The following is a 576,716-nucleotide window of genomic DNA, read 5'->3' on the forward strand; positions in this document are numbered from 1 at the left end:
TCACTGCACCTCGGGTTGTCGGACCCCATCGGCAGGATTGTTTCCAATTCTGGGGACTAGATATTAATGACAGGATGGAAAAGGATCCAGAGGCCTTGTCCGTGAATTTAGGATGAAGGAATAGAGAGCATCTGTCCAAAGAGGAGACAGCTCGGAGGACACAGGACCCGGCTGCCCAAACTGATGGAGCCTGGGGACCATGGCCCGAGTGTGAGGGTGATTCCAGGAGGTGCCCCCTGGGCAGCCCCACTGGCTGAAGGTGGCCTGCGGGCGGGGACTGGCCCTGGAATGTCTGACGGCCGTCGCTGCTGCCCCAGGTATAAAAGAGGGTGAGCCCAGACCCCTGGCAGGCTGGGTCCTCCCAGGGCAACTGCCTCTGTGGGATGCGGGGCCTTGGAAACAGAGCCTGCCCCTTGGGGTGGGGATTCGTGGGCGACACGGAGGAGAGTCCAAGACCAGTCTCCGGGCTTCCCTCAGTCCAATCAGGTGGGGACTTGAGTGATTACCTGAATGTGAATTTGCTCAAACTGATGGAGCGGGCCATCCAGTTAAAGAAATAAGTCAGCGTCACCTCAGCTCTGCAGGAAGGACCCTTGCACTCGGACAAGGCGCCTCCTTGTTGCCCACTGCAGTTTCCATAGCGCTGTGACAGAAATATTGCAAATGCTTTCAGGTATTAAAAATAATCCTACCATTGCCTATGTTTTTGTTCACAGTCTTCAAAATAATTATAATAGGGGCTTCCCTGGTGGCGCAGTGGTTGAGAATCCGCCTGCCAATGCAGGGGACACAGGTTCGAGCCCTGGTCTGGGAAGATCCCACATGCCACGGAGCAACTAAGCCCGTGCGCCACAACTACTGAGCCTGCGCATCTGGAGCCTCTGCTCCACAACAAGAGAGGCCGCGATAGTGAGAGGCCCGCGCACCGCGATGAAGAGTGGCCCCCGCTTGCCGCAGCTAGGGAAAGCCCTCACACAGAAACGAAGACCCAACACAGCCAAAAATAAATAAATAAATAAATAAATTTATTATAAAAAAAGAATTATAATAGATTCTCCTCCAGTCTGGAGACACAACACACTTTATTTTAGTTTGGCCCCAGATCTCAGAAGATGCTCAAAGCTGTGTGCTCTGCATAGCTATCGGCTAAAGCACTGAGACACGTTTAACCCAATAAAGAAAATCCCTGATTTAAATTACAGTCATGAGAAAAATGAATGAAAATTGAATGTAAAGAAAAGTTTCCAGAATAATCACAGTGTAACTGACATTGAATAATATTTAATATCTGGACTCATGTCTTTGGTAGGAGTACATCTTAAATCATCCAAGGGGTGGTTGTCAATTGTAAATAATACTGATGCATTTTCTAGAAAAATGTGAAATACTTGTGAAAGATATAGAGCTAATGAAGAATCATCAACCTCATGAAGAAGAATAACAGAGCCTTTTCTCAGATAAGATAACGTTCACCTCCTTCCGAGGAAAGGTTGGAATTTTGAATCTGCCAAGCGTTTCCACTCTGAGCTGTGGTGAAACACACAGACCCTCTGGGTAAAATGCGTGTTGAAAGCCCGTGTGCGCCTCAGCGGACAGGACACACCGCTCGCTCATGGGGCCCCAGAGGAGGGATTGGGGACCCTCCTTGGAAAGCCGGGTCACAGCCTCCGTGTGCCTGGGATGAGGCTTCCCCGAAAAGCCCCATGAAGGCAGCAGAGGGGACTCGGATGGACTCAGAGACTCCACATCGGGACGTGCACACCCCCCAGCCTCACACCCGGCCTCCTGCCGCCCGGGGGCTGCGGGCCCTGTGCGGACTCCGCTGGGTCCGGCCTCCGCTGGCTTTATCATCAGCCCCTCCCACTTCCCCATCAGCCCCTCCCACTTCCCGTAAATGGTACCTATTTCCTCTTCCCCAGGCGCCGGGGATGAACGTGGACCCTGCCCGCGGGACTACGAATACTTTAAACCCCGGTTTTTCTGGTTTGTTTTTTGCTAGGAAACCACCTGGTGGGCCTGGTGTGGGCTCACCAGGCCGTAGGCTGTCCTGGGGTGTCACAGCGAGTGGTCCAGTGTCTTCCGCCACGTGAAAAACTGCCAGCAAACTTAGTGGCTTGAAACCAGGGCACTATTTATCTTGCTCACACATCAGTCTCTTGGGCTCAGTGGGGACAGCTGCTCTCCCCCGCCGCCCCCTGCTCGGCCGCGAAGCCCATGTGCCTGACCTGCAGTGAGGCCCATGGTGGCCGGAGCTGGTGGCCTCTCCCTGTGGCCGGGTCCCTGGGAGCGAGTGGCGGGAGGTGTCGCCCCTCAGAAGTCACGCAGGCACCCTCTGCTCCCGCTCACCCAGCAGTGGGCACAGCAGCTTGTCGGGGCGAAGAGCTGCGGAAATGCAGGCCCCCTCTTGATGAGGGGGAGAAGTTTCAGAACTTGTGATTGAAAATATCCATTTTCCTGGGAGAACACCATCTCCCAATACAGTGGGTTTACAGCCTCCTTCTAGAGACGGGCTCTGAGCTGCTGGAGAAGGTGAAGGGCCCAGGGTGAACGTGGCGGGGTCAGAGCCAGCCCTGAGCCCTGCATTTCCTGTCCTGACGGTGAGCTTTCCCTTTGGGTCAGTCAGAGCCTGCTCTAGTCACATCCTCATATTCAAATATTCAGTGGTGTAATGGGTATGTCATATCATTCCCAGCTGTTAAACTCCCACAACAAAGCTGCATTTCAGCTATCAGTAAACATAAACCTTTGAAAGTACAGATCAGCGTGTAGAAAATGGGACTTGGATCCGTGTATGCAGCAGAGCTGGGTCACCACGTGGCAGGTAGAGGGAGGGGAGACTTCGGTCACGATGAGCAACGGTGGTCTATTAACTCACAAACAGAGTGGACCGCCCGCAAAGCAGGAAGTTCCTCAGCATGAAAATATTCAAGCAGCAACGGAGTCACTGCCTGTGCGTTTGTTAGGGTAACCGTGGCTCCGTAATAAACAAACGCCACAGTCTGTGCGTGGACACAGTGAAGGTCCACTTCTGACTCGTGTCCAGTGTGGCATCCCAGGTGGTGGGGGTCATGATGTGGGACCACACCCTCCGTGGTGATGCCGGGCCTGCTCAGGGTCAGGGAGCCCTTTCCAGCCAGAGGACGGTGCCTGAGTGACACAGGTCACCTCTGCCCCCATCCTCCCGTGTGAACTGTACCTGATCTCACCTGATGCCAGAAGGCATGGACAACCGCCTCCCAGGACTGTCCCAGGCCTGACCTTCCAGTGACCAGCCATCTGGCGCTGACCGTCAGGTCACAGGTGGAGGGAACTCTGCACTGGCCGCTATGAGCCAGTTATCTTGAAGGTGCCCATGGCTCTGAGTCCATGATTCTCAAAATGTAAGCTTTAAGCGTTGCCAACGCAGGGGTGGGAAGGGTATCTCTCAGTCCCGAGAGTGATTTTGTGGGTCGTGGCTCCGAGCACGGCTTGGGAGGGGGCCCTCGAGTACCCAAGCATCTCTAGGTGCCACGGGTGAGTGGCTGCAGGGCTAGGATGTGGACACCCAGGGACTCTACCACGTTCCAGCCACGGCAGATGCCGCCTGCCCATGGCACTGGTTCAGGGTCAGTCGGGCTTGTTGTAATTTCCAGCGTCCTGGGTCCACTGCCCTGGGAGTCACCCATTCGGAGCCGGTGCTACTTCCAGGAGGAAGCAGTGGGTCCTGCTTCCAGGCACCCCAGGAGGACAGACACTTATAACCCACCTTATGCCTGCTGTGCAGAAGTGCCCGTGTGTACCAGATTCCTGCATCCCTCTCCACCCTCCCACCCGTTGTCACACACGAGACTGAGACATAGAAGAGGCAGCTAGTGAAAGGATCCTCCTGGGACCCTCGGTCACTGAGAAGAGAGATTCTCTTTTCTAAGGAATATTTGTCACAGTGCCGGGAAAGGAGGGCTGTGGGACTCCTGTACTCAATTCCCCATATATGGGGTGGCAGAATTTAAGATCAGAAGTTCTTTTTATAATGATGAGAACAGAAAGACCACTGAAAAAATCTAAGAGTCATTCCAAGACTACTGTCTTCAGGAAAAGAAAATGGATTCGACATCCTTTTTTTTTTTTTTTTAAACATCTTTATTGGGGTATAATTGCTTTACAATGGTGTGTTAGTTTCTGCTTTATAACAAAGTGAATCAGCTATACATATACATATATCCCCATATCCCCTCCCTCTTGCATCTCCCTCCCACTCTTCCTATCCCAGCCCTCTAGGTGGTCACAAAGCAGCAAGCTGATCTCCCTGTGCTATGCGGCTGCTTCCCAGTAGCTATCGATTTTACATTTGGTAGTGTATATAAGTCCATGCCTCTCTCTCACTTCATCCCAGCTTACCCTTCCCCCTCCCTGTGTCCTCAAGTCCATTCTCTACGTCTGCATCTTTATTCCTGTCCTGGCCCTAGGTTTTTCTCAACATCCTTTTAAATTCACCTAATTGCATCAGGATTAGCCAAGCTGAATCTCTAATCTATTGATACAAGTTAAACGTAATTTGCACCCACATTTATGAAGTCTTATTTTGCCTGTGAAGTATAACGGGATGGTAAGTATCCACATCTCGTAAATAGAAAACATATTTTTATTAATCAGCCGTGAGCTGCGTTTGAAGGAACCAATGTAATTTAAACTTGCAAAGCAATCCATAACAGGTCATGGGAAGCCCATCAGCGCTCCTGGGTTTCCTGTCTGCCTGTGTGTAGCGATCGCTCACCTGTACTTACTTGGGTCACCTGGAGTTAAACCCAAAAGCTGTTTTAAGAAGCCACAAGGTGCTGAATTAAATCAGATCCTCACAGTTGGAGCCCCACATGGTGGCCCCTCCTCAGACCTCTCTGCGTCTAAGTTTCGTGTGAGGGATCGTGAGGCACATGCCCTGCAGGGAACGTCCCACAGCCGTGTTCCCCAGAAAGCGCCCTGCTTCCCACTGTGTCCGTTCATTCATCCGCTGTCCATCCATCCAGCAGATACACTGCCCGCTGGGCACTTGCTAAGGACTCACTGCCAATGAGACAGGACCCTCCCCTCTGGCACAGAGTAGGCGCTGGATAAACATATATTGCACGTGCGTGACAGCGTGTGGTGAGAACAGGGCGGCAAGGGCCCCAGTATGAGGGCCGGGACCTGCCCCTGACCCTCCCCAGCCTGGCCCTCTCCCCCCGCAGAGAAGCCTGGCTCTGCCTTCTGTACCCTCGCAGACAAGATTTTTGGGGCCAGTTCTTTGGGCTCTGTGATGCAGAGGAGAGAGAAAGGAGGGGGGAAGGACCAGAGGCAGGTGGGCACAGGCTCAGACAAGGGCCGGGAGCTGTGATGGGTCCATCGGGCCCCCACACCTCGGGTTTGCCAGACTCTGGACTTGGGTGTTGGCTTGGCCAACGGGGCCTCCGCTTCCAGAGTCCCTTTTCCAACATGTGTCCAGGGGAAGGTGGGCACGAGACGAACATGTGCAAGGTTTGGGGCAGAGGCTTTCTCTCCGATGCTGTGAAGCCGGCGAGAGAGGAACCACGGCACAGCCGCGATTGTGGGACAGCAGCCTGGCACCGGGTCCCGGCCGGGGCAGACAGGGCTCAGCGGAGGGCACGGCTTCCCCTGCGGGCGGCCCTGAGCTGAGGCTGCAGGTGAAGACAGGTGCCCCACAGTCCTTGCTCTCACTCACGTGACCTTCAACCTTCCTCCTGATGGTCGGCCCCGCCGACCTCAGGCCACAGCCTTGCCCTACAGTTACGGGTGCCTGGTTCCCTCTGTGTCACTCCCGGTGGCTCTGCATCCCCAGTGGAGCCCCGATCAACACGAGGGTTGTGACCTGTGCTCCCTCCTGGCTTAAGTGAGAAACCATGTGTTCAGCTAAGTATAAACTGATGGGAGGGGAGGGGATTGTTAAAGAACCACTGTGTTTGCTGCGGATTAAATACCCTGCTGACAGAACTAAAGGCACCGTGACATTTCTTTTTTCTGGTTGTAATTCTTTTATTTTAGTTAATTCATGTTTTAAATTGAAGTATAGTTGATTTACAATGTTGTGTTAGTTTCAGGTGTACAGCAAAGTGATTCAGTTATATGTATATATATATTTATTCCTTTTCAGATTCTTCTCCCATATAGGTTATTACAAACTATTGAGTAGAGTTCCCTGTGCTATGCAGTAGGTTCTTGTTGTTTATCTGTTTTATATATAGTAGTGTGTATATGTTAATCCCAAACTCCTAATTTCTCCCCCCCACTTCCCCTTTGGTAACCATAAGTTTGTTTCCTATGTCTGTGGGTCTATTTCTTTCTTTTTTCTTTCTTGTGGGTCTATTTCTGTCTGTAAACAGACTCACAGTGAAATTTCTTTTTGCTGCTGGGCTGTTTCTTCCATCGTCTTCCTGAGATAGGCCCCTGGGTCACGGCTTTATAAGCCTAATGCATGCAGAGGTCAGAGCCTTATAGGTGGTCTGTGAGCAGAGGTGAGGACAGAGGTAACATCGACCGCTCCAGCAGAACATGACCCCGTGGCAGAGACGTGATGCATCCAGGGACCGCGGACGTCACAGCTGGAGATGCCCCATGAGACGCCCGCAGCGCCCGGCGGGAAGGCCGGGGCTCCGCTGCGCCCGCCTGCATCAGGCACAGTGGCTGGGTCTGGTTTGACCCCTGGGGATATGGGTCTGCCAGCCGTCCTTCCTTCGCCCTCTTCCCTGAGGGGTCACTGTGTCCTTCTGCCTCTATGAGCCTCTGCGGCCCCAGAAAACATGACTGTGAACAGAAGTCGTGCAGAGAGAAAACAAGAGGTTGGGATGATTTCTCCTGAAAAAGCGGGTAATTGTGGAGGTTGAGCTGACACATCGGGGAGCTGCTCCCCAAGGAGGTGGCTGTGAATTCCCAGGGCCACTGTGGGAGTTCCTTTCATGGTAACGGTGCACGAGAGGAGACCAGAGACAAAGGCAGGTGCGTGTCTGGACCCATGCTCAGTGGCCCCCTGACACGCGGCGCTGGTCCCTCACAGGTGAACCGGGGTAATGAGTGTGCCCGCTCACCTCTGAGCGGGACGTGGCAGATGGTATGCCTGCAGTGCCCATCATGGAGGTTGTCACTTTGGGGCGGCACCGAGCCATTCAGCCCTCCAGCGGGAACGGGCAGGGTGCTCGGTAAAGGTCAGCCTCCTTCTCTCTTTAGCCGGGCAACGCCCTGCAGGGCTCTTTCCAGGACCGTTTCCTGCACCACGACTGCTCCTTCTGTGGATTTTACGGGACCTTCATTGCTTTGCGGTCGGCCCCCTGGCCCGTCAGCCTCCTTCCCGGGCTCCTTTTCTCAGACACAGCAGTTCACCAAGTACCTTGCTGGAACACGTGATCTCTCGCAGAGCTTAGCAGCGTGCATCACTTACTTACCAGGCCTCCGGAAACTAAGGCTCCTACGCAGCTCAGGGGCCCTTGGTCCTGCTGGCCCTCCCACCGGCCTCCACTGGGTACATTCTGACAGGTGAGGGGCTTTTAAGATAACAGCTCCAGATCTTAAAGATTATTATTCCTAACGACCCAAGAATTGTCAAGGGAGAACAGTTTTCAAGAGCTGTTCTCTCATTAAATTATCAGAGTATTTGGGGATTACAAATTTAGGGGAACTTGGCAGGGTTTAGCTTTTTAAGACACATTCTGAGATGCCTTTGTATTATATTAGTATGATGTTTTTCTTGTTTTTTCTTGTTTTTTTAAGGGGGATTCTTTTAGAAATATACACACTTGTACGTTGTATACAAGTACATTTTTTGCTGCTCTACACACACCGTAGACTTTGCAATCCTTAGAAGCTGAGCAGGCTTCTCCCTGGTCAGCCTGAGGGTCCAGGTGGAGGCTGCAGGGCCCCTAGGTGGGCGGCTCAGGCACCCCGTCTCTGAAGCCACCCCGTCAGTCACCTTTTGGGTACAGAACCCTGCATCTGCCGCCGCCTCGTCACCAGGCCCCGCCCCTCCCCGCTCCCCGAGTCTTCAGGACCAGCCTCTACCCCCGCGGAGCCGTCCTTTCTCCTGTCATCGGGGCCCTGTTTTAGCAACAAATCTCTCCTCCCTCCTCCTTCGCTCACCATTTCTGCTTCTATGTCTTCATTCTTATCCTTTTAACATTGCCTTACGCATAGTAACTACATAAACACTATGGATGAATCACCCAGCGTGGGGTTGGTTCTTTTACCTTTTCATCAGTGATATCGTCCAGGTAATCGGCCGAGCTCGGGTTGGGGCGCAGCCGCCTCCCCACCGCCCCCCTTCATGCCTCTGCCCGTCTCCCCCCCTCCCAGAGTCCACTCACACCCCACCCCTACTTCTCAGCTGCAAACCCTGGGCGGTCATCCCAAATGGCAGCGAGGGTTTAGTCCTCATGCGTCTCAGCTGGAAAACCTCACTGATTGACTCCAGCCCTGCCCCCTGGGCCCCCAGCCCCGGGGCTTGTAAGCCGAAGCCACAGCCTTGCCTTTTCTTGCGTTTTCTTTGAACTATAAGTTTCTGTTTCAGCTCTTTTTGTGTTTCTTTTTTCCCCCTGAAATTCCTTATTGTCTCCCTTTTCCTTGCATTATTTGCCTTTATTATAACTTCAATCCTTTTTCAAACACTGCATCATAATACTCACTCTTTTGAGTCTGTGCTTTTCCCTGGAGGCCTCCCCGTCTTACGCTGGGCCCACTGCCGTCTTCCTGGCTTGGCTTCTTCACGCCTCCTGGGGTAGAGCCCCGCTTTGCTTTGTCATCCTTGGTCTACTCCCTCATTTGGTGAGAGCCCATCCTCAAGAATTCCTGAGAAAGAATGCACAGGACAGACTTGATAGACTGAACACCATTTTCTGGGATTTCCAGGCTCTGCAGTACAATCATCAATTTTTCTTAAAATTTTCCTCCTATAAATTCCTGGAAAATCTGCATACAATATAATAAACGCGCTCAGATTCAAGAAATAAAACTGAAAACCGAAGTGGTTAGTACCTGCCCTGCCTGATAGCTACTGCAGGGAAGGACCTGGTATCTCGGAAACCCTGTGTGATCCCAGGAAGACAGTAGGTTATAGCCCGGGACGCTCTAGATACTAGAATGACAAACCGGAAGAGACACGAAGTAAGTGAGACTAAGGACAGAAACGCGGGAATTCAAACCCAAAGAGGGGGAAAACTCCGTGTGAGAAGGACAGACTCCTGCTCCCAGTGGATTTGGGAGCCGGGACCAGCGGAGCTCCCACTTCTACAGCAGCAGCAACAGAAATCACCCGGCACCCGACAGCTTCACCCTTTTCCCGAGCCCGCCAGGGATCTGCGGATGAAGGCGGCCGGCTCCCCAGGGTCTCAGGAGACGCAGACTTAGGGCTTGCTTAGGTGGGTAGGCGCCCCGACACTGGTGAGGACACTCGGCTACACTCTCACTGCACCTCTGAAGGCTGGGGGGCTGCCCGGGCCTTGGACGTGGAGGATTCAGACCCGCCTGCGGGCTCTTCTCCACCCGCATGGCGGGGAAGTCACAGGGCTGCAGGAGGCCTCGGGGGACCCCTGTGATGCCGGTGGCGGTGCCCACAGAAATACCCCCACCCCGCCCCCTCCCCCTCCCCACGCCCCAGCCCCTGCCCAACAAAGCTTGGACGTGGAGGGGATCAGTGCTGGGAACCCCAAAGCATCTGCGACAAGGGCGCAGAAAAAAGCCCCCTCTCCTAGCGGAGGGCAGGAGTACGTGCTGGGCCCAGATCTATAGCCGAGACAGACCATGGAGAAGACCACGCCACTGCCCCAGCGATGGAGTGCATGCCCACAGCTGAGTCCTAATCAGGACTGCAGAGCTGCTGCGAGGCCAGCGGGCAGGAGTGAGCATGGGGCCGCAGAACGGTCGAGTGAGGAGAGAGGGAAGCAAAGGGAGGACGCTGGCTGCGGGGGGAGGGGAGTTAATGTCTGATGGGGACAGAGTTTCAGCTGGGATAATGACCAAGTTCTGGGGATGTACTTACTGCCCCTGGACTGTACACTGAAGGACGGTTTTTAATAAATATTATGTTATGCGTGTTTTACCGCAATAAAAATAAAAACAATCTGACGGCTGACGTGCCCCCACCCCCGGGGGGCGTGAAGCCTGAAGCACAGCAGCTCAGCCCTGGACCCGGACAGTGGCTCAGCTCCTGTCGGCTGGACCGGGACCACCTGAGCCAGCAAGGTTCCCCCGGCTGCAGATGCCCCATCTCCCCAACACACACTCTGCCCAGTTCCCTGAGGCTCAGGTGCTCCCGTGGGACCATCTCAGCAAGGAAGATGCTACCACGGTTTTGAGGAAGAGACAGAGCTTCTGTCTGGTGGGAAACATGGGGAGATTCCCTGAACCTACCGTTTCCCCTTGTTAATATTTGGGACATTTTCTTGCCTCAGCTTTGCAGATTCTCTTATTCTTTCTATGTCTTTACCTGACTGGCCATTTAACGAGACCCCAGGTGATTGTTTATGCCCCCAGGTGAGCACAGGGACGTCCAGCTCTGGTCCAGGCGTCACCACCACGAGCTCCCTCACGATGCTAGGCGGGGATTGCCACGGCCCGGAGGGGTACCCGGCCCTCAGCCACCGTCTCTGCTGCCCTGGGCCCCGATTCCCTCTTATCCGGGTCCCTTCCTCCTTCATCATTTGGAGACCTCTCTCCTGGATGGAGAAAACAAGCAAAATATGAGCAGAGCCCTTCTGGGTCGCGCTGTCCTCTTCTGAGGACAAGCCGTGGGCCCTTCTGCTGTCCTCGGGTCTTAGGAAAGCCCTCTTGGGTTTGTCTTCACAGTTCTACAGCCTTCAGCTCATTCTAATCTTAAGCCTCCCTGGAAAGATTCTGACAAAATCTGGGTCACCCCACTGCCTCTCCCGCCCTTGCAGGAGGCAGAGATGAGAGGCCACACGCCTTTTAGGATCCTCCAGGGACGGCAGTGTCATGGCCAGCCTCAGCTTGGTCTCTGGCCAACTTGTAGAAACGTCAGGAATTTGAGGGACGCGGAAGTCTGCTCCATCTGGCTTTTCGGACTGACGGCATCCTTGCCCACAGCGGGAACACACGCTTCTTATTTTCCTGAAAGATTCACACAGCTTTCAGCAAACGCAATGAGCAGCCCTTGTCCTTGCAGGTGCCCTTCTCATTTGAAAATCTTTTAGTTCTTCAGTCTCCAAATTTCCCCTTCTCACCAAAGCAGAGACTTGCTGGATGTTTTTAATGTATGAGTTTGGTTGACATCAACCTAAAGGTAGAACTCCCAAGAAATAAAGACATGCTGGCACCTGGCTGGTTCATTTTCTCTTTGTGATCCTTTTGCTGTAGGTTTTTCCTCAGAAGGGAGAGAAGGAGGATCTTTGAGAGGCAACAGAAGAAGCCACCGTTGGAGCTTACCTGGGGAGCAAAGTGCCTTCCCGGGAGCTGTACCAGGAACCTGCCCCCAGAAGGTCCACAGAGATCTGCTTTGCAATCAGTTTGCGCTGGTTCTAAGACAGCCCAGAGCATAAGATCAGCACAAAAAAGGTAAACCTCAACATTGCTCAAAATCATGAGCGTGCCAGTGCTTTCACTGTGAGGCTGAACTATCTACTGCACCAGGGCCCTGACTTATTTCTCTTAGCATAACATCCTCTAGGGCCATCCAAGTTGTCACAAATGGCAAGACTTCCTTCTTTTCATGGCTGAATAACACTCAATTTTATGTATATCTACTACAGTTTCTCTATCCATTCAGCCCTTGATGGACACTTAGGTTGCTTCCACATCTTGGCTATTGTAAATAGTGCTGCAATGAACATAGGGGTACAAATATATTTTTGAGTTAGTATTTTTTTGTTTTCTTCAGATAAATACCCAGAAGTGGAAATGCTGGATCATACAGTAGTTCTATTTTTAATTTTTTGAGGAGCTTGCATACTGCTTTCCTTCACGGCTGAACTAATTTACATTCCCACCAACAGTGCACGAGGATTCCCTTTTCTCCACATCCTCACCAACACTTGTTATTTCTTGTCTTTTTGATGACAGCTATCCTGACAGGTGTGAGGTGATACGTCATTGTGGTTTGGATTCGCACTTCCCTGATGATTAGGCCCTGTGATGTTGAACATCGTTTCAAGTGCCTGTTGGCTGCCTGTCTTCTTTGGAAAAATGCCTGTCCAGATCCTCTGCCCATTTATATATATTTTTTCTCCAATTAGGTAGGTTGCCTTTTCATTCTGTTGGTAGTTTCCTTTGCTGTGCAGAAGCTTTTTAGGTGGATGTGTATTTTTGTTTTTGTTACCTGGTCGTTTGATGTCAAATCCAAAAAATCATCACCGAGACTGATGTCAAGGACCTTACTGCCTGTGTTTTCTTCTAGGTGTCTTATGGTTTCATGTCTTATGTTCAAATCTTCAATCAGTTTTGAGTTAATTTTGTGTATGCTGTATGATAGTGGTCCAGTTTCATTCCTTTGCATGTAGCTATCTAGTTTTCCAACACCATTTATTGATGAGGTTGTCCTTTCCCCATTGTATATTCTTGCCTCCTTTGTCATAGATTACGTGACCATATGTGTATGGGTTTATTTCCAGGCTCTCTATTCTGTTCCATTAATCTATGTGTCTGTTTTTATTGCAATACCATACTGTTTTGATTACAATAGCTTTGTAGTACAGTTTGAAATCATGGCGTGTGATGCCTCCAGATTTGTTTTTCTTTCTCAAGATTGCTTTGGCTATGTGGGGTCTTCTGTGATTCCATACAAATTTTAGGATTGCTTGTTCTATTTCTGTGAAATACGCCATTGGAATTTTGGTAGGGATTGCATTGAATCTGTAGACTGCTTTAGGCAGTAGGGACATTTAACAATATTAACACTATGACATTCTGAAGTTACACTGTTTACTCACTCGTTTATCAGTCCCTTGTCTGGTTTTCCACAAGATTCTGGGGACTTAGAACAGTGCCCGGCAGCAGTAAGGATCTAATAAATAATTGTTGGATGAATGAATGAAACGATGACTCAAGGAAAGAACAGCACCCCCAGAAGCAGAAGTAAAGGTGTGAACAGTGTTGCCAGGTGGATACTATTTACATTCACCAAGTTTCCAAGGTTCTTTCAGGTTTAATCCCCACTGAGCAGAGGGTGAGGCTGTGACCCCGGCTCTGGCACAAGCATGTTGCCCTCGCTTTGATGTTGCAGGTCCCATCACAGCCCTCGGGCCGCTGTCACGAGCATGGCGAGGGGGGAGCCACTCTCCTGGGCACGCGTTGGCAGATCATTGTGTGCTGGCACCTCAGCCGCGTCCTTTGATGTTTCGTTCAGAAGAAATGCGATCTCTCCAAAAGACGCACGTCCAAATCAAATGCCCAGGGTCCTCGGCTCCAGGCAGCCTTAAGAACAGCTGGAGGTCCAGGTCCTGGACTCACAATCCCCACCTTGTATTTTTATAATCTGTTTTATTGGGTTTTTCTTTGATTGTTTTCCCTTGGTGTCTGTCTGAGAAAAATCACTCAAGACAGAAAATTTATTAGTACTATCTTGAGTGTATTGCCTGACTTTTAAACACAAAAGCTGATGAGTGAGATATGTGAACTGTATGATGTGTCTTAAGGGCCGCCAGCTCCACCTCTCAAGCACCTGTGTGTGGGGGGCTGTGGGGTGGCTTGTGGGCAGAAAGGAAACCCTCTGAGTTGCAGTAAGGGGCCCCCACCACTGGGCAGTGTCGGCCGTGGTAACATCAGCAAGCTTTTCTATTTTGCAGAAGGCACCATGTAAAGGCAATAATTTAAAGGTATTCGATGCTGAAAGCACTTTGACACATGATCGTACCTGCTCATTCCATCAGTATGACAGATAAAAAGAAAAACAAATTTTATTCCACCCAGTGGACGAGGAAATGAAATCCCAGAGAGGTGAAGGGACTTGCCCAGAGACACACAGCTCCTATGGCTGAGCTGGACCCAGATGGGCTCCTGGGCTCCAGGTCCACCACCTGCCCACTCAGCCGCACTGCCCAGGAGACGGGCAGCGGTCATTCGGAAAGCCTTAGGCTCAGAAACTACACAAAGAAACTAACACACCATTGTAAAGCAATTATACTCCAATAAATATGTTAAAAAAAAAAAAAGAAACTACACAAATCTGTCAGAAAGAATAATAATACCAAATATTGGGCTTTCCGGGTGGTGCAGTGGTTGAGAATCTGCCTGCCAATGCAGGGGACACGGGTTCGAGCCCTGGTCTGGGAAGATCCCATGTGCCGCGGAGCAACTGGGCTCATGAGCCACAATTACTGAGCCTGCGCATCTGGAGCCTGTGCTCCGCAACAAGAGAGGCCGCGATAGTGAGAGGCCCGCGCACCGCGATGAAGAGTGGCCCCCACTTGCCGCAACTAGAGAAAGCCCTCGCACAGAAACGAAGACCCAACACAGCCAAAAATAAATTAATTAATAAATTAAAAAAAAAAAACCAAATATTTACCAAATGCTGAGTATGTACAAGACTCTGCTCGTTCAACATTCACGGGGCGCCTCTTGTATGGAATCCTGTTCTGGGCTCTGGAGACACAACAGTGACCACAGAGGGGAGCAACCTGCCCTCGTGGTGCTTCCGTGCTCCACGAGCGCACCTGTCTCTGCAGGTGACCCGGGGGCCCCTCCTGTGCACTCCTGCCCCCATCCGCCAGGTGCCAGCATCACCCACTCCCAGTTAGAATGACCCAGCGTCCCCAGACATGGCCAAGGTCCTGAGGTCGACACTGGGTTCCAGACGGAAGAACCGGGCTCCCCTTGTCACCTGCTGACCCTCCTTCCTTTAAGGCTCAGCCCCAAAGTCACCTCCTTGTGCATCTTGGGGTCCTGGCCACAGCCCCCAGCCCAGGCTCCCACTATGGCATCACGGGTGGTGGGGAGGGGGACAACGGTAGGACACGCAGACCCGGGCCTCCTCCCTGAGGAGCTGGGATGGATCTGTGGGCAGGAGGAACCAAGTGCATTTTTTCAGCAGGAAAGAGACGCGATCAGATTTAGTTTTAGCAACTCAGCCGCCTCCACGCTGGGTGCAGAGGAGGGGCCTTTATAAAGAAGGATCCGAGGCAGTGATGACAGAAGCCTAGACTGGAGGACGAGAATGATGGCGTCTCAGGATGGGGACCCTTGGCTGCCTCACCTTTGCTCTGCGTGCAGGAGCCCTGGGCAACCTTTCCGACAGACGTCAGGCAGCTGCTCAGACACCTCCCCAGAGGGCGAGTAGACCCTTCCCTTCTGCACAAGGTCCCGGGTCTCTGCCACTTCCCAGCGGTTCCTTGTGCTTCTCTTTGGAGCCACTCGGTGTCAGACCACCACGCTTTTTAGACAGCCACCACATCCCCACCAGGCCTCCCCTTTCCAGGTCAAGGACCACCAGTGTGACCTTTACCGGCTCGCTCACGTCCAGCCGGTCCCCGACACTTGGGGCTGCAGTGACACAGCACTGTGGGCTGGCCGGGGAGGGATGCGGGCTCACACCATCCCTCCAGCAACATGGAAAAAAATGAGCAAAAACTCAGGATCAAGCTTGTTGGAACTCTGGAAAATAGTCAAAGGTCTGCAGCAAGCAAGTGAATGTTCAATCCAGAAAGGGTGACTTGGTGTGTGAGGAGCCCGTCGGACCAGGAGCCGGGGGACCAGACACTTCCCAGAGCTCTCGGGACAGAGGACAGGCTCCGACCAGGACGCCGCCCAACTTTGCGACAGTGTCGTGTCGGACACCAGGGCATCAAAGGACATCAGCCTTTGCTCCCGTGGTCTGTGGTCAACTCCGCCCTCTGCATTCGGCCTTGCGATGGACCAGGACCCCCGAGCCCACACATCTCAGCTCCGTCTTTGATCTAAGTTATAGGTGTTACATGAATCCTATCAGGTTCCATTTTATTTATTTAAGCCCCCAGACACCTGTCTTTCAAGTATTTTGAAATTTTACTTTGTAACCAGCTCATAAACTACCCCTCCTAGATTTGCGTTCTCTGTCATTTCTAAGGCACCCTGTCTACGTCTTCCCTGAAATTATTGATTAAAAAGTGTTACACAGAACTGGACAGTACGGAGCTTCCATGGGAGTACCCCTGGTTCCGTGGGAACATTCATCCATCAAACGCACCCCCATGGACGTCTTACACCCCAGACGGCTGTGCTCAGGAAAGAAAATTGGTTTATTTTGTCTCGGCTTAAATCTGTTTAAAAGTCTACTCCAGAATTTTGCTGAAAACTGACTCACTCCAGAGATCATAGCTTCCAAGATTTCTCTTTCCACGTTTAGAAAACTGAGCCAGTGCTGACTCACCAGCCTCGGCCGTCCCTCCTTCCGCCTGTGGTGTAAAGAGCTCCCGCCTCCAGGCTGCGGTGGGATGGACTCTGGTCTGTGAGGTTAATTGGCGGGCTCTTCCCCAGCAGCGAGAGATCACCGGGGCGGGGAGATGCCTTCCGGCTGGAGCCTCAAGGGCTGCTCAGTCACCGTCCTGGGCAGAAGAAGAAGGAGGAGGTGCAGGTAGAACACCCATCCTCCCTCCCCCGGGGGCCCCGGTCATGCCCGACCCTCGCTCACCAGCTCCCCGCTCCTTGCTCCAGCCAGAAGGGGCTTCGACTCTTTAAAGAGCCTCTGAAACACTTGCTCTGTGTTTCCATTGGAGCAAACTTAGCTCTACCGTGTGCTGAAGGAAAAGGCTGCATCGAGAGGACTGGGCCCCTGTCCACACTCTGCCACTTACCAGCCCTTATTCTCTTTCAGCTTCTGTTTCTTCATGTCTAAAATGGGAATAACAGTGACACCTACCTTATAGAATTACCATAGGATTAAATGAGATAATGCTTGTAAGCACAGTGCTTGGCACTTAGTACACGTTTCTCTTCTCTTAAGGAGCCCAGAGGGGCACAGCCAGAAACCAACAGAACCACCTTGAATGGATGTGACAGCTGGAGCTGGGGCAGCTGTTCTGTAGCCATGCAGCAACAGGCATGAGTATGAGACCAAAAGAATCGCCGTTAACGGTTATCACTGAACCCCTGAAACAAAGCCTTAGCTTAGTATTTGGTGAGACAAAAAAATTCCATTTGTTAAAGGCACTAACAATTTTCCGGTTTCTCAGTTACTTGCAGTTACCCCTTTCAGCCAGCCTGCCTAAGTCAAGCCACTAATTAGATGTGATTTGTCATAAGTCAAGAAAGAAAATCATCTTCATTTAAGACAGCAAACCAGAGGTTTGTAGTGCATGTGTGGGGCAAACGTGCCCAGTGTGTGTACTCAGGTGCCGGCAGGAACACTCGAGCCCTTTGTTCCCCAGCCAGGTCTCCGCCTCCTTGCTGGGCAAGATGGCCAGGGAGCTCGCCCTGCACACGAGGAGGGGCAGGCGGCAGGTGCTCCTGGAGGGGAAGCTGTGCGGTCCTGCGTTCTGGCGTCACAAGGGCGCCTGGGCAGGGAAAGGAGGCCCAGCCTGTGATTGGAGGCAGGGTCAAAGCCGGCAAGTGGGGGGCTCGCTCTCCCCCCGCCCTCCACCCCCGGCCCCCGGGGATGTACAAGTGCAGCTGGAAAACCTACAGGTCCCACAGGCGCGGCGAGGGGGTCTGTGGCAGCCCCGGGGCGCGGCAGGCCCTCTTGGGTCGGCGTGGGGGGCGCTGCACACCCGGCAGGTGGACGGAGCGGCGTGGGCGTGCGCTGGGGGGCTCTGCCCGCACAGGTGGTCGCCCTGAGGCCCACGAGCGCGAGAGGCTGCCAGCACTCGCCCGCAGCCCCCCATCCCCATCGAGACGTGGCTGCGGGCCGCGGAGCCGCTCGGCCGAGCTGGTCACCCGAGAGGGCCGTGCCTCTAAGGGCGGGGGGCTGCCCAGGGCCAGGGCCTCCCTCCTCCAGCCTCGGTGGGCCCTCCGTACGTGGGCCGGAGCCGCCAGCTGAGCCGGGCTGAGGGGCAGCGGTCGGGGTGCTCCGTGTTGACCGGGGGGCCATTACCTGGGCGCGAGCACTCAGGAAGACTCACCAGCTGTGCGTCAAGACGGCGCCCCACTCTGGGTGCCGACGAGAGCTGCCCGAGGCCCTGGCAGGGCGGCCGCCTCCAGCGGGTCTGGTTTAAGGGTCCTGACACGTCTTTGGTGCTGTTACCGACGAGGAGTGGGGCTCAGGGCCGCGGAGGAAGGACTGGGACCCATCTTCCCGCATCACCTCTTTGCCCAAAGGGCCTGCGTGAGGGGCTTTGCTCCGTCCTCTGGGGGGGGGGGGGAGCAGGCCCAGCGTCAGGTCCCTGCCGGCCCTTCCTCCTGTGGGGTGACTGTGGGCTGGGCTCCTGGGGCCCTGACGAGGGAGGGGCCGGCTCGGGGCAGTGGGCAAGGCCCTTGGGATGTGACCGCTCCCGTCTCCCCTCCCCGCCTCATTTGAATCAACCAGAGGGAGGCGCACCAAGTTCCCGGAACTTCAACCTGTGGGGTGCGGTGCAGGGGCGTTGGTCGCCCACATGTTGAGAATATGGATTAACCACTTTTCAGTGCCCCCCGTTGTATCCCCACACACACATAACAGGACTTGTATCCTTAGCAGAACATTCATGATTTCCGAAGTCACTGTGAATTAAGGGATTTAAAAAATTACTTTGCATTTGTCAGCCATGACGATGTGCACCTCTGTTTGAAAGATCATTTGACAGGTGTCCAAGCCGAAGAGTTTCAGCCCACACCCAAGGCCGGTGCCTTTCCCCCGAGTCCAGGGGGCTGAGGCTGCGTGTGGACTCCCACCCAGGACAAACGCCAACCTGACAGAGGTGAGAACACGACCAGCAGTGGCACGGGAGGTGAAGCAGGCTCCCGGGCTGCACCAGGCACGCAGCGTCCCTTCGCACATGACTCACCAGCATCCCTGGAACCCCAGCAATGCTGCTGCAAGGGGGGCCCGGCCTCAGCTTGCGCACGTTCGTGTGTGTACGAGTACACACTCACACAGTCATTCACGCGCTCACACGCTCTCACACCCCAGCCCACGTGGCACCTCTCAGGATCCCCGTTGGAGAGGACAGAGTGTCCCACCTGAGTGATTTCCGTCCTGCGTGGCTGGAATCAGGGAAATCACATGGGAATTCCGAGCCAAGGCTGCAGAAAAAGACAGGGGGACCGTTAGGAAAAGTCCTAAAACGGAGGAAAGTATCAGCAACACACAGAACTGCCAGAGAACTGGCCTCACCTCAGGAACGAGAAAGTGAGCAACTAGATAGTAACTGGACACTGGTGATCCTTCCTGAGTTCACAAATAATGAATCATCGTGTGTGCACCCGAAACTAACCTAACGTTATACATCAGTTACACCTCAATAAAGCATGAAGCTCATCCTCTGAAAAATAAAATAATATACAGTAAGCAACCCAGTTCTTAAAAATGGGCAAAAGACTCGAACAGACACTTCACAAAAGAAAATAAGCACATGAAAACATGCTCAGTCTCACCCGTCATCATGGAAACGCAAATTAAAACCATCAGGAGACAAGGTTTCACACTCACTGCCATGGCTGATGTTAGGAAGACGGACACAGGGAGTGTTACACATTCCCAGGGAAAAAGGGAAATAATGACGCAGCACCTGGGAAAACAGCCCAGCACTGTCTTATTCAATCAATCATGCACCTGATCTATGAAGCAGCCATTCTTCTCCCATTTGTCCAGTTGAAATGAAGACCTCTGTCCTCTCAAATCCTAATAAAGAAAGTTCATAGCAGCTCTGTTCATAATTAGCAAAAAGCTGGAAATAACTCAGAGGTTATTTATAGACAAATTGAGGTACGTCCGTACAACAGAACACTACTTTGTGATAAAAAGAACTATTGAAACTCAAAACACCTACAGTGTACCCCACGAGTGTTACATTGCAGAATAAGTAAAACTGGGCCCTGGTGATAGAAACGGGGGGGGGGGCCTGCAAGGGCCGGGGGGTTCTGGGAGAGGGAGGGGGTCTTGACTGGAGTGGAGGCTACACAGGTGTATGTATCTGTCCAAACTCATTCAGCTGAACTCTTCAGATCTGTGTGTTTTACTTTATGCAAATTATACTTCAATCAAGGAAACAAAGGTATGAGGCAGGGACCAGGGAGTCTGCCCCGGTCCCCCGGGAGGGAGGGACTTCCCTGCCCTTTGAAGTTCGGTAACAGATCAGCTCAATTAAGAGCAGAGGCAGAAAAAGAGGCCAGGACCTCCAGGAGGTTTGGTGCTGAGGGGAGAGGGACCTGCCCTGGCGGTCCAGGCAGGACGCCAGACTTGGTGGCCGAGGAGCCCCCTCGGGGCCGCCCGCACGCTTGACCCCGGGCACAAGAATAAAAGGGTCTGCCAGGCAGGGGTGCTGAGACCCCTGCTGGGTGGGACCCGGAACCCAGAGGAAAAGTGGTGTGCCTGGCCCACCTCACGGGCAGAGACTCCCAGACGCCCGTCTGAGGGCGGACCTGAAGTAGAACGGCGGGTTTGTGCAATCCAAGAGCCAAAAACAGCCCTGACCAATACGCCCGTGCTTTCCAAGTGGATTCTCCCATCAACACTTATTTAGTATTTATGTCACCGTGATTGAAGGGATTTAGCGTCTATTATGTGTCGCACACCAGGCTGGACACAGAGCCCCAGCAGTAACCGGAACTGATAAATCCTCGTGCTCATGACGGGAGAGGAACACGTAGCTAAATTGTCAGGTGGAGAAAATAAAGCACGAAGAGAAGACGATGCATTCCGGGGCCGGGAGGGTCCTCTGCATGAGGGAGGGGAGGGTCTGGACAGTGGGACAGGCACATCCTGGCCCGTTGAGGGGGCGGGAAAGGAGCGCAGCGGGCAGAGGGCGGCGGGCGAGGTGCAGATTGACGATGGAGCTTCTGAGCTGAGGACTGACCAAGGCCGAGGCCAGGGCAGGTCTGTAAGGCCTGCCTGCCTGGCAGCCCAGCCCTTCCCCAGAGCCGAGACCCGGCAGGGCTGCTGTGTCCTCTTCGTGCGTGGGCCCGTCAGCGAGCCCGGCCGCGCTCAGTGTGACCACGACGGAGAAGAGCAGGAACCTGTCCCCCAGCATGGCCGGGGCCGGTCCTCACGGCCTCCTCGGAGGGCCGGCTCTCCGACCTGGCCTCCTGCAGACGGGCTCTGCCCCCGCGTTTCCACCAGCTCATTGGAAGCTTGGAGCGGCTCTGAACAGACAGCAGCTCCCGAGGGACTGGGACTTGGGATGGGCGTGAAGTGAGACGTGTCACCCTCTGCTTCTCAGGCGAGAGCGATCTTGGCCGGACCAGGAGCTCCAGGGCCACCGGGGGCAGCAGAGGGCGAGCCAGGGGCGGCTTTCCAGGCAGCCAGTCCCCTGGGCCAGGTGGCAGCCAGACCCCCACCTCCCCGTCCTGTTAGTATAGCCAGAGGTCACACCTGGGAGAGGGACTCAGCCCAGCTCTGCTGCTCTTGGGCACAAACCCCGAGGCAGCTGGGTGAGCACGTTGAGATGCTGTTCCAATAAATTTGGGGAATTTTTGTGTTTTACCATTTTTGCCCCAGAGAACATTCAGAACTAAGAACTGGTTCATTTGCTGCTTCAGAAAATCAAACTATGTTCAGTCAAATCTTACTCCAAAAAAGAAAAATTGTGACTTCCCCAAAGTAAAAATAGTTTAATATGTTGAGCCCATGCTTAAAGCACTAATATAACCCCTCTCTCCATAAATTACGTCATCTGGGCTTATTTTTATGAAAAGGAATTAAACTTAAGTTTGAAGGACTTTCTGACATTTCTTAGGAAACTGGAGGATTCCTGGAGCATCAGAAAACCAATGTTAGTGATTCTGGTTCAATATTGTGATTACTGTTAGTGATTAAATTTCACAGCTGAACCAACACGAGTGAATAAACACATCGCCTTTCCTTCAATTATTCACACAGTCAATCACCATTCGTTAAGCACTCATTGTTTGACGAGCACCGCAAACCTCTTTAAAAGATGGTCAGGACCCCACAACCAGCAGTGGGGTCCTGACCCGAAGACACACGCCTTGCACCCTCCAATGTGGGGAGTAACCATGAGTCAGCCCTGTCCGCTTCTCCCTGGAGTTTGTCTCCATTTGTCTCTTGAGCTGTCCAGAAGCAATCCAGAAATTTCAGTTACCCTCGCCCCCCCCCACCCCAAAGAAAAAGAATTTAAAATGTCACAAACATGAAGTCTTCTTGAGCAATCGTAATGAGAGCCGATGGACCCTGGTGACCCAGCCACCTGCTTTTTTTCTTGTATTTGAAAAGCACATTCTTTCCTATAACTTACCCCTCTCCCTCTTGGGTTATTATTTCTAAGGGTCATATACCAAATATTGATTTGAGCCAAGAAATATTCAGAAAATATTCTAAAACAAACATTCCGCATACTTTCCTGCGCACTGTGGAGACTGGAGTGGGTCGGCGTAAGGAAGTGGAGAAATCCCCCTCTAGGGAGAGAACTGGGTTAGGGATAAACGTTTCGATCAACTGTTTGTGACCTCGATGGAGGAGGGGGAGATTTAACAGCGAAGCAGAAAAGCACGGCAGAGCCTGGTCTTTCTGGGGAACCGGCCAGGATGGGGCCCGAGGCTCCTTGTGCCACAGAAGCTCAGGGCGGATGAGAGATGCAAATGGGGAGGAGAGCGGCTTCCTCTACGTCTTCCGGGTTGGGAGCGGAGGGGGTCCATCTCCACCGGCGTGGAGAAGTCCCCTGGGCTCAGAGAGCGGGGTGGGGCAGGCTGAGCTGGGGAAATGCAGAACTGGGGAACTGAGGCGGCTGCAGACCCTTCTGTGTAAGGCGCCCACCAAGCGACACAGACGGAGTCTCCCTCTGCAGCCAGCGTCCGGACGTGGCGAGGGGAAGCCAGGGTCCCAGACGGAAGGCGCAGGGCACACAGACACACAGCAGAAACCCAGGGCGGGGAGAGCGCAGGGGGCCCTTCCCTGCTGCGGCCACGCGGCCTTCAGGGGGCGGGGGGCCTTTGTGGTCATCCTACGTCTGTGCAGGTCCTAAGTATGCAGCAAACGTATAGAGTCTCCTTCCACATTCTTTATAGTTAACACTTTGTTGTCTCTTAAAAAACAGTTAAGAACATCTAGCTAACATGTAATATGTAATATGTAAAAAGGACATATTGAGTCCAAAAGACTCATTGAACCCAAAATGATCACTGCAGTCAAGCATTAGTTGCCTGCAGAGGGAATGTCAGATACACAGCCACTCAAAATCCTGGCTTTTAGGCCATGGGTGTACTACCCACACCAGTGCTGTCCAAGGGAAATAGAATGTGAGCCACAGATGTATGGTAGAAAGAAACAGGTAAATTAATTTTAATACTCTGTTTTATTTAACCCAATGTATCCAAAATATCAATATTACTATTGCAACATGTAATCAATTGTAAACAATTGAGATATTTTACAATTTTTTCGTGCTTAGTCTTTGAAATCCAGAGGGTGATCTATGCCTACAGCACATCTCAACTTAGACCAGCCGTTTTCAAGAGCCAGAGAGCCACGGGGGCCAGTGGCTGCACAGACACCCAGGCCTATAGCGCACACTTACACACACACACACACACACACACACCCTCCTAATTTTGTTGTTTATTCTGAGCAAATGAAGAATAGCTCCAAAGAGGGAAAAGCTGAAGTTCTGATGAGGTTTTCCTGGCAACATTTTTGCGCTAGCATCATCCATAGATTTTATGTAAAAGCTCCATAAATCTCCGTGTTCCATAAAAGCTCGGCAGAGAAGAGAGGCACTTTCTCAGAATCGAGGGCCCCCTTGAGTGCCTGCATAATGACAGTCTCATGGCATTGACGGAAATAAACATGAAAACCAACTTAATCGGATCACATAGAGCTTCTTAAATCAAAGGAAGAGGGGCTCGGTTGCATCTCTGTTCTCAGATTCTAAGAGAAATGTCCCTAGAAGAAGCCTGGCCCGAGCGTCCCTCGGGTTTTCTCCAGGGGGCCAGGAGAGTGGCTCCAAACAGGACAAGCAGAGAAAAGCTTGCTGTTCTGTGAACCCGACTGAGACGGTCGGACAATTGGCTGCTCTGAGGAAAGCACACCCTAAAAATACACCTAAGCGCCCCTCCCAGAGGCATGCTTGGCAAACCTCGGGGGGAATGGGGCGGCGAGGAGAGGAAGACAGGCTGCCGAGGACGGCTGGACTCTGCCCTTGGCCTCCCTGCACTGCCCCAGCTCCCTGGTTCCAAACAACCCATAATGAACCCATAGTCTCCTAGGATACCTTTACTTCAAAACACCTTTGTTTGAAATTCTTGCCTTCTGGGTCCTTCAGGAAAAACGGTTTTCTTTCTTCTCCATCTTATTCACAAAGGGCGCATTTCACACTGTAAACAAAACGGTTCTTTTAAAAGGAGACAGAGGGGAAACGGTGGATGGTCCAAAAATGAGGAACATGACACTACCTGGTAATGAGATCTCTTCTAAAACATAGGAACTGCTCAGGTTCGTTAACTCTCTTCACTGTTTTCATGGTCCAGACACAGGACTATATTGTGTGTGAGGTGGACCTCTCTCCTACTCTCCATCCACCCAGAGGTGAACCCACAGGAAAAGCTAAGGTGTGGGCACTTGCAGGACGCGGCTGTCAGGGGCCTCAGAGACACCCAGAGACTGGAGAACAGCAGCCTGTAGAGGTTCCTACTCCCCAAAAGATCGGTTCGCTTTTTACAAAAATTAAGAGAAAAATGGAAAAGGAATATGAACAGTCTCAAAAGAGCAGACCCTGGAGGCTGCCCATGAATGCCCTGCAGTTCCCTGGTCCTGAGGGTAGGACATGTGGTCCTGGGGCCGGAGGGTCAGTGGGCGGCATGGCAGGGCCTCAGCTGCCACTTCACCGCAAGTTAACGCAGAGGAAGACCTGACTCTGAGAGTTCACAGCTGCTCTGAGCTGATGCTCCAGGACTGCATCGGATAATTGCCCAAGGTGGTTGAATTTAATCTCCCCACCATGTTATGTTACCTCTTTGGGGAGAGAGCCTGAGCTTAATTTTTAACGCCAAAGATATGATTAAACCCTGAAAAGTTAATAAATTAATCATGCCTAGCAAGAGAGAGCAAAAATATTCTGCTGCAGCTATTATATTTATGGACAAAATTAATGGCCTGAATGCTTAGAAAAATTGGATTACACAGAATTTCTAAGTGTTTATCAAATTACTTTTTCTTCAGCTTATGCAGATATACTCGGAGACCTATAAAATCCTGTTGCACTTCAGTAGATAGAAACAGCTGGTTGGGACGGTAGCGTGTCCTCAGAAACAACGACAAGAGAGGGGCCATCACCCTCCCACCACCCAGGACCAGGGTCCAGCTGGGCCGAGGAGCTATTTGTTCATTGGTTGCTGTAACTGGAACACCGAGCTGTCCGGAGAGAGACCAGAGACCGTGGCAGGGCCCCCTCGGGGACGGGGGGCAGAGCAGGGCATCAGGTGCTCAAAGTGAGAGTTTCCTTTTCCTCTCGGGTAGTCAGGAGCCCCGAAGACAGTGGGAAAAGGCCCCTCTGGCTCCGAGGAAAGTCGTGGAGGGGTTTGGGGTCACAGAGGGTGGCCGGCGGGGGAACCAGGGATAGCCGGAGGAGGGGCACCGGGTGGTGCCCAGCTGCTCCAGTGCCCGGCAGGTGCAGAGGGCGGGCGGGGAGGTGGGAGAGGCTGCCATGCCTCCGGCTCCCCTCCCCCTTCAACCTTGCAGACTCTGGCTGCTGCCCCCAGACCCCAGCTCATAGAAGCCTCTGGTCAAGACGGGTCTGGAGCACAGCCAGAGCCCCTCCCACAGGGAGGACCAGGACAGGACGGGTGAAGCGGTGATGCTATCTCTCTCCCCTTTGTTCAAGTGGAAATAGCCTAGGAGTTTGCTTTGCTTTGTTTTGTCTTGTTTTGGAAAATAAAAAGCTATACATGCTCATAAAATTTTCACCTAATTCAAACACAAATTTAAAAAAAAGTAAACACAAACACACAAAAGTCACCCATGATCTCACCACCAAAACCAAAAACCAGTTTGGATATTTTGTATAAATGACTGTGCACAGACTGAGGCCTGAAGACGCTTAGACTTTGATTTCCTGTAACTGGGCTCCTCTTGTCTGGACCCCCAGTCCCACTGACGTGGGGAGGTTTGGTGGAAGGAAGATACTTAGATTTCCAATTCCAAACAACACACTCGTTTTGGGTCGAAAACAGTGTCTTTCAGGTTAACACAACCTCCTCGGAAGTAACTGGTCAGAGCTTCAGGGTTTCCAGGCCAAGAAAACTGGAAGTTAAAAGTAAACACAAACACACCGGCACGTGCTGTTTTCAGGCAGCCAGCCTGACCCCATCAGGGGTCACGCGTCAGGGAGGGCGTTTCCCCCCAGAGTCCACCTGCTTCTGCCCCGTTGTCGAGAGGGACGTCCTACCCACCCGGACCTCGGCCCTCACATCCACGTGCCACATCCTGGCCCAAGTCCAGTCACCTCTGCTGGTGGGACAACTCTCTGTTCAGCCCCCAGACTTGGATGTGAAGGCCCTTCCTCCTGGGGGTGGCCGTCCTCCTGGCTCAGCCCTCACGGTGAAGGGGAACAATGAAAAGTAATTGATTCCATGCTTTCGAAACACCGTTCCTGTTGGACATGAAGCGCAGTGCTGGTACCCTTTCTGTTTTAACTGCGGACTTTGAATATCACCGGCCCCCTGCCCCCTGCCCCTGGGGCCTGCCCCGCCATCTCCACCCCGTTAACCTCTCACACGTCCAGGCTGTTTATCACCACCCGCTCCCGGCCCCCCGCCTCTCAGGCATCCCTGCTCGAGACCCCCACGCACATCAGAGGTTCCCTCAGGGGGTCTTCCCGCTCCTGTCCTCACGGCTCACAGAGCCGGACATTTGGGATAAAACTCAGAGGGAGCGGCCCCCTGTTCACTCATTCCTAACACACTGGGTCCTGCTCAGATGAAGACTTCGGCAGAGTTACTGGTTTGCACAAAAGAAACCACCCTTTCATGTGACAGAAATACTCCGGGGTGCTTCCCATCAAAACATTACAGGCTTGCTTCCCAGACACAGACTGTGCCTTAATTGCACTCAGAATGCCCGAACGTGAGCTGAACAGACAGGAGTCAAATCCCCTTCTTTCCTCCAGCCCCCGAGCTCCCCCCTCCCCCCGACCTCACCCCACACAGACACTTCAAAGCAGGACTTCAGAGGGAAAAGAACTGAACAATCTAACCCTCATTTGTTTAGGTTCCACCACCTTATAGTTTGGTGATGCTGTAAAATTTTATTTTAACAGAATGAGTCAGATAAAGACAATTCCATGAATACTGTTTTTTCACTTAAAATTGGCAATTCATCTTATTAATTTTATTTTTTTAATTCTGTTCTAATTAAACTATAATGAGAGATAACCCCATGGTTTCTCTCCCCTTAATAACTTATTTGGGGATGAAATAATTCTGTTTTTCTATTCTATAAAGTTCCTTTAAGCACCATCGCAAGTTTCCTTACTGGAGCGAGGCTGAAGGAAGGGCCTCTTCTGATTCCTCCTCTTCATCACCCTCCTGCTCATCAGGCAACAAGCTGTGTGGAGATTCTGCCCCTGAAGCCTGCCCCGCCTCCACCCCAGCCTGCCCCCAACCCTGGTTGGGCCACACCAGCACGGGACCCCAGGGCCACGTGGCCTCCTGGCAGCGGGAGTCCAGCTCCGGGCTGCCCCCATCCTTCCAATTACTCTAAAATAGCCCCAGCGTAAACCCAGGGAAGCGGTAACCATGGGACGAAACCCAACTACTTCAGTGTGTGGCTCAGTCTCCACCCTGAGCCTTCCACCTGGATCAAGGGCTCATTCATTTCATCTTCTAATGTCTGTCTTCCAACACCTGGCCAGGTGACATTTGGATAACTGTGCCATGGGTGCTTATGAACTCCGTTCATGTCAGGAAATCATTGTTTCTACTAACGTGCTCTTATGCAAACATGGGATTTTGCTGCAATTCAAAGGTAAACTGTAGTGAAGTTTACTCTTGTATTAACTATTCTTAAAAAAATAAAAGTTAGGCACATGAACAATGTAAATAAAATTTCAAGAAATAGCCTCTTAAGTAAATAGATTTCATAAAGTAATTCGGAAAATGAAAGTGGCATACAAATGACTAATTAGAAGTCATTCTTGGCTATTCGTTAATTCAGGAAGCCTGTTACTCTACCTGCCTCTGGGTAGGCAACGTGTTTCCAGGCCTCCTGCAGATTCCGGGGACAAACTTCACCTTATTTACCTCTGCAGTGGCAGTTCCTAGCTACGGCCACGGTTAGTCCTCACACATGTTGCACAAAGGTGCCTCGTCTGGGTGGAGAAAACCCCACTCATGAGGGTGGCCAGCTGTGCATGGACTGGACTGAAGTCCCCACCTACCCCCTCGCCCAGGAGCCCGTGCAGTTGAACATCGGACATAGCTGGATGTAGGGGCTGTCTTCCTATCACGGGGCCTGGCCAAGCAGAAGTGCTTCATAAGTGTTGGCTGAATTATATAATAAAGTAAATTCCTTTACTCAGTAATATTTATTTAGTATGTGGACCAAAGAATTTAGGGCAGCTATTATGAGTAGTTCCTGATTCAAAAGGAATCATTACCAGGAAAAATTACCTCCTGGTCACGTGTGGGGCAACTGTTGGCTCCCCACGGGGGCCTCCCCTTCAAGCCCACGGAATCAGCAAGCTTGGCTGTGGCCCCCTGCAGCCGGGGGAATTGATTTTCCATCCTGACCTGTGAGTCCCAATCAATGTTCATTTTAATCAAGGGCTTGGTGATCACAATCTAAGTTTCATGTGAAGCACTTGCCTGAGTGAGCGGTGACAGAGGCGCCTGAGTGTGGCCGCCCGGAGGCCTCTGGTCTCAGCTGGAGGGAAGGGGCCTCGTTAGTGGGAAGCGATGGGGAAAGGCAAGTGCACTCGGTGTACACGTCACCGCAGGTAAGTTTCACAAGACTGAGCCGCGGGCAGAGGACTGGGTGGGGGGCCTGAGCTCTGACCCTTTCCTTCGCCCTGTTACACCTTCCTCGGATGGGGGAAGCAGAACAATCGCTGTGCAGAAGCTCGCTCTGGAAAATACCTTGAAACAGAATCCAGGAGGTTGATGTGAAGGCCGACAGGTCGTAACTTTAGAAGTGAAAGAAATCTCGGAAGATCTGTGGCATGTTTAACACAAGGGTGGGAGGTGGGCAGCCCTCAGAAGGGAGCGGTGGTAATTACACCAGAGGAAGCCCTGAGGAGCCTGCAACAAAGCCCCAGAGACAGAAAGGAGACAGTCCACGCACTGTGTGCGTGACCCTGGGGGTTTGAACACGGAGGCCTCACCGTGCCCGACACACTGCAGTCCGGGCACTGGCGGGCGGCCGCGCCTGGAGAAAGAGAGTTTTTGGTAGAAGATCAGAGAGTGAATGGATGTGAGGAGAGGGGTGGCGAGGAAATGGGGGTGGGCACAGCTCTCAGGTGAAAGAAATCTAGAAAAGTAAAAGCTTGTTTGCTGAAGAAAACGCGCACCTAATCTGCTGACTGGGGGCCAAGATGGGTGTGACCCCCAGGGCGTCGGGGGCCGCCAGCGGGGCTGAGTCTCCGGTGGGAAAGAGCAGAAACCCAGGGCGACCTGGGGCTGTGCACCCACCTCCGTGTTCACTGAGTGGCAGTCGGGCCAGGCCGGCCGGGGAGAGGCCAGGTGTGGCGGGCAGGACTGGACCCATGGCGACCGAGTGACCACAGGGGGCCCTGGGCGTGAGCGTCTTTGCAAAGGCCTTCCCCGCGTCAGCTCTGGGCCCTCACGGTGACCCGGGAGACAAAAGGCACAGAGGCTGCTGATTCCAGGACCATCCACACCGCGTCAGTGGTTCCCCTCCCCAGGGCCCTCCCCGTCGGCAGGTGGACCTGTTTCTCCATTCATTCATTCACTCGTTCATTCACTCAGCTGTCATTTCCTGCTCCCCTACCTGCACCAGGCACTGTTACATGCTGTGATGTCCATCACACGGCGGACGGGCTATGGCACCTCTTAACTTTAAACTAACCCTCCCGAGGATATTAAAAGTCCTGCTTCGTTTATGTGAAATCCACTTAAAAGAGAAATTTAAGGGATTTTAAGTAGCATACCACGATTTGGTCCGAGAGGGGGTGGAGCTTTCTAGGGAAAGCGCTAAAACACAGGGTGAGCAGAGGACACAGCCTGGTCCCCTGGCTGCGAGGCTGGGGGTTTAGGCCGAGGTCACCTTCAGGAGCCCTTGAATCCAGGCCGGTTGGAAACTTTGTTCGCACAGGCTGGGCGTTGCAAGGTAGCAGGGGGCAGTTAGAGGTGGGCCCATTCTCTTTGGAGAAGCACGTCGGGCAGTAAATCTGAGACCGTGGCACAGGCCAAGTGGACACTGGATGGAGGCTCCCCGAGGGCGTGAAGGAAGGAAGCGGGGTGACCAGGTATAGAGTCGGCACCGGGGTCCCTGACCTGAGATGGTTAGTGTCACATTCACAGGGGCCTCCAGCCTGGGAGCAAACCACCAGGCCTCCCCGATGGCTGTGGGCTCACCCCCGGGCATCCCACCTCCCACTGGGCGGTCACAGCCTCAGTGTAACCCTCAGCCCAGGCCATCAGGGATGGCGGCGGACACGCTGTGCGGGCCTCCTTGGCCATAGCTCCAGTGAGCACAGGAGAGACGCACAGAGAAGGGAGCCCGGAACACCCTCCCCGGGGGTCTGGGGGGGTCGGGGGATTCGGCGGGCCGGCTTCCTGTCCCTGCAGGTCGCCCCCCCCTCAGCTTCTGGTCCCGTAAGTGAGATCCACAGGACAGACCCCTGTCCCCGTGGACCGGAAGGGCCGTTTTCCTTTGGAAACTGCTCTTTCCACGCATGTGGGAGGGTCCACGTTCATAACTTGCAGGCCAGGAGCGGCCTCACGTTGCCAAAGTACGTTACAGGGATGCTGTGGGCTGAACTGTGCGTCCCCAGATTCCTCTGCCGAAACCCTGATCCCCAGTGCAGGGGTGTTGGGGCCTGGGGGGCTGATGAGCTCACGGGGGTGGAGCCCTCCCGATGGCGCTGGCGCCCTGATGAGAAGGGCTTGCTTCCTCTCTCTCTGCCGCGTGAGGGCACACAGGAAGGTGCACGTCTGCACACCAGGAGGAGGGTCCTGAATCTGCAGCCCCCTGACCTCAGACGTCCAGCCTCCAGAGCTGTGAGAAATAAATTTCGTGGTTTAAGCCCCGCAGTCTATGGCATTCTTGTCATGGCGGCCCGAACAGACTGAGACACCTCAGCACCTTCTGTTTTAGAATCTACCTTGAAGGTTCTGAGAGTCATTGTGAAAAGATTCAAAGAGATTAAGGACTACTTCCAATTTCACCAGCTTCTTATAGACACACCGGCAATATTATGTGTAAGATGCAGTTTATAAATTGCCCCGATTTCATATTTCTATTGAATACAGCCATAGAGAAATGCTTTCGTACATTCATGATGACATTGATCTCATCTTCTTGAATCCCCAGTGCCGTTTTAACCAGAAATAGAAACAGCAGTCGCAAGGCACGTCACCTCGAAGTGACGATGAGGAACCCGGGGTAGACGCCGAGAGGGATTTCTAGCAGGCGCAGCCGCAGGCGTCAGCCTAATGTGACAGGAATGGCTGGTAGCAAAGCGCCATTTTACATCTCATTTCAGTGTTTTATTTTTCCTTCTGTCATATTGTACATAACAGTTTTCTGCAATGAACATGCATTACTGTTGTCATTAGGAGAAGAGCGATATTTTAAAACCGCCCAGTTGTCCTGTTTTCTAGACTTTTTTGAGGTTTGGGGTCGCTCGCTGTAGGGACAGCAGTTCCACGAGCCCGTAAGTCCCTGGGGCCCTGCCACTGGCTTAGGGTCACCAGCAGTCAGTGTTCACGACGCTGCTCCTGTGTCATCCCCAGAAGGCGAGTCCCGTGATGTTTCTGTTCAGAAAAGCACAGAAGCATCTGCACGGATTATGTGAGTTTTCCATCAAACAGGGTGACTCTCTCAGTTCTCACACTGCAGAAGCCTGAGCCGTCGGTGAAGGACAAGTGCCTTTGTGAGGCCCGTCCGGGGCGCTGCCAGGCAGAGGGGCCACGCACACGTCCGCTCTGAATGGTCCACTCCTAGCAGAAAGGCAAACAAGAGGCCGCTCAGGGAAGCAGCGTCGGGGAGGGCCTGAGGCTTACTAAGGCATTTAGTATTTGGCCGGAAGCTCACTTCCTGACCTTCGTGTTGCTTCCCCAGGGCAGCCGGTACCTGCAGACCTCCCCTCGGACTGGGGCCCTGCCCCCTGGAGGCTGGAGCTGGCGGGATGGCCGTGGCGGGGTCGTCGTGTCAGGGTGGCCGGGGCAGGGTCGCCGTATGGTTCCTGGGTTCTGTCGCCCCAGGAGCACCCCAGAGCCCTGTCGGTGGGGATACAGACGATGTCTGTGCTGACTTCGATGGTCTCGGCGTTACATTAACTACAAAGACCCACTTGAATAACTTGAAGAGTTTGAATAGGGGCCAAACTCAGTAACAAAGCACAGAACCCCAGACTGGACCAATCCGTAAAGTTAGCTTCCTTTACTACAATGTGGGCAGGATAAGCCAGAGGCGTTTAGTTGATTTGCCAGATAATTAAGAGTGAGATGGTTGGATAGATAAATGAGTAGAGAGACTGATTATCTTTTTAAGGCCATATGAAGCTGAACAGGGGTTGCATTTTGGCAAGAAACAGTGAGTGAAAAGATCAAGCCAGCACGTCTCAACCCAGTGGTATTTGAGTCTGACCACAAGACGTCTCCTCCAAGATGACCTGGACGTTATGTTCTTTCCTGAGGAAGGAGGCAGAGCAGCTCCCCCCAAAAAAAGATTCCCCCCGGCAGCTGGGAGAATGGGGCAGCCGGGCCGAGCACCTTTCTAAGACCAACAATGCCGGAATGTTCCCAGACACTTTACTTATTTCAAGGTGTGAGCATAGGCCCTGGACAAACATGTCTCCCCAGATGTTTTCTCCAGCTGACCTAGTGCGTTTGAAACCCAGTCCTGCCCCGGCACCAGTTCCCACCCTGGACACACACCGTGGACACAGGAGCAGACATGCCGTAGACACAGGAGCAGACATGCCATGGACACAGGAGCAGACACGCCGTGGACACAGCCGCAGGCGCGCAGGAGCTCAGCTTGGCCTGTTGTGATCACACACCCTGACTGGCACCATCTCCCTGCCCTCAGATAGAAGCCAAGGCCAGGAGCAGTTGTGTGATTTGCCGAGTGGCACAGAGGTTCGCCTTAACCCACGCTCCTTGCCGGGGCATTGCCAAGAGGTCTTCGACACAGCTCAGGGTCTTACATTGTTCCCTTCGGGATCCTTGCATCTCTCAGCCTACCTTTTCCTAAAGCAGTGGCTACTTGGGCAGCCACATGGAAAAGAAAGGCTGTGTTCTCATGGATAGGAGACGTTTCCTGTCTGGCAGGAGAGAATCTGGTTGATGCCATTGGCTTAATAAAAAAATAAATGTAGAGCTGAAGGGCTTACTGATCAGTAAACAATGCACATCAAATTTTGTCTTCAAAACACTAGCTGGCCTGTCAAATTGTCTAGTAAACTCAACTGGAATATTTCCCTGTTGTTCAAAAGTGGGGAAAAAAAAATAACTGGGACTTACTTCTGAACTTCAGACTTTATCTAGTAACAAGTCAGGATGGGAGTAGGCAGAGCCATTAAGAATGATTGGAGAGAGATTAGCCTGCACTTTGCAATACAAACAGGTTTGAATAGACACCTGTGTGTGTCACAGGGCTGCTCGAGGGCACACATTCCTCCGGTTTTCAAATGACGTGTTTGTATATTATTAAATCGTCTGTAACCCTAGTGCACTGAGGCCTCTCATGAACTTCTCAAGGTGGGCAGGTGTGCCTCTAAAGTGAACTATCCATTTACTCATAAGAAAAGCACTTCCTTCAGAGAAGCAAATCACTACACTGAGAATGATGTGGACAGCCTCAAGCTGTTACAATTACTCCTGTATCAAGAGTCCATTAAAGTTCTCTAAAAGGAAGCAAACAAAACTCTAAACCCCTTGATTTTTGAGAGAAATCAGTTGTAAAGTTTAAAACGAATCAGGCTATCACAGTGACAGCTGTTGGATGAAAAAAAAATCCTAAAATACAAAGTAAATCACATGGAAAAAATTGCTTTTTGTGCTGATGATAAAAATGTATTTTTATAAAAATCTGCTGTGAATTTGGGCTCACTTTTCACCTCTGAGCTGTATGACTCAGAAGATTCATCTCTGCAGAGGTTAATCCCTCGCTGGTTTCAAGTGGAGAAGGACCTGGGTGTCCATACTGAGTTGCTCCCCCAAGGAAGGGACCAGACATGAATGGAATTAGAGGTACAGGAATTCTGAGAACCAGTCTGTGCCGTCCCTGGTGGGCCCCTGGCTGGAATCAGGCAAACTGGCCCAATGGGCTTCGGGCGGACACAGCAGCTCTTTTCACCCCAGCAGCTGGAGCTGCATCCTGAGTGGTTCCAGAGTAACCTTGGCCAGAGGGACGTTTTGTGTGGGGTTTGGAGGGTGAACGTGGAGTAGCAGGTGTGTTCTCGGAGCTGAGAAGGTGGGTGCCGGGCGCCAGGAGCTGCCGCAGCCCACACGTCGTCACCCGTGTGCGGCTCCCCTGGGGCAGCAGGGCTGCTGCTTGGTCTCCTCCTCTGGCTTCTCTGAATCCCAGGGAAACAAAAAGACGCGCAGGGAGGGAGAAGGACGCGTAGCCTGCCACGTGCCTCAGCAGTGAACAGAGTGTACGCGCACAGCATAACGTGATGTAGATGCTGAAGGTAATCTCGCCCAAGTTAGGAGCAGCTGCTCTGGGGAGGCCGCAGGGAAGGGAAGCATGTGTGTTGCGGGATGAGGTGTGTCGGAGAGCCCGTGGAGGTGGTAAATAAACGTGCGGCTTCCCAGGAGGACGCCGGCGCTAGCGCCCAAAACTGGAAGTCCAAGACGGAGTGATGTAAGTGACTCGTTGGAAGATATGCAGGTGAATTCCAAAATAATCAGAAAAGAAAGTGTTTGCCTCAAAAGATCTAAAGGAAGAGGGCAGGGGATTGCTACCTTCATAGGAGCCACTCTTCTCTGTAACCATGTAAATGCACACATTAAAATTTTTGAGTGGAAGTATCCATTGCCAATGTCCAAACTTAGAAGAATTGTTAAATGTTCTATCCAGTGATAGAACATTAAGTAGCCGTTAAAATTATGTTTCCAGAGGATTAGGTAAAGTGAAATACTCAAAATGCAGATAAAGAGGACAGGACACGAAGTTGCACTTACAGCGTGATTGCAATTATGGAACCAAAAAACGCTGAGAACAAGGTCGAAATAATTAACATCCAGACGTTAACTGGTGATCTTCGGTGGTGAGATTATGAACGTTTTAGGTTAGTCTCTGTTGCCCAAATCACTTTCGACATGCCCAGACTGTTCTTACAGGAAAAAATAAGTGTAATTATTTTTAAGCTCTCATATAACAAAAATCCCCCACTGAAATTTACCAGCCTGTCTTTTTACCTAAGTGTATAAAATGTAAATAGTATCAGATATAAGAGAGGTCATTGTACGTGGAGTTTTTCTCTTGTTCACTTCCCAGCAGCTGCTCAGCCATTCACTGGCAAGACAGTCAGACGTGGGTGGGAGCACTGAGCCCCCAGGGCCCCCCCAGCGCCCAGTGCCCGGCAAGCATTACAGCGAAGGGCCACGGTACTTCTGTTAAAATACTGCATTTGTTTTGGCAGGTCAGCGTTTGGCAGGTGCAATCTGGAGGTTGATTAGACTGTGGTCTCCTTCATCTGTGTGACTTCCTCACGCCCACCTTATTCGCTCACTCGTTCATTCATTCACTCCACAGATGTGAGCTCACACACGCGTGACGCTCCGTGTGGGACGCCAGGATGCATCCTTCCTCACGGGCTTCCTCTTCAGCAGGACACGCACGAGCACACAGAGGACGGGGACACAGGACCCCACGTGGGAAGGGCCCTGAGGAAGGGTCTCCGAGGGAGTGGAGAGTGTGGGAAATACTAATTCTCAACTCTTGGCACTTCTGTATGGGGCCAGGCCTGTGAAATATTCTCCTGTTACCCATCCCCTGCATGATTCACCATTTCACAGAAGTGGGCTCTTTATAAAATCAGTTTTTAAACAAAGAAACAGCAGTCAGCCCCATGCAGTGGGAGCGGCGCACCCTGTGATGCTGGCTGGAGGGGGGCAGGGAGAAGGAAAGGAGGGAGGGGGAAGGAGAGAGGAGCCCCTGCCCCCAACCCCGCCCTTGGTCACCCAGGCTGCCCACCGGTGGGCGTTTCTCTCTTAGTCTCCTGATTTTCTGAGCCTGGCCTGCGGGGCTTCTAACCTTTCGCAGTAGATAAGAGAGCTTATCTCCGTTTCCTAAGACAGCACATTTCTCCCCATTCCCACCCCAGGGAAATGTCAGTTACTAGTGGGGGCTGTCTTTCCACCACCAGTAAGGCTTACACTCACTCAAGATGCTGAGTCTGGTTTTAGATGTTTCAGATCCAAAGCTGTGGTAGGCTCTGCAGATGGAAATAACTGGGGGGAACAAAGGAGCTCAAGGAAGAAGTGAGGACAGAAATCAGAGGTGAGAGATGCTCTCCAAGGAGGTGAGAGGTGGAACCGAGTGTGGATTAACCCCAGGAGAGCGGAGAGAGAAGGGCCGGGAGACACCCTCCATCCCACCCTCTCCGCTCAGCCCCCTGCATCATCCCCCGGGCGGAAGCCACCCCCTGGCCTCCAACTCTGTCCCAAAGAGGATGCCCTAAGGTTGGACCATGACAGAGCTTTCCAAGCTTGAGCGAGCAGGGAAGTCACTTGGAACAGGAAGGTCACCTGGAGTAGGGAGGTCAGTGGGATCGAGGGAATAGATTAGAAAAGCGTCCAGGAGGTCAAACTGAAGGTGGGACCACACGGAGCTGCGAGGGCGCCTCACCTGGAGGAGAGCTGAGACAGAGCCTGGGCGCAGCTTGGCCAGCCAGGTGGGATCCCCATCAAAATTAACCCATTCGGGGTTTGCTGCCCACAGTTTCTGAGGAGTATGAGGGCATATCCCTGACAGGTGAAGAGGGAGGGCTGTAGAATTAAACGCCCCCAAGAACACGCAAGCCTCGTAAACTGATGATTCTTCTGCTTTCAGGTAAACTTCAAAACGTTCTCATAGGGACTTCCCTGGCAGTCCGGTGGTTAAGACTCCGTGCTTCCACTGCAGGGGGCACGGGTTCGATCCCTGGTCAGGGAACTAAGATCCTGCATGGCGAGTGGCCGAAAAAAAGAAAATGTTCTCATAAATAAAATCCCATTAATAAACTTTGTTAAATATGACACAATGAACTGACAATTTTACATGTTTATACTATGGGCTCATATTCCCCATATGCTGAGAGTTTCCACTGATTACAGAGTGATTATTTCTTGGACCACTAACCCCATTTCCCCAAAGCCATGAATAATGGTAGAAATATGAATCTGTCTAATGGAAGAATGAATTTGTTGATTTTTAAACGAAGACATCAATATTCCACATTTCCAAGTTCAGTGTTTCCCTCCTCTGTTAATTTTTCTGATGCAGTGCAAATAGGTTTTATAAGACTCCTGTGGTTTCCTTTATTAAAAAAGCACACTGATCTGTGCTACAGAGCTGAATGACAATATTACAGGTCATGAAAAACATTTAGCGTTTTGAACATTTGTGCTATTTAAGCTCCCAAGGTCATTCACAGGAGGATCAATTTCAATTACATTTCAATTTACCGCTGACATCATGGGGAGAGGGCGTCACATCGTGAGAAGGGGAACACAGGGAGCTAAGAGCACGGACGGACGCTCACCTTTGCCCCCTCCCAGCCCTAATCGGAGCCTCCTCTCCACCCAGGTCTGCGTCCCCCTCCCTGGAGAGGGTTCCTTTGTAAGAAGCAGTGTCCAGGGTACAAATCCTGGGCAAACAGGGAGTAAAGAGAAGCCAGACGTTTATTTCTTTATTAGCAGCACGTGTTGGCATGGCCAAGTTCAGTCAAATAAACGCAGAACCTCATTGCTGGGGATAAAAGCAGGTGAAGCCCACCTCGTTCACTCTGCCTTTGACCTGGAGCAGCCCCTCTCGTTCTGCGCTGGGGTGGGGAGGGGGGTGGGAGGTGGGGTCACACCGCAGGCAGGTTGGCTGCTCACTTAGCATCTCCCCTCCCGCCTCCAGCTGGCAGGTGCCCCCCGGACTCGGTCTCTCTGCTTCTCACCCTGCCAGGACAGAGGCTGCTCCCCTCCTGAAATAAGCCCATCGTCTTTAATCAGGATAAACTCGGTATAAAATCCAACCCCTCCCCTGGCGCACGGTGCCCGCTCCCTCCGAGCCCGGCTCAGCCCTCTCGGGTCGGCTCCCCGCTTCTCCCCGTGTCCCAGGCACGCCGGGGTCCTCTCCCCGTGGGGCTGCGGCACAGCCCTGCTCCACCCGAACACCTCTCTGCCTTGCCCTGCAAGACTCTGTCCTTCCCTCTCAGAACCAGCCACCCCCCTGTATCGGCCAGAGGCCACCTCCTGGGCTCTCTTCCCCGTCTCGGCGGCCTGCCTGTCCCCCCGCGTATCACCTCACTCCGCTCTGATATTTCAGGCATCTGTTTGTAAGCCGGGGCCCTCGTCAGGATCTGCACTTTTAGGAAGACATGGTGAGCGCTTAAGTCATGAATATTTGTTTTCCTGCCTTTTCTGTCCACGGAGCCCTGACAAGCACGGGCGACCGGGCTCTCAGGAGGACAGGTCTGGCACCCTGACCACTAGCAGCTCCAGGGAACGCGGAGGGGCTGGGCCAGGACGGGCCTGAGAAGCCAGCTGTCCGGTCCGCTCCATTTCTGCACAGTCTCCGAGCTGCCAATTCCACACCACAGACGTAGCTCTGGTCATTTTACTCTGAGTAACTTATCACTGAGCACCCACGTGGGCATAAGAACATTTTATCCAATACTCATAATTTGAGTAGTAACTCTAATTTATGCAGCATCATCTACTGGAAGGAACTTGGGGATAAACTCTGTTTGTCGGTAACCAGAAGGACACTTGCTGGGGAGTCGTTACAACAGATAAAGGCAGGTAACGTCGGGGGTCAGCTCCAGGAAAGGAGCTTCCTGGTTTGGCGTGTTTGGTCCGATGCCACCTTTTCAGACAGTAATTAGACAGCAGGAAACTGTCACCAGCCAACGATAACAATCCCGCCCACACAGCCCCGGTGTCCTCCACCCCAGCCTGCTTATCAGCTCCAGAAAGTATATTTCGGTTCCTTGGTACCTCGATGGGCCTGCCTCTCCCGAGTGTAGACACCTCCAGGCCAATTCCTCCTGGTGGTACCCAGCACCTCTCGTCGTGCCCGCTTCCTGGGGGTTCTCCGTAGGCATTCGCTGAATGAGTACGTGACACGTGAACCCATCAACACAGGAGATGCCGTTTTGATGGAATGAGTGTGTGTGCAGAGTCTCTCCCTGCTCACCCAGCAGGAGCCTGGTGTTAGGACACAGAGGCTGAGCACCGATGACCAGGATGTGGGCAGTTGCACTCACTGGAAAGTATCCAGTCTGCTGGGAGAGCGTCCCTCCCAACCTGGGCATGTTTCCTACGGGCACGGGAGTCCCACCGAATCTCTACGATCACGTGCAGAGGTGGGGTTGCCCTCAGCCCCTCCGCTGGGTCCCAGCCGGGCATCTGTGAACGCTCGACGGTCGGGTGGGCGGCGGGGACAGGCAGGTCGGGGCTCAGGTGCGAGTGTCCAGCACATCTCCGTTCTGCACAGACCCCGAGACCCATTCCCCCAACCGTGCTCTGCAATCTTGATTTATGTTCTTTTTTTCTTTTTTTAATGCTATTTTTAACCTTTTGCTGTTGCTGCCTCAGTCTTTCAGGAAAGACAGAAAAACAGAAATCACATATCTTCAGATCTCCAAAGCCTTAAACGATGAAGATAAGCAATAATCTCACTTGTTTCTTTCCTTCTCTTAATCAATGAAATTACTTTGTACCTTCATTTTCATTGGACATGGTGGCATAATGTTTTAGATTTTTCAAAGAGAGGAAAAAACCTCTTTGGCTTCTACTGCAGCATCCATATTCTGTGCCCATTCTAACATTTCTCCTTTTTACCTCTCTTGCAGTATCAGTGTCATCTCTTTTTGGTAAATTTTAAGTCACCATTTAATTTCCAGCAGAAAAAAAAAGTTACACCGAAGATAATCTTCATCCTCAAACACACGTAACAAAACGAGCATGGCAAAAAGTCAAAATCGTACGCAATAGAAATTCTAGATTAGCCCAGAATATGTAGTTACCGTTCGTTTCCCTAGATTCCTACATTAAAAATTTTAGTAATTGTAATTTATCACAAACCTTCAGTTTGGGCTCAGCATGGGATGTGTAAAAGGAGCAAATTTCAACATTCAGGGTAAAATTCTCATTTAAACCTTGTCTGTCTGGATAATCGTTATGTTGGCAAATAAGTCGGATGAACTGGGATCTGTTCATCCTCAGAAAGGAGTAGATGCTGCACTCGGGACCCTCACCCAGTCCACACATTTCTGTTTCCCTCTAAGCTGTTTCCTTTCTCACGTATGAAGTAAGATGCATGTATCTGGGCTGAGAAGACCAGAGGGAAAAGGAGGGGCTGGAAGCCGAGCCGGGAGGGGTCACCCCCGTTTGCGAGTGGGCTGGGGGTGGGAGGGCAGGAGACACTGCCTCCTTCTTAAGGATCACAGAACTTTGGAAAGCATTGACCAACCCTGAAAGGCAGGTCTTTTCAAAATGTTTGTTTCAAATGTCTTCCTCATCCCTCGTTCCATGGGGTGTATATTTGACTGGAGTTTCGCGGGGTGTGTATGGTTATCTGGAGTTATATGGGGTGTGTGTTATTTGGAGCGATTTGGCGTGTGTATGATGATCTGCAGTTGCATGGGGGTGTATGGGGGGGGCGGGGGACAGGAGTGCAGTCCTGGTGACTCTGCCTGCAGCAGCTGTGGGGAGAGGAGGGCAGGACCGGGCAGGAGCAGTGAACGGCCATCTTGGTGGGGGCCCTTGGGTGCACACACTTTGATGAATGTGGTTTTAATGCTAATTTAGCTTTCTGGTGTTCCCGTGCCCAAAGGCTCCGGTTGTCCTGAGAGAAGCAAGACCCCGCCCCCCGCCCTCCAAAGACGGGAGTCAATGATTTTACAGATTCCACGGGTGTCTTTGGGCAGGAAGTCAGAGCCAGGCGCGAGGGGCGGTGGGGAGGCCCCTCCGCCCGCCGCCCCCTTCCCGGGCCCTGCGTCCAGTGCAGGGAGACGCCTCTAGATGGTGCAGGTGAGTCTGCGTGTGGAAGGCTCCAGGAGGTGCGGGAACAGTCAGGGTGGAGGCCCAGGAGCCCAGGAGCAGAGAGGAGTGGGCTGACAGCACGCAGGGCAGAGCCCCGGCAGCTCTGCCGGCCACCAGCCACTCCACACCTGCTCCCGGGACACGGCCAGTGGCCACCGGGGAACCCGGTGGCCCCGACAGGACGGAGCCTGGCTTTCTTCCCGGACCATCTTCTGCTGGGATTGGAAACGGATCCCCCAGTGGGGTCCAGGTAAGCCTTGTCCTTCCCTCTTGGTTTCCTGAGCTCTTGGGCTGTGGATGAGACAGAGATGTCACTGCCGGGAGACAGCCCGGGTGCATTTTTGAAATGCGTGTCATTTTTAGGTTGCGTTTGAACAAGCTTTCCCGGTTACTGTACGTCTGCGCTACTGGTTCTAAGACCTGAGATTGTTCTTTGTTTTCAGGAAAACAGCAGAAACCCCATTTTGCTCTGGGCTGTGCATCTGGCGAAGGAGCCATACTCTGTGTGCCCAGCGGGCTTGGGATCTCGGCTACTGAGACGCCAGGGTCTCCAGGAGCCTGAAAGTTTGCTTCCTGGGGAGGCAAGCAGCGGCTGGGGTCCCACCCCGGGTCCCCTGAGCCACCTTCCCTTCAAGACTGAGGCCGAGGTTATGGCCGCCGTGTTTTTGGGGTGCGGGGGACAGAGAGTGAGCGGGTGAGGATGCACGTCTGGTGGCTTCAGCTCTCACTTCAGCCAGGAGTTTCCACTCGATGCCCTGGCAGATCAGGGCCGGCTTGGGTTCCGGCACCAGAGCGGCTGATTCCCCATCTCCCCGCCGTAAATGCACCTGCTCCGTGGAGGCTGGAGGTGTTAGGGGAGCGGGGACAGCGGTGAGGGTCCAAGAGGGACGTTAAAGCCATAAGGAGTGGAGTGAGTTGATACATCAGCAGAGAGGAAGCCCCGTCCGTCCATCAGGGGAGCTTGATGGAGTTGGAGAGACTTGGGATAGGAGGTGACGGCTGACAAACGGGATGGGGAGGGCCTGAGGAAGCCCAGCCTCTCCTGCCCTGAGGTTCTGAAGTCTGAAGTCGCATAGTGAGACATCTCTAACCGAGAGTGAAACTGCAGCTAATTCAAAATATTTAAGAGGTAAAAATCCATCATGAGCTAAAGGAGAAAAGGGATCAATTCAAATAACAGAAATATTTCCCACCCAATTTAACGCGCTGAGATTTCTAAGCCTTAAAACCTTCCAAGTTACGTCTCAACAGGGTCCACCATAAAGAGAGCAACTCAGTAAAGCTGGGGAATGAGCATTAGTCCCGACGGCTGCCCCGTGTCCCTTGTCACTGGAGGAGAGGATGGGGGCCCTGCCTGGGCTTGGTCAGCTGGGGTCTCTCTGTGCCTAACCACCCCCCACCCCCACCCCGCCAAGTGAGCCAGGCTATGACAAGGGAGAATTCTCTGACGGCACATTTGGAGGGTAATCCTGGAAGCACATGTCTTTGAGAGGAAAGAGTCAATAAAATTTCCCTGAAATGTTTGATTTTCACCCTCTGGCTACTATCCAGTTTCTGAAAGTAAACAGGGTTTTCATGTTGCGGCATGTTCGTATTTGTGAAGCTCAGACGTGGGGGCTCGCCCTCCTCCTTGGGTGTCACTGTGTCCTGCGCCTCGTGCAGCCCCACCATGCTCAGACCTGGCCTGTCCCCCACGTCACGGGGTGCAAAGCCCACTGACACTTTTAACTGGGGCGCATCCTCCCATCAAAGTTGCTGAGGTCCCAAAGGACCACAGATGAAAGCCAGGTCACCCGAGTCTTCTTTCTGACTTTTGTGGCTTCCAAAAAATGAAGTTCATTCTCAAGCAAATGCCCAGGAACCCAACTTCAAAGACTCCGGTAAACCTGAAAGTCAAACACAGAAGCTGTAAACAGGATGGCCCTTTGGAAGCCAGCCCGGTGATGAAATGTTCACCCCGCCGTCTCCCTCCTGGCCCCCCGGGTCCTGCCTGCACACCTCCCTGCAGCTCTCCCCCTGGCCCTGGTTTCCTCAGTTATCCCCACGGACACCTGCCTGCTTGTTGCTTTGATGCTGTTCTCGGCTCTGCATAGGTAATTCCGCCCACCAAGAGCATCGTTAATTAACTTGCATTAAGCTCACTTAGCACATTAGAGCCACTAGGAAACGAAGGCCGGGCCTCCACCCTCTGAGAGCCTCCCCGCCATGGCCGAGGTTGCTGCCCACAGTGAGCTCACATGCCCGGGTGGGACCCGTATTCAATCTCAGATTACTTCCCCCGGAATAAAGCAAGCGACGATGAGCTGACACCCGGGCCCTTAGCCTCTGCCCTTCGTTTCTATGGCACTTTACATGTTCATGCTTGTCTTCCCTGCTTTTCAAATAAGGGGGTCGGGCCCTAGAAAGGGGAAGGGACTTGTCCGTGGCCACAGCACAGGCGGCGATGCGACAGCAGCCGTGGCTGACGAGGGCGGAGCACCGGGCGACCAGACTCAGGCTGTGTCCCTCGAGGGCAGGAAGGGGAGCTGACACCAGACGCTCAGTTGCTGCCTCTGTGGGGATGAGCAGAGAAAGTGCCAGGACCACCCCGCCCCCAGGTGCGACAGGTAGACCTCAGGTCTGGGGTCGTGTCAGCCTAGATGCCACACGTGTCTCTGGGAGTCTCCCCGACAAAGGTTTGGTGGCAGAGAAAAGCGGGGTGGAAAGGCGGCACTGCTGTTCGTCTACAGAGCAAATGGGTGACTGTGGGTGATTTCAGGCGGTTCAGTCTGATGCACTCGAGCAATGAAGAGAGATTTTCACGGGGCCTTGGGGGTCAGGCCCGGCCTCTGTCAGCACAGAGAGTGAGACTGCACTGCGTTTCTCTCCACTGTCTGTCCCAAGGGCACCAGGCGTTGTCCGGGGTGGGTGCCCCACGTGGTCGGAGCTCAGGAGAAGTGTGGCCAGGGTCTCGGGAGCAGGGTGGGCCTCACCCAACAGCGCTCGAGGGGTCCCACCCTCCAAGGCGGCTTTGGTGCCCCCCTCGAGCACGGAGGGCGCTCGGTGCACATACATCTGGGTGGTAGGTGGGATCCATCATGTCAGAGAAAGGTCGCCAGCCATTCTAATCACACCATGGGCTCAAGGGGCCCAGGAACGGCCAATAGGCAGCAGATCCCATTGGAGCCAGCCCTCTGGGTGCAGAGATGCGGTACTCCAAGCCTGGCGCTCAGGTCATCCAAGGTGGGACAGGCACACGCCAGGACCCGCGGAAATGCCCAGAGCTCTGGCACATGAATCTCGCAGAACTAACTACCAGGAGGCCTTCCTCCGTCTCCGGCAGATGGGTCACTGGGTGTGTCCAGTGGGGCGGTGGAGACCAGCCTTCCCCGGGGAGACGCGCTTGCAGTGAGAAGGCGGCCATGCCCCCTGGCCAGCTGGGTCCTCCAGACGCTCTCGGGCGGTGAGTCAGGCCGGGCCCCTCACTTGGCAGGGAGGGGCCCTGCTGGCGGGTCCCTCTCCCCACGGACTCAGCAGCCCCTGCCCAGCTGCCTTCACCGTGGCCGTGAGGGCCCCGCACTCGGAAGCCCAGCTCAGCTGCGGTGTTTCCAGATCCCTCAGGGTCGACACCTTTCAGAGGCTGGATACAGCAACTAAAAGGTGAGCCCAAACACTGACATAAGATATTAGTCTCCCAAAAATGATAGGGAGAGAATTCTGCCAACAGCACCTTAATCCTGGCATAAAGCACTTTCTCAGGATGTGAAGACAGACACGCGAATCCAGATTACAAATGCAAACCGAGAGGCCACCGTTTGACAGCTATCGGGCTAAATCTTTTCTACTAAAATGTCCATGTTGCCATATTTCCAGTTCCATATTTCTTAAACTTTGTGCCCGGGAGAGAGAAGAAGGTAGGATTTCAAGGTGGGTTTAACGTATGTTTAATGTTCACTCATTCATCCAAGTCTTTTCTGAGCATCTGCTCCATGGTAGGCACTGCCCTGGGACCCCCAGGCGGTGGGGAAATGCCCCTACTTTGGGGCACTTGCCTTCTAGTGAGGACAGAGGAGCCACAGTCCAGAGACATGAATGACACTCCCGTAAACCCAGTGCCAGGAAGATATAAGTGGGCGCGCGGAGAAGTGCCTGGGTGAGAGTGAGGGGCGTCCTGAGAAGTGGAATCTGAGAGGTGGCCAAGGAAAGCCCGGGTGGGGTGGACCCGAGACGCCTTGCCCCAGCTGGAGGGCAGTGTGGCTACAGCAGAAGGAAGGCGGGGTGAACAGGAGGAGGTGACAGAGGAGACCAGGGATGGAGTGAGCAGAGCTGGAGGCCATGGTGAGGAGTCTGGGTTTCAGCGAGGACAGTGGGAAGGCAAACAAAACAGTGACTCAGGGCTGCCCGTGTCATTCTGGGACCGTCAGTGCCCACAGCAAGACCAGGTGGTATATTTTGAAATCCACCCGCCCCCCCCCACCCCACCTTGAGTCAGTCTGTAGGAGCTTCTTTCTGAGAGCGCTGCTGGGGCTGAAGGGGCAGGATGGCCACTGGCGCTGGAGGGTGGGAGTCGGGCAGCAGGGGCAGTTGGGTTTTCAACTCGACATCTGCTCTCTTTGCAATGAACAATGACAGAGGGACCCTTTCTGAGAAAACTTTTAAAGACTCCAACTTGAAACATGCTTCCATTTTTTTTTTTCATGTAAACTGCTCATTTATTAGCACTGGTAGCTTACATTTTTAAAAGGCTCAAACTGGAAAGGAAACACTTAAGGTTCTTGTAGAGTCAAACATGGCCCTCCACCCCTTTGCAGCCCTGCTAGATACTCCCGCAGTCAGCCCAGAGGCCCTTGTCAGCGCCACTCCCCAGGTCTCACCTGGAGAGATGGAGACGTGCATCCCAGCACTGGGAGAGAGATGGAGTTGGATGGACAGAACACTGCCCTGATGGTTCAATTCAGAAACCTCTCCTTCCAGGTGAGCTGTTAGGGAACTGAGCTAGGGATCGGTTTAGCACCCGGCTGGCAAGTCAGAGCTGCCAACCGTAGATAGGGTTTTACGGTTTAATGGTTTGATTGAGGCCTGTGTTCTTGCCTAACGAACAACACATCTGGGCCCAGAAAAACCCTAAGTTTTAAAACTATGGAGACACGCTTTCTTAAATGCACTTCAGGACTCTCAAAGTCCATTTTCTTTAAGATTCAGTTCTTAATAATGACTCAAAATGGCTGTTCATAAAACTTCCTGCCCGTAATGAAGAAAATCAATCAGAATGTACACTTTGGGGCTACTTAGATGCTGCATCCTCTGCAGAAACCCAGCCTCTCCAAGAAGTGCAGCCCAGAGTGGGCAGCGGCTGCCGGGTGCAGGGCGGCATCTGTAAACGGCACATTTGCACAGTGTGGTTTTCTCAGATGGGTTCCTTTATGGGAGATAAAATGTCCAATAAGTGTCACTCAAGTTCAGCAGAACCTCTTTTAAAGTTTAGCTCATTCTTAGAGGGATTTGGAGAGAGAGAGACCTGTGTGAACACACAGCAGGCATCTGATCTACCCCGTGCCCTCCAGCAGGGCCAGCCCTGTCCCCACGACCCCTGAGGTCCGAGCAAATGCCTTGGTGCCCTGTTAGCTCTCATTTAAGTTATTTTGCTCCCCGTTTTACGGCCAGAGGAAACCAAGGCAGGGATGTCCCAGTGACTGGGGACACTCAGTTTTGAGTCAACTGTCAACACTAAGAAACCAAACTTTCCCCCAAATTGCTGCCTGTTGGTTTCCAGCCTGAGCTTTCCACATGAAAATCATCATCCAAAGAGACCACACGCAGCTCTCGCCCCTGACTTCTTCGACTGGCTGGGGTGTGGGGCGACAGTGCTTGAGAACATTACCCTGATGGCTTTCCCAGTTGTTGTTTTGAAGGCAAATATTTATTCTGTGAAGATTGCAAAAGTCAGAACAGTAGAATGTTGGCCTCTCCTTATGTTTACAGAATCAACAGAATCGAGACAACCACAAATGTGTGTCCTTGTTCCCCAAGGAACCGCCTGTTTCCCTCCTGTGGCACCAATTAAATAAAAGTGGGGCCTCTGGAGATGCAGGCCTCCGTCAGGCCGAACATCATTCTGCCTGTCTTCTGGTTCTCAACGGTGGCCTGGTCGGTGCATCTGGGGCTGTCCTTCCTGTTTACCTGAAGAACACTCCTCAGGGCTTCTCTGGAGGCTTACTTTATGCTCTGAATCTTGCTCAAGGTTTTGTAAGAGGATCTAAAAGAAATAGAAGGCCTGACCTCTGCTCTCATGGCCCACAGAATGGAAGGGAAGAAGCAGGACAGACAGCCTCACAGTCACACAAACAAGGGGACAGAGTCCTCTGGGGACGGGACAGCAGTGCCCACCACCCGCCCTGCACTTTGTCTGTGCCCTCTCTGAGGACGGGGGGCTCCCTCTGGTCTGTAGCAGGTGCCTGGCACACAGTAGGTGCCCAATAAATGTTTACATAAACCAGCCTTTGTGGACACTGATTGCCTTCCAGTGTTTTCCTTTCGTTTACTCTGCCTAACAATCCGTGAAATGGGTCACCGTCACTCCTCGCAGACACGCAGTGGAGGCTCAGGGGTCAGTGAGGCCCAGGAGCTTGTCCTGCTAAGTGGCGGCACTCCCACGCGGGCCACTTGACCCTGGTGTCCTCCCTGGGCTCCTCCAGAGGTCAGGTCTGGGATGGGGGGGCGGTGACCGCTGCAGATTAGATCGAAGTGTAACTTTATATCATAACCATTTCAGGGGCGGGGAGATTTGGAGGGATTTCTAAAGCCCCAGCGACGCTGAGTTCCAGGTCCCTTGGCAGCCGCTCCTGCCGGCCGGGCCCCAGAGCCCGAGCGCGTGTGGTTTGGGGTGGGAGGACACGGGGAGCTTGAGCGGAAGACAGAACCTTCTCTTTCCAGAGCCAGGCAGCCTCCCTGTTCCCAGCGGCAGCGCCGGGACAGCAGGAGGCCCGAGACCAGCCAGATCTCCTCAACTCCAGAAGCCTTGCCTCTCCTCGGGGGTTGGGCTGGACGTGCCCCGCTGGGGTTGGAGCAGAGTGGGCACGGCCGTGGGAGGCAGCAGGGCTTGGGAAATGATGCTGGCGGGGCGGAGAGGGAGGTGGGTGGGAGCACAGCCTGTGTGTCCGCTGGACGGGAGCCCACGTCCTGCTCCGCGTGCTGGGGCTGGTACCCTGGACGGTCGTCACTGTAACGACTCCCAGTTCCCTGAGAAAGGACGGTAGTGCTAACTCCTGGGATTACTGAGCGGATTCCAGTGCGACGAGCTCAGCAAAGGACCGAGAACGGGGCGGGGGCTCCCTTAGCCCTGTCCGTACTCGGCGTGCCCTCACGGGCTGAAGTTACTACAGCAGCCGGACCTCTGCTTCTCAATCATAACTTTGGTTTCATTTACCCATGTCCATCTGAGATGTCTGTCTTTCCCCGGAAGAGCCTGTCAATCTGTCCCGGCTCCAGAAAGCCACTGGGACCCTCCAGTGACAGGGCCGGGTCTGCGAGCCCCATGGAACACGGCGCCTGGCAGGCTAACCCCCGTCCACCCAGTGGCACCCTGACCGCACTCCAGCCATGCCGCCTCCGCTGCCCCTCCTCCCCCGCCCAACACACACAAGCCGCAGGCGCTGCATCCGCTCTTCCTCCTGCCCTGGGCTCTCACCCAGGACGTCTGTGCCGCCTCCACCCCTCAGGTCTCCTTGTCACAGAAACCCTCCCTGGCCGCACTCTGTATAAACAGCAGCTCCGACCCCAAAACTCCTGTGTAAGGCCTTGCTCACACCATGTCGTGTAAATGTGCCCGTCTGTGTGTGAGCCCAGACTGGGCAGGCGATCAGTGAGTCTGTGTGGAGATGCGGATCGCAGCAGGGACCGGGGTGGGCACCCTGCCACCGCCAGAGAGGGGCCTTCCTCCCGGGTCCTCAGGGCCACCCGGGGAGGTTGCAGACGTGACTCTCCTGAGCCCCCAGGTCTGTCTGGAATCAGTGAAGCACGTCGGGGAGGGGACGGAACGAGCTGAAGTTAAAGAACAACCAGGAGACGGACCGGCTGGGCTTCAGGCGGAGGACAAGGGGCAGCGGGTGGCCCCCCAGGCCCGCCCCTCGGACCCCCCAGCACCGGGCCCCATGTCGCAGGCGCCCGGGGCACACGCACTGGACAGCGGGCCAGGGAGGAGGGTCGCCGCAGCCCCGTGCCCATGCCCGCCACCTGTCCGCCGTCAGGAAACGGGGTCAGAGTGAGGAAACGCCACTCAGGGACCAGTCGTTCTCAGGGCAAGAGCTGCACTTCTCCCCAGGCAGTCCTCGCGCTGACCGTCACTGCCCAAGACCCTCGGGTCCTCTGGTTGTCCGCTCTCATCTCGTAACTAATCTCACCCCGGTGGGAGGCAGGAGGGCTCTCCCTCCCTGCAGCCCTGCCGCTGACTGACTGACATCTCCCCGCCCAGGCTCTCTCCCTCCATCCCTCCTCTTGCTCCTCTCCTCACTCACGGCGTTTTGGACAAACAGCTTGTCTGAACTGTGCAACCCTGGCCTCAGAATTCTGGTGGGAGGGGTGTCTTACAGTCTCTGCTCCTGGGGTGCCGTAGGTAGGGTGCATGTGTGTGAAATGCAAAAGCAAACAGCTTGGGATGAGGCTGGGACCAGTCTGGGGAGGTGGGGGGAATGAGGGCCCAGGGCAGCCTCCTGTGGCCCTAGCAAAGAGGGCAGAGGTTTGTCAAACTCAAGCGGCAAGTCTGGCTCTCAGCACCCCAAGCTGGATGGCACCTTAACCAACAGCCAGAGAGGTCTGTCCTGGGCATGAGTTTGATACTCAGGGAGGAGGATGAAGAAGTGCTTTGGGGGTGGGGACAGCAGCCTTCGTATACCTGGATGGCTGAGCATCTAGGAGTTTCAGGTGAATCTCGTTTTCTTCATCACTGAGCATTTTGGAGTTGGCACTTCTTGGCTGTGGGAAGTAGCAGACACCTGAGCCCCCCTGGAGATGTAATGTCTGCTCCTTACACACCCCTGCCCCTGCAAGAACTCCTGAGGGTTAATGGTTTCCTCTTGGAAAGCTTTCAAATTGTGTTCATTTGCGTTTACATGATCTGCTTCCTTCAGCTCTGTGTGTGGATTATTCTCCTGTTGGGTTTAATTTAACCAAGTTTGCAGCTGTGCTAACAAATTCACCGATGCCCCCCTGCTTTCAAATGGCTTTTTCTGACTTTTTTCTGGCTTTACTTCAAGACCAACGCCACACTGAAACGCGCCAGCATCGGGACTGTCTGCTTGGAGTACCTACTTCTTCAAAACCCATTTCCTGTGACTGAGCTTCGCTGTGTCTCTGATTCTAACAAGTTAGTTTAATGTTTTAATGGTCAAAATCAATGATTTCTAAAAATCACTGTTAAAAACAAACCAAAGATGCACCTTCTCTAAAGCTGTCAGCTTCAGCCTCTAGCAGGAGGGTCTGCGTGTTTCCTAAACATGAGGGTCCCTTGCAGGCCTGCTCGTCACAAACATACTGTGAAACTCTGAATCTTTAAGAAAATATCACAAACATGCAGATGTGCAAAGACACCAGAACCTGCCAAGTTTAATCTTTTTGTGATTTTTTTAAATGAGCTTGTTGTATTTAATTAGACTTAGGAGAGACCTGGCCACCTGGTAAGAAGGTGATCATTAGGAACCACAGAGATTTAAGGGGCGTTTTGGGCCTGAGTGTCACGTGAGCCCTTAAAACACTCCTCCTAAACTCTGCCTGGATCCGTTTGTACTTCAAAGACCAGTAACCTGTTTTTAGAAGACAGTCGGTTCTTCTCAGAGCAGACAGAGCCCAGCAGGCTTCCCCTGGAGGTGAGGTCAGGACCCACACAGCCGTCCTCCTGCCCGGGCAGACCCTACGAAGAGAGAGATGCCCGTCCCCGGGAGAGGGGACTGAGCACCGCAGCCCAAGCTACAAGACGACGCTTGTTGGAGCTTGTCTGTTAAAAACAGGCTCCTGAGACTGTGGGTCCAAAGATGCCATAAACCCTGTCGGTATAAGAATTCACTCCTGGGTTCATCGACAGTGTGATGTCTTGCTGTCTTGCATCTAATAAGGGCTAAGAAAGTGATGAGTTTGTGTGAGTGAGAGACTGAGCAAGAGAAGATAGTCTGCCTCTCGGCGGGAGCTCGCTCGGCCCAGGAAAGCCCTCCTGGCCTTTCACAAACACCGAAGGCCCCGCCGCTCTCGGCTCGGACGCCTCATGTTAACGAGGTGGTCTTCCCATGAAAAGGTAGTGTGTGTCTCAAAGTGGAGAAAGCACCGAGCCCATAATAACACCTAGACTCATTTTCCTATTGAAAGAATGATCAGAAAGGGCAAGTTCTTCAAGAGCCAGAGGTGAAAGGCCACCGGGCCTCTCAGGGAGGCTCCAGGCACAGCTCTGGGCCAGAGTCCAGGCCGCGTCTGTCCACCTTGGCTCGTCCACCTGGCAAACGCCAGGGCAGCCCCGCGAGCGACGGCGTCCACTTCCCATCGAGGCACAGCTGCCCGGGCAGCGCGAGCTCCGTCCCCGGGGCAGTGACAGGCACGCCTGCCCCTTGGGCAGCCCCTCCCTGACCAGGTCCAGGTCCTGACGCCATCCTCGGATAAAGGAACAGGAACTCCCGGAGAAATGGCTCATCCCGGGCCGGAGCAGGGACCGCTCGGTGTAGTGAGATGTGCCTGCATCCTGGGTGGGGTCCTGGGACAGAAAGGGGACATTAGGGAAAAGCCAAGGAAATCTGATCAAGTATGGACGTTAGTAATAACCACGATGCACCCGTATAGGCTCAGCGGTTGAAAAAACGTATCCTACTAATGTAAGATCTTAACAAAAGGGGATCTAGCTGTGAGGCACCTCCCAACTCTGCACTGTATTTGCGACTTTCCCAGAGATCTAAAACTGTTCTACGGTAAGAAGTTTGTTTTAGTAAAAACCCCTTGTTTAGACTCAGTTGCGTCCTCTGCTCCTGAGCCATCTTCCAGCATTGGATCCTGGGCCGTGTCCAGCGGGAGGGCCTGGAAGTCGGAACAGACCTGGAACCAGACCTCCTGCGTCCGGCCCTGCTCCTCGCTCTCAGTCCCTCGGTTTCCTTCTCTGTAAACGGGGGTAACAGCTGCCGGCGTGGGCGCCGCATGACTCACGCGTGGCGAGTGTTGTGTGCGCCATGCGTGTTGCTGTAACCCCTCCTTACTACCTGCTGGCCCCCAGTCGTTGCTTGTCACCTTGCAGCTCAGGAAGAGGGTGGCTCTCCTGTCGCTTTGCACGCCTGCCCCCTGGCGTCACCTAAAACTCTGGGGCCACTGGCCTCTGTGGGAGCAGATTGGGTGGGATGGAGGACCCGGGGTCCTTCCCTGCAGGACAGTCGGACGGCCGCTGTCTTACCACGACCATTAAGGGCAGTCAAGCTTGTGGCTCCAAGGAGGACAGTTCCCAGTGTTGGGGGTCAGTGTGGGGCTGTGAACAGCGATACTTACGTGTGCGGCCGGGACTCCCGACAGGCCCTCCAGAAACGCACCCTCACTTTCCTCCCTGGGCAGGTGGGTCCAGGAGCCACTGGTTGCAGGCTGGACCGGCCAGCGCCTACTCACTGCTGGGGCTCAGGCCTGGAAAACCCTGGAGGCTGAGCCCCGGCCAGCCTGGAGGACCATCCGGCATCTGGCGGCCTATTTGCACTAAAGGCAGGGAGGTGCATTATAAACACCTGGTGAAACACCCTCGTAGGAAATACTTTAGATTTGGGGTGCAGGTTGCCGTGTTCTGGGCACGTCTCTGCAGAAAGTTCTAGAAGAAAATTCAAGAAGGGCAAGGGGAGAATAGCCAGGTGGGGCGGGTAGAGCAGAGATGCAGGAAGAGGCACGGAGATGCAGGAGCCCGCCATGCCCGAGGCCGCCCTCTGGGTCTCTGCGACTCCGTTCTGGGCCAACCCCTGCTGATCATTAGCAAGTCAGCCGGGCGGCGCTATTTGTTTGTTTTCAGTTTAGCCAAGTTCTCACTCTGGTGCTGCCACAGCCATAGCTACGAGAGGCAGAGCAGGGAAAATCCACCCACCTCGTTCAGACTCTGGTTTGGCAACACTCGGCCTGTGGGCCAGACGCCCTGTTTCTGAACCAAGCCCACATCCTCTTTGGCTGGGCTGCTCCCGGGCCCGGCGGGCTGGGAGGGGCAGTGGCTGCCAGGCTGGTGCGCACACCAGCCAGGAGGGCTGGGCGGCCGCCTCTTCAGCCATCACACCCGTGAGCCGTACAAATCAATACAGCAAAAATAGGATGGGGGGAAATGGGTCATTTCAAATGAGGTCTTGCAGAAACAGAACCTGACTGTGTATCTAAAAAGGTGGGGTGGGGTTGGGACCGCAGCAGAGAGAGGCGCAAAGCAGAGGAGGGGAAACTTCACACTGACGTTGTCTTTGACCCAGCAACGCCAAGGGAGGGGGCTGAGTCCCACGGGCTCATTTCTCCGAGGTGGTGCCTGGTCACCGGGATGAAGCAGATGCTGCCCTTCACTGGGCACGTGGGGTCCAGCTGTCGGGGGCTGAAACCACGGCTCCTGTAAACTGAGCGTAAACAGTGATTTCTTCAGCTCATGGATGAGGACCTGCAAGGCAGCAAAGCTGCTTCCAGGAGCATCTGAGGAACTGGATACTTAGAGGCGGTTTTTCAAGGATGTTAGGATAATAAAACAGCTAAGGTCCTGCAGAGCCATGAACTTATCATCTTTGGGGTTATCTTTTCTACGAGGCCAAAATCCGCCCTTCAGATGCCTGGGCTTCCCTTTGGTGCAGCAAAGCCTGGGCCCCCTTCCCTCGGGCCCCCGGGGGGCCGTGCTGTCCTTCCAGGGCCCTCATTTCCCAGGTTGGGTAGTTTTCTGAGTCCGGGTCAAGCTTCAGCCCCGGGTGACGAGGGTGCGCACAGTAGCCAGAGGACAAGCCGGCCTTGGACCAGGAGGTGGAGGCTAGACCAGCGCCCGCAGGGCTGCCGAGATGCCTACTCCCAGAATCCCGCCTGGGGGCAGCAAGGCTCAGGCGGGGATGGGAGGGGTCTTCCTGGACCTTCTGCTTCAACCCCCAACAAGCACAGGGGCTCCGTGGGGCCCTGTCCCCTCACTGATCCTCCAGGCCATGGCCGAGGAGAAGAAACCTCCCCACCGCAAACACGAGATGCTACAACCCCGGTTTTCAAAGTTCAAACAACCGAAACGATTTTTGCACCATTAGGAAATAAATACTGCTTTTCCATCTTTGACATCCTGCTTTTTCCTCTCCACGTGTGTGAATATGTGTAATGTACGTAATAGCATGATAGGTATAGCGGGACATCACATACATATTAGTCTTTTTTTTTTTTAAAAAACCAAAGGCACATTTTGGCCAACCCAATTTTTTTTTTAAATTTTATTAATTAATTAATTTTTTTTTCTTTTTAATTTATGGCTGTGTTGGGTCTTCATTTCTGTGCGAGGGCTTTCTCTAGCTGTGGCAGGTGGGGGCCACTCTTCATCACGGTGCGCGGGCCTCTCACTATCGCGGCCTCTCTTGTTGCGGAGCACAGGCTCCAGGCGCGCAGGCTCAGTAATTGTGGCTCATGGGCCTAGTTGCTCCGCGGCATGTGGGATCTTCCCAGACCAGGGCTCGAACCCGTGTCTCCTGCATTGGCAGGCGGATTCTCAACCACTGCGCCACCAGGGAAGCCCCATATTAGTCTTTTTACTGTCGGGGACATGCCCCCGAGCAGAGCTTGGAGCCCTGGGTGAGAATCCACCGGCCCCAGGTGTCTGTGTGTATCTGAGTCACCTGGAGACCTAATCAAACAGCAGATTCTGGTTCAGCGGTGAAGCCAGGGTCAGGGGTGAGGGAGCTCCGCCCTGCTGACAGAGGATGCTGGGGTGCTGGTCTGCGGACACGCGCCGAGCAGAGCACAGGCTCAGGCCCTAACCCGTAGGAAGCCGCTGGCCCAGAGGCCCACCTGGAGGTGGTGTGGCCCAAACACCGGCCGAGGGGGAGGCCAACCCCACTCCCCCACGGCTGGCGTAGGAACTGTTCGGGCACTTCAGGCTCTGCTGCATCTCAGGTTCAGTGCTCTTTAAAAAGCGGGTATTTAGATAATCACCCAGAACATCACGCTGTAGGGTCACCCACACCTGAGGAACCCAGACGGGGTCAAGTCCCCGACCCACCGCAGTTTAGTTGCTACGACCTGGCTCCCCGCGTGTGACTGAGACCGACTGCAACTCCGCCCCTACGCTGGTCCCCGAGAACCAGGTGAGACGGTCCCCGGGGGGTGCTTGGCACGATGCCCGGGGCCAGGCGGGGGGCTCTCCACCTGGACCCGGGACGGCCCTGCGCGCTGGGCTCAGGCCCACATCCTCACAGCCGCCCCGCGTCCATCCCCACGTGGGCGCGAGCACGGCCCTGCTCTGTGTCCAGATGTCCTGCACGTGCCGTGCACTGGGCTGGGGCAGGGGCCCTGAGGCGTCTCCTTCTCGCTCATCCGCAGGGTTTCCGTCCTTTGTCTCTGGGAAGTTGCCGCTCTGCTCACATTGTTCCTTGGGGAGAATTTTATCCCGAGGGCTCTTACTTTCCTTCTAAAAAAATCCGCATATGAAACCCTCAAACAAACAGAGATACACAGGGAATCCCCTGGTGGTCCAGTGGTTAGGACTCAGCGCTTTCACTGCTGTGGCCCGGGTTCAGTCCCTGGTCGGGGAACTAAGATCCTGCAAGCCTCGCAGCGTGGAAGGAAAAGAGAAAGAGAAATCCACAGTCTAGTTTTACCCAGTGATTGTGTCCTCGGAAGCTTTGAGGGAAAGAGGGAAAGAAATTGGTCTGAAGTAAAATTGAGGCAATTAAAGGATCAAACTCACAACTTCTTCTGCAGACACTTTCACCTGCAGCCTCAGCACCTAATCCTTTTCAACTTTTATAACCACCTTGTTTGGCAGAAAGATCAGGAAGTCACTTGTTGCACACAGGACGGTTAGAAGCCTCTTGGATAATAAAAAAGGATGAAAAGACAAGCAAGAAACCTGTAAACGCTAACTGGGAAGACCAGAGAGGAGCAGGCACCCCCTCCTGCCCTCCCATCCTGCAGGCCTTCGAGCCCTTGTCCCCAGCACATTCATCGCAGCCTCGGGCAGCACAAAGCGCCGAGCAAAAGGAAATTCTACCTTTGATATTCTTGATTTTTTTTCCTGGTTTTCTCTGTGAAATATGAAGCCGCAACTGACTTGATCACAGATGTACAGGATTGGCTGGTGTCCGCTCAGCCCCAGTGAAGGGGTTCTGCTTGGCGTCCCTCTGTGGCCCGATCCCATTGGGGAGCTGCTGTCCTGCGTGGGATCGGGGCCCCTTTCCAGGGGCCTGGGCTCCTGCTTGCAACCCCACACGCAGCTCGGGGGGAGGATGGACCACCCAGCACCTGCCCACAGGCAGAGCCCGCCGAGCTGAGGCCTTACGACAAAGCGCTGTGGCCAGGCGTCCTGGAGAGACGGGGTCCCTCTGTGGGACTGAACCAGAGACGGCAGAGCTGAACTCCACTGTCCCGAGGTCAAGGCTCTGGCCCCGCGGGGACCTGGTGAGACGCCAGGCAGTGGACTCCCTGCGCCCCACAGGGTGTCACCCCAGGGGCCCAGCGGGGACAGGCCTCCAATGCCCTGCTCGTCCTGACGTCTGGAAGCTTGTTGTACAGCTCAGCCAACAAAACATGTTGATAACAGAGATAACAGAGACAGCCCTTGAGCAGCTAATAGAATGCTACGTGGAAACATCTTTGAGTTCTTGAAATTTAATACGAGATGGAAGTGGGTGCAGAACAGACCAGGAGGAGAGGATTCTTCAAAGTCAGCCCGATCAAAACCCCTAGGCGTGCTAATGGCCCGACCGCCGTCCATCCAGGGCTTGGGTGATGATACATTTACTGTGCATGTTGGGTCCCAGGTGCAAATGGGGAGGTGTCCGTCACAGATAAGGGACCTGGGCCTGAATTTTATAGCCTAATTTCATTAGCACTGATCTGAGGCTGGTAGTACCTGGTTTTTCCAGTTTTCAGGAAATATACCTTTGCCTGGGGGTGGGTGGTGAGCGGGTACAGAAGACACGGGCTGGGGGAGGGCCAGTGCGGGGAGGGGCCAGGGAGGTGGGCTGTGAGACAGGAAAGGCCCAATATTGAATTTCAGCTGTGATGTGATAAAACCCCAGGCCGGCCTCTCTTCACGTGCCAGCCAGCACCGGGAGCCGAAAGCCCGGGAAGGGCAGAGACTGCCCCCCTGCAGCAGTGCCTGAGCGGAGGATGAAAGGGAGCACAGACGGCCCAAGGTAGGAGGGAAGCCCAGGTCCCTCTGAGGCCTGCGGAGGTCGGGGAGACGGCCCGCAGGGCTGAAGCCCCCCAGGGTCGTCCTTGTTTGCAGTCTCTCTGGGACGTTTGTGGTCACTGAAGGACGGAACCATGACCTTGGGGACTCAGGGAAAACCACACCCCCAGACACAAATTTTAACTCTCTGGGGGAATATGAAATAAAGAGCAAGGTTTTAGGAAGTTAGTGTAAAACAAGCAGGTTGCGTAACTGAGGACAAAAAGCCTCAGATTGTTAAAAAAATACATTTTCAAGTCTAAGCTGAACTTCGTAGGATTTAATTAGAATGAATGACGGACCCCTACTCTAAGCGTGTTTTTGCGAGGCTGCGTGGTGTGTAGAGTTGACTGCAGTTTGGGGGCTTTGATGGAGAAGGACTGGGTCTCCCGGGAGAAGCCTCCCCCCACCAGGGCGGGGACACTCCTGCATGGGCAGTGGGTTCACCTAACAAATGGCGTCGAAGCCAGCGTTTTGTGAGCTCTCATCTGAATTTACTTCAATGCTCTTGGCTTCCTAGAATTGGTTTGCTATTTGCTGTTCCTTTTGCTCATAGAAACTTGGTTCTTTAAATAGGGGTCTCTTAGTTGTCAAAAAACGATCCTTGTTTCCATCACTGGTTACTGTGGGGTTTTTTTCCCAAAAGTGTCTGCCTTGCTGTTTAGAATATGAACTTTTATTTCCCATATTTTGGGTTTCACATTCCATTTAGGGGAAGGATGAGAGAAATGTTGGTGGGTTGGTCATGTGACCTGGGCATGGAGGTCACATGACCTGGGCGTGCATCCAGCTGGGGCACAGACTCACTGAAGGCCCGCAGAGAAGTCCTGGACCACTCGGAGCCTCAGTTTCCTCGGGACTGAGCCTCACTGCCCATCCCACAGGGAGGTAGATGGCCACCTAGACAAGCCTAGATACTTAGAACATCTGAGAGGTGAGAGATTGAAGGGCCTTCTCTGTCCTGCCCGGTGGGGTCTCCACTAGCCACAAAGGACTGTATATTTAAAGTGATTAAAACTAGTTAACATTCAAGACACAGTTCCCCAGTCACACCAGCCGTACTCAAGGGCTTAGCGGCTGTGTGGACAGTGGCCGTCGTCCTGGATGAGGCCGGGCTCAGAAAGCAGTGGGGAGGTGAGTGTAGGACCGGCCGGGGCGGGAGCCGGGGCTGGACTCTGCTGGAGCCCGGCCCACAGATAGTCCAGAGAGCGCGGGCGTCCTTGCTTCCGCTTTCTGTCCACGTCTTTTCAGGTAGAACTGACAGAATGAAGGGCCCCCCGTTTGCAGGTGGCAGGTCGGGGCTAGGCACCCCCGTGAGACCCTCGGCCTGGGAATTGCCCTGCACTGGTCAGAACACCCGAAGAGCCCAGGTTCATTCTTCTGCTGAAATGGCAACTCACTCTTGTGGTTGACGGAGTGTTATAAAGAGTCTCTAGAAAGTTCTCTCATAGCTGTTCTGTACCACAACTCTGGGAGACACCCGACTACAAAGTTGTGAGATGAGACCATTGGGGTCAAGGGGACATGGGTCTCTCCATTATTTCTCACAACTGCATGTGAATCTACAGTTACCTCAGAACGAAAGGGTTAATTTTTTTGAATGTTTCCCCCTTGTAGTTCCTACAATGCAAGTCTTTTTAAAGTTAAGAACGTCTGCCCTGGGCACCCGAGGAGCAGATTGTGAATGACCTTTAAAAGCACATTGAATTTTTTCTCACAGCTCCTACAAACGTCCCCTTGACTAAACCTAGACTTCGTGAAGGTCTTTTTGCACTTTACATTTGCCCAAATTTCAAACAAGGACTCAGCGTAAAACTACTTGATGGCATTTCCCAAACGCTGAAGCGTCTCTGTGTGTGGGCCCCAGCGATCTGAGTCAGGGCTGCGAGGGCCTGGAGCCCCTTCCGGGTTGGATGTGGGCCTGTGAGTGACCGGCGACCTTGACCGCCAGCAGAGCCACAGCATTTGGTTCCCTTTGATGGTTTGTTGCTGACGAAATCACTGCAGGAGCTAGGACATGGCAGCCCCTCCCCTCGGCGTCCCCGTGAGGCGCCTTCCTTATCCTAGATCAATGCCAGGGGTGTTGGTAGGTCTTCATCATAACCGTTACAGACCGAGGGTCTTGGAATTTGAATTCAGTGTTTCTGCTCTGTCTCTTAGATGAGGTGGTGGCACGTGGCCTTGACGTGTGTGTGTGTGTGTGTGTGTGTGTGTGTGTGTGTGTGTGTGTGTGTGTGACATCATGCCGGCCGGGGGGTTGGGGGGGTGGGGCAGGGTGGTGGCCTTGGGTGGGAAGCCCTGGTTTGACTTCCTTCATCCCTTCCTGGTTGTGTGAATGTAGACAGTGACCTGACCTCTTTAATCCCCAGTTTATCGGTAAGATGCACACAATGAACCCACCTGTTTCATAAGATTTTCACGGGCAGTAACTTGGGTTAGGATTGGGGAGTTAGTGGCTCGCGGCGGGCAGGGCGCTGGTGGCCTCAGGAAGCCCGGAGGAGAGGCAGGGGTGGTCTGAACGCGGCCCACGCGGCCCCTGGCAAGTTCACGTTCCCACCTGGTGTCTCCGTGGATTTCCCCACTGTGCTTTACGGACAGAGTCTGCACAGGGAGACCATCTCTCCAGGGGTTTACCAAACTGCAGGACGCGGGGAGAGCCGGGGGTGGGAGGAAGGACCCAGCTTCTGGCCGCATTCCCCCCACCCCGCCCCCAGTTTCCCGGAACACAGCAGGGGTCCTTCTTACAAACAGCAACTTGGAAACGTAAGCGACGGCCCGGACACACGACACGGGGCTCCTGCCTGTGTCCTTTGGCAGCACAAGGACCCCTCGCGCAAGGCAGTGGCCTCACGCTCAGGCCAGAGCGGTTAAGAGCCACCCTTGCCGTGAACCTCCCTGCAACCCACCACCCACCTAAGCCTGAGCGGCCCAGGGCCCCTGCATGAGAACCGAGATCATTCTGACCACAGGGCTTCAGGAAAGGAACAATTATAACCCCTCTGCCAGTAACAGTCACTTGGTGCGTCTGTACTTCTCAGAATCGCTGTAATCAGAAAGGCATTTCCACCTTGGACGTGCAAATCTGATGTTTGTCCCCCAAGACCTTGGCTCGTCCCCCTCTGGGTCCCCCTGCTCCTTGCAGAGATTCCAGGTGAGGGCGGCCTGGGTGTAAGCTTGCACTCTGAGCGGGCCGGGTGGCTCCTTCCCCCCCCCCTCCAGGTGAGGAGGGAAGGGCTGGGTGGGGCCTTTGCATTTGCATCCTCTTCACTCTGTGTCTCCAAAGTCGAGTCGGGGCGGACCGGGCCTGGCAGTGGTCGCTGCTCTGCAGACTTTGCCCCACGCCCCACCCCCCACCCCCCTGCATCTCTTGGTCTCGGACCCAACAGTCCTGCCGCCAGGAGTGTTTTCTAAGGAAGAATCAGAGTCCCTCACACTGTGTGATTTGTATACGTTGTCATCACATTGATGACAATAGTGGGAGACACTGGGATAAACACGAATGTCCAGCCAGGGGTTGGGTTACCTGCTCCTGGACCTGTGAGGTGGGATCCACGTCCTCAGCCGTGCCCCTGCTGACCATGTCGTGACAGACGGAGATGCTGGTTAAATTATTAGGCAAAAAGGATACAACGCGCTGTATACAACATGACTCTCAATTCTATATGTATATAAAATGGAAGGAAATATATCAAAATCTCAATAATGTTTCGAAGAGTAGGACTCTAAGTGACTTTTAAGTTTCTTCTTCATACTTCTACATATTTGAAAACTTTCTACGAAGTTTTTATAGTCAGGAAGTTATGAAAAAAACGGAACAAATGTCGGAGACCGAGGCCGGGTGATGAAGTCCCCATCCACCTTTCCTGAGGGGCCAGTGGAGGTGGAAGTGAGTCCCCCATCTGGCACCTCAGGCCCCACCCCCCCAAAAGCTCCGGAAAATATCTGTCCTTGATGGTCTTGTCTTGAGAACTTCTGTTCTGCACCGTTTGGGAGGATAACGTTTGACTACCATCCCCAGTGCCTATGACCTCAACCCACCCTCATTAAACATTCTGAGGTTCCGATCGCCTGCTTTGTTCAGTAAGTGTCACATCAGGTCCGAAAACCAGAGTTAGAACGTGGCGACCGTCGAACACAGGGCTGTCAGTTACCGCCGGAGAAACCGCCGCCGGGAGACGTGGTGCGCGTGTGGGCGGGGCTGAGCCAGGACTGCCCCCCGGAGCCCGGCCTGCTCGGTGTGGTCAGGAGCCCCTCCCCGGAGCTGCCTCCCTCCCCGGTTGCTGGTGGGAGTTCCGTGCCCGTCCCCCCTGGGGCAGTGTGTCCTCAGCTGCCAGCCCCTCCCTGAGCGCCTCGTGGAATCAGTTCACTCGTGGGTCACGACTCGCACCCTGCCCAGGACCGGGATGCAGTGTGTGCGGTTCCACGTGGCAGAGAGAAGTGCAGGCCGCAGGTGCCGACCGTGGGTAAGTCTCTTATTTCACTTAGACGCGCGCGTGCCGGTGTTTTACGAGGGGCCCGAGCCCCGGGGTGAAGGCCTGCGGGAAAGCCCGCATCTCAGAGGGTGCGTCGTCCCCGTTTCCCTGCACCGTCTGTGCCAGGCTCTGCGTGACCACGCAGGACATGGTGGGGGAGAGCCTGGCCCGGGCATCAAGACAGCCCGGTGGGCGGCCACTCCCTCCGCTTCCAGGGCCACGTTCGCAGGGGCCCCTCGGCCCGGCGACTTCCTTGGAACCAGGGTCCCTTGAAAGCTTACAACTTGAGTCGTTTCATCCCAGAAAAGTGAGGTGCGGAGGGACGCAGCGTCAGGTTGTGACAATCGGGAGGCCCCCTCACGGGCCACAGGGTGACCCCTCGTCCGGCTCCTCTTGTCCGGGCCGGACCCCTCCTCCGCACCTCCTCCCTGGACTCTTTCCCCTCCGCCACGGGCGGTCTGGTGTCCACTTTCCAGACTTGCCTCCAGAGGCCGCTGCTGTAGCCCCTGCTGTAGCCCCTGCGTCACCAAACTCGGAAAGTCCCTCTCCTCCCCAGCCCCTTCCTCTCTGGGAGAGCACGGCGCCCACCCCAGGGCGCAGCCCCGGCCGCCTCTGCTCCCGCCAGCCCCGTGGGTGCCCTGACCCCGGAGCAGACTCGGCCCCCAGAGGCCCTCTCTGGCCTCACGGCAGCTGCTGCTCTACCCCCGTCACCCCCGACCAGCACACACTCCGCCAGGCCTGATTCCAGCACGTTCTCAGCCGGGAACCCCTGGCAGCCACGGGGCTGGGCGCCAACTCCACTGCTTCCCTCCCTGGTCCCTGAGCTCCGTGTCTGCTCTCCAGCCACGGAGGCCGCTTCCTGGGGACGTGCCAGCGGGGAAGGCTCTATTTCATTAGCCCTGCAGCTCCCAGATGCTCACGACCTGCGCCTTCGTCCTGCCCCAAACCCACTGCCTTCTCTTGTCCAGGAGCCTGCGGGACCCCCTCCCCCTGCCGGTCTTTCTGACGCGCCTTAAGCTCACAGCATCCCGGTCCAAAGCCTTGCTCTGGAACTTTACCCCGGGGGTGGGGGGTCCAGCAGAGGGCAGCCCGCAGGCCCGGGGTGGACTCCAGGAGCCCCTTAACTGGAGGGTGACGGGCGGAGAGGCAAGTGCCCGGCTCAGCTCCGCCACCAACCAGCCGCGGTCCTGGAGCCACAGAGTGGCTGTGAGATGCCCGCCAGCTGCCCCTCTGCCCTCGGCCGCCACAAGCCTCGGTCCATGGAGTGCATTCGCCTGTTTGGGTTTTGTACCTGCTGAAGGAAGGGATATTTCACGGTTACTAATGAAAGTGATAGCGATCCCGGGTGTTTATCTTGGATTATGCGATCGTTATAAGATGAAGCACCCAGCCCGTCGTCCTGTGGCTGATGCGAGAGCAGGCGAGTCTGGACAACGAGCATGAGGGGAGGTGTTGGGTGTAAACCTGGTCTTCAAACAGCCAGGCTGCATTCCAGACTTCGGAGGCGCTGCTGTGTGCAGGGGCCTTCTCCCCCCTTCTTGTCCTCAGCCCCGGCCTGGAGGAGGATGAAAGTGGGGGCGGGCGTGCGTTTAGGCTGATAATGAGGGCGAGGCTCGCGGGCATGCTAATGTGGCAGCTTCAGTGCTTCCTGTAACAGTTTTAATTTTTTTTTTTTTTTAATCCAAAGCCTGCTTAAAGACAAACATTTTTTGTTAAACTGCTGGTAGTTCATTTTCTGCAGGAACCGTGCAATTAATCTTGTTTACATTAAAGAGACAGATTGCCTTTGTCAGCTTTCCTGAGCTATAATTAATGAAGATCAAAAATGTTACAAAGACACAATACTTAGCTCAGTGCAGATGCCGCCGAGCCACAGCTGCACCCATTAGAGGAGCACAAGGAAAGCCAGCATCCTTCCCTTCGGAATTACTCGGATCCATCAGAAAGCGAGGGTCCTGAGGTGTCTTCCCTCCACAGGTTCCCTGGTGGGCCTGGTGAGAGAGGCGGCTTGGGCGTCAAATGGTTTTTTATGCCCCGTCAATTATGCTTTAAATGCAGCTGGAGGCAAGAGCGTCTTTCCTCACTCAGCTGAAGCGCATCCAGGTGTGGGGCTGTGGATCCGAGGCTCGGAGTCTGGGCACTTAAAGCAGAAGGTGGTGAGGAAGGTGGCGGCCACGGACCCTGGGAGAGTCATCGAGCCCATGGCGGGGGTTTGATTTAGAGCCCTCGTTTGACGACTACGGTTAGGAAACGAGAGATTAAATATGTAAGTATCTTCCCAGTGACCCTTGGCTAACTAAAGTCACTGAGGGACAGGGTACAGGTAAGCAGGTAGAGAATTCTGAGGCTGGTGAAACACCAGATGAGATGCAGGTCTGCGCAGAAGAGGCGTTGAGTACGAGGGAAGGGCAGGCATGCGTTTCACCGTTTTTCCAAGAGGAGTGGGTGCGGAGTGTTTTTCCAAGCATAGTTCCAGGGCTGGTGGCCGCATGGATGCAGCAGGGGCCGCACCGACCCAAAGGTAGCAGGGTCTCCAAACCTGGAAGAGGGCAAGTCGGCTTCAGAACATCTGGGAAATTCTGTTAATTAATGAACCATTCAAATGATAAAACATTAAGATGGGGAAATTCCAGCGCATATATCGCAGGTCTCATCAGAACCATCTGCCGAGGGCACCCCCATCCTCCTACTGGATCTGGAACAGGGTCCTTGTTCTGAAGAGCAAATGGTCCAGGACAAGAATTTATTGCATAGAAATGTTTCCTGTGCTACCCGGGCTGCCATAAGTGAAGGATTTTATAAAGTAGATTCTCTACAGCACATCATTACAGTGTGCAGCATGCAATAAAACATTCCCAGACATATGAAGAAGACAGAAAATGTGACCCAATAATCCAGGAAAAAGCAGGACCCGGAGACAACCCAGATGTTGGAATTCACAGACAAGACTTAGGACGTCCAATATTAGTAGTGTTGCCAAGAGCTTTCGCTGTGTAGCGTGCATGTAACCATGGGCTAGTAGAGGTGGAAGGACACAGAAATCGTCTAGCCTGAGACCCTCATTTCCCAGTTGAAGAAACAAGCCTCTTAGTGGGGTTCTTACCCAAGGCCCCACCCTGGTCCAGCGCTCTTTCCTCTACAGCACATTACCTCCATCTCTATAGGGTTATACAAAGGATGTGACACAAAGGCCTCAGACATGCATGTAAATTCTGATAAGACTAACCCCCTTCCATCAAGATTGCTTTATATCGAATTCCTTTCAATTTCCCTGAAGTTCACTACCTGTTGGAACGATCATCACAGAAGCCTCTGGTTGAATTCTTGTCTGACCTCGGACACAGCGTTGCCCAGAAAAGAGGAATAACAGGAAGCTCAGCTCTTTGCGATCATCTGCCAAGTTTAGAGGTTCTCTGGGACCAGCCCTGTGGTGTGGCCACTGGAATTGGGGCCCACTAGTCTGGATGTGCACGTGGGACAGATGCTGAGACAGTTCGACCCCAGCTCCCGTTGGGGGACTGAACCAGCATAACCAGGAGGAAGGGAAAGAGGGCGCCCCCAAGACAAGAGCCCCAGGCTGCACAGAATCCTCTCAGGATGCTGGGAACCCCCAGGATAGGTAGTTATCAGCCTGCGGAAGAAGCACAAGAAACGGGGGTGTAGTAGAGCCTGGGGTGTGCCTCCCAGATGCTGGGAGGATGGATGGCGGGTGGCTCGCAGCTGAGTCCCCCAACCTGGCCACTGCCCTTGGGTGGAGAAAGCCGCCTCGCCCGAGTCACTGCCCATCCTGGTGCCCTTGCTCCCATCCAGGGCAACTCTGTGGGCCCACACCAGCCAATCTGAGGTCTCTGCTGGGACTGCATCACAGCCCCACTTCTCAAGCCCACCTCCCGGTAAGCATCTTGCACGCAGATCTCCAGTTCAGGGAGTCTCTTGGGGAAGAAGAAAAGCAGGTGACGGAGGAACTCAGAGCCGAGGGGAAGCTCAGGCAGAGCTAAGGGGAGAGCATCCGGCAGGCGTCAGGCAGGCAGCCAGAGCCCGGGGGAGGTGAGGTCTCCCTGTCCCACCTGCAGGCACCTTACGTTGGAACGTAAAAGAATGAAGGTCCCTCGCACCCCCTGACTGACCAGCCCTGGCTGCCCACCTGCTGGTGACCGGCTTCAGCCCTTGTCAAGAAACTCAGTCTTAGAGGCTGTTGTCAGCTCTGCTGCACCTGTGGCAGCAGCTCCCCAGCCAGGAGGCACCGTCCTGTGGTTGGAAGTCGCCAGGGCACCGTGGCCACTGCGGAGCCCGTGACCATTAGCATCGACGATGCATTTGTCCCGCTCGCTGCACCCACAGTTCCAGAGGCAGGAGTTCCAGCTGCTCCCAGACACACCAGAGTCTTCAGAAACCTCAGGACGTGAGGGCACTGGCCTCAGTCAGCTCACAGGCCTTTAATGTGGAAGGGGCGTGTTACCCTGAGGTCATTTCCAGCCCCATCTGCCTCTAAGGCAGCATGAAGACCTAGCCTGTGAGAAATCACAGGCTGTGTCCGGCACTGTTTCAGCTGAGTCACTCCGGAGTTCGGGAAGAAATGAGAACATCTGTTTCCCGTGTGGCCTTCAGGGCTGGCGGGAGTGGATGTCACTTATGTGGGCTCCTCAGTTGGCAAGATTATTTCACACAGCCCCGAACCAGTCCTCCAACCTCAAATGATTCTTGTTTATGGGCAAGAGTAGGGATCTCATCACAATTGTTAGGAAAAAAAGTTTTCATGGTCAAGTAAATCACAAGTCATGCACCGGTTCTGAGGCTGGTCCTGAGGAGCAACGGCAGGAGGATGGTGATCACGGGGGCAACTGGATGCACCAGGCGACGTTCTGACAGATGGGACACAGGCCTCTACCAACATGACACTTCGTAGGCTGGGAAGACTGGCCTCACGGTAGCCCTGTTCTCCCATTAACTGAAAAGCAAAATCATCAAATATTTCACGTGTGTGTGAATACCAATGCCATTGCTTTAGAGTATGCTTTAGAATAATTATTTTTTCAAGATAGCCTATGTCCGTAGAAAAAAAATATATCAAGCAATATAAAAGTATGAAGAAGAAAGCAACAAAAAAAATTCTACTTTTGCCACCCAGAAACAGTCATTACTAACATTAAGTTGATGTTCGAAGTGCGTGCATATACGTGTGAATGTGTGAGCGTGCCTGTGCAAGTGTGTGTGCACGTGTGTGCGTGTGTGTGCATGCACTTGTGTGTGCATGTGTGTGTACCTGTATGTGTGCACGTGTGTGTGTGCGTGCATGTGTGAAGTCCTCAGCACACCTCCAGTGATGAGTTTCTGTCGGCCTTTCTTGCATTGTTTCCACCATGCGGCCTGGGCCCCGTGGCACCCATGGCGGGGCCCCTCCCTCAGGCTGTGACGGCAGTTGTGGTCTGAGACCCTGGACATATGACAACCCTCCCTTGATATCTTCAATACATACATATTCACATCTTATTCCTCCCAGCCTTGGGTGCAAGTCAACTCAGGTTTAAGGAATAGAATGACTACTTACCAAAAAAGTTAAATTAGCCTATGTTCCTATGGAATCGATGGCACTTTTTATTGTGATAAAAAGCACATAAAAATATTTACCACTTTAACCCTTTTTAAGTGTACAGTTCAGGGACCTTAAGTGCATTTACATTAGCGCCAGAGCTGGCAGCTAACATCAACTCAATGGCAAAAAAACGAAAACTTTTCCCGTAAGATCAGGAACAAGTCAAGGCTGCCCACTCTCACCACTTTTTTTTTTTTTAATTAATTAATTAATTTATTTATTTTTGCTGTATTGGGTCTTCGTTTCTGTGCGAGGGCTTTCTCTAGTTGTGGCAAGCGGGGGCCTCTGTTCATCGCGGTGCGCGGGCCTCTCACTATCGCGGCCTCTCTTGCTGTGGAGCACAGGCTCCAGACGCGCAGGCTCAGTAATTGTGGCTCACGGGCCCAGTCGCTCCGTGGCATGTGGGATCTTCCCAGACCAGGGCTCGAACCCGTGTCCCCTGCATTGGCAGGCAGACTCTCAACCGCTGCGCCACCAGGGAAGCCCTCACCACTTTTGTTCAGCGTAGTATTGGGAGTCCCAGCCACGGCAAACAGAGAAGATAAAAGGAATCCAAACTGGAAACTAAGTAAAACTGTCGCTATCTGTGGATGACATAATTTTATATATAGAAAACCCTAAGACCCCAAGTCAAAACTGTTAGAACTAATAAATGAATTCAGTAAAGTTGCAGCATAGAAGATCAATAGAGGGCTTCCCTGGTGGCTCAGTGGTTGGGAGTCTGCCTGCCAATGCAGGCGACCCGGGTTTGAGCCCTGGTCTGGGAAGATCCCACATGCCACGGAGCAGCTAGGCCCGTGCGCCACAAATGCTGAGCCTGCGCTCTAGAGCCTATGAGCCACAACTACTGAGCCCGTGTGCCGCAACTACTGAAGCCTGGGCGCCTAGAGCCTGTGCTCTGCAACAAGAGAAGCCACCTCAATGAGAAGCCCGCACACTGCAACGAAGAGTAGACCCCGCTTGCCGCAACTAGAGAAAGCCTGTGTGCAGCAACAAAGACCCAATGCAGCCAAAAATAAATAAATTAAAAATAAATTTTAAAAATATATCAATAGACAAAAATCTCTTTTATTTTTACACACGAAGAGTGAACTACCAGAAAGAGAAATTAAGAAAACAATACTATTTACAAGTGTATCAAAAAGAATAAAATACCTAGGAATAAACTTAACCAAGAAAGTGAGAGACCTGTAAACAGAAAACTGTACGACATTGAAAGAAATTGAAGATGACACAAAGAAGTAGAATGATATACTGTGCTCATGGATTGGAAGAATTAATATTGTAAAAATGTTCATACTACCCAAAGCAATCTGTGGATTCAGTGCAATCCCTATCAAAATTCCAATGGCATTTTTCACAGAAATAGAACAAAAAATCTTAAAATGTGTATGGGACCACGAAAGATTCTGAACAGTGAAAGCGATCTTAAGAAAGAGGAACAAAGCTGGAGGCATCACACTTCCTGACCTCAGACTATACTGCAAAGCTACAGTCATCAAAACAGTGTGGTACTGGCATGAAAACAGACACATAGATTGATAGAACAGAGAGCCCAGAAATAATCCCACACATATAGTCGGCCCTCCAAATACACAGGTTCTGCGTATGAGATTTAACCAACCACAGATCAAAAATATCCACCACGACCATGCCCCCCCCCCCCAAATTCCAGCAAGTTCCAAAACCACAACTTGAATTTTCCTTGTGCTGGCAACTATTTACATAGCTTTTATGTTGTATTAGGTATTATAAGTATTCTAGAGATGATTTAAAGTATACAGGAGGATATACATAGGTTCTATGCAAATATTATGTCATTGTATATAAGGGACTTGAGCCTCTGTGGATTTTGGTACCTTCAGGGGATCCTGGAACCAATCCTCGTGGATACCAAAGGACAATCATATGGCCAATTAATTTACGATAAAGGAGGCAAGAATATACAGTGAGGAAAGGACAGTCTCTTCAATAGATGGTGCTGGGAAAACTGGACAGACACATGAAAAAGAATGAAACTGGACCACTGTCTTACCACACACAAAAAACTAACTCAAAATGGACTGAAGACTTGAATGTAAGGCCTGAAACCATAAAACTCCTAGAGGAAAACATGGATCGTGAGCACCTTGACATTGTAATTGGTGATTATTTTTCTGAGTCTGATGCAAAGGCAACGGCAACTACAGCAGAAATAAACAAGTGGGACAATATCAAACTGAAAATCTTCAGCACAGTGAAGGGAACCACCAACAAAATGAGAAGGCAGCCTACTGAATGGGAGGAAGTGTTTGCAGATCACTTTCCAACAGGGGCTGGTGCTGGGAGCCACCGTTTCCGCGTGTGCACGGGGGACCAGCAGGACCTCCCTTCCTGTGCAGCGTCTGGCCCGGCACCTGCAGTGGGTACAGCACCTCTTCACTGAGGGCCCCAGTCCTTCCCCCACAGGGAGAGTTTGCTTTGAAAGAGCCGCCACCTCACCCACAGCAGGAATAACAGCCACTTCAGGTTAAAGACAGCAGTGTGGGGACTTCCCTGGTGGTCCAGTGGTTAGGACTCCGTGCTTCCACTGCAGGGAGCGCGGGTTCGATCCCTGGTTGGGGAACTAAAATCCTGCATGCCGTGTGGCACGGCCAAGAAAAAAAAAAGAAAAAAAAAAAAGGCAGCAGTGTGAGCCCCGTGGCCATGATTCTCGTGGTCACAGTTAGACTGTTCAAACTTTTCGCAAAGAAAATACGCTCCTTCAGAGCAGAGGTGCGTTTGCTCCATGTGGCTGGACAGTTACTGCCCGTGTGCCCCCGAGTAACCTCAGTCCACACTGAGCCCCACGTGCAAAACCCTCCCACATAAATCCATCTCGTGCAACGTCCTGAGGAGCGGGCAGGCAGGGACCCCCCCTGTGCCCCCAACTTAGAGGAAAGGGGATGAGGCTCAGGCCAGGCCGCAGGTCTCGGCCGGGCTGCTCCGTGTGCAGCTGCGGTGGACACAGCATCCACCCCATCCCGCTCGCCCTGGACGTGCTGGGAGCGCAGACTGTGCAGCCTCCAGGGAAGGAAGTGCTGGGCGGTGATCAGACACCAGCACCAGGCAGAGAGACAGACAGACAGCCCAGCGTGGACTCGGGCTCCTGCACCATCAGCCAAGGAAGCCGCACGGCCAGTTCCGCTCAGAATTGGGGTGCGCGTGGCAGATCTTCACATCCAGACGAGTGGCTGCCTGTCTCAGCTCAGCGATGCCACCCCCTCCAGTGTCTCTAAAAGGACCCTCAGGACGCCGGCAGTGACCCCGGCTCCTCGCCTTAGAGAAAGGACAGGCTGGGACACGAACGTGGTGAGCTTGTAGACGACTCTGTCTCACACCAACGTATAGTTTAACCCCACGGGGAACGAGCCGGGCGGGAACAGGGGGCTTGGACCAGCCAGTGGCCCGTGAGGCTGTGACCTCCCTCCGTCCCTGCGGCCTCAGGGCGCTCCTGGCCGACCCCCTGGGGCCTTCCCTGGGTCACCTCCTCACTAGCCCGTCCCTGAACAAACGTGAAGAGAGCACGAAAAACAACTCCTCTCAAAGCAGTAGAACAAGCCCCTGAGCTTGACAGGAAGGATCCGAATTTACAAGACCCTGGCTTCCTGCTGGGACCCCAAGTCGGGGCACCTGGTGGTTACTTACCCCCGGTACCACCCACCTCCTCCCTCCAGCCTGGCCACGTCAGCGGGACTGAGACGGGATGCTCGGAGCAAACAGACACACAAGCCCCTGCCCCTCCGCTGCTGGGGGTCCTCTCGCCCCTCTGTCCTCAGGGGGGTCTTAGGGAGCATCCCCACTGCCCCGTGTGCCTGGGTTCCAGGCATCTGGGGAGCTGACGCCCCGTCCAAAGGGGAGAGGAGAGAACAGGATGCACTGGAACCAAACAGCTCCCAGACTCTTCAAAGGGCTGGGGGGGGGCGGGGGGGGGAGCAACAGAGCCGCCAAGGGAGGCTGGGGGTCAGCAGCTGTGCCAGCCCCGGCTCCCGTTAAGAGTCCAGCTCTCGCGGGGCCGCAGAAGGTAGATGAGACCGAGTCCACGTTGAGCCGACGTGGCCCTCCGACCCTCCCTGCTCCAGCCCCACCCAGCCCCTCCTGTGCCCCCAGGACGCTTGGCAGAAACAGGAGCAGGTCTGGGCCGGGGCCCCGGCTCTGCCACCTCGTACGCTGGGGCCTCAGGCAAGCTGCGCAACCTCTCTGAGCCTCCAGGGGCTCAGCCAATCAGCAGGGGCCCAGTGAGCGCCCACCTCCTAGTCTCGCGGGAGTAACAAGCGTGTGCACGCGCGAGGCCTGGCCGGGGCTGCGTCGCCCCCCACTCGCCCTCCACAAAGTCGAGAGACGGGTGTCTGCCCGCGGCAACGCCTGAGGGCTCCGCTCCCGACAGACACTCGGGCGCCTGAGGAAACCCGCTGAGGTTCCTCTTGGCCCCCGTGGTTTCCGCCAGCGGAGGGCAGGCAGGGGCTGCGGCTTCCCCACCAACGGAACCTGTGAGGGGAGAGACCTCCCCGCAGCCCCCTCGCCAGCTGGGATCCCACGGTCTGGCCCGCTTGCCTGCCGGCCACACGGTCATCCCCAGGCCGGGCGAGGGCCCGGGCCGCGCTGGGAGCGCCTCCTCGGCGCCGAGTCTGCGTGAGCGCAGGACGTGTCAGGATGGAGGATGCTTCGCGCGGGCGAGCGGGCTGCCGCTCTCAGCACGCGCACGGTCTGTCCCAGGTGAGCTCTGGGGAGGCAGCGCCTGGACGGCGCTCCGGCAGACGCTGTCATCGTCTTCCCTTCCGCGTGCTCACGGCTGGTGCGGGGAGGCGCTGCGGGTTTCCTCGTGGAGCTGCAACCGGCAGACGTGTCCGTGGTGACCAGCACGTCCGCGGGGCAGGGTGGCGAAGGGGCACAGGAAGGCTTCCTGTAGGCGGCAGGCGCCGGTCTGGTTGGGGGTGGCCACCTGGTGCAGACCGTCCGTCCCACCACCTGCATGATGGAAATGAGTGTGCTTTGTTGCGCGTTAACTGCACCCCAGTGAAGCTGGTTGCTTTTTAAAGTACAGTCTCAGCAATAAGAACACAAGTGTCTGTGCCGTGAACCAGAGCGACAAGCCGTCGGTTCTGAGGGCATTCGAGACTCTGAGAGTTTCTAGCCCGTCTGCACGCAGGGCCGCCACGTGGTGAATGGTGGCCCCGACCCGTCCCCTCCAGCCTTGGGAGGCCGGGGGCGGCCGAGAGCCCGAGGGCACAGCTCCGCCCGTCCTCTCACCGAGAGCCCCTCTTCCCTCTCGGGGCTCCAGGCCTCAAAGGGGGGCTTCAGGGCAGGAGCAGACTTGGGGGCAGGCGGCTGTCTCAGCCCCCCGCCCTCGCCTCCCCCTCCCTTTCAGGCCACCATCTGGAGGCCCCCATGGCCTCTGCCACCCATGCGGGAGCCGTCTAATTACCCGCGGTCACATCCCGGAGCGGGAGCCAGCTGAGGGCCTCTCAGGGGCAAATAATAATAGCAGCGGTTTCCAGGTCCTTCTTGCTTCATCGCTGCTTGGTACCGATTTAGAACCTATGGATCCCACTGCCAATGGAGTATTTCCTTCAACTTCCTTTACTTGAAGGGTATCTTCACCGTCAAGTGAGTGTCTCTTATTTGCCTGAGGTGGTTGGGATTCCAGGGTGTGCACACTTACGGAATCGCCTGTCACGTCCTTGTTTTGGTCGTGCTGTTGAGCAGAACCGCTGTGGCCAAGCTCCACCCGGGCTCCAAGCCTCACGGCCCTGCCAGCTCCGTCCTCCAGGGGTCCAGGTACAGGAAGAGCTGGACTGGGGGTGGCAGGGTGGGCTGGGAGGGTTGGCTTCCCAACATCTCTGAGCAAAGAAAGGAGATTGATGAGCTGGGGTAGACGTGCACAGCGGTCCCTGGGCAGAAAACGAGAGCGATGCTTGACCTGATGGAACGCGGTGTAGGCCATGACTCACTGTCTGCTGCTGAGACAAGAGGACAGAGCAGTGACCTGGAGCGAGTGTGCCCTCCCGGGTCCCAGCCTGCAGGCCCTCCTCCTAGCCCTCTGCCTTTCCAGGGCGATTCCTGGCTGACGCCCGGCCGTGCTCCCTTCTCTGGGCCGGGGGCAGCCTTCCTGACCTCCCCACACATGACACCCCACGTGCTCCCATGGCACCCACTGCTCGTTCCCCTTCTCAGTGTCTATCTCACGGTCCCACCAAACTGGGGGACATCACCTGGCAGGGATTGTGTCAATTTGTGGTTCAGCCTGGTCTGGAGTAGGTGTTCAATAAATATTGCATGGATGGATGGATGGATGGATGGATGGACAGATGGTTGGATCACGGATGGGCAGATGGATGGATATGGTGTGGATGGATGGCCTGCATATTTAAGTGCTGGAGAGCAGCTGCTATTATGTTTCAACAAAATTTCATGTTTATGTTTATATAAGAGTCCTAGAAAAACTTCCCTTTTGTAATTTAAAGCGATGTATTTTAGTTAAAACAACCTTCCTGATTTCACCCTGGAAATGCTTTCCCTCGATTTTGATAAGGCAATAAAATAGGGACTTTTTTTTGAAGTTTCACCAGGCCCATCACTGCTACAAGGTCCTTTCAGCTGTGAAGCATTAAATGAAGTAGAAATGAATCTGTGAGCACAGATCTTATGGCAGGAGGTTTGGACAAGGATAACTGCCCTCCCTCTGAACTTTCTGGATGAATAAATCTTGGCCACACTATTTTCACAAGCCCCCTCCTCGGGGTCCAGCCCCACTTCTATCGCTGAGCAAATGCACAAGCTCCTGCTGAATATGAAGTAGCTTCTGAGAAGCCCAAACAGGGGCTGACAGACAATAATAATACTGCTGGTGTTTAGGGAATCTTCTGAGGCCACGGCTGTGCACAGCACCTCAGAAAAAATTGCCATCGTCACTGGTCTATATGTAGGAAAATAAAAGCAAACAGGAAAGGCTGAGTGACATAGAAGATGTGAACAGAAATGTCCAAGATACCAGTTTCCTCGCTCTTTCCTGCCTTCCTGGATTCTGCTGCAGAAGAACAAATGCCCCAGATAAGATTCAAAATAGCTCGGCATGCTTATCTGTGTTAGCAGTGACCCTTCAAAAGAAAAGTCAGAAGTGGTCAAAGATTAATGCATGTTGCATGCATTATATTTATTCTATGTGTGCAAGAATATCTATTTTCTGAGTATTATTTCAATTGAAACTAACAAATGAAAATAGGGGATTCTCATTTTAAACTTTCAACTCAAATCACCAGATGCTTTGTCAACTTCTCCTGGGAAGGCCCCAACCAAGGGTTCAGGCCTGATGCGTTTGACCTTCTGTGGCCTCTTGGAGCCGGACAGCGTGGCGGCTGGGTTCACGGGGCAGTTTGCTGACCCTGAACCGGACCATCCCCACGGCCGAGTCCACCGGCTGACGGGAGGAGGTGTTTCCGTGCCCCCGACCATTTCCCCACCACTGCCATGGTTACCGGGCTCAGAGTCGGTAACAGGTGGGGGGCAGGGCACTGCCCTGCACAGGGTTGGGGACCCCCAAAGTGAAAACAACCGGGGGTCACGACGGGGAGCCACTCGGCTCCACCAGCTCCCAGGCGCCGCTGGAGCAGGGCCACCCTCTGTGACGGCTCAGACCTCGGGGCTGCACTCCTGACCGGGCACTGCCCTCGCCTCCCTTCCTGACCCCCTTCCTTCTTGGGCAGTTGGGGTTGATGATGGAAATGCAACCAAAGCCACAGGCTCTGCTTCGCTTTCTGCGTCAGTCTGAGGGTTTGCTCATCCAGGAGCCTGGACGGCCCTGAGCTGCGGCCCGGCCCTTCTCAGGTTTACAGGGAAGCCCTCCCAGGTGCAGCTATATTTAGAAGTCAGTTAAGTTAGAAACCTTCGGCCTTGTCCTTGGAAGGGCCCCAGGGCTGCCGGCAAGGGAAACCCACCGTCCTGACCCAGGCCGGCTGACCCAGGGGCCGGTTCCTAAGTTCCGGCCTTTGTTTGCACCTTCCCTCCCCACCTGGCGGGAGCAGACCCAGTCCCCTCGCTTGCCCCAGCTTGCTCTTTGCTGGAAGGAAAACATCCAGGAGTTCACCACCAGGTGGCTGGTGCTTTAATCTAGCCTCGTCCACTTGGTGTTTTCAACCGTAAACGTAGTTCTGAGGGCAGGACTGTGTGTGGGAACGTGGGGAAGGCACTTTTTGTGTCTCTTCAATAGATTTTGGAAAACCAGCCCCTCCCCAGAGCCACCTGATGTTACTGGGGTGAGAGGCCAACAGGGGAGTGATCCGGAAAGATCTCAGCCCAGGGCCCTGCCCGCGTCCCCGTGTCTCTCCCTGGGGTCGGCGGGGCATCCTCCCCAAACCGTCCTGCCTCTCCTCCTGGTCACACAGCTCACAGGGCCGCCCCTAATTCGTGGAAAGGGGTCGCTCCCCATAACCTCCCTCAGTCCGCGGTCACCCCTCCCTCCTCCCTCCCTGCCAAGAAGTCTTTGTTGAAAAGCCAGAGGCTGTTGCTGCAGAACTGCTTCCACCCTGTGTGTGGGGAGCTTTACAAACCAGCCGGAGCCGCCTCTGGGGAGCCGAGCCTGCCCTGCACCCGCTGGGCCGGTGGCCCACGGGATGGCGTTTGTGAGAGTGATGAACAAGCACTGACACCCACGGCCCCGCCTGGACCTCACCGACCCCCTTCGCGTGGGGAGCATGGGATCAGGAGGCCGACGGGGCCGCTCGGACGGCCCGCCAGGGTGAGAGGCGGGTGGACTCAGAGTTCCCAGGACAGGCCCCGCGCCGGCCGCCGGCCACGTGTGTGTGTGGGGGTGCTTCTCTCGAAAGTGCGTGTTCCCCAGAAGTCTCACTGAGCAGAGTCCTGGCGGTTTAGAGAAGAAGGCCCGTCTCGCATCGCCGGCTGCCCCCGCCCTTCCCCGATCCCCAACTTTCTCGAACAGTGAGCTCGTGGCAGCTTTTCTCCCGGGGCCGTGAGGAACCTGATCTGTAGACACGAGGTCCTCGGAGCAGGAGTGGGTCCCCGCGTCAGGGCTATGGCTCGAGGCATCTGCTCCGTCTCTGCGTGGGTTTCCGTGACCAACGGTGGTCGCCCAGGGGACTAGGGGTGGGGGTGACCTTGGGGGCTTCCCTAGAGGAGCTGACCGGAGTCTTGAGTCGGTGGTTGATTCTGGAAGCTCCTCCCACAGGCCAGAGTCAGAACGGGGTGTGTTCTTTTGTCACGAATTCAAACCCCGTGTCCAGGCGAGACAGCAGTGGCCCGAATGTGGCTGCTGGGGAACGAGGAGCCCAGGTGAGCCCACCATCGCTCCGTGCACCAGGCTCCCAGGTAAAATCGCTGTGCGTCGGAAACACAGGCCTCTGATCCTGAAAAAGGAAAAGTGACAATAACGGCAAGGCGTTGGTTTGGTTGGTGAAGCGGGCTGCGGTCGCCCTGTCCATGTGGCAGCTGTGTGGCCTTGGGCCAGCCCCTGACCTCTCTGGGCCTCAGCTGGCTCAACAGTAAAACTACAGGGTTGGACCCAAGTGTGCTCTGAATGGCTCCAACGGGTGCCAGGGAGGAAGCTCACATCGGGCAGGGGCGGCAGGAAGCGGGGGCGATGGGGGGGTCTGGGTTCTGACCTCTCTCTCAGGGCTCCCTCGTGGCTGGAGGATCAGGACCTGCTTCTTCAGACCCTCCGAGCAGGAGGACAGTAGCCGTCACCCTGGGCTTTTGCACCGGCCCTCAGTGGGCTCTGGCCCTTCCTCTCTGGAGCTCTTTCCCCGGGAGGGCACGATAATATGGGGGCCATGGGTGGAGGCCGTCCAAGGGGCCTGGGGCTCAGCTTAAAACCTGCCTTTTCTTTTAGGGTGTATTCATTTCTGCTGCGCCTGCCGGGAGGCCCTCAGACCCGGGGACAGTGAAGGTGGGGCTGGGTGGGCCGGGGTCCCGGAGCAGCCCTCGCCTGCAGCCCCCGCATGGATGAAGTGTGTCTTTCAGGTGACCCCTCGGGAGAGAATGGCCCACAGGGGAGGCGGCACACGGATGGCCTGGCTGCCCATCCTGGTGGTAAGTGGCCAGGGCACCTGGGTAGGTTCCAGTGGGAGCTCCCACCCGGCCGTGCCCTTCACCAGCCGTGTCCTTCTCGGCCTGTTTGTGTGGCAGCGACACAGGCGATCACACACCCCCTTCACTGCGCTCTCCAAGGCGCCAGCAAAGCGCGGACTGGCCCCGGGCCCGAGGTGGCCGCTGCTCGGAGTTCCCCTCGCCGGCTGCGTGCTCTGCGCTCCTGCAGCCAGCCACGGAGCTGGGGAAGCCAAGCCCCCGGGCTCCCCAGGAGTAGGGGCCCGTGGGGAGGGGAGTGGGGGGAGCTCCTGGGGTGGAGCGTTTGGGATGGAGCCTCCGACAGCGGGGCGGGGGCTGCCTGGTCATTACCGAAGGCGTCCAATCAGCGCCGGGGGCCGCAGGGCCCCGCCAGATCCTTCCGCCACAACTTCCGGACGTAGAACCCGAGTCGGGGGGGCGGCTACCAGGGCGCGTGGAGGCGAAACGAGCCCTTTACTCGAGGCAGGCGTCCCTGGCATGCTGGGCCGGAGCGGAGGACCCCACCTGCGGCGAGAACGAGTTCTACAACCAGACCGCGGGTCTGTGCCACGAGTGTCCCCCGTGCGGCCCGGGGGAGGAGCCCTACCTGGTAAGACCCCGCGCCGCGCCCGCCGGGGAGTGTAAGGAGCGCAGGCCTGGGTGGCGGGGTGTGGCCGGAGGCCGCGGCGTCCTGCCCCGCGTGGCTGGCGGCCTGGACGCGGCCTCTCCTCCTCCAGACGAGCTGCACGCCGATGATCTCAGCTCCGGGAGCCCCAACGCGGCTGCGGTATTTGGGGTCCTCGCGCAGCCCCGAGAGTCGGGCGCCCAGGCCTGCAGCTCCACCGGCTTGGCCGGTTGAGTTTATCCGGGACCGGCGGGAGCGGCAGCGTGGGGCCGGGCGCCGCGGGGCAGGAGGGCTTAGAGGGACCGCCATCGGGTCGTGGCGGGCGCGGCCGCTGACTCACCTGTGTCCCCGTCCCTGGCCAGTCCTGCGGCTACGGCACCAGAGACGAGGACTACGGCTGCGTCCCCTGCCCCGCGGAGAAGTTCTCCAAGGGCGGCTACCAGATCTGCCGGCGCCACAAGGACTGCGAGGGCTTCTTCCGGGCCACGGTGCTGACGCCGGGGGACACGGAGCACGACGCCGAGTGTGGGCCCTGCCTGCCCGGGTGAGCTTAGGGCCGCCCCGCCCCACCTCCTCTGCCGCCCCGGGCCCCACGGCAGGCAGCCAGGCCTGCGGATCAGCGGGGCGCACATGTCCAGGGTCGGGGTCCCTCCCTCCACCTTCCCCGGGATGGGCTGCCCACCCAGGCTCCACGTGTGTGTCCCTAAGTGGACATCGTCATCATAGCACCTCTGAGTACTCAAATCAAGGAGATCTGTTGAATACTTTCAATGAGACAACACATGTGGAATGCTCTGGAGGAAAGAAAACCAAGATTCCATACCAATGTATTATTTTTGGTATTTTTAGTATTCTAGGAAAAACTTAGTGTAAAAAGCTACTAATAGAAATATTTGAGATATATGGTGCCTGTAATTCCACCATAATTCTGTTATGTGTCAAAAGTCTTCCCAAAAAAGCAAAGTGAAAGTACAATTAGCCTAAAAGACAGAAAGAGTCTTCCTTCTTACAGACAAGACAGTAGCAAGTTCCCCTTGGGAGAAGGAAAGTACAGCCCTGACACCCAGTGACTACCTCCCTCTGGTGGCCACCCAACCTGTGCTCACACGGGCTGCAGATAGAGACTGAGAGCAGTGGTGAAGGCCACTGGTGGTGGTGACAATGGTAGAGGTGATGGAGGTGGTGGAGCTGGTGGTGACGGAGGTGATGCAGGTGGTGGTGATGCAGGTGATGATGCAGGTGGTGGTGGTGCAGGTGATGAAGGAGGTGATAGAAGTGATGGAGGTCATGGTGGTGATGCAGGTGATGATGGAGGTGGTGGTGATGGAGGTGGTCATGGTAATGACGAAGGTGATAGAAGTGATGATGGAGGTGATGGCAGTGGTCATGGTGGTGATGCAGGTGATGTTGATGGACATGGTGTTGATGGCAGTGGTCATGGTGATGATGGAGATGATGGCGGTGGTCATAGCAGCAGTAGTGTGAACAATGCACCATATTTCGCAGCCGGCTTGTCGCTTGTTATCTGCCTGCCCCTCCCACCTGGAATCACTGTATTGAATTAAGAGGAGATAGAAAATAAGAAGACTACACGCAAACAAGAGCAGTGGACGTTAGTCTATAAAAAAAGGGAAGTGCACAAAGATCTTCCGAGTTAGAGACAGATTGAAAGTGAAAGACTCTTTAAGATGAGGGAGATATTTTAAGCTTGCAGAAATTAATCTTAGTTCAAATTTATGCTGGGAAGCATCCATTTCCTCTGCCATCCCCCTGCTGGTGACCATCCCCACCCCAAGTCTCTGCAGCTTTCGGCCTTCGGTTCAGACCCGCCTCCTGAGCTGCAGACCTGCATGGCCATGTATCTGCCTGAAGTCCACATCCCCATCCCTGACACAGAGTACGATCCAAACATATTTGTCAAACAGGTAAAGAAAGCAGGGGAACATTATTTCTCAGTATGCAAAAAAACAGGTAGCTACACCCAGGGAGGATATTAGGCTGTTCTTTTAGAAAGTTTTATAAGAATAAAAGTTCTGTAGCTGCCAGCCTTTAATTTAGTTATGGAGGTTATTGTGTTGCTATGTGCCCACCAAAACGAACATATTGGAAGAAGCAGAATCGAGGTTTTCCCACCAGTGACACAAGCATTGCTGAGGACTTTGTGCAGACACTGCCTGAACAAGAGAACTTCAGTAGGACCTTGACTTTAGGTGGCTGGAATCAGTCCCTCGTAACATACACTTCCTAGGTCTTTGCCTTGACTGGTTTTTATCGGTGCAGACACATAATTCACGAGAGAAATGCAGTTTCGAGGATTAACTACAGCTGTGCCGAGGAAAAGCTTTCACACCTGGCCTTGCTCACCTTGGGAAGAAAATAATGCTCTTTGCAAAACCTCAGCTTACTTTGAGAGCTTCCAGGTGTGAGAATCGGATCTGACAGTCACAACCTAGCGTAGCAGCTCCTGCACTTACTTTCGTAAACCTCTGACTTGAGAGCCCACCAGGTGGGTAGTAGTGAGACAAAGAGGAGAACTTCTTTCCTCTCTTTGCAGTGGAAAATCGGTGACTGCAGCCCAGTGGGGCAGGCATGCCCAGTCGTCTAGGGGTCCAGGAAGGACCCTCCTTGGTGGCTGGGGACGGGGGCCAGGAAGAGGACAGGGCTGTCTGAGGCAGATGCTCAGGACAAAGTACAAGGGGCCGTGGGGCTGTGGTCCCTGTGGCCAAGCGGAAGGTGCAGGCAAGGCTGTGGGGATGGGCAGGGGGCAGGGATGGAGGGAAGACGGTGCTGATGAGGCAAGTCTTCACTTGGTGCCGCTGCAGGTCCCGTGCGGACTTTGCGGCCGCGTAGGGCGCTGTCGGGCTGCGTCCAGAACAAGGAACCGGGCCGCTTGGGGAAGAGACAGAGCCGGGACCAGGGCAGGGGAGTCGTGGGAGCGGGGGGAGCAGAGGCAGAGGAAGCCTTTAGAGCGGCTGGAAGATTCTGGTGACGGAACTGCAGACTGGGTCGTGTGGGATGCCTGCCCAGCCAGCCGTGAGGGTGGTGACGCCTCTTGCTGGGACGTGGGTGCAGGAGGTGGAGGGGAGATGGAGGAGGGGTGTGTGGAATTCGAGGCTGTCGTAGTGTCCAGACCAGGACACCTAACACGTGGATGGAGGCAGGTGTGGAGCTCAGGTCCGACCTGGGAGTCACCTGCACATTCGTGGTCTGGATGGGATGATTCCACGTCGTCGGGCAGGAAGCGGGTGGGTGAGGCTCGCCCGGGCCGCTCCGACCCAGCTCAGCCCTGCGAGTGCATCCTGGGATCTGCGTGGCCGTGTCCCTGCCTGTGGTTTGGCAGGCGCTGTGTGTCGGCGGGCGGCTGGGCCCCGGCTGCAGAAGGAGCCGTCCACGGGCTTTGCTGTGAGAAAGGCTGTGCAGAGGCCGGGGAACAAAGCACGCAGAGAGGCTGGATTTCACTGCCTCCCCACGACAAGCTCCCGCTGGTCGCGGCCACTCCCTGCCGGGCCTCCTAGGACAGAGGGAGGACGGGGTGAAGTTCGTGGTGGCTTCTGCCGGCCAGCACGGGGGGGGGCAAGGGAGCGCCCGCTAGCCCAGGAGCCCCGAGCGGAGGAAGTCCTTGGGGAGAAGCTACACCCCGTCGACTCGGAGGAAGATTCCAGAGGCCCCGTATGAACCGAGTCTTGTCTTGGGCCCCTCACCTTAATCAACCCTTGAAGAACAGGAGCAAAAAGAAAAAAGAACTAGGGGAAAGTCACAGTGTAGACCAAAGTGTAGGCAATCTGACCTTTGCATAAAGGCAAAGGGCCACGGGGCCCGAAGGGAACAGCCAGCTTCGGGTGGAGGGAAGTGAAGCAGCTGAGCCGCATCCTCACCCCCGTCCCGCCCAGGACAGGCTGAGTGACCCCAAGGAGAAAAACCTAACGTTTCTGAAAATTTCTGTGCGCAGCAGGTGCTAGAGACCAGCGAGGGGTTGAATGCAGGCCCAGTTAGGAGGAGGCCCCTGACAGCTCCTGGAGGAACATGCCAGAAACCCTGAGAACCTGCTTCTCGCCGGGCCTTCAGCTCATCACACCGCTTGGCCCAGGAGCCTCGTCAGGCAGGGGCAGAGCTCAGAGAGCCTCCCCGGGAGGGACCTGTGTGCCAGGAAGACGGAGGAGGGCCAGGGTGGGGGAGGGTCTCACCTAGGCAGAGCCCATGCCCAGGGCCAGTGGCCGGGCCCGGAGGGGAGGAAGGCCCATGAGACACCCTGGGGCCCCATCAGCTTCTGTGCCGGAGCCCCGGCCCCACCCATCCCTGCCCGCGCCTCCCCCGCAGCACCCAGCACAGGGCACTGGGGACCAGGACGGCTGGGCTGGAGGGGAGGGGTCACCCCGGGGCCCTGGCCCAGCCGGCCCGGAGCAGACGCACCGGCAGGTGGCTCTGGAGACGGCAGACGTGCGTCTGAGAGCTTAACTGTGAGCCTGCCTGATGCGGCTTCTCTGGCGGGTGTGTTGCGATCGGTTAATTCACGTTTACAGGATGCGCGGGGACCTGGGGATGAAGGGCCCTAAGGAAGGGCAGGCGGTTACGATCATCACGGTGCTGGTAACTGTCCAGCTCTCGGGGGCTGGAGTCCAGACCCCTCCGGCCTCACCGCTGCCGTCACGGGCCGGGGTGGGCACGGCTAATAAAAAAGAGATTGAAAAACAACCGCAGGCAGGTCCAGTGGTGGGGAGGAGTTTTCATTGCTTGAACTGAACTAGGGAAGACATTGGCAGCAGCTCACTTGTTCAGTGACTTCTCACCATGTGGCGAATGGCTCCGCGTGTGTTTACGGGAAACGGGCCCAGAGAGGGGCTGAAGCCTGCGGTGGCGGGGGTGAGGTGAGGGGGCCTGGGCGGGCCCGGGGTGCGGCCTGCAGGGAACTCGGCCCTCGTGGAGGGCCCCGCGGGCTGCAGGGTCCCGGCTGGCACGCCGACATCAGTGGGGCATCACTGGGCGTGAAGGCCTGCGGGCAGCCGCACCTGAAGGCCTTGACGTTTTCTTTAAGTGGGTGCGGCCACAGCGTGGGCTCACCAGGCGTCCTTATCTGAGGAGAAAGCGGGGGACTCTCGGTCGCGACCTGGCTGCGCTTCAGGCCGTCTGCCCTGACCGCTCTAGACGTGGCCACGGTCTCTGCTGCTGCCATGCCCTCCGGCCAGCCCGGCTCGGTCTCGGTCAGCAAGCGTCCGTGTGGTCCAGGAGGTCCCAGAGTCCCAGGGGCTCCTGGACACCCCTGCCCGTAACGCTGCCAGGCTGCAGGCTGTGCCCGTGCTGCAGGGGCGCTCCTCCTCCGAGGGGCCTGCCCGCCCTCCCCCGTGTCCGGCTTTGGTGGCGGGCATGCCGAGTGGTCAGCGCGCGCCGTGCTCACGCCTGCTCACCTGTCTGCTTTGTCTTCTCTCCGCCCCTCCCACACCCCCGCAGCTACTACATGTTGGAGAACAGGCCTCGGAACATCTACGGCATGGTCTGCTACTCCTGCCTGCTGGCGCCCCCCAACACCAAGGAATGTGAGTATCTGCGCTCTGGCAGCGGTCCTGGCTCAGCCCGATACCTCGCGTTACGCGGGAGCGTCCCACCCTGGCTCGTGACCGTGAGGGCACAGAGATGATGTGCGCGCTGGCCGGCAGGCTGCAGGTCCGTGGGGCGGGGCAGGGTTGCAGTGGCAGAACCACGAGTCAGATGCAGGTCAGCATCAGTCACGGCACCTCTGTGAGCCTCAGTTTTCTCATCCGTAACATGGACCATCCATCTCTCGCGATCTTTGCAAACGCGATCTTTGCAAATACCCACAATGCCAAGGTGTTTTGTTGAGTGCTGCAAAGGGCTCAGCAATTGTGAGTTCTCACATGTGTTTTATAAACCAGACGAGGCCAAGGGAATATGAGGAGTGATCACAAAGCACGTGCAGTAACCGTGAGTCTCTCAAGTTTAGAATCTCACCTCGGGCTGCTTCTTTCCTGCTCTGATTTTGGTTTGACGTTCTTGGGCGTCCATTTATGAGGAAGGTCCAGGAATCTCTGCTTCAGAGAAGGCGGTGTGTGGCCTCTCAGGTCTGTGGTCGGGAGACACGAACGAGGTGGGACAGGTGGACGGATGGATGACGGGACGGCTGGGAGGGAAGTGGGAGTCCGGCCCTGGGCTGCGGCCCCGCTGCTCCCATTCCAGAGAGCTTGAGGGTCTGCACTGGGGCTCTGCCCTCCTGCTTCTCCATAAGGCCTTGCCCACCCCGCTTTCTCACAATATCTTGTCAGGGAGACTAGAACAAGGGCCTGCCTCCTGAAAGCACCAGGAGGAAGGGGCGGAGGGCAAGAGGAGAGAGTGGCACCACTCCTGCCCTTGGGATCGGCTGGAGGAGGTGCCTTGGGCGGTGGGAGGGCGTTCCCTCCCTTCCAAAGTCCTTAAGTAGATGAACCTGGCAAGGACAGTTTGCATGTCTTTAAAGCTGAGCTTTCCCACCCAGCCAGATGCTAATTAATTCACAAATTAGAGGAGGTCCAGAGGCCTGGGCTGCCACTTCTGTGGCTTCTGCTGGGGAATCTAAACAGTTCAATCCCAGGGGGCTTTGGGATGAAGTCCTATCTCGGAAGACGGCAGACACTCCCCCACCTACTGAGAAAAAGCTCTTTGCTGTGTAACCTGGGATTCATGCAGCTCTTCCCCATGGGCCTTCATCTGAAAGCTCACGGGGCCTGTGTCCTCGTCCGGGAGGGACCCCACTAGCCACCCCGAAGCCGGAGAGCTCTCAGCCCGGGAAGCAGCCCCTCCTCTCCTCCAACACGTGGCCCATCACATGGGGAAAGACAGCAGAGTCCCCGAATCCAGCAGACTTCGACAATGAGCGCGTAACCTCCGGCCCGCAGCCCGTAATTAACTGCTTATCTCAAGAGCAGCCCCCAGCCGGGCCCCCAGTGGGTTTGCAGGATCCAGCCCTGAAGGAGGCCAGCAAGGAAGGGAAGCTGAGAGTCAGGGGACCTGGAGTCCTTCTGTGCGACCTTGAAAGTCACCTGACCTCTATTTGTCCCTCTGGGAAATGGGGAGATGCAGCCAGGAGAGGCTTTGTGGGCTTACGTGGGGAGTGGAGCCTGCTGGGTAGGGGGTCTCCAGAGTGGGCTCCACCTCTGGGGTCGGCACCTTCCTCTGCGCTGACCTTTTATCTGGGGCTCCTGCTCAGGGGCCAGCAGACAGGGCCAGAAAGGCTGATTGTGACCAACTCACAGGGCTGCCAGCAGCCCCATCCCGGGAAAGCCAGGAGTTGGTCAGGTCCCCGGGGTCGCCGGCTGGATGCCTGGGTCCCACCGGTCGGGGGCCCAGAGCCCCTTTGCTTCCAGCCTTTGGTTGGATGTGATCGCCTGGGCTGGACCCCCGTGAAGCCAGCCCCTTGACACCCTTGGTTGCTGGACAGTGGATCCTACAGACCACATCAAAGAGAGCATGGCACGGACCCCAGGGCGGCATGTGACACAGACCCACGTCTCAGTGCTGGAGCAGCCCAGCCAGGCCAGGCCGCGGGAAGCCGTCCTGCAGGCCGAGCCCTGGGTGTGCCCCCTCCCTGCGTGCAGTGCCCGCCCTTGAAGAAGGAGGCCGCTCTGCACGGGCGGAGCAGTGCAGGGCGGGGCCTCGCGATGAGCTTCCACTCCTGGGAAGGTCCTTGACTTTGTGCCCAGTTTCCTCGTCCGTCAGGCGGACACCCCGACCCCCGTCCAGCATTGTGGGGACAAAGGTGCCCGAGGTGCCCGGTCCAGGGCCAGCTCTCTGCTCAGCAGTGGTGCCGCTCGAAGGTGAAGCCTTGGCCCCAGCGGCGGGATTCCAGCTGTTTCTTAAGGCAGAGCTTCTCAGCCGGGAGGGCGCACACCTGTCGCCTGCTCCTGTCGCAGCCCCCGTGGGCTCCAAGCTGCGTCCCCCGAGAGCAGCCAGGCCCTGATGCTCCGCCGCTGCCCCAGCGTCTGCACTGGGGCCACCCCGTGAAGCCGTACGAATCCATCAATCGTCCCTAAAAATCCAAACTGTGCCCTACATGGAGGATCCCAGCCGGACGCTGATACAAACTTGTGTATTCACAGCTTGTGGATTAACAGACCGAGGGCCCCAGAAACTCCGGTCGCCCGCGCCCCCCAACCCCGGCGTGGAGGTGTGGCCTCATTCAGCCACGCGCTTGGGGCTCAGAGTCCCCAGAGGACGACCCCCACTCAGCGGAGGGCCGAGCAGACCCGGACCCAGACGCAGACACACCTGCTCTCCTCTGGGGTCTCCTGCCTCGCCTCAGCCCGGTTACAGAACGCCTCCTCTTCGCTCCCTTGTGGATGGAGGGACGGAGCGCCGACCACCCAACCCCGAGGAACATTCTTATCTCAGGAGCCAACCCGGGAGGCACGCGCTGGATGGACAGAAACCTCTCGACACCAAATACTGGTGCTGGTGCCGAGTCGGTCATCGTGGGACCAGAGCGGAGCCTGGGGCGGGAACTCGGAGACTCGGCTGTGCAGGGTCCCGGTGGTGCTGTCCCGAGGGCGCCCGCCCACAGACATGCCCACCCCTCGATGTGCCCGGAACAGTCTGTCTGATCCACTGAAGATCAGCAAGGAGCCCAGGGCTGTGCAGGCAACACCAGCTGGAGGCCCCTGGGGGTGTCGTGAATCAGCGCAGAGGCCCAGCTGCCACCCGGCGGGGGCGGGCACCTGCGGGGCAGGGGATGTGGTCACTGTGTGCCAGCCCCTCCCGTCGGGGGGGCAGAGGCATTTCCTAAGTCCAGCCGCCGGCAGCTCTGGCTGTCTCTCTCTAGACCACAGGCCTGGGCGCGTCTGTGTCCCCAAGCCTGTCACCAGCGGCACGGGCAAGCCCAGCGGAGAGGGACAGGAACAGACAGAGACGACAAACACCCACACGCAGAGCCCACGGGGATTTGTCTTCCTGAGACGCGGCTTCAGCTGCCTCAAGCCCCTTAGATGGCCTGGTTCCCAGCAACCTATTTGCTTTTGAAAGGAAATCGGGTGGTGCTTGAAGCTGCCCCCCCCCCCCTGCCCCAGGAGAGATGGTGAAGTCAATGCCGTTTAAATCTCGCTTCAGTCACGAGATGTGTCGGACATTGGTGGGTGGGGGAAAGGCCAAGGAACGTCCCTCTAGGCCCTGGACGCACTCAGGAGCCCACCCGGGAGAGGATGCAAAGACCCACCGCGGCCACCCGCACCGCTCGGCCCCACCCTTCAGCGGGAGAGCTAGGACTCACCCGAGGGCCAGTAGTCGGCAGTGGTGGGGACCTTGGGCGCGAGCCTGGCGTGGGGAAGGGGCTGCCCAGCCGTGTGCAGAGGGCGAAGGGCAAAGGCTGGGAGCTCAAAGGGGTGAAGGCCCTGGGCTGCAGAAACCGAAATCTCCAGCGGAGGTGCCTCTGGTCCTGGGACATCTGAGCAGCCGGCGGTGTTCTACGGACGAGGGAGGCTGCCCAGGGGGACAGAGGCCCGGCCGGGCTGCGGGGACCGCGTGTCCTCCCCCCTCCCCCACCGCGGGGGTCTCCAGGCACAGTTCAGTTTCTAACAAACAGAAGTGTGGTCACTCGGGGCCAGTCCCCCACTGCCCGTCCCTCCCAGCCTCCACCCTCTCCACCCGCCCGCCTCCAGAGCTGCCCAGGTCCTGCAGGGCCAGGACGGCCAGCTGTGGACATGGGGGCCCCGCGCACCTGTCCTCACTCAGGCAAACCCGAGGCGCGAATGACCCCGGACCCGGAGAGACAGAAGCCAGACAGCAGGAAACTTTTTTTTTTTTTAATTAATTAATTAATTTTTTTTGGCTGTGTTGGGTCTTCGTTTCTGTGCGAGGGCTTTCTCTAGTTGCGGCAAGCGGGGGCCACTCTTCATCGCGGTGCGCGGGCCTCTCACTATCGCGGCCTCTCTTGTTGCGGAGCACAGGCTCCAGACGCGCAGGCTCAGTAGTTGTGGCTCACGGGCTTAGTTGCTCCGCGGCATGTGGGATCTTCCCAGACCAGGGCCCGAACCCATGTCCCCTGCATTGGCAGGCAGACTTTCAACCACTGCGCTTCCAGGGAAGCCCAGGAGGAAACTTATTAAAACATGATCCTCTTTACGAATCACAAAGCTCACGTCTGACCTAAGGAAGGTCTACCATCTGGGCGATTTAACAGAACAAACCCCTGCTGACTCAACCGACCCCAGAATCAGACTGCGACACCGTTTACAAAGGAACCAAGTTTGTGAATCACAGTTTTGAGGGAAGGAAACCTCATCTCGGTTCTTAAACCGTTTGGTCACAACTATTTTTAAAACGTATCAGAGGAAAATTCTAGAGGAAAATACATCAAAATGTCAACTTTAGACCATGAGGCTATGGGTGATCCTTTCCCTTCTTTCTTGGGTTCCGATATTTTCCAGATGTTTAATCACGAGCATGTATTCGTTTTATAACTAGAAAAAGTATTACAAGTACGTCCCTGTTCGATGCAATGGAAAGAATCCCTCAGGTGTTTCCCCCCAAACACACAGGGGCACACACCTGCTTCCCTCTTCCCCACGGGTGCTCGTGGAGACCGAGTCTGAATCCCTCGGATTGAGCAGCTGTGAACCCGTGTGGCCCACGTAAGGAGCAACAACGCCGGCGAGGTCAGGGCACTCTGTAGGGTTGTCATGAGCTCTAAGAGGTGAAGGGGCCCCCCAGCCCAGCCCCTTCCCCACGAGAATTCTGGATCCCTGGGGCCGGGGGCGCTCAGCCCGTGGCCTGTGCTCCGTCTCCAAGGCTGGGGCGTCCGGGTCCTTTCGAGGGACCCATGGTCACTGCCGTCCCCACAGGTGTGGGAGCCGTCTCGGGAGTCTCTGCCAGCTTCCTGCGCACGCCCGGCAGTAGCACCCTGTCCCCGTCCCAGCTCGCCCACAAAGGTAAGGCGGCGAGGGTGCCGGCCCCAAGGGGTGGCCGAGAGTGAGGGGGGGCAGGAGGGTCATCAGGACGGGACCTTCCCCACCTGGGATCACTCCCCTCACGTGACAGCCGCGCTCGGGCCCCGGCTGCTGGAAGTTAGCAACTTTCTCTGCAAGGAGGGGAGCCGATCCCTCCACGGGTGCCGGGGCCCCTTGGACCACGCTGGTGATCCGGGCGTGCGCGGCAGGGAGCCGGAGGGGAGGCCAGCCCCCTGGGCTTTGGGCCTGACTCGGGGAGCCTTGCTGGCTTTCAAATGAACCTGCCCACCTGACACTTCAATACTTGTTTCCAGTAACTGTGCTTCACCCCCAAGCCCTCAAGGCTGGGGGGCTGCAGGGCCCTGGCCTTGGTGTCTCTCGGAGCAAGACTGGGCACTGTTCCCGTGCTGCCCGGTTGGGAAGCACGTTCAGGGCCCAGGTCTCAGAATCCCAGGGCACGCGGCCCACCAGCCTGACCCCTGCGTTCACACAGAGCACCAAGGCAGGAACTTAGCTGAAGTTCTGGACCTCACTTCCTCCAGGACGGAGGTGGCACCAGCACAGAGGAAAGGAGAACATGAGGACCACCCAGATGCACCCCACCCGGAGGGGCAGCGCCTGGCTACCGGCTCTAGTGCCTTTTAACAAAGAGGGGCCGGCCTCCCTCCAGGGTCCGGGGGCCTGGGTACCCGGATCCTGCTTGGTTCCCTCAGAGAATTAGGACGGGTCTCCCCTTTTTGGGGAGACGTGCAGAGGAGGTGCGTGCCAGCCTGGGCACACCTCTGCCTGGGCCCTGGGCACACGGAGCCCGAGGCTGCAGGAGAGGCTGGAGCCACACCGGGTATCAAGGCTCGGCCCTCGGAGGCGACGCTTCCACCCTGGCTCTTGCTGGGAAAAAGCTTGGGTTGAACTGTTTTCAGGACAGTTTAGCACGTGGGCCCCCTTCTCTCCACACCCACCTGCCGGGTCCCCAAAGAAGTAGAACCGAGAGCAAACACCAGGGAGCAACCTGGGTATCTGCCGCCGCTGGCCGGCAAGGGGGCCGGAGTGGACTTTTAGGGCTCGGTTCTCAGACGAAGCCAGACTTTTGGATCCCGAGGGTCCCCGGGAAGGTCAGCGGCAGGGGCGCCCGAGCCCCGAGTCACGGCCTTCTCTCCCGACCGCAGGAGAGCTCTCGGGCCAAGGACACCTGGCCACGGCCCTGGTCATCGCTATGTCCACCATCTTCACCATGGCCGTCGCCCTCGTCCTCATCATCATGTTCTACATCCTGAAGGCCAGGCCTCCCGCCCCAGGTGCCGCCCCCGCGCCCCTGCGCCCGCCCCCCCATCGCTCCCCACCCCGACGCGAGCCGGCCGCCCACGCCCTCTGTCCCCCGCAGCCTGCTGCCCCAGCGCCCCCGTGAAGAGCCCAGAAGCCCCCGTGAGCGAGGAGGAGGAGAAGAAAGAGGCCCCAGGTTGGGGGCAGCCCCTGGGCCGGGCGTCCGGGAGGGCGTGGGCTGAGGGCCGGGCGCGCGCGGCCCCTCCGGGGAGGCCGGACGCTGACGCCTCCCCCGACCCTCTCCCGTCCCCACAGACAGCGTGGTGATGTTCTCCGAGCAGGACGAATTCGAGAAGCTGACGGCAGCTCCGGCGAAGTCGGCCAAGAGGTGAGTCGGGCGCGGCAGCCCCCAGCGCGGGCGCAGGCGGGCCCTCGGGGGTGCGAGCGGGAAGGGGCGCCAGGCCGCACGCGCCGCCCCCGCCTGCTGTCTGCGCCGGCCTCCGGGTCCTGCACCTCCAGGTGGCGCTGCGGCGGGGCTTCGCTTCTGTGACCCACTTGCCAGAACACAGGGCTCTGTGTTTTTAAATCGATCTTCAGCCAAACCACAGGAGGGGAGCAGGGTGCCTATACGGAAGAATGTTGTTCTTCGTCCGCGTGGAGTGATTTTGAGAGCGTGGCTAGGGCCGCGGGCTGGGTGGGGGCAGGGGGGTGACGTGAGCCACCCCTGCCCCCCGTGGGGGGTCCCGAAGGCCCCCACCCCGCCCCCGTCGGAGGGGGTCCCCGGGCGCAGGCTGTGTTCAGCTTTGTTTCCAGTAACTCCAGGCGTCTGTGGGGTGCGGCGCCGGCCCGGGACCCCGTCTACTCGGTGGAGACTCGGGTGTGGACGGCCGGGAGGTGGGGAGGCCCCGGAGCCGCGTCTCTCCGTCTCGAGTCCCATGCCCAGAGCCGCTCGGTAAAGCACGGACAGCTGTCGGCGCCCACAGGCGCCACTGCTGGGGCAGCGGGTGAGGCCGGCCAGCCCGGGCGCCCTTAACCCTAACCCTGTCTCCGTAGTGAGAACGACGCCTCGTCGGAGAAGGAGCAGCTGCTGAACCGGAGCCTGGACAGCGACGACGGGCAGGGCCCCCCGGAGCTGTGCCTGCTGTCGCTGGTGCACCTGGCCAGGGAGAAGGCGGCCACCGCCACCAAGGCGGCCGGGGTGAGGCCCCCGCCCGGCCCCCAGACACGCCGCCCTCCGCTGAACGGGCGCTGCTGAGTCCGGGGTTCCTCCCACGAGCCCCGCCAGGAGACAGGTTCAAAAGGAGGCATTAAGGACAGAAAAGTTAGTTCCCTTATTATGCAGCTTTACAGAAGAAAGGGAGAAATAAGAAACCAAGAGGAGAAGGTTTAAATGGCTTGGAAAGCACAGGACAGCAACATCCTTTGTAAACATAGTGGAATATACCCACCCAGACAAGACGCACGCGCGCCCATGCGGCTGCCGCCCAGAGAACGGGCGGGCGCCGCGGGGGCCGAGGTGCAGCCTCGGGGTCACTCCCGACAAGGATGCGCCCTGGCTGCCCAGCTCAGCGACCCTTGGAGGGGGCCTGTGGGGTCATCCCAAGAGATGGTGGCTCTGAGGGCCTCGTGTGCACCCCCAGCCGCCCGCTCTGGAGAGGAGAGCGCCACATGGCTCCGTGCCTGCAGGAACCCGCCCGCAGGCTGGGGCACCCAGGTCCGTCCTGCCACACAGACCGAGGCCAGACGTGGCCTCTGGTCGTCTTTGAGTCTGAATGTCCAGTGGAGCCCAAGAAGGCCCTGTGAGCAATGAGGGCGCCGTAGCCGGGTGACCCAGGGGAGAGGCTTCCTTCTGCGAATCTGACAGCTGTTCCTGCCAGGACGCGGTTCAGCGTTTCTGATGGGAAACTGGGGAAGGCGGCTGCCCGGCAACACTGAGGTGGAGGATTAGGTCCTTTGCTGCCGTTTTCCCGCTTTCTGAAACTTAATACTCACCTTTTTTCGTAGATTCAGAGTCGAAGGAAGAAAATACTGGACGTGTATGCCAACGTGTGTGGCGTCGTGGAAGGTAAGCGGAGGGCCAGGGGGCACTTACTTCCCGGGGACCCTCTCCAGCCGTCTGGCTGGGTTTGGCTCTTGTGACTTTAAGTTTCTCTCTCTTGTTCGGGTAGGTAATTTCTGTTCTGCTATTCAGTTCACTAATTCTTTCCTCTTTATTCTGCTATATCTACTGAGCTTTTAATCTTGATTATTACATTTTTCAGTTCTAACATTTCCATTTGGTTTTTTATACTTTCTTTTGTTAACCTTTCTATTTTTTCTTATCTGTTTCAAGTGTCAATATGTTTGTAATTACTTGTTGAAGCACTTTTATCGCGGCTTCTCTAAAATCTTTGTCAGATGTCCCAACATCTCTTGTTCTCTCAGTGTTGGCATTTACTGATTGTCTTTTTTCACTCATTTGAGGTCTTCCTGGTTGTTGGTCGTGATGAGTTGAGTTTCGGTGGAAGCCTGAAGTTTTACATGATGTTCTGAGACTCAGGGTCTTACTTGAAGCTTCTGTGCAGCTGGCTTCCTCTGACACACCTGTGCGGGGGAGGGGCACCTCTTGTCACCACCAGGTGGTCGTGGATGTGCGGGTTCCCACTCGGCCTTCGCTGACACCCATGGGGGTGCGGGTGGGCACCTGCTCCTCTGAGTGGCCTCCACCAACACCATGGGGGCGGGGAGGCTTGTTACCAGCTGATGAGGAGGAAGCCCATGTCCCCACCTGGCCCTCCCGACACACCTGGTGCTACGGCCTCCTGGGGGTGGACGCCCAGGCTCCCGCTCAGCTTTGCTGGCCTCGGAGGGAGTGGGACCAGGGCTGTTCTGGGTGTCTGGCTGTAAGAAGGCAGTTACCGTCCGAGTGTTTTCTTCTTGCTGAGAGAGCAGACTTCTGATGGGCTTTTGTCTGTACTTGTGGGTGTGTCCCGGGTCTTCAGCTGTGCTACCAGGAGGAGGAGGGAAGAGCATGTCTACTGCATCTTCCAGAAGTGGAAACACGTTTTTAAGTGCCCCTGGCCGAGTCTAACGTACAGCGGGGTCTGAGGAACGCTAGGCCACTGACTTGGCAGTGACTTGGCTCAGATGACACCCACGCCAGGCTGTCCTCGGAGCACCGTTCATGAAGGTGACCGTGGTCCCCATAAAGGGACCTGATACCGGCAGGGGCACCTGACTAAGGGTGGCCCGTATCAAAGGCATTGGTGATGGCTCACCGCGTCCTAGAGGGCGTCCGACAGGGCTGCTTGGATCAGGGGAATGGAGGGGCTTCACGTGTGGCTGGCAGTGTCCCGGGAGTTGTTCGCCTTCAGCATATGTTCTGTGTGGTTTTCTGCATTTGTGTTTTGTTTTAGTTTTAAAAAAGAGTCTAGAAAGCCTTTTCGAAGGTGTCGCGCTTCTGCCGATCTCTGACCGTGGCCCTTTGTCGCACAGGCCTCAGCCCCACGGAGCTGCCGTTCGACTGCCTGGAGAAGACCAGCCGGATGCTCAGCGCCACGTACAACTCGGAGAAGGCCGTGGTGAAGACGTGGCGCCACCTGGCCGAGAGCTTCGGGCTCAAGCGGGACGAGATCGGGGGCATGACGGACGGCCTGCAGCTCTTTGACCGCATCAGCACGGCCGGCTACAGCATCCCGGAGCTGCTCACCAAGCTGGTGCAGATCGAGCGGCTGGACGCCGTGGAGTCCCTGTGCGCAGACATCCTGGAGTGGGCGGGCATCCCGCCGCCTGCCGCCCTGCCGCCCCCCGTGTCCTGAGCGGGGCCCGCGGACCCCGTGGCTGGGCAGTCTCCTGCGCACCAGGGACGCCTTGCTGGTCTGAGGAATAGGAGTAAACAGGCCCGTCTCCCGGTCTAACCAAAGACAGAAATCCACGTGGACACGCCGGCCCACCGGCCTCGCCAGCCCCAGCGAGTCTGCGCATCCGTGCGGCCTGCCCGCCACTCCCTCCTCCGCGGACACGGTCGGCGCCACCCGTGTGCACCAGCAGTGCCGGGAGGACAGACGTGAAGCCTCTGGTCCCTGGCTGCGGGGAGTTCACAGCCCGGGAGAGACAGACGTTCGCCTGGAAGACGGCACACAACCCGAGGGGGGAGCGCTTCCTCTGGGAGATGAAGCAGGTGGGCGGGTGTCCCCACGAGGAACACAGCTCCAAGGCTGGGACAGCTGCAAGAGGCAGGCCCTGTGCCACGCCCTCCTGCTCCAGGCTCAGCGTGGGTCTGAATCACCCACGTGGCCCTGGGGTCACCGTCTCCCTGCGGCCCTTCCAGTCACACGGAAGCCTCTGCCACCTGCCCCACGCGCTGGTCCGCAGGGCGTCCGGTCAAGGGCTGCCACAGCCGACCTCGCCGCTGCACGAGTCCAGCCTGGGGGCCAGGGGTCCCTGCACTGCTTCCTGCTCTCATCCGCACTCGGATGGCACCCTCTGCGGCCGCAGTGCTCAGGGACACAGGCCACTGGCTTCAAACAGAAACAAGTGGTCGGCTCTGCTTGGAAAAGGAAATCACGACTTCATGAGAGGCCAGCCGCGTAACCCCAGGTTTCCTCGTGGCGCCTTCTGAGCCCGTCACGGAACGTGGGCCTGCAGCCACGGAGCGCCTGGGCTCGGGGTCCGGGGACCTGGTCTGCTCGTGCCACTGTGGGCCATTTTCTTCCCCTCCCAAGCCTCAGTTTCTGTTCTGCAAATAAGAGGTTAGTCTGTGATTCTGCATCAGGGAAAATAAAGTTCAAGTGAGCAAAAATGAAATGGGGCTGGAGGAGATGCCAGGCCTTCCATGGATGTGAGCACAGCGTGAATCACCGAGTGAAATGCAGATACGAACTCTCAGAACAAGTGTTCTCCCAGTAACTACAGTGTTTGGCAGACGCTGGGAGAGCAAGTTAGTAGACAGGCCTTCTTGGCAGATTCTCTCACTACACCTGCTGTCGCCGGGAACCGGGCAGAGACCACACCAGGGGGTTAATTTTGAGTTCACTGCTCAGCCCCCAGGGACAGGTCTGATCCTGGTTGTTCCTAAATTAAAACCAGTCTCGGGTTTATGTTTGTAAAATTACAAGTCTGAGACTGAGCAAATGCTTTTGGGAAGGAAGTCAGTCGTATGCTTAAAGCAACCCGCGAGTTCCCACCAGTGAACGTGGAACACACTGTGACGGGATCACAGTTAGGCCCTGAGTGTTTAGTATCGTCACGTGCTGCGTCTGTCTGCTGCTGTTCTTCAGAACCTACTTGGTGTATCCTGCAGGCTGCGTTCTCCACAGCACAACCTAAGTATCCTTCTCATTCCTCCGTGGACCCTTGGTGCCCCCTTCCCTGCTCTGTGATGATGGTGATGAGGCCCCCCCTCGGCGAGGCTGCAAACGTCAGGGGAGGAGCAGGGGCGGCCTCGGTTCACTCGGTTCTCGCTGGGCCAGAGGTCCAGCGGCACCGGGCCTGTTTCGTTGGCTCAACCTGCCATTTCTAGGGTGTTCATCCTCTCAGAGCGACACGATCCCTTGTCATTTGCTTCTCTGGAAACAAATCCAAGAACAGGTTACTCTGGTGAGCTTTAGCCTACGTGGTGGGATTCAGATAAATGAGACCCCAAGAATGATCACTGAGCAAGGCTGGGGCTCCACTGCCAGCCAGTCTGTACGGAGATGGCCACCACTTCTGCTGGAATAAAAACACTTAGAGCACACCCAGGCCGGAGCAGTGGCCCTTGGCCAGTGAAGTCTTAGTCATCAGTATTTGCGTCTAACTCTGTACATGTCGCCTATTTCACAAGTTCAGTAAACAAACCAATACAAAGGAGAGTCCTGACTGCTCCAGGGAGCCCTCTCGGAGGTGGAGTCGGGTCTGGTCCCTCTGCTCCTGGCTGGCGCCTGTGTGAGACGAGCAGCCCCGTCAGAGGCCGGGCGGGGGTCCCAGCCGGCCCTGTCCCCTCCAGGGGCACGCACCCTCCTCGGCAAGGGCCACCTCCCTGTCAGTGGGAGCAGAGGGGCTGGAGCAGAAGCCCGGGCGGCGGGGGAGTGTCGGGGAGGCAGGACGGGAAGAAGAGGCCCAAGGAGGGGAACAGTGAAGGGGCCCGTGGACACCAGACAGCCGGGGGACCACACGAGGAGGAAAGGGGCTCGGGGACTTGGCGACGACATAGTGGAAGGTCCACGGCGGGTCAGCAGTTAGAACAGGTAAAGACCAGATAGAGAAACACAGCTTCTGGAGAACTCCCAACCCTGAAAACCTCCGCTGGCACGAGACACAACCCGCACCTCAGTGCCGCCACGGGAAGGCGGCCAGCCCTGTCCTGGCCGGCACCCTGGTGTCCTGCGGTCACAGGGCACCTGAGCACGGCAATCACAGGTGACAGGGACAGCCACCTGCGTGGCCTTGTTTTCTGCCACCCAGGGCTCTCCTGCCCGTAATCTTCACAATAGTCCTGTGCAGGATCGTCCTGACTCGTCTCCTCATTCAAACAAAACCTTTTGTGAGCGTGCCACACACGGGCATGGTGCCTGACACACCCCTCCCTCCGTGTCCTGAAACAACAGGGCAGCCCAGCTTCCAGATGCAAAACCTGCGACTCAGAAATGCCGCTACTCAGGGTCACACCACCTGGGCCAGCACTTCCTAGCCCACCTGCCGAATCTACGACCAAGAACCTGGGCGGAGCTTCCACACACACCAGCTTCACACCTGGATAAGCCCCTCGCCCAGAGCCCTGGTGGGGACGATGTCACACTTAGAAGGACCTGAGGCGCTTCCACACCCTCCAGGACACCCCAGGATGGTGAACTCAGACGTCAGGGGTGGGGCAGGACACTTTAAAGCCCACCCAGGCGACTGTAATGTGCATCCAAGATTGACAGTCACTGTGTGAGACAAATGACTGCTAATTGCTGGAAAATGGGACTAAAAGGGTCAGCTGTGGAGTCATGGAGAATGAGACCAGCGGCTGGAACATACATCCACTACGTGCACCTGTGTGCTTACATATATGTAAACTTTTAAACTGCACACGTGTACAAAAACACCTTCAAACAGCAGCAAAGCATTAAAAATGGGAATAGGAGTTCTGTTTTCTTTCTGCATCCCAGACTGTGCTCCCTGTACCTGGAGACCCCTTAGACCTGCACCCTCACAGGTTTTAGTTCTTTTTAGCCATATTAAATATGGCTGTTCACAGAGTTTAGTTTTACTCACGTATTTACCACTTTCTTCGCTATTTCATCTTGCCTCTTCAACCTTCTGAAACCATTCTGCTTTTTCCTCAAGTACACCCTTTAGAGGTTTCAGCAGAATTTATTGGTAGTGAATATTTGGTTTCTCTGAAACGTCCTCCTCTTGCCCCTGTCTTGGGAAGGGTGTTGATGAAAGCCCCCGGGCTGACGGCAGGCCCTTTGAATCAACCTGTCTTCTCTCTCCGGCCACGTGTAAGCATCTGCTGGTCTTCGGTGTTCTTTCATTTCTTCCTATACAATGTTTCTAGGCAGCGATTTCTTTGTACCTCTCTCGCTTCTAATTCATTTGGCTTCTTGAACTGGAGATTCATATCTTCCATCCTTCTCAGTAATTTATCCTTAGCCATTACTTTTTCAGCTCTCTCTGCTGCAGTTCTTCTTTCTGGAGCTCGTTTATACGTATGTTAGCTCTTTTTATGCTTTATCCTTTATGTAAGAGAGTCTTTTAGGTTTTTGTTTCCCTATGGGCATTCTGCATAATCGCTATGACCAATTTTCCTTTTAATCTTATCCGTTGAGTGTCTAATTTCATTGGTTATATTTTCACTTCTAGAAGTTATTTTTCAAAACTTTGCAGTCAATGTTGTTAGTCCCTTGTTTCTTCATTGTATCTGTAATCACCTCGTTTCTTTAAACCTAGGCGACAGGACTCATACCGTACTTCAGCATCTCCACTGCTCAGGCAGGCACCCCCCACTCGCCCTCCGCAGACCAGGGTTTCCCCAATTTCATCACACGTGTTGCCTTCAGGGGTCCCAACTCTGCAGGGATCACGGTTCAACCCACCCCACTGATGGCCCCTCGTCTCTGCCTTCCTGGCTCAGGGCCCCTGGGCCCCAGGCCTCCATTACCCACCTGATTCTTCTGTGTCGCCCTCAGTTCTGGCTCCCAGGGATCCTCTGCTTTGCCACCAGCTCAGGGCGCGGGGCGGGGGGCCGTGTCCCCGACATTCTTAGCTGCACCAAACCTGGGGGATGGAGTCCGCCACCCGCTGGAATCAGGCTCTCTACCTGTGACTGCTGCTCACTCCAGCAGGCATGGGTGCTGGAGGAGAGGTCGTGAGCCCCACCCAGAGCCGGGTGAAACCCAGCACCGCGAGCGCTCGCCTTCCCCTTCCCCCTCACGGCAGGTCTCCCCAGCCCGTGTCTCTTCCAACCTGTGTGAGGGCGACAATGACAAGACCCAGTGCAAGGCTCTGACGAGGATTAAACAACAGCACAAGTAAGAACTCAGCTCAGTGTTGACAAGTACCAAAAACTTCTTTCTCTAATCCTGCCTGTTAATTTTTCCAGATGAGTTACGATGATTTTCCCAAGTTCTAAAAAGAATTCTTTCGGAATTCTGATTGGGATTAGTTTTAGCTGAAATGTAGAGCAACTCGGGGAGATGTGGCCTCCCACCCGGAACACGGAGTCCGTCCCCATCAAATTCTCCCCGATGTCTGGCAGCCAAGCTTGGACAGTTGCTCATTAGGTTCTGAACCTTCCTTGTTAACGTTTGATTCCTGTTTTATAAAAGTTTATTATGTAAACTATTAACTTCACTACTAACACTGAAGTGAAACAGTAATTTCTAATTAGTGATTGCTGGAGTATTTAAAAGCTCTGCAATTGTACGTTTATCTTGTAACCGGACATCCTGCTAAGGTTCCGTAAGCTCCCCAGGTGGGCACCTCACCTGCACCTCCTTCCCCAATGTTACGCTTCCTTAAACATCCACCATGTGTCACAGGACTTTTAACAGGCATGTGTCCAGTGTTTCACAGTAACTTTGCTGATTTCATGGCCCTTTAAACATACTGTAGTGAGTTTTATCAGGAATCTAAGTTGAATTATAGAGTGTATGGCTTTCTACCTTTGCTCAGCAAATACAGGAAACTATATATTTTTTTATTACCAGAAAGCCAACCTGGTATTTCTAGAACGCATGCTACCCTAGTTGGTCGTGGATTAATGTTCCTGTAACATACGGTTGGTGTTGATTTGTTCATATTTCTTTGAAACTTTTGAACCTTTTATTCTTTCTGTCTTTGACAATTTTTGGTACTGGGTTCATGCTATCTGTATAAAATGAATGTTTTTTCCTACATTCTGGGCCAGTTTAAATAGCTTTAAATATTTCCTCTTTGAAATGTTAAAACAATTCACCTGCAAAACATCTGGAATTAATGTCATTTTAAAAATTAATTTTCACGCTTTTATAAGACTTTAATGATTTTCTATTGCAGACTTGTTGAGGCAATTCTGATAGTTTGTCTTTTTCTAGAAAACAGTCCATTCCATCCAGATTTGCAAATTTATCAACATAGGGCAATACAGAATTTATTCATAATTTTAAAAACCTCCCTTACTTATCCTAAATATGTATTTTTATTCTTCACATGTTCCTGGCTTTCTATGTTTTGCCATGTCTGTATACGTATTTTAGTTTTCAGTTAAAAGCAATCTCTTCTGCTTTTAATAGTGGTTACTCTGACATTTTCCAAAAGCATTCTTTATCCTTCATTTTTCTGTCAAAGTCAGTAGTGAAATGGAATGGTGAAAATGTAGAAAACTGCTCCTAACTAGCTCCCCCTCTCCACCTAGATCCCAGGGCCCCCGTTAATTCTGTTTTTGACATCGATTAATAGAGTCTCATCCAAATACTCTCAACTACTGCTTTCCCCATTATTTACCCTTTTGAGGAATTTAACATTTCATTCCATTTTATACACAAATTACAACAAACCTTTAAACCTATTTACGTTTCAGTGGCTTCAGAGCCCACTACAGTCTTTTGGTACGAGGTTGAGTTAATAAACTCAATTTTAAGTTGGTTAGAATAATCTGTGCAGTCTCTTTCCTCAGGAATAGTACGTAAGCGGATAACTTCTGAACACCTGCAAACCTGAAAACACCGACGACAGGCATGCTCACTAGGTGTGAGTCCTCCCGACCGACCTCCGGCATCGCAGGAGCCGGCTTGCTTTTCTCCTCCTGCAGGTGGCGGCCCGCCATCCCTGGCGTGTGCTCACAGGCCTTCAGTCCCCACTCCACTCCGGCTCTCAGCGCAGCTCCTGCTCGGCCTGTGCCCTGTGGCCCCTTCGGAAAGAAGCGCCAGCCCCGACGCTGTGCGCCCGCCGCCCTCTCCCGGCACCTCCCCTGCTGCCCAGCACTGGCTCCACCTCCTGAAGCACTGATGATGGGTTTGTTTCTCACGTTCACTGTCGCTTCTGCATTTTTAAGTGCCTGTAAGCCTCACCATCACATTAGCCAGCTCTTTCTTTATGGATTTCTGTTTCTACTTCACAAACAGCACAGTTTCTTACCTTCTTTTGAAGAGGCCCAAATTTCCTGAGACTTTCTTCCAGATTCTGAAAATGAGATTAAATGCTGACAGAGGATAATCTCTGTGAGCCTGCAGGATGATTTCTTCTGTGTGTCAGTTTTCTGTCCTACGCCCCGAGCTCCACCCAGACCTCTGGCTACGTCACTCACCTCTGATGGCAAGAGAGCTCTCTGGGTGCGGCAACTATGGCGGCTAAAGTGTGTGTACATACGCTTCTAGAAGGGGGACTTTTAACATATTAAGAAAACAGAACGATGACATGCTCTAACCTTGTTCCCACATGCATGCCAATTTATTCCAAAGAATTTTCCTACAACATTTTTACAAAATGTAACCCCAGGGTCATTAACCCTGAAAATTCCATCGTGTACATTAGTACCACCTTAGCTGAATGGAAGAAATCCACATTCCACAGCTTCTACAGGTTTCATTTTAAAGGTTAAAAAATTTTTCCATTTTTCATGATAAATGATGCTACTCGTAACTTTACTTGGTAGTTACTTTGGTGATTTTTACAATCTTACAAGTAGCAACACATAGGTAATACCTATAAATAATAATGAGCCAGCCTAAGGGTTTGCACTGGCGGCCAGGGAGTTGCATTTTGTTAAACCCAAATTGAACAGAGTTGAATTCAGGTTAATACAGAGAAATGCATGCTCTGGATGTGTCGTCCTTTGTATTTCTTGAAGCATCAGATGAACTGTAAAGAGTTCAAAGAGCTTCTTGTTACTCCTGTAAGAGAATGAGCACATTAATTGAATTACGCGCACTTAGGGACAGTGAGAGATACGTTATGTGTAAATGTGGGCAAATGGGTAACTAAAGGATTAACATGCCAAGACAAACAAAACAGCTTGTATGAAATAGGCCTAAAGTGGAAAAGTATTCAAGGAGAAAAGAGAATGCTTTATCATCCTGAAACCTGCACCCTATTCACTACTAGAGCGGACTTTTCCCTCACAGCCGGAAAGAGTGAAATACTTGACCACCTTATTTTAAGTAGGCTGGGCTTCCTAATGTAGCAGAATATTACTTGGCCTCTTGACTTGGCTCCAAAATACCTTTGCAACCATCCTCTGTATAGTAACCAGTCAGTAACTTCACTTTCGATCAGTGAGAATGACACCTGGTAGCATATTTCCTACTTCCTTGTGTACATCTATCAGTTTGCCTCTCCAGTAACCCACGTGACCACCACCCGGTACAGAAGGGTTTACAGATTTACGCTAAGACTTGCTTGGGCGTCAACCACTCCCAACTCCTCATTCAAGCTTCGTTCTAGTTCTTTATCTACGTCTGAAATGAACACAAACTACAAAACACATCGCCAGCCGTAAAGCACTCTGGCCCAAGGACACAGCTGCACTGGGCACTACTTCAACAAAGCCCAGGGATTAAGAGCTGAGAAGGAATTAAACCTAAGTGACGCCACTGCAGCCTTGTGCCACCACAGAGGGTAAACGGCAACAGGCCTCCTCGAGAATTTACTGAGTACAAATCAAGACAATCACAGCTAGTCAGCCTGCAGGAAAAGGAAAACAATGAACTGACAAGTTTAGCTGATACCAGAGCTAAACTAATAATTTCGTGAGTTGCGTATGAGGTTACAATTTGACAATTAATAATTCCCTACAGTGTGGTACGGTGTGCGACACCAAACAGAACAGACAGACCTGCGGTCACACAACCACAAGTAATTTCAGGATGCGTTGTATTCACGATCCCTGCATGCTGAGGCCTGGCGAAATAGCCCGTTTCACTGCCATGGAGGTCACAGGCGGGGGGACGGGGGCGGGGTGGGCAGAGGAGCTGAACCGGCCCAACACTGCACTGTCATAAAAACGCAATGGACAGAAGGTGCTCAGAGGTGCCTCAAGAGAAACACGAGCGTATACAAGATTCCAGGAGAACACAGCTTAAAGTCTATGTCCTTTTTTTATAATTTAAAAACTGGTTATACCAGTGTGTGCATTGGGGAAAGAAGAAATATGAAAAGAAAGCCCTCAATTCTTGCAATAAAACCAAACTAGTGGCAGTAGCATGCCCATGAGAGTCTGTTACCAGCATCATTTAAAATCTTTTCTGCCTGATTCATTCTCTTCCCTAAACTCACTGCAGTCAATAATAAGGATCTACAAAATATATTCTTTTATTCTCTCCCTTATTTTCACCTGTTGCATCACAGGACACCAGTGTGCAGGAAGCTGTTCGAGGGTTCACTCTGTCACTAAGCGCGTGGTCTTGGATCAGTGTTAATATTCTACACATTTATTGGAAACTTTGATTTAGTCATCACAGTTGAGCCACTACAGGATTCGGAAACATCTAAATGATCACAGTAAGATACGTTCTAATAAAAAATGTTAGAAATACGAAATTCTTACTTGATTTTGGACAGTTTCTGTAGGATGATGCTGAGCTTCTCTAGGATGTGGAGATCAAGCTTCGGGCCCCGGAGCAGCACCGAGCAGGTCCGGAAGAAGAGGGAGCAGCTGCACACCTCCAGGAAGGGCTGCAGGAACCCTGCAAGACAGGCAGGTCCGCGGTGAGGGGCCAGTGCACCTGGGGGCGGGGCTTACCAACACTGAATTGGGTTTTCATTCTTTCCCCTCTTAAACTATGGGGAAAAGTGCCATCATCTGAAGAATTAAAATACTACTGGCTCTTGCTGAACGATGCAAACCGAAGGTAAGACCATTTCCCCTGGTGTCAAACTTCCATTAAGCGGAATCTAGAAGAAAGTCTGTAAGAGGACGCTGTTTAAATACTTAGCGGTAAGAAATCCTGTTGGGGTAGTAATTTTTTAAAAACCCTAAATTTAAGAATTAAATTTACGTGCTAATGACAACTTAAATAATCGCTGAATAGGAAAAAAGCTTTTTAAAGCATAAAAGCAAAAGTGGGAAAGATTCATAAAAGAAAAGATTGAGAAATTTTATAAAGTAAAAAACTTAAATGTCTATGTAAAAGAAATTAGAACAAATTAAAAGGCGAATGCTCTAAAAAGCAAAACAAAAGGGAAATGCCAAACTTGGTGGGGCGGAAGTGGGGGGCAGAAATCTCCTCGTAATATATTTGCCAGAAGAATTGATATTTTACTATAAAAAGAGCTCTTATAAATCATTAAGAAAAAGATGGACCTAATATTTTTAGAAATGAGCAAAGGGTACAAGCAAGCAACTCACAACAGAACAAAAGCAGTAAAAATATTCAACTCAGTATTGATGTAATGAAATAACTGGAATTTGCCAAATTCGTATGAAAAGACTTAAGTGTGTATATCCTTTGACTCTGACAGAGACGTATACAAAGGTGTATGAAAAAGAGTCCCTGTAAAGTCTGTAACCGTGAAAACTGAAAGCTCCACTGCACAAAACAATGTGTAAAAATGCTTTCCAAGGTGTAAATCACTTATATTTGTAATTAGGGAAGCTTGGACAGAAACAAAAATCATACAATAACATTAAACTGTGGCCTTTAAAATAGTTAAATTCCCCTGTAAAACTCAGGGGCTCCCACAATGGAGACAGAACTTTATTTCAAGCACAAATCAGTGACTAAAGGACATAAGAATAAGAGAAATTTGCACTCATCATTCTTTTTGAGCACATAAGCACAGCCGGAAAGACTCTATGTCAGTATTTTGATGGTGTACTGAGTAAAATAAACTATTAAGTAGTGAAATTGGCAAAACCCAAAATAACAGTCGGAGGAATGTTTTGGTAACAGGAAGTGAAAGCTGGTGCATGGAGACAAGGTCGGTGTGCCCTTTGCACGGGACCCCGAGGTGAGAAGCAGGAGGGGAAATGCACACCTCCCCACAGGAGTCCACCAAGTGTCTACATGTGTTTCGATCTCAGACACACAGACTCTTTCTGAAGAATGAACTTTAGGTTACAAGTATGGTGCACATAATCTGCAAATAGATTAAAAATACACCGAGTGTTCAAGCAGCTTCGTTAAGCAATGGTACACCTTCTTCGGTTCACATCCTGAGACCCGTGGTGCAAGTCACTCTCAACCGGAAGGCTGACCACTGCACGGCTGACGAGTGAGGTCCGGGGAGAGGGACCAGTCCCCAGTCACTGCCGGAGCCACCTCTGGGGGTTCTCAACACTGCTACAAGCCACAGTATCAATGCTTTCCATTTAAAAGCCCCCAAAACACCTAAGAAAGTTATGATAGTTGTTTGTAAATTGCAAAAGTGTAAGAGAGTGCATCTCCCTTTATTTTGCTTTACTTTATGTGTAAATCAGGTCCTGGCATGAATAAAACACAGACATTTACAAGTAAGCACTTCCAAATAAAAGTGAACTTCCTTGTATGACCTCTGTAATGGAAAAAGGCCAAGACCATCCAAAGAGTTTAATATACCCGCATATTTTAAAAGTAAAGCTTATAAAGGTCTTTTAGAAGCAAAAGAGGTTCACTGGTTTGATTTCCAATCTCTCTTCTGACCTGTGAGACAGACATTAAATAAGAGAAAGGAAATTCTAAGATTCATATATGCCTTAGGTTAGGTTTACCTATAAGGGTGAAACATTGTAGTCTTAACATTTTTTTCAGTACTACAGTGTTTAACTTAATATATATTTTTTAAGCTTAGAAGAATTTCAATTTGAATACACGTGGCCAGTACGAGAGAGGAAAAGAAGAACCGAAGGCCCAAAAGCCCAGGTGATTCCTCTCCTAAACTTCACTGATGTCTTCACTGATTAAAATGGGAAGATAAAAGTGCTTGAGAGAATTTCTCTCCCCAACACCTAGTCATATGGATCAAAAATCGTAAAACAAATGAAACAAAAAACAAAAAACCTCATTTACAAAACCAGACCCACACACAGACACAGGAAGGGGAGAAGTCCTCGTCACGACCTTAAAACTGGCAGCAGGCGGCCCAGGACAGAAGCACGTAGTTCTAGAGCGGGGCCTGAGCCCACCTCGACGCCCCTCTTCCGCAAGACACGGGGGAGGGGACACAACCTCGGGAATTCTCACCAACCCCCCCCCCACCCCGCAAACCCGCAGGGGAGCCACTGCCGCCTCTTCACTCTTCCGACAGGGAATCAACTGAAAACAAAGTCCCAGAGCGAACTGTACTGGGAACCAGCTGAAGCCAAGAGAATTTCTCTATGGGAACAGGACACCCACGCCTCCCACTAACTAGATTAAATGAACCCAAACGAGATATTTTAGCAGAATCTGAGAAGTGAGAACACAGCCCTGAGAATCTGGCAAAGAGCATGTCACCACCAGAGCCACCAGCTACAGGAAAGAATGGATACATTAGGGAAAAGGGCTTTCAAACTGTGGCACGGAAGGGAGAGAAAACCTGGACGGGGACGAATGGTAGGCAGAGCGTAGAAGGCCCGCCCCGTCCACGAGGACAGGGAACCAGTCATCAGAGACAGATGAACCGGTTTGCAAGGCAGAAACAGAGACACAGATGTAGAGAACAAACGTATGGACACCAAGCAGGGGGCAGGGGGGGGATGAACTGGGAGACCGGGATTGACAATATATACACTAATATGTATAAAATAGATTTAAAAAAAGAGAGAGAGACAGCACGTCCACTTGGTGAGCATGTTACAGCAATCAATCAACCAACCAATCAATCAATCAGAAAGGGATATAGCACACACAAGGCAGAGTCAAACCTAAAAGAAAACACAAAGAACAGAACAGGTTTCCACAAGAGTTCTGAGGTCTCAGTTAACCTAATAAGAACAAGGCTAGTCAATAAAATAAGAAAGAAAAGATGATAAACAACAGGATTTAAGAGAGAGAGAATCAAAACACCACCATTAAAGAAGTAATAAATTAAATCATCAAGAAACCGAAAGGACAGAGCTGAAAATTAGATTACTATCATAACAATCCGATCATCACAGAGAGTGAAAACCAAAATGAAAGGACCAGAAAGAAGCCAAGATGTGGAAAACCATCAAAAAAGATCCATGAGGACAACTAGTGTTCCTAACGATGTCAAGTTAATAAAAGAAAACTATTACATATTATGTTGTATGTGAAATGCTAAGTGGACACAGAACTGAACCTGCAGATCCAACGAGCACAAGAGCAACCGAGACAACATCCCAGGGCTACACCCTGGGCTTGAGGGAGGGAGCAGGGCACCAGCGCCGGGCAGGCCGGGCTGCCCACTGGCCTCCCGAGACAGCAGCAGGGCACCAGCGCCGGGCAGGCCGCGCTGCCCACTGGCCTCCCGAGACAGCTGCAAAGCACCAGCGCCGGGCAGGCCGGGCTGCCCACTGGCCTCCCGAGACAGCAGCAGGGCACCAGCGCCGGGCAGGCCGGGCTGCCCACTGGCCTCCCGAGACAGCAGCAGGGCACCAGCGCCGGGCAGGCCGCGCTGCCCACTGGCCTCCCGAGACAGCTGCAAAGCACCAGCGCCGGGCAGGCCGGGCTGCCCACTGGCCTCCCGAGACAGCTGCAGGGCACCAGCGCCGGGCAGGCCGGGCTGCCCACTGGCCTCCCGAGACAGCTGCAGGGCACCGCCGCCGGGCAGGCCGGGCTGCCCACTGGCCTCCCGAGACAGCTGCAGGGCACCGCCGCCGGGCAGGCCGGGCTGCCCACTGGCCTCCCGAGACAGCTGCAGGGCACCAGCGCCGGGCAGGCCGGGCTGCCCACTGGCCTCCCGAGACAGCTGCAGGGCACCAGCGCCGGGCAGGCCGGGCTGCCCACTGGCCTCCCGAGACAGCTGCAGGGCACCGCCGCCGGGCAGGCCGGGCTGCCCACTGGCCTCCCGAGACAGCTGCAAAGCACCGCCGCCGGGCAGGCCGGGCTGCCCACTGGCCTCCCGAGACAGCTGCAAAGCACCGCTGGGAAGGCCGGGCTGCCCACTGGCCTCTCGAGACAGCTGCAAAGCACCGCCGCCGGGCAGGCCGGGCTGCCCACTGGCCTCCCGAGACAGCTGCAAAGCACCGCCGCCGGGCAGGCCGGGCTGCCCACTGGCCTCTCGAGACAGCTGCAAAGCACCGCCGCCGGGCAGGCCGGGCTGCCCACTGGCCTCTCGAGACAGCTGCAAAGCACCACCGCTGGGAAGGCTGGGCTGCCCACTGGCCTCTCGAGACAGCTGCAAAGCACCGCCGCCGGGAAGGCCGGGCTGCCCACTGGCCTCTCGAGACAGCTGCAAAGCACCACCGCTGGGCAGGCCGGGCTGCCCACTGGCCTCTCGAGACAGCTGCAAAGCACCACCGCTGGGCAGGCCGGGCTGCCCACTGGCCTCTCGAGACAGCTGCAAAGCACCGCTGGGAAGGCCGGGCTGCCCACTGGCCTCTCAAGACAGCTGCAAAGCACCACCGCTGGGAAGGCCGGGCTGCCCACTGGCCTCTCGAGACAGCTGCAAAGCACCGCCGCTGGGCAGGCCGGGCTGCCCACTGGCCTCTCGAGACAGCTGCAAAGCACCGCCGCTGGGCAGGCCGGGCTGCCCACTGGCCTCTCGAGACAGCTGCAAAGCACCGCCGCTGGGAAGGCCGGGCTGCCCACTGGCCTCTCGAGACAGCTGCAAAGCACCGCTGCTGGGAAGCCCGGGCTGCCCACTGGCCTCTCGAGACAGCTGCAAAGCACCGTGTGTGACCCAGCATGAGCACTCAGACGCGACCTCCTTGAGTGTAGGCGCCCTGGCAGCACTTCCAACACACAAAGCAGCCTCCACAGCACCTCCGAAACTGGGGGTGCACACAGGCGAGGGAGCAAGATTAAGAGATTGTTCAGGGGCTTCCCTGGTGGTGCAGTGGCTAAGAATCCGCCTGCTAGCGCAGGGGACACGGGCTCAAGTCCTGGTCCGGGAAGATCCCACATGCCGCGGAGCAACTAAGCCTGTGCGCCGCAACTACTGAGCCTGCGCTCTAGAGCCCGCGAGCCACAACTACTGAGCCCGCGAGCTACAACTACTGAAGCCCACGTGCCTAGAGCCTGTGCTCCGCAACAAGAGAAGCCACCGCAGTGAGAAGCCCGCGCACCGCAACAAAGAGTAGCCCCCGCTCACCACAACTAGAGAAAGCCCACAGGCAGCAACGAAGACCCAACGCAGCCAAAAATAAATAAATAAAATTAATTAATTAAAAAAAAAAAAGAGATCATTGAGAATTAAGAACAGAAATGCAGAGGCTGCAGTCAAAGGACTAATCCTGAGCCCTGAATGTGATTAAATGTGAAACTAACATAAAACGAAGAAGAAACTAGCATGAAGCAAATGTGCAGATTCTGCGGTCACAGGAAAGATACAAACTAAAGGGCCGGGAAGTGGAGGTGGGGGAAGGAGAGAGCGGTGGTGCCAGTGCCCCTCCCTCCACGGCTGGGTGTCAGCACTGCGTAAACTGAGCGGTGCAACCAACAGGGCACACTTAAAAATGGTTAAAATGGGAGATTTCGTGTTGTATGTATTTTACAATAAAAAAGGTAAAATAGAGAGACTCGATGTCTTTCACCTTATTTCTTAACAGAAGGAACTTGTGATCATTTTTGACTCAACTCCGCTTCATTTTTCCTGTTAGATTAAGCACGTCTCATTAAATAATGTGTGTAACGAGTCCCCTGTGTTACAGTGTCTCCACCTGCCACCCACCCACCCGCCCCCCTCCTCCAAGGACACACGCACAGGACGGTGTCTGCAATCACATCCACCAAACGCTGATGATGGTATTTCCAAATGACAAGGTTTCTGGGGATTTTTTTGGAAAAAAACACTTAATGCTCTTTACAGTTCTTCCTTGCTTGAATTTTTTTTTTTTTTGAGTACTAAAAGTTCATTTATATTTAATTTTCAAATTGTGGTTAAACATGCGTAACATAAAATTTACCATTTTAACCATTTATAAAAGTGTAGTCTTTGTTAGTGTGAAGTGCATTCACGCCGTTGGGCAAACATCCCCCCGATCCCCCCCCCCGCCCCGAGCTGTTCATCTTCCCCAGCTGACTCTGTCCCCGTGAAACACTAGCCACCCCTCCAGCCTCTGCCCTCACCATCCTACTTCCTGTCTCTACACATCTGATGATTCTAGGGCTCTCACGTGAGTGGAATCACACAGGATTTATCCTTCTGTATCTGGCTTATAGCACTGAGCATAATGTCCTCAAGGCTCATCCAAGGTGTAGCAGGTGCCAGAATTTCCTTCCTTTTTAAGGCTGAATAATATTCCATTGTGTGCAGACCACACTTTCTCTTGCTGCCTTCAAGATTCTCTGTCTTTGACTTTTGACAGTTTAATATCATGTGTCTCCGTGTGGGTCTCTTTGGGTTTATCCTGAACTTCACTGAGCTTTGGAATTTGGTTAGCTACTTAGATTTGTAAAACCACGTCTTTCCTCAAATTGGCAAGCTTTCAGCCATATTGTTTCATAGCACCTTCATGAATTCTCTTAGCTGGATCTTCTGGGTAACCTGCTGCAGCTTCTCCATCAGCGCTTGCTGCTTCCTCGCGTACTTTTATGTTAAGGAGGCGGCTTCTTTCCTGAAACCTCATGAACCAACCTCGGCTGGCTTCAGACTTTTCTCCTGCAGCTTCCTCACCTCTCTCAGCCTTCACAGAATTGAAGAGAGTCAGGGCCTTGCTCTGGATTAGGCTTTGCCTTAAGGGAATGTGGTGGCTGGTTTGATCTTCTATCCAGACACCGAGACTTTCTGCAATCAGCAAGAAGGCTATTTTGCTTTCTTATCATCTGTGTGTTCGCTGGAGGAGCACTTCTAATTTCCTTCGAGAACTTTTCCTTTGCACTCACAGCTCGGCTAAGTGTTTGTTGCAAGAAACCTGCCTTGAGGCCTATCTTGGCTTTCGACATGCCTTCCTCACTAAGCTTCATCATTTCTAGCTTTTGATTTAAAGTGAGAGACGTTTGAGTCTTCCTTTCACTTGAAGGGTATCAATTGGCCTAACTTCAGTACTGTTGTGTGGCAGGGAAGAGCGGCCGGCAGAGCAGTCAGAACACACACATTAGTAAGTTCACCATCTTCTAAGGGTGCAGTTCATGGCCCCCCCAAACCATTACAAGAGTAACATCAAAGACCACTCGTCACAGATCACCGTAACAAATATAATAATAATGAAAAAGTTTGAAACACTGTGAGAATTACCAAAATGTGACACAGAGACAGGAAGCGAGCAAATGCTGGGGGAAAAATGGTGCCAACAGGCCTGCTCAAGGCAGGGTTGCCACAAACCTTCAGTATGTTTAAAAAAAAAAAAAAAAAAAAAGAGTGCTTGCAAAAAGCACAATAGAGAAGGGTGTGCTTGCAAATGTACATATTTTTGGATACTAAGACTTCCTGGCTTTTTGCCAGTTTCCGAATTTCTATTACTTTTATAATAAAAGTAAATTATACTTAAAAAAACAAGGTGTGCAACATGTACTCAAATACATCACTGCCATTCAGGTGTGTCACCTTGGACAAGGTGGATTCTGGGGCACACAAGAGAATAAACTAACAATACAAACACAAACTTAAATGTTCTATTTAAACTACGTCTGACAAGAACAGGAAGGTGTTCTTTAAAATAAAGTAAGACTCATGTTCTTACACAGCTAAACCCAGAGAAGTAACAGCTTTCACCATTGACAGGAAGGAAAAAAAGAAACCGCAGAGTAGTTTTCTAAAAGCACATTGCTCAGTTATTGTATGATTTACATTCACGCCCCAAACAGATGATCAGAAGCCCTCAATCTAAAAGTGACAGTGTGCTCACAATACGTATGTTCAGGTAAATCAACGCAGACCTCAATTTACACTCACGGAAACGCGTCACAGCAGCTTCCAAAGAACTCTGCCTGCACAGCGAAGGGCACCCCTCACGCTTGGGGAGCAGCGGGGGTGGGCGGAGAAGGGACCCTGCGGCAGCAGGAGCCCAGGACGGGCGGAGCTCCTACCACTTCTCCACCTCCGCACCAAGGACCAGTCTTCTTGAGCTTCCCACCCAGCGCCGGGAACCCAGCACACTTTCCCCAAATACTGTCACAACAGTCAGTAAACAAGGCGGCCACCAGACTAGGTGGCTCCAGTCCCCCCAGGTCACAGCCCACCAGACAGAGCAGAACCCAACCAGAATCTGAGAAACCGAACTCAAGAACAACGATCCTAACGGCCAAATGAGGCAAACGTTACATTAGAGACAAATACACAGGTGCTTCGCTTTGCTTCTGTGTCTTGCCTACAAACCCTCTGCCCGAGGCCGGCCACCGGGCACCCGCCCTCGTGCGCTCACTCCCAGGCGGAGCTCGGGCTTCCCGTCTGCGGTCTCCGCTTCCTGAAAGGCATCATCAGAAATGCAACACAGGGAAGAGGGGCAGCTCCACGTGAAAAAGAACGGCCGAAGCTAAATGGCTGCTTCGTACAAGTCGGGAGCTTACCTGGGGTCCAAACAACAAGGCAGCCAAAGCGAATCAGAGCGCCCGGGCTCGGCACCCTCGTCCGTATCCGGGCTGCGTGAGGAGCCAACACCCGCAAGTCGGAAGAGCGCGTTACACCAGCACTACCACCGGAGGGAACCGGGTCCCCACCCCCTGCAGGTGGGGGCGTGTCTGAGGGCCCCGCTCCCCCACGGCCTCAGGGACGACACGGGACACAGAGCGCAGAGAGAGGCTCGAGGACAGGGGTGACGCTGCAGAGCAAATCCGCACAGCCGGGGGCCCCCGGAAACTGTGCCGAGTTAGTGGAGATGTGGACGAAGGGTTGGGGCGGGACTAAAGACTCTACCGCACAGCATGTAGCGTGTAAGAGGCCCCAGGGCCTGACCCGCAGAGCCACACTTTCAGGACGGATGTGACACTCACTGGACTCCACTGTCATCTGCAGCAGGCTGTCGATGGCGCTGGACAGGAGCCCTTTGCTGGAGACCTTCAGGTGGCTCAGCACCACCGGGACAGCCTGGCACTCCAAGAACAGGTTCTTCCCTTCATCCGCCTTCAAGTCCAGACACAGGGAGTCAAACGCCTGCGCCAGGTGGTCGGCTGAAAGACAGGGCGCCAAGCAGCGCTGCGTCAGTGGTCCAGCTGGTAACAGAGGCGGACGGCAGGAAGGGAACACCGCCACTCCACGGATCCAAGAGGAAAGGAAAAACTGCACGACCAGAGGCGACAGGCTGAAGGCAAACGGGGAGAGGCATTCCATTATGACAGGGCAAATGGCGTTCAGAATTTCCCTACTGTAACGCCGCAGTCACAAGAAACACCATTCCTTTTTTACATCAAGAAAGAAAACAATGGATGTGTAACAGTAAATACCACAAGTAATGTTCATTCCCGTATCTGATTTTAACTACCACATGCTTCCACAAATCTCAACAGCATTAGTACCGCGATCTTGACAAGGCTCCTGAGATGACGTTTTCTCGCTACTGCTGCCACGCGGTCACCTGTTTCAAAATGTAAGTTTATACAAACGTGCTCAACGGGTTTTAAACGAGGGTTTCTGCCTTCTGATCCAGACCAAACAGGAGCCCCTCAAAGAGCCTCAGGAGACTGACCTGCCCGGGGTCTCCTGTGACGCCTCCACCATGACGAACGGCTGGAGGTCCGACCGCGGCCGACGCAGGGACGGCACCTGCGGTCAGGGCCCTGGAACGCTCTCCAAGATGTCCCCCGGGTGACTGGGAAGCGCTGATGTGGCCGGGGTCAACGCGGGTGAGTTAAGATGCTTTGATGGCTACAGTTCGCACCGCGCTTTCGAGTGTGCAACAACATCCCAGTTTTCCAAAACTCTTTCAACACGCTATTCGGAGCAACAGAAACTGTACATGCTGTTCACGCACTAGTGAGTTAATTTTTCTGCTGAAAGTTCTGTTTAAAGAAGGCTCAGAAAAAAAAAATAAATAAATAAAAATTAAAAAAAAAATTAAAAAAAATAAAAAAAGAAGGCTCAGAAGTGTTCTGAAACACACTGAAAATATGATAGGATCACCACTAAAATTCCTGTCCTCTGGCCTCAGGTTTTGTCTCTTCTTTGCTGTCCATGCTATGTAAACTAAATAATTAGAACCCTAATTACTAAGAATGAGAAGCTGCTGGGACTTCCCTGGTGGCGCAGTGGTTAGGAATCCGCCTGCCAATGCAGGGGACATGGGTTCGAGCCCTGATCCGGGAAGATCCCACATGCCGCGGAGCAGCTAAGCCCGTGTGGCACAACTACTAAGCCCACGTGCCACAACTACTGAAGCCTGCGTGCCTAGAGCCCGTGCTCCGCAACAAGAGAAGCCACCGCAATGAGAAGCCCGCGCACCGCAACAAAAAGTGGTCCCCGCTCACCGCAGCTAGAGAAAGCCCACGCGCAGCAACGAAGACCCAACACAGCCAAAAATAAATAAATAAATAAATAAATAAATAAATTTATTTATTTAAAAAAAGAATGAGAAGCTGGGAATAACCTGTGTGAAATTAAAACACATGTGAAAGAATTTTTAGAACTTAAGATCTGTGCCTCTGCGTCAATTTATAACACCCTTCATCTTTACTTCTAGTAGCATCTAGCCCAAGGCACACTAGTGCACTTAACTTCTGAGCTTCACAGAGCACTGCAAAGCGACTGTGTATCTAGGTCGGCAAAGCTGCAGCTGCTCTCCGGAGCTGCCTTGCTGAGGCAGGAGAGCGCAGACGGCCCCTCCCGGGGACAAGCACCTCTATCGGTGCCACCCCGCTGCATCTGACACTAAGTCCTCTCCCTTCTCATTCGGCATTGCCTCAGATTAAACAGGCCGACGGCTGCACGATACAGCAGGTTGGCAAACTTAAAAAGTAGTAGTCCTTTATTAATTTGGAGGGGGCAGAAAGATGGTATTTGGTTATTTTTTTAAAGTGGTCTAATCTTTCGGGGGAAATTAAAAGTTACCTCCTTACTTTAATTTCCCTAATAGTGAAGATTTCCGAAAAACCAATTTAACTTCTAAGAGTATTCTAAAAAAGTTCAGTTACCACCTGTGCCAAACCTGGTTTCTTTCTATACACATGCCGTACTACGGAGTGTCTAAGAAACGTCCCGATGTTCAACGAGACCACCTTTTAGTCCTGATCAGAGGCCATCGGTGGGCGACGGCCGGCTCGAGAGGATCGCATCGAGTCTCGGCAGCGACTCCGCCTCTGTGGCCGGGCCCACCTGGGACTGGGACCGCAGAGGCAGCAGAGACGGCCTGGGGCTCCCTCGCTCCAGCCAGGCAGCCCCTGGTGCGGTGTAGACAGGAGCGGGCGAGGGGCCACGTGGGGCAGGAGCCCAGCCCAGCCCAGCCCAGCCTCCCAGCGGAGCTGAGCCCAAAGAACCAAGGGTTTACATGGTCCATATGAGCAGCGACAGAAACCCAACGGCATCCAACAGATCGATTCTGTCTCAGGTGAAACCAACCCTGAGCGGTTTAATAACAGCAGACAGTAATGATGGCCACGGCGAGAGTGGCTAGCGTACTGCTTAGGGGCCTGCTGGACGCCAGACTCTGCTAAACCTTCTCATCAATCTTGAGAACACAACGTCGCGGTGGAAACACAGAAAAGGGAGGGGCCGATCTGCACACCACGGACGGGGCCGAGCCTGCGGCTGCAGAGCTGGGCTCTCACCTGCCGGTCACGCTGCCGCCTCCCCAGGCCAAGCCTTCCTGCCCCCGAGCACGGCAGTCACCCCGCACCCCTCTAAGCCGGAGGCGTGAGGGCATAATCACAAGCACACAAACCCGCGCAGGTCGAGGGCCGAGGTGGGTAGGGCAGGACCACAGAACAAGCCCTGACGCACGTGTTAAGTCAGACAGGAGAGGCTGTCCCCAAGACAGGTAATCCCAGCAGGTAAGATTCTTACCACTTCTTCTAATCCTCGTATCCTTACACGGATCAAGTGAGTGTGCATGCACGGAGAGTTGTATTAAAATGTTTCACGCTGATTCCCACACCTATGCATTATCAGTCCACTCGGGCTGCTGCAACAAAATGCCAGAGACTGGACGGCTGGGAAAGGACAGAAGAGTCCTGCTCGCGGCTCTGGGGGTCTGAGGTCGAGGTGCTGGCCGGTTTGGTGTCTGGCGAGGGCCCTCCTCCCACTTCATGGTCTTCTTGCTGTGTCCTCGCGTGGTGGAGGCCCGAGGGAGCTCTGTGGGGTCTTGTTCATCAGGGCACCACCCTCACAATCTGAGTGCCTCCCAAAGGCCCATCTCCTGACACCACCTCCCTGGGGATTAAGGTCTCCTCATGTGAACGTTGAGGGCGAGACACATTCAGACCACAGCACACTTATCTCTCAGCCAGTTTCTCTGTCTGACTTACACAGAGTACCCATGAGTTACCAGTTTTCTCTATTCCTTTCCAATGTTCATCCCCGTTTGTTTAAGGTCACCGCAGGTGGTCAGCACGTCCAATACTGTGCTGCACAGAAGGGGGAGAGGAGGCACCGAGTCCCTTCCTGCTTATTTCTCCTTTCCATTCGTTTCATCAGTAATGAGTATCACCTTGTATCAAATGACACTATCATGTATGTTGACACGTGGTGAACTCTGGCTTGGGCTAATACCCCTTCTCACAAGCAACCTTTCAGACAGTCACCACCCGATCTGTTAGAACTCTGGGAACCGTAACCACAAAGAAGAAAATAACTAACACAGACGCACAGTTTGGTTCTTCCCTTAAATTCCTTACAATCAGGAGAATACACTTCAGAGAAAGTAGTCACTGTGCACTTAAAAAAACAACCACCCAGACTGAGTTATATAATTTAACAGGGACGATAGAAAGGTGGTCTATTTATTGTTTGACTACATTGGTATCACTCACCTTAACACACGTTCTCATATTTAATAATCCAAAAAAGATAACTACTTAGAGCTGTATTTCAAAACTGTACTAAAAACGGCCAACTTTGATGGAAACATTTTTTTTTTTTTTGGCCGTGCAGCATGCAGGACCTTAGTTCCCCGACCAGGGATCGAACCCGCGCCCCCTTGCAGTGGAAGCGCGGGGCCTTAACCACTGGCCCACCAGGGAAGTCCCTGAAGGAAACATTTTTAATGCATTCATTTCCTCGTTCCCTCGTATACATCAAGCACCAGGCTGGGTGCAGGGTGTGCAGTGGGCAACAAGGCGGTAAACTTACACACGAGTGTGGGGGCTGAGAAACTTCTTCTGTGAAGGGCCACGTAATAACTTTATAGGCTCTGGAGGGCAGGCTGTCTCTGTTGCCAACTACTCAGCTCTGTTGTTATACGGCAAAAACAGAGACAACAGGAAACAAATGAATGTAACTGTGTTCAAATAAAACTTTATTGACAAAACAGGTGGTGGGCCACATTTGTCCCATGGGCTCTAGTCTGCCAAGCGCTGCTCTAGTGGGAATCAGTAAACTATTAATAGCAATCTCAATACCATGTGGGAAACGCAAGGGCGGTGGCAGCAAAGGTTGCTATGGGCACGTGATCTAAGAGCATCAACAAGGGCCTCTGGGAGGGGCAACAAAGCCAACCCACCACTCATTTTTCTCAAATTCAGCAATTAAAGTAGTTTTTAACAATGGGTCACCAGTATAAAACAACTTAAAAGCTCATTCTGAAAATGTAAAATATATTTAACTATGTAAGAACTGCTCCACTACAGAGGATTCTCTTCTGGTTATTGACAAGAAATTATACCACAAGCACATCTGAAAGCTTACCTTGTGTGACTGTTTTGAGAACAATTAAAGTTGATAAAAATCTCAGTGGTAAACTGGAGCTCTTAAAGAAAGCAGCTGTCTTTGGTTTACTCTCCACAGAATGCTCGAAAGAATTATCCTGAAGGCCCTTAGTCACTACTCCTTTGAATATGTCTTCACCCAATCTCCTCAATGTTGACGTCATAGTCGAATGCTGTTAAAAACATGTACTATCTTAGTACACTTACTCATGTTCAGAAAATATGTATTTTAAATACTACAATCCAATATATGAACTAAAAATAAGCCAATCTTTTGCTAACTAAAAACAGATTAAATGGAGATAAAATATGCAAAACTGGAAAGCAGTAATTTTACAATCCATTTTAAAAAATTATTTATACTACATATTTCTCTAAAAGAAATGGGTACAACTAAGAAATTAGAAACAGTAATTTCCAAAGAATTAACTTAGGAGAAGCACTATGACAAGATTCCATTTCAAAACATTTTAGAGCAGATCGTGAGAGATCTCTGGCACAGAGCAGCCAAAGACACAGGGGGAGGCCTGTGGGGTCTGTGCTGCCCACTCTCAGCACTGCTGGTGAAGAGCCCAGCATCCCACAGTGCCGGCTCACACGCGATCATCTAGCGCCTCGCTGCTTTACAGCCCAGTCAGACTGTAAATGTCACCATGATTGTGACACATTTTATCAATTTCAGAAGAATAAAATGCTGGGTTAGAACCATGGACAATTCTCAGGGCGAATCAACTCAAACAAGAAAATGAGCAAAACAGAAATGATGGCATATTAACTAGCTCTAAAACAACACAGGCTCTGACGGTTTTCCACAAATACGGTAAGAAGCCAACACAGGAAAAGCATTCAAACTGCTGCAGATGGGAGTACTGAAGCCACACTGAGAAATAACTTAAAATTCCCTTTGTTATAAACCCATTCTCCAAACCCATATCACTGACTTTTGTAACAGCTTCCCCCATCCTCTGGGGATTTCTGACCCATCTGTTCCCAAATCAGCACTGATCTTGCAATGTGGATAAAAAGTCTCAGCTCTAGAATTTCTGCACATAAAATCAGAGACAGATATACTGAGATTTTATGAGTGTCAGAGGTCAAATGATTTGGTGGTGAGTTGCACAAGCAGTGACATCTAATTCACATATATTATCAGTAAGCTTTTGATATCATTAGGAAGAGATAATACACTTGTGCCTGAAAGCCTCAGTGTAAAAAGGTAATAGAAGAAAATATTTCAAAATCCTACTCAGAATAATGCATTAGAAAGACAGGATTAAGGGAATTTTGCTTATGTTTAAAAATAAGCTTTTTGTTTTCTTAAACGTGTGTTGATACTACTTCCCTCTAAGTGGAAACAGAAGAGAAACCAAAGTCTTTGCTGAAGAACAACGTGAGATCTCATGCATCTGTGCTCAGTGTGGCCCAGGACCTGCCTCCGGGGGTCGCTCGTCCCAGGACTTCAACCATATTTTGTAGGACAGGTTGCCTTCTCTACTATAAGGCAAAAAACATGTCAAAAACAACTTTGACCCCCCCAGCTTAACAAATTTTTTAAAATAGAAAATAAGATTTCTGGCCACAAGACTGAGTAGGTATTACCTCCCCCTAGTCTTCCTGCTCTGAGGACAACTAAACCCCCTGGACACTGTACAGAAAACAACCACCAGATGACTAAAAGGTGGACAGAAGCAAGCAGGCTGGCTGGGGCCCCAAACACCCAATACGGCTTCAGACTTCCCAGATCTGGAGCCGAAAAAGCGGCCACCAAAGGACAGAGTATGCCCACCCTAACGCCAAGCGCTGATCTCTGGCCACAGGGGGGGAAAGGGAAGACCTGCGAGACAAAAAATGTGCAGACAAAACTGCGCTCCAGCCAAACACCACAGAACAGCCTGTGGCCCAGCCCCCCAAAGCCAGCAAGGTCGTCAGGAAGGTGGGGACTCCCACCCCCGCCAGGCGGAAAGGCAGCGTCAGCGGAGGCCACGCGGGAGCAGTGAGGCGCCCCCAGCCCCGCCCCAGGTAGGGAGGGGCCCAGACCCCCCCCCCCACGGCCTCCCATGGCCACACAGGCTGGCGGGGAACCGGGGCTTTGACTGATGAGGCCCCTCATCTGCAGAGCAGCACCAGCTAGGCAAGACAAAATGTTTACTAACATCGGAGTCTCATGACACAATGCCGGAATGTCCAGTTTCCAACAGAGAATCACTAATCACACCAGGAGGACCTCAAACTGAATGAAAAAGGAAAACCAATGCTTGCCGACACCAACATGACAAACACGCTAGAGGAGCTGTGACGAAATGAGAAATTACAGACATTTTTGAAACAAATGAAGAAAAAAACAGAAAATCTCATCAAAGAAAAAAGAAAGTCGTACCAAAGAAAACGTAAAGAAGAACCAAATAGAAATTTCATAACTGAAAACACAACAACCAAAACAAAACACTCAATGAACAGCCTGAGCAGCAGAACAGAGAGAACAGAGGGAAGAATCAGTTAAGTGGAAAATACAGTAACAGAAATTACCCAATCTGAACAGAAAGAAGAAAAAAAAACTGAGGGAAAAAAACAGAGACTCAAGAAACTGAGGGACTGTCACAAAAGCTGTGACAGCGACGACAGTCAGAACCCTGAAAGCAGCAGCAAGCCAAGCGGGGCCGAAGGAACAGCGGAAGGACGGCGGCTGGAAACCCGGCAGATTCAGCAGAAAACCAGCTACAGAGGCTGAGGGAGCCGAGCAAGCCCCAAAGAAGACAGACCCAGAGACCAACGAGACACAGCACAGTCAAACTCATGAAAACTGAAGAAAGAGAACAAAACTGAAAGCGGTGTCAGAGAAATGAACATATATGGGAAAGCAATTCAAATGGCAGCAGACTTCTTAACAGAAACCACAGAAACTGACTAAAAGGAATTGGCACATTTTTCAAATGCTGCAAGAAAAGAATTATCATCCCCAAATCCGATATCCAGTGAAAATATGCTTTAGAAATAAATGATGGGGAAATCAGAGCATTCTAAGATGAAGGAAAAGCTTCTGCACAGCAAAGGAAACCGTAAACAAGATGAAAAGACAACCCACAGAATGTGAGAAAATATTTGCAAACGAAGCAACCCACAAGAGATTAACCTCCAAAATATACAAACAGCTCAGCAACTCAACAGCAAAAAAACAAACAACCCAATCAAAAAATGGACAGAAGATCTAAATAGACATTTCTCCAAAGAAGACATACAAATGGCCAAAAAACACATGAAAAGATGCCCAACATTGTTAATTATTAGAGAAATGCAAATCAAAACTACGAGGTATCATGTCACACCGGTCAGAATGGCCATCATCAAAAAATCTACAGACAATAAATGCTGGAGAGGGTGTGGAGAAAAGGGAACCCTCTTACACTGTTGGTGGGAATGTAAATTGGTACAGCCACTATGGAGAACAGTATGGAGGTTCCTTAAAAAACTAAAAATAGAGCTACCATATGACTCAGCAATCCTGCTACTGGGCATATATCCCGAGAAAACCACAATTCAAAAAGACACATGCACCCCAGTGTTCACTGCAGCACTATTTACAATAGCCAGGACATGGAAACAACCTAAATGTCCACTGACAGAAGAATGGATAAAGAAGATGTGGTATATATATATACAGTGGAATACTGCTCAGCCATAAAAAGGGATGAAATAATGCCATTTATAGCAACACGGGTGGACCTGGAGATTATCACACTAAGTGAAGTAAGTCAGACAAAGAAAAACAAATATCATATGATATCGCTTATATGTGGAATCTAAAAAAAAAAAAAAATACAAATGAACTTATTTACAAAACAGAAACAGACTCACTGACTTAGAAAACAAACTTATGGTTACCAAAGGGGAAAGGTTGGGGGAATAAACTGGGAGTTTGGGATTAGCATATACACACTACTACATATAAAATAAATAAACAATAAGGACCTGTCGTATAGCACAGGAAACTCTGCTCAATATTCTGTAATAACCTAAATGGGAAAAGAATTTTAAAAGGAATAGATACATGTATATGTAGAACTGAATCACTATGCTGTAGACGTGACAATAACACAACACTGTTAATCAACTATACTCCAACATAAAATTAAAATTAAATTAAAAAAAAAAAAAAGAAAAGCAAGACAGCTTGTCATCAGACTGCCTAAGGGAAGCTCTCCAAACAGGAGAGACGGAAGAAGGAGCCTCGGAACACCGGCAAGGAAGAGCACGGTGGGCTCAACACGGCTGAGCAGACAGACCTCCCTGCTCGTCTTGAGGTCGTGTGCGACAGCTGAAGCAAACACGGCAACGCCGTCCAGTGTTCGATGTGTCCTCAAGAAAACCTACTCTACCAGAGCCTAGCCTGCTGGAGTTTTATCAGAGTCTAATCAGACTAGGGGAAGGGAAATGACACCCAACTCCAGTGAACGCTATGCTCCTGCCCCACCTCAGGGGCAGAAGACCCGAGAGGCACCTCTGAAGTTCACAGGCCAGCGACACGCGCACCCTGGAAGACTGAGACTTGATCACACAGCCACAGAGCACTCCCCTCCACACACCTGCCACCACAGCACTAAAGGCCTGTTTGCAGCAGCTCCGGTGCACAGTACGGCAGGTCCAGGTAGCAAGAAAGAATGACAAGGCACACCAAAAGGCAAAACACAGTTTGAAAAGCCAGAGCAAGCAACAGAATCAGACCCAAATACGGTAGGAATGTTGGAATAATCAGACTGGGAATTTAAAACAACTATGATTAACATGCCAAGAGCTCTAATGGAGAAAGGAGACAACATAAAAGAATAGACGGATAAAACAGGCAGAGAGATGAAATTCTGAGAAAGAACCAAAAGGAACACTAGAGATGAAAACCACTGCAAATGGAGAACAGCTTTGCTGGGCTCATTAGTGGAATCTACGTGGCTCCAGAAACAACCTCTGAGCTTGACGATACCTTCTACAGAAACTTCAGACACTAAAAAGCAAAGAGAGGGACTTCCCTGGTGGCGCAGTGGTTAAGAATCCGCCTGCCAATGCAGGTGACACAGGTTCGAGCCCTGGTCCGGGAAGATCCCACATGCCATGGAGCAACTAAGCCCGTGTGCCACAACTACCAAGCCTGCGCTCTAGAGCCCGCGAACCACAACTACTGAGCCCGTGTGCCACAACTACAGAAGCCCACGCGCCCAGAGCCTGTGCTCCGCAACGAGAGAAGCCACGGCAACGAGAAGCACTCACACCGCAACGAAGAGTAGACACCACTCGCCGCAATTAGAGAAAGCCCGCACACAGCAATGAAGACCCAACGCAGCCACCCCTGCCAAAAAAAAAAAAAAAAAAGCAAAGAGAAAAAAAAAAAAGACTGAAAAAATGGAACAGAATATACAAAAATTACGGGACAACTACAAAAGGTGTGACATACGGGTAATGGGAATACCAGAAGGGAAAGAGAAAAAGAAAGAGAAGAAATACTTGAAGCAATAATGACTGAGAACCTCCCTCAAATTAACGTCAGAAACAAAAACACAGAACCAGGAAGCTCAGAGAACACCAAGTAGGATAAGTACCAAAAGAAAAAAGAAAACAAAACACTACACCAAAGTGTATCATAAACTACAGAAAATAAAAGCTAGGGACTTCCCTGGTGGTGCAGTGGTTAAGACTCTGCACTTCCAGGGCTTCCCTGGTGGCGCAGTGGTTGAGAATCTGCCTGCCAATGCAGGGGACACGGGTTCGAGCCCTGGTCTGGGAAGATCCCACATGCCGCGGAGCAACTAGGCCCGTGAGCCACAATTACTGAGCCTGCGCGTCTGGAGCCTGTGCTCCACAACAAGAGAGGCCGCGACAGTGAGAGGCCCGCGCATCGCGATGAAGAGTGGCCCCCGCTTGCCGCAACTGGAGAAAGCCCTCGCACAGAAACGAAGACCCAACACAGCCATAAATAAATAAATAAATAAATTTAAAATAAATGTGATTTGAATAAAATATTAAAAAAAAAAAAAAAAAAAGACTCTGCACTTCCACCGCAGGGGGCACAGGTTCAATCCCTGGTGGGGGAAGTAAGATCCCACATGTCGCGCAGCTGGAAAAAAGAAAGAAAAGAAAAGCTAATGAAAAGAATCCTAATAGAAGCCAGAGGAAAAAATAGCTCACCTATAGCAGAGCAAAGATAAGAATTACATCCAGGTTCTCTTCAAAAACCACATAAGTACGAAGAGAGCAGAAGGAAATATTTAAAGTGTTGAGGGAAAAAACCCGCCAACTTAGAATTCTATATACCGCAAAATCATCCACCAGAAATGAAGTGGAAATAAAGATTTTCTCAGATCAACAAAAACTGAAGGAATCTGTTACCAGTAGACCTGTCTTGCAAGAAATACTAACAAAAATTCTTTAGAAAGAAGGAAATTATATATCTTGGGAAACCTGGATGTACACAAAGTAAGAGCATTAGGGAAGGAAGAAGTGCAAGTAAAATAAAAACACTTATTTTTCTTATTCTTAATTGGTCTAACAGATAACAGTTTGTTGAAAATAATAGCAATGTATTCGATTATGTATGCATGTGTGTTTATATGTGCATGTGCGTATAACATATATACACACGTGTGTGTGCTTATGTATAGGAGTAATGAATGACAGCAATGATACAAAGGAATAAAACACAGAAGGAAAGAATTAGGAATATTTTGTTCTAATAAGGTACTCAACCACTAAAAAAAGTAAAAAAAAGTAGTACAATTGACATGCTAAGAAAGGATGGAAAGTAGACTATCGTATGTCCAGTTAAAGCCACAAAAGAAAGGAAAAGAGTAGAAGAACAAAACAAAGAACAATGTCAACAAATAGAAAACTGGCAACTAAGGTAAATATTAACCAAACAGTATCAATAATCACTCTAAATAACAACAGTCAAAACACACCAATTACAAGAGACTGTAATAGAAGATCCCTATACACTGTCTACAAGAAACCCACTTTAAATCTAAAGACACATACAAATTAAAAGTATTCAATAAATGGATAAAGAAAGATATACCATGCTGACAGTAATCACAAGAAAGCTGGAACAGCTTTGAAATCTTAATTTCAGACAAAACAGGCTTCAGAGCAGGGAACGTTACCAGGGAAAGGAGGGGCATCACATAGTGATGAACGGGTCAATTCTCCAAGAGGGTATAACAACACTTTGGGTACGGTGATCACTTTTTAGATACACCACCAAAGGGCACGATCTGTGAAAAATAATTGATAAGCTGGATTTCATTAAAATTAAAAACTCTTGCTCTGTGAAAGGCACTGTCAAGAGAATGTGAAGACAAGCCACAGAGAAACACCTAGGCTAGGAGGTACACCCTAGGAGAAAATACCTGCAAAAGACACATCTGATACAAGACTGTTATCCAAATATACAAAGACTTCTAAAAACTCAGCAAGAAGAGAACACACAACCCAATTAAAAAGTGCACAAAGGACCTGGACACCTCACCAAAGAAGACATACAGACGTCAGGCAAACAGAAGACGCTCCACATCGTACGTCACCAGGGAGACGCAAATTAAAGCCACCGTGAGATACTGCTACACACTATTAGAAGGGCCCAAACCCAGAACACAAACAACACTGAATGCTGGCGAGATGTGGAGCAACAGGAACCCTCATCACTGCCGGTGGGAACGCAGAATAGCACAGCCACTTTGGAAGACAGTTTGTAGTTTCTTAAAAAAAAGAAAAAAAAAGCACATTCTTACCATACTATCCAATAATCATGCTCCTTGATATTTACCCAAAGGAGGTGAAAACTTATATCCACACAAAAACCTGCACATGGATGTGATAGCAACTTTATTCATAATTGCCAAAACTTGGAAGCAACCAACATATCTGTCAGTAGGTGATGGATAGATAAACTGTGGTCTATCCAGGCGATGGAATATTATTCAGGGCTAAAAAGAAAAGGGTTATCAAACCATGAAAAGAGAGGGAGGAACCTTAAATACATATGACTAGGTGAAAGAAGCCAATGTGAAAAAGGTACATACTTACTGTATGATTCCAGCTCTATGACATTCTGGAAAAGGCAAAACTCTGCAGACAGTAAATGGACCGGTAGTTTCCAGGAGTCAGGGGTTGCGGGGAGGGCAAGAATAGGCACAACACAGAGGATTTTTAGGGCAAACGATTTTTTGTATTAAATTATTCTGTGTGATACTACAATGACGGTTACATGCCCTGATACACCTGTCAAAACCCACAGAACGTACAACACCGAGAGTGACCCTGATGTGAACCTCACACTGTGGGTGATGAGGACGTGCACGTGCAGGTCCATCGACTGTGACAAAGGTCCCATCTGGTGGGACGCTGGTAGTGGGGAGGCTGTGCACGTGTGGGGCAGGGGTTTACAGGAACTCTCTGTGCTCCATTTTGCTGTGAACCTACATTCGCTCTAAAAAATGAAGTCTATATATTAAAAAAGCAACATAAGAAACCTTCACGGTGATGAAACTGTTCCGTTACCTTGACTATAGCCATGTCGGTATCATGGTTGTGGTACTGCAACTAGTTTTGGAGTATGTAACCTTTGGGGGAATGGAAACAAGTGATCGCTCTATTATTTCTTATGACTACAAGTGAATCTACAACTATCTCAAAATAAAAAGCTTAATTTTAAAAAAAGTACTTGCAATTTGACAATTGTTAAAACTAAAATGTTAAAAACCCATCAGTAAATGTTGAGCCAATGAATGGGAGAGTGGCAAGAATGGAGAGCGGCTACTTTTCACTAGAAAGTGGGTGCAGGCTGGCAGTGCACACAGAGTGGTGCTGAGTGGAGATCTGAAGACAAGAACAGAGTACAAGTTATCTGAAGAAAAATGAGAAGACTCTTCTGGAAGGAAGATAAAACAAAGTTTCACTCAATTCTGTGAGTCTAGCCTTTTGCGGCTGAAAGCAAGCATTCGGCCAACCTTTCTCAGAAACCATCACACGAACAGCAAAGTCAACAGTGACATTAACAGACCAGATAACTTATATAACTTTGGTGAGACACACAGTTAAGGTCAACTGTGTGTATGTGCGTGCACGTGCGCGCACACACACACACGCACGTACTCGCTCGCGTGCGCCGTGAAGGCAAAATATTTAGGATATCCTCAGGAAAGACATTTTCCCTAAACCTCAACCACCCCACTACTTACCCACCAGCCCTGCACTTAGCAGTTCAGCGGTGCGCTTCCTGAGCTCCACAGGACCAAGAGTAAGCTACCCAAGCGCTAATCTGTTTTTCTCCATGTTTAACCAAATGAAAGCTGTAACAGCATTTATCAATACTAACTGGGGAAGTAACATTTTACAAACCTACTACAACTCATAGCACAACTGGTTATATACGCACATCATACTTGGATTAAATAACCCTTACATGAGCTGGTAACACCTACCCTTCATTTTATAAGATGCTGGAATAATTTTCCCTCTTTGATTAGGTTATCGTAATAATCACTGTTCCATTTAGCTAGTGTGTGTTTACTGGCATAAACACAAAAAACCAATTTCTGTTACCTTCAGAACAATATGAAAAACTATAAAATAAATAATGAGGCGGGGGGGGGGGGCAGTTGGTTTCAACAATAACCTAACACAGTGAAACTCCTTATTACACAATTCTGAAACTCAAAAACAATGTTACACCCTGAATCCGATCTACAGCATTGAGAAATAGGATAGTAAAAGCTGAAAGAAGAGAAAGTGGTGAACAAAGCAAGGGAGGCAAGGAAAAGTCCCGAAACAGAACAGGACACGTGGGGAAAGCTGTGAAAGAGTAAGATCAAGAGCAACAGGGTTTTACTTGCAGATAGACTCCCATTCACCAATTACCTGTGTTCCAGCATCAAGCTGCCTTAGAGACCAATATATAAACTTTACAAAAGGCTCGTGAAGCTTGGCATTCACAAAAGGCATCCACTGTAGCTGCTCTGTCATCACAGGCAAAAGCTAAAGATAAAATGATGGAAAATACAAACACACACTATTTTTAGATGTCTGAAATCAATTATCACAATTTTCCAAAAATTATCTTTTTCCAAAAGAAAAAAAAGAGTTCTCTAACAAAAAATCTTCACTTTAAAACCATATGTAATACAATAAGGAAATATATATTTGAAACATTACATATGTATTCCCTTGACCCAGCAATGGCACATCTAGGATTTTAAGATTAACCTATAAAAACACACGCTGAATCTTAAATGGTTAAATAAACTTATGGTGCATATATAACCATTAAAAATGATAATGGCATCTATATTTATTGCCATGGCATATCCTGAGGTTATAAAAGCAGATTACAAAAAGTGTAATAAGATTCCACCTATATAAAATATGTCTGTATGAATTTATATTGAAAAAGAGATAAAAAAAGATGTTTTTAAAAAATATTAACAGTGAGATTTCAGTAACTGGAGTGATATTTACTTTCCTCTTTATATGTCTGTCTTTCATAAATATCTTAATTAATGTCAACTTGCAAAAATAATGCAAATTTTTTAAAAAGGTATTTATGAACACTGCTTCAACAGTATGTCATTTTGCTGAAAGATTAAGACCACAGTGATACATTCTAAACCTTTGATGAAATAATCCCACTTCTGTTATACTAGCCTAAGAAAATCACCTAAAATAAACCCCTTCAAAAGCACATGCACAAAGACATTTATTATTACACTGTTTCTAAAACATGGAAGTAACTTAATTGCCTAGCAAAGGCTAGGTCAAGTAGATAGCTAGCTACTCAGTAGACTAAAGATTATGAACAGAAAAATATTAATGATAAAAATTAAGTAAAAATAATAAAAGCTGGGATATAAAACCATATGTAATTGGACCCCAGATGCGATAAATAAGGTATAAAGATAAACCTCTGAGTCTGAAAGGACATATACGATCTACGCCCTCCTCTGGAAACAGCCCCCCTGTCTTCTGTGTCACCAACTTCTCCCGCGACACCCAGCTCTCCTCTGCTTCTCAGGCCACTACCATTCGCTCCTGCTGGCTGGTCCTCACTCACCTGGCCATTAAATACCGGAGTTCCTCCACTTCAGCGCTAGCCAGTCCGGACTCACAACTCCCACATCCACACGCCCAGCTCGGGCCTCTCCGCAGAGCCCCAGCCCCCGGAGCCACACCTACACCCACACCCACACACGCACACGCGCTCTGGTGTCTGCAACTCAACTCGTCTAAAACTAACTTACCAACAGTGGAGGCTCAAACCCAGATCTCGTGTAGTATTTCCTACTTGCAGTGAACACGACCAACGTTCATCCCGGTGCAAAGTCAGGAGCCTGGGCGCCAACCCTGAGAGCCCACCTTTTATACAGGATCCATCACCAAGTCTCGTCAATCTTCCCCCCTAAACATTCTCTAGACGGCCCATTTCCAGCTCACGGCCACACTGTCCTTTCCCTGAACCACCTGCGTTTCCTAACTGTCCTCCAGACCTGCTCTTGCATCTCTTCGACCCTCTTGCCGCGTCACAGCAGACATGACCCTTTCAAAGCATAAATCTGACGCTATTTTCTCCTGAAAGCTCTTCATTAATTTCCTCCTAGTCTTAGTTATTTTCTAGAATGAAATTTCAAGCAAAACAAAACTTACAGACACCCGAAATTGGGTACTTTTGTGGATGAACAGAATTTGATAACCACCTACTCTGTTAAGGTCATAATCACAGGAACATTTTGCATTCTTAATCCCCCCACCCTTAAATTACAGTATTTAAAACTGGTAAGGAAGGAAAGTGTTTCGTTGCAGAGAGAAATCTTTCAGCTGGGACCACACACAGGCATACAAGATAAGGTACACAGAACTACGTATAAAGTGCTTCTGTCACAAACAAGGTACATAACACAAGGAAGCACGCAGGAAAATTACAAGTGTGAGATATTCAGTAAGTTCACTAGGTTACCAGCATGACGCTGGGGAGGGGAGGCGAGGGGAGCGGGGAGGAAGCGGAGTGCCCCAGGCCTAAGGACCCAGGGAACGCCAAGACCAAGAGCACCTCGTGTCGGCCTGGTGTCTTTCCTGTCTTTCACAGTGGTGGTGGTGAATTTTCTGGTAATCGTTTTAGTGAGATATAATTCACACACCATACGAGTCACCCATGTAAAGTGTACAATTCAGTGATTTTTAGTACATTCAGCGAGTTGTGAAACCATCGTGAGAATCCGTTTGAGAACATTCCCATCACCCTCCCCCCAAGACCCTAACCATTAGCAGGCACCTCAGCATCCAGTCCTCACAACCACTCGGCTACTTGCTCTACACTGATTTACACGGTTCCAGGATTTTCCTATAAATGGGATCACACAACATGTGGTCTTTTGTGACTTGCTTCTTTCACTTACAGTATTTTCAGAATTCACTCACGTTGTACTATGCAAGGATATATCATCCCCTTTTACCACCAAGTAATATTCCACAGTCTACACACACCATTTTATTGAGCCATCTGTCAGCTGATGGGCATCTGGGTTGTCTCCACGTGTTGGCTATCGTGCGTCATGTTGCCATGAACATTCACATATGAATCTATGTGCGCACACGCCTGCATTTCTCTTGAGTACACACCTCAGAGTGGAACTGCTGACTCGTATGGTAAATCCACGTTTAATCTTCTCAGGAACTGCCAGGCCATTTTCCAAAGTTCCTACTACACCTTTTTACATTTTCACCAGCAGCGCATGAGAGTTCCGATTTCTTCACACCTTGGTCAATGCTTAAGATTATCTGGCTTTTTGATTTTAGCCATCCCAGGGGGTGTGAAGCGACAAAACAAAGTGACTCTGATTTGCATTCCCCAAATTACTAACGTTGCTGAGCATCGTTTGACGTGCTTATCGACCATTTGGGTGAGTGTTAGAGAACCGTCTATTCAGATGCACTGAGCGTTTTCAATTAGGCTGTCTTTAATTACTAAGTTGTAAGGTCTTTTTGTTTAAATACTCGAGATGGAAGTCCCTTATCAGATCTGATTTGAAAAATATTTTTTCCATTCATTGGGTTGCCTTTCACTCTCATGATAGTATACTTTGAAGCATAAAAGTTTAAAAAAATGTTTTGACTCAAACTTCACTTTTTAATTAGTTAGAATTTTCTCTATAGTGAAGGTCTGTCTTCTGTTTTGGTCTCAATATCTGCTTTTATCAAGGCACTGCCAGGTGAGCAAAGGATGGAAAGTAGGCATTTTGAGACATGCCAGAGCACTCTATTCTCCCTAACAAAGGAAAGTGTTTAACCAAGCAGGATACAAGCCAAAAAACCCTACACCTAGGAATATCACATTCAAATTTCAGAAAATCAAAGAGAAAGAAAAATCTTGGGAAAATACCGGACCATACAGAGGTGCAAGAATAAGCATTACACTGGACGACTCCTCAGAAACCACACGAGGAAGAGGAGAAGGGAGTGAGACATTCCAAGTGATGAGAGAAAAACCACCAACACAGAATTCTGTATTCAGTGAAGTCATCCTTCAAAAGTAGAAATAAAGACTTTTTCACCAAACAATAATTCAGGGAACTTCTCACCATTAAACCCACCATTCAAGAATGTTGAGAAATTTCCTGGTGGCCTACAGGTTAGGATTCCAGGCTCCCACTGCTGTGGCCCGGGTTCAACCCCTGGTTGGGGAACTAAGATCCTGCAAGCCGTACAGCACCACCAAAAAAAAATACACACACACACACACACAAAATCAAAAAAAAAAAAAAAAAAAAAAGAATGTTGAAACATATTCTTCAGAGCAAAGTAAAACGATACAGGTCAGAAACTGGGATCTACATAAAGAGCATTAGAGGAGAAATAAATGAAAGTAAAATAAAATCTTTTATTTTTCTTAGTCTTAATTGATCTAACAGACAACAGTTTGTTCAAAATAATAAGGGCAATGCGGTGTTCAGTGATTATATACCTTATGGCTCAGTGACGTGAATGACAACAAAGTGCAGGAATTGGGAATACAGCTGACCCTTGACCTGTGCAGGTCCACTTAACACATGGACTTTTATCAATGAATATACAGTTGGCCCTCTGTATTCGTGGGTTTCACATCCATGGGTTCAAGTTTCCACCTGTGGTTGGTTGAATCCAAGGATTCGAAACTTGAAGATACACAGGGCCATTTTATAGAAAGAGCCTGAGCACCTGCAGATTCTGGCGTACCCGGGCTCCCAGACCCAACTCCCCCGATACGGGTGTTACAAGGTGTTACAAGGTGTCTGCACTACCCTTGAAGTTACAGTCAAGGGTTATTTGATAGTGGACTTGGATTAGTTGTAAACACAACTATCACAAACTCAAGAGCAATTGCTAAAAAAAGGAAAAAAAAGAAGTATAATTGATGTGCTAAAAGGGGAGAAAAAAATGGTGAACAAAATTAAAACCAGAAAAGGCAGAAAGAGTGGAAAACAAAGAGAAACAAGTAACAAGGTCAATGAATAGAAAACAGTAACACATAGGGTACATACTAATCCAACTGTATCAATAATCACTTTAATGTCAATGTCCTAAATATACCAGTTAAAAGACAGGGACTGCCAGAATGAATACTAAAATGATAATACTTCTCCTTCTATTCTTTCTAGTTCTATTTCTTCTATATTCGTTTCTTTATCCTGTATTTCTACATCTCCTATTCCTGGTTTGTTGAGTGTTTTTATCATGAGAAGGTGCTGAATCTTGTCAAATGCTGAACGTGTGGTTTTTGTTCTTCATTCTGGTAATGTGGTGAATTACAATGATTTTTTCCATATGTTGAAACATCCTTGTATTCCAGGAATAAATCCCACTTGATCATGATGTATATAACCTTTTCAATGTGCTGTTGAATTTGGTTTGATAGTGCTTCATTGAGGATTTTTACATGAATCTTCATGAGAAATGCTGGCCTGCAATTCTATTTTCTTGTATCTGTGTCTGGCTGTGGTATCAGGGTAATGATGGCCGTACAGAATGAGTCTGGAAGTGCTCTTCAACTTTCTGCAAGAGTCTGAGGACGACTGGGGTGAGAACTTCTTTAAATGTTTGGTAGAATACTCCAGTGAAGCCATTTGGTAGAATACTTCAGTGAAGCCACTTGGTCCCAGGCTTTTGTTTGTTGGCAAGCTTTTCGACTACTGATTCAATCTCCTTACTACTTGTAAGTCTGTTGAAATTTTCTATTTCTTCATGATTCAGCCTTGGTAGGTTGTGTGTTTCTAAGAATTTATCCTTTTCTTCTAGGTTATCTAATTTGTTGGCATACAATTTTTCATAATACTCTCTTATAATCCTTTTCATTTCTGTGGCACCTGTTGTAATGCTTCTTTCATTTCCTTCTCTTTTTTTTTGGCCACGTTGCACATATTTCGGGATCTTAGTTCCCTGACTAGGGATCGAACCCAGGCCCCCTGCAGTGGAAGTGCAGAGACCTAAACCCTGGACCACCAGGGAAGCCCCACCTCCTTCATTTCTGATTTTAGTTGTGTCTTTGAGTCTTCTCTCTTTTTTTCCTTAATTTAGCTGGAGGTCTGTACATTTTTAAAAACTTTAAAGAACCAACTCTTAGTTTCATTCATTTTTTTCTATTGTTTTTCTATGGTCTGTTTTATTTACCTTTAATCTTTATTATTTCCTTCCCCCTGCTAACGCTGGGTTTAGTTTATTCTTTTTCTAGTTCTTGGGGTACGATATTAGGTTGCTTTCTTCTTTCTAATGTAAGCAGTAGATACAAATTTCCCTCTTAGCAGTCATTGCTTTGGCTGCATCCCTTAAGTTTTGGTACATGTTTTTATTTTCATGTCTCAGGCATTTTCTAATTTCCCTTTTTAATTTATTCTTTGACCTCCTGGTTCTTCAAGAGTATGTTGTTTGTCTTTCACATATTTGTAGATTTTCCCATTTTCCTTCTGCTACTGATTTCTAGTTTCATCCCACTGGGATCAGAAAAGATATATAAGGTCAGTCTTTTTAAATTTGCTAAGAGTTGTTTTGTGGCCTAATGTATAGTCTATCCCAAAGAATATTCCATGTGTCCTTGAGAAAAATGTATATTCTGCCACTGCTGGGTGAAATGTTCTGTTTATGTCTGTTAGGTCTAACTAGTCTACAATGTTATTCAAGTCCTCTGTTTCATTTATGATCTTCTGTCAGATGTTCTTCTATCCATTATGGGGTACTGAAGTCTCCTAATACCAACCCCATGTGTTGCTATTTATTTCTCCCTCTAAGTCTGTCAATGTTCGCTTTATATTCAGGAACACTAATGTTTTAGGCATAAATATCATTGTTATACTTTCTTGGTGAATTGATTCTTTTATCATACTAAAATGTCCTTGTCTCTTGTAAGTTTTTGATTTAAGGTTTGTCTATTTTGTCTGAACCACTCTGCTCTCTTTTGGTTACTGTTTGCATTGATTATCTTTTTCTACACTTTTCACTTTCAGCCTATGAGTGTCCTTAGATCTACAATGAGCCTCTTATAGACAGCAAATAGTTCAATGCTGGGTTTTTTCCATCTATTCAGCCAGTCTTATGCCTTTTGACCTGGGAGTTTAATCTGTTTACATTTAAAGCGATTACTAGTAGGGAACGACTTGCTATTGCCATTTTGTTAACCGTGTTCTGTTTGCCTTACGGCTTTTTGTTCCTTTCTTCTTGTACTGCCTTCCTTCCTTTATGTTTCACTGATTTTTTTGTAGTGATATGCTCTCATTTGCTTCTCATTTCCTTTTGTGTAAAGTTAAAACAATTTTTTAAAGCGATAAAAACTAAACTTCAGTTATATACCAAAACACAACTTTTCTACAGCTCCTCCACGCCACTTCTATTATTGATGTGACAAATTACATCTTTATATGATGCATAACCCATTAACATAGATTTACAGGGGTTTTTTTTAATACTTTTGTCTTTTAAACTCCATGCAAGAATTAAAAGTGGATTTATGCACCAAACTTACAAGTTACTATATTTGTCCATGTATTTCCCTTTACTGTAAACTCTATAATATAGCTTCATGTGGCTGTTCAGTGTGCTTTCATTTCAAATGGAAGGACTCCCTTTAGCATTTCTTACAGGGTAGGTCTATTACTAATGAACTCCCTGAACTTTTGTTTATCTGAAAAGTCTTAATTTCTCCATCATTCCGAAGGACAATTTTGCCAGATAATTGTATTCTTGGTTGATGGGTTTTTTCTTTCAATACCTTGTATATACCACCCACTGCCTTCAGGCCTGCAAAGTTTCTCCTAAGAAATCCGCTGACAGAGCCATATCTCATTTTATTGTGCTTCGCTATATTGCACTTTGCAGATATTGCAGCTTTTACAAATTGAAGGTTTGTGACAATCCTGCATTGAGCATGTCTATTGGCACCATTTTTCCAGCAGCATTTGTTCACTTCCTCTGTGTCACATTTTGGAATTTTCACAATATTTCAAACCCTCCACCAGCAAAAAGATTACAACTTGCTAGCATTTTGAAAGGTATGTACAATTTTTTTCTAGACATAAAGCTACTGCACACTTAATAGACTACATTACAGTGTAAACATAACTTTTATATGCACTGGGAAACCAAAAAGTTCATCTGACTAGCTTTATTGCAATGGCCTGGAACCAAACCCACAGTTATCTCCCAAGTGTGCTGTATTTTTACAAAAGCTCACTTGAATATGAAAAGTCACTTTTCTCTTGCTGATTACAAGAGTCTGTCTTTGACTTTCAACAGTTTAATTATAATGTGTCCCAGAGTGGGTTTTTTGGAGTTTATCCTAGTTGGAGTTTGTTAAGCTTCTTGAATTGTATGTCCATTTATTTCCTCAGACTTGGGAAGTTTTTGGCCATTTTTTATTCAAATAATCTTCAGAACAAATCTCTGCCCCTTCCTCTCTCTTCTCTTTCTGGGTCTCCCACGGTGTACATGTTGATCCACTTCATCCACCTGCCAGGGTTCTGCAAGTCCATCAGGTTTTCTTCAGTTTTCCCCATTCTCTCTCTCTTTTATTGCTCCTCTGACTTAATGACTTCAAATAACCTGTCTTCATCTTTGCTGATTCTTTCTTCTGCCTGATCAAGTCTGCTGTTGAGCCCCTCTAATGAATTTTTTCAGTTCAAATTATTATATTCTTCAGCTCCCAAATTCATTTGGTTCCTTCTTATAATTTCTACTTTTTGATATTTTCAGTTTGCTCACACTTCATTTTCCTAATTTTGCTTAGTCGTCTATTCGTGTTCTCTTTTAGCTCACAGAACATCTTTAAGAGAGTTTTAAAGGTTTTTTTTGTCTGGAAGTTCAGAGAGCTGTGTTTCCTTATAGTCGGTTTCTGGAGCTCTGTTTCATTCCTTTGATAGAACCATATGTCCCTTTCTCCTTGAATGCCTTATGACTTTTTTTGGTTTTAATTTTGGCATTTGGAAAAAACCACAACCCCTCCCAGTCTTAACGAGTGGCTTCATGGAGGGGAAGACCCTTCACCAACCAGCCCACCAATCAGCTTGTGGTTCTGGGACCTCTCAAAACTTTTCTAGGGATGTGTCTTCTCTGGGCTTGTGTGTGTGCTTTAACTACAACTTGAAGCTGCGGATTACACTCCAGGTTGTACTGAATTACTCCTTTTGCAATTTCTTTGAAAATATTCCACCTACCTATTTCTGAGTCCCACAAGAAAAGCAGTCTTATTAAGGCATACCATACTCAGTTTGATCATCTACTTATATGTACCATACTTAGTCCCCATTGGCTTTTTGTGTTTTAAAATATTAAATCGATCTGCAAATGATAATGGGTCATGACTGTGATAAAATATACAACAAAGTATGTCAGAAGTTCCCAGAGGCAACTGGTAGAGCCATTATTCTGCAGAAGTATTTTCACAGCTATACTAGTGTTCTTAAAATAAATATAGGGATCATCAAAGTTTTTCAATACATGCTGTCAGAAAAAAGGCTTCATTATTTTAAAATCACAAATTGTACATACTCCTAAAAAGATCTGAATAGTTGCTTCTCTGTTGGCCACAAGTATATGCAGTTAAGTAATTCATTAGTTTGGTACTATTTATCCTTCTCTTATTCTATTAAGAAGGCTATTAATAAGTTTTAACATTATTCTACCTTTACTAATATACCAGGGACCATATATTAAAAATATTTTCGTTAAAGATCTAGGCTCAACAAAAACTGTAAATCCAGAATAAGTTAATAAATAACGATCCTCACTTAAGGATGATGACAAGAATCCCACGCCAAATATGTGCTCAACATTCTCCTCTTATGCCATTAACCTGATGTAAAAACAGAATATTACATGACCCATATTCCATCTGCTAAAATGATCGACTGTTAGCCTTAATATCCTAGGACTGCCCTATTGCCTCTAGCTCTAACAGATGATATTTCTATACAGAACTTTAATACCGGAAGCCTTCCTCATTAGCAGCTACTTCTAAAATGTGGTTAGATATAGACAGAATAGTTGATGCAGATGCTAAAAGAGACAAATTCTAAACAAAGATGTATTTGTTTCCCATTCCTGCCATAACAAATTACCACAATCTTACTGGTTTAAAGAACACAAATCTATTATCTCACAATTCTGTAGGTCAGAAGTCTGACTGAGTCTCAACCAGGTAAAATCAAGGTGTGAGCAGAGCTGAGTTCCTCCCTGGAGGCTGGGAAGGATCCCTGTTTTGCTCCTTTGGGTTGTGGTTGTAGGATGGAGGTCCTCGTTTCCTTGCTGGCTGTCGGCAGAAGGTAACTCCTAGCTTCTAGAAGCAGCTTGCATTCCTTGGTTAATGACCCTCTTCCTCATCTTCACAGCCAGCGAGGATGCGAGGATGCGCTGAGTGTCTCGCCTCCTCTTCTGCCTCTTTTGTCTGGCCTGAAGTGCTCACGTGATTACCGGACCCACCCAGGTCATCCTGATTAATCTCTACTTGAGGGTCAGCTGATTAGTAACCTTAATTTACTTTTGCCATGTAAATGTGACACATAGACAGGTTCCAGGGATTAGGTTATGAACATCTCCAGGGCCATTATCCTGCCTAGCACAAAAAGCATTTAGAAGAAACTTTTTAGGTAAGGATGAAAACCGGAAATAATTTCCTCAAATGAAATCCTGGCCTGTATTTAATAATTCGTTAAACCAAACAACTTTAGATATCCACTCTTCAGAGTTTTAACGTATTTCTTGTAGAATGCAACCGTCAATCTCTAATGACAATTTATACTGACTGGAAATCCTGAGTATCAATATCCAAATTAATGTCTGTAATTTAAGAAAATGGTCATTTCTCTTTGTTAATGAGAAGTCCCTTGAAAATACTATTTAACCCTTCATGACAAAAGGCAAAATAAAATTATTTCAGTGGGATCTGAATCCTAAAATGATGTGTATCAGGAATTGTTCCTATCACTGATTATCTGCCTAACTCTAATACACAATTATTTTACCATTTTTGGAGTAGGTTTTCAATTTCTGGTCTGCCTTTAAAAAGAAATTCCCATCATGTTACAAAAAATATAAGTATGAATTAATTTGAATTAAGTCTGAAATGAATCTTTTTAGAACTGACTATTGGTATAATCAACTTTCTATCAAAAATACTTTCAATATTTTTTCTCTTGTAAAATGTACCACTTTTTCAATCTTCGTGTCTACTGAGTCATATATTTCAAATTAAAAAACAAACCTTCACACACTTCTGCTGAATATCATTTCTCTGAGAAGCAAATGTGGGTAGTGCCTTTTCACCATCCATTCCAGATTCTTCATGTTTCAATTTGCTAAGGTGATGATCCGAAATCCAGTCCATGAAGACAGTTAGAAGTTCATAAACTTGTCCATTAAGTGGTACCTATATGCCAAAAAACTAAATCAAGCACTTCTTTCAATTCACAGCCTCCTAAAACTTCAAAGGCAAGTTTTAAATTTGGTTAAGTGATGACGGAATAATTTATCTAAAACACTAAAACATGTATTGGATGACAAAGCTTCTCCAAATGAAAGAAATTCCAAATCAAGTATCTCTAATTAATATTAGAAACATGTTAAATGCTGGCTGACAGAAGGGGAGAAACCCACCATAACAAGGAAATTGAAAGAACTGCACCTTATAACCAAAAGAGAGAATTTTCATTAAAATTCTTTATCCAAGTTTGATAACCGAGAAGAGTAAAATTGGCCTTAACTCAAGAGCATGAACCACCAAAACTAATAGATTTTAACAAATTTAAAGGTCTCAAAAGCTAAACAATTTCCACCATGAAACTTCAAATCTTCTTTTTCCCAAAAAAGTTGTTTTCCTTTACACCATAACATTCTATAAATAGGGTATGAAAAATTTTTCCTGGAAATCCTGTTCTCTGAGAGTCTACCAAAATGGGAGGAAAATAAGAACAAAGTGCCATAAAAAAATTATAAATTCAACTAAACTGATTTCCGTGTTCCTTCAAATCACTTTTAGTCAGTTTAATTCAACATTTATCACACATGTTCCTTAAACAGGAACTATGCTAGATTTAATTTTAGACAGAGAAATACAAAAGCAAATTAATAAAAAGACAAAATTAAGCAGACAGCAATCCACAAAAACAGAATCAGATGAATGAAAACAAAGTTATACTATTCTGACCAAGAGTCACTTTTAACTTTCTCAATTTTCTTCACATAGGAACTTTTGATGAAAACTGCAATCATCTTGACTAACCTGAGTATAAATCTCCACTTTTTCCAATTTACTTTATTTTTTTTTTTAATTAAAAAAATTTTTTCACGGGACTTCCCTGGTGGTGCAGTGGTTGGGAATCCGCCTGCCAATGCAGGGGACACGGGTTCGAGCCCTGGTCCGGGAAGATCCCACATGCCGCGGAGCAACTAAGTCCGTGCGCCACAACTACTGAGCCTGTGCTCTAGAGCTCGTGAGCCACAGTTACTGAGCCCGAGTGCTGCAACTACTGAAGCCTGGGTGCCGAAAGCCCGTGCTCTGCAACAAGAGAAGCCACCGCAATGAGAAGCCTGCGCTCCGCAACGAAGAACAGCCCCCGCTCACTGCAACTAGAGAAAGCCCGCGCGCAGCAACAAAGACCCAATGCAGCCAAAAATAAAATTAATTAATTTTAAAAAAATTATTTTTTTTCACAGCCAGCATCCATGACAGGAAAAAGGCGGGGGTGAGTTAAATACGACCTTTTCCAACCACTAAACCCTCTGCACACAGCCGGGGCCTGGTAGAGGCGAGGGCAGGCGGGGCAGCCACAGGCTGGGGCAGCCCCATTGGGAGCGCAACGTGGGGCCCAGGAGGGGTCCTTGCAGGTCAGAAGGGGACCCTAGGCCTGGAGCCCCCGGGAGGGCCATGCGGCCGGTGCTGCCGCCCTTGCTGTGGCCGCCGTGCTCCTCCTGGACGAGACGCGGAGGCCGGGCCAGCGATGCTGTGGGCTTGGCTCCCTCCCCGCCCGACGTCGACAGCCCGCCCCGAGCTGACCTCCCACTGCAGGTGCCGGAGGGGACGCAGGCCGGGTCCTCTGTGCTCTCGGCAGCACGGCCCAGAGCCGCGGCACCTCCCTGCTGACATCCCGCAGCACCGCCAAGCGGGGGGCCCGAGAGCTCGGCACAAGCAGCTCCCCCAGGCCTGGCCCTGCGGATGGACGAGGTCCCTGGCCTTCCGTCGAGGAGGTGCTGTGCGTGGACCCGCGCGCAGGACTGGGAGCGCGGCGGCTCCTGCTGGATCCGGCCCTGCCGCACCGCGCCGGCCCGTCACAGGCCAGACGGTGCCCATCCCGCCGCTGCTGCTGGGGCTCCCGTTGCCTTCCTGAAACAGGGCCATCCCCCCAGTTCACTCTATGAAAAACTAGAGCATTTATCAAAACCACTGAAGCCCAGTGAGGTATCACTACCCACCCACTGCAAAGGTCAAGATGAAAAAGACTGCAAACACCAAATGTTGGCAAAGTTGTCATACACACATTGCTAGCAGGAGTACGAATGGTACAACCACTTTGGAAAACTGGCAGTTGCCCCAAAAGTTAAACATATCTCTACCTTATGACCCAGAAATTCCAGTCTTGGCTATATTTCCAAGAGGAATGAAAACACATGTCCCCAAAAAGCCTTATACACGAATATTCTTAGCAGCTGAATGTTTTGTTTTGTTTTTGCAAACAAAAGCATATTTGAAATATTATAGCAATACTTTTCTACAAAGAAATTATCACAGTGAATCCTTTCACACCAAGAAGAATGTTTGCTAAAGGGAAAAAAAATAAGGAAGAGAAAAATGTCCTCCTGGCTTTCCAATGGAGAAATCATATCATACCTTATAAGGTTTTGAAACTGGTACTTTTTCCTGTTTTAAACTTTTTGCTTCGTGAGCAGCGTGGGGATTTCCTTTCAATCTCTGTATTGTCATAAACTCATACTTCCTCTGTGACAGTACATATCCATGAATTTAAAAAAAAAATTATATTAAAAGTGAGAAAAAAAAAAAAAAAAAAGTGAGAAAGTCCAAAGGCAGTCATTTTAAATTTCACTTGTGTCTCAAGAGAAGAGCAGGTACCTTACCTGTAAATTATCTAAACGAGCTTGAACTCTTTTAGCCTGAACCTCCAACTTCCTGTTTTCTTCACTTACTTCATTTAACTAAAGTAGGAAAACATTAGATATATCAATAGAAACCTCAAGCCGATTTCCTACTAAAGTTTTCCCAGTACTATCTTATCTAGTCTGTGTTACCAAGCAACATAACACAACAGACAGAGAGGTAGCACCCATGATTAAAGATCACAGCTAAAACCACCATTTGGTCCTAAAACATTAAGAGTTTCTAAGAAAGTTTACTTCATTCTATGAAAAATGTGCAAGTATCCTAACATCTTACACGTATACATTTTAATAGGAAACGTCTTTTAGTAGAACTTTTTATTGAACTATAATGTATGTACAGAAAAGTGTACAAATCATTAAACATCACCGTAATGAATTACTGGGATTGGAGTAAATGTATCTGTTAATTTAGGAAAACTGACATCTTTACCATATTGAGTCTTCTCATCCCTGAACATAACATAGCCTTCAACTTATTTTGGTCCTCTTTAGCTGCTTTTAATAACATTTTGTACTCTTCACTATGCATGTTCTATACATGTATAATCTTTCTTTAGATTTATTCCTGGATAGCCATTGCTTTTTGATGCTACTACCCATAGTATCTTTCAATAAACATTCACTACTTGATTATTGTTGATATACAGAAATACACTTGGTATTTTATATACTGAACTTATACCCAAAGAGTCTCCTAAATTTGCTTAATTCTAATAACTTGTCTGTATGCTCACTTGGATACTTACTACATCTGTGCATAATCATGTCATCGGAGGATAATTCTTATTTCTTCCTTCCCGACCCTGCCTTTCCTCTCCTCACTGCACTGACTGGGACTTCAGCACAAAGTTCAACAAAACTGTAACAGTGAACACCTTTATCTTGTTCTGATCTCAAGGGAGAAGATTTCAATAACTTACATTAAGTGTGATTCAGAAGTTGGTTTTTTTTTTTTTCTTTGTAGATACTCTATGAGAATTAAGTTCTCTTCTATTACTAGTTATTATCTTTGAGTTGGTGCTGAATTTTAAATCAAGGAATTATATGATTTTTCTCCTTTTATTAGATGATGTGTTGATTTTCAAATGATAAACGACCCTTGTATTCCTGGACTAAGTCCACTGAGTTGTATTATACTTTTTTTTTTTAATTAATTAATTTATTTATGGCTGTGTTGGGTCTTCGTTTCTGTGCGAGGGCTTTCTCTAGTTGCGGCAAGCGGGGGCCACTCTTCATCGCGGTGCGCGGGCCTCTCACTATCGTGGCCTCTCTCGTTGCGGAGCACAGGCTCCAGACGCGCAGGCTCAGTAATTGTGGCTCACGGGCCAAGTTGCTCCGCGGCATGTGGGATCTTCCCAGACCAGGGCTCAAACCCGTGTCCCCTGCATTGGCAGGCAGATTCTCAACCACTGCGCCACCAGGGAAGTCCCTGTATTATACTTTTTGTGTACCTCTGGATTCAATTTGCTGATATTAAAAATTTTTGCATCTGTACTCATGGGAGACTGGCTTGCATTTTTTTTTTCTTGTAATGTTCTTGACAGGTTTAGTTTCAAGGTTATGCTGGCCTCATACAACAAGAAAGGGAGCATTTCTCTTTTTCTGTTTATGTAAATAAGGTACGTGATATTTCCTCCTTAAAAGTTAGCCATTAGTCTTACTGCTCCTTCTTTGAAGGTAAGGTGTCTTATTTTTCTCTGATTTTATCTTTATCTAAAGTCTTTGTGTCTTAAAATAGCGTGCTTATATGGTTTTCCTCAGTATTTACCCTGCTTAGGGTTAACAGAATTTCTTAGAATCTACAGGTTGGCATCTTTCACCAGCTTTGGATATCACCTCTTCACATATTATATTTTTGCCTTATTAACTACTTTTGGAACTCCCGTGTTAAACTTCTTCATTATGTCCCACATGCCTCTCTTGTGAATTTTCCAACCTTTCTCCACTCCTATCAATAGGTTCAAACTCGTAATAATGCACACTTCCCGTCACCACACACTCATCAAACACACGCAAGATTATCAAGGATTATATCCACCTAAGAGACACATATGGGCAACAATGCACCTATACTAGCAGTTAAAGAAACCCTTCTCAAAAAAGAGTGCTCGCCTGAGACTGTGATGGGAAAAAGCAGTCTCTCCAGGATAAGGAGGCTTCCAGACAACAGTGAGTCAAGGTGACACTCTAATTGTGGGAGTTTAGACCTGATTCAGAGAAGCCAGAGCATCACATTAAGTGAGAAATGGGGGACCTAGTTATCACTGCCAAGGGGAAAGGCTGTAACAAGTAGTGAAGAACACACAGCTAGCCAAGGGATTCCAGGAGCCCAGTTCCACCCCAGAGTATGAGCTCACCAACATGTGGGAATCCACGAAGCTCCCCAGCCCAAGGCCTTAACCACTGAAGTGACGAGCTTTACCCGCTTCTGCTCATCTACGCTTCCCTCCCCACAAACACACACGATCACTCTCCTGTCCCTCTTCCACAGAGCCCTTCACTTTCACATCTTTCAGGCAAAAACTGGCAAAGGGAAGTGGAAAAAAAAAATACAACTCATAAGAATTTTGTGCAACTTGAGTATTATTAAGCACTGAGCTAAACCACAGCACTTAATACATAAGGGCAGTGCAATGTGACACGGTGGGCATGAGCTCACGCTCCCCAGCACAGGATCAACACATCACAGACACTCCAAACATAAAGAGTGGTGTGTAACAGCAGGTGCAAGAACAGCACAAAGCTACAAATCAGCGCCTAAAGTATCCAGGTTAGCAGGTTTTCTTTTGCTTGTTTTTAATCTAGTCATTGCTATTAATAGTTTAAAAAATTTCAAGTTGTCAAACATCTCAGCTGGTTGTCAGAACAGATGATGAGAAACCAAGAGCTTAAGAATACTTTATTTATATTTGGAAGTATTTTATAATAAAGGTAACAAATAAAGATAATCAAGGTTTTCTCAAGCCAGAATATGTTCTAAGATTTTGACTTAACAATTTGTTAATCTATATAGTTCTAAGAATGTCTTATAATCTAATATAGATAAAATAGGTCTTACCTGTTTTTTTAAGCTATCATTCAATTCTTTCAATGCATCAAAAGAGGACCTTAGCCTCCTGCTTTCTTTATTTCTTTCCTTAAGAACTTCAGTTAAGTGCTCCACTTCTGCATCATGTTGCTAGGAGGGAAAAAATACAGATTCTATGTCACTAATGCCACTGAACATAAATTAATTAAAAATTAAAACTCCTTGAATCACACGGACTTTAATCAGTGTATTTAAGCATAATGACTAATACTGCAAATGATTTATAAAAACTGTATAATCAACCAAACTAATAACAAAGCATTAAAAACATATGTTAAATACCTATTAAAACATAGGACACAAATTAATTAGCAATTAGGCTACTTTCTGCTTCTGCTCAGAAAAATCCACAACAGAAACACACTGAAATAATTTCTATTTGACATCATGGAATGATAAAACAATGAAGGATTTCTGATCCTTTTCAAGAGACTAGTTAATTATTCATAGCTTTTTGAATTAAAATTTAAGGTTTAAATTACCCTTGTGGAGTAGAAGAAATATGCCATAGACAGAACAAACTAATTTCTTGTTCTCATAAATTAGCTAAAATTGTACATCTCAGAAAACTTAAATAATAAAATTTCCTGAGCCCCAAACTATTCGACTTTCCTTAACCGGTTTTATAAATGATTAAAATCAATTTCCCCTCTAATTCCATTTAAATGAGAGCGCTTTTAGATTTAAATTGTGAATACTTATATAGTTTCTTTCACCTTTTACTCTCAAATTTATGCGTAATGTATTAAAACAAGCAAGTTTCCACAGGAAATCAAGAAACTGAGTTAATTTCCTTCTTTCAAGTAATCATCTAGGTTCCATTAAAATAAAGCAGTTAGCTTTATACTTACTACAAGTAGCAAACACACAAATCCAAAGAGAAAAAAATCAAGGCTAAAACTGGGATGGAGAGCGCTGAGAATCCAAGCATTCATTCTTTGCCCTGTTTAAAAATCCAAGCTTGTGATGGGGGAAGGGTAAGCTGGAACGAAGTGAGAGAGTGGCATGGACACATATACACTACCAAACGTAAAATAGATAGCTAGTGGGAAGCAACCGCATAGCACAGGGAGATCAGCTCGGTGCTTTGTGACCACCTAGAGGGGTGGGAGAGGGAGGGTGGGAGGGAGGGAGATGCAAGAGGGAAGAGATATGGGAACATAGGTATATGTATAACTGATTCACTTTGTTATATAGCAGAAACTAACACACCACTGTAAAGCAATTATACTCCAATAAAGATGTTTAGAAAAAAAAAAAAATCCAAGCTTGTGAAAAAAACTAGCTTTATGCAACTTTATTATTACATTAAATGACTCCTGAAATAACTTAGGATATGGTCACAAATACTATACGTATTTTAAAAATTAAATTAATATTCTCACTGTACAAATCTTCCACCTCCAGAAGAGATTAAAAATGTATGACATGGGTTCCATTTCCAGAGGGCTCTCTTACCGATTACAACTAATTAAAACTAAAAACCGTACACAAAACACAAAAAGCTACTACCTAAGGAATGTCAAAGGGAAACAAAACCAGGGAATAGTAGAAAGGAGGGAAAACCTGGAGAAGAAACCATCAAGGGGCTGAAGTTTCCTGGGTTTCGTTTTCCCTTGCAGTCTTGCCCCAGGGCAGGCCCCAGACACTGCTAATCGGAGAGAAACTGCTTTTAAGGGCTGCGAAACCAGGAAGAGGGGACCCCACGAGCCAAGGGACGTGCTCAAATCTGGATCAGCCCTGAGCCGGCGAAAGCAGCAGAGCAAAGGGGCAGAGACAGGAGTTCAATTTAAAAACAGCCCTACTGCGCGTAGGCACCTTAAAGACCCAGAGCATCACAGCAAAGGCTGAGAACCCCCAGCGGTGCCCGCGTGACAGGCTCCAGAGCAACAGCACAGGCTTTGGAAACCGAGCGACGGGGGCACAGCCCACACGGTGAGAAAACACTCAGCCTCGACCCACTGGGCTCACTGCTTAAGAAATGAATACATACAACCAACATTCTTCAGAGTGTTATGAAAGGATCCAGAATCTATACAAAATTAATAATATCCAAAAGGTCCCGAAGACAATCCCAAACTCACTGCACATACAAAGAACCAGAAAAATGTGATTAGGTTTCAAGAAAAATGCCAACCCTTAGGTGATCTAGAGTGGAATTTTTAACTGAATTCCAAATGCCAATGAATGCAAATGGAAAGACAGAAATTCTCGTAAGAAAAACTGAAAATAATTGGAAAATTTAGAACTTTAAAATGCCAGAAATAAAAAAATTCTCTAGACGAGCTCAATTGCAACATGGAAATGAAAGAAGAAACCGTGATCCCGTGATCAAATCTGAAGGACGCACAAGAAAAGGACTGAAGAGAGGAACAGCCTCAGAAACCTGCGGGGTGACAGCAAAGTGGGAGAGGGGGGGAGGGTGCTTGCTGGGGGGTGCGGGGAGGCGGGGGAGACGGGCAACTACGAGGAGCACGTGGGAACTCTGGAGGCCGGGATACTCTTCTTCTTGATCACGGCGCCCATCACGAGACTGCACGCGCTTTCAAAACAAATAGTAAATTCTCCTCTATATAAGTTACACGTATAGTAACCCATCTCTTGATATGAAACAAGGAACAATACCATACCAACTACCTGACAGTCTTGATAAAAATATTTCATCTGAATATAAATGTTAGGAAACAATCAGGCAAATACACAATAAGACACACTCTTTTAAGACTACAGGCCAAAAGTCTTCAAAGAAAAGCCTCACAAAAAGCAAAAATGGTGACGTGGATAGCTCTAGATCCAGAGAAACCAATGAGATTTGCCTGCATTTTGTCTAGTTCCTTGATCAGAGAACAAAACAAAAAGCAATAAAAGACAATTTGGGGACCCACTGGGAAAGCGAGTGTGGACTGTGTATGTATTTTAAGTTAAATTACACAATTAGCACGCATTTCCTGTTCAATAGTGGTGCGGAGAACACCCTCATTCTGAGGCGATCCATAGCACGGAAGAAGGACTTAGGGTGCTGGGTCTTGATTTTTGCAACCCACCTTCAACTGGTCCAGGAGAAAATGTGAGGGCGGAGAGGCTGAGCAAACATGCAAACGCGAACGAGCAGGGAGCCCAAACCAGAGGAGGAGGGCCCTGCGCACTAAAGTCAGCGCCATGCGCTTACCTCCTTCAAGATCTGGAACCTTGTAAGAACCTCTTCTCTGACACCTTTAATTTTATTCAAGGCACTTTCATGTCTGAAAAGCAGCTCTTCTCTCTCAGCCAGAAAACGTTCTCGCTTTTGAAGCTCTTCAGCAAATTCCTGTTGTGCTGCAGTTTCACACTGTATGGAAAGGGCAGAGTTTAGTGTTTTTCGGAAGCACACGCACCAGCGGTACAAGTAAGAGTCTCATTCACTGAGATGGCAGCTCAATCGAACGGCGTTTCGGACACAGGGGAACCGAGTGAGCGCAGACGCAGCAACAGCCAGACCGGCGTGCAGGTGACCCTGTACTTTGCAGGATCCACCAGTGAGATTCCACCGTGAGGACTCGAGAGAATTTGGGGTGCAAGCGAAGTGAGCACCGCAGAGCTCCCCGCGCCCACCGGGATGCCCTCCACCCCTCACCTTCCCATCGCCTGGGCTGCCCTCCAGCCACCTTCCCTGCCCCGACGCCACCAGCTGAGCTCCCCTGGAGAAGGAAGCCTCACACCTGAAGAGGCGCTCCTGTGCGGCCCAGAAATCCTCTCCCACCTCCCCCCAATTCCCCACGGCGCCTATGCAAACCTTCTCCACCCTCCACCCTGAATCCATCACCTCCTCCAGCCTCTGTGCAGGCAGCCTGGTCTCTGCCTTCACGGGGGCACAGAAGACAGTGCGGGGAGGCAACCTTACAAAGGGAGGCCGGCCTCCCACTGCCTCTGCCTCCTGGGGAGACTGCTGCCACGCAGTGCTCTATTATTTCCAACACTGCCGTCGCATCAGAAATGAAATCTCCCTGGACCCCGCCCACTTGCCTCCCCGGCTCACAAACTTGTTTAAAATGTTGTCTACGTTTGCTGAGCCCTCTTGACATCCCAGTTACTCCTCGACGTACTGATACTTTCATCTGGCCTCAACCCACGTCCCCTACTGAACCAGCTGCCCAATCACTGAACCCGCAGGTCCCGCTGCAGCCCTGGTTTCACGCATCGCACACTCTGGTCCCCTCCCTCCTCGCCTCCCTGACACCACCTCCTCCGGGTCCCCTTTCCCCTCCGCGGGCTCTACTCCCTCCCCTGCCCTTCAATTACTGCGCTCCTCAAGATTGGGGATTAGGCTGCTTTCTTTCTCCATACTTCCTCTGCTTGGTTCCATCCACCCAGGGGCTAAAAGCACTGCGCACGCAACTCACTGTTTCCAAACTGCGGTGCTCAGCTCTTTCCCCCAAGCTCCAGACTCAAGTCCAAGCTGCCTATTAACATCTCCACCTGTGTGCTTTCAGGTAGCACAAAATAGTCATGTCCAAAATTGAAATCAATTAGCCATCAGGGGAATGCAAATCAAAACCCCGAGACAGCACTTCACATCCACTAGGATGGCTAGAATCACAAAGACAGCGAGAAACTGGAACCCTTGCTCAGCACTGGTGGGGCGTAAAATGGTGCAGCCGTTTTGGGAAACAGTTTGACGGGTCCTCAAAAAGAGAAACACACAGGGCTGCCGTACGACCCAGCAACTCCACACCCAGGTACACACCCAGGAGAGGTGAAAGCACATGTCCACACAAACCTTAAACACGAGTGTTCACAGCCGCGTTAGTCGTAATAGCCAAAAGAGTGGAAACAACCCGAATGTCTACCAGTTGATGAATGGATAAAGAAAATGTGGAACATCCTTATAATGGAATACTATTCAACAATAAAAAGGAACAAAGTACTGATACATGCTGCCACATGGATAAACCTTGAAAATACCATGCCAAGTGAAAGAAGCCAGTTACCTCATGCTTATATGAAACATACTTACTACATATTTATATGAAAAATCCAAAACAGGCAAATCCATCGAGACAGAAAGTAGATTAGCGGTTACCTAAGGCTGAGGCGAGTATGGGGAGACATGAGGAGAGACATGCAATGGGTAAGGGAGTTTCATTACCGGGATAATGAAAATATTCTAAAATTGGCTGAGGTGATGGCCAGTGTAACTCTTTGAGTATACTAAAAATAAATGAATTGCACACTTTAAAAAAAATTAAAGAGGCCCTTCCACCATGTGACGACATAGCAAGAAGATGCTGTCTATGAACCCGGAAGCGGGCTCTCATCAGACCCTGACCTGCTGCTTCCTGCAGTGCCCGGCAGGCCCTGTGAAGGTACACCTCCCTCCTCCCTTTCCTGGGATGGCTCACGGTCAGGCTCTCCTCTGACCACCAGTTCTGGACGCGGAAGCTTTCTGCACAGGACCAGCCTCCCCTCTGAAGACCCAGCAAGGCCTCAGTCCCAGCGGTTCCTGAGGCAGATGGATGAGGCCCTCAGAGGGATGGGTTCTACTACAATCACTGGAAGATTCCTCATCATCAGTCAACCACTGGCAGAAACGTGCTGGAACCTTTTCACCTTAGCAGATGATGAAAGCCAAAAAATTCTGATATGGTGCTTATGTTGTCTGATTAACAAAGAACCACAGAGGGCTTCCCTGGTGGCGCAGTGGTTGAGAATCTGCCTGCCGATGCGGAGGATACGGGTTCGAGCCCTGGTCCGGGAAGATCCCACATGCCGCGGAGCAACTGGGCCCGTGAGCCACAATTGCTGAGCCTGCGCGTCTGGAGCCTGTGCTCCGCAACAAGAGAGGCCGCGATAGTGAGAGGCCCGCGCACCGCGATGAAGAGTGGCCCCCACTTGCCGCAACTAGAGAAAGCCCTCGCACAGAAACGAGGACCCAACGCAGCCATAAATAAATAAATAAATAAATAAACCCAAAGTTTAAAAAAAAAAAAACAAAGAACCACAGAATTCTGGAGAATTGAAACTGAACTCCTGGACACAGTCTTGTTACCTCGTGTACTCTCAAGGTCTTTAGGTTTGCACTGTAGGTTACTATCCCGGTTGGCTTAAAAATATGGTTTTATCATTAGTGTCTGAACTCAGAGAGAATCACGTTAATGGACTCAATGCTCAAAGGCAGAAAATACAAACTACAACAGCCCTGAGACACCCATCCGATCACGGGGAAAAGAGACCACCAGGATGCTGCCGACAGGAACGTAAGCGGACGGGCACTACCCGCCCCCCCCCCCCCCGAGGACCACGTGGCGCCCGTGCTGCCTTTCCTCACGCGTTGGGGAGCAAACGGAGCTGCCTGCGGGGCGCACTCTATCCTGCTGCGCATCTACACAGAAATCAAGTCCTGGCGGTTTACTTACAGGCTGGAATACAAAACAGCAATTAAAACGAACGAACTAGATCTACATTTTCCACGTATGTAAATCTCAAAAATGTAATAATAATGACGCAAGGGAAGTTGTGAAAACATATCCACAATGTGTCATTACATAAAATTTTAAAACACTCGAAAACAACGCATACATACGAATACATAAAGGGTTTAGTTAAAACATAACAGAAATGATCCACACTAGCTTTAGGGGAGGGCTTTATCCTGGGAAGAGAGGAAACGGGATGGGAGACGGATGCTTCATCTGTAACTGAAACGCTTTACTTCTTTAAAAATATCAAATAGAAATATTAATAAAATGTTAATATACTAAAATACTGGCAACAGGCACACTGCTGATGTTTTCCTACATGTCGTATTTTTTTAAAAACTAAAATACAGGGAATTCCCTGGTGGTCCAGTGGTTAAGACTCTGTGCTTCCACTGCAGGGGGCACGGGTTCGATCCCTGGTCGGGGATAATAGGATCCTGCATGCCATGTGGTGCAGCCAAAAAATACAACAGTAAAATTTAAGAAAACAAATTAAAAAAACAAAAATACAGTGTTACCTTGTAAAATAAAGAAAATGAAGAAATTATTTCCTGCACAAAAAGTTAGAATTTTTTAAAAAATGGAATTAATTAATCCTCTCCTTCTCTAGTTTTGTCCCCTATCTCAGCAAAAAGCAGCCCATTTCCAATACCCAAAGAACTGACCTGCATTTCCCCCTGAACTACAAGCCTATCGCACATCTCCCAAATTGAAACAATCTCCAAGACCTTCTGATCCCACCTCTTCACGATGCTTAGAGCCCCTGGCTCCTCTCCACCCCCAGGGCCCTCACCCTAGCCCAGGGCACTGCTCCTACCTCTTCACACTGCACCTGCTCCAGGCCTCACCTACTGACCGCGTGAGAGCTGTGTCTCCATTTCACTCTCGAACCTGATCCATTCCAGATGAAAATCTCGATCTTTCTCCCTAAATCCATTCTTCCTCCAAGTGGTACAAACCAGAAAGGCGGGACTCATCCTCAACACCTTATTCTCTCTGCACCATATCCAACACTTCACCCCAAGTCCAAAATAAATCTCCAATCTACTCACTTCTGTTTCTCTGCCGCCATCCCAGTCCGAGTGGCCAGTATCGCTCACCGGGACCACTGCAGTAGAATACCCGATCTGGGCTATCAACTTCCACACCCGTCCCCTCCAATCCATTTCTTTAAGGAACTCTGCAGAGTCCCCTGCTACATTTCCCTTGAATGAGTGTTACCAGGCCCCAGGGGCTTCTCATACCAGAACGTCTGTCTACAACGGACCTCTTTCACTGGGCTAAACGCTACCCAACCTTCAGCATCTGACTCCAATGTTATTTTCTTAGAAATACCTTGCCTGGTCTCTCAGTCCACTCCAATCAGGTGTTCATATTGTAACTATATCATTCACTAAAATTTGTACAACTGTAACTACACGGGTACTTATGCATCACTTCTAATAAGCTATGCATGGCAAGGACCATATACTCTATTTACTTCTATATCCTCAGCACTTAGCATCAAAAAGCATATTAAGAGGTGTTCAAATATTTGTTGAATGAATGATATCACACAACATACCAAAAATGTATGTTTAATGACAACACGATAAAAGACCACAAAGTAGTTTTTTAAATCAGATTAAACTACAAATTAAACAAGATTAACCCACTGTACTTCATTTTTTAAATTAAATATTTATATCTTTATTGTGTTTGCTATACACGATAGCTATGTCCTTAGAACCCTTACTCTTTTTTACCCTGTGAAGTACGGTCGAAAGCATCTTCTTAACACACTGGCTTCACCCTGGCACTCCTTGGCCTGAGCTGTCAGCATCTTCTCTCCCGACAGGCTGGTGGCCTCACAACCTGATAAAGCCCTCCTTCCAAAGCGTCTCACCTCCAACTCCTTGTACCAAGAATGTCCTCCCCGCTCCTCTCCTCTTGAACTTCTGCCTCTCTGTCAAGTTACCACATTAAGTCTCTCCCTGAGCCTTCCCCCAGCGATTTTAGGCCAAAATAATCTTCTGAAATGCTACAGTAATTATAATCTTATTTTTTAGTTAGAATTATTTAGACAAAATGATACTGGCTTTTAAAAAACGTTTATTTCATGTGTATAAAAATATAACGTATTTCCAACTAGAAGAATTTCAAACAGAAATTGTTATTACATATACTTCTGCTTCCTTCTGTACTCCCACTTAGTGGATGCTTGAGAAAGACATGAATTACATCCTTTAGAGACAAAGAAGATAAAGGCCACTGTTCTGAACTGAATTCTGGTGAGAGCTGACAGGAGAACTTTTTACATATAGGTATTTAAAACAATGAATCTAGAACACCTACTTCAAAAAGCATACTTTACCAGCAAATTCTCTTTTATTTCTTCAGTAAGGATGGAATGGAAATAAACACTTAACTAACACAATTAAAACGAAACACCTGTGTTCGTGTTTCCTCAACGTTCGGCGCTGACAACATCAACATTTCCGGACCCCCGGTTCAGCCTGCGGGCTCACCTGCAGTTTCTGGTATATCTGGAGTAACTCATCGTAGATCTGGCTGACCTGACGCGGAAGCACACCCTGCCTGTTTGAGGCTCTGGACGCTGGGGAGCTGACACGTTTCGAAGGAGAGTCACTGGCGTCACTGCAACAGTCAGTCCAGTTCCTTGAATCTGAGGCCGAATTAGTTGGCCCGGCAACTGCTAAGAAAATTAAACAAATTAAAAACTGAATTTATAGTTTTAAATATCCTCATAGTATTGTTAAAAAGTTTCAAGGACTATATGCAGAGAGAAAGAATGATACAGCAAACGGTTAACATTTAGAAAATTTGGATGAAAGCCACACAGGAATTCTTTGCGGTCTTTTTGCAACTTCTCCGTAAATCTGAGATTACTTCAAAAATGAGTGCGCGAAAGCACTTATGGATTAACTGCCTAGACCAAGAAATGGAAAGTTACCTCAGAAACCCCGGAGCACATTCCCTTCTCTCCCTTACACCAAATTAACCACTAACCCAAATACAGTGTTCATCATTGTTTCCCTTCTTTTTAATTTTTACTACTTATGTTTAAAAAATTATTTGTTTTGCCTGTCTTTAAACTTTATGTAACGTCTGTAGTTAAATAATCATATAATGACATAACCTCTATAACCTCCCTCGTTAAATAACACGTTCCTGCATTAACGACGGCGGCAGGTGCACCACCCTCCACTGCGTCACCTGTGCTGTGTTTTTCGCGCACGGACACCCGAGCGGGGCGGCCTCGCCCCTGGCCCCTGGCGCCCACGGGGAGCGCTCCCCTAAAGCACACGCATGGCAGCAACACTGCAGGGTGGCAGGGTACGCGTGCAGAGTCCACTGCCCGGGGCCCAAAGCTAACCAACTCCCCCGACAGCAGTGGAGAGCGAGGCCCTCCTGCTTCGCTTCTCGCCAGCGCTGAGCTACCAGAACTCACGCTCTGCGAACACCGAGCACAGTGGTTTTCCCTTGCGTTGGCCTCCAGCTGGGGCAGCGGCCCCGGCTTTAAGAAGGGCTCTCCCACAGTACTCCCCGTCTTGGACAGACTGGGGAGCCAAGACAAAAAGTAGGAATGTTTAAAAAGGAAAATGTCTCCCTTCCCTCACTCAGCAGACGCCCTTCAAGGGGAGACCCCCTCTCCAGGCTCCCGTCCACCCAGCACCGGCCTGAAGACTCCTTAGTTCTGTCAGCCTTTACACACACTCAGCATTTGTTCAATGGTCATCCGTGGGAAAACCCACCGCACAGCAGGAAACACAAGCCGGCAGAAGTATTCTTCGTGCTCCCCGTACGCTGAGATGAATGGCGAACAGGACGGAGCCGCGAGTGTCCTGTGTGTGTGTGAGATGCATAGGCTCCCGGGGGCAGCCGGGTCCTGCAGCCAAGAGGGGAGGGCACCAGCCCGGCTGCCTCTTTTCCTGAAATCCTGGCAAAACTAGGATAGGCAGCCAGGTACACAGAGAGCAACCACTGCTCAGGGCCAAAGGAAGCCAGACCTCAAGTGATCTGGACTATTTTCCTAAAATGTTTAAGGAAGAGGCACCTACTACCATAATTTTACTCACTTCCTAACAAATACTGACATGAAAAAGAACTGAAGAAATTATAAAAATATTCAGTTGATTATTAAGCACTTTTGATAAACTTTGAGAGTGTAGAAATTCTACTGGAAAATCATGAAGTTTATTTTTTCTTCTCCTTTAGCTTCATGACAAGCACAGTAGCCAGCTCATGGCTTACAAAGCTCCAGGACACAGAAATACAGACCCCTGAGAACCAGCATTATTACTATGGGGTAAGCTTTACGCGCCCTACTGGACAGAGGTACTGTTTAAATGACTGTTCTAAAATGAGTATTTCTCTTACCTTTGTTTATCTCTTTAAAAGACTGCTTGTTTATTTCGGAGGTACTAACTCTATGATCATTCCCAGCGAACTCTTCTTCTGTTTCCCGTTGTTTTAAATCTTGAAAAGAATCCAGTTCATCATCTAGGCTTTAAAAGAAATTCTATCACAGCATTCTGGAAGATTTCTACAGCATTTAAAGCAGGTGAGACTGCTTTTCAAATATTAACAGCGTAACAACTGAGAAAAATGTAACAAGTAAACATGTTTAAAAAAGCAAAAGGAAAAATTATAAAGTACCAGTCACTGATGCTGAAAACTCACTACAAAGTTCCTTCTACACATTCAAACAGGCTCAACTGCAAACTGCACACCCTGCCGACGCTCCACACTCCTCCTTCTGACCCCGGATACTGCTGTGAGGCAGATCTGACAGGCACTGCTCTGTCTAATTGTAACTAAGAGAACCAGTGTTTAAGGTGACAAAACGGAACCCTAAAGTTCAATTAACTGACAGGTGACATAACCAGCAAAAGGTGAAGCAGAACTAGAATCCCAGGTGTTCTCTCCAAAAAGATCACCTGAACGTTGACATTTCCAGACCAGTGCTGTTCAAAAGGAATATACTGCAAGTCACAAAAGATAACTTAAAATTTCTGGGAACTCCCTGGCAGTCCAGTCGTTAAGACTCTGTGCTCTCACTGTCGACCGCCCAGGGTTCAATCCCCCGTCGGGGAACTAAGATCCCGCAAGCCTCTCGGTGCCGCAAGAAGAAAAAACAAAATTCTAACAGCCATACTGAAAACATAAAAAGACATGAAATTTTAACAATATACTATATTTAACCCAGTATATCTAAAAGACTGTTATTTTAACATACAATCAATATTTTAAAATAAGACATTTTACATTCTTTTATCCATCTTTAAAATCAGCTGTGTATTTTATACTCACAGCACATCTCAATTGAGACCAGCCCCATCTCAAGAACTCAACAGACACCTGCGGCGTGTGCTGGGCAGCTCTACGACTCCGACTCCGCACTAGATCACAACTAGGGACTGTGGAAAAACTGTCCGATGTTAGAAACTTTCACAGTCCACCAGCTTCAACTTGTAACTTGAAATTACACCCAGACCGCTTACCTTAAAGACGATAAAACTATCAGTTAAATATATGAAAATAATTTCCATGAATTCATAATTAACTTCCAGCAATTTTCTCTTTCCTTCCTCTATATTCGATCAACCCCATGTCCAAATCTTGACTCCAGATCAACTAAGTGACTCTGTGAGCACCAAAGGAAACGGCAGTAACAGTAATGATGATAAACAGCGGTGCACCTGAGTGCTTCTCTACGTACTGAACACTGTTCTAAGTCCTTTACATGGATTAATTCGTTTAATCAGAGAATGAAGCAATTCAAGCTCCAAAATATAAATCACATTAACAACAGATACCGTAGGCACAATTTTCTGTTTTTCTCTCCACAATTACCCCGTTTCATTTTGTATACGTACACATTTTTATGGTTTAACGTTATTTCAAAATGTCTGCTCCCTCTCGATACCTAAGCACTTCCTTCTGCCACATATTTTTGGCACTAATAGTATTCAACTTAGAACTTTATTTCACCTCAGCCTCCATTGTTTTTACAGTGGTTTTACCCAGAGTAAAATCTCTTCTACAAAACTGCTGACCCCTCACAGCCCAGCACCGCATCATACGTATGCTATAGGCATTGATACCAACCCCTGGGCTGACTTCTTCCGTCTCTCTGCTACCTGGGACACAGTGCTCACCACACCAGGAGACACATGACACAGACTAATACCGCCGCCTAACAAACTTGTACTCGTTTTTACCCTAATTCCTTAATTAAAAAAAGGGGGGGGGGGGCTTCCCTGGTGGCGCAGTGGTTGCGAATCTGCCTGCCAATGCAGGGGACACGGGTTCGAGCCCTGGTCTGGGAAGATCCCACGTGCCGCAGAGCAGCTGGGCCCGTGAGCCACAATTACTGAGCCTGCGCATCTGGAGCCTGTGCCCCGCAACAAGAGAGGCCGCGATAGTGAGAGGCCCGCGCACCGCGATGAGGAGTGGCCCCTGCTTGCCGCAACTAGAGAAAGCCCTCGCACAGAGACGAAGACCCAACACAGCCATAAATAAATAAATAAACAAATACTTTAAAATTAGAATTAGAATATCACCATTAAAAAAAAAAAGGGTGGGGGGGAGCAAGGTCTTCATTTGGGTCCTGGATGAAGAGCCATCTATCACACAGTGTAACTTTGCATTATGCCAGCAAACACGACGCTAGGTTTGTGCTTTTATCAAATTCTCCCTAACACTCACTCAGTTTCTCTAACCACTCAGCAGGCTCCTCTCAGAGAAAAGCAAACACACAGGCAGCCCCTGACCCTCCTTAGTTTCCCGAGATGCCCAGGGGAGGCCCGAGCAGGACTCGGGGTACCTTGCCAACTGACGGTCCCGCGCTTGAGGGCACCACGGGGGGATGCGGGGCCGCGCCTCCTCTCATCAGAGTAACATCTCAGCGACGGACCAGCTTCATCTCCACGTGAGTAGAAACCGAAGTCCTCTGTGAACAGGAAAGAAGACGGCAGAGGCTGCTCACTAAGGTCAGATATCAACGACCTCATTCTCGACCCCGAAACGTAGGAGAACAAAGCTACGTAGCGATTTCCTGTCTGTGTGTCTCCCTAATGCAGACTTCCAGAAAACAGGCATCAAGTCTGCTCTTCAAACAGCACTGACGTTCATCCCCGCCCCCCCGCACGTGACGCCGGCAACGACGCCGGGAAGCAGAGCAGGTGCCTCTAACCCTGTTCTATGGGTCGGAACCTAAGGACCGCAGGCGGTAGGCGAACTCCCCGAACGTTCAGAATCCGCCCTCCTTCCACCTCGTCACGACATCCCGCCAGTGCCCAAACGTTCAACACTTTATTTCTCCCCTTTATGCACTTCAAGCATTAAACGCTGCGCAATAAACTACATCTGCTGCGGTGAAAAAAAGAGCGAGCGCCTCCCCAGCCGCGCGGACACCCGGCCCGCCGCCCTACCTGGGGTGCGGGGAGGCCGCCGCCGCCGCTCCGCCACGTCCGGCCGCCGGCGCCCGGGCTGAAAGAGAACGACGGAGCGGTGACCGGGGCGGGCCGGGCCGCCCGGCGCCCCCGCCCGGCACAACCGGCCTCATCCCGGTCCCCTCCCTGCCGCCCCGACACGCGCGCCGGGTCTGCGCACAGAGGCGGCCACCGCGGATCCACCAGGCCGCGCGCCCGCACCTTTAGGCGTGAAACCGGCTCGGACTCGCCGCTCTGGGGCGGGACCGAGGCGGTTCCGACCCGCATGCAAGTCACAGCCGGGAACGCCTGCCACGCATCTGCGCGCTGACGCGCCCGGCCCTTCCCGCTCCCGGTGCCCGCCGAGAGCACCCTCCCCGCAAGCGCACGCACGCCGCCGCCGCCGCCGCCAGGGGCCCTGCCTCGCGCCCACGCTCCGACCCGCAGATCCGGCGACCCGCGGACTTGGCATGGGCCGACAGGCAGGGCGGGACCTCACCTCGGAGGGGCAGCCGCCCCCCACGCCGTAGCGGCTTTTGAGGCGCTCCACCATCAGGTCCTGCCCGGGCGGCTTCACCACCCTCAGCTCCATGGCCGCGGCCGCCGTCGTCTCCCTGGTAACGGCGCGCGGCCAGGCGGGGCGGACGCAGCGGATTTGCGCCGTGACGCACGGCGCGCCGCGGCCGCCTACGTCTCCCCGGCAAAAGTGCTCTGATCTGCGGTTGGGCGGGCGCCTCGGACGTGCGTCACGACGCGCGCACGCCCCGCCTCCGGCGTTCTTTCGGCGCGGATGTGGCTGGGCCCGGCCGCTGGCGCAGGTCCGTGCTCGCGGGCCGTGAGGGCGCGCGCGGGGCTCTCCTGTTTTCCTTTCCTTCCCAAGGGTCGCGCCGAGGCACAGTCCGCGCGGGTCCGTCTCATAAGCGCTCGAACCCATCGAAGCAGCTGTGAGACACTAATCCTGGAGAAGTCGGTTTCGGCCAAAGCATTCGTTACCAAGCTTGTGAGTCCACAGTTGGGATGCTTTAGGGCGCCTCCGAGTGCCTCCCGCAGCCTGGAATCCCTCGGGAGGCGCCCCGAAACGTGACAGGCACCCGTGTCTCCGCCGGGCAGCCGCGCGCGGGGACCCGCATCCACCCACCCAACCCGCATCCACACACAAACACACCCACACACCCACACTCGGAGGGTCAGGGCCGTCCACCGCGCCCGGCACACGGACCCCACGAGACCCCCGCACTACGGGCGGTCAGCAGGTGCTGTCCCAGGACAGCCTGTTTCCAAACCCCAAACGGCGCGACAGCCCCACTGCCTCACTACCCAAAATGAGGCGGCTCCGCTGGAAAAAACCCCGGGGGGCGGAAGGCACCGCCGGCAGTGGTTGGAATACGCAAAATGTGCTCTCCCGGGGTGCTCTGTGGTGCCACACGAGTAGGCTGATGAGAACGTCCCTCTTTTTCTGTCGAACTTCTGACACTAGCCATTTCCAAGTAAGTTTTCAGTGTATACCCAACGGGAAAACAGTCCTCTCCTTGGGAGCTCTGGAAATTAGGTGGCAGTTTGAGTTTACAGATCTTTAATTATCTCCTTACTTTGGTTCCAGAATGAAAAAACAACTAGATGCACAAGTAATGAATATTTTAAATGTCATGGCTGTTAACAATTGTCACTTTATTTTTGCTACAAAATTCACCAGAAAAAGGTACTGCAACAATCTAGTATAAACCAAATCTTTAACCAAAGAACATGGTATAGACCTTTTTAAAATACTCATACTTTATCACAATAACTGCAAGGAAAAATTCAAGTTCTATCAGAACCAAATGCAGTTTGAGGTAGTAGAAACAGATGACAGGTTTTTTAAAAAGTCTAAATACTCAACTTACTTAAAATGTAAAAATTAATTGGGAAGAGCACAGGAAGCTACATAACATTTTAAGGAAAGAAGGTACTCTGTTAGCTATACAGGAGGTGCAAGAATTGATAGAAGAGCACTTTGGTTAAGTCTCTACCCTCTGGCTCTACCCACTCACAAGTGAATCTTTATTCATAAATGAGCACACCAATAGTGAAAATTACCAAATATATTCCAAATCTGAAATAAAAACTATCCAAGTCATGGTCCCTTTATCCAAACAGTAAGTATATCCATGCAGGAAGTCTAATATCTCAGAAGAAACTAAAGTTAAATTGCATATATCATATTCCTTCAATAGTTTGAGAAGGTCTATTGCTTTTAACAAGATTAGTATTACTCCATTTTAATACAAATATGTCAGGAGTACATAAACACAAGTACACCTGAAATACACCAGTGTTTAAACTTTTATTTCACACCATGCAAGGTCAATTATAACACATTAAAAAGTGACAACAGCTATAAGCTGCAATTTTACATTTATACATTGGAAATGTCCATTTTCAAAAGCTGAACATAATTACCATGTTGTCATAACAGCTAGGCTTCAATTCAACTGTTTATACAGGTAAAATCTACTATGAAAAACAATGATTTTATATCTGTCCACATTCTGTGATAATAATTCTTCGACTAACAGACCCTTTAGGAGAACCAAATGATTCAATCTTTTTCACAGTATCCATGCCATCTTTAACAAACCCAAATACTACATGCTTAAAGTCCAAATGCTCTGCTTTTTTCAGTGTTATGAAAAATTGAGAATTATTGGTATCCTTGCCTCGATTGGCCATGGATAGTAAGCCAGGACTGGTATGTTTCACATCAAAATTTTCATCTTCAAATTTATCTCCATAAATGGACCGTCCTCCTGTTCCATCGTGTTTGGTGATATCTCCCCCCTGAAAAAAGATTTCAATTAACAGGAATCTCAAATAAAATGTTAAAATACATACAGAACTAACCACTGAAGGGTAGGTCCTAAACACCCAGCTTCTCTGAGAATGTAGTCTGAAAACTCAGAAATACCCAGTTGTGAAAGAAGACAAAAAATGAAACGATCTTTTTCCCACCCTTGATTTCTAGCAGGTTCAAGGCATTAAAAATATGAACCGTTTTAGGCTGAAAGTTCTTGTGGGGACAGAAGCTGGGGGTGTGGAAATGCTAAAGAAGTCTAAAGAAAATTATAAGCACGGAGAAACACCCAAATTTCCCAAGTTGGTGTGCTGCACATTTCTAGACACCCATTGTGATGTAGAGTTAAGACTTACTTGGCAAACGAAATCTGGAATCACTCTGTGAAAAATGGAGTTCTTGAAACCAAAGCCCTTCTCTCCAGTGCACAGTGCTCTGAAGTTCTCAGCAGTTTGAGGAACAATGTTTGAAAATAATTCCATGGTTATACGTCCCAGAGGCTCATCATCTGCGCAAACATCAAAAAACACCACAGGATTTGTCTCCTTTGCTCTCGGTGATACCTGTTCTTCCTGGAGTTTCAATAAATTCTGTTGACATTCTTCAAATTTTTTCTTAAAACAATCAGCCATTTCTTTAGTTTTAAATCTCACTGCAAGCTGTTCCACTTTGGCTTCTCCATCTATTAAACAACAAACAACACAGTGACCTTTGTGTTATAATAACTGTTATAAATTGTTTTATGTATTTGTTATCAATTTTAGAAAAATCTCCAAACCGGAAAGAAGCATTTGCGTGTAGAGCTCACCAGCATAATCTGAGGCAGTCCAAACTAAAGCATTGTTGGAAACATTCAAGGGTTTCAGTTCCATTGTTCTGGTGATGACATGGTTTGCACACACTTTGAGCACCTGGTCTCTTCTCATGAGGACCCGGTAGTAATTCTTCATCGTGTGCCAGAGGATCTTCATGTCTCCAACCCCACGCTCCTTCCACTGACTGGCCTCTCGATCCCACCTGTAAAGTTTGGCTCTCTCTTTAAATAAAATTTCTTCATCTTCTTCTCCAGATTTTACTTCTACCTGTGACAAGAGATGAAATTATCTATAAGCTGCTGCTTATAAAATATTCCATAACAAATTCCAAGATCCAAATTCCTTAAGACACTGGCATGAACAGAATTTGAAACCTGTTAACATCCTAGGGTTACAAATACATCTGATTTGGATGAGGCAGGAAAAATTTGTCATTACACATTTTCCTCTTACATAACATTCTTCCTCATTTTGGAAACTAAATACATTCTTTTACAGGAGAGGTTTCAAAAAAATGCTTGTTCTTAAATATTATCTGCTGATTGAGGTTGAAACTGATAAGAGTAATTTGCCTAAAACAACATTCTTGTCCAGAAAAAGTACAATTTACTTTTTATTGAAAGGACTGTGGCAAATATGAGATTAGATGTTGGTTGGGGTTTTTTTTTTGCCCCTAGAATTATGTTACTGAAAACAAACATGAAAAATCAAGTTCTTCCCAAGGATTTCATATAGAATTTACCAAATAACATTTGTATATAAATTTTTTTAAAAAGACTATTTGAACTTAAAGGCTGAACTTCTAATAAAGAGCTTCCATTTGAAATGGTCAATGTTCTGAAAGAAATGCAAATAAGGCCAGCCCTACAAATCAAGCCCATGTCAAGTTTTAAACTTAAAATGTGAAGTTATTAGTAAGGTTTTCATTCTTCAATATTTACCTCTGGTAATGACACTATTGGTTCAAAATGGATATCTTCATTATGAACTACCTCTTCATCACTACCATCTTCATCTTCGCCAACTTTACTGGTTGACTGTGCTCCGAACACAGCTGCTCCAGTGTTTGCCCACTGGAAATTTTTATCTGATGAATAAATTAGGATACTTAAACAGTGGTATCTATTTTAATAAGCTTTTAATCCCAGTTAGATTACTTTATGAATGAATCTAATTTCCAATGATGTAACATACTTCTAATAAAAATGTTTAAACTTGTACTCTTCTGGCATGTTAAACTCATGTGGTGAGTACACAGAACTTTTAGTAACGTTTATGCCTGGATATACAGATAGGGTCTAGGATCGTCTGAGCCTTAGGTCTTCATGATACTAAACTACACAAGAACTTTCAGTAATGAAGCAGGTTCTTAATTAAAAGTACATACTTTGAAACTCTGAAAACCCAGCTCAGCTCCAAAGGTAGTTCATTTCATAAAACATTCTATCACATGAAAAATATAACTTTTGAACCTAAAACTCTTCTCAAAGAAGCCAAATCTGCTACTTCCATATTAGCCGAAGCAGACTAAACACATGTTTATAACTTCTCTACCTCAACTTCCTCCTAAGGTAACTAGAGCTGGAGCTTAAACTTCTTGGCCAGGTGGCACTGGCAGCCTTGGGAGAAGCTGACCCCCACTGTCCTCAAGCAATACTAGGCTTAACTTAGTTAAGGGGTGAAAAGGCTCCCCACTCCCACACAGAGGAACAAAGACTTTTCCTCTCCCTCACAGGGAGAAGGTGAAAACTAAAAGCTTCTTCACCCACATCTCAAATTAAGGACCTAGCCTGCTAATACATTCCCCACTATCTTAGAGGAAAGAAACCTCTCAACTCTTCATCTCTTGCTGACAAATCACTGCTCTCTAATCCTACATCTGATGCAAAAACTCAGGAGAAGGCAAAAATGTCACGGATCAGTTAAAAACTCAGCACCCTGAAGAAAGAACAAAATGAGTGTCTAAAGCAGTAACTCCTAAGCCAGGTTTAATGAGGAGAAAAAAACAAGAAAAAAAAAATTCTTAAGAAGATACAGCAAAAGAATGCTCTGAAACAAGAAGAGCACAATCTCAGGTTGTGTGGGAACAGTAACCACAGATCTACATGATACACAGGCATAGGGCTCAAAAATAACTGGCTCAGGAACTCCCAAGCAGAAAAAATTTTTAAATTACCCCAATACCCTGAGAGGTATGGCAGAAAGTCTCAAAATTCCTCTGAAGCAATGGTTCTTAACACTGGGTGCATATTAAAATAACACCAACAGCTTCTGTAAAATACCAATGCCTGGGCCGCACACCCAGAGAGCCCAACTTAACTATGAGGTGTTTCTTTTTTCTTTAAAAAGCTCCCAAGAAATTCTAATATGAAGCCAAGAGTTGAAAACCACTGTTCTAAAGGGACAGAAGAACTTACACAGTAAGAGTATAAAGATGTGCACGTCAATAATACCAAGTTAACAACAACTGTGTTCTAGATAATAGTACCTAGGAAGATTCTACTCTGTGTCCGGGTTTAATGAAAACATTACCGAATCTCAAGGAAATACGATAAAATGTGTCAAATCACGGACAAAGGGGAGCAGCAGATAAACAGGTGTTCCTTGTGTTCTCTTAGTTTCCATATGAAATATTACACAAAAGACAGGGAGTGACCGACAGACCTGCCTGTGAAGAGGACTTTCAGGAGAAGACAGGAAAAAAAAGGAACAAAAGAAAACGTGAAACAAAAATAAAATGAACATAACAGAAGAGGAGGAAAGGATTAAAAAAAAAAAGACTCCTGGTAGCTTAAAACCAACCAAAACAAAAAGTTTAAGATCAAAAAGGTCCACACAATGCCAGAAATAAGTTTAAAAAACAAAAAACCATTCTGGTGAAATTGATTACCTTAAAAAAAAAAAAATTAAATCCCACAAGCTCTTAATCAAAGAAGGCAAGATGAAATTCTAAAATATTAAAAAAACTTACAGTAGTGTGAAAATTCCCCATGAAAAGCTATGAAATTGATTCCAGGGGAATTTAGTTTCAAAATGCTATTCTGTGCTTATTAGCACAACCTAAATTAAACAAAGCAGGCATTCAACACGCAAGAAAACTAATGATAATTTAAAGGAAAGTAATGACCAAATCTGAAGATAAATAAAAAACATAAACAAAAGAACTGATAAAACCAAAAGCTACTTCTTTGAAAAGACAAAGCACAAATTCCTGTCAGATCCAAGAACAAAACAAGAAATGTAGTTTAAAAAAGAGCTTGGTAAATAATCTCACGGAAAAAGGAGTGAACATCAGCAAATAATACTCAGGGCGAGCCTCCCACATGGCATTTGAGTCTTGCCTACCTCACACTTTATTGTACAGTACTGATGGAGTACTTTGAAAAAGGTATACCAAGTATCAAGCAACCTAACACATCAATTTTTATTTGGCTTTTTTTATTTGTGGATAATTATACCCACTATACTGTTGTATCTGTTGACCTATAACCCTGTGACTTCAGGCTACTTATTAATAAATTAAAAATAAAGCAACCTGACATCAGTGAAGCTATGAATTCCAACATAACGTAGCATCTGAAGGTAATTTCTAAAAGTTTTATATGTGTTTCCATAATGACAGGAACTGTTTTTTTTGTTTTGTTTTTGCTGATTGGCTAAACCCAGTGTTAGTGAAACAAGTAAAAATATGTGAGAGGGAAGAACACTATTCTGAATTAGATTAATCATGTAAGTATGTATCTTCAATAAAATTTATTCGACAAATCAAGCATCTTGTTCAATTTAGGTGGTGCTATAATCAGATACATGAAAGCTATCTTAAGAATGAGAAAATATGCTAAGTGTTTCAAGCTTTTGAAAGAGTCAAGGAAAAGGATTATTTTCTACAAATGATACCCAAATGGACCAAAAATAGAAAAAATCACTGGAAAAGATAGGAAAGCTCACCAGTTATAAATGATCACAACCCTTATATTAAAAAGCACAATCAAGGATACTGCAAAAATAAAAAACTGCAAAATCTCCTTAAAAATTACTGATGCACAAATCTTGAAATATTAGTAAATCAAAAGTGTAACTAAAAGAACAATCTGCCAATCCCAAGGTTATTCCAAAACTGGAGTGACGGTTCTGCATTTCAGGATGGGGAAGACTAGCACCATGAGTTACAATGAATTAAGAGAAAATTCTTATGGTTATATTAATAGTAGCAGAAATAACAATAAAACAGAAGCCCTTCCTTTATTACAACACTAGACAGCTGGAGGGTAGGGCTGGGGAAACAAATGGCCAGGTGAGTAACAAAGGGCTTGCTCCTCCAGGTGTGCATATTTCTGTAATACAATCATTAAAACCGCTCCTCCTGATCTTACCTTTGGACCCAAAAGCAAAATCCCCAGAATTACTGGAAGCCAAGTCTGCAAATGACAGCCCTGTGCTACTTCCAAATCCAAATGAAACTGTTTTGCTTTCCACTGGCAAAAGGAAAAGAGCAATTTAATATTTCATTTAATACACGTTGAATATCAAAGCTTTACTCAGGACCCAAAGAGAATGGGGGTAGGACCTGCTGTACTACTGAGAGGGATGGGGTGGGATGGGGTGTGGAACATTTATAATCTGGTTATCTCTCTGAAGAAAACTTACAAAAGACATCCAAGTTCTGAGCTTCTTCATTGTTATTAAGTTTTCAGGTACTGTTCTCAATGAACAATATACCAAAATCATACCCAAAATCATTTTTTAAAAATGAGATGTAGATCTATACTAAGTCAGATAGAGAGCTATACAGTTTCTGCTTTATACAATCTAATATAATCTAAAACATTCATTCAAAGGCAGGATTTCAGGAAATATCTAAAGATTTTTTGTATTCTCAACTGTAAAAAATAAGCTCATAAAAGCGAAACATTTCATGCCCCTTTATACATCACAAATTTTGTTTTAAGAAAGGGAGTTTCTGGATCTGCATTTAAAAGTCTATCTTCTCAAAATCACAGGTGTACCTTATGTAGTAATGCATGCCTAGAAGGTTTTTATAAACATATATCAAATTGTACCTTGACTTGTAGAATCTGCATCATTTTGCTTTCTAGTAGATAAATCCACAGGTTTATCGGCAGTTTCAGAAGAAACAGGTGGTGAACTAATAGATTTGGTAGTAAACTCTGGTTCTTCATATTTATACAAAAATGGTACAGTCACTTTACTACCATCTGTACACACACTGTCAGCCGTGCTAGTTATGTCCTCATTCTGGGATTTCTGCAAAGAGGAAGTAACAAATAACTATGCCATTAAGTACTGATTGACAAAAAGAATCATATACCCTATTTTAAAACAAATTGAGGACTTGGAGTTCTGGACAAAATGGAGTAAGCACACTTTTCTCTCTCCCATTCCACCCTGCATCCTACCTCTCCCAGCACCTACAGCTGAATTGGACTGAAACAGATAAAGCACCTAGAAGAAGCCTCTGAAAAGTGGATGAAAGCAGAAGGATTAAAAATCTCAAGACATGGGACTTCCCTGGTGGCGCAGTGGTTAAGAATCCGCCTGCCAATGCAGGGGACACGGGTTTGAGCCCTGGTCCGGGAAGATCCCACATGCCACGGAGCAACTAAGCCCGTGCACCACAACTACTGAGCCTGTGCTCTGGAGCCCGTGAGCCACAACTGCTGAGCCCACATGCCACAACTACTGAAGCCCGCGCGCCTAGAGCCCATGCTGAGCAACAAGAGAAGCCACCGCAATGAGAAGCCCGCGCACCACAACGAAGAGTAGCCCGCGCACCACAACGAAGAGTAGCCCTTGCTCGCTGCAACTAGAGAAAGCCCGCGCACAGCAACAAAGACCCAACACAGCCAAAAAAATATATATATATGTATATATATATGGCCCACCGGTGAGGAGCACTGGCTGAGATGCAGGTGGCAGCTAGGCCTAGTGATGAGACCACGGACAACTTGGCCTCCACAGGCCAGCCCGTCGGGGTCCCCGCACCACAGCCGGAACCCGAGGAGGTACTGGCCTGAGCCACGTGCCCCCATGCACACTGCTGGGGCGTGGGGGCACCTCCAGGCCACGTGGCCCATCATCCACAGGTGCCTGCCCCCAGCCAATGAGGCCAGTCCCTGCCTCCCGGACACAACCTCCTCCCAAACCCCCACAGCAACCATGGGTTCCGGAAATGGACTGGGCTGAGCCGAGGAGGAGAAAAGCGAGGTCGTGCCTGAGCCCCTTTGCTGACCCGCTTCCTACCTGCCTACAGCGGGTGTCACAACAAGAAAGTACTGAACCTGGAGGAAGAGGGTTTCTGGCCAGAGCTGCTGGATGGTGGCAAGAGATTTGAGATTTTCTCTGACTGTCTCCCAGTTTTACAGAAAAAAGAAAGCCCCTCACTATGGTGGATGGTCCCCAGGTGTAAAGACTACTGGAGAGACAGGCAAAGTGACAATCTGAAATTCTGGCCTTACCAAATTCACTTTCAATCAAGACACCACAAACTTCCCCCCTCCTAAGAGCCATCTCATTAGAAAATGTATTTATAGTAAACTTCTGTTTTTAACTTAGGAAAAAAAGAAGAAAAAAAAAAACAGACTCTCAAGACCTGAGGGATAATCTTGGTGAGAACCCTGTGGGAAATTTTTCCTGCCCCCACCCACTAACCCACATCCCAGGCAGGGTACCAGAGCTGTCCAAAACTGCAGCTGCCGACGGCACAGACGGAAAAGGGTCCAAGAAAAGTCAACTCTCCTTGGCCGAGGGTGGGGAATGTCATGAAATGATCCGTGTGCTGAATGATCAGAAAAACTCTGAAAAGCTGTTCTAACAATGTTCCAAGTAAGGACAAATACTCTTAAGCCAAATGAAAAGATAGGTGTCAGGCAAAAAAATATAAAGCACAAAAGAAAATCAAATGGGACTTCACAATTGAAAAATACAATAACAGAAATAAAAAAATTTACAGAATGCTCCATCCAACTGCAGCAGTATACACGTTCCTCTCAAGCACGCATGGAACATTTATGAAGAAAGACCACGTTCTAGACCATAAAACAAACTTTAGCAAGTTCAAGAGAACAGAAACCATACAAAGTATACTCTCAGTCCATAATGGAATTAAACTAGAAATCACTAACAAATATAGCTGAAAAAAAATCTCCAAATATCTGGAGATTAAACAACACATTTTTAATACACATGTCAAAGTCTCTGGACAAATTAAAAATACTTTGAACTAAATAGAAATGAAACTACAGCTTACCCAAATTTGTGGTATGCCAACAAAAGCAAGGAAGGGGAACTCTATACCACTAAATGCGTATGTTAAAAAGAAGATCTAAAATCGGTAAACTTTCACCTTAAAAAACTAGAGAAAGAAGAGCAGTATAAATGGAAAGCACAAAGAACTAAAGAAATAATGAAAAGCAGAGCAGAGATCAATAAAACAGGAAACAGAAAAATTAACAAAGTAAAAAACGGATTCTTTGAAAAGGTCAATAAAATTTGATAAACCTCTAGCCAAGCTCACCAAGGAAACAAAATAGATGCCATAAATTACTAATATCAGAAATGAAACAGGAGCTATCAACACTGATCCATGGACATTAAACAGGTAATAAATTTCAATGAACTTCATACACTTCACAAACCCTGTTATGCTCCAAAATTTGATAATGTAGAGGAAATGGACCTACCAATTCCTCAAAAGACACAACCTACCAAAACTGACATAAGAAATAGATAATATGAATAGGCCTATATTTATTAAAGAAAATGTTACCATCAATTAATATCCTTCCAAAAAAAAAATAATGATAATAAGTACCAGGGGGCTTCCCTGGTGGCGCAGTGGTTGAGAATCCGCCTGCCAATGCAGGGGACGCGGGTTCGAGCCCTGGTCTGGGAAGATCCCACATGCCGCAGAGCAGCTGGGCCCGTGAGCCACAATTACTGAGCCTGCATGTCTGGAGCCTGTGCTCCGCAACAAGAGAGGCCGCGATGGTGAGAGGCCCGCGCACCGCGATGAAGAGTGGTCCCCGCTTGCCGCAACTAGAGAAAGCCCTCGCACAGAAACGAAGACCCAACACAGCCATAAATAAATAAATAAATAAATAAAAATTTAAAAATAAGTACCAGGCCCAGATGGTTTCAGTAGTAAATTCTATCAAACGTTTAAGAAAGAAATATTACCAATTCCTACAATGTGTTCCAGAAAAGAGAAGCAGAGGGAACACTCCCTAACAAGAGTACGTGAAGCAAAAACTGATAGGAGAAACAAACATGCTCGGCAACACTCCTCTCAATAATCAATAGAACGAGCAGAAAAAAATCAGCAAGGATAGACTGGACTTGTACAACACAGAATCAACTGATTGGATCTATTTAGAAACCTGTTTTCCCTGCAAAAACAATAATGAATGAACTGTGGTACATCCTCACAAGGGAATACCACCCAGTGACAGAAAGGAACATACTATCACTACACACAGTAACTGGGCCAAACCTCAAAGGCATTATGCTTTTGAGCTTAATGGGTGAGTGAAAAAAGCTAGTATCAAAGGTTACATAATGTATGATTCCATTCATGCTAGTCTGGAAAAGGCAAAAACGTAGAAACAGAAAACAGATCAGCAGTTACCAGAGGTTCTGGGTGGGGGAGGATCTGAACCGAAAGGGACAGTAGGAAGGAATTCTTTGGGGTGTTGGAACAGTTCTGTACACTGCCTACCTGTGGTGGGGATTACAAGAATCCAGGCATGTGTAAGAACTCACAGAAAACATACACACAGCGAAAAGTGAATTTTCCTTACGTAAATCTATAAAATTAATACAAATGAAAAAAGTCGTTATTTTTTTTTTTAATTTTTATTTATTTACTTATTTATGGCTGTGTTGGGTCTTAGTTCCTGTGCGAGGGCTTTCTCCAGTTGTGGCAAGCGGGGGCCACTCTTCATCGCGGTGCGCGGGCCTCTCACCATCGCGGCCTCTCCTGTCGCGGAGCACAGGCTCCGGATGCGCAGGCTCAGCAATTGTGGCTCACGGGCCTAGTTGCTCCGCGGCATGTGGGATCTTCCCAGACCAGGGCACGAACCCGTGTCCCCTGCATTGGCAGGCAGATTCTCAACCACTGCGCCACCAGGGAAGCCCAAGTCATTATTTCTTAGTGACTGAAGCACAAGGAGAAGACGGTCCATTCTGTTCGTGTCAAATGATTTAGGCTGACACAGCAGTATTATTCATAATAGCCAAAAAGAAGAAACAACCCAAATGACCATTAACAGATGAACGGGTAAACAAAATGTGGTATGTTCATACACTGGAATATTATTCGGCCATAAAAAGGAACGAAATACAGATAAATGCTACAATATGGATATACCTCAAAAACTTACTAAGTAAAAGAAGACAGACACAAAGGACCACACATTATTATGTTTATATGAAATGTCAGAATAGGCAAATCTACAGAGACAAAGTACATCAGTGGTCATCCAGGCCTAGAGAAGATGGGTGGAAATGGGGAAGGGTGGTGACTGCTAGAGGTTAACAGGGCTTCTTTTTGGGATGATGAAAATGTTCTAAAACTGACTGTGGTAAATATACAAAAAACCACTGAGCTGTACATTTTAAAATGGGTGAATTATATCACAATTAATGTTACCCCAAAAATGCAGGGTAGATTACTTGGGGGAGGGGAGTGCGTAATCCAGCTCCTAATACATTTGCCACTTAAGAGTCCATGAATGAACAACTCTTGTAGACAAATCAAATACTGTATCCCCAATCCTCAGCACAGTGCCAGCTCATAGGAAGCACTTACAAATACAGTACACTTAGGTGTTTTATGCAAGGGATGCCTATCTGAAGATCTCGCATAGTCCAAGATGAATCAGACTGAGTATAAATCAGGAAGGGTGCATCCTAAGAGGATGTATATCTACACCCATTACACAGCACGTCTCAGCTTTAATGGTTGTTAGTTCTCTGTTTTGTCTCTGTGTATCAAAGGGTGCTCTCCTCCAAAATTACAATTCATCTTGGCAATTTCTTTTCAACCCTTACAGTGGCTTATCATGTTTAATTTCTGTACCAAAGGTATTTCTGAACAGCCCCTAGGACCGTTATTTAATGAACATTATGAGAGTGTTACAGGATATTTTACAAAAAGATTTTAAGTTATAACAATGATAACACAATAGTCACTCAAATAAGCCATTTCAACGCCTATAAACAGCACAGTTCACAAAACACTGACAAAAGATACCAAGTCCTGTGTGCACCACAGCTGGGAAAAGAATAAACAATGTACAATTCAGTCCGTGCATCAGCACAGAGATTATTTTCCAGTGTTGTAAGTTTTGAAAAGCATAAATTTTAAATAAATATTTTTAAGTTTTGCACACAAAAAGAGTGAGGCCAAATTTAAAATGCATTGTTTCAATCTGCACAACCCAACTTTATATTATGACTGTATTGTATCTGCTGAATGAAAAACTGGATCCTAAAGCCTCCAGCAGGGAATTCCCTGGTGGCGTAGTGGTTGAGAATCCGCCTACCAATGCAGGGGACAAGGGTTCGAGCCCTGGTCCGGGAAGATCCCACATGCCGTGGAGCAACTAAGCCCGTGCGCCACAACTACGGAGCCTGCGCGCCCAGAGCCCAGGCTCCACAACGAGACGCCACCACAATGAGAAGCCCGCGCACCGCAAGGAAGAGTAGCCCCCACTCGCCACAACTAGAGAAAGCCCGTGCACAGCAACGAAGACCCAATGCAGGCAAAAAAATTTTTTTTTTAAATAAATTTTTAAATAAATAAATAAAGCCTCCAGCAGCAGCAATTAGAGAAGATGATTAACAGAAATCCCGTATCGTGTACTTCCACCGAGTCCAGGAAAACTGCTGAGGGATTTAAAATATACTTCAGATTTAGCATAGCAAGGCCGCTGATGGAAAAACTTCAGATAGGGCTTCCACAAATCTATTTGGTTATAAACAAGGAAGTAATGTCTTTGCATCAGCTGATGGCCATTAGCTATATGTGCACTGATGAATAAGCTGAAGCCTATGGAACAGGCGGCATATCCTAGGTGGATAGCTAAAAAAGCAGGCCAGCTAGACTCCTCAGAGTCAGACAGACGGTGAAGGGTAGTAAGTCTCCTACAGACTCAGGCCATGTGTTGGGCCATGTCTCTCTCTACCCACGTATCCTTTAAATAAAACACTGCATTCATAACTAACTCCAGGACTCTATTTCATTTTAACCATCTTTCCAACAATTTTTAAAAAACAGTATTTCGGGCTTCCCTGGTGGCACAGTGGTTGAGAGTCTGCCTGCCAATGCAGGGGACACGGGTTCGAGCCCTAGTCTGGGAGGATCCCACATGCTGCGGAGCAACTGGGCCCGTGAGCCACGGCTGCTGAGCCTGCGCATCTGGAGCCTGTGCTCCACAGCAGGAGAGCCTGCGACGGTGAGGGGCCCGTGCACTGCGATGAAGAGTGACCCCCACTTGCCGCAACTAGAGAAAGCCCTCGCACAGAAACGAAGACCCAACACAACCAAAACTAAATAAATAAATTAATTAATTAAAAAAAAAAACAAACAGTATTTCTTGAGAGGCAAGGAACCTTTCTGAATATGTCAAAATTAGATTGTAAACAACTACAAGACAAGGACCTTGTCTTCTAGTTTCTGTGGAATACAAATTAAGACACCAAGGTGTTGACAGCTACTAAAATTGCTACACCTGAGCTAAGAAAGTAACCAAATCACGAAGTTACTGGCCAAGCAAGGTATACAGGTCAGGGGAGCTAGGTTTCAGATGCTGCTATTTCCTATCCACTCTGCCCACTCCACCATCAATTAACTTGCACAGAAAATGAACTACTTAACACCGTTCTTTGCAGGGCGTAGACCTTCTTAGGGACCTCTGCACTGCCATGCTGCCGCCCTGACTCCCCAAGCCCAGCACACACACCGGTCGCAGGGGGGGCCTCCGGTCCTCCGGGCAGAACACGAGTCCTCCTCCTCTGGCCAGAGCTGCCTGAGGTGTCCGACCACTTGCCAGACGCACCCCATTATTACCACGCGGTGAGGACCCTCTAGCTTATGGCGTCAACAGAGGCAACTGGGCCAGAAGGAACACACAGAGACGGTCTTACTTGAGCTTCCTGAACTTTGTGAAGCTCCGATTGAAAGTCTTCCCCACTTCCATTGTCCTCGTCAGTGTCACTGCAGACTCCACAAAAAAATGTAGGTGGAAGCTTTAACGTATCTGCTTTTGCCTTTTCTTCAACTGTTGGTTTCTTTTCCCAAATAATAATACATTCTTTCTCATTATCTGAAAACCCATACAACACAAGAAAAGAAAGTTAAGATGAAAGTAGATGAAGTCCAACTACTCCACCATGGCCCTCAGTGTCATCGACAGATTCCAGACCCAAATAACAAGACCCTGGATGCTGATGGAGAACAAGCACCACCAGGAGCACCATGTTTTTCACTTCACATTATTTTTAAGTATTTTAAATCACCAAAAAGGCAAAATCGGTAATTACAGAGGTGACCAGATTGCGAGATTCCTTTTAAACAGCAGATTTTTAAAAAACATTGTAACTAGTAATTTTAATGTTACATACCTGTTAGATTTTCTTCTAACGGTCTACATTCTTCTGAGTCATCCAAATATAGTTTTCCATTAAGCTTCTTGACAGCTGTGTCAAAATCTTCATCTTAAAATATAATTTGGTTTATTAAATAAAAGAACTTCCAGTAAATTTCAGGAGATTTTCCAGCCAGGAATCTAGGAAAATTATCTCCAACTTCACACTTTCCCTTACTCCCCACATCCAAATAGCAACCAACTTTGCCTATTCTACACCCCGGATGCCTCGTCTGAGCTGCTCTGGCATTTTAGCTCCCCTTCCCACCTCCACTTCCCACAACCCAGTCCTCCACACCACTGCCCAACTGCCCTGCTGAAATTATTCTGATCACGTAACTCCCCTGCTTGAAAACTTGGACAGGGCCCACAGAGCTTTCCCCAATCAGACCCTGTCTCTGCCTCACAGTTCGCCCACCCCTCTGAGACCCCAGGGAAATGAGAATTGCTTTCAGTCCCCTCAACATGCCTGCCCTGTTCACGGCAGCCACCCAGGGAATGCTAATAAATGAATGCAGCTCTTTCAGTCATGACATCCACTGACTGTTCACACATACATTTAGGATCAGTATCGACCTGCAGGGCGGCAGGGGTGGGCTCCAGGAAGCAGGCTGAAAACAATTCCGTCACCCCATTCACTATGATGAGCAGGAGCAGAATGCTTTAAAGCAACAGAAGACTTACCGTCCTCCTCCTCTTCGCTGACGTAGTCTGGCCTGTTCTTGTAACAGAAGAAAGTGGGAGGAAGCTGAAGTTTGCTTGCAAGAGCTTTTTGCTCAGGGGTCGGGGTCAGCTCATACACAATGAGAACATCGTCATCTGAGGGAACATCTTCAGGCTTTTTCTTCTCTTCCACTGTAAGACAAGTCAAAAAAATTGATGAAGACAAGCCATGTTAAGTAATTAATTAATTAATTAATGTCAATATTCTAACTGAAAATAAAAATCATGGAACTTAATCTTTAGGTTAAAACAGCATGCTGATAAAAACACACATACTTTGATTTGGACACAGCTCATAATAACCATGAATTAGAATTAGAAACCCGAGATAATGTTCTATCAAAAACCCTTAGTGGACACAGAACCTACTTAATAACCAAAAAAAAATCCTGCTTTTACTTACTGATCATTGAAAACAATACTATTAACGGCTATAAATTAAAAAGGTATTTAAAAAGTGCAGCCACAACCATACTTGGAATACTCAATGGTTTAGCAAAATATCCATACATTTGCGATAGCTGAAACATTAAAGAAATCATAAGCGAAGATTAGTATAAATACAAAACTAAAGCAAAGCCAACCTCGATGAGACCCTACAAGGAAAGTTAACAATTGCCAAGGATGGCGGGTGATTAGAATTACATCCAATTTTCTGTATTTCCAAGCATGATAATAGATAAAATTAAATTAAACCTGTTATCCTCTGGGTAAATAATCCTGTAGGAACCTAAGACCATTTCTATTAGCTGAAAAACCAAAAACAACAAAAAGGCAAAAGATGGAGAGAAAAGGAACTCTTCGTACAGTATGCTCTGGTCTATAAAGAAGGACTTCTGGCTAAAGGAACTGGTAAGAGTAAGCAAACCATGAAGCATGCTCTGTACCGACTGGCGCTGTCCAATATGGCCGCCTGGCCACACTTGGCTATGAAGTACCTGCGGTGCAACCAGTCCAAACTGAGATGTGCTGCAAGTGTAAAAATACACACTGGGTTTTGAAGATCAGTAACAACAAAAAACAAACAAAAAAAAACCCCCACCAAAAACAAGGGGGAAAACATCTCATTATTAATTTTTTATACTGATTAGAAGCTGAAATGGTATTTTGGACATAATGGGTTAAGCGGAATAGACTAATAAAATTAATTTCATCTGTTTCTCTTTTTAGTTTTAAATGTGACTACCAGAAGCTTTTTAATTACACACACAGGTCATATTTTATTTCTATTGGATGATGCTGACCCAGAGAACAGCCCTTTTGCAATGTTGAACTTGCCTTTCACCCTCCTTTGTTACAAAAACGTAGCATTAATTCCTAGCCAAGGACCACAAAAAGACATGGTGAGATAAGAGATTCTTGTTTAGCAGACAGCCTCAAGTCTTCATCTCTACAGTCCTTTGAAACCATGACATTCTCAGACTTGAAACAGAACAGGACTCTTTGTCCTGCAGCAGTATTTTGGTACATTTGCTCTCAGACCAGGGACTTTTCACCTAGGGCCCCCAGAGTCTGTGTACAAGTATGTACCCTTTACAGAAAAAAGTCCACACTATTCACATAATTTTTCAAAGAATGCATCCTTAAGAATAAAGGCTAAGAGCTGCTGTAGCAAGTAGTACGACTGGTGCACTTTAAAACTGAGGGTCCCAGAACTCACAGGTTGTCATGTGATCACTGTAGTTGTTTGACAACTTTTAACACAGTTGTGTTGCTCAAGATATATTGAACCGTAACAGTGAGTTTTCATCTCCACAACCTGCTCCTGACTGTCTCTAACAGAGCCAGCTGCCAAGTATTCCATTACAGCACCAACACTTTCTCCCACAAGTGGTCTGTACTACACGGGGAACACACCAGGATATAATGGTAGCTCTTATACGTGGGGCCTACTTTCAGACACAGCATCTTCCATGTCCAAAAAGAAAGCGCTAAAAGAAACACTCGGTTCCCTGTGGTACACACGCTGCTGCCATCGCGTTTGGACACTGGCAGACGATCAAGGTTAGGTAACATACAGGTCGTCATTAATCACAGTTGAAACAGCATCTGATGTGCAAAACAGAGAAAGGGAAAGACCACACGGATCTACCTCAAAACAATGCTGTACAACATGTGAGAAAACATGACATCCAAGTACACGAGAGCAGCATTAAGGGGTCACGCCGGCATTCTGTCACATGCATGCTGCAGTGTTAAGCCCTTAGCTGCACACAGCCAGTTACTCTGCTGAGGACGAGCAGCTGCTGGAAAACGGATGTCCTCTCACACTGCCAGTGCCAGCTCTGTACCTTTGTTCTCAGGCTGGGAGGAAGGAGTGCTGCTCCAAAATGCCATTGGATTAGATTTAAAAAGGCTAAAATTAAACCCTAGAAAATAAAGAGTATTTCATTTTTGAACATTTGGAGAATCAAAATGAGTATAATTTTAAAATATAAAATCCAGAGTCCATCCATTTACACCAATGTGGCCCTCTCACGTACCCATTTATCCCGAGGGCTTCGTTCTTTGCTCATTTAACAAGCGGTGGCAAGACTGCCTTACATGAAATGTGAACATCTCAGTACCATGCTCTGAGTGACAAGAACGTAAGGGTAATAACCTGAAGAAGGACCCTGCTCGTGATTCACACTCAAGGCCCTAAGCTGGACCCAGTGCTGAGCTGAGTCCTTGTGCTCTGCTCGGACACACGCGTCTCCCAGGAACCGACAGCTAAACAACTTACACACAAGCTCTCTGCTGCTGTCTGAACATTTGAACACTCACCAGTAAACTGCTTTAGGGAGGAAAAAAATCCGCACAAATATTTTTTGGCTGTTCACAGAGCACTGTGTTTATGAGCCGACTTCTACTAAAACATTAGCCTGCTACAAAGAGTCCACACCAAGATAAACGTTAAAAAAAAAAAATGAGGGCGGGAGAGAGGGAGAGAGGGAGAGAGGGAGAGAGGGAGAGAGGGAGAGAGGGAGAGAGGGAGAGAGGGCGAGAGAGAAAGAAAGAAAGAAAGAAAAAGGAAGGAAGGAAGGAAGGAAAGGAGGGAGGGAGGGAGGAAGGAAGGCAAGAAAGACAAATTCTGCTTAATCTAAAGGCTAAGTGCTTACCCTTTTCTGGTGTTTTAAACGTGTGACTGGTTGAGGACTGCTCCTTTGGAAAAGCAGGAGAGGAGTTTTTGACTTTGCTGTCGTAAGACGGTGTGAGATCAGAGCTCTGCGACTCTTGGTGACCACCAGGCTCCGCTCTTTTTTCAGATCCACTCTGGGCTGCTGAACTGGCCTCACTACTGTTATTTTTCAAAGGTGCATTAAAACTAAATCCAAACAAAGACCCAGTAGCTGAACTGTTGCCAAATGCAAATGGTTTTGACTTTTCACTGCTAAAAATGCTTTTAACAGACTCAGAACCAAATACAAACTTTGGAGGTGAAACCACTGCTTTTGTTGTCGTTTCAGGTGTGCCAGACACCCCGCCAACTTCTGAGGTTGCACCTGCCGCGTCATCACCCTGTGCTGAATCCGTCCGTTCTCTGGTGGTTTCCTCTAGCACAGCTACGGCGACTTTGCCGCAGGGTGACTCTCTGGGAGTGGTCGAACGAGAAACATGAGGTGTTATCAAAAAATCTTTTTCTTGGGCTATTTTTGCTTCATCAAATATTTTCTTAAACGAGTCTGCAACATCCTGTAGTTTAAAACGGACAGCTAAATGCTCTACTTTTCTTTCTCCGTCTGCAAAATCACATGCGGTCCACACCCACACTCTTTCTGTCCCTTTCATATTTTGCAAAGTCATGTCTGGAGTTATTCTGTGGTTGGCACAAAGCTTTAATACCTGGTCCCTTCTCATCACTATGCGAACTTGCTTATTATCATAATTCTGTAAAATCTTTATGTCGCCAATGCCTCTTTCTTTCCACTGCCCAGCATCTTTATCATACCTATAGAGTTTGGCTCTGTGACTAAAAACAACTTGTTCATTTTCCTCACCACTGGACACCTCGACTAGATCAGGCAAAGGTACGACGGGTTCAAAGTGCTGTCCATCTCTCTCCTCCTCCTGAGTGACATCAGAGTCTTCATCTGTGCCCACTGAGGCCCCACTCTGATTCAACTTGGCAGGAGACTTAGACGGACTCAAAGCAGATTTAAAACTGAAGTTAAACCCAGTGGTTGACTCACCGAAGCGGAAGAGATTTTTCCTCACGGGGCTGCTGGCCAGCGGGGAGGCGTGCACTGAGCTGCTACTCACACTGTCATCCAGAGCATCTTCCCTTAGGTCGTAGCTGTCCCACTCTAGGGTGGGCCCGGTGGTCTCAGGATTTGGCATGCCGCTCGCATCTGCAGCACTGGCAGCTCCCGCTCCTGAACTCTTACTCTCTTCGTCAGTGACTTTTGTTTGATCATTCGTCAAAAACGTCTTGAAATCTTTTAGTCCGCTCTTCATCTCTTCCGCCCTCTGGATTAACTTGGCAGCTCTGCCAGTATCCACAAGCTTATGGGGAGTCTGCAGTGGAATATCTAACAGAAGTCGCTGGCATTCCTCAAATTTCTGTTTGAATTCTTCAGCCAGCTCGGGTGTTTTGAATTTTGCTGCCAGCTGCTCTAGTTTGGCATCGCCATCAGAAAAATCACTAGCCAACCACATCCAGGCCCTGTCCGACCCGGAGAGGGGCTTCAGGTGCATGGTGGTGGTGATCCAGTGGTTGGCACACACCTTCAGCACCTGCTCTCTCCGCATCAGCATTCTCAGTTTGCCATTAACTTCATTTTTGAGAATTTTTAAGTTCCCCAAACCCCTTTCTTTCCACTGACTTATCTCAGCATCAAACCTAAACAATTTTACCCGCTGTGAGTAAAGAACTTTCTCATCTTCTTCTCCTGTGACAAGCTCCACTTTCTCAGGCATCTGGACGACTGGTTCAAAATGGATATCGTCACTGTCCTCAGTCTTATCGGCGTCATCATCTTTCTCAAGGTCAGCACAAGGGTCGGCTTTATCAGCCATTTTACTACTTTGTGATGAGAATAACTTCTCTCCAGCACCCGAAAAGCCCTTGAAATTGGGGTCTTTTTTGCCAAACTGAAACCCTTCTCCTGAATTTGATTTTGCAAGATCTGCAAATGTAAAAGTGCTGCCAGTTTGACCAAGAACCACAGCACTCCCGTCTTTCTGACCACCAGCATCCTGAGCCTGACAACCAGCGTCATTTCCAAAGGGCTTTTCACTCTTCCTCCCCTGACTTCCCGGCTCCTGAATGCCAAATTTAAACCCGTCAGCAGACACAGGGACAGAAAAACTAAATCCTTCTTTTGTTGACTTAGAGTCTGTATTAGAAGAACTCTGAAATGTAAATGAAGGTGCATTTTCTTGATCCACACGCCCAAATTTAAATCCTTGTTCTGCATTGCCAAACTTAAAAGCTTTTTCTGAAAAGTTACTTTTAAATCCTGTTCCCACCTGACTTTCAGAAGAGTCATTTGCCTTAGTTGTTGAGCCCAAAGTGAAAGCTGAAGGTTCTTCTGCAACAGGTTTATGGGCTGGTTTAGAACCATCACAAGCCACACATTTTAAGGAAGAACTCTCATTTCGCACAAAGCAAACGCTGCAATCCCACTGTCCTTCCTTCTTGGTGAACATCCCTTCAAGTCCACTGTTTGGAGTCTTGCTTGTCTCTGAAGCGCCAAACGTGCAAGAGGCAGGTGCTGGGACAGCAGAAGCAGGTAAACTCTGTTTTCTTGGATTCTGACAAGCCACACATTTTGTAGAACTTCCTTCATTTCGTACCAAACAAATGCTGCAATCCCACTGTCCTTCCTTCTTGGTGAACATCCCTTCAAGTCCACTGTTTGGAGCCTTGCTTGTCTCTGAAGCGCCAAACTTGAAAGAGGCAGGTGCTGGGACAGCAGAAGCAGGTGAACTCTGTTTTCTTGGATTCTGACAAGCCACACATTTTGTAGAACTTCCTTCATTTCGTACCAAACAAACGCTGCAATCCCACTGTCCTTCCTTCTTGGTGAACATCCCTTCAAGTCCACTGTTTGGAGCCTTGCTTGTCTCTGAAGACGCAGGTGCTGCAGCAGCAGAAGCGGGTGGATTCTGACAAGCCACACACACGGCCTCACTTGCCTCATTTCGCACTAAGCACAAACTGCAATCCCACTGTCCTTCCTTCTTGGCGAAAACTCCTTCAAATCCACTCTTTGGAGCCTTGCTTATCTCTGAAGCACCAAACTTAAAAGAGGCAGGTGCTGGGACAGCAGAAGCAGGAAAACTCTGTTTTCTTGGATTCTGACAAGCCATACATTTTGCAGAACTTCCTTCATTTTGTACCAAGCAAACGCTGCAATCCCACTGTCCTTCCTTTATTGAAAAAACAGATCTGAAATCACTGCTGGCAGACTTAGGAAGATCTCCCTGGCCAAATTTAAAGGAAGGCTGCTGAACAAATGAAGATCCACTTTTGTTAGCAGACCTTGTATTCTGACATGCAATGCATCTAGATACAGTGGGTTCATTTCTTATTAAACAAATACTACAATCCCAGTGACCTTCTTTCTTTGGAGTCATCAATGCAAATCTATCTGGAGTATTTTCTGAGCCAGGTTTAGGAGTGGAAACAGTTTCAACTAATGGTGAGCCAAGGAGCTCTTTACTGCTTGGGTTTAGATTTTGGCAGGATACACACTTCTCAGCAGTTGCGGCGTTCTTTAATGAGCAGCTGTTACAATGCCACCAAGACCCTTCTTTCTTTGCAACCTGAAATTCAAAGTTCATGCTTCCGGCAGCAGATTTGCCAATATCCTTATTGTCAGGACCTGTGGGTTCTTTTACAGTTCTCGTAGCCTGACTGGAGGTTGTGGCTCTGTTTGCTCCTGAGGCTTTTAACATGCTCTGGGCCTCTTCAAACTTGCACTTAAAAAGTGCTGCCTCCTCAGGTGTCTTGAATCTAATAGCAAGCTGTTCTGGTTTGGGTGACTCGTCTGCATAGTCCAGAGCGTACCACACAAAGGACCTGTCTGAGCCGGCGTTAGGCGCCAGGGCCATGTCTGGGCTGATGTAGTGATTTGCACAGATTTTCAACACTTGCTCGCGTCTCATCAGTAGGCGGATTTTACCGGAGGTTTTGTGCCTTAGTATCTTTACGTTGCCAATTCCACGCTCCTTCCATTCTCTTGATCCCGCATCAAAACGATACAGCTTGGCACGATTGCAGAAGAACTCTTCCTCATCCTCCTCACCAGTTCTCACTTCAATCTTATCGGGAAGAGGCACCACTGGCTCAAAGTGAGGGCCGTCGTCGTCCTCATCCCCATGCGCACTACCCCCATCAGTGTCAAGACTCTTGTTGGCCGGCTCTGCGGCAGGCGTTCCAAACACTGATTTCCCTAGACCGTGGAAAGTAAACATATCATCACTGCGTCGAAAACCAGAATTCTTTTGCTGATTTGGGCCCATGTTTTCAGTAAATGAAATTCCAGACACATTTTTGCTTCCAAAATTGAATGTATTTCGAGGTCCAATGGTCTGAGCAGCTTTTGGTCCACTGTAGCTATCTCCTTGCAAAGGTCTGTCTGAAGTCAGGAGACCTAAAAGGCTTTCACTATTAGTGTAAGTCGTAGAAGGGGGCTGTGCCACAACCTGCGGTGAGGAAAACGTGAAGTCGCCATCATTTGATTTGAAATTTGAATTAAATTTAAAAGGAGTTGGCTGTGATGTACGCACAGGTGCTGCCAAAGATGGCCCCATGCCTTCACCTGGCACGGGCTGGACAAAATTGGGTTTTCCAAATTCCATAACCTTAGATTCTGCAGATCTTGAAGCATGAGCTGCAACTGGAGGTTTTGTAAAATAACCTGGTTCTGGCAAAGGTGGATTTGTGCTTGTCTGTTGAACATTGTAATTAAAGTAATCATCACCCCTAGGTGATAGAATCCCTGTTGCAGGAGACTCAAAACGCAATGGGGGACCATACATCTCTTGAGAGAACATACAAGCAGACGAACTCTGCACTGGTGGTGTGTGCATCTGCTGTGGGTAGGTGTAGACAGGCTGCTGAGGTGGAAGCCTATTCATGCCATAAACTGGTCCCTAGAAAAAAAAAAAATAAAGTGCACATTTTTGTAGGTTGTCTATAAAACTACAGCTTAACTAGATACCACCCAATTCTCATAAACCTCAAGCCTGAGTACAGGGTAAATACATCACTAGGGCATACAGTGCATCCGTAAGAGAAGACACTTCTACATTACTACAAAGATACTTACAGGTCTAGTCCTGCTTGGCATATAATGAAAATTGCCTTAACTAATGACAGCACCTTAGAGACCTAATTGTCCTACAACAGATCCATAGAATAAGTACCTTCCTCACTCCTGAACAAGGTGTCCAATGATGTTAACAATGATGATGATGACAATGAAGACTAACATTTGTTAACGTGCCAACTGGGCACAGTTCTAAGCACTGTACATATATTATCTCATTTCAATATCCTCGAACACCCTATGAATTAAGGCATTATTATCCTCATTTTACATATGAGGCAACTAATGCATAGAGAAGTTAAGAACTGAAGAGCCAGGGTCTTTGCCCGGCTCTGCTGGATGCCGGTCTCCGTGGACACTTGGTCACAGCGCCCCAGGCCTGCAAGTTACACACAGCACTCCAGTGAGGACAGCACCGTCCTGCTTCTGTCACGACCGAATGACGAAGGACCCACCACCACCCCAATTTAAAAATATTCTACATGTTCACACTTATTGTAACACAGAAATTAACTAACTGAGAAACATACTTCTATATCTGGAGAGAAATTTAAAATATCTGTTATCTGGTGGGACATTTAAGTTTTAATGCTGAACTACTTCTTGAATTTCTCTGTAGGAAGCCTGGACAATTAAAAAGGAGATACTTATAAATGTATAAATTATTCCTTTGTTACCTTTGTGGGAGTAACATTAGCTGCTGGTCTGAGTAGATACTGGGAATTATATGCTGGTGACTGACTATAATACATTGAATGGCCAGTAGTTGCAACTAAAAAAAAAAAAAAAAAAAGAAAAGAAAAAAAAAGAAAGAAAACACTGTTAAAAAAAGTCTATGCTGCAGTTAGGACTATCTAGGCAAGAACTATAAATACAAAAGCAGTAGAAATCAAAGAGATTTAACTACATAGTTTTTTTTTTTTTAATTTCTAAACATCAAAACACATCATCATAAAGATTATCAAATGACAAACTAGGAGTAACTGCTAGGAGTGACACAGGAGGAGCGAGAGCAGCAGCAGGGTGGTCAACAAGAGCAGTCCCCACAAGCAGCACCACAAGGAGCCAAGAGGAGCGGCAGGGCCGCTCCCTGAGGAAGAGGGGCACGACGCAAAGGCACAGTCGTGCCGTGCCAGAAACACGGGGGGTACACTAGCCACAGGAAGGACTTAAGGAACCAAAACGCACGTGAGGGTCTCAGGGCCACATTTTTGAAGTGAGCCTTGAAAATGTGCAGAATGACAAGGCTGCACTTTTTAAACTCAAGCTGAGAACGTTCAGGTCAAAAATCACCTAACAAATTCATGCAAAGGATCTCACAAGTAACACAAAATGTGTTCCCTGGCTTAATAAAAAGGGCACAGCATGACTGACACTCATGCTGGTGTCCAAACTATCTGCTCCATCTGTTTTGTGTGTGTGTTATCAGGAAACCAGCAACTAGAAGACACTTATGCTGATGGTGAAAACAACCAACAATCATTTGCTTGATCTGTTTTAAGAAAGTTTTACCAGAAAACAAAACAACTTAAAGATCATTTATACCTTTACACAGAAGAGGAAGCAGAAATTGTGACCCAAGAGGTACTGGGCAGCTGATTGTGGAAAGCCCTGAAAAAGACCCAGTAAAGGCGAGCCAGGCTGTCTGTCCTCTCTGCAGTTACCAGAGAAACAGAGCCACTGCAGAGGCCCAAGCCTGAGCATGGAAAACTAATGGGCTGCCTGATGATGGCTACCATGACATATTCTGGGGAGAAAACAGGCAAAGAACACAGAACAAGATGATGGATATAAGCCAAGAATCATAAAGTCTGAAACTTAACTGGTGACTTGTGAAAACAAGTACTAAAAACATCCTATAGAAAAAAAGTACCCAATGAACAGATTAACTCATGAAATATAAAGGATTATAAAGTGTTGAGCATGCCTAGTACTAAAAAAACAAAAACTTAAAAGCTGGTATTATTTTTGTTTTTAAAAATAGGCAAGGTTTTTATAAACTGGTAATAGCAAACAGTTGGCAAGAGTGCAAAGAGACAGGCACTACCAGATACTGGTGGTAAGAGTGTAAAACCGGCACAGCTTCTCAGGAAAGCAATTTCCCAACACAAGAAATTTTACAAAACCCTAAAATCCTAGGACTGTATTCACAGCATTATTTACAATAGCAACAACTGGAAATTTAAAAATAAGGGAATAAAATCTGCAGAGCTTCCACATGATGGATACCTTGTATTCATTAACAGTACTGTCAAAAAAAAAACGTTGAGTAGAAAACTGCTCAGAACTTAAATATTTAAAAACAGGCTACTCGTCTCCATACAACGTGATAAAGTTCTCTAATATCCAAAGAAAGAGGACCAGAAAGAAATGCTCCAAAATGTTAGCAGAACTCAGTGTGATATGGTTAGTGTTTAGTTTTCTTTACACTGGTCAGTACTTCTGATTATTTCTTTATTATAAGCTTATTGTTTTTTAATCATCTTCTTTTAAAAAGACAAGGACCATCTTGGCACATCTGCACTTTCATTACGAAAAATAGTCTGTGAACACAGGAATGGGAATCAGGAGACCTGAGCTCTCCTCTCAGGGCCACAAAGCTGCCTGTGACTTTGTCAAGTAGCCACTTGGGGTCTCCATTTTTCTCACTTGTAAAATGAGGATGTGCTGCTTCTACCCATTTCATAGAGTAACTGCAAGAATAAAATGAGACAATGTGAATGTTATGCTTATATATGTGTTTAACAACCAGAAGACCTGTTATGCCTGTACGAAGAAGAAGAAAACAGAACTTGTGACCCACAGGTGCCAAATGATGACTCCACACAGCACTCGGAGAGCCCAGGAGAAAGCCAGCCAGCTTGCCTATCTTCTGTAGTCAAGGCTCTACGCAGTGCACAGGGTTTAGGTAAACAATATTTAAACCCTGACTTCTCATATATTTATCTATGACTTACATACGACATTCAGTGAGTCTGACTTCACAAAGATTTTTCTATTACTTTGCGTGCACTTGGAGGACACTGTTACAAAAGGACCGTGAGTCTGCCTTAAGTATGGCCCTATGGACCATCACACAAATGTATGAAACTAGGCCACACCATTCTGAATCTGTTTTTGAATTTAAACCAATTAATCTAATTACCAACATTTCAGGAATCTGTCTCATGTGAAAGAAACCTATTTTCCCCATCACTCTGGCTGCCTGGGGACAAGTGGCTTTAAAGTTATAGCACCAGAGTTTGAACCCCGGCTCTACCAATAACTATCTGTACAATAATGGGTAAGTTATCTAACCCTTCCAAACCCATTTCCTCATCTAAAAAATGTGCATTCATAATGGTACCCACCACTCTGGGTCACCGTCATTAAATAAAATTACATACACAAGCACCTTGGCACACAGACAACCACAGGAGACACAGTCCGTACCCTTTGGTTCATTAGGTGTTTAATGCGTATTCTAAGTAAATGCCTAACGCACACCACCCACACACAAATGCTCACAATAATCATGTGATGCAAAGTATTAGTTCCAGGTTTCAAACAAACTGGCTCAGAGAGTTAAGAGAGCACAACCTAAAAATCCAGTATGCTCTAGCTCCACACTCTTTCCTTCTATATATGACCACAGTATTTCAAAATAAAAGGTTTCCCATGACTGTCATACCTCTCAGTATGTCATCAAAATAATTCCCAAGACGTTTAAGTTCTTAATTAGGCATCTCTTAATAACGCTGTCAGTTAACATTTTTTCAATCATAAGGCATAGTTCCAACTCAGTCTCAGCTCCTCTGAGATGTGCATTAAAAGGTTCTTTAAGCCTTTAGCCTTTATATAACCAGGATCAGATAAAGCTTGTTTTGTTTCTGCTTAGAGTTATAGAAATCTTGGTAATACCAAATACAGCTTAAGTAACATATAGGCAGACATAGACAGACATGTATATAGATAAATGTATACAGACAAGGTGATTTCACAAGTTACCTATTCAAAGGAGGAGAAAGTACAGACTTCACTAATACCTGGGAGTATCCAGTTGCCAACTCACCTGTTAGTGGGGCCCCATGAAAATTCTGTGACCCCTGATATCCATCAGGCACTGAATCTGGTCCATAATTCTCTGTAGGCCAACGATGAGGGGACCCTGAGTTACTGCTATTTAGTTTCAACTCCTGCATTTCTTTCTGTTGCAAGAGAAAACAATTTTAAGCAATTATATCACGGCAGATACAGTGCTAGAGCAAACTTAATACTTGATGATGCCTTTAAGAGATTCTATACTCCAGTAGGATCTGAGTACCAGGTGCTGATTTAAAACATGATCCTTAATTTGTCAAAGCTTGCTATTTGCTCCCATTCTTTCACTCCTTAGTACCATTACCTAATTCATTCATTCTAGAGTCAGCTCTAACCTAAACAATGCCCTCATCTCCCTTTCCATTCTTCATTGGCTTAAATTAATCTTTCTAAAGTTCAGCTCTAGCCAAGACACTTACCTGCTCAAGAAAACAAGTACCTACGAAGTGGACTTCTTTCTCTGACGCTGCCGGTGCTCAGCGGCATCGCCCCAAACGCCCTTCCAGCGCCTCACTGCACCTGCTCTGCTCTTCAGTCCACCTGGACTGCTCTACACCCCACATTCCCTCCCAGACTAGCTTCCCCCTCAGCCGCATACGCGGTGCCAAACACTGCCAACCTCTCAAGGTAAAGCTCCAATGCTCTACTGGGAAAGGGAAAACCGCTAACATTTGCTCGGAATATATTACCTATAGTATACTGTATATATTACGTATACACGCTGTATACAGTGATATATCCCAGACACTTTACTTACGCTCTTAGCTCTTAACTCTTACTCAGTTCCACACCGGCAGACATAATGCCTTCCAATGACAGCGAGTGGTCAGCAATCAGACCCCTCACTTTGTAGACAACCAAATGACAACGCCCTCCCCAACCCCAGCACCTACAAAGCAGGCCCTTTTCAGGAATAGTAAAATTAACAAATGAGGTCAGAGACAAATCCAGAATGTCTGCTCTCTTCTTCTAGAAGTGTTCTAGAGGGAATTCCCTGGCAGTCCAGTGGTTAAGACTCAGTGCCTTCACTGCCGTGGCCCCGGGGTTCAATCCCTGGTCGGAGAACTAAGATCCCACAAGCCACACAGTGCGGCCAAAAAAAAAAAAAAGTGTTTTAGGCAAAGAAATTTCCTGAAAACCGTAACTCTTGAGGTGAAAAATATCCTGAATTTTCAAAATAAAATTTTCCCTGTTCATCCATCTACTGTGCCTAGTCCAGATGCTACATCCAAAAATAAGAAACTGATGGAATCAACTGGAAAATTTTACTGGTCACTACTGGTATCTGGACCATAGATTTAAATATGCAATTAAAGCTATAAACATAATTGTAAACATTCAAAAACCTAGAACACATGATGAAAACCGGTTTCAACAATTCTCACTCACTTTACAGATGAGAAGCCAAACAGACAGAAAGATAAGGAACTCCCTGACCCGAGATCATTCATCAAAGGCAGTTAGTACCGGAACTCAGCTTTCTAGGCACACGGACTAGTCCTCCACTACTAGTGCTGCCAAGAATACAATGTTGGGTGCCAGAAACCTACATGGTAAGTATGTAATATCATTAACAGGCCAGGATTATAGAAAATTAACATACAAAATCTTTGTGCTGGGACTTCCCTGGTGGCACAGTGGTTAAGAATCTGCCTGCTGATGCGGGGGACATGAGTTCAATCCCTGGTCCGGGGAGATCCCACATGCTGTGGAGCAGCTAGGCCCGGGTGCCACAACTACTGAGCCTGTGCTCTAGAGCCCTTGAGCCACAATTATTGAAGCCCATGCGCCCTAGAGCCCGCGCGCTGCAACTGCTGAGCCCATGAGCCGCAACGAGTGAAGCCCGTGCGCTCCGGGGCCTGCGTGCTGCAACTACTGAGACCGAGTGCTGCAACTACTGAAGCCGACACACCTAGAGCCCGTGCTCTGCAACAAAAGAAGCCACTGCAATGAGAAGCTCGCGCACCACAACGAAGAGTAGCCCCTGCTAGCCACAACTAGAGAAAGCCCACGCGCAGCAACGAAGACCCAACACAGCCAAAAATAAGTTTAAAAATTAAAACAAAAAAACTGTGCAAATTCACAAGTGCAAAAAATACAAATAGTATTCAGTCTCACAAATTGCTGACAGCAGTGCAATAGTCATACACATACCAATACTTCCTTGCTGTAACTTTAGAAGTATGAATGATTTAGTTCTTGTCAATGAGCGTGAAACAACTTACCTGTACTTCCAATCTCAAAGAAGTAAAGCTCCTTTGAGTGTTATAGTTAAGGTCACTTCCATAAAGTTAAAATAAAATCATGTTCACATAACTATTTCTTTACATAATTAAGTCGAGTTCATATGAAATATTAAAAAGATAAAGAGACCTTTTGAAGTTTAGACCACTTGTGAAGTCCTAGCTATAAATTTAACATACACAACCACAGTCAGTCTGAGACAAACTCACAGACCAAGGTATGAGTAGTAAATTTCACTAGTTCAATTCAATCACCTGGGAGCCTCCTCTATGCCAGAAACAAGGCTATGTTTTGGATACAGGAGTCTCTACCGTTGAAAGATTCATATCTAGTGGAGGACGCAGACACAAGTAATTTCAAAAGTATGCTAAGTGTCAAGACGAAAGCACATAAAACACAGCATGATTCTACAGTCACGTGGCAAAGGAACATTGTGAACAGTTTTAGAAGTAAGTGAGAAAGTGGGCAAGGAAGGAATCTAGGAATATGAGAGGCACAGTTTAGAGAAATCAAGTGATTTACCTTAATGGCCTCTACTTGTTGGCAGATCATTTTCAATAAAGAATTTTGATCTTCTGCCCATGGAGGTGGTGTTTTGGGAGAATACTGAAAAAATAACAACAAAAAAGTACTTAAAACATTTAGAACAGAAACATATTCCACAGTGGAGTGACTCATTTCTTCCCCACTTACCTTGTAACTTTTATTTGGTGATAGAGAGTATTTGGTGGGAGACGGTGTAGAATGTTTTATTTCTGAATCTGCATTTCGCAAAGAACCATTTCTATAAAGAGGCCCTGCTTCACTGAAGTCATCGAGCTCCTGCATGACTAAATTAAGCATCTCTTTTACAGATTCCAGGGGCACGGGCAACTAAAAACAAAAGGCATGAATCAATGGTTTTAGCCTGCAAAATTACCAAAGTTAAGAACTCTCTCTAAAATAAACACAGATTTTTTTTTCTTACTAATTTACATTTTTCACTTTTGTGTAACAAGCATATTATACTTTATGTAACAACAAACATGAAACTGCTGTGTAATCAAAGGCTTCCAACCCTCAAGTCCATGCTGTTTCTATCCCTCCTGTTAGCCACAGTAATGGCAGAGCAATGTTAACTGGGGAAGCTTTTCCAAGTGAACAAAATAAGTTACTGACGTTTAACAACTGATTTTGAATATGAGGAGAAACACAGATGTTGGAATGCACCAAACATAAATCCTAATCCAAGAGCAGCAACACAACTAATCAACAAAACAGGTGGAAGGTTGAATGTAGTTGAGGTTAATACCATCACGACAGCCTCAAACTGCTGACAGCTGGGAAAAGGTAGTCACATCAGATGGTCATGATGAGAGAAACACTCTCAAGTAGTCAGCAACCACCTTTGATTTCAGTGACATGTTTAACTGCGAAGTCCATGCAGAACTAGTCCTTAGGTGGCAATATTTGTTGATTTCATTGCCGAGATAACAAAAATAAATGCGTGCCTTGGAAACCTTTTCTAATTCCCTAACAAGCATTTTTTTAAGAGTATAAACTTAAATGCCCAAGTTTAAAAAAAACACACACACCCCACCCCACCCCCAAACCTAAGGCAAAGCAATGCTAATTAAATATTTAAACACCCTCCCTTTTGCGCATTAAGGCATCACTAAGCATTTTTGAAATTACCAAAATATAAAACCAAGGCAAAAGTACGTATCAAAATAATAAGAAAGTACAAACAACCTGCAACTTACTTTCTTAACCACTGAGAGATCTGAATCACTGTCATCTAAAATCTTTATCAGGTAGTCTCTGGTCTTTCTCAGGTAATTTTTGCATTCTTCCTGTTCTTCAGAAGAAAGTGCATCATTTTCAATGTCTTCTGCTTTTCTGTGAAAAATCTATACACAGAGTGCTTTTATGAAACAATTATGTTTTAAAACAAAAACCATTTAATTCAAGTACCACATTACTTACCAGTGCAAGATTCCAATAAGAAACGACATTATTAATAGATTCAAAAGCAGCCACAGCATCGTCTATATTCCCATTAACTGCATCCAATATAGCACATGTTATGTGTGCTTCCTCTTCATATTCACCCATTTCAGATACCTAAACATATTGGATAATTTTTAGTCAAACTGCCTCTACCCAGAATATCAAACCCAAATGATTTCCCAAAGATTTTATACGATCTAGTGAGATTAGCATCTCAGTACTCTTTTCTGCCATACTGTATTTGTGACAGCTAGTGGACTTAGAAAACAAGACTTCCATGAAATAGCCAAGCAACAAATTTAAGTAGTTTTTACTTCCATTTCTTTGTTTATAAACTGGAAATCCACATTTCCAGTTAGTTCACAAAGGGATCCTCCATTACCTGAATGTCTGCACTATGAAAATGTTTAAACAGAGGGTCAATAGGTTCAGGGATACTGCTCTTCTTTCTGAGTATCTTCAACAATGGCAAAACCTTCTTCCAGTAATGAACACTTCTGCCTATGTATTCTCGTTGATCATAAAAAGAATTAAGACCACTGCCCTAAAAAAATACAAAGTTAGAAGACACAAACGATCAGATCCAAAAATTCATTTATAGATGGTCTGAACAACTGGTTAAAATTTCAAATCAAGGCAAAATAGAATCTCAAAAGTCATATGCTCACCTTTCCAAATACTGGAATAACTAACCACTTTAATACTGGTATACTTTAATACCAGTGATTATTCTAGAACCAACTTTTACACACTTTCAATGACACTAACTAATCAGGCAGCCCACTTTATTTTTCAGAAGTTGCTATTTTTAGATAGCCGAAATCTGCCACTCTTATAGATGCCACAGTTTGGTCAAAGGGCTAAACTAATCTAATCTGCCACAGAACAGACCTCAACTACTTAGCAAGAGATCTATAATGCCCTTACCTACAGAACCTTGTGCCACCAAACACGTAAAAAAATCTTCAGGCTGGACAATATTTATCGTAAGGTAATTGTAAGTAATAATAACAATGGCTAATACTTAAGTAACATTTACTGTGCCAGGCACTGTTCTAAGCACTTATATATTAACTAGACTAACTACTTTGTGGCAAGATTAAGAAAATACATTTCACCCGACATAATATGAATAAGTTGCTACTGTTTTTAAAACTGAAAGGCTTTCAATGTAAAGTCTGTGATTTTAAAAAATGATGGTAATGTTCTTAAAAACTGCTTCCACTTCAGTGAACTCACCGTTTTCTGAAGGCACTTTGCCCAGTGCACAAGTAGAGCAGGCTGAAGGCCATGTTTTTCCTGGCCCCTTAGAGTGTTCATGTCATGCTGAACTAGAAGTCGCAATTTTGCTGAGGTTCCAGGTCTAAAAAAGTTTTATTTAATAAAATTGATTTATAAACATGGAGTTCAACACTTACACGTATGTTAATCATCACATGATAATTAAAAATTAAAACTTCACATGAGAATTAAAGTCCCTAGGCAATAAGTCAAAGGAGTATTTTTATTTGACTACTTACATTGCTTTTCTGTGGATTAGATTACAAACTGCATCCCACCAAGATTTCTGTCTTTCTGTGCAAAGCTGTTTACACACAGGAAGTGGCAAGCACAGAGGCTGATAAAAGCTGTAGTGAGAATTACATTTCTCCTTTAATTGTAAGTGGCTGGTATATATTACTCCAAGTAGAAATACCTGTTTTATTTAAAGAAAAATCAATTTAAGTAGAAAAAAATCAAACAATACTCATAATATTTAAGTTGTTAAAATCTCTGCTTACTTCAAGATCTAAAATACATATTGATTCAGGTGCATTTGTTTCAAGTCTTGAGGTTTCCTGGGGCAAATGATGAAAAAGCTGTTTTAGCCATTTTCGAATTGCAGGTAAGGCAGGCAATGAATTCCATTGTAAGCCAAGCCAGGTGAGGTGCTGAAGACTACCATTATGTGCTCGAATGGCACCTGAAATACAAAGAAAAAAAAAATTGGCTTGAGGTTTTGGAAATCTTTGTGTCCCATCAGCTTTGCCAACATAAACAACTGACTCATATTAAATGTACCTTAATTTTATAACTGCTTTTCTATATCAGAGCACAGGGGAAATCTATGATAAGCAAAGTCTTATGTTCTTATTAAAAGTATTCAAACTCCATCTAGGAACTTTAATAAAGACAGTTATGATGGAAAACGTTCTTTTGAAGTCCAGCTAAGAAGAAAAAAGAGCCTCACTAGAACTCAATAAAACAAAATCTACTGGCAGAGGTAAAATAAAGAATAGCCACCCAGTAAGAAATCTTGAAACAATAGACTTTCCTTTCAGTAAAGAAATATTAAAACAATGGGATACCACTACATTAGTCCATTAGGATAATAAATACATCTTTTCCTCTACAAGAAATTCAATACTAAAAAAGTTATGGGCAAAAAAAAAAAAAAAGTTATGGGCTTCGGAAAGCATAAAGAGGTACAAGTTTTCTTGTAATATGGCAATTTGCAAGAGACTTAAACATGTTCATCAACTTTATCCCAGTAATTCTGTTTTTAGGAATCTCTACGGAAAAAATTGAAATGGAGGCACTTTAAAGTTTTCATCAGTATTTTAATATAAGTGAAAAAACTGGAAACATCTTCGATACCCAACAATAAAAAGTGGCAAACAAATTATGCCTACTTCACTAAAAAGATCATATTGCCACTAAAAGTGATATTTAGAGAGACAGGATGAGAAAGAATTCATGAGACTAATCATGTGTACAGTATAAACAACTATTTACAAGAAAAACATATGCCACCACTACGGCTACCCCAACCCCTCATACTACCCCAACCCTTCAAAAAACTTGCAAGGAATACAGGAAAATATTAAGTCATTATTTCTGGGTAATGAGATTATGGGCAATTTATTCCCCTTGTTGCTATTATTTGTCCCCTAGTATAAAAGGATTAAAATGCAAAATGTTTCCTTAGAAAGACACAACTTACCAACATCATATCGAGCCAAATCCTCAGGATCTGGTGCTTGTACATCAAGGTTTCCAATATCATCGCTACCAAGGAAAGATCTATCCTTAGGTGACTGACTAGAAAACAGAGCTTCATATAAAGCAGACTGCCCACTTTCATTGGCAAAGGATTCTACAACCTCTTTTAAAAAGTCTTGCTTGTCACGACTTAAGTTTAGCAGCATATGCCCTGAAAAACAAATTATTTCCATCATTTAAAAAATACAGATTGTTTTTATTCATCTCTCTCAATAGTTTCATTCACATACCCTAAGGGGAAATAACATGACTATCTCAGACCCAGCCCGCCAGCCCAACAACCACAGCTGGATCCAAAAGGGTGCTGATGCGAAAAATGAATAGACTACAGGTGTAACAGTATCTGTATCTACATGCTGGCATAAAAGGAAAGAAAAAAATGTGTGCGAAAAATACCAAAAGGATTTCCATTTTAGATGGAAAAGTGTGGGATCCAAGTGGCCAGAGGAGAACAGGACCAAGCTCAAATCTTCTGACCTGATAAACCTAACTTCTAAACCTGGCTGGTCAGAATCATCCTTTAAAAAGCTTAAAAAATTTCTTTTTTTATTTCCAGGCCCCACTCCCAGAGATTCTGATTCCACAGATTTGGGGTGAAGAATCTATTTTAAAAACACTCCTTGGATAAAGTTCTAGGTCACATTACAATATGGATGCACCTTGAAAACACTACGCTAAGTGAAAGAAGACAGTCACCCAAAGACCACACTTTGTATGATTCAATTTATATGAACTGTCCAGAACAGAGAGATATAAAGAGACAGAAAATTAGTGGTTGCCTAGGACGAGGGAGTCTGGAGGGAAATGGGGAGTGACTGCTAACGGGTACGAGGTTTCTTTATGAGGTGATGAAAATATCCTAAAATTGTGGTGATGACTGCACAACTCTGAACATACTAAAAAACCACTAAACTGTACACTTAAAATGGATGAATAATATCATATGTGAACTTTACACAATCAAGCTGTTTTTAAAAAAAAAACGTGGAGTAATTCTGCTGGTCAGTCAGGTTTGGTTACCACCAGACCATTATCTCTCTGAAAATTTGCAAAGACAAGCCCAGTAAGGCCCAGATCAAAGATAGTAAAACAAGTTCATTTTACAAACTGTGCAAACGTAGACGGGACACCTAAGAAAAAAACAGAAGGTCACTTCTTCAAGGACTCAAAGTCTGTCTCTCACAAAAAAGTAAGCTGTGGGACAGAGGGGCCTTGATCAACAGTCTACCCACAGACAACAGCTTATAGCTACTCTGATTTAAGACAACTTCTTAACTCTTAACAAAGTCCTTTCAACTTTATATGAAAACTGCTTCTTATAGAAACATTTTCCAATGGAGTCTTCAGTTCACTGCTTGATTCACTGCCTACGTGAACACCTGCAAGTTTCTGCCTTAGCAAAGCCAGATGGTCTGTAACAGACCTTTAGGATCCATCCCAAATAGTCAAAACTGGGAATAAATCTAAAAATTCCAAGAGCCTAACAGAATGTGAATATATACCTTCTATCTCTGTTACTATGATGTCAGTTCCTTAAGAAGGAGATCCATAACTTTTTCATCTTTATATCCCCCATAGTAATGTCTTATAAGCAACTGATGAGTAACTTATTCTTAGTTCAGGAAGGGCTTTAAAATATTCTGGATGGAGGGACTTCCCTGGTGGCGTAGCGGTTGAGAATCTGCCTGCCAACGCAGGGGACAAGGGTTTGATCCCAGGTCTGGGAAGATCCCACATGCCACGGAGCAACTAAGCCTGTGCACCACAACTACTAAGCTCTCACGCCACAACTACTGAAGCCCGCGTGCTCTAGGGCCCGCATGCCACAACTACTGAGACCATGTGCTGCAACTCCTGAAGCCCACGCACCTAGAGCCTGTGCTCCGCAACAAGAGAAGCCACCGCAATGAGAAGCCCATGCACCACAACTAAGAGTAGCCCCCGCTCGCCACAACAAGAAAGCAAAAAATAAACATTAAAAAAAAAATTTTTTTTTAAAAAGGAAAAAAAATATTCTGGATGGAAGCTCTAGCAGCTAGATTAAGGGCGGGGAGGCGGGGGGCCAGTAAGGAGTTTCTCTACCTGGGAGCAAACAATATTTGTTCCTTTTAAAGAATATACAATTTCTTATCATTCTTTCTATATCTCTCTCCCTAATCCAATATGGCAAAGAGAAACAAATGATTATGACAAATTATCTCCTGGACAGAGAGAAGATACTATCATAAGATGTGCTCAAACAGAAATTTTCTTTTCTTTTTAAAATAAAATCAGTTAAACATTACTATTACCTGATTGGCTCAGACGATCACAGGCCATCATTTCCAGTAGATTTTGTCCAGCTTCTCCTTTAATAAATTTAATCTTTGGTCTTGGAACCTGATCATTTTAGAATCAAAAATCTTAATTTAGTGATACTCACATTTCTAATAGTAAGATGTTCCTTTCTATTACACTGTACTTTTTCGATAAAGAATAAACAGTTAGCCAGTGTTAAGCATAGTTGGAAATCTAACTGCAAAACACTCGGAACCAAGGAATTTAGGTAATCTATAAAAGATGCCTACAAAGAGCACTTCTGAGAAACTACTTTCTACTAAAAGCACATTCAAGTTACAGTTGGGCAAACGGGAGTACTTGGTTAGAGACCTTTTCTACCCTGCATAAACAGAATGAGAGCAGTGGAAGAGATGACAGCTCTCCATGACCTGGCACTGGTGGACCCATACTTGGAAATGCCACACTGTGGACAGCACATTTCCAGAGAATATCTGAGATACCACTGGGATAACTGGGACAACCAAGAGAATAAAAGGGCTCCAAGCCATATCCTATGAAGAAGAGCTGGAACAATTATGAATAAACAGAATGGTGAAAAAAAGACAGCTGCCTTCAGATATTAGGAAAATTACCTTGTAAAAGAAGGGCTAGACTTTTTAATAGCACCAAAAGAAAAAAACACCACCAATGGGTAGCAGCTTGAGAAATATTTTTACTCCATATAAGGAAGCACCAAGAACCAAATTATCCAAAAACGCAACAGGCTATCTTGAAAAGTAGCAAATGTCCATCACTGAAATGTTCAGTTCCAGACAATGAACACTTACTGGAGATATCCTAAAATTTAACTATATGGATGGTGGGTGTAACTGCTGTTAAACCTCTAATGACTTTCTTAAATTGGTAGTGGGAGTATAATTTGGTACAACCTCTGTGAGGCTAGAAATTTGGCAATAGCTCTAAAACTTATATATGCATAGATACACTTTGATCCTGCCATTCTTCTCTCAAGAATTTATTCCACCCGCAAATTTTCACATGTGAAATGGCATAAATTAGTCATTGCAGAATTATTTTGAAGTAGCATAGCAAAAAAGTAAAACCTGGTATCGTGGTTTTAGGGCACTGCTTTAAAGAAACCCAATCTATGGTACATCCACAGAATGAAATAACATGCAAACGTCAGAACAAATGAGGGTGCTGTACTCATGCTATGTTTTCTGGGCTGATATGGAAATATCACCAAGATATATTTCATGGAAATAAAGTAAAATAAATAGAATGTACAGAATTTCTTCTTTCTGTATTTTCTAAGAAGAGTGTGCGTGCATAAAACATTTCTTGAAGAACTCATAAGAAGCTAATGACATTAGTTCCTCCAGGGAAGAGAAGTAAATGACTAAGGAACAGACACAGGAAAGAGTTTTCACTGTATATTCTTACATGCCACTACAATATGAAACCATGTGAATATAACCACTTTTCCAAAGATAATTTTTCAAAATAAATATATTACTTATGAACCTAAAAACTTCCGATTTTGAATTTTAGAAACATTAGTTTGACCTATGCTTTTACCCAGAAGTTTTTTAAGCATGAAGCCAAACTTAGTCATCTATAGATAGATGTTGAAGACCACAGAAAATAAGAAACAAAATGTGACATAATTCTTTTTGCTTTCAAACTGACCTCAATTCATAAAACTGGCACCTTTTCCAGAACTACTCAACCGCTATCATTTGGGACCAGTAAATTAGTTATGAATGTACTCAGTCACATCATCTCAAATCAACACTTCCTCATCTTAATTAAAAGGTTTCAAAAGAGGGAATTCCCTGGCAGTCCAGTGGTTAGGACTCGGCGCTTTCACTGCCTAGGGCCCCGGTTCAATCCCTGGTCAGGGAACCAAGATCCCGCAAGCTGCACGGTGCGGCCAAAGAAAAGGTTTCAAAAGAGAATTTGCTTAAAGCCTAGCTGAAACACAGACACGCAGCTCTTCCTCAACTTACGATGGGGTTATGCCCCAATAAACCCGTAAGTTGAAAATATCCTAAGTTGAAATGCATTTAATACACCTGACCTACCAAACATCACAGCTTAGCCTCACCTACCTTCAACATGCTCAGAGCACTTACATTAGCCTACAGTCGGGCAAACTCATCTAATGCAAAAAGCCCACTTATTATAAAGTGTTGAATATCTCATGTGATTGACTGAATACTGTACTAAAAATGAAAAGCAGGACTGTTGTTGTCTGGGTACAGATGGCTGTAAGTCCTCATGGTTGTGTGACAGATGGGGGGTGCAGCCTGCTGCCAGTGCCCAGCATCACAGGAGAGTATGTACCACATATCGCCAGCCCAGGAAAAGATCAACATTCAAAGTACAGTTTGTCCTGGATGCGTAGCACTTTCACACCGTTGTAAAGTTGAAAATCTGTAAGTCGGACAATCATAAGCGGAGGACTACCTGGACTCACTAGAACTACAGCAGTCCCCTGAACAAGGGTCTGAAAACCCTACCATTAAAAAAGTTAGCCTCACGCAATCAATTAAGAGAGAGATTTAGTTTTTACTATTTAAAAAGGTCAAAGTTTAATACAATAAACTAATGAATACAAGAAAAAAGAAAGACTCACAGATATATAGAACAAACTAGTGGTTACCAGTGGGGAGAGGGAAGGAGGGAGGGGCAAGGTATTGGTGGGGGGTTAAGAGGTGCAAACTGTTGTGTATAAAATGAGCTATAAGGATATACTGTACAACACAGGGAATAGAGCCAATATTTCACAATAACTATAAAGGGAGTATAACCTTTAAAAATGGTGACTCACTATATTATATACCTGTAACTTATTCAATACTGTACATCAACTACGCTGCAATTTTAAAAAGGTCAATGTTTAGAATGGTTGACTGTGTGTTAACTTAAAAATACACATTTTTTAAAAATTTAATACATTTTAGTTTCCATTAAAAATAAGAAAATTGTCAACTACTTGAGGATTCTGTAAAAATATTAATCATAAGTACCTTTTAGTGCTTATATAAATTAGCAAACTTCATTAACTTCACTAATTTTCACTAAAACATATTCCTTATGAACCAAAATGCTTCCACTGAGCACACCATAGCACTGTGGACCACATATCAACAGGTTTTTAAAAGATCTAGGTAATATGAACTAGAAGGAGGAACATTCCCTAAAAGTAAATCTGTAGTGAACCCCTTTTTCTTTCTCTCAGGCAAAAGATTATTCTCCAAGCTAACAGTAATTTTTACAAGCTGGGCTTAATTCATTTTTTGGAAGACTGCTCATCTCTTTTCACTTCAGAATTACTACAAGCTCACTAAAGAAAACATTAAAACTACAAAAATGAATTAGGGAAGGGATAAGAGCCAGCATCTCATCATCTAAAAATAATGGTTAACATTTTGGCGTATTTTCTTCATGTCACGTTCTATGTATAAAGAAGTTTCATGTTTCCAAAGATGAGTAAGTATACTGCTATACATTAAACATACTATTAATGTTGTATACATACTACATATGTATGTTTCCAATTAACATGTTGAAATGCGTGTGGTAAACACATTCTTCTATCATAGCTTACGCAACCATACCCCAAAATTTACTTACTTAGTTTTTCGTCCAAGTTATGCGTATCTTTTTGAATGAAGTTTTATCCACACTTGAGACTATTTCCATACTACAGGTTCCCAGAAATGGCAGAGTAAAAAGATCAAATTCTTCAAACTGATCTTCCAAAAAGCCATAGCAATGCCAACTGCCACCAGCAATGCATCAATGTACCTGTTTCACCAACCTCACCAGTACTGTATAAATCTTGTTATTCTTCACCCATCAAAGAACTATTTCATCTTAATTTTACATATTTACCCATATTTTCATTATGTACCAGGACACACCTCCATGTGAAATACAACAAAGTCTCACTGAAATGTCAACTGCATGCAAAACTGGGAGTGGATTACCTGAAAGGCTATGAGATAGCACAACACAGCCAGCTCAGAGAGCGCTCGCCACTGCACGTCACTATGCTGACCCATCTTCAAAAGCAGAGAACCAGCATGCATGTAGAAATGTCCTCTCACTTCGAAGAAAGTAGCTGAGAGTTCATCATTTCCACCCACACAAGGTTTCACAGACTGAAGAGCACTATCAAAACTGTAATATTAAAGTAATAAACATGCATTAAACTACTGCATTGTGAATAATCAGTTTCATTATTTAATTCAAAATAAAATTAATAAAACAATTTATTTCAAGCTTCATCTTCCACATTCTCTCAATAATCCATATTCTGTTTTATGAATTACAAATCATCTAGTGCTTATTGTTATTCCACACACTTCTTATACTTCAAGCTTAACCTCTAGAATGTCTTATTCCAAAACATCTTCTCCATATGGTTTTGTTATTTAATTCAAAGTTGAAATTTCTCAAATTAAACATGCCATTTTCAAATTATAAGTAAATAACTAAAATATGTGCATTATCAATGCCATAACTGCTCTTCTTACTATATACATAACTACAGAGTTAAATAAATTATATTTCTCACTATTATTTGTAATCTATGTACTAATTAATGCTTTTGAATCCTAATGGTTCTCAGAATCTTCATTTTGTAAGAAAATCAAAAGCAAACACAATAGAAATGTGAAGGATGATTTTAAAGTAGATTATAAGAAATCTGAACAACAGATATTTCTTCTAGCAGGTGAGTTCCTGGAACCCCTAGAGCAGGGGTCCCCAAACCCAGGCCTCGTGCCGATACAGGTCTGCAGCCTGTTAGGAGCCGGGCCGCACGGCAGGAGGGGAGCGAAGCTGCATCACTGCCTGAACCGCCCCCCAACCCCACCCTCCCCGTCCCCGCCCCCGCCCCACCCCCAGTCCCTGGAAAAAACTGTCTTCCACGAAACCAGTCCCTGACGCCAAAAGGGTTGGGGACCGCTGCCCTAGAGGGTCTTAACACCCCTCCTAGGGATCCATGAAGTTAAAACTTTTTTTTAGTACTACTAAAAAATTGTCTCTTTCTCCTGCATTTCCTCATGTAACGAAGTCTTTAAGTATATAACCACACCAAAATAAAAAAAACAAAAAAACCTAAATATTTTCTAAAATGATCTAAAAGTTCAATTTAGTTTTTTTTGGATACTCCCTTACCCTACCCATGTTAAGACACTAAGTACTTCCTCAAGAAAACCACCTCTACACTTCAGTGAAAAGAATTACTTTTCAGACAAATGGAGAGTGTAAACCAGGGAACGTCAAACTTTTCCTATAAAGGGCCACATACTAACGTGGCTTTGCAGGCACACCACCTCTGCCGCAAGTGCTCAGTTCTACCACTGCAGTGTGTACGCAGCCACACATAACACACAACAATGAGCACGGCTGTGTCCAGGAGAGCTTTATTCATACAATCAGGCTGTAAGCCTTGTTTAAGCCCACAAGCTCTAGTCAACCCCTACTCTAAACTAACACAAGTGATGTTTCTGTTCAGTGGAATTTATTTTAATCAAGTGGAGATACTGGTCCTCAAAATTAAAACGTGGAAAACAGAAAAATCATGTATTATATTTTAGTTATCTTGTTTCTAAGCTAAAACACTGTTTTCTGAAATATCAGTCACGTTAACAGCTTATACTAGAATATCTGACAAATGAAGTTTATTCTCTGATTTTCAATCAAGATTGTATCATTTTTTTTGAAACAAAATATGGAACAGCAGTTAGAACATTCATTTTCAGGCTCAACTCTTTATTAAGTATGTCAAAACTAAATATTTAACTATAACTTAATAAAGCCTAAGCAGTAATACAGTTCTCTAGAAATCAAAGTCACACAAAACCAATTACAATATCCCCACAAAAGAAGATTCCTACTAAGTAGTTCATTATGTTAACTATTACCTCTGGATATATTACAGAAAAAATAATGCCATTAAGATGTTTAGACCAATGAACGGAATTACCACAAACAGAAAAGCTGTAGTTGACACCGAAGTACTCTTTCTGTAGGTCAACATACCTCTCCAGTAATTCCCTGCTCTCGTGCACATCTCTCGTGGACAGCGTGAGAAGCATAAGGTTAGCATAGGCTAGAAGTAAGTCCTGATTGGTTGCTCGCCAGTTACTTTTATCAGACTCCAAACACTGTGAAGATTCCAGATATTCCTATTTTGCAAAAAGAACTCCAAGTTACAAAACTTTATCATGTGTTACAAAACTGAGTGCTTTATGCCTACAAATTCCTTTGCCCATTCCTATGCTGTAAAACCATGTCGATTTTAAATCAGCCTATAAAAACAAAAAGTATATAAACGTATTTCTCATATTTATTTCTCCAATCCACCCATTATAAATTGAAATCATGCTAGTAAATATCTCATTTCACAGTTGCTATACATAAATGAAAGAAATTTAGGTCTTGGAAGGCAGCGCTTAAATACAAAGGGATATATGGTAACTGTCCATAAAGAAGTGTGAGACCCAACAGTTTTTACCCACCTTAAGGGTCTGTACAACACAGGAATTCCACTCTAAACTTGAACGCAAGGCTGTGTTTCTCTCTGCCTGGTGGCAGTGGGCCACAGCATCCTTCAGTCTATTGTTCGAGCGATACAGCTCTACTAGTCGGATGTTCATGTGGACATCATCAGGTCTTGCATAAAGTTCTGACTGAATCAAGTCGAAAAGTTTATTCCATCCATCTTCACCTTTACAATCTAAAAGTTGCTCCTATTTTTAAAGAACCGTGAATTAGAGAAACATCTGTGCAACTTCAAACACATCATGGCTCCTAGGAGCATCATCCCACTGCGTCTGGCTTTACTAAATTCCCACTCTACATACCTCATTAGCCCCTCAGAGTCACTTCCAGCCCAGAAGCTAAACCTCAAGAAATGTACGTGGGGAGAAACACCTGGGATGACACAGCAGCAGTGGCTGCCCATGCTCACCTCAGAGTGCGCCAGGACGACCGGCCCGCGTCCCTGCACACTCCGGGCAATACCAGAAGCCTAGCCTCCCAGGAACCGTTGCCATCAGGGTCCTCACCCTCAATGTGCTCTGCATCTCCCTAAGGCTGACCCATCCCTGCCCCTTCTGCTCCCACTGTGGAGCTCCTACTGCTCTGCTATCTTCTCAAAGTCTTCACCTTCTGGCCTTTCTGAATGGGGTCCCATTCCAAGACAGCTGCCATCACTTCTCTGCTAGCCTACGCACAAGTAGAGGAGGTGGGGGTCTCCCGGCGTCACCACCAGACCATGTCCCCGCCCCACCCCCACATCCCTGCTCCTAACTGTTTTCTAAAGGACTTGCTATCCGGCTACTCCTCCAGGTCCCCCCTCATCAGTAACTGGAATAGAACCGTCCTCCTTTATCCCTAACAACTGCCACTGTCCGTGGCAACTGAGAAGTGCACAAGACACATAATAGCCTGGCCATTCTGCTCTTTAACGACCTCATCTCCACTGCTCCACACTCCAGCCTCAGCCATCCATTTGGCAAAATCTGTATTTTGATCAAAGCGCTCAGACCGCCACACCCTCTCATTTTCCCACCTCACTGGGGCTCACATACCCTCACTGCCACACCTCTTTGCCTCTACCACATGAAAAGCGTTCAGTACACTGACATCACCAAGTTTTAATTTTCCATGAAATACACACATACACTTTCCTTCCATGTCAAGCTGAAATGCCACAGTCCCAATATCCACAATTACTCCTTACTTACAGATGCCTTCAATTAACTCCCTCCACCTTTCCTGGAGACCCCGCCACCTGCTTTCTCTGCGCCCATACACTAACAGATGAACAAGTGAGTGCAGGGCGTTCGGGAATTTGGGAAATCACAAGCAAGCTAATTGGTTTACTTGCACAATCTCAAACTGCCAAACTGGTAATGCCTAGAAAAAATAAAGCCCTACTTTACTTCTAATAAACGCACTTTCTCCATTCCCTGAAGAGTTCACTTCATACTCCTCTTTCCTCCAACCCTCACTTTCAACTTATGATCACACCTCATCCCCCGCGGAGAAAATGGAAGCCATCACCTCTAAGCTCCACTCTACCTTCCTGCACTCACCTCCCCACCCTGCCGCCTCGCAGACCATGCTCGCCATTAGTGCCCTTTCTCTCTCACCAATCTCTCTCCTCCTGGATAAGTTCTGTAACTTACACTTGGTGTGTCTATAACTGCAAAAAAGCCCTAGACTTCAATTATATGTTTAAAAATAAGTAAGTAAAAGATCAACACCATTACGGATGCTTTTCAAAAATTCTACTCTTGGGACTTCCCTGGTGGCGCAATAGTTAAGACTCCGCGCTCCCAATGCAGGGGGCCCAGGTTTGATCCCTGGTCAGGGAACTAGATCCCACATGCATGCTGCAACTAAGAGTTCGCACGCCACAACTAAGGAGCTGGCGAGCTGCAACTAAAGGAGCCTGCCAGCCACAACTAAGGAGCCCGTGAGCCGCAACTAAGACCCGGTGCAACCAAATACGTAAATAAATAAATATTAAAAAAAAAAAATTCTGCTCCCATACCCAAGAGAAAAAGCTCTCTCATTAATAATATTGAGTAGTTTTGTTCATTAAAGAAATGCCAAAAAACTATTTACTGTAAGTAAGCCTCAAATTTTAGGAGAAATAGAATTACTTTGCTAAATAGTTAACAAATCTCATGGATTTCTATTCCAAAAGATGGGGGGGAAAATCTGACATAAGATTTAGTTTTAGACAACACTGTCTTTAAAGAGTCATTAAAGAAAATCAGGATGCTTCAGAAACATTTAGCTTTTGGTTATACTGCAAGAAGAATAATCCCCTCCCATTTATACATGGTCCGTAATGTCACAATGGAATGGACTGTCATGGCCAATAAGGAAATTATGTTTGAGGCATAAAACAAAGATAATAAGGTAAAGAAATCTACACACTGAAACCTAACATTTTAGATTAATATTTAAAATCCAGGTGCTTATCACAGGGAGAAAAACTTAATGTTACTAGTATTTATCTCTAGGGGCTTTTAAAACACCTCTGATTTAAAAATCTGTGCACAATTGCTCATACCAGATTTGTAATAGGTAAAAATTGGAAACAACTGAAATTTCCCTCAAAAGTAAATGGTTAAACTGTGGAACACACCCATATGACGCAATACTACTCAGCAATAAAAGGAAGGAACCAACTACTGACTGATACACACAACCTGAATGGGTCTCAAGGGCATTGTACAGAATGAAAAAAGCCAACCTCAAAAGGTCACCCGATGCCTGATTCTATTTACACAACATTTTTAAATTACAAAATTATAAAGACAGAACAAATTCACAGTTGGCAGAAGTTAAGGACGATGGGAAGGAGAGGTGGATGTGACCACAGAAGGGCAAGCATGAAAGACGCCCTGTGGTGATGGGGCAGTTCTGTCTCTTGACTGCAGTGCTGGTTATGCAAATCTACACACGTGATGAGATGAACAAGAACTGAACACACGCTGCACCAACGCCAAAATCCTGGTGTGATATTGTATTATAGTTACATTAAGAGGTAACCACTGGGGAGAGCTGGATGAAGTAAACTCAGGACCTCTCTGTACAATCTTTGCAACTTCCTGAGAAAAATCTATAATTATTTCAAAATAAAAAAGTTTTAAAAATTCTATCGGACACATGTATAAGTCGGGATGGAGGGGGTCCTGTTAAAAACAATGTACACTGGGACTTCCCTGGCGGTCCAGTGGTTAGTACTCAGCACTCTCACTGCCGGGGCCCGGGGTTCGATCCCTGGTCGGGGAACTAAGATCCTACAAGCCACCCAATATATTGGTTATGACCCAACATACACGTAAAATTGTTTGCCTAGTATATTTGGAAAGACTTTCTCCAGAAGAATCACTTAATAAACTATATTTCACTCAGTAAAGAATAACAAGCATAATGAGTTAATATATTAGCAACAAGTTTCTATCATTTTTAGAAATTACCTATAACATGTTAGAGAAACTGTCTTTTAACTTTTGCTTGAAAACCTCACAATCCCATAACACAGTCCTTTCCAAATTTAGATAACAGTTCTTTAAAAACTTTATAACTCTAAACTGTCACCCTATGGGTAATTTTCACCCAATGAAGCAAAAATTTCATATCAGATAGAAGTCAGTTTAATCTTAGCTCCACCATCTAGCTAACAAACCGTAAAATCCCTAAAATATTAATCATTCCAAAGGGTAAATGAGATGCCATGTGTGAAGCAAACTCGTGCCTAATGAAACAGCATATTGTGATAACGTACGTACCGTGAAATGGCCTCCACAATAAGTTAACGTCCATCACCTCACCCAGCTACAATTACTTTTTCTTGTGATGAAAACTTTTAAGATCCACTCTTAGCAACTTTCAAATGCACAGTGCAGTACTGTTCCCTATAGTCACAAGCTGTACTTCACATCCCCAGAACTTATTTATCTTGTAACTGAAGGTTTGTACCCCTGTGACCCCCTTCACCCATTTCCCACACTCCCCATCCCCACACACACCGGTTTAAAGGTTACTACTGAAATCATTTAAACTCCAAATATTAGAAATAGCTGTGTCTTAAGTTCTCCCCAACTGCTTTTATTATATGCTTTCTTTTGCTTAATTTTTTACCTTTAGTTTATAAATTGCAGGACTTCCTGGAAAAAGTTTAGCTGCTCTTTCAACCCAGTATTTAGTTCTTCCATCACTAACATCATTTTTACAGAGCAATTCTGCAATCTTCAACACAAGATCTTTTTGTGTTGGGTTTAATTCCACTGAACGCTGATATCAAAAAAGAATTAAGAAATTAGTAGGATTCCTAAAGTCCATACACTCATACACAAAAATTAAAAGTTTATCAAGTGACTCTATTAAAACTCTATTTCTAAATGACAGCATGTTATTTCAAGGCTGTTAAAGTGTCTGCAAGTTTTCTGAAGATGAATTAAAAAAATTATCTTTTTATTTGGTAAACGCAAAACAGAAAAGGAAGGGAGGGAGGGAGGGAACCACACACATAAGAACAGCATTTCTGATCATGGTAAACTTGAAATTTATAGGTGTTAATCTTCTTTTACAATCGCTAATCTCTTAATGATAAAATACAGCATTCTTTGGGCTAACTACTTTAAAATCTGTTTCAAGCTGTTTCACTTAATAGTACGATGATACCAGTGCCTGTTTTCAAGACATCCATAAAATATATTTGAATTATTTATTACATAAATTAATCTGGGCATTATGTGTGTTTGGCTGTGCGAAGGCTATGTTTTAATCTTATATAGTTTACCTTATAACATTCAACCGCTTTCTCTATGTTTTCCTCCACTTCGTAAAGAAGGCCGAGAAATCTGTGAGCTTTGGGATCCCTTTCTTGCACATTAATGTATGTAGATATATATCTGTTTAAAAATAATAATAATATAAAAACAATCTTTAAATTATCACATTTAGAACTGCATTTAACTGAGAGAATATGCTGAGAGAATATCTTAAGCCAAGCAACCACTAAACTAACATATTGTTATTCTAATTGTTGACTACCACTGTTTACTTAAAGTAGAATATGCAGATAACTGAAAAGCATCCACAGAAAGAAAGAGATAATACTTAAACACAAGCACACGTACAAAGTTGACAACATACTCATTTTACCATTAAATGGTACATTTACCAAATTTTTTTTTCTAGTGCTACCCATTCTTAAGACATGAACACATAAATTACTTTTTTTCTATTATTACATTTTGGTAATAGCACTAAGTTTTGCACAGAAATTAGAAAGTGATTACAATATATCTTTGAACTATCATAATGCAAAACACTAAAGAGCAACAATTTCCAAATAACAACTAAGGGAATGTATTCACCTTTTAAACAAGAAAATAACATGTAACGGGACTGTACCCAGCTAAAACAGCACAGAAGAAAAATCACTCACTACACCACCAAATGCCAGTTACTTCCATTCCTTAACTCAAGTGACAACTAAAAATAAGCATATTCTAGGCCCAGTGAATGTTATCACAGGAGATATTAGACCAAAGATCAACACTGGAGGAAAAAGTGTCATATTAATAAGGAACAGGGTTAACAGCTTCAATGCTGCTAGTTAAATAAAGGCGCTAACACTTTCCTTATCAGAATTTTCATCTTCCCATCAATGCCTTTAATAGCCTGCCTCCCTCAGAATTTCCAACTTTAAGCCACTATAAATCAGGAAATCAGACCACCAAGCTTCTTGGTTCTATGGTGAGACAAAGCCTCACAGGATCACCTATCCAGTCAATTAAAGATCTTTTACACAAGCTATTCTCCTGCTCAGAAATTAGTTTAATTTTGTATTCACTGTCATTTTTTTCCAGCTGATAAAAGCAGCAGATATCTAACCAGGAAGAAATTAAAATATAGGCATGGTTCTCTTTTTATTCTAACCCAGGACAATCTTTAGAGAAAGTTTAATGCCAAACGATTTCTTGTCCCAGGTGTAAACAAGCAGCAGGCATGCAGAAAGTATCATTCTAGACTCAACCTGCATATGGAATCCAGACTAGTTCTTATCACCAATCTGAGTGATGAATCCCTTATTTCCAGGACACACTTAGGAAGAACTGCTTAAAAACGTGTACTTAACCATTTCAAAGAAGAACATGAGGTTAAAGCACCGGTTTTAGAAAATTAAGGCATGTTTATGGTTTGGTACTTACTTTTTAGCAAGATCATATTCTTTAGCTTCGTAATACAGCTTTGCAAAATAGAATCCTTTCATTGACTTCTAAAAAAAATTAAGAATTCTTTTATTTATCATATTTTGAATTCTGCATATTTTTCACAAGAGCTAAAATCTGTCCTAGCAAGGTTAATATTAATATATTTGATTTCTGTTCACTTAAAAGATTTAAAAAAATTGCCTGTAGAAATGCACATGTTCTAAAAGTCCTGAGTGCATGTTTTCTAATTTTCATGAAACAAAAAAATAAATTTAAGAACATCAAGACAAGATGACATCAGAAATTAAGAATTTATATCAGCAAGAAACCTTAGAAACCGTGTGGTGCCCCTCTCTCACTTTACAGATAAGTAAACAGACAGAAGCCCACTTTTCTAGGGAAGGAGAGGTACACGAGAGACTTCACTTCTCCTGCCACGTGTAAGCCTTTATGGGGAGTACCGAAGTGCTTCAGACCCATTAAGGCACTGGGGATTCCCTGGTCCAGTTACTGACCGCTCCACAGATCATTATTCTACACTCAAGGAGCTGAAGAGGCAGAAATAAAAATGGAACTCTTCTGGTAATAATCCAAGTCCACACCCTGGCTCTTTTATTTCTATAAGCTCCGAAGTCCAGCCTGCTGGGACACACCAGATGATGTTACACACATGTGATAACAGTACACAGCCATCAAGCATCTTATTTTTGAAAGCTATATAAGGACACAGAAAAACAAAAATCAACATACTAAGTGAAAAAGCAGCCTACAGAGCAATGTTTTCATTGACTGATTTTATTCCTAAAAATACAGGTGTTAGATTTGTTCGCTGTGCCTGCTATTCACCAGGCACCATTCTGGGACCTGGGGAATGGGCAGGAAATTAAGTCTGTCTTCATGCACGAAGCCTGCAGTTCAGGAAGGGTGACAAGCACAGAAGCAGGAGAGAGTGCTATTTTACCGTATTTCACCAATTATGTACAGTGCCCTGCATTTTCACAAGGCTACAATCAGATTCAGCTCACGGAGCACAGGCACCCTAAGGCTGTGCCTGTCCAACTGGCAGAGCCCCAGGAGTAGGTCCTAAGTCCTCTTCCCTCTCAGAGCATCGCATCTGGGATACATAATCCATCTCACCCATGACTATGCTGACTCTCAAATGTGTATCTCTGGCTCTCAGCTCTCCTGAGCTCCAAACTTGTGTGTAAAATAGTAAGACCTGTTAGTTCTACCTTCTGTGTCACCTCAATCCATCCATTTCTCTACATCTCTACTGCTGCTACCAAAGTACAAGCCTGCTATGATCTCTCTGTGGGACTACCAAAACGACTAATTCCTTCCTGTTTCCCTCCCAAAATTAATTCGCCAAAACATAAGACAAACCACATTGTGCCTTTCTTTAAAATTTTAAATCCCTTTATGGCTTTCATTACACTTTGAAAATACCCATATTTCTCACCAAAGACTAGCATGACATGGCACCTGCCCAGCTCTACAACTTTACTTCATCTGCCCCTTGCATACTATGGTCTAGCCTGTGACTAACACCAGAATGCACCTCTCCAACTGGGGCAGCCCTGAGGAGTCTCACTGCTTAATTAAAAGAGGCAACTGTAGGTATTGATGTGATGTGATTTCTGCCCAGTACATCCAATGTCAGAGTAAAGAAATTCAATGAAGGTAATAAATGGCAGAGTAACTATGAGTCTCTTAAGGTAGTCAAATGCCTTATCATCTAATTATAGAGACGTACGAATTAACAACCAAGATTCTCACTAACCTAGTCAAACAACAGCTAAGGGGCAGTGAGTTTGAGAGGATCAGCTGACAAGGAGGACCATGTTAAGCATGACTCACGTCTGGCACATAAACGGATATGAAAAGTACAGTGAGTGGAAAGCCCTCAGTGCCACTCACCTCCCTCCCCTCTACACCTTGGGGAGGCAGAGCTGGGTCCAGTACACCTGCCAAAAGCATAACACAAGTATATCCATCACATTAAAAGAGCAAAAGAAATAAACCACAAGATCATCTCAAATGCCACCAAAAGAAAAAAAGCATGTGACAAAATTCAACACCCGGGCTTCCCCGGTGGCGCAGTGGATATGAATCCGCCTGCCAACGCAGGGGACACAGGTTCAAGCCCTGGTCCGGGAAGATCCCACATGCCACGGAGCAACTAAGCCCGTGTGCCACAACTACTGAGCCTGCGCTCTAGAGCCCGCAAGCCACAACTACTGCAGCCCGCACGCCTAGAGCCCGCACTCCTCAACAAGACAAGCCACCACACCGCAACAAAAAGTAGCTCCCGCTCGCTGCAACTAGAGAAAGCCCACACGCAGCAACAAAGACCCAATGCAGCCAAAAATAAATTAATTAATTTAAAAGAAAAAAAAGGAATACATCATACGAAACTAAACCAAAAAAATAGAGCAATTATTATTTACTCTAGGAAAAATAAAACTACACAATAAAGGTGACTTAAAGGCAAAACTATTTACCTTACCATAATTATATAAACACTAGATATTCATTTAACTAAAATTTACAAGAACAGAACTGAAAAAAGGAGGGGAAAAGTAAATACATCCGTGGACAGGTCTGGAGGAAAGGTGAAAGCCAGTAGAAAGTGTCTAAAATGAGGAACAGGAAATAAAGAAATAAAACTACAGTTGACCCTTGAACAAAGCAAGGGTTGGGGCACTGACCCTCTGCCCAGTTCAAAATCCACATATACTTACAGTCAGGCCTCTGTATACACACTCGGTTCCTCCAGAACCTTGGCTCCTCCATATCCAAGTTTCCACACCCTCAGATTCAACCAACCATGGATCGCACAGTACTCTAGTACATATTTATTGAAAATAAACCCACATATAAGTGGACCTGTGCTGTTCAAACCTGTTTTGTTCAAGGGTCAACTGTACACATGTATGTTATTCAGAAGTATGAAGTACAGATGTTAACGGTAGAACAAACACCTAAGAGCTGTCAAGCTGCCTCTAAAGAGCAGGAAATCAGGGGTGCAGAATAAAAAGCCAACTAGACAGAAAACTAGGAAAACTAAATAGAAGCCATCTGGAAAAAAAAAATTGAAGAAACATTAAGTGACATTTTCAACAAGAACAAAAGCAGACGTAAAGGAGTAGAAAATGGCAGAACAAAAGATGAGGTGAACAAATGAAAGCACAGTGGAAGCCTGGGAAGACAGGAGACTATGGACCCATCATGGCACCTAGAACTTGGACATCCTAGAAAGCCTGGTCTGTTCACATATGGCCAGTCTCTGCCAAACTGGCTACCAAGTAGATACTAATCTCTTCCTACTCTTCACAGTTGCTGTCTCTGCTCACTCCAGCATCTCCCTCCCAACCTGTCCACAGCGCCCTGTTTTGTCATTTCACTGAGACCCAAGTTTATAGAATTACTGTCACATGTTCCAAAGTTATGCACTTGCTAATCAATATTCCACTGAAGGCCCCAGGTTCTAAAATCAATGATTTCTCCTTGTCTGAAAAAAAAATCTGATTAAAATACTCTTTATAAATGCAAAAGAAGTGACAATAATAACCAATCCTTAAAGTTTTGTCCCCTTATTTACTTGACGGAAAAGCTCCTTAGTTCGAAGAACATTCTAACTCCTGTCTAGACAGTGGTTCTTACTCTTTTGAGAGCCAGGGTCCCCACTTAGAATTTCATAAAAGCTCTCAACTTGCTTTAGAAAAAAAAGTTATACTGGTTTCAGGGGTACAGGAACGTTCAGTGAGGTTCTGGGACCACATGTGTATTCATGACTACGGCAGCAGCTGGGAATTACAATCTGTATGTAGGCACCTGGTCCCCTCCTCCGGAGAGATGGGCTGTCCGCCACTCCACTGGTTCTAAAAGAAACTAAACCACAACCACTGCCAAGATCCTGCCAAAATCCTGCCGAGCCACCTGTCTCCCCCGGACAAGTATCTTTCATCTCTCCAGGTCTCACTATCCACAGGGTCGTAGGCAGTAACACAACATACGCCTAATATGTGGCTAAAGACACAATTACGGTGCCATTATATTCATGACTGTCACTCGGTTTTCGGTTTTTAACTTCCTCATGCATCTTTATTCACATAGGCCCCTGCCCAGAACACCTTGAACGACCGTGCCTTTAACAGCCACATCTGAGTGCTCACCAAACGCGCCGAGCACTGCCCCTCAATGTTTAACAAAGACCCGCCTAAAACTCCTGTCAATACCCTAACTCTACCCTACTAATGAAGTAAGCTACACTGGCCTCAAACCCCACAGCGTGTGCATGGCAGAGTTGCGATTCGACCCCGGGCACCGACCAGGGATCCGACCAGCGACTGTCGGATCCACGGTGCACCCAGCTCGCTATCTGCCCCCAAGGATGGGAAGTACCCCGAGAGGCGTCGCCGGCAGGCCACAAAGTCTGCCCCAAACACAAGGCCCGGGAGGAAATTCACAACCCCCCAGGGCTCCGCTGAAAAACAAAATGCCGGTAAAAGGAAGTGTGAGGGGCGGCGGGGTGTGAGGGGCGGCGGGGTGTGAGGGGCGGCGGGGTGTGAGGGGCGGCGGGGCGGCCGGGCGGCCGGGCCTCGGCGCGGAGCCCGAGCCGTGGGCGCAGCGGGGCCGCCTCCCTGGCCGCCCGGGCGCCGGGAACGAAGAGGAGAGGAAGTGAAACAGAAAAAAAAGGAGAAGAAAGAAGAAAAAGCGCCAACGCCCGCCGCCCACCGCCCGCCCCGCCGCCGGCCGCGCCTCAACGCGAGCCATGGCGCCGCCGCCCGCGGGCCCGCCCGGAGGCCGCGCGTCCCGGCCCGCTCACCTCCCGGGGAGACGGGGCAGAGCCCTGTACCGAGGCGATATACCGCTCCACGTCGGCCTTACTGCGCCTCATCCCGCCGCCAACCAGGGTTCGGGCGCGGGACGCCAGCGCCTAGGCCGCAGCGGCCGCAGTCTCGGGAGCGCGGCGCCCAAAGGTCCGTGACGCAGCGCCGTCGCCGGCGAGAGACCGACGCGCCTGCGAGTGTGCGTGCGTGCGTGCGTGCGTGCGTGCGTGTCGCGTCAGCCCTGTGCGCCGCGCAGGCCCGCGGGCGCCGGCGTGCGGAGGTGACTGCGCTTGCGCGGCGCGGGAATGAGAAGCTCGCGGGCTGTGTGACGCGGTAGAAGGTGCGTAACGACGACGCGGGCCGCGAGTAGCTGCGTCCGTGAATAGCCCGCCCCGCAGGCGCTGGAGGCGGACGGCGTGTACCCGGTGCCGACGTCACTCTTCGGCGCCAGTCGTGTGTCAAAGCGCTCGTTTTTGGAATTTGAATTTTTAGGTCTTAGCTCTAAACAAGTTTCATAAAATGTTTTCAGTAGGTTTTAGGGTTAGAAAGATCACATCCGCGTATACAGGGAGTTTAGGATTTATGGTTATGGATAATTTTGATCCTTTTTTTTAATAGACAATACAGTTTTATCCAACACATGGAACTAACCTGGCCTCTTACAGCCGATCCTTTTTGATTTTTCAATTTTTACAAATTTTCCACAATGAGCAATTATTGCCTTTATAAAGAGGGAAAATAAAACAGAACATTCTGGTTCTGTTTTATTTCAATCGTATTGGATGTGAATAAGGGTGGCTGGTTTGGGAGGGAAGAGCCTACCTTGGGTAGTTGATCTTCCTAGTATTGGGTGGGCCGAAAAGTGCCTTCCGTTTTTTAAGTAAAAATAAAAGACACATTTTTCGTTTTCGCCAACAACTACATTGAACAACGTATTCACCCTTTTGTTCCACTACCTTCTGCCATTTTTCAGGCAACTTCGTAATCCCACCTTCCCAAAACTTTTAATCTTTTTGAGCAAAGAACTGTTCCAGGTGCCTTTTACAGTCTTTCAGTGAACTGAATTTTTTTCCATTAAGAGAATTTTCTAAAGACCGAAATCAATGGAAATCCCCAGGCGCAATGTCTGGTGAATATGGCAGATGAATCAGAACTTCCCAGCCAAGCTGTAACAGTTTTTTTTTTTTTTGCCTGGTCATCAAAGAAACACGCAGTCTTGCATTTTCCTGATGGAAGATTATGCGTTTTCTGTTGACTAATTCCGGATGCTTTTCGTCGAGTGCTGTTTTCAGTTGGTCTAGCTGGGAGCAGTACTTGTTGGAATTAATTGTTTGGTTTTCCGGAAGAAGCTCATAATAGAGGACTCGCTTCCAATCCCACTATAGACACAACACCGCCTTCTTTGAATGAAAACTGGCCTTTGGTGTGGTTGGTGGTGGTTCATTTCGCTTGCCCCACAATCTCTTCCGTTCCACGTTGTTGTACAGTATCCACTTTTCATCGCCCATCGCAATTTGTTTTAAAAATGGAACGTTTTTATTATGTTTCAGTAGAGAATCACGTGTGAAAATATGGTCAAGGTTTTTTTCGCTTAACTTATGTGGAACCCAAACATCAAAGTGATGAACATAACCAATCTGGTGCAAATTATTTTCAATGCTTGATTTGGATATTTTGAGTATGTCGGCTATCTCCCGCGTGGTATAACAATGATTGTTCTTAATTATTGTTTCAATTTGATCGCCATCAACTTCAACTGGTCTACCTGACCGTGGAGCATCGTCCAGCGAGAAATCTCCAACACGAAACTTCACAAACCACTTTTGACACGTTTGATCAGTCACAGCACCTTCTCCATACACTGCACAAATCCTTTTTTGCAATTCGGTTGTGTTTTTACCTTTCTTGAAATAATAGAGCATAATATAACGAAAATGTTGCTTTTTTCCCTTCCAACTTCAATATTAAAATGGCTACACAAAAATTCACCAATTTTGATAAGTCTTTTTTTAAATGCACGTTGATATGACAGCTGTCACATACAGTCTAACAAAATTGTTTCAAATGAAGTTAAAGACCACTAAGTGCTGCTAGAGGCATCTTATGGAAAAAACCAAACTGAACCTTTGGCCCACCTAGTACTTGCCCCAGGTTCCAGCTAATGATAGCTTATCAAGGGAGTGGTGAGGGGCCTGCCCCTATACTGGTTTCCCTGGTAACTAATGAGCCCACCTGACTTCAGTTCCCCTATAACTGGTAATCTCTCTTTCCCTGAGGAAGTGAAGATGCCACCCCGTCCTGCCCTCGGTCCGCTGGACACAGTGGGGTATTGCTCCAGGATCTTGCTTCAGACGCGTAAGCTCCCCCATCCATTAAACCATCGATGTCTCTGTTGCTGACTCCGGGCTCTTCCGTCTTGAAGCTGGGCAAGCACAGGGCTTGTAGGCCTGCGGGGTGCAGCCCAACAGCTTCACATGTATTGACTCATTTGATGCTTCCAACAACTTCGTGAAGGTAATGTTGTTTGTTATTATGCTCAAGTCGACAGATAAGGAAACCAAAGGAGTGGACAGGAAAGCAACTTTGCCAAGCACACCTGGTAAAATTACTACCTTTAATCTGTTTTACTAGAATATACTGAAAAGGAGTAAGCCAAAGAGAAAACCTTGAGGCACTCAAGAGACTTTTCTTACATACATTTATTAAGCTTTGAAACTTCAGTTTTCACCAAATGGGAGGATGAATCTGTCCTGCTGGGCTTTAAAAATAGACATTCTTCTCCAGGAAGATGTCCATCCTAGCCCACATCTTTTCCCAGCATGGACCAGATCCATCCCAACTTGTTCTCACAAGTAATTATCCTTCCCCCAAATCACACAGCTAACTGTAATGTTCTCTACGAGGACCACCTTACCAGTGGGATGGATTCCGCTCTAATGGCTGCATCACTCATGTTGATGCATTGCAAATTTAATTCAAATGAGAGTTGAATCCATAGAAATATCTGACTTATGACGTCTTTCATCAGCCACAGTTTTACCTGATTAATCTCAGTCCTCAACTTCTGAATTAATTGAACTGACAGGCATCCAGCATTGATGCTGATCAAAATCAAGAGTTTTTTCATCTCCTCAAGTCCCCCTGTCCTCTGTTGCTGATTATCTTCCCTGGCAGACACCTTGTCTTTCGTGTAATCACATGACTCTTTCTTTCTTCAGAATCACTCATACTGTCAGTTCATCCCATCATTTTCTCAGCGCTCTTATTTTGTATGATTCTACAGTAATCCTAAACTACTTGTAGGTAGCACTGTGAATATTCTCATGAGTTTTGAACTTAGTAGACATGACGAGGTTAAAATGTTCATAAAGGACCTCAGAAACAGGAGGAACCAACAGGACTGCTCGTTGCCACCGATGCTATCTTTTCTTCTTGGACATAATTAAGTTTTCATTTTAAAACTTTTGCTTTCATCACATCTGTGAAAATAGAGGCTTTTGTACATGCTACTCTCAATGTCTGTACAACCTAAACTGCCTTAGAGGTGCAGAAATGGATCTTTCACCCATGAGCTGAGGAAGGATTTAGAACTATCACATGATAGCACAACCCTGCCTGGGATCATGGAGGCAGAGCTTGCACAAATCATAAATTAAGAAATGTGTATACACACACGTATGTATATGCATTTGTATGTGCACATCTATATGTGTATACATATAGATGTATATATATGCATGCACATGTGTGTTTGTATATATGTGTCTCTGGAAATTGAAGTCCCTAAATCAGTGCTGTCTAATATAAATAAATATAAATAAAATGTGACCCAACATGGATTTAAAAATTTTCTAGAAGCCACACTTTAAAAAGTAAGAAGGAACAGGAGAAATTAATTTGAATAACCTTTTATTCAACCCAGTATATTTCAAACATTATAATTTCAACATGCAATTAATATGAGCAAGTTGTTAATAAGCTATCTTACATTCTTTTTTTTGTACCAAGCGTTCAAAATCTGGTCTATGGAAATTGAATCTGTGTTTAGATTTCATAAAATTTAGGGTTGAAAAAATATACCCCAGTTGTTCCAAACATACTTAGAAGTTCTCAATAATTGAATAGCAAGTTTTAAATTTTAAATTAATTAAATTAAAAATCCAGTTCCTCAGGAGCACCAGCTACATTTCAAGTGCTCAATTGCCGTGTATGTCTGGTGTGTTGGATGGCAAAGCTCTCATAATTCTATTGACGTCGAACTTAAAAAGGAACAAGTTGTGTTGGAAAATAGATACTACCTGTAGCAGTCAGTGTGGCTGACAGAAAACCCAAAAACTACAGCGTCCCAGAAGCTAAAAAACAGAGCTTTAAGGAGAGAATAATCAACAGTGTAAAATGCTGCAAAAAGATCAGGAATGATGACTGAGGAAAACTCTTTAGACTTGTTTCCTATAAGTTGATTTTTGAAAGAAATGGTGCAGGCAAAAAGCAGCCTGCAAACAGTGGAGGGATTAGGTGGTGAAGAAATGAACGCACAAAGTGATAAATACTGTCTTTTTAATAGGGAAAACTGACGTCGGTATTTTTGGTAAATAATCACATAGAAAAATTGCCCATTTGGGGGGTGTATGGTTTTATGAATTTTTTTTTTTTTGTTTGTTTTTTTTTTGTTTTTGAAACATTTATATTAACATATTTCCATACATATTTCCATACTGGTTTTATGAATTTTAAGGCATGCATAGATTCATGTAATCACTACCACAGTTGGGATACAGAACAACTCCATCATTCCCCAAACTGATTCACACGACTGCTTTAGAGTCACGCCCTCCCAGCACTGATCAGTCCCCCCACTATAGTTTTGTCTTCTCAAGAATGTCTTATGGATGGACTCATACAGTGTGTTTTCATACTGGTTTTGTTCACTCAGCATAATGCCTTTGAAATTCATCCAAGGTTTTGCATCCTCAATAGTTCATTCTTTTTCATTGCTGAGTAACATTCCACAGGTGAGCGGACCACAGGGTTATCCACTGACCAGTTGTAGGGCATTTGGGTTGTTGCCAGTTTCTGGTGGTCATGAAGAGAGCTGCTGTAAACATTTTTTTACCAGTTTTGTCTTCAATGAACACAAGTTGTCATTTCTCTAGGGCAAGGGTTTGCAAACTACGGCCTGTGTGTGGACTGGATGCCTGTTTTTTTTTAAAATAAATTTATTTATCTATCTGTTTTTGGCTGCGTTGGGTCTTCGTTGCTGCGTGCGGGCTTTCTCTCGTTGCGGTGAGCGGGGGCTAGTCTTCGTTGCGGTGCGCGGGCTTCTCACTGCAGTGGCTTCTCTTGTTGCAGAGCACGGGCTCTAGGCGCACGGGCTTAGTTGCTCCGCAGCACGTGGGATCTTCCCGGATCAGGGCTCGAACCCGTGTCCCCTGCATTGGCAGGCAGATTCTTAACCACTGCACCACCAGGGGAATTCCCTGGCTGCCTGTTTTTGCAAATAAAATTTTTCTGCAACACGACCATGCCCATTCATTTATGTGGTGTCTTATGGCTGTTTTGCGCTGTGACAGAGTTGAGTAGTTGGTTGTGACTGAGACCTATGTCCTATAAGCCTAAAATATTTACTCTCTGGCCCTTTAAGGAAAACTTTGCTTATAAGTCCTCTAAAGAAAGACTCAGGCCTCCAAGCCAGGGTCTCGCCCATGCCTCTCACCTCATTCGTGCCACCTCCCTGCCTTTCCAGCATCCTCCTCTCCCACGCCCTCCTCTCTGTGTGCCTCAGTCTCCTGCCGGAAGAAATGGGTTGAGCCCCCAAGGAGGCTATCTGAGGAGGGATGGGGGAGGGCCTGGGGTGGGTTCTACCCACCGCCCACCCCAAGCCATAGGGGCTCTAGCCAGGGCCTAGGAGAGGAGGGAGCTGGCTCTGGGGTGTAGCTTCCCCCATTTTTGCTGCTGCTGTCTTGCTGTAACCACCTCTCCCGTCCCCTCCCTCTTTCCCACTGCTGTCCGTGGTGAGGAGGAGGGAGGTGCAGTCCCCAATCCCTACCCCCCAGGTCTGTGTTACTTGGTTTTTAAACGACTGGTTGGGATAAAATCCTAAAGAAATAAAACTTCCGGTGGATTAAAAAAAAAAAAAAAAAGACTCAGGAGTGGGATTGCTAGATCCTATAGTGGGTGTTCCGTCTGGCTTTACAAGAAACTGCCAAGCTGATAGAGTGGCCATCTCAAGTTTGCATTCCCATCAGGAGTACATGAAAGATCTGGTTGCTCGGCCTCCTTGTCGTCACTTGGTATCGTCAGCATTTTTTAATTAAAGCCACTCTAAAAAGTGTGTAGCAGAATTTGTCATGGTTCTGTTTTAGCCCCTCACAGGTAATATTGCTGGACATTTTTTCATAGGCATATTTGCCATCCATATATCTTGTTTGGTAAACTCTGTGTTTTACTTGTTGCCCGTATTTTAATCAGGCTGTTTGTTGTGATGAAATAAAATCTACATTTTAAGGCAGGACAGGAAAATTTAAACATCAAGTTCTCTCTCTGTGTCCCCTGGGCTTTCCCCCTCCCTCCCTAATGAGCAGTGTGCATCTGCATCACACATTAACCAGACCTCCTCAAACATGGGAGTGCCTGCTCGAAGGTAAAGAGCTTTCCTTTTTCCTTCCTTCTGAGCTAGCAATGTGACTTCTTAAAAGAATCGTGCTCTTTCCCAGCTCTGCATGGGGTCATGGTGACTTGCTCACCTGGGCTATATATCCTTGGTGAACTTTATGTGAAATATCAGTAAGTCATTTTGATTTATGATCCTTTGTCTTGAAAACTGTTTATGACTGTGCCTTCGACATCTAACAGGTGGAACAGTTCTCAGAGCTTCTGAGAGTCGGCTTCCCAGGTTATAATTCTCAGTTTGGCTCGAATAAAATTCCTTTTTTTTCTTCTTACCTTGATTGTTAATTGAATTTTCATCAACAGTTGTCTCACTGTTGAGTTTTGAGTGGGCTTTAGGTATTCTGACTGCAAGTTCTCTGTCAGACATGTAACTGGGAAACATTTTCTCCTAGTCTATAGTTTGTTATTTCATTCCCTCAACAGTGTCTTCCACAAGGCAGACATTTTTTGATTTTGATAAAGTGCAGCTTATCAATTCTTTTGTTTTCTGAATCATGCTTTTGCTGTCACATCTAAGGACTTATGACCCCTGGTCACGAAGGCTTTCTTCTGTCTTACACTTTAGATGTATGACCCACTTTGAGTTAATTTTTTCATTAAGTGGAAGGTTTTTGTCAAGAGCCTTTTTGCTTATGGATGTCTAATTGCTATAGCAGTATCCTTTTCCATTAAATTGCTATGGCCCCTTTATAGAAATCAAATGACCATGTTAGCATCTGTATCTGGGCTCTCCCTTTTGTTTCATTGATTTATGCATCTAACTTTTTACAGATACCTCACTGTCTTAATTGCTGCAGCTTTATATATGTCTTAAAATCGAGTACTGTGATTCTTCCAACTTTACACTTCTTTGTCAGAATTGTTATATTCTAGTTCCTTTGCCTTTCCACATCCATTCTACAATCACATTTTCTGTATCTATAAAATATTCTGCAGGAACTTGATTGTAGACGTGTTTAATCTGTAGATTAGGGCAGAGAGAATCACCATCTCTACCATGTCTTCCAATCCACTGCATGGACCAGTTATTCAAGGTCTTCAGTTTCATCAGTGTTTTGTGGTTTTAAGTATATACATCCTGACATGTTTTGTTAGGTTATAGCTATTTCATTTTTCATAGAGCTGATGTAAATGTTGTTTTTTAGATATTAGCTTACAACTGTACATTGCTCATATAGAGAAATACAGTTGGTTTTTGTCTGTTGACCTTGTATCCTGTGACCTTGTTAAAACTCACCTATTAATTCAAGGAGTTTTAAAAAAATTTTTTTGTAGGTTACTTGGGATTTTACACATAGACAATCATGTTATCCAATCTGTATGCCTTTTATTTCTTTCTCTCGCCTTACATCATGGTCTAGGAATTTTAGTACAATTTTGAATGAGACAGGTGAGAGAGGACATTTTTCCTTGTTTCCAATCTTAAGGAGAAAGACTTTCACCAATAAGTACAATGTTAGCTATAGGTTTTTTGTAGATGCCTTTATCAAGTTAAGGAAATTTCCATTTATTCCTGGTTTGCTGACAGTTTTTATCATGAATGGACATTGAAATATGTCAAATGCTTTTTCTGTATTAGTTGATATGATCATGTAATTTTTTAAGATGTTAATATGATTACATTGGATTTTAGAATGTTAGGCCTTCCTTGAATTCCCAGGATACACCCCACACGGTGGTGTTGTGTTTTGCTTGTTTCTTTTTTTTTAAAGATAGAGAGGGACTTCCCTGGTGGCGCAGTGGTTAAGAGTCCGCCTGCCAATGCAGGAGATGCAGGTTTGGTCCCTGGTCTGGGAGGATCCCACATGCCGTGGAGCAACTAAGCCCATGCGCCACAACTACTGAGCCTGTGCTCTAGAGCCTGCGTGCCCCAGCTACTGAGCCCGCGTGTCCCAGCTACTGAAGCCTGCCCGCCTAGAGCCCGTGCTCCACAAGAGAAGCCACCGCAGTGAGAAGCCCGCGCACCGCAACGAAGAGTAGCCCCAGCTCACTGCAACTAGAGAAAGCCTACGTGCAGCAACGAAGACCCAACACAGCCAAAAATAAATTAATTAATTAAAAAATAAAAAGGTAGAGAGAGAGAAAACATTTTATTCTTTCTATAATGAGCAGCATCAGTCAGTTAAGCTTCACATTCTGGGCAGGACTCTTAAGTATGATTTTTTTTCATAATGTATTTTATTTTTTAAAAAGGAAGCACAGGTGTATTTTGAGAGAGAAGTAAAATATAGCAAATGCAAAATTTGTCTTAACAATTGGTATACCATATTTTGAAACAGTATAATTATTTAAAAATACAGCATAGCCAACAGCCTATAAAATTTCTTTTGGCATTTCATTTGGTAGAGTTAAGTAGGAAATCTTTCTTAAATAAAAATTAGCTATCAACACAGTCCATAAGTTAGATTGTATGTTTTTTGGGTTTTTAAAAATTTTTATTTTATATTGGAGTGTAGTTGCTAAACAATGTTGAGCCAGCTTCAGGTGTACAGCAAAGTGATTCAATTATACATATACATGTATCTATTCTTTTTCAAATTCTTTTCCCATTTAGGTTATTACAGAATATTGAGCAGTATTTCCTGTGCTATACAGTAGGTCCTTGTTGGTTATCTATTTTATAATTTTTTATTTTTTTTGATATTGCTTCTTTTTTTAAGTTATTTATTTTATATTTTGGCTGCATTGGGTCTTCGTTGCTGAGCGTGGGCTTTCTCTAGTTGCTGCGAGCGGGGGCTACTCTTCGTTGCGGTGCGTGGGCTTCTCATTGCGGTGGCTTCTCTTGTTGCGGAGCATGGGCTCTAGGCGTGCGGACTTCAGTAGTTGTGGCGCACGGGCTCAGTAGTTGTGGCTTGTGGGCTCTAGAGCACAGGCTCAGTAGTTGTGGCGCACAGGCTGAGTTGCTCCGTGGCTTGTTTCTTTATCGTGGTAAAATACACATAACATTAAATTTACCATTTTAACGATTTTTTAGTGTATAATTCAATGGCATTAAATACATTCACGGTGTTGTACAGCCATCAGCACTATCCATCTCCTAAAGTTTTTTAATCATTCCAAACAGAAACGCTGTACCCATTAAACAGTAACTCCCCATCCCCCCATCCCCATCCCCTGGTACCCTCTACTCTATGTCTCTAATGAATTTGCCTATTCTAGGAACCTCATATAATGGGAATCATATATTATTTGTCCTTTTGTGCCTGGCTTATTTGACTTAGCCTTATGTTTTCAAGTTTCATCTATGGTACAGCATTTTTCAGAATTTCATGACTTTTTATGGATGAGTTTGTATTAACCTTTTATATACTACTCAATTCAATTTGCTAATTTTTCTTGAGGATTTTGCATTTAAGTTCATGAGGGATATGGACATTTTCTAATTTCCCTTGACTTTCTCTCTTTGATCCGTCGATTATTTAGAAGTCTGTTGTTTAACCTCCAAGTGTTTAGAGATTCTCTTGTTATGTTTGTCTTATCAACTCCTGGTCTACTTGCATTAAGGTCAGAGGACTAACTTTACACGATTTTAGTTACTATTTTTAAATGGATAAGGTTTGTTTTATGACCCAAGATATAGTCTACCTTGGTGAATCTACCATGTGCACTTTAAAAGGATGTGTATTCTGCTGTTGATGGGTGGAGTGTTCCACAGATGTCGATTAGATCCACTGGGTTGATGGTCTGTTCAGTTCTGTGTCACTATTGATTTTCTGTCTCCTAATTATGTCAATTACTGAGGGAGGAGTATTGAAGTCTTCAGCTATAATTTTGGATTTGTCTTTCCCTCCCTTTAGTTCTGTCAGTTTTTGCTTCATGAATTTTGAAGCTCTGGTGTTAAATGCAAACACATTTAGGATAGTTGTGTCTTCTTGGTGAATTGACCCTTTATTATTGTGTGATGTCCTTCTTTATCCCCGATGATCTTCTTTGCTCTGAAATCTACTTTGTCTGATACTAATATGGCCACTCTAGCTCTTTTGATTAAAGTTTCTATATTTCTTTTTCATCCCTTTACTTTTTTTTTTTACACTTTATTTATTTATTTATTTATTTATTTATTTCACACACACACACACTGCATTTTATTTTTATAAGAGATAAATAGACTGACACCAAGCATTGTACATGTCATCCCTTTACTTTTAATGTACGTATGTCATTATAAAATGACAAGAAAAGCTAAAGCTAGTTTCTTGTTCAACATATAGTTAGGTATTGTTTTATCCACTCTGACAATGTCTTTTAATTGTTACGTTTAGTCCATTTATATTTAACGTAATTATTGATGTTTAGATCTATGTCTCCTATTTTATTATTTGGATTCTGTTTATTCCATTTTTAATTCCTCTGTTTACTCTTTTCTGCCTTCTTTTTGGTTATTTGAGTATTTTGTATAATAATATTCTCATTCTGTTTTGATTTATCTATTGTTTTTGAATATATCTCTTTGTATAGTTGTTTTTTAAATGGTGGCTCTAGGGCTTCCAATATAGATAATTATTCACAGAGTACTCAGAACGAATACTTCACCATTTCAAGTAGAATGTAGAAACTTTATGGCCATATAGATAGCTTTACGTTCCCCCCTTTATGTTGTAGATGTCTTATATTACATGTACATGAACTATAAATGCCACTGAACAGTGTTATAATTTTTTCTTTGTCATCAAATATATTTTAAAAATAGAGGACAGATCCACTAGACAGAGATCACCAAGGAAAGAGAAGACTTTAACAATACCCTAAACAAACTAGACCTAAATGACATCTATTGACAACTCCACCCAACAACAGCAGAATACACGTGCCTCTCAAGTGCACATGGAACATTCTCCAGCATAGACCATATGCTAAGGCATAAGAGAAACCTCAATAAGTGCAAAAAAATTGAAATTATACATACGAAGTATGTTTTCCCACAACAGTGGAATGAAATTAGAAATCAACTACAGAGCAGAATTTGAGAAATTTACAGATACGTGCAAATTAACAGCATACTTCTAAATAACCAATGAGTCAAGACATCACGAGGGAAATTAGAAAATACCTTGAGATGAATGAAAATGAAGAGTCAGCATGGTCTGTCGTAGCACATATGTGTCCCAGGGCCAGCTGGGGGCCATGGGCGCTGCTGCTTCTGAGCTCTAGAAGTTCTGATAGCTTTGTGGAATGCTGGAAACTGCTCAGGGTGGAATGCGCTTTGCCAAGTATCCAGCAATCGCCGAGCTCCTCCTGTGAGTGGCAAGGGTACAAGGACAAAACGAGTCCTTCCGTTGGGAGCCATCCTTTTGGCAGGAACACAAACCAATACATACAAGTGCTCAAAACAACTACTGAATCAGAGGTGTGAGCAGAGGATTTGGGGAGCAAAGGAGAGTGACTAGTTTTGCTTGAGGAAGTCGGGAAAGGTTTAAAAAATGGGGTGAATTTGATGTGAGTCTCAAAAGTGAGGAGGGTACATGGATCTCAGGAGGGCAGGTGAAGTTCCGGGAAAGATAGTCCTGCGTGATGGGCATGGCCATTGGGAGAAAACAGACTCAGCAATAGGTTGGGACCTGCTTGTTCGGTGAGCCTAATGAGGCTGGTAAACAAGGGGAGTCGAGTGATGGCTGCTTGGAGGTCAGAGCAGAGTGAGGACAGCGTGGAGCCAGCCAGGGCGCCAGCTGGGAGGAAGAAGGGCTCTGGGACCTTCTGCAGCTGAAGGGCTGGACTTTGGAGTCCTTAGCTGTGGGGATGGGAGGGGTGGGGGAGGGGAGAACAGACGGCAACTCGACCTTAGCCTGGGAGCCTGGAGAGATGGTGATGCCACTAAGGGCAGTGGGAAAATGGAGGAAATGGGAACTGGAAGAGGGCCAGGGCCCCTGCTCCCAGGCCGGCCTAGTGGGTATTTATTCTCCTTTCAAGATCCAGCTCCAGACCTTCCCCCGCCACCCCTGCGGGGTGCTGCCCGTGTGATCCTGCAAAACCTTATGCTTCCTCCCATGCTGTGCTGTAATCGCCCGTCTCTCTTTCTTGGGCAGGAGGAAGCCAAGGCCTGCACCTGCCCAGGGGAGGACAAGGCGTGCAGGACTCAGGTCGGACGTTTGAGGAAGGAGAGGAGGAGCCCGGGACCGATGGAGCCCCAAGAGCACGGGGCAGCTGAAGGGTGTGAAGATAAAGAATTGAAGCAGGTCAGAATTCACAGTGAACGGTGGGAAGACTCCACCACCAGCGTACCTGGTTCTAAGATTTGCCTTGTATACAGCAATCAGGCCATTTGCTTTTATTCGTATACATGAATGTTTCTGTGATATACTCAAGAAGACTTGAATTTTTCACACACACAGACATCCACCAAGTAACAGGGCAGAAATGTGCACAAGCTCGGAAGCACAGGAACCACCTGGGTTCAGGTTCTGGACACGCCACGTCTTGCCGTGCAAGCTCAGAGGGCCTCCTTGACTTCACAGCCCTGGGTGATTGTCAGGATTAAATAACACCGTGTTACCTACAAGGAAGCTGCCCTGTGAATGCACAGAGGCTGTTTGACATTTTTACATGGTTTTAGATATAGTACCACGTAAACTGTGTTCCAGAAAAAAACTACATACAAGTAAAACTTTAAAATGGCTTTAAAAAAAAAATGTGGAACTCATTTTAAAATTGAAGTGTAACTGACCTATAACATCAAGTTAGTTTCAGGTGTACAACATAATGATTCCGTATTTGTACGCATTGCAAAATGATCACAATGTCTAGTTAACATCTATCACCATGCAGTTTTTTTTTTCCCGGAATTTTTAAAAAATTAATTTATTTTTGGCTGCATTGGGTCTTCGTTGCTGTGTGCAGGTTTTCTCTAGTTGCGGCGAGCGGGCCTCTCATTGCGGTGGCTTCTCTTGTTGCGGAGCACAGACTCTAGGTGCGCGGGCTTCCGTAGTTGCAGCATGCGGGCTCAGTAGTTGTGGCTCACGGGCTCTAGAGTGCAGGCTCAGTAGTTGTGGTGCACGGGCTTAGTTGCTCCGCAGCATGTGGGATCTTCCCGGACCAGGGATCGAACCCGTGTCCCCTGCATTGGCAGGCGGATTCTTAACCACTGCGCCACCAGGGAAGTCCCCACCATGCAGTTTTAACATGTTTATCTTATGATGAGAACTTTTAAGATCTATTCTTTTAGCAACTTTCAAACGTGCAACTCAGTATTAATAACTATAGTCACCATGCTGTACATGATGTCCCTATGAATTGTTTATTTTATAACTGGAAGTTTGTATCTCTTGACCCTCTTCACCCATATTGCCCACCTCCACCCTCCCACCCCACCTCTGACAACCACCAGTCTGTTCTTGTTTTTTTTTATGACTCTTGCTTTTTGATTATTGGAGTTTTTTTTAATGATTCCACATATAAGTGAGATCATACAGTATTTGTCTTTCTCTGACTTATTTCACTTAGCATAGTGTCCTATCCCCGTTGTCATAAACGGAAAGATTCCCTTCTTATCTCTGGCTGAATAATATTCCATTGTTATATAGACCACATTTTTTCATTCATTCATCCGTCAATGGATGCTTAGGTTGTTTCCAAAACAACTTTCTTAAGCACTAGTCCTATATTCTCATGGTTCCATGTCTCAAAGCCATTCAAGTTAAGCAAAACACAACAGTATTTTTAACAATTATGAACATTTATTAAGCACCAAGAGTATACTGCACGGGTTGCTATGTAAAAACACAATTATTGACATAGTGTCCCTGCCACTGAGCTTACAATCTAAAATGAAATACAATAACAATGCTGTAAGCTGACCTCAAAATTTCCTTAATTTAGAAATTGCTATTTTGGCAAATAAATGAGGCAAAATGATCTACCATCAGTTACAATGTTAATAAGGCTTTGAACATGATCCAAAGAACGTTTGACTTGTACCCAAACGTTTTCCCAATTATCTTAGGCTTGATAAGAAAAAGACCACCTAGAAGTGGTAAACAGTGAATTATTTCAAACTGCCTTGTAGGATTTTAAGCCAAGATTTGCTCACTAGCCTGAGTTTCTCTCCGGCCAGAGGAAGCCGTACAAAACATCGTGAAGTAAGCAATTCCCTCCTCTCGTCCACTGACAACTGTTCGGCCCTTCCTCCCCCCACGAGTGAGGGCTCTGTGTCCCCTAAAGCGGAGGAGGTGTGTGTCTGGATAAAACACCCCACAGCCTTGGAGGCTCAACGGGGCAGACTTGCAGGAAATACGAACTCGTATTTTATGACAGGGGTGAGCAGTGGGGCCTCTGGCTGCAGGAGAGACGTAAACCTGGCAGCAGTTGAGCCCATGCCTCTTCCCAGTGATTAGGAACACAGGCAAATGGGCGCCTCTGCTCCGAATTTCCGGTGTGAGAGCATTTAGGAAATTTAGCCTCAAGACCCCAGACTGAAAACCCTGCACTATTCTGCCTGTATCCACAGTACAGTATTTAATAAATACTTTGAAGATTTTTGTTGCTGGTCATATATTAGCTGACAAAGGCACGCTGAAGGGATTTTGATTCTTGCTGTCGAATGCAAAGACAGTTTCAGACTTCTAAGCACAGTCTTAAACTATATATTGATTATCTTCAATCACTGATAATTCTTTGAACTCTAAAAGAACACTAAAAAATAAAGCAATTGGTTATAAATTAACTGAAGACTGACATACAGTTTACTCTGTAAAGTGCATGCACAAATGTTTAAAAAATACATGCATACAAATATTTTAATGGCAGACTGGTAGCATCCTGAGATTTTTTTTTAATGGTAAAACAATATTTCAGCAATTTTTGGAAAAACCAATAATTTTCCCCTAAGTCCATCTTGGCAACTTTCTTTTACGTGATAACATAGCAGCAGCAACATTTAAAAAATGTTCACAAAATTTGCTTTGCATACAAGTTTATCAGGAAAGACTGGTCCAGAAACTTCAGGATAAAACTTTTTACAAAGTAAAATAATTCACTACTTTTGACCTAAAACTGATACTTGAACATTCCTCTTCCAATTTAAAAGTGTCATTTATACCTCCTACTTATAGTAAATAAAATCTAATTATGAGATTTGTAATGAAAAATTTGAAACACACATCAACATCATTCTCTTCTAGTAAGATTACAGAAATTAATTTCAATGTGTTTCCCCAAAAAGTGAAAAAAATTTTAACATATAATCATAGCTGTGGTAAATGAATTTGAGTTTACAAATCTCAGTCAATGCACTTGTTTTTAGTTCGTAAGGTCTGAAACAGCTAGAATTCCTGATTAATGTATGTATTTTTCTAAGGCAAGGCAAGTTCATTTATGTATAAAGCATAGATATTAGCATGGTTATAAAGGCAATATGAGCAATACATATACATTCACTTTTTTTTTAAGTGATACATTCCAAACTACATAACATTTAATTTCATGTCCTATTCTAAGACTACATCTTTGACCTTAACCTTAGAAGCATAATTGCTGTAATACATTAAAAAATACTTCATTTTCCCAATATTGTAAAGTATACTGTATTTTCAAATACCTAGTATAAATTTTTTTGCAAAAATTTAGAAAGGAATACTATCAGCTAACTAACTACTATGTTAAGTAATTATTGTATGAAGAAGTTCACAAGGAGAATAAAATATAAAACTAAGCATAGTAATTATGGCATTTAACCATAACAACAAAAATCCCCAAATCAAGTAGTTCTGAATATACTTGTTTCTTATCTTAGTAATGTGTATATTCATTTTACAGCCACTAGTTTGATAAATGTACTAAGATTCTGTAAGGTCTGTTTTTCTTGATTGGTTGTTTTTCTTTCTTATATCCTCCCAAACTGCAGTTGCAATTAATTTGCTTTTGAGTACAAAGTTAAATAGTGTTTATATTTTTTATCTGAGTCATGTAAAAGCTGACTCCTTACTTTCATTTTTAAAAGTTATATTTAACTTTTTGGACCTCAATTAAAAGTTAACATTTAACCATGTTTCTTTTGCTATTAAGTACAGTTGACATTTCAAATTGATAAGGGTTACTAACAAAGGCAAATTTTGATCTCATCCATGTTTTAAATATGATTACACAAACTTTTTTTAATGAGAAAAAGGAGATGAAGAAAACCATTCAGTAGGTCCTCTTCACCCTCAACTATTTTGCGATGCAGCTTTAAGTAAGGGTGTATCAGGTCAAGCAGTGTTGTAATCTCTTATCTTTGCATAGAAGAGAAAAAATAAAATGAAGTTATTTCCTTCCTAAGGTCTCAGCTAGCTTCTTAAGTCTTTTTTTCAGCTCCAATGGAAATTTCTCATAGCACTTCTTACAGACTGGCTTCATGTCAAACTCCACAAACTTATTCCTAAAGATAACAATAATAATAATAAAAAAGAAATTAGTGGAAATGTAGTCAACATTTGTATATAGACAGACAAATAACGTGCAGTAATTTTACTGAAGTAAATGAAGACACTATGCATATAACATCTATATTCGTATTAGCAAAAAACTTTAATTCTAATCTCAATTCTAATCATTATGGTAAACATAAAAAATTCACAATATCATTTGAAGAAAGTTGCCCTTGTAAATGGATCTTGTCCATCTATCTGTGTAATACAGAATGGATATTATTGATACATTTTAGTCTGTGCTAAGTATACAGGGAATATAATGTAAATAAAATTCAGATAATTAAAGTCAATCACATTTTAAAGTACCATGAGAGCACTTTTAAAGAACAGTCATTCAAAGCAAAGAACTGTATTTCTGTAATTTGAATGATCCTCTCTTTATTGAAGGCAAAATCATCTTACTTAGTATTTTATATCATGTAGCTGTGAGGTTTCATCTTTCCTGGCCTCCCGTCCCCACAACAACAACAAGCATCTTGAAAAAAATCTAACATAATATATAGGTTATTTTGGTTGGCTGTCTGACAGAAAGCTTTAAATCACTCTTCAAGAGCACAAGTGGACCAGGTGGTCACATCTGTGACCTGTGGCCTGTGGTCACATCTGTGAATGGCGTATATACGGAGAACTCAACTCTTTTTAAAAAGCCAGGGCAATACACACTCTCAATTCACTTGTATAACAATTGTGGACAGGTGTTGAGACGGCCTCCTAGCTATGGGTGATGCATCTCCAGCTGACAGTTATGAGGGCTTATCACCGTTGAAATCATGGGTCCTTAATTGTGAATGGAGCAAATGCAGAACTTTACAACTTGCTCATTTTCTGTGAAATTACGTTTAGGAAGCATTTGTGGGACAGGTCCAGTGATATACTGTCAGCTGTGACAAATTATTATATCTGCTGATATAATTTTAAAGAACAACATTAATGACAAAGTTAATTCCTGACCACACATTTAAAGTGAAAAATATTTTATTTTAAAGCACCACATGGGAATTATTTTCTACTGTTTTTCAGAGAGCCTAATGCTGACAGTTATTCAAATGATGTTACATTTCAACTGGCAATTTGATTTAAATAGTACCACTGAGTTAAAAGTTCTCCCAAAGTCTTCTTAGAACAAAAGCTATTGAAACCGCCATGTTTTTGATGAAAGAAATAAATTATCCCTGCTCCCAGAGATACTGCTAAACAAACCTTACGTTGTTTTAATCTTATATCTGAATTTTAATTCCTCTTTAATTTAAAACAATAAAACTCTTAGAGCTCAGAACACAATGGTACTATGAAGGAACTGGGACAATCATGCTAGCAATTCAAGAGAATTTCAAAGATTGAAATATTTCCCATAAAAATCAGGAATACAATTGAGTTTGAAAACATCAAGAAAATGAGTTCATAATCAGTAGCATGTGGGCAGCAAATGAAAGCACAAATACACACACCAGAGATGCCGTATCTTATTATGTACCTTAGAGGGTCTCTGCTTAGACAGGAAACATGCTGAGAGGGTTCAGTTTAATATAGAACTTAGAACATGCAACACTGGAATTGATCAAATTATATTATTTTAGGCAAAGAAACCAAACACCAGGATTTTAAAAGCTGCAATTATCAGACAAGAATACTTTGAAACTTTTCCAGTATCTATTAGGAGATTAGAATTCTTCCCTTTGAATCCATTGGAAAAAGAAAAAAGAAATCTATACCATATTGTGATTAAAAAAACGAGCTGAGAGTCTACAGGTTCAGGGACGAAAGTGAAGTACAAGCCAGTGTTAAGTGTGAACCCTTCTCAAGGTGTGTAACTTTAATAATTAGGCAAAAGGACCAGCTCTACATGGGACAAACGCTTCTATTTCAATCTCTCCTGGCTACAGATACATGCCTGAAAGTAACGAAAAAAGCAAGAGACAAAAACGAATGAAAACATATTCTAAAGGACTAACCAAAGGAGAAAGCAGTGAAAATGATGACAGAGGGATAGAAAAGTTTACAAACAGACTGGCTTTTTCTTTTTCTGCTTGTCCTTATCCTTTGCTTCTCTCTCCCGTCTGGCAAGTCGCCTCTTAAATTCTTCTGGCATTTTCTCATAACAGTGTTTGCAGACTGGTTTTAGATCAATTTCAACAAACTTATCCCTTTGCGCAGGACAGAGAAGGAACAGGAGAAAACAGGGAACAATTAAAGGAAGAACCTTTGCTCTTAGAAGGCCTGAACAGAGAGAAGAAATAAGGCATCAGATCATTCTTTTTAAACTCTGCGAATGTTTTTACAACGCCCCCTAAGTGTTGGTGGCGGCGCTCGCGGGAGCCGAGGGCGGACTTACTTCAGCGTTAACTTGGCGCTGCAGGTGGAACAGGCGAAGCAGTGCACGCACCAGGCCTTGTTGAGCGCGGAGACCACTAGGGGACAGGAGGGGGGCCGTCACTCAGCGCACCCGCCCGTCCCGAGCTGGGTGCCCTCCTCGAGGGCTTTTCTCACCGAAGAGCCACACACGGCACTGAAAATCTCGTGCCGTTAACTGACGTTCACAGGATCGGTCGACGTTATTTATTAATTTATCTCATCACGTTGTTAGAGCACACAACCCCAGCTCTGCATTTGTCTGCCACGACTGTAGGCTTCCCCTTAGGGAAGATCACCGTTGCCCTTTCAACCCGTGTTGGTGGTTCATGTTTTCTTCTCCCGTGAGGCATCCCAACGGCAGGTACCAGGTCTTCACGCCGACACCCCCCAGCCCCGCCCCCAACCGCCAAGCTGTGACGGCGCGGCCCCGGCTCTCCTAGCACAGCAGGTAATTAAAACAAAGTCCAGACGCTAACTCACCGGCCTGCAGGAGCCTGTCTGCCAAGCCGACACTAAGGCAAGAGCTTCCCTCCCCTGGCAGCTGCCTCCCGTGGGCGGGGGTAAGATTTATTCCCAAAGGCACTAGAGATCACTTTCCTGAACCCACCCCTTCGTGAAGGGCACACGGGCAGTGTTTCAGAAAGCGTTTGCCGACTTAGGCTCTCTGCTCAGAGGCTGAAGCAGGAATGTTTGCAACTTCGCCAGGAAACTTCTGGCAGAACTTGCTGCGCCTATTGGCAAACACAGCTGCTTCCTTCCCGTCCCCATCAATCAGGGGCGAGGGGGCGGGCCCTGGAAACACCTAGAGATAACTGCCAGGGTGCAGGGGACCCTTCCTAAGTGCTCCCAAGAAACACGCCCTGCAGCTTCCGGAAGGAGGAACTGGAAGGAGAAGAGGCCTTGGGGTCAGCCGCTCCTATGGTAACGACCCTAGGTCAGCTGCTCCTATGGTAACGACCCTAGGTCAGCCGCTGCTATGGTAACGACCCTACGGCACTGGCCTAAAGTATCACCACACTCGAGCCACAAGCCCACCGCTGAGGAGTTAGCATCGCCCTGCTAGAGAATACTTGGCAAGTATGCAAAGAAAGAGGAAAAGTAACGGATAACCATCACATTGCAAACAACCTTTTTCAATCTTCACGTGACCCAAGGGTTTTTGTGTCAAAACGGTGCCCTACAGGTTAAAATCCCTGCAGGTACTTACCATCACCTTCTATAACACGGTTGCAGTGGAAACAAACATCACCAAATAGCTGAAAATGAAAAAAAAGAAAAAAAAAAAAGTAAAGATGTGTTACAACTAAGTATCAGAACACCAAACATTTAATATAAATAATTTCAGTTCTTTGTACAACTTAAAAACAAATAGCTGGCTACCTAAACCCAGAATTTGTCATTACTAGAGAGAGTATCAGTAAAAGTTCACTGACTACTTTTTACTTCCTGCAATGAAAAGAATTTACTCTTCATCATGATCAAAAACAAACAAAGGCTCTGGAAATGTTCTGGATTTCAGGAAGCTGAAGGAGCATGAAAACCCTACACTGGGTTCGGTTCTGGAGTGGAAAAAAGGCCAGAAGGACTTGATTGGGTCAAGTGACAGAACTGGAATGGACAGACTGAAGTAATCAATACAGATAACCACGGTTACATAAGAGATTCCCGTATTCTTGGGAAATGTACACTGAAGTATTTAGGGGTAAAGGAGCATGGGGAACTCATCATCAAATGCTTCAGAAAAAATACGCATGTGTTTATATGTGTACATAAACTTGTATATAATGAAACGTGCATTTACGTAAGTGTCGTCTTCATAGAGAGGGCAGGACACACACATGATGAAGCAGGTAGTAAACCTGAGTAAAACAGGTAGGTATTTTCTTTGTATTTTTTATTTTACAACCTTTCTGCGAGCCTGAAATGATTTTCCAAATAAAACGTTAAAAAGCAATCGCAGGCTTCCCTGGTGGCGCAGTGGTTGAGAATCTGCCTGCCGATTCAGGGGACGCGGGTTCGAGCCCTAGTCTGGGAAGATCCCACATGCCGCGGAGCAACTGGGCCCATGAGCCACAACTACTGAGCCTGCGTGTCTGGAGCCTGTGCTCCGCAACAAGAGAGGCCGCGACAGTGAGAGGCCGGCGCACCGCGATGAAGAGTGGCCCCCGCTCGCCACAACTAAAGAAAGCCCTCACACAGAAACGAAGACCCAACACAGCCAAAAATAAATAAATAAATAAATAAATTTTTTTAAAAAGCAATCGCTATAGCCCAAAGTACATTCTCCCAGAGCTCTCCTTGTACTTAAGCATTGCGAAGCTCAAGTTCATACAAGTGTGTGTAGTATTCCACCAGCCCCGTCCCTACCTGGTTGTAGTGGGTTTCACAGTACGCCAGGCCCTTCCTCTCGTAATGGCGATGTCCGAGAAACGGTTTCTCACACTTGGCACAAACAAAATGCTGAAAGAAATTGCGTTAGGTCATACTTGGATTGCCATGTTTTATTTACACAGTGAAGCAAAACCCCAAAGCTGAAGTAGCTCAGAGGAGATCCATGACAGCCTGGGGTGCTTATGTCATTTGGGCCACAGGTGACCCTGTGGTGCATCCAGCCTTCGTCCAGGCGTCCGGAGGCCTTGACTCGACAGCACAGAGTGAGGACAGAGGTGAACGTGGGGACACATCTCTGGGCTGGACCAGGACACCTCCTGCCTCAGGGATCTAGGAACCAAGAGCACTGCTTGCCTCATCACTTGGAGGTCACGGAGCCATGTAGAGTCTATGTTCTTAGTCTTACACGAGGTCCACATGTGCCCCTCAGCATCTCCCAGCCTCGCCAGCGCACCTGAGCCTCGGGCGTGCGAGGGCCCCGGCCACCCCTCCGCAGGGAACTCACCTCCACGTGCCACTGCTTGCCCATGGCGTTCACCACGCGCCCTTCGATGGGCCGGCGGCAGGCGCCACAGATGGGGACCCCCATCTTGTCGTGGCACGGCAAGCAGTACAGCTCCCCCTTCAGCTCCCGGGCGTCGGCGGTCAGCTCCTTCCTGCCCACGAGAAAGGGACCAGCTGAGCAGCGCCACCGCAAGGCAGGCAGGCAACCGGTGCAGCCCATGTGCCTCCGAGAAGGTTTCCGAAGAGAACCCGCAACAACCCCTGTAGCTGCTTTTCTCCCCCTTGGAGGTGGTCAGAGTAGTCTGATCAAGAGGCTTGAACAGGCTTCAGATTCGTATCCAAACATCAACATCATGCAGTGTTGATAGGCCGGACACACACCACCACACCGGCCACAGCTACCGTCCCCTGTCTGCTGTCACTTTAGAGTCCCTCGTCTTCCTTAAAAAGCTGGGGAGGAGGATCCCAGTCGTGAGGGCAGACCCGCCGATATTATCTTCCCAAAATAACCGAGGAGTTTGGAGACTAGTTCCGCTTACTGACACTCACTAGCAAGCTGCTAAGAATAGTTTTAGGTTAATAGAAAATACACAAACGAGATGCTCAGGCCATTCCTCCTCCAAATGCTTAAGTTCACTACTATTTTCAGTCTCCTGAGTCCATAAACAGAGATGGCCCCAAAGCAAGATGAATTTCATCGGTTTTAAAAGATTCTTTAGAAGTGCTCATGAAAAATGAACCGAGGGAGGACAGGCAAGAGGACGAGATAAGGTAGAAACTGAACTCCCAAAAGCAGCTGTTTGTCAGCCTTCACCCCAGCTCTCCACTCCCTACCGTAACTTAGCACAGATGGTCACGCTGACCACAGTAAAGTATCGTTTCCATTAAGTTCTTATATTAGATGGCAGATGCCGAAGCTCATAGCCTAACAATTTATCATGAGCTTTTGAGGGAAAAAAAAAATTCCCTTTAGGTGTAAATACAGCAAAAGTAACAAATGTAATTTAAGATAACACTCTAATTGTCACACATTGTTATGCACGTATGAAGATAAGACCTTTTTAAGTTTTTTGTTTCTGGGGGGATCCTGTATTGGAAGAACATAGTGATGAAAAACAGTTGTGGGAATCATTAGGGGTATTTTAATATGAGCTATTTAAAGGTATGTGTATACATTCACGTGTACATGCACACACACAAATGTGGCAACATGTTGCCTGGTGAAACTGAATGAAGGGTATGGCGGTTCTCTATGTATTATTCTCTTGACTCTTCCACAGGTTTAACGTTTTCCAGATTAAAAGTTGAAGGAAACCGATTTGGGTGCCAGAGTAACAGAAAGACTACAGATCAGTGTGATCACTGGCTCCCTCTCTTTGCACAACGAAAAGGAAGACACTGCAATACCCGCAGTTGGCACAGTTGAAGTGGTCTGGATGGTAGGGGTCGTTCTTGAATATCAGAGGCTGCTCGTCAATGATGGCATGACACTTCTGGCAGATGTATTTCCCAAGGCCTCGGGCTTTCTCTCGGTTATGGCAGGGGCGACACAGATGTCTAAACAGACAGAGCCAAAACTGTTTTAGAAACTTAAATTTAAAATCTAAGGTTCTTCCTAATAATGAAAAAAAAAAAAAGATTCCCATATCTATGAAAAGAAATTAAAGAAACCATTTCTTTAAACATCACCGCTGGGCTTAAAAGAGCAGAACCGAGCCCCGACTTTTCACACGGGAAGTTATTTATCCCTCCCAGAGGACCAGACTGATGGCTGAGAAACTCCCTGCGGTAGCCTCTCCCGCAGACACCAGGCCCCACGCCCCAACTCCGTGTCCGAGGCCCCAGGGAGCACGCGCGACCGCGGAGCGCCACTCTGCCCACCCGTGCCCGACAGGTGACAGGGTGACCTGCTCCTACCTCCCGGCGCTCTTGACAAACCCGATGTCTGCCAGGACCCCCTGGCAGAGGTCACAGCGGAAACACTCGGGGTGCCAGCTGTTGTTCATGGCTTTGATCACTCGGCCGATGATGAATTCCCCTGCGGAGAGGAGCGCAGGGGCTGCAGCGCGGCGTCCCCGCCCTCGGCCGCCGGCAAAACACCTGCCCCTTTCCCCACGTGTGCGGCGCCCGCACGAAGCGCTACTAGAAAAGTGCTTCCGTGTCATCTGAGTCCTTGTTTTGGGTTCTGTAGCCGCCACACTTTCAGGCTGTCTATCACATCTCTGAATCTGCTTTTCCAGAGGAGGTACTGGGCTCTCCCTCTCCCGAAGGTCTTTTTGGTTTTTTCTGGTCATGGACACAGAAAACAGAAATCCACCGCACGTTTTCTTGTACCACATACTTAATTTCTTCCTTCATTCAACCTTGTCAGCATGCTACTCGGTGTCCCCAGTCTCTCCTGCCGTGTGACACGCAGGCCACCCCTCCGCGTCTCAAGGTCCCCGCTGAGGCCACCCGGGCTGCACTGACAGGGGAGAAAGGAATCCTATGGGGCATCGAACAGAAGTCCGGTGAGTCCTGGGGTTACCTTCACCCTACAGGCCCTGAGAAGCATCATTAACATTACTGACGGGAAAGGGCTGACAAAGCACCTGCACGCTTTCCTTCCTATGAGCACGTGCTATGAAGTCGTTCTGAAGGAAACTTACTTTTCACCCTGCATTCGGCAGTGAAACTTACCACACTGGTGACAGCACGGAGCAAAGAGCATCTGAAAGTCATGTTCACAGTACTTCCTTCCTTCAAACTGAAACAGAAAGTACCGCCGGCTCGTAAATAGGAAACAGTCCCGGGATGAATGGAATTTTTCTGCGGAGACTGGAGGAAAGAGGTTTCTGGACTAAAGTTCTGCCCAGAATCTGTAATCCTCCTGAGATCCGTAAAGGCGGACACACTTCGGTACCTTCCCGGCACCTAGTGTGGGCACAGGAAAGACCCGCTGAGGCCAGAACTGATCCTCCGCCCCCAGAGAAGGGTGAGCTCCTCCACACTGGCTCCACCCGGAGGGATCGGACGAGAGCCACAGACACCCCCCTGGAAAATGTGCACAGACGTACAAACCTCCCCCCCACGTTGAAAATACGTACTTATGAACAGTAAATGTGCTAGCATATTTTTTAAAAATGTAAACATTTTTAAATGGGGCCAAAACCCGTTTTAAAAAATATTCTTTTCCTATAGGTGGAAAATGTATCCTTCATTTCTCTCCTTGAACTGTTTTCCTTTCATTTCCCCCCAAAAGTTTTATGCTACAACAACACTTTTTCCACTAAGGTCTTTAACTGATCATCCTACCATATTTCTCTGCAATTAAAATGTATTGTGAAACTTTAAAATTTGTTTTACTTTCCAAATCCATAAGGCCCTAAGGGTTAACATTCATTTTCTTCTGGATTAAGTTATCATTACAATGATTGTTGGTATACAAATGATGAAAACATAGGTATGTTACGAATGTTACATTTTATTCACTATTTAATTATTTACATGAGAAGCAAACCCTAATGAGATGAGCAGGGCCACTCTTTACCCTCACCATTATTTCATGCTTCCATGGATAAAGATGACTGACTCCTGGGAGACTCAGGGTTCAACATTAATTCTAGATTTATTTTCTATTTTGGGGGTTGCTTGTACCCTTTTCACGTAAATAAGTTGTGGGAATTATATAATGCATCCCTTTGAAGCTCTGAGCTCCTTACAAGTTATTTGTCAAAATCACATATTGTTTAATTATCAAAATCCATGCTTAATGATGTTCCAGTTGTCAACTCAATCTCCTCAATTATGGAAATTAGCTGCAGATTTAGCTCATTCAATTTATTGACCATATCCCCTACAGCTTAACTGGCATTCCGGGCAAAGCAGATTTATCTTGTGCCAGAAAAAGTCTTACTTCATTTTTAAACTCAAATGAATGAGCTCTGATACATTTAATGAGTCTATTTTTTAAAGTTACAAACAGAAGATATTAACTCAATACACTATTACTCAATATTCCGTCACAATGCATTGTAACGTGTAGCCCAAAGCAGAAGTTATTTATAAGTGAGGTATGTTCCTTTACTGAGTGTATACTGTGTACATTCATAGAAATCTGATATTGAGCTTTTAGCAGTAATTTTTTAAAGAAACATAATATAAAAATGCAGAAATAACTGTAGTTAGAAATGATCAACTTTTTACCTGCCACCCCGTCTTGTTCAGTGGAGGAAGGAGACTCAAACTGTCTCAATTTGCCACTTAAGTTTACTAGTGAAAGGCTGGGTAATGGTAACAAGGCGTCGTAAAGCCTTCGGAAGCAGAGTGCCACTGCGCACGCGAGTGGCAGTTTTAATTTATCAGTTTTTAAAATCAGTATTTTCGATGGAAATAACTCGACCAAAGATCTGTCACAGACTTTTGAGACCCATTAAAATCAAGTGTAAGGAGAAAAATAAATGATCAGCAATGACTCTGCATTTAATGAACAGAGAAAGACGCATATTGCTTAAAAAAACAAAGCAGGGCTTCCCTGGTGGCGCAGTGGTTGAGAATCTGCCTGCCAATGCAGGGGACACGCGTTCGAGCCCTGGTCTGGGAGGATCCCACATGCCGCGGAGCAGCTAGGCCCGTGAGCCACAATTACTGAGCCTGTGCGTCTGGAGCCTGTGCTCCGCTACAAGAGAGGCTGCGAGAATGAGAGGCCCGCGCACCGCGATGAAGAGTCGCCCCCACTTGCCGCAACTAGAGAAAGCCCTTGCACAGAAATGAAGACCCAACACAGCCATAAATAATAAATAAATAATTTTAAAAAAAAAAACAAAAAACAAAGCAAAAGGAGGCCAGCAGTTGGCATATATGTTGTATTTGTCAGTAGAAGACTGAAAAGCTTAGGGCCGGTTGTGGCTGGAATAAGTCTTTAAAGCTGTAATTCAGGTGGGCAGGACACGGTGGGGCTTAAGGACGCTGCCGTGGACGCAGCCCGGCTGGACCGTGACCCGCTCGGGGCCCGGTGAGCGTCACGCCTGCTCTGCTCGGCTCCCACCGCGCCCGCCCTTCCGCAGCCTCTCTCCACGCCTCTCTCTGTCTTAAAACGATGAGTCCTTTTGAAATTAGGGGACGAGATTAGGGCAAAGTCCTAAAAGACAGTTGTCACGACGACTCCCCACATTCCCAAACCTGCCATCTATCTGCATACAGAACACCCGATACGGTTCCTCAGCTGGGCTGCATCCTTAGCGAGAGAATACATAAGGCCGGGAAAGGTGGGTAGCCCTGCGGGTTTAGGGACCCCCCAAAAATCTCTTCTGATGGGGGTCCTAGAGCAATTCGTCAGAGTAAGATTTCAGATCCCTTCCTTTCGTCAAGGGCGAGGACTAAGCGCTATCGTGAATACAAAAATGTCATCAGGCAAATCGATTTTAGGATGAACAGGCCCTGAGACCAGAATCTGAGGGTCCAGAAATGGGCCCTTGAAGCCATCCCTATGGCAACCCCCCTGCATGCCCGGGGTGTGCTTCCCAAATGAAGACTTCTGCAAAGGGAGAGCTTCTTTTGCTAGAACGAGCTGCCTCTTTTCTAAGCATGTAGAAATGATCAGACATACTATGGCTCGATTTCTGAGCGCAGGAGAAAGGCCGGAGGCTGATCCAAAGTAAAACTCTAGGGTGGGAAATGAAGAAAAGTCAGAACGCATCAAGTTGGAAGAATCAAACTTCCATGAATACTGTCTTTCTAGGTACAACCCAGAACTGGTTTATCATAGAACAAGCCTGTAGAATAAGAAAAACTAATGCTCCAAATTCGCAGTGTTTAACAAAATGCCAAAGAAGCCTGGGACCCGCCAGGATGGGGAGGGGACCCTAGCCAAGAACAGCCCTGCTTTTAATGGTTCTAAGTTTGGTTTGGAGTTCCGTGAAGATTCTCTTTGGGGGAAAAGAAGAATCCTGCCGCTTTAAAGAAAGCTCAGAATTTGAAACTGTGCTGATGGTCTCACCTCCAGCCACATGCAGATGTGAGAAGTCTTCCCAGGTTTCCTGCCCATCAGCCTTGCCCCCAGGGTCCAGCTTCCTGAGGAATCACGATTCCTTCCATATTAGAGGAAACGAGGGAAGTAACCTCTTTGTAAAGTCTTCCCACTAAATCACTCACCACAAATGGGTCTTTCCTGTTATGCATTTGTGATGGGGGGGCGGGGGTCATACTGGGGGAATTCACACTAAGGAGAGAGAAAGGTGAGGTGTCCTGAGCCGAGCTGGGCAGGCTGCCTGGCCTCCCCCGCTCCATCCTGTCGGTAACTTTTCTGGAATCACGTCACTCTGGAACTGTTGGTTCCCCTTTATTTCACAAACCATTTCCTTTGGGGAAAAATTAAGATAATCCTTTTGGAGGAAATCCCTGATGTCACAAAATGAGATTTAGGAAGTGGTGTCATGGCCACACACAGTGTCAGGGCCTGGGGGCCAAATGGGTGTTTCCTCCTGGAAATGGCATTTAATCAACCGCCTGTGACTTGGCCGTTTTACAAACACTTCTCCACGTTATTGGAGAATGATGGGCAAAACTGACAGCCCATGAAGACAGGCTTCTCTCTCAAGATTTAACCGCAACACCAAAGTAAGGATCACGAATTACACGCAGTGTTTTATTCTTACTTGATCACTGTCTTCCGATATGGATAAAGTTAAAAGATGGATAACTTTCGGGGACTTCCCTGGTGGCGCAGTGGCTAAGAATCCTCCTGCCAATGCAGGGGACACGGGTTCAAGCCCTGGTCCGGGAAGATCCCACATGCCACGGAGCAACTAAGCCCGTGCGCCACAACTACTGAGCCTGCACCCTAGAGCCCGCATGCCACAAGTACTGAAGCCCACACGCCTAGAGCCCGTGTTCCGCAACAAGAGAAGCCACTGCAATGAGAAGCCTGCGCACCGCAACGAAGAGCAGCCCCAGCTCGCTGCAACTAGAGAAAGCCCACGCGCAGCAACGAAGACCCAACGCAGCCAAAAATAAATAAATAAATTTATATTAAAAAAAAAAGATGGATAACTTTCATAATCATTAGTAATTAAAAGTTATTTAAAATTAAAATGTAGAAGTAGAATCTTCAAAAAGAGAAAACTGAATTTCAGTGTGGGGAGCGGTTCTAGTTACTACATAGAAAGTGTGTCTTGGCTTCTGGTAAATGACGACGATGTTTTCGTTACAGCTATAGCTGAGTGATGAGCTGCCCAAGGATGCGTACAAGCACATCTCACTTTATTGCACTTCGCAGATAGCGTGTTTTCTACACACTGAAGGTTTGTGGCAACCCTGCTTCCCGCGAGCCTGTCGGCACCATTTTTCCAACAGCATTATTTTTCTTTTTTAATTAATTAATTAATTAATTAATTAATTAATTAATTATTTTTGGCTGCGTTGGGTCTTTTGTTTCTGTGCGAGGGCTTTCTCTAGTTGCGGCAAGCGGGGGCCACTCTTCATCACGGTGCACGGGCCTCTCACTATCGCGGCCTCTCTTGTTGCAGAGCACAGGCTCCAGACGTGCAGGCTCAGTAGTTGTGGCTCACGGGCCCAGCCGCTCCATGGCACGTGGGATTCTCCCAGACCAGGGCCCGAACCCATGTCCCCCGCATTGGCAGGCAGACTCTCAACCACTGCGCCACCAGGGAAGCCCCCAACAGCATTATTTTTAATTAAGGTGTGTATGTTGTTATTTAGCCATTATGCTACTGTAACTTAATAGACTACATATAGTGTAAATATAACTTTTCTATGTTTTGGGAAACCAAAAAATTCGTGCGACTCACTTTATTGCAATACTCGCTTTGTTGGGTGGTCTGCACCCAAACCCACACTATCCGAGGTCTGCCTGTACTTATCTCCCTGTGCCAATTTACACAAGAAGGTGTATGCTTTCTTTAGGGTCTTCCTTAAGTGAGTTCTTTCTAGAAATACTTTCTAAGTACATTTTATGGCACAGGAATCCACTCTGACTGCAGTCAGAGTCTTAGAGACGGACCACGAGGAGGTCTTGCTCTGTGCAGGGCTCTGCGTAAACGGCCTGGGGAACAAGCCATTGAGAACCAACCTGCTGCCAGCACGGGGAAGTTCATTACCTACGGGAAGAGGTGTTAGTGCAGCGGGTCTTGGCCGAGGGTGGCTGTGCTCCCCAGGGGACAGCCGACAATGCGTGTAGGTACTTCCGGTTGTCACAACTGGGTATGTAAGGGGAGAGACTAGGGGCGTTTCTAACACCCTACAACACACGGGACGCCCCACAGCAAAGCGCCATCCAGCACAGAGGGCCAGCAGTGCGAGGACGGGGACCCTGCTTGGAGCGTGTCTGGGGCCGGCTAACCGACGGGCACTGCGTGTGCCGCCTGCTTCGCGCTCATCACCCGGTCCTGCTGCACGATGTGGCCGGCAGACGCACAGCACGGGAAAGAGAAGGCGACAGAGAGGGAACAGCAGGCCATGGAAATAAGAAAAATGTGTGGAAAACAGAGCCTGCCTTTCTTCTCTCTTGCTCCCCTGGAATCTCTCTCCTAAGCCCTTTGTCATAATTACTCATTTCAATAAAAAGATCTTAGATTTGAAAAGAGTATGTCAGGGAAAGAACACCATATCGGATACTAGAGGACCAAACTAGGTTCTAATCCCATTTGTGTCACTAATCTGCTGTCAGCAAGGGCATTTCAGCCTCTCTGGGCCTCAAGGAAGAAAAGGCTTTCCAGGGTGTGGAGACCAATGTCTGCCTGGACCAATGTCCAGGGGGCAGGCTCCCTGGAGCCCCGTAAATATGCTCTGGGTCTGACCGCCCTGCTCCGGCTTAGGGGCCGGAGAGCCTCGTGAGACCTCAGCCCCCGCCCCACCCCCTCTCCTCCTGCTCCCCTCACCCTCCTCGGCACCCAGGGCAGCCCCACCCTCCGGCTGTGGGTCACTGGGTCCCCTCTTCCGCTCAGCCCCCCAAACTGTCCTCTGCCGTTCCCAGCCCGAAAGCCATCGCCCTTCACGGAAAGAGAGATTCTCGTTACAATTGCACGGGTTTCTGTCGTAGGGAACGTGTGTTTCTGGGACACAGCAGGAGCTGGAAAAATGCGTTTGAGTGAATAACATGGTGTTCCCTGCGTTGTGTCCCGACACGCTGCGCCGCAGGCTGGCCGGGTGCTTCCCTCCCAGGGGCACTGTTTCTATGGGAAAATGCTGTCGAGCTGGCCAACAACTGACTTACTAATGACCTTTAAAAACCACCGTTCCTTCCTCAGGAATGGCCTGTAAAACAGAAAAGTTTAAAATCTGCTTGGTAGAAGGAGAAGGAGAAATCAAACAGTGGCCATCTCTGGGTATCACATAACTCTACGTATACGTATTATCACATAGAGAGACACGTGCAAATGCGTAAGGAGGTGATCACACACGCGCGCGCGCGCGCACACACACACACACACACACACTGTCGTCCTCGCTCACAGCTCGGGGTCATCCCTAGACCAGCCCCCCCAAAGTAGACGTGAGAAGGGGGTTCCAGGACTGGTCAGAATGAACACACGCGAGCGCGGGCCGCGTGGTGACACCACAGGATCAGGGAGAACAAGTGTTGGGGAAGAAGAGGAGACAGAGAAGAGCTGGATACGGAGGGGGTGCCCCCTTCCCCCCCAAACAAGAGCCCCTTTAGGACACAGGTGCTGGGAGTCGTGGGGCCAGAGGAAGCGGGCTGTGCTGGGGCGGGGCGGGGGGCACCCGCAGGGCGGGCGGGCGAGCCCCCGGGACCCGCCAGCGTCACCGCCCAGGGCCACCCCCGCCCTCGCGCACCGCCTGTGGCTGCTGCCCGCCGGCACCCACCTCGTAGAAGAGGCCCTCGGGGAACTGCTGGAAGCATTGGGCACACACGAAGCACTGCTCGTGGTACAGCTCGCCGTTGCTGTTGACGATCTTCTCGGCGGGCGCGAAGCCGCCCCGGCAGCGCTCACAGCTGGCGTTGGCCAGGGCGTTGGCCATGTTGCTGCAACACACAAGGGACACAGGTTACGGACGCGGCCCTTCCCGGGAGCTCAGTCTGAGGCCACAGCAATCGTATCTTGTCCATAAAGCCCGTTTCCCGCTTGCGACCCAAGGTCTCAACCCCACCCAGCGTCCGGGGTGCAGACCCTCTGGTTCGCCGACATTCCTGCACCCCCTGCCAAATGCCCACGAGCGCACCCACACCACCTTCCAGGAGGCAGGGACACAGGGGGCACCGAGAGCCGCCTCAAGGGCTGAGCCGACAGCCTGACAAGCGGCCTCATTAAGTCCCCCCCACGTGGGTCCGGACACGCTGAAGGCCCGGCCAGACGCAGGCCCCCTCGCACCCGCCGTGAGGGCCTGCGGAAAGCAGCTTCAGTAGCTCTACAACCCGCCAAACGCCTTAGCCCTATAATCCAATTGGGAAGACAAATGTTGAACACTAATATTACAAAATGTATCTTAAAAGCACAGAATCTTCCACTCTGAAGATCATTTTACAGATGGTGAAGTGCAGGTTCAGGGACGAACGAGCCCAACCTTGCAAAGCTGTCCAGTTCATGGGAGACACAGGCCCAGAATCCAGGTCCCCCGCCCACGAGTCACAACCAGATGACGGTGTCACGTCAAATGCTCGAGAGGAACCGCTACGAGACCCCGGCTGGTGAGTCCGGGCCGGGGTCCCCCTGGACCCCAGCACACGTGGGTGTTTCCAGTAAAGGCCCACGTCCCACCCAACCCTGTGCAGCCTGGAGGAAAAGCATCCAATCAAGCCCGTGACCAGACCACTGCTTACTCTGAATCTCATATAAAGGAACGGCCTCCAGGTGGGAAGGTCCCCAGGCAGAGCAGGCACTGGCCCAGCCAGCTTCGTGGTTTGAAAGTTTATTTTCAGATATCCAGACCCCACTCAGAGCACACGCTCTGCTCTGTGGCCGGCCCCGGGGCAGTTTCTCTCCATGCAGACACCCAGTCAGCCCACCTGGGGAAGTCATCGCCGACGTCTTCCGAACCTTCCCAGCCCCCAAGCGGCAGGTGGGCGGGGGTCCCTCCCGCAGGCAGACGGGCTGCCCCGTCCCGTCACAGCCTACATCTCAGCCTACATCTCGCTGCTTCCTTAGCAAGGTTGGCACGGCGCATGCTTCACCCCCGCCTACCCCAGCGGAAGACAACCCCGCCCTCTTCCCCCAAAGCTCTCACCCAGCAGTATCCTGCCCTGGGGTATTCACACTCCACCAGAAGTGCCATGTTCACAACCCCACCCCAAGCAAAACTCAATTCAAACACCACCAGAAAAGGAAGAAAGGGAGGCAGCCTCACTGCTTGTGGCAAACCTGACCTGAGTCTCATACCAAATTGAATTTTCTACTTTGTCACTGCAAAATTACTGTGGATCAGGGAGAAAAACCCATCAACTCCCTTCGTCACCTGGCTTTGCCATAAGCCAGACGAACGGTGGTAGTTTTATCAAAGCTCTGGAAAGGCTTGTTGCCCCCCTTCTCCAAAGGGGGGGCCAGCATCCACAGGTGTCCCTCGACGAGGTGTGCTCAGCCCACAGCTGCCTCCATGGGCCTAGGACCATTTTGAGGATGAAATAAGAAAAAGTATATAAAACCACTTTGGAAACCAGAAGATGCTACTCAAACATGAAGCATTATTATTACTTTAAAACTTTCTCAAAAGAGTCACCAAATTCTCAATGATTTTAGTAGAACCCCAAGAGAGCTACAAAAGAAGAAATCCTGGAACATCCTGACTCATGATTTCCTAGATCAGTGACCCTCTCGGGGTGGAAATGTCCTCCCTTTTCCCACATCTCTGTGGGAGGCCACATTTTCTTTATAAACATCATGTGAAACAACAACATATTGCAGAAGGATGAATGCAGGTGAAACAGTTTTATCAAGACAGACATTAATGAGGTTTGCAAAAATGTAATACAATGCCACTCTTCCCCCCAAGTTTTCTCATTTTGGAAACATTTTTCATAAAAACTTAATTAATATTAATATGTATTAATATTATTAATGTGTGATGAGCTTATTGTTATTTTAAATGAACTAATAAATACTTAAAATTTTTCTCAGTTTTATTTTCTAATACAGTAAATGCTGATAAAACAAAAGCTATTTGGAGACCTCAATATTGTTTTAAGAATGTAAACGGGTCCCAAGATCAAAATGTTTATCATTGACCTATTTATACTCATTACACTATAGACCGTTTACATTCAAGTTCAAATACTCAAATAGTTAGAAAACAGACACATTATACAAACAAGTTTTCCCCACACACAGGAAAAATAAAGTAGTTTTAGAGATAAAGTAATATGTATTTTTGAAGAAGTACTCATTTTAATAACAAGCAGGAAAAGAAAAGAAACAGAACATTAGAGGAAACTTCCAGGAAAACAACCAACCAATAGTCTCACCCACCTACTCAACTGTTTACATTATTTCCCTTCCTCTCTTGTCTCTGACCCTCTGGCACCGTGTATTTTTTTTTTTAATGGGCTGTTTTTAGAGCAGTTTTAGGTTTACAGCAAAACTGAGTGGAAGATACAGAGAGTTCCCGTACACCCCCGGCCCTGCAGGCACAGTGTCCCCAGTGGCCAGCATCCCCTGGATGGGAAACTGACACATTCTTTCCACAGCGACTGTCACAGTTAACACAGATGATAGAAGCTACTTATTAAAAGTCAGGGATGACAGAGCTGTCACTTGGTCAGTTATAATTAATAGGCTAATTTTTCAGAAAAGGATTTCCTTTTCCTTTTCCTTTCTGTCGGGAAACGTACACCTCGGGGAACAGAAAAGCCTTTGTAACTGTCCGGTCAGAATTGCTTTGGCCGACCTGCTGCCACACATCAGCTGCACACAGAAAACCTGATGTCCTCGAGCTTTCCCTTGTTCAAGTGCCTCGTTTATCAAAGCGTGCGAAACAAAACCTCGAGCATTAAAGTGCAGAAATGTAAACCCTAAAAGCGTCTTGACAGTTTACCAAGTGTTTTGGTTACAGTGTAATTATAATTGCCCAATTAGTCTTAAACAGAGCTCCTCAGGAGTTGTGAAGAGAAGCAACATCTGTTGCAAAAGCGCAGGGAACGGATGGGTGGAAACAGAGAATCAGGCCCGTTAAACACTCCTTCTGGCTAATGACTCCTTGGAAGCCCCAGGCACTCCCAGCTCCCAACAGGGAGACCTCAGGGCTGCACGGGCAGCCACTGAAGGCAGCGCTGGACGCCCCCTCCACCCCGGGAGGCCCCACTGAAGGCGGGGTGATGTCAAAGCCCAAGGCAGGGAACTCGAGCCGCAGGAGAGGGCTGGGAGGGGCACTCACAATTTGATGTAGAAGTCACAAAACTCCTTGTAGACCCTGACGTCGCTGTGCCTGCGCTGTAGCCTGGACACGGCCCTCTCATCCTGGCCGCAGGGCGCCCGGTGTTCCCCGTTACAGGCCGCCGGGGGGACCTCCTCGCCCTCCGGGATGGCAGCGGGGCGCGGGCCAGGGAGCGCCATCGCGGAGCGGAACGGGGGACCGGAGGGACCCGGACGGAGGCACGACACCCAGGCGGCGTCCCGGTCACTCCCCTCCCCGCTCCCACACGTCAGCGGCTCCAGGGTCGCGCCGGCCCCTTCACATTAAGAGCTCCGGGCAAGGCAGTTGTGCCCCCGAGATGGCGGCGTGGATTCGCTGAGGGTCTGGAAGCTCCAGGAACTTTCCCCGCGCACACGGGACCGGCTGTGCGGCGGCCCGGCCGCCCTCGGGAGGATGGAACAGCTGTGCGGGGGCTGCAGGCATGAACCCTGCTCTGTGACTCTGGCGAAGTGACAGCCCAGTCCGAGGCTGGGCAGGGGAAGAGCTGGCGTCCAGTTACAACTCCTTCCGTTTGGCCCCAGCTGAGCCTGTAACCAAGGCAGCCCGTCCTTCTGGGCCTTTGTCACGGATAAAAGATAAAGGATAAAGGATGCACTGCAGGCGCGCTGTGCTCCTTCCACGCCACTGTCGGCTCCAGCGCACCAGGGTCAGCCGCGAAGCGATGAGGACACGGTGCCCTGGGGCGGTGAAAGGGGCCCGGTCTCTGCAAACCGACCTCCCGGCAGCCCTGTGCCTCCCGCCAGGCCAAGGGGAGCAGGTGGGAATCTAACAAATACAGCAGACTAGCGAACACAACAAAAAGGAAGCAGACTCACAGATGCAGAGAACAGAAGAGTGGTTTCCAGGGGGGAGAGGAAGGGGGGAGGGGAGGCAGGGGCGGGGGGCTAAGAGACACAGACTGCTACGTATAAAGCAAATAAGCTACAAGGCTACACTGCACAGCACAGGGAATACAGCCAGTATCTTCTAATAACTATAAATGGAGCATAACCTTTAAAAATGGTGACTCACTAGATTGTACACCTGTAACTTAAACAATATTGTACAACTATACTTCAAGTTCAAAACGTCAAGAAAATAATTTTTTAAAAATTAAAAAAAAATTAAAACCTACATGGTTATATAAGATGCTGAAATTATATTTAGTGGGTTTTTAAAAAAAAAATTTAGTGTTTTAATCAATCAAAAAGAAAAAAAGAAAACCTAGGGAGCAGGTGAAAGGCACACTGACTGACAGAGCAGGTCACACGAGAGACAGAAAGGCCACGAAATCATCAGCAAACAGAAAAAACGCGTCTGAGACGTCCGCAGCATGACGGCCAGAACTGTAAACAGCGTTCCTAGGTGCTCACTGCCGTGTCCCCAGGAGGTACAGGTGGGGAAACCGGGGCACGAAGAGGCTGCATGACCAGGAAGTAGGTGGTGGAGTCGAGATTTAAAGCCAGGTGGTCTGATGCCAGAGACGAGATGCTAACTCTCCGGGGGAGAACGGTTACACGTGGTCACTGGGGAGCAAAACAGGTTATCCAGGAGGGCTGGGCGGTGCACACAAAACGGGCTAGAGGCCGAAAAGGAGGCACGCTCTCCCCACTCTGGACCCTAAGGATCTCAGGGTACAGGTCAGAATGGCCCCGGCCCAGAGCCTGCAGGGGATGGAGCAAGAGGCTCGCCATCTTCACACAGGAAAGAAACAGCCTCGGGGTTAAAACATTTTTGTTTACAGTGACCATGTGGAATAGAGAGGGAAGGAGACAGCTGGTGTGGAGAGACACACAGACACACACACACACACAGACACAGACACACTGACACACACTCAGACACACACTGACACATACACACTCAGACACACACTGACACACAGACACAGACACACTGACACACACACACTCAGACACACAATGACACACACTGACACACAGACACACTGACACACACAGATACACTGACACACACACTCAGACACACTGACACACACACAGAGACACACACTGACACACAGACACACTGACACTCAGACACACATAGACACGCAGACACACACTGACACACACACACACACTCAGACACACACTGACACACAGACACACTGACACACAGACACACATAGACACGCAGACACACACTGACACACACAGACACTCACAGATACACTGACACACACAGACACAAAGATGCGTGACAGGTACTTGTTGGTGAGTGAAAGGGGCTAATCATCCATCTACCTGGTCTGGAAAACCATGAAAATCAGCTGCTGTTGGCACATCTAAAAACGTAACCAATTATCTCATTCCCTCCATAACGACTAGTCCCATCTCTACTAGACAGGAAAGCAGGGCTGCGGAGAAGCTGATGGTTCCCGAACACACGACGCGATGAAGTCTCTCATCCAGCAAGGAATTAAAGATAATGTGAAGGACCTGCAATCGCATTTTAAATTTTTTATTTTGACATAATTATAGTCACAGGAAGTTACAAAGATTGTACAGAGAAGACCTTTGTACCCTTCACACAGCTTCCCAATGACTACATCTTATGTACAATCAAAACCAGGACTCTGACGCCAGCGCGATGTGTGTACAGTTCTGTGTCACCTTGTCACACCTTGTAGATTCGTGTAACCGCCACCCCCATCCAGACCTGGAGCTTTTCCATCCCCACAAAGACCTCTCTCACGTCCCCTCTGATCGTCACACCCACCCTCCAGCAACACCCTAGTCTGCTTTCCATCCACGTAACTGTAATTTAGAGAATGTTTTTGCTGTGGACTGTCTGTGTCCCCAGAATTCATACTGACAGCCTAATCCCAAGGCAACGGGATCTGGAGATGGCCCTGTGGGGTGTCACCAGGGTCGAATGAAGTCATGAGGGAGGGGCGTTAATCCCCCAGGATGGGGTCAGAGATACCCAGGCGAGAAGACAGCCAGAGACAGCCGCCCACCAGCCAGGACGTGGGCCCCCAGCAGACAGCATCCGCTGGAGTCTTGATCTTGAGTTTCCCAGGCCCCAGAACCTTGAGAAACAAACCCTTCCTTAAGCCATGCAGCTATGGCATTTTTGTTACAGCAGCCGAGCTGACTAAGACAGCTGCATAGAGGGAATCACGCAGCCTGTGACCGTCTGAGACTGGCCTTTTCCACTCAGCAAATGCCCGTGAGACCCACCAAGTTGTCACATATGTGGATTGCCTGTTCTTTTCACTGCTGAGTAGTATTCTGTGGTGTGCACACACCACAGCTTGTTTAACCATCACCCACTGGAGGACACTTCAGTAGCTTCCGGTTTGGGGCTGTTGTGAATCCAGCTGTGGGTAAGTTTCTGGGTGAATAAAAGGTTTAATTTCTCTGGGATAAATGTTCCAGGGCGAGATTACTGAGTTGTATGAGAAGGGTACGTTTAGTTTTTTAAGAAACCGCCAAGCTGTTTTCTAGAGTGGTTGTACCACTGTACATGCCCACCAGCAAAGCATGAGAGATTCAACTCCTCCACATCCTCGCCGGCATTTGGTGTTATCATTATTTATTTTAGCTGTTCTAATAGGTGTGTAGTCCCAATTTTATTATGTATATGTATTAAGTTCACATATACGCAGGTAAGTACAAAAAAGAAGTCAGAAATGTCACTCCACCAGATAATCGTACTGACAGACGGGAAAAACAGTAATACATGTTATTTGGGAAAAAACTCAAACGCTACAGAGATGTATAGCATGAACAGTAAGGTGTCTTACTATTTACTTTGTGTTTGTCCTACTAATCTCAACTGTGCCCTTGACGGACTAAAGCGCTCACTGAAGAATGCCTTGATTCTGATCACCAAGGCCAAGAGTTGAGGTTGCGATCAGGGCAAATCCGGTCTGTTGTGTGTTTTGTTTCCCCGGCGCCCTGAATGCAGCCAGGCTCGCCAATCTCTCCACGGACGGAACCGCCAGAGGCTGTGCCTGGACAGGAAACGCGTCCCGACCCTCCTCCCCACCAGCTACTAACTGTTCCACACCCTCCACGAGGTCCTTCTTCCCAGACTGTGCTGGAAACTTCGTACAGGGTCCCTCCGCTCTTGAAGCTCTGCTGTTTCGGGAACACTGTGCGAAGGCGGAGCAGGAGGAGACCCTCCTTTTTCCCGGTTTCCTCTCCCTCCAGCTGGAACCGCGCTGACGAGGGCGCACAGTCGCCCCAGAGACACCAACCTGCCACCGGAGTCCAAGCCCCAGGTGCCCTCTGCCCATCAGCACAAGGGCACCGCGGCAGATGCGGAGGGGTAGACGAGGCTCCGTCTGCTTACGCTTCTGCCGCATCTCGTTCTTTCCTCCTTTCATTTTTTTAATCACCGAGGTGTAGCCTAACTGGGAGCTGGGTCGAGGGGCAGGCTGAGGTTTGAAGGGAGGAGACGGAAGAGCCGTGGCTCTTCATCACACATCTCCCCCTGCCGGCCTCGTCCCAGGAGCTGGTTCTCGCAGAGAAGCTCTCAGGGCAGAGGGGTCCCTGTGCCTTCCACGCGCCCCTCATGCTCAAACAACACAGGAGCGAGAGGCGAGGCTGCAGGGCTGCCGGCTGATGGGGAGGAGTGGACGGATGGTCGCCTCGGCCCCAAGGGCGTCCCGGGGGGGCGGGGGTGGACGCCCGGCCTCGGCAGCCTTTCTGTTGGGGTCTCAGCTTCTTAAAAAGTAACTGCTCGAGTAATTTCCTTACATCACACGTGTCACATCTGAACACACGGAACTTCCGCTACGTGCTCACGATTCTACAGACCTAACCGGTACGTAAGAGGCGCCCGCTCAGCACACAGGCGCGTCCACGTGTGGCAGGAGCTGCCCGGGGATGCACGTGTTCCCTCCACCGTTCATGCAGGTGACGAGCGCGTCTCTCCCCGGGCCCTGGAGCCGAGGGCAGACGCGTGACTACGCGGCATCCACTGGTCAGGGCACCACACGCCCAACGGGTTGCACAGGACCGTCGGCTGGTCCCGCACGTCCCCATCCAGCCATGCGGAGTGGAGCTCAAAGACGCGTGTAATTTCTCCAAGAGGGCAAGGGGTAATCTGAGGCCAAGTTAACACCATTGCTCAATTTTCATAGCCAGGCATTTTGTTACTTTTAACCCATTTCTGGCACTTAATAATGTCACTCTTAGAAATGCAAACAACCCTTTTAGACTGTGATTGTAACCATGAGAAAAACATTTATCTGAACTCCCTTGACTGAAATCACTGCAGCCCATGCAGCGCAGCAAAACAGCCCTTGAAGCAGGTGCGAAGCTGTTGTATAAAACATCCCAAAGCCATTTTTTTCTGAACAGTGGGCCTGCAAGGTGGTTTCCTGGGTCCTGGGTTCCCAAAGGTTCTTCCCGAGAGTTTCCATCACCGGCTCAGGCCTCCTCCTCACCAAGGCTGACCTGGATCTCTGGGGGATCCCCCAGGACAGGCCTGGACCCCAGACGTCCATCCAGAGTGGAGAGACTTGTTGTATGCTGGGCAGTGGCTCAGTCCTTTAGGGCCACTGTAACCAAACACCACCGACCAGGTGGCTTATACACAACAGAAATTCATGTCTCACGGTCCTGGTGGCTGGAAGCCCGAGACCAAGGCACCAGCGCAGCCGTGTGCGGTGAGGACTCTCCCGTTCCCCTGGGTCCTGGCCGGCACCTCCTCGCTGAGCCCACACACAGCGCAGGGGCAGGGGCTCTGTGCGTCCGTTCACAAGACCTTCACCCCGCCCTCCGACCTCATCACCTCTTAACACCACATTGCGGGTTAGGACTTCTGTACATGAATTGAGTGGGTGCGCAAACACTCAGACCAGAGCAGGCAGGACCTGGGACCCTGGCTGAGTGTGCTTGAGTGCGTGTTAGATGCCAAACCACACGCAGCACGTCTGCTGTTGAGCTGACCACTCCCATGTCCTGCACAGAAGGCTTCAAGTCCATCGACCCAGCTAACGCCATGATTTCAGCCAGAACAAATTCCGCCCCTGAGGAAACACCCTGCCCAAGACAAATAACCTGCTCAGAGGCGACAGACCAAGAAAGGGCAGCTATTTCCACCAGCTCAAACACTGAGTGTAAGCCTGAGCATGGTTGGCAAAGTCAAAAACGCAACTTTTTAATAACTGGTACCTTTTAAATTCAAATTCCCTCAAATAGCAACAACTGAATTACATGCATCACTACCAAATATTTCTTCTACGTTTTTAAAAAAATTTTTATTGGAGTATCGCTGATTTACAACGTTGTGTTAGTTTCAGGGGTACAGCAAAGTGAATCAGTTATACATATACATAGATCCACTGTTTTTTAGATTCTTTTCCCATATAGGTCATTACCAAGTACTGAGTAGAGTTTCCTGTGCTCTACAGTAGGTCCTCATCTACGTGGCTGAACATGTTGACCGACTGCCTGTAAAAAGCGGGCCCTGACATAGGAAACGTGCTGTTAATGCTGCCCCTGTCACACAGGCAGAGTCGCTGTGTGGATGTGACCCCAGCGCCTGGGAGGAGCTTCTCCAACCTCTATCCACAGGAACCCGGGGCGTGCGGAGTGTGGGGATGGCAAACCAGCTATTTTCACTGTTTCTCTATTTCACTCAAATGGAAAACCTACTCTGATTTTCCTCTCCTATTAAAACAAAACAATCGTGACATGCAGTAAAGATAGCGGTGCTGGAAAGGTCCTTCTCACACCCCCGTCCTGCACAAATGCCCCGTTCCCTCCAACAGACGGGAGAGACAGGGCACTGCTGCTACCAGGACGCCTGCCCCGTCCGTTAAACTGCTCCCAGCTCCTGGCTGCAGAGAAGGAAATCATCCACCACGAGGGGCCAGAGAGAAGAGACTCGGCTGCACGCCTCCTCCAACCCAGTGGAAATGAGGGAGCTGCACACCTGTCACCTGCCGTGCAGGCCCAGCCCGGGCAGCAGGGGGACGGGGAAGCGTGCAAGGCGACTTCACACACGGAGGTCTGGGGAGGTCACCCTGGCTTATACACAAGTTAACTCAAACTTCATGCCCGCGTGTGGCCTCTCAAGCATACGCCGTACGCCTGCTTTCACTATTAAAGAAAAGTGCGCAGTGACCAGAAGTAAAGAACGTCCTTGTTAATATAAAGAAGAAATGCCCCCCTTCCCGGGACGCCAGCGCTGGCCCTCCCTGGATGATAAGCCTCCCTCCCCAGGTGCCAAGGCCACGCTGACTCACTGCGTACGTGCTGGTCTGTTGTTTTTAAACCTTGAAGGAATGCATCCCTGGCTTGTTTAATGTTCTTTGTTCTGATGAAATATAAAACTGTGCTGGGGCTTCCCTGGTGGCGCAGTGGTTGAGAATCCGCCTGCCAATGCAGGGGACATGGGTTCGAGCCCTGGTCTGGGAAGATCCCACATGCCGCGGAGCAACTAGGCCCGTGAGCCACAATTGCTGAGCCTGCGCGTCTGGAGCCTGTGCTCCGCAACAAGAGAGGCCGCGATAGTGAGAGGCCCGCGCACCGCGATGAAGAGTGGCCCCCGCTTGCCGCAACTGGAGAAAGCCGTCGCACAGAAACGAAGACCCAGCACAGCCATAAATAAATTAAAAAAAAAAAAAAAAAATTGTGCTGAAAACCCTGCTTTTCCAGAGCAGTTCCTCAGAGTTACCTGAGAGGCTGTCTTCCAGGCTAGAGTCCTCCCAGTCTGGCTCAGAAAAACGCCCCAAACTCCTTTCTATTCCTGTTCTAGATTGTTTACTGATTACTTCCATCAACAGGAGCAAAAGGCAAAATCTTTAATAGCAGAAAACTGGCGAATGATGTGTGCAGCGGGCAGCCCCGCGTGCAGGGACATGGGGCACCGGGACAGCAGGACCCGACTGCACGGCTTTGTGGGGTGAGCTAGACTCCCCGACCCCGTCGGCCCACACACGGTGCAGCTTGTTACAGAAAGTGTACAAAAGGCAGAGAAGACTCACCACATTCCTGCCACACACACAGGTCTGGGGAAGTCTTTGTATCTTTATATGAAGAAGGACTTGACTTCTGTCAGTGTGCACTTTTCTTTACTAATTAAAGCAGGTGTACGGCGTATGCCTGATAGGCCACAAACAGGCGTAAAACCTGAGTTAACGCGTGTATAAGCCAGAGGGACGTCCCCAGACCTCTGTGTGTGGAGACAGCCTGATAACACCCAATCCCTTTTCTTGTCAAAATGCACACACACTCGAGAGGGCTGTTGCCACGTGGTTGTTTACAATCGCCTTTACTGGTGACGATCAAATGTTCCCAGCACTGAGGACACCACCCAAGCGGACAGGGACACTCCAGGCCCTTTTCTCCCGAGCTTTCCCGGAGCTTCCGGCCCTCTGAGGCCCGCCCGGCGCTCAGATCCTCCTGTGAAGCTCCTCTGACATTCCGCCTGTGCTGACCTGCGGGCCCGGGAGCCGCGGGATCTGGGAAGATCTAACCCTGCCCCACCCTGGAGAGGGACCGGCGGCCCCGTCACGCTCCCCCGTCTCCCAACAGCTGGACCAGCCCCGTGTGCAGTCGCAGGGGACGGGATGGGCCAGCTGGTGGGCAGACTGCCGCCCTCCCCCGGGACTGGGTGACTCCATCTAAGGGTCTCACTCACCACCTCAGCCTGGTTTCATCCCCTCAGTAAAGAAGCTGCCCCCACCCCCCGAACTGTCATCACGGCTGGAATCTGGAACTGGGCTCCCAGGTTCCCTCCCACTGGGTCCCCGCGGTCACTCAAACAAGCAGGGTTCGGTCAGCTTGAAGAACATGCTCAGAATTCCTCTTACAGGCTGGGCCGTCTTCTCTGCGTGTCTAGCCGTCTCCGTGGGAAAATGCCCCTGGAGCAGCCCTCCACTCTCGGGTCACTTCTCCCTGGCACTCGTACTGTGACCCACAAACACGCCGTCTCCCCCGAAACATCCTTTTCACGGGATCTATTGTGTCCTGACCAAAACAGACAGACTTGAGAGGGTCTCGTATTTCAAATACAAAAGGGCAGCATTTTTAGCAAGAGTGTGGACTTCAGAGAAAGTCCGGTTTACGAGGAAATCCCTGCAGTGTGTCCGCGAGCCCTTCCACGGCCATGGGGGCCACCGGCACCACTTGCTTTCTGGCTCTCCGTTAGGTCCTTATTTTAGTTCTGACTCAGCCGGGACGGCGCCCTGAAAGCTGACCTTCAGCAGGCCTTCGGGGGAGGAAGCCAGCCCAGTTATCTTGTGACCGTGATGGAGCTAATTGTGAGGTCGGCCCTCCTCAAGGAAAAAAAACCCTGAGAATCTCAGGACAAAGGACAGAAAGAAACATTTCATTCAAGTGAAAACAACCCTTTCAAATTTTAATCTACATGTCTCACTGCTTTTCTTTTAAACAAAGAACATGTTTTCATGTATGTTTTAGCACATTAAGCAACATTTGAAAAATATCGGACAAGATAAAGTGGGGGAACTGCAAAATCTGTGTTTTTTTGATAACTTTAAAAAGCTTTCTTTTCTTTCACTCACTTCAAATTTCACGAGGTGTGCACAGCAAGGCTGGAGCCTTAGATGTTTCAGCTGCGGAGCCTTAGATGCCCCCGCGGGACCGTCGGAGGACGTGAGGGGCCCGAACAGTGGTGTCCGGCACCGGCCCGCGTCTCTCCGTGGGCCCACGTGTGTCCCGCGTGTCCCCCTCTTCTGGTCCGCCCGGCACCCCTCCCCGCACCGGGTGATCTGGGTTTCTGAAGGCCGTTCCGCAGGCTGAGGGAGAAAGCTCTCGGCCAGTCCCCTGGCTTTTCTCAGGGGGAGGGGGTCTGCGTGTCTGGAGGAGCGGTGGTCACGCCCGACCCGACCCGACCTCAGGCAGGCCCGCTGGCTCAACAGCATCACTCGGGTCTCTGCTCCGACCCGGTCCGGGCGCTGGGCCAGGCGGACATCCCACCAGCCGGCTCCCGGCTCCCTCTGCGGGCTCAGATCCTGCCCCTTCTTCCCGGCCCTGGGCCCCCAGCCCTGCGCCCTGTGGGATCCCTGCTGCAGCCCCTCTTCCCAAGCCCGTTAGAGTTAGGAACTTCATCGTTGCAGCGAACCTTCCTCCTTCTAATCTCTGTGTGGGTCTCCCCTCCTGATTGGACCCAGATCGAGGCACGAGGCCATGCTCAGACCCCAGGGCCCGGATCCAGTAACAGGCACGGGGCTCACTCAGCAGCTGGAAACACCCACACCTACACATGAAACTGGGCAGGGTGGCGGGTCACGTGATGAAATCGCTGGGAGTCCAGGTCAGCTTCCACCCGTGCCCCGAGGAGCGGTCCCTCTGCCCCTCCCGTGCCGTCCTCTCCCATCCCGCGCCGTGTCTGTCCTGCCCCCCTCCCTCCCGCCTCAGCCACAAACCTCCCAGGAAGGTGTGGAAGGACAGGTCTGTGCAGGGGAAGCTCCGGAGCTCAGGGCAGCGCCTGTGCTGCGTCTTTCACATTTAATTACTTAAATGATATAAAAGCAACCTTAAGCCTTCCTGACTGCAGGGCTCCAGTTCTCTCATAAACGGAGCTGATGGGGGGTGGGAGGGTTTCTGTGCAGGAGGCCACGTGCACCTGCCCCATCCCGGGTCCACACCAAGCACGGCAAAGCGCAAACCAGAACAATCTCTCATCATGGCATAAAGGAAAGCAAAAATGCCATCAGAACTAGCCTGGCCCAGGTCACATGACTAAGCTGGGAAAAGAGAAAGAACAAAATAATCGAGTTTTCAAAGAGCTCAGTCTACTAAGAAAGTCCATCAAAAGACGGATGCTGAGAATAGTGCAAACAAACGAAGAGAACCACGTGGACGGAGTAAGAGTAAGAGCGGCTGGCCCTCCAGCGATGAGTCTGCGAGGCTGCACCACACGTGGACTTAGTTCTATCAAGAGCGCGCGCCACGGATGGGAATGCTCTAAACCACGGAGACAAATGACCAGGATTATTTCACGGGACCGTTTTCTCCTTTCAGATTCAGAAGAGAATTCTGTATTCAAAGGATAAATTTTAAAAACCCACCAAATCAATTCCTAAGGGTAAGACGCTGGCAAAAGTGACAGGACAGAAAAACAAGAACAGCTCTCAAGGACAAAATCCACACCTTACGTTGCCGTCATGGTAAAAACACTGAGTCAGACGGATGGCTGAGCAGCTTCAGCATGGAGTGGGGCGGGGACGGGGCATCACCTGGGCGGTCACCACCTGGGCACAGGCCGGAAGACAACGGCAGGAAGGCTCAGGGGGCGACGTCCACATTTCCTCATCCAGAAGGCAGTCTGTACACTCGCTGTGCAGGTGTAGATGGTGCCGAGGTGAACTGCTTATTCACGGAGACCTGCACGAGCCAGGCTACCTTCCCTCCCCCGTCTGATGTTCCCCATGGACTTGGATGCCTGAGCACTGGTCCTGAGCCCCGAGGCTGCATCCGGGCTCACGCACGTACCTGGGCTCATGCACCTGGGCCCATGCACAGCTCTGGAAGCTCCTTCTCAGCCTGACTCAGTTTCTCTGGACCACCCGCGTTCCCCTGCCGTCCTCACAGCTGAGGAGGCCAGAGGCTTTGCTGCAGCCTGACCACCCTTCCCTTCATCCTGTGCCCTGAGGTCGGGCCCCACCCGTCCAGGAGCAGACTGTCCAGAACCATGGACCCTGAGCCCCTGGGGCTCCCTCCTGGTCCTGCAGGCCCAAGACCCTGGCTCCAGCACCTCACCGCCGAGGAGGAGTCTTTAGGGACAGAAGCAGCTTAGGCGGCAGCACTGAGCTCCAGCCGGGACGCTTCGGTCCAGCTCCGGGACCTCGGCCAGGGTGCCTGCCGGGGGGTCTCCCAGCCTCCCGCCCCCCGCCCCTGAGCCCGGCTCTTCTATCTGCCCATTTCTGTCAATTCTGTGAGCAACCTGAACTCTTTCCAATAAAATTCTTTCCTGCCTCAGCCAGCCAGAACCTGCTACTGTCACTGCCCCCCACCAGAACCAAGACTGATGAGGTGACGTGGGCCAGTGACGGGGGGGTCAAACTCTGGGCTGCGAGGGCTCGGCGAGAAGAGACCAAAGTCACAGCGTTCCTGGGACCGTCTATCACCGAGGGCAGGGGGAAAGGTCAAAGAGGCTCGGGGAGGAGGGCCTTTGTGGGGCCGGGCAAGACCCACGGGGGCGGGGGGGCGGGGGTGACCCCCAGGGATGCGGGAAGCAGTTACACCGACGCAAGGGAAGAACCGCGCACCGGCTGCATAACATCCCTGCAAACCTGAACGTGTCCCCACGTGAAGTTCATCTGCACAAATACGAGGGGGACAGAGAGAGAAATCTTACACCATTGAGCTTCGGTGGTTTCAGGAAAGCAGGTGAGGTGAAGAAAACCAATGATGGGGGAGGTTTCAAATAGTTACAATAACGAGGGTGATAGAAAAATCAATAAAAGAAGAAGACTGCCCAGCGGTAACCAGGAAGAAGGTGAGGCTGTAAGGACAGAAATCTGTCTTATATCACTTGTTCACCCAGCAATCAGAGTCTAGGAGTTACGTGAATTGGGAATCGGTCCAGGGAATAACTGGCCCGGGAAGGTGGCCATGAGGTGTGTAGGGCATTAAATGGCCCGAGGAGGCTGGCAGACTGGCCAGGGCAGAGGGTGTTGGGGCCAGAGGTCTGGACGGCCTCGCGGATCGAGGCTGCTGTCACAGCGGGGAAGCCACTCGACGGGGTGGCCCTGCATCAGGACGTGTGATGGGCCCCGCAGGGCCGTGCTGCTGTCAGGGGGACACGAGGAACCACGAAGCCGACAGCAAGGTACCAGGACCTTCATTTATTCCTGCAACTCAGCGACCCTGTACTGAGTGTGTATTAGCAAGAAGCCACCGTGATGGAAAACCTGGTCCCCGCACCTCTGTGCCCTCAGACGGCTCGCACTTCAGCAGAGCCGGGACGCGCGCCCGCCTGGCGGGGACGGTGACAGGGGCTCCCGGGCGCATGAGGGCACGCGGGTGGGGCGGCCGTGAGCCCCAGCACCCCCGCACCAACCGGGCGGAGGGGTCAACCACGGACGTGGGAGAACGGCTGCGACTTTGCGGCGTCCTGTCTGCAGACGTCCGCTTCTTTCCTGTGTCTCCTTTGCTTTCATTCAGCAAGTGTTCACCTACGCCCGGCTGTGAAGTAATAAATGGAGCTAGAAGTCGGGGATGAGACGAGCAGGACGGAAGGAAATGATGCGCCCGGGAGGCCAAGGCACCGTGACGACGACAGAGGCAGAGCCACAGACTCCGGACCAAGAGGAGCCCAGGCTGACTTGACAGCACAGCCGGTGGGCACGTGGGTCTCATCTCCCTGCACTGCACCCACTGCCTCTCCTCCGGGACCCCCTGCGGCAGCCCTGGGGCGGCCACCTCCAGGCACCCCCAAAGACTCCCTGCGGAGCCTTCTGACGAGGCCCTGACTCCTGAGTGTCCAGTTTCGCAGGAATCCTGCTGTCAGCCTGGCCAGAATCCCCTACCTGCAGATCAGATGGCCCTCTGCACCTGACCGGTTCCTCGGCCTCCACCCCGCCCCCAGGCGACGTCTGATGTCCTGGCCTGTCTTCAGCAGGAATCCTGGGAGGTCGGTTTAGCCAGAATCCCTCCACCCGGCTGTTCCCTCTCAGTAACTTTCCATCCGCTGACCCCCGGCCTGCTCCTTCGCTGTGAATCCCCCGTTTTCCTTGGTGGATTCGGAGTTGAGCCCCGTCTCTCTGCCCCACTGCAGGGGTCCCTACATCCATCCTGGTGGTCCTTCCTGTTCTCTACCAGGCGTCAGGAGTATTTTGCCTTTGACAGTATTCGCACCTGTGTGTAACGGCTCCCTCCCCGGTGTGGGCTGGACTCGCTGAAGGGCTCCTGATGAAGACAATTCAGTAGAGGTGGTCAGCGCTCATTTCTGGAATTAGGCTACAAAACGCTCTGGGGCCACTCACCCCATTCCAGCCTCGAGAAGAGGCAGCCCTGACTCAGAGACCCTCAGCCAGAGGCGCTGGCCTGAGCTGAACCCGGATTCCTGACCCACAGCAACCGGGAGATAACCAACGACGGTGATTACAGGCCTGCCGTCAGCAAATCCGTGCCCGCAGGTCAGATCTGGCTCCCCGGCTGCTTTTATTAAGTTTAGCAACACATTCACTCACATGTTCCACGGCCCGTGTTCACACTACAACCGCAGGCCGAGCAGTTGTGACACTGACAGAGGCCTACAAAAGCCTGAAACATTTATTATCTGGCCCTTTACAGAAAGTCTGCCAACTCCCACTGCCGCTAAGTGCTGGGTAATCTGTTTCTCACAATAGAGGATTAACGCACTTGCTCCTGCAGTGCTATGGGCCTCCCTCCAGCGATGCAGGGTCTTTAAGTATCTCGCTGTTGTCTGTTGTCCACACACAAGAACTTCTATGTTAGCAGATAATGAATGTTTCAACCAGCCTCACATCCCTGGCACGTGGCAGGACCTTAGCAAATGCAGACTGAACCACAAACGCCTAATGCAGAAAACCCATAACCTGACAATATATCCTTTAAATAAAGCACGACATTAAATCAAGAAGAGCCAAAACTGCAATTTGTGTTGAATAGCTGATATTTCCGGTTGAATCCATTTTAAAAGGCATTTGTTGATTGCCACACAAAGAATGATTCCATATCCAGGAAAATTTTTGATCTTTTAAATTGGCTATACTTTTATAAAACCTCGTTGTTTAAAATACCCATAACATCAGTTTATCTCCAATACTTCCAAGATGACTAACATTAGCTTTTACCATGAAACAAAGAATGTATTTCCTTGCACCTGGAAATGTTATTGAAATTTTCCAGAAAGGCTTATTTTTTTTTCTTTTCTTTGTTTTTAGTTCCCCGACCAGGGATGGAACCCGGGCCCTCAGCAGTGAAAGCGCGGAGCCCTAATCACTCCTGGAGGTCCAGTGGTTAGCACTCTGAGCTTTCACTGCCGAGGGCTCGGGTTCCATCCTCGGTTGGGGAACTAAACTAAGATCCCACATGCTGCAAGGTGCGGCAAAAAAAGAAACAAAATTTTCCAAACCACTGCAGAATTTCTGTTTTGTCCCAGTTTTGTCTGTCTGTTAGAACTGAGAACTAAAGTTGGCAGCAGACACGCTCAGACATAAGCAAACATCCTCTGTGCCCCGATGCCTGGTCAATTCCTATGCTGTCCGTTCCCCCACATCCTGATGCCAGGGCAGGAGGACAAATGTTTTAGGAAAAAGGCTGGACATTCTTATAATGCTTAATTTTAAGTAATATATTCATTATGACACAAAAATATAATAGTTTTAGCTTTCTTAACCCAGATAGTTTCTCTGGCAAACATGTATGAATTATCTGCGAGGCAGAAAAATTCCATTTTTGTTTCAACGGGCATCACAGGAGGTCACCCTTGGTAAATTTTTAACTTTTAAGATATGATCAAGCGTGTTCAGACCTTCCAGGTAAGAAACCTTACCCTAAAACCTAAGTGAGGCTTCAGTGTGTAGTTAAGAGCGTAAGACACACGGGGAAGGAACAGCTCCAGCTCAACTCCCGAATTACCAGCCACGGGTCTCCAGGGCCCTTTTCCCTTCTTGTGAACTGCAGAGCAGCCCTGTGAGGACTCAGCACAGCCAGAAAAGCAGTAAAGGGCAAGAGAGGCCAAGCTGGCGTAAAGAAAGAGTTAATGATTTTACATTTATATGGAACATATTTATTAATAATCTTATTCACTGTGGGTTTGGGAAAGATTTCCTAAAGAGGACACAGAAAGCACAAACTTTATATAAGAAAAAGATCAATAAACTATCAAAATAAAAAAACTTTTGCTTGTCAACGGACATTTATAAAAATGAGAAGACAAACCGAAGACTGGGAGGAGACATTTGCAAAATATGTAGCTGACAAAGGGCTTGTATCTAGAATATATGAAGCACTGTTTCAACTAAATACTATAAGAAATAACCCAGTAAAAGTTGGGCAAAAACCTGAATGGTAAATTTGCCAAAGAAGATACAGGAATTGCAAATAAGCACAAGAAATGATACTCAGCTTCGTGAGTCATGAGGGAAATGCAAATAAAACCACAAGGAGTGTGGTGCAGTGGTTGAGAATCCGCCTGCCAATGCAGGGGACACGGGTTCGAGCCCTGGTCTGGGAAGATCCCACATGCCGCGGAGCAGCTGGGCCCGTGAGCCACAACTACTGAGCCTGCGCGTCTGGAGCCTGTGCTCCGCAACGAGAGAGGCCGCGATGGTGAGAGGCCCGCGCACCGCGATGAAGAGTGGCCCCCGCTCGCCGCAACTAGAGAAAGCCCTCGCACAGAAACGAAGACCCAACACAGCCATAAATAAATAAATAAATTTAAAAAAAAAAAAAACAAACCACAAGGAGATAGTAGGACACTCCCCCGAAAGGCCAAAACTGGAAAACATCAACCGTGCCAAGTGTGGCTGAGGATGTGGAGAAAATGGACCCTCAAACGCTGCCGGTGGGAACACGAAATGGTACAGCCTCTTTGGAAAACCGTTTAGCCGTTTCTCCAGATATTAAGTGTGTGCCCACCAAACAACCCCACCATTCCACCCAAGAGAAATGAAAGCACAGGACTTGTATGCGAATGTTCACGCAGCTTCATCTGAAACGGCCAAGAGCTGGGCACCACTCAACGGCAACCAACAAACGCACTAAATCCATAAGCGGAAGGTGACTCAGCAGTAAAATGAATGATACTGACTCCTGCACCACGGACGAGTCTTCAAATAACGATGCTGAGTTAAAGGAGCCTAAAGAAAACAAAGGGTACGTGACCGAATGGTTCTATTTATACACAACTCCAGAAAATGCAAGAGCATCCAGAGCGACCAGCTGCCTAGGGATGTGGGAGGGCTACAAATGCAGGCAGGGACTTGAGGACAAGGAGGACGCGCGTGACCTTGACTCTGTGTACGTGTCAACACTGACCAAGCTGCACATTAAACTGTGCATCTACTGAGGCCCATTTGTTTCACCTCAATAAAGCTGTTTCTAAAAAACTGCACACTGGAATGATCTTTAACCTTTGAAAAAACCACTGCTGTGGGTGGGATTCTGTCCCCTAAAAAGACGTGTTGAGGGACTTGCCTGGTGGCGCAGTGGTTAAGAATCCGCCTGCCAATGCAGGGGACACGGGTTCGAGCCCTGGTCCGGGAAGATCCCACATGCCGCGGAGCAACTAAACCCGTGTGCCACAACTACTGAGCCTGCACTCTAGAGCCCGTGAGCCACAACTACTGAGCCCATGTGCCACAACTACTGAGCCCGCATGCTGCAACTACTGAAGCCCACACGCCTAGAGCCCGTGCTCCGCAACAAGAGAAGCCACCGCAATGAGAAGCCCGTGCACCGCAACGAAGAATAGCCCCCGCTCACCGCAACTAGAGAAAGCCTGCGCGCAGCAACAAAGACCCAACGCAGCCAAAAAATAAAATAAATAAATTAAAAAAAAATTTTTTTTTAAATAAGAAAGCTGCAGTGTATCATGCAGACACCACTGTTAGGGCTCCTACTGCAAAAGACATGTTGAAGTCCTGACCCTGGTACCTGTGAACATGACCTTATTGGAAGTGGAGTCTCTGCAGATGTAATTAAGGCACAAGCTGAGGTCACACTGGAGCAGGTGGGCCCAACTCCCATGTGACTGGTGCCCTTACAAGAGGAGACACACATACAGAGGAGGACGCCACATGGAGACAGAGCCACGTGAGAGAGGCCAGGGTAGGGTGATGCCCCACACGCTGGACACACAGCCCTGCAGCTGACATCAGAGGCACAAGGAGAGCTGCCACGCTGATTTCTGACCCCAAGTCTTCAGAACTCAGAGACCAAACATCTCTGCCGTCTGAAGCCTCCCAGGGTGTGGTACTTGTTACCACAGCTCTAAGAAGCTAATGCAACCACTGTTTCATATTAATTCATAATTCATAATATTAATTTCATAATTCATATTAACTTAATGATTGTTTCTAAAAGTAGATTATACGTAAGAGAACATTTGTCTAAAGTCTGTTTTAATCACAGAATGGCCACTGGGTCGCACAGATACACAATTAAGTGGCTGTGTTTCCAAGATATATAAATACATATAAAATAAATAGCACTGTTTCATTTTAATAGCATCTCTCCAAAGTACTATAAAGCACACGTTTTAGCCAATTGTAATTTTTTTTGTTTTTATAAGTGATTTATAACTGATACATCAAGTTTTGTTTTTCTTTTAACCTACAGAAAAGCAATTTATAATGATTAAAATCTTGGCATTTAATTGCCATAGTAAATCATTTAGAAAACTTTATGTGAGTGACAGCAAATTTACAAATTGACTCTGCTGAGGCCAAGGTTCTCTCCCAAGCGTCTCTGAGCAGCACAGAGACACAGAACAGGACCTTCAACCCTTCAACCGTCCCTTTAACACACACTAACTTTAAGCATTAATACTATTTTTAATTTCAGCACATACCTCCTCAACTGTATGGAAATACTTTAGGTGACTGAGAGGAAAACATTTCCCTTCAAAAAATAAGCCTCCCAAAACCACTGAAAAAGGAAAACCGGAAGGTCACGGTCCATCCTTTGGTAGATACATCCCTCTGTGTGGGACATCAGAGGGATGGACATCAATTTAACTTACTCTCTCAGAGTCAAAGGGGTTTAACCTGGAATAAAAGAGGCACCTCGAAGCCAGTGTGCTTTCATTCCTTCAGGGAGGAGCAGACCCTGGGCAGGGATGGCTACCAGGCCCCGGGGTGGATGGTGGGGCCTGTGGCTTGGATTCAATTAAGGGGGGGGGGATGAGAAGGGTGAGGAAGGGGTGCCTGTAAAACCTGTTATTCCAACAGGGACACTTGTGTGTTACACATTTTTTACAGTGAGATAATACCGGACACGTAACGTGCGAGTCTGAGGTGCACGGCTGCTGGTTTGACATGCTTAGTGTTGCTGTATTATCACCCCGGAGCATCAGTGACACCTCCGTCACGCCACGTGGCACTGCCCTGCTGACTGCCGTCACCGTGCCGTGTGGCAGGCCTCCCTCCAGAGCTTGTTCATCCTCTAGTTGCAAGTCTGTGCCTTAAAACACCCCTCCCCAGGCCTCCACTCCCTGACCCTGGACCCCCTTCCACTCTGGTTTTAGATTCTGCATATAAGACAGAGAACACGCTGTCTGTCTTTCCCTGTCCGCCTCATTCACTTGGCACTGTCAGAGCCCATCCTTGCTGTCCGGACTGGCTGGATTTCCTTCATTCTCACGGCTGAATAGCACTCCAGTGCACGCACGGGTGTGTGTGTGCGCGCGCGTGTGTGTGTGTGTGTGTGTGTGTGTGAGAATTACACCCTTAAACACATACGAGAAGGCGCTACTACCTTTCAAAAACCAACACTGGCCAGCTGACACCTCCTTGGACCAAAGAGAAGAAATACTTGCTATCGGTTGAGCTCACTGTTGGGAAGATTAAATGTGCTCTTGCTGAACCGTTAAATGAGGACAGACAAAATGGCCAAGCTGCAGTTTTATCCCTCTAATAGATTATGTTTCTAAAACTAAAATACAGACGCTGGTTTTTCAGTCAAAAGATGGGTCCCCCATATGATCGGCAAACAGCAGACAGGTTTGAAGGAAACGCTCCCCCAGCCCACCCCGGGCACCGGGACGGCCCAGTTCCCACCCGACAGGACGCTGAACCAAGGCCTGGAGCTGGGCCCCTTCACGGCCTGGGTCCTTCTCCCCCTTTCGGGACTGAGTTAAGAACAGAACCACGGAAGTTCTCACCACAGCGCCTGGCCCCCAGCAAGGGCTCAGTCAGCATGGGGGCCTGATCTGTGTTCCCTACTCTTAACCAAGCAAAGGCATCCTGCTGCTGGAAAATGACGCCATCCCAGATCTAGAAGGACAGGAGATCCAAAGCCTTCCTTAACCGCCATAAAGTAAAGGTTACTTCTCTCTGCACCCTCTTCCTGGTCCTGGTAACCCAGCTCCACCAGGAAAAGTGCAGGAAAGCAGAGCACAAGCGAGTCCTCCCCAGTGGACCTCACAGAGGGGCCCAAACGCCAGCCGCCTCATCTGATCCCCCTTTGTTTCATGCAGGCGGGGGAGGAGGGGGGCACAACTGAAGGAACAAGAGAGGAGGACCCAAGGGTCCTTGATCTGAGCTCGAGACCAGGGGGCGACTGCAGAGCCGGAGGCCAGACCCGTCTTTGTGGCCACTGCTCAGCTTGGGCACCATGGCCAGAACCCACCAGAGACCACGTGTACTAATACGCCTGCTGTATGTCAATAAAACTTTATTTGTGGACACTGAGTTTCATGTAATTTTCCTATGTCATGAAATAATTTTTTCCTTTTTTTCAACCATTTGAAAAATATAAAATCCATCCTGAGCTCGTGGGCCACCTAAGGGTCATAATTCGCCAGCCCCTGGTCCTGCATTAAACTTCCTTTCTGAGCCGGCTGGCAAAGACTTGATTCTGAGATGTCCCCAGTTAGTTATAGACCCCATGTGTCTGAGGCACAGCCAAGGTGACTCTGAGAATTTTTAACAGGGGGGTGGGGGGAGGAGGGGCTGTGGATCGCACAGGTGTGTTTTTCATTCAGGTTTCCTCAAAAATAAAAAAACTGTTTGGGTGCAGCACAATTTAAGAGGGAGAATAAATAGCTAAGGAGTAAATACACACACACACACACACACACACACACACACACACACGGGTATATCTTGGATGGTATTTTCAGGCATCAGGCACTTTAGGAAAAAGGGTCCATGCCCGGGAAGGTACGAGGAACAGCTTCCGAGCCCACGGGGCGGGACAAGAGCTTCACTGAATGAACCCACGGCCAGAGCAGGAGGTCAGAAGTCCTGTCCCCGAATGAGGAGGTGACACCAACGCTACCTGCACGCAGAGTCCTCAGGTCCACCTCCACGGAGGAAGGTGACGTCTAGGGGTCTCTCAGGCATGTCAGGTTCCAGCCACACTTAAGGACACGTTCTAGAGCTAAGAGGCTCCCGTCACACAACTTTTTCCTGTTGGGACAAAGTCTAAACGAGATGAACCGCCTGCCGTGACTCAGCCCTCAGGTGTGGAGGCTGACGGTCTGCTGTACAAAGCAAGGAAAGCACGTTTCAGGCTGTACTGGATACTTTGAAATAAAAATCGATACAGGCAGAGTTCTGTTCTAAACAGTTTGGAGTTTGAAGCCGGAAGCAGTTTCACCAACTCTTTTTTAATTTTTTTTTTTTTTTGGCTGCGTTGGGTCTTCGTTGCTGTGCGCGGGCTTTCTCTAGTTGCGGCAAGTGGGGGCTACTCTTGGTTGCGGTGCGCGGGCTTCTCATTGCGGTGGCTTCTGTTGTTGCGGAGCACGGGCTCTAGGCGCACGGGCTTCAGTACTTGTAGCGTGTGGGCTTCAGCAGTTGTGGCTCACTGGCTCCAGAGCACAGGCTCAGTAGTTGTGGCACACGGGCTTAGTTGCTCCGCGGCATGTGGGATCTTCCCAGACCAGGGCTTGAACCCGTGTCCCCTGCATTGGCAGGTGGATTCTTAACCACTGCGCCACCAGGGAAGCCCCTATGTGCTCTTTAAATACTTGTGTTCTGTTTCAGAGCACAGTCTTCAATTTAAACGTAAACATGTTTTCTGGCAGTGAGCACAGCCCTGTTAGTCTCTGATGGTTTTTCTGCCAGAATCCACAAACGTGCTGAGAAAATGGTGTGTGAGTGAGGGGGTCGGAGTGGGAGTGGGTTTGTGCTACTTCGAGGTGCCCAATGTCACAGGTGCTCAGTCCAGCGACAGCTCCTGGGAGGAACACCTGCAGGTGACCCTCCAGGGCCCAGACGCCAGTGTCCCTGGGGCAGCCCTGAGTCTAGTGTGGCCCAGCCTCGACGTGGCACACAGTAGGAGATGGATGAACAGTAGCCGAGTGAGTAATGCACGAGGTGCCCTTCACCAGATGACAATGCCTGCCATCAAGCTGGTGGCGAGGGTTTGATGAGATAATAAACGACACTCAATAGCAGCAGTGATTTTTATCCTCCTTTTAAAGAGGAGCCACCTGAGTCCATCAAGGTTATCTGCCTGACCCAGCGGCCTGAACTGGGCGTGTCTAACCTCAAAGTCACCCCTCCAGCTTCTATTACCTGAGGAACCCGATTTCATACTAAAAACAGGCTTCCTATAAAAGTAGGCAAAAACCCTGACTCTCTAAATCGATAAAAGGCTATTTTCCTGGCTGAGCTCGAAGTCCTAAAATAAGTAAATGGTCACTTCTCTGAACCCGGGGACAGAGACATGGCAGAAGCCTAAGCCCCTTCTAATCACCAGGGGACAATACAGCAGAAAAAGTGGGAAAATGGCTCCTCAACCCAAGGCAACAAGCAATACACCTTAAGAATGAGTCTTCCTTCTGTAATTTAAACTCGAGACAAAACAAAACAACCTAGTTGTTTCAAAGGCTATTATGACTATATAGATAACCACCCCCTCGGACATAACAGGTAATCTCATTCATGGGTACTTCTGCCACTGCCTGAAAATAAGCGAAAGTTGGCTGGTCTTGAATGTCATTTTACATATCTTATTTCTTTTAAAGTGAATTCCTTAGGACCCCGAATCTGAAATTAAAACTACTTTTGGTAAGTTTTCACTCTTGGATCAAGAGCAGACTGGAGGCAATTTCAGGGGTCACGTCCACCCGTGCCCATCTGGTCAAGCAAGAGGGGGCTCAGTATTCTCACTAACCTCATACTTAAAATTTACAGGTCAAACTCTGAAGCTTTAAAATTCTGTTTAATCCAGTCAATTCAAAGTTAATACACTAATTGTAGCTAAGAGACACCTGATGTGGCAGGGAATAAATTCTAATAGTGTAAGTACCAGTACCAGCGAGAGTCAAAAATTTTCAAATAAACATCTCCCTCCCAAAGTACAGTTCCTGTAGTAAATTTGTAGACAAATTTAATATAAGTTTAAAGAGCTTCCTTGTCAATTTTTTCCTGTTAAGTTTAAATAAAGAATTTAAAATAAACTCTAAAAGCGAATTTATAGGAGAAATATATAGAGAGAGAGGATATAACTATTATATACTCTCTCTATATATAAAACGTATCTATTTCTCTCACCACCTGAGTGGAACATTCAAACGCGTGGATCAAGTGTCCACAAAGGCACTGAGGTGCCACCCAGCACGCGAGAGCCGGGAGGAGGGTCCCTGCAGCCTGCTGTCAGCTCAGGGTCCCCACCCTTCGCGGCAAACACAGCAGTTTAAGCAACAGCTCAATGTGCAGGGGCTGCTCAGAACCTGTAACCTAAAAAAAATTCAACAGTGGTAAGAAAAACTAACACCGTGTTGTTTTAGGCCAATTAACGATGGAAACAGACAACCCCTAACCTTTTCAGTTAGAAAGGTCTCCCTCCCTCCCAGGTTACGTTCAAAAGTTGCCCTGCCTTCCTCTGTGAAATCCATGTCAATACCGAAGAACACCCTGCCGCCCACCCAAGACACCACCCGCGACCCTCACCGTCAGAACGCAGAGAAAAATCCCTCTGAAACGCGCCCTGAGAAGCCCAACCGATGTGCCTTCCGCCAGCGGCGGGCAGGTCTAACCCTCCCTCTGCGAGCCTCGGCCCTGGGGGTGTAGCGAGGCTGCGGGGCTGGGGAGCCGACGCCAGGGGCTCAGCCCGTCGCCCCTCGCCGCGCACCCCCTGGCCGGGCCGGGGCTCAGGCTGCCGGGTCCCCCCCTCCCCCCCCCCCCCCGCCCCCTCCCCCCCCCGCCCCCCCCCGGGCTCCACTCACCTGAGCGCCTGCTCCTGCGGCCCCGGGAGCCGCAGGCTGTCCGGCCGGTCCCTCCGCCGGCGGTACAGCCCCGACTGCGAGAGCTCTTTGAGCTGTAGAGCCGTCATGCTCGCGCACCGCGATCCTCGGAGCCCGGCACCGGAGGGCGGGCGGCCGCCAGGGCTGGGGACCGCCCCGCGCACACCTGGCCCGGGGAGCGGCCTGGGGCGGCGGCGGCCGCCGCGCTTCCTGCTTGCCGGGTACACACCCTCCCGCGGGCGGCCGCACCTCCGCGCCGGCACCTGGGAGGGCCTGGTGCTCACGTGCTGCCGCCGGGCAGGGCCCGGCCGCCCTGAGCAATCGCGCCGGCCCCTGCGTGGACCCTTCCGGCATCGTTCTGCATCAAAACTGGGCTAAAACGCTCCAGAGAGGTCGTGACTCAAGAAGGGTCCTGCCCTGTGCTCTGTGCCAGGAAATCCACCGACACTTCACACGCAGCCGTCGGTTTCAAGAAGTGCCTGGTCATCATGAGCTCGTTGGGACGTTTTCCTTCCAACGGAAAAGCACAGTTCTGAAGGGCAGCAGGCCGGCTCTCTCCACGGTGCTCTAAATCCTCTTCGGAAAGGAAGGAAGTGTCTTTTTTCTCCCCCATTAAGTGTTACTCAAAAATTCATAACTGAAAGGGAGGTGGTTTCTTCTGCCATCCCCCACCCCGCGATTCTCTACACCCGAAGCCGCCCACCGGGACGGGTCCCCTCGCGGGAGATGCGCACGCTGTCCGCCTACGGCTGTCCCCCCGTGTTTGACCCCAGCGGCCACCGCGTCAGGAGGCAGGGTCTGGTTCCTGGGGTGTGGGGTGCGGGCGGGTGTCTGCAGCGTGGGGGACAGATCAGAGGGGCGCGTCCTTGTCCCCGGGCCCCGCGGGACGCCCCGCGCGGCAGCAGGCGGGTCTGACTCAGCCCCTCTGAGGACCAGTCCCCGCCGGCGCGAGCGCGGGCCTGCTCTCAGCCAACAGCTTGGCTTTGCGGTGCCGGCAGTTTCTCTGCGTGTCAGCATCTTTCTCCCAGAATCCCCTCCAGGACGAGAGCGCAGAGAAATGGGTCTGAAAGTTCTTTTCACAGCAAGCGTTAAAGAGTTAATGCATTCCCCTCTCTAGAAGGATCGGTATTATAAATTCAAATATTCAGGACCCCAAGGAAGGGGGCTCTGCATCTCATCCCTTCACCCGGGACTGCGGCCCCGGCTCCTTTAGGGCTGCAGCCCTGGTCCCCACCCACGCCCGCCCCAGTGGAAACACAACTTTTTACAGTCACCATCAAAGCGTAACATACGTTTTTAAAGAAAATGCAGGGGGAAATTAGTAATTTTGTTACCACACTAGATGTAATTAGTGACAAAACATTACCAAAAAAAATCTAGGGCCAACTGTATCTCTTCCTCTCTCTGGAAGGATACACAGAAAACTGGTATCATCGGGTGCCTGGGGGACGGCAGAGCAGCATAAGACAGCTTCTCTGTAACCACTGCTCTATACCTGCTGGACTTGGAATGCCCTGCACATTCAAAAATAAATAGGAAAAATTTAGAAGGTTTACATATACCTTTTGTACAAAGCTCTAGGATCCTACTGAGACATAAAACACAGAAAAGTTTGAAGCATGCAGTAATAGAAACATAAAATTAGGATTCCTTAAAGCGCCTAATTCTTACATTTTTGTCATGACAGGTGAAAAACGCAGAGAAACAAGCAGCAATCTTTTTTTTTTTTTTTAACTGTAGGCATCAAAACAGAATAGATGCCTGAGGAATAAAATACAAACTAATTGTAGCCACTGTAAACACAGAAGCCTCAACGTTGAAAAGGACTTGTTTCTGTAGGAAAATGTACATAAGAGAGCTTGATTTTTAAAGAGAACTTGCAAAAGAGTAATGCAGCCCGCTGACAAGGGAAAAGGCTCGGAAACTAGCAAAGTTGACAAGACAGGAAACACTACCGTGTAGGACGAACCCTGTGTTTGACGAGTCTAAAGTTAAAAGGATGTGAACAGGGGGAAGAAAAGTTATGTAAAACAAACGGAAACAACTCTCGCCTGCGGACTTTTCACATGGCTGTGCTGACGCACACAAGCTTCAGTAGATCCGTGCTCGTCACAACTGCAGAAAATTAAATCCTGGGGCTTTGGGCAAAGGTCTTTAACCACTGCCATTTCACTGACAGCACAGACCGTGGGAGACAGTGGTACCCGTCCCTCCCCGCCACGTGCAGCCAGGGAGGGGCCCCCATTTCTGGGAGGGAACAACCCCCTACCACACAATGGCTCAGGCTGCAGCCAGATGACACCCCCCAACAAAGGTTTCTGTGCATCTGCGTGGGGGGAGAGAGGGACAGAGGGCACAGCCCTGGGACGCGGCAGGTGACGTGACGCCAGGAGAGGCCCCACGTCCCCATCCCCGTCCCCGTGGTTCCCTCCTTTCACGCCCTCCCGTAGAAAGTTATCAGTTCAGCCTGGATTGTAGATCAGGCCTATTTTAAGTGAGTTCTGAATTTCAAACGACTGTCTTAGCATTTGAGGGAGGCCCACGTGGGTGTCCATACAGGGATGTCCATTTCTCAGCATAAACGGTCTCTGAAGGGCAGTGCTGCCACCCTTACAGCCCAGCGGCTGTCAACGAACAAAGGTTCACAGAACGCGTCGAGGGGGCACCCCGGCCCGCTCCCACCGCGGGGTGGCGGCTCTGTGAACCTGTCTGTCCACTGCTCCCCCCGACCGCCGGGCTCTCCTGGGACCTGAGCTCCGACTCCCAGTGAAATGCGACATCAGCTCAGCGGGTACTTTCTTCTGCAATAGGTTTGTGCTCTTGGTTGAAATGACTAAACAGGAAGGCCCTGGGAGCATCACACTGGGCCTCGCTCTGCAGGCTGACCTCTGACCCCGTCCTCCACCTTTCAAAGTGGAGGGGGGAGGCGGTCACGGACCTTCTGGGAATCCGAGGAAGGTCAGTGAGTCTCAGAAATGCATGCGAGCACAACACGCCCCCATCTCAGGGCACTGGCAGGCGGACTCACCTTCCAACCTGCACAGACGCCCCTGCCCCAGGGCGGGACCCTGACCTCAACCACAGGCCAGACCCTGGTTCAGAAGAGCCCCTATTGTCCCCCCCCCCATTTCTCTCCACCTCCCAGTCATCTCTCTGCCTCTGGCCTCACCCTCCTCTACTCTATCCTCCAAATTTCCAGGAGTTCTTTCCAAATGTAAACCGGTCACTCGCAGGTCCTGGAAGACCCTGCGGTGACCCGACGGCTCCTCCCCGTGCTGAGCGTGGTCCCAGGACAGATGGGGCGTCCTGGCCCCGAGTCCTGCCTCTGGACTCAGCGCAGGGGTCCCTCTCACAGGAGGGCTTTGGAGACCCTTCACTCACTATCACCAGGGTCTCCATCCCCCCATTCCCCCCAGATAACAGCCCTCCCAGGGCAGCCGTGTAGCTACTGCATCGCTGCGTCTTACAAGGCCAGGTACGTGGTAGAGTGTGCGTTTGCTCAGTAAGTTCTCTGGTTAGTTGTTCGACCAATTGATTTTGAGAGCCTTGCCAATTTATGATGATGGTACGTTTCAGATGAATGCTCCGGAGCTTTGAAACTGGTTTGGTTTTGTTTTGTTTTTGCATTTAACACTCAACATTACCTAAATGAGACTCTTAAAAGGCACATCCACTCCACAGTTTTGGAAAGCTGTACTTTGCTGTGAGATTGCAGAAACTCAGATGCTGCACATCTGTAGAGCTGAGCAACACTTCCACCAGTGTGAACACTTTCCAGCGGGGCTAAGAACTAAAACACCACCCTCCACCTGACTCAGCCCAGTTCTCGGTGTACTTGGTCCCAGTACCCCCTTCAGGCTCTGGGGGGTAGAGAAACCTAATTAGGCATCAAGCCCCTAAGACCCATCCCCAGCGTTCCGGCGCTGACGGCTCCTTCTCGGCAGAACTGAGGGCTGCACCCTGGCTTCGGGGCCCAGCTGGCTGCTGGCCCGTCAGCAGACCTTCCAGACCAGGGGCCTCAGGCCTGCAGACGGTCAAGCAGCTGTACGTTTCCAGGCCATTAATTTCCTTGTACACACGCGGTAAGAGAAGAATTTTGTTTTGCAACCACTCTGAACTTAATGGAAATGAATCCTTTTTAGTTTAAATTTTATCCTATGAATAATCCCCTACAGGGGAAGTAAAGTTTCTCTGATAAAGCAGAGCACCGACCTCCCTCCTTCCACACTCCCGTCTCCAAAACTCTCACTTCCAGCCCCACGCCCTCCACACGGGCCCCCAGGCGTGTCCCGGGTGTCACACGAGGGCTCGGACCTCGGCGATTCTCAGGAGCAGGTTCAAGTTCAAGTCGACCAGAGCAGAGTGTGAGAGGGCAGAATCTACCGTCCAGAAGAGTCAGAAAAAATCACCAAAGACACGGTCCCTGGCCCGTCTGCGAGCCCCTCTGAACAGCCCCTCGACCCTCCTCTCACCGAGCAGGCGGGGGGGCCTCGGCCGAAGTCTGAGACCCGACAGGTCAGCCGTCAGAAACACAGAGAATCTACACGGGTCACCCACCGTCTTCTGCGAGACAATCACAGAACATTCCCAAAGCCGCGCCGCAACAAGCAAGCTTTCCTGCGCCCTTCAAAAGGATTTAAAACAAAACTCCCGGTCACCCTCCCACCCCCCAACCTTTCTACGGGGCCGAGGAGGGGACAAGCTGGTGTGAGGGTGCAGGGGGAGCCGGGGGTCACCCGGCTGGTGGGTCCACACGGGCAACGTCCCGGCTGCGGCCGGCGGGCAGGCAGGCACATGAGTCACATCACTCCCGAAGGCCTCAATCTTTCCCTTCGGAAACAGAGCGGTCGAATCCGATGATCTGAACGGTCTTTTCTGCGGATTAAAAGTTCAGCAAGGGCCCACGGCAGGGGAGGGCCCGAGGCTGGCAGGCTCCTGGCACGCTCACCCCTCCCCGCAGGTCAGGCTCCCACCCCGGACCCAGATGGGGCCTGAGGCTGGCTTCACACGCTCGGCCGGCCGTGCCCCCGACCCCCGGCCTGACCCCCGCCTCGGCCCGCTTCCCAGCTACCTGCTCCACAGCCAAGAGCCGAGCTGCACATAAAACCCAGGAAGGGACCCTGACCACCCGCCTGACACACGAGCCGCGGAGACGCCGAGGCCACGGGGAGAGACGCGGCAGAGTCAGCGGGGGCCCGGCCTCCATCCACGGGCAAGTGCAAGCCCATGTGACACCGTCACCACGGTTTCAGAAGACTGCACATCAAGCTAAACTTCTGTAAATAGGATAATTTTTAATTCTCTGAAGGAATTCTAGTGGTCATCTGTTCACAAAAGAGAGCTTTGCTGAAAATCCAGATTTTCACATGATTTGACTTAAAATGTGTTTTGCCATCACCTTCTGTATAAAGTTGCTACACACACTGTTTCCACTCATTCCACCCGTCCACCCCGCAGCAGGAGTGGACCTGCTGAGCACATTTCTACACTAAACGTTCCCGTGACAAAACCAACAGGCGAAGGTCCCGGAGCAAGAATCCCTGGATGGCAGAGTTACCGGCAGCAGTTCTGAGCTTCTGAGGCCATGGCTCTTCTCCCCGGAATTCCAGGGGGTCGTGAGCGTGATCACAGCTCCTGCGCAGCCCCAGCCTGGTTTCAGTGCCGCAGTCACTACTGTCAACTTCCACCTCCAAACCCTTTCACCAGGGCATCAAAACATCCCCGGGTTCTGTGTAAAGTCTCATCCTAAAGCTTTCTGTCTGGGAGGACACCCTGCCAACCATCTAACCCACAAATAAATATGCAGCTGAAAATGTGTCACATCACAGGAGACAAGGCCGCTGTGAGGACGGCAGGGACGCAGGGAACGCCTCCCGAGACAGAAACCTCGGGTCTGATCCCCCAGAGCTGGAGGGAGGGGCGGCTTGGGGAGAGAGCAGCTCAGCTCGTGCAAAGGCCCAGAGGCTGCGGGGAGGGGCGGGGGGGGGTGAGGCGAGAGAGCCAGTCAGGGGTGTCTCTCCGGTCCAAAGACCCCTCTCCCAGGCCTGGGGAGGGGGGAGACCGAGCTGTCAGGGCGGAGACGGGGGTGGCGGCCGGGTTGGGGGCATGGGGAGTGGGCGGGAGAGGCTTTTAGGGAGAGGAACCGGTGGCAGACCAGATGTGGAGCCCGGGCTGCACTCGTGCTGCCTTAGTCCTGCCCGCGGAAAGCCAGCATTCTAAACTGACTGAATCTAAGAAGACCGTTTTCAAAGAGTACTTACAAAAGAAAGGGCTGGGGCACAAAAATGCCCACGCCGTGCCGTATGCGGAGCTGATGTAAGTACTGCTCACAGCTGAGGAACACGCTCCCGTTTAACGTTCACCTCCGTCCTACCAGCCGTGGACCACTATTGTCCCCACTATGCATTTGAGGTAACTGAGTCTCCAAGCAGCTCAAGGTCCTGACAGGCAACACAGCCAACGAGGGAGACTGTGGATCCACACCCAGGTCTGAACGCGGACAAGCCCAACCCAGGAAGCTTCGGGGACACACAGGAGCAGGACAGTGTTGGGGTCCAGGGTGAGCTGCCCCCAAATGTCCCTCAACAGCACATGGATTATTCTGAATTAAAGCTGCTTAAGAAACGGCCGATGTAAGAGGGACACTGTGACCCCCTCCTCTGTCTCCCTGAAGCAGGAGGTAAGTCTCCATGTGAAGGAGGGAGGACATCCTAATGGCCAGAGACGGGGCAGCCCGTACAAACAAACCCGCGACCTCTTTCGGTGACTAACCCCAGGGCCAAACCACTCAGATCCTTCACTAACTGGGCATCCAAAGCCTACGTTTCTTAGTCCTGTCAATTCCTCACAAATTTATTGTTTGTCTACAAAAGCCACCTGCTTTGGCCACATCTTAGGTCCCATCTCTGCGAGACCTCCGTGCGCAGAAATTGAAACTTGTTTCTTCTTCTCCTGTTCATCTGTCTTGCATCAGTTTTACTATTAGTTCAGCAACGAGAACTCCAGGGGGCAGGGGAGGTGTCCCCTCCCCACTGTGGGCACAGAGGCCCTGGGGACAACCCCAGACTAAACACAGGCTGGAGACAGACTAAACCACGGTCCCCCCGCCTGCCCACTTTCTCTCCCAGAAATGAGGCAGGAGCCCAGCTGCACCTGGGTCCACGCGGTGGACGGGCCGCCAAGGGTTGGGAAGGAGGCCGAGGTCACTGACACAGACCTTCCTCCTATAGCTCCGGGGGCAGAAGCCAGTGGACGGGCGTCAGACTTGAGCCTTGACGTCGCTGAATTCCTGGACTCCTTGGAGGCTGTCTCCCTTCAGGGTATGTGTGATGACTCAGGCCAAGCGTTCGGGGAAAGAGGCAAAGATTCTAATAAAAACGGGTGTTCTTGAGACCAAGTGTGTTGTTAGACAGCAACAGGGGACCTGATGGGGGCCCACGTCCCCAGCTCCCAGTCTGCCATCCCTCTTGGTCTGACAGCCTCCCCAGTGTCTCTCAATAGGAAAGTGCATGTAACAAGTCGTGACCCCTTCCTGGAATACCACACAGCTGTAGAAAAAAATAATTCACTAAAGCTGCACAAATCCACATGGATAAACCTACCTAAGAACCGAGAGAGTGAAAAAGCACAGCTTGCACAGTATCACAAAGAGCACACACTATTTAAAATCTAAAACAAAATAAACAACCCCATGAGTGCTAAGAATACACAGTGTGTAATATAAGAATCAACAGGAGAGTGGTTCCCTCCCAGAGGAAAAGCGGGAGGGAAAATCATCACAACGGGAAGTGTACCAAGAGCTCAACTGTACTTGTAATGTTTTATTTAAGGTAGGTGATGGGTATTTGGAGGCTCTTTCTATTAAATTCTACACCTTCATCTAAAAAAAAAAAAAAAAAAAAGGATGAAGATACAGAGCAGACGTTCTCTTAGAGCAGGTTTGTAAACCCACAAGTTTCAAAGCACCACTTCTGCCACCACGTGGCTTCTCAGGGTATTACATGCACACAATTTTCAGGAAATGAAAGTCTAAAAAAGGGCATTGTTAATTCTCAGGTGCAACGTCACAGGAATGTAACCCACTGCGAGAGCCTGAGTGTCCACCACTTGATACGTAACCAACACTAAAAGCCTTTCTTACCACTTCTGAATGATGCTTAATAACACAGAAGACAGAAAGTATCACGCTAGGTGCAAAAGAATGAAACTGGACCCCTATCTTACACCATGCACAAAAATTAACTCAAAATGGATTAAGGACTACATGTAAGACCTGAAATTATAAACACCTAGAAGAAAACATAAAGGAAAAGCAACTTGACATCTGTCTTGGCAACGATTTTTTTTGTATATGACACCAAAAGCACAAGCAACAAAAGCAAAAATCAACAGGTGGGACTACATCAAACTGAAAAGCTTCTGTCCAGAAAAAGAAACAATAAAAAAATAAAAAGGCAACCTACAGAATGGGAGAAGATATTTGCAAATCACATATCAGATAAGGGGTTAATATCCAAAATGTATAAAGAATGCATACAGCTCAACACCAAAAAAAAAAAAAAAAAGATTCTGATTTAAAAATGGGCACGAGGGCTTCCCTGGTTGCGCAGTGGTTAGGAATCTGCCTGCCAATGCAGGAGACATGGGTTCCATCCCTGGTCCGGGAAGATCCCACATGCCACGGAGCAACTAAGCCCGTGCGCCACAACTACTGAACCTGTGCTCTAGAGCCCACGTGCCACAACTACTGAGCCCGCAGGTCACAACTACTGAAGCCCGTGCGCCTAGAGCCCGTGCTCCGCAACAAGAGAAGCTACCACAATGAGAAGCCTGTGCACTGCAATGAAGAGTAGCCTGACGGGTGGCCCACATCCCCAGCTCCCGGTCTGCCGTCCCTCCTGGTCTGACAGCCTCCCCAGTGTCTGTCAACAGTATTGTTAATTGTTGTTATACCCCCGCCACAACTAGAGAAAGCCGGCACGCAGCAACGAAGACCCAACGCAGCCAGAAATAAATAAATGAATGAATGAATGAATGAATGAATGAAAATGGGCATGAGGGAATTCCCTGGCAGTCCAGTGGTTAGGACTCGGTGCTTTCACTTCCGTGGACCTGGGTTCGATCACTGGTCGGGGAACTAAGATCCCACAAGTCCTGGGGCGCAGCAAAAAAAAAAAAAAAATGGGCACCAGACCTGAACAAGCCATTTTTCTTTCTTTCTTTCTTTTTTTTTAGCCATGCAGCATGTGGGATCTTAGTTCCCTGACCATGGATCGAACCCATGCCCCCTGCATGGGAAGCGTGGAGTCTTGACCACTGAACCGCCAGGGAAGTCTTTGAACAGACATTTTTCCAAAGACATACAGATGACCAACAGGTACACAAAAAATGCTCAGCGTCACTAATCATCAGGGAAATGCAAATCAAACCACAATGAGCTATCACCTCACACCTATCAGAAATGCTATTATCAAAAAGACAAGAAGGGACTTCCCTGGTGGCGAAGTAGTTAAGACTCCGCGCTCCCAATGCAGGGGGCCCGGGTTCGATCCCTGGTCAGGGAACTAGATCCCACATGCATGCTGCAACTAAGAGTTTGCATGCCACAACTAAGGAGACTGCCTGCTGCAACTAAGACCCAGTGCAACCAAATAAATAAATAAATAAATATATTTTTTAAAAAAGACAAGAAATAACAAATGTTGGCAAGGATGTGGAAAAAAAGGGAACCCTCCTGCACTGTTGGTGGGAACGTCAATTGGTACAGCCATGATGGAAAAGAGTATGGAGGGTCCTCAACAAACTAAAAATAGAACTGCCATGTGACCCAGCAATTCCACTTCCGGGTCAATATATCTGAAGGAAATGAAATCACGATCTCAAAGAAATATCTGTGTCCCCTTGTTCACCGCAGCATTATTCACAATGACCAAGACATGGAAACCACCCAAGTGTCCATCGCTGGATGAACAGATAAAGAAAACCACACACACACACACACACACACACACACACACACACACACACAAAGGAGTGTTACTCAGCCATAAAAATGAAGGACATCCTGTCACTTGCAACAACATGGATGGTCTTTAGGGCATTAAACTAAGTGCAATAAATCAGAGAGAGACAAATACTATACGATCTCTCTTACATGTGCAATCTAAAAGCATTGAACCCATAGAAACAGAGTAGAAGGGAGGTGCCAGGGGCTGGGGAGTGGTGGGGGAGAAATGGGGAGATGCTGGTCAAAGGGCACAGAGTTCCAGTTACGAGGGGAATACGTTTTGGGGGCGTGATGTCCAGCATGGTGACAACAATTAACAATACCGTATACTTGAAAGTCGTGAGAACAGTTTTTATGTTCTCATCACCACAACAAAATGGTAATTATGTGAGGTAATGGGTGGGTTAATTAACCTTATTGTGGTAAACATCTTGCAAAACTATATACATGTCTCAAATCATCACATTACACACCTTAAAATTACACAATGTTATATGTCAATTACATCTCAATAAAGCTGGAAAAAGAAACATTTTTTTGAAACATTATGCTGTGAAGCCCAAAGATAATGAGAAAGTTATTGGACGTAAACTGTAAGAAGAAAAGGATGCATGTAGGCTGCATCAGAGATAAGAGGGTTAAATGAGTCATAAGACCAGCAAAACCAGGTGAGACGGGCCGGCTTCCAGACACAACTACCTGGTAGGTGAATGAAGACCTCTACTCCAAACCCAGAAGTAAAGCAGCAGGAAGAACACAGTAAAAAGAAACCTGTCCACAGTATGGACGCTGATGTGCAGAACGTAGTACTTTTAACAGCAAACTTTGCCTGAGATCAGCACCAGCACCACGGTTGGAGAGAAGCAAACCTAAAGCTTATACACGGGGGTCTTAACTAGACATGTAGAAACACGTCCTCGTGTGAGATGATTTGCACACGTGCACTTATCTGGTGGAGGGAGCAGACAGCCTGGCTTAACTGCGGTCCATGCATCCCTGGGGGGGGGGCGTAGAGCGGTGCTCGCCCGACCCCTCACGCTGATCAAGCTGCCCCTCGCACTACGCTGCCCCCAAACCTCCAGTCGCCCTCGGCAGCCTCTTTCTCACCAGCCCAGCCACTGTGCGAAAGGTCACGTCGCCCCTCCCTTCATACGCACACCCCGCTGTCCCCAGTCCCCAGGCCCACCCTTCCGCGCTGGGCCAGGCGTGGTCCGTCAGCCTTGAACTCAGATCCCAGCCTGGCAGGGGTTTACTGGAGAGTTTTTCTTCCTAAGGGGATGGTTATACCCATGCCCCACGGAGCTACTGTGAAAAGGACGTGGATTAATGGAGTAATTAGCACGTGGGGAGTGCTCGATGAAAAACAAGTATCACATCATCATCAATACTTCTCCTTTTACTCACTGCTGTCAAAGCTGTTATCTTTTTTTTAACTGCAAATCTGAGCATATTATGTTTCAGTTCGGAAGACGATGTCTATTTTCCAGGAGGCGAAGTCCAGAGACCCTGGTGTCGCAGGAGACACAAGCCTTCACCACCTCCTTACCTGCGGCCTCATTTCCAGCCACTTCTCCCTCCCAGCAGTGGCCCCCCTTCCAGAGCCCACACGCTCTGCGTCTCCCTCCCCTGTGATGAGCTGCCAGACACCCCTGCCCCACTGGGCCGGTAGCAGGTCTGGATCCCCACACGGTTCCACTCTGTGGGGACTCGCAGAGCTCCCGGAGGGGCTCCTGCAGACAAATCCTCCCCGCGGCACCTGCCACACTGTGAGGCTCGGAGCCAGTGCACAGTGGGTCCACGGAAAAGCCTGCTGAATGAGTGACGTTTGGAAACTTCGCAGAAACACAAGAATGTTGATCGATTTTTTTTAAAGTGTCTCACAAAATTGTGATACCTTTTCTTACTAATGTATACACGCACGTAACTGGAGTTTACCCCAAAGAGGTGATTGATTCATGGGGACAGTTGGTTGGGGGCCGGGAAGGTGAGCAGCTTCCCATAAAGAGGCTCTCCTTGGTGAATTTTCAAAAGCTTAAAAGCTTGACCTTCAGTTTCTGAAGGCGGGCAACCCCGTTTTGTCAGTTTATCCAAAGCGGATGCGTCTCAGCGGTTGTGATTAACACGTGCAGAGCGGATGTGAAAACCAGGAACCCAGGCTGTAACCACCAGGCCAACTAACACACTCAGCTTGCACGACCAGCCCGTCCCCTCCCGGGTGTAGACCAGGTGAGAAGTCAGATCACCGTCAGAAGGTTTGTCTGGTGGGCGTCCCGGGGCATCACACGAGCTACCAGGTTTGCTGTGGGGGAACCCGGTGCTCAGGCCTCACCTGTTTCCTTCTGTTTCTTTCTACATTCAGTCACTCATCCCTCAAGGTGACTACAGGTCTCTGTCCTGTACTGATTTCAAAGTCTGACCTCCTTCCTTCCTGAATTGCTCTCGGGCTCCTCACTGCTGTCCCCGAGTTGACACGGGCACAGAGAACCTGGGGACTGAGGTCGGGACCATCCCTCACGACATCCTCTAAGTGAGGCATCACTACAGCCCAACATGAAACGTTCCTCTGCTGACATTTAACCACGTGCCTGGCAGGTGGCAGGTACACAGTAGATAATTGTGGATAAAGAGGAAAAGGTGGACAACATAGGATATCAAGAGGAATAAATAAAAGTTTCAAAAAGAAAAAAAATTTTTTAATACAAAATGTTTGACATTTTGAATGGGCACTTTCAGCTCAACACACGCAGGTTTTCTAGGATGCAGGCAATATAAACCACCTCAGGTTAATTTCAGCAGAAGAGGTACTTAAAAAAGGATGTTGGGTTGTTCACAGAATCTCCGGGATCAACAAGGCACTGAGCTCATATCAGCGAAGAGAGCCCCCTGCCCACCAGCCGGCCAGTCACAGATCTTCCCCAGGCGCAGACAGCACCGCGGGGGCGTCTGGCCCCCCCCCCGCCCCGCCCGACCCCGCTGCAGTCACGCCCTCTAGGAGTGATGGCGGGCATCCCTGCCTGCACCTCTGAACCTGACAGCCGGCAGTCACGCCTGGGCCTCAGCTGCACCCGGGGCTGGCGAGGCCGGGGCGGGGGGCTCAGCGCCTCGAGTGGGAGCAGGACTCAGCATCCTGTCCAGACTCATCAGATGGGGAAATCGACAAACAGTGGGATTCCATTAAAAAGGAATGATATAAATTCACCACCACCCCCAAACAAAAACAAACAGAAACCTCCCCCCAGGGGAACTGTTCTTACCTGGTAGAGGTGCACGTGTCTGAGTGCCACGTGCTGGCCCCGCAGCTCTACAGACACCCCAGCCCCCAGCCCCCTGGTCCTTGGTCGGCTCCGAGGAGCAGAGGGCAGGCGGCTCTGACGAGTCTCCAGTGTTCTTCCAGGACAGGAAGGAAGGAAGCTAGTTCACGCTGGTTACAAGAAACCCACTCGTGAGGATGGCGACCAAGTGAAGACTTGTTTCGATGTAATTAAAGTATGTCACTATCTAGTCATTTCCACAGAACTGGATTTAACTTGCGAGGATCTGAACGCAGGGATGTCTGAAACCTGGCAACGTTAAACAGCGTCTTCACGATTGCTAACCTCCTCCGCGGCAGGGTCAGCAGACTGTTTCTGTAAAGGTCAGAGCGAGGCTATTTCAGGCTCCGAGGGCCACACGGCCTGTGTCATGACTCTTCACCTGATCCTGTGGCTCAGAGGTGGCCCCGGACGACAGCAGACAAATGCTGGGCTGTGTCCCAAGACTGATGTTTGAGTTTCGTGTAATTTTCACATCTTCTCTTCATTTTTCTCAACCATTTAAAAACGTCAAAACCATTGTTTGCTCACGGGCTGTGGGCTAGATTTAGACTGCAGACTGAACCAGATCTGGCAACCTCACTCAAAGCACCATTTACTGGAGAGCCATGAGAAAACAGATTTTTCTTTATAAGATGCTAACTCCTCAAGCAAAATATCCGACCCCACTTTCCCAAAGTGAATGCCCCAAAGAACCACAATCACAGCCTCCACAAGGACGAGGGCGGAATTACAACAAGAGGAAAACAGACTCCCAGCTTCCACCGCGCCTGCACACATGACAGCGTCAAGATGGGTGGGGTCTGACCCGCGCACACCCGCCTGGCCGGGGCCTCACTCCCCATGGGACGACCTGCCCAGAGAGGAAGATGACAGCTGCGGAGTCGGGGAAGAACAGGGACTGCTGTGCCCAGGGGGCAGACACACCTTCCTCTCCCCAGATTGCTAGTGCCCGACAATCAGGACTCCATCCCACGCAGAATTCCAAACAGGGTGTTTTATCATCACTGACCTGCACCGAGATGCTCACCGCCCAGCGCTCCATCTTCAATCTCTCTTTCTAAGTACAGTACTAATCAATCTTTCCTTTCTCCCAGCTTATAAGAAGCCATGAGTTTCCTTCAATTCTATTAAAGCTGTGATAAGAAAAAAAGTCTGGCAAACTACTTTAAACTGAAACGTTAAGGATTGAAACTATAATTCCCCAGAACATTTTTACTTGACAGTTACCTTCATTCTTCTGACCAACAACATGGAAATATCACCCACAGTGGGAGGTATTTTTTAGCAGAAAGCTTTCTTTGCCCCTCAGATCACATCTAAGACCCACCTGGTGAAAAAATCCACTTGTAAAGTAATAAATTTGGCGAAAGTAGATATTTATTTTGGTTCAGTGTGAATTTGATATACTGGAAAATTGACTAGTTGGAGGGTCTCGAGCCAGCTTCTTACACATCAGGTCCTGATTCCAACATGCGTGCCCTGCAGGGCTGAGGCAGGGGTCAGAGGTGACGTGCACAGCCTCACACGGGGCAGGTACCCGCAAGTGGCAATTATCACCTTAAACAGGACGTCTAAGAAAGAGCTTAGAATTTAATGTGTAGAACATGTAGGAGAAGGCTTTAAAAGAACAGCATTTCTGTTTGCATTATGGAAAAGGGAGAAAAAGGAAATGGGAGCAAAGAAATTCTTCTGGTTGTGGAAGTGGAAAGACAGAGTCTGTGTGTGTCCCTGTCTCTCACACGGGCAAACACACACATACACAGGCACCTGCCGGAAAGTACCAGACCGCTCTGTGCTCGTGAATTTGCAGATAATTCAGTTATCAAGAATTCACAATATTTTAACTGTCCTATTTAATACAAGGCTTCTAAAAAAAACCTCAGAAACGCAGTCGCCATTACAATCGTGTGTTGTGGTAGAGGCTGGGAGCACGAATCCCCTGACCGTTATAAGAAAATTTTCGTGTACGTGCTTCTGTGCATTTTTCTGTGAAGGTCTATAAGCCTCAGCGCCTCAGAGTGGTCTGGACCAGTAAGTCCAACTAAGACTGTAACGACCCATCCAACTGCTCCAAGCACCTCCGGCCTCTTTTCTCCATGCCCTCGTTGTGCGCACCCCTACCAGGGATACAGGACAGGAGACTGAACCCACCCACATGTTATGTAATCATTTTACACTAAGCTAAGCTTCCTAAAGGGTCCGCCACGTCCCCACCCCATCTGCACAACGCTGCCATCGTGTGCACCGCCACCTCCAGGGGGCGCTACCACTGATGCGACCACCTCATCTAACACAAAACTCTCATCTTCTCACCTGTGCAACTGAGAAAACTGCGCCCGTCTTTCCAACTGGTCTGGCCAGCCTATCGCGGTGACATCTCCAGGCTGAGAGAAAGGGCTGACAAAGCCGGAGTGATGGGGGGCAGGGGGAGGTCTCCTGCCTCAACAAACAGCCCCTCAGCCTCTCCAGTAAGTTTCAACTGTGAACCCGCATTCTGGAATATGACCCTGTAGGGTGGATTAAAAAGGCTGAGTTTAAGGATCATTTTCTGGACTTCGGAATTGAGGTTCAGTAAGATTAACTGCCCCCCCCCCAAACAAGCAAAAATACCTAAAGTGACGGGACTCTGCTCTGGCCACTGGGCTCTGTTAACTTTAATTAGAACAAATTATTTTTGGTGTCCTGGCTAGAGAGGATGCTTAACGATGTACAATCGCTATCCCTTAAAGGCTGCACGTCGTTAAAAAGTATTTTACGAAAACAGGGAAAGTAAGTTGTATTGAAAATCCTCATCTTGCAGAGAATTGCCAAAATAAATAATTATTTTTAAAGCTATATTTGAGGTATATATTGAAGACTAACATTGAATAATAAATTATTTTTTTTGCTCTTTTTTCTTATCACAGAGTATCCTCAACAACTCATTTATGAATGGGAAAAAAAATGAGGCCCTAAACCCTAACAAAGTGATGTCTCTTGCAGGAATAGAAAAATCCATCCTAAAATTCATAGGAACTTCAAGGAACCCCAAAAAGCCAAAACAATTTTGAAAAAGATGAAGTTGGAGGTCTCACACTTCCTGATTTCAAAACTTACTACAAAGTTCCAGTAATCTAAATAGTGCGGTGCTGGCATAAGGACAGACACACAGACCAATGGAAGAGAATGGAGGGCCTGGGAATAAACCCTCACAAATATGGTCAAATGATTTTCAACAAGGGTGCCAAGGCCACTCAATGGGGAAAGTGCAGTCTTTTCAACAAACGGTGTTGGGAAAAATGTATATCCACATGCAAAAGACTGAAGCTGGACTCTTAATCTCATACTATAAACAGGAATTAACTCCAAATAGCCCACATAAAACTCTTAGAAGAAAATATAGGAGAAAAACTTCATGACATTAGCTTTGGTTATGATTTATTGGATATGACACCAAAAGCACAGGCAACAAAAGTAAAAACAGACAATGGGAACTACACCATCATTACAAACTTCTGTGCATCAAAGGGCACAATCAACAGAGTGAAAAGGCCACCTACAGAATGGGAGAAAATATCTGAAAATCATGTATCTGATAAGTAGTTCATATCTAGAATCTATAAAAAACTCACACAACTCAACAACAGAAACCAACCAGATTAAGTGGGTACAGATGGGAAAAGACTGGAAGACAGAAGTTAAGTGGGGCCAAGAGGACAAAGTAGGCAGAACCACAGGAAGAAAAAGGAGGAAGGGGAAATTCCAAGAACATTTAAAAATAATTTCTGCTTCGCTGGAAGAGAAGTGTGCGCTGTGGTGGATCTTGCCCCCAGTGGGGCTGAGGTCTGTGCAAATTCCCATATAAGGACGCCTGCTCACGGCTGCTTCCGCAGGCAGACGCTACATCTCCTCATCTGAGTAAGGCATTAGGCATTTGGAGGAAAAGATTCTTTGGCAACAGTGTCCATATATACATTAAAGGCTGTGGTTTCCATTCTTAATGGCCAGTAGATTTGCCAAGACAAGTCATCCCGCCCAAGTATGGTTCAGCGCCTGGCAGTCAAGGTGTCACAGTTTTCCTGTGGTCACTGCTGGCAGTGGAGACTGAGGCCGCAGGACTTTACTGCTCTCCACGAACGGCCCCTCAGTTGTGCGGTGACGTTCTGCCGTCCGTAAATGGGACCTTTCTATCTCAGGCGAAGCTGCTTCCTGCCCACCCAGAATCCCTCCCAAGGGCTTCAAACAGAGCCTCTATGTTTGGATGAGTCTCAGTAACTTCTCCTTAGGTCTACGCTGTGCAGCTTGGTAGCTACCAGCCACACACAGCAACTCAGGTGAGGCGAGTCCAAATCGAGGCATGCTTTAAGTGTAAAATACACTCGGGATTCCAGAGATTTAGCTCCCAAAAGTGTAAAGCATCTCAGTAATTGTTAATGTGACCACAGGATGTATATAGTTGGGACATGATAATAGTTTGGCATTTTGAGTTAAACCTAATATATTATTGAAGTTAATTTCACCTGCTCCTTTCTGCACGTGGCTGCTAGGAAACCTTAAACTACACAGTGGCCGTGGCTCACGTGACACGTTATTGGACAGGCCGTTCTAGATAAGGTCACAGGCCCCGTTTACGGAATCAAGAAATGTGGCCCAGAAATCATCCTGAGGATGAGGCACTGAAAACTCAGGCCTAACAGGAGCCTTTGATTCCTTTCACTGTAACCGCGCAGCCCGGGGTGGGGCTGGGAGGGCGGCCTGGGCTGGGACCCCTACCCTCATCAGCTGGGGCAGGCTAGACTCCGGCCGTAACGCGCGCACATGAAGCTCCCTCGGTGGTTGCCGAGGACTAGAACTGAGGGAAAGCATTTCCACAGTCAGCGCGGGGAAGCGCGTTCTCAGTAAGGGCGCTGCCCTTTCTTTTAAGGTCTTAGAAATCCTGTGGACACGCTCAGTGGCTGACTCAGTCACCCCGGGGTTAGTCAGAGAGCCTGGATCCCGAGTCTCTTTGTTCCTTCCTCTCCACTCCAACCGCGTCCATGGAATTCAGCCTCACCGGGCAGGGCGCGTGCAAAGCTTTCCGGCGAACCCATCCCCTCCCACAGCCGCGCTGCCGGCTCCGATCCTCCATCAGCTTCGCCCACCTCCTCGCGCTGGTCCATGAATTCACAAATCAGTACAATTAACTCCAAAATTCTAGCGGTGGCTCATGTTCTCCTTAGGACCGTTAAATTAATAACTTGCTGCTACCGCACACATTTAAGTGTAGCTCTGCCATAACTGTAGATATTTCCTGCCCACGCCTGCAGCCTCCTAAGACGCATGGATACGTCCTTTATTTACCACAGGGTCTGATCAGATGCACCACAAATGAAGACCTTTACAGTGGCCTGAGAAATAAGTCAAGTCAGACTCAAAACTGACTTTCAATTACTGGCCAGGCCAATCAGGATTACAAGGAATGAAAAGCACCCTGACTAAGACATCCTGACTTGGCAGTCTGGACTTTATTTCCGGCTGGTTTGTGGAAAAGCCACTTTTATGACTTCCTTGCAGCTGTTGCTAGCACCGTGCTGGACTGGCAGCCCTGAAGACTGAATTCCCCGCTTCGATGATGCCATTTTCTTATTCTCCACCCAACTTTCCGCAAATACTCACCATCACTTATTACGAGCGCCAACCCTTCTGAAGGTCTGGCTTAAGGAAGCTCGTTGTGCGTGGGTCCCTCCCACGAGGACAGCAATGCCAGGTGGGGGCGGGGGGAGTGGAGGAGGAGGACCTGCAGGATCCCCCCCAACCACGCCCCTTTAGAGAAGGTGGGGGAGGGGCAGAGCAGAGGGAGGAAGGGGAAGGGAAGAGAGAGGAGAAGACTGAAGAAGGAAAAGGCAAAAGGAAGAAAGAGAAGGGCTCTGCAGCAGTGGTCGGGCTGTGGAGGCTCTGAACAGGAGAGATTCTCAGGTGCTAAACAGAACGTGGCTCCTTCCAACCCCGAGGTCCAGGAGTTCCAGGTCTTTAAGGAGACACGCTCAAATGGTGCAGAGTAAAATAAAAACCAAAGCGGGAGAAACAGTGTGGTGGTCCCTCAAAAAGTTAAACACAGAGTTACCATATGCTGGGACTTCCCTGGTGGCGCATGGGTTAAGAATCCGCCAGCCAATGCAGGGGACACGGGTTCGAGCCCTGGTCCGGGAAGATCCCACAGGCCGCAGAGCAACTAAGCCCGCGAGCCACAACGACTGAGCCCGCGTGCCACAACTACTGAAGCCTGAACACTCTAAGGCCCATGCTTCACAACAAGAGAAGCCACCGCAGTGAGAAGCCCATGCACCGCAACCAAGAGTAGCCTCCGCTCGCCGCAACTAGAGGAAGCCCACGTGAAGCAATGAAGACCCAACGCAGCCACAAATACATAAATGAAATAAATAAATTTATTTTTAAAAAAAAGGAATTACCATACGCCTCGGCAATTCCACCTCTGGGTACCCGCCCCACAGAACTGAAAGCAGGGACCCAAATACCTGTACAACCATGTTCACAGCAGCGCTACTCACAACAGCCAGTAGGCGGAAACAACCCACGTGTCCTTCGACAGATGATGGATAACAAAATGTAGTCCATCCATATGATGGAGTAACATCCGTCCAAAAAAAGGAAAGAAGCCCAGACACGTGCCACACGGGGATGAACCTCAAAATCATTCTGGTGTGTGGGAGGAGCCGGACATCAAGGTCATATGCTGTGTGATTCCACTCATGTAAGATACACACACAAGGCAAGTTCACAGAGACAGGAAGCGGATAAGAGGCCATCGGGGCGGGCAGCAGGGAACGGGCAGTTGAGGCTTCATGGGGCACAGCAGCTGTTTGCGGTGACGCAAAGTTCTGTAAGTGGACAGTGGTGATGGTTGCACAACATCGTGACTATAGTTAATGCCACTAAATTTTGTACTTAAAAACGGTTAAAATGGCGAGTTTTATGTTAGAGGTATTTTACCACAATAAAAAAAAATGGGGGTGGGGAGGGAACATTTGTCAACCACCTAGATGTCACCTAGAATCCTTTTACATACAATATCTCAAGGACTCCTCACTCCTCACAGATTAGGGGTTATTGCCATCCACAGATAAGGAATCTGCAACTCAGATATTAAATAACTTGTTCAAAATCATACAAGGGGCAGAAGTAAGATCTGACCTAAGTCTGGTAGCTGTAAAACCCACAATCTTTCAGCTACACCACAGTGTTTCAAGGATAAACAGTCTCAGTGGATGAACCAGTGAGGAAGGCAGATTCTCCTGAGCAGCCCTGAACTGTCACATCAGTAACAAGAAAGAGCACGAACAGCTGAACCCAGAGGACTCGGCGCCCAAACACCTTCCCAGGCTGCAGATGAACTTCTTTCCAGCAGCAAAGAAACTTCCTCTTAGCACAGTTTTTAAGCCCTAGCAATATACTGCTAAGGGCATCTTTGCCTCTTCTCACCTCACCAAGAAGATTTGGTAAATTTATTTTTCGATTTTTTCATGTTCTACATACCCTATCCCAAACTCTCACCAAGAATGTTTTGGTTTTTTTAAAAATAAATTTATTTCATTTATTTTATTTTTGGCTGCATTGGGTCTTCATTGCTGCACGCGGGCTTTCTCTAGTTGCGGCGAGCGGGGGCTACTCTTCGATGCGGTGCATGGGCTTCTCATTGCGGTGGCTGCTCTTGTTGTAGAGCACGGGCTCTAGGTGCGTGGGCTCAGTAGTTGTGGCACGTGGGCTCAGTCGTTGTGGCTCGCGGGCTCTAGAGCGCAGGCTCAGTAGTTGTGGCGCACGGGCTTAGCTGCTCCACAGCGTGTGGGATCTTCCCAGACCCGGGCTTGAGCCCGTGTCCCCTGCATCGGCAGGTGGATTCTTAACCACTGCGCCACCAGGGAAGTCCCTCACTAGGAGTGTTAAAGGGTCCAATTCCCCCCAATGACAGCATGAGATATTTGTAGCAACATTTGGTACATACAATACTTTCCCATATGTCCCATCATGTCACCCACTCCATCACTCTGTAGACGACTGACACCTCCACTGTGTAAACGGATTAACTCTCCCCGGAAATGACACACTAAGGTTGCAGCTATAATCTGTCCTCCAGGCAGAGGCAGTGAGAGGAACCTGGCTCCCGTGTCACCTTCCCTCTGACAGCGAGTCGGCCCACCAGTATGTTGCCAAGGACTCGGGGGCAAGACCTAATTCGAAATCGCTGCAAGGCCTCTGCTTTAAAAAACAAAACTGAAAATACTTTCCTAAAGTTCCCGTAAAGGCTCTATCTTTTCTCAGGGAACTCTCTCGGAGCTGCTGACATCAAGAAGTCGTTAGTGAAACTTAAGACTCCTTCCCCTCCCCCCAACCCCCAGGAGACCCAGGTTCCCACCCCATCATGGAGCCCTCACTTCAGGATGTCCACACACCTGGTCCCACCAGCTGCACCATTTCTTAGCGTCCCCAGGACCTAGCGCAGCGCTCAGCATGGAGCAGACGAGTCACTGTCACCTGGATGACGGAATTGGTGACACCACGTTTCATGTGCCACCACCTCCCAGTCTGCCCCAGGGCAGAGGGGGCCCAGGACAGAGGGGGTCCAGGGCAGGGCATAGAGCAAACACGCCCTCGTGAACCAGCTGTCACTCTGGGAGAGGGAGGCAATGGAGGGTTCTGAACAGAGAAGCCAACCTGACCTGCAAACCTTCCTCCTGCTGTCTTGCCAAGCCCCCCTGAAGAGCCCCCTTCCCACTGCCTGTGAGTGTGAAACACACTCATTCTCCACAGCCCATCACCCACCACCCGGCGCCACCCCCGAGGATTAGAGCTCCCCCTCTCACCCCCAACGTGACCACACTCATGACGGTCTGATTGTGTTTGTTCTCTGCTGCGTTTTTACACCAAGTGTGTGTGTTCATCCACAGTGTTTTTATCCTACAAGCCATGCACAGTGCCTCTGGCTGCAAACTAAGGTATGCACCCTTTTTATTAACTGAAAGGCCAAATGGAAGTGATCAGTGATCACCCTCTTTTTAACTTTTTCTTTCTTGTCCCTGAAAAAGATAATTCTCTTCTCCTGATCACTATAACTGTTCCATATTTCATGATTATGTATGCTTGTATTATATATGTATACAGATATGCATAATATAAATACATGTATATATATAAAAGAAACTTCCTTACCCATCACCCCAATCACCCCATCCTATACCACAGGACTATTCCTCTCAAGGTTATCATGTTCCTGAATATTAGCTGTAAAATAAACGTTTCCATAAATACATTTAAGTCTCTAAGGAAATTCACTTCATAGGGCAAATCATGTGTAAGGCCTGAGATTTTCTTGGGGTGAATAATCTCCTCTTGATAAACGTTTTACAAGTGCAGATCTGGTGCATTAAGTTTCCTCTAAAAGGCCCTCCCAGTTTTTAAACAGCTACCAGTTAATGAGTAAGAGCAGCTCCCCCACTAGTTAGGCTGCTTTTTTCTCACCACGGTTAAGACCAAAGTTCACTAACCACAGTGTTAAACAGTACACGTTTGCTGGTGTGTTTTAAGACCCTAGACAGAATTTGAGTTAAAAACATTTCATGTAATAAAATGCCAAAAAGCATCCCTGAGGTCTTTTATAGAAAAAGTCTCTGCAGGACCATAAACTCTATGGCACTGAACGTTATCAAGGTTGTTAATATTTTCTCTGCAAACATAGAGTATAACCTCCCTTTCTCACCCGCCCTTGCTGTGAAACCTATAAAGCATACAGTTGCTTTTACACACATTCGACGATACACACCCACAGGAAGTACGACCACATCGTTGCCCTTTGCGGCAAGAAGCACACATTAGCGTGGCCAAAGGCTACTAGGAGACATTTCTGCTCCTGTACTTGCAAGTTTAGACCAACGTCTTTGAGGTTTGCTTTCAAATGACTGAGAAGGACAGGTCAGGAGGGAAACAAACCCAGAAACACAACAGTAGCCTGTGACTGGCTGCTCTGGGCCGTCACCTCCACTTCTCTGGAGACCACCGCCCATCTTCTCCCCTGTACACGCATGGCCTCACCTCTGCAAAGAGGTCCTTACCTGCTGCCTCCAGACTCAGGAATGGGGGACCCCTCTCTGTGCGTCTGCCCTTACTCCATTCATTTATCAGGGCTCCGGAAGCTGGGCTCCCATCACAGCGAGTTATCTTTAAAGCTCCTGTTTCCTACACTGCATAGAACTTCCTCATCTCAGCTCTGTGTCTGTTGCCCTGAACTATATTTAAGCTGATGAAGCCACATCGAGGGTTCTTCCTGCACGCAGTTGAGCCATGTGACGGTGTTACAAGATAACCCCGCAGCCCTGAAGCAAGACAACACCCCCAATGTCACGACTCACATCCTGTTGGCTTGTTTTACATACTTTACTAAGTCAAGAAGTTCATCCGCAAACTTACTGAAAGCACTTGTAATACGCAGGAAAATATTGAGGACAATAAATAATAACTGGTCAGCATGCAAGGAGCTGAACCCCTTTGGGTCTTGACGACACCTTCACATCTGAACTGACCGAGCATCTCTGAAGCCTTCTCTGGCACATCAGGTCAAGCAGCTGGTCTTTATTCATCTTCCCGGTGACGTGGCCCAACCCAGAGCCGGGCGGCCGCATTTCATCAGGCCGAGCGGTGGAAACAGCTCCTTCTGTCCTGGCTGAGTCACCGCCAGGGCCGCCTTGCGCCAAGTGTCCACGGAAGAATAAAGGGGTCTTTGCTGGAGATGCAGGAAGAACTCGGGAGCCACTAGGTCAACCTTTCTGCAAGAACACGGCTTCCCCACCTGGATTCACCGAGAACACAAGGCCGGTCCTTGACCGACTCCTTCACTACAGAGCAGATTCCTGGGTTACAGGCCCTGAGGCTAATCTTTGAAAACAAGGAAACAACCCATGGCCTCTGCTTGTCCTCCAGCATGGCAGGCCCCTCTCAGGGCATCTGACCTCAGGGCATCTGGCGCCTAGTAGGCAAGCCAGGGCAGAGAAAGTTCTGAGATTCGGGGCTCAGCCCTGAGCTTCACCCTGACCCTCAGGGCTGGTGGGGATTTCTCACACGATACACGCACAGTAAACTTCCAGCCAGAATTTTCCTCTGGGGGCTTCCCTGGTGGCGCAGTGGTTGAGAATCTGCCTGCCAATGCAGGGGATACGGGTTTGAGCCCTGGTCTGGGAAGATCCCACATGCCGCAGAGCAACTAAGCCCGTGCACCACAACTACTGAGCCTGCACTCTAGAACCTGTGAGCCACAACTACTGAAGCCCGCGCGCCACAACTACTGAAGCCCGTGCGCCTAGAGCCCATGCTCTGCAACAAGAGAAGCCACCGCAATGAGGAACCCACGCACCACAACGAAGAGTAGCCCCCGCTCGCCACAACTAGAGAAAGCCCGCGCGCAGCAACGAAGACCCAACGCAGCCAAAAATAAAATATTAAATAAATAAATCTTTAAAAAAAAAAAAAAAGGGAGAATCTTCCCCTGGCCTTGATTTTTACTCCCTTTCAGGAAGCGGGCAGTACAGGGCGGTCTGTGGGGAGAAACAGGCCCTCGCCCCCAATTCCTGCCCCAGACACAAACCCTAGGAAGCAGCCACGATCTCTCTCAGGAGAAGGAGAACAGAATGGAAGTCTCAGGAGCTGCAGCCCTGGGATGTGGAATTCTCCCTAAGAATCTACCTTATGCCACTGCAGTTAACACCCAAGAGGGGAACGCTGACATCTTGGCCCCATTCCTGACTGATCATGGCCACCGCGAAGGACACCCACAGGGTGTGTGGGCAGGTTGTCCAGACAGCCACCTGGAGCCCCTCCTCCTTTCCAGATGGTTCTCTAAGGGCAGCCCAGTCATTCAACTCTCTGCCGTCGGGAAACACCTCTTATTAAGGTCCCAGTCATCTTTTAAAAGACAAAACCAGGAGGCCGTTCTCAATCCTTCCCTCATGTTTGACTTTATAAACAAGGCTCTCCAGCAAGTCCCAACTCAATTCCCTCGGCCTCCAGACGGCCCCGCCCGCATCAGGGTCACCCGTCACTGTCTCCTGCAGGATCCCTTCCGCTCCCGCCTTTAGGAGGGAGAAGCCCCCATCCTGGCTCCACTGTCTCCCCCTGACCCCCATCCTCACGGCTCCACCACCTCCTCTGTGCCAGCAACGCCAGCCAGACCCCCCCAGCTTCACGGTCAGGCACCAAACTGTCTGTGGGCTACTTCTACGGGACATCCTCACCAGCAACTCAAAGCCCGGAGGATTAAAGGAAACTGCCCTCGAGCGCCAGCGCCTGCACCCTCCAGGCGAGCCTCCTGTGGCCCGGCCACGCCCTCCAGCCACCAGCCGGTGAGCTCCTGGCCACCCGTGCCTTCCCGTCCTCAGACCCCCCCTTCTGCCCAGTCTGGCTCCTGAGCAGTTTTCCCATTTCTTCTCTCCCACCTCACCGTTGTTGGAGCCCGGCCCAGCCCAGGCCCCCTGCTGCCCGCCTGGCCTGCGGTTCCCGGGTGCCCGGCCGGTGCCTGTGATCAACCCCCAGAGACCCGGCCAGCAAGGACTGCCCCGGGAAGCGGGTCCCCAACCAACCAGCTCCGCTCAGCGCGGAAGCTCACCTGCAGCCCCCGGCCCACCCTGTCCCCATCCTCTTCTCTGGACACTCCTGCCACTCAGGCAGTGCAGCCCGGAAGCCGCACGAGCGCGCGCACACACAGGGCGCTCACACGCGCACGCGCACGCACACACACGTGCACTCACACACGCGCGCTCACACACGCACAGACACGCACAGACACACACAGGCACACGGTGCGGGGAGCTGCTGCGCACACTGGCCTCTCGGCCCGGAAGACCCTCCCCACGTGCCCTCACCGACATCCCTGCACATGGAGGGGGCACCAGGTTCGCAGGACCCCTGACCCTCGCGCTTCTGCTGCACGGCTTCCTTTCCTGCGCTCCGGGGAGCTGGACTCCCGCCCGTCCAGGCCCCGGGCCCATGCCTGGCACACACTGGGCACTTGGTAAAGTTCAACGAAACCGAGCCTGTAGGAGGGGTGGCAGTTTGCACCTCTCGGATGAGGACGGTGGTGCAGGCGGAGGTTCCAGACTCCCTCCGGCCCCCAGGGAGAAGCGTCAGAAGACAGCCACGGAGGTCAGAGCACAGCTGCCGCGTGAAACCCTAGTTCTCAAGAACAGGACGCCTCTCAGAGCGGGGACGGGGCTGTCATCCTGGAGCTGGACAGGGGCCGCGGCGCACAGCGGTGCCTGGTACCCCCGCAGGTGGACAGCGAGCAGGGAGGCCCAGCCAAGGCCCAGCATCGTCCACCAGGTGGAGCGTCTGCTCCGTGTCACCCCTGCCTCAGGCTGGGCGCCCAGGAACGGGATGTCTTCTCCGTCCGTCTGCGGCCAAGCTTCTGTTTTCCTTCGCAGGCCTCACACAGACAGAAAGCAGTCAGGTTAAATGCCTTCCACGGGGCACCCCCTGAGCGCACATGGATCTGGTGTATAACACGTTCCATGTCCTTGCGTGTCTCTTCCTCTCTGCCTTTTAAAAACTCTGGAGTAATTTCACCCAACTTGTTTTACTCAATCTATCAAGTGCTACTGAAACTCTCCATCTTTAAATACTCTTCTTAATCCTGACTATGAAACACATTTTTAACCCCCCAAATTTGTCATATTCATCCCTATATATAAGCTTTCCCTGAGGTCTCTGCTCTATTTCACTGAAAAAATATTAGTTGACTTTACCAGCCATCTCTCATTTAAAAACAAACAAACAAAACAAAACAAAACAAAAACCTTTCCAATAGATTGTAATCAATGTCTTAAAGGCTTTGAGCTTCTAAATAGGATAAAAAAGAAATTAATACCACTTATGAGAGTAAAGATTAAAGTAAAATCCCAAGCAAACTTTGTGCTTCACTCAGTTTACAAATCTCAGGGCATTCCTAGAAAACTTAGTGTTAATTAAAACTGTGTAAAAGTACTCTGTGATCATATCTAAGATAAAAGTATGTGCTATGCTCAGAGAATTATAAAAACGTTTTTCCCCTTTTTGTTTTAACTTGAACCACAGTCCTGTGGATGCAAACTTTGTGACATCCAGCATCCCTGACCTTATCCTGCATCCCTGGTCACATCCAGCATCCCTGATCCCATCCAGCATCCTTGATCACATCATGCATCCCTGGCCCCATCCAGCATCACTGGTCACATCCAGCATCCCCGGCCCCATCCAGCATCCCCGATCCCATCCAGCATCCCCGATCCCATCCAGCATCCCCGATCCCATCCAGCATCCCCGATCCCATCCAGCATCCCCGAGCCCCATCCAGCATCCCCGGTCCCATCCAGCATCCCCGATCCCATCCAGCATCCCCGGCACCATCCAGCATCCCTGATCCCATCCAGCATCCCCGGCACCATCCAGCATCCCCGATCCCATCCAGCATCCCCGGCACCATCCAGCATCCCCGATCCCATCCAGCATCCCCGATCCCATCCAGCATCCCCGGCACCATCCAGCATCCCCGGCACCATCCAGCATCCCCGGCACCATCCAGCATCCCCGATCCCATCCAGCATCCCCGGCACCATCCAGCATCCCCGGCACCATCCAGCATCCCCGATCCCATCCAGCATCCCCGGCACCATCCAGCATCCCCGGCACCATCCAGCATCCCCGGCACCATCCAGCGTCCCCGATCCCATCCAGCGTCCCCGATCCCATCCAGCGTCCCCGATCCCATCCAGCGTCCCCGAGCCCATCCAGCATCCCCGGCACCATCCAGCATCCCCGATCCCATCCAGCAACCCTGGCCCTAGCCAACTCCACATCTACGTGCCCCAAACCATCAAGGTAACAAAAAATGCCCACAAGTTCCCAGTGGCTCCTTAGGGAACAGCTCTAGCCCCACTGAGAACTACTGACCCAGAGGATTTCTGAGGCCATCAAGCTACCTAACGGCAAAAGCGCTGATCGAGTATCTGAGGGACCCTCTGTCGCAGGCCTCCCCTCCACCCCAAGCCCCCTGCTCTGCCTGCCCCTCCCCCACCGAGTGCAGACACACGTCACACTGGCCTCGGTTCAGTCCCTCTGTCCCCTGAGGCAGGTGTCCTGTCAGTGTTACCCTGCAATTTCTCCTGTCCTGTTGGCACCTCTTTGGGGCTGGGTTTGGCTACAGACTCAAGACTGTTGTATCCCACATTATCCAAGTAGCCCCCCTGACTCTCAGGAAAGACTAAACAACCCTGGTGACTCAGACTGACTTCTGGACAGTCATTACAGATCAAAACATACAGTTCTTTAGAGGAAAGAGGGCCTAAGAGGAAAAGGACCACAAGAGGGCGCAGCTGCACTGCCCCGCCCACGGGTCGGCGTCCTTTCCAGACCCTCAGCCCCACGAGGGCAGGACCATGAGGCCGCAGCGGAACAAAGGCCCCGACAAACTCCGCGGAGAGAAGGGGAGAGCTGAGGACGTCGGGATGGCTACAAGGCCGGGAACGGAGAGGCAGCCATGCTGGGTGGGCATGAGTGGGGAGCCAGGCCTGGCCGCACAGGCATCGGGGCCAAGCTTGCTGCCTTCTGTTGCCCACCGTTTGAAGAAAGGTTAGTTCCCGTTTTTAAGCATATCCTATGTTTGCAAATGTATAAAAAAATACACCACTCCGGGTTTAAAAATCCCATCCCCCGACCACGGAGGGGAAGTTACAAATGATAAAACAAACTAGTGAGGAAAAAAGTAGTGTGAGAAGTCACTCCACGTGACTGATAACTCCAAGGGTGTTAGGGCCTGTTAACAAGGAAAAGTTACCGACAGCAGCTAGTACATAAATTCCCAAAGTAATAAGAGTATCCCCCGCCAAACGTGGAAGCACACTTACCCGAATTATTACATTTCAACATCAAAAAAAAAAAGGGAGGCATGGGGGTGGGTGGGGGAGGGATGAGGAGGCAAAGCACAGAGGATTTGGGGGCAATAAAAACACTCTGCATGAGACCATAACAGTGGATACATGTCATTACACACTTTCTCAAAACCCACAGAATGTACAACACCAAGAGTGAACCCTAACGTAAACTAGCAACTATGATCTATCAATGTAGGTTCATCAATTATAATAAATGCACCATCTGGGGGGGATGTTGATAACAGGGGAGGCTGGGCGGGGGGGCAGGGGGTGTATGGGAAATCTCTGCATCTGCCCCTCAACTTTGCTGTGACCCTAAAACTCCACTAAAAAATAAAGTCTTTAAGAAAAATTAGCAAGGCTGTAAAAACTGAATGATACTCAAGTAGTCCCCAACTCAAGCATCAAAAATTTGAAGCCAATTCTGTTTACAATTTTGCAATTTCCACAGGAGCCATATAATAAATTTCATTAATAAAATCATGACCAACCCACAAAAGCTTGCTCAAGTCCAAACTGTAGCTGAAAAGGGAGACGGCATAGCAGCAATCCAGGGATGATCACCTCGGACAAATTACGTCACACTCCTCGTCTGTAAAACAGGTATGGGAATACCCGCCATGGGAATTTCATGTGGCGTTCAAGTTCAAGTGAGAAAGTTACACCTGACAGTCATGAGTGACAACCCCCCCGAACCCAATCTGGGGCTGAGTGACAGGCAGAGGGGAGTCCAAGATTCAGCAGCCTGGACGACGGGTACAGGGTCTGTGCGGAAGGGGGGTCCTGGGCAGTGGGAGCGGGGCCAGAGGGAAAAGACCCCCAGCCAGGGCGCCTGTCAACGCAGAGGAGAGGCGTCTGCTAAGTAGAGGTCGTGGTGAGCAGGGAGCGCCTTACACAGCCCTTCACTGCCAAGTGCTCGTGCGAGAGCAACACCAAAAGGTTTCCAGAGCTTTAATCATCTGTTCTCCCGTGAAAAGTCCTTCCCTGATGTCATCTAGCTCTCTATGGCCCCTAGAGAAATTTCATCCACTTAAAAATGGAAATTCAACCACAAAACTCATGTATTTTCTACCCTTAGGAAAAAGATATTCAAAGCCTTGGAAAATATCCAGACCTAATCAAAAGCAAAGTCCACAAAGAGAGCAGACTTTCAACCTAATTCCTTGACACACGTAAACTGCACTCCCAAATGGATTTCCACTGTATTTGGATTCAGGCATCTTTTAAACCAGGAGCATGGAGACTGAATAAAGACTTTAAAGCATGATAAAAAAAAGCCAAATTTGAGTTCAAACCCAGATCGGCCATCTACTACCTGGGAGAAAGGTCTTTAGCTTCACTGAGCTCCCCAAAAACTTCCAGGAGCCTCACCATCACTGCTGGCTTTGATGGTGGGCATGGGGGGGGTCCTCTCCTCTGCCCCTTCGTATCTTTGCTCAGAGGTCACGGCGGTGAAACCTTCCCTGACCTCCCACCCCAGACCTTCCTCTAACTTACGTCTCTACCCATCACTTATCACCATCTAATGCGTCTCATTTGTTTGGTTATGATCTCTCCCCACAACAAAGACATAAGCCCCCTGAGTATGGGGAGTTTCATCTGCTCTACTTCCTGCTGTATCCCCAGAGACTGGGACATATCTGGCCCAGACTGAGGTTTCAGACATATTTAACTGAACATGTGAATTCAAGTGAATTAATTCACCCCTCCGCTGAGAATCATACACTGTGATCAAGCAGAATTTTATTCCAGAGATGTAAGAATGGTTCAATATCAGGAAATCAATCAATGTGATACAGCACGTTAACAAAATGAAGAATAAAAATCATATGACCATCTCAATAGATGCAGGAAAAGCCTTTGAGAAAATTCAGCATCAATTCATGAAAAAAAAACTCTCAACAAAGTGGGTACGGAGGGAACATACCTCAACATAATAAAGGCTGTACATGACAATCCCATAGCTAACATCATAAAAATAAAAATGTTTTGCACAGTGACCGGCACACAGTAAGTACTCAACTATTGTTAGTTTCCTTTCAGTTCCCAAGTCAAGATAATTGGCCAACAGCTGCTGAACACTCCAAGTGGGAAACTCTAAAAGCATGGTCAAAAGATCACTCTACCCAGTGAAACAAACAGGAAAAGCAGAGTTGCCTATCACAGTACTACTCAGTGTAGCTGTAACTGTGAGATTTTCTTTTCAACCTACAACGAGATCAGCGCAGAAGTTGAGAACAGGTAAAAAGTTACTAATTTGACAGAGAAATTTTACATCTTCCCAATCTAAAAAGAAAAAAATTGAGATTTGTACTCGTATGATTTTTTTTCACTTCATTTTTCTAGTAACCCATTTTTATTGCCTTTCACAGAAGCATCAGTCAACAATGGACCAGAATTTTTTTTTTTTTTTAAAGAAAAGCCTCACTCTTCACTACAGTCTGGGGAGCACTGGTCACGCCCACCTGCCGGGGCCCAGGAAGCCGCAGAGAACCAGCAAAGCTCGCTCGCACTGCATGTGCGGAACTGCAGATCGGGCCGGGTTCTAAGCCAAGAGAGGATGGACAAGGGGCGGGCGGAGACGTAGGCTTGGCCAGGAGCTGCCTCGGGGGTCCAGGCCGGTTCCAGAACATAAGAGAATTCCCTAAGACAATGTTTCTCAGATTCTCCTATGACTGCAGTGGCAAAGGAATCAGAGGCCCAGGGGGAGAGGATGACAAAGGAGCACGAGGGGCCTTGTGGCTGATGGGCTGCACGGAACCACCCTGTTGGCAGAGATGATGTCATGAGGAAAAACTGACAGTGTGAAGCTCAGTACGCGGCTTACGTGCGCCAGTTACACCCCAGTACAGGGAAATTCCTGGAAGGCGAAGGAGAGACATAAGGCACGGAAGATGGATACGAAGTCAGGTCAGGATGAACAGGCTGCGGTTCCTCCAGCCCCCCGTCCCCAGCAGCTCTGACGGGCCACGCGCAGCACCGCCAGTGCACAGACATGGGCTGCAGCACACTCACTGCTCGTGTGTCTGTGTCTCATCAGAGTTTTGCAACCGCTGCACTAAATTCACACTGTCCGGGAGAACTTCACCCTTTACCCACCTTTTCTAGCATGTAAGGGTCAGCGATCCTTAACCTACAGGCAGGCTGTTGGTCAGATCTGGCCGAGCTCCCGAAGGACACACGACTCCGAGGGAGACCTTCCCCGTCGGCCACTTGCAGGACTGTCTCTGGGCTGCCTGCCCCTCCACCCCCGGAGCAGCTCCCCCAAATGAGGACTTGAGCCCACGCCTCTCTGTGTGTACCTTCTTATCATACAGGATTATGTGCTAAATGCGTAAAAACTAAACAGCGAGAGTCTTCCAAGACAGAGCAGATGAAATGTTTGAGGTTCACTGTCTAAAACAGTTATCACTCTCTTTTACCACCGGCTGGTGAGCGTTTACGGAACATCACGCGAGGCTGCTTTGGTCCCTCCTGAATGTGACCCCAGAGGAAGGTATCACAGCGTTTCCGTGGGACTGTACTGCCCACCTGGAGTCAATCGTGTGGGGATGAGCGACTACATCCGTCCGTGTCTATTTTCGGGGGTATCCACACTGTTTGCAAACAGCTCCAAGAGAACATCCAGAATAGTGGAACAGGGATGAAACGTGGCTCAAAACATTTCTCAGTTACCATCCGCCCCAATGGGACCCACAGAAGTCCTGCTACTTCCACACAAGACGCAATGTGGTCGAGGGCCTAGACCCATAAACTACATAATATTTCACCCCAGCCTTAAAAGACCTCTCTCTTCCTGCAGATAACCTCCGAAGACTATCTAAAAAGACCACCTTTTGTCTTATTATTGTTATTACTTATAAACATCTTGTCTTCTGTACCTCATTGTAACCCGAGGGAAGGATGCCCAACATTTAAATCCCTCACAATAAATAATACACACATACGCTTAATACTTACTGCAGAAACGAAAGGGGTAAAAATACTAATATGGTTTCCATAAGCCTATTTATAGCCCAGAGATTTTAACAAGAGAATCAGACATTTGAAATGTTTAGCAACTTTGAGAAATGTTAGCACGTTAGTAGAAAAACATATATATATTTATATATATGACACAAATGAGAGAGATACACCTGTCCCCCAGGTAGCTGCTCAAGAGTCCCTGTGGACCAGTTCTCCTGGAGCCCACATCTCTGCGTAGCCTGAGGCCAGCGCTTCAGCTGCGGGAGGAGTGGCTCTGTGCCCCCGACCCCTGCCAGGGCCACACGGCTGGGTACCTCAGTGGGTCCCCTTTCCTCAGGGTCTGTGCCCAGGCCCTCCAGGACGGTCACCCCCCCGAGACGCCGCTGCTCAGGCTCCAAGCCAGGCCGGTGCAGAACAGGGACACAACTTGTTGGAGGCATGGGCTCTGTTTCTCTCCTGCCGAGTGCAGGGCCTCATTACTCTGTCATTAAAAAGGTCTCCTGCCCCCCTCCACCAACCTGCCAGCACTTCTGGCTTCCAGAAACCCTGGATTTCTGGAAAGTGGAACTCTTCAGGGCCAGAGAGAATATAGTATTACTGTCATGTCTTGACTTACTTTTCTCCACACAAATATAAACAACAGTTGAACTCTAAGTTGAGGAAGCAACTTCTCCATAATTCTTGTAAAGATGTCACACAGGCAAAGATTTAGACATGCCTTTCTCCATGAATGCAGCAGTAAACGAGCTAAAAAATATTTGAGCTTTATTTTTCCCCCAAATAACTATCTCCCCACCTTATCACTCTCTCTCTCCTACCCTTAAAAAAACAGCACGATGGGAAAAGAATCTCTCCAACACATAATGCTGGGAAAACTGGATCTCCATATGCAAAAGGAGACCCTTACCTTGAACTATATACAAATATTAACTCAAAGTGAATTAAAGACCTAAAAGTAAAACCCAAAACTATAAAACTACTAGAAGAAAACATAGGGGAAAAGCTGCATGACGCTGGATTGGACAGGATTCTCAAATATGACACCAAAAGCACAGGCAAGAAAAGCAAAAATAGACAAATTTGACTATATCAAACTTAAAAACTTTTGTGCATCAAAGGATACAATCAACAGCATTAAAAAGTCAACCTAAGGAATGGGAGAATATATTTGCAAATCATATATGTGATAAGGGGCTACTCAGAATATATAAAGAACTACAACTTAACAACAAAAAAACTTACATAATCCAACTAAAAACTAGGCAAAAGACTTAGAATAGACAATTCTCCAAAAAAAGACATACAAATGGCCAACAGACACATGAAAAGATGTTCAACATCACTAATCATCAGGGAAATGCAAATCAGAACCATAATGAGATACCCCCTTCGCAGCCACTAGGATGGCTATTACAAAACAAAACAAAACAGAAAATAACAAGTGTTGGTGGGGATGTACAGAGCTGGCAGCCTTGTGCGCTGTTGGTGGGATCGTAAAATGTGCAACTGCTATGGAAAAATGTACGGCAGTTCCTCAAAAAATTAAAAAACAGAACTACCAAATGATCCAGCAATCCCACTTCTCGGTGTGTATCCAGGAGAACTGAAAGCAGGGTCTCAGAGGGATATTTGACGTCCCATGTTCACAGCAGCATTATTCACAATAGCCAAGAGGTGAAAGCAACACAAACATCTATGGACAGATGATGGGTAAATAAAATGTCGCCTATCCCTTCAGGGAACACCATGCAGCCTTAAAAAGGAAGGAAACTCTGACACACGCTTCAAAATGGATGAATTCTGAGGACACTATGCTCAGTGAAATAAGTCCGTCACCAAAGGACAAATACTGTATGATTTTGCTTACGTGAGGTAAAGGAGTGCTAAAGTAGTGAGATCCATAGACAGAGAAAGCAGGAGCATGACTGCCAGGGATGAGGAGGGGGGGGGCGGGAAACGGGAGATGCTATTTAATGGGTACAGTTTCAGTTCCACGGGATGACAACGTGGAACTGGAGATCTGATTCACAACAATGTAAATATACGTAACACTACTGAACTGTACCCTTAAAAATGGTTACGATGGTAAATTTTACATGTTTTTATCGCAATTTAAAAAAACCCACGACATATTTGAAACGGCACTAGTCAGAGCCTTACAGACGCACGTTTGAGCCCCGTCAGCCCTGCCACTCACTGGGTGGCCCGGGGCAAGCTGCTGTCTGAGTGCCAGCCTCCTCATCTCTATAAATGAGGGTATAAATAATGTATGACCCAAGACGCTGATCTGAAGCCTAGAGAAGAACGGCTGACACAGAAGACGTGCGCAGCGGGACGGTGATCCCACCTCCGGGGCTGCACCCCTGCATCACACCATCAAGGCAGCCTTCACCCCCCCCCCCCCCCCCCGAAGGACACTCCGGGAGGTTCGCCAGGAATCCACATCCAACCCTCACAGGAAGGAAAGTCAGCAGGACTGTAATCCCCACTTTGCCGAAGAGGAAAGTGAAGCACTTACTTTGGGGTCTGACCTGCCCCGGCCCCGAAGTAAGCGACGGAGCCCCGACAAACCCTAAAACACTCACTTTCCTTCACAGACAGGAGATGGAGCTGGCAGTGAGAGAAGAAAAGTGACAGCGTGGAAACAAGAGGGGCCTAACACAGGAAACAGGCCATAAGGACAGTGTCCCAAAGGTCAGTTAAATGATCAGACAGGATTAAGGAAGATACCTTTTCCATTTACAATCTCCATTTCCAAACATTGGTTGAAAGGCCATCTAATCCCAGGCCTAACTTTACACAAGGCCAGGCCCCCCGCAGACACTCATTTCCATACTCAGCTGTCTTTCAAGGCAGTTTTAACTCCACCTCATGATGCAGTTTGTTTTTTTGGCTGCACCATGCGGCTTTTGGGAGCTTAGCTCCCCAACCCGGGACTGAACTTGGGGGCAGTGTGAGCACCGAGTCCAAACCACTGGACCGCCAGGGAATTCCCATGGTTAAATCAATGTATTTTCTTACTTCTCTCCCCAGCTAAGCTGGAAAAGAGCTGGTTAACACCCAGGCTGAGCTGGAAGCATTTCAGAGGTCAGTCCAGTGCAGAGCAGCCCTGGGCGTAGACAGATCAGGCCGGAGAGAGCTCAACGCCCCAACCCTGCACACACCTCCTGAAGCTCTGCCCATGCCTTCCTGAGACCCGGGGGTCGGCCGCAGCCCCAGAGGCCCCTCCTGACGGCAACAGCGGGCCCTCGGACGGACGGACGCACTGTCACCCACGCCTCCTCCTGGGAAGGAGGTCAGGGATCAGGGACAGGAGGTCACAGCCATTGACAGGGGCGACGGAGTGGGCCCTGCAGCCAGCTGTGGACAGAGCGGCGGCTGATGAAAGCTTCTGGGCGGGGCCTGGCCAGTGAGTGGGAGGAGCCACAGGAACGCAGGCGGGGGCAGGGGCGGCTGTCGGCCACCTGCGAAGACCAGGGCTGCTCTACGGCCAGGGGACACCCGGGAGGCCTCTGAACCAGACAGGAAGTTACTCAGGGTTTACCCAGATCGCTCTGGCTGCTGTCTGAGCCGACAGGTGGGGAGCCAGGAGGAGGAAGGGGACCGTCAGGAGTCGGCTGCCACAAGCCAGGTGCGCGGTGACTGTGACCTCATCAGACCCCCTCATTTATTCACTGGGGCCCGCCGTGAACCCGCACGCCCACCTCCTGCTGGGGCAGGGAGTGAAGAGGCCAGGACCGTCCAGGTGGGAACCCCACGGCGCTGGGGGAGGGGAGGGAGGGGCTCCATCACTCACTGCGGGATCCCCAGCGCCTAGGGCGGGCCCTGGGATAAAGGTGTGCAGAATAGACGACCTGCAGATAATGGCTCTCAAGGCTGATTTCGTGCCAAACCAGTTATAAATGTTTGCCTGTTTGTTTAAATGTTGAGCAACTCACTGAAAACATCGTAACACACACACACGTGTGCACACACAGCTCACCAGAGAGTGCTGAAGGGGACTCCAGCTCTCACACCAACCATACCACAGAGTAAGTTCCACTCCACAGAGGTTGTGTTTGAGGGTGGAGGGTAATAGGCTGTTTTAAAAGGTCAAGACACAATTATTTTAAGTGTGCAGACTGGGATACCTCTTCAGAGGCTAGAGTGTCACCACACCCCTTCATAATTCCACAGTCATTTCTAATGGAATACAAACCAACACTGTGCTGCAAAATAAAAGTAACGGTTTGGGAAGTTATTAATAGTCGATTGTAAGACAACAATTAGAAAGTTTTATTTTCTTACTCAAGCACAGCCAATTAAAATCAACTCATATTTACAGACTAAGAAACCAAAAGAAGCTTCTTCGATGCCATGCAGCCAGCTACCTGAGGACGACACACTTTGGTTATTTTCAGACATTTTAACACTGCTAAGGACATTTAGAAACTCTCAGGACCAATGCCCACGTTGTCCAGACGGGCATCCGTAACAGCCCGGAGCATCACAAGTCTCCACCTGCACAGCCTCCAGACAGGTGTCGCCTGCAGGCTCTGAGCCGAGGCTGGTCTGCACGGGTGTGGACGTCAATCCACACAGAACCGCTTCTAGGAGGAGACGTGAGCTCAACCACCCCCGAGGGCGGGACCCAAGTGCTGAGTCACGCACCCTGGCGGGGCCGCTGCGGTGCTCCTTTCCGACGGACCGTTCAATGTGTTCTTAAAAGTTTTCTCACAGCTGATGTCAAAGGATGTTTGCCTCCAATACATTCTGCAGACTAAGCCAATTTGACTAAGTCACATTAAAAAAAAAAAAAAAGAGAAAAGCCAGAACAACAGAGGCATTGAGCATTACAAAAACATGAGCAAGCTTTGCTGGGCTGTTAGAACGGAGCCTACAATCCAAGGAAGGGAAGGGTAAACACTTGTACATCTGTGATTACCTGCCAGTAGACATCAGGGACGCTGCAGCAAAAATGCCCACAATGACCTTCCTCCTGCTCCGAACCTGCAATGTCTTAGGTGTCTAACAGTCCAAGACCATTTCTCTTTGCTGGAAAGTGTTAACATCTAATGGTCCAAGGTCATCTCTCTTTGCTGGAAAGTGTTAATAGAGCAGTAAGATCTTGTATTTTACGTCTTTATTTCATTAGACATTCAGCCCTTTGTTTATCGTGCGTCATAAAGATGCCGTGTTTACTGGAAGAAATAAATCAATTCTTTCTCAAACACACACACAAAGTTGGGTACCCTGACATCAGAAATCTCATGAAGCATTTTACACTTCAAACTTTGAAACTTTAACTTGCAGAAACTGCCTATTCTCTAATTTTGATTAAAGAGGGTAATATATATGAATCTGACAGTATGTCCAGCGTGTTATAAAAAGGTCAGTTCATGAGTCCCGTGTTAAAACTGTAAGTCCTTGCAATCAACGAGAAAAATATGGTCCCAAGAAGAAAGGCATAGGTTCACCTTGTAATCTGTTTCTAAATATAAATAACAACTCAATTTAAAAAAATGAATTTATTTATTTATTTATATTATATTTTTGGCTGCCTTGGGTCTTTGTTGCAGTGTGTGGGCTTCTCATTGCTGTGGCTTCTCTTGTTGCAGAGCACGGGCTCGAGGCGCATGGGCTTCAGTAGCTGCAGCACACGGGTTCAGTAGTTGTGGCTCGCGGGCTCTAGAGCACAGGCTCACTAGTTGTGGTGCACGGGCTTAGTTGTTCCGCAGCATGTGGGATCTTCCCAGACCAGGGCTCGAACCCTTGTCCCCTGCATTGGCAGGTGGATTCTTAACCACTGCGCCACCAGGGAAGTCCCAACAACTCCTTTTTTAAAAGACTCAAGTTTTTAACACTTTGGCAATTCCTCAAAAAGTTAAACACGGAATTACCATATGATCCAGCAATTCCACTCCTAAGTATATAGTCAAAAGAATTCAAAGCAGGGACTCAAACAGACATTTGCACACCCATGTTCACAGCAGCATTAGTCACAACAGCCAAAAAGTGGAAGCAACCCATGTGTCCAAAACAGGTAAACGGATAAACAAAATGTGATCCATACACACAGCAGAATGTAGTTCAGCCATAAAAGGAAGGAAATCCTGACACCTGCTACGACGTGACGAGCCTGGAGGACATCGTGCTCAGTGACATAAACCAGACGCTAAAAGGCAGATCCTGTGGGACTCCACTTACACGAGTTCCCCAGAGTCATCAGATTCGTACAGACAGAAAGTAGGACAGAGCTCCCAGCGGCCAGAGGCAGGGGAACAGAGGAGTTAGCGTTTAACAGGGACAGGGTTTGTTTGGGATGATAAAAAAGTTCTGGAAATAGTGGTGATGGCTGCACACGTTTGGGGGTTTTTTTAGTTGTAGTATAGTTGACATATAACATTATTTTCGATTCAGGTTTACAACATAGCGGTTTGACATTTGTCTACACTGAGAATTGATCTCCACAATAAATCTAGTTACCATCCATCACCATACAAAGTTACAAAATTTTCTTTCTTGTGATGAGGACTTTCAAGATCGACTCTCTTAGCAGCGTTCAAATACACAGAACACTATTATTAACTACAGTCACCATGCTGTGCATGACATCCGCCGGACTTACGTGTTTCCTAAGTGCAAGTCTGTACCTTTTGACCCCCTTCACCCATTTTGCCCACCCTCCCTCCCCACTTCTGGCAACCACCAATCTGTTCTCTGTATCCGTGAGTTTCGTTTTGTTTTGTTTGATCATTTGTTTTTTGTTTTTTTTAGATTCCACATAAGTGAGATCATTTGTCTTTCTGTGTGACTTATTTCACTTAGCATGACACCCTCTAGATCCATCCTTGTTGCTGCAAGTGACATTATTTCATTCTTTTTTATGGCTGAGTAATATTCCACTGCATACACACCACATCTTCTTTATCCATTCATCCGTCGATGGACACTTAGGTTGTTGGTGCCCTTTCTTCTCAGCTCAAAGAAGTCCCTTTAACATTTCCTACAAGGTCAGCGGAGTGTTGATGAACTCCTTCAGCTCTTGCTTGTCTGGAAAACTCTTTATCTCTCCCACAAATCCAAATGGTAACCAAGCTGAGTAAAGAATTCTTGGTTGGAAGGTCTTTCCTTTCATCACTTCAAATACGTCAAGCCACTCCCTTCTGGCCTGTAAGGTTTCTGCTGAAAAAATCTGATGAACTTAACAGTTCTGAACTGTACACTTAAAAATGGTTAAATGGTAAACTTTACATTATGTATGTTTTAGCACCATAAGGAAAAAACAAAAGCAATTAGAAATGAGAAATAAACTGGGGAAAAAAAGGAGTCCAGTTTTCAAAGCGTTTTCACCTCCACCATTTCATTATTATTCTTTTCATTTTACAAATGAAAAACTGAGCTCCAAACACCAAATCAGGGCAAAGCACAGATCAGCTCCCCAGCCGGGGGGCTCTGCAGCCCAGAGCTCGCCCCCTCTCAGGACAGCCTTCTCGTTCTTCTTACTCCCCCTCTCTCCACCAACCTTCAACTGAACAATTTAATGATCACCTGGGGGCAAAAGCATTATTCATAAGACTAAGAGAAAAACCTGTAACCATCTGAAAAAGTAGGTATTTTACAGAGGATAGGCACATACAACACCTTGTGTGTCCAGCACCCAATTCCACGTCTGGATACATTAGGATGCTTTCAGCTGCAAGGAACAAAAAACACCCAAAGTCAAACTGGTGTAAACTATGAGAAATTTATCACACTTAATTGGGAGATCGGGGTTGGGAGAGACCCAGGCCCAGGGCAGATCAGCAGCTCACAAATCCAGGTTCCTTCCATCCTCTGTTCTGACAACTTCGTGCCAGATTTGTCTCAAGGCTGATCCCTTCATGGTCGCAGGATGGCTGCCAGGGGGGAACAAGGACTACCATTTCATCATCTGAAGGTTCATTACTACCATTATTACAAGGGGCACTGAAAAAAAAAACAACCCTGCATTTTGTTATTAAGAAGAACACAGGGAATGGATGCTGCCAGGCAAGCAACAATGCCCACTCTGCAGCGTCTCAAACTTTTACAGGTCCAGGAATCCCCGAAGGATCTCATTCAGTGGGTCAGGGTGGGGTTAGGTCACAGGTGATGCTGAGGCTGCTGCCCCACCCCGGCCCCCAGCATCTGACAGCCTCGTCCTGTATCTGTCAGGCTGGCTGCCGGGGGGCTTGGGAGCTCACCACCCAGCTCTCTCTCGGCTGCACAAAACACTCAACGGTGACAAATCAACCATAAACTCCAGCCCTAACGCAGACACCAGGGCCGCCTGGAGCGAAAGACATCAACACCGTATCAACCCAGCACCCCCTGGAGTCTGTGGCTTGGAAACATTTCTTAGTGAGAACTGTTCCTTCAAATATTGTTTACTGTATGAACTAGTCCCTCCCAGGGTTCAGGCTGCTGAAGGGCCCCCCGCCTGCTCTGGCATCCTGCTGCACCTCTACTCGGTCCCAGGCTGCAGACTTTGCTCTCCTGTCTCTCTGGGTCTCTCTCTTTAACATACAGGAAATCCTTTGAAAGGAATACGTCTCACCTGCGTCAGCAGACCCCACTGGGCACCTGGTGCTCAGATTAACAGCACCTGAATCACCTTTGTGTTTAGAAGGATGGACCACAGCCAGGCAGAAAACATTTGTTTTCCCTGATCCACCCCCGTTTCTAGTGCTGACGCCTCGGTTCTCCTTCTGTGAGACCGAGTGAGGAAGCCCTGCTCCCCCGGGTGGACACCCGCCCACTGAGGCCAGGCGGACCCGCTGCTCCCAACACCGGGATCCTGAGCCCAATGACACAGCGGGTAAGAAAGCCGGAAAGGACTCATCCCAAGAGAGGCAATCTGAAGACAGGGTGACTAATACCCCAGTTCTTTCCGAGACATGAATAATCAGTTTTCCTCTTATCTACAATTTCACAGCCTTTCCAATAACCCCCTTTCTTGACTTACGTTAGCCAGAGCTGCTTTCTGTTATCTGTAACCGAAAGAGCCCAGTGGACAGACAGACTGACTTCGGAGAACCACGCACTTCCCTGCACAGCAGGACGGGTCACTCAGCTTCAGAGACGACCTGACAAGGGGACGGGGTCCATCAGCACATGTACTCTGTGTCCCTTTGCAAACATGGAGCGATTCCTTCTGTGTTTTATGGGCAACAAAGAGGGCACTTCAGACATCAACAAATGGTACTTTCCCAAAGGAAAGCCCCAAACTGGAAGGGTCCACACTGCACGGCTGACACGGCTGTAAACGAGGCACAAGTCCTGCCACGAGGGCTCACCTCACACATTCTAGAAACAGAACTGTCTTCCTCAAACGTGCAAAGGAAAATGACCAGAGAAAGAAGCAAGCCACAGAAAAAGATACCCGGCTTCCCCTGAGACCAGAGACGGACCCTTCCCAAGAACCGTAACAAGAAGAACACGCCAGGAGCTGTGAATTCATGGCCAGTGGACATAACGGGCGTTGATCACATCCCAACTCACCGCATGAGGCCAGTGCTACCTTGACACCAAAAACCAGACACAAACTAAGAAAACTACAGAACACAGCAATTATGAACACAGACTCAAAAATCCTCAAAAAAAAAACCCCAAAAAAACAAAAAAAAGAAAACCTAAGGAAACCTAAAAAATAAAACATTGCAAACATCTAAAAAGGATTTTACACCATGATCAAGTGGAATTTACCCTAGGAATGCAAGTTTGGTTTAATATCCAAAAATCAATCAATGTAATATACCATATTTACAGCCTAAAGGACAAAAACCAAATCCCCGATTCTCTCAACGGGCGTAGAAAAAGGATTTCAGCAGCCTTTCATGATAAAAAACACTCCTTCAAAAACTAGGAATAAAAGAGATATACTTAATGGTCAAAAGATGAATGCATTCTCCAAAAGATCAGAAACAAGACAAGGAAGCCACTTGTAGTCATCCTTGTACTGGTGGGTCTACACATACCATGGATTATTGCTGAGCCTTAAAAAGGAAGGAAATTCTGACACAGGCTACAACACGGATGGACCTTGAGGACATTGTGCCGAGTGAAATAAGCCAGACACAAAGGGACAAATCCTGTGTGATATCCACTGAGACAGAAAGTAGATGGTGGGGCAGGGGCAGGGGCTGGGGGAGGGGACGGGGAGTTGATGTTTAGTGGGGACAGAGGTTCAGTTTTACAAGATGAAAGTTCTGGAGACGGACGGTGGGGACAGTTGCACATTATGAATGTATTTAATACCACCGAATGGTGCTCTCAAAAATGGTTAATTTTACACTCTAGGTGGATAGTGTCAGAATTGAATTAAACTGTAGGACAAACTGTAGTATAGATAATGCTGCCAAAATATTTTCACATCAAATTCTCTTCACATTTACAATTACTTTCTTGGGTTTGATTTACAGAAGTGGATATTCTGGATTACAAGTTATAAATCATTTCAGACTTGATACATACTGCCAAATTATTTTCCTAACAAATTTTACAAATATACCCTCATACCAGTGATATAAGATAAGTATGTTTTTAATAAGATCTGCTAATATTGTAGGCAACTGATAATATCTATTTTATTTCTTTGAAGAATCACTAATCACGCTGGAACACTTTTTGTACTTTTGTACATTAATTACATTTCCTCTTTTGTTTCTATTTTGTTATAGTATCTCTGTTCATGTTCTTTCCCTTACACATGTACTAGGGTTTTCATATTCTGATCAACGCATAATACTAATATTTTCGATGTTGCTTTTGTTGCAAGTGTTTTTCCCAGTCTGTTTTTTGTTTTTAATTTTCAGAAATTTAATTTATTCTTATTCAAATGTCTTTCCTTCTGACTTCTGAATTTAAAAAGTACTTCTCATTCTAGGACTTCCCTGGTTAGAATCCACCTGCTGGGGCTTCCCTGGTGGCGCAGTGGTTAAGAATCCGCCTGCCAATGCAGGAGACGCGTGTTCGAGCCCCGGTCCGGGAAGATCCCACACGCCGCGGAGCAGCTAAGCCCGTGCACCACAGCTACTGAGCCCGTGTGCCACAACTACTGAGCCTGTGCTCTAGAGCCCGCGAGCCACAACTACTGAGCCTGCACCCTGGAGCCCACGCGCCACAACTACTGAAGCCCACGCACCTAGAGCCCGTGCTCCGCAACAAGAGAAGCCACCGCAATGAGAAGCCCACGCACTGCAACGAAGAGCAGACCCCGCTCTCCTCAATTAGAGAAAAGCCCACGCGCAGCAATGAAGACCCAACGCAGCCAAAAATAAATAATTAAAAAACATAAAAAAGTACTTCTCATTCTGAAAAATTTAATAAACATTTCTATTTTATTTTAGCATTTATCTGGCTGAATTTTATAAGTAACTATTAAATATTATGCATTTGGAATTTCTTCTAATGTAATATAAGGCTATAAAGCTATAAACTGGTTTTTCCCCCCTAACTGCTAACAAATGATCTCACCATATGTGGGACATTAACTGAATAATTTGCCTCTTTCCCCCTGAAAACCTCGTTATCACAGAGCTTGTGTGATGAGCTATGATGTGTAAACAGCCAACACGGCTCATGTCCCACCCCCCACATTCTTCCCTGCAGTAACCAGCTTTCTGTTATTCTTGCCCCTTTATTCCTCCAAAGAAAGAAACGTCAGGATAATTCTATCAATTTTACCAGAAGACTCCCACCTGGAATTTTGATTAATGGTATTGAAGCTATACATTAATATGGAAAACTGAAAAAGTTCACAAGAAAAAATGTTCATGTTTGATCCAGAAGATTTCACCCATTCACCTGGAAGCCTCACTGGTGCAGAACCGCATCTTCCCATGTCCGAGAACTGTTCCTGCACTAATCCCGAGGGAGAGAAGAAATACTGAAATACTGCACAGAATTACTGAAATTACATGGAGTTGAAATAAGCCTTCAGATCTATTTTAATGCTGACTGAAGGCATCTTTATTAGCATTTACTCACGTGTTATTATACGGCAACATTTAAAGAGCTCTACCTCACTAAGCCAAACCCCATACATACCAAATAAAACATACGACACCATTATTCATTCATTTGACAAGCACTTACTGAGTGCCTCCTGTGTGCTCTGCATTGTCACTTGGGCGTGGGTGACACAGGTATTCCAAAAAGCATCAGCAGCTTTTTGTGGGACAATGTTGCATTCTTACAATCTAAGCCCTTTAATCAAAATTTATCTAACAAATCCAACCTCAAATTTTGACTTTCATCCCATTTGTTTAGCTAATCTCTAGCAATGCTTCCTCCTGGGAGGCATGATTAACCCAGACTGCGCAAAACAAAGCTTCATTTCTAAAAAGTTCCCAAGCCCTGTATCCTTGGCTTTCCCATCACCCACTTAATCTCTGTCTGCTGCAGCCTTCACGTTCCAGAAACTATCACCACAACTTCCTTCATAGAAAGCATCTAAATGACCAAACGTATTATCAGAAAGAGATGTGGGTGTTTCTTTATTTTAAAAATCAAAAGGGCTCAAGCTGGGAAAACGCTTCTTTTAAGTCTGGTCTCACGGTCCTCAAATGACCTTTGTGGGAAAAAACAGACCTCTGAAATTTTGAGGAATCGCTAGAACTTTTTTGTCTTTTGTCAAATTCAATAGACAGCTATATAATAAAATTAAGCACCGCTTTCTAAACTTCACTGATGTCCTTTGTCATCACCAGTAACACTAGAGAGGGGAAAGCACCTGACAAAGGCTGGAAAGCCCAGGTCTAACACAGGGAAGCAAAAAATCACGTAGCCTGCATACAACTGTGCATAAGTACCCATGCTAACACATTCTGTTAAAACCATGAAGAAACTGCCTTAAACAGACATCTGCAGATGCCTCCTGCTTTGTGCAAATCTGGCAAATGCCCAAGAGACAAAAAGTGCTCTCATTTCCTGACGCGAGTAAGCCAGCATTAAAAAAAAAAAAAAAAAAAAAAAGACATTAAGTCCAGAACCACCATTAAATTATCTCAGACATTAGCCTGGCAGCCACTTCAAAGTTACATCATTGTAATTCTGGTCTGTCTTATAAAACAGATAACCTAGTGTCCTATACATATATCTTTAAAAATTTTTTAAACATATTTTTTTCATCATCATCCTCAATCATGTAAATATATTCAATCACCCGAAACCGGCTAAGTGCTAACAGAACTTTCCAGATTCTAGTTGGAGCTGAAGCTCTTACTATCTTAGACTCATTTTTTTTTTTTTACTTTATTTATTTTTGGCTGCGTTGGGTCTTCGTTGCTGCACGCGGGCTTTCTCTGGTTGCGGCGAGCGGGGGCTACTCTTTGTTGCGGTGCGCGGCCTTTTCATTGCAGTGGCTTCTCTTGTTGTGGAGCACGGGCTCTAGGCGCGCGGGCTTCAGTAGTTGTGGCACGGGGGTCAGTAGTTGTGGCTCACAGGCTCTAGAGTGCAGACTCAGTAGTTGTGGCGCACGGGCTTAGTTGCTCCGCGGCATGATCTTCCCGGACCAGGGCTCGAACCTGTGTCCCCTGCATTGGCAGGCAGACTCCTAACCACTGTGCCACCAGGGAAGTCCCTTAGACTCATTTTTGAAAACAGAAAACTAGTCTCAGCCATGTTCACAAAGGATCCCTGGCTTTTACAGAAACATCACTACCCACACTCCAAAAACAAAGGCTGCTCGTTTGGTGGATGAATTACTCCACCTCAAGATTCTAATGAAGACTACGCTCTAATCCCTGACACGTGTCTCACGGTGACAAAATCTACACTGTGCTCCACAGAAAGAACAGTTCTGACGGCAATCCGTTAGGACCCAAGGGAATTGGGGTATTCTAATGTGGGCAATGACCTTAAACTGTGATGTTTTGGACACCATTTTACCACACACTCTCCGGATGAGAAAATTTGAAAGTAGTGAACGAATATTTATTTTGTTGTAAAATTTCCCATTAGAATATCAGAAAGAGGCATTCAGCTCAAGCCTGAGGAGTCAGGCTCAATTTTAACCTATATTCAAACCTCTGAAGAATAAATCCAAGCTGGAAGGAAGGCATAAGCCAGACGCCAGAGGTCTCTTCTTTAATTATGTGCTCATTACTGATTAGCAGGGGTCGTTTTTGTGTTTCTGCATCTGCCTCTGTAAGCCCAGGACTGACAGCACGACTGCCCTTGAGGGCGTCCAGGCACTCGAGGCCGCGGCTGGTGATCTCCCCATCACGTTCCAAGGATTCGAGAGAGACATCCTCGACTGACGTCACCACATCCCGCCCCTTCCCCGCTGTCCTCCGGTGGAGACGGCAGGACGCCCGGCAATTCCCACAGAAGCCCCGCCCGCAGGGCCACCGCCTGGCCGGGGTCAACCTCCTGGGCAGGCTCGGGGGCTCAGGAGCTCCTGGAGGAGCCCCATCCCCACCGAGGGCGCACGGCTCAGAGCACGGGTCTTGGCCCCAGCCGAGCCCTCGCGGCACAGGAGCACAAAGATCACAGGCACCACAACCACGTGCTTGTCCGAGTGCAGGGCTCCCGTCCAGCACGAGGCTCAGGGGCTGAGCGTGGGGCAGCAGCAGACACGGAGAGGGGCCTGGACCGAGTCGCCTGACAGCGCGCATCATCCGACACCTGGTTCCGCCGGGTTACCAAGTAGTCCCGGAGGAAGAGGAAGCTTCTCTTCTCAGAAGTGCGGCAGCTAAGACGGGACATGCCTTCAACTGCAGCATCACAACATCAGCCGAACCCTAAGGAGTTAACCATCTAGGTGGGAAGTCCGCAAAACGCGGCCCCCAGGCCTGTGAGCTCGGAGTTCTCACACGTTCACCCGTGTTCAGGAAACCTCCACTCCCCCCTCTTTCCTGACAACCAGCAGGGAGGGTGCGTGATGGGCGGGGCCCCGTTCGTTCTGGATGTCTCACACGTGGAAACTGGTCTAATTCCGAGACCAGCACTATTCCCTTCGCTCCGCACCCGAGGCAGAGGCGAGCCAGGCCACCCCCAGCGGGTGAGCGCGAAGCTGGGGTCTGAGCACAGGCTCTTTCCCATGGTAACATCTGATCACACAGCTCTTTTCATCCCGGTAACGTGGAGCTGGCAGGGGTACAGGAGCGCCAGTGGGCCGGTGCTCCAGCTGGAAAAACCAACATCCCTGGAATCAAGTCACCAGAATTCAAGCTCCAGCTCCTTCCTGGGTCAGCTTCCTACCCTGAGCGCATCTTTCAAATTCCCAAATCTCTGATTCTTCATGCGAAAGCAAGGATGTTCGTATTTATTCTTATTCGTCATTCACCTACTTACTGAGCATCTAAGAGGCGCCAGGCGTTGTCGCTAGATCCTGGGACACAGGCTGAACGGAGAAAAACCACCTCTGAAGGGAGTGGGGTGTAGGGTGGAGCTCTGGGGAGTCACCCCTCACAAGCGACGTGGCAGGTTTTATACCATCGGGGTCATGGTGCACGGGGCCGGCGGGGGGCTGGGGAGGGAGGAGGGGGAACAACAGGGCTGGACTGCCAAGGCCGCATGGAAAAGATCACTCCAGAAACGAACCCAGAGGACTGGGAACACCTCACAAGGCACAAAACGTTGGGAAACAGGATATGTAAAAACCTGAAGACACAAAAGAAAAAGGTGTGTCCTAATTTCAAACAGCTCTCAGAACACATTTCTCCCCGGCAACTGGGGGAAGGAAGGGGCGGATGAATCACAAATGGGGCTGGAAAGGTGGGGACTGGGGACGAGACAAAAGGTTTCATAAACCCCAAAGCTCTGCACACACAGATGAGGTTCAGGACAGTCGTTACTAAGGCCCAAGTCATCACCAATGGTCAACATTCCCCCGTGATGCGAGGCTAGCGCACACACAGCCCGGACAAGCTCAGACACAGGCTCCAAGACCAGTCTTGAGCTCTGCTCCAGAGGCACTGAGGTGCTTCATACCTTCCCACCCTTTCCATGCAAAATTTCAAATCCAAACAACTGCAGTTCTCAGCCAGACGGTCTGCATCTGGAGAAGCCAGCCTGTGTTTCTAACAGAAGCTTAGAGGAAGCTGAGATCTGCAGGGTCCTTATGAAGACCTTTCAGTCCCCCCTTCTGGAGATGTGAGGGTCCGACACCAAAAACACTGTGCCGCGTCCCTCTAACCTCCATAGTCTCTGATGAAAACCTGTTGTCTTTCCAATTCCTTCCCATAAACGAATGGTGTCATTTTCCTCTGGCTGCTTTCAAGGCTGGTTTTTGTTGTTGTTGCTTTAATATCTATCTCTTTATTTATTTGGCTACACCGGGTCTTAGTTGCGGCACGTGAGATCTTTAGCTGTGGCATGCGAACTTTTAGTTGCGGCATGTGGGATCTAGTTCCCTGACCAGGGATGGAACTCAGGCCCCCTGCATTGGGAGCGCAGACTCTTAGCCACTGGACCACCAGGGAAGTCCCTTTCAAGGTTTGTTTTTTTTTTTTTTTTAAATGTCTTTAGTTTTTAGAAGCTTAATTATGATATGTCTTGGCCTGAATTTTCTTGGGTTTATCCTATTTGTGGTGTGTGCAGCCTCTTGAATCTGTAGGTTTACATTTCTTGCCAATTTGGGGAAATCTTTAGCCATTATTTCCTCTGGGCCTTCTCCACCCCACGCTCTTCCTCCTCTGCTTTCAGAATTCCAAGGTCCCACAGGTCCCCAAGGCTTTGCTCTGTTCCCCAGTCTATTTTCTCTGCCGTGAGTGCGGGTGAGGCCACAGTTTTTTCTGGGTGTTTGGTTGAAGTCGAGCATTTACTGTCTAAACATCTTTCTTCTCGTTAGACTGTCTTTCCTGGTCCCACAGAGAACAGTCTTCGTTGTGACATGTTTTTGGTCTGTACCTGCTGGCATTTCTAGACGGCCAGAGTCTGGGATAAGACGGGGATAAGATGGTAAAAAGAAAAACCAGACAACTCATCACCCCATTGTTCATCAGGCCCCGTGGTCCCTGCCAGCTTGCCTTCTTCTCTCCACATTTCAGAACTTTTTTTTTTTTGGCCGCGTCATGCAGCCTGTGGGATCTTAGTTCCCCGACCAGGGATCAAACCCAGGCCCACGGCATTGAAAGCACCGAGTCTTAACCACTGGACCGCCAGGGAATTCCCCACATTTCAGAGTCTTACGCTTGTTTTATACATAATGTCCAGCGTTTATTGTGCTTAGTGGGAGGAATAGGAAAATGTCCATCTGCTCCATATTCCCCAGCTTCTTAACAGTTCGAATGCTGGGAAAAAATCTAAAGGTTAATACTTGGCGATATGTGAAAATTCTATGAAATTCAAATTTCAGTGTCTGTAGTTAAAAGGTCATTGGAATGCAGCTGTGCCCATTTACTTACATGCTGTCTACAGCGGCTTTCACGCTACAACAGCACAGCTGAGCCGAGGTGACAGTATCTACCATGTGGCCCTTTAGAGAAAAGGTCTGATCGAGGGCCCTGATCATCCACAGCTGCCGACATCATCGCCTCCTGACGGGAGGACCCACCGCCTTCCCTCACGCAGTCACGGGTGTGGGAGCCCACTCAGGCTTCTGGGCCGCAGCTTCCAAGGAGACGTGCAGGTCGAGGCCACGTTCACACCAACACTAAGACGGCAACTGCCTCTCTCACTCTCCTCTCACGGGTCACTGTGAAGTCTTCCAGAAGCTACGTGACATGAAGTATTACAAAAGAATGAAAGCCAGCTGTCTTCCATTAAGACATTGACGAGATCTGCCCAAAAAGTATTTTTAAAGCCACTCTTCTCTCTACGTCTGAAGTATTTTAAAGCCACTCCACTCTTCACTATTTTGTTTCTTTGGAAAATAATCACAAAATATTTATGTTAACATACAAAAGGTTGATTAAATTTCAAATACAGCAAATATCAAGAAGCTCTTCAGGGTCCTCAATAATTTTTAAGAGTGGAAAGTGGTCCTGAGACCAAGAAGTTTGAGAACTGCTTCTTTAGATCCAACAATCAATTTATACACTTTATAGGGAACAAAGAAGTTAAACTATGCCCAGAGGATGTGACCTGCCAAATCCAGACTGTAGGAAGTTCTTCAAGACAAGGAACCCGTTTCTTCAACAAAAAGAATCACAAGAACAGGAAGGGGGAAAAAAAAAGATGGAAGGGGTACCTATATGTTAAAAGAAACTGAAAGACTTATCAAGCTCTCAAAAGGTATGAACCTTATTTAGATCCCAATTCAGAAAAAACTATAAAGTGAATGCCTGAGATAAAATGAAAATTGAACACTAACTGGGTAGTTGATGATATACAGGAAATAGTACTAATCTTTTTCAGGTGGGATAATGATGTTGTAGTTATGTTTAAAAATCTTTTCTAGAAGAATCCTTACCATCTTAGGATACCTATTAAAATCTCTAGGGACTTCCCTGGCGGTCCAGTGGTTAAGCATCCTTGCTTCCACTGCTGGGGGCGCGGGTTTGATCCCTGGTCGGGGAACTAAGATCCCACATGCTGCGAGGTCAAAAAATAAAATAAAATAAACAAAATCTCTAGGATACGACACAGGGCAGAGCAGAGGGACAGGACTGGGCCTCGGTCACAGGTGAGGTCACGCCAGGCTGTGAGGACTGAAGCTAAGGTAGGACATGGGGACACATTATTCTACTTGTGTTTATGTCTGAACTCTCCATTAAAAAAAGTTTAGGGGCTTCCCTGGCGGTCCAGTGGTTAAGACTCCTCGCTGCCACTGCAGGGGGCACTGGTTCGATCCCTGGTCCGGGAACTAAGATCCCACATGCTGCACAGCACAGCCAAAAAATTTAAAAATTTTTTTAAATTAAAAATAAAAAAAGTTTAAAAGTACAGACTTCATGACATTCTTCCCCAGAAGCAGGGGATGAGGCTGGCCAATCTGCACTGGCACGACCCCCGTGCAGGGAGGTCTGCAGCCCACGTTTCGGGAGCAGCTCTCCCCGGTTCCTGACTCTCCCCCAAGACATGCCAAGTAAACCGGGCTCCCGGTTGAAGGCTGGCACGTCCCTACCTCCTGAGGGGCTCAAGAGACACTGCCTGGGGCCCATGTCTTACATAAATGACAGCAAAGCTATAATAACTGGTGACAAATGATCAGTTCCTCCTTTAATTTCGCAAAGACTTTTTTAACTTCTCCTCTGGTACCTGGACACAAATAACCCCCATACAAGACAGACAACGAGCTCCACACTGCATCGTAACTACACACACCCCGGCCGACAGCACAGGACAGACCTGCACTGAACTGGAACATCGGTCCCCAGATTTGTCAAGGTTACCACTACGTGCGCGGCACAGCCAGGAGCTCAAAATGAAAACAAACACACACACACAAAGACACCAAATTTAAGTGAAGAACGTGATCTCACCTGATACGTTCTCTGCTGGGCCTCCAGAGTGAGATCCGGGACCCTCCAAGCTCAGAAAGAAGGACCATCCGGCAGTGAGATGATGTAGCTCCCTCACGGCTGCCGTGCTCAGGGAGCAACTATTAACCACACGAAGAGGATGCCTTGAAAGCGAGAAGTGGGAGCCACAGCCTCGCCTGAATGGGAGGGGACACGGGGAAGAGACCTGGGGAGGGGGCACGGGGAGGGGACACAGCTCAGCATCGACCTCGGCTCATCTCACCCTGACCCTGTGACGCGGGGACTTCGCAACCGCCTGTGCTGTTTCCTCATCTGTAAAATGGGCATAAAAATCCTGCCTCAAAGTGCAGCCGTGTCAGATTTGTGAAACAGATGTTTAACTCCTTTAAAGTACTTGTGTCATTGCAGGTCATTAATAAAAGATGGTTACTACTAAGAAAGTTTCCAAAAGAGCGGCCTAGCCATGAAATGAAATAATCTAAACAGGGATGACATCATTTGAACTTCTTCCCAGTGGTCCGTGGATGCTGGGTCTCTGCCTGCAGAGTTAAGCTAAGCCACATGTGAAGGCCATCTCGTCTTACGCCAAGTTCTGAGAGTTTATTCAAGCACTGTCACAGGCACTCAGAAGAGCTGGCTCTGGACTCTTCAATTCACTAATGAATGAAGGAATAAAAGGAGAAATAAAGCTCATTTAAATCCCGTTTGTTTTTCCTTGGACGTCTAACAAACATGATGAAGACGTTCCTTTACTTCCAGAGCCTACAATTTGGCAGAGAAGATTAGATATCTATATGCGTAACTATAATATAAAACAGAAGTTGATAACTACCCGAAAAGAAGCCAAAGTGCTTTGGGAGGAAAGACACAAGCTCTGAGCCCTGAGTCCCCAGCACACAACCTCAGTCTACATTGCAGGAACTCAGTATCCAGGGGCCAGAGGCAATCCTGCCCCGACTGCAGACAAGACACAGGAGAGGAAGGTTTTCCAGCCCAAGAGAGCCACGTTGACAGAGGCCCTGCAATGGGAGAGCACCGGATGTTTTCAGAACCAAGGGGCCTGTGACCCGCTGGAAGGTGACAAACAGCCTGAACTCCAGGCACGGGAGTTTGGCCCTTATTTGACAGGCAATCGGGAGTCTTCTCAACATTCTGGAAAGAGGGGGGACATGACCGACGTGATGTTTCAGGAGACTCTGGAACCGACATGAATGACAACAAACTGAAAGATTCTCATGAGCTGGGACCACGTCTCATCCGCCTGGGAATCTCCGCGGCCACACCCACCTGGCACCTGAGAACCACATGCCGCATCCACCACGTGGAGAAGGAGAAGGACCCACCAACTGCCCAGTGCCACCACCAGCTGTGCCCACACGCCCCCCCAGGCGGGCCCTGTGCTGCACGGCAACACACCCGGCCTCAGGAGTCGAAACAGACACACGAAACACGACACGAGGACCACCACTCTCCCCGTGAGAAATACCTCACGGTCTGTCTAAGCGGATGGTCAGACCTGTCCCCTAACAGATGCACCAGCAGAGGAGCCCGCCAACAGGAAGGCCTCTCGGGCTGGCCCTGTGGGGACAGCGCACGGGGTGAAGAGGAGACCCGGGCCCCCGGGGGACGAAGAACCACCATCACCAGCACGAGGGCCTCAGAACCCCAAGTCCCCAAGGACGCGCTTCACAAAAGGAATCCAGTTCAAAGAGGTTGACATCCGGGACCTTTGTGATACACTAGCTCTGGGGCAACATCTAATACTTCATCCAGACATTTCCAGAATTACCATGTTCGTGGGGCTCAGATACATCAGACAAGGTCTCACCTGGGCGTCTGCAGCCTATGGGGATGTCCCAGGGTCAGGACCGCAGGTAAAACCGGGGAAATCCGAGTGAGATCGAGGGACTGCGTGACCGTCGATACTGTGGCTTGGATGGCGCATCACAATTTTGCAAAATGTTACCAATGGGGAAACGGGGTAAAGGATACACTGGATCTTTCTAAATTCTTTCTTACTGCTGCATGGGGCCCTACGTGACCTCAGGTGAGCTACGTCGCTCCTACGTGTCCCAGCCCAAGCTCACCCTCCACCCTCCGCTCCCCTCCCCTCCCACAGGATGCACTGGCCATGGCCGGCTGTGTCTGCAGCTCCCAACCCGCACACAGAATGTCCCTGTGGACGCATCAAGGCAAAAAGTATGCTCCGACGTGAAAAGAATGCAGGAACGTGACCCCCTCTCCTGTGAGCTCCTGCGTGCAAACGTCTGATGAGATGAAACGAGAGATGAGTGGCCGTCGCACAAGGGGTAAAACCACAGCTGCTGGAGGGTCCACGGAACGTGGCAATGGGCACCCCAGCTCGCGCTTCTCAAGTATCTTAAAGTTTTTGGAAGACAACTTGGCCACGGGCCAGCGTGTAATGTAGACGACATTTCTGTAGGCAGGAAACCACAGCTTAAAGCACAATTAACGAGAAATGTAAAATCGACCAGCAGTTTGAGATGCTTTTCCTTCTATTTAAGTGCAGCCCTAGTTGAGAACGTGACCTACGCTGAGGTTTATTTACTTGATCTTCTGAGGAACAGACACAAGATTACTGAAAACAGAGGCTCCTGGGGTAAAGCTCTGTGCTTCCATCACCAGCCTGGATCTGCCTTCCCCACTGCAGGCCCCCGGACCCTGAGGAGGGCAGGAAGGTCCCCTCGGGGAGGAAAGGGAAGGCCACTCACTGCACCCACATCCAGCAGGAGAAAGAGCGTCCAGGAGTGGTTCAGGGTCACCCCAAAGGAAAGGGGGGACGATGAATAGTCAAGACAGCAGTCCTGACAGTCCTAGGCCCTCAGGGCACACGGCAACCAGAACTGAGGCATCTTTCCTACTACCAAGTTTTCATTAGTTTCCTTAAACTAAGAGCTCAATTTCCTCGGCGCACAAACAGGCACAGAGCACTGAAGACCTACGAAGACCCTCACTGCCAGGACACCATCCCTCTTCATAACACGCTGGCATCGTGCCCGGAAAAATCCTTCAGGGCAAAAGTTGCTTTTCCCCTAGTGGTTCATCAAGTCCCACTAAAACTCCCTCCAACTAGAAAGCACTTACTACAACAAGCATTTGACACACATTTCTAAGAAAACTCTTTGTAGATATTCCTTTTTAAATATTCCAAATATCTGCATTTCCCTCATGATTTCAGATTATGTTAACAGTGGTTCTCAAAGGGTGGTCTCGAAACCCTGGAGGGTCCCCAGACCTTTTCAAGAAGCCTGGGGATGAAAACTGTTTTCATAATAATGCTAAGAAGCTCCCGGAAGATGCCGAGCCCTCCGCGTGGTGCTGGCCCTTTCACTGATGGTGCAAAGGCAGCCGTGGGCCCAATGCCAGCCCCCAGCACCAATCAAGGCAGGGGCAGCAGCGGTGATGGGACCCAGCGCCTCACCCCCAGGCACCTGCAGGGAAAGAACGCCCCTTTCCCTTCTCAGTGTCCCTGATGAAAGCGGTGTTGTCCCAGCCACTCTGGGAAAGTCTATGCTCCTGAGAAAGCTAAACATGGAATCACCACGCACCCGGCCACTGCTCTCCTGGACAATTATTCCAGAGAAAGGGACGCTTATGGTGACACCAAAAACCTGTCCACAAACGTCCATATGTCCTTATTATTAATAGCCAAAACCGGAAACAGCCCAAATGTCCTTCATTTGTCCCTCATTTGACAGTTAAGCTGTCCTATATACACCCACCCTGAGGAGGACTACTCAGCCGTAAAGGGAGAAACTACAATACACACAGCAGCCTGGACAAGTCTCCAGGGAATTAAGCTGACTTGTTTAAAAGGCAATCCCGAAAGGTTAAGAAGGGTATGACTCCACTCATACAGTATTTCTGAAATAACAAAATTTTAGAGATGCTGAATGGATGCGTGGTTTAATGAGCAGGCGGGGGAGAACACAGAGGAAAATGGAACAGGAGGGACCCTTGGGGCGAGGGCACTAGCTGTCCTCTAGCTGGACCGCGGTGGGTACACACACCCACACTCGTGATAAAGTTACACACCACACACACGACTACAGGTAAAACTGGGGAAATCTGAATAAGATTAATGGATTGTATGACCATCAGTATTGTGGCTGAGACTGTGCACTACAATTCTGCAAAATGTTATCAATGGGGGAAACTGGGTAAAGGATACACTGAATCTCTCTATACTATTTCTTACAACTGCATGTGAATCTACAGTTCTCTCAATAAAAGTTTCTATTAAAAAACGTACACCCATGTTCATAGCAGCGTTATTCACAATAGCCAAAAGGTGGAAACAACCTAAATGTCCATTGAAGGATGAACGAATAAACAAATGAATGGTATAAACAAACAATGGAATATTATTCAGCCTTAAAAAGAAAGGAAATTCTGACACAGGCTACACCATGGATGAACCTTGAGGACACTATATTGAGTGAAATAAGCCAGTCACAAAAAGACAAAGACTGGATGATTCTACTTATATGAGGAACCTGGAATAGTCTAAATCAGAGACAGAAAATACAACAGGGGTGACCAGGGGCTGGAGGGAGAGGGGAATGGGAAGTTGTTTAATGGACAGAGTTTCAGTTTTGCAAGAAAAAAGAGCTCTGGAGATGGACAGATGCCAGCGATGGCCACACAACATTATGAATGTGCTTAATACCACACAAAAAAGTAAGGGATTGCGAAGGGAAAGTTCAGGATGGGAATGGGATGGGATCAGGAGATGATCAAGACTCTTAAAAGGAAATGGTTATACTCTTAATTCATACTGTATCCACTGTATTGTCATTCTTTATATCTTACATATATTTTAAATTTTGTATTGATTGAATTTTCAATAAATTTTTTTAAAAACAAAAAAATGTCCTTGATGAAGCAATACAAATTACTGTTATAAAATCTCGAACTTTGACCTTGTATTCTGTTTCTTGTGATGAACAAAGCACTTGGGCCGCATACCACAGTAAGAGGATTGTCTGCAGGGAAAGCACGAGTGTGACCCAGTGCCGGCTGAATTAGATGCTTCTTTTCAAGGTCTACCATTTTTACCAGAAAGAATAACAAACTATGGTTTTTAGACTTGCACTTGGCAGACATTTCTTGAAACTAAACAAAGTGAGTCTGTTACTTTGAAGAAAACAATTGACAAGAGTTTCCTATCAACAATAAAAATCAAGCTTTCAACTGAAAATTAGAGTGTTTGAAAACTTGTATCCACCACCTGGAGCTTGACAGCTTCTCAAACTTAAGAGAGTTTCTGAGGCGATCAGCGGTGATATTAAGAAATGTTATTTAGTGATACTGTATAAAGAGATGTGTCAACATTTGGAAGAGCTGCCTAACTCAGTGAATCAACATTTTCCAAATGAGGGTGATGTTACAACGGGGCACAAGCCCCTTCCAACTGCAGGGCAGACGGTGAATTTCAATGTCATGGAGAGTGAAAACCTCCTTGGTAAGGCTTCAGACTCCACATCAAACTAATCTTTAAGAAACATTAAGCTTGTCTAGTTTTGGAGTAATAAAGAAAAATACCGCAACTACGTGAAAAGCTATTAAAGTACTACTGCTCCCTTTTCCAACCACACGTCTGGTTAGGAGCAGATTTTCTTCAGACTTCAACCAAAACGGACCGCAATGGACTGAAAGAGCAGGCAGGAAAATGCAGACATTTAGGAGATATGCAAAATGTAAGAGCAGGGCTCTCGTCGCACTAATTTTTTGTTTAGGAAAATGCTATTTTCATAAAGCATGCATTATGTATGTTGAGATCACAGACTTATTTTACGTTTAATGAATGAGTCAATGTCCTTTAAAGTCTCAGTTGCGTTTCTAATTCGGTAAATCTCGAGCCCTGAGACGTCCCGGCCCTCACGGACGCCTCTCGCAACACGAGCCGGGCTGCGAGCGCCGGGCGGGCGGAGCGCCGGGCCGGCGGAGCGCCGGGCCGGGACGCGGTCCACTCGGGCCGCCGGCTCTGCAGGCCCGTCCGCCAGCGCACGGGGAGGGGCCGGCAGCGCCGCCAACGTGGCTCCGGCTCCGGCTGCGGGTTCACGGCCGCCGCGGCCTTACCTGTTGGTCATTCCTGCCGCCACGCCCAGCATCTCCGGCGGCCACGCGAACCCGCACCGCGTACCCGCGCCGCTCTCGCCGCTCCCGCCGCTGCCGCCGCTCCGCCTCGCTGAGGGGACTGGCAGGAAGGGACGGGGGCGGGGGCGGGGGGCGGAGGCCACGCCCACCTAGGCTCGGCCCCGCCCAGCAGGCCCCACCCCCACTCCCGGAACCGCCCGCCCGGATGTCGGCCCCGCCTCCAGCTAGGCCCCGCCCGCGTCGGCCCCGCTCCCGGAACTGCCCAGCCTCCAGCCCCGGTCCCCGAAACCGTCCGCTCGGAGGTCGACCCCGCCTCCAGATAGGCCTCGTCCCCTGGACCGCCCCATGTCGGCCGCGCCCCGATGTCGGCCCCGCCCCGATGTCGGCCCCGCCCCGCCTTGGCTCTGCCCTCGCCTTCAGGCCGCCCCGCCCCGCGCGCCGAGGCCCCGCCCTAGCGGAGGCGGACTCTGTCCCCGGGCTTGAGGGCCCGGCCCGGTCGGGGTGCGGGGTCGGGTTGCCCTCCGTCCTGCTACGCTGTCCCCGCACCTGAATCCCGCGGGCGGGGTGGGTGGGCGGTGTCGGTGCTGATGTGAAGTCAGCTACGCTCTGATCCAGTGCGCGCTGTGGGGCCGCTGCCGGAGCTGCAGCAGCGCTGAAGACCCCGTTTACGGACGGTTCTCGCGGAGCGTTCCGGGGAACCCGGTGAGCCCCGAGGGGTGGCGGTGCTCCTTACGGAGGACTGCAGCGCGGGTGGGCGGCGTGCGGCAGCGGAACAGAACTGGCCACACGCTTGTACAGGGAGGGCCCATGCAGTTTGTTTTTAAGAGTAACTGAGGAAGTTTGTTTAACCAGGACATTAATTAAATAAATCACGGTTTCTACACATAATACTACACAGATGTTAAAAAAATAAGAATAGCCAACAAGCACATGAAAAGATGCTCAACATCACTGGTCATCAGGGAAATGCAAACACGCGCAGGGTGTTGTGTTGGTTGAGAAACTGGGGCCCTGGTGCACTGCGGGTCGGAATGTACACTGGTGCAGCCACTGTGGAGAACAGTACGGAGGGTCCTCAGAAAACTAAAAGGGGAGTTGCCATATGATCCAGCAATCCCACTTCTGGGTATTCATCCAAAAGAGGTGAAAGCAGGGGCTAGAGGAGATACTTGTACACCAGCATTATTCACAAATGCCAAAGGTGGAAACAGGTCCATGGATGGAGAAATGGGTAAACAAAATGTGGTCCATCCATACAATGAATATTATTCAGCCTTAAAAAGGAAGGGGGGCTTCCCTGGTGGCGCAGTGGTTGAGAATCTGCCTGCCAATGCAGGGGACACAGGTTCGAGCCCTGGTCTGGGAAGATCCCACATGCCGCGGAGCAGCTAGGCCCGTGAGCCACAACTACTGAGCCTGCGCGTCTGGAGCCTGTGCTCTGCAACAAGAGAGGCCGCGATAATGAGAAGCCCGCGCACCGTGATGAAGAGTGGCCCCCACTTGCTGCAACTAGAGAAAGCCCTCGCACAGAAACGAAGACACAACAAATCCATAAATAAATTAATTAATTAAATTAAATTAAATTTAAAAAAAGGAAGGAAAAGGAAGGAAATTCTACAACACGGATGAAACTTGAGGACATTGTGCTGAGTGAAATAAGTCAGACAAAAAAGTACAAATACTGTGTGATTCCACTTATATGAGGTCCCCAGAGGAGTCACACTCATAGAGACAGAAAGTAGATGGTGGGGGCCAGAGGCTGGGGGAGGTGGAAGTAAGGAGTTTTGATTAACAGGTACACTTTCAGTTTTGCAAAAAAGCTCTGGGACTTCCCTGGTGGCACAGTGGTTAAGGATCCACCTGCCAATGCAGGGAACACGGGTTCGAGCCCTGGTCCTGGAAGATCCCGCCTCCTGTGGAGCAACTAAGCCCATGAGCCACAACTACTGAGCCCACACGCTGCAACTACTGAAGCCCGCGCCCCTAGAGCCCGTGCTCCGCAACAAAGAGAAGCCACTTCAATGAGAAGCCTGCACATCGCAACCAACAGTAGCCCTCGCTTGCTGCAACTAGAGAAAGCCCGCGCGCAGCAACGAAGACCCAGCGTGGCCAAAAACAAATAAATAAATTTTTTTAAAAAAATGAAAAAGCTCTGGAGGTTGGTTGTACAACAATGCGAATATACTTGACGCTACTGAACTGCACACTTAAAAATGTTTAAGGTCAATTTTATGTTATGTATATTTTACCACAGTTTAAAAAAAATAAGGCAGATGATTTGTAGTAATAAAGAATGACCTCTGCAATATATTTTAAGTAAGGAAATAATGAAAGGGAGAAAAGTTTGTTTAGTATGCTGCCGTTTGAGGGAAGAGAAAAGGGAGACACGACCCACAGGCACACACACACACACACACACGCTCACCACTTGTATATTCAGAAATATCTGGAAATATTAGATATGCAAGAAACTAGTAACAGAAGTTGAATCTGTAGAGGGTCTAGGGATTAGAAAGAGGGGAGAACATGCACACAAAATATATTTCCTTAATGGAGTATTATAAATTCATTAAAAATTCAAGTTATAAGACAGTAGTAATTTGAGAAAATATGCAGTGTGGTTAACTGTATGGGATAAGTTAAAAATTTTATATACAGTGTGTGATTTACAACTGGTTAAAAACGCTTAAATATCAACAGTAGTTCTGATTTGTTTGGAGAACAGTCTATGTGATGTTTTCCTACATTTCTTTGTTTTCCAGAAAAGAATATGTATTAAATTTTTTTTAATTATTTATTTATTTATGGCTGTGTTGGGTTTTCGTTTCTGTGCGAGGGCTTTCTCTAGTTGCGGCAAGCGGGGGCCACTCTTCATCGCGGTGCGCGGGCCTCTCACTATCGCGGCCTCTCTTGTTGCGGAGCACAGGCTCCAGACGCGCAGGCTCAGTAGTTGTGGCTCACGGGCCCAGTCGCTCCGCAGCATGTGTGATCCTCCCAGACCAGGGCTCGAACCCGTGTCCCCTGCATTGGCAGGCGGATTCTCAACCACTGCGCCACCAGGGAAGCCCAGAATATGTATTAATTTTTAAAGAAAAAAATTAAAATATTTAGAGACTTGTACTTGTCTTGATATCTCATCTCCCAACAAATTTCATCTCCTACTTCTTTTTGAATAAAGAGTTGGGGTTGTTTTGCATATATATTCCAAATGTTCCCAAAAGTAAGAGATTAATTTTCATATCAATTGCTTTGCTTAATTGTTGTTGTGGTTATATTTCATAAAGCAGGTTTCTTTTCATGGTAGCTTGCTTCCAACATGCTGTAGTTTGTGATCTATTAATCTTGCTGTCACTTCAGGACACTTGGCTAAAAACTGGCTACCTCTGGGTCTCTAATTGGTGGTTTTAAAGCAGTAGTGCATTTCATCATAGTTATCCTGTCTGTGGATGGTTATCTGGGCGAGCTGCTTCCGTGGTTGACCAATGCCTGTCACAAAGACGGAAAAAAATATTGTCTCTTGGTCTTAAATGTTAAAGTGTATTTCTTATTGTCCATCTTTCCCTGGAGTCTCTTGGGATGAAAGCACGATGTCTCCAAGACTGCTTCATTCATTTTTGTTTTGACTCTCATTACTCAGCTTTTAAAAATGAAATTTGGTATTTGTAAGTTTATGTGTTATACGTATGTGGATACACATTTACACACAAAAGGCATATGATTGGAAATAGTTTAGAGGTTGTATTCACAATAAACACTTATTTAATGTGGCTTTTCTTTTCATCCTCCATGAATCTCCAATAGACAAGTATATAATAGGAGGACAGGGAAAACAGTGTTTATCTGTCCAGAAATGGTGGGTTAGTTAGACAGCTTTTTCCTGCATCCTCAGGTGATATATACTCATCTCTTTTCTGGCTCCATAGCAGAAAAGCTCTGCTCATACGTGATGTGTCCTGGTGGAGAGGGAAGGGTGTGGGCTCAGGCACATCCGGGTTCAAATCCTCCCAGCCACCTGCTGAGTGGTTTACCTTCTCCCTGCTTCAGACTCCTCCTCCTCAAAATGGAAATAATAACAGGGCCTACTTCAAAAGTTTTTTAGAGGATTAAATAAGATTCACCTTTCAACAAATATTGGTGCCAGGCACTGTTCTAGGCACTGGGGAATCAGTAGGGAAAAAAAAGACACAATAGAAGCACTGAGAACAATGCCAGTTACATAGAAGCATAACAATTGTCAACAATGTTTACTATTCAGGAATTCAAACATTACATAAACATGTAACTTATCAAGAGACAGCATATTGTAATACCTGTGATCTGATGTTGCAGAGATAGTAATTGAAAACAGGTTGGTGTCTGTTTTCCCAGATGTTTTCTATACGTTTAGCCACTGTGTATGTTTTCTTAAATGGCACTATATATACTACTTTGCATCTTAATATTTTAAAAATATATATCCTGGACAGTCTTCTACTTCAATACGGATAGCTCTAGTTCATTCTTTTTAACAGCTGCACTGTATATTCCATTTATTTATAGATCAATGGATCTCGGCCCTGGCTGTTAGAATTACCTGAGAAGTTTTTAAAAACTGCCAGTGCCACTCGGATTGACAGATACATGCTACCATATATAAAGTAGATAAACAGCAAGGATTTACCGTATAGCACAGGGAGCTATATTCAATATCTTGTAATAACCTATAACAGAAAAGAATCGAAAAAAATATATATATATATTAACTTGTTTCCTCTCACTGTCCTCACACCAATTTCTTCTCTAATCTGACCTCAGCTCTCTGCAGGCTCCAGTGGATCCTTGTTGCGAAGTCCCACGGACCGCTGGTTCCCAAACTTGAGTGTAGACCAGAACCGCACAGCGTGCATGTTAAACCCTGCCTGCTGGGCCTCTGGCCTGCGGTTCTGATGCAGGGGGTCTGGGTGGGGCTGAGACTCGCATTTCTAACCAGCTCCCTGGAGATGCTGTGGCTGCCGTCTGGGGAGCACACCTTGAGAACCACTGAGTAAAGGGAATGAAACGATCAGATTTGCAAGCAAGAACAGGCACGTGAAAAAATAGAGTCCTAATTGGTTTTAACCCTAGGGGGAAAGACTTGTTAATCATTCTACTATTGTTAGTAATTAATGCAAGGCCCTTCTCACATCCTTTCCATTCTCTTGTTTATCAATTTAACTTAAATTTTCTTTCATTATTTCTTTCCCATATTTTTTCCCTTCACACTCATGCCCTCCCTCCCCACTGCTCCCAACTATAAGGAAGGATTCTCACAGTTTTGGTGTACGTCCTTTCTTTTGCTTATGTTGTTGGAGAATACATATGGTGGTTTGTAAATGTCCACATGTTACATTACGTGAGGGCTGTCTGGCCGTGGGTCTCGCTGTCTCTTGCCCTGCCCTGTGTTGAAGCACCACCTGCACACGAGCCTCTATTTCAGGCACTACTGTAGCTCCGCAGACCCACCTCCACGCCGCCTACAGGTGGACACCAGCTTGCTACCCCCCTCCCTGCTACCAGGGTGGACGCTTAGACGAAGACTCCCAGGCTCGAGCCTATGGCCTCCTGAAAACGCCCCATTTCACGTGGAAGAAACAGCCCGGGGCCAGGGGACATTGCACAGGGTGCTGAAAGGTGAAGAAGGCTCGGCTTTTATACAGGTTCCTGAAACGCTGCTCCTTTGAGCTACACAGGGACCAGCCCCTCCCCCTCCCCCTCGGGGCCATCTGCCACCACGAGGTCAGTGCAGTCCCAGCAGAAGCCAGTCTGGCTTCGTGTGTCCCCTGGTGACGTAAGTCCCACAGTGTCACGGCCGGGGAGAGGCTGGTCAGGAGGGCGATGGGGGTGTGTGTGTGTGTGTGATCACTCATGGAGGAAAACACGGCAAAGAATGAACCACAATGTTAATAACGGCTTCCTCAGGGTGATCTTTACACTGCTTGTATTTTTCAAGTTTTGAACTTTAGGGACATGGAACTGGTTGATCATAACACTTAGTTCCTGACACACTTTCATCCTTGGTCCATTAATGGCTCACTTTCAGTTCATCGTTTTGTTACAAAGTTGATTATTTTTAATAATGTAGTAAGAACCCATGAAAACACTTAAAGAAAAGCTAGGTCCTTCATAATAATTTACATAAATACTTGGTTACCCACTGGAGCCATCCTCTTCCCTCGCTCCATCCAAGGCAGCTCTCATCCTGAATTCCTTGTTTACCGTCTCCTTGCTTTTCTTTTTATATAGTATTGAATCTATATGAATTCTTGAACATACACTCACATATCTGCAAACAAGCGACTAAAATTTTAGTTTGGTTTAACTTTATACAGAGAATACACTATATAAAATCTATTGGAACTTATTTTTTATCAGTTAATATTATGTTGCTAAGATTCACTGATATTGTTCCATGTTGCTGTAGTTAATTTGTTTGACCACTGTGTGAATATATCACAATTAATTAATTCCACTGTTGCTGGGCTCTGGGGTTATTCTAGGTTTTTACGATTGTGAAGTGTTCTCCTACGAACATTCTGACTGTTTACTGTTGTATATATGCTGGAATCTCTCTTAAATATTTATCTTGGAGTGAGTAGAAGATAAGGCCAAGCCACTTTTTAAAGTGTTTGCTCCAAACTACTGATCTCGAAGGCAAACATCCTCCCCGATACTTGGTGCCACTTTTTCCTTTTGCCAATAAAATGGGGGTAAAATGGTATTTCAGTTCCCCAATCAGGCACTTCCCTGGTGGCACAGTGGTTAAGAACCCGCCTGCCAATGCAGGGCACATGGGTTCGAGCCCTAGTTCAGGAAGATCCCACATGCTGCAGAGCAACTAAGCCCGTGCGCCACAACTACTGAGCCTGCGCTCTAGAGCCCACAAGCCACAACTACTAAGCCCATGCACCACAACTACTGAGCCTGCGCTCTAGAGCCCGCGAGCCACAACTAATGAGCCCGTGTGCCACAACTACTGAAGCCTGTGTGCCTAGAGCCCGTGCTCTGCAACAAGAGAAGCCACCGCAATGAGAAGCCTGCACACCACGACGAAGAGTAGCCCCCGCTCGCCGCAACTAGAGAAAGCCCGTGTGCAGCAACAAAGAGCCAACACAGCCAAAAATAAATTAATTAAAAAAAAATCCTTTATAAAAAAAAAATTCCCCAGTCAATAATGAGATTGTCTATTTCCTCATGTATTTGTGGGCAGTATGTGATTCATCTTTTATGATGACTCTGCTCATCTTTTGCCTAAGTTTTGGTTGTGTGTGTGTGCTTTTCTTATTTATTTGAAAGAGATTTTTGTTCATAATATTGTGCTTTTATCAGTTATGTTTACTGTGACTATCTTCTCCCAGTTGATAATTGTCTTTTTACTTTCTTTAAAGTGTTTCTGAGAAACAAACAAAAAAACCCAACCTTACTACAATTTATCAGTTTTTTCTTTAATAGTTAATGTCTCAGGCATCTTTTTCAAGAAATCTTCTGTACCCCAAGTTTTAAAAGGTATTCCTCTCTATATTCTAAGAGTTGTAAAGTTCTGTTGTTGACATTTAATCCTTCATCAATCTAGGGTTGTTCTTAAATTTTAGTTGTGATAAGATACACTTAACAGAAGGTTTACCATCTCAGCCATTTTCAAGTGTACAGTTCACACGTGTCAAGTACATGCTCACTGTTGCGCAGCATCTGCAGCGTCCGTCTCCCAACTCTTTTCATCTTCCCCCATGGAAACTCCGTCTCCATCAAACGACGACTCCCGCCCCTGGCCCCTGGCCCCACCACCCTACTCTCTGTCTCTGTGGATCTGATGACCCTAGGGAGCTCATATGAGTGGGATCATATAGGGTTTTTCCTTGTGTTTCTGGCTTATTGCACTCACCACAATGTCCTCAAGGTTCACCCATGTTGTAGCCTGTGTCAGAATTGCATTCTTTCTTTTTTTAATTTTTAAAAGTAAAAAAACATTTTTTGGCTGTGCTGCATGGATGTAGGATCCTAGCTCCCCGACCGGGGATCAAACCCGTGCCCCCTGCGTTGGAAGCGTGGAGTCTGAACCACTGGACCACCAGGGAAGTCCCCGGAATTTCCTGCCTTTTTAAGGCTGAATAATATTCTGTTGTGTGTATGGACCACATTCTGAGTTGATTTTGTGTGTTGTGTGAAATAGCAGAGTTGCACGTACCTGTGGGTCTGGCCTGGCTCACTATTCTAGTCCATTGGTCAGTGTGTCTTGTACCCACACTGTATCCACGTACTGCCTTAGTTACCGTGGTTTTGTATGATTGCAATATTTGATGGGGCCAGTCCCACACGTCCTTGGTTTTGTTTTTCAGAAGTGCCCTGGCTGTTGCCTGTTCCTCTTAATACATACAGTTTGCTATCATTTTATCAAGTCCCATAAAAAAAATCCTATTGCAGGAAATTCCCTGGCGGTCCAGTCTAACTAATTCCTGGTTGAAGACTCTGAGCTCCCACTGCAGGGGGCACGGGTTCAATCCCTGGTTGGGGAACTAAGATCTCGCGTGCCACGCAGCCGAAAGAAAAAAAAAAAAAAATCCTATTACATTTTGCTTGAAATTGCTCTGAATTTATGATTAGGGAAGAACTGACATCTTTATGATATTGAGTCTTTCTACTCATGAATATGATGCATTTCTCCATTTATTTCAGTCTTTAAAAATATATTCTAATAAGTTTTGTGACTTTCTGTCTAGGGGTGTTCCATATCTTTTGTTGCATTTATTCCTAGGTATTTGGTATTCTCTGATTTACAATGGTGTCTTCTCTGTATTTCAGTTGTTTGCTAACAGTACAATAAAAACAAAACTGACCTTTTACATATATTAATCTTATAACCAGCCAACTTGCCAAACCCTCCTAAGTTTTCTAATAATTTATCTGTAGATTTTGTTTTTAATGTAAGCCATCTTATCAGCTGAAAATAATGTTTTACTTCTTTTCCAGATCATATGTCTGGAATTTCTCTTATTTTACTGCACTATCCAGGGCTGTCAGTGCCACGTTAAGTAGAAGTAATCCTAGTGAGTGCCACGTTATTTTTCCTTATTTTAAAATGAATGATTCTAACAGTGTCCAGTTAGGATGACATTTGCTCTTCATTTTTCATTGATACTCTTTCCTCCTATTTTTAATTCACTAAGAATTTATATCAGTGTATGTTGAATTTGATCAAATGCCTTTTCTCTTTTCATCTATAAATGTAATAAGACATATTTATGTATTTTCTAATATGAAAACACCCTTGCATACTGAGGATCCACCCAACTTAGTCATGAGGTATTATCTTCTTTTATACACAGTTGGATTCAATTTGTTAATCAAATTTTGTTTAGAATTTTTGTAGCTATATTCACTATGAAATGGCTTGCAATGTTCCTTTCCAATTATATCTTATGTGTGGTATCAGGGTTTATGCTGGCCTTATAGAGTAAGTTGGAGAATATTTCCTTTTTATTGTCTGAATAAATCTGTATGAAACTGGGTCAATTGTTACTTGAAAATTTGGTGGGACATGCCTGCAAATCCACTTGGACTTTGTGTTTTCTTCTTGAGAAGATTTTAAACACCATTTCAATTTCTATTGTAGTTATAGGGTTATTCAAGCTTTTAAAATCTACACAATCATCACACAGAGTAATACAGAGTAAATTTAAATTTTAAAGAAATTGTTTTATTTCATCTCTAAAGTTTCACAATTGTTATTTATATTATTCTCATATCTTTTAAAATTCTACTTTATCTATTATGTGTCCCCTGTTTATTAATAAAGTTGTGTCATCTCTCTGCTTCTCTTGGTCAATCCTGCCAGAGTTGTGTCTATTTTACTACTTTTCTCAAAGAACCAAGTTATTTTTCGTATGCCTTTAAAATCTCATGTGTATTTTATACTTACAGTATATCTCATTCTGGAATAACTACATTTCAGTCTTTCAATATCCACATATGAATAGTGGCTACTGTATTAGACACAGAAGTTCTAGAACAAAGGAGTTCATTCTAAAATATTTCAAAGTCGTCATATATAAGGCAGTTTGAAAGCTGATCTGAATGATTCCTCCTTTTCCAGGAAAGGAAGCAGAAATAGTGCAGTCATGAAATTAAGTTAACTGCATATTTTATGGGTCCCAGGAGAAACGCACAAGGCCAGAGAGAGTGATCTCAGTCAGAAACTCAGAATGAATCATAAGAATTAAACATTGGACAACGTCCAGTGGTTAACATGAGTTTTCAGCTTACAATGAGATCACTCTATACCATAAAATGTAGAGAGTTCCTAATTATGCTTAGTGTAAGAGGTATACGGATACGTTGTTCTACAGATACTACAGACCCACACTTTGTGAAGAATGGTATTTCACTCTTTGGGAACTGTATCTTATAATCTTAAACTGCACTAAAATAAATAATATAAACTATCTGTTACATTGCTCAGAACAGGTCTGAATTCTAGCCTCTACTTTGGTTATAAGAGAAGTAATAAAAATCATGCTTTTGTATACAAACAAGGTATGGAAAGAAATAAATTGTGAATAACAAGCAGTGCTCTTAGCAAAGGGTGGCTCTTTTTAAAACCTGGTACAGTATGGGCACAAGGTCTGTTTACTAATTGTTTTTCATGTTTATAAATTTTCTTAATTTTAAGAAGAATCCCTTTCACTGAAAGTCTGTGGTGTCTTCGGTTTTCTTCCATCTTTGTGCCACTAGACTTAATGCACCACTACCCCTCCCACCCTGTGCAGTGAGTCACATTTATACCCATGCTCAGACAAAGCAACTGGGAAATACATCACGGGATAATGTAGATACTCTGAAGCCACGCAGACCAGGCTTCACGCACAGATCCACTTCCTCGGGGAAGTTACTAAGAGTAAAGACTGAAGTCGAAACAGAAGTGTTCTCCAGGGAGTGTGGCCTTCTGGTAATCTACTGGGGTAAGAAAAGGAGCAAGAAGGCATGGCCAGTTCTCAAGGACCCCCCTAGGAAAGCGTACCCTGTATCTTAGCCAGCAACAAGTTAAGAAACAGCATAACATTTAAAGTTGATCAAAAGCCAAACAAAACCCAAACACCTGCTTTCTTCTAAGTTACCAAAAAAGATACAAGAAACACAGCTAGCAGAAATCGCAATATCTTGGATAAACTACATTTTAAATTGCTTTTGCTAATTAGGAAAGCAGTAACAGAAATGACCTAAATGTCATTGATATTAATTTTAAAAATATTTAATTTTTGCATTTAGAATTTAGTACATCCCTCAGAAAAGATTTGTAGCCACAAACAATGGTTTCACTGGATAACATTAATGTTAATCTTCTTGGTAATGACAGTGACAAGAGTGTGCTGAAACTAGTTCGTAATTATACATTGAAAGTGGAAAATAGAAACATCTAACATTTATTGTATGTGTCCTATGTCCCACATTTATTGTATGTGTCCTATGTCCCACATTTATTGTATGTGTCCTATGTCCCACATTTATTGTATGTGTCCTATGTCCCACATTTATTGTATGTGTCCTATGTCCCACATTTATTGTATGTGTCCTATGTCCCAGATAATGTGTTGAGTCAGCCTCTGACTGCACCATTTCATTTAATCACATGAGATTATTATTTTTATTGGAAAATAAGGAATGAGTTAGTTGCAATGTAACAGCAATTATACAAATCAGCAAATCTACAGACAGAAGGCAGATTAGTGGTTGCCAAGGGTGGGATGGGTTACTGGGGGAGAGGCTAACAACGGGTAGGGAGTTTCTTTCTGGAATGATGAAAATTGGGGATGGTTTCACAATCCTGTGACTACACTGAAGCCATTCAGCTGCACAGTCTACACAGTGAGTTTTATGGTAGGTAAATTATATCTCAATATTTTTAAAAAACACAATGTACAAATTATGTAAAAAAGAGAAAACTGTGTGCTTCAGGTGTGTGGGAAAAGAATGCATAAAATGAACATGTTTGCCATGAGAAAACCATGAATTTATTGTTGATCCTCTTTCATTTACACTCTCACCCACTTTTCCCTCCTCCCATATTAATTTAGATCAAATGTGACTTCAATAAATATTTCAGCATGTTTTTAAAATAATTCTTTTTAAACATAAACATTATCAAAACTAAAAAAGCTAAAAATATTTCCTTAATATCAAATATGTTGTCAGTGTTCATGCTTCCATTTCCAACATCTTTTTTTTTTCAGTAAAACTTTATTTTATTTTAAATTGGAGTATAGTCGATTTACAATGTTGCGTTAGTTTCTGCTGTACGGCAAAGTGACTCAGTTATACATACACATATATCTACTCTTTTTTAGATTCTTTTCCCATACAGGCCATTACAGAGTATTGAGTAAGAGTTCCCTGCGCTATATGATAGGTCCTTATTAGTTCCAACATCTTTCAATAAAAGTTTACACATTAGCTACATCAAATAATCTATTAGTTCCACTTTTTTTTTTCCGAGGAGAACCCGCATCTGGAACCTTGTTTATTCGTCCTCAGCCTCTTGGCCGCTGCCCAGCCACCATCCGGGGACCCGGCTCAGTGCTCTCCCGTGTCGAGTCTCTGCTCGGCGGCTGCTGTTTTACGTGCTCTTCTCCCTCTGGAGCAGGTTCTCTCAAAGGTTCCTTAGAAAGGACATGGGAAGTAATTTTTTTTTTTTTTTTTTTTTTTCAGTTCTTAAGGATCTGAAAATGTCTTTCTCTTTCCATTTAACTGAGAGCTTGTGTTTACAGAATTCCAGGCTGGAAATCATGCTTCCTCAGAATTTTGAAGGAATTTCTCCAGTGCCTTGAGGTGTGCAGTGCTGCTGTCGAGAGGTCTGATGCAGCTCCCCTTTCCCTCCTGTGTCCTGCGTATGTGACTTGTATTTTTTCTCTTTGGAAACCTTTTAGGAGCCTCTTTTCCTCCTAAAAATTTACATCGATATTCCTGTTTCTTTCATGTACAGATCTTCCTCCACTTACCATGGGGTTATGTTCCACTAAACCCACTGAAAGTGGAAAACGCGTTTAGTACACCTGACCCCACAAGCGTCGTAGCCCAGCCCACCTTAAACGTGCTCAGAACACTTACGATAGCCTGCAGTTGGGCAAAATCATCTAACACGAAGCCTGTTTTATAACAGAGTGTTTACTGTCTCATGTAACTTGTTGAATTCTCTACTGAAAGTGAAAGCAGAATGGTTGTCAGTGTACCGACTGTTCACCCTCTGGTCGCGGGGTGACTCGGAGCCATGGCTCCACTGCCCAGCAGCACGGCAGGGGCCGGACCACGTATCGCCAGCCTGGGGGAAAAGAGCCAAATTCAAAATTCCAAGTACGGTTTCTACTGAATAGGTATCGCTTTCGCACCATCAAAAAGTCAAAAAATCTTAAGTCGACCCGTCGGAAGTCGGGACTGTCTCTGCTGGATCTTTGATCAGCCCTTTATTTTGAACTTGTCTTTTAGTTGCACAAAGCTTTCTTGCAATATTTCTTTGAAAATTTCTACTTCTTTTATTTTCAGAGACCAGAGACTATTAAGTTCTGAGCTTCCTAGATTAGAATGTCTGCTTCTTTTTGTTCAATTTTTTTTTTTTTCTGTTTGAACTTTAATATCACGAGCTCATTCCATATTGTTAATTGAAGGCCCTAGAACTCTTGGCCCAGGTTTCCGTGATCTCTGCGCGTCAGCTTAGCCTTCTTGGCGCTGGGCTTTGGTGGGTTTTCCCCGTTCCTTCTGGGCATCTGGAGCCCCTGCGTTTACACGTCTCAATTCTGGGTGCACAGACATGCTGACTTGACTCTCGGCCCCAAGTCCTCACCCTGAGAGAATCTAGGTGGTTTGGCTCAGGTAGGGCCCTGCACCTGGTCCAGGTGACTATGGCTGGGCCTCCCTGCATCTGTATGGTGTGTGTGGGGAAGGGGCGGTGACCGTCCTCAGAGAGGAGGGGTGAGGGCAGACTCTGGAGAGGTGGGTGGGAGTGGGCCCATCCTCCAAGGAAACCAGGTGGTCACCTGCATTACTGAACCTGAAATCACGTTTCCTCACCATATTCAGCATTCGACTCACAGGAGCCTTTCTATTTTTTTTTTTTTAAATAAATTTATTTATTTATTTATTTATTTATTCATTTTTGGCTGTGTTGGGTCTCGTTTCTGTGCGAGGGCTTTCTCTAGTTGTGGCAAGCGGGGGCCACTCTTCATCGCAGTGCGCGGGCCTTTCACTGTCGCGGCCTCTCTTGTTGCGGAGCACAGGCTCCAGACGCGCAGGCTCAGCAATCGTGGCTCACAGGCCCAGTTGCTCCGCGGCACGTGGGATCCTCCCAGACCAGGGCTCGAACCCGTGTCCCCTGCACCGGCAGGCAGACTCTCAACCACTGCGCCACCAGGGAAGCCCCAAAATATTTATTTATTTATTTTTGGCTGTGTTGGGTCTTCGTTTCTGTGCAAGGGCTTTCTCTAGTTGCGGCAAGCGGGGGCCACTCTTCATCGCGGTGCGCGGGCCTCTCACTATCGCGGCCTCTCTTGTTGTGGAGCACAAGCTCCAGACGCACAGGCTCAGTAGTTGTGGCTCACGGGCCTAGTTGCTCTGCGGCATGTGGGATCTTCCCAGACCAGGGCTCGAACCCATGTCCCCTGCATTGGCAGGCAGATTCTCAACCACTGCGCCACCAGGGAAGCCCTATTTTTTTAAACAGTAACAACTTGAATGTCAGAACTTGATTCTTTTCCCATGTAATCACATTTTGAATGCAGGAGAAAAACATTTCCCTCCTCTATATAACCAAATACGTAAACAACCAAATGCTTTTTAACACTCACGGGTGAAAATCAGCCCAAAGACACCGCAAAGTTGTAGCAGGTTGTCCTCCTGGGCTTATGCCGAAGCCACAGCTGATTTTCAGACACCAAATCAAAACACAACAGTCTTGCACCAAGTGCCACCACCACGTTCCTATTTAGTCACACGTGAGCATTTCTGTGTGCTCTGTTTACCAAACAGCAACGTTGTTGTATCTTCGTGGGAACTCTTGGATTCATCATTGGCTAACGTGGGGTAAAGGACCCGGCGCCGCTAGTGAGTACTCCGCTTCTGCCTAAAGGAATGTCATTCTCCACTTACGCCGTCTGGAGCATAAGCAGAGCTCGCTGCACAAGAAACCCTCACACCACCAAGGCCGGAACTTGAGAGGTGCCCACGGAAAGGCCAAGGTGGCCCGAGTTTCAGCCGGAAGGTGGGTGTCAGATGCGGCAGGCACCACCGACCCAAAGGGCGACCTGCGTTCCTCCAAGCACCCAGGGTCTGAGGTCCCGACTGGTAAAGACAGCAGAGAAGGAACCCAAGATTCATTTCATAAAGCAACTCAAAGTGCCCAGGAGACCTCGGCTAATAGAAGATTAGCAGGCATAACAATGCAACACGTTTAATAGAAATATTAATCATGACATTTCCTCTCATTGCTGAAACCAGGGAAGGATACCCCTTTTGTAATCAAAGTAATAAATTTTTTTATCTTGCAAAAAGCCACTTTTGTTATTATGTCCATAGGTAGAGACTATATTTCAAAACAAGTTGTTATAGATTTCAAAGAGGCCTGGACTTGCAGAGACAGTGAAATTTATTTAAATACTGTGACAGTTATAGCGCATACTGCTGGCATACTCATATTCACAGCTTATAAAGGAAAAAACTAAACTTAAACTTTTAAAGTCAGCTCTGAAATAGATGCATTTCATTAATACATTCACTAGTAGGTCTGTTCTTCTAAAACAGGAGGAAAGACAGACATTGAGATTTCTGTTTAAAGAACAAACTCAACATGTCAGCAGCAAATTTCAGTTAAATTAAATTGGAAACCAAAGTTCCCAGTCACCAAAGTACAAAGTCAGTTCACCAGCTGAGACTGAAGATCGGAGTATGAGCTGGAAGCTGAGAGAGCTTCCCAGAGCATACTGTGAGGCGACTTTTTCACAAAGAAACTCTGCAACTAGCATTCTCACGTTTATGATTTAAGGACACGTGTTTGATGGGCTCCATGGAATATTCAGAGGCGACCAGGCAGGTGACCCGCACCTAGAGCTGCTCTCGGGGGCTGTGCGATCTCCCAGGGCCCCATGCAGCACGCAGCGACCTGTCCGCTGGGGCCGGGAGCACGCGGAGCCGCAAGCCGGCGCCCCGGTGAATGGTCATCTGGGGACGCGGCCCAGGTCCCGCCAGACTCCTGGCGCGGAAGCAGCTGAAGTACAGCAGGAGCCTGGGCAGGGCCCCAGGGCCACCCCCCGCGGGAACGTGGCGACCAGGGCTTCTGATCTGATCCCAGAACAGGTTTTGAGGTAATGCACTTCAGAGAAAAAAGAACAGCTCATTTGAAAGGAAATAACGAAATGAATCACATTTTAACTTAGTCTCGTAACGAACGGCAGCACATTCACTTTACATTCCTGTCATAAAGACGTCAGCGTTACTGATAAAGCATTTTCCTTCACACTTTAACTCACAAATTTTCTCTCATAATTTGTCACTAATAACAATCTATCTGCAAGTCTGACCTTGTGATAAATGGTCTTCAAACATTATTTTAAAAGCCTAAATCCCAGCTGGTACAGGACCAAAATCTAGTTTAACTCCAGAATTCACAGTGCGGCCCCGACACAGGTGGCCTGAGGGTCCGGAGGAGGGAGTGGGGTGGCCTCGTGGCCCCTGGGTCTGGCAGCAGCGGGAGGGGCAGGGTCCCTGGGCCGCAGCCCCTCCCACACTCCACCTGCTGGAGTTAAACCCATCAGACACATGTATGGACACACACGGAGACGTGACTTACGTACACACGCTTCTGGACAAAAGAACGACAGCCATGTACGTGAACCTTTTTTGCCGAATGGATTCTATTTGGTTAATAAATAATGCTTTTCCCATCGGTCTATCGAAGTCCAGACCAGCTGTGCAGATAGGACGCCCAGCCGGAGGAACGGGAAGCATTTTCCTCCTCACCTGTGGGGAGCAAAACAAACGTGTTAATCTTCTCACACGGCATTTCCATGCTACAGACCTGTCTGTCCTTACGCTTGCAGCACTTCTGTCTGTCTCAGACAGTCCCCGAACGCATCCCGAGCAACAGCACGCAGCCCTGGGAGCCGTGGCCGGCTGGGGGTGCACGTGTCCAGAAGCGAGGCTCAGTCTTGTCAGCCAGGGGCTGAGGTCCTGACGCTGCACAGAAAAATGCTGTGTGACTCTCTTCCTTGGGGAGCAAAGCCGACGTATCACAAGTCATACGTCAAGTAGGAAAGACACACGCAGTCTGTGAACCTGCTGGGAACTGACACGCAGGGAGCAGGCGTGTGAACACGTGCACGGCCGGCAGAGCGCCAACCTTCCCCGCCCAGCAGTGCTCCCTGCACGCTGCTCGTGTAGGGACCAGGGTGGCGCTTTCTGTTGTCCTTCCTCACACAGAGGCTGGAAGTTTTCCCCTGTTCACATAAAAGTGCAACTGCCCCAGAGGAGGAGAGAGAAGACTCTAAGAGCAACCAGAGAAAGGAGACACGCTGCCTCACTGCCTTCGAAGGAGTAACAGGCCCACAACGGCCTTCTCAGCAACGAATTGGCCCCGCTGGAAATTCTCTGCAATGCACTTCGGGTGTAAGGAGAGCTTTCTAGCGGAAGGTCCGAGGGGCAGGTAGGAATGTACGCTCCACGCACGGTCCTGGGCCCCGGCAGCCCCACTGGGACACTTCTCTCACACGGCCCTGTGGGGAACGACTCCCGGGGGGTGGGTAGGGTGAGGACGTCTACCACGTGATAAAAAGTGCGACACAAAAGGAAACTGTGTTCGCGGGCAGAATTCAACGCTAGGATCACAAATCCAATTTCAAAGAACTGGAAGATCGAACTGGACACTGCCCCGTTGCCCGCTGCGTGAAAGTGACGCAAACACACCACGGCGGCCCTGAAACGTTAGAGCCAGCTTTTCAACCCTACTCACGGGGACACACACGGCAGAGCGCGTCCAACGGACAGAGTTTCAAAGCTCTGGTCTGTGCCCCAGGCGCGCACCTTGGGCGGCGGCGGCCAGCCTGGCCTTCTCCTCGGGGCTGAGCTGCAGCATCGTGCCCACGACGGGCAGCAGCCGCGCCCGCTCGCTCCCCGGCTTCAGGAGGACGAACTGCAGCAGCACGTTCTTCAGGTACTCCAGGTTGGCGGCCGACTGCTCTCGCGCCTGGTTCCTCTCCAGCCGCCGGATCTCACTCTTCAGAAGCTGGTGTCAGAGAAAGGAGTGCAGACGGGTTAACACGGCAGACTGGACGCACGCGGTCTTCTTCTCTCCCCCGAAACGCCCCCAAAATGGCAACAAAGGAGCGACCAGGCCGGGAGCAAAGAGCACATGAGAAACATCAAGAGGCTCCTGGAAGTCGGGAAGCAGGCGCCGTGGGAGACGGGGCCCAGGGGCCCGGCCGCAGAGGGAGCACCGCGCACGGTGGGAAGCGCGGCCGAGACCGGGGACCAGGGCGGGGGGATAACGCGGGTCGGCGCCGCCTCTGCGCTCGGCAGAAGGGGGCCAGGGCTCAGGGCTCCGGGATGACAGACTGTGGGCCACACCCACTGCCATCCCCACTCCCGCCCCCGCCCGGCAGGCAGGCAGGGTGTCCACAGCCAGAGCCGCTACAACACGAACAGCACTTGACCAAACAAAAGTGGAGTCCAGGACAGAGAGACAATGACAATGAATATCAATCAGAAACTAACAGAAAAGAGGGCACAGGACGATGTGAAAAAGATGCAGGATGGTGAATATTTGAGGAAGATTTCTGGGTTGAAACAAATAAAAATACATGGTTACATCTTATCATTTCAGGTTAGTCCATGAAAGTTGGCCAACTCTGTCCTCAAACATAGGGTCATTTAAAAAAGTGACACTAAGGTCTAAGAAATCATGGGACAATGTCAGTCTGTGGAAGCATAACATCTGAATAGTCACTCAGGTTCTGGGCTACTTAGTGATTTTTTTAGCTGTGATAAAGCTTTGACAATGTGGGAAAATGTTATTTTATATATTTTATAGAGATGCATACTAAAATAGTTAGAGGTGGGATGTCATGATATACACAATTTACTGCAAACAACTGAATTAACTCAGCATTAAAAACATAATTTGACAAGGACAGCCTCTGGACCTACACTGAGGTAGGACCATCTATTTGGAGAAGTAGGTCCAGGGCAGAAGCAGGCGCTTTTCAGACAGACACAAGTTTGAACTTTCTCCACCCTGATCAGCTTGTTCTCACCCAGAGATGATGAGGATTAAATATGATAACATAATGTAAAGTGCAGGGCCTGGCTTGTGAGAAGAGGTCAACGAACAACACGACTGTATTACAGAGAGTTCGGGTGCAAACAGCTGAGTAATCCTCAATCGCCTAGTTCCTACACGCTTACAGAATCAACTTTAAACAGGAAAACCTCCCATGCCACTTTGCCACTAATTGGAAGTGCTCCACGGTCCATGTCTGGAATTTAGGGACTCACATCCGTTCAAGTTTTACTCAAGCAAACGTGGAACAAGGACTTGTGAACAGCTGTCTAATCTCTAAATCTTTTCTGGCTTCTTAGAAAAAGTAGGAATTAAAATTGTCTTTACATAAAAGATATAAAAGCCAAGAATATTTCTCCACTTCAGGAATGTAACATTGTAAGGGATCAAGGTGTGATGGACGCATGAGTGTGTGTATGTGTGGAGGGCTTCCTGGAGGTGGCGTCCCGCCCTCACCTTAATCTGCTCCATGAGGATGGCGTTGGTGGCTTCTGTTTCCCGAAGCAGCCCGTTTAAGTGGTCGGCACTTTTTGTGGTGGAACTGAGCTTCTGAACCAATTCTTCTTTGGTGAATTCAGCGTGCCAGGAAGGAGGCTCTGCAAGGAATTGCCCCAACAATTAATTTCCAAAATGAGGGGTCACAGGAGAAGATTCTAAATAAGAAAATACCCAAGTATTGACACTTCGCTCTGCTCTCTGTCCCCCATGGCCCAGTTAAAAGGCTGCACGTGACAGAGGTAAGACGGACTCTGCCGTGGAGCGGGCCGCCTGCCTGGACACAGGCTCGACGAGCTCGTTCTGGAAGCTGTTGGGCCAGCGTGCAGGCACCAACTTACTGGTTTCATCCTCCTACATCTGTTAACGTCCCGAGAGCGGGTGTCACTTTACTTATAAAGAAGGAAGTACCAGCAGTTACTGATCACTTAAATCATGGTCTCTCACAAGGATTTTCTACCAGGGAAGGAGCGGTATTATTACTCACATCTAATAAACGAGGGAAGAGGCTCAAAGTCAACAAGTAATTCTGGCAAAAATGGCAAAGCCAAGTCTGATTGTGGAGCTGTGGCCACAGCGTATCAGGACTAACTCTTCCTGGGTGACAAGGACCAACCACAGCCTAGGACTGAGGACACAACTGGTCCTCCTCACTCCAGATCCGGGAGCCTCCGAGATGACGAACAGAGTCATCTGAACTAGGAACATTCATGTGCATTATAGGTAAGAAGAAAACAGTCCAAAACTTTACTACAGTTAATAAGGCAAGTTTAGCATGACCACTTCATCAAGAGGAACAAACGGAAACTGTCAGTTTCTTAGAAGGGTGAGGGAAATTTATCCTATTTCTAACACCACCACAGAACTTCCAACCACCTATTTCTGGCTCAAGCTGTGGGCAGAACTTTTTATTTTGTTTAAAAAAAAAAAAATTTGTGTTTTTTGGTTTCATTCTGCAGGAAAGTTTTCCATTTGAAAAAGGGTGGAATACTGAAAAAAAATTTTATTAGAGGAGCTCAAAAAAGCATTTATAAATCAGAGTAATATTAGCTGGATAGGACAGCAGAATTAACTAAAGGCACAATGGAGCAGGAAGCGTACCGAGTCTGGCTTCGGGAGAACGGAGCAGCTGCTCTAAGGACTGCGTGTGGATGCCGGCGGAAGATACGGACTCGGTGTCCGTGGTCTCCATCCCCTCCCCCTCCTCCCGGGTTGTGGCCGGCACATCCAGAAGCGGGACGTCTGTGCTTCTCCTTTCTCGAAGGCTCCTCAAAGGTTGCTGGGAAGAAGCTGGGCCTGTTACATGTTATTTTTTTAAAGAGTAAGAGATTGTCCAAAATTATGGATTCAGCATCAACAGAGATACACAGTAAAGTTAAAATGAGTCTAGGGATGACAAATGATATGGTAGGGAATCTGAAAAACCAGAAGACAAGCGAACGGTGTAGAAAGAAAGAACTTCTGAAACAGCTCTAACAATTTAGTTATTGAACTTTTGACCACTAAGTCAATTCAGCAAAAGTGGTACTTGCTACCAGAGTTAAGATAAACCATTAGATGACACAATGCAGAGGCCTGGCCAGCTGCTAAACAAGGGCAAGACCCCTTCAACCAGATTCTGAGGATTGGGTGTTTACGGCACTGCAAACTCCGGGACACCACCCTGTTGTTGAGATCAGCTCCGAGGATGCTCTCGCTGACCACTGGCCTCACACTCCGACCCTGCTGGTTCCTGCTACTGCCCGCTCCTTTTGCGGCATCCAGCAAAGAAGAGCCCCGAATGCAGGGCAGGCTGACTCATCACGGTGCCCGGGCCGGGCTCCCCTGCTTGCTGGTAAGCAGCACTGACTGGAACTGGGAGATTTATAAGGTACTTCCGAGCACGTTACTTTATTAATCGCAAGAAACCGCGAGGTCAGAGAAATTAAATGGCTTGGTCCAAGATTTCAGAGCTGCGTTAGGGACCAGAATTCTGACCAGATCTTTTCAAGTTTCCTTTATTCTCCTTTCCATGAAGTTCCCTCTCCCGCCCCCCTTTTCAAACACTAGCCCTTCGGCTGCCTTTGCTGAAGCACCTCCCTGAAAGTTTGCTGACTGCTTATGCTACTGCCAATTCCTGATTCCAGTGTCCCCCTGGCTGGTTACTTTCCTCTGATGACTCCTGCCATAGGTTTCGATCCTGAGGAGCGACCACAGCTGCCAATGCCCTGGTGACAAGGAATCAGTAACACGTATAAAGTGGATAGTTAATAGTGAAGTGTGGCCTCAACTTGGCTGACGGGTTCTCATCTCTTCCAGGAAGCAGAACGGAAGTCGTGTGTGTGGTTAAACTCAAACTCCACTAATTAGAAACTTGAAAGGGAAGAAGCTGTGTTTGGCCAAATGATCCTACAGTTCAGCGCTTTCTGGAATTTCTGATTAAAAGACAGACGTATTTGAAGACTAGCAGTGAAGAACACTAAACAAATGCAGTGGACACTGGAATCTGGACACAGGTCTTGAGACCGACAGAGTGTCCGTGAGTCGGAGGAAAACACAATTACGTGAAGGTCGGTATCCTGAGGGGTGCAGAGGCTGCTGTAAGTACCACAGGAGGGTTCAATGTCCAAGTCTCCTCTCAGTAAGCGGATCCAGTATTCACTGACCGCAGCACTGACGCTGGTGGTCACCCAGTAAGTCACCTACTTCCTCAGGACTGTGGGAAGCGCAGACACACAGGACAGGACAGGGATGGCAGTGTCCGAGCATACATACATACTTCTTGTGGACGGCTCGCTCCGGAGCTGGAAGAGCTGGGCCTCCAGCCTGGTCAGCTGCTGCTGCAGCGTCTCCACCGTCCGCCGGTGCTCCTCCTGCAGCTGCAGCACCTGGTCTCGGAAGCTGCCACGCAGGGCCTCGTGCTGGGCCGAGAGCTGACTCACGGTCTGCGCGTGCTCAGACTTCATCGCGGAGTTCTCCGACTGCACGGCGCACAGCCTGGGGAGAGGGCCGCACCGTGTGAGAGCTTCCACCCCAGACATGGCCTTGGCCTGAGACGTGGACCGCACATGCACCTGGGGAACTGAGGCAGGACACAGACGGGCCCCTGGTCTGAGCCAATTGGAGCTTGTGTCCCCCTGACACTTCAACGAAAAGGTTAATGGCAGAGCAGAGAGAAACTAAGCTGCTGGGGCAAAAAGATACGACGACCGCATCTACCATTCTTGAGGTGAAGGAGACCTCCCCGACTGCACGTGCAGAAGAGCTTCTCGGGAGGGTCAAAAAGGGAGGGGGCGCTATCCCATAATACGTGCTGTCCATCTCCCAGAGACCCTCACACTGAAGTCCATCTTGGCTAAAAGATGCACACGCATATTGGGCAGGGCCCTGGGTCAGATCAGATGTAGGAAATGAAGCAAGATGCTTGGCCAGAGGACAAGACAGACCCGGAAGATGGCCCCTAGATGAGCAATGTAAATCACCCCTTTAGTGCACTCCTCATCAGCAAGGACGCCCACGCCCTTCTCGGGGTGTGTAGCTCTGCTCTGCTTCTGTCGTAAATAAACCGCTTCTCCGTGTGCTCCCCCCACGTGTGCTGGGCTTCTAATAAGCTCTGTGCCTGTATTACAGCCTTGGTCTTTTTGTAAAACTCTTTTGTTTTCAAAGAACATAAGAGCCAGGCCTCTGCTTCCAGCCTCCAGCCCCTGGGGGACTAGCGGTTAGGGTTCCTGGTTTTCACCCAGGCAGCCCAGGTTCAATTCCTGGGCAGGGAACTAAGATCTCTCTTCAAGCTGCTGCTCACTGCTGACACACGAGCTCAAAACCACCCCGGCCATCATCCAGTTCAGACAAGGGGCCTGAGCTGGGGAAGTACAGCGTGTGTTCAGATGAGGAGCCTCCTTCACAGTTTATCAGAACACAGGGCTACATGTGGAGCATGCAATAATTGCACTTCAGTTGTGTTAGCACTATAGTTGCAACGACCCTTCTAGAGTAAAGAATAAGTGCTGGAAACTTCTGACGTAAATAGCAAGTGACCATCACCGTGTAAGCTAATCTCATGGAAAACCTGGTGCCAGGCAGTCAGAAGACTGGTGGGTCTTCCTGGAACTGTGAGTTACATGATTAACACAGGTAAGTCACACTGTGGAAAGGCCAAAAGCCAAGCAAACCAAGTGCTTCCAACTCGTAAGACGAGCACACCTGAGCTCTGCAGAGCATCCCCACACCCTGGACAGAAGGTGCTCCGTGAACCCAACTGCCGTGTCCCGGGAGCTCAAAGTTTCTCGTTCACAGTCATCCGTCTATTCTGCCGACACCCCAGCGACTCCTGGGAGCGCTGACTGACACGAGTGCGGCGAGGCGACAGGCCGAGGACGCAGCTGCACACGGAGCGCAGCCAGCAGCTTTCGGAATGTCTTCCTCTAGAGCGACAGAGACGTGCTTGTCCTCTGGCACCTGGCTGGAAAGAGGCATCTGGCCGTGAAGGCCACAGGAGCCAGAACACTGGGTGAGCAGGTAACATTACTCTTAGAAAGGCGAAGTACAGAAACAATCAAAAGGGGGAGCTCTAAGGTAGAAGCAGCAAGTCACCAAGCCTGTGGGAACACCTATTTCCAACCGTCAGCCTGCATCCTCCCCAGGAGCACCACGCCGGGAGCTCCAGCAGACACATGCTCTGCTGCCCGGCACCCACGGGCCTGCTGGCGCCACCAGCCTTACTTCTCTCGGAGCCCGGTCTCCTTGGACACGGTCTCCTGCAGCATCCTGCCGTGCCTTTCTAGCAGGGCGTCGTGTTCAGACTGCAAGGTCTGCAGTTCAGAGACGTTGATCTGTAAGTTATTTTGGGTGTCTTGTAATTTGATCTTTAGTTGGTCAATCAGCATTTCCAGATGTTCTCTGAAACAGAAATAGTTAAAAAAATTTTTTTGAAAGATGTAAAACTGATTTTGTGATTTCAAATAAATTTTACTTTAATCATATATCCTTTCAATGTCATACTCTTTGCAATTATGGATGATTCTAAAGGAAATATAATAATCACAAGAATTCAGAGAATAGGATTAAACGTGAAATAAAAGACGCTATAATCTGACTTCAGATCGCAGACACTACACGCTTACAAAAGTCTCTGAATTTACCAATTTCACATTCAAATGGAATAGACCATTAAATGGCATCAAAACAGTCTATTTTATATTACAGGACTATGTCATTAGTTGAAAAAAAAAGAAATGCAGTTCTAAGCTCACCATCCTGGGAACAGCATGTTACACCAAGTTACAGTGAAAGGAAGTCTTTGGAGAAAAACAGCTAAAACCTGCAACTCTGTCACAAGTGGTATAACACACTATTAACTTATTTTTAAAAAAACTATTTAATATATAAGAAAGAAGAAGGAACTTAAAACATTTACATTAAAATAATTTTAACACAAAATTCTGGCATGATCAAAATCGACTCTTGTAAGTGGTGATATTTTTATAGTAAGTGTGTCAATATTCAACTTCGGCTTTAAAATGAGCTATTGAAAGAAAAAAATATCTCATCATTTTTTAGCCTACAGTTCCCTTGTTTATTACTTAAAAAGTAACATAAGCATAAACACACAAATACTGCAGGATATTTAGTCCTACTGAGAACAGTAAGAGCCAGATATAAAATTGCTCTGAACAGCGGGTCTCTACGTACAAAAACAAAACGCACATGCTGTACAATGCCCTACCTATCTCTCATTCCTAGTATGTTTTTGAATAACTCACAAAAGTGATCTGTATGCTAGTTTTTAAGGAGCATTAAATAATATACTATTGAAACAGTATGTAATTGAGATTGTCATAAATTTAAGAAGAAAAATTTAATTCTAGATGAAAATTTAGTTCTTAACTTAAAACTTTTTGAAGTAAAATGTTTGTAATCAACTTATGCTTAGACTAACTAATGGTGAATAAGTACATCAAGGAAGCATTTTTATTCTCCTACTGTATTTTCAAAAGTGGAAAAACTGGTCCTGACATAACGGTGACGTCTGTCCTTACGCTGTGACCGGAACCGGCGGACAGGGTTGGACTGTGTGACCCGGGTGGCCGGACGCCACCTGGCTCCACGGCTCCTGCACACGTCTCTCTGCGTGAACAGTGCGGTGAAGCCAGCTCTGTCCTCACTGGTGACTACATGTAAACCTCCACGGTCAAAAGCAATCAGGGCAGGATCTCCCACCCCCGTGGGGGGTTCCCTGTAGCTCAGACTTTACCTTTCTTGTTTGGCTCCGTCGGTCTCAGTCTGAGACAGAGACTTATTTTTCTGTTGTTTTAGAACGTTGTGAACTCGGACTTTGTAGCTCTCAAATTCAGAGGTGACAGCAGCTTGTTCTGCCTGTAACAGTTCAGAGAGAGAGAAATTTACTGCATTTTCTAGGTTGTGTGATCCTCCTATTTTCTCTCGGAGACTAATGAATTAAGATGAAAACCTTTCTTTAAAAATAAGCAAAATGGCTGATACGTTTTAGCCCCCAGTTACCTTTCCCTAAAAAGTGTACTTCTGTTGGCCTTACACCTTTTTAAAGCTTTTGAACGACATAATTTTGTCTGACAAGAGGTACATTTCCACCTGTTTTCGTCCCGTGTAGATTAATTTACTGCCCATAAATTTTATAATAGCACTATTTGCCTTTGGAACTTTAGAACAATTTTCACTTATGATAAATATAAGAAAAATTCAAAGAAATTAAGCTACTTGAACTTCAGTTTTCAAAAGAGAGTGGGAAAAGTTAAATTCTAGGTCTCGGACTTTCTTGAAGTGACCTGTGACCTTCCAAGGCCCCTTTGCCAAGGTGGCTTAGACAGAGCTGCACCTGTAACAAAACCACTGCAGGGGTCTGTTCTGTATGTTGAAGAAAGAAAGTGGCTGTTCTAACAGAATATGATTTTATAATCACTTAGCCCTCAGAGAGAACTATAACCTTCCTAATGAAAAAACTAAAAAAAAGCCTTTCTTCCACACAGAAACTGCAAAACCAGGTTAAAATGGGAAGAGTATGTACCCATGTCCTTCCCTTTAGCAAAAAGAAGTTACGCAAGTGAGAGTCAGGGCTGGGCTGGGGTTGGGGTCGGAGGGGCCAAGCCGGGTGGGAGCCGCGCGCCCTGGGTTGGACGCACCCTGGCAGCGCGGCACTCCTCCTGCAGGGCCGCCACCCTCTGCTGGTAGGCGCCCAGCGTGCGCTGCTGCTGGTCCGCGGACGCCTTCAGGTGCTGGTGAGCTTTGTGCTTCTCCGACGTCATTTCCGCCAGCTGAATCTGGGGGCAGAGGCTTTCGGTCAGGCTCTGGTGAATCAGATCTTTGCTGGTTAAACCGACTTTCGTTAAACATCAACTTGGGTTTTGAGAGAGGACTATATTTAAGGGACGTAATTAAATAGTAGGATTTTTAACTTATGATTATTGAAAGACTGGAGCCAATATGAGTAGAGCATTTTCACAATAAATTAACTTGGTTTTCCTTGAATCAAAATCAATCAAACAATCAATCATGAAAAAAATTCCAGACCACATGTTACAGTTCAACGTTTAATTAAATACCTAAAGATATTATATATAAACATAATGGATATAAAAAAATATAAACAATAAATAAACGTAATAGATGTAATGTAACATGAATATATAAAACCTTTCTATGAACAGATTCCTGTGACTGTACTATCATTTAGAAAGTTCAGATGTAGGTTTGGGGCCATGTTTATTTTCTGCTGCCATATTCTTAGTGTATTACGGGTTTTCAAATACATGAAAAGAACCAAGCTTATGCTCAATGGTAAACCCAGTTATAAGCTACACTTGGCTCACTGCTTCTCCTTCCTCAAAATGTTGATGAAGAATATTTAGGGGGAAAAGTGTGTGTGTGTGTGTGTGTGTGTGCGCGCACGTGCACATGTGTGTAATATATACATATATATTTAGAAAAATCCCCAAGTGGTACCTTACTTCCACATGCAAATTTTTTAAAATCTTAAAGAGTAAAAAGAATCTTACTTTATACACTTCTACTTGCTGCTGGCTTGCCTCCAGCTCGCCCTTTAAAGACGCTTGGAGTATTAAGTGATCAGTTTCCTGCAGAACAAGAAACTCGGTTAAATTAAATAGTGAAGTTATTCATAAATACTCTATGAATAAGGACTGAAATATGAAACTGAGAAATTCGCATACCGCTTGCTTTGAATCTGCCAGTTCTTTTTTGGTTTTCACAAGCAACTGCTTGATTTTGGTGTTTTTTTCCTCATACTGTTGTACTGAAGCCTGCAGTGAAGCTAGTAGGAGAGATCATTTCAGGAGAAACAGTTTTATGAGTGAATTTAAGTGAACAAATGACAAGTCTTTTCTTTGTATTAGCCTATCTCTGAAAGGAACTTGTCTTAGATTTTTATTACGGACCATTTCAAACATATATGACACTAGTGACAATAACACACTAAACCCCACTGGACCCATCACCGCCTTTAACGATCACCAACACATGGCCAATCTCATTCCACCCAGAACAAGCGTCAGGCTCACAGGCCACTGTTGCTGCCTGTTTCTGTGAACAGTTTGTTTACATACTGTTTACGGCTGCTTTAGTGCAGCAAGAGACCACAGGGCCTGCAAAGCTGAAAATGCGTGTTGTCTGGCCCTTTACAGCAAACGTCTGCAACCCCAGACCCACACTCTCACTTACTCCTGTGCCCCCTGGGCCCCCCACGCTTGAAATCCATTTGTCTGTATGTATTTTAGCGCGTATCTCTAAGATAAAGGCATATACTTACTGTGTATCTAAAACATAAAGACTTTATTTGTAAGAAATACCTCAAAAGAGGTGCTGTGTGTTTCCAATTACCTTAGAGGCACAGACTTGATCTATGTTTGTGATACTAATTGTTTTGTAGGACAAAGATAGTTCATTAAGGAACAGACTGAAACATGATTAAAACAAAAAACTTTTATGCTAACAGAGGTAAAGAAGAAACAAGCATCAAATGGGAATAAGTGGATTCACTGTCCAGACCACAGTACCAACCACACCAGCAGGCCAACCTGGCCACAGCCATTGTGAAGCAAATAAAGAACGTCCGACAGAGACCTTGGGGCCCGAGATTTACAACCTGGTCCTTTACAGAACAAGTGTGCCTGATGCTGAGTCTAGGCCACGAACGTGGCCATGTGACCGCTGCTAGAAGACCCCACCAGCAATGACTAACTCCATGAAGTTAAATCCACATGCAATGACTGTATCACTCAGTAAACAAGAGCAGGTGTCCTGTAAGAAAATACCTTAACTTGCCTTTATGATATGTTATCATCAGTTATTTCCTGGCAACTATTTACCCAGTCCTGAAAAGATTGTACAAGGCACAAATTACATACAAAGCCTTTAAGTGCTCCAGGAATTATGAGCTCCGAGAACACAGAATGAAATTAGGGGATACCGTCTGGGATAGTGTGATAACGTAAAGCAAAATATAACTATTAAAACAAATGCAAAAGGCCATGCGGGCCCACGTTGACTAAAGGTTATATCCAGGTTATATCTGCTTGGGACAAGGAAGACTTCCTGGAACAGCAAACATTTAAGATTAGTAAGGATTCCAGAAGGTGAGCACAGGGGTAGGAGGGTGAGGGCATGGCAGCAGACACAGTCGTGGAAAAGCATGAGTCGCACTTCAGGAAGAAGGAAGGGCCTCTGCACCGAGGGAATAACGAGGGTTAGGCTGAGAAGGTCCACGGGGGCCCGATGCTGGAGCGCCTGGGATTAAGAAGATGTGTGCTCCTCATGCCCCAGGCAGAGTGAGCTGGCTGAGGGTTTTGCATGGGCACTGTCCTGATGTGTCCTCACCCTCCTCCCCGGGGGTCCACAGCTCCCCCGCTCAGCCTTCCAGGGCCTGTGCTGCCCGAGGCTGGCCGCATTTCCAAGACTCCACACTGTGCTCACTGATCTGCCCCGCTGCCCTTCAAAAGGGCCCGAGTACATTCTGGTATTCAGGGCCTTTCTGAACTGGATAGAGAAGAGCTTCCTAATTACATTTCACTTCTCCCTAGCAGGGCAAGCCTTTTCCTCCAACTACTTAAGACTTCCAAAATTACATTATTTCTTTTCACTTTTGCTCGTAACTATGCTGCAGAAAGGACCACCCTTTCCCACCCCGCTTCTTCTCTTCAAATCTCAAGGCCCAATGCGAGCCCTGACTTCCACTCGCTTGTCTGCAGAAGCTCCCCCCCTGAGCTCCTGGCACCCGCTGCCTGAACCTCTCATTCCTGTACGTATTCACCAGTGACAGGGGGTGGCTTCTTGAATAAGCAGCTCTTTTTAGTTTTTCCCAGGTTCAAGACTCTTTTTTCAGCTAGTTGACTAACTCGCAAAACCAAATGTTTGCAACGTGTGTGCCCTGGAGCCCTGCTACCCAGTTTGCACAAGAACGCAGCTGGAAGACGTGGTACGTGCACAGTGAGGAGTTACAGAAACCGTTCACAGAAAGATATCTGAAAATTCCGTTAATTACTTAGGGATTAAAAAACCCATGGGCCAGGACTTCCCTGGTGGCACAGTGGTTAAGAATCCACCTGCCGATGCAGGGGACACGGGTTCAGGCCCTGGTCCGGGAAGATCCCACGTGCCATGGAGCAACTAAGCCTGTGAGCCACAACTACTGAGCCCGCGTGCCACAACTACTGAAGCCCACGCGCCTAGAGCCCGCGCTCTACAAGAGAAGCCACTGCAACGAGAAGCCCATGCATCGCGACCAAGAGTAGCCCCTGCTCGCTGCAACTAGAGGAAGCCCGTGTGCAGCAACGAAGACCCAATGCAGCCAAAAACAAAACAAAACAAAACAAAAAACCCATGGGCCAAAGAAGAGATTCAAAGGAAATTAAAAAGTATTTTCAGCTGAACTAAAATAAAAATACAACATATCAATTTGTTAGCTGTAGCTGAAGGAGTGCCTAAAGGGATACTTAGAGCTCTAGATGCTTACATTAGAAAATATTTAACAGATAAAAGGGAATATAATCACCTTAAAAAGAAAGATTTCGCCGCTACTGCATTATCCCGCTCTGCTGACAATCAGCAAAAGGTGGCCCAGGACCACCTGAGAAACGTTTACGGGAATGAATGCATTAAGCACCCACCTGGACTGCACACAAGGGTACAGGAAGTGGTTTCACAGCCCCCTCTCTGGTCCTCGGGCATGGTCCCTGCTGTGTGGATGACCTGGCCTCCAAGGGCTGGTGAGACCAACAACTAGCATCCCCCCCGACCGACCCCGACTTCTGCTCGGGGCAGTGACCGTGAGCTAAAGTGGGTTCCATTTTACTCACTCATTTCTTCCTGCAGGGTTTCTTGTTTCTGTTTTTGGATTTTTATTTCTTGTTCCAAATCTTCTATCTTGCTGTTCTTATTAGCTAACTTTTGATTTAGTTCTTTCAACAAACGTTCGTAATCAGCAATTTCCATGTTCATCAATGTGGTTTGTTGGGCATCCTGCATGTATTATAATAAAAGATCCACATTACACTAGATGAGTTAATTTTGTTCCAGAATTTCTAAAAGGATGACACAGGAACACACTGGTTCTACAGAGGAAGTTTATACATTAATGCAGAAACTACAAGTTGGATACATTCTAGTTTGTAATTTCATAAAGTATTTTTGTAATAATTTGACTTTTCAGTTTCATTGTATTTCATTATAGTTTTCATTAACTACAATCGGTCTATCTGCTCTTGTGGGGCTCTTATTTATAAATATTCATATTTAAGCATCTCTTATAGTACCTTTATTTTTGCCCTCATCTTTGAAAAAGTAGAGAAAAATTAGTCAAAGTTCTAAGCATAATACAAACTTCAGCTTTTGACATTAATTAAATCTTCATTTATCATGCAACAATCACGTACGAAAAATAAAATAGCAAACAAGTCTAATAATTTGTGAGCCTAGATTCTTCTGGAGAGACGGGCACTCAGAGAACTAAGTTAAATTTTCAGTATTTGGAGGCAAATAATCTATAAAGCAGTATTTCAGCACCACAAATAACCTTGTTTTTCAAATATTTCTTTTCTATGTTTACAGAATAATTTAAGAATGTGAATATAGGTATCGGTTTTGAGTCTGGTGTTTCATTTTACCTTTCTAACCAGCTCTAATTCTTGCATGGTTTTCTGAAGCTGTTTCTTTTCCTTTTGCAGTTGTAGCTGAAGCTCTTCAAGTTCGTTTACAGAACTGGCATGCTCCTAAAATTAAAAATAAAAACATCGCCACCCCTAAGCCAACCAGCATTAAAAAAAGTATTTGTAAGGGGCTATAAAATAAATCTGACATATAAAGTACAGGAAGTTCCATACTTAAAAAAAAACATACCCAAAAATTATAACTTGGATTCTCAAATTCATAGTTGGCATACATTAAGGATTTAATAAACTTTGCTATATTAACAAACGCTACTCATTAGCAAGTCTTTCATTCACTTAAATACTTTGATAAAAATATCACTGTATAAATGAATTAATCCCACAGAACTGTTTTTACCTTTATTTTCTGCTCTTTCTTAAGTTTTTCAGCTTCCAACTCTTTGTCTGCCATGGCCTTGGCTTTGTGGACTTCCAAAATCTGCACTTCTAATAACCGGGTGTTAGACTGCAGTGTCCCAATACGGGCCAGGAGGTCTTCATTATCTGAGTTTAATTTTTCACACTAGAATGACAAATGATTCACTACTGTAAACATGCAGAAAATACACACAGGAGAGGAAGAATAAAATGCAACATTAATGAGAATATTGGCATAGCATAAAAAAGTGAAGATTTCAAAATCGATTCCACAGAATGAAAACGTAAAATCAAGAGTAAGTTTAAAACACTGTCACTGTTGATATTAACTTGGCAAACATTACAAGAGACCAGGAGCACTAACAGAGGAAAAGGCGAAAATGAAAAAATGAAAACAAAAACAAGAAACCCAGAAGAACTGAGATTACAGCAATAAGTAAGACGGGATGGTGGCTAGTTTTCTGTCATATTCTTCTCCCAACAGTGGGAAAAAGAAAATAAAGTTTCTGACTATGTATTAATTTTAATTTTTTGTGCAAAAAATATTAGAATTGAAAAATACTTATTACAATTTCCATGTATGCATTTGCTCAGTTTAAAGTTACCTGAAAAGCCATATTCCTTAGTTGTCTTGTAAGGTCTTCTACTTGGTGCTCAAAATTATTAGCCCGTTCTTTCTCCAGATCCAACTGCTCTGACTGCTTATCATATTCCAATACAAGATTCTTCAACAAAAGACAAAAGGATTTAACTTTAGGGTATTATCATACATTCAACCAGCCAGACTGTATTACTGAGCCATCTTAATATAAGATTTATGAGTTCATTCCGGAAGCCTGAAATATTTACCTAGGTTCAACATTTGGCAGAATACCCAATGGCGTTATATAATACAATTAGCATAATCCAGACGACTTTTAGTATGGGTGGGGAAATCTATTAAAGGGAAGAGGATTTAAAATGTATACAATATAGCATCTCCCAGTTATAGATCCTAGTCATCAAAAATAAACTTCTGAAATGTATACAACATTTAAGGAGGGAGGAGAAAAAGTTTAACCTGGTCCCATTAACTCCACCAAAAGAATTCTGCTGAGGGAGTTGTTTCGGGCCTGGCCTGAGGTGAGGCAGAGGTGCTAATCGAAGAACACAAGAAGACATTTTATACAGTCTCACCCTTTGATGCAAAACGTTCATCAATTTCTGAAGACTCTAAAACCAACTGAATTTTTTTCTTTGATATTCCTAGTTGGCCCCTACTCAAGGACAGAATCCTGGGACTGACCTTTGTGCTATACGCCAGCCTGTGGGGCTATCCTCCAAAATATATGAGAGTCACTGTTTCCAGATTGCCTGTAGTTTGTGTTTCCTCTCCCCGCTTCTTATAAATCCTGTTTTTGCCTTGTTCCTGACTGCTCTCCTGCACAAAAATGAATCCCTGTACAAAATAACTAACAAAATGGTTCTGAGTTTTCCTTGAAAGTGGCCTTCAAAGAAAGTACAGCTTATCAGTTCCTTCATGGATTGTGCCTTTGGAGTCTTCCCCAAGGTCGTCGAGGGTATAGATGACCTATGTTTTTCCTATGTTATCTTCTAGGAGTTTTATAGTTTTGTGTTTTACACTTATGTCTGTGATCCACTTTGAGTTAATTTTTGTGAAGGTGTAAGGTCTGTGGACAGATTCATTTTTTTTGCATGTGGATGTCCAGTTGTTCCAGCACCATTTGTTGAAGATTATCTTTGCTCCATTGTCAAAGATGAGTTGACTATATTTGTGGTCTGCTTCTAGGTTTTATTCTGCTCCACTGTTCTGTTTCTTTATTCTTTTACCAATATCACCCCACACTGTCTTGACTGCTGTAGCTTTATAGTAAGTCTTGAAGTCGGGTAGGATAATCCTCCCACTTTGTTCTTCTGTTCTTCTTCAATATTGTGTTGGGGACTTCCCTAGCGGTCCAGTGGTTAAGACTCCATGTTTCCACTGCAGGGGGCCTGGGTTTGATCCCTGGTCGGGGAACTAAGATGCCATATGCGCAGCACAGCCAAAAACAAAAAACAAAAAATATTGTGTTGCCTCTTCTGGGTCTGACCTTTATCATTTTCCTTCTCTCTAAAGAACTTTTAACATTTCTTGAAAGGCATGTTTACCAGCAACAAAGTCCCTCAATTTTTATCTGAGAAACTCTACTGCTCCTTCACTTTTGAAGGATAATTTTACAGGGCACAGAATTCTAGGTCGGTGGGTTTTTTCTCTCAACACTTTAACTCATTCCACGTGCTTCTTTTTTGTACGGTTTCTGAGAAGTTGGATGTAATTCGTATATTTGCTCTTCTATAAATAAGGTATTTTTTCCCCTATGGCTTCTTTCAGGACTTTACCTTTGATTTTCTGTAGTTTGAAAATGACTGTTTTGGTATGTACCCCGTGTGGTGTTCTCTGAGCTTACTGGATCTGTAACTTGGCGTCTGACCTTAGTTTGGGTAAATTCTCAGTCATTATCGTGTCAGATATTTCTGTTGCTCTTTCTCTTCTCCTATGGCATTCATTACGCATATGCTATGCTTTGTGCAGCTGTTCCACAGTTCTTGGATGTTCTATTCTTTTTTTCCCAGTCCTTTGAAATACATATTTTAAACAAATAAATTGTTATACCTGGTCTACCTTTGCAGGAGATAATAAATCATATGGCTTCTGAAAATGTAAAGAAGCAAGCTCCTAATGGCTCATAAAAGACAACCCCATATATGAATTTCAAAGAAGTGTTTTTTAAAAAATGGACTTATATCTTTACATATTAAGGATACTAACCCCCTGTCATATTTTCATATGTCAATTTTATATTTTATCTAGTTCAATTTGTCTTTTCCCTTGTAACTTCTTTAACTGCTTTTAAGTTGAGAAAAGTATTTTGTATCCAGAGCTTGAATGATCAAGTATTTTATTCTAGGTTTTAAAAAAATCGCTTTCATTTTTGACAAAACTGCAGAATTTATTTTGGTATGTGGCATGAAGTAAAAATCTAACCAAATTTTCCTGAAGTAGTTTTCTGATTCCTTCTGCATTGGCTTCTCTGTTTTCAAATCTTACTGGAGTTGCATAGCTTAGCTGGTGAAAGAACAGATCTGGAACCAGACTGCTTGAATCCAACCCCAGCTCTACTAGTTACTTGCTGTGACCTCCGTGCCTCTGATTCCTTACCGGTGAATCAGCAACGTTAATAACATACTTATCACACACATATCAGGTGTGATAAGACATGTAAAGCACTTAGAAGAGAAGAGTGCCTGGGGCCTGTAAATGCTTGTTTTTATACACAAGTCTCTGTCTTCTTCTTTTTTTTTTTTAAGATTTTTTGATGTGGACCATTTTTAAAGTCTTTACTGAATCTGTTACAATATTGCTTCTGTTTTGGTTTTTTGGCCCCAAGGCATGTGGGATCTTAGCTCCCCGGCCAGGGATCGAACCCACACCCCCTGCATTGGAAGGCAAAGTCTTAACCACTGGACCGCCAGGGAAGTCCCCAGAAGTCTCTGTCTTCTGTTCAATTAATCTGCCTTATTTTTGCATCAGAACTGTATCACATTATGTAGTTTTATAATAAATTTTAGTGTCTGGTAGAGCAAGATGTCAATTTTCTCTTTTCACTTAGTCTCATTAAAGTTCTTCCTGAAATCTCATTTTTTTGGACTACTTTTTTTTTTTGTTTTGTTTTGTTTTGTTTTGTTTTGTTTTGTTTTTGGACTACTTTGGTATTTTCTTCTTTCCATCAAATCTCACTTGACTACTGGCCACTCTACTCCCCCTACCCGCCTTTACTTTTCCACACAGTATTTTCTTGGATTTTTGTCTGCCACTGGAATTTAAGTCCCAAGCAGACAGGAACTCCGTCTACTTGGTTGACCGCCGTCTCCCCAGTAATCAGTACTTAGCCTGGCTGTATAAATATTTGAATGCATAAAGAAATATAATGGTACTCTCTTATTTTTAATTCTTATATTTTTTATAATAGATTCTCATGTTATTTAGGTAGACAAGCAATATTGCCTTCAAATGTTTTCACTTTCGTGTTAGACATGTCTAACTTTCACATTTATTCATTTGGCCAGAAGACTATTAAATAATAACAGTAACGATAGCCATCTTTTTTGTTACTGATTTTATTTGGAAATCCCAAAACAGAAATTTAGTTTTAAAAAACAATAGCTTAAAGGCATATTTAAAGCTTAGCCACTTAAAATCTGATACTAGGATGATACATTACACAAAAAAATAGAAAAAAAGATTTACTAAAAAATACAAGGTGATTATGTTATGGACAAGAGTTTTACATTCCTAGTGCATTCCTTAACTTAGAAGTTACAAATATAACTTGTTATTAAAATAACTATTTTTACCTTATAGCTTTCTGCTCCTTGAATGAGATCTCTCATGGAAGTAGACACCTGATCCCTTTCTGAGCGAACAGATTCAAGTTCTTCCCGTAGCGTCTGGGCCTATTTTAAATACACAATAGTTCTTTTATGTAGAGACAAACTTGATTTTCTAACATGTAAGTTCCTTAAACGTTGCCTTTTTAAGTCACCTTACCTCTTTTCTGCTAGAACCTAGTTCTTTCTTTGCCTTCACAGCAACTAGTTTTAATTTCTCTATTTTCTCCTCTTTGTCTCTGCATTCTTCTTCCAGATATGCTAAAAACATACAATGAAACAATTATCTATAGACTCAAAGGAAAATAGCGAAAATACTCCCATTATTTACTTACTTTAGCCCTAGAAATGGATCTTTAATCTGGAACACAAAATCTGCAATCTGAGATTAAAAGTAATAAAGTAAAAGCAAAATATTAATATCTAGTTTTTAAAGTAAAAGCTTACTTATTTTCTAAATGAGGCAAACAATGTAAACAATTTTCATTTTCTTCAATCTTCCACAACAGCCTACTGTTTTTTTTTTTTTTTGGCCATGTCACATGGCATATGGGATCTTAGCTCCCTGACCAGGGACAGAACCCGTGCCACCTGCAGTGGAAGTGCGGAGTGTTAACCACTGGACTGCCAGGGAAGTCCCAGCCTACTGTTTTTAGCCATTTTGTAAGTGTCTAGGAACTGGAGAGGCTGGCAGGACTCCTTTAACAGTAGAAGATCTCCTGGAGACGCAGGTATGCTAGGCTTTCAGGTGGTGATGTGCACATCAGGATCAAGCAGAGGAGATATCAGATGCACTTAAACATTTATGATCCATAGGCACATGCCTCTTAGTTGGTGGGTCTGATTTTTACAGCTGAACTTGCAATCTGCTTACATGTCCAATCTGGATCTCTCCCGTAACCTCTCTAGCCATCTCCCCGACTTAAAACGCCAGTGTTCCAGATCTTACTTCTTGGTATCTCTGCTTAACTTCAGCTATGATCTGAATTTCTGTCCCTGCTTCTTCATCCAGGGTTCACAGCCCGTGTTCACTTATGCTGCCCTCCTCTGGCTGCGACAGGTGCACTGTCTGTGCACGTAGCACAGGCCAAGTGTTCCACTTCTGCATGTCATCCCGCACATTCTCACCTACTCAGGCATCAGTGTAGCAATTCTCCCCTCGTGTGCAGCAAATCCCCCTCTCTAACAGATTTCTTCCCAACAGTTTACAAACATGCAGTAAGAAAAATATCACCAAGAGATTAAGGTCAGGAACAAAGAGTGGAAGCAGCTAAAGAGGGGAGGGGAGGGTCATAATAGGACAGGTGAAACATCACACAAAGAAAGGCAAAAGAGCACATCTCCCCTCTGGACACTGTCCCATGTCTTCTTTCTTTTATAGCAAAACTCCTTCTAGGCGTGGTCTATACATGCCCTCACGTTTCTCTTGCCCCATTTTCCCCTTGAACCTACTTCAACCAGGCTCTGGCTTCAGTACATCGTGGCAAGTGTTATCAAGTCGCCAATGAGCTGGATGCTGCTTGGCTCGGGTTAGCTCTGAGTGCTAGTGTGGCCCTTCTTCCCTCCTCAAGCACTTCTTCCACCTGTACTTCATCTGTCTTAGCTTCAAAGACATCGTATGCTCTGGGCTCTACCTCACCGGCTATTCCTTCTCATTCTCCTTGGTTGTTTCTATCTTTCTGACTTTTGACAGAGAACTGTCTCTGGGCCTCGTCTTTTTTCCTACGCTCACTTCCTTGGGATCTCAACCTCGTGGCTTTTAATGCCCACTGTGTTAAGCATGGAGTTTTATCTGGTCTAACCCTCTCCCCATTAACTCCAGATTTGCACAGTTAGTAGTCTACTCGACATCTCCAGTTGGGGTGGTAATCAAGTTTCATTTGTCTAAGACTGAACTCATGCTCTTCCCTAACCCGACCTTCCCCAGTCACCCATTACAGAAAACTGTGGGTCATTCCAAATTCTTTCAACCACCCGTCCCCTCTCCCCCGCCAATCCCACTGGGCATTCAACTGAGGAATTATGGGTACATCACACAACACTTTTTTAAGTTTGTTTCTCCATCTTAAAATGGGAATAAAAGAGCTACCTCCTAACATTACTCTGAGGAATAAATGGGTATGGGGATGTCCCAGCTCTTCTGCACAACACACACCAGCCCTCTCATGCTCAGACTCCTGCCTCTCCAGAATTTCCTAGGAGGCTCCTGGACGTCATGGATGTTAACGTTCAAGCACCTACTGTTCCCTCCTGCTGCAGCACCTTTCTCCTCGTGTCAAATTTCTCATTCTTCAACACACAAGTACAGCCTATTCTGTGATGTTTTTCCTAACTCAAAACGAGCAGTTAATCATGTCTTCCTGTACTGTCACCAGCGTACCCTGTCCACACTCCAAAGTACTGCAGTAACAGCCCCTTCTTGCAGTGAGTTCTTTGAAGACACGGTCTGTATGGTGTGTATCTTAGCCCCCTTCCTATTACCAGTGCCTAGGTAGTTGGGCATTCAAATAAGGTTGCTAAATGCATGAAAAATCCAAAACCAATCATGGAACCATTTATAAATGGAATCACATCACTCCTTTGGATTAAACAATAGAAAATGAGAGCTTTGAAAGGGAAGGCAAGCAGATGGCAGTGGGGCAAGAGTGGGGGCATCAGGAAGAGAGAGCTACTCATCATGTGTTTAACAACTCATTAATTGGTGACAATACTTCCCAATCTATTCTAACACTAAAAAGAATCTGTGTAATTAACTGTGACAACATATGCAAAACCATAGTTACCTATTTTTTCTTCAAACTCTTTTACTGAAGGTTGATCACTTTCTACAGAAGGTGATTTCTCTAAGGAATCCTAGATTTTACAGGAAAAACAAAGACAATCACTGCATTCCCCATGATGTACTCGCCGTCATGTTAAGCATGAAAAAAATCATTATCAAAGAGAATTCATACAAAAAGCAGTTTGGTGAACAGTCTTTTTCTTCCCTTGATAGACCAGGTAATTCTGACCTTATCATGCATGTAGCATGATGTTTTTTACTATAAACATAGTATAGGTCATGTTTTTTACTATAAAAAACAGCAATATCCAAGACCAAGACGAACCACCCAGCAGATATCAAATACATAATGCATTAAGGAAAAGATTAAATGATGATTATAGTTTATCCTGTCATGATTTGGGGAAAAAACCCTAAATTTTTGGTTAAAATTAAATACCACTTTAGTCTACATTTTTGCTCAACAGTGCTCTTTAAGTTAATATGCATACCACACAAGGATGAAATTCAAATTTTTCCATGTTTACTTGTAGCTTTGCTGGTAACTAATTATACAGTTTTAACATTTAACCCCCTAATCATCTAATCTTATATAAAAACAAAATTCTAAAATGATCTAAAACCAAAAAGTGCTCACTGTGATAAAGTGTGATGTGAAAATGTTTAATGTACTTTCAGAAATATGCATTTGATCTTAAATGCTAAAAATTTACTTCTGACTTCAAAGTGCAATAATATATATATTTTCTAGAGTCTATGACTAGAACTAAGAATTTATTTTAAAATCAGTAAAATGCAAATTAATAGTACCTTTAATGATATCAACTCTGCTCTCACATCTTGCAATTCTGATTCTTTTTGTTCTAGTAATGGCCTTAGGTTTTCAAGTTCCTTTATAAAATATTTTTCTTCTTCATTATGGTTTTCATTTTTGCTACATAATTTTTGAGATAATTCATCAACTTGAATTAGGAGATTCTGATTTTCAAGCCTTGTTTGTTCGTTAGCATTCTTCATTTCTAGAAGATCAGACTGCAGGGCCTCTTTTTCCAAGACGGTTTCTTCTAATTCTTTCCTTAAGAGAGCTTTCTCTAGCTCATGGTCTCTTAATAAAGACCTAAGTTCCTCACATTGAATCACATTCTCTTCTTGGAGGAACTTAATCTCTTTTTCTAACTCTGCTACCCTTTTACCATACTGGAAGACCAAGTTGTGTTTTTCTTCATTTATTTTAGCTAAGGATTCACCTACAGCTTGTAGGACATTTACAACATCTTGTTCTTCACTTTTTTCTGAAACTTTTGACTCCATTTGTTCAAGAAAACCACACAACTGAGTTTTGAGAAATAACTTCTGAACTTGCTCATTTTCCAACAGTTTATTTAAATTATCTCTTTCTTCAACTGTTAACTGAAGTTTCTTTTCTAATTCAGAAATCTGCTCCTTCAGCATAAAATCTCCTTCTTTTTGAGACAGGAGAGCTTCCAAATCCCTGCTCAACTGGTTCTTTTCTGAACTCAGTCTACTATTTTCCTCATGAAGAGACTTCACTTCAGATGACACTGCTTCCTGGTCTTCAGAGAGAGTTTTCAACTGAGCCATAAGCTTTTCCAGTTTTTGGTCCTTTTGATCCTTTTCTTCTAAGGTTTCTTCTAGTCGTGCTGTTAAATCATTTACCTTTTGTTCTAGCTCACTGCTGTACTGGGTAGTCTGCTCCACTTTCTCCCTGGGTCCTACAATCAACCTTTCTTCCCTTTCACATTTGTGATAGACAGTCTCCACCTCTTCATGATAACTTTTAATTTTACTTATGAGATCATCTTTTTCCTCAGTAAGAGAACTTATCTTTGCTTCAAATTCTTGTAACATGGTATCTCTCTGACTGAGACTAACTAAATACACTTCATTCTTTTCTTGAAGGTTCTTTATGGTATTTTCAAGTTCTGGTACAAATTGTTGCTGTGTTAGTAACTTTTCATTTTCTCTCTGGAGACGATTCACAGTTTCAAGAAGAGCATCTTTTTCATTAAATGCAGTTCTGAGCTTCTGCTGAAGTTCATTAACATCAGATGCTTGCTGTTGCTTCATTGATTCAAACTCTTGACTTATTTTTCCAGCAGATTCCCCCAACTCTGTTTGTAAAATTTCCATAATCTCTCGTAAACTCTCATAATTTAAAATTGCTTCTTGCTTTTCTTTTTGTAGGTTTTCACACTGTTCCTTAACACCCTGTATTTCAAACATCAATGTTAATTTTTCTTTTTCTGAACCTGACAAAAATGCCTCATTTAGTTCTGATATTTCTTTTTGATGTTGTTCCTTAAGACTCTGTACTTCTTTGTTATGTTGTTCTATGGTACAGCAAAATTGTTTATTTGAATCTTCTAGCTCAGATTTTAATTTTTCAATTACACACCCCTGCTCTTCTTTAGCTAGTAATAATTCATTAATTTTAAACTCTAAATCTTCCCGTTCGTGGAAAAACTCATCCTTTGTATGCTGGGCATCAATTTCAAGTTTTAATTTAAGATTATTCATGTAAGTTAACTCGTCTTTTAAGATGCTATGTTGAGACTTCAGTTCTTTTAGGGTATCTTCTAAGTGTTTGACTTTTTCATTTACTGCTTGTTCTACACGAGTATCTTCCTGTAAGGGCAAAGAACACATTTGATTTTCCTGGTCTGCGTTTTCTAATTCACATTCATATTTCTCCTGAAGGTTCTTCTCACTTGCCTCACACTGTTTGACTAAGTTCTCCTTTAGCTGGTTTAAATGATTTACTTCTGCTTCGTGTTCTTTAGCAGATGCTTCAATTTGGCACTTCAATTCCTTCACCTCTTCTTGGTGTGTAGATTTCAACCGTAAAAGTTCTTCTTGCAAACTATTAATTTCTTTTTGGTACTGCTGAGAATTAGCCTCAATGACTCCTTGGAGATGAGTAATTTCTTGCTCCTTTTCATTTGTGGCAGCTTCTAACTGCTTTTGCAGACATAAAATTTGCTCCTCAAAGGCTGGCTTAATTTTCTGAATCTCTTCCTGTAGTTTTTTAACATTATCTTCAGAATCACTCTGAAATTTGATTTGTTCTGAAAGCTCTAATTGTTTTTTTGCTGCTTCCTCCAGTTCCTTTTGCCAACCAGCTTTATCGTTACTGTATTTGGAATGTACTGCCATTAATTCACTTTTCAAATTTTCCATTTCTTTTGCATAGTTTCTTTCTGATTGTTCAAACTCCTTATGCACATCTTCCAACTTAGTTACAGAATCCTATAAAAGTAAGCACACAAGAATTATTTAAGACAAAACAAACCCCTGCCCTCAGGAAAAATATTAGACATAGGCTCAAAAAATAAGAAATGAGCAGAAATGTACATAAAGAAATACGATACTGAGATTCCAAGAATTCTGCTTAGAAGCTCTGACTACCTTAAGCAGTACTAAATAGGTTACTCAAAGCAATAACTAAAAGCTAGGAAATCTCTGAATTTAATTTTCCTTTAAATGGTAATAAATTATGTAAGTTGTATTAAGTCATAGGCTTTAATGAATATCTCCTGAATAGAGTAATATAGCTTTTGGGAGAAAATTAGCACAGACCCAAAAGACACTTGAATATCCTAGAACTGAACAGACAACCTTTCCTTTCCTTCCCTCCCTCTCTTTCCTTTCTTTTTCTTCCTTCCTTCCTTCTTTCCTTTCTTTCTTTCTTTCTTTTGATAACATTTAGAGTATGTGTGACAATCAACTTATTTAAATAGGTAATTTTTCATAAAATAGGTATTTTTTCCCATTTTTACTAAAGAATGATATTACAACTAAAATGAAGATTAAACAATGGAACAAGTAAATGTTAGCTCTATGTAGTTGAGTGATTTCAGTTATTTTTCTTTTTAAATATCAATCTGTTTCCTTGTCTGTAAATATTACAGTTAAAATCAGATCAGATGCTTTTTAAGGTCTTGGCTCTAAAATGCATAGCTATACTATATAAGTTAATAAAAAGCAAAATAAATTAAAGTGTTGCTTTACCTTAACCTCTTGCTTCATTTTAATATTTTCCTTCTTCAAAGAAACACACTGTTGCTCAGTCTCTGCTTTTTCCAAAAGAATAGCATCCAGACGTATGGTCAATGCCTGTTTTGGAACAGGATGATTTGTTTGCCTGAGGTTAAAAATGGTGGATTGACTTCATGCAAAATTATCTCCTCACCTTTTCCAAACCATGCTAAAGTAAGAATATTTAAAAAGCTATATACATAAGAGCAAAGAAAAAAGGAGAAAAGACATGAGGGTATGAGAAATTTCAATATATCTTTGGAAAACTGAAAGTGGAGGACGTGGAGGACGTGAATTAGAAAGAAGAAGAAAGCTATAACCTAAGGGCTCGTGCTGGGAAACACATGAGAAGCTGGCAAACACTCATTAGCAAACTATATGCTCAGGAACTGGAGAGTCAGGTTCAAAAATCGGATTGACTGACAATCTCAATGGGGCGTGCTCAGAATAATGGGCAAGAAATCACCAGTGTCCCCCCTCCCCCAGAGAAAGTTTACCTCTTGCAGAAATGAAGCAGGAAAGGAAGTTAATGAAGTGGAAAACAGAACAGCCAAGAGTCAGTTCTTTGAAAAAAAAAAAGCTAACAAAATAGACTTCTTGTAAGACTGATCAAGAGAAGACAGAAGTCACAAACAATATTATGAATAAAAGGAGAACCTATCTATATATAAATTACAGATTATACAGTTTAGAAGAATATTATGATTATTAATCTGCCAATCATACTGAAAAGTAAAATGGTATGGAAAAAAATTCCTAGAAAAATGTAACTCAAGAAAAAAAATTAAAAAGCATCATCAATACTATTACTACTTAAAAATCAAACTAGTGATTTAAAATTGTCCACCAAAGAAAACAGGAGGAATAGATAGTTTTATAGGTGAGTTCTATCAAGCTTTCAAAGAACAGATTATCCCAATTACATATGAATTTTTTCAGACAAAACAAAAAGCAAGAAGAATTCTCAAGTTATTCTACACAATTGGCATAACTTGATAACATTATGCAAGGACTTTACAGACAGGAAAATCACAGACCCATTTCACGTGAATTTAGATAAAGTTAATCTTAAACATTAAAACCGAGATAAAATCCTAAACAAACCTTAGTCAACTATCACTCCAGAACTGCCTCTGAACTTCTTTTGTGAAATAATAAAGAAAAACTCTGTTGTTCAAAAATACAAAAACAAAGCAGATGTAGAAAATATTTAGAGTTCTATACCAAGTTATAGCTATTATTCAAACATGAGAGTAGAATAAAGCCACTTTTAAATACAAGATGACAAAAATTTTCCTCCTATGCATCTGTTGTTAGGAAGCTGGAGAAGGACATGCTCTACCAAAATGAGGTTATCCAAGAAAGTGAATGACCTGTGACCCAGCAAACGGGGTGGGGGGCCAACACAGGAAAGCAGTATAATTCCCTGAATCATGGCAAAAGGCCGACTCCAGGAAAACCACAGCAGACCTGGAGAACAACCAGACCAAATTAGCACAGGACAGAAGGCTTTAGGAGGCAGGTGTCCAGAAAAAAATGTAAACGGTTATTTGATGTGTTTGACCAGCTGGAAAGTAGGAGTCATTGTGAAAGATAGCGAAATTTTCATCTGTTATAACAGGAGTGAATAGCTAAGTGTCCCACCAAGGGATAAATCAAGGAAAAGCAGTATAAGCATATTATTCAGAAATAGAGAGATAATTTCCATAAGCTATTTAGAATTATAAGTTATTTAGTTGTTAGTACTATTTCTAAATCATGAGTATATATTGCTTTTGTTAAAACAATTTTAGTTTTAAAATTAGTTTTTTCACATTATATAGTATTGCAATGTAAACTTCTGTTTGGTATATTATCAGGGGAAGCCTGAAAACATTAATAATTTTAGGAGATATACAGAAGGCATTATCTGAAAGCAGCTATAAATATCCTTAAAGACTAGAGGCACAAAATGGACAGTTATTTCCTAGGAAATACAAATTTGATTCCAGCAAAGAGAAAACAACAAGAGTGATACATTCCAGAAATTCCGCATCTTGACATGTAATTTTTACCTTTCTCTTGCATTTGGAAGCAGCATATAAGTTCAATGTAATACCATACACCTCAAATTTTGACATGGAAAATATGGGTTTTTAGTCCTCTTTTTTAAAAGTCAAGCATGCCAGGTTTGCAATAAAACTTTAGATGTATTTCAACGCACTAGAAGATGACTATCAGAAATTTTAATAACTAGAACTTGTAAAAAGCCATACATTTTTATGAAGGACAGAAAATTCTGTATTCAAAGCCATGTTTTTCCAGTGTACTTTTCCCAGTGAAGAGATAAAACATAGCAAGAAAGTCTTTTCCCTTTTCCAGAGGTGCAGAGGACATATTACATTGCAGTACATGATTTTCCTAAAACAGAAAACTTACTTACAGCAACTGAATAACTGATGCACAGCTCCCTGAATCACTCCCCAATGTAATTTTCTCATTAACACTGGAAACCAAAGATTTCATTCTCATTTAATTTTACCAACCTTTACTTTCTGAGACTTGAGTGGTCAGGATAACATGCTTTAATATTAAATTAATAACCTGAAAGGTAAAGTTAGCTAACTGAGAGAAATTTTCTACCCTTAAATTTTTAGGAGTAGTTTTGACAGAAGGGGAGAATACATTGATAAGAAGGAAATAAGGGACAGATATTTGAATATTCTGAAATGCAACAGCATGAAAAGTATTTTAAGGGCTAAGAGTTAACTGATCCAAAATTAGAACAGAATCTCTGGAGTGCTCTTTTCAAACACAAAAACCTCCTTTTTAGTGTGGGTGTGCATGAATGTATGTATGTATGTATACATGTGTGTAGAAAATATCCCCCAAATAATATATGGTAATAATAAAACCATTGAGTACTTATGTGACAGATCCAGCTCTACGTACTGTAGGTACTAACTCATAATACAACTCTATGAAAGTAGGTCTTATTATCCCTAGTCTACAGATGAAGGAAGAGAAAGAAGTTAAGAAACTTAGCCATGGTCACGCAGCTGGTGTGTGGCACAGCGGGGTCTGAAGATCTGAATCAGGCGGTCTGGCTCCACAGTCAGTGCTCTTTAACTACATGGAGTTGTACTTTTGCTATCACTAATTAGGGAAATACACAGTGACCAAATAAACAAAACCATTACGAATTCAGTAATGCTTAAACCAATCAGCACATTACGAATCCAAATGGTATTTGTGCACACCATTCAGAATTCATACACTGTTTTAGCTAAATGAAGAACAAAATGGTAGTGCAAGGTATGCACAGCGATTTAAAGACTCCTGGTAGTAGCTTCCTGGGAGTCCCTCAGTTGTGCATGGCTCACAAGTTGGGAGACTAAGATAACATATAATCAAAGAATAGACAGATACCATGACTCAAATTACAAATATGCAAAAGCAAGGAAAAAAACTTCTGCAGAGCTTTGAGAAGCAAAGAAACTTTAAAGAAGGTAGGCCAAATGGGGGAAGGAAAAGCATTTAATTACCTTAAGGGCACATAAGTAAGAATGAGCAACTCAAGGTCTTAAACAGGGGATAACAATATAAAAACAACATTCTATCATCTGACGAGAATATGTAGAAGTAAAAGAGAAAGAGAGCCCAGTTACGGGTCATCAAGGTAAGTATGGTTAGCAAGTAAGACATGACGTGTTTAACAAAGAACCATGGGAATGGAGAGAATCATCAAAGTCCTGAGCGTGGCGGGGTTTTCTGATGGGGAGAGGGAAGAGCAGGCCTGAGACTGAAGCAATAACCATAATTACAGAGTGTGTAAAGGATGACAAGGACAGAAAGGAACACCACTTCAGAACAGAAAGGGACGCAGAGGTCATTCACCTCTCTTTTTACAGTCAACCAGAAAGGTGAAGCATGTAACCAAGGGCAGAGAGGAAGTGGAACAAAAGGCTCGGGAGCCCGATAGCGCTCAAGCAGGCTGACAGCCCTCAAGGAAATCCGATTAATCATCGGGCATCTCCTCTAAGTAAAGAAATGAAAATTAAAGCAATACGCACAACTGTTTCATTACCTTAATAATATCATCAGTTTCTCCAGCAACAGGTTTCGATCTCAATTCTTCAATTTCTTTCTCCAATTCTAAACAATTAAAAAAATAAAAAAGATACTAGTTCAGAAATGAAGAAAATAATTACTGGCTCAAGTGATAAGTACATTCTTAAAAAAAATCACTATAAATTAGAACACATTTAAGAAGCAGCAGATATTTTGAGAAAGCACTAAGTTCACCCAGCATTACCTTTTATTTTCCTTTTTATTATGGAAAACTCCAAACGAATTAAAAAACCCAGAGAGAATAGTGTGATTAATCTCTATGCTCCAACATCTTGGTTTAATAATTACTACATGACCAACCTTGTTTCATCGCAACCTGTATTCACTTCCTCCTTCCCCTCTTGTCTTATGCATCCTGATATTTTTGAAGCAAATCCCAGACATTATTTCAGCTGTAAATAACTTCTTACTGTATAATCTTAAAGCAACAACTAACCTCATATTAAACACACATGTTAATCTATTTCATCAACTCATGTCTAGGTCTGGAGCCTAGAACATCTTTCCAAATAAATTACTCTCTTATCATAAGCTGATCCAACCTCCAGAAACACAGTTTGACCTTTTCTAGTAGTAAATAAGTCTTGGCTTTTAGGCTGGGCAGTTAAGTTACTGAAAATTCAAGAGCTCACCTACACATATTAAAAAAGGATACTAATATCTTTGTCTTTTTGGAATATAAAGAAAGGGAAACTGAATAGGCAATCAACCAACTTCAGTAAATAAATATACTTCAAAATTCCAGGAATAGAAATCTTTTACTACTTTACTTGGGGCCTCTTCTTACTTCCTTGGGCTCAGAACTTCATGTCTCTAACATTTCAACTGGCAACTCTAGAAAAAAATGCTTTACTCAGAAGAATATACAATCCACATGAGGAAAAAAAAAAGTGCTGAACTTTAACAAACTGTTTCTTAAAATCCTCCTCCCTGACTTTATTAATTCAAAGGTAACTGCAGTTTAGGGATATGAGATAATAAAAAATATCAGAAGCAAACTTTAGAATGTTAAGTAATAACAGATTCCACTACACTAATATTATTGGATTCACTGATAAACAAGCCAATGTACTATTAAAAAACTAACAGTTGTAACCATGATTAAACAAGATTGCGGTCAAGATGAATATTTTCAACCCAATACCTGTACATCTTGATTTAGCTTTCTGTATTAGCATCATCTGCTTCTTGGCAAACTTGATAAGATCTTCCTTGGGCAATGTTTCCAGCTGGAAGAGGCAGGGATGTTACCAATTTGCGAGAATTCATGTTTCTACTATACCACAAAAAAGAAACATAAAGTCTGCCTAAAAATAAAAAACATCCTATTGAATAGATCTTTATGTCAACCAAACACCACATTTTTTAAGATTAGCAAATGCAAGTTTCACTCAATAACTATTAGCTCGGCAACTACTATGAAACGTAGAGAAAATCGCACGTATCCTCTTACGTTACAGATATCCTTGTTACAGGTTAAGACACTTTTTAGATCTTGATTAATTGCAAAATTAGGGAACTGGGACTAATTCTACGTAAAGTTCCTTAGATCTGTAAAATTGCTTCGTCCTATTCAAGGCTGAAAGGAGTCTCTGGCCACATGAAAACACGTAAGCCTAATTACAGCAGTAAGATGAGTCAGGGTGCGTTTAGGCTTTACCTAAAAATCAGGGAAAGTTCCTTAACCCCTGCAGGCTCAGTTTTCTTAGGCGTAAAGCTGGGATAACCACGTTATTTATCTCACGGTTACCGTGAAGCTTCAATGCAGCCGAGTGTTTGGGCGAGTGTCTCAAAGTCAGCTTGAAACAATAAACCTCGGCGGCAAGTCCCCAACTCCTGGGCGCCCGTTCAGGGCCCCAGCGGTGACCTGTGCTCACATCAGCGGAGGCGCCAGCAGAGCCGAGCCCGGGACGCCAGCCCACCGCTCGGACCTCACAAACCAGACGGCTTCGTCTAACGTTGGGAAACTGCGGAATCTCTCAGCAGCGCTGAGCGGGGCGGCAAGGAGACGAACTCAGGCTTCACACCAGGGAGCTCCGAGAGGAGGGACTAAACGCGCGACCGCGACAGCTCAGGCCGAGAGCCCGGAGGAAAGCTGTCCCCCAGGGAGCCCCCTCCCCTCCCGGCAGGACCCCGCCGCTCCGGCGTCTCCTCACCTTGGATTTCCCGGTCCCAGGAGCGGCCGGCGAGGCCACCCCGTCGTGAACAGGCTCCTGCAAAACACAACGAAAGCCAGCCGGTCACATGCGGCTGTGCGGACCCCGGCGGGCGGGGAGGGCAGGCGGGGAGGGGCGGTGGTCCCTCGGCCCCCGGGATCACGCGTTACCTCCATGGCCACCCGCTGCCCGCACTTCCGCCCGCCGCCTCCCACGGAGCCCCGCCGCGGGTCAAAGGTCGCGCTTCTCCGCCGGCCCCGCCCCCGCGTCTCCAAGGCCGCGGCCCGGCGGCGCTTCCGCTTCCGCCTCGGGAGGTGGCTCCCCGCGCGCTCCGCCTCGCCCCCGGGCCGGCCCGCGATGGGGCGGGGCGTGGAGGGGCGGGCCCGTGGGCGGGGCCCGGCGCGCCACCAGGGCAGTGGGGGGCCCGGCCCCTCCTGGGAGGGTCGGGCGTTGTGGGACCGCGCGCGCTCAGGCGGCCGCCCTAGTCTCCTGTCCCCTCACCTGTCCCCTTAGCTGTCCCATCTCCTGTTCCCTCTCCTGTCCCTCACCTGTCCTATCTCCTGTCCTCCTGTGCCCTCAGCTGTCCCCTCAGCCCCCCTCAGTTCCCCCAGAGGCCCTTAGCCTCGGAACGGGCGCGTGGCTGTGCCCTGCGGCTGCAGGAGGCCGAGGGGACGAGGCGCAGCTGTTCCTGAGGCGAGTGGGTGACCGCAGAGCGGGAGCGCTGTCCCGCCTGGCAGCCTGGACGCCGGCCCTCCTCCTGGACGGTGAGTAGTCCCGGCGCCCAGCCCCGCTCCGGGTGGACGGGCGGGTTGGGGACCTGTGCTGACACCTGCCTTTCGTGGCCGGTAGCTCTTTCTTTGAGCGGGACTGAGGAAACAGGCCCGAGTGGGGGGACGCTGGCCGGGGGAGGGAGGCGGCCTGGGGGCCCCCGCCCGGTGGGGACGGGCGGCGCCAGGATGGTCCGGGGCGAAGACGTGCTGCCGCAGCCGGTGCCTCCCCTCCGCTCCGTGAGCCACCAGCCTGGCACTGGCTGTCACTTGTCACGCCCTGACGCAGGTTGTGGGATGAAGTTTGCCAGTTTGGGGAAAGGATCCCCCTGCAGTGAGCTGGCTTCGGAAAATGCCCGTAAATCTGGACACTGGGCGGGGTTGTAAAATGAAGTGACTTTCCTCGGGACTAGAGAAATAGTCTCAGACAGCTTTTTGGAAAAATCACGAGTAATTCGTGAAAGCCACCAAAGTTCTCAATGTTTACATGGCAGTGAATACCGTTAAGGAAGAGTGACTAAATGCGTTGGCAGGTCGTGTTGGTGAAACTCGAGACTTTGAGCACCTTTGGGAGAAAAAGAGGACTTTCTGTTGCCCTCTCTCCATCTAGTCCGTTGCCTTGTATATATATTCATGCATTGCACTGCATGAAGACTTAATTGAATCTATGAATTAATTGATACAGAAACCAATCAGCAGGACAGAACCTAAGATCACTGGTCATTTTCTTCTGGGTTTTGAGGCAACTTAGAACTGAGACTACAGGGATTTTGTTGTATCTATTAACATCAAGGACGTTATAGCATTTGTTTTTTCCCTTCCAGTATGGGATCCAGGCTAGAATCAGGTTTTGCATTTAATTGTCACATCTGCTTAGGCTTCTTTAATCTGGAACATTTCCACAGCCTTTCTTTGTCTTTTATAAAATGGACCGAAATTTTGACCAAAATTTTGGTCAAATTTTGGACATTTTTGACATTTTATAAAAGAAAACCAAAAAAAGCCCCCAAACAACCGAACTCATAGATACAGAGAAGAGATTGGTGTGGCAGAGGCAGGGTGTGGGAGTGGGCAAAATGGGTGAAGGGGGTCGAGAAGTACAAACTCTGATTTATGAAGCAAATAAGTCCGGGGGATGTTGTGCGCAGCATGGTGACTACAGTTAATAATACTCTACTGTATACTTGAAAGTTGCTAAGAGAGTCGATCTTAAAAGTTCTCATCACAAGAAAGAAATGATGGATATTTACTAGACTTATTGTGATGATCATTTCGCAATACATACAAATATCAAATCATTATATTGTACACCTGAAACTAATGTTATATGTCAATTATATCTCAATTAAAAAAGGAATAAGAAATTTGGCATTTTTGAAGTCCTCCCCACCTTTTATTTTATTTTTTCAATTAACGTACAGTAATATTATCTTTTCTTTTGGCATACAGTTCTTTGAATTTGAATACATGGACAGACTCTTGTAATCACTGGTATAATCAGTCCACAGAATAGTTCCATTACCCTCATCCTACCGCATCGTGGCCGACACGCCTCCCGTCCCTAAGCTCTGACAACCATCATCTATTCTTCATCACTATCACTTTGTCATTCATGAATGTCATATAAATGGAAACAAACCTTTCGAGACAGGCTTCTTTTCCTCAGCAAAATGCCTTTGAGATTCGTTCAGGTTGTCTCATTTGTCAATAATTTGTTCCCTTTCATCGCTAACCGATACTCATTGTACGGATGTGCCATTATTTATCCATTCACCAACTGCAGGACATTTGGGTTCGTTTCGAGTGTTGGGGTAATTATGAATAGAGCCACTGTAAACATTCACGTACAGAGTTTTGTGTGGACATAAGTTTTTATTTCTCTAGGGTACAGACCTAGGAGGGGAAATTGCTGGCTTCTATGGTAAGTACATGTTTAACTCTTTAAGGAACTGCCAACTGTTCTTCCTGATCATTACCCAGCAAGTGGCAGAGGGCATCTTTCTGGGGATAGCCACATTTCGTGACCACCTGCCTTGGTAAGGTGTGCAGACCAGGATGTGAGGGAAGCAGTCAAACCCTTTTTGAGTTGATTTTTACAAAGGCCATTTCAATGCTTAACAATATCAAATGCCTGCGGAAGGCATGGGAGCTCCATGGAATACCCCCCGGTCAGCCATTGTCGAGCTGCTTTTTTGGTAAAAGGCATGCTATGTTCAGGTTGCAAACTCCGCAAAACCAAACACACGACAAATTCTAGTTTCAGGGGCTGCAGTGGTGTGACTGCAGTTGGCTGACTGGACTGAAACAGCAGCACCAAAACCTGAAAAAGTGTCGTCGGTGATGAGGCTCCACCAACAGAACGCCTGGGAGGGGTCGGAGGTCAGTCTGCCAGGAGAGGCCAGGGCAGCTCTGGGCAGGAGTCACCAGTCCGGAACCCAGTGGCAGCCTCTGCAGAGACGGAGCCCTTCACTTTGTGCCTTTCCTGTGACGGCGGCTGCGTTGTCACGTCTGATGTGATGGTGGATCCGGGCAGCAGGATGGTAGCAACCAGGGCAGCGCGTGCCCACCTAGCAGTTTAGTTCCCGTGTGTCCCATCAGAGAAGGGCCCTTTCTGTGGACGTCCACATGACGGCCCCGGAAAGTGCAGTCAGCAGTCATCATTTGTTTCCACGGTTCACTGCCCCAAGGGGGGCATCTTCAATGCTACTCTAGTTTTCATAATGGCAGCCCCGGTAGCTAGGCCACTGGCAAAGCCCAGGGGTCAGTAAGCACAGAGCAAGGTTCACCGAGGCAGGCACTGGCCAGAGCCCTGAGAGGGGCCTGGGTTCCGGCCTCTGGGTGGAGGGGCCGTGTCCGCCTTTGGTGTTGCAGGGCCGGCACTGCAGTCCAGTGCAAATCAGTGAGCTTTCGCTTAGTCAAAGCAGGCTCAGCGTTTAGGGGCGTCTGTGAATTGAGGGCTCCAGTGAGCCAGTGCAAGGACTCACCTGGCTCAGCGGGGGGCAAAGCTTTCCCTGGAGAGGTAGCGGCTGCTTTCGCAGGTAGGGCCCAGGTGCCTGCGTGGCCAGGCCGCCGCTCTTGAATCCGCCATTTGCACTTGACAGGCAAGGATTTGTGAGTCGGGCCACCCCAAAATGGGAGTATCAGGCTGGAGGTTCACGAGCCTACCTGGGTCCGTCACCCAGTTTTGACAGGGGCTCCCGGGCCGCTGATGGCTGCTCTTCAGGGGGACGCGGCCGGCAACCATCCCGGGAGGCACCGAGGGCAAACCCCCAGGGGCACTTGCAGGTGGGGCTCCTCCCTTCCCCAGAGGCTCTGTCAGCGGTCATCAGTCACAGCGACTTCTGGCTCAAACTGCTTACTGGGCGTGCAGAGCCACCAGAGTAGCCAGCGTGCCACAGCTTGCCGGACACCTTCAGGGGAAGCCTGTCGTTCTGCACGACACTCAGATGGTACCAGTTTATGGGCTAGCCAACGTAAAGGACCAAGAAGAACGTCCCCAGTACCCCTAGTAAGGCTTTTGGCCTCTATGTTGGTGATGGTGAGGGTAGGGCAGAGAGAAGGCAGTCTGGAGCCATAGTTCCAGAAGCTTTACTTGTTGTCAGGCCCCTGACTTTCACCAGGGAGGCTGCCTGTTAGGAGGGCATGGTGAGTCCCCCTTCAGGGCCATTGAAATGGGGGCTTCTAACCTGCCAGCTGAGAGCCGTCATCTCTGTCGGGGTGCTCTGGATGTAAGACGCATCGCCACAAAATCCCCTGCCCCTGCACACACACGCACACGCGCACACACATGCGCACACACACTGGTAGCGAATGGCAAAGGGGTTTCTCCCACTCCCCCTTTTTACAGGAGGCTCTTTCTTACGGGGACGATCCCCTCTGGCACTCGGGATGGAGAAGCACAGACGTATGACGTGTCAGTTCCCACATAACATTCAGACGTAGGGACAGTAGGACATTGAATCAACCGAAGGCGCCCCTCCCTTAGGGTCCCTTTGGCTTCCTTTCTCCTGGTGAACCCTGTCCAGACCCCGCCAGGAGAATGTGGGCGCTCCTGCCTTACCAGGGCCCGGGGAGGATGGTGACTTGGGTGTCTTTACCTAACAGAGTCGTAGAAACTTGAGCCCCTCGCTCTTGGTGTTCCTGAGCATGTTCGTGTGGATGCATACGGACTCATATCCATCTTGGAGGGAGCGAGACCGCTGCCCATACCCTGATCATCTTTCTTTTTCAAGGATCTGGGTAGAGGGGACAGATGTGGAGGGAGGGGTCCGGGAAGCAGAGGGCCAGAGCAGCTCCATGTCAGTAAACAAGGCTTTATATTAATTACACTTTATTTAAGCAGGGAGGTGGCTGCTCAGGGCTTAAACAAGTGAACTTCTGATTTTTCGATCCATGGAAAGCTCTACATCCTCGTTGCTGACACCATTTGTTTCAGCTCCCCAGTGTCTTTGAAAAGATAGTCCAGATCAAAGACCGTAATTGCCGCTGCCTGAAACATGCTCAGAAATGTGAGAAATCCAAGCAGAACTGCCTCTCAACACCTTGTATCTTGTGAACTCACTTTTTTGTTTTATGAGGCTTTTTGTACGTTTTTCCTCTGGATTTTTCACACAGACAATCATGTCATCTAAGAAGAGGGACAGTTTTATTTCTTCCTTTCCAAAAGTATGCGTTGTATGTATTATTTCTTTCCCCGCCGCATAGGCTGAGGCCCCCAGTGCTATGTTGGAAGGGGTGTGAGTGAACATTCTTGCCATGATCTGATCTAAGAGCAGCGGTGTTCAGTCTTTGACCGTTAGGTATCATGGTGAAAGTAGGTTTTGTGTGGATGCCCTCTATCAACCCTCTGCACCTGCAGTTAAAAAACAACAACTCTCTGTTTTCACAGTACCACTGTGTCTTTATTATGAAAATTAAATGTAGGTCTGGTGAAATTAAAAGGATTTGCCTCAGTCCACTACCCTTATTCTTGTCGTGTTCCCTTCGTCCCACTTCTCCCACTATCTGTTGATTTAATTTGGTACACCTTTTAGTAAACTCAACAAGGCAACAGCGGGCAAACCCCTTCTCCCAAAGATTTGGTTGTGTGCTGGATCTCCAGATGCAATTACTTTTCGCAAACAAATGACCTTTGCTTGGTATCCAAATTTTACTCTTAGTGGGACTTCCCTGGTGGTCCAGTGGTTAAGGCTCTGTGCTCCCAATGTAGGGGGCATGGGTTTGATCCCTGGTCGGGGAACTAAGATCGTATGCACACGGTGCTGCCAAAACAAACAAAACCAAATTTTACTCTTGGTAAGCCTTACATCCCTTTATGAAAACTGAAAAAATCATGTTAAAATCTCAGAAGAAGGATAGTCCTATCCGTTAGATAATTATCTTTAATCCATTGAATTCTGCAGATATCTCAGCGCACCTTGTTTACAGCCCTTAAGGACTTCTTGTTTCTATTCGCATGAAATAAAACCAGACACAGAGACCTTTGTCAAGCTGAAGGAATTTATAAGAAATCACACCTATAGTCTCATTTCTTTAACAACTGCCTGTTGAGTTTTGGGTATGATCATTTCAGATTATCTATTATTATAGGACTGAATTTGAGTAGGGTTCAAAATAAGGAGCCTGCTGTGTTTAGATGGATTCAACTCTAATGTGTCAGAAGGACAGTGGCCTCAAGAAGCGCTCCTGCTACTTTTGAATGCGGTGTTTTTTAGCATCATCTGAAGACCCAGACACAGAGGAGGCACATGATCCAGGCAAGGGTCTGTTAGGTAAAGTTTGGTCCCTTTCTGCCTATTTCCAGATAACTGGCAAAGAAACTAAGCATGGGTAACTCAAGCACAAGAGAAGGTTCCAGGCACCGTGGTCGTTAGGCAGGGTGGCTCTTCTGGGCTAAGACTGCAGGTCCAAAGCAGTGGTGCGCTAGGTTGTCTCCGAACTCCACTGGCCAATAGAGGGGGCAAGGAGGTCAGCCTGGCACTTCCCGTTAGCTCAGAGACCGAGGAGGACATCCTGCCGCTGGTGGTTAATTGGGTTGGCTAGAACAGGAAAACATGGGGGCTACTGCTGTGTAGCGGTTCATTCGGTCCACACACATTAACAGAGCATCTTCTGTGCACCAAGCATTCTGCTAGGCACTGGGTGGGGGAAGTACAGCTGTAATTAAGACGGAAAAAGTCTCCCTGCTGAACTAGTGGTAGAGACACACCATAAGCAGGGAAACCATTAATTTAATAGATACACGAGTTATGTAGAAAATAAAGCAATGTTATATAACAGGGTCTGTTTTATTTTCATTTTAATTAAAAAAAATTTATTTTATTTTCTAACGGTAATTGTATATATTTAAGGTGTACATGATTTGATATGCATAAACATAGCAGAGTGATTACTACAGTCAGGTAATTAACACATCTCCACATACACTTACAATTTTTGTGTGTGTGATGAGAGTATCTGAAATCTACTCTCTTAGCAATCTCCAGTATTCAGTCATATTAACTATAGTTGTCATGCTGTACACCAAATCTCTAGACTTATCCTACGACTGCAAGTTTGTACCCTTTGACCAGTATCTCCAAGTTTCCCCCTCCTCCAGCCCCTGGTTGCCACAGCTCTGCTCTCTGCCTCTACATATTTGACTTTTAAACTTATTTTTAATTTTTAAAAAATTTGTGAATAACAGTTTATTATTTTCATTTAGACAATATTTCAGTGTAATAGTCTAAACATTTAACAATGTAATTATTTATTTTAAAAGCAATATGACAAATTATTTATGTAAACCTACGGCTGTAGACTTGAAAATACCCAGATGTTTTTCTTTTTCTTTTTTTTTAAGTTTTATTATTTTTTAAAAAATAAATTTATTTATTAATTATTTATTTTTGGCCGTGTTGGGCCTTTGTTGCTGTGCACGGGCTTTCTTTAGTTGTGGTGAGCGGGGGCTTCTCATTGCGGTGGCTTATCTTGCTGCGGAGCATGGGCTCTAGGCGCGCGGGCTTCAGTAGTTCTGGCACACGGGCTCAGTAGTTGTGGCTCGCAGGCTCTAGAGCGCAGGCTCAGTAGTTGTGGCGCACGGGCTTAGTTGCTCCGCAGCGTGTGGGATCTTCCCGGACCAGGGCTTGAACCCGTGTCACCTGCATTGGCAGGCGGATTCTTAACCACTGTACCACCAGGGAAGCCCTCTTTTTACTTTTTTAAATTGAAGTATAGTTGACATACAATATTATATTAATATTCAAGTGTTCAACATAGTGATTTGACATTTATATTCATTAAGGATTGATCACCACAATAAGTCTAGTAACCATCTGTTACCATATAAAATTATTGCAGTGCTATTGACTATATTCCCTATGCTGTACATTACATTCTGTACCTGTGAGTCAGTTTCTGTTTTGTTTTGTTTGTTTTGTTTTTTAGATTCCACATGTAAGTGTAATGATATGGTATTTGTCTTTGATTATTTCACTTAGTGTAAAATCCTCTAGGTCCATCCATGTTGTCACAAATGACAAGGTTGCATTTTTTATGTCTGAGTAATATTCCATTGTATATATGTACCACATCTCATTTATCCATTCATCTATCAATGGACATTTAGGTTGTTTCCATGTCTTGGCTATTGTAAATGTGCTGCTGTGAACATTGGGGTGCATGGATCTTTCCAAATTTTAAATAATTTAAATAGCCACACGCAGCTAGTAGCTAACACAGCACAGCTAAAGATGATAGCTGTTCCAGGGACTACTTAGAATATAAAAAGTTAGCTTTTTAGATTTCCTTAACTGATATAGTATTTAAGTTACTTATTTTTGAGCATATTGTTTGCCATTTGGTGTGCAATGAAGTATCTAGCAATGTCTCTATCTTGGAGAAAAAATAAATGAAAGTTTAAATATGCACAAAAGAGACAATATAGACATCCAAGAGAGAGCATGATATACTTTAATCTTAATCACAGAAGAATTATGCTAAGTGTAAAGGACTTCAGAAGAGCAGCTGGTCCCTTCAGGTTGCAGTATCTGTAGGAAGATGGGAGACCTGTGCTGGTTATTGGACTTGTTGTCTATGTTTTGGATGGGTAGGAAGGAAGGAAAGGAAATGTCAGGAGGAGGTGGGGTGAAAGTGAAACTCATCGTCTGGGAACCTGTGAGATGTGCTCGGGCCCAGCACGGGGACTCGTCGCTGAGGCAAGGAGGATGGTTGGCAGAATGAAATCCAGCTGGAAGGTGGTTTGCAAGGTCAGTCAACCGTGTCATATGGTTGTAGCTGACTTTGAATTGATGGCTAAAAAGCTTGGGATTTATCTTCTAGGCAGTGAACATTCAGAATCATTGAAGGATTCTGAGCTAAAGAGAAATGTAATGAGTCTTGTTGTGGGAAAACAAGCTTGGCAGATGTATGATGAACAGAGAAGAGTTAGGTAGCTTATAGGCAAGAGGGAGAGGCTTCTGAACCAGGGGGGTGGCTGTAGAGATGAGACTTCCTGGAAGTAAAACCGACAGATGTTGCTGATGGATTAGAACAGGATTGCAGAGGCGCTGGAGGGAGGGAGGTTAAGATGGGAGACCGGGACGGTTTGCAGCGCGGCTGGGCTGAGGGGGGCGAGTCCCATTAAATGTAGAGGCTGCGGCGAGAGGCTGGGGTGGATGCACTGGAGTGACTTAGAAACAGAGTCACCTGATGGTTACTTGGCTACGAAGAAATTGCTAGAAATAACTGTTTACACATTTTAGTGCTGCATTTAAAAATTGGCTTGAACTTAATCTGTAAATTTTAGTGTGTTTTTGTGTGATGACCGAAGCATTTTTAATACGTTAACAAGCGCACGATCTGTGGAAAACTGACATGTGATGCTGATTAGCAATGAGGCCATGGTTTTCACGCTGCCACCCTGCCCACCCTCCACCTTGCCCTGACCTCTGATAGCCCTGTCACTTGTTTTAGGGTGAACAAAAGCAAACACAAGGAGCACTAGTCTGACCACCTGAATCCAGTATCACGTGGTCGGGGTAATCAGCTTTCACACCGATGACCCTGGTTCTTTTTCTTCCTTACGAGAATCGGAAGTGGGAAGTTAGCGTGGTGTCTGCCATCTTCCTCTCGTGATCTTCATCAAATCTCTCGTTCTGGGCCACAGTGAAGTGATTCTTCCAATCTCCCACGGCCCCTGAAACAGACGTGGGGTGGTGGGTGTCAGTACCGTGGGGGGATTTGGATTTCTCTGTTCTCCCGCTTCTGTGTGAGGATTTCTACTCCCCGTCAGGGAGGGACAGAGTTGGGCAAACATTTCTCTGGCTGGCCTGGCAACGTCTCCTCCTGGAAGGGGGCGGAATCGCCTGTCTGGCTTGTGGGTCGGGAGGTGACACGGCCGCGTGAACAGCAGGTCTGAGGAGCTCTCTTGTCTTTCCCTCCTGCCCGTCACAGCACGCTCGGTGCTTGTGCCTGTGGCTGGCATCCTGCAGGCAGACCAGGCAGGGCCCGCTTCTGGAAGGACTCAACGTGCGGTTTTGAAAAAGGAGGGAAGAAAAAAGAATATTCCCCTCCAGTTCTGCAAGTGCAATCCCTGTTACCTTTCCCAGACTGCTTTTTCTCCATAGTACTTACTAGCAACTATTATCCTGAATTTTCGTGTGTTTTGTTCACTGCTCTGAACGTTGCCCAGAACAGTGCCTGGCACATAGTAGCCACTCCAGTCAGTAAGTATTTTGGAGTGAATGGACCTCTCTGATAGCTTAGAGCCCTCTGTAAAGTGGATTCTTTGCTCCATCTGACTTAATTCTGTATATTTTCACCTTATCAGCCAGAACTCCAGAAGGAAGGTGAAGATAAAGGGTTGGACTTAGACACCAAACCTCACTCTCCAGTTGTGGCTGAACATTGATTTCATTTCATCTGTGGTTTCTTAAATAATTTTTTTCCCAGAACCAATTATTTTTGATCTTATTTTTCTTATCTATAGAAAAGAAACTCCCCAAAGACTCTGAAATACTGGACAGTTCCTTTAAGATTATGGTGAAAAGGAAACATAAAAACCTTTTCTCATGAATGGAGAAATAGAGTGGTTCATGAATTCAGCTGGAATCGACGTGTAGTTTGCCATTGGGTTCTGCTTCATGACGTCAAATGAACTGTAATGGACAATTTTATCCAGAACTTTATCGTCTAGGCTCTTTCCAATAAATTCTGCCAGCTTCTGAATTTCATGCTTTGGGTTCTATGATCAGAGTCAAAAGAAAAGACTTGATATAAGATAATTTATATCAATAAATAATAGTTTTAAAAGACTGTTGGAATGAATGCTAGTAATCAGTAACATGTCATGAATTAAAATTTTAAAAAATCGTGTCTCACAAATGCTCAGCTTTTCAGAAATGACTCATTTTGATGTGGTGACTGTATCACTTGGAGTCATTACGCTCTTCTTGTTCTAACATGGAAGCGTCAACTGAGCGTGTCGGTGAGACACTCACCACACAGTGACGTGCAGCGCACGGGGCGCGTGCCATGGAGGGATGTGTCCGGAGTCAGGCCCAGATGTCCTGCTCTAGCCCGTCCAGCTAAACGCCCCGTGGGGACAGCCACTGGACTGATGCTGAGAGCAGGTGTTGTGGCAGCGTCGGGGACCCGGCCACAGAGGCCCGTCTCCTGCTTCTCATGTGGACAGGAGTGGCCCCAGGCCTCCCCAGTGGTGCCGGTGAGGGGGGCACGAGGGTGGGAGGGACTTCTTTGCACCCAAGAGGCCCCGTGGCAGCAGCTGCAGTGCCCAGCTGGTCCGGGTGCTTCGGTGTCTCTGAGAAGGTTTCAGCCCCATTGTCGCCACTGTTTCCTCCTCAGGGGGACGCGGCCCAGGGGCGCTGCGGTGTGGGAAGGCCCCTGTGTCCGGGAGGAGTGGTGTGTTGCCGGTGGGAGCGTTTATCCCCGTCACTGTGTCTCCTGCTTTAAAATGGGCTCCTGCTTTGAAGCTTGGATGTCAAAAGTGCTTAATTTAGTTGGCCTCACACAGACTAGGAATCAGCAAGAGTGCTGAGAACGGCGTGCTCTGAGTGACCACAGGCAGGTGACGGTCCAGAGCATGATAGCAGAAACATGTAAGAGGGCGCTGGGGACCCTGAGGTTAGACTGCCCATTTCGGTAAAGTCTCTTCCTGGCATTCGTAATGCATTAGGATCTACCCCAGGGATCTATCCACCGTTCCCAGGGACACATCCTCCTTTGACACTGCTCTGACGATATGTGGGCAAGCGTCACCTACATGGACTTTCCCTGATCTTAGCTTAGTAGCATCTGATATCATGGCCCCTGTTTGTCACATCCAGTCATAAAAGAGCAAACCCTTTCTTATAACCCCTGCCATAATATTCCTTAGTTGAGTGTCTATATCTGGAATCCTGTGATGAGACAGCTCCTGAACTGCAGCAGTACATACATGTGTATGTGCCCAGAGTCTCCTTCTGTATGCCCTCCTGTTGTTTAGTTTTTCGGTGCTCTCTGTGGTGTCTCCGCACTTTTGTACCAAGTAAACACGAGGGAATTTTATGCAGATACGTGTATGGGTTGTCCTGCTAGCCCTTGAATCAGGTTCTGAGCCTCCTAGAAACGGAATCCTAGAAACTTACCTGTTTAGAAAAACCATACAGAACAGATCAGTGGTTGCCAGAGGTGGGAGGTGAAGTGGGTGAAGGGGGTCAAAATGTTCAGAATTCCGGTTGTAAGATAAATAAGTCCTAGGATGTAGTGTACATCATGGTGACTATAATCACACTGTATTGTATAATTGATAACATTGTACCGTACAGTAAAATAACACTGTACCGAGAATAGATCTTAAAAGTTCTCACCACAAGAAAGAAAATATTTGTCACTATGTGTGGTGGCAGATGTTGACTGATTATGGAGATAATTTCTCAGTACATACAAATATCAAATCATTATCCTGTACACCTGAAACGAATATAATGTTACATGTCAGTTGTATCTCAATGAAAAACAGAAAAATGATGCTGTGTTTTTCACTCTTCAGATATTTTGTAGACACAACTGGATAAAGCCCAGTGTGGTGGAACCTAAGAGAAATGCAGCTAAACTAATGTGCACAGGAATCCCCGAGGAATCTTTTAAAACTGCACGTCTGACCTAGCAGGCCTGGCATGGGCTCTGAGAGGCCATGCAGCTGTCTGTGACGTACCTTTTGAGAACCAGGCTTTCAGTAATAAATTCGAGAACAGAGGCTGTAATTCTGTATAGATCCCTGTATTCAGTGGAGTCACAGAAAGGACTGGGTAGATGACCATTTACAATATACTCTCATGACACCACCTCATTTAGTCGTTATAACAGCTCTTGGAGTGCATATTACTATCTCCTTTCTGCATGTAAGGAAACTAAATTCCTAGATGCTAAGCATCTTCATAAAGAATAATTGCCAGCAGGCAGTAAAGCCAGAACTGGGATTCAGGAATTTTGACCCTAACCCATTAGTGTTTCCCACTGCACCATAATTTCTTAAACTGTTTCTTGAAACTATGACGTTCCTCAAGTACTAATAAAAAAACCCAAAATATGCTAGATTTTTTTCCCCTTCTAAACGGAATTTAAAAATCTACATACAAGGAGAAAAAAAGGCATCCCTCATTTTGCCGTCCTCTGCCTGTAAGGAAAAGGTGTCCCAGAGCCCAGAGCTCCAGGAAGCTCAGGTGAGACTGTGTGATACAGAAACTCATGACGTCCCAGGTGTGCTTTGATGTGTGGACAGCTGCAGCCGGTGAAATGAAGTGTCTTCCGTGCCCTGTTTCAATCCGTGAGTCCCTGATGGGGTCTGCACATTATGACTGAAATGTTTTACGGTCAGAGGGGAACACGTTAGGCGGCCCTGCTCCTTACCCTCTTCATGTCCTCATAGAAGAGGTAGAGGATGCGGTGCTGGTCCTTGGCGTCCCACCATCCCTTCACGTGGTCGTACCAGGAGCCCCAGCACACTGCAGGGCGGGATCAGAAATAGGGCAGTGAGTCGCAGAAACCCAGCTGACAAGCACCCCCCTGGGAGGAGAATCCTGAAGAGAGGGAGAAGGTCACACTGGTGATTCCCTCACCGTAAAGAAGGCAGAGCCCCTGCTGTTCTAAGGAAATGATGACTTCTTTGTAGAGTATTTGAGGATTTTGAGAAAGGATGGGAACAAAGCTGAGTTCTCTCACCGTTCCCAGCCAGAAAACTCTCAAAGTACTCTTCCCAGGTTCCTGGAGCAGGAAGCCCTTTATTCATCCTTTGGAAGTGGTAATAAGACACCATGCTGTCCTTGGGGTTTCTTGCTACGTAGATTATCTGGGAGCAGAGGGAGGGAGGGAAGAAGCAAAACCAGGATTAGACCAACAGTTATGTTAGGGTGGGTATATTCCATACAGATGAATTTTTCCGATGCTGCATTTCTGTGATTTGGCTTTTGTGGGAGGTGGAAAGCATTCATATTAATTTGCATATTGATGATGTGACAAGGTGGACTCTTTTTTTTTTTTTTTTTAACAAGCAAAGTGTTTTAAGAGGAAATTGACTGAGGACCAGTCTGAGGTCCTTCTAAGGGATCAACTCTGAATTCCTTTGGCTCTTTACCTTACAGTTTTTCTCCAGGAAGGATGGTGGCAGCAAGTGCATGGGAAGGTGCGTCTTCAGGATCCGTGGTGAGGGCATTGCATTAGCTTGTTCCAAGCCTGTAAAATTGATTTTCAATGACTGCCCATTATTTTTCTCTATTTGCTTCAGAATCTTGCTGCTTTGTTATTACTACGTTAGGAACAGTTCCAGGCCGCCTGTAACTCTCTGTGGATCTCATCTGAGAGAATACTTGTAGCCCACGAATGGGTTTTTTGGGCTAGAGCAGTTTTTAACCATAACAATAAACCAAATAAAGAAGAACCTAAAAAATTCAAACCCTTCCACCATAAAATTATCTTATCTAGGCTCATCCTTGTGGAGTGAAGTTAATTTCTAATTGGAGAATCAAAACTTAACTTACTTTTGCATAAACAGTAACTTGATTAGAAAATGTCTGGAGTTAGAACGATGGCCAGACGGTGAGAAAGATAGTCACGGAGTCCATCGATGGTTGTTTGAATGCCTAGGATTCTGAGAGGGCTACTGGATAGTAAAAATCCCTGGTGGGTGTCTAGGCCCGGGGTCAAGTGCAGCTGTGCCGTACTCACCAGATTCCATGCCCGGGACTTTCCACTCGATGAAGGGGAATCGCTTGTGAGTAGGTGCCCGCTGGCTTCTGTCAATATCACCCTCGTTTTGTATCAAGTCCACGATCTCCTGCGTCCAGGTTGTTCCTTATTCCCCAGGAAGATGAGGAAGCACAGGCTTTATCTACTGCAGTTCTTAGAATGTGACCAAACACTTGTTAGAGCAGCTGTGTGCACTTTAAAGCCAGCTTTATAATGGAATTCAGAAACCATCCTTCTTTGTTTATATCTTGTGTTATCATAATATGGTATGATATGGATTTTTATACAAAGACTCCAATTTGGAGTGGACGTTAGATTCATAAATATGTAGTTCTTTTTTTATTCTGTACAACCATTAATTAGGATTGTTATGCTATTGAGTTAGCTGCATAGTTCCTTAGAAAGGCAGAACGAGCGTCTTTCTCACCAGCCTGTGATGTGGAGAGTCATCACGGTGTGGTCTTCAGACTCTGTTTCCCAAGTGCATAGCATGTGGTTGCTACGCAGAAGGAGGCTCTTGTTATATGTTGGCCGAATGAATGAATGATTAGGGCTTAGTCTCCATTTTCACGCTTTCCTTTATTTTACCGGAAAGGCTAAAAAGTGCATCCCCTAGGCTCCTTTGCCGCTGAGATTCTAAATGTCCTGAGATCTGATTTACATTCTGGGATTTGAGGGAAGGAGGTAGAGGTCTGATTGATAGAAGATGTGCAGAGGCCACTCCTCATTTTGCCGCCTGGAACCTCGACCCAGAGGCTGCGCCCTCACTGCCCCCGCTGCCCCCGAGAAGGGCCTCTGTCTCCTAGCTCCAGTCAGCTCCTGCGGGCCGCCCCATCCTGACCAGCGTGGGGCTGCCACCTGACCTTCGGCCTTGGCTGAAGACTACTGACCAGACACCTGACTGAGTCCGTGGCGGGAGGAGGCTGGGAGACTGAGCTCTGAGTCCTGGGTCTGGGCTGATCGACTCTGGTTACGAGACCCTTTCTCATGCTCCCAATTCAGCACTTCTAGGTCTACCAGGGGGCACAGCTTAGAAAACAAGAGAGCAACTGCAGTTTGTATCCTCGATGAGTTGGTTTCTAATATTTTCTGGTACCAACTCTTTCATTACAGGATCCAGGACCAATATTTCTTTAGCTATTGACTCAAAGGAAGTTCGAGTGTACTCGTTTTGTGTGTTTATTCTGAATTGACAGCCACGGGCTAACACTGGGGCAGGCTCCAGTGCGACTGGAGGTTCAGGGTCAGATGGTCCCCTAGCAGTCAGCGGTTCTACAGTGTGTTTGTCTCGCCTCAGTCACAGAGTATTTATTATTCTGCTAAAAATTTAGGTGTAAACCATTCCATCATCTGAGCTTGTTTCTTCTTCCCTCTGATCAATATAGCCTTTATTAGTGTACGAGTTTTGAGTGATTGACTAAATATCACCTTAGCTGGCAAGTGCTTCACTTTTTGAGTGTGTTGTTTGGATTGTACAGTCCTGCTCGCCCCTAACCCATGAAAACCCTACATGAACCGAATCTTAATGCTCACATTTGGCAGGTGGAGGAAAGATGAACGATTAAGCATTGTACTGAAATTATGGTAATAAATTAAGAGTTGTGGGTGAAATTAAGGCAGTGAGATGTGATCCCCACCAGTGGGTACTTTCAGAAATTCACATTTAGAAAATTTTAATTCTGGACAGACTTATGATGAGTAAGATCAGAAAATCAGGGCCGATATGAAACCGATGGACAGGTGAGTCCAAGGCCCCGTCTGCCTGTAGAGCCTTTTGTCAGACTGTTACAGATGAAGGCAAAGGGGGTGGAGCGTGTGTGCGTGAGTGTGTGTGTGTGCATGCACGTGTGTGTGAGCATGTAGCAGAAGTTATTGACATGGAGCTTGACTTTGCAAAGAGCAAATGTCTATGCAATCGGGGTATGAGTTGAATACTGTATTTTTGGTTTAACTGTAGATGTACACAAATAACTGCAGAGAACTCTTTTTCTCTGCTCGCCCCCGCATTTTTATGATGCAGTGGCTGAGCTCAAGTTTGTCTTGTTTCTTCAGTGACTTTGTTAAACTGACTATTGAAATAAGAAACTAGGTTCACAACATACCACCAGGGAGGGTGGAAATTAAGAGAGTATTTCTGGGACCCTGAGCTGGGAGACTTACAAGCTCAGCATTGCAGAGCCCAAGCCCCTCCTCTTCCCTAGATCAGGCAGGGGTGCCCTGTCTGGCTCTGCTATAAGGGCCTGTGCTGGGAACAAGTGAGGCAGCAAGTCTGGCCCCTTTGTTTTGGGCTGTTTGATTCACTCTCTTTCAGGGAAGTAAAAAAACAGGTACATCACAGAAAGAATTAAATTCTTAAGATGTGTAGGTCATTTTAATACTTTTTGTGTGGTTTCAGTTACTACCTGTGATTTGTCTTGGCGGTATCACTCTGCCCAGTAAACAGCTTTCCACTCAGATCCAGGTTGGTTTCTTTATCTCATTACTGATGCACCCTTCCCGCTTCTCTTCCTAAGCCTCCGCTGCGTCTCCCCCCATCCCTCCCGCCTACCTGCTTTCGGGTAGGTGGAAATGAGCAGATCATCAGGCCTGGCTTGGAAGTTCCAGATCTGATCCCAGGTGTCACAGGTGGGCGTGGGCTGCAGAATCCCCTCCACGTAGTCCACAGCCAGGCGCGCCGTGCCGTCAAATTTTACATCCTCCATCTTGTTCAAGGCCAAGAGCGTTGGATGTCAGATTTCTGCTGCAGGAGAGTGTTACTCTCAGTCAGCTCAGAGCTGCGTTCTTGGCATCGTACAGACAGGGCAGGGCTCAGACCTCAGGCCCTGCCTTGGGCTGGCAGTCGAGGGGGGAGCCAGCCCATCCAGGGAGCTGGGACTCTTGTTTAGGACTTTGCACACAGCGCAAAGGCCTGCACAGCCCCAGCGGGGCTGTGATGTAGCCGCCTAGCCCTTGGCTCCTGGCTGCCATCCAGGGTCCTGTGCGCATTCAGCCCTGCTGTCTGTACCGTTAGCAAGAGTCAGTGCCACCTCGCTTGTAGTTCTCCTCTGTGTTCACAAAATAACTCACAGATCTCCATTAATTGTTTCTTCTGGGAATTTTAAGCTAATTAAGATGTTGCAGGGAATCTGCCCGTGGGATTACAGGTTGCAACGCAGAATGCCTACACCGAAAGGCTGGAGGGAAGTTTCTGTGCTGCTAACAATGGCAGCCTAGATTGAACCTCCCAGCACAGATGGCCGAAGGGGTCAGCGATGTTATTTTTAAGAGTAAAGTAAACGAGGCTCTAATAGGGAAGGTTCCCTTCCTGTTGTAGGCTGTTCAGTGTCCATATCAGTCGGGGTCTGTCCACAGCTAATAAAACATGTTTGTCTTATTTGAAGCCAAGTGGATGCAAAAACTTGGGAGCTACAGAACACACACCCTCTGGCTTCTTCCTTCCTGGAGTTCACCTCCAGGCTCGTGCCACATCCCCTGTAAGCCCCTTGTTTTCCTAAAAGCCCTGGTGCTTATTTATCCTCCTTGTGCCTTTCCTTGGAATCATTCCTGGCTCCAGCGGAGGTTTTTTTCCCTCCTATTTCCACCACAACCCTTCTCGGCTGACCACCTCGAAAACAAGACCAGACCCGCCCAGCTTTCCTGTTTCTCCTTGTGATATAATCGAGAACACGTCTGGTCTTTGTCTCTGGTTCCCGATGCCGAGTTTCAAAAGCTCTTGGAAGTCCCTGAGTGATTGGAGCCTTTGGTTGTTCACCATTGAGTCCCTTTAGACCACACCTGAGTTTGTGCCAACGAGGTGACACCTGCTGGGCCCATAGACAGTTCCAGGGGAGGGGCCGCCACGGCAGAAGATCAAGCATGTGATCACAGGGTTGGGCCTTTCCATCCCATGCCCCCTCCAGGGAGAGGAGAGGGGCTTGGAGAGTGGGGTCAGCCGTGTGACCAGTGACATGAGACCCCACGAATCCCGGACCCCGAGGCTCTGTGCAGCTTCCCGGCTGGTGAGCACAGTGAGGGGCCGGGGCAGGGGGGTGCCGTGCCCGGGCTCTACAAGGACAGGGGATAGGGCATGGCAGCTCTGCTCCCTCTGCCCCAGACCTTGCCCCCAGCACCTCTTCCATTTGGCTGTCATGATCTGAATCCTCTATGATGAAACTGTAATTGTAGGTGTATCGCTTTCAGTGAGTCCTGAAAGCACCATTATGGACGCTATGGGCATCATGGGGACCTTCCACACTTAGCGCTGGTTGGTCAGAAGCACAGATGGTCCCCATGACTCGTGGGTGCATCTAGGGAGGGTCTTGGGAAAGACTTTGCCCTTGACCTGTGGGGTCTGCGCTAACCCCTGGTGCTCAGTGTCAGCACGGAAGCGAGTTGACAGAGAACCACCCTGAGACGCCTCTCCCGCCCCCAGCTGCCCCAGATGCTGTTCCTGCCGGCAGGAGTCTCCTTTCTTGCTTAAACCGCTTCCCACCCAGACCTTCACAGCACCCCATGAGCACAGCACACCCATGACTCAGCATGAGGGGAAGTACCGTCCATGCCTGGCAACGGTTCCCAAGGTGACCTGAGAGTGCATCTCCATCTCTGTGTGCCTGGGCTGAGCCTGGTTCTGACTCCCTCCATGGGTGGATCGAAGGGCCCAGAACAACTTACATTGGTCTCGTGGGGGTATAAGTTTTTCTTTTCTTTGCTTTCCTCTTCCCTCCTTCCCTCCTTCCCTCCTTTCCTCCCTCCTTCCCTCCTTTCCTCCCTCCCTCCCTCCCTCCTTCCCTCCCTTCCTCCCTTCCTTCCTCCATCCTTCCCTCCCTCCCTTCCTTCCTCCCTCCCTCCCTTCCTTCCTTCCCTCCTTCCCCTCCTCCCCCTTCTTCTTTGTTATAAACCAGTCTTCCGTAGTACCAGGCATAGGTACACCACGGTATTCTTTGGTTGGAAATCTGGCGGGGTGTGGGCCCAGGAAGTGCTTGTGCCCACAGGTGACCTACATTTCCTGAGTGCTTTTAGTGTTGTTTACCCAAATTTCAGAAACAGAGACCTGATGGAAACACAGAGGCGTTTATTTGGGGTTTGTTAGGACTGTAGCCGGGAGACGCAGAGCTGAGAAGCACCTGAATTGTGTTCTGACGGACGATGAAGTGGGAGAAGCTTATACAGGCAAACCCAGCTGAGGCCACAATTAGTTCCCTGCGCTGTTTGTCAGTAGTTAGGATCTGATTGGCTGGAACTAAGGGAGCTGGTTGAGCAGGCTTGGTTGGGGTCTGACGTTGTTGCCCAGCTACCAGGGGACCGGCCTTGAGACCAAAGTGGGCAGCCTGCAGGTGTTTTAGGAAAGGCTGGTGGCCTTGGGGTTGTTGCAGGTCTCAGAAAGTTCAAGTTCTCATTGCTGCAGGGACATGTCTGAGACCAGGCCGCCCGGCTCCATGTTTGTCTGCCTGATCTGGGGTCGCTCATTATGAGTTCAGTTTGTCATCAGTATCTTCATTTCCAAACGACCCGCCGTCTTGTATTATACTTTAAGGAGGCGGGAGGGTCTTCCCGGACTTTCCTGCTGACTCTCAGGCAGACAGAGCTTCAACGCCATTGCGGAGTAGGTGTTATCTCTTCCCTGGGGTGGGAGCTGCCTGGGGCTGGGACTTTGATCAGTTCTGGGTCCCCACTGCCAGTACCCACTCTGATGATTGGAGGAATCAGATCCTGCCCTGTCCTCCGGTTTTGGGTTCCCAGTTACCTTCAAATGTCATCCCACACAGAGAATGATGTCATTAAGACTAAATTGATTGTGATGATAATAAATCCTTTTAAGGAACGTTGCTTTTGGAATAGGAGGTAATATCGACTTATTCTTTGTGTGGTTATTCTGTGTAGTGTGTGTGTGTGTGTGTGTGTGTGTGTGTGATGTTGGGGGGTGGTTTACAGGATGAGGAGGATTGTACTTGCCCTGCTCTCGTGTGCGGGTTTATACACACATACTGAGGCAGGGGGTTGTCTTATTAGAGCTACTTGGTTGCAAGCAATAAGAACGGACAGAAGTTAGACACAAAAATGCTTTATTTATAGGATACCGGACAGGTCACAAAACTGAAAGAAAGAAGAAGCGCGAGGACAGGCAGTGGAGTAGCTCCGGGAGCCATACCTGGAAGACAGCCTCTCCTCAGGGCACTTCTCTCAAGGTAAGTGAGCACCGAATAAAGTCAGTTTCTGCTGTAATTAAAATTCCAGGCAGAGTATCTGACTGGCCTAGTTTGGGACATGTGTTTACCCTTTGGCCAGAGAAGGGTGCAACTGTATGCATTTGGGGAGGGGCCGTTCCCCGAAGCAAAATCAGGGTGGGATAGCAGGAGGGGAGATTAGCGTTGGGATGGAGAAAACAACAGGTGTGTAAGAGAAAGGAACAAGGTAAATACGTGAATGTGAACGGCAATCACGGAAGGACACAAATACCAGAAAGGAGTTGTCAATAAAATAAATACTTAGAAGATTCTGAGGAAGGAAATGCACAGACAGACACACAGACACACACATGTCGTGGTCTGAATGCAGGTTGGAAAAGAATTTCCAGACACAAGGCAGAATGTAAAGAAGATAGAATTTATTAGAGGGAAGGGTCACTGCCAGACCGACTTCCTAGTAGTCTGGGAGAGTCGAGCCCGAACATGTGCTATTGATCAGTTTTTATAGCCAGAAAACAAAGGAATGGTCCGAGATGAGAATTTCATTTACTGATTGGTCGAGGCACATATACCTTCCTTCTACAGCGTGAAAGTGGGACAGGGCAGATGCCTTTCCTTATTTGGGACAGGTCCCATCACCCAGGTGGACTCAGGAAATTCGTAACCACGGCAACATGGCAGGGAGGGCAATTAAGAGTCCGGTAGAGGGTGAAAGGCTGAAACTTTTTCAGGCAGGGTCGTCCTTTGTCCTTGAAGCACCTTTGTCCTTGGAGCACCACACCACAGAGACACAGACACACAGACATACACACACACACACACACACACGCACACGCACATGCAAGTGGTGGTGGCCAGCATGAAAAAGCGCACAAAAGGGATGACATTTAAGTTCCTCTTTCAGAAAAGAATGCAGAGTCTCTGACATGGGATGGAGGGCAGGGCAGAGAGGACTCAGATTCATAAAGACAAGGAGGTGGGATGGTGTGAGTCTGTTTGGGGCCCGGAGACCAGTCCTGTTTGATTTTAACTTGAGCAGCAATTTCCCAAGTGCTCTGGGAATCCCTGGTGATCCCTCTTTCAGGGGTTCTGCAACATCAACACTGTTTCCATGGTAATAAGACGGTGTTTGCCTGTTTCACACTCCCTCTCTCAGGAGTGTAAGTGGGTCCAGAGCTGTATTGTGTGTGATGATGTCAGTATTTTGATGACCAATGGGAGGATGGAATGAGTGTGTGTGTTCCTGTGTTTTAAAAATTTCTCAGCTTTAGTTTCTAATATTGAAAACATTGATAGATATAACCCACACAGACAAGATCTAGTGGGGGTCCTCAGTAATTTTTAAGAGTATGTAGGGATCCTGAGACCACTGGTGTAGAGCATGTGGGAAAGAGAAATGGAGATAAACTTTGGAGGCCAAGGAGAGGGGTGAGTTTGATGGTCAGCAGATGACCGCTGAAGCACGTGCGCAGGAGAATGACATTCTTGACGCTGCCTTCTAAGACTAGTATGAAGTCGGCTGTAGGGTGGGTTGGGGAAACCCGAGTAGAGGCTGGGAGGGAACTGCAAGTTGCCATAAGAGCCCAGGTGAGAGGTATGTGCCACTGAAGCAGAAACTAGAGGACCAGCAGAGGTGGACTTTCCTGGACCCAGCGTGTGACTACGTGGGGAAGCTAGAGGTGAGCTGGTAAGAACACATGACCTCAGTGTTGAAGCCTGCATGCTTGTGATGGTTGATTTCATGTTAACTGGGCTGTGGGGCGCCCAGACATTTGGCCAAATGATATTCTAGGTGTTCCTGTGAGGCGTTCCTGGGTGAGACTAACATTTGAGCTGGTAATCAGAGTGAAGCAGATTGCCCTCTGTCATCAGGGTGGACCTCATCCAATCAGTTGAAGGCCTGACTGGAACAAAAGACTGACACGCCCCAAGTAAGAAAAATTCTCCTGCCTGAGAGCTTCAAACCAGGACATCAGCTCTGCAGCTTTTGGGCTTGTTAGCCTCTGTAACAGAGTGAGCCAGTTCTTCTGTATATACATAGGTTCTATTTCTCTGGAGAACCTGACTAATACAGATTTTGGTGCCAAGAGTGGTTCTAGAGGAACAGAGTCTTGAGGATGAATTTTCTGAATTAGCTTTGGGGGTTTCTGGAATTGGTTCTCTAATCTGATTAGATGTAAAGACACTAGTGATTCTATTTCCAGTAGTGAAGAGAGCACTTTAGACCATGGCATGTACTGTCAATAAACCAGTAGAGAAGTGCAAAATATCACCATTGTGTATGTCTAATGAACACTTGTAGGAAGCAAAGATCTGAGTGACCATGTGTACAGCACGTCCTAACATCTTTGTCAGCCTGATGTGTACCCTGTGATTGGCTGGTTGCTCCCAGTGTCCCTGGACACCAGGCTGAGTACACTGGACCATGTCCACCACGGAAGGGGCAGCGTTTTGTCCGCAGTGGAAGAGACACGGACTGGTGCGATCTGCCTTCTCTGTGTGCAGTGCTGCTGCCAGAACTACCAGAGGGGTTAGTCCGAAGGGAGGGACGCTTTCTCCAGAAGACTCAAAAATGCCTCCATTGAACTGGAAGTTAAGACTTACCGGCCACGCCGGGCTCCTTGCACCTCAGAATCAAGAGGCAGAGAAGGGAGGTCCTGTCCTGACCTCCAGGGGGATTTGGGCTGTGTCTGCATCCACACGGGAGGTGAGGACCAGCGAGTCTGGATCACGGAGACCCCCGTGGGGCGTCTCGGTGTCACCACGCCCTGTGCTCAAGGTCAGCGGGAACCGACAAGAACCCCAGCCAGGCAGGATGGCTGACGGCCCAGACCCTTCAGGAATGGAGGCCTCAGTCACCACCAGGTCAGAAGCACGGCAGCCGAGCTGCTTGCTGAGGGCGAAGGGGAGACGGAGCGGGTAGGGGGAGAAGGTGGTTATAGAAACCCGCCGTGACCAGTTGCAGAGACAAGGGTTGTAATCATCATGACGATTTCCTTCTTGCTTTGTTATAAGTGTGTATTTATACACAAATATCTCTATTTCCTTCCCTCTTGTATCCACTTTTCATCTAACATACCATGTATTGGCTTTCCATCATTTTATTTAAGTATTAGTTTTACCTCATAACATCAGAGTATTTGAGTTGTGGGAGATCAAGGAGAAGAATGCCCAGGAAAGTCGTGCCTTCATGAACAGCAGGTGGAAATCAGGGGCAGTAGATGGTGTGTGAGGATGGGGTGGGGACCAGGAGGGGACGGACTCCGGCTCTACCATCTCCAAGACTGAGGGGCTGGAGGTACCACATGTGAGAACACCTCCCCAGAAGCTGCAAACACAACAGTGCTGGAGAAGGTTGGGTGTGGGAGCAGATCACACAGAGGCGCCATCCGGAGTTTTGGAGAGAGGGGAGTGTACGTTCCTGTTGAATTCCAGGTCCACAGGCTGCAGCTTGGAAGAAGCTGAGACAGGTTGGCAGCCTGTGGTCTTCAATCTCCTTCTGACAATGAAGCCCAGTCTCTCAATAAGAAATGTATTAATCAACTATACTCTAATATAAAATAAAAAGTTAAAAAAGAATAAACGTTTGGTGGAATTCACCAGTGGGGGAAAAAAGCCCGCAAAACGCCCTTGGACTAGTCAGCAGAGCTGTAACCTGCTCTCACGGTTTGCAGGAGAAGCAGAGTCAGATCCTGGGCACCCGAGACTCCCAGCCCTGCTGATGGCCGACACTTACAACAATTTCCAGAAACAACGCTGACATCCAAGGGCTTTCATCGTAAATCGACAGGCTTCCAGTGTGAAGCTTTGTGTTCAGATTGCTTCACGATTTCGAAGTATTTTTTTTCCGTTTTAGATCAACGTGGAGGTAACTGCACACCAGCCTGAACGCCCCAAGGCTGTTTGTTAAGGAAAATCTTTGGAAATCAAAACATCCTGCTGGGGGTTAACGGGCCAGGCAAACCTCATTGTGAATTCTCCTAGTGTGCAGGCATTAAGATACACCCACGCGACCCAATACGCTGGAAAGCAGTGACACATCCCCTCCCCCATCTGTCCCTCTATCGCAGTGAAAGGTTTCATAAAATTCAATGTCAGGTGGAGAAGTATAAGTGTTTTCATATTTTCAGCTTTCTTTCAGAAACTAGGATCTATTTAATACATTCAGAAAATAAAGCAATATTTCGTCCTTTAGTTTGAGTGAAGCTGCTCTGTTGGGAGTTGCGCCGTCTCGTACCCTGGGGTTCAGGTGTTGCCCCAGACCCTCCTGTTTGCTCCCTTCCCATCCTCCCACCCCGGCCGTCCTCCAAGCCTGCGAGCTTCCTCCTGATAACAGCGGGGCCCTCCCCAGGCCGACTGCTCCATCTTCTCCGGCTGCCCTGTCTCAGTCCCTCGGTTCAGACCTGACCCTGAGTCTCTGCTCCCTTGAGCACAGCAGAACTCGTGCCCTGAGTAGGGGACGTGCTCTCCCGGGGCCCCACCGGCTGGGCTCCCTCCCCTCTGCCCTGCAGGGAGCAGGTGCTGGGTGCTCCCACCTGAGAGGCCACGTGTCAGGCAGCAGGATGGGGTGGGGTAAGGGGCCAGGGGTCGGGGCAGAGCCCACCGTGCCGGGCTGGCAAATCCACCCAATGAGCATCGGCTGCTGCCCCATCCCACCCGCTACCTTCCCGACCACCCAGCTTCCCACTGCAGGATGAGGCTCTCAGGCACACAGAGCTCGGGGTTCCTGGTAGGGAGCTTTCCACATGGGACTCAGAAGGGGGCTATTCCCCACTGGCGCTCTGGAAACGCGGGGACCCGCAGGTACTCTGCCCAGATGCCCCCAGGCTGCTGCATCCCAGCTCTGTGCTTCCTTCTGACGGGCCTGGGCGGCTTCCTTCAGAGGCAGGGTGCCCTGGGTGCTGGGCGGCTTTGCCCAATGCTCTGAGGGCACGAGAGCCTGGGAGCTGACCTCTCCCCCCAGGGAGGACCGATGCCTCGAGGACGGGCCCTCCCCAGAGCCCCCGAGGATCAGGTGGGGCTGGGCTGGGCTAAGTCCCCACCCCTTCCTGCCCCTCCAGCCTGCTCCCCCTTTCCCCCCCCGGAACCATGAGTCTCTCTTGGGAGCACGTGGTCCTCAGCTCAGGGTCTGCCTCTGGGAACCAACCCCAGGTGGGGCCCCACGTCTCCTGAGAGCAGCCTGAGGCTGGTGGCAGCTTCTGGCTGGGCTGGAAGCGGGGGTGACCCGACGTTCCACCAACTTCCATCTCCCTGGGACCTGGACGGTGGAGGGTGCTGGGAGGGGTTGTGCTAGTTTTCTGTCCCCCGCCCGGAGCAGGAGTGGGGTAACGGGGAGCACAGGCCTTGCTGGGTTGATGGGGCCTCGGGGGCTCTGCCCACAGGATGGACCTGGCTGGGCTTCTCCTGGACCAGGGCTCAGCAACCCCCTTCTGTACGAGACCAGATGGTGGAAGTTTCAGGCTCTGTGGGTCACATCCGTGCTGTTGTCTCTGTAACACCTTTTGAAAATACAACAGCCTTCTCATCTTCCAGCCATACCAGACACTGGGTTTGGCCCACAGGCCATGGTTTTCCAACCTGTGTGACCCTAGATCAACAACCCACGAAGGGAGAGAGAAGGGAGGATGAGGATGATGAGGAAGAGATGGTGGGTTTTCCAACTAAAAGTAAACCTCTTAGGAGGAGAAAGCTGGTCACCAGATTCCTCCAGTAAAGCTCTAACTCCATGGAACAAAAGAGAGAGAGGGAGAGAAGACGCCTAGAAAGGTTTAAGAATTAATCCACTGGGACTTCCCTGGTGGCGCAGTGGTTAAGAATCCACCTTCCAATGCAGGGGACACGGGTTCTATTCCTGGTCCAGGAGGATTCCACATGCTGCGGAGCAACTAAGCCCGTGCGCCACAACGACTGAGCCTGCGCTCTAGAGCCCGCAAGCCAGAACTACTGAGCCTGCACGCCTAGAGCCTGTGCTCTGCAACAAGAGAAGCCACTGCAGTGAGAAGCCCTCACACCACAACAAAAAGTAGCCTCTGCTCACTGCAATTAGAGAAAAGCCCGCGCACAGCAGTGAAAACCCAACACAGCCAAAAATAAATAAATAAATAAATTTTAAAAAAAAGAACTAATCCATTAATTCTTCCTCACAGTACTGCGAGTATTTTTTAAAAAGACAGAGCAGAGCTTTGTAAGAGAGAAATCCATATTTTCTGTGCCTGAGATTTATTGAGAATATGAGTGGAATTTACTTTTACAATGAAATCAAGAAGAATTTTACAATTTATAAAAGAAGAAAGACAAGCTTTGCCTATGCCCAGGCCACACTGTGCACAGGATGGGAGCTGTTATGTGCTCGCTGTCTGAATTTTTAGGAGCTCCCAGAGGTGAACTGCAGACATTAGGTGTGGGTGTTCAGCGATGGAAATGTATTTGCTGTTTAATCTTGCGGGCTCAGCGTCCCCTCCCTTTCCTCGGTGCAGCTCAGCGATCGGCACAAACACCACACGGGATTATCTGTCCTGTGGTTAATGATTTGCACGCTTGCCTTAGAAGGTAAATGACCAAGGACTGCAAACAGGGCGTACGTAGATCCTGGGAGGAGGAGGTGATTTTCAGTACCAGATGATCTGGTGACACAGGAAAGCGCCACTCCCACAGAAGGAACCTTCCTGACTTTCTTTTAAAGTAAAGCACTGACCTTTGCACGAATTGTGTGAATGAGGGTGGGCACTTTCTCAGGCAGGTTTTAACAACAACAAAGAATCAGAACATTACATGTGCAGCTAAACAAATTGGCCGTCCTGACAATCCTGCTTAGAGCATCTGTTTACGAAGCATAATGTGGGATTGATTCCTCCCAGAGACCTGACGGTCACCTTGTCCTTTACGTGCACATGGTGCTGGGTGTTTTCCTCTAATTCATTTCTCTTGGGCTAATTTGAGGCTTTTTTCCTCTCTCTCTCGAAGAAGTCTACCCGGAATATGAAATCTCCCTGGCTTTCAGGCCTGCTTTTACCCCGCGCTCCTCGCACTTTGGTCTCTGGGCTTCAGACCATCCCTGTCTCCATCAGACCCCATCCCCTGTTCCACCATCTGAGCCTCGCGGCCCTGAGTCTCCCTCATTCTGGACGCTGGGGGATAAGACCTGGTGCCTCTCACGTTCTCCCGGGGGCCCCCTTCTCATCTCTTTGCATCTTATGTGCCTCTTGTGTCAAGGGTCTGATCTGACTCTTTTCTCTCTTTTCACGAGCATTGACCCTGGGAGGCCAGGCGCTGTGCACTAGTTAGGGGGTTAAGTCGTGTGCTTATTTTGCTCTAGCATCGCATGTGGCCGGGCCTCTGTGAACGACCGTGTAATTTAATTTTAAACTTCTTTCTACCCAGGGTGTGATTGCATTCTGTGTATCACGTGGCATGGGATCTACAGACAGTGTGCGAAGCTCAGGAGGGGGGAAGGGAGTCATTGTTTTCAGTGTCCTGGTCATGAGGCTCAAGCGTCTAAAGTCTAGTGAGGGGCTCTGCCAGGCTCCCCAGCGCTCAGACGCTGTGCGGAAGGTCAGCGTGCTCCCGGCTGTCTTCCTCTCGTAGTCCTGCCCAAGTCCTCGTTCTGAGGCACCTGAAGTAGTTCTTCCAGGCCCCCGGCATCCCTGCAACGAGGCGAAGCCTCAGTGAGTCCGGCGTGGTGGGGGATGGTGGGTGAGCCCGCCCGCTCGGGGCCGGCACAGGGCGAGGAAGGGAGTCTGCTCCTCCCGGCAGCGTCACCCACAGAACAGGCACAGGAGCACGAAACGTCACCCAGAAACCGGGAAATGGGCCAGAGTCCCGCCTGGCCTCTGAGAGTGTGGGCCTCACGCACCTCTCCTCATGAAGGCGGAGATGCGTTGGTCCATGATGCTGGTGGGCAGGGTGCTGTAGCTGGCCATCGGGTTTTGCTTCATTACATCGAAGGATGTGTCATAGATGATTTTATTCAGAACTTCCTCTGATACGTCTTTCTCCAGGAACTTAAGCATCTTCAGAATTTCCCGCTTTGGATCCTGTACGTAGAACAGTCACACAAAACAAATAATTGGGAGTTTTCCATTAGGGGATGACATTATGTTTGGACAGACTGTGTTTGGGGAGGGATGAGTTAAAGGATCAGCTCAAATTTAGTCAAGGTGTCTTCCTCAAGGGATGGCTGTGGACAATGCCGGACGGTCCCGGGGCCGCAGGACATGGAGGTGAGGGCCGTCCCAGCCCCGAGGAGGCTGACCACCGTGCAAGGGGGGAGAGAAACATGAACACGGCCCTGCGATGCCCGCCCAGGAAGCGCGCTGCCTGCGGGCATGCAGGGAGGGCACGGGCTTCCGTGGGAAGGCGCGGGTCCATCCCTTGGAGGAGATCACAGAGGCGCAGAGGAGGGAAAGTGACTGTAGAGACGGCACAGGGTCTGCCGAGAGTTTAACAGAAGGTCAGTAAGAGGGTGAACAAGGGATCTCACGCTGACCCAGAAATGAGAGTCCTGTGGCCCGGTTCTTTCTGATCACAGAGGTGCCGAAGGAGGACCTGTGGCGTCTGACTAGATTCCAGAGGACCTCTCAGCGCCGGCCCAGGAGGTAGCTTTGTAATTCTAGGGCACTGATTCCTGGGTCACGAGAGTGACTGTGCGATGCCTGAATGACAATGAATGCAGAGAGCAGCCCTGTGTCCCCACGTGGGACCAGTCCTGCCAGCGGCTGTGTGGACGGCACTTCAGTGTGAGATGTGGGTCTTGAGTGAGGAAGCCGGGCGCTTTACAGTGTGACCTCATAAATCGTCACCATAATTTCCCGAGACACAGACAGAGCTGACGCATGTTTTGTAGGTGAAGAAACATGGTTCGTAAGTGCCAGGATCAATCAGGTTATAAAGGCATGTGATATTTCCTGAGTGGAAGGATCTTCTGGAAATTGTGAACGGAAGGAAAGTTACAAGATTTTTTAAAAAGTAGTTGCAGCGTTTGAGGGTAAGGCTGAGTTGGAAAGGGTGTCAGGGAGAGAGGGGGCCCTTGTGTGGTCAGGCCCGCCTGCAGGCCTGACTGGTTGGTTCCACTGGAGGACATGCTGGGAAGTGACGGTGGCCGCACGCCCCTCACCTCCCTCATGTCCTCGTAGAAGAGGTAGAGGATGCGGTGCCGGTCCTTGGTGTCCCACCATCCCTTCACGTGCTCGTACCAGGAGCCCCACAGCACTGAGGGGAAGGAGAGAGATGGGGCGTCGTATCAACCTGAAGCTCATAAAGCAAGCATGGGTGTCTCAAATGAAAAAGGACGTTTAGTGAAGATAACCAGAATTCTTATTTGCAGAGACAGGGATTTTTAATATTTAGAGAGATGATAAAAAGTACCCTGGATTCCCTGGTTTATGTTTCCACCCCTTGAACTTGCTCGCCCGTGAGAGACTGTCCCAAGGGCAGGGGTGCAGGGTCTGTATTCCTCTTGCATCGCTGCATGGTACCCAGACCAGCGTTTTGCGATAAATATTGTTCCCTAACAGGCTGATTGTGAAAAGAAGCCTTGAATTCACTCTGAAGAATCACAGTGACCGGATGTTTGGGCCCCTTTCCCCACTGTGATGGTGAATGGGAGGAAGCAAGGTGCATGGTGTCCTCTGCCGGCCCCCAAAGCCACCCTCCGTCTCCTTCTGCTGCGAGGTTGACCCTGGGGTCAGTGTCCCTGGGGTTCTCCGTCCTCAGGGTCCCACCTGGGGGGCAGGAGGGTGACGATGGTGTTTATTTCCCTGCAGGCTCCCTGTGGCTGACTGTCTCCTACCAACCCACCTGCTCGGGACCCTCCCCTCCTCCCCATCGGCCACACCCCAGAGTCCCGTACCATCGCCTGTCGGGTTCGGTACACTGCCCACAGCTTTCTACATAATGTCTTAGCTAAACCCTCGCCAGTGACCCTGTCTGAGTGCCACCTGCATCCTCCCAGAACCTTGAGCAACACAGTTGGTCAGCGAAAGCCCTGCCTCTCTGATGTCCGCGGCTGAGGGAACAGGGAGGCGTGAGCCACCATTTCCTCTTACTCACCTTTCCCCTTTGAATGTCTCAGCATATTCCCCCCAGGGACCAGGGTCCGGCACCATCCTAGTCATTCTTGAGAAATGGTAGTAGGACACCAGAGAGTCCTTGGCATTTCTGGCCACATGGATGATCTGAAGTCAGCCAGGAAGGGGATGGAGACACTGAGAAAACAAGACAGAAAAGTTACTGAGTGATTAGAAGAATCTTAGACCATCCCGCCTTAGTGACTAGACTTGCATTTTCTGTGACTGTTTCTTCCAGTTTGCCTGGCACAGTTCCAGTTTACAGCTGTGGTCGTAGCGTAGTCAGTGACAACCTGCCCTTCTCTCTCAGAGTGTCCTGGTTTGTGTGACAAGTGCTGCAGCCACCCTCGCTCTGATGCTCCTGGAGGTCAGAGAGGCCACGGGGCATTTCTCAGGGTGTGAGAGGGGGGTCCCCTGGCTTTCACTGAGCGGGGGCTGTAACCAGGTTGCAGGGCGGGGACCCTCTGCCTTATCTGCATACCAGGAACCGCAGCCTCACAGATGACTGTTATCCGTGATAAGATCACAGGACGGCGTTAAGTCCGCCTTTGGAGCTGCCAGTGACCTGTCTCCTCCTGGGAGTGGCAGAGCCGTGGTCCAGCTGCTGGCCTGCTGCACGCCTCCACTTCCGCCCACCGGCTCCCCAGGCTGTGTGCACCCTCGGCAGGGTGCCTGTTCCCCGTGTTGCACGTACTCGTTAGAACCGTGCATGAGTCCAGGCCGGTCACCCAGGTGGTGTTTTCCTCTGAGCGAATTAGCTCCGGTCCTGCGGCCTCAGCTTCGTTTCCCCCACGGCTCCTCCCATGAGCACAGCCTGGCCGTGACTCTGCTCTCTGCCCCTTTCCTCCTGCTGGACTTCTCTCCAGTGTTTACGAACGTGCTCAGGAAGCCAAAAAGGATGCACAGCAGCAAGGTCTTATGATTAAGTAAACATATATCTCAATGCTTACGTTGGTTGTTGCTTTTTTTTTTTTGCAAATCAAAGCCTGAGTAGCTGGAACAGGGGAAACCCGGCTGGATGGGGATCCTGTTGAAAAGGCCTCTGGTCTGGAGTCAGATGTCCGGGTGAGAGCGAAGGCCACACACTTACATCTTCTGAGTGTGCGGATCTATCTGTGTGAGCCTCTTATTGCTGCTGTGCAAATTACCACAGGTGTAGAGGTTTAGCACAACAAGAGGTTGACTCTCCTGTGGTCTGGAGACCAGGTCTCCCTGGGCCGAATTCCAGCTGGTCGCAGGACTGGCTCTTGCTGGTGGCTCGAGGGAGGATGTACTTTCCTGTGGTTCCTGGAACCTGAGGCCACCTGTGCTCCTCAGCCCGGACTCCGCCCTGGAATCACTCCAGTTTCTGTGTCACGTGTCTCCTCTCCTCCTTCCTCCTTTGACCTTCGTGCCTCCCTCTCATCAGGACCCTTGTGTTGATGCTGAGGGCCACCCAGGGAACCCAGATAATCTCCCATCTCGAGATCCTCTACTGAATCACACCTGAAAAGCCCACTCTACCATGTGAGGTGCATTTGCAGGGGTTTTGGTGGCTGGGGTGTGGATGTCTTTGGGCACTACTTAGCTCACTGCTCTATCGTAACAGGAAAAGCTCGGACTAAGCTCCGTCACATCACCTCCTACTCTCAGATGATCGACAGCTCTCAGCAGATAAAGGCGGTGCTGCCTGCAAGATTTGTACATTTTTTAGAAGGCCCAGTTTCACAAAAAGAAGCTGTTCATCTGATGACAAGCCAAGTGTTAATGCGTCTTCTGACCTTGCATCTGCACTATAATTAAGAAGTCATTTGTTGGTTCTTGAGCAGCAAAATTAAGGTATCGGTCTGTGGGAATAAACCAAGAAGTTTTCAAAGCTGCGGTGACCTCGGTGTAATCTCAGGGCAGCAAATCAGGGGTGGGATAGCAGTTGATACATGGAAACCTGTTCGATTTGATGGCATCTTGTTTGGAGATGGGAGATGGACAAGATGAAGTGATGGAGCGCCATGGAAACCAGAGCAGAGAAACTCAAAAGCAGCCACTTGCACTGCATTTCTGAGCCCTGCACCCAGGAGAGAGTGTCTTGGCTACACAGGCTTGACCATGTGGTTTCCCTGGAAAAGGCTCAGCCCAGAATGTGGAAGGGTCTGCAGCTGGGTCTCCAAGGTAGCCTGCCCACAGGGGAGATGTACGGTCCAGCTGAGACAAGCATTTGACTCTGCTGGACGGCTACACTTTTCACTGCAGGTCTCTAAGTTGATATTTGGTGTATATTCTGTATTTCATTGATTTCCAGACTCACTGATGAAGCTGACATCAATAAGAAACACTAGTACATTCAGTGCACTCTGCATTTATAGGATCTGAATTTGGAAGTGTCAAAATAAGTCAAAAAACTTGAAAATGGAAGGCAGAGGCATGACTGTTCCCGGAAGCTTGTCCATGAGGCAGACCGATTTCGAGACACCGAACGTGGTCCTGGGGCGCCCCACCCTCCTTTGTCTTGCTCCACCTCCCTCCTCATGGGTTTTCCCTAAATAAACCCCCTTCACGTCTTACTGTGCCTCAGCTTTGCTCCTTGGGGGGCTCACACTGAGGTAACTGACTCGGCCAAGCTGGAACAGCCCCCAGTGGAGGTGGCCCCCGCGCCTCCTCTTTTCCTGTTATAGGTGGAGGTGCCCTCGCCCAGAGACTCGCCTGGTGAAATAACCCCAATTCCTGGCCTTTCTCGTGGGAGCTGCCAAACGGGGGCTTCCAGCTGCCTTCTCCAGTGTGGACAGTAAATGCGCCACGGCACCGGCTGAAGCAGGGACAGTGGCCCTTCATCCCGTCATTAGAGACGCGCTTGCCTCCGGGTCGTTAGGCCACCGTGTCACCCCGCAATAGCCCAATGGCGCCAGCGCTGAACCTGGCCGCCGCCAAGTGGAGATGCACAGTCGACTCTCAGTACTTAAATGCAGAGGTTCCTGCCCTGAAGGCTCCCAGTCCCCGTACTATGGAGCAGGCAGATGACACCCAGAAGCTCGGGCGCCGGCTACGATGCCCCAGATCCGGCCACCTAACGTTTTACACACTCGGTCCCAGTCCCAGAAGCCGTGCAGCCCCTATTCGCTCTCACTCTCGAGGGCACCCAGTTCCCTTCACTGGGCTGCCGTGGGTTACCTGAAGGTCTCCACCACCGCACACAACCTGTGCAGATGAGATCTGAACTCACCCAGCCAGCCCACTGCCGCCCCTGGCGTCATATAGACGGGCTTCCGCTCCGCTCTGCTCCAGAGGCCGCTGAGGATGCCCTTAGGAAGACCTACACCCAGTGATACACGCTCTGCAGCAGAGGGGATGGGCCGCTCCCCGCTGAGATTCAAGGACGGCACCTCTGTGGAGTTTCTGGGCTGGGTGTGGTCCGCTGGGGGCCGTGAGATCCCTCCACCCCCGCCAGCGGGCCCCCTGCCACTGAGGCACAGCACACGCTAGGTCTCCTCACCTTTGGGAGACAACACGCAACACGCTTGTCCATCCTACTAAAGCCTGTTTGTGCGGTTCCATGCAAATCGGCTTCTTCCCACTGGGGAGCATCCAGCTGAGGGCCCGGCCCTTCGTCCCTCTGGGCTCAGAAGCACCGGACGCCTGACTGTGCCTGAGTCCAGGGGTCTCTGGACTGAGTACAGCCCACCCGGCTGACCGTGGGTTCTGGACCAAAAGCGCCTCCCCAGAATGCCAAACTCTGGCAGCCTACTGGGCCCTTTTAGAGACAGAGGTGTTCATAGCCCACACGGTTCCGCTCGCAAGCCCCCATCCTGCTGGGGCCAGGGATTCAACCCGCAGAGGCGCGGCACGGCCGCCGAGGCCTCACTGTTAAAGCGGACACGGCACCTTCAAGGTTGTCAGGGACTTTGCGGATTACAGGGGGATGAGGTTTCCCCGAGCTTAGCCCCTTGCCCACCGACACTGAGGTGCAGCTGGTGGCTCCCCCCCGGGCCGACCCCTCGAGCAGTTCGGGGCGCCCCTTGTGTTCTTCACCAGTGACCGCCCGCTGGACAGCTGGGCCGAGTCACCCTGCTGGTGCACCCCTGGTCGAGCAGATCGGCCCGACTGGCAGAATTGGGGGCAGTGCCCTTGGCTATACAACAGGCCACACAAATGAGACCCCCAAGGGCGCGCATTTTTCCTGACTCTGGGCAGTAGCCGATGGGTTGGCAGTTGTCTGGACAGTGGCAACAGGATAACTTCATGGTTCAGGGAGAGCCTCCCTGGGGGGCCTCCACCGGGAGACCTCAGACACGTCCATTGTGGCCGCCCGTGTCTCGGCACACGCCAGCAAACACCAGGGACACGTCGTGAGGACGCTGCGGACTCCTATCCAAACCACAAGCCTGTTCCGAGGCCCCCGTGAGCCCCTCCCAGGGTCCCAGACAGCCCTGGACCACTCTTCGTCCAGCGATGCCACACCCCCGGCAGGGTGGAGCGGACAGCACCCACTGACGGGGCACACAGCCAAGGTCATGGCAGATCACTGCCCCCATTGTTCCCCCCAAAACTCTGGACACTCTTCCCTATGGCAGATTGATTTATGGGACTGCTGCCAGCCTCTGCTGGTGCCACGGTTCGCAGCCACTGTTACGGGCACCTCTACGATCTCCTGCAGAAACTCTGCTTCCCGTCACGTCACCTCCTTCTTAACCAGGTCGATGCTCCTCCCTTTTGGCCCACCAGACCCCACAAAGTCAGATCAAGGTACTCATTTCACCTCTAAGGTGTGCGGTCATGGGTCCAGAGCACGGAGTCATGTGGGGTTTCCACACAACCTCCCAGCCCCCGACAGTGGGCTCATAGAGGGGACCCAAATGACAGGCCACTCAAAGAAACGCTCCTCAAGCATTTTAAACAACAGATGGTCCCACATGGACAGAAATTTAACCCCTGGCCCCAGCACAGCGGAATTCCCAGCCCTCAGCTCTCCAGCCCTCACACCAACCGCCAGGCTTCTCCAAGCCTCCCTGTTAGCACTTGCAGAGACCCCGCCCCTCTGACATCCTCGCCAGGGGAATGTCACGCCACCAGTCAGGGTTTCCGACTGCCTGGCTGTCCTCCATGTGCTGGCGCCTCGAGCGAGGGAAGGCTGTGCAGAGCGACCCTCGTGCAGCAGAGAACCCAAGGGGACCCCTTGGGTCCCTCGTGATTACACAGGTTTCTCGGCCCACACGATGGCCCAGCACCAGCCGAAACGCTGAGGCCCCTGGCTCTGCCTCACGATTCAGGTTATGAAACCTCATGAAGTCAATCAAATGCACCAAACACGTTGCAGGAGATTGAAATTACAGCTCCAGGATCCCCTGGCGGGACTGTGGACCCCAGGGAGAGGAAACGAGGCCTCCACCTGGTGGACGTCAGTCACAAAGGATCCCCAGAATCAAGGGGTCACTGTCGGTGACTCAGGTCAGGTGTCCGCCCCACCTTAAACAAGAGGTGATGACCCCCTGCTCCAGAGCAAAGATGCTTGGCCTCGGTCAGAATCAGACTGCTCTCCCCAGAGGAGGCCCCCAGCCTGCCTGGCGCACACGCTCTCCTTTGGCTCTTCCAGTTGACAGCCCGGGTCGAAGGCTTGCTAGCAGACCCCCTGGGGCTGCCCCGTCCCAGGAGCGGTGCTGGGACAGAGCCAGCCAGGTGGGCCCCTGCTCCACGGGTGCCTGGGTGTCAGATGCCACCGGCCCCGGTAGGAGGGCCTCGGCCACGGCCCCACGGGCGTGGGTTCTGACCCGGAGCTCAGCTTCTTCTACATTAAGTGGTGCCGAGTGATGCTGAAGCCCATCGCTGCCTCCTGATGTCACGTCTCTATGAAGTACATCCCGGGCTGGGGCCGGCCCAGTGTCACTGGTCAGGCCACATAAAGCTACGGTCGTCGTCAACGAGTGTGGTGTTGGCACAAAGAGGGACACACAGTGGAAAAGAACAGAAAAGAAAACCCAGAATGCACCCATATGCTTATGGTTATCCGATTTTGGTGAAGGGGCCGTGGGAATTCGATGGGAGAAAAGACAAGTTTTTCAACCAGGGGTGCTAGAAGAATTGGCCCAGTCAATCATGGGTTTTCAACAGGTAGTATTTTACAAGTGAAGCAAGATTGGGTTTTGAGAGGTTTAATAACTTGCTCAAGGTCACCCAGATAAGAATCCAAACCAGAACTGCAGCTGGACTGTTTGATTCCAAAGTCTGTGCCTTTTCACCACTGGCTTGTGTCCTATTGCAAAGCTACACTTTGCTACTATTTACTCTGTCAAAAACATGTCCTTTATTCCTAATTGGTTGCAAACTCTTCAAGGGTGCTGCCTACCTGCCTGCCGTTGTTTCTTAGTATCTCTGGTGTGAAGCACGTCCTTTGTTGATAATAATGGTACCGTATATAGTTTAGCTTGACTCTCTGGCAGACCGGTTGTAGATAAAATACAGCAGAAGACATTCCTCCAGGAGATGGTAGCACAGTGACACGGAATGAGGTTCCCGCTCACTGGAGGCCAGCAGGCCTCACCCCACCTCCACTGCGCTGGGCGTTCGTGCCTGCTCTGGAGGAATGCGCTGTCTGAAGCCACCCAATCATGTATTTTAGGAGACGGGTTGAGGGGTCTTTTTTCCCAGCCGAAGGGAGTGTGTTGACCCGACCCGTCCTCAAACTCCTTCCCAGCTCCCTTTGGAAGTATTTTCTAGAAGGCCGACCGTGGAGATAACTCTCCTTCACCTGCACACTAGTCCAGCACAGGTTACAGCCCGCGGGTCCCCACGGGCACGTGCCTGAGTTGAGCGGCGGGGGGAGGGCCCCCTCCATGAAAGGATGCCGGTCGAAGGTCCTGGCCCGCTGGCTCTTCTGCACATCCCTGCCGTTCTGGATCATGCCCACAATCTCCTGGGTCCAGGTCGCGCCTGGAAGGGTTAGTTCTCCTCAGTTCCACCCACTCACTGTACAGCTTCACTCGATTTCCTTGATTATGCACATATTCAGTAAAATTCACATTAGCTTGTGTTGAGCGGAATCAGCTCGCTTATCACCTCCTCTGAGGGACACTCAGGGAAGACGAGCCTCTGCTCTGAGCGCCTGTCCCCTGTCCTCACTGTCCGGGTCTTCACACACACCTGCCTTCTTGTGAGACCGTGAGCTCTACTGAAGCGGGGGCTGTCCTTTTGCTCCTTTGTCCCGCATACCTCGTACCTCACATAGGGTTTTGTACCTAATGAATGTAGCTTGAGTGAAAGAATATTGACTCAAAGGAAGGTGCAGAAATACAAAGATGAAGTAGGCGCTGTCCCTGCCCCAGCAAGCTTCCAGTCGTTTTGGAGGAGATAAGATATGACAGAGGCTGCTTCTTGCCTGGTTCATACCCATTCTCTTCTTTCTCAAGGTAACAGAGCCTCAGTTTTTAGCTGGACATATAGCTCAAGGCTCACAGGTTGCAGTTTTCAGTCTTTCTTGATGCTAAACGTGGCCATGTCATTACATTTTGGGAAGCTGTCTTTGAAGGGAAGGAACATGACCTTATTCCTCCCTTCCTACCTCCTTGCTGCTGTTTGGAATGTGCATGTGATGGCTGGAGCTCCAGCAGTCACACTGGACTATAAAACCAAAAGCAAAGCCTGAAGATGGTGGAGCAGAAAGTTTGAAGGACCCAGGGTTTCTGAGGATCAGTGCAGCCACCATTTCATTTCACCTGGACTTTTAACCTCCAGACTACTTTTTCTTTTGAGTTTTCTGACGCATATAGCCAAACTGAATCCTAACTGATACAGAAGAGGGGTGTAAATAGACACATGGGTGGGCAAAGAGCTAGACTGTGCTCCCTGCCCACCACATGTCCATTTTCCTCTTCACACCAAAGGCATTTGGTGCCTCTGACTCCTAGCCAAGCCTGGTGCTCACTGATAGGTAAGACAATACACAGATAACTGAAAGGTGAACGGTCTCCAGTAAGAGCCATAAGGGATGTGCAAAGGGCCACGGGAGTTCGGAGGAGGAGGGGCAGCTCCCTGTGGAAGGGGTAGGTGGGCTCAGCCGAGGTGGTCTCTTGGCAGGGAAGGGTCAGAGCAGGACGAGAGTGTCCACCTACATTAAGAAGCCAGAGCATCCCAGGGAGGAAAACCTTGAGAGCCAGGATGAGGCCGACGTACCTCCCATGTTGGGAAGCGTAAGCAGGGCTCACGGCGGGTTTGAGAGGTATTGGGGGAAGGGGGCAATGAGGCTGCAGAGAGAGTGCTGGGAGGGTCTGGGGGTTGACTGCATAATTTCCAAGGTGAACTGAGAACAAATTTCTGATGAGGTGCAGTACCAATTTAAGTTCAGATCTGAGCAGGAGAAGTGCAAGCCAGACAGAAGGTGATTCTTGAGAAACTGAAAGCTTCCGGCAGGAGTAAGCAGGAGGTCCCTACCCTGGTTTACTGACCAAGCCTGGGCGGCAGTGCTGTGTGATGGGAGCAGAGAGAGGCTAAGGAGGGCGTCCTGAGCCAGAGAGGACAGAATACACGCCAGCGTGATCAGGAACTGCGGAGAAGGGGCTCTTCTGGAATCTTCCTGGTTCTGAACATCCAGGGTTTCTCTTGTGAAGTCCAGTGGCCATTGAGAGACTTCCCCGGACTGGTTACTGGTTACCTCTCTCACTCCCACTGCTTGGAGTAATGAGCACGTAACTCGGAGCGCCCTCAGACCTTCCATCCGACTTTCCATCCAGCCCTCTGGGCTCTGGGGTCTCTACTCCTCCACCCTGCACGAGCCTGGCTTCTCTGCCTCTTCCCACCCTGACTTCCCCACAAGCTCCTCTCCATTTCATAGGATTCTGGTACGTGTTCCCCCCCACCCCCTTCCCACAGTCCTCGTGCAGGTTTGGACCCGATGCCATTCACACTTTTCCACTCAGTTCCAGCTCTGTCTCCGCTTCCGGGAGAGCCCAGGGGAGGAGCGCCGGGAGCGGCAAGGCTTCCCGGAAGAACCTCTGCGCTGTTTCTCAGACTCTGTGCTTTCAAGTAGTTTTGTAATTGATCCAGTCCTTTGATCATGTGGGAGTCTGCCCATCTCTTTCTCTATCAGGGGCCAAAATAAAAAGGAGGCTCTTGGATCCTGGGGGTTTGGAACTCATAAGTGAGTCTGGTTTTCATTGTTCCAGAGTCTGGCCGTGATGAAAACCTGCGATTTTAAAATCGGGGGCCCCTCCAGGTATCCAGGCTCTGCTGAAGCTGGCTTTCCCACTACCACTTTCTCCAAATTACCTGCCTTTGCATGGGTTACAATGAGCAGGTCATCAGGCTTGACTTGGAAAGTTCAGATTTCTCCAGTTGTCGCTTATTATCTGGGTCAGGAGGATTCCATTCACTTCTCTGGTTTCTGGTTGCAGGTATTTCTCCTCCAGGAGGAGATCTTTCATTTCCTCCGAGGACATCTTTCTATGTGGACCTATTTCACAGGTGCTTAAAAGAAAGGGGTGCTTGTGTCATTTCTAAAGCTTTGAACAGTCATTCCTTTTTTTTTTTTTTTTTTAAGATTCTCTGAGAAAGTTAGGAGAGATGCATTGGGAATTCATTATTACGTTTAAGGAGAAGAGAAGTAAAAACTGTGGGAGCCTGAGCATTTTAAATAGCTTCGTTTCGGGGTGTAAAGGTGATGAAGAAATAAACATGACCTGGGGGAGGTAAACGCCCGGAGGGAAGCGCAGCTGGGAGGTAGGCGAGGCGGTGGTGCCCTGAAACCTAGCGGGGCCCAGTGGGGCTCCCAGGCATGGAGGCCTTTTTGTCCCCCGTTTCTTATAGGCAAGACTCCAGCCTCCATGACCTTCCCTGAGTTCCAAAGGGCAGATTCGAACAGCTGCTAATCAAGGGAGGGGCAGCCGAGAGACCACCTGAGGCAAGATTAAAGGGACCAGAGAAGCTCATCAAGATTAGGAGACCAACCACCTGAGACAAGATTAAAGGGACCAGAGAAGCTCATCAAGATTAGGAGACCGGGGCTTCCCTGGTGGCGCAGTGGTTGAGAATCTGCCTGCCAATGCAGGGGACACGGGTTCGAGCCCTGGTCTGGGAAGATCCCACATGCCGCAGAGCAACTAGGCCCGTGAGCCACAACTGCTGAGCCTGCGCGTCTGGAGCCTGTGCTCCGCAACAAGAGAGGCCGCGACAGTGAGAGGCCCGCGCACCGCAATGAAGAGTGGCCCCCGCTTGCCACAACTAGAGAAAGCCCTCGCACAGAAACGAAGACCCAACACAGCCATAAATAAATAAAAAATAAATAAATAAATAAAAATTAAAAAAAAAAAAAAAAGATTAGGAGACCGACCACCTGAGACCCTGCACACACCCCAGTCTGGTCAGCAACCCCATCTTGGGAAGTACTGTCATAAAGCTCCTCATCACTATGTGTGGGGACACATAGTTTTTCGAGGCAGGAGCCTGCTGTGTCCCCCTTTGCCTGGCCAAGTAATAAAGCTCTCCTTTCCTCCTTCATCCAAAACCGTGTCTCCGAGACTTAACTTGGTGCTGGTGCACAGAGAAGCTGAGCTTTCGGCATCACCCCCAGGTTGGCTCATCAGGGTGGCCCGTCCGAAGCCTGAGTGACGGAGGCAGACGGCCAAGCGGGGCACCGGGGCAAGGGCCCCCGGGGACAGGGGTCTCAGCAAGCGCAAAGCTGAAGTCGAATCAGATGAGCAGTTGTCCACTGGGGGGGCCAGCCTTCCAGGTCCAGGCTGCCCCTCCTTCTGCAGAGGAGGGGCCCCGACTCAGAATTCAGGCTGGACTCGTCCTCCAACCGCACGGGTGCAGGGAGTAGAAGAACAGGGTAAATGTTCTCCACCTGAAAGACTGCATCAGCCTAGTTAGTAAAATTCCCCGGTGTGCTTTAAATTGCATTTCATTTAATATGTTCTACTTTAGTTTTTAAGTTCCTCAGTTCTCTAACAATAACAAAAAGAAAAAAGTCCTAATTACTTCAATAAGTTTCACAAATCTAGTGAGTTAAGCTAATATGGCGATTCTTAAATTCCCTTAAACATTTATAAACTAAGTAAAATTGTCTGAACTTTCAACCTAAAATCCCAAGTCTAAATAATAAATTGCTTCCTAACATATTGACTTCTAGCTGCAAGAAGGTCATCTGTTAGATAACCCAACATGCCGAAGTTTCTTGCACGCGAGACGAACTTACTAAATATGCCAAGGTTGTTCTTAAACTTAAAAACAGGAATGCTGTGCTTGGATTTACTTTATTACATTTCTATAATAAATTTAAGACTTCAAGAAACTGAGACAACGTTATCTGCCAAGGGACCAATGACCACATGCCAGGCCAGTCGGGGTTCCCTCCCCAGCTGGAGGTTTGAGGCAGGACGTGGACCCGGGGCTGCACACCGGCAGGGGGCTTGTGTGAGACCCAGGCTGCTGCACGGAAGCCTCTCCACGGTCGTTGTGCCAGCAGGCCTCCACAAGGTTGAATTAAGCCTCACCTGACGCCGTGACCACCCCCCCTCCAGCCCCACCCTCCTCTCACCCGACTTGGGTCCCACCAGCAGGTTCAGATCACCTGTCTTCTTCTTTGGGCTTCTGCGTCCCTTTTGTTTCAAAGGAACGGTCTGGGGTTAATAAAACGAGAGTGACAACCCCTTTTTTAGGAGCCTCTCTCCACCTGTAACATGGCGATCCGTCCACACTAACAGTGAGTGAAACTGTCCAGGGGTGAAGGTCCCTGAGGGCAGAGCTGAGGAAGGGGTGGGAGGGAGGAGAAGGGGCCACTGGAGCGGTGCCCAGAGCAGCCTGAGGCAAAAGAGAAAGTTCTGGACAACTTTCTTATGTCTTTAAAGTTAAATGAGTTATTGGGCTTCCCTGGTGGCGCTGTGGTTAAGAATCCGCCTGCCAATGCAGGGGACACGGGTTCAAGCCCTGGTCTGGGAAGATCATACATGCCGCGGAGCAACTAAGCCCGTGCGCCACAGCTACTGAACCTGCGCTGTAGAGCCCGCGAGCCACAACTACTGAGCCCAAGTGCCACAACTACTGAAGCCCATGCGCCTAGAGCCCGTGCTCCGCAACGAGAAGCCACCGCAATGAGAAGCCCGTGCACCGCAATGAAGAGTAGCCCCTGCTCGCTGCAACTAGAGAAAGCCCGCACACAGCAATGAAGACCCAACAGCCAAAAATAAATAAATAAAATAAATAAATTTATTTAAAAAAAAGAAAGAAATTTAAACATCATAAAAGAACACAGGATGGAAAGTTATGTTTACTCCTCACTTGAGACTTCCAGGCTCCCACCATAGAAGCAACTACTGTAACCAGTTTGTACAATGTTATTCTAGAATGTTCTATTCATATTTAAGCATATATGCATATATATGTATATATAGATATACGTATATAGACATGTAGTTATTTTTACACAGGTAGAGGCATACTGTATGGATTGTTCTACATCTTGATTATTTTCACTTAAATATTTCTTAATGACATATATTTTAATAACTGCCTTCTAATAAATGAAAAATCATATTATGTTGACATTTTATTTTTCATTTCTTTATGATTGAGGTTGACTATCTTTTTATATATCATAAACCATTTGTATTTCTTTTCCATGAACTGCCTCTAATAAGTTCTTTGTCAATTTTTCTATTGGTTTAATGGTCTTTTATAACTGATTTGTAAGAGGTCTTTATATATTTAAAAAAATGAGCTCATTGTCATGTGTTGAAATATTTTTCCCAGTTGATATTTTGACTTTGTGTGTTAATTTTTTTTCTGTGCAGAAAAAAAGATTTTTTTTATTAGTCGTGTTCATGAATCTTTTTGGAATTTGGCTTTTGTGTGTTGCTCAGAAAAGTGTTCTTATCTCCAAAAAGAAATAAATGCTCCTATATTTACTTCTAATAGTTTTATTATTTTATTTTACATATTCAAATTTTTGATTTACCTGAAAGTAATTTTGATAAAAGGTAGCTGTTTTAGATGTTTTCCACATGGCTGCTCAGTGGAATAAGCCACATTGCTAAATTTCAATGTATTTAAGCACCCATTTAAAAAAATTAATTTTGTTATTATGGAAAATTCCCAACTTATAAAAGTAGATAGTGAATAGTGAGGACGAAGACTTGAGAGGCAAGATTTTGACATTTGGACATATCGAAGCCTGGAAGTTTTCATTTCTTTCTTCTAACAATTTCAACTGCATAACCTAGAAAGAACAAGGATGTTTTATTTAAAGCTGATTCCTCACCTTGCTCCCCCAAATATAAAACAAACAATCATCTCCACTAGGAAGGAACTAGGAAGTTTTTTCGAAATTTTAAAGTGCTGAAACAGTGATGATTTCAGGGAACAAAGTAACAAACAATATTGTGTAATTCTGTTTCCATGCTTGCTATCTTTCTGTAACTCTGTGCTCCAGTGACCTTGGGGATGCCTACACTCACATGGAAAAACCTGACTTACTCATGAATAACGTTTTCTAAGAGTCCAAATGGATTCCTAATTTTTCTTCAGTATATTTATGAATAGAAGCTATTGTTTGGATGACAGTATGCATTAGCATGTTTTGTTACTTTGTGTTTCTGGCTATATTTTTATTTTTATCTTGCTCAGTTTTCAGTATATACCCAGCTAGATCTGGTGAACTGAAGGCATAAACAGTATCGAATATGCTGCTTTAAAATATAATGATTGTCAGGGAACGAGAAGACAAGCCACAGACTTGGGGAGAATATTTGCAAAAGGCATATCTGATAAAGTGCTGCTATCCAAACTGTACAGGGAACTCCTAAAATTCAACAAATAGAAAACAAACAACATGATCAAAAATGTGCAGAAGATCTGAACATACACCTCACCAGAGACACAGGTGACACAGAAGCACATGTTGCTAAACTTACGTCCACAACAGAAACCTGCACACAGATGTCCGTGGTACTTCATTCACAAGTGCTCAAACCTGGAATCAACCAAGATGCCTTTATAGGGGATCGATGAAGAAACTGTGGTCCCTCCAGACAATGGACTATTACTCAGTGCTCAAAAGAAATGAGCTGTCAAGCCATGAAAACACATGGAGAACCTTTGATGAGTATTATACCAAGGGAAACAAGCCCATCTGAAAGAAGGTTATGAACTAAATGATTCCAACTGTATGACATTCTGGGAAAGGCCCAAGGAGCAGTTCACATAAATGTCATGTTACTGCCCTGTTTATAATCCTCCACCTGAATACGTTTCGCACACATGACTCAGCTTGTCATAATTATTTTGAGATTCACCCCTGTTGGTGCATGTATCGATATTCTATTTTTTTTTATTTATTTATAATGAAGTGCTCCTCCATTGTATGGGCATACCGCACTTTGTTTATCCGTTCACTTATCGATGCACCCACACAGCCATTAGATAGTGTTGCCAGGTATGCATTTTCCTAGACCTTTATTGTCAGCCTAATTATCCCATTGTTTTCTGACCTTTTTTTGTTATTGAAAATTTTGCTCTCTTAAATAGCTCATTTGTAAGTAAAATGTGTTTCTTCCCCAATTTTAAAAATAATATTTCTTCTTTGTTGTTTATAGATTTATAGGATGATATCTAAGCTTGCATCCATTTTTATTTATCTTTCTTGGAACTTGTACTTTTTGATTTCAAGGATCACGGGTTTCATAGATTTGGAACGTGCTCAGTTCTTTCTCCCTTTCTCTCTGTTCTTTCCTTGGGACTCCAGCTGGCTCTGTTCGACCTTCTCTTTCTGTCCTCAGATCTCTTAGCCTTTCCTTGCTCTGCATCTCTGGCTACAGTCGATGTAATTTTTTTCAGCCTGCCTCTATTTTATAAATTGTATTGAGTCTGTTATTTAACTCGTTCTTAGCTTCAACTGTTGTCATTATTTTTACTCATAGATATTTTGTCTGTTTCTTACTTAACGTGGTTTATGACTTTATCCTTACACATCTTAGTGGACATGTTTTACATCGCTGGCGATCCCAGCTTCACATCTTTGCAGGTGGGACTTAGCTAGTTCTGCTCCAGCTAGCCTTTTCCTAAGTTGCTCTGTAGTTTCTCATCCTGCACTCATGACCAACAGCCCTTTATATGTGCGAGTTCTTTGCTCATTTTGAAGGCAGGCTCCTGTCAGGCTCTGTGACTGGTTTTTAGAAGTCTCAGCTGATCTCTATGAAGAATGCCAGCTAATAAATGGGGAAGGAATATTAGAAAAAAATCACCAGTGGATGCTGACCAGCACTGGATAAAATGGGGAGAGAAACAGGCTGTTCACAATCTCAGCCCACAGATTATAGATGGAAAATGCGCTTTCGTATGGAATGATGTGCAGGAGACCACCTTGACTAAGTGCTGCCGCTTAGCAACCAATGGCAGGACCACCCGGTGGGTTCACGGTCTGATATCGACAACATGACAGGTGCAGTTTTCTAGTAACAATGTTTAACCTGAATTTAATCATGAAGAAATCATTGGATAAAACCAGAGTGTGGGATGTTCTATGAGACACCTGGCCTGAATTTTTCAAAAGATTCAATATCATGGAAATATACGACAAAGGAGAACAACATGGTGTGGTCTGGGGGCACTGTTCCAGATTACAAGAGGCTAAAGAGACGTAACCAAATGCAGCGCAAAACACACCAGGATTCTGGGCTGGAAAGAAAGCTCCGGAGGACATTATGGGGACAGCTGGGGAGGCTGGACTAGACCGTGCGTTTATAGGGAAAATGAATGTCTTTTTCTTAGGAGATACCGGCTGAACTGTGCAGGGATGAAGGGCCGCAGTGACTGCAACTTACACTCCGATGCTTCTTTAAATTAGTCCACGTTCACTGGTACACAGAGGTGTGTGTAGATGTACATACACATACACGTGTGTGGGGAAGAGGGAGGAGAGAGAGGGAGGGAGGGAGGGAGGGGGGAGCAGGTACAGCAAAATCTTAGTGGGTGAATCCAGGAGAACGTTCACAGGTGTTCTTTGAACCATTTAAAAAGTTTTAGTTTTAAAATTTTCTAAAGAAAAGTATAAGAGAAAAACAGAAGTCTCATTTGTTTTCCTGACTACCGAGATAACGTGAATGTGGGCTGTGGAGGCGTCATGGGTAACTTGTGGTTTCTGATGTGCTGGGGGGCCCCCGCCCCCCGCTTCCGAGACGCCCCCTCGCCTACCCCGCAGCCAAGGCTGGGAGATGCTCTGCAGGGTGTTGACTTCTCCGAACACGGAGTTCTCTTTCTGGCAATGTGTGGTCCGTATTTTACAATACTGGTGGCTGTGTGTTCCCTTTACCTGCAGTTCTGGCGGGGGTGGGTGTCTTACCGTGCTGTCTGTCCTTCAGCTGGTTCTTTCTAAATGAGGTTTCCGTTTGGGTTGCGAGTTCGTTTTCTGTGGGGACACGTGTCAGATCCTGTGTGGCCTGCTGAGGGCTTCTCTCTCTGGAGAAGCTGTGGACATGCCCTGGCAGGGGCCCAGGGTACCACTAACCTGAGATTTAATTTCATATTAACTTAGTGCCTTGAGGGGTCGCTGGACCGAGTGGGTTGTGTAGTTGGGCCTGCATCCCAGGCCTGGGGTTCCAAATCCCAAGCTTCCTCACCCCCTCCCTGCGCGGACTCCCGTTTTCTCCACGGCACTTTGAAGAGGCCAAGCTCATCCAACTCCAGATCCCCTCAGACAGGGCCCCCGTCTCCCCTCCTGACTTTCACAGGCCTTAAAACACCCAGGTGGGCATCTGCACCCACTGCCCAGGTCGGGGTCAGCCCCTCCGGCCTGTGGCTCAGCCCTCTTGAGTGTCCTGTGCCCACTCCACACGTGGCTCCACATTTAAAGGACTGTTTGTTGTCTGCATCTAGAATTTCTTGGTGCTTGTGTTGGGAGGGTTTTCAAGTAATCTGGTCTTGTCATTGGATCCGGAAGTTCCTTAATCTATTATTTTTGGCTTACGTAAAACCTCTTTATCCTGTATGTTGGCAGAACGGACCTCCTTGGATACGTTTCACACTCTTTAAATTTACACTGAGTCAGAAAAGAAAAAACATTTACCTAATAACCAAATTCTTTCTTAAATTAAAAGGTAATCTACACACATTCAGTTTAGTAAAAAGCAATTTCAGTGGCATAGAGAAACAGTGATACTTGAGCAAACTTTGCTCTGGAAATCTAGAAATGAACTAGCTTTAGCTTCTGATCGCAGGGGCCTGTCCTGTTCACCTGGCGCCCCCCGTGCTGGTCTGATGACTCGCAGGGCGGGAGCCCGATTTTGTCACTGTTGTTAAATCATCACGTCAGCCTCCTCTGCTGAGGCCTCGGGAGGTCCCTCTCCCTGGGCGGAGGCTCGGGGGTCCTGGGACCCACCTCCTGCCCGCCCCCCACAAATGGCTCTGCTGGACCCTCCGTGTCTGTAGCTGCCCAGCCGGAGCCCGTCTTGGGGTGACAAGTGAGGGGAAGGAATCTTTCCTGCAGTCAAAAGAAAGGCTGAGAAGCCCTTTGGCCACCCCAGCTCTGCGGGGTGCCCGCCTGGGCCCTGATCTGCCGTCAGTTTTCCCGTCTGCTCTTTCCAAAACGACTTCCAGTGAAAGCAGGGACCCCGGTTTGGGGTGACATCCTGGGCAGAGGGCCTGGGCCCGGCTTCCTGGGTGGTCTGGGCCCCGCTGTGGAGGCCCCGCCATGTTCCCTGGAGGACACGCTTTGTGAGGGCCTTACTCCATGGAGGTGGCTGGCCAGGCCCCCCTGCAGGGAGGGAGGAGACCCAAGTGAACCCCCCAGGAAGGGGGTGCCCTTCGTGCAGGAAGGTCACCCTGGCACCAGGGACAGTGTCTCCAGGAAAGTTTGGGATGAGGGGCAGAAGAGTAATTTTCCTCCCTCATGTCTTGGAGGAAAATGTTCTTCCCGTGTGAGCAGAAGCAAGGGCAGGCGCTTTCCCCTCCTCGCCTCTGGCTCTGTTCCCCTCCGGGGGGCTGAGCTGATTCCGGGGAAGGAGCCCCGCTGGGGGGCTCACCAACCTTGACCTCTGCTCCTGTGTGTTGGCCCTGACGACTCCTTTCCGCAGGCTCTTCCTCCAGGGGCTTCTCGAGTCCTGAAGCCCCAGACCTGTGCCCGTAGGAGGAGCAGCTCCTGCTCTGGCCCTGCCCCTTAGTTCCCTGGAAATAGGACCTGCTTAAGGTGGGTCTGGATGGGGCTGCGCCTCAGGGCTCAGGTGGAAGCAGGAGGTGAAGGAAGTGGCCAGTGGGAGCCCTGGTCGTTGCCTCCCCTCCGTCTTCCCGGAACTTGGTCTTCGGTTCCCGGAACCCGGCCTGTGGCTGCCTATTTCCTGGCCCTGGCAAACCAGTTTGGAATTACAAGGACAAGGAGCAGTGGTTCTGTGGCCCGTGCAGTGGCTTCTCCTGCTCCTGGACTGACTTCGATAACTGACCGGGAACGCGTTCCCCACACGCCCAAACGTGTCCTGGGAGTCCTTTAAACTCTTTCCAGAGTGTCACTTCCCACTGAGGTGGCTAAAACAGAGGTCCTCCACCCCCAGACTGCAGACCAGTACCGGTCCGCGGCCTGTTAGGAACCGGGCCGCACGGCAGGAGGTGAGTGGCAGGCGAGCGAGCGAAGCTTCTTCTGTATTTACAGCCGCTCCCCATCGCTCGCGTTACCACCTGAGCTCCACCTCCTGTCAGCATTATGGTGAGTCGTATAATGATTTCATTATATGTTACAATGTAATAACAATAGAAATAAAGTGCACAATACATGTAATGCGCTTGAATCATCCTGAAACCATCCCCGCCCCCGCCCCACCGGTCCGCAGAAGGATTGTCTTCCACGGAACCGGTCCCTGGTGCCAAAAATGATGGGGACGGCTGGGCTGAAAGATAAAGCCTGGTGGCCATCCCTGGTCTAGAGTGTACATAATACTCTGATAGAAAAAAGTCAAAGGTTAAGAATGCAATGATATTTATTTTGTTTGTTTAGGATTCCATTTATTGACAATTGCTTAACAAATCCTTCTGATTTTGTTTGTTTTTTAATATTTATTTATTTGGCTGCACTGTCTTTAGCTGTAGAGTGTGGGATCTATTTCCCTGACCAGGGAGCGAACCCTGGCCCCCTGCATTGGGAGCGCAGAGTTTTAACCACTGGACCACCAGGAAAATCCAATCCTTTTTATTTTGTTTTGCTAGTTTAATTGAACTGCCTGAGTGTTCACACAATTCTATTGTCATAAAATGTCCTTGTGGACACACTGTGTGTACCCTTGCACATTTGCTAAAATCTGTTTGTTTTTATTTATTTCTAAGTGCTTGCTTGTATTACAATGTTTTAAAAATCCTTCCCTCAGTCCTCCCAGATAGGTACTATCATTACCCGTTTTACAGGTAAGGAATTGAAGTCCTGGAGAGCTTAGGTAACCCACCAGAGCTGAGAGCTGGTCAGGGGTTTGAACCCAGTTGGTCAAACTACGAGGTTTGAAGCCTTGTAGCCCTATTCTGTTCTTCCTGCAATGAGGTGAGAGGGCAGGTCAATCCCAGGACACTCACTTTGAATATACAGAATCAGATCTCTTAGATTTATTGGATTCTCCATATTTTGAAGCAATGCCTTTAGATTATGAAATTAGATTATGAATTGGATTATGATATTAGATTAGCATATTTATAATTGTCCAAATAAACTGTAACATTATTATATGTTAAACTGATCAAATTAAAAGCCTACCAAGTTATATATGTGTATATTACTACATTTAGAAAACGTTAAACCAGGACTTCCCTGGTGGTGCAGTGGTTAAGAATCCGCCTGCCAGTGCAGGGGACACGGGTTCGAGCCCTGGTCCGGGAAGATCCCACACGCCGAGGAGCAACTAAGCCCGTGCGCCACAACTACTGAGCCTGTGTGCCACAACTACTGAAGCCTGCGTGCCTAGAGCCTGTGCTCTGCAACAAGAGAAGCCATTGCAACGAGAAGCCTGCGCACCGAAACAAAGAGTAGCCCCCGCTCGCCACAACTAGAGAAAGCCCGTGCGCAGCAACGAAGACCCCACACAGCCAAAAAAACCCAAAAAACTATAAAAATAAAAAATAAAAAATGTTAAACCAAGTGTCTTCTAAGGATACTTGCTCTAAGCTGTAAAATGTTAAATTTAAAGTACTATATATTTGATCCCAATTTATGAGATCTGTTTGTTCTGGAGGAGAAGAGTGAGATGGAAGAAATAGTATATTTCTCTTTACAAGGAAGGACAGTTTCTGGAAATTTCATGTTTTGGACTTTCAGTGACATTGAATATTCATCAACTCTTAGGTGCACACCCAGAACTTAAATCATGGTTCTCTGAATGTGTGTTTAATTGTGAATCACAGATAAAACTTTTAATAGTTGTATTGCTTCTGCTACCCATGTTCAAATGCCTTAGGATTTCTAACTGGACTAGCCAATGGGAAGGATGGCGGATTCCCCAGGGGGAAGTGACCAAAGAAGGCTGGACTGCTCTTCACGTCTGGACCAGCCAATGGGAAGGATGGCGGATTCCCCAGGGGGAAGTGACCAAAGAAGGCTGGACTGCTCTTCACGTCTGGACCACAGTTGAAAATGGTGGGTGGGTTTGTGAGTCCAGTGGAGTGAAATACAGGGTATAGGCACTTAGATAGTTGAGCACTAGATCACTGTGGAGTTTTTTGTCTGAACTCTATAGGTAGATAGATGGTCCTTACTTAGCCATCCATGAATCCATCCATGCATTATCCATCTATGCATGCATGCATACATCCATCCATCCATTGTCCAAAAAAGAGTTACTGAGCACCTCCCCTGTGCTAGGCTCTGCCAGAGGGTTGGTGTTGTGGGATGAATCTTCCCATCTAGTACAGATAATAACAAACTAGACAACGAGGTTAGAGCAGGTGCTATGCTATGATGAGGATAAGGAGAGTTAGTGATGGACGCCATGGGATGCCGACAGTCATGGACATGCTCCCCAAGGGAGTGGATTAGACCAGAAGGAGCCAGGCTGGCTTAAAGCCTCGGCAGCGGAATTCCGGGCAGAAAGGGCTACAGGTCCTAAGACCCAGGGCTGGACCAGCTCCTGGAACCAATAGGAGCCCGAGCCTTCCAGTGAGGCAAGGTCAGAAAGGTAGGTGGGGTCAGGTCGTGCTGCTTTGGGCCTGGAAGCGAGTTTGGCTTTTGTTCTAAATCAAAACGGCCCCTTTGGGGCGCTTGCATCCCCTGTTCACAGTCAGGGCTCTGATTCACGTGGGCAGAGAGCACGCTGGCTGCTGCTGGAAAATGGTTCGCCGGGGACCAGGACGTCAACAGCAGGAGTGGCACAGAAACTCTTCTGGGATTTATTCAGCCTTGGAGTAACGCTAAAGAGGTGAGTGCTTCATAGACATGTTCTGGGTCGCAGGTTTTGGCAATGGCTGTGGGAGTGTGCATTGTGGCTGATACTGTTACAGACCTGTGCTGTCCTCAGAGAAAGAACCAGTCCCAGGGCCCAGCTGCCTACCCCCCTGCACACCTGTTGGGGTGTCTTGGTTTACCTTTTGGAAACCTGCAGGGGGCATTCATTTCTCTCCACAGCAGAAGTGTTCTCAGGCAAGGCCTGACTCACTGCTCAGTTTCCCGGGGGACTTAACACGAGTTCATCGTGGTGGGAATAAGCTCAACTGTGTGCAGCCACAAAAGGATTAGAGACTTGTTTACTGCTCAGAGCGAGTGAGGTGCACAGAGGGCCTGGGGGCAGGTGTGCCGGCCCCAGCGGAGTGGGCTTGTCCGGACCACCCACCAGCTTCTTCCTTCCTTACCAGGTGAGGAGGAAAAATGCAGTTCGGTGAAATTCACCTCTCAGAAAGGACAGGACTATAATTTTAGGTAAGTCTGTATTTGAAAACCAAACAAAACAGAACCAAAAATTTCTAAGGAGAAAAGTAAACTTTTCTGAGACATGGAGTCCCAGCCCCCAGAAATTTGCTCCCCCAGGGTTGAGTTCCTTGGTAGATTCTTTCATTTTTATTGAGGTTCCTGGGATGGGGGCCATGTCCTGTCTGTGTGTCCCAGTACCTGTTATGTGTCCTAGTTTGGACAGGAGAGCTCAGTGGGCAGGTCCTGGAGGGGTTACAAAGCGACCTTGGGACTTTACAAAGGGCTTGTGTTCCTGCCCAGTTAGGGAGCCTGGGGTGAGCCAAGGCACCTGGACCTGACTCTTGATCTGGAACTAGACCAACCTTGGCTGGTTGACCTGTGATGGTGACACGCAGCTTTTCCCAGGAGCTCTACGGTCGGGGCTCCCAGACCAGCTCTGAGCTCCCTCCCCCTCAGGCAGGACCAGGAGCACAGGGGTCTCTTCTGGGCGCTCAGGGTACTGGTCTCCCACCCTCACCCACCCTGGGCAGCCTCGGCGGGAACCGAGTCAGCCCCAAACACTCCAGAAATAAACTCAGACACGTTTGTTAACTCAGACACATTTGTCTGTAACTCAGACACATTTGTTGTCATCTTTAGCAGACACTGTTTCCTCTGCCTGCACCGCCCCCCAACTTAGTTTCTGGCTAAGACCTTGGAATGGGCTGAATCGTGTCCTGGCAAATTCGTGTGTTCAAGTCCTAACCCTCAGCACCTCAGAATGTGACTGTGTTTGGAGATGGGGCCTTTGGTTAGTTCAAATGAAGTCATTAGGATGGGTCCTAATCCCATCTGACTGGTGTCCTTGTAAGGAGAGGGGATTAGGGCAGAGACACACACACAGGGGCGACCACGTGAGGAGCCGGGCCTGGTTGGCCCCAGGCTCCACCCTTGACCCCTGCCCACAGGGTCAGGAGGGCCCAGTTCCAGGACAGTTTCACACCAGGAGAAGTTGCTGGAGGCCCTCCCACCCCCTGGTCTAGATAAGCCTTTCCTTGGAGCCTCACAACCCTGTGAGGAGACACTGGTTTTGTGCCCATTTTCCAGTTGAGAAAGATGAGGCTCAGAGCCATTATGTGATTTGCCCGGGGTCACTCAGCAGGTGAGTGAGTGAGCTGGGATGTGAGCCCAGGCTCTGTGGTCCTAGACTGCATGTCTCAGTGCACAGGTCTTTCACCTCCTTGGTTAAATTTATTTCAAAGTATTTTATTCTTTTGATGCAGTCATAAATGGGATTGTTTTATTTGTCTTTCTGATGGTTTATTATTAATGTAGGGAAATGCACAGATTTTTGTATACTGAGTTCATATCCTGCAACTTTGCTAGATTTGTTTATTAGTTCTAATAGTTTTTTTTTTTTTGCTGGAGTTTTTATGGTTTCATATAATATCATGTCATATGCAAATATTGACAGTTTTACTCCTTCTGTTCCAATTTGGATGCCTTTTATTTCCTTTTCTTGCCTAATTCCTCTGTGTAGGACTTCCAATACTATGTTGAATAAAAGTGGTGAGAGTAGGTATCCTTGTCTTATTCCTGATCGTTCAGAAAAAACTTTCAGCTTTTCACCACTGAGTATGATGTTAGCTGTGGGGTTGTCCTAAATGGCCTTTAGTATATTCCATGTATAACAAATTTATTGAGAGTTGATGTCATAAATAGATGTTGCATTTTGTCAAAAGATTTTTCTGCATCTATGGAGATGATCATATGATTTTTATCCTTCATTTTATTAATGTAGTGTATCACACTGATTGATTTGCATATATTATAATTTAATATGCAGGATAATTTCCCGCATCCCTGGAATAAATTTCACTTGATCATGGTGTATGATTCTTTTAATGTATTCTTGAGTTTGGTTTGCTAATATTTGTGGAGGATTTTTTACATCTATGTACATCAGGATCCTTCTTGACATTCTTAAAATCCAAATTTAAAATGTTATCTCAGTGAAAAATTACAGTTAAATGAAAAAAATGATAATAAGATGTAACAGGTGAAAAGAACAAGGACAGCAGATAACTTACTTTTCATAATAATTTTAGCTTTTCAGAGAAATTCTCATTAAAACAAATCTAAAAGCCAAGCGTCAGGTTAAAATTAAAAAATTTTTTTGGCACTATATTTCTATGGTGAAATTGAAACATGTAATTTGTGTATACGATATTAAGGAACACTGTTTTCAAAAACTTTTAATGACAAGGATAAGAACTAATATAAAGTGAAAAGGTAACTAGGAATATAGGATGATCCCATTAATTTAGATGAAGTATAGATACGTTGAGTGATAGTGTTAATATAATTGGAAGCGTTGCATAAATATTCTGTGGTTTGATATTCTGTTTTCTTTCAACCAGACGCACAGAGCTGTGATGCACACCAGGTGTTTCCCACCCCGCCCCCTGTGGGTCCCGGGAGGCACTGACTTTCTGTCCTGGGGCCCAGTGCCTGACTCAGGGGCTCCGTAAATGCTCCCTGATATACTGCACTTGGGAAGAAGCCTGTTTTTCCGTAGTGTGAGATAGCAAGATAATCCCTTCCACTAGAAGATCCCCCCTTAACATTGAACCTTACAAATTTGGTTTTGATCTACCTGCAATCCTCGGAAGATGTCTGAGTTTAGATGTGGCTTCTTTTGCCCCAGAACCAGGGAACCCTGAGCACTCCTGCCATTTCTCATGTGACCACCAGAGGGCAGTGCATGGCTGCTTGTGATAATCACACTGCCCCACGTCAAACCTTTTATCAGTTACTCTTCCTCAGAATACGTTTTTTTTAAAATTAATTAATTAATTAATTTTTGGCTGCATTGGGTCTTTGTTGCTGCGCACAGGCTTTCTCTAGTTGCAGCGAGCGGAGGCTACTCTTCGTTGCAGTGCATGGGCTTCTCATTGCAGTGGCTTCTCTTGTTGTGGAGAACGGGCTCTAGGCGCGTGGGCTTCAGTAGTTGTGGCATGTGGGCTCAGCAGTTGTGGCGCACAGGCTCTAGAGCACAGGCTCAGTAGTTGTGGCTCGCGGGCTCTAGAGCGCCGGCTCAGTAGTTGTGGTGCACGGGCTCAGCTGCTCCGCGGCATGTGGGATCTTCCCCGACCAAGGATGGAACCTGTGTCCCCTGCACTGGCAGGCGGACTCCTAACCACTGTGCCACCAGGGAAGTTCCTATTTTTGTTTTTATCCATTACTCTAGGAGGTGGGTCAAAAAGGATCTTGCTGTGATTTATGACATAGAGTGTTCTGCCTATGTTATCCTCTAAAATGAACCAGTAATTTAGAGGGAAATGTCCAGTCCCACTTTCTCAGTACATCAAGCTGGCTGGACCAAAGTGCTAGGCTAGCGGTGGTGCTTGCCTCGATCTTGCAGGGGAGGGGGTTTCCTATCAGAAGAAATCTGGAGTGGAAGAAGGTAGGGAAGAAAGCCAGATCCTGAGGTCACAGATGCAAATAGCACAGTGCAGAGAAGGGTATGTGAGGGGGGCGGGGGGAGGGGTGGGCTGGGTAGATAAATAGCCAGACTACCATAAGGCAAGTTGCTATGAAGACCCCAGTGGCAGAAGTGAGGAACACTGGAGAGGATGGAAGTGGGTTGGTTTGAGAACTCTTCCCTTAAGAAGTGACATTGGAATGTTACTCAGGCATAAAAAAAAGAACGAAATAATGCCCTTTGCAGCAACATGGATGGACCTAGAGATTATCAGACTAAGTGAAGTAAGTCAGACAGAGAAAGACAAATAGCATATGATATCACTCATATGTGGAATCTAAAATATGATACAAATGAACTTATTTTCAAAACGGAAACAGACTCACAGACATAGAAAACAAACTTATGGTTACCAAAGGGGAAAGGGGGAGGATATATTAGGAATTTGGGATTAACAGATACACACTAATATATAAAATAAACAACAAGGACCTACCGTATAGCACAGGGAACTATACTCAATATCTTGTAGTAATCTGTAACAGTAAAGAATCTGAATAAGAATATATATACACATATATACTTATATATATTACTGAATCACTTTGCTGTGTACCTGAAACACTGTAAATAAACTATACTTCAATTAAAAAAAAAAAAAGAAGTGATATTAGAACTGACAAGAAAGTATGTAGAAAGTTGCCCTGGAGAATAGGGATACTATGGAGAAGGCCCTCTGGGCAAGGTAAATCAGTAGTATCTATAAAATCATGAATATCCACATGTACACACTGTATCTAGGGCACAATGAGTATGTTGGGTAGAGAATAGTGTACTTTATATTCAGGGAAAGGCTAATATTTTGGAATGAAAACAGGAGGATGATGGGAGCAGAGAAAGATAATTGGAGAAAGACAAGATGATAAGAAAGATGAGATGGAAGGACAGTCCCTTGAAAAGACTCTGACCGGCAGCTCAGGAAAATGGCCTTGAAACGAGGTTTCTAATCTGGTGACGTGAAGGGACCCCTCCACAGCAAGGTTCTCTAATCCACACGCCTGCAGGGCCAGGCTCTTCAGGTAATGGATGAAGAAGCCGTGTGAAGGCGGGGATGAACTATGCCATCTCAAGGGGGCCATGCTCCCCAGCTCCAGGGAATTTTTATCATTTGAGACTATAGGCCAATGTCCTCAGCTCTTTAAGAAAATTTTTATCGAAATATACTTGACATATAACATTGTGTAAATTTAACATGTACAACATGTCAATTTGATACATTTTATATTGTAGTATGACTGTCATTGTAGCAATAATTAGCACCTCTATCATGTTACATAACCATCATTTCTTTTTAGTGGTCGGAATAAGTAAGTTCTAGTCTCTTAGCAAATTTGATGATTATAATAAAATATTGTTGTCTATATTTGCTATACTATACTTTAGATCAGATTTTTTTAATTTAAAAAAGAAGCCAGAAAACCAGCTACACGAAACTTCTAATTTCAATGTTGGTAACTAATTGAAAACCAGAGTTTTCAGCAGTTTCTTGGCCAAAAAAAGCATTTCTAAAGCTGGATTTGTGTGGATCTGAGGGTGTCTAGATTTTTACTCAGCAATCAACAATGCTGTAAGGTACATAAATTGCACATGTGTTATCTGTTTTCATGGTTTAATCACATTGAATTTTTAAACCAGATTTGAAAACCCAAAGTATTTAACGAGTCTCTTCATGGCAATTTAGCTCAGGAGACAGGTTACACAGAAGGACTCTGGGGTTAGAAGTCCAGTCTTAGGACTGAAACTGATTTATTCAGTGACCTTGAACAAGGTCATTAACCAGGAGTTCACTTCAGGGTATGCTGTGAAAAGAGCTAACCAAAGGGTTTTTTTAAAATAGAAATCCATTTTAAATTAATTTTATTTATTTATTTATTTTTGGCTGCGTTGGGTCTTCGTTGCTGCACACAGGCTTTCTCTAGTTGTGTCAAGCGGGGGCTACTCTTCATTGCGGTGCGCAGGCTTCTCACTGCAGTGGCTTCTCTTGTTGTGGAGCATGGGCTCTAGGCGCATCGGCTTCAGTAGTTGTGGCTCACAGGCTCAGTAGCTGTGGCTCCTGGGCTGTAGAGCGCAGGCTCAGTCGTTGTGGTGCACGGGCTTAGTTGCTCCGCGGCATGTGGGATCTTCCCGGACCAGGGCTCAAACCCGTGTCCCCTGCATTGGCAGGCGGATTCTTAACCACTGCGCCACCAGGGAAGCCCCCAACCAAAAGGGTTTTAAAACATTTAGCTCCCTCCCAAAAAGTGCTTCAAGAATTCACGATGCTCTCTGTCTATAATTTTAAAGTCTGTCTCATTTGGACAGTTCTCGTGAATTTTGTCAAAATTATCAGCATACTATGAAGCACCAAAATTTTAAAAAAAGATCTTCCTTTTATAAATTACAACATATGTTTTCCAGAAGAGAATAGTTTTGTTTAAGTCAATATTTTTTTTTCAATCCCTTAGGCTCTGAAACTAATTTCCTTAGTAGAAAAATGTAAACACATTCAGTATTTTACACCTCCAGAAGGAAGTAAAGTGGTGGAAGCAAGCTAATATTTACTTCTCTGCTTATTCACTCATGTTTGTATATGATCCTTGAGTCAAAGCTGTGAAGAGTGCTAATTGACACTATCCCTTATTAGAAGAATGCATTCAGCAAAGTGTATTTAATATTCTTATGCTGTATTTTATAATCCTAGATGTGTACTGCACGGATATGCAAAACAATTATAATTTTAGCAGGGTCAGTCCAATTAATACATTTTATATACTCCAAAATTATTGTGTGGTATATGGAACCATACTTTCCCTATTCATCAGTATGAAATTCTCTTTCCCTTTGATACGGTTTGATGTGGGCCTTTAGTAACTCCCTCAATCCCATCCAACCTATCAGTGGCGTTAAAAACTAATCCTTATGTTTCTCATTTGTGAACTTTGTGGTTTTCTTCAGCATGAAAAATGAGTTGATTGCCCTTCTGGAACCCCTACAGCTACTTTCTCTAAAGAACATACAGCATCGATCTTACGAAATCACTGCGCATCGTCAGTTTCGGGACGTGTTCCCTCCCTCGTCCTCACCGTTCGCCTCTGCCCCTTCCTCTCCAGCCACACCTCACCCGCTCCGACAGTTCTGCCCTTGTTTGCTACATTCCCATCCGCTGCCTTTTCTCGGCCAGCCTTCCCAGCTTCACGCAGACCTGACACGTGTGGCATCTGTGTGCGTTTCTGGCCCTCCAGCCTCTTACCCGCGGCTCATGCACTGCTCTGCCCAAGCCATCCTCTGACCGCAGGCTTTCTCCCTCGCCCACTCCACAACACCCACCCCCTGTGTTTTTTTAATTGCCCTCTATGTTCAGAACGGCCTCCCGTGAACATTCGTAAACCTCCTTACCGTGCTCCCTCAGATCCTTTCTCCAGAAGCGCTTCCTACTGTGTGTTGAAAAAAAAAAGCACAACGTGAGAGTTGTGAGTTAAGTTTTATTTGGGGCAAAATGAGGATTGCAGCCCAGGAGACAGCGTTTCAGGTAGCTCTGAGAAACTGCTCCGAGGAGGCGAAGCGGGGACCCGGGTTATATAGACGTTTTGCCACAAAAGGGCAGAACGTCAAAAGATTATTGTTAATTAAAGGAAAACCAGATATCACAAGTGAAGGAATTTAGTACCTTTCTCTGTATGGGAAGATGCAAGAGTCTGGGCTCACTGAAATCATTCCTTTGATATATGCACCTCAGCCAACTGGGGCCAGTATCCTGTGTTTTCACATACCGAGTTTCCTCAGGGCTCACCGTGGGGAGTGGCTGCAGTCTGAGGGCTGCTAGATGGCAGGTGTTCTTTGTTTCCTTCCTGAGTCCCCTCAGGGCTCACCAGCTCACCCTCTGAGGTGGCTGCAATCGCTGATGACTGTGACATCCTTTGTTTACTGACACGGCAGGAAATATTCCATTTCTCATCTGCAAGCATCTCCACTTTTGTGTCTGCAAGTCACATTCTCACCTCTTCCTGGCCTATTTGTAGCAATTCACTTTTCTACCTGAACGATTTTATTTGGAGCCTTAATTTTTTTCTGGATCCTTTCTTTACAGAAGAATCAGGGAAACTGCAGCAGTATATGTTACATACCCATGCATAATATTTATTTTTAGGTAGGTTATGCAAACACATGGGCAGGAGTAATTGTATTGCCTGATGTTCATACGGAGCAAAGAGAGCAGAAGCAAAGCTGCTTGTCACACATGAGACACTTACATCTTTGCTATGTAGTATGTTAATAACCGCTACTTTCAGGAATTTTGATTTTTTAAATAAAAATGCCAGGTTAACATTTAGAATGTTTGTTAAAATGTTTACTGTTTGTTGAAATTTAATGTTTGTTAAAAAGGCTTTTTAAAACTGCCTTTATCGTGGATGTAAGAATGCATGATTCTTAGAACCTTTGAGTAGTTTCACTCTGTATAGTATCAATATATAAGACTTGAGTTGAATGAAAACGTCTTTCCTTCTTTGAAGGAAAACACCATTACTATGTCTTTTTCAACTAGAGCAATCTACTAAACTACCTTTTGGAGGAACCATTTGTTACCTCCTTGCTGCAATAAAACTTCATGCAGTATCCAGAAATTGAAATTCTGTATCTGTCTGCATTCCCTGTGACCAAATATGAACTGATACAAAAATAATATTAATCAATAGCAATGACAAGCTTTGAATTCACTGCACTAAAGTCCTATGGCAGGCTGCCCAGCCTCTCTTCCTATGATAGCTCCCAGTCTTGGAAAAGATGGAGGGTAAATAGTTCACTGCCTTGCCCAAAGGCTCACAAAATGCCATTTGTTTTCAGCTATAGAAGTCATGAATAGAAAATGTAGAGACTCAAGGTCTTCTTCTGGTCTCCTCCAAACAATCCATCAAGCGCCATCTCCCTTCTCTCAAAACTTCTGTTGCACTTACACTCTGTGTCACTCACTCTCACAGCAAACCATACAGTCTTGTCTTTCTCTGTGTGTCTGTCTCCCTGCCCCAGTCTCCTGTGTTATCGGTAGCGGCAGGGACCACCGACTACACTCTTTTTGCTTTCCATTTCAGCTATTGGTGCGATGTGAATGGGAGGAACATGAATTCATTCAACAAACATCTGCTGCATATTCTACTGTGTTCCAGGCACTGTAACCAGAGATACAGTGGTAAACAGGACAAGGTCCTGCCCCCAGAGAACTGAAATCTAGAGGGAGAGAGAGAGGCAGGCAAACAGGCAAGTACCGTCAAATGCGATGCGGGATCCTTGAAGCCAGCAGCGGGGTCACGAGAGCACATTTGGCGGGATTCGAGCTGGTCGTAAAGAGTCCAGGAAGAGCTCTGGACCAAGTGACTTCTGACAAGCAATCTGGAGGTGACTAGAACTCAGCACAGTGAACAAGGGTTGGGGGAGCGGAGGAGTTTTCCAGAGAGTTTAAATTGCATCCCAGAGGTGAGAAAGAGCGGAGCGCATTAAAGGAACGAGAAATACTCCACTAGACTTGGAGTTCACAGTGGTGGTGAGGGTTGGAGAGGGGGGTGAAGCTCTAAAATGGGCTGATTCAGGAAAGTTATCTCACTGGGGCTGAGACGTCCAGTGGTCCCTGCCACTGTCGCTAACAGCTAACACATTTCTGGTCCATTCTGAGCACTTTTGAAGACCATTTTCTTCTCTTTAGCTCACCTGTTGTTAGAAGGAAATACTCTAGTGTTTGGAGGCTGGGACATCAATTCATAACGTGTATGTCAGCCAGCCTGTCGCTGTCAATAATGTGACAAACCCAGCCAGAGTCCGCCCCTTGCTTGGCCTGTCAAATGAGACGTCACCTCCTGCAGCTGCCTGGCGTTCAGGACTTCAGAACATTCATGTCTGGAACCCACTGTGAGGTTCCTTTTGGACCTGAGAGGTGAGTTGAATTTGGGCACCCAGGCGAAGGCTGCAGAGAATTTGTTGCAGCAAAAAGAGAAATGAGACTCTTCTGGTAAACAAGGAAAATAAGGAAACAGTGAACAGGCTGGGAAACAGCATAAACAGGGCTGAAAGAGTTAAGCCATCTTGGTTATTCTTTAGCTGTTACTACTAGCAAACACGTGTAGCTAGGCGTGTCCTTCACCAAGCTGATGGCTCTGACTCCGTGTGAATTACCCTTTGCTCCTGGCATTCTTCTCCCCCAATGCTCCCTTGTAGCACTCGTCATTTCCGAAAGAAGGGCACGGCCCATAACTTCAGGGACAGCAGGCCCGGTTGCTGAGGCCACGGATTTGCAGAAGAAAAGAAACGCAACACCTTAATTACTCTGAGCCTTATCACCTAGCCCAGACCACGAGCCCTGAGCTCCGCCCCGGCCCGGGCTATGTCACCTTTCCCTGTTCCCCGGGGAGGGGGAGGCAGTTCTTGAGGCGCTAGCCTACTGTGTCCCCTCTTACCTGGCAAAAGGAATAAAGCTACTCTTTCTGTTTCCTCCAAACTCTGTCTCCACATTTCTATTCGGCATCAGTGGGCAGGGAGCCACGATCTTGGCAGGTTAACGGGACACAGGCCACTTCCCATCTGGAAATTACTGCCTCTAAGCTGAGCCCCAAAGTGAGAACTATTCACTTTTTTTTTTTTTTTTTTTTTTTTAAATTTATTTATTTCTATTTATGGCTGTGTTGGGTCTTCGTTTCTCTGCGAGGGCTTTCTCTACTTGTGGCAAGCGGGGGCCACTCTTCATCGCGGTGCGCGGGCCTCTCACTATCGCGGCCTCTCTTGTTGCGGAGCACAGGCTCCAGACGCGCAGGCTCAGTAATTGTGGCTCACGGGCCTAGTTGCTCCGCAGCATGTGGGATCTTCCCAGACCAGGGCTCGAACCCGTGTCCCCTGCATTGGCAGGCAGATTCTCAACCACTGCGCCACCAGGGAAGCCCCACTATTCACTTTTTAAACTAATTTTTATCAATGGTTTTGTGGAGGTGTAATTTATATACTATGAATTCACTTATCTTAATTCAATGAATTCTTAGTATATTCACAGAACTGTGTAACCATCACCACAATCTCATTTGAAAACATTTTCATCCTCCCCAAAATAGAACTCATATCCACTTATAGTCACTCCCCCTTCCTACCCCCAGCCTCAGGCAACCACTAACCTATTCTCCGTCTCTATAAATTTTCCTCATCTGGACATTTCATATAAATGGGATTGTAAAAGATGCAGTCTTTTTGTCTGGCTCTTTCACTTAGTGTAATGTTTTTGAGGGTCATTCATATGCCAACATGTATCAGTGGTGTGTTACTTTTTATTGCCAAATAGTATCCCATGGTCTGGGTATTCCACTTTTGTCTATCTATTTACTAAAACTATTAATGTTTACTATTAGATCATGAGAATGTATTCTAGCTCAGAAAATGTATTCTGGGGAACCTCCCAGATGCAGTCAGATATGGGATACTGGGTAGATTCCTGTCTGGTTGGGAATTCCTGAAGTGGACTCAAAGCTCATCTCAGATTGAATCTTCTGGTTAGGAGTCCCAGGTACACTGATTCAGGGCTCAGGCTCTCCTAACCCACGCCTCTGAGGCTGTGGTTGATAAAATCCAGCATGTGGGGTAGAAAAACCCTGGGCCAGTCGGAGAAACACTCAGCCCTTGGCACTAAGTAAAAGGTCTTTGTTCACAAGATGATGACAGCTCAGAACACCTAGCAACAGAACTTGAGAATATCCAGCTTCTCCTGGCAGGCTTCCTTAGTCTTGGTGAATTAATAATTCTGCCTTCCTGTGTTTTTAGGAGGCCTGGAAGAGTTCGTTAAGACATCTGGATGTATCTGGACTACATAACTGACTCGTTTCCCTTGTTCAACATTTATTGAGCACCTAATATATGCTAGGCCATTTGTATACATTATCTAATTCAATCCTAGCAATGATCTTATAAAATAGCTGCTATTATACTTATTTTACAGATGTGGGAATTGAACCTCAGAGAGTTTATTTGTCCCATATCACTCAGGATAAATGGTAAAGTCAAGATTTGAACCCAGTTTCTCTAAGGCCAATTCTTCCTACACACTAAAGCTACGTTGAAAAAGTATCATTGAAGAAAGGGGAGATTTAATTTATTATGCTAGAATGGTGAGGGAGGAAGTAGGAGATGGTTAAAATAGGTCTTTTCCAGTGGTTTTAGCAACAGAAAAAGGACAGAGGCTGGATACCTATGAGAATCATGGGGGGGTGAGGGGGGGGTCAGTTTGCAGGTGCCCCCAAGATGGGTCCACTAATCTGCTCCCCCATTTCATGCCGTCACTTGCCTCATACCTTAGCTACATAAATAATTGCAAGGATCAGATTGTTCTTAAAAGATATTAAAGAATTAATACGGCATTCTGTTACACTAAAAATAGGTGCTAAGCGGAAATTTTTAAAAAATGTTAAAAGAGACGTCTCAGGAACTCAGATGCCCTGAAAGTAAGGTCATAGATTCTAAGGCACGGAACCACCTCACCAGTTCCTCTTCCCAGTAAACGACTTGGCTTCCTCACCCTGATTCACGCTCTTTCCTCTGCCCGAATACTTTTCTCACACATTTTGCCTGCTTGAACCTTCTCAACTGCCATCTCTCATCAGGTGTCTCAGGCCCTTGGAGAGGCCTTCCCTGACCTCCCACTTTAAAGCAGGTTATTCCCATTGGTAGACAAAGAACCTGTTCTTAACCTCCAAATCTGCAGGCGTTCACAATTTGTAATTAGGTAGCTTATTGGCTTGTTGGGTGAGTGTCTTGCCTCACCCGTTACACTGTAAGTTCCCTGAGCGCAGAGAGCAAGTCTGTTAAAATCAGCAGTAAGGCAGACAGGTCAGGCTCCAAGGAATGCCTTCCCCACCGGCTCACAAGCTCCTTGAATATCGGAGGAGCTGCCGCTTTGCGGGGTTAATCCATTTTGGAGACCAGCAGGCTGGGGGTGCACAGGAGCCGAGCTGCACTCGGCCGGCTTCCGTCTGCAGCTGAGCTTGGCTCGGGAGGACGCGCTCTGTCCAACCTCCCTGAGGCCAGTAAAGCTGTGGGCCCGATGGGGACAAGCTTGCACACCCTGGCCTTTCTCCCCGGGCTCCCGAGATTCAACAGCCCCACAGAGCCCCAAGAAGGGCCACTGTAAATTGTGAAAGGAACCACTCAACTCTTCCACTGCTATTTGAATTTTTGTTGTCAGTTTTTGATCTTGAATATGCATCTGCCTTAAATAACGTCCCAGGAGCTTTCCTGGGGCTGAGGAAGAAATGCCTAGAAAATGTCCAGGCTCGGAAGCTTCTAGAAGACAGATGAGAGGAATGCACTGAAGAGTGCCAAGGAGTGCGGTGATGGGGCTGGCAACGCGCGTCATAAAAGAATTTACAGAGCCAGAAGTGAGGGTAGAAGGCGAGATTTATTGAGTGCACTGCGAGGGAGCAGCGAGAGAGACCGAGGGGGTCTGCCCTGGGAGTGAGAAACGGGGCTTCTTTTATGGTCCCGTCTGGTCACCCTTGGGTTAATGTTCCACTCATGTGGCGGTTAGGGCTGGGTGTGTCATAGCTCTATCTTCTTAGAATGCCAACTGCTTGTGACTGCTGGTAATTTCCACTGGGGGGAGGGTGCGACTGTGTTATCTTGAAAGGACCTCCCCAGCCTAACATGACTGTTCAATTGTGAAGCTCTACAGAAATGCCTGTGTGCTTCTAAGCTACAGGGCTGATCTTAAAAGGGAGGGGCTCTGGTGACTGTACCTGGGGATGGTGTTTGTTCATTCACTCAACAATCTATAGTGTTTGGGGTCAAGGCGTGTGGGTCCAGGGCCCACAGTGCAGGTGTCCCTGTTGGGAACAACTCTGGAATTTCTCTGGGGGAGGGGCTGGGGTCCCTGTGGACGCCCTGCTTGGGTACCACCCTTTCCTTCCTTCCTTCATTCCTTCTTTCACTCAGGCATGAGTGAGGCTGAGGTCTGTTGCGGTGACCCTTTCTCCTGTGGTGACGGTGCCCAGACGCAGACGTCCTGGACCCACAGCATCCTTGTCTGGTTCTCACGTGAGGCTGCCCGGCTTCACCATGGCCTTAACCGTGGACCTGCTGCCCGGACACACCGTGTTCCTCCTCCGTCTCCTAGGAGCTCTGCCCACTGCCCTCGCTGACATCTGAGTGTGCAAAGGGGCCGTGTTTATCCGATTTGGCAAGTTGTGGGGTTGAGGTGAAAGTCAGGAAAGTCCACACCCCTGGACACCGAGGGTTTGGGTGTGAGTCCAGCTGATGTTTCAGAGTCCGAGTTCTGCCGGGGGTGGTGATGGGGTCGTGGGCAGGGACATGTTGGCCAGTGGTCAGGACCCCACTCTCCAGGGAAAGAACCAGCACGCGTGTGCAGTTTATGATACAAGCTGATGTGAAGGGCAGTGGTACACAGACAACAAAGATGATAATATGCTGAGATCATGTGATAACAGATAACACACAATCCTCTATTATCAATGGGCTGCCCCCAAAAGGTGCCTGGATGGGCATAAACGTTTATTAGCTAAACTGATACACAGGATGTGGGGCACACAATTCATAAAAAATACTAACAGACAGCACTCTAGTGTAAATTCCGGAGAGCCCAGGGCCTCACCGGATGCTTTTGTGGATGTTTGCCCGGCTCCTGTTCCCCAGACGTCCATAGTCCCCTAGTCGACACACGAGAGCGGTTCTGACGTTGTTTGATATTTGCTGGTAATTAAGGAGTAAGACCGCGAACTCCCAGTGTGTGGAAGCTCACTCCTCCCTCTGTAACATCAGCAGCCTCTGCTGAATCGCGTCCTGGGTTTCAGATGCGGAAGAGTGTTCTCTGGGTCTTTATACTGCAGCATCACAGACACGCACCTGTGCATCTGGTCTGCACGAGTCCCACTTTCCCCATCACTCTCTAAGTCCAGACGATCAACAGAACAATCAAGCAAGGCTGGGCTGTGGCATTTGCCGTTTCTGTGGTGTAGATATTCCCACGGTGGCCAGTTTCAAGTTTCCAGTGTGATGTCCCTGAGCAGGGAGTCGGGAGGAACCCCAGAGAGTGTTTCCACCACACGCACTATGGGTGGGAGGGGGTAAGAGTGAGCAGAGACAGTGGGAGAGGCAGTACGATAACCAGTCAGCTCCACAGTAACAGTGGTGAGTTTTGAGAACTTGCTGCCTTAATTATTTTTTTAAATTTATTTTATTATTATATATTTGGTTGAAGTGGGTCTTAGTTGCGGCACATGGGCTCCTTAGTTGTGGCCAGCGGGCTCCTTAGTTGTGGCTCGCAGGTTCCTTAGTTGTGGCCTGCGAACACTTAGTTGCGGCATGCATGTGGGATCTAGTTCCCTGACCAGGGATTGAACCCGGGCCCCCTGCGTTGGGAGCTTGGAGTCTTAACCACTGCGTCACCAGGGAAGTCCCTGCTGCCTTTATTCTCGGTATAGATTATCCAGTGTAAGTTTGTAAGTTAACTTCTAACACCAGCTGTGGTGAACAATGGCTCATGCCAGTCCTGAAGATTCCAAGATGGCTTTCACGATGGATGGCCAGCTCCAGTGCCCTCTCCCCTTCCAGGTTCAGTGCCTGGAACCCAGAAGTTAAACTGAGAAAAGGCAGACTAACAAGAGAAGAAAAATTTAAATGGCGTATATAAAGGGAGTTTATAAAGAAATGTTACTCAGGGAGGTGGTGAGAATGGGGCACTTAAATGCCATCATGGAAAGGAAAAGGGGTCTGGGGGGAGTAAGTTATGGGAAGTCGGTCAGGATAGCAGTGTGAACAAGGGTGTTTAGTGGGGTTTGTGGTGCAGATTCAAGTCGGTGCCTTTTTTGTTGATGAGAGTCGTTCAGCAGCCTCCTCTTCCAGGTGTGGGAGAAGGAGAGGGCCTACAGGTGGGCATGTCCTTTATCAGTGTGAACTTCCTTTGCAAAAGGAATGCTTGTGCCTGTTATTTGAGCGTTTCCTCAATCTGCCGGTTCTCAGCGGCCTTCCGCTCAGAATAATCCTTACACCGAAGGGGCACATTTTGGGTTGGTGAGTTCTGGTTCCCTGCATTTGAAACTCAGTGGCTTTCCCTTAAAAGCAAAATGGGGAACCCCTATTAGATCCCAGGAGTCACCTGAGCCCCTCGGTCTGGGATCATTGAGACCTGGCCCAACTCGGATCGGAACCAAGAGGGTGCAGATTCCAGTCAATACTCCAGTTGGCTGTGAAGGGGGCCCAATGGGGTGGGTGGTCAGGAGGGGCACAGAGCCACTCCTGTTCTCCTAAGAAGGACAGCAGAGGTGTGTGTCTCTACTTCGGGGCTGACCACCCTCCCACTTGGGGTCCCCAGGCTGCAGACATCCCACAGCACAGAGTCCTGAGGGTGGAGGTTTGGGATCTGAGCCCTGGCCCTGGTCCACCAGCATCTCAGAAACCTGCGCGAGGGATGTGCGGGCCATCGTAAGTGGATGGCACTGGGATGGGATCACACCCGTGTGTGCTGCGTGGCAGAGGCCAGCTCCAGCCACCTGGGCACGTGCTGCCTGAATGTCACATGGCCCCAGGTGGCCTGGGGTCCCTCGCTCACGCCTGTGGGGCCATTTATGAGACAGGGCATGAGCTGAGAGAGCCTCAGGACAGGCTGTGAGAGAAGGTGGAGTCAGGGGTTCCGGTCGAGTGTGTCATAGGTGGGGAGAGGGTTGGGCTCTGTTGCTGCTGAGGCAGAACAAGAGCAGAGGGGGGTTGGCTGTTGGTGTCCACGATGCTGTGTAGGGCACGAAAAACTTTCCCTCTACCCTCTTATATGCTGTACCAGGGCTCTGCGAATTAAATTGACGGACAACAGATTAACAGGAGCAAAAGTTTTATCATGTCTGTGTACAGAGCCCTTCACAGAAAAGAAGTGGGGATGCAAAGAGACACACTTAAGGACTTAAGTTTCTGGAGAAGTCACAAGACAAAGGAAAACAGGTTTCAGTTTCCAAGGACCTGAAGTTGTGGGAAGGTAAGTAAATGGGGGAAAATAATGGAAGACAGAGCAGATTTAGTGAGGTTTGTTATGCAGACTGAAGCCGGCACCTTCTCAGATGATAAGATTCTTTCTCCTCTTCCTGGTACAGGAGAGGGAAGGGGACATCCTCACAAAGGGATCAGGCAGATGGAGGAGGGTAGAGTTTTTCTTTTCGCTGCATCTCAGTCACCTCAACTCAAAGTAACCCTTATGCCAAAGTGGCATATTTGGGGTGTCAAATTCTGAACCCCCTCAACTGTATACAAAGAGTTTCTAACAGCTGGAGGTCATACCAGTGGACGGGCCTTCTCCAGACTCGAGGGAACACTTCCCCACCAGAGTAGAGGGTCCAGAATGTCGGGGTGATGGCCAACACGCTGTATGGTTATCGTGGGCCCCAGTGCTGAGTGCTTTAGCTCACGACCCTATGAGATGGGCACTATGACCAATCCCATTTTACAGGTGAGAAACCGAGGCGTGGACGGTGGGGTAGCTGGTCCCAGGATGGCTCGTTGGTGGTGGAGCTGAGGTGCAAACCCAGCTCTTCACCACTTCTCACCGAGTATGGTGTCTGTGTTTTCTGGGGCTGCGGTAACAGACACCACAGCCTGGGTGGTTAAACCACAGACGTTCATTGTCTCCTGGGTTCCGGAGGCTGAAGCGCCGAGTTCAAGGTGTCCGCAGGGTTGCTTTCTCCTGCAGCCTCCCTCCTTGATGTGTAGACAGCCGTCTTCTCTTCCTGCTGGGTCCTGTCTCAAAGAGAACCAGAGCCAGATGGTGAGGAAAGCACCAAAACCAGATTCTATTCAGGAGCTATTGCAATGGGGGAAAAGAAGCCTCTGTCTAGAGCCAGGCTCCTTCCTGAATTCAGTGTGGGCAAGGGGTTTACAGCCAATCAGGTTTCCAGGGTTACCAGGTATCCAGGGTGAGGCCAAGGACAGATGCACCAGAGAAAGACACATACAAGTTCCTTAGGATAATGTTAGTTCACAGAAGGCTTCATGACGTCGCACATATGCACGGGGGTACCCGGCACTGATCACTCCAAGAGTGAATAGAAGTCGGGATTCTCACCCTTCTTGGACTGTACAAAGGAAAGGGGTTTGGGCTTCCTTTGAGAGGAGTAGATTACAGGAAGGCAGCCAGGAAACCATGGTGAACAAGGGTGTTTAGTGGGGTTTGTTCAATGGGCATCTCCTCTGTAAATGTGAATTTCCTTTTCAGGAGGAAAACCTGTGCCCTGTGCTAGGGCTTTCCCTGCATCTCCTGGTTCTTGGTGGCCTTTAGCTCAAAGTAATCCACACACCAAAGAGGCACATTCTGGGCTGGTGTGTTCTGGTGCCCTCATTTGTGCACTGATTCAGCAGGATTCTGGCTAAGACTGGGCTGTGCAGGCCCAGCAATGATGGGGCCAAGGTCAAGGCCAAAGTCGAGGCATAGGACAAGGTCTGTGTGAGATATGTTTGAGGAGAGTCTTGGTCACCTCTCGTGGTCCTGGGCGTGTGCCTGGTGTCTCTGTGTCCTGATCTCCTCTTCTTATAAGGACACCTGTCCTATGGGATTTGTTATCTCAGAGTGAAGGGGGATTGTGTACCCCCCAATGGAAAGTGACATCCACATCCTGACCCCAGGGCCTCAGGACGGTGACCCCATTTGGAAGTAGGCTCTCGTCCTGTAAGTAGTTAAGACAAGGGCATTAGGGCAGCTCTAATCCTCTGTGACTGTCTTTACAAGACAAGGGGAGACACAGACACAGAGGGGAAGCCACGTGAATACAAAGGCAGAGAAGGGAGGGATGCAGCCCCAAGTCCAGGGACTCCTGGAGCCTCAGCACTTTCCAAGTAGACAGTTGCCATGGGTGGGCCTGAACTGAAGGCAGTGCTGTGGCCCCCGACCGCTCTGTGTTCCCCATATGGCACGCGGGGGACGCCTCTCACAGGACACTGACCAGTGAGGTGGTGTCACATGAGACTGCAGGGCTGGTCCTCTAGACATGCAGGCCCGTCTCAACCTTCCTCCTGGGCTCTGGTCACACAGGGTGACTGTGCAGCCTTTCAGCCCCTGCACAGGACCCCTGGGTGTTGGTTAAAAGTGCAGGTTTCACCCCAAGAATGATGGAAGGTGAATTTCTCATCCGCCCTATGCAGTGCGGGCAGGGAGTCACAATTAATTACAGAGTTAAAAGCGGGGGGAGGATATTAGCCATGAAAAGGAGTGAAGCACTGACACAGGCTACAACACGGGTGAACCTTGAAAACATGATGCTCAGAGAAGAAGCCAGACATGAAAGGACAATTAGTGGATCCCACTTACATGAGACATCCAGAACAGGCAAGCCCACAGAGACAGGAAGTGGACTGGGGATGCCGGGGCTGTGGGAAATGAGGGGTGACCTCTGAAGAGTGGGGTTCTGGGGAGATGATGGAAATGTTGTCAAATGCATGTGCGGTGGCTGCACAACCCTGTGAATATGCAAAACACCACTGAGCTTAATACTTAAAATGGGTTAACTAACTGCGTGGTACAGAAGTGCAATGTCAATAACGCTGTTATCAAAAGCGAAAACCTGGAGGCTTCCAGGCCCACCTCCAGAATCTGACACCAGAGGTGCGGGGTCGGACAGGACCTGCGCGTCTGAAAGCCCCATGTGTCCAACCAGGTGGTCTGAGGGCACCTTGCGAAATTCTCCCTGTGGCATCAGAAGCGTGGGGCGCTAGTGTGGCCAGGCCTCAGGCAGAGAGGCTGGATTCCCTAGCCTTGCTGTCCTCTCTTAGGGACTGTGGCATCGTCTCCGTAGAAGGAGGTGGGTCAGCTTGAAGCCCGGTTCCCTCTTCTGCACGTTTCTTCTTTCTCTCCCAGCGATGGTGCCGGCCGAGCTGTGCCACAGCAACCAAGGCAAAAGGGTCATGCACAGAACGACTGAGAACTTTGACCAGGTGCCGTGGGCTCCTCAGAGGCAGTGACCCAGGACTGAGGTCCCAGAGCCTCCTTCTGACCGTCGTGGCCCCGGTGCCCTGCTCACGGGAGTTGTTGTCAGGCTTGATGGTTGAAGCAGCTATGGTATCGAGATTTCACTGCTAGAAACTATTCCTTTGCTTCCCTGGGAGAAGCAGGCCTCCTTCTACTTTGTTGGGGAGACCCCCTTGTTAATAAACAAAAATGATAAGCTGTAATTTTATATTAAGAATTACTTTAGGGACTTCCCTGGTGGCACAGTGGTTAAGAATCCGCCTGCCAATGCAGGGGACACAGGTTCGAGCCCTGGTCCGGGAAGATCCCACATGCCACGGAGCAACTAAGCCCGTGCGCCACAACTACTGAGCCCGAGTGCCACAACTACTGAAGCCCACGTGCCACAATTACTGAGCCCACGCGCCTAGAGCCCGTGCTCCGCAGCAAGAGAAGCCACCACAATGAGAAGCCCGCTCACTTCAATGAAGAGTAGCGCCCGCTCGCCGCAACTAGAGAAAGCCCGTGCGCAGCAACAAAAGACCCAACACAGCCAAAAATAAATAAAATAAAATAAATAAATTGAAAAAAAGAATTACTTTATATACACGTAAAGAATAATCATAAAGATCAGGAAACAGAACGTGACGAGTGGACACCCAGGAGTGCCCTTCCCTCGTCACAGCGTCCTCCCCACCGTGAGGTAGCTGTTCTCCTGATTTTGTGTCAGTGACTTGTCCTCATAGTTTACGCCCAGGCTCGCATCCCTAAACAACGCGGCCCACCTTTGCCCAGTTCCAGACTCTGTACGTGGGTGTACCGTGCAGGCTGCTTTGTTGCTTTTGGTGGCTCAGCATTGTGTCCATGAGATTCTTTCATCTTGTGCATATAGTTTTTTAAAAAATAATTTTTATAGTTTTACTACCTTTAAACAAAACGTACTACATTGCTGTGGAATATTCCTTCATAGGAGCGTGCATGGTTCATTTCTGCATCCGCCTGTGATGGCCTTCAGGTTCTTTCAGGTTTGGCTCCTGTGGCTGCAGAGTCCGTGTCCGTGTGTCCTGGTGCAGTGCTGGTGGGTTTGTGTTCAGCTGGGAGGAGCACTGTGGGTCTGTGTGCACGGACTTCGCTATCTGAGGCCCGATTGTTTCAGAAGTGGTTGCATCCCCCCCGCTGCGTACCAGGCTTTCCATTGCTCCACATCCTGCTGATATTTGATACTATGTCTTTCATGTCTGCCATTCTGGTAGGTGTATGCACAGTATTTTTCTTATGGCTTTAATCCCTCGGTTGTTAGTGAAGTTGTGCATCTTGTGGTATTCATGGACTATTTCCTGTTGCTTTTTAAAAAGTTTTAAAAATTGTGGTCAAATACACATAACATAAAATTTACCATCTTAACCATTTTTAAGTGCACGTTTCAGGGTCATGAAGTAATTCGCACTGTTGTACAACCCTGACTGCCATCCTCCTCCAGAACTTTTTCATCTTGCAAAACTGAAACAGTCCCCATTAAACACTCACCCCCTCCCCCCATTTTCCCTCCCTCAGTCCCGGCACCCACCATCCTGCTTTCTGTCTCTATGGTTCTGACGGCTCTGGGGGCCTTGTATGAGTGAATCAAACACTGTTTGTCCTTTCGTGTCTGGCTTACATCACTGAGCATAATGCCCTCAAGGGTCATCCCTGCTGCAGCCTGCGTCAGAACTGCCTTCTGTTTAGGCCGAATAACCTTCCCTTGTATGGATGGACCGTGTTTTGCTTCTCCATTCATCTGTCAATGGACACATGTAACATCTACATTCATTTCTCATGTCTTAACGATATTTGTGGAATAACTTCAGAAAGTCCTATGAATCAAAAGTCATTTGCCAGTAACTTTTTATTTTGAAAAACATCAAAGCTAAGAAAAACGTAAGAACACACGTGAGCTTCACTTGTGTTCAGGAATTAAAGCTTTATGGTATTCACTTTATTCCCTGTGTGTGTGCTATGCGTGGCCAGGTGCCTGTTTGCATACATGTGCTGTGCAAGTGCATAGGTATGTGCACTGGCACACGTTAGTGTGTGCATGGGCGTATGCGTGCATGTGTGTTCATATGCTAGTGTGTGAATATATTTGTGCTGTGCACGTGCGTATGTTTGTGTGCTGTGCTTGCCTGTGCGCACACCTGTGTGTTTGCTGGAACCACTTGGAAGTTGGCTGCAGACTGAATTGTGCCCCAGATATGTCCGCACGCACCTGCTCTAACAATCCTGCATAGCCACGTAAAGGTCACAGATCTCAGGGATTTAAATGGATGAAGCAGGATGTCCTGACACAGAGTCTCTCTTCCAATGACTGTCACTGTCTCAGTAACATCCTTCACACCTTCTTTAAGCCCCATTCAGGGTCCAGTATAGACCCCCATTACTAATATACAGTCACCTGCCCCAGGTCCCCTAAAGCTACAATGTCACCGTTGGAGAGCCCGGCCAAGGCTGGGGGTGCCCCTCCTGTTGGCCTGGCCTCCAGGCCCTGCACTTGGCTCCTGTGTTCCCATCTCTCACCCAGGCCCCGACTTGGATGGGGCCGCCATTCCTCACAGGGTCCCATCGCCCAGTCAAGAGGGTTCATTCTCCCCAAACTCAGCATCAGGAGTTGGGGGGTGACAGCCCCCACTGGGTCTCCTTCATGTGAGACCCTGCGCTGTTGAAAGAGCAGGCGCCCTGCCCTCGGGGGGTGGGGGGCTGGGGGTTGACATGCGGCCCACGATGGGCAGGCGGGTCCCCGGGTGGGGCGAGCCCGTGTGCAAGGAGTTCCGCGGGGGGTTCTCCTCTCCAACGGCTTCTGTGCCCCAACCTCTCCCCGTGCCTCCCCTCGAAGACAGCGCGGTGCCCGGTACAGTAGCCATGGGAGCCGTCAGCCACCGCCCCCTCTGCACGCGCACACGCACGCACGCAGCACGCACGCACGCAGCACGCACGCACGCAGCACGCACGCACGCAGCACGCACGCACGCAGCACGCACGCACGCAGCACGCACGCACGCAGCACGCACGCACGCAGCACGCACGCAGCACGTACGCACGCAGCACGTACGCTGCGGGGTAGGACTTGAGTGCAGGGCTCTCAGCGGCCCTGAGCGTCCCGCCCGGAATCAGCTAGCGGAACGGACAGACAGGCTCTCTCTGCCCGGACCGTGCAGGACTGTCCTGCCTGCGCTTCCAGTGCGGCCGCCTCCAGCTGGAAGCCTGGGAGGCTAGAATCAGGGCACTTCCTGTCTGTCCTTGCGGGAGACTGGACTGCTCTACAGGAAGCTCCGGGCTCACCCCTGGATTCGGACCATCACGTGGCCAGAGAAATTGGTAACATTTTTGTTTTGCCTGTTGAAATGTTTAATGACAAGGATTTTGTTCAGTTTCCTGATGTGGGTGTCCAAAGATGAGAGACCCATGTGTGTGACCTGTGCCTCCTAGGAGATAAGCCCTAAGCTAGTTTAAACGTGACCAAGTTCTGCCTACGCGGTAGATTTAGACCTCTGCATGTCCTGTCTACTGATTATGTTTAGAGCTGACCATGTGCTGTCTATAATGAGAACAATTGGACTTGTGCTCTGTGTACCTAGGACTATGGGGACCAGGGTAGAGACCCAGCCAGCCCTGAGTCCTGGAGCTTCAAGGGGGACGTGGAGACCTTGATAGAGACCCGGCCTGGCCTCAGTCCTGGGAGCTTCAGCGGGGGGGGGGACATGGGCACCTGGGTAGAGACCCGGCCAGGCCTCAGTACTGGAAAACTCCGTGCCCGCATCTGAATGTCAGTGCTTAGATGTCTGGGGTCTGGAGCTGAGGTGGGCTTCTCTGGGTAGCAGCGCTCTCCCCCGAGGGTGGTTACCTGACCCTCCCAGCGGTCAGTGCTGTGGTCGGGGCCTTAGTCTTTACCCCGCGAGGTTCCCCTTCCCTGGGGCTCGTGGAGACTCCTCAGGTGGGCTACCTGGCAATGATCCCAATTACCAGCACGTGCGTGGTGAGTAGGGAGGCAGGTTTAGCTCGTGAACTGATTACAGGGCGCGCGGATCTGGGCTTAAGGCTGATGGGTAACAGCTGAGGCTGCTGCTGAGCTCTCCTTCCAGTATACCGTCCCTACTCAGCAGAGTCCAGAGCTGCCCCTCGGCTTTCAGCCCTGCTGTCCTGTGAGTTTTCTCAACATGTAAGCGAGACGAGAAAGGACTGAGCATGCCAGCACCAGGGTCGTGTGTTCAACTCTAGCATGAAAGCTTCAAAAACAGTTAAAATCACACAGAACCAAAGTGAGAAGAGGAGGACTCCTCTGGGACAAGTGTGGGGAAAGGAGACCCACCTGACACTTTTTCCCATCCCAGGAGGTCCCAGGGACCCAGCTTGTTTCCACATTGGGGGAGCCCCCTGCAGAGCCATGGTGTCCTGACCAAGGGGACGTGTGACCCCAGGTGCAGGGTCTGGGGAGGTGAGGTCACCCTGGGACTGTGGACATGTGACCCAGGTGGAGGGGTCTGGGGAGGAGGGGTCACCTGGTGAGAGAGAACATGTGACTTTAGGTGCAGGGTTTGGGGAGGTGGGTCACCCTGGTGAGTGTGGATGTGTGGCCCCAGGTATAGGGTGCGGGGACTGTGTGGGTCTCACCACACCTGCATGGGTCAGGATCACATGTACGGGGAGACCGCATATGCGCTCTTTGCCTGCAGTGTGTCCTGTCCCCTTTGAGATTTCCAACCTCTGCATTAAGGGTGTTGCCCTGATTAACCTGTGGTTCCTTTTCTTCTCTTAATCTTGTCACAATCTTATGAGGTCAGACATGTTTGAGTGGGTTGCTGCTCTGTGTTCTGGTGAGTGACAACACTTGGTGGTATCATATTAATATCCTAGCATATCATATGTCTAATCTATGGGGGTCACCACTGCCTGGGTCCCCCTGGACAGAGGTCAGGTGAGCACAGACTAGCCCCCCCCTAAGAATGGTCTCCCACGTGCTCTGTGAGGGTACCGTGATGGCCCCTAAGGTAGGGGACTGTGTCTGGGCCTCCGATATTTGTGATGAAGGGGAGTCGAAATGGAATCTCAATTAACAAGACATTATTTTAAGAATTTATTTTAAGTGAGATAAAACACACGTCACATACCGTTTACCATCATCACCATTTTAAGTGCACGTTTCTGAGGCATCAGATATATTCACTTTCTCGTGGAGCCATCACCACCATCCCTAGAACTTTTCATCTTGCAAAACCAAAATTCCACAACCATGAAAGTCTCACTCCCCATTCCCTCCCACTGCCCCTGGCACCGATATCCACTTCAGTCCCTGAGTTGTCGACTCCAGGGCACCCACTGGAGTGGAATCCTGCAGTGTTTGCTGACGGGTCATTTTGGAAGAGCTGACTTTCAGTCTGAAGCTCTGCCTGTTTGCCTCTGAAGAATCTGCATTTAACGAGAGGGTGTATGAGGAAGGGGGTGTATGAGGGACAAAGGTGTCCGGGGTGAAGATGAGCCAGGACCTGACCAGCTGCCTGTTGGGTTCTCTGGTCCCGTCTCTTGGTCTGTGCCTCATCTGCATCATCACTGTTCCCGCTGGCACCCCTGGGGTGTTGTTGTCTGAGTGAGATTCCCCTGGTGCCCCTGCTCTCCTCCCCTCCTCCTGCTGGTTGGGGAGGGAGCTGCTTGCTGGGTGGTCTCTGCTCCTGAGGCAGGAAGGACCATGCAAGGCAGACCCGCAGAGTGTGGGGTGTGGTCCCAAGAGCATGGGGCCCACATAGGACACGACATCGGGGCGTGACAAGTGCTAGGGCTGCCTCATCACTGACAGGGAATGTTCCCAAGATCTCACTCAGGAGGGCGTGGTGGGCGGCCTGGGACCCCAGAGGCCCCGTTCCTGCCCTGGAGCTCGGAGAGCATGTCCCCCATGGCCTCTGGATTCACCCCGTGTCTCCTCCATCTCCCTCGGTCCTGTCTGAACGCAGGAAAACGACCTCTACTGGGCATTGTCCGCGATGTAGGCTTTGTCCTGTCGCTGTTCGGATCCTTTAGTTTAGGAGTTCTGACATAGCAGCTGTTCTTTAGACCTAAAGAAGGAACAGCTCGTGAGTGTAAAACATTTTCAGGTGAAACTAACATTCAATGACTATCTCTGTACGACTCGGTTGCTGACTCCTATTAGTGATAATTCTCCTGGTGTTAGATCTGATGTGGGAGCTGGCAGGCTCTCTGCACGCTGAGTGCCTGTTCTTTCACCAGAGACACGACTCTGAACCCAGAAATACCTAGCTTAAATCTTGCTCTTGCAGTTCTCAAGTTGCATGCCTTTGTGAGTGTTGGAATCTGGAAAATGGAGCTGGTGGTAGTGGACATGGAGCCTGTAAAACCGGTGGGATTTGGGTGGGAGGGCTGGTAGCTGATACAAAGTATGTTCATCGGTTGACATCTATCCCTACAGTAAAAGTATGATGGGCCCACACGACAAATCCTAAAAAGCCAGTGAACATGACTCATACTATTCCCATAGAGCTGAAAGGCTCTTTTTGTCCTAAATAGTATGCAATGATATGTGAAATTATTCCAAACCCTGGTAGGCTACAAATACAGACTTGAGGGTGACCAAAGAATCAAAATAGGTGTTAGTATAGGACCGGGTCTCCTCCTGCAGGGTCAAAGAAAGTAGTGTTTAGATTTCCGTTTGTTAACAGTGTGGCAATTCTGGCTGCTTGGACTGAGAGTGATAATTATAGTAATGCGGCTACAGTTGGGGCAGATCAAACAAATACTGGTGTTTGGTATTGGGACATGACTGCTGCTTTTATATGAAAGCTTGTAGTAATAAAAGTAATAACACCAAGAATAGAAGACACACCTGCTAAATGTAAGGAGAAAATGGTTAGGTCGACAGAGGCTCCTGCGTGGGCCACATTGCAGGCTAGAGCTGAATATACGGTTCCACTTGTACTAGAACCAGCTTCTACTATTGGTGATACGAGTAGGAGTGAGAATGATGGGGGAGGTAGTCAAAAGTTTGTGTGATTTATTCGGGGAAGTGCTCTATCAGGTGCCCCAGTTATCAGTGGCACAAGTCAGTATTCAAACCCCGCAATCATAATGGGTACAACCAAATCTGTAACATAGTCGCAACAGAACTTGCACTTGTAATAAAGAAAGAAAATTATCACATTGCAGGGACTGTATGACTACGTTACAGGTTTGGGCATCTCCAGGTAGCGCTCCAGGTTAGCAGAGCTCAGCCGAGATTAACAGACTGAAGGTGCTGCCTGCTACCCCAGCTCAAGCACCAGAGAGTAAATATAAAACGCGTTATCTTTTGTGATTTGTTGAAAATAATCCGCCGTTTATGAACAGAGGTAAAATGACTGAGCTAGCTTTAGACTGTAGATCTAAAGACAGAGATTGAGCCCTCTTTTTGCCAAACCCTGTGGTGAATCAACAAATTGAACTGTAATTTCAGAGAAGCAGCTTCAACTCAGCCGGTGCTTTTCCTGCCTTTTCTTTTCCTTGATGGCAGAAGTAGATTGAAGCCAGTTGACTAGAGGATTTGCCTGTTAACTAAAATTTCCTGGGGTGGGAGCTCATCAATCTAGTAAGGATTTGTCTTAATTAGAATGTTTGATTTGCATTCAATTGATGTAGGATAGTCTTGTAATCCTTAATTCTATGCGTTAATTAAACTATACGTCTCAGGGCTTTGAAAGCTCTTGGTCTAAGCTACCCTAAATTCCTAGTCTGGCACTGATAGAATGGGTGTTAAGGGTAGTAATCGTGTGGCTATTATGATTAGTAATGATAAGAAGGTTGTTTTGTGTCTTCAAATGGTTTTATGTTTTTGTTGTTTATTGAAGGGAATATAGTTAGTGATGTGTAGTATGTTAGCTGCAAGTAGAAACATGCTGAGTACTGCTTTGATGGCTATTAGTGTTGGTAGAGTGATGTTATTTGTGTTATCTCTTGGATAATTATTCATTTGGGTAAAAACCCTGATAGTGGTGGGCGATGTCCTAATGATACTATAATGGTGAGGAAAAGGATTGTGATGGGAGGTGTTTTATCACATGTGTGTGATAATGATACTGTTGTAGTACATGATCTGGGCATAAATAGGAAGAAGATAGTGTTGTTATGATATAAATTAGTATGTTTAGGATTGTTATAATCTGAATATACATTATAATAGCTGTTATTCATCCTAGATGGGCAATTGATGAGGAGGGCGTAATATTTTCCAGGTGAGTATGGCGAAGTCTGCCTCAGCCTCCAGCTATGATTTATAATATCACTATGATTAATAGTATATTTAGGTTGATGGATGGTGACATGTGGTATAAAACTGATAGGGGTGCAATTTTGTCACGTTAATAGCATCGGGCCTGCTGTTCATGGAATGCCTTGTGTGACTTCAGGCACTCAGAAGTGAAATGGGGAAAGTCCTACTTTTGTGACAAGGGCGATTGTCATGAGGGTGGATGCTTCTGGATTAAAGATTCTTGTTATTCATTGTGCTCTTTGACCAGAGTATATTAGATTAATGATAATAGCCGTTATAAGTAGTATTGATGTGGTGGATTGTTTTAGGAAATATTTGTTGGATGCTTCTATAACTTATGGGTTCATGTTTTTATTAGAATGGGGATACCATTAACCAGTGTGAGCTTGTTACTAAAATTATGTTTCCTGAGAAAATGGTCCATAGAATGATAGTAAAAACAATAGGGCTTATTAGTATTGGAAGGATATACAACAATATTTTGGGGGTATGGGCCTGATAGCTTACTTAGAGAACCTTACTATAGCATGTGGTGTAATGTGGTGGCATGGAGAACGTACAATTCTCAGGAGTAAGTTCAGTTCCAGGAATACAAGCGTTTAAACCTCTATCATTTTCTCTGTCAAAGTAACTCTTTTGTCAGACATATTTCTTAAGTTTGTGGTGGGATGCCTGATGTGATGACAGGTCATGTGATTAGCCCTCTGATATACATAGGGCTAATGTTAGTAGTAAAAATTTTTTAATAAGAGATGTATAAGTTGATCATATCAAAATTGTGCGTAGGATGCTTGAATTCGTAGAAAGGAGATTGTTAGATGTGTTTTAATGATGACATGGGCTGTATATAATTCTGGCATAAAGGGGTTGTGAAATGCTCCTAAAAATAGATTGCTGTGAAAATGTTTATTATAATGATATTGACATATTCTCTAGGAAGAACAGGGTGAATGGGCCTGCTACATTTTCTACATAGAAGCCAAATACAATTCTACTTCTGTTAAATCAACTGGGGCTCTGTTAGATTTCTGCTAGTATAGAGATAATCAAATTTTGGGTAGGGGTCAGGAGAAAATTAGGCATATGTGTTCTTGTGCAGTAATTACTGTTGAAAGTGTAAATGATCCATTTATCAGCAGGACTGATAAGAGAGTAACTGCTAATGTTACTTCATATGCGATTGTCTGTGCTACTACCCATGGATCTCCAATGAGTATTTTGAATCTGAAGCTCATCCAGATCAGAGGATAGAATAAAAGGCTATGCTTGATATGGCTAATATAAATAGTATGCCTACATTTATATTAATTAGTGGATAACATATGGGAAGAGGAATTCATGTAGTGAGAGCCAGGGTTAAGGTTAGCACTGGTGCAATAATAGATAAATTGATGATGTTGATGGTCATAGTGGTTCTTTAATAAATAATTGACTGCATCAGCAATGGGTTGTAATAATCCACAGGGACTGATGATGTTTGGCCCTTTCTGGATTTGTATATAGCCTAGGATTTTCCATTCAGTTAATATGAGGAACGCTATGGTGAGTAAAATTGTGTAATTTGTGAAAAAATGTAGATTATAAACATATTCTTAGGAAGAGGACTTGAACCACTGCAGATAAATGTTTCAGTTTTACATAATTACTGGGCTCTGCCACCCTAACAAACCCTGTTCTACAGTAGGGTATGTATAAATTAATTGAATGCAGATTATATCATCATTAATTTGAAGACATTTTATATAGTAAGCCGTATTTCTCTTGTCTTTTCATACTGGGAGAAATCTACATATAATAGACAGAAACCAACTGGGATGACTCCAGTCTGAGCTCAGATCAGGTAGGACTTTAATCGTTGAACAACAGACCATTAATAGCAGTCACACCATTGAAATGTCCTGATCTAGCATCAAGTCATAACCCCTATTGTTGATATGAACTCTAGAATACAATTACACTGTTATCCCTAGTATAACTTGTTGCATTGATCAGTGTTTTAAAACAATAGGTGATAAAGCATTTTGATTAGTTGGTCTAAATTTTAATCACTGAGGTGGTTTTATTCTCCAAGGTCATCCCAACCAAAATTGTTAATTCATTGAAAGCTACATTGTCCCTTAGAGTTCAGTGGTTTACTTTTTTTTTTTGATTAATTAATTAATTAAAGCTCCATTGGGTCTTCTCTTCTTATATTATTCCTGCCTCTTCACGGGAAGGTCAATTTCACTGATTAACAGAGACAGTAAAACACTGATTTGACCAGTCATACAAGTCCTGTGTTCTGTATATATCTGTTATGTTTACTTATCTGAAGTGTCATTCAGGTCAGTGTTTTCTCATTAATTTACAGTCTGGATGATCTATTCAATGTTTACAAGTGGGGTATTGAAGTGCTTTACTATTACTTTATTGCTTTTTCTCCAGTTTATATTTGCTTTAATTATTTACATACTCTGGTATTGGGTCCATGTATATTTACACTTAAAATTGTCTCTTGATAATTTGACCCCTTTACCACTGTATATTAACATACTTTGTCTCTTGTGACTGATTTTGATTGAAAATATGTATTATCAGATACAAGTATAGTTACTCCTGCTCTCTTTCGGCTGCCATTTCATGGAATATCTTTTTACATCCTCTCACTTTAACCTATATATGTCCCTAAAATTCAAGTGAGCCTCTTGTTGACAGCATATTGTAGGTTCTTTTTAAAAATTAATTCAACCGTTTTGTGTTATTTAATTTGAGAATTCAGTCCGTTAAAGTTTAACTTAATTGTTGATAAGGACTAAAAATTACCCTTTCATTGTTTTCTGTTTTTTTACTGCTGTTGTTGTAGTTACTTTGTATTTTTTTAGTGTTGTGTGAATTCATTCTTTACCTTCTCTGTAACTACAATAGATTAACATTCTTGGTGCTGAAAAAAATAAAAATATAATTCAAGTGATAGGGTTTGAAAAGTGTTCACAGTGGGAAGGAAACCACTGTAACAATATAGACAGAACCCTTTGGAAGGATTCATCATCTTTGTACTTTTGCTGTTTCAGAGTCTGTAGTAGAGATTATTAGTGCGCTACATGATGTTCTCCCCCACCTGACAAGTTCTAAATGGACTGTCTTATTAGGGAGAAGCGCACGGAAAGAAGGTTAGTGAGTCAAACTCCCCTGCCCTCTGTCAGCTGTGGGTGTAAAAGGATTTAGCTGATGCCTTCATTCTTTTTTTTTTTTTTTTAATAAATTAATTTAATTTATTTATTTACTTTTGGCTGCGTTGGGTCTTCGTTTCTGCGCACGGGCTTTCTCTAGTTGTGGCGAGGGGGGGCTACTCTTCGTTGCTTTGCACGGGCTTCTCATTGCGGTGGCTTCTCTTGTTGCGGAGCACGGGCTCTAGGCACGCGGGCTTCAGTAGTTGTGTCACACGGACTCAGTAGTTGTGGCTCGCGGGCTCTAGAGCACAGGCTCAGTAGTTGTGGCACACGGGCTTAGTAGCTCTGCGGCATGTGGGATCTTCCTGGAGCAGGACTCGAACGCATGTCCCCTGCATTGGCAGGCAGATTCTTAACCACTACACCACCAGTGAAGCCCCTCCTTAATATATTTCGAATTTATATTTCTTTCTGGTGTGAGGAAATGTTCTAAATTAATTATTTTACATGTAGCTGTCTGGTATTCCCAGCACCACTTATTGAAGAGACTGTCTTTTCTCCATTGTATATTCTTGCCTCCTTTGTAGTAGATTTATTCACCATAAGTGTGTGGGTTTTTTTCTGAGGTCTCTCTTCTATTCCATTGATCTGTGTGTCTGTTTTTGTGATTATTGTAGCTTTGTAGTCAGGGAGCATGCTCTCTCCAGCTTTGGTCTTTTTTCTCAGGATTGCATTTGCAATGTGGGTATTTTGTGGTTCTGTATTTATTTTAGGATTATTTCTTCTGTTTGTGAACAATGCCGTGGGTATTTTGATAGGGATTTCTTTAAATCTGTGGATTGCTTTGAGTAATATGGTTATTTTAAAAAGATTAATTCTTCCGATCCAGGATCATGGGGTATCTTTTCATTTATTTGTGTCATCTTCAATTTCCTTCATCAGTGTCTTATACTTTTCAGGATAGAAGCCTTTCATCTCTGTGGTTAAATTTATTCCTAGGTATTTTATTATTTTTGATACAATCATAAATTTTTTTCTTAACTTCTCTGTTAGTTTATTAGTGCAGAGAAAAATAACACATTTCTGTATATTAATTTTGTATACTTCAATGAAAATAAAATTAACAAATGGGACCTCATTAAACTTAAAAGCTTTTGCACAGCAGAGGAAACCATAAACAAGATGAAAGGATAATCCTCAGAATGGGAGAAAATATTTGCAAATGAAGCAACTGGCAAAGGATTAATCCCCAAAATATACAAACAGCTCATGCAGCTCAATATCAAAAAAACAACCCAATAAAAAAGTGGGCAGAAGACCTAAATAGACATTTCTCCAAAGAAAACATACAGATGGCCAACAAACACATGAAAAGATGCTCAACATCACTAATTATTAGAGAAATGCAAATCAAAACTACAATGAGGTATCACCTCTTACCCATCAGAATGGCCATCATTAAAAAATCTAGAAACAATAAATGCTGGAGAGGGTGTGGAGAAAAGGGAACCCTCCTGCACTGTTGGTGGGAATGTAAATTGATACAGTTACTATGGAGGACAGTATGGATGTTCCTTAAAAAACTAAAAATTGAACTACCATATGACCCAGCAATCCCACTCCTGGGCATATACGCAGAGAAAACCATAATTCAAAAAGACACATGCACCCCAATGTTCATTGCAGCACTATTTACAATAGCCAGGACATGGAACCAACCTAAGTGTCCATCGACGGATGAATGGATAAAGAAGATGTGGTACATATATACAATGGAATATTCCTCAGCCATAAAAAAGGAATGAAATTGGGTCATTTGTAGAGACATGGATGGACCTAGAGAATGTCATACAGAGTGAAGTTAAGTCAGAAAGAGAAAAACAAATATCATATATTGACATATATATGTGGAATCTAGAAAAATGTTATAATCTTATTTGCAAAACAAATAGAGACACAGACGTAGAGAACAAACATATGGACACCAAGGGAGGGAAGGGGGAGTGGAAAGAATTGGGAGATTGGGATTGACATATATACACTAATGATACTATGTATAAAATACGTAACTAATGAGAACCTACTGTATAGCACAGGGAACTCTATTTGGTGCTCTGTGGTGACTTAAATGGGAAGGAAATCCAAAAAAGAGGGGATATACGTATATGTATAGCTGATTCACTTTGCTGTACGGAAGAACTAACACAACATTATAAAGCAACTATACTCCAATAAAAATTAATGAAAAAAAGAAAAAAAATATGTATACTTCAAATTTACTGAGTTTATTTATGCTAATAATTTGTTGATGAGATCTTTAGGGTTTTCTCCACATATTATCATGTTATCTGCAAACAGTGACAGTTTACTTCCTTTACAAATTAGATCCTGTTATGTATTTTTATTGTTGGGTTTTTGCTGTGGCTGGAACTACTAATACTGTGTTGAATAGAAGTGGTGCGAGTGGGCATCCTTGTCTTGTTCCTGTGCTTAGAGGAAATGCTTTCAGCTTTTCACTGTTAAGTATGATGTTAGGTCTGCTTTTGTCATTTATACCCTTTATTTTATGTATGTATGTATGTATTTATTTATTTATATATTTATTTATTTAGGCCATACCACGCAGCATGCGGGATCCTAGTTCCCTGACCACGGATTGAACCAGCACCCCCTGCAGTGGAATTGCGAATTTCTAACCACTGGGCTGCCAGGGAAATCCCTGTCCTTCATTATAAAAAGGTATGTTGCCTCTATATTCACTTTGTTGAGAGGTTTTTTTTTTTTTTTTTTTTTTTTTAAATTTATTTTTGGCTGCATTGGGTCTTCGTTGCTGCATGTGGGCTGTCTCTAGTTGCGGCGAGTGGGGTCTACTCTTCGTTGCGGTGCATGGGCTTCTTATTGCAGTGGCTTCTCTTGTTGTGGAGCATGGACTCTAGGCGTGCAGGCTTCAGTAGTTGCAGCGTGCGGGCTCAGTAATTGCAGCATGCAGGCCCTAGAGCACGCAAGCTTCAGTAGTTGTGGCATGTGGGCTCAGTAGTTGTGGCGCATGGGCTCTAGGGCATTTGGGCTTCAGTAGTTGTGGCACAGGGGCTCAGTAGCTGTGGCTCGCAGGCTCTAGAGCGCAGGCTCAGTAGTTGTGGCGCACGGGCTTAGTTGCTCTGCGGCATGTGGGATCTTCCCAGACCAGGGATTGAACCCGTGTCCCCTGCATTGGCAGATGGATTCTTAGCCACTGCGCCACCAGGGAAGTCTCAAGAGTTTTTATCACAATTCAAATGTTGAATTTTGTTGAATTTTGCCAAATGCTTTTGCTGGAGGTATGAATATGATCATATGTTTTATCCTTTGTTCTGCTAATCTGGTGTGTCACTTAATTGATTTGCATATACTGAATCCTTCCTGCATTGCTGAGATAATCCCATTTGATCATGGGGTATGGTTCTTTCGATGTGTTGTTGAATTCAGTTTACTAATATTTTGTTGAGGATTTTTGCATCTATGTTCATCAGGGATATTGGCCTTTAATTTACCTTTTTTGGTACGTGTTTATCTGGTTTTCATATATGGGTGATGCTGGCGTCAGAGAGTAAGTTTGAAAGCATTTCTTCTTCAATTCTTTGAGATAGTTTGAGAAGGATAGATGTTAACTTTCCTTTAAATGTTTGGTAGAATTTGTTAGTGAAGCCACCTGGTCCTGGACTTTTCTTTATTGGGAGTTTTTTGATTACTAATTGTTTCATTTCTAGTAATTGATGTGTTTAGACTTTTTTATTTATCACTAACTCAATCTTGGAAGGTTTATGTTTTTAGGAATTTATCCACTTTTAGGTTATCCAATTTGTTGGTGTATAATTGTTTGTAGTAATCTCTTATTACACTTTGTATTTATGTGGTGTCTGTTGTAACTTCATCTCTTTCATTTCTGATTTATTTGGGCCCTCTCTTTTAAAAAAAATGCTACTTTTGTCTTTTATTCTTTACAGAAGCTTAATAAGCATTTGATCTACTACCCTTACTGTATATATACTTTTTCCAGTGAGATTTTTGCTTTTGTGTGTTTTCTTGTTACTGTCAATAATTAGTGAGACTTCTTTTAAGTTTAAGTAAATTGCTTCAACATTGCTTATAAGGCTGCTTTATTAGTGATGAACTGGTTTAGCTTTCCTAGTCTGGGAAACTCCTGATCTCTCCTTCAATTCTGAATTGTAATCTTGCTGGTAGAGTATTCTTGTTGTAGGTTTTTTCCTTTTAGCCCATTGAATATATTCTGTCATTCCTTCCTGGTCTGCAAAGTCTGTTGAAAACTCAGCTGAGAGTCTCATGGGACTACCTTGCACATAACTAGATGCTTTTATCTCACTGCTTCTGTGATCCCTCTTTATCTTTAATTTTTTTGACACTTAAACTATAATCTGTCTTGGTGTAGACCTGTTTGTCTTCATCTTGTTTGGGACTCTGTGTTTCCTGGACCTGGATGTCTTTTTCCTTCCCCAGGTTAGGAAAGTTATCAGTTATTATATCTTCTAATAAGTTCTCTGCTCCTTTCTCTCTTCTCCTATTTCTAGGACCCTTATAATGCTCATGTTAATATTCTTGATGTTGTCTCAGAGGTCTCTTTGCCTATAGTCTTAATTCTTTTATCTTCTTGCTATTCAGCTTGGTTGATTTTCACTACTCTGTTTTCCATTTCACTGATCTGTTGTTCTTCTTTTTTAAAAAATAAATATTTATTTATTTATTTATGCCTGTGTTGGGTCTTCGTTGCTGTGCACAGGCTTTCTCCAGTTGTGGCGAGTGGGGGCTACTTTTCGTTGTGGTACATGGGCTTCTCATTGCAGTGGCTTCTCTTGTTGAGGAGCATGGGCTCTAGGTGCAGAGACTTCAGTAGTTGTGGCACATAGCCTCAGTAGTTGTGGCACGTGGGCTCTAGAGCGAAGGCTCAGTAGTTGTGGCACACGGGCTTAGTTGCTCTGTGGCATGTGGGATCTTCCCAGACCAGGGCTCGAACCTGTGTCCCCTGCATTGGCAGGCAGATTCTTAACCACTGCACCACCAGGGAAGTCCTGATCTTTTCTTCTGTATGGTATAATCTAATGTTGCTTCCCTCTAGTTTGTGTGAGTGTGTGTGTGTGTGTGTGTGTGTGTGTATTTTAATCTCAGTTATTTTATTTTTCAGCTGTTTGGTTCTTTTTGATATTTTATAACTTTTTGTTGAAATTCTCACTATGTCCATCTATTCTTCTCCTGACTTGGGTGAGATTCTTTGTTATAATTACCTTGAACACTTTTTTTTTCCGGATAGAATCCTTATCTCTGTTTCCTCTAGTTCTTTTTCTGACCTTGTGTCTTGTTACTTCATTTGTAACATATTCCTCTCTTTCCTTAGTTTCCCAGTTCTCTGTGCATTTCTATTCCTTAGGTTCAGGTTGTTGCATTGCCGGGTCTCGGAGAAGTGGCCTCGTATAGGAGATGAGTGATGGGGCCCAGCAGCACGTTCTCCGCCGGCCAGCAGAGCCGCATGCTCCGGGGGTGTCCCCTGTGTGGGCTGCACACACCTGTCTCTTACGGCAGGGCCAACTGCTGCGCACAAGCTGGTAGGCGGTGTTGGCCCCTGGCCTAAACGGCTGTGAGGACCTGCGGTGTGTGATCGCCGTGGTGTGCTGGCAGCCAAGGCAGCCCTCCGTTGTGGGCGGCTGTGTGGTGCTCCGGGCGCACCGGCGGACAGGGTAGGCCCCCAGTGTGTCTGGTCGTGAGGCCTCGTGGTGCGGGAGTGCTGTGGGCATGGTGGTGGGTGGGGCAGGCCCCTGATTCTACTCAGCTCCAGGGAAGCCTCTAAAATGTTGCTTGCCAGCGTCTCAGTTCCTCGCGGGAGTCCCAGCTGCCTCCTGCCTTTCCAGGAAGCTCTGCGAGATTAGCAAGTGGGTCTGGCCCAGGTGTCTTTCACACTGCTGGCTCTGCACAGGGACTGAGAACGTGTGAGATGTGTGTGTGCCCTGTGAGAGCAAAGTCTCAGTTTTCTTTAGCCTCCCGCTTTCCTGAAAGTAAGCCCTGCAGGTTTTCAAAGCCAGACCTGCTGTGCTCTTTTCTTCCCAGGGCAGGAACCCTGGGCTGAGCAGCCTGATGGAGGGCTCAGACCCTTCCCTCCGTGTGGAGGACCTATGCAGTTGTGGTACCTTCCAGCCGTGGGTCCCTGTGCTCGAGGCGTGGCTTCCAGCTAGACTGTGTTTCCAGTCCTCCTACCTGCCTTGTGGGTTCTCCTTCTTCATGTCTTTAGTTGTGGAAAACCTTCCCTGCTAGTCTTCAGGTCATTCTCAGCGATAATTGCCGTGTACGTTGTTGTAATTTGGGTGTGTCCGTGGCAGGAGGGGAGCTCAGTATCTTCCTACTCTATCATCTTGATCCCCTCTCAAGAAAAAGTTTTAAAATATATGCATTTATTACTGTAAACATAACTCTTTGAATTGCATTGTTTTTCCTGTATTCCGTAAATGTAGGTGCTTCGTGTTTCCAATTTTAAGACTTTTAAAACTTCCCTTTTGATTTATTCTTGTATGCATTGGCTGTTGAGGAGCTTGTTCAGTTTCTAAGGGTTCTTGAATGTTCAGTTCTTCTTAATATTGCATTTCAGTCTCATACCATTGGGGTTGGAAATGATACTTGATACGATTTCAGTCTTCTTGGATTTTTGAAGACTAGTTTTGCGGCTTAATATTTGACCTATCCTAGGAAATGTTCTATGTGTACTTAAGAAGAATGGAAATTTGCTGCTGTTGAGTGGAATGTACTACATATGTCTGTTAGTTTCACTTGATATCAAGTGTGTGTTCATGTTCAGTGTTTCCTGATTAATATTCTGTCCGGATGAGCTATACAGTGTTGAAAGTTGGGTATTGACGTTTCTTACCTTTATTTAATTTCTGCACATTTTCATCTTCATATGTGTTAATATTTTCTTTATATGTTGAGAGGCTCCAGTGCTGGACACATACATATTTATAATTGTCATAATTGATTGATGAACTAATCCCTTTATCACTTAGGATAACCGTCTTTTCTTTGAGAGGTTTGACCTAAAGTCGATAATAGGCTAGTCAGGCAAGTATCATTTGCATGGAATATCTTTTTTCCAATCATTCAGTTTTATCCTATACATGGATTTAAAGTTAACATAAATATTTTGTACACAGTATATAATTGTACTTTTTAAAATCCACTCAGCCACCCTATGGATTATTTAAATTGAGGTATAGTTGATTTACAATGTTACATTAGTCTCGGGAACAACATATGGATTTAATATTTTTATAGATCACACTCACTTAAAGTTATTACAAAATAATGGCTATATTTCCCTGTGTTGTCTGATATATCCTTGTTTGTTTATTTTATACATAGGGGTATTGGATTAAGAGAAACAAACTACTATCTCTCCCTCCCCCCTTCACTCTCGCCATTGGTAACCACTAATTTGTTCTCTGTGAGTATTTCTATTTTGTTATATATATTCCTTTCTTGCATTTTTTAGATTCCACATAGAAGTGAAAACATAGAGTATTTGTCTTTCTCTAACTTATTTCACTAGGTATAAATATTCTAGGCCCATCCACATTGTTGCAAGTGGCAGAATTCTATTTTTGCTTTTTAAAGGCATCTCCATATTGTTCTCTATAGTGCCTCTTACCATTTTACATCCCACCAACAGCATAGGAGGGTTCCCTTTTCTCTACACCCTCTCCAGTATTTATTGTTTGTAGACTTTTTGATGATGGCCATTCTGACTGGAGATAGGTGATACCTCATAGTTTTGATTTGCATGTCTCAAATAATTTGAGATGTTGAGCATCTTTTCATGTTTTTTTTTTTGAAGTGTGAGAAAAAGTTACAGTTGAAATTGGCTTTTTGAAAGTCTTACCATTTTGAATTTTTTTTTAATACCTACCACAGGACATTTTTTGAGGGCAGGTGTCATTTACACCCTAGCAGTCCTGGCGAATATTAAGTGCCCATAAGCACATGTTTTAAAGTTGCTGTTGTGGAAATGGCCACAGGCGGTAGGATTTATTCATCCTCCACTCTGGTTACTCGGGTAAACAGAGCCATTGTGGAAGTCGGGTTCCTGGGTTGTACATTAGTGTGCACTGTGCCAGAACAAACACCCAAAATCTTGTGTCTCATTACTTCTTGTTTTTTTGTTAATTTTTATTTTTTATTAGAGTAGAGTTGATTTACAATATTGTGCTTGTGGTAGGTGTATAGAATCTTGTTCAGTTAAATATATTCATATGTCTATTCACCTTTGGATTCTTTTTCCATATAGGTTATTAGAGAGTGTTGAGTAGACTTCCCTGTGTTATACAGTAGGTTCTTGTTGATTATCTATTTTATATATATTAGTGTGTGTAGGTTTTTCCCAACATCCTAATTTATCCCTTCCCCCGACCTCTCCCATTGGGTAACCATAAGTTTCTTTTCTAAGTCTGCGAGTCTGTTTCTCTCTCTCTCTCTTTTTTTTTGGCTTCACTTTGCGGCATGCAGGATATTAGTTCTCCCAACACTAGGGATCAAAGCTGCGCCCCCTGTAGTGGAAGCTCGGATTCTTAACCATTGGACCACCAGGAAAGTCCCTGTTTCTTTCTTGTAAATTAGTTCATTGGTATCAATTTTTAAATTCCACCTATAAGTGGTATCATGATATTTGTCTTTCTCTTTCTGACTTACTGCACTTACCATGATTATCTTTAGGTCCATTTATGTTGCTGCAAACAGCACTATTACATTCTTTTTCATGGCTGAGTAATATGCCATGGTGTACATGTATCACTTCTTTTTTATTCATTCGTCTGTCGATGGACATTTTAGATGCTTACAGGTCATGGCTATTGTAAAGAGTGCTGCAGTGCATGCTTGGGTGCATGTATATTTTCAAATACTGGTTTTCTCCAGATATACTCTTAGGAGTGGGACTGCAGGATCGTATGGTAGCTCTATTTTTACCTTTTAAAGGCACTTTCATACTGTTCTCTATAGTGGCTGTTACCATTTCCATCCCAAGAGCAGCATAGGAGGGTCCCCTTTTCTCCACCCCCCACTCCAGCATTTACTGTTTGAGGATATTTTGATAATGGTCACTCTGACTGCTGCAAGGTTTTGATTTGCATGTCTCTAGTAATTCGCGATATTGAGCATCATTTCATGTGCTTTTTTAAGAAAACATTTTGAGTAGTATTTGCCTGTTGATATTGTCTTCATGAAAGTCTGCGATTTTTAGGTTTTTTTCTTTTTAAGAATACTTATCCCCAGAAATGTTCTGAGGGCTGGTATCTTTTATAGCCCAACAGTGCTTGTGAATATTAAGTCCCCACAAGCAATAGTTTTAAAGTTGCTGTTGTGGGAAAGGGCCACAAGGCGGCAGCATTTCCTCCAAGACCAACTCTGGTTACCCAGGCAACCAGAGCCATTGTGGAAGTCGAGTTCCTGGATTGTACGAGTGTGGAATATGCCAGAACAAACACCCAAAAGCTCGTATCTCATCACTTCTTGGGTTTTTTTTTTTCTAATTTAAGTTTTATTTTTTCTTTGAGTAACAGCAATATACAATGTTCTGTGTTTTGTAGGTGTACAGAATTTTTTCATTTATACATACAGATATATCTATTCATTTTTGGATTCTTTTCCCTTATAAGTTATTCCAGAGTGTTGAGCAGACCTACCTTGGTATACTTAGGTCCCTGCTGATTATTGAATTTATACGTAATAGTTTGTATTTGTTAATCCCAGCCTCCTAATTTATCCCTTTCCCACATCCTTCCCCTTTGGTGAGCATAAGTTTTTGTTTTCTAAGTCTGTGAGACTTTTTTATTTTGTCAATTAGTTCATTGGTGTGAATTTTCAGATTCCACCTATAAGTGATATTATATGGTACTTTTCTTTTTGATTCTAACTTACTTCACTTAGTATGATTATCTCTAGGTTTGTCTATGTTCCTGCAAATGGCATTATTTCATTCATTGTCAGTCCGAGTAATATTCTGTTGTGTACTTGTACCACTTCTTTATCCATTCATCTGTCGATGGATATTTTGGTTGCTTCAAGGTCTTGGCTATTGTAAGTGGTGCTGAAGTTCACATTTGGGTGCAAGTTTTCTGTCAAATTCTGATTTTCTCTGGATATACTCTTAGGAGTGGGACTGCCGGATCATACGGTAGCTGTATATTTACCTTTTAAAGGCACTTCCATATTGTTCTCTACAGTGGCTGTTACCATTTACATCCCACCTGCAATATAGGAGGGTCCCTTTTTCTCCAACCCAATCCAGCATTTATTGCTTGTAGACATTTTGATAATGGCCATTCTGACTGCTGTGAGGTGATACTTTGTTGTAGTGTTGATTTGCATGTCTTTAATGACTTCTGATATTGAGAATCATTTCATGGGCTTTTTTTTTTTTAAACAGTGTGAGTAGTATTTACCTGTTGATATTGTCTTCATGAAACTCTGCCCTATTTTGGTTTTTTTTTTTAGAATACTTACCCCCAGAAATTTTTTGAGCGCTGTTATCTTTCACAGCCCAGCAGTGCGTGTGAATACGAAGTCCCTATTAGCGATAATTTTAAAGCTGCTGTTGCAGGAAACGGCCACAGGGCGGCAGCATTTCTTCCAAGACCAACTCTGGTTCGTGTTTTGGGGTTATAAATTAGAGTGAAATGTGGCAGAACAAACAACCAAAGCTTCTGTCTCATCACTTCTTTTTTTTAAACTTTTATTTTTTGGGCAGTAACAGTGATATACAATGTTCTGTGTTTTGTAGGTGCCAGAATCTTCTTCATTTATGTATAGACATACATCTACTCATCTTTAGATTCTCCTTCCTTATAGGTTATTCCAGAATGTTGAGCAGACCTACCTTGGTATACTTAGGTCCCTGCTGATTATCGAATTCGTACGTCACAGTTTGTATTTGTTAATCCCAGCCACTTAATTTACATTTCCCCACTTCTTTCCTCTTTGGTAACTGTAAGTTTATTTTTTAAGTCTGTGAGACTTTTTCTGTTTTGTCAATTAGTTCATGGTCGTGAATTGTTAGATTCCACCTATAAGTGATGTCATATGATACTTGTCTTTCTGATTCTGACTTACTTCACTTACTATGAATATCTCTAGTTTCATCTGTGTTCCTGCAGATGGCATTATTTCATTCTTTGTCATGCGGGAGTAATATTCCTTGTGTGCATGTACCAATTCTCCTTAATCCATTCATCTGGTGATGGACATTTGGGTTGCTTCCAGGTCTTCGCTATTGTAAGCGGTGCTGTAGTGCACATTTGTGTGCATGTTTCATTTGGAATTCTTTTTTCCTCTGGATATGCTCTTAGGATTGGGACTCCCAGATCATATGGTAGCTGTATTTTTACCTTTTAAAGGCACTTCCCTTTTGTTCCCTGTATTGGCTGTTACCATTTACATCCCACCTGAAACACAGGATGCTCCGCTTTTCGCCTCACCCACTCCAGCATTTATTGTTTGTAGATATTTTGATAATGGCCATTATGACTGCTGCGAGGTGATACCTCCTTGTAGTTTTGATTTTCATGACTGTAATAATTCATGATATTGAGCATCATTTCATGTGCTTTTTGTTTTTTTAAACAGTGTGAGTAGTAATTACCTTTTGATAACGTCTTCATGAAAGTCTTCCCTTCTTTAAAAAAAAATTTTTTTTGATTACTTACCCCTGGAATTTTTTTGAGAGCTGGTGTCTTTTACAGCCCTGCAGTCCTTGTGAGTATTAAGTCCGCATAAGCAATCGTTTCAAAGTTGCTGTTTCAGGAAACGGCCACAAGGAGGCAGGATTTCTTCGGAGCCCAGTTACGGTCACTGGCAAGCAGAGCCTTAGTGGATGTGGCATTTTGGGGCTGCAACTTGGGGTGGAATGTGCCAGAACAAACACTGAAAGGCTTGTGTCTCATCACTTCTTGGTTTCTTTTCAATTCAGTTTTTATTTTTTATTGAAGTAACAGTGATATACAATGGTGTGTGTGTTGTAAGGGCAGAGAATGTTTTTAGTTTCTACATAAGCATATGTCTGTTCTTCATTGGAGTCCTTTCCCGTATAGGTTATTACAGAGTGTTGGGTGGACCTCCCTTGGTACACCTCAGTCCTTGTTGATCATCTGTTTTACATGTAATATGTAATCCCAACTATCTACATTATGGCTTCCACACATCTGTCCCCTTTGGTAACCATAAGTTTGTTTTTGAAGTCTGTGAGATAGTTTTGTTTTGTCAATTAGTTCCTTGGTATAAATTGTTAGATTCCACCTATAAGTGGTGTCATATGATACTTGTCTTTCTAATTCTGACTTATGTCACTTAGTATGATTATCGCTAGGTTTATCTAGGTTCCTGCAACTGGCATTATTTCATTCATTTACATGGTTGATTCATATTCCATTGCCTACATGTACCACTTCTTTATCCATTCATGTCTCGATGGACATTTTGGTTGCTTCCAGGTCTTGGCTATGGTGCATGGTGCTGCAGTGCACGTTTGGGTGCATGTTTTTTTTTCCATTCTGGATTTTGGTGTATGTACTCTTAGGCGCCGGACTGCTGGATCATATGATATCTCTATTTTTACCTTGTAAAGACACCTCCATACTATTCTCTATAGTGGCTTTTACCATTTCCATCCCACCAGCACCATAGGAAGGTTCCCTTTTTCCATGCCTTCTCCACCATTTATATTTTGTAGACCTTTTGATGATGGCCATTCAGACTGGGGCGAAGTGACACCTCATTCTAGTTTTGATATGCATGTCTCTAGCAATTCAAACTATTGAGCATCTTTTCGTGTGCTTTCTTTTCCTTTTAAACCGTCTGAGTAGTATTTACTAGTTGACAGTGTCTTCTGGATAGTCTGCCCTGTGTTTAATTATTTTCGATTACTTAACCCTGGACATTTTTGGATGGCAGGTATCCTTGAGAGCCCGGCAGTCCTGGTGAATATATGAAGTGCTCGTAAGCAATCGTCTTCAGGTTGCTATTGCGGGAAATGGCCACAAGGCGGCAGGATTACCTCCTGCCCATCTCTGGTTACCCAGGCAACCAGAGCCTGAGGGCATGTCCTGTTTGGCGGTTGTCGATTAGAGTGGAATGTGCCAGGACCAACACCCAACAGCTTGTATCTCCTTATCTTTTTTTAAATTCAATTAATTTTTATTTTTTATTGGAGTAACAGTGATATACAATGTTGCGTGTGCTGTAAGCGTCCAGAAGTTTTCAGTTATACATGGACATACATCTATTCATCTTCGGAATCTTTCCCCACATAGGTTTTTACAGGTTGGCGATAGAACTTTTTGGTATACATAGGTCCTTGCTGATTATCTATTTTATACGTACTAATTTGTATTAGTTAATCCCAACTTCCTAATTCAACCATTGCCCCCTTCTTACCCCTGTGGTAACCATAGGTTTGTTTCTTAAGTCTCTGAGTCTTTTATCTTTTCTCAATTAATACAGTGGTGTGTATTTTTAAATTCGACCTATTAGTGATATCATATGATATTTGTGTTTCTGATTCTGACTTACCTCACTTCGTAGGAGTCTCCCTAGATTTATTTATGTTCCTGCAAATGGCATTCTTTCATTCTTGTTCCTGGCTGAGGCTTATTCCATTGTGTACATGTGTCACCTCTTCTCTATCCATTCATCTGTCCATGGACATTTTTTATGCTTCCATGTCTTGGCTATTGTGAATGATGCTACAGTGCTCGGTGGGGTGCATGTGTCTTTTGGAAATCTGGATTTCTCCGCATGTAGTCTTCAGAATGGGACTGCCGGATCATAGCGTAGCTGTGTTCTTACCTTTGAAAGGTACTTCCATACTCTGCTCCATAGTGGCTCTTACCATTTACATCCCACAAGCACCATAAATGGGTTTCCTTTTCTCGGTGCCCTGTCCACAATTTATTCCTTGTAGACTTTTGACGATGGCCTTTCGGACTGGTGCAAGGTGAACCCTCGTTGCAGTTTTGACTTGCAGATCTCTAAAAATTCACGATGTTGAGCCTGTTTTCATGGATAATTTTTTAAACAGTGTGAGTAGAATTTACTGGTTGAAATGGTCTTCTTGAACGTCTGCCCTGTTTTTAATTATTTTCGAATCCTTACCCCTGGAGATTTTTTGAGGGCAGGTATCATTTACAGCCCAGCACTCCTTGTGAATATTAAGTGCCCCTAAGCAATAGTTTTAAGGTTGCTGTTTTGGGAAATGGCCACAAGGCGGCAGGATTTCTTCCTGCCCAGCACTTGTTACTTCGGTAACCAGAGCCTTAGGGGAAGAGGCTCCTGTTCCCTAGTTGTAAATCCGAGTGGAATATGTCAGAAGGCGGCACCCAAACTTGTGTCTCATTATTTATTTTTTTAAAAATTTTTATTTATTTATTTTATTTTTGGCTGTGTTGGGTCTTTGTTGCTGCCCGCGGGCTTTCTCTAGTTCTGGCGAGCGGGAGCTACTCTTCCGTTGCGGTGCGCGGGCTTCTCATTGCAGTGGCTTCTCTTGTTGCTCAGCATGGGCTCTAGGCGTGCAGGCTCAGTAGTTGTGGCACGTGGGCTCAGTAGTTGTGGCACACGGGCTCTAGAGCGCAGGCTCAGTAGTTGTGGCACACGGGCTTAGTTGCTCCACGGCATGTGGGATCTTCCCGGACCAGGGCTGGAACCCGTGTTCCCTGCATTGGCAGGCGGATTCTTAACCATTGTGCCACCAGGGAAGGGAAGCCCCTAGGCCATTTACTTTTTAAGCTCTGTTTCTATGTCAACTCAGAAGTGTGTGAGAGGAGTTCTGGAGATACTGGGATTTGGTGCCAAAATTAGAGGAAAACTGGGGACAGATATTATATGTTTTCTGCTTTAAAGTACCCAATATTATGGGAACTTCAAATATCACCCTGCAAATTTTTTTCTTGGTAATTCCTTCAGAGTATCAAGGACCTTCCTAAAATGCAAAAATGTAATCCTCAGTTTCACTTCAAAACTTCCATTTCCTTTGGACGAACTAACATTAGACATTTTAAGTGTATTTTGCACCAATTCATTAATGGTAAAATAATTCATCTTTAACTCATATAACTTTACGATGGATACCCTAGGGGAGCTTAGACCCTTACCCACTCTATTTTCAAGCCTCAAATCTTATTTAATTTCTTGATAACTGTCATTTTATAAGTTTGTCTTATTTAAGATGAAGCTTCCTGGGACTCTGTCCTATATGTTTTCGCTTTCTGATTAGTTCTATGTCAAAATCATCTATGATTTTAGATTCGAAAGATCTAATATAAGATGCTCAAATGAACACGTTTGGTAAGAATTAAATTAGCTAATTAGTAGGCATTGCATATTTGTAAATTGTTTGGTTATTAAATATAAGATTATTTCAATCAAAAAGTAATCATTTGACACAACTTTGTAAATCAACTATACTTAAAATTTTAAAAGTAATCATTTGATTTTTCATCCGTATTTCACAATGTGCATCTCAATCATGTTATAATTTAGACACAAATATTTATTTTATACATCAGTGATTCTCTGCATGTTTTACAACTTTCATCTTGTTCCTTTCTTTATAAAAAATTTTTTCTTTTTCTTCTAAATATGGATTATAGCGTGTGTGTCTTTTAAATGCTTATATATGCAAATTTTTTATTAGAGCTTTTTATGAATGATTGTAATGCATTTTCTGTGAAATTCTCCTGCCTTGCAACAGATACCAGTGATTCAAAATGGTTATTTTTTATGGAAGCGTGGTCACAGGTGAAAATTATTCTTATTTAGAAGGATTCTTTCTTAATAATGCATACATTTTATACTCAGATTTGGGGGGATACTTTTTCTCCTAGTCTTGTGTAGTAATTCCGTGACAATTTGCTTCCTTTTTAATGATAGGTTTCCAAAAATTGCTTGATTGCATTTTTGTTTTTACCTATAGTTCATGAATGTAAATGACAATTTGCAACACAGTGCACTTAAGAAAATGTGTGGTTTAATTCAAATTTGAATCTCCCAATATGTCTACTGCCAATAAAATGATGTGTGTGTTAAGCTGTTTAATTATTACCCCTATGGAGTTCATGAATTTTCTACTTTAGTTTCAGTTTCTACACCTGAAACTAACACAACATTGTAAATCAGCTATACTTCAATTAAAAAATATATAAAAAATAAAAAAGTAAATTACATGAAACAATTATATGAGTGCAAGGATAATGTGGGAAAGGAGTAAGTTTTCAGAGCAGAAGGTTTTTCTTTTACATTATACTTTCCTTTTTCTTTATTGTTTTTTTTTTTGCCTGTGCCCCACGGCTTGCAGGATCTTAGTTCCCCGACCAGGGATCGAACCCATGCTCCCTGCAGTGGAAGCGCGGAGTCCTAACCACTGGACTGCCAGGAAAGTTCCAACAGTACACTTTCAATGATGATCTGTGTTGCAATGCATGATATGCTTCAGAATGTTATTGTTGATTTGTTGATAAATTATTTTTTTTTAAAGTATAATATACCCCATAATTGACTGTTTGACCAGGCTGTACTTTGTCCTCCTGAACTTATTCACCCTGCATAACCAAATTTTTATACCATTTGAACAACATCCCCCGTCTCCCCTCCTGCAAACTTCTGACAATCAAGATTCTGCTCTGTTTAATGGGTTGGACTTTAGTAGTTTCCACATATAATTGAAATAATACAATATTTCTTTTCTGTGTTGCCTTATTCCACTTAGTATAATGTCCTTCATGTTCATTCATATTGTCCCAAATGGAAGGATGTCCTTTTTGTAAGACTGAATAATATTCATTCATGTATATCACATTTCTTTATCTATTTATGCTAGACACCAGGGAAGCAATGGCGAGATGCCACCTCAAATTTCTAGATGCCTAAATTAAAAAAAAAAGATATATATATATATACACATACACACACACACACACACAAATTGGTAACACTGAATTTTAGTGAGGATGGGAAGGAATTTAAATTACCATATATTTCTGATGGAAGTATAAAAAATACATCCAGTCAGGAAAACTGATTGGCTTTTACTTGTAAAACTTTATCTAATCTGTTAGAAAAAAAGTAACAGTAACCAGCACACAATGAAAATTCTCTGAACTTCTAAGATACCCTTCCTTTCTGTATTCCTGCAGTCATCTATAGTTAGCTTCTATTGTATGCAAACATTTAAAAAAAATCAATGATAGGGAAACAGAAGGAGAGACAGAAAGGTGAGTCCCAGTATCTGCATCTTCATGGTTATTATGAGACTCCCACTGGCCAAATCCCAGGGTATTATGAGGGTTAACTCCAGTAATATCTGTGAGGTCCTCAAAACAGTGCACCATAACCTACTTGTAAACACATAGTAGATGCTCAATTATCCTTGCACTAATGACTGTATACATGTCGTTTTCCAAATAAAGACTCACTCAGATGTTACCAACTTTACCAGCCTTCCATAAACTTTAAAGTGTAAGCAAAACTTGAGATCCTTCAAGACCATGATGGTGGTCTTTAGTAGAACCAACAGTAGTCGTTTTGAGATAAGATGGTTGGGACAGGGGGCTGAGATGTGTTGTGCCTGCTTTCTCTAGTGTAGTGACACTAAAAATGGGTCTGGGGGGGCAACATCAGCACAAAACAGAAACTTGTTAAAGATGCCAGTTCATGGGAGCCCCTCCAAAGCTGCAGAATCACAGTTTCTTCCATGGATCCCGGAAAGCTTTGTATGCATATTAAAATTTGAGAGGCAAGATTTACATAAGTACTTATCACTCTAGGCTCACAATAAAAATGACATGACTAGTTTTAATAACTACTATCACCTGTGACCTCCTTCACAGATTCTGCCTGAGAGCGCATTTTTTAAAAAATGAAGTGTAGTTGATGTACAATATTATATTTGACTCAAGTGTACAACATAGAACAAATAAGTAATTTACCAGATAAAGACTTCAAAACATTAGTAATAAGAAAGCTAACCGAATTAGAAAAAATAGATGAACGCTATATGAAATTTAACAAGGAAATAGACTATATGAAAAAGAAACAGAACTGAAATATACAATCAGTAAAATGAAAAAAAACTGAAATATACAATCTGTAAAATGGAAAAAAAACTGAAATATAAAATCAGTAAAATGGAAAAAAAAAATTGTTCCTCTAAAATCCAGAACAATTCAAGAATGTCCACTCTTGCCACTTGTATTTAACATATTATTGGAAGTCCTAGCTGCAGCAATCAGAGAAGAAAACGAAAAGGCACCCAAGTTGGAAGGGAAGTAGTAAAACTCACTATTTGCAGATGACATAATAGTATGTATAGAAAATAAACCAGAAAACTATTTGAATAAATGCATTAATTTATTCAAAGTTGTAGAATGCAAGATTTATATGCAAAAATCTTTTGCTGTTGTAGACACTAATAATGTCCTATGAGAAAGAGAAAGCAATAAAAAAAATCCCATTTAAAATCACATCAAAAAGAATAAAATAAATAGAAATAAACTTAACCATGGAGCTGAAAGGCCTGTACTCTGCAAACTATAATACACTGAGGAAGGAAATGGAAGATGATACAAAGAAATAGAAAGGAGTGTGTGGGAGTGTGTGCCTTGGGACCTTGGGCGCGAGCCAGGCTGCCGGGGTTGCTTCTTGGTTCTGCTATTTGCTTGGTGCAGCTGTGGGCGAGTCACTTCTCTACGCCTCAGTTTTCTCATCTGTAAAATGGACTTAGTGATATTGTAGTATAGTTGTAATAATTTAATTAGCTAATATATGTAATCGGGAACACATTGTAAACGTTGCAAAAATGTTTACAGTTATGGTTTAATGAAATGGGGACAACTTCATGGGAGTCTTTTGGGAGAGAAATTACTCATGCAGTTCTTTCTAATGTTGCTATTTATTTACGTGCCTGTCAGCATTATGTGTCTGGAGCCCCTTGGAAGGGCTGGGAGGTGACCCGTTTTCTGACTGCATCTTCACAGCCCCTGGAATGGAACGCCTGCTGAGAATGTAAAGGGTGTGAGATGCACAGGGTCCAGGGATAGCCCTGTGGTCTCCTCCGTCCCCCAAACATAATGGACCCAACATTAAAAATGAGAAACGCTGTATTTGCCATGGAAATTCACTTCAAGGCACCCCCAGTGAAATGTACCATCCTACAACAAGGGGAGGTAAATGTAGTTCAGACAGAATGACCCTTCTTAGACAGAAATTCTGGAGCCACTATTGAAGGCCTTGAGGCAGAGGGTTAGTGCTTTGGATGTGGTTGGCAACGTGTCAGGGGCTCTGGGGATGGGCGGATGTCTAATGAGTCATTCTGAGTCGTCTAAAGTTAATAATGTCCTACTTTATTCTACTTGTTAGTGCAATTAAAATGATTTTCATATTAAGTAATTTAAGAATTGAGGCAGTTTTCTCTGGCATTTTAAATGGGCACGATCCCTGGAGAATTAGCCTAACATCTGTGGATTCCTGTGCTCTCTCCTCCCAGCATTTACTTTGTTGCCCACGTATGACCTGGAGGAGGGACACCCTGGGGTCCAGCCCTAGGGTGGAGAATGGCTTTTGCAGACAAGTCAGGTCTCCACTGAGAAGTCTCATTCCAGGAACCACCCTGGGCGAGCTCCACCTAATTCCCGGTCCTGACATCTTCTCAGTTGCCCATTTGCTGCTCTGGGTTTGATTTTGAGCTGCTTTCATGGCTTCTGTGTTCTGATTCCGCCAGGATTTCAGTGTCTCTCTCTCTCTCTCTCTCTTTTTTTAAAATTTTTATTGGAGTATAGTTGATTTACAACATTTGTTAGTTTCTGCTGTACAACAAAGTGATTCAGTTATACATTTACATATACCCACTCTTTTTTAGATTCTTTCTTGAATAACAAGCCCTGGCCACATTCACGGGCTCTACTCACATTCTTGAGTTGATGCTGGTGTTGACCCTGGTCGTCCCAGCTTAGTTGGTTTGCTACGCCCAGTGGATTTCTGCCCTCACCCCCTCCCACCTCACCCCTTAACCTGAGCCTTTGTTGAAACCTCACCTCCACCCTGACTCTGGGGTAGAACTGGTGATACATTTTAACTGTGACCACGACCAAGAACCCAAGATCTGGAATCAAACAAAATTGATTTTTCATTCCAGCTCTGATCCTAGTTCCACGATAGACTGTGAGTGTGTTGACAGATTATTCTGAGTATGTTTCCTCCTGCCTAAAATGAGCACGACAGTGATGGCTTACCTCGTGGGGCTCTTGTGAGGACTAAATGATGACCCGTGTAAGGACCCTATCACAGTAAGCGTTCAACGAACGTTAATTGCTATTGTTATTATTATGTCAGTCTTTCTATGATGACAGACACCGTGAAGGCTGGTCACTCCAAACCAAGCCTGCAGTGTACCCTCTCTTTCTACTAAGCATGGGAAGAGGAGATAAAGAATGGCGAAGCATTTCACCTTTTAGAAATAGGAAATAGAAATAGATGTATTTAGCTGTCCTTGCTACTTAGAAAACCTTTGCACACCACTGCTGGAGACTGAGTCAAAGAGAGAAACTCCTGAGTGGGATGGGGGAGCGGCGCCCAGGTGGATGTGGAGCCCGCCTGGGGCAGAGGCGGCCGGGAGAGCATAGCGGTCGTGGGTCATTGGTGTTGGAAGAGATCTCAGCGTTCGTCCAGTGCAAACTCCTCATCCACCAGTGGCGAGCTGTGATCCAGAGAGGTAGACACCGTGCCTCCGTTCACATAGCAGAGCTAAGGACAGAACCCTGGTTCTGAAGCCCCAGGGGACTCTGGTGGTGGCTCTTCCGCATCACAGGCTCTCGGATGTGGTCCCTTGAGCAGCGGCATCAGCATCACTCGGCAACTGGTTGGAAATGCAGATTCTCGGGTTTCAGCCCAGACCCGCTGACCCAGGATCTCTTGGAGTCAGGACAGGAATCGGTGTTAAAACAAGGTGCCACCCAGGTGATCGGATTTGAGAAGCACTGCTCTTCATTATGTTGATTTGTCATGTTCCTAACCTGATTACATATGTTTCTGCAAAGCAAGGAAGGTATGTAAAAAAAACACAAATATAAGAAAACATACAGAAAGAAGAGAAAAACAGGAATCTTTTGATATTAACCAAGACAGACCAATATCTATCTACATCTATTTCTATATTTTTTTTTTCAGAAAACACATATATATGTATACTGTCGTGTTTAGGTCCCACTATTAAGAGCACTGCTCTCTTTGTGTGATTTATTACAGATGCAAGTACAGCCCCAGTTCCAGTGTTACTGGTTGGGTGCAGTAACGGACTGTTAGCTCTTCCAAGCATGTGAACATAAATACACTAGAGAGGGAAGAAGGTGCATGTGTGTGTGTGAAATATTATTGTTTGATATAACTATTTCGTGGAAAACATGACAACATGAAAAACTAACGTAAAAGTGGCAAGAAATTTATGTTTCATGGCGAAGCCCACAGGCTCTGGGATACTTAAATCACATTACATGGAGTTGTCAATCCCTTCTTCCCTTGGTATTAGTGGGTGATGTATGAAAGCAAGTGTGTTTAACGTAATAGTGATTTTTCATGGATCTGTCTGGACAGACCTTTCTCACTCGTCATCAAAAGCTATAAAAGTGCCTGGTGATGTTTTAGCTCCTGGAGTGTTTGATTATTTAGGACAGAACTTTATGGTAAAAGCATTGAATCTAACTATCTCACAACAAAAGAACAAAGTAGTTGGATTATTTTTGGAAAAGTTTGAGATGAAATGGTTAAAGTCATTGATGGACCTGGAAGAATGTAAGCAAGTCGGATTATTGTCTTAGTTGAGTAGACTTGAGAGGGCTATGGTTTCTATGTGAATGTCTACAATTCTGTGTATGTGGGCTGATGTTTTAGCTTGAATTGGAGTCTTCGTCGTAAAGGGGGACCACAGATGTGGATCATTGAATCGCGGGAAGGGTGGCTCCTGTCCGGAGCCTCTTCCATGTTCTGGGCCCTTGGTAGCCCCTACTCTTCTCCATGGTCATGACCATCGTCAGTGTCATCAGAGCTGACACCGAACATTAGCGACAGGTTAGGCTCTACGATGAGTCTTCACGTGCCAAGTCACATAATCCTCACTAGATCCTTAAGGGTAAGCACTGCCATTGCCCACTGTACAAAGGAAGGAACTTAAATGAGAGGTGAAGTGACCAGCCCAGGACCACTCAGCTAGTAAGAGAGACTCAGAGAGAAATCCAGGTAACTTCTTTCCAAAGCCCACTGTCTCAACCTCCATATGATGCTGCCTTTCCATTTCATGTAATCCTGACATCAATGTTAAATTACATGTCTCATTTTTCCCTCTGTACGGTTGAGGATAATGGGGCTCAGGGAGAGGACAAAGCTGGTGAGGTCACAGGGCCAACCAGTGTCTGCATTGGTCTGTTTGCCCCTCCCCATGCTGCCCACCACACTTTCTGGTGTCTGGCGTCTTTGCGTTTTGCCTTTGGAGCTACTATGCAATGCTGTTCCCAACATTTGTTCGAGAACCAGACAGGACTCTGATATTCTGTCCTTTTTATGTGAAAAAAATGGAGAATGTGGCTGAATGCCTAGACTCTGCTAACAAAGACAATGCAAAACTTCTGATTCTATCAGAAGCTATTTTATAGAATGTGAATGGTGCTCCAGAAAAATAAAAGGGTCAGTTCCAATCTGAATCCCTGAAGTTTATTTCTGTGTGATGGTAGGCTGGTCATCCAACCAATATTGGCTTGGATTTATACTGGCTGCTACCAGATGCACTTTTGATATTACTTTTTTAGTAATAAATAAGAAGACAAAGTGTTATCAATTAACCGACATTCCCAAATTGGTACTGGATGACGTAATGACCTTTGACCATTCACTTCAATCCTCTGAGCCTCGATTTCCTAATCTGCAGAAAGTGAGATGATCGTAACTCGCATGATGCTTAGGCACTGTTCCCGTGAAGTACTTACTTTATCAATTCTCAAGCCCAGCGGATGATCCACCACTCTTGCCCATCATGTGGATAACTGCGAAAGTGGCAGTTGTGTGCGTTTGACCCTCAAGTGCAGGTCTGATGCCCACAGGCTTGTTAGCTGAGTGTGTTACTATGTGGTTGGTTTGGTATAGATTTGGGGAAGAGACAGAGATAGACATGGAAAAAAATGGAGACGGAAAGCAGGGCTTTTTGTTTTGTCCTCTAAACTCTGAGGATCTGGGGAATATTTAGGACGCTTTTAGAAGGGAGTTTATTACTCAGTTTCCCCAGGGCTCCTGGACTTTTCCCAGGAGGTTTGGAAATGAAACCCACTTTTGTTCAATTTTTCTATACTTTCATTAACTCCATACCACTGAATATCCCTCTAAGCCAGTTTTCTCCAAAGTGGGGTGTACACTTACATTCCAGGGGGAGGTAAGATAATCCTATTGATCTTTTATATTGGAATTTCTTATTTTTTTAAGCTAAAAAAAGAACTATTATTAATCTTTAATATCAGCACTTTCTCTCACAGCCTGTACGTTGGGAAGTTGGTCAAAAGCTGTCATTCCATTTGCTTTTGGTAAAAAGTGACTTATGGCAGTTTGCTTGGAACCAATCAAAGGGATCTTGAGACTTTAATGATAATAGTACACAGATATAATTTGTCAATGAATAAGTCAACACCCCGAACTCCACAATTATTTCCCTTTCTTCCTCTGTCAAATTAATGCCTCTAATTTTCCTAATCTTGTTTCCCAAATCCTTCACATTGTAGCCAGTTTCATTGTTTTCAAACATAAATCAAATCACAATTGTCCTTCTCACACTTACCCCAGCTTAAAACTCTTCAGTTGCGCTTAAGACCAAATCCAAAATCTTCACGGAGGCCCTATGATCTATCCCTTCAACCGTATCATGCTCTTCCTGCTTCCCGCGCTGTGGTCACCCTGGTGTCCCCTCCGTCCCTAGGACAGGCTGTGCTGTTTCCTGCGTCAGGGTTGTTGCATCAGCTATTTTGTCCTCTAAGAATAGCTGACATCCCTTTATTCCTTTAGGTAAAGTATTGCGTCTCTTTTTTATTGTTTGTATAGTCAGCCTAAGTGCAGCAACTCTCTTGCACTTTAGAGGCTATAACCCGTATGACCAAGATCACTCCATCCCTACCAGCTTCACTAAGGAGTCATGCTTCTGAATTTCGTGGGTTTTGTCTTTCTTATTCCGACACCAAGGCGTCTAGGCTACTTGGTATTTCCTGTTGCTGTTTACACGATTTAATCAACAACCTGGATTAGGTCAGCAGAGGAGAGTCGTCATGGCTGGGGGCCTGGTGGCCGGTAGGGTAGACGCTGTGTCCAACAGGTGCAGGTTGGTTAGGGCTGGAAAAGCATGTGCCGAGTCAGTCTCTGCGTCCCGTCTAGGTGGAGATGCACGACGTCTGTAATCACAGCTCCATCAAATTTATAGTAACTCAGAGTCAATCTGGAAGTACCATTTGGCTTCACCATTTTGCATCTTTGATGTCTTTTATGGTAACACTAAACTCTGCTGTTTCTCTCACAAATGCTCTCAGTATTACTTTTGGTTTACCTACCATACCATAGGGGGTCATTGCGGGAATTATGCCAGTTCCGAGTATATTTATTCCAATTATTCATGCAGAAAATAGGGAAATAAGCACTGCATGGGTCTTTGAGATAAACTTAGACCGAGGTTATTTATCAAGTGTCCTTCTGTAAGCCCCACGCTAACCATTCAACCAGAGTGGCATCCGTGTCCCCTCGATTAGTGTCAATTTAGAGCCAACACCTGTAACCTTCTGAAGATCTGTCATCTCTTCTTCACACACTCATCCTTTTAAATGGCTGCAGGTTTCTCTGGGAAAGAGCGGAGGAAGCTTTACGGTGTGTACTTGGGCCATGTTTTAAGGTCCATTCCTAATGGTTCTCATTCCAGGGGTTCAGGATGTGTGAACTGCCCTAACGTCTAGTGTCTGGCTATGGATTCATAGTGATTTCTGGATTATCTTAATCAAGGAATACTTTAGTAGGCCACCCGTCTATTCATAGGGAGCCAGTAATAAACCTCTACAGATTTCTAAGTGTCGATAAACTCCACCATTGCATCTCTGTGGTGTATTATGCTAATTGGGTCAATTTGTCTCTGATAGTTAAGCCTCGTGACTGGGTCCCCATCACCCTGAGATTTCATTATTCTAACCCTAACCCTAACCCAGTAAAATCAGAGCTTCCAAGTCAGTGGCACGATCTCACATCATCATTTCAGGGATCCGTAGGACAGCCTCGCAGAATGGTTTGGGGATGCTGGAACCCTCACCAATGTGTTTCTTTTTGCTTTGCCACGGGGTAAGGTTAGGAAGTGCCTACAGGTCTCGCACATAAGAGGTCCACTCCCACATTCCATCTCCGTAGACCTCCTGTTTCCTCAGCTGCAATATTGTCAGCGAGGTTTCCACTTCTCAGTTCATTGCTTGTAGCGTCACTGGATCCAGGCTTCAACTGATCAGACCAACAAACGGCTAGACCACTTGCTGCTGAGTGAGCGAAGACAGTAAATCCGCCACCGTGTGCTTGTTGATCTAACACTTTTAAGATACACTGGATCGTGCCTTTTATTTATTTATTTTTTAAATTTAATTTTTATTTTATATTGGAGTAGAGTTGATTTACAGTGTTGTGTTAGTTTCAGGTGTACAGCAAAGTGATTCACTTATACATACACATACATCTATTCTTTTTCAGATTCTTTTCCCATATAGGTTATTACAGAGTATTGAGGAGAGTTCCCTGTGCTATACAGTAGGTCCTTGTTGATTATCTATTTTATATATAGTAGTGTGTATTCCATCATGCTTTTATATTTATATTAGAATATATATTATGATACTTAGGTAAGATGTTAATAGAAGATAATTTAATATATCATAATAGTAATAATATGCAGTATAGTATATATTGTGTATTAGACTATACAGAAAATATATATGTATATAACTACATATAATATCTACTGATACACATTGGCAAGACCTTTCTCTTCCTGGAGGAGTGATTAGACACCCAGAGACTGACACTAGAATAAAACTATCAACAATCCCAGAGCAAGGGGACAAGGGGAGTTGCTGTGAGAGCTGAAGCCTTGACCAAGGACCACTTAGAGGCCCCTCCAGTTGTGAAGGGACCTGGCTGCATCTAGAGAGCAGGACGTTGCAGGGAATAAAGACCCTGACCTCTCTCTCCTCTGTCTTCTGGCCTCTGGGCGGTCACGCAATGGCTGAAACCACCTGGAAACAAGCCAGCAGGGGGCCCCGCCCAGTGACGTCCTCTGAATGGGTTGCCTCCCAGGGCCCAGAGCAAGGCAGAAAAGGTTGGACAGTGTTCTAGAAAATGGGTGTGCAAATGGAGAATAACTAGCAATCCATAGAACCTCACGAAGTCAATATAAAACACCCCAAATTTAAATTTTAGGGGCTCATAAATGTTCATTCTCATTACTGAAACATGAGACTTTTGGGAATTTGTCAAAGTCTTGTAAAGTTGCTCTGTAAGCAAGGAAAATCTTTCTTGCTGCATGGTCGCAGCTGATGGCGGGATGAGTTATTCCCACAGCTGTAAACTGTCACAGTTTACCCACACTCCCGATACATTGGGAAAACGTTGATTTGGGAATTTTCATCCATTTCTGCTTCTGGTATGCTCGCTGTGATGGAGGGTAAGGAGAGCCGCATCTGGGGAGTTTCCATCTCGTGCTTTATTTCTTTTTCTACCTTTTAAATACTTTGCAATTTTAAAATTGAAGTCTAGTTAATTTACAATATCGTGTTAGTTTCAGGCGTACAGCATAATGATTCAGTATTTTTGATTATTATTTAGATTATATCCCATTACAGGTTTTTACCATATAATGAGTATAATTCCCTGTGCTATACAGTAAATACTTGTTGTTGTCTATTTTACATATGGTAGTTTGTATCTGTTAATCCCATACCCCGATTTGTCCTTCCCCCTTCCCCTTTTTCTACCCTTCAATAACCATACCTGCTTTAAATCATATTCTTAGAAGTATCCAGTTTTGATCCTTAATTAAACCGTGGTTAAGAGGTATTTGCTTGTTAAGGGTAATTGACAGTTGAAGTTTACTTGATCCCTGTAATGGTCTTAAAGCACCACAGGCATCCTCCTTTTATTACCTTTGAGCATCTGAAGGTTGATCCAGAGAATCAGCATTAAAATCAGTGCCAAAAAAAAGAATCTCCAGCTGGATCTTAGCTGTATCGTCCTGAATGAGTGAAAAGGAAAAACGATGTTTACTGCGTGCAATGGTACCCATTCCTTCTTGGGGAAAACTCTTTACCAAGGGGCGTAAGAGAGGGGGTGCTTGACCATGGAAGTGCATTATCGAGTTTTCTTAGATGCTTCCTCCAAGCCATCTGAGAGGAGGGCTTTTATCACAACTGACTTCCTTCTCTAAAAGGAGTAGCTTTGGGACAGTCTGTCTCTCTCTCTTTCTCTTTCTTCCCCCTCCTCCCCTCATCCCTCCGCTTCCTTCTCCTTTTTTCTGCCTCCCCCTCTCTCTCATTCTTCTCTCCCTCTTTATTCCTTCCTTTCTTTTTCTTATCCTATAGAAAATTTGGAAAATATAGAAAACCATAAAGTTAGAAATTACCAAAATCATCTAGAATCCCATTTCATGGGAAGAATGCTTAATGTTTGGAGTGAAAACGATTCAGAGTGAACGTGTGTGTGTACAGTCACGCGTGCACGCGCACACACAGGCAATGTGTAATTAATCAAAGTGGGAAGCCTTAACTTTTAGTGTCTTAAGAACAATTAAGCAGGTTATTCCTAACTAATAATTCTCTTGTAAGATATAGCCATGGGAAGTGCTCATGTCATTTACAAAAGGGGCTGATGCAATTTCTGAAAGTATATTTCCATAGAGCGGCACAGCCTCACTTCCATTTTGAGTATTGTTTTGGGGGTGGGTGGGCAGGTTCTCAGAATTCCCTGTCAAAGGGTGGTCTGGTGTCAGTTCTGCCTTTCCTTCTCCTCTGCCTCTGCTGGGCCACAGGTGCCGCGGGTCGCTGTGGATAAGGCTCCAGTGAGGCCATTGGGAAACTTGCGTTTGGGGCGGAAGATGTTTAAAATGTGTTCAAGTGAAAAAGTTGGCTTGGAGACGTCACTTGAAAGCATGGAAAATGTCTTTAGGCACAAGGGCAGGCTCTGAGCACCACGGTACCCCAAATGAGGCTGTGCGAGGACTGAGAACATCCCACAATAAACAGCACCTCCTCCATGAAGTGCTCTAGCTGCACAGTCTGCCTCTTGCCTCAGCCGGGCACTCAGGCTGCCCAGAAGCTGCGCTGTGGACCGGCCGTGCTCCTGGGTGGTCCTTGCTGTCTACATGGAGAGCGGGGACGGAGCCAGGTGTGTACATGCAGCCTCACAGGTCAAAGCGCGGCAGTTCTTACAATGACCTTGCTCCGGGCTCACTACAGTTCTGCCTACCTGGAAATAAGAGCAGGAGAGAAACTCCAGTGCCAGGACCCAAAGAGCGAAGTCACTTCCGAGCTCTTATTATTTTCTCTCAGTAGATGGCACTGTTTTGAATAAATAGGCTTTGGTTGAGTTACCTTGACAAAGTGGAATAGAGTAAGCTTTCTTTGAATAAAGAGGATTTCGTTGTCATAAATTCCAAAGCTTTGTTATCAAAGATAGAGATTGTATAGTAGCAGAAGAATTTTAACTAAGTCTTGTAACAACACTATCCTACAGAGAGATAATGCGAGTCTACTTGGATCAAGAAGGGGGAGTTGGAGGACGGGGTGGAGGGCGGGAGATCCGCCCTGGAGACTGACAGACTCCTGTCCAACCATGCCTGTAAGAAAGACACACATGGAATCAGACAGGAAGGGAAGAGAAGCCATCAGGTCGGGACCTGTGCTCGTGGGAGGGGACTCAGAGGAAAAGGGAGATGACATGCGGGGTGGGGGGAGTGGAGTTCTGTCCTGGGGAGTGAGTGGTTTGAGCCACATATTGGGACCCCCAGCCCTGGGGTCCAACACAGGGAAGACGAGCCCCTTACTTACTCAGTGAAGTAAGTCAGACAGAGACAGACAAATACTCTATGCTATCACTTATATGTGGAATCTAAAAAATAAAACAAATGAATGTATATAACAAAACAGAAACAGACTCCTAGATACAGAGAATAAACTAGTGACTACCAGCAGGGAGAGGGCTGGGGGAAGGGGTGAGATGGGGTAGGGGATAAGAGATGCAAATTACTGTGTATAAAATAGATAACCAACAAGGATTATTTTATTACATGGAAATATAGCCATTATTTTGTAACAACTTTAACTGGAGTGTAATCTGTAAAAATATTGAATCACTGTGTTGTACACCTGAAACTAAAATAATATTGTAAATCAACTATACTTCAATAAAAAAAATAATTTGAGACAAAAAGAAATATAATGCAAGCCACATATATACTTTAAAATTTTCTAGAAGCCATATTGAAAAAAGCAAAATGAAGTGAAATTAATTTTAATAAAATATTTTATTTAACCCAATATAAAAATATACTAAAATTCCAACATGTAATAAAAATATTTAGTGAAATGTTTTGCATTCACATGGGCAATATTTCACTTCCTCAATAACTTGTAATTAATGGCTGTTTTTTTCCCTTCTTTTCTTCCAGCAAGAGGGGGTGATTTTCCAGAACAACTGGCCTGAATAGAAGTTTCTTCACTTTGATTAGTCTAAATTGTGGTGTTGCATTTGATCCTTGCCAAAATAGAGCCTTTGTCCACAGGAAAGGAAAAAAAAATATACATATATATATATATATATATATATATATATATATACACATATACATATAAAATTTATTTACTAAAAGATATATGTCTATATAAGTATATATGTATATGTGTATATCTATACTGATACCACTTTTCTTCCTCCCTGGAAGACTACAATGCCTGCATCCAGGATAACTACTAGAAAGTACTCTGTCATCCACTAACCAAATATCGATTGAATCCCTACTATGCACCAGGCACCGTTCTAACAGATGAGTCCTCCCTGTATTTCTAAGAAGACTGGCATTAGTGAAATGTGTGTATAGACACAGTGTGACTTGCACATTTTTCCATCCACTCTTTTCCATTCGGTTCATCTGAGAACATTTACTGAGTCCCTCACCTCCTCCAGGAAGTCTGCCAGGTGCTGAGGGTGCACACAGACCAGTGGGGGAGCAGACCTAGGATGGCACAAATGTTATGATTAAAAACATGAGCGTGTAGAAGAGGTTATGAGAGTTAGAAGAGTGCAGGAGATGAGCCCACATCCCGACGAGGGTGCTTGTGCGGAGGAGAGGAAGTGGGCCGTTTCTTGAAGGGTTTGCTGTCTGAGCTGAGACATACCAGGATGAGTGGCAGGGAGGAGTTGGAAGGCAGCATCCTCCCAGTGGAGCGAGGGCAGGAGGGAGCGGCATGAGCGTTTGCTCGGAGGCGAGAGGGGGGTTTGGTGGGAGAGCTACAGTAGGGAAGGTTTCCTGGGCTGGGGGTGGAGGGCAGGGGATACAAGAGACGAATAACGCTCAGATCATCAAAGTGTCTCACTCAGCCTCCTTTTGTTACGGATGAGGAAACCGAAGCCTAGAGGGTAAGCGGGTGCCAATCACCTCTCTCATCTTGGTCCCTCCAGTGGCAGCTAAATATTCCAGATACAGACAGGTCTAAGGGTGCTGAAATGAACAAAGTCATTGGTGCAGCATTTATTTTAGTGAGCGTGTAATCCCAGCGGCTCTAAGTCTGTCTTTAGTGAGTTTAGATGTTGAGATGGTCTAGGTCATGTGTGAGCAAATACAAAGCAAGGCGAGGATGGAGCGTTCCTAAGTCTGGGGGCGGGGTGGGGCACGAGGCCGTTGCCCGCACGTCATGAACAGAGCTGGTGGAGGAGTGAACGTTCCTGGGCCTGTTGGTTCAGACCCAGCGCCCAGGTACGTGAACGTGGATGCAAAAATGATGCCTTTGAGATGCTCCTGCTGCATCTCTTTGGTGTTCAAATGACTGAAGTCACTCAGGAGGCAAAGAACAGGGATGGGATGAAAGGTTCTTGTGACTCCCAGGCCCTGCGCCTCTCTGCTCGTCTGCACGGCCCCCGGGCTCTTACCAGAATCCGTCAGGTGGGTGCAGGGGTAGCGCTTGGGCTGTCTCTTGGACCTGCATCCCAAGCACAATCTTAATTGCCCTGTGGGGGAAGGACTCAGGGGCTGAAAAGAGAAAGAGAAAAGGAAGACATGGAGGTGGGAGGAGGAGGAGAAAGAGACAGGAAGGTTCTGTGAAAAAGGAGGGAAGGCTTATCTCACGAAGCGTAACATCCTCAAGGTTCATCCGTGTTGCTGCATATAACAGGGCTTCCTTCTTTTTTAAGGCTGAGTAATATTACATTTTATGAATATATCACATTTTCTTTATCCATTCATCTGTTGATGGACATTTACATGGTTTCCACATCTTGCCTGTTGTGAATAGCGCACAGTGAACGTGGGAATGCTAATAACTCTTTGAAATCCTGATTTCAAGTATTGTGTGTAAATACCTAGAAGTGGGATTCCTGGGTCATATGGTAGTTGTTTTTGTTTTTTTTGAGAAACCCATACTGTTTTCCGTAGCAGCTGCACCATTTTGCACTCCTACCAACCTTGTATAAACATTCCAATTTCTGATTCTACTTTATGAAGTATCTAAAATAGTCAACCTCATAGAAGCAAAGAATAGAATGATGATTCCCAGGGGCTATGGTAAGGGGGAAATGGGGAATTGGTAATCACTGTATGTAAAATTTAGTTATGCCAGGTAAACACGTTCTAGAGATCTGATACAGAACACTGTGCCTATAGACAACAATGATGTACTGTACATGTAAGTGTCTGTTACGAGTGTAGATCTCATGTGAAGTAAGGTTTCTTACCAAAAAAAAAAAAAAAAAAAGTCTAAAAGGACAACTGCACACATTCTCACATTCAGGTTGCTAGTGTTTTCCGTCATGCGTGGTGCGATGATGTGCACGTGATGGTGAAATGGTCCCCAGGCTCCTGGCTCTGACTCCATTGTTATTGACCTTGAGCTGCCAAGGAAGTCTTGGGCACGATTCCATACGATCTGTATCTAAATGCAGATATTTTCTTTCCTCCTTTATTTTTAATTTTAAAAATACATTTAGTAGGGAGGTTATGGCTTCCACTAAGCTGGGATTTAGTATTTTGAAACGTGTGAAAGAGATTTTTAAACTAGATAAGAAGATCTGTGCTTTTTCCTCTTTACATTTTGAGTCAATTATATATTTGAGTTTCCACTGCACAGTTGTGTAAACGTGCTTCTGAGTTTTTCCAGACATCAACAGATAAAAAAGACATAAGGAAAAGTAAATGCCTAGAAATAAGAGTACTTTTGGAACCTAGTTCTACTGCAGAAGATGCTGCTGGTTAATACCACCTGCCTCAAACTTTATATTCTAATATATTTTTTTTGAAAAAAAAAAAGAGGGCTTTATTCGCTCTAAGAAAACAATGCACAAGAAAGAAAATGAAACTATAGTACACTACATATTTCTGCTGTATGTAATGTTTACAGGATCATGATGTCATAAACAATGTATGTGAGGAAGAGAGGGAAGTTGAATCTTCCCTAGTAGGAATTTTTTTTTTTAACATCTTTATTGGAGTATAATTGCTTTACAATGGTGTGTTAGTTTCTACTGCATCACAAAGTGAATCAGCTATACGTATACATATATCCCCATATTATTCTAATATTTTTAATCCAATAAATAAACATCTAATCAAAAGCATTTTTCCAGTCCTCCATATTTGCTTTTTCTAATCTAGGTATCCAGCATGTATTTAAGTCTGTCTTATTCATTAAGATCTTCCTTAAGATTTTGATTGTTTTTACGATATTGTCTCATGCATGTTGACACTGTGGTAACGTACTGTACGCTTTTACAATGAAGTCTGTTTACTGCAGTCTCCGCCCTCTCACAGGCCTTACGTACAAGATGACTTGCCCTGTTTCTGAGCAGATGCCGCCGTCAAGGAGAAAGAACTGAGCCTCGATAGTTAGGGTTACGCTGTGGACTTCCAAGTGCCTTAACTGCGTTTGAAAATCTGACCCTCAGAGCTCAGGAAAAACACACATTAGTCCCAAGGTAAATTTAAAATTTTACCGAACGAAAGATGTTGAAATTCTTTTTTTAAAATTAATTAATTAATTTCTATTTTTGGCTGCCTTGGGTCTTTGTTGCTGCACGCGGGCTTTCTCTAGTTGCGGCGGGCGGGGGCTACTCTTCGTAGCGGTACAGGGGCTTCTCACTGTGGTGGCTTCTCTTGTCGTGGACCACGGGCTCTAGGCACGCGGGCTCAGTAGTTGTGGCATGTGGGCTCTAAAGCGCAGGCTCAGTAGTTGTGGTGCACGGGCTTAGTTGCTCTGTGGCATGTGGGATCTTCCCAGACCAGGGCTCGAACCCGTGTCCCCTGTATTGACAGGCAGCTTCTTAACCACTGCGCCACCAGGGAAGCCCGGAAATTCTTATTTACCAAGAACATTCTAGATATCCATCTGTATGGTATGAGTAATGTGAGGGTCCCTGATGACTAGTGTTGTGTTTTAGGGTCTGTCCTATGATTCTCTCTTATCTAAGGTCAAGAAATGCCTTTATTAAACATTTTTTGAAGGTTTAATTTTTTTCCACTTTTATTGAGATATAACTGACTTACAATGTCTAAGTTTGTGGTATACAGGGTAATGATTTGATATATACTGTGAAGTGATGACCACAATAAGATTAGTGTACACATCCACCACCTCACATAGTTACCATCTTTTTGGTACCATCTGTATGTGTGTGGTGAGACCTTTTAAGACATACTCTCTTAGCAACTTTCAAGTATACAATACAATGTTGATGACTGTAGTCACCAAGCTATACATTAAATCCCAAAACTTATTCATCTTATAACTGGAAATTTGTACCCTTTGACCACCTTCACTCATTTCCTGCAGTGCCTCACCCTACTGCCCCTGGAAACCACCAGTCTATTCACTGTTTCTGTGAGTTTTAAAAAAATTTTTCTATACATAAATGAGATCATACAGTGTTTGTCTTTCTCTGTCTGACTTATTTTACTAAGCCTAATGCCCTCAAGGTTCATCTATCTTGTTGAAAATTGAAGGATTTCCTTCTTTTTTTATGTCTGAATAATGTTCCAAAATGTAATATATATATAATATATATATCCAAAGGAAGTGGAATCACACTCTCAGAGATATCTCCACCTCCATGTTCATTGCAGTATAATTCACCTTTGGATATATACCTCAAGTGAGATTTTGGGATCATATGGTAGTTGTATTTTTAATTTCTTGAGGAATCTCCATGCTTTTTTCCGTAGTAGCTGCACCAATTTACATTCCCGCCAACACCATACAAATGTTCCTATTTCACAAGACTGTCACCAGCACTTGGTATCTATTGTCTTTTTGATAATAGCCATTCTAACAAGTGTGAGGTGATATCTCACTGTGGTTTTGATTTGCATTTCCTAATGATCAGTGATGTTGAGCACCTTTTCATGTACCTAGTGGCCATTTGTATATTTTTTTTTTTGAAAAATGACTCCTTACACCCTTTGCCTGTTTTCTAATTGGATGATTATTATTGTTATTTGCTATTGAGTTCTATGAGTTCCTTGTATATTTTGGATATTATTCTCTTATCTGTTATATTGCAAATATTCTCTCCCATTCTGTAGAATGTCTTTTCATTTTGTTGATTGTTTCTTTCACCGGGCAGAAGCTTTTATGTTTGATATGGTCTCACTTGTTGATTACTGCTTTTGTTGATTGTGCTTCTGATATTATATCCAAAACTTCACTACCAAGGTCCCTGTCGAGAAGCTTATTCCCTGTGTCTTCTGCTGGCCGGGATCTCCACTCTCGCATGCACTGCTGCGAGCGAGAACGCAGTCTGCTAAGATCTGAGCCCTGGTGGCTGTAAGCCCCGCCTCCCTTCTCTCTATCTGACCCCCAGTGGTCAGGCTCTGTAAGGTGAGGCCTGAGTGGACCTCCCGGGAAGCTTCCTGAAACAGTGGGGAAACTAGATGTCCGCCTTGGGTTCTCTCTTTTCCACTGGAGAAACCATAGGTCCGGGGGAGGGGATGGGCTTTCTCAGTGTGGTCCTGTGCTGGCCTGGGGGATGGGCTATGCGGTCAAAAGGAAGCTGCTCCTCTTCCCCTTCTAAGTGTCCTTCTTGATCTCTGCTGTCCAGGGGGTGCTTCAGCCTCACCCTTGGGTTCTGGGATGTTCCTCATGGTGTCTTGTCCATGGGTAGTTTCTAGTTGGCCTTCTTGTGAGGGGGTCTAGAGTTGAGAATGACCTACATCGCTATCTTGATGAGGTCACGCCAGGTACTTTTTATTAAAAAATTAGGACTGTAGATCTAAGCACTAGAAGAAAATTAAGTTCTATCATATAAGATCATTCAAAAGCATGCCAGGAATATTGTCCGATTTCTTAGAACCCTTTCAGCTGATAAATGAAGGTATTTTTTCTCATCACCTCTCCCCCCAGGGTAAGGGTAGTCTGAAGTCTTTTCCAATTCTATACAGGCAGAGGCAATCAGAATTTGAAAAGAGTTGGACCTAAAGAATATGTATGTATGCGGTATCATTATGGAAAAGGGAGTTTGGGGTTGAGAGTGTGGCTTTATCCAGTACTGTTGAAATGCACTAGCTTGAGTTATGATGTATGATGAATAAAACAAACTGTAGTGGGGAATCAAAAATATAGTGGTAAATAGTATTGCATTTTGTTTTGCTTCAGGTTTTGTTATTTTAGCTCAAGCTGCTTATATTTCTTTCTGAAACTACTATTACTCAACCACCACACAAAGGGAAAGTTGCTTCTCTGCCCATGAATCTGTCATTGTGCTAATTACTTGGATGCTATATATTGAATTTATAGTGCAAGTTTTCAATATGAATTCTGCAGTACTCAAATAAAATGAATAATTCATACCTCAAAAACAAAAAAACAATATTCTTCGGTAATTATGGTTTCTGAATATTCAAGTCTTTGATAGAGATTTGACCCATGAAGAATTGGTCAAATCTACGATACATAAGCATATCTTTAAATTAAATTTTGATATGCTTTATAATACCAGAGTTGTCACTCCATAATTGGATTATAACAAATTCAATTTACGTGTTGTCAAAACTAGTGGATTCTAGAATTTTAGTTATAATTACTCTTGGAAGATCCAAGAATCGCCAAATATAGCACAAAGAATTTGCAAGTGCTGATTAGAAAAATTCTAAAAACTTTAAATCCATATTAATTTTGAGTAAAATATGATTTTTTTCCTATCATCATCTGACACTTGTAAATTCCACAGTTTTTCTTATTTCTTTTTATTGTCCAAGACATCAGTTTTTATTCCTTTTGAAAATCCTCTATTCATTGTGTAAATAATTATTGAAAAACTTTCTTTTGCTGTACGTGTGTGCACCCTCCCTCCCCCCCTCACATAACACAGATCAATTTATTTCTCAGCCACTGGAGGATAATTTACATAACTATGGCTCTGATCCCTAAATATTTCAGGGTATATTTCCTAAGAAAAGGGTATTATCTTATTTAAAAATCATACAGTTATCAACTTCAGTCAATTTTACATTGCTATCCTTTATCGAACCCCTGGTTCTCAGCTCTACCTGCTCAGCTCTGGGAGCTCACCAGCTCCACCAGGTGCTCCTGGAAACCCACTCAGGGCTGTGAACCAGGACGACAATACAACTTACCTTGCTTGTTTCTCATGTATCAGGAACCACTGCCCTTTGCTGCTTGAGGAGTGTGTCTTGAAAACCTTTTTCTTTCTCACATATTTTTCCTGCCATATAAAAGTTATTTCAGGGGAATGTAAGTTCATCCCCTGTTGCTCCGTCTTGCTTGGGAGCAGAAATATTTTCCCCTTAATTTTGAAAACTTCTCTGTAAATTAGGGAAATTAGTCTCTTATCTGTAATGTACATTGCTAATATTTTCTCTCAGTTTGTCATGTCTTTTGATTATGACGTGCTTTACAATGCAATTTTTTCACCGTTAGGTAGTAAAACTTATCAGTTTTTCTTTACTGAATCTGGAATTTTAGTCATCATTAGAGAGCCTTTCCTAAAAGTTCCTACTAGTGCCCTAGTATATTTCCAGTTTTTATAAATGTTTGATGCGCATTTGAAAAGAAATATTGTGCTTTCTTATCAGCGTAAGGTGATTGGTGTATATCTAAAAGATTGATCTTATTGATTGTATTGTTTAAATCTTTTATATCCTACATTAATTTTTGTCTACTTGTTTTGTCTTCTGTTCAGAGTGATATGTTAAAATCTCCTATTGTTACTGTGTTTCTGTTTCTTTTTACATCACCTGTAATTTTTGTTTTGTGTATGTGGTTGCTGTGTTATTTAGTGCATACTTATTCATCACTACCAGATCTTTATGTGGAAGGTGCCTTTAAATATTACAAAATGTCCTTCTTTGACTCATTTGCCTTGAATTCTATGTTTTGTATCAGGATTGCAGCCTCTGGCTTCTCATTGCTTCTTTGCCCAGGATGTATTTATTCAAGTCTTTACTTTTAGCGTTCTTGAATCACTGCATTATAAGTGTGCTTTGTATGTAGTAGAGAGCTGTATTTTGTTTTATGGGCCAATTTGAAAATCTTTTTCTTTTTATGGGCACATTAGTCCTAGTCACGATTATTGATATGACTACTCTACTGGTCCCAGTTTTGTCTTATTATTTTATGCAGTAATTAATTTGCTTACTACTTTATTTATTTACTTATTTATTCATTTATATTCTCTCTAGCTGTGGTGGGCTGGCTCTAGAGCTTGCGGGCTCAGTAGTTGTGGCATGCAGGCTTAGTTGCCCCGCAACATGCGGGATCTTAGTTCCCTGACCAGGGATCGAACCTGTGTCCCCTGCATTGGAAGGTGGATTCTTAACCACTGGATCACCAGGGAAGTCCCCCTATTATTTTATATTTACTGTGTCTATTTCTCTATTTGGTGTGGTTGCTTTAAATTTTTTCTTTTGATATTTAAGAAGGTATAAATGTTTATTTTAGTGGTTACCTTTGGATTAGTGCTTTTTATAGTGCCCTTAATCCATGTAAATCCTTATTTTAGTGGTTACCTCTGGATTAGTGCTTTTTATAGTGCCCTTAATGCCGCCCTCGCAACCCAGCTCTTTAACTTGACTCTCCACCATCTGTCAGCCTCAGTGGTACCCGTTCACTCCCAATGACCACAGTCACTGATCTTATCCTACTTTCTCCCTTTTCTCTTCTGTCCCGCCTTGTTTGCAGTTGTACTTCCCTCCTTCACTAGAACAAAATTTCATATTATACTTGAATTCATGACCCTGCCCTTTTATTGTTCTTAGCTCTTCAATTAAAAATATGAAATGTTCATTGTAAGTCCTTTTGCAAAGTCCCAAGTAGCCATCCTTTGGCTGGATAAAAAGCCATCTTCTGGTAGATTTGTCTGGAAGTACGTATTCCCTGAATTCTGGCAGAGGAAAAACTGCTTTTCTATAACTTTACTACCTTCAGGGAAGTTTGGCTGGATAAATATCCTTGGTTTTCATTCCTCAAGTTTCTTGAAAATTATACTCCCCTGTTGCCTTTCTTTATATATTATTTTGAGAAATCTGTCTGATTCCTCTGCCTTTATAAATTCTTTCTTTCTTTTTTCTCTTTCTTCTTCTGTCCTCCCTCCCTTTCCCCATCTTTCTTACTGTATCTTTCTTTCTTTTTTTTGTCTGGAGACACAAAATATTTTTGTCTTTATCTTTAAAGTTTAATACCTTTACTAGAATATATGTTGGGTTACTTCTCTTTTACTTCTGGGATTTCTTTGATTTATAGTTTTAAATATTAGTTCTGTTCAATTGTTTTGGTTTTTCTCCTCAAGGACAACTAATATATATACATTCCGCCTTGTTCGATTGTCTTCCATTACTATGCACTTTCTTTCTGGTACTTTAATTTCCTTTTTAGCTCACACTTTTTCTCTTTTTTAAAAAAAATTTCTTAATGCCTCTATTAAGTTTTTATTTGAGTATGTCTTTATTGGGTACCTTGCAATTTAATCTTAATTTTATATGCTTTTGTTTTATCTTTTATTCATTTCCTGAATCTAATCAACTCCCATTTAATTTCTTCCTGCTTTTCTATATATTTCTGTTCTTTGCTTTTGTATTTCTGATTAAAGACATTTTACCACATCCCCAGATTCTTGACTGAGGATATTTAATATAGTCTGAAGTTGTTTAGTACAGTTTTCTTCAATCTTGTGTTGAGTTTTTTGGTCAAGTCTTTTCATCAGCAGAAAAGGTTTTTTTAAATGTATGTATTTATTTATTTCCCAGACGTTGCAGACATTTTACACCAAGGTGATCTGCTGTTCTTTATTCTACTCGTTTCATGAACAGGATTCCTAGTCCGACGGTGCCCCTCTGTGCCATCTGCTTTGTGGATGGAGGTGTTGGTGGTGGGTAAGGAAGAGAAGAGTTGGCGTGTCTTTCATTTCTGAAACATTCTCAATTTCTCCCTTTCATTTCCTCCTTTCTCACTGGGTCTTCTCCAAGGTGTATCCCCTCCGTGTGCATCTAATTCTTTCTAAAAGCAATAGTTCCTCTAAGCTGCCCCTCTGGTTCCTTTCTCCATATAAGGCTATAAACTGTGAAGTCCTGGTCTGGGTTCCTTATTTGGGCATTTATTCTTGCAATTTCTCTTCTGAAGGTGGTCTTCTGCTGTTTTATACGAAGTCTTTTAAGCTTCTCTTCTCCATGCTTCACACCTAGAGGACTGCTATGGTAAGAACACCCGGTTTCCTTTCCTTTGTTTTTTTCTCTCTAATTACAGGTAATTTGATGATTGCATTTTCTCAGTTTTGTAGAAATGCTGAACTTGTCCTCCTTGTAGATGTCATGTGTTTTGGGGGAAGTAACTGAGAGGGAGATGAAAAATAAGGCTTGCCATTATCCTGAAATACCAGATCTGAAATTCCCCATGTCTGTCATCTTTTATCTGATTCCTTTCCATGTTTCTTCTACCTTCCCTGCTATTATCTTAGGCTTCTCCTGAATTTCAGTAATTGGATTTGTAGCAAGTCTATTTATATCCTTGCTTTTTCTAATACAACAATTAAATCTCTACTGGCCTTTTAATTTCAGCTTCTTTCTTCACTCTAAGTTTTTTTTTTTCTTTTCATCTTATTCTTTTGTTTGATCATCTAGATTTGGAATTCTTCAAGTGTTATTGAGTCAGTATTCTTAAGTTCTTCTATAGCTTAAAGCGTTTGTAGGTTTTATCCCCTCCCCTGGGTAATGTTTTCTTCCAGAATGAGTTCTTAGTTCCTCACTTTTCTTTTATTTTCCTCCCTTCCTTCCTTCCTCCATTATCTTTCTTTCACTTGTTTACCTACTTGCCAGGCTTTGTATTATCATCTTGTTCATTTTATAGTTGGCCGCTCTCTCTAGACCTTTACCTTTCAATGATATAATTTAGGCAAATACCTCCTGGGATGGTTTGTCTTTCTTTCTGAGTTTGCTAGATGTTGTCCATTGATACTTAGAATCATCTCAGATCTTCTAAACTCTAACTTGTGTCCCAATGGCTAGAAACCTGAAAACGATATTTTCCACATTCCTTTGACATTTCTGGCCTACGTTTCACCAGTAAGAGTCACCTGAATGCTATTTGGAAGCTGGAAAAGAAAGGGAGACCATTACTGTCCTTTGGCAGCTGCTGGTGGACCCACAGGTGGATGGGGCTTGAGGTTTGTAGTGACCTTCCAATGGGTTCCTGTGAATCAGCTTCTCTGACATGGCAAGTAGCAAAAATAGTGGTTTCCATTTTCCTGACTGAACACTGACTGATACACTGAGCCTCATTTTGAGGGCTGATGTAGTTTTCTCCCCACTTTCACGAAGCCTATGATGTGAGAATACGTATGGCGATGTCAGGTAATATTAAATGTATTATCTTTGCTGTGACTGGGCTCTCTCTTCAGAGAAGCCACCAACTCTTCTAAGCTTGAGATCAGTCCCTTGAGATTAGTCCCTTTAGTGTGCACAGCTTCTGTGAACATCAGTTATGCTAATTTTTATTTCAGAGATAACTGTGTGGTAACTCCCAGGATTACTGTGTATGATGACAATGTAAAAATGTCCAAGATGACAGATTCATAATTTGCTATGAATAAAAAGAGGGTCCTGTGTGGGCCTTCTCTGTGTCATCATTTATTTATTTATTTATTTGTTAAAATATTTATTTATTTATTTAGGCTGCACCGGGTCTTAGTTGAGGCACATGGGGTTGTGGACTTCTTAGTTGTGTCATGTGTGTGGGACCCAGTTTCCTGACCAGGGATTGAACCTGGGCCCCCTGTATTGGGAGTGCAGTCTTACCCACTGGACCACTGGGGAAGTCCCTGCGTTATCATTCAATTCTGAACATTTGACTGAGAATTGGATCAGATTTGGAAAATCCTCAGCCCTTCTGGCTGCCTCTCCCCTTGATTCCTGGGAAAATAAGGCAGGTTGAAAGTCAATAGGAACACCAAGCTTACCTGGGATTTCTAAGTCAATTTCTGGGCTAACTTAAATCACAAAATGGAATGAATGTGGCTCATTGGGTCCCCAGATGTTGCCATGATGAAAGGAAAGCTGGTCAGCAGCATTGCAGTGAGTCGGGGTTCACTCTAGCTGGCACCCGAGCTCAAGAAGAAGCAATAGGGATTAATCTCATACAGCATGCACTTCGCCTTAGAGAGGTGTCCAACGCAGTCCACACGGCATTGCAGCCTCACACGGCTGGTGTTACCCCGGATCTTTCGTGCCCTCACTGGTGTGGGACGCGGGGTCCAGCCGTCGATGACAGTGTGGGAGCCACCTTATGTTTCCCACCATTTTTACATTGTTCTAGAACAGAGCTGTGACAACTCACAGCTCCCCAAATTCACGAGCCTCCCTGCAGGAAAAAAAAAATGTACACAGCAAACAAGACGGACACGACATTCCATACTTTTCTTAACTCCATTTTCAAGTATTACCACGAGAAGATCAGCTCTGGCCTGATGTTAACCTTTCCCCAGAATTAGATTGGTTATTCCAGGAAGACGAGCCCAGGTTTCAACGTTAAGGTTGTCAGGACCCAACAAAGTTAGGCTGGAATACAGGATGCACGCTGCCCTGTGTCTTCTAGATATGGTCCTGTGGCTGTGGAGAGTCTAGGATGCTCCCGGGAAGAGCCGAGGCAGCACCATTTGGGGACAAGTTTTCCTTGATTCCATAGTTCTAAGCACGGGCTGCTACCCACCATCAGGTGAGTCTAGGTTTGCTCACACGCTAGTGACAGTAGTTTGGACTGGCTTTGGTTCCAAATTAGATGAAGTCCATTTACAATAGACAGAGTTAGGATTTTGCTTTGTTTCGTCTCTGGCCCCTCCTCAAAAAGAGCGAGATGACAAAATACTCTGCTTGACTTTTCCATACCACGTGCATCCGGTGGGTTAATCAGAAGAAATGCTCTTGAGCCCTCTCTCTGCGGGTCTTTTGTTCCACGCCTGACCAGGCTCCTTACCCAGCCTTCGTCAGTGTTGATGAGCCCAGGGTGGAAAGGCACTTCTCTCTGTTCCTGACGGAATCTCAGCTCGGGCGTCTCACTTTTAATCACCGCTAATAGCTATTTTGGCACATATTCAGAGCAGGCTCAGCGAGGGGCAGAGGAAATACTTTGCATTAACTGGATGATGTTAAGTTTCCAGCCACGCGCTGTTGCTTCAGGACAGAAAGGACGTTGCCCGGAAAGACAGCTTGGCTCACTCAGAGCCTGCGAGCGGGTGGCTCCTGAGATGCGAAGCGGGCGAGTTCCCTGTTTCTCTGCACTGGACTCTGTGCTCGGGGGCTTTTCCCCCAGGCAGTGGAGGTGTGATGGTTACAGAGGCCGGAAAAAAGCAAAACCCATAGCAGTGTGATTTGGTGACTCCTTTCAGATGCTTCCGTGCTGGGTCCCCAGAGGTTTCCCCACAGTCCATTCAGAAGTTCATCTTGTTGGTGAATATTGAAAAGACAGAATATATGCAGGTCGGGTTTGCAGCTTCCTACGTACCCCGATTTGAGGGGCTTTCCTCCTCCCAGCGCCCAACACTGACTGAAATGGACACATCTGGGCTCGACAGGGACCTGGGGTCAGGCTGGTTCTGATTGGTTTGAAGGCATAGAGCACAAAAGGCATTCTTAAGTAACCCCAAAGACAGGTGCTCTGCCTAGAATCACTGTAAATTAATGGCCGAAAAGGTAGACCTTGGGGGTTTGGCTTTAAATCTTGGACCCGCTAGTTGTGTATATTTTGGCAAACGGATCAGCATTCCTGAGACTCAATTTCATCAGTTAATATAATGGGGGAGATACTATCAATCTGATAGGGTTACTTTGAGGACTTAATGTGATCGTGTGTGTGTGTGTGTGTGTGTGTGTCCACACGAAGCACGGTGCCTGGCTTTAATTATTCAATAAATAACAGCTATTATTATTTATCAGGTTGGGACACTTTGTACAGTATTCCAGCTTCCTCCAGGGCTCCTTCAGTTTCACAGTAAATTTCTATCTTTGTTGCTGACAAAACCCCTGATGAAAGCTGTCTTAGTCGGCTTGGACTGGATAACAAAATGCCAGAGTCTGGATGGCTCAAAGAACAGAAATTTATCTTCTCGCTCTTCTGGAGGCTGAAGAGTCCAGGGTGGAGGTTCCAACAGGGTTCGTCTCCTGGTGAGGGTGCTCTTCCTGCCTTGTCGCTGTGTTCTCTCACGGTGAAGAGAGATTTCTCTCTTCCTCTTTTTATCGGGCCACAGTGCTAGTGGATTAGAGCTTCGCCCTTATGACCTAATTTAACCTGAACTAACTCCTGAAGATCCTGCCTCCAAGGAAGAGTCATACTGGGGGTTAGGGTTTCAACATGTGCATTTTGAGGAGACACAATTCAGCCCATAGCAAAAGCCAAGCTCTCCTGGGAAAGGATATCCTTGACGGGGCAGCAGGTTGTCCCCAATTCACAGAGACCTTGGGTTCTGGCTTCTGGAGTGTCCCTTCCTAGTTATTATTTGAGTCATTGTCTTCTGATCAGGGAGAGAAAATCGAGTGTTAGGACCTTGCGCTCTTCATATAAAATCATGTTTATATGCATAACAGTAGAACTTGAATTAGTTTCTGTAATCAGATTCTCTCTCTGGGGCATGGGGAAATGGAATAGTAGAAGAAACCTGGGTGCTGGGGCCTCTCCAATGCTTCCTGAAGGCAGAGGGATAGAAAACCAGGGTGAGGGCTTCTGAAACCCTGTTTGCTAATGCGTGATGTTGCCCCTGGCCAGTCGAATGGAACTTTGTGCACAGTCCCCGCAGGAAACTGGCATTCAGTCAGTGTCTGTGGGATGCATGAGTGAACATCCTTACAGATCTGCTTAGTGGACATACAAATACCCGCTTCTACTGTTACTAAGTCACAGGAAGTCTGGCCTGAAATGGTGCTCCTGGCTGACTTGTATGTGAAAAGAGAAGGTGGCCCACGTATATATAGTGTCTTATTGTGAAATCTTTGCTTGAGTTTATTATAATAGCTGTAAATAAGATGAAAAGTTTGAATTAGAACAAACATGACTGTAAATTGGCAATAATGATATAATAAAGTACCATTTTATCCTTCAAATATTTATTTCCAATAGTGTTGGAGATGTTACGGAAAAACCTGAATGAACTTTTTGGCCAACCCAATAAAATAAAATGTATCCTATACAAGATCCTTTAACCATGAGATAGTTTTGCCTTCAAACAATCCACTAAAAGTGATCTTACTTACGTGAGACCCAATGCCTGTCCATGGTTAATGAGCTCATGGACTTTGCTTCATAAAGAAAAGCCGTATTTAATGTGTCTGTATCGTTTTGAATGATGCCCTGATACTAGATGCGACCGGCAGCCAGTGTGACTAAATTGCTTGCAGGTTCCAGACCACTGAAGCGAAGCTCTTTTAACAAGACGATCTGTCATCCCATCAGTTTTTGTTTTGGCAGTTACAGACAGTGATAATGTCGAGTCTAGCATCGAAATGTTCTATTTTGATCCCAAAATGAACCCTCATAGTTGTTATCCGTGAGAAATGAGATGTATAAAAAGGAAGCACTTCAATCAAAGTTTCCAAAGTGTGCAGCATAGCTGGGACCCGCTGAGATGGGTGGTGTATGTTGTCAAGACGTTTGCGTAAGTAGTAGCTTGGGACCTAGGTGATGAGTCAAAGCTGGAAAATAGTTTTTTTTTTTTTTTTGAGGGGGCAGGGGATGGAATGATAAATGCCTCACAATGTTTTCCTTTTAGAATATTAGGTTATATTTCATACTATGGAAACTATGCCAGCGGATTGCAACTCCTTGAGAAAAATTTATCATTCTGACTAAATGTGCAGAGCTTGTCATATTTAGCAAGAGGTAAATATTTTTAAATCTCTAAATGGATTTGTTGGCAGCCAAAGGCTCTTTTAATCTAACTTAGCCCATACACTGGCTTAGTTAAGGTCAATTTATCACAAGAGTGTTCTGCTCCAGGAGCCAGACCAAGAGCTTTGGGGAAATTGAAGAAAAAAGCAAAATAACGCTAAAACTTGTGAGACGCTGTGCTTCAGATCAGCTGCAGCATTCCCCGAATTCCAGGCTGGGGCAAAGAGCTTCCCAGCAAGGGGACGTGGCTTCGGGCAGGATGCACCAAGGAGCATTCTGTCATAGCCGCCACCAAGGGTCCGTTTACGTCCTGGAGGGATGGCTCTTACTCAGCTCTACAGGTGTGTGTGGAGGACTCACGGTGCACCCAGCAATTTCTCGTTCTTTGTCTGCATGTGGCAGCCAGAAGCAGTGCTTACACGATGCTAACCTGGCAATTCACCAGGCATTTAGAAAGCCACCGTCAATTTTGTGGGCGATGGCACACTCCTGGTTTTCTCTGAAAAAAAAAAAATTGGGTCTTTCTTGCATTGGGTCACCAGAAGGTGGCTTGGTGGACAGCAGAATCATTTTCATTAACTGGATTTTTAACTGATTCAACTTTTGTTGTAAGTCTTCACCAAAACTAAAAGCCATACATATTACCCATTATTACATTTGCTATAAAAATGTTGCTGTGGACTTCCACACCAGAAACTTCTTTCAGAAGTTTGGTGTTCTTGGGAAATCTGTGTTCCTCACTTTCTTTGAAGGAGAAATGTATAACTGATTGCTTCCATTCAGGCTCAGGCTAACAGGAAGCACAGCAGGAACGTGAGCAGTCGTTGAATTCCTCAAATTCTTCTCTTCTTTGAGCCTGACTTTCTAGCAATTTTTATATTTTAATACAGTTTAATAATATTTTTCCACAGTGGATATTTTTGGCAAACCCACTGTAGATTCTGATGACTAGTTTTGACCACACTGTATATGCATGTGGATGTTTTTATTGTGAATTATCTCTGAAACTTTTTGAAAATAAGTGGAATGCAAATATATAAATACACAAAATAAAACAAAATATTGGAAATGAGCAGTGTCAAGCAGGCCAAGACACCTGCAAGGGGCAGGATAAGAGCACAAGCAGAGGACCATGTGCCTAAATATTTAAAGTTATAAATCAAGCTGATGAATATATAGATGTATATGTATACACGTGCATATGTAGACACTCGTATAATCTTCTACCTTTACAAATCACAGCTTCAAAGCAAAAATATAAGTATATATAACTAAAAGTCTGCAAAATATCAAAGAGAACTGAGTTTAGCTGTTATGATTGTATTGGGTTGGCCAAAAAATTTTCCATAACATCTTATGGGAAAACCCGAACGAACTTTTTGGCCAACCCAAAAACTTTTTGGCCTGGGTGTTCTGTTCATGGGTCAGCAATGCTTCGATGGATAATAAAATAAAGCTATATATAATGCACACACTACTGTGTTTACAACACATTGATTTATTTAATAGAGTGCAGTACTACATTTAAAAAAAAATAAATTTATTTATTTATTTATTTGTTTTTGGCTGCATTGGGTCTTCGTTGCTGCGTGCAGGCTTTTTATAGTTGCGGCGAGCGGGGGGTACTCTTCGTTGTGGTGCACGGACTTCTCATTGCGGTGGCTTCTCTTGTACAACACATTTATTTTTAATCTTTATTTTAGCAAGATCACTATGTTATTCAGGATTTCATTTAACTTATTGAAAGTATTAGATTAAAAATTAAATGTAATGGAATTGAAAATATGTAAAACTTGAATATATGTTTATAAAAATGTAAAGGTAAAAGTTAGAATTTTTGTATATTTTAAGTACTCAAAATGGTTATTAAAATTGAAAGGTAAAATATAAATTAGAATGACATCTACCAAAATTTTAAATAAAAATCATTTTAGAAAGATTATATATACTTAAAATTTTTAAATTAAATATTATTAGTTTATAAGATTTTTGTAAGAGTATATACATTTGTAAAAGTAAACTAACCGTAAGTTAGTTCAATGTCCATCTAGTTGCCATTACAAAGAATCAGTATTATTCTCCGCCTGATATGTCTAGAGCTACATATATACATATGTATGTAGTGAAATCTTTTTTTTTTTTTTTCATGGTCATGATTTATTACAGTGAAAGAAGGCAAAGCAAAATCAGCAAAGGAAACAGGCACGTGAGGGAAGGGGGAAACCAGGCACAAGCCTTCAGAGTCGTCTCTCAAGGGAGTCCCACAGGATGCACTTCATGCCCCCAGCAGCAAGTTGTGACGACAGCGTGAACTGTTCCCAACCAAGAAAGCTCGTTAGAGACTAAGCTCCCAGGTTTTATTGGAGGCTCATCACATGGGCACCCTCAGTTTGGCACACAGCCAAATTTCAGGTGCCCAGAAGAAAATCAGGTGTTGGGCATAAACCATACAATTTGTACAAATAGTTTGGGCTCAGTGAACCCCTCTTACCAGTTAACCATGGGAACTCTCCCCAAACTTAAGTTCCCAATTGCTAGCCAAGGGCCAGCCTTGTAAGCAGGCTTGTCAAAAGAGGCTGTTCAGGCCTGTTATGTTGCTTCTTTTCTGCACAGCCATGAAACAGTTAGGAGTCAAATACACAAGGAAAGTAAAATTACACCAGCAACCTCCAGGCTGTTTTTGTGGTGACAGTGGAGAAGCCAGTCCATATCTCTTTTCAGGAAATAGCATTTTCCCTCCAGAGACCTGAGGATACAGTGTAGAACCCTCGTGTCACAGGCCAGACAGCCCTTTGACATCCACTTTCTGTGGACAAACACACTGCACTTCTTGTCCCTTTCTTCATTTTTCACATTTTTCTTCATCTTCCAAGAAAGTTTAGAAACAGTTTTCCCTATGACTATAGCAGTCCCCACTCAATGGCCCGATGTAAGGAAGGTCTTTGATGTACTGGCTGAAGGCCTTTAAAAAGAGATTGGATTTTGAGCTTCTCGGTCATTATTATAGTCTTCTCTCTGATAGTCACTTCCAAATCAGGTGACTTGTACAAAGAATGCAGGCTGAGGAGAAACCTAGCCAAGTACCTGCTCACTCATAAGGGTGTAGTGAAATCTTTTTTTTTTTTTTTTTTTTTTTATAATGAGTCAGAGGCTTGCCATGGGCTTTTTTTTTTTTAAATTAATTAATTAATTAATTAATTTATGGCTATGTTGAGTCTTAGTTTCTGCGCGAGGGCTTTCTCTAGTTGCGGCGAGCGGGGGCCACTCTTCATCGCGGTGCGCGGGCCTCTCACTGTCGCGGCCTCTCTTGTTGCGGAGCGCAGGCTCAGTAATTGTGGCTCACGGGCCCAGTTGCTCCGCGGCATGTGGGATCTTCCCAGACCAGGGCTCGAACCCGTGTCCCCTGGATTGGCAGGCAGATTCTCAACCGCTGCGCCACCAGGGAAGCCCGGGTGTAGTGAAATCTTAAAGAATGATATTTGCTATTTAATGTTGCAGAATGTTTCCAAGCCGTCGTGCGGGGCTGTGGACACCGTGGTAATTTATGAGTATTTCCAGGAACGTGAAGAGAAACAAGACAGTGGGTCCTCAGGTGACTGGAGAAGGGGGGTTTGGTGGGTTTACTCTTCCCTCTTCCTGTGTCCGCCATTCACACCGTTCCTGGGCCGGATGTGGTGTCACCTCTGCAGATGGTGGCACATCCCTGGGACTTAGTGCACAGGCGCTTTTTGGACACAGAGCACACAAGGTAGGAGGTCCAGGCCCCCCTTACCTGGACAGAACCATGTCCTCCGTGATGCTACCACTGACCCCCTGGCGGCCTGTGGGATGTTGTGCAAACAAAACTACCCCATCCCCCATTCCTCCAGCATGTCTCATGGAAACAGTTTCATGGACAAGGATGTTCACCTTATCAATTGTAGTAGCAAAAGGTTGGAAACAGCCTAAATTGATTCTGGGGTGGGGGGAAGTCTTGGTTATAGGTCAACATAAAAAATGCAGATATAAGGATGAGGTCATCCTACATTTTATTGACCTGGACAAGCTTCCAAGATATACTTTTGTGTTAAAAAAGCAAGTTACATGTTCTAGTTCTGTGAAAAAATGCCATTGGTATTTTGATAGGGATTGCATTGAATCTGAAGATTGCCTTGGGTAGTATGGACATTTTAACAATACTAATTCTTCCAATCCATGAACACAGTATATCTTTCCATTTGTTTGTGTCGTCTTCAATTTCTTTCATTGGTGTCTTATAGTTTTTGGAGTACAGGCCTTTTACCTCATTAGTTAGATCCATTCCTAGGTATTTTATTTTATTTTTTTGGATGCAATTGTAAATGGCATTGTTTTCTTAATTTCTCTTTCTGATAGTTTGTTGTTAGTGTATAGAAACTCAACAGATTTCTGTATATTAATTTCACATCCTGCAACTTTACTGAATTCATTGATACGTGTTACACATTAAAGTTGTTGACAGAGGAAACCCTAAGAGTTCCCATCGCATGAAAAAATGTTTTTCTGTTTCTTTAGTTTTATATCTGTATGAGATGCTGGATGTTCACTGCACTTTGATAATTATTACATGATGTATGCAAGTCAGGCCATCACGCTGTGCACCTTAAACTTACACGGTGCCGTATGCCAGTTATGTCTCAATAAAACCGCAAGAAAAAATAAATAAACTAAAAAAGCAAGTTACAAAACCACATGCCTAATAAAAAGCTAAATGATGTATCTGAATCATATAAATGCCTATAAATGCACAGCAAAGATCCTGGAAGAGTCCCGAGCCACCTCTTGTCTTTGATGGAGTAGGAGAGGGGTGACTTCCTCTGGGCAGTGGCAGCCTCATGCTGGGGCACCCATTTCCGCATGTGGGCACAAGCTGGCTTTTGATTTCACTCCCCCCAGCCCCCAAGCATCTGAGGAGGCCTGGGGAGGTACTAACCTGATCACGAAGGTGACCCCTGGGGAGGTTCCTGGAATTCGAGGGAGGTCAGTTAAGGAGTACTTTTGCTTTAATTCTATTACTTCTATATTTTTATGAACTATTTCTGTAGTTTAGATAAAGTGAAATAAAACAATTGTGATTTTCCCAAGGGCTATGGGAATCTATGCAGAATAGTCTTAAAAGTGGCTTGTAATCCCCAGGCTCTGTTTTTACTGTGACCACTGTTTCCATCCCTCCAGAAACTCTCCTGCTGCTCCTCTCCCCTCTCTCCCTGTCTCAGATGCTGGACTTTCTCTCCCACGGTAGTGGCCTCTCTGCTTCAGGAAAGCCATTCTCTGTGGTCCCCTTCCTTTGTTTCCTGTTACTCAGAAGGTCTGAGGTGGTGGGATCGCCAACTCAGCAGAGTCCAGCATCCTGGCTCTGGTTTCACAGATTTGTACCTAGAAAAGCCTGCAGATTAATTAGCTGGTATTGATTCATATTGTCTCCTCTGTCTCTGAGATGCTTCTAGAACTCAGGTGGGGCTAGGGGTTGTCTTTTTTCTTTAACAGAATTAAACTAAATGAGTTCTGTGAGCCCGGAAAAATCCAAGACCCTCTCAAAACATTTGACCTCTCATGACCCAGCAGGCTCTGGGTAAGTGGAGAGGAGAGCCCATTGTCCGTACAACTTGCACAGCAGCAGGGAATATAGGTCTCGGACTGTTGTAATCTGATTCCTTTATGTCAGCAAAGACACATGTCCACCAAAGCCGGGTATGCAATGAGAAGTGCAAAAGATTTTCTTGTGGCTAAAGCTCAGTATTCCCAGATAAATTTCACTAAACAAAACTCCTCTGTGTCATTCCTTTAAGAACACAGAAATCAAACCGTCCTTGATTGATGTGGGTAGTGTCTGGGTAAGGCATAGCAAAATCTTCTTCCATCAAACAAACGTTGTCTGGAGCAGGCTGTCCACTAGATTTATCACTCACACTCAGAGGAAACGACCGTTTCCTATAATACGCTCCTTTCAGAATGAAATCTATACCCCATATTCCATCTAAGCACCCAGCAGCTACTGCCCAGCATGGTTGTTTTTCCTGCAGCCAGGGCCAGAGGAGGACAAATTGCACATCTTCTGATTACTCTGGTCATGTTAGCTAGTATTTCATTTGTTAAAAATATATTTGCAAAGTGAAAAACTAACAACCCTGGTGCCACGAGAGCAAGATGCCTTCGTTGTAAGGATAAATCTACACCCCAAAATGACTCTGCAGACAGGAGCCTGCGATGCATAATTTGGATCCATCTCTAGTAAATACTCCTCCACTCTGTCCCATAATGTAATTAACATTGCAGGTCTCATGGCTCTTTTTAAGAGAATTAGAAGCCATGAGTCATTTGGCCATCATCGGAACAAGCTCCCCTAATGCAGAATGACTCAATCACAGAGATTGCTATCTGGCAGCATTCCGAGATAGCAAGATCCGAAAGCCAGCACTTAATCTGATTTAGGGCCTCTTAAAATATTCTTCAAACTTGACTAGACATTATTCTGGTAAAACAGATTGAGAATTATTTTAGGAACCAACCATGGTCTGAACTGTCTTAGCTGTGTTATTGATTCCTTTTAAGTAATTGCATTTAATTTGGAAACCTATGGACAAACAAGCTAATGAAGAAATATGACTATACTAAGTAGAATGAGACTGAACGTGTAGCACAAAGATCCTATAAACACAGGGGTCTTTGAATAGATGTACTGTTGTTCTGCTTGGTGTTCTTAATGTCAGGACTTAGTCTATTAATCTAAGTAGGGACATTTTCATGGTGATTTTAGTAACATTGAAACTAAAATCTTAACGGCTATCACCATAGTGTTCTAAGAGGTTGTAAAAGTTAACCCATCAAAGTGGTAGCTTTTCAGAATAGAAAGTTGGTGTAGATGTATGGTATTACTTTAATACTTAAAATGTTTCCAGTGTGGTGCCTTATCCTATTGTTTTTGGGTCATATTACCCCTTTTTAACTTATTCCCTTGAAGAAATATAATGTGACAGCAGGTTGGCTCATGATTAGTTTTGGTAGGGCAGGACATGGGGTACCTTTATAAAACTCTCAAGCAGGGATGTAAATGAACAAAATGAATCAAGCTTCCAGGTTTCATTAGGAAATGATGATGCTATTCCAGAGTTCTCAGCTGGCATTAACGGTGCTTTTCAATGCTCATCAAGATTCTTAGTAGAACTTGTAAACCAGTATCTTTGCACATCAAATTACGGTTTCAATTTGTAATTCTCCAGCCATTTATTGAGGATTTACTATGTGCAAGTTCCCCAGCCATTCCCCCTGCAGACTCCTCCCCATGAGTTCCACAGAGTCAGCTTTGACTGCCCCTGTTCTCCACTGGGAACACCTTTGTCACCTGCAAGTAGAAACCACAGAAGGAGCTTGTGTTAAAAAGTGACTCAAAGCTCGGCAAAAATTTTCCTAGGGCATTCATGAGGAAGAGGTGCCATAACATCTATCCTCAAATGTCTTATCTGTTGCTACATATGATTTTTTTTTTTTGAGAAAACAAGAACAGAGTTAGAATGCCAAACCAACAAGCTCTTCCTCATTGGCTTTTGGGCAATAGCCTCAGAGACCTAAACTGATGCCAACAGGGAAATTTTGGGAGGAAGGGAGAGGGAGAGGAGAAGATGGGCACGTCAGAAGATGGACAAGAGCACCATCGAGCATCAAGGTGTAAGATGAACACTTTTGGAAAATGTGATTGATATTTTTGTTTTGGCCAGTTCTATTTCTTATTGTGTCTGCTCTGTCCTTTTTGTTTTGCAGTTTAATCCTTAGGTTGAACACAAAATTTCCTTTCCTCCCTTTCTGTTTACAGAAGTTATTAAATGGGACTAGGTTTTCACTGTAGAAAACAGAAATATCTGTACTGAAAATTGTCATGATGAAAATTCACATTAAAATTGGAACATTAAACCAGGTACAGGACAAATGTTGCTGAACTCCAGTTGATGGTGGAATCATTTAAACCTGGAGTGTGATTAATTTTAGGTGATTTATTTGGTTACTATAAAGTAGACATATACACACAAACACCAATTTTCAGCTAGAAGGGAACTCGGAAATTTAATCTAAAACACCCTATTTCAAGAGATTGAGGCCCAAGGAATTAAGTGAGTTGACAAGGCCACATTGCTGTTTAGAACCAGTTCCAAGATGAAGACCCAAGACTTCTGTTCCCTGTCCGTTGTTCTTTGTCTGACATCCATTTCCTTTTACCGTAAGAGATAACAGTATGTGACCAGTAGCCATGTTTGGAATTAGAATCAACTAGAAGCTATTAACAAGTAACTGGGTAGAGTGATTTCCAGGTGTGGTTCTAAAAACATGCATGGCCCCCAGGAGTCAGTCTCAAAGTTCTGGCCTAAACTGGTCAAGGAGGCTCCCTGTAGCCTCTGTTTTTAAACAGTTAACGTGAAGCTAAGATTGGGCACCTGTGGCCAGAGCGTGCAGAGTTCCTAGGGTTCCAGCAAGTATGAAAATTGAGCTTTGTATGTGGACTGTACGTACACATTTCTTTATCTAAAGCAAGTTATATGGCTAATGAGGTCACAGAGATAATTCAGTTCTATTGAAAAGAAATAACACTGCACTCGAAAAGTGTTGAAGAGGCAAGTTAGAGTGATTTGTTACCTAGGTACTCAGCGTTCCTGCACTGCTGACGTGTTGCCTGAACAGGTCACTGTCGTAAGGATCCCTGAGCGTAGAAAGAGTTAAATGATACTTGAGAAGAATTTGAAGGGAAGGGGTAGGTGGCGGTCTTTGTAGATATCTTTCTCACGTGTACTATGAGGACTGAGGAGCCTGGTTCCAGGGCAGAACTGTCCGTGGTAGTGCTGAGGACGTCTACATTGACGTATTGTCTTCTCTCTGCCCACTCCCTTCACCCCCTTTCCCTCCAGAGCAGCACCTGGGGTAGAAGCCGCCGGTGCTGAGGCGGGAATAAGTAATAACATTAATTCCTGGCCCCAAATCACCAGGTGCTTGATTTTTATCCAGGAGCTATTTAGGAAGCCGTGGGGGTCACCTTTCTGAGCTCTTATTTGCAGCAGGAATGGCTGGTAGTGTTGGCTGTAGAAAAGGAAAGAAGGTAGGATGTGTACGTCTGTCTTCATGTCGCATTTACTCCCATTTCAGTAGGAAGGGCCCTGAGAGGCCCCGTGGGCCGGAGAGAGGAGTCCCGCCATCCTGAGAAACAGCCGGTGTGGTCGAGAGCCGTGACCTTCTCTGTGGAACATTTGAGCAACCTCTGGGTGGGTGATGGGAGCAGTGGCATCCCTGAGTAGCTCGCAGCTCTGCAACTAGAGCAACAGACCTACAGCGTGGGTGCCTCTCTCCCTCCTCACTCTTCTCCTCATCTTTCCCCCTCTCCCACCTGCTCACCACCACCCCTCAGGCCTCTCAACTTAAGTGTAATTTAAAGAGCTTTCCAAGTTATCTCCTCTTTTTCCTTTGGTGCTTAGGATTTTCTTCAGAATAACAGGGCCAACACAAGCCCTTGTGGCCTCTACCCTACATCAGAGCCAGACAGATGCAGATGCCAGACACAAACGCTACTTCAGTGTGTGCTTGGTGGGACCACGTCATCAGAAAAGGATAACATAACTGCAGGCATGAGCTCACCTTGGGTCTGGTTGGGGCATATTCTCCTTTTGGGAATCTTCGTAACGGTCCAAACCCAGAAAAGATTTCGAGTAAAATACGATTTTCAACCTGGTGGAGAATAACAAAATTTGATTGCCCACCTGTCGCCCCTGGGCTCTGCGACTGTAGGTGGCTGCCTCGGCTCCCGGCAACAGACGCTTTTCTGAATGATTTGACGCAACTAGTTACTGCTTTTTCTTCCATGAAAATAATTGTCGGTGGGATGTATAATGGCTGTAAGATTATATCCAAAGGAAAGGTGGTGACTCCGAGATTGGCATGAGATGGCAGTCGCAGTAAATGATGTCTTAAGAAGTTGTGGATTTATTTTCCTGCAGATATCCTTAAGCCAGAAGATTTTGAGCTAGGAAACAGAAACTCTAGTTGGTACTACCAGAGATTTGTTTGCAAATAGAATAATTTCCAAAATGTTCAGCCAGCAATTAATTTTTAACATACCACTACTTCTGATAACTGTTGGTCTCCGAGGGCAAAGAAACGAATGAAAATGATGAATCGGGAACTATTTTCATGGGAATGTTTTAATGAAATAGTTCAAGGTCTAAAGGATGGAAACAGATGGGACTGAATGTCTGCCTGTCCCAGACAGAAGGCAGGGCATAGAAATGACCAGGTCTTTGGGTCATTTGCATGTGGAACTGGCCACACACTGCATAGAATAACAGTGATGGTCAAGGACTGTGTTTACACAACTCGCTTTACCCCAAGTCTGTCCCGCATCCTATTAGTTCCAGGTTGCATTTATCAAGTGCTGGCTTGTTCCCAGCACAGATCTGTGAAGGGATGAAACAGAGTTACTGTAGGTAAGGAAGCTTTTTTTTTTTTTTTAATTTATTTATTTATTTCATTTATGGCTGTGTTGGGTCTTCGTTTCTGTGCGAGGGCTTTCTCTAGTTGTGGCAAGTGGGGGCCACTCTTCATCGTGGTGCGCGGGCCTCTCACTATCACGGCCTCTCTTGCTGCGGAGCACAGGCTCCAGACGCGCAGGCTTTGTAGTTGTGGCTCACGGGCCCAGTTGCTCCGCGGCATGTGGGATCTTCCCAGACCAGGGCTCGAACCCGTGTCCCCTGCATTGGCAGGCAGACTCTCAACCAGTGCGCCACCAGGGAAGCCCGGTAAGGAAGCTTTGTTCTCTTCTCTGATGCTTATTATTAGACGCCAAGCTAACATCGCTCTAAGATGTGTTCCCTTTGTTTGGGAATTGTATCTCTAGCCAAGAAGTGGTAATTACTCAGTTTCAGTAAAAACCTAATGGTGTGTTTGAGCTCGGCACAGTGGTGCATAAAATTCAATTTGCACATCAGAGACCAAGAAAGTAAAACACTGAGCATTCATAAATCCTGCCTTGCTCGTTATAAAAAGTAAAGTTAGCAGCACTATTTCCTTACAGTCTACTATAGTGCTTTAGATTATATTTATATAATCTAAAACTTTATTTATTGGATTGCTTGCCAAATGCTATTCACTTTATGCCTGCACTAATATTAAACTCTATTGAGAATCATCAGAGATATAGCTGAAGTTTGGGAATTAGGGAAGCTTAAAAAAAACGGATGGCTAGTGGGAAGATGCTGCGTAACCCAGGGAGATCAGCTCGGTGCTCTGTGCCCACCTAGAGGGGTGGGATAGGGAGGGTGGGAGGGAGGGAGATGCAAGAGGGAGGGGATACGGGGATATGTGTATACGAATAGCTGATTCACTTTGTTGTACAGCAGAAACTAACACACCATTGTAAAGCATTTATACTCCAATAAAGATGTGGAAAAAAAATTGTAGTAAAGTGACAACCATTTTCTGTAACACAGACTTCTGTGACTGAGGCTATATTGCTGCTACCCATATGTATTTAAAAATGAAAACAGAAGTTTGCGTCGTAAGTTCTTAGTCACCTTAAGGAAGGAAACCCCTTACCAAACTCTTACTAACTTTGGTTTATTCATAGCACTAATTATATTTGACATAATTCTGTTTATTTGTTTATGGCGTATCTCTTCCCAGTGGAATTTAAGCTCCGTGAGGGAAGAGCCCTTGTCTACCTTTGGCATTTCAATATCCTTCCAATATCATTTGGCTGTTACCACTATTGCCTATAACACTGTGTAGCAAATCATCCCCAGACTCAGTGGCTTAAGCTATAGCCATTTGGAGCAATGCAGGTATGACAGGGCAAGCAGAACACACAGGCCTCTTAAGACCTACGTTGAGAACAGATGGTTTGACCTCCACCCTTAGCCAAATCAAGTCACATGGACAGATATCAAGTCAAGGAGTGGGAAGTACAGTGTGCCCACGATGAGGCCATGGCAAGGGTGTGGGTGACAGGACGGAGAAGATTGCATAAACTCTCTCCATTGTGTACTCCTCTCTGTATCATAGCTCTGCAGTGTGATTTTGAATATTCTCTCACCCAGGGGTGGAGTGTGCTTATCTAGGTTTTGAGCCTAGGCTGGCTTTGTAACTTGCATTGGCAAAAAGAAATACGTCAGAATGCAATGTGCCGGTTTCAAGCCTAGACCTCCATGGGCTTTGAGTGCTTTACTCTCTCTTGGAACCCTGCTACTGCCGTATCCATGGTCCCGAACCAACCTGCTGCACAGTGAAAGACCCATGGCTCTGTCACCACTAATGCCCCAGGTGGGCGATGGCCAGACCTGTGAGTGAGGCTGTTTCAGACCTGCCAGTTCCCAGACAACCCACCAGCCGTCCACGAATGCACGATCAAGCCCTTCTGTGATCAGCCAAGCCTGGTGCAGATCAATAGATGACCATAAACTCATGCGCAAAAATTAATTCTTACTGTTTTAAGCCAATAGGTTTGGGGAATTTTCTTTTACACAGAAATAGCACAGTCCCTATTGAATAAACAAGGCAACTCTCCAAGTTGCATATTATAGAAGTCATGAAAGATGAACATGTACACAAACACACAGAATATCGCATATGATATCAGGGAAGTCTTAGACCACCTGGGCCTGCCTGTGGACTCCAGTGAATTCCTGTGGCCTCGACCAAGCTATCTGATTGCCTGGATGACTTCTGTAAGATTTGACTCACAACCTGGAATCAATGTACAGACTTTACCTTTTAGATATTCCTGGATTCTTTCCGTAACTAAACACTGATAACAACTTCACTTATTTCTTCCCTTCTGGTGTGTCAAGCCCTGTCTGACACATCACAGAGTGTCTCTATCCAAAGCTTCCCTGTGATAAATGGTATAGATGCCCACAAACTCCCCTATATTCTGTGGCTTTCCTGAGACACAAGAAATCCCTGGCAAGAAAAAGAAAACATATGTTTCTCTAAAACACAGACTCTAAACCACAGAGAATGGCAGTTCTCAGGAAAAGTCCAGATAGCTTTCTCAAGTTATTGGCTGGTTGCTCACATCTGTTCTACATTAAGGGATAAAAGAATATTTATAACCTCAAAACATTAGCAGATGAGTGAGTAGAACTTTTCATCTGCAGGGCCCTTTTTTTCTTTCTCTCTTTTCTGCCTACAGAGAAAAGAAATAGTCTGTATCTAAAAATTTGAAGTTGTGCTTCTTTTGTTACAAGAATCTTTACTGTAACATTTGAGAAATTTCTTCCTTTTCAAGTGAAATCTCAATAGGTATTTTTAAAAGCTTGATAATGTGATAATGTGAATGCAAGCCAGTGCAAATATGTTTTGGTTTTATTGAATTGTATCTGATGTGGTCAGAAGCCCAATACATAAATCTTCAACTGAAGGATGCAAAAGTCCTAATTTTACCATAGTTCTACAGAGATGGCAGAGGAGGAATCTCAAGGCTCACTAGATAGGTAGCCAACAGAGAAACCTCAAATCCTTTGATTATCTCCCTTGGCTTTTAAATCCCACTGATTGGAAGCATTTACCAAAAGTGCATGTCAATCTGTGGGATCTGGGATTTTTTCCCCCTTGTATTTTTATTAGGCAGAGTCCATTTTGATACATATTTTTCAGAATTTCATTTTTTTCTATCCCATTTCACAAACATCATGGTGGCCTTGAGTGCTCCTTTTTAGAGGGTTGATACACTGATACCTTCTGTTTTGACCTAAATATTTGATATTGTGTAACAACTATTTTAGGGACTATACTAAAAAAGAGTATTACAATATTAAGATAGGGTTCATCATCTAATATTAAATTCTTAATTTGTCCTGTAAGAAAACAGCTTTCTAAGGTAAATTTTCTCTATTGAATTTAAGCGTTTCTCAAATGTGTTATTTATTTTTTTTCTGGACTTACAAGAAATGAAAAATACCCTATTATTTTTACATATCTATACCTATCTGTGCTTATAATGTGATTGATTTAAAATGCATAAGCAAGTTATATGAATGGTTGGTGTGAGTACTGATGAAAGACACAGTTCTGAAGCATCGCAGCACATTTTCTTGTGAAATGTTGGATGAGTTTTATCTCCACTGCGTCTCACGCATTGCAGCTAAAAACAAATGGAGAAACATTAGGTACCACAGAGAAGCTAATCAAGGCCACTTAGGAAAGATGAGACTAGACAGTCCAGGCAGACAAGAAACAGACTTCTTGCATGACAAATTTAACACTGTTCTAAGGTGAAACCTACAAATATCCCCATATATGACACCCTCTTGACCCCTCTATCTGACATTAGGTAGCTGTGCGGCCAGGATGCTTCTGTTTCTGAGTCTCCATTTGAAAAAAATCTGTAAAATGCTAAGTAAGGGGGTTGACTTACCGTATTAGCTGGCCATTGGGATTCTTACCAATTCTAAACATTTTGTGTATTTTTTCTCATCTGGGTCTGCTTAGGAACCAGGTTTATCTCCAGCATTAAAATATCAGAGTGGAGATCCACTTCCGCTACAGCAGTGTGAAGAGCTTCATGGTCCGGCTGCCCAGTAAAATAAGCATAACTGCCAAAAATTACGTTTAAGAAAACAATCATTTAAATCTCCGGAAATTGTTCCAAGAGCATACAGCAAATGAAGAAGCTTTTGTTTAAGAAAATCTATTAAAACTTGGTAAAAACAATGAGAATCTGGCATTTGACCCATGACCCACTTCCTCTCTCCGTCCTCACTGCTCAACGTGATGGAAATTGCACCCTAGGTGTGTACGGCCAAGCGCACGGGGGTTTCTCACTCCTCAGCTCCCAGCTGAGGCCATGCGATCCCCCTAGGAGGGGAAGGCCACCTGAATGTCTCATTGCACGAACTCCGCCCACCAGCTGTGTGTTGCAGAGCCTAAATTCTAGACAAGTGCCTCTCAGAGGTCAGGGCACCTGTTTTCCACCTAGCCCCTGCTTATAGAACAGTCACCCTTCCTCAGGTGTGGCAAACCAAGAATACTACGGCTCTGATCCCCTTGACCTAGTTTTCTTGTAGGGTGGAGTCTCCCTGGCTAAAGACAAAGGAGAAAAATCTTGAATATTATTCAACCATAAAAAGGAATGAGGTACTGATACAAACTGCAGCATGAGGAACTTCCAAAACACTAGGCCATTTGAAAGAAGCCAGCCACAATAAGGTCACATCATATATGTATCGGTTATGTGACACGTACAAAGTCGTCAGCTAGAGACGACACAGATGGACGGTTGCCAGGGGAGGGAAGGAAGGGGAGGGGAGCAACTGCTCCAAGGGGATGGGCTTTATCTTGGGGTGAGGAAAACATTTGGAACAATACAGAGGTGGTGGTGTCACAATGCTATAAATGCACGAAACGCCACTGAATTGTTCCTGTTAAAATGTATAGTTTTATGTTACGTGCATTTCACCTCAATTTAAAAAATAAAGAAACTGCCATCCAGAAAGAGGTAGATGGATATTTGGAAAAAGAAGACATATTCTAGAACTTAATTTTTTTAAATCCTAAGAATTTTTTCATCCTACAGAGTGGGAAATAGAGCAATGATTTACTAAACTAGTGTTTCTGTTTTTGAGAGCTAAACATTGTCACTTTGGGGTGAGAAATCTCATTTCTAAGTACTGTTTCTGGTTGTACATAATTGATTAGCTTCAGTATCCCTACCTGAAAAATGGAGATAGTAACAATCATACCTGCTCTGCGTACTTCCCTGAGTAGTTTTAAAGTTCAGACGAGATGTGTAGTGGGGGAAGTTGCTCTGTGAGGTGCGGTCTGAACGCAGGATGTCACCAGTCCTGCCACGTGGTCCGGTTCCGGGGGTTGGCATCTCCTGAGGCTTCCGCTAACGCACACCTGCTCTTGTGCACTGCAGCCAGCATGACCATTGTTAAGTTGTATACGATGCTTCACTTGAGCGTAGCTATAGATTTAGTCATAAGTAAAACTTATTTACTCTATTTTCATTTAGAAACTTTGAGGGCACTTCGGAAAAATAATTTTTTAAAAGGACAAACGTGAAGAGTTTTTCAGGCCAATGTTCCCTGCCCCCCTCCATCCTGGGAGCTTATCCTAAAGGATTCAAAGCTGTTTTAGGACATACTTTGGTGGCTCCTGCCTCAGCTTCTTTTATTTATTTTTTATTATTTAAAAAAAATTTATTTATTTTATTTATTTATTTTTGGCTGCGTTGGGTCTTCGTTGCTGCGTGCGGGCTTTCTCTAGTTGCGGCGAGCGGGGTCTACTCTTCGTTGCGGTGCGCAGGCTTCTCATTGCGGTGGCTTCTCTTGTGGAGTACGGGCTCTAGGTGCGCGGGCTTCAGTAGTTGCAGCACACGGGCTCAGTAGTTGTGGCACGTGGGCTCAGTAGTTGTGGCACATGGGCTTAGTTGCTCCGCGGCATGTGGGATCTTCCCGGACCAGGGCTCGAACCCGTGTCCCTGCATTGGCAGGCAGATTCTTAACCACTGCGCCACCAGGGAAGCCTGGCTTCTTTTATTTTTATGGTTTCTACTACTTCTGCCACTCACAGGATGAAATATTCAGTAGATGTATTTCCTAGAATTACTCATCTTGATCTGTTTAATGCCCTTTCTCCTTTTAAAGAGTGAATCTAGGAGAGAAACAGCAGGCCCTTTGACCCCAGCTGTAAATTTGATCTTGCCGGTGATGGGGTTACATTTCATGGGTAGGTTCAAGTTGTATTTTACCGTTTTGAAAAGCTCATGCCTCACAGTTCTTCATTCCCAGAGCTGCTGCAGGGTCAGCTGGAGTTGGTGTAAGGCCCTCTGCGTAGATGAATACCTGGTCCCTCTCAGCTTGTGTGCGGAGGTCCACAGGAAGATCATACTAAGCCTGCCAGGCCAGGGTTATTTATTGACAGCTTAGCAGTAGTGGTTTGTTGCTTAGAACAGCTTCCCCAGGAAGGTCTAATCTACACCAACAGCTCCTTAGTTTAAGCAATTCTGCATTTGATGTGTATCGTGTCTTGTTGATTGCACACAGGGTCTGCTCGCTTAGGTTACTTTAAAACTCAGTTTGATTTCATTATAGAATTAATACATGTTCATTATGGAAAATAAGAAAATACACATAAACTAATAAGATAATAAGATGCTCTACCATTCAGAAGTAATCAGCAGCACGTTGGTGTACACGCATAGATATGCACACACTTACACTTAGACATTTCAAATTGGCACCATAACTGGGTTGTTTTGGAACATTCTTTTTAAATCCAAAATACATAATTGACACTTTTCCACTCAATAAATGTTTCCAGGGTATCTTTTTTTAAATTTATTTTTTATTGAAGCATAGTTGATATACAATGTTGTGTTAATTTCAGCTGTACAGCGAAGTGACTCAGTTATGCACGTATATACATTCTTTTTTATATTCTTTTCCATTATGAATGGAAAAGAATATGGTTTATCCCAGGATATTGAATATAGTTCCCTGTGCTCTACAGTAGGATCTTGTTGTTTATCCAGCCTATGTATAAATAGTTTGCATCTGCTAATCCCAAACTCCCAATCCTTCCCTCCCCCACCCCCCTCCCCCTTGGCAACCGCAAGTCTGTTCTCTATGTCTGAGTCTTTCCAGGGTATCATTTTTAATGACTATGCAACATTCTGTTTTATGGATGTGAACATTTACTCCACCAATCCCCTATTTTTATATAGTTCAGTTATTTTCTTGGACAGCTTTTGAAAATGCAAACATTTATTTCATTCCAGGAATGATTTTATGATCAAAACACGCTTTTTAAAGAATTAGTTGCCATGGATGACTTTAGTAGCTCTCTTCATTAAACAATGGTGACACTTTACTTAAAGGGTTTTAAACTCCCTCTCAGAGGGCAGCTCTTCTTATAACCTCATTGTCCCTAACACATTCCCATTCTTTCTTTCCTGAGATTCATTTTTTTGCATAATCCCCCCAAACTTGGTAATTATGTCTTGCTTTTTGTACCCATTCTGGGAAAATACCTCCTGAGCCTCCTGGTAAGAATTGGCTTTTAGAAGATTGAAAGACATCTACACAATGGGTTCATGCTTGAGAAACTGCATTTTATGGACTCACGTGTTTTTGGAAAATTCATATTGCAAAGGCCTTTTCCCAAGGATAATGAATGTGAATGGTTGCACCCACAATTTGTGGAGGGAATGGTTTGTTCACTTCCCTTTTATTACAAAGATGCTCAAACCAATTCCCAGGAAAGGTGATTTGTGTTTTTCTACTAGGACTTTCCTTGGAGGCATTAAAGCTTTACCTGTTCAGAAGCACACCGTCAGGTTAGTCTCCAAGCACGGGTAAAAAGAGCTGAAGAAGAAGTTGGGAAATCATGTCTTGGCTTTGGACACAATGATAGAAGATCCACAGCAGGTCAAGGGCTCATACACACTCAGGAGAATGGCAAAGACTGATAGTCGTCAAGGAAATCAAGCCCATGATGTATTAAAAGACTATTTCAAGGTCACATATACTAATTTTACCTAAATCAGAATCAGGGTTTTTATTTTCTGATTTCCAGGTTGTTTTTTTTTTTCCCATAAAATCCAATTGTAGACGACCATTCAATTCATATCACAGTAAAAGGTTGTTACATTTTCCAATTGCCTAGAAAGCCAAGGGAAGTTTCCAGAGGAAGTAAAGAATAATGGCCTTGGGCATTTATGTAATTGAGTGTGGACTCCAGAGCCATTAAGCTTTCAAATTCCAGAACCATCACTAGATAGTTATGTGACCTTGGTGTCCTAGCAGCTTCTCTGTATCTCTGTTTCTCCTGCTCAGTAAAATGGAAAAAAATAATAACAGTAACGACAACAGTAATAAAAGCAATACTTACCTCATAGGGTTGTGAGGACTCAAGTGACTTCAAGCCCTGAAAAGTGTCTGGTCATTTATGTCAATGCCTGTCAGATGTGTCTGTGCCGCTGTTTCTTTGCCAAGATGGTAGAGGTTGAATGGTCTGGGCTCATACGGCCATGGGCTAGTAACCCTGCTCCTCAACTTACTGACTGCGTGATCTGGGGTAACTCAACAATTTCTCTAAGCATCAAGTTTCTTCATCTACAAAATAAGCATAATAATACTGTCTATATCACAGAGTTAATATGAGGATTAAATGATATGCTCCATGTAAAGTGTTTACAAAGGTGTCTGTCAGAGAGTCATTTCTCACTAATTATTTCCCACCCAGCCTTTGATCACTTCTTATTGATTTTTAGCCTTAAATTTTACCATCTGGTTGCTTCTGGAATGACAGTTGAAGGCCACGCATATTTGCCATAAGAAAAGAAGTTGAAATTAGGCCATATGGTTGGCAGGTTATATTGGATTTCTCTCCAGATCACCTGCATGCCCAGAGTGCTGCAAGCACTAAGTGTAGAGAGCTGTTTTCTTTTTGAGGATAATGGTGCCTGTGATACTTTATGTTCATAGCCTTGCCAAGGCACTTCTACATTTAGAGAAAACTTTACAGTGGATGAGTAGGTCCAAGGTTGTTCTAATTTTAACAAATAGTGGTATCCTGTCAGATGAATTCTGTAGCACTAGAACAACAATGGTCTTCTTATTGTTAACTAAATGGGGCTGAAGCAGTCAGTCGCTTTAATTTGGCATGGCTCCTATGCTCGTGGCTTTCAGAGACGAAGCGTCATTTTTCTCGGGATTTGAAGGACAAGAGCTACAAATTGACAGGTTTTCTCCTCTGATTCTCAAGTTGCCCACTAGGACCTGTGGGGGAGTGGATAGCTTCTGTGCCCTCCCTCCTACCTAATCTGAAATGTTCAAACATCAAAGGGTGAACAAGATGCTTTAAGCATTTCTGGTCACAAAGAATATGTCTACTTGAAGCCCACTGTTGAGGCAGTTTTATCACCAGAATAATTAATGTCTTAGCTGGGCTACTCACTCCATGTTGCTTCTGGCTGTGAATTTTGATTAGATGTTAAGAGGAGAGAATTTCATTAGCAGCTCACCAGAGATGTCGTTATTCGATTGCTAGGAAACCAAATAAGGTGCTTTGAGGCTGAACGTGTTTGTTTTTCCCCCCTTTTGACCCAGCTGGTTGGTTGCTAGTATAATAAAAAATGACGCCATTTGAGCTACTTTAGTAACAGGCACGGTTAGGCTGTGAAGGTTATAAGCTTACGTCATCAGATTTTCTTCTCGGCACTCTGCCTCTGACCCTGGAATTACTAATCACATTACTGGAAAAGACTCTTCCCTTGATTTATCATTGCATGATGACTCTATCCCTTGGTTCCAAAAGAAGTTACCCATCACGGCTTGTTCTTTTTGTTTCCTTGAGCAGGGTCAAAAGAGGGTCCCAATAATGGCTGAGCAAGACTGAATTCTTGATCATCTTCCAGGTTATAACTTATTTCATTAAAACTATCAATTTTTAAAACTTTTCTATATTAAACCTTGGTTTATAACACTACTTCAGCACACATGTAGAAAGTCCCGAGGGAGTGAAATTAGTTATTGTAAGCCCACACTCCACAAAAGTATACGCTCTATAAAGAAGTGGGGGTAATATATTGTCTAACCTGGGTCTCTCTTCAGAGAAAGCTGTGTATAAAGATGAATTAGTGGGCTGTACGTTCGTATCTGCAGGTATTTTATCTACATACATTTTGTTCATTGTCTAAATTTACTTGTGCATATAACAGTGTATTTAGGTTGAACTATCATAGCTCAAAAATGGTTTTAAGATTTTTTGTTTCTTAAGACTTTATGGTACTTCTGGTTTATGAGAGCCACATTTTGAGTTCAATTTTGTTTTTCTTGGAAGGTGAAGATAGACAAGAAATGTGACAGAGGATGACAGTTGATTTTTGTTATGATATTCATTTCTACCTATAAAGAAAGTCAGAGCAATGCATCTACTTAGCCATGCCAATTAATCAGTGTGCTGTATATGACTAGCTCTAAAGTTCTGTGTCCAACTTGGTACATGAAAAGGCAAGATGAGTCTATCTATTCAGACTCAAGAGGAGCCTCAACTAATCTGGTGATCTAGAAGTTTCTATCAGCTTGATAAGAGAAAATACTGGAAGAAACAGATGGATAAAAAAGAACAGATGGAGAAAGCTGTAAAAGAACATATGGAGAAAGCTGCAGATAAATAATGATAATAGTTAAGTTTTCTTACGTGCCTACTGTGTGCCTACATTTTATCAGATACGATGCTAAGCACTTAACCTGCATTTGGTCATCAGACCACACAATAAACTTTCAGACAGGTTCAGCTTTTACACCAGCACAACTGGACCACATTGAGGGGATAACTGGCTCGCTGCATTCTGACCAGTGAACGTGGTCTATCACGCCACTTGTTTAGATCTTCAATATCTCTGAGATGTTCTTTAGTTCTTCACGTAGAGAAGTTATAAAAATGCAGGGATTGGAAGGAGGTGGGAGCTGCCTATCTTAGACCAGTTCTTTAAGTCTTAGCTGCAAGTTACTTTCAGTTTATCACACACGTCTGTGTCTCAGCTAGAGACTTAGTCTGAGCTCAGACACAGAATTAAGGGTTCCCCTTCCCCTCTATTTTGAGGTTTTCCTTTTGCTCTTCGGTGGACCTGGTTGTCCTGGCTCTTTGTCCTGGTCCTTCTGGTCTGAAACATGGTGAACTTCCTGTTGGGCTTGAGCTGCTTCACACCGACCCTGCTCCAGCAGTGGCTGCCCTCAGGGAACCTCCATGCCGGTTACTTAGTCCAAGTTTTGACTCCCTTCCACAATTTGTCTGCTTTTGTTCAATCTCCAGAGCTCTCAGGTAGCTGTGTTTTATATTCTGCCCAGCGTCTATTGCTGTTTTTTGTTGGAGGATTGGTTTGTGTGCTTTCTTCTCCAAGTAAGACACGGAACTCTTTAGCTTGGTTTTGAATTTCTTTTCTCCCGAGATTAAAGTATTCAACATAACTTAACGCTATTCATGTCTAAGGATTTGTCAGGTATCACCTGATGTGTGTGTATGTGCATATGTGTATATATGTCTGGTGCATGTGTGTGTGTGTGTATGTGTGCAGGTGTGTGTGTGCATGTGTGTGTGTGGTGCATGTGTGTGCAGGTGTGTGTAGATGTATGTATGCATGTGTGTGCGTGCATGTGTGTGGTGCATGTGTGTGCACGTGTGTGCATGTGTATGCATGCATATGTGTGTGCGTGTGGTGCGCATGTGTGCACGTGTGTGTATGCATATGTGTGTGCGTGCGTGCATGCGCTGTGTTCCGTTGTCTCCTTCCTACTCAGGTCCGCCTTTGCCTTAGCAGCTTTGCTCTAGTCCAGGGCCAACAATGGGGCAACGTGGATGGTTCTCTGCTGTAGGAGGTGCCCTGTGAGGACAGCAGCTGGGTCTGAGGCGGGGAGGGAACAGGGGTGTGCAGGCCCCTCAGATGCTTTGTGTAGAATGTGAGCAGGTCGCACACTGCCAGTGTCTCACCGCTTCTTTCCTGTAAGATTCCCTTTAGTTCGTTGGTATCAGCACTTACAGCCTGGATGCCATAACGTCCTTCTTAAGAATATTCTAAATACAGGAAGCACAGGGACAAAGGGTTACTACTTTCTCTGTGGGGGAAACGCTGCTGATAGCTTGAGTGAGCAAAGATGATGGAGCTCCTGATGGTTCCAAGGAATGAAATTCTCCTGTTGGAAACCCGAAGGGGCCAGGTTGATGTGAAGAATATCTCCCTTTCTCTGCCTCTCCCCATTCCCATTTGGCTTGTTGTCAATACAGAAAGCTTTGCCCCCTCTAATTATGTCTGCTAGATCAATAATTGAAATGAACGTGTTACTGCTTAAGTAATAAAGTTAATAACTGACTTAAATTATTCAGTATCGATTCTCAATTTCCGTATGTTTGACCATTTCCGTATGAATGCTTGTTTCAGGAGAGTTAATATGGGCCCATAGCCAATTCTGAAATACAGCTTTTCGTACACACAGGTGCACGCATGTGGGCACACACACGTGTGTATGCATGCATGTGCGTATGCATGTGCACATGTATGTATATGTATGCTAAAACATATGTGTGTTAGATATATTTATATTTATTTTTCTTTAACGTCCCCTCAAAGAAGGGTCTGATTGTGGGAGGACAATCATCTGGCTTTCCCTGCGTCGAGATGCTTGTTACATATGAGGGTAGATGTTTCTGCACTTTTTTGAGCCAGAAGAATAATCAGGCTAGATTCTTGTGATGGAAACTCCGTGACATGAATGGGCGACGTGAGAGTGTTGCTCGTTTCTGTGCTGATCTGACCACACACAAGGATTCCTTTAGTAAGTGATGCAAAGAGGGTGTGGATAGACTTGACGTGTCAGAGGAGAGTAACCGGGCGAGGGGCAAAGCCCAGTGCTCTGTCTCCAGGACTGCCGGGAACACGCCTGGGGTAGCAAGTTCAGTTACCAACTGCTGCAGCAAGACAGCTCACACACCAGGGGCACGTCAGCCAGAGGAAGGAAGGACGGGTATACTGCAGGAGCTGGGCTTGTGCTGGGTGCTTATGGGGAAGGCTTAAAGAAACAAGCGTCGATTCTGGATTAGGTGATGCAGGAAGCAGATGCAATTGAATGATTGGGATATCTAACCGCCCTCCCCCCCCCACCCCGCCTTGAATTTTTTAAAAAGTTGTACTGAGATGTAACTCACATAACGCACAATTCACCCCTGGGAAGTACACAATTAAATGGATTTTAGTATACTCACAGTGAGAGGCTGAATATGCAAATAGACAATGGCCAGAAACCTATAAAACCTATAAAAAATCCACCCCAAATGGCCAGGGACTTGATTAATAACTGACAGCTTCCCTGAATTTTGTCCTTGCTTCCAACCTAGGACCAAGCAGACAAAGCCAAAAATGCATCCCTAACCAATCACACAGGACGCTTTCTTCCACTTAGCTTACCTACAGCTTCCTCACCCCAATAGCCTTCAATCAGGGCACACCTAAACCCTTCCCTTTTTTCTGTTGAAAAGCTTACTCACTCCTTTGACTACTTTTGAGTCTCTGCCAAACAGAAGTGACAGTGGCTGACCCCTTTGCTGCATCAAGCTCTGAGTGAATAGACTTGGTCTGTTTTCATTCAGTTGGTCTTCATTAACTCCCCCAACAGATGTGAGCATCCATCACCACAATCGATTTTAGAATTATCACTATCCCCAAAAGAAGCCCTGTGCCCTTGGCTATCACCCCCGGACCCCAATCTCTTCCCAGGACCTTAGCAACCACTAATCTACTCTCTGTATCTATAAGTCTCCCAATTCTGGACTTTCTTACCATTGGAATCATATAGTATGTGGTCTTTTGTGTCTGGTTTCTTCCACGTATAATGTTTTCAAGGTTCATCCACATGGTAGCATGTATCAGTACCTCACTCCTTTTTGTGGCTGAATATGATTTCATCGTGTGGATAAAGCATGTTTTGTTTACCCATTTGTCCTTAAATAGACATTTGGCTGGTTTATACCTCTTGGCTGTATGGATACTGCTGTTGTAAAGATCAGGGTATCTTAATTTTTATTTAGGATCCAGGTTGAATGAAGTGAGGCTAGAGCAGTCACTGATAAAGAAGCAGTAGCCACTCAGGTTAGCAGGGAGAGAGGAGTGTCTGATTACTTGTGGTGCTAGAGCATCCTTTTGTTTGTTTTATGTTCAGACATGAATACAGAGAGGTCTTGTTTTTATCCTTCTTCGTCATGGTAACAGTGACCTGGTCTGTTTATTGTTGGACTGTTTGTGTTCATCATGGAATACTACAGCCTAGCTCCTAACGGTCAGCTTCCCGGGAGGTTTTCTACTTTCTTTCTTGTTCTCAGAGGAAAGTGGTCTCACAAGCATGATGTAAGGAATAGTTAAGGGGAATGTAGATGATATACTAGAAAGGATGCCAGTGAAAAATGAACACAGAGAACCTGCATTGTGACAAAGAAATGACACAGAGCCTGTTTGACTCTGAAGTATGTAACTAGAACCAGTAAGATGGAAGCTGCAGGCGGCCGACTTCAGTTCAGTACCTGGCCGTTCTTCTGATCAGCTTAACTCCTGGAAATGGAGTTGGCTGTCTAGGAAGCAAATGAATTCCTTACCTCTAGGTGTGTTGAAGTAGAAACTGGCTTTCCACTTGCTGGTGATTTTGCAAAGGGATTTCGGGCAAATGGCAGAATCTTACCTCAAGTTCTCTTCAGACGTTTTATTGAGATAAGTTCTCTGACGTTACTTCTTGGGAGTGCCACACATGGCTCTGTCGTCCCTCATCGTGGATGAAAAGCAGCCTTTGTGATGTCTTGCTGGTCCAGACCATGTGCATGTAAAGCCAAAAGGAATAGAACCACCCCTCATTTCTGTGCATGAGTAGATAATAGTTTTCTCAATATTTTCTGATGTGTTACAAGGTATTAAAGAGAAACACAGTGACAAAGCACTAGAGAGAAGGTGCGCAAGCTCTGACCGTCCCTACCTGCTTGAAGACAGTTATTTTCTAGAGCAGCTCTGTAAGACAGACCACTTGGGTTGTCACTTCTTCTGGTTCTGTCATCTCACCTCTACTGCCTTTGGCAACCTGGAGACACCTGGGCATCGTGTTTTGTTTTGTTTTTGTTTTTGATCAAAGGTTCTTTCTAGACTCAGGTTAAACAAAGGTAACTGTTTACTCATCTGTTCTTCTGTACGACTGAATGGATGGTTTGATCTACTTCATGGCGTTACCTAGGTAAGCCTGCAGTTTCCACAAAGATGTACAAGCAAGGCAAAAAGGTTAGATTAAAAAACCAGATAATAGAATGCCAGTGGCAATTGTTTACTGATTCAGATCTTATAACTGGCTTCTTCTACAGCCACCCCTCCTCTGCCTTTTAACAAAAATTTTGTTTCTCTCTCAAATTGAGTTTTTGCAGTATACATATTTAAAAATATTTTTGCACTTTTTATTGTTATTATTATTTTAATCTTTTTTTTTTTTTTGCTGCACCACTCAGCACACGGGATCTTAGTTCCCCAACCAGGGGTTGAACCTGTGCCCCCTGCAGTGGAAGCACAGAATCTTAACCACTGGACTGCCAGGGAAGTCCATACACTTCTTTTTAGATAGTGATTTTTGAGACACAGTGACAACGGGTGCCCAGGAAAACCTCGAGTGGCTTCCTATTATCTTCAGAGTAAGAAGTTTTCCCTGGTCCAGCATTTTAGGTTCCCTATAATCTGATCCCAACTTGGCTTTTTACACTAATAATGATGATGATGATAACAAAATCTACTGAGTATCTTCCATGTTCCAGGGACTATTGAAACCCTTTACAAAGATTATCTCATCTGAGCTCCACAACACACCTATAAATTAGGGAAGTTCTATTATATCTATTTTACAGATGAGGCAGTTGAGGCTTAGATACATTAAATAACAATTTGCTCAAGAATACAGTTATTAAGTGGTGGATTTATATACGCATCCAGATATGGCTTTAAAGTGTATTTATTTATTTATTTATTTATTTGAATTCTGCCTTACTTACAACTTCTACCTTCTGGAGGTATTCTCCTCCAGTGCAAGACTGCTGTCCCCCCAAATACTGTAAGTTCCGTTCATAATCTGCCCATTTTCTCTTCTCCATTCCATTGAAAAGCTTCCCTTCCCATTAATCCACTAGGAAGACATCAGGGCAAATGTCATCAATAGGAAGGAGTCTCAACAATTGATTGGAACAATCTCTGAAACATAATTCATGGAAACCCACATGGTTGAGACAGTGTAGGTACAGAACATGAACAGAAGTAACTGAGCACAATAACAACTAAGGAAGAGAAGGCTTCCTGACAGCGGGTGGGAACTGATCTTTACCAGGTGCACACCATGAGATAGATGACTTAGTGTTCATAGTAATCCCACACAGGAGGAAGACATTCCCACCAACTGGTATTTACACCCTTGTGCAATCCTGTCCTTGAGTTTGGGTGGGACCCTTGACTTGCTTCTAACCAAAAGAATATGGCAAAAGTAACAGGATGTCACTTCTGTGATTAAGGTACAAAGACTGTGACTTCTGTTTTGCTAGTTGACTCTGTCTATTGCCCTCATGGCTTGCATCTTTGGTGAGCAAACTGCCACACTGAAGAAGGCCATGTGTTGAGGAAGTGAGGGTGGTCTCTGGTCAGAAGTCAGCTAGGGGTGGAGACCCTCAGCTAACAGCTCTTGGAGAACTGGATTCTGCTAAGAACCACATGCACTTGGAGACAGATCCTTCCTCAGTCAAGCCTCCAGATGAGACCTCTTAGTTGTAATCTTACAAGAGTCCATGTTTCAGATGCAGATATATCTTACTCCAGGTACTGTGGCTTTTTAAAACTACTCCATATTTCCTCCTATAGCTTCTAACAGATTTCTACTGAACACCTTAAGGTATTTAAAGAAACTCTTTATGTGTGAACCCATGATTACCATACATTCTGCTGCTCTGAAAGGCAGATGGGGTATATAAGGAGAAGGGCAGTATTTATTCCATAAGTATTTCCCTTCAACAAGTTAAATGTTACAATGGAGTTGAAGAAACAAAAGACCAGACTAGGATGGTTTTGGAATTCTTTCCTTTAGAACAATTATCATTATCTCTTAGTCTCAGGTCACTAGATTTAATCCCCCAAGAAGATGTTTGCCAAATACATCAGCACAGATGCTTTTTTAAAAACCTTATATTTGGAGACAGCATAATAAATATTTATGAATGTAGGTCATTTGACAGACATTGAGTTTGGTCTTTTGCCCTCTTTGTTTACTGGTATTCACTGTTCTTTTTCTCTGACGCTTTACTTGATTGAGCCAAACCAGAAAACTATAAACAGTGTTTTTAACACTGGGCAAATTTCATCTTCACTGCCTTCCACAGGTGTTTTTGTCTTGCTGTGACCTTGAGTAGAAGGAAATATTTCCATTTATCAAGTAGGATGGGACAAAGGCCTTTAATGATTACAGTCTCAGGGAAAAAAGTGCAGTCTGTGTCATATGATTGGAAAACAGATGCCTCAAAATATTTTCCTACCTTGTGATTTCTTGCTAATTAAAATAAACATTAATATGTTGTAGTTCAATTATAAAAGTTCACTTTTGTATAGGTTTAATTGTGATGAATAGTAACATATTTTTATCATGAAACTTAATATTGAATTTAAATGTCATTAATCTCAGAGGGTGCTGAAGTGTGCCCTTCTCTGCAGGCGTGGTGCTTCCTATGAGTATGGAATTCTTATTAAATAATTTTCTTCCCTCCACTCCGCCTTTATTCCATCCCAAGGACAGTTGCTATTGAAGCTGCGAGGTCCTGAGGCAGATTCACAAAGGAACATTTTGTTTCTGCCCTGACAGTTGCATTTCCTTTGAATGAACTGTTGTGCAGGGCACTCCACTTTGAAGGACCCCAGTTTGCAGCAGGTGTTAACACCCACTGGAATATTTCATTAGATAGGATTGGAGAGTGAAGTCAGACTAGGCTAGTTGAACGTCCGAGGGAGAAAATGCAGAGAATTCAGGGAAGCCATTTCCTTCCATGTCTGAGCATCGTTCTTTCAGTCTTGTCAACTGGAGTGGAATAAATAAATCCTGAATATTAGCCAGCAAAGTGAAGTATCTGCCTCAAAGTATTAAAGTAGTGGTAAGTGCAACAAGATATTTTCCTGAGAACTTCTGCGGGTAACTTTCCACAGGTGTATGAATATTACTCCAGTGTATTTTATAAACATGATTTACCTGAAAATACAAACATTTCACTATGATCATTCACTTTCTACTGCACTTTCTGAGTCCAATTTTGCTTGGCTTTCTCTCAGCCTTGCCTTTCACCACATTAGCAAACTGAAGACTTGGAAGCCAAGTCTCCTGGCATCTGGAGAACAGTGATGGATCACGGAACGCTTGTGACACTCAGCCAGGGAAGGGTCCATGGTGTGTCTTATTTTCCAAGGAAACGTTAACTTGCCAGTTGATCTATACTTTCCTTCGGGGAGGGAGGATTTGTTTGTTTGGTTAATGTCTGTAGATTCAGAGGACTGCATTTCTTACAGCTACATTTGTCACTCAGGATTTGAATTAACACTTTAATTTTGTTTGTTTGTCTTCAGTTATTAGGCTAAAACCTCAGTGCCTTCAGGACCCCCCCTCTGAGTATCCCACTGTTACTTGAATGTTGATGAAGAGGTCATCACATCTCATTGATTTTCGTTCTCCCTGGCTTCCTCCACATGAGAAAATAGCACAGATGGGAGTCTTCAACTCATTAGAGGCAGCACTTTAAGTGACCTCATCAATCTAGTCTATTTTTATGTTAGAGACACTATAAGAATTTCTACCCCAGAGAGCTTACCTTTATAGTTTTTCTATTGTGTGTGCACCCAGGTGAGAAGTTTCTGAGCTAGTGAGGCAGAACTGGGAAGTAGACACGTCTTTGTGGGATGAATAGGAAGGTTTGAGGCACCACTAAGAATCGGAAAGCAGGTTTATGACCTGCCTACAGTTATTTAAAAATACACACACAGCGCAGACAGATCAATATTCTTGAAATGCAACCTGCTCAGTGTTTTCTCTGCTAAAAAAAGGAGGCCAGATTGATGGAGAGCTGTTGCTTCCAATGTAATCACCTCAAGGCAATTAAAGCAGTTTTGTGTTTTCTACTTTAGTGCTCCCCTGAACCGACAGCATCTGGACAATTTTAATTACTGCTTCAATTCGGTAAAATGCACAAAAATGGCGGGTTTGGGGACTCAGAGTGACTCTCTTCCCTACTGTTTTTCTGATTTCTCGACTGTGGGGTTTTTGCTTATTTTCTGTTCATGCTGGGGGATGTGACTGCACGTTTGAGGCTGGGAATGTGGTCACGAGGACCCCGAGGGAAGGTCACCATGAAGAAGCTGGAACGATGGACGTTCAGGTGTTGGACGGACTCAGTGTTGTCCTTGGATTCTCTCTCTGACGTGATTCTAATCCCCTGCTCGTGTTCACTCGGAATTCACCGTAGGAAAGTAGTCCTGGGACGCAGCGAGACCTCGGTCGAGACTAAGTGCCTGACACTGGGCATCAAGTGACAGGGTCACCGGGTGATGCTACTCACCTGTCATGAGGTTGGGTGAGCACAGCAGCAATCCGTCACGTGTTGGAAATGGCGTGTGATCGATCACGTGTAAGCAGGTCCAGGGGCGCCAGTGCGTTACAGGAATAGACCCGCTCCACCTGTGTCTCCGTCAGCACACACCTGTGGTCCCGTGGAAGATTCCCTATGACCGGCTGATAGAGGATTAACAATTTCATGTTTAGTTCATGAATAAATTAGTCTGATAAATTGATGCGAGCAAAACTGGATTGTTGCTACATTCCATCCCACATACTAGAGCAGCTCTGAGAGACTGTGGATGGGGTACCTCCTCGCAATGAGCAGAACTCGGAGCGATAAACCCGGTCAGAAACTTGACATGGAGAGAGATCTGTCTGACGTAAGGACTTAACAAGGCCTTCCGGGTACAGCTAATGACGTGACTTGTTGCTCTGGTGACCGGAAGAGACAGTATTGGAGGGGTGCAGGTCAGGGAAACTGGGGAGACGCCGGTGAAGGAGTCCCTGGGAGTGGTTCAAAGTGTGCGCCTGTTTGGGTTTCCTGTCAATCAGTACCTGCTGGAGAGCATCCACCTCAGAGGGGCGCTAAGCAACTGAGGAGACGGATGCCTTGTCCAAAGGATGAACTCCAACCTCTGGAATTGGGCACCTCCCTACTGGCCCAATGGAGCTGTGTGTGCAACTCTGCCACCAGGGCAGACATGGCGGCCGCATGGGCTCCGCCTTCCCCAGGTCAGTCTAGCTGTTCCCACCGTTGAATTTATGAGCTGTCAGCAGAGATTAAAACTGAGACCTCAAGATGGTACCATCCCTCCATCCTTGAAGGAAATCAATGAGCTACTTGGTGGCAGGTTGATTTCTGTTTTGGAGAAAGTGGTTATTTGTTCATGCTGGGACTGATGTATGTACTAGATCTGGGTTTCCCTCCTCTCCCACAGTGCCTCAGCTTATACTATTTGAGGGGTCATAGGCTTTATGATTTATCAGCATGAGGTCCCACAGAACCCCAGGTGCATGGTTACAGGACCATTTATTGGTACAGGTTTTACCATGTATTGCATTACCTGGAGCTGCTGGCCTGATAGAGCATTAGGATTGCCTCCTTAGGGCTAAGGTGTCACTTTGGAGATGGTGCTATTTTGCTTTGGGCCCTGTCCTTTAGACATAGTCTACACTTTGAACCAATAACCGTTATACAGCATCGAGTCCGTGGTGGGTGGAGAACCTGTATTCAGGGACAGAGGAATGGAAGGAGTATTCCTCTTAACCGTCACTCGAAATCGACGATGGGGAATTTATGTTTCCTGTAGCTGTTGCTTTAATCTATGTGGTATTTAGAAACCCTTGTTCCAGGTTTGAGTGGGGATGCTTCTACCAGGGACGATAGTAAGGGTTCCACTGAACCCAAGGCTATGGGTCACCATTTTGGGCTTCTTACACCAGTGGACCAGCAGGCAATGAAAGAAGTCGTACTGTCAGGGGAAATGAGCCTTTATAATCATGATCATATAAGCTTGCTGCTACTTAATGTGGACGGAATATGAAGGAACATGGGTGATTCTGTGGGGCACTTCTTGGTGCTTCCCTTCCCAGGAAAAACCACAAATGGGCACTTGCCCCAATCCTAGCCTGACAAAGACATGGCAAGATGGATGGTGAAAGAGGGGAATAAGGAATATAAATTATCGTCCAGGGAGCAATTGTAGTAGCAGGGACGAGAATTCAGGGCAATTACCCCTTTGTGGTAAGTCATGCAAAACTTTCTTTGTTGTCAGAAACTGTAACTGCCCACTATATTGAAGAGTCAGGCACAGGACAAAATGACCTTAACATGGAACATGGGTGGAGCTGGGCAGTATGGAGGTATACGGTGTGGACAGGTTTGGTGCCCCGCCAGAATCCCTTCAGCATTTCCATTCCCATGGAAGCTTTCTTGCTGCAAGCACATCAAATTTCCTGACAAATATTCTTTGGTGAAGGGAACGTATTTGACCTATACACAAGGCAGGTCAGAATTAAAGGAGTTAATATTCTCAGATGCATCCTTTAATCAATGACAAAAAGGAGTAGGTGTAAGAATGCTCTGGGTGTCTGCATTTTCAAAAGGCCATCTCTTGGAGTGTTCTATGCTGTGTTCCAGAAGTTTTCCATGGGACTTACCTCTAGATGCATTAACCTGCTCAGTAATGATTCCTGTATTTCCTTCCCCATTTCCTTTCATATTTGCCCTATTAGTGCTTTTTGGGATCATGTTTCAAACAACGACTTACACTCAAATTCTTGCCTCAATGTGCGTTACTAAGGGAACCCAGCCTGAGGCCATCACTGTGCCTCTTCCTGCCCCAGCTTTCGGCTGTCAGGTCCAGTGCTCCCTGCGCTGATGGAGGAGTGTACATGTTAATAGGAGCTGGTGATGGTCCAGCACGTCACCGAATTCTACCTTATTCTCTGAATTTCTGTGTTGCCAAGCTCACCCGTCTTCAGCCCAAGTTCCAAACCCTCCTACCTCACCGGGCTTCATCCCAGGCTCTAGAACTGCTTCCTGCCCTCCTTCAGCTCCACAGTTGCCCTGAGGAGCGGTCCCCTCTTCTCTGAGACTGGAGTTCTTCTGTCTGTCTGTTTGCGCTGCTATAACAAAGTACATAGCCTGAGTGGCTTATCGACAACAGAAGTTTATTTCTCACAGTTCTGGAGGCTGAGAGTCTGAGATCAGGGTGCCAGTGTGGTTGGGCTCTGGTGAGGACTCTCTTCTGAGTTGCAGACTGCTGACCTCTCGCTGTCTCCTCATGCGGTAGAAAGATACTGATCTCTGGCCTCTTCTAAGGGCACGAATTCCATTCACCAGGGCTCCACTGTCATGACTTTACCCGAAGGCTCTACCTCCAAACACCATCCCACTGACAACTAGATTTCAACATGAGAATCTTGGGGGGATACAGACATTCAGTTCATAACACCTTCTCTGAAGCACCGTCCATGGGAGGCTCTGATGCCCTGTGCTACTAACGCCGATTTCCTCTCTCTGCTGAATTCTAGACTCACTCCTCCGACACCTGGGGGTGTGTTTTCAGGATGGTACTCACTCTTTCACCTGACTGTGCCTGTCCCTCCTGCGCAAACACCTGGCCATTGTCTTCTACCCTCCCCTGGATGTCCAGGGCTCGCTCACTTTGTCTGAAGTCGTTGCAAAGGTCAGCAGGTTCCCTACAGAGGGACACTGTCCTTCTCTTACCTAGATGCCCTGCAACTGGCCAGATCTCCTGTCTCTCTCCCATCCTAGTATTTAGTGACCAGCCCAGATTCTCTCTACTACTTGCCCATGTTTTACAAAGATAAATGGTAATTCTCCCATTGCTTTAAAGACCAGCATAAGAGCAACCCAAGAGAGTCACTCCTCATGAAGGCTTATAGTTTCTTTTCATCTAGAGGCAATGTCACTCTCTTTTGAGTTGTTTACTATGCCTTGCATTGTTTCTGTGAAGATTTTCCTTTATGCCTCAACTTGTAGTTATTTGTGTGTGAATCTTATTTCTTTTATTTTCTATAAATATTTACATTTAGTCCCATGATCCGTGTTGAGCAAATTGTCATGTTTGTCTTGAGTTAAGGGTTAATGTTATTTTTTACCCCACAAAGGTATCCAGTAGCTCCCCGCCAGAGTTTGCTGAAAAGACTTTCCACGTTGAATTTCAGTGGCATCTTCGTAGAAAATCATTTAACCCTAATGAATTGTCAGTCACTTCAAGGTGGAAGTTGTGTTAAAATTATATTTGTATTCTTTCCAGCATCTAGCCCAATATCTTAAATGTAGAGTGTGCTCAAGAAAATAGTGTGTGTGCCAGAAACATCTGTCAAAATCATGTACATCTGTGAGGATTTCCCTTGGTGTTATAATCAGAACAGCCCATCTGATCGTTCTCTATATCAGTGCTGCACTTTACTCAGGTGGTCTGTGATCTGTCTCTGGACACCTTGACCACACCCAGAGCCACCATGTCTCATCCAGGAAGGTCTCCTTGACTGGAAGCATCCTCAGCCCTTCACAGGAGAAAGCTGGCAGAGATGAGTGGTCACAGTCATCTGATTTTTGGAAAGCTGCTGTGTCCTGGACTCTACCTTCGTTACTGTGTTTGAGATATGATCCCCTGCATCCATATACTTTTTTTTAAAAATTAATTAATTAATTAATTTATTTATTTTTGGCTGTGTTGGGTCTTCGTTTCTGCGCGAGGGCTTTCTCTAGCTGCGGCGAGCGGGGGCCACTCTTCATCGCGGTGCGCGGGCCTCTCACTGTCGCGGCCTCTCTTGTTGCGGAGCACAGGCTCCAGACGCGCAGGCTCAGTAGTTGTGGCTCACGGGCCTAGTTGCTCCGCGGCATGTGGGATCTTCCCAGACCAGGGCTCGAACCCGTGTCCCCTGCATTGGCAGGCAGATTCTCAACCACTGCGCCACCAGGGAAGCCCCATATACATTTTCATACTGAAGCAAATCCATTTTCTCTCATGCTTCTGACTTGAGTCTTTCCAAAACACTATTATTCATTATTTTTTTCAGAATGAGTAATGACAACTTTAAGGTACCACTGTTGGTGTCTTTCTAACCATGATGAAATGGCTGTAACTAAACTCACTTCTCTCTGAATACTCCCGAGATTGCTTTCTCTCTCTAAATTTGAACCATTGTACTCTAGAAAGCTGCTATAAGTAACAATGGAACAAAGTAATGGAGAAAATACTTAAAACTTATTTCATTTGCCTTTTCTCAGTTTGTGAGCTGTGTAATGAGAGACTATAAAAGTCATTTCATCAGTGGTACTGAATTAGACATAGTGAATTATCAGGTATTTATAAGTCCAGCAAATGTGGTGAACTGGAGTTAATTAACTGAACAGTGGAATTCTCAGCAGTGTCTGTAGTTTTCAGAGTGGAGGTTTTTAAGCCTTTCATTCGGTGTTTTTCTAGACACCATTACAATGGAATTTGAAAATAGAATTGTTTGCTGCTAATAGAATATATTGTAATTAGTTTCTCTTTATTAACTTTGTATTCTGTGTCCTGCTAAATTTACTACTAGTTTCTTTAAGTGTTGTATTGATTTCTGAAGATTTTCTATGTAAACAAACGTGATTTACAGAGAGATACAGCATTATATCTTATTTCGCAGTCTTGATGATTTTTTTTCTTGTCTTATTGTACTGGCTTGGAGTTTAGTGCAATGCTGAATAAAAATGTGGACAGTGGCCATTTCTAACTTGTTCCCAATCATAAGGGGCAAATGTTCAGTATTTCAACATTACATATGATGAGACTAAAGACATTTTTTTTTTTTTTTTTGCTATATGCTCTTTAGCAGATTAAGTTCCCTTCTATTCCTGTTTTTCTGAGGGGAGGAAAATTCATATTTACATGTGAATGGATGATTGAATTTGGTCACACTTTCTCTGTATGTAGATTATTGTGTATTTTTCTGCTTTATTCCTGTTAATATGCTGAATTTATTAACATTTGAATACTCAGTCTTGCATTCCAAGTATAAACCCTACTTCATCATGATATTTTATCCTTTATAAATATTTATGGATTTATTTTGATATGTTTGTTAAGAATTTTTATGATATGTTCATGAAGAGTATTAATCTCTAGTTTTGTCCCTTTAAATTGTAACATTTGTTTGCTTAAAATTGTTGATCATTTTTTTCCTGTTCTTTTAATGTCTCTAGTAACTGTAGTGATCACTGATCTTTCATTTCTAATATTGGCAATTTGTGTTTTCTCCCTGTCTTATTTTCTTCATCAATCTAGCTAGGTTGTCAATTTTGTCAGTCTTCTCAGAGAATCAGATTTTGGCTCTGTTAATTTTCTTTGCTGTTTGATTTTCTTTTTACTTGATTTTAGCTCTTACTCTTTTTTTTTTTTTTTTAAATTATTTATTTACTCATTTATGGCTGTGTTGGGTCTTCGTTTCTGTGCGACGGCCTTCTCCAGTTGCGGCAAGTGGGGGCCACTCCTCATCGCGGTGCGCAGGCCACTCACCGTCAGGGCCTCTCTTGTTGCGGAGCACAGACTCTAGACGCGCAGGCTCAGTAATTGTGGCTCACGGACCTAGTTGCTCCGCGGCATGTGGGATCCTCCCAGACCAGGGCCCGAACCTGCGTCCCCTGCATTAGCAGGCAGACTCTCAACCACTGCGCCACCAGGGAAGCCCTAGCTCTTACTCTTATTAATGACTTTCTTCCAGAGGTACCTGAGGCTCTGAGGTTTTTTAACATCATTTTTTTCCCCTCTCTCTTATTTAGATTGGATAGTTTTTATTGATCTATCTTCACGTTTATTGATTTTCCCTCTGTTCTTCTACTAAACACATTCAGTGAACTTTTTTCAGCTATTGTAGTCATGTTCTAAAACTCCCTCTGGCTCTTTTAAAAATGGTTTTATTTCCCTTTTGAAAACATATACAATATATACATGCTATAAAATATATATGTGCTATACATGCATATATACGTGTATGTGTATGTGTGTGTATGTGTGTGTACATAGCTATGTGTAGTTTTTACCTCATCAAGCATAGATATAATAGCTGCTTTAAAGTCTTTGTCTCATACACAGATGTAGAGAACGGACGTATGGATACCGGGGTGGGGGGGAAGGGGGGGGTGGGATAAACTGGGAGATTGGGATTGACATATATACACTACTACGTATAAAACAAACAACTAACGAGAACCTACTGTATAGTACAGGGAACCCTACTCATTGCTCTGTGGTGACCTAAATGGGAAGGACATCCAGAAAAGAGGGGATACATGGATACGTAGAGCTGATTCACTTTGCTGTATAGCAGAAACTAACACAACGTTGTAAAGCAACAGTACGCCAATAAAAATTAATTTAAAAAGGTTAAAAATTCAAAAATAAAGTCTTTGTCTCATAATTAAAACAGCCGGTTGATCTAGAGTTGGTTTAATTAGCTGGCTTTTCTTATAAAGTTGGTTTATAATTTTCCATTATAAAACTATATTCACATACCAAGTCCTTCCAGATTGTATTCTTGATGGTGTAAATATTATGCTATGGAAATTCTGTATTTTCTCACTGCTCTGAAGAATTTTGCCGTTTTGTTACGCAAGGGGCCTAACTCAGATGCAAACTGCACCTTGCACAGCTGTTCTGGGCTGCCCCTCAGCTCTCAGTTCAGTCTTCCTGCCTTAGCTGCACATCACTTTCAGTTTTCCTACACATGCACAGTTAGGAATCTTGGAGGTTTGGGCTGAGTTTAAAACACATTTGGGCTTGACTTTCCGCCGATTCTCTCTGTTCTGAGGTTGCCATGTAAGACAGTGGCTTCTGTATTGTCAGACATCATTATGCTGCCGCCACGGTGACCGTGTTGCCCTAAGGGCACAGCTGCAAAAAAATCAGGGGCTTGCTCCAAATTTAGACAGCCTCCAAATCTGCCTTTTTAAAAAATCGAAGTCCAGAGTCCTCAGGTAGTTGCTTTTCTGTATTCTGCTTAGAGGCTGAGCTGTTACTTGCAGAAGGACCAGTGAGACAGGCTTCCACGGGATGAGGTTTCTACCAACTCGGATCCTCTTTCTTAGTGTCTCCTCCCAACAGGAGCGTCTCTGCCCTCTGTGCCTCTCGTTGTGCCCTTGCCTGGAGCACTGTTCTGTCTCCACCGCTGCCTGCCTGCCTGCCAGCCAACCACCTTGCTGCAGGGATTCAGAGCCATTTGCATTTTCTAGAAAGAGTGTACTCAGCCCTAATGAGAAGTATAGAATGTAATAAAACAATCTGAAGATTTTACAGGTGAAATTGGGGGGTGTAAATATCATCAGTTGCTTATTAAACAGAACATCCCTCCCCTGATGTGCTTTCCCTCCCGACTCCCTGCCATTCCCCCCGCTTTCTGACCTTTCTCATTCCGATCTTTCCCACTCAGAGCTCTGTCTTCTAGCTTCTGAATGTTACTTTTGCCTCTCAACACTTGCCTATTTCTTTTTTTTTTTTTTTAAAACAGCTAGTGTCAGTTTTTTGTTTTTTGTTTTTTTAATTAATTAATTAATTAATTTATGGCTGTGTTGGGTCTTTGTTTCTGTGCGAGGGCTTTCTCTAGTTGCGGCAAGTGGGGACCACTCTTCATCGCGGTGCGCGGGCCTCTCACTATCGCGGCCTCTCTTGTTGCGGAGCACAGGCTCCAGACGCGCAGGCTCAGTAGTTGTGGCTCACGGGCCTAGTTGCTCCGCGGCATGTGGGATCTTCCCAGACCAGGGCTCGAACCCGTGTCCCCTGCATTGGCAGGCAGATTCTCAACCACTGCGCCACCAGGGAAGCCCCTTACACTTGCCTATTTCTAATGGAAAATATTCAGTATATACAAAAGTAGAGAGAATACTGCAAGGAAATCCATGTAAGCATCTTCCAGTGTCAACAGTTACTATTCATGGCCAGTCTTGTTTAACTTACAACCACAGTTACTTCCCTGCTTAGTTTGAGCAAAGTCAAGACATCATATCATTTTATTAGTAAAAATTTCAGTATGTTTCTTTAAATAATTTTTATAAAAAAATGACTGCAATACCATTCACAGCACAAAAGACAAACAATAATTCCTTTTTATCATCAAATACCCATTACTCGCTATTGAAAGTCCCATTAATACTGAAAGTTCATCTTAAGATCTAAATAAGGTCTATAGATTGCAATTAATTAATATGTTTACTATTTTGTTTTGCTATTTGAAGTAGTTTGTATTTTCATTCCAATGTTTACCTCTATGTTAATATCTCCATTGAAACCATTGTCTTCTTCCTTTGCATGTATAGTCTATGGGTTTCATACTAAAATCAATATTGATATTAACTCAAAACCTCATTTCTTCTCTTTTCCTGCCTCTTCTCCACCCTCCTCACACAAATTCTTCCAAGCCCCCCTTCGGCACTGGCTGTCTCTCCCGGCAATGCCCGATCAATAGAACCTTACTCAAGTGTCTAATTCCAGTCCTGTTGAAATGTACAACTTCTGTGTACTGCTCCTTTCTGGTCCTGTATTCTAATTTCCAAGCCAATCTGTCAGAGGACAAAGTTATGACTCTAAAAACAGTGTTTAATATTGGCATTCAGTCCAGTAATCCTCCACTGTAACAGCTCCTTTACTTTGCAGTGAAAATTGATTTGTATATTCTTTGCCTCGGAGTCCTTGTGGGATTTTTTTTTTTTATTATTCAAACACAAAGTCACAAAAGTTATAATCATCCTCGTCAGTCGTCAGTTTATTTATGTCTTGTAAAAATAAAATACAGTGTGTGTGTGTGTGTGAAAAAAAATAAAAATAAAAACAGTGTTTAAAGATAGCATCTTAATCCAGTACTTCTTAAACTGGAATCTGGTCACTTAATGCAGGGTAAGTCATGGGATAAATATAGTCCTTCTTCATGAAGTGCTAAGATTACTTTGTGATGAGTAATTTTTAAAATGACATTACATTTTTATAGATTTATTGTATATTTATGGCTGTGGTATAGAGCATCAGCTTCAATTCATATTAAATCTTAAGGTTAATCATGAAACCAAGAAGGAATTTATGCTAGTAGTGGGCATTCTTTTCTGCCCCTAGTTGTGCTATTGTGGAGAATTTTGTCTTATTTATTTTTATTTCGTTCCAGCTTTGCTGAGATGCAATTGACATATAACAAAGTGCACAGTGTGATGATTTAATATACATATATATTGTGAAATGATTATCAATCATGTATTAGTTAACACGTCCATCACCTCACAAAATTACAATATTTTGTGGTGAGAACGTTTAAGATCTACTGTCTTAGCAACTTTCAAGTATGTGATACATACAGTATTGTTAATTATGGTCACCATACTGTACATTAGATACCAGAACTTACTCATCTTATAATGAAGTTTGTACCCTTTGACCAGCATCTTCCCATTTTCCTCACTTTCCTGCCCCTGGAAACCACCATTCTAGTCTCTGTTTCTATGCATTTGGCTTTTTAAAAAATATTCCACATATAAGTGAGCTCATACTGTGTTTGTCTTTCTCTGTTTCACTTAAGAGAAGTTTGTCTTAAAGGGTGACTGAGTATAAGAATTTCTCTCTCAGTGATGGGCTAGCCTGAAGAACTTTTGGCACACAGGGCTTTGTGGTGACTTTCAGATCACAGGGGATATATACTCTGTTTCTTTTGCATGTTATTAAACTCGAACTATTGGTCAACCACATCCAACACGGCTGACAAAGATGTATGTATTTATGCGACAGTAAATTCAAACCTTTAAATTCCTAACAATATTTAAAGAATGCAAACTATCTGATGGTATATTCCCTGTGGCCATTTTATAACTTTAGGTACACATCGAAATTGCTGATATTCATTAAAAATTAATGAGATTCTGACTAGATAAAAGGCATGTTATTCTTGGCTCTTTGACATTTAAGGACCTTCGTTTAAATTCAGGAAGTACTTTTCCTTCCTTTGAAGTCTCATCATCTGTGAATAGCTTTCTACATTCTGTTTTCCAGCCATACATGACTATATATCATTCATTTTTATTTCTGTATGCCTCTTCTGATGTCTCTGTCTTGAATTCCTACGCATTTTCAAGCATGTGGAAAATTTCAAATCTGGAACAAAAGTCACTTTCTCTGCATGGCCTTCCTTAGTTTCCCCCCAAGGAATGAGCTGCTTGTGTTCTGTGCAGAAGCTGTTCATCCTGTTGGCCTAACAGTGTAGCACATGTGCTCTGGAATCATGCCCATGAATCTCTGTGTTATCCCTCACTAGCTCTTTGATACTGGTCCAATTGCAAAACCTTTCTAAGTCTTTGTTTCCTCAGATGTGACATGGAGATAATGATTTTATATCTAATGTTTTATAGGGTTGTCGTGAGGCTTAAATGAGATAACGTATGCAGATTGCTTATTCCAGCTCTTGACACAGTATATATATTTGGTATGTGCTGGCTGTCGTTGTTATTATTACGTTGGAATATGGTTAATGATGCGTTTCTTCAGTATCCTCCCCAGATTATGAATTCTTTGGGAAGGGGACCATTTCTTATTCAATTGATCATAATCTTCTACAACATGCAGTCCTGCACAAAGTTGGATAGTAGGTATTCAGTCAGTTTTTCCCAAATAAATTATTTAATAAACAACTCCATTGCCAGTTATCACTGTTTTATTCAACTTAGACCATTATTTTATTAAAGTAATTTTCTTAGCAACCATTGGCGATATCACAGAAATTATTTGGGTTTAGTATACATATTTTATTCATGAATACCATTCTGACAGTTAAGGATTGCTATGAAACTGGAAAATAATTACATGGATTTGATTTTTTAAATGCTTAAAAAGACTTAAATAAGGAAAAAAACAGTCACAGGTGATGATAATTTCAACAAGAAAATGGACAGTGAGATTCAGTGTTCATGTCCTTATCCCAAATGTGTAGCATTTTGAGAGCAGAGGGTAACTAAACATCATCAATTCGTGTCAAGTTTTTCTACTATTTCTAGAATTCATCTCCTCCATTGTCACAACACCAAACCCCTAGTTCAAATGATCATCCGCCTGGACCTCTGTGGAAGTCTTTTAACTTGTGTATGTGCATCTACTTTGCATATACACATATGCTAGAGTGAATTTTTCAATATGAAAATCTTATCACCTCACTTTTATGTTTAAAATAATCTGTTAATATATTTCCGTTAAAAAATAAAATAAAAAAATTTTGGATTGTAAAATTAACCCAAGCTATTAAAAACATGTACAAAATTAAAAAGCATAAAAATTTATAACAAAAAGGTCCATTGCTAAAGCTGTAGTGTATACATTTTTAGATGTTTTTCTATGTATACACTAACATATGCATATATTTCCAAATTAGGTGATTAGTTAACATACTCTTTGGGAAAGTCAACCTATTTTTCAAACTTAATAATTTAGTATGGATATTTTCTATGTCAGTAACTAATAGGATTGATACTACAATGTCTGATGGCTGTGTACATCATTGTGTCAGATCTTAGGGTCATCTGCATTTTTTGTCACTTTAAACAATACTTTGAGTAGTGTGTGTAAGTGTGCAGAGTGATGAATGAACACTGTGTCGAGGAATTGTTGGTAATATGTAGGTAATTTTATTATGTTTTATGGAAGATAGGATTAATATTGCTAAAACTAGAAAAAATAATGGGATTCATCCCAGGGATGCATGGATGGTTCAATACCTACAGAACAGTCAGTGTCATACTCCTCATTAATAAATCGAAGAATAAAAATCATATGATCATCAATAGATGGCGAAAAAGATTTTGACAAAACTCAACATCTATTTATGATAAAAACTCTCAACAAAGTGGGTATAGAGGGATCCTACCTCAACATAATAAGAGCCGTATATGAAAATGGCCATATATGAAAAGCACACATCTAACATCATCCACAACAGTGAAAAGTTGAAAGCATTTTGTCTAAAATAAGGATCAAGACAAGGAAACTCACCACCTCCCTCTCACCACAGCCTGTTCTTCTTCCCGGGAAGCTGTTGTATTCCCAAGCTGAAATCCACACTCTAGCCTCTTATAACAGTCTCTTCTTTGACAGAGCATTTCAGAGTTGCAACTTTACATTGATTTATAAATTATTATTTTATTAGTACCTATCTCCTCTACAAGACTCTGTGACAGCAGAAAGCCAGTTTATTTTGCTCATAATTTTGTCTCTAGAAGCTGGTACAGTGCTTGGTACGTAATAAGTTCTCAATAGATATTTGCAGAGTAAATAAATAAATGAAGGTAACAGTTGTGACCCTTCAGTCCTCAGATTACACCAACTACTCCAATTTTGTTTAAATCTGGTCAGTAAACCAGAACAGTCTACAATGAAAGAGGAAGTCTAGACAAGTAAGTTGGCCTCTATTATTCAAGTCATTCTTAGAATTAATATAAAACACATTATCCATTCCATTTGGGCGAAGAGGGAGTAATGAGTTCTTGGTATTATTCACTGAGTTATTAGGTATGTTACAGTTACTCTTATGGGAAATTTAAATGCCTATAATATGCTGAGCATTAGACATAGCATATAGAAGACAATTTGATAGTACATTAAGCGCTCCGTTTTCTCTCCACATCTTCTCTTATCAAAGCCCTTATGAACTATTATCAGCGCTAAAATAAAGGGGTTGCTTATTTGGACTACTTCGAAACTGAAAATTTCATGAATTTTATCTTTGTGCCACGGAATAAAAAGATGTTAGAACTAGGAAGAACTTTACAGATAATCTAATACTCCTTCTTTAATTTACAACTGAGAAGGTTGAAGCTTAGACTGATTCATGATTAACTGAAGTCACGGAGCTGGGAACTTAAGCCCAAATTTCTAAAACCCATAAGAGACCTTATTCAATTATAACGTGTTGCTGCCATGGCATCTCTCAATGAATTCACCATGTACTTATAAGAAGCTTATTTTCATGATGTTAAAAGTAATGCTGGTGCTTCTGGTTTGCACCATGCTTCAGTGATGGATAGCAGATGTATCTTCCCACTGCAGACAGCTTTGAAACCACTGTGTTTAGGGATCGGATGAGATAGAGCATAACGCTGTGGTCCCGGGGGACGGGACTCTCATGAGATGAGCTTCACACGCACCCTGGTTTTCTTGCTGGGGGTACATTCCAGCCATGCCATAGGGTAATGGAGCCCAGGTCCAGTGGCAACGCTGGGTGGGAGAAACACAGAATAAAGTTCAGGGCCACTCAGGCTGCGGGAATGTGAGGAATAGGGTGTAAGAGAAGAAGGCCCACAGAGGAGGAGCCCTGTATAGGAGTTCCCTGGAGTGTTTGGCCAAATACTAAGTTCTACAGACACAGGATGAAACTCCCTGAAGGCCGGCAAAGAGCAGCTACTAGGGGCTGTCGGGGTCACACAGTGTTGAGAGATGCTGGTGATCTGAGAAGCCATCGTGGGTACCGCAGGCATCCGACTGAGACCCCAGCAAGGTCAGAGCACGGGGTGCGCTAACCCTTGAGTATGGGAGCTTAAAGCTGCCTAACAAAGCCTAAAAATAAGCACAAACAGAATAAAGCTAATTGGCCAGTAAATGAATAAAATAAAGCTCAGTATTCTTCTAAGGAAGTTAGCATAAATCAGACTCTGCAACATCTACAACTTTCAGAAATCCATAAAAAATGAAAACCCCAAGGGATGCTGGACTTGTACGATAAGGGCTTGAATACAGCAGTGATAATTATGTTCAAGGACTTAAGGGGGAAGGGCACAAAAAGGATGGCAAGATGGGGACCCATACAGAAGTGAATTCTTTAGAAAAAGAACCAAATGAACATTCTGCATCTGCCAAACACAGTATCTGAATTGGAAACTTTATCTGATAGGCTCAACAGCAGGTTAAGAGAAGAAAGTTTAGTGGGTTTTAAGATAGGGTGATGGGAACGGAAATGCAGAGAGAAAAATGACTGAAAAAGATAACAGAGCCTCTGGGCATGTGGTCTAATGCACATGTGATTGAAGTGCCAGAAAAGGAAGAGAGGGAAATTGGGCTAGAACTACATATTTGAGGAAGTAATGGCTGAAAATGTTCAGATTGCATGAAAAATATCAACCTACAGATTTAAATTTATTTATTTATTTATAGCTGTGTTCGGTCTTCGCCTCTGCGCAAGGGCTTTCTCTAGTTGCGGCAAGCGGGGGCCACTCTTCATTGCGGTGCGCGGGCCTCTCACTGTCGCGGCCTCTCTTGTTGCGGAGCACAAGCTCCAGACGCGCAGGCTCAGTAGCTGTGGCTCACGGGCCTAGTTGCTCCGCGGCATGTGGGATCTTCCCAGACCAGGGCTCGAACCCGTGTCCCCTGCATTGGCAGGCAGATTCTCAACCACTGCGCCACCAGGGAAGCCCCAACCTACAGATTTAAAAAGCAGGACAAACACAGAGCAAACTGCATCATTTTGGACTGATGCAAACCAAAGAGAAAGAGAAAATCTTAAAAGCAGTCAGAGGAGAAGAACAATGATAAACAAAATCAGTGCTGAACGTTCATCAGAAATGAAGCAATCCAGAAGAAAGCAGAAAGATATCTTTAAAAAGCTGAAAGAGAAAAGGAATTATGAACCTAGACTTCACTATCTGGTGAAAATAACGTTCAAAAATAAAGGCAAAAATAAGAACATTTTAGATAAACAAAAGCTGAGATCATTTGTCTTTGGGAGCCTCCACTACGAGAAATCTAAAAAGACGTTTGCGGGTGAGGAAAGGCCCCGGGGGCTGGAGGACCAGTTTCAGGCTCCCGGCTCCCAGTTCGGCGTGATATTACATTACTATTCTGGTTGTGTGGTCTCTTTCTGCCCCACTGGTTTTGCAACATTAGCGCCCTGGTCCCTGCTGCGTGAGAGGCAGCGATGAGATATTTATGAGGTGAGTTATCCTTGCTAGACCCAGAGGTGAGGGACCTAATTTGTATTTGACCAGTGAATGTTTAAAATACGAAACTCAGTTAAGTGCCAGTGCTATTACATGGGGAAACTTCTGGAGCAGAGGTCCCAGAGGAAGGTACCTGTGAGCAGAGGTGTCCGGGCTTCTCCAGCCACGTTTGTTGGTAGACCTTCCATCCGCTCATAAAGCAGTCCTGACCCCGCTCGTCTAAACGTGGGGTCATTACATTCGAGGCTGACACCCTCGCATTTCTACTCTTCCGTGCGGGTGCGGGGTGGCGGGGGCCAGAGGTGAGGGTGCACCACCAGGACCTCAGAGCCCCGGGGTCCTCACGTGCTTGGCCCCGATTACATGCCCCTTCATCACAAGGGCGCAAGAGTTCAACCCCAGAGGCATTTAGTGGGAAGTATAAGCAGTGCCTCTTGGGGTGGCCCTGACCCTCACGATTCATCATGAAAATTCCATCTGGGAGAGGATGTGCCCGGCTACCCAAACACTATAAATGAGCCGTAAACTGCAGTGCGGTCCTACAGAAAAATGACGGTGGCAGCACTTCAGATGGAAATAGAAAGTACAGCTGCATGAAATGAAATATCAAGAAGACAAAGCAATCCCACTGGAGTCACATAGAGAAAACGTTAGACCTGGAGTCTGAAGACCTGAGCTTGACTCCTTGGCTGACTTGTGACGGGTTGCTTCCTCTTTTTCATCCTCACTTCCTTCATCTGCAAAGCAAGACGTGGGTCTAGACAACGTTTAAGCACTCCTTCAGTCTGTGCGGGAATGATTCAATGGAAGAGATCATTTGACTTGTAAATTAACAATTAAAGCTCGGCTCTATTTGACAACAGACAAAACAGTCTCATTAGGTGATGGTGGGAGGCCTGGGATGTGAGGGAAGTTTCCTCTGTTTACTCATAAGCTGGATTTAACACCTTAAAAGTGAGGGAATACATTTCCAATTATGTTCCTATCCAAGCAGTGTTTAGATTTTCTTTCTAACAAACGTAAAGGATGTAGTCTTTTTCTCTACCCCTGAAAAAAATTCAGAAGGAGGGAGGAGGGTATTTTGCAAACCTTGAAACTCCGACTTGGGTTTTGGCATTGTGGGAATTTCTCCAGCCTGGGATGAGAATTGTTCAATGTGCGAAAGTCTCAGGTCACATTCCAGTACCTGTGGCCGTGTCTCAGGAGCCTAACTGTACCCGGTCTCAGAGCTGCGTTGGGAGGAACCTCAGGTTCGTCCCCTCCTATGGGAAGACCCACGATTAGACGCCTGGGTCTGGGCAGGCTTCCCAGCTTTGCACAGCTGCTGTGCAACTTCAGGGCAGTTGCTTGCGTGCTCTGGAGCGTCTCCGACCCTGCGGCCCTGGGTGCCCTTCGGCTTTTATGCGTGTGCAGCTGTGGGGTCACCACGGACTCCCTGACTAACGGGTGGCACGTACTGATGGACAGGTTTCCCCTTTCTTACCCCGGGAAGGCAACCCGACACACGTTTCAAACAGTCCCGCGGGACGGAGCAGCCCATAGCAGGAGCCAACTCCTTTGTGCGTCCCAGTATTGCTGGCTGTGCCCTTTCATATTTCAGTCCCCTGTTCTTTATTCCTGCTCCCTGTGAATCGCTTTCCTGAATAACTTACATTTACAAAAGCCTTCCTCTTGGCCTCTGCCTGTGTGGGAAATCAGCTGAGACAAACCTCAGTGTTATTAAAAATCTAAACTGTCAGTGACCCAGGCACATTTGTCCAAGTATGCTCGCTGTCGATCTAGAATTTTTGTTTTTACTTTGGCCTGGATAATGACAAAAAGTGAAACCCGTAGTCAACTGAGACAGTGGCATTTTGTGGTGGTCCTGGGGTGGGGCAGGCCTTGGTGATGCAGGGAGGTGGGTGGGGTGCTGAAGGGTCACCTCAAATGGAAAATAGAAACAGCTCGTGAGACGCAGAGACAGGACTGAGGCAGGGCTTGGAGTTAACCCACATTTACTTTTGCAGTTTTCTCCATTGGGGCGAACAGCATGATTGGTCACTGGAAGATCTGAAAAGGTTCCAGAAACAATATTTTCAAATTGCAGAAAAGAGTGCCCTTCCCCCTTCAGTTCTCCTGTATCATCTTTATTCCCATGTTCATGTACTTGCTAATTTAGTAGTTTCTTTTTTTTTTTTAATTATTTATTTATTATTTTTATTTTTGGCTGTGTTGGGTCTTCGTTTCTGTGTGAGGGCTTTCTCCAGTTGCGGCGAGTGGGAGCCACTCTTCATCGCGGTGCGTGGGTCTCTCACTATCGCAGCCTCTCTTGTTGCGGAGCAGAGGCTCCAGACGCTCAGGCTCAGTAGTTGTGGCTCACGGGCCCAGTTGCTCCGCGGCATGTGGGATCTTCCCAGACCAGGGCTCGAACCCGTGTCCCCTGCATTGGCAGGCAGATTCTCAACCACTGTGCCACCAGGGAAGCCCAGCAGTTTCTTTCTTTTGTTATCTGAATGGATAAAATATCTTCCATTCAAATTCCTTTGCTTGATTTTCCATCTCTTAATGCAATTAAGTGATGGTCACTGTCTTAGTCATAAACTAACTGGAGATTGGAATGGAGACCTTTCTGAGGTCTTGCTACGCCTTCTTTTCAGATTGTGAAGCTTGAATGTCCCTATAGGTAAGAAGCAAACAAATTCCACTGTGGAAAATAAAGGCTAAATGCTGTTCGTACTCAACCAAAATTAACAAATATTTCTATTTTGTCATGTTCTCCTAGATTTTTAAGTAAAAGATAAAATATTGTGATTAAAAAAACAATAGAATGATACAAATGTTATTAACTTACATAAATTTTGAGACTAAAAGACAAATTATAAATTATGTATTATATGGAGATATATATGTATATATGTGTGTATATATATATATATTTAAGTCATGGTCTTTTAAAACAAGATAGATCAAACCAAAAGGTTCTGTTATTTTTCCCAAATAAATTTTCCCAAAATAAATGATAATTTTCTGCAATTGTCTCAGCTATATCTTATCTGTTACGGAACACTGGAATCCCTTTTCAGTGAATTCAGTAATTTAAAGAAAATTTTCATTTTGGTGGAGATTTTGCGGTCCTAGATAAAGACTATTCAGTTATCTCAGCAAAAAATTTATATAAATATTATACATATTTGTGCGTGTGTGTGTGTACGTTGTGTAATAGAAACTATGGGTCAAATCCAGCCTGCTGCCTGTTTTTGTACAATCCACAAAATAAGAATGGATTTTACAAAAGCACATTTGCAATCAATATGATAATATAGAAAATTAACTTTGAACTCCAATTAAATTAGCTATCTCCCCACCCTCCAAAACATTCCTTTCATTGGTAGACAAAAAAACTGCTCTATTTATATATATTTGTGGAAATTTGTTTTCTCTCCTGTTATAAAATAAACTCTACATACAGCCTTAATTTTGTCTTTTGGCTTTCAAAGTCTAAAACATTTACTTCCAGCCCTTTATTGAAACAGTTTGCCAATCCCTAGTGTAATACATCTTTTAAGATGAAGCATTTTCTGTATATTTGTGAAAAAAAATCACTGTACTGTTTGCAGTATTTTCAGTTAATATCTTTTGCACAATCAAAATACATTGAGTAGAAACCTTATTTCCTCACCTTTGGATGTTACCTCCACCAAGATCCGGCCCGTGTAGCACCAACCTCACTTATAATTCCAGGGAAATAAGCGCTTTGCTTCCATACAAATAAAACTTTCAAAGAAGCCCCTGAATTCTGTGCTGGATTTACTGAAATGAGTGTGTATATTTTTGTCCCTTCATAGATGCAACCTACTATTTTTGAGGATCCAAATGGTTCATGTGTACCAAGAATTGACAATATTAACTAATACTTGAAAGAATAATTAGTAATTTCATCTACGAAAGTAAAAGTAGTTTCACCAATGACTAATGACTTGCATCTTGTGAAATTCGGTGGTGGTTTTGGGGATCCCTTAACACCGATCTCTCATCTTTCCTGAAAGCCATTTGTTCCTTGGAGTCCATGATGACCTGTCCTCCTGTATTTCTCCGACTTCTCTGGCAATCCATTCTCAGCCTTCTTTCTTAGATTATCTGCTTTTACTAAATTTCCAAATGTTGGAGGCTCAGTCATTAGACCCCTTTCTCACTACACATTCTCCTTAGTTTATTTCAATAACTTCCAGAGACTTCAACTTCTATTTGATAACTGCCAGATAAATATCTCCTCTCTAGGTTTTCACCTCTCACATCCAGATACTTAGAAGCTTTTCTGAAGCTCCAAGTGCTTAGTAGGTGCCGCTCTCAGGAAGACACGCAGGCCCTTCCGAACCTAACTCCTGACTTCGTGTTCCAAACCCATGTCCTCTTTCTGATTCTGACTCAGTGGGACGCGCCATTGGTCACAGACTTGGGGACCACCCCGCACAGAGAGTCAAGGCCCAGGCCTACAGCCCCCTTCTATCAGCTGCTCTCAGCTTCACTTTATTTTCAGGTGAGTCTACACCACGACCGTATTATCCTCCTAGTTTACATCGCAGGCTCACACTTAGGATTCTTTAATCCTTTCCTCCACAAGCGGCTACGCAATTTTAAAAAATCACCTAAAACAAATCTGACCATGCCGTTTCCATTACTCCGAAGTGTGGGGAACCAGCGGGCCTGGTGTGCCCAAGAGGAAGGGGATTCCTACAGGTGACTCTTTCAGTTTTAAAATCGGGACAGTCTTGGGGGAATTGTCCCTGTTTGCTTGGGACAGAGGTGTTTTCTGGGATGCAGAACTCTCAGTGCTGAAACCAGGAAAATCTAAGGCAAACTGGGGTGAGTTGGTCGCTCGAGTTTTAGGACAGATTTGCTGAAGTCCCTGAATGCCCTGCTCCTCTTTCCTTCGTTCTCCAAGCTCCAGCCACATGGCGTCCTTTCCGCTCCATAAGCATGTCCTTCCACTTCCTGCCCCAGGGCCTTTGTATGTGCTCCTTCTGCTGCTCTGCTTTCTCTTTGAAACTGTCTCTTCCCACCTGTCAGATTTTAGCTAAATATCATTTCCTCAGAGAAATTCCCCAACTCCCCAGACCAGGGCAGGTCTCCCTGAATATTCTTTCTTATTATTCCGCACTCCTTTTAGCACTTACAGGAACAGTAGTTATGTTATTTAATGTCTGTCTCTTCCTGGGATGTGAGCCCAGGAGGGCAGGACCCCCTGAGAGTTCTCAAGGGCCTTCCAAAGCATAGGACGGCGCCTGCCACAGAGCCAGTGTGAGTGAACACTTGTTCTTTTACCAGCCTCTTTATAATATCTATTTCCATGGTCAAAATATTTCCACAGCAAAATATTCAGCTGGCCCTATTTTCTGTAACTTACGTATTTAATCAAATCATGTTGTAAGTGCCTTCCCTTTGTTGGCAGTAAGATCATCTTTCAACAGATGGAACTGGCTGGATGATACAGTCCGATCTCCCGAGGGTTACGTTCAAGGGAAACTGGGGGCACAAATTGTCTGCACCCTCAGGGTCTGGTGCCCCTCAGGCAGCCCCCATCTTTACCCTGATGCCATGGAGATGGGCGGAGGAGCAGAGGCACCTGCAAACCAGGAAGCAGGGACCCCGTGGGTGATTCCGAGAGACGGCTCCCTGCTCCTCTAGGTGTCCCTTTGCACCCCTCCTGCTGCTGGCGGTGGCCTCTCACATACTCCTTTGTTGTCCAGGACAACTCAGTATCCTCCCCTGGCCTGTGTAATTCCAACTACAAAGCAAAACCCCACCGTGGGCCAAGGAGCTGGCCTCCTGTTCCCCAACCACAGCCTCGGAAGCGTTCTTGTCATTTCTGTCCCGCATCTCTGGAAACTCACCCTTTTCGTGGACAATACATAAGCCCACAAGGAGTCTTAAGGCAGTAATTACACAATTAGGGAAGACAACAAGCATCTACTAAGGAAAGAGGGTAGAGAATTTGGGTTGTTATTTTCATCATAATTAAAAAAAATCATACCATTTTTTTTAGATTGCACATATAAGCAATAGCATATGATATTTTTCTTTCTGCCTGACTTACTTAGTATGATAAGCTCTAGGTCCATGCATGTTGCTGTAAATGGCATTATTTCATTCTTTTTTGTGGCTGTGTAGTATTCCATCGTATATGTGTACCACATCTTCTTTATCCATTCATCTGTCCATGGACATACAGGTTGCTTCCATGTCCTGGCTATTGTGAATAGTGCTTCTATGAACATTGGGGTGTATGTATCTTTTTGAATTATGGTTTTCTCCAGATTTTATTTACAAACAGAAATAGAGTCACGGATGTAGAAAACAAACTTATGGTTACCAAAGGCGAAAGGGGGGGAGGGATAAATTAGGAGATTGGAATTAACATAGACACAATACTATATATATAAAATAGATAACTAATAAGGACCTACTGTATAGCACAGGGAACTCTGCTCAATATTCTGTAATGACCTACCTGGGAAGAGAATCTAAAAAAGAGTGGATATATGTGTATACATAACTAATTCACTTTGCTGTTCACCTGAAGCTAACACAAAATTGTAAATCAACTATACTCCAATAAAATAAAATTTTTTTTAATGCCAAAGGAAAAAAAAATTCAAGGGAAATTGTGCTGGAGTTTTGGCACTAAGACGCCAGTAGCAATTTCTCCGCTGATTGAGAGACACGGTGACTTACCACCTGTCGCTGGGCGGAACCTCGCATCCCTGCATAGGTGGGCGCCGCGGAGGGGCGGTGCCAGCGGGTCAGTCTCCCTTTCCGTCCTCCTCTCTGTTGGCAGTTGTGCTTCAGGGGCTTCAGCTGGAGAGGGTGGGCTGCCTGGGGGGGTGGGTTGGGGGGGTCCCAAGGCCCAGCTGAGCTAACGGGGCAAAGAGGGAGAGGAGCTGCTGAAGATGTAAGGAAGCTGCGCGCACGCACAGAGCGCAGCTCCGCGGAGCGTCTCCCAGGAGCGCGGTGCGAGGTGCGCGGTGGACGGAGCACAGCCTGCCCTTTCCGGCGCTGTGACTGACAGACAACAGCCCATATTGGGAGAATCCTAGGACCTGATGGCGTGCGAGCTGCCAGGGAGCTGAGAATCGTCTGCTCCCCTTCCCCCCCGCCCCCCATGATGGAACTCAGGCCTCCAGGGGCTTATGCGACTCGCTGACGGTCTGTGGGTTATTTGCAGATAATGAAAACCCCTGGTTTCTACTTGATTGGGACCCAATCTTGAATGCACTCATTCAGGAATCTCCCCTAATGTATGTGAATTTGTAGTCTGGAAAAGCAACATGGTCGATGGTGTCCATTTTTAAGAACAAAAATCAGGGCTAAGTGACTTTTAAAATGGAAGGTTGATTAAAAATACACTTAGTGGAAATACTTGTGTTTATCATTCTGCCGTTAATGGCTTGGAACCGCAAAGTGATTTTTAATCATTTATCTCTTTAATCACCAGCGGGTTTTCATCAGAGGAGTGAGAGGGGCGATCTCCCTCCTGAGCACACAGCAGTGACTCTCCTTGGGTCTCCTAGCCGCACAGCCAGCCTGGGTTTCTGGTCCTCGTGTTCTGAGAGCATCTTCTATATACATCCCTGTTGACATCCATGCTTGTGATCATAATTCAGCTTTGTAAAGTCAAATTTGAAGTCTGGGGCATCCCTTTGAAAGTGTGAGGGAGCAGGTTGATCCCAGGACATCCCACATCACAGGCCTCTGATCTCTCCCGCTCTGTTGAAATCGGTCCACACCCCGGCGGCTGTGCAGGAGCAGGCGAGGGGCCGGGCGATGGGTCTGCCCCATTCAGGGTGGGAGGGTGGTTTATGCGAAGCGAATGTTCTCGCAGAGCAGGACCACTTCTTCCTTCAAGGATCTCAATGGCCTGTAACATTCTGCTGGCCGTGGACTACTGGATCCCAGGCTACACCTCAGCGTGCTTCAGGGTTTACATGGATTCCCTCATTCCATCTTGGTAACGACGCTGCTGTGTCCTCACATGTGTAAATGCCGAGGGTTTAAGTGTCTGAGCCAAGGCCTAGGGCTTCGTACAGGGATGGTGATCTGCGTTACCATCATGAACCAGTCAAAAAGGGAAGCAGTTGGGGTCTTCCTTTGTATTTACGGCGTAGGAGTTAGCAGGTAAAATTGTTTGGTTATTGGCAGAAACTGAGAAAGACCATCTATGCTGCTTCATATTTTCTTTTTTTCTCAGAGACATGAGTGTCTCTGGGGACGGCAGCCTCACCAGTGACTCTGTCCCGGCATCTGTCCCAGCTCAGCTTGGGAACCTGGGGTCAGGGTTCTAGGTTCTCCAGTGTGATGTCAGGAAACTAAGACTGATTTTCCAAACAAGCGACTGGCCTTTATATCTCTAAAGATTTCTTCAGCTTCCATCTTGTGACCCCTTGATACTCTTTTTCCTTTGGCTCCTGGCCTCAGACACCTGGCTCACCTGCTGGACGCCAGGAAGAAGAACCAGGTCTTTCGGCTTCAGGGACTGTGCTGTTTCAAAATCCTACAGTCCGTGTGCTGGAGTCTAATAATAATAATTGAGATTGAAGAATAATGATAATAATAATAATTGAGATTGAATCTAGGTTCGAAGCAAGCTCTGCCACATACGAGCTGTGTAAGTAGAGGCAAGTAACTTATCTTCTCTGTTTCCATTTTTTCATACTTAAAATTCTAAATAAGGTTGTTGAGAGAATTAAATGAGAAATGTGAAGAATGGTGTGTACACACAGAAAAATGATAAATGTTGGCCGTGGTAGCTATTAATGCAATTGCTGGTACTGCTATTCCTGGTTTATACTCAGCAGAAGAGGGGGCCCATGGCTGAAATTCCTGAAACCTCGCTGGACAGTAAACAGAAAGCTGATGGAAAGTGCCAAGTTCATCCTCCCTAACAGAGGTGGACAGAAATCAATTCATCATCAGCTTTCTCGCTCAGCCCTGATCAGTGTCACCAGCAAATGAAGTCAGTCAGAGGTGGAGTGAATGTGGGCTGGGCTGGTGGCCGTTTGGGTGGACCATCCTCTGCTGGGAGCCTGGAGGAGTCGGCCACTGGGGAAGGAGAGCATCTCCTGGGCAGGTGACCTGAGCTTCCTAATGTGAAGATGAGGACAGGAGAGGATCATAGGGCTTACTTGGAGAGAGGGAGGGAGGGAGGGAGAGGGAGAGAGAGAGAGAGAAAGAGAGAGAGAGCCCAGCACGGGGTCTGGCACAGCCTGACCCTCCAGATCAAGTCCGCAGACGTTTGCATCCCGCCCTGCGTGGAGGCTGACCTCAGTGCATTACGTCAACCTGGCTTCCTTGCTCAGCGCAAACAAAAGTGGTGACCAGGGAGCACGCGTACGGGGCACTCGCTGGGAAAACTCAGGGGTGGGATCATTAGGACCAGTGTGGGTTCCTTGTTCCGCTTTCATTCTAGAGCAGTGCGCGGAGGTCTAGTGGGCATGGCTGCGGTTAGGAAGGCCGCAGCTGTGGCCTCAGAGCTGTGTGATTAGGGAAGCGCGGATCCCTCCAGCTGAGATTAGGGCTGAGCGAGGGTGTGTGGGGAGGGCCAGCTTTGGGGGCCAAGCCTGGAGGTCATTCAGGGTCCGTGCCTTAAGAACAGGGCTGTAGCTGGTTTCCATGGAGCTCTGGAGGAGGTCGGCTCTTTTTCTTGAAGATCAGCCTGCAGGGATCAATCTACCTCTTCCTTGTCAACTTCTGGTTGCGTTTGGGCAATGAGGGGCACCAGCAAGAGACTGGAGAGAGGACAGGTAGAGGGGAGGGGGCGCCGCTTCCACCGCCGCCCCCCATCCTGACTGCGGCCAGGCCACGCCCCTTCCCTGCAGCCCCATCTTGCAGCATCCTGCAGCATCCTGCAGCATCCTGCAGCAAAGCCTGTTCCCGGGCAGCCCCTCTCCCTCACCCCTGCGAGGGGGCTTCACCTCCCTCTCCTTAGGCCTGGCCGAGCCCACGCTTTTGTGAGCTGTCCTGACATTGACCTTTCTTCCGTCAGCCCCTTGAGGGGACCATCTGCTTCCTGCTGCAACCCTGCCTGGTGCAACATGGAAAGATATGTAATTTGTTTAAGATCTGAATGTTGCTCGTTTTAGGCATTTAGATCTATATGGGCGTCTCTAAAACGTCACATTTTCTCAATATGTTCAAACTTATGATCTAAAGAGGAGAATATAAGAAAGAATTTGAATGGCTGTTAGACAAATGATTGAAAATACTCTCCTTTCTTCCCTTCTGTTTTAATATCCTAAGAGTGATTTTTTAAAAACCTCAGTGTTACTGAATTCCATAGCTTTGCCGGGTAATCAAGACAAATGTGGAAAGAGGAAAGTTCCACTATTAGAGAAAAATCTCTCAAAGGTTTCATTCCAAAAATGACTCATTTTAGACTTGTCACAAATCTTTGTTTTGTACAACGCTCTAAGCAAGTACAAATAAAAATAGCCAAGGAAGAAGCTTATGGATAAGCTCTGGTCTTAGGGTTTTTCCACGGGAAATTGATTTATTCTTCACAAGTCTATGAATTCAATTACCTCCTTGACTTCCTGTATTGATACAAATACTGTGGATCCAGCGAAGGCTTAGGCAGACATGTCTGGTAAACACTGCCCATTTTTCTTTCTCAATTAGATGAGCTGAAATTGCATTACAGACTACTCTGCTCCGAGAGCCCATACATATATCGAAAGCCACGGTCTGGAAAAACGTGAGCCTGTGCAGGCAGCTGCCCTTCTGACCTGCCGCGTGATGCCCCGGCATCTGTCAGCGAAGCCCCTTTTGTCCCCGTAGTCACTGTTGGCTGAGATCTGAAGAGACTGCCCTGGGTGTCTGTTTTCTATGGATTAAGAAGTGGTTTAGGGACTTCTTTGGTGGTCCAGTGGTTCAGACTTCGCCGTCCAGTGCAGGGAGTGTGGGTTCGATCCCTGGTCAGGGAGCTGGGATCCCACATGCCTTGCGGCCAAAAAACTAAAACATAAAACAGAGAGGCAGTATTGTACCAAATTCAATAAAGACTTTAAAAAAATGGTCCACATCAAAAAAATCTTAAAAAAAAAAAAAAAAGAAGTGGTTTATTTTTTATGCCCACTCACACTTTAAGAGTTTGGAGTGTGAATCTGAATAATAAAGCTTCCACTTGGTTCAACAGGCTTGGGGTAGCTGGGTTTGCAAGCTGCTTTTGGAGAAATCATTCTTTCACTGTCAGTACTTGTGAACTTCTGTCTCCCCTTCACGTGCCTGCAAAGGAAAGTAGAAAAGACGAGGTCGGGATGTATAATCCACTCCTAAACACTGAGAACATGCCGAACGTTGTACCCTGAGCTCTGCTGAGAAATGAGCGGTTCAGAAAGAAGCGAGGGCCACGTCTCCATCTGGAGGGGTTGGTATCCCACGGGAGAGCGAAAGCTGAGAAAAATAATAAAATGCCACTCATCAAAATTTTGGCTTTTCCCAGCAGACATATGAAATAATTGTTAGTGAATTTATTATTTGAAATGTCATTACGTTTCCTCTGGTCAACTGGAGAATTTCTAGAATTCCTGGTATTGCTGGTGAGCCCCCAGGCAGCTCCCCCCTCAGTCTTCCTGTGACGTGACCGTCATCTGACTCTACCTGGTGACAAGAGCTTGTCCTCCATGGGGTTGCTAACAGGGTCTCACTGCAGCTCCTGAGGGGCCCCGTCCAAGGGGGTCTTTGAGAGGAGACAGGAGAACACAGCCCCTAAGAGTGCAGGTTCTAGGGCCAGGCTGTAACCGAGCAGGACCCTCTGGGGCCCTCCCCATATCCTCTGCGTTAGCTCCTCTCTGAAGTACCTGGATAACAGTAGTCGATGCACACTCCTGAGTTGTTTTGCAGATGGGAACTGCCCCCCCCCCCCACCTCAAATGGAAGAACTACTTGATGATCATGAGCGCACAGCCCCAGGCCTCCTGGAGCGTCAGGACTGATAGTGTGACCCCTGTGACATCACCCTGCTGCCTCACCATCAGCCAGAGAATCGTGCGCGAGCGGATCACGTACCCTGCAACCCCCCACCCCCCAAACTCCTGACCTTTAAGAAGGCTTTGCTGAAACCCTTCGGGGAGCTCGAGGCTTTTCAGGGCAAGAGCCACCCATCTCCTTGCGTGGCCCTGCAATAAACCCTTCTCTGCTCCACACTCCGACTTTTCAGTGCGTTTGGCCTCTCTGTGCGCCCGGGGCACGGACTTTCACTAACAAGGCATCCTGGGTGTGGGGTAACGTCCATCATGTGGTAATCGTGTGGGCCTTGGCAAGTTACTTACCTTTTCTCAGATTCAGTTTCTTCACGTGGAAAACGTGAATAGTAGCAGGTCCGATGCCTTAGCACGTGGAACACTTAATGCGGCCCCAGCAAATGGTCGCGGCATCTCAGCTGTGACTGTTTTTCCTAACACTCCTGAGGCTGCAGGACCCTGAAGCCTGGCCCAGGTCTAATCAGGCCCCTGGTAAACCTGCGAGGCGCCGGAACATCCGATGCTGCTGCCGAGTTCTTCGCTTTATTTGCAAGGAGACGTCTCAACAAAGTGTCAGGAACACTTACTTAAGAATATATTTGTCTCTGTATAATCAAGAAGAAAAAACAGTGCAGTGAAACTGTTGTATTTTCCCCCAAGTAGTCTGTCAGTGGCGAGAACAAGAGCGACAGTAGTCTGGAGTGGGCAACTGGAAAGGAGCATGCATGGCACCTGACGTGAGGGGGCTCAGGCAGGAGCGGCGTGAGGGCTCTTGTCCTGCCCCAGAACAAGACTTCAGCACGGAAAGCCCCACGTCCCAGGAAACCCTTCAGCAGCAGGCCAGCTGGGACTGTTGTTCACCCCATGAGTCACAGCACTGCGGCCTCAGTCTCCTTTCTGGGAGCTCCTGTGGCTAGACTAGTCTTTGTTAGTGGAGAGAGCGGGTGATGTGCAGCTCCCCAGGTGGGCATGGGCAAGCCCCCCAGCCTGGCTCTTGTACTGGGGTCTGGTTTAAGCTGCATCTCACAAGCCTGCTCTCTGTTCTAACAAAAACAAGAATTTATTCTGTTCTCATTTCCGATTCATGCATTATTTTATGTATACTATTATACAGTCAAAACAGTCATGAAATAGATGCTGGATCAGGGCCCCAAAATTTAACAGTTCCTCTTTTTGTGGAGATCTAAATATAGAACAATTACTGGTGGGATTTTACTAGAACTCTGAGATCTGGTGTAATCTAAACAAACTGACCAATGAATAAAGCCAGACTGCAAGTAATTCCAATTAATATTATGCAGTCAAATCCCAGAGTTACCGTCTAGCTGAATTCACAAAGCATATTGCTGTGAAGAAAGACCACACGCATGGTATCCTGAGGTACCTCAGACCTTCAGTGTGTTAGGGAAGCTTTCCATCCCTAAACTGCGTGATTCCAGAAAGGTCTCCAACCTGACCCCAAAGCTGCAGGCACAGCCCCGGGGGCCTCTTCTGCAGACTGATGTTAATGAAGCTGCGGGAGGCCTCTGTAGGAAGCCCCAGGGAAATCAGCGTAAACAAGAAGAGCTTCATCTGTTTAGATCATAATTTTACCTACTTAATGGGCTCTGACAATCCCTGTGCTTTCATAAACCAACTGAACTACCCTCTTAATCCAATTTGCCTCGAAAAATGTTAGATCACACAAGAAATTAGAACAACACCATAAAAAATTCCCAAAGATGTTATGCTGAGAACCCTGTTGGGAAACAGATCAGTCCTGCAAACTCGACCTCCTTTCTTTCGGGATTGCTGAGCTGCGGAGGGGACGGCTGGGCAATAGATGGTCCTCAGCCTCAGACCAGCCTCGCTGCCGATGGAGAGGCTTTGCCAAGTTTCTGGAAAAACTACTTATGCAGCTCTGGAATTACATTTCCCCATTATAATCACATGCTCTAAATTCTGAGGCCACCTTAATTGGGAGCAAATGTGATCGGCGTGTCTGAGAGCGCTGTGGGTTTTGAGCCGGGAATGCAGCATCTGGAGACAGCTTCTGGGTGAAGCAGCTGAATCTACACCCCCCTCACCCCCCATCCCCCCGAGCCTGGCTTCCTGGATTCGCTGATGGCGGACCACCTAATGCAGATGTTGTCTCTGGAACGCTGCCCGTTGCCCGTCCTGTTCCTTACAGATTCAGGCTCACAGGTCTCGTGGGGCAGATCCCCACATTTTCTGGGCCCGTGCTAGTCCTGGACCAGTGATGCATGGCCCTCCCCCTCCCCGACCTTGGCCTGTGCAGCCCTTGCTAACACCGCACTCGGAATGGCCTCCGAGTCTGCAGCAGTGGAACCCCGCCTCCACCCTCCCAAGCTCCCCTGTGCCCTCCTGTCCTGAATCCAGCACAGCCCTGGTCCTTCTCCCTCCTCGTTGTTGCCTGGGATGCGGCTGCCCCTGAGGCTGTAGAGTTAGACAACAAACAGAGAGAGAAAGGGGAACAGCGGGAGGCTGGGAGCCTAGGTCCTGATGTAGTTGAGACCAGACTCTAAGGATTTACACGGGCACCGGGTGTAAAAGGACTGAAATAGCAAGTACCCTTCGCAGCCTCTTCTCTGGTTGGCTGCGCTCAAAGTCAGCAAGACACAGCTCCTCCAGGCACTGACCACAGCTGGGTGGGCTCGTCCAGGTCCGGGAGAAGATACAGGCGTTGGCATCGCTAGGTCAGCCTCGGGTAGGGGGTTTGGGGGCTAGGACGGCACCTGTTCTCACGTCCCAGCGGTTACGAAGGAGTTGGAGAAGACAAGACAGAACCATGAAAAGCACGTGACATTTGGGGGAAAATCTGTGAACTGCTAATAAGTTGTGGTTCAATTTGATTTTTGATAGGATTTTTTAATATCACAAAAATGCATTAAGACAGAAAGAGCCACCACGAAGCACAGACAGTTTGGTGTGACTCGGCCAAGCCCTCGCCCTGCAGTCACGGCCCCCAGGACCTTCTCGCTTCTGATGTGAGCCTGCAGCTCCCCTCAAGTCAGGCTTGCACAGCACGGCTCCGCCTGCCCCCCCAAATATGCGTTCGTACATCTCCTTTGACCTTGGAACACATCTGCTGTGGTGGACGGCGGCTTCTTTCTCCGATGCTCCTCCCGGGCTCTCACGTCTCTCATCACACCTCCTCCTCTCCTTCTTCTCTCCTTCTCCCTCTTACGCTGGCCTCTCACCTGGCTTAGGTTCCTCTGTAAGGGTTTGGACAGAGCAGCCCTGCCCTGGCACGCAGAGAAGGATCAGGACGAAAGTAGAAGTACCCGGATCTCCTTGTTGGAGATCTTGTGTCCTCCTTACCTCATGCCCCCCGCAGTGATCCTACCCCAAATATTCTGCCCAAATTGATGCCAAAAGCTCAGCTGCTCTGTGCACCGGTGCCAAATTGAATCTCACAGACAGAGTTTTGGGTGAAGTAGAAAAGAATAGCTTTATTACTTTGCCAGGCAAAGGGGGCCACAGCCGGCTAGTGCCCCTCAAGACTGTGTGTCCCAATTTGGAGGGGGTCGTGAGGAGTCTTACAGGAATGATTCAAAGAGGGCGTGGTCAGCTCATGGACACTCTTCTGATTGGCTGGTGGTGAGGTAATCGGGAGTCGGCATCATCAACCTTCTGGTTCCAACCGGTCTGGGGTCTCCGTGCTTGTGGGCAGCAGACAGTTAACTTCTCCCACCTGGAGGGGGTTTCAGTATCTGCAAAACAGCTCAAGGATATTGTTGTGTGTATTCCTTGAAGGGGACCAGGACCCTGGCCCAAGGCTGCGCTATTGTTTCTCTTGACTGTTTGTTTCTCCCTGGTCTCACATCCCCTCCCTTCCCTATTTACCAGCTGCTTGAACCTGCTCCTTGGAACTCAGGGAAGGTCCTGGAGTCTGAATGAAGGCTATTTCTTGTAATCAAAGAAATGGGGGACGCAGAAAGGCTTTGTGCCCAGGAGCCCCACAGGGCCCTGCTCGGTATCAAAACCACCCTGGAACGCTGGGTGAGCACAGAGTCTCCAGCAGAGGTGGTGGGGGAGGAGGGGTGCTTCAGAGCACCTTCACTCTTGCAAGGCCGGAAGGATGCTTCCTTTCTGATGCTCTTTTATTAACCTTGCTGGAAGCCATACACGTTGCCCCGAGGATTTAAGATGTGAGGATTTAAGTCTGAAAGTTTAGCGGAGGATCTGCCTCAAGTCTGCGGGTGTTTCCAGGCATCAGGAGCCTCAGACATTTGGAGGCCTTTTCACAAAGCTGTGGGGTGAGACTAGGTGTAGACTCAGCTGAACCACAGTTCTGCTTAGGGCCGACCCACAGTATGATTGGTGGAGACTTCCTGGGTGTTTCCTCACTTGGCGCTCCAGGAAGGATATTTTGATGGCTTAAAAGGCCGTAGAAAATTCCAGCCAGCACGAATCCAGAGCTTCCCCTTTCCTCCCACTGCCTGCGCTCGACCTTCTGTCCAGAGGGGGACCAGCCGACCCCTCAGGTTCTCCTTCCCCACCCCACCCCCAGGCTTCTAGAGCGTCCCAGGGGCCACTGGGCAGCTTCTTTCTGAAGTACCTGCCACCTGCTGTGTCCAAGGGGCAGGAAAACACAAGGGAGGGACAGCCCCCATCACCTGGCCCAGCCACCTCCTGGGACATCCCTTCTCTTCAGTTTCAGGGCCGTCAAAGGTGGAGAAGCGGCCGAGAGTGGGACTCAGTCTCCCTGGGACCGGACACAAGCCTCCCCCGCTTATCTGCCTTTATAGGATATTTCACGGTGGGAGCCACCCGGGCTCATCTAGAAACCTGATGTCCCCTCCTGGTGCCACTAGCCCACTTTGGACTAATCTCTGGCTGGACTGAGGCCTGACTTTTGGTTTTATTTATGGAGTTTTCCTCTTGGGATCACCCTGGTTCCCTCCCACCAGCTGGGGACCGCTGGCCCGACTTCGGCTTTTCCCACATGTGTGAGGTATGGGGGCACTTCGGTGGCCCCTCCTGACGCTTGGCCCGTGTGAGGAGTGATGGGAACACTTAGCGTGTTGCCATGGCTGCGGGTGCACAGACTGTGTCTGGACGGGTCCCGCCTCCCCTCTCAGCCCCAATGACCGTTTATCGCAGGAGGCTGGTCTACCCTGTGTGGGCCTGAGAGTCTATTTAAATAGTGTCTCAGGCTTTGGAGCAGTCATTTCCCACTTGTCTGATTAAATTCTATTTGGATTCCCAAATTTATTGAGAAAACATTTAATTTTCATCATTAAGTCTGATGGAAGGTTTTTTTTTTGAAACTTACTTTTGTCAAATTGAGGAACTTTTCTTCTTTTTTTTTTTTTTTATAAATTTATTTATTTATTTATTTATTTATTTATTTATTTATTTTTGGCTGTGTTGGGTCTTCGTTTCTGTGCGAGGGCTTTCTCCAGTTGCGGCGAGCGGGGGCCACTCTTCATCGCGGTGCGCGGGCCTCTCACTGTCGCGGCCTCTCTTGTTGCGGAGCACAGGCTCCAGACGCGCAGGCTCAGTAGTTGTGGCTCACGGGCCCAGTTGCTCCGCGGCATGTGGGATCTTCCCAGACCAGGGCTCGAACCCGCGTCCCCTGCATTGGCAGGCAGATTCTCAACCACTGCGCCACCAGGGAAGCCCAGGAACTTTTCTTCTATTCCTAGTTTGCTGAGAAGTTTTATCATGAAAGGTATTGAATGTTGTCAGATACTTTTTCTGTGTCTATATGATCTGAGGTCATAAGAGTTTTTTTTCAACTCTAGTATTCTGTTTGAGGCAAGACATAGATGGGCCCCAAGCTAGGCATTTACAACTGGCCTCCCGTTTACATTTCATGGGGCAGGAAAAAGTGGGCTTCAGGCCAGACACTTACAACTAGCACTTACAAAACGCACTCCTGTTTGCACTAGGAGATAGATGGGCTCCAGGTTAGACATTTACAATCAGCCTCCTGTTTGTTCTCCGAAATGGAAGTGACAACAGAAACGGGGCAAGTAGCCAGGCTTTGTCTCTTGAGGACACCTTAAGATAACAGTCATGGCAGGGACAGAGAGGGGCTAGACCCTGTTAAAAGATCAAGAGGTCACATATTTCCCATCCTTGGGGCAAGGGAGACATTGCACATGCGCAGAAAGGCTCCTTGGGGGTCAAAAAGGAGGGGGCACCACCCCATAATGCGTGATGCTAAGGCCGTCCCATAGGCCTCTGGGCTGTAATCCATCTTGGAAAAAAGTTACACACGCATGTTGGGGAGGGTGCTAGGGCAGGGCAGGTGCGGAGAAAGAAACCAGAGAATTGGCCAGAGGTAAACAGAGGCCCGGAAGAGCTGCCCTATATGCATGACTTAACCGCCTCTTT

The 576,716-nt window shown here is 46.7% G+C and overlaps 7 protein-coding genes, 1 long non-coding RNA gene and 1 pseudogene across 44 annotated transcripts; 3 read left to right on the forward strand and 6 right to left on the reverse strand.

Annotated features, from left to right (window-relative positions):
* The first annotated feature begins 41,447 nt into the window (after positions 1 to 41,447).
* On the forward strand, positions 41,448 to 98,401 carry EDAR (ectodysplasin A receptor). The gene is made up of 12 exons (XM_036873959.1): positions 41,448 to 41,638; positions 77,801 to 77,869; positions 78,372 to 78,494; positions 78,872 to 79,053; positions 83,955 to 84,040; positions 89,327 to 89,413; positions 90,598 to 90,726; positions 90,813 to 90,887; positions 91,007 to 91,079; positions 91,745 to 91,889; positions 92,696 to 92,756; positions 94,166 to 98,401. Exons 2-12 carry the CDS (start codon positions 77,819 to 77,821, stop codon positions 94,486 to 94,488), a joined length of 1,335 nt encoding a protein of 444 aa, XP_036729854.1. The 5' UTR covers positions 41,448 to 41,638; positions 77,801 to 77,818; the 3' UTR covers positions 94,489 to 98,401.
* A 1,745-nt stretch (positions 98,402 to 100,146) lies between these two features.
* On the reverse strand, positions 100,147 to 159,233 carry CCDC138 (coiled-coil domain containing 138). 16 transcript variants are annotated; one of them, XM_036873444.1, is made up of 16 exons: positions 159,064 to 159,229; positions 158,565 to 158,622; positions 157,958 to 158,083; positions 155,509 to 155,631; positions 153,636 to 153,823; positions 147,843 to 148,001; positions 144,644 to 144,763; positions 141,544 to 141,621; positions 141,299 to 141,406; positions 138,677 to 138,841; positions 127,825 to 127,941; positions 117,908 to 118,100; positions 113,068 to 113,244; positions 103,662 to 103,800; positions 101,255 to 101,299; positions 100,147 to 101,027 (listed from the first exon to the last, which is right to left on the reverse strand). In XM_036873444.1, exons 1-16 carry the CDS (start codon positions 159,154 to 159,156, stop codon positions 100,991 to 100,993), a joined length of 1,926 nt encoding a protein of 641 aa, XP_036729339.1. In that variant the 5' UTR covers positions 159,157 to 159,229; the 3' UTR covers positions 100,147 to 100,990. The 16 variants fall into 16 exon arrangements, with proteins under 16 accessions (XP_036729339.1, XP_036729337.1, XP_036729336.1 ...); XM_036873442.1 differs by lacking the exons at positions 100,147 to 101,027; positions 101,255 to 101,299 and adding an exon at positions 101,540 to 102,009 and having other exon boundaries at positions 153,636 to 153,820; XM_036873441.1 differs by lacking the exons at positions 100,147 to 101,027; positions 101,255 to 101,299 and adding an exon at positions 101,540 to 102,009 and having other exon boundaries at positions 159,064 to 159,228.
* A 960-nt stretch (positions 159,234 to 160,193) lies between these two features.
* Positions 160,194 to 215,266, reverse strand: LOC118905994 (E3 SUMO-protein ligase RanBP2). 3 transcript variants are annotated; one of them, XM_036873132.1, is made up of 30 exons: positions 215,083 to 215,266; positions 210,252 to 210,319; positions 208,835 to 208,946; positions 208,174 to 208,326; positions 204,027 to 204,257; positions 203,548 to 203,693; positions 201,486 to 201,678; positions 197,502 to 197,589; positions 195,152 to 195,361; positions 193,950 to 194,131; positions 193,689 to 193,864; positions 193,408 to 193,531; positions 192,551 to 192,712; positions 192,145 to 192,282; positions 191,922 to 192,068; positions 190,873 to 191,052; positions 190,702 to 190,785; positions 187,907 to 188,042; positions 184,533 to 184,627; positions 178,699 to 183,679; positions 177,889 to 177,966; positions 175,559 to 175,729; positions 174,852 to 174,944; positions 174,375 to 174,553; positions 167,270 to 167,474; positions 166,583 to 166,684; positions 163,151 to 163,296; positions 162,203 to 162,476; positions 161,751 to 162,076; positions 160,194 to 161,381 (listed from the first exon to the last, which is right to left on the reverse strand). In XM_036873132.1, exons 1-30 carry the CDS (start codon positions 215,152 to 215,154, stop codon positions 161,076 to 161,078), a joined length of 9,558 nt encoding a protein of 3,185 aa, XP_036729027.1. In that variant the 5' UTR covers positions 215,155 to 215,266; the 3' UTR covers positions 160,194 to 161,075. The 3 variants fall into 3 exon arrangements, with proteins under 3 accessions (XP_036729027.1, XP_036729029.1, XP_036729028.1); XM_036873133.1 differs by lacking the exon at positions 177,889 to 177,966 and having other exon boundaries at positions 160,869 to 161,381; XM_036873134.1 differs by lacking the exons at positions 177,889 to 177,966; positions 178,699 to 183,679; positions 184,533 to 184,627 and having other exon boundaries at positions 160,196 to 161,381; positions 215,083 to 215,264.
* An 85-nt stretch (positions 215,267 to 215,351) lies between these two features.
* On the forward strand, positions 215,352 to 238,803 carry LOC118905999. Its single transcript, XR_005022400.1, has 4 exons — positions 215,352 to 215,426; positions 217,367 to 217,600; positions 227,779 to 227,928; positions 238,683 to 238,803. It is a non-coding gene; the product is annotated as an uncharacterized LOC118905999 (long non-coding RNA).
* On the reverse strand, positions 229,404 to 333,365 carry LIMS1 (LIM zinc finger domain containing 1). Of its 11 annotated transcripts, none has more exons than XM_036873145.1 (11): positions 333,239 to 333,365; positions 247,225 to 247,384; positions 240,082 to 240,148; positions 239,320 to 239,440; positions 238,810 to 238,959; positions 237,404 to 237,554; positions 236,875 to 236,967; positions 235,715 to 235,763; positions 234,488 to 234,563; positions 234,108 to 234,299; positions 229,404 to 232,103 (listed from the first exon to the last, which is right to left on the reverse strand). In XM_036873145.1, exons 1-10 carry the CDS (start codon positions 333,268 to 333,270, stop codon positions 234,152 to 234,154), a joined length of 1,047 nt encoding a protein of 348 aa, XP_036729040.1. In that variant the 5' UTR covers positions 333,271 to 333,365; the 3' UTR covers positions 229,404 to 232,103; positions 234,108 to 234,151. The 11 variants fall into 11 exon arrangements, 10 of the variants coding, with proteins under 10 accessions (XP_036729040.1, XP_036729041.1, XP_036729039.1 ...); XM_036873139.1 differs by lacking the exon at positions 333,239 to 333,365 and adding an exon at positions 250,723 to 251,188 and having other exon boundaries at positions 232,020 to 232,103; XM_036873146.1 differs by lacking the exon at positions 234,108 to 234,299.
* Positions 324,930 to 383,439, reverse strand: GCC2 (GRIP and coiled-coil domain containing 2). 5 transcript variants are annotated; one of them, XR_005022395.1, is made up of 24 exons: positions 383,329 to 383,439; positions 383,159 to 383,215; positions 382,147 to 382,231; positions 380,959 to 381,026; positions 376,866 to 376,970; positions 373,647 to 376,103; positions 372,838 to 372,907; positions 370,215 to 370,315; positions 370,022 to 370,120; positions 366,232 to 366,351; positions 365,607 to 365,771; positions 365,207 to 365,311; positions 364,400 to 364,562; positions 361,259 to 361,359; positions 361,085 to 361,162; positions 360,212 to 360,349; positions 359,308 to 359,429; positions 357,777 to 357,953; positions 355,834 to 356,051; positions 354,177 to 354,371; positions 353,037 to 353,176; positions 351,326 to 351,527; positions 350,097 to 350,266; positions 324,930 to 325,426 (listed from the first exon to the last, which is right to left on the reverse strand). XR_005022395.1 is itself a non-coding variant. In XM_036873135.1 (23 exons), exons 1-23 carry the CDS (start codon positions 383,332 to 383,334, stop codon positions 350,196 to 350,198), a joined length of 5,043 nt encoding a protein of 1,680 aa, XP_036729030.1. In that variant the 5' UTR covers positions 383,335 to 383,439; the 3' UTR covers positions 348,686 to 350,195. The 5 variants fall into 5 exon arrangements, 3 of the variants coding, with proteins under 3 accessions (XP_036729030.1, XP_036729032.1, XP_036729031.1); XR_005022396.1 differs by lacking the exon at positions 324,930 to 325,426 and adding an exon at positions 348,686 to 349,619; XM_036873135.1 differs by lacking the exon at positions 324,930 to 325,426 and having other exon boundaries at positions 348,686 to 350,266.
* On the forward strand, positions 383,210 to 408,509 carry LOC118905998 (wiskott-Aldrich syndrome protein homolog 1-like). Of its 6 annotated transcripts, XR_005022399.1 has the most exons (4): positions 383,826 to 383,922; positions 385,810 to 385,846; positions 404,203 to 404,315; positions 406,108 to 408,509. XR_005022399.1 is itself a non-coding variant. In XM_036873154.1 (3 exons), exons 1-3 carry the CDS (start codon positions 383,247 to 383,249, stop codon positions 406,117 to 406,119), a joined length of 801 nt encoding a protein of 266 aa, XP_036729049.1. In that variant the 5' UTR covers positions 383,210 to 383,246; the 3' UTR covers positions 406,120 to 408,509. The 6 variants fall into 6 exon arrangements, 5 of the variants coding, with proteins under 5 accessions (XP_036729049.1, XP_036729048.1, XP_036729046.1 ...); XM_036873154.1 differs by lacking the exon at positions 385,810 to 385,846 and having other exon boundaries at positions 383,210 to 383,922; XM_036873153.1 differs by lacking the exon at positions 385,810 to 385,846 and having other exon boundaries at positions 383,210 to 383,922; positions 406,188 to 408,509.
* SULT1C4 (sulfotransferase family 1C member 4) lies at positions 391,858 to 401,024 on the reverse strand. The gene is made up of 7 exons (XM_036873149.1): positions 400,697 to 401,024; positions 398,128 to 398,253; positions 397,538 to 397,635; positions 397,126 to 397,252; positions 396,814 to 396,908; positions 393,967 to 394,147; positions 391,858 to 393,100 (listed from the first exon to the last, which is right to left on the reverse strand). The coding sequence occupies exons 1-7, from the start codon at positions 400,848 to 400,850 to the stop codon at positions 392,985 to 392,987; spliced, it is 897 nt and encodes a 298-aa protein (XP_036729044.1). The 5' UTR covers positions 400,851 to 401,024; the 3' UTR covers positions 391,858 to 392,984.
* Positions 408,510 to 410,538: 2,029 nt separating the features above from the next.
* On the reverse strand, positions 410,539 to 423,777 carry LOC118906286 (annotated as a pseudogene).
* Between the last annotated feature and the right edge of the window lie 152,939 nt (positions 423,778 to 576,716).

The sequence above is a fragment of the Balaenoptera musculus genome, chromosome 13 (assembly GCF_009873245.2).
Source record: "Balaenoptera musculus isolate JJ_BM4_2016_0621 chromosome 13, mBalMus1.pri.v3, whole genome shotgun sequence".
Taxonomy (NCBI): Eukaryota; Metazoa; Chordata; class Mammalia; order Artiodactyla; family Balaenopteridae; genus Balaenoptera; species Balaenoptera musculus.

Bases quoted from the DNA above. Each gene is read 5' to 3' on its own strand.
- GCC2 (XM_036873135.1), bottom strand. The intron at 360,350-361,084 runs GTAAGATTCTTT...CTCTGCCCCCAG, and splicing joins AGCAAGTAGAAGTGTATAAA to ATTCAGCTGGCGGAAATGAC. The intron at 353,177-354,176 runs GTACGCTTCCTG...AATTCCTTGCAG, and splicing joins TTCTCCCGAAGCCAGACTCG to AGCCTCCTTCCTGGCACGCT.
- LOC118905994 (XM_036873132.1), bottom strand. From the start codon at position 215,154: ATGAGGCGCAGTAAGGCCGACGTGGAGCGGTATATCGCCTCGGTACAG. The intron at 183,680-184,532 runs GTAACAAAGGAA...TTTTTTTTCTAG, and splicing joins CTAATGTTACTCCCACAAAG to GGACCAGTTTATGGCATGAA. The intron at 167,475-174,374 runs GTAAGACCGTCT...TCCTCTTTGCAG, and splicing joins ACAAAGTTCAGGAAGCTCAA to AAATCCCAGAATGAGGACAT.
- SULT1C4 (XM_036873149.1), bottom strand. From the start codon at position 400,850: ATGGAGGATGTAAAATTTGACGGCACGGCGCGCCTGGCTGTGGACTAC. The intron at 397,636-398,127 runs GTGAGTACGGCA...TCAATTTTACAG, and splicing joins AGTCCCGGGCATGGAATCTG to GCTTGGAACAAGCTAATGCA. The intron at 396,909-397,125 runs GTGAGAGAACTC...CCCGCCCTGCAG, and splicing joins GAGTTTTCTGGCTGGGAACG to TGTGCTGGGGCTCCTGGTAC.
- LIMS1 (XM_036873139.1), bottom strand. From the start codon at position 250,901: ATGGCGCTCCCTGGCCCGCGCCCCGCTGCCATCCCGGAGGGCGAGGAG. The intron at 238,960-239,319 runs GTAGGAGCAGGT...CTGTCTGTTTAG, and splicing joins TTTGTCAAGAGCGCCGGGAG to ACATCTGTGTCGCCCCTGCC. The intron at 235,764-236,874 runs GTAGGGACGGGG...TTTCATTTTCAG, and splicing joins GTGAAACCCACTACAACCAG to CTATTTGGTGATGTTTGTTT.
- EDAR (XM_036873959.1), top strand. From the start codon at position 77,819: ATGGCCCACAGGGGAGGCGGCACACGGATGGCCTGGCTGCCCATCCTG. The intron at 90,888-91,006 runs GTTGGGGGCAGC...CCGTCCCCACAG, and splicing joins GGAGAAGAAAGAGGCCCCAG to ACAGCGTGGTGATGTTCTCC. The intron at 91,890-92,695 runs GTGAGGCCCCCG...CTTTTTTCGTAG, and splicing joins CCGCCACCAAGGCGGCCGGG to ATTCAGAGTCGAAGGAAGAA.
- LOC118905998 (XM_036873150.1), top strand. From the start codon at position 383,247: ATGCGGCTGTGCGGACCCCGGCGGGCGGGGAGGGCAGGCGGGGAGGGG. The intron at 383,923-404,202 runs GTGAGTAGTCCC...CTTTATTTATAG, and splicing joins GCCGGCCCTCCTCCTGGACG to GATACCGGACAGGTCACAAA. The intron at 404,316-408,171 runs GTAAGTGAGCAC...TTTCCGTTTTAG, and splicing joins CTCAGGGCACTTCTCTCAAG to ATCAACGTGGAGGTAACTGC.
- CCDC138 (XM_036873441.1), bottom strand. From the start codon at position 159,156: ATGGAGCTGAGGGTGGTGAAGCCGCCCGGGCAGGACCTGATGGTGGAG. The intron at 148,002-153,635 runs GTGAGCCCGCAG...CTTTCCATACAG, and splicing joins AGATATACCAGAAACTGCAG to TGTGAAACTGCAGCACAACA. The intron at 102,010-103,661 runs GTAAGAATTTCG...ATTCTCTTACAG, and splicing joins CAGAAACTGTCCAAAATCAA to GAGTAACAAGAAGCTCTTTG.